Source organism: Notolabrus celidotus, chromosome 10 (assembly GCF_009762535.1).
Source record: "Notolabrus celidotus isolate fNotCel1 chromosome 10, fNotCel1.pri, whole genome shotgun sequence".
Classification (NCBI taxonomy): domain Eukaryota; kingdom Metazoa; phylum Chordata; class Actinopteri; order Labriformes; family Labridae; genus Notolabrus; species Notolabrus celidotus.
The window spans coordinates 8,818,792-9,376,052 of record NC_048281.1 but is presented as its reverse complement, the minus strand read 5'-3'; the positions used below and the strand labels follow the sequence as shown (position 1 = coordinate 9,376,052).

The following is a 557,261-nucleotide window of genomic DNA, read 5'->3' as shown; positions in this document are numbered from 1 at the left end:
TGAGAGGTCTCAGGAGTGGGAGGACTTCATTTCCACAGCAGCACGGTGAGTAAAATGATGTTCAGGCTCAGTCTAAAGAGACTGCAGGAAGGTTAAATGTCACGGCAGGCAGATCGATGTGACAGGGCTTTCCTTTTGGAGTCTAAATTGCTCCTTTCAGTGCTCACAAACACAAAGTCCTGATTCATTTCAGGGCTGATGACAAACAGTGATTACAGGTCATTGTGCTTTATCGAAGAAAGTAATGAGTTCTCATCTTTGATGAAAGGCCAGAAATCAGATGTTGGCTCACTTGACTTGGTGCCAATCACAGCACGGAGGCTAACACACTTAGTGAGTGTCGGCTGCTGAGTCTTCACACTTATATCAAGTGTTGCGACCCCGCTCAGAGGTGGAAAGTGAAGCTACATACCAGGTGTTTCAGGTAAACAGAGTTATTTATGAACTGATCATGTTGGGATTGTCTCATAAAAAAAACAAAAGAACGGAAAATGGTCTGGGATCGGCTGCAGTTGGTGCATTTTTTTTCTCCTGGAGAGAATAAGGTAAAACAACAGATATATTCCAACAGTGTATTTATTTATGTTGAAAGCCTTTATTTGTTTCCAGGCTGAATATATGTTTAAATGTACTAGTATAGTTATATCACTAATAGCAAAGATTGTCAACTCACTCCAGCATGTATTTCTGCAGGATATATGACACTGCACACCCCAGTGAAGGTGAGTGAAGCCATGGCCTTTAGAGCTCCCCCTGGTGACTGGCAGCAGTACAGCCCTTCTCTATCACAACAGATGGGTGCATACATTCTGAACATCCTTCTGTAAAGCAGTTAGTTTTTTTTTTTGTTTGTTTTCATGCAGATTTATGTTCATGTTTTCATTTTTCTGAGTTTAGTTTTTCATTAGTAATGTGATTCTAAGATGATTGATTGACAGCTCTGTTGACAAATGGATAATGATTGCAAGGCACTCAAGGCTCTCAAGGCTATGGTGGCGACCAGTCCAGGCTCTTCAAGGTTGAATTCTCGTCTCTGATTGGTGAGCTGATCTTGGCTTGAGTCAATCAGACTCTGGCACGCTGGTCCAAAAATAAGCTATGTAAAAAAAAAAAAAAAATACATGGTTGAAGTCCCCGGAGATCAGGAAGAGGGCACTCTGGTGGTCTGTCTGGAGTCTGGCTATGGCAGCATTGAGAACGTTGGACGCCGTAGTCAGGTTGGCAGAGGGAGGATGTAAACAGCTACTAGTATGACATGTGAGATCTCCCTGTGCAGATAATATGGTCGGAGGCCCACAGCCCTCTGTGCTATCCTGGTCTGCCCGGACAGTCTGGAAGCCATCAATGGAGACGTTAATGCAGCCACGTTTCTGTAAAGCATACCATGCTTCATGCTACATTTCTGAAACTCTGTCTGACTACTTTTTAATCCTGTTAGCCCGTCCATCTTATTCTCCATAAACCTCCATCTTCTTATACTAGCTCTTCTCCCTCGTAGCTTAGAGGAACATAATCAACTCACAAAGCACGCTTCGAAAAATATTTATGTGCACATCTGAGGTTTGTGCTGCAGCCCTAACACGAAGCATATATCCTGCTAAAAACAAGTCATTATATAGCAGCATTTTGCTCGATAATCATAACATAAATCATATTCTTACATCCTGCAATTTATGTGTTTAGATTTTCTTATGTTATCTAACACAGAATCATTCTGACCTTTGCTTTATTCTGAGTAAAATAGGTTGATTTCATTACTTATTTGAAGGAACCAAACAGGCCAGAGTGCTTTGCAGCAAATCAAGTCATTGCTGCTTCCAGGACAAAGTAAAAGTGTTGTAGTTTTTCTTCTTAATTTTTCTGTTTGATGTAAATTAAAGCAGACAAAGTGTGGCTGTGAGTGAGACATTGGAAAGGTCAGATTGTGTTGAAAAAAATTGTACAATAAGCAAGTATGCACGATTATTAGGATTTTGCACACCTGTCATATGTGGAAGAGATGGTGCTGCAAAAAGTCAAAATAACCGCTGCAATTGATTTTCTTTTTTAATTTGATTCCAAAACCAAAGGAGGGAAACATTTGCAACATGCATCACATATGAAGCATTAACTAGCTGCTTATTTGCATGATTATTAGCAGCATGGTGGCTTTATGTAGTTATGATAAAGCTCTTGTTAATGCATAACTCTGTATTAAAGTATTTACCCTCCAAATGATTGCTCATGGACAGTGAGTAATACAATTCAAACTACTGGTCTACATGTTTTAAAGACTCTTCTTGGTGCTGTATCCCACCTTAAGAATTTAAATGATGCTAAGTAAAGAGCAAACCTTTTATCAGCAGAGGAACCTTATGTCCTATTCACAACAATGCAAAAAGTCACAATTTCCTGCCACATTCCACCCACACCTTTTTAGTGCAGATTCAAGTTCCATGGACTCTAATGGATTTTAGCACTTTGAAAAGTTTAATTTTCTGCAAGACCTCTCGTCTAAAAACCCTTTTGTAAATGTCCTATGCGTAAATGTGGAAGAGTAGACAGATCGGAGAGTCTCTCTCGTCAAAGAGATTAAATGGCAGAATGTTTCCAGGGAGGTGAAGTCATGGTTCCTGATGTTCTCTGTATTCAGCAACCAAACGTATCTTTATTCATCTTTTCAAATCCTAGAAATGATCAGATTGTGTAGGAATGCTGAATGTTGTGTTGGTTATTGCAGTTTTTCGTGTTTTGTGAGGTTGATTTGAACAAGGCAGATGTTGGAAATTTCTGTACTGGGGTCTGGATTTTCAGCATGAGGAGTGTTCTGGTTTCTCTTTGTAGTACTTTTGTAGTCTGAGTAGTATTGATCAATCATGTTTCAGTGGGCTTTGTTGCATGCAGGAAAAACAGTCTGCATGGAGAGCAAAAGCAGGCGGCTTTTCAGAGGACACTCACTGCTGTCAAGTCATCCGTGGTAACCCTGATTTATGCATCTTTATAAACAGATATCTTAATGAAAGTGCAGCTAACAGTCAATCTTAGATCTACGTATTTAACTTCAGGGACAAACCTGCTTGACACTGTGTTGCAAAAGTCAAGCAATGATTAGATTTCCCAGCTACCTGGAATGCATCAGAAATTACCAACTCTGATCAGCAAACATGGGTGTTAAAAGTCTCTTCTTGAGGACAGGCATGACAAAGTCTGAATTTTTATTCTTCTGTATCTTAAAGTTGTTTTCTCAGCTAATTGACTCGTACATTGTAAGTTAATAAGACAATCTTAGGGTTTTTCCTTTGGCTCATACTACTGAAGTAAGCCAGAGTGAAGCCTTGGTGCAACTTAATGTCTACTGCTGAAGTTAGACCTACTTGAAACAGATCAATGGGCACCACTTGGAAGTACAGGACCAAGACCCGACAGTGTTCATGCTGCAGACACAGATGTCACACAGAAAAGGAAGCTGCTTAATGTTGACCGCTACTTACACTAGAATATCAAAAAGTTGCATCTGTTCCCAGAGGCTTGGTCTTTAGAGGACGATGGGCGAAGATTGCTGATGAGTGCTAAGATTGATATCACTTTGACAGCTAACTAATGAGTTTTTGTCTTTTTTAAAGACCAGAAAGAGGAACTAGAAAAGTATGCTTTCTTTTTAACATTGACATGTAGATACAAGAACAGTTTAATTATAATCTACAGTGTCAGACCAAATTGACCTCTTTGAACTTCCAGAGAACTTTCTATTCTACTAAAGATAAGCACAAAACTTGAGCAAATGTCTGTCTTATTCCCACCTGTTTCCCTCCTTTCAGACATTTTCTAGCTGATGCCATATGATCTCTGAAATAAACCCAATGAGTCTGATGAAATCATAAATGATAGAAATGATGGAGAGCCTACAAAAACGAGACCCATCCTGTGATAAACTTGAGTTATCCCTCAATACTGTCAGTGGTCTGTGGCCTGTTAAAGCACTGGTGCAGGCTCATGGTCTCCTTATAAAACTTTACTGCTTCCTCATAAAGCCTCTGTCAGAGGTTTGTTGTTGTTAAAGCTCTGCAGTGCTGCGTCCTTCTCGAGTGCCCTTGACTGGGAATCTCTAATGCAGCCATGCTTTTGTTTTAATGGCAATTTTCTACCATGTAGTATGACTGCATGACCGGGGTTAATGTGAATGGTCAATTAAAGAGAACTGCTGACTGTGCATTCAGGATTCACTGTGCACCACAAGCTGTATGTCTTCTACTGTATAAATATATATCCTGGGTCAGGCATCCTCTGAACCCTTATTTTAGGGAGCCATTTGTCCTCTTTGAAGCACTGTTTTTGGGTCACAGTTTAAGATCATGAGCATACTATGAATCCGAGATGAAGATCCACCAGCTACATAAACTGACAACACAATTGGTCAATGGAAACAGATTCTGCAGCTGCACGCCAGAATAAAAGAGAGGACATTTTACACAATGTCAGGCATTATCTAAACTTTACCCTGAACTCATTTATGTAGAGGTAAGTTTTAAAACCTGCAACATTTCACTTTAGGTTCTATCCCAGTAAAATTAGAGTTCATCAACACATACATGTTCCTCCGCCTCCAGTGCATTGATCAGCTGTTTCACATGGGACTTCCACACTGGTAAAGAAGGCCCGCTCTGTGGTTGGCCTAGAACTGGACAGTCTGGAGTCAGTGGCTGAGAGGAGGTTGATGGACAAACTGCGAGCCATCCTGGACAACCCCTCTCACCCTCTCCATGATGAGCTGTGGCTGATGGGGAGCTCGTTCAGTCAGCGCATCATTCCACCACAGTGCAAGACTGAACGCTTCAGGCGCTCCTTTGTGCCCACCGCCATCAGACTGTTAAACAGTATCGGAGGCCACAGACTGCACCATGCTGACCACTGACCCCCCCCCCCCCCCCCCCCCCCATGAACAGATCCATACCATCTCTGCTCTGTCTGTCACACTCCATCATCTCATCCCGAACTCTCTCTCTTGACTGCTGCTGGCATAATATACTGTATTATATAATTATCTTGCCATATTATTATTATATTATGTTATATTACATTATTATTCTAACTACAACTCATGGTCATATTACATACCCATATTATTTTTATTTATTGCTTAATTTGTCATGACCAACCATAATCACACCATGTCAACCTGTCACTACTGAAACATTTTTAATACTGCCTGTAATTACTTCTATTTAATTTAAATTCCATTTGTAACATTGTATATATCTAAAATGTATTCTAGCTTTATCTATTTTTGATTTTGCTTATTTTATTTTATTTTATTTCATTTTTACTTATTGAAACTTCTTTCTTGAGTGTACTTATGTCTGGGTTGCTGTCACAACTGAATTTCTCGTCCGTCAACACCCACCGGTTGCGTTTTCGGAACGCAGCATGGAGCAGGACCGCCGGACAACTGGAGTCACGTGACCAAGGTTTTCCTGCAGCAATCACTGAATCAAGGATTCTCCTCCTCCTCGTTCCATCCATGTTGTCTTTATGGTCCTCTGAAAACCTCTGACTTGATGACTCCAGGCCTGCCTCCACTAAAAATGACATTTTGTTGTCATAGTTAAGTTAAAGCTGGGGTTGGTAATCAGATTTAGGTACACTTTTTGTCATACTGGTTAAAATGATCTTTATGTCCTGATACAATACATGATGTGTTCCTAAAAAAGAGTGAAAAAAAACTGCTATCTACAGGTGGAGTAAACCTGGGAAAACACCAACCAATCACCGTTTTTTGGCTCCCCAAATTTTAAACCAATCAAATCACGTCCAGCCGTTCTGCCCTCCTCCTGCGCGTACATTTCCCCGGCGTGCACTCCTCCGAGTCCCCGTCTCCTGCCTCTACTTCCCCTGACTCTATTTACTGCCCCTCTCGCTCGTCCTCGGGCCTGTCCCCACTGACCCGATGAGGTGCTTTGCTCAGGACTGTAGTCCGGATCAGAGTCTAAAAAGCTCTCACCAACAAGCAGAATAATTAATGACGTTCAGTAAGTCCTACAGAAAATATATATTTATTGTAGCGTCCGTCCGGACGCTGTAGGGATGACGAGCCGATTCGTGAACACGTTGAGCTTTAATAACCGGTCACTGTCGGCCGTGATCACGCCAACCAACAAAACAACAATCAATGTTTGAATGAATGAAAAACTTCTCCTCTCCTCTCTCCCACTCGCACAATCTACACCTCTCCTGATGCCTTCACTGACCGTCAACACTGTAGGAATTAAGAATATCTACACTGAACAGGTTTAACAAACAGTAGAGTTGTTACAGTATTATATATGTTATAACTTTTCTCCTGATATCGTGTCACCTGTACAACTGGATAATGCTAGCATGACAGTTGTGAGTGCTAACAGCAGCCATGTTTGTTTGTGTTTTTAACTTTCACTATGATAATGTTTTGGTGAGGACCGGTTTTGAATCAGTCACGATCATATGGTCGAGAATCAGCGGCACTCGTGAATGTGAGCGGGGGGGCGTCGTTTTGGAGGAGCTCCGAGGGAGGAGGGGAGGGGTTAGACAGAGTCATGAGGAAAAGCTACATTCAAATTCATGCTAGTTTTCCGAGACTACCAACCCCAGCTTTAAAAACGATTTAATGATAACACAGAGTGTTTTATTCTAAAAATTAACCGGATGTTTTCATTTTGTTTTGGTGCCTGATTTCCTGTCCCACTCAATCTGCTCTGTTGAGATTGATGCGTCGTCAGATCAGGTCTATCAGATCTGGTGGTTGGACCGGACACGGATCTGGTGGAATTTGGCCGTCAGGTCTGCAGGTTTGAAAGGGACAAAAAAACACAACCAGCTGCACTTTTGTATGTTTGACTCCAGTAAAGAAAAAGTTCTTCTAACTTTACCTTTAAGCAATTTATCTACTTTAACTTGAGTAAAAATATGTGCTTTCCCACATCTGAACAAATCAAATGTTGTAAATAAAGATATATAGCATAGCTAACAAGCTGAGTTTATGATAAAAAACTTGCAGCAGAGGTTCTCTTTTTAGATTTAAGGAGCTTTACAGGAATGGTCTTGGTCAAAATTAAAGTTGTCACACTGCAAAGGCCTCTCCTCTGTCTGATCTTCCTTTATGTCGATTTCCCGTCAGTGAACTACAAAGAGCATGGTCAGGCTGAAGAGTGGAGGGAGGACATCAAGGCTGCCGGATCTGTTTTTTTTTATCATTTGGGGCTGAACTTGGAGGAGTCAGGAAAGATCGAGTCAGGGGAGAGTGGTGCAGATAAAAGCGGCTGAAGTCTGAGGGCTGTATAGAAGTGGATGAGATAGAGTCCAGGAGGACGTATCAAGGAGACAGGCCGAGATGTGGAGGCTGATAGGAGTCTGAAGGAGGCCGGGCGGATCGTCTCCTCTGGCGGCTGAGAGCAATCAGGAGACGGGAAGAAAAGAGGCGACTCAGAGCAGATGTGTCATATTCTCTTCGTCATGGCCTCTTTCAACTGTGTCGAGATTATCTCTTTCAAACGAGCCTCAGATAACACTGATGTGGGCGCTTTGGAAACAAGATAAGCTCTGTTTCAACACAAGATAGGAATCTTTATGTGACCCTAATGTGACCGCTGCAAACTTACCTTACAGAGCATTCAAAGATGGTAATGCTGTAAACATAAACACAATGCTACAGTAGCTGCTCATGTTTTGCACTAAGGAATCTTTAATTATTCTCCACAACCTGCACAGAGAGGCCAAGGTAATATCCTTGGCAGAGGGAACATATTTGCATAAGGATGATAATATGTCTGGCTGGAGGTTGCAGATAAGATGGAGGCAGTTTCTGAATCTCTGCAGGAGGTGCAGTGTCAGTTGCCAATTGTTCCCATTGAGGACATGCAGAAGCAGATGGTCACCCTGACCTTAGTGAGCGATTCCAAAGGCTAACGCTGCGCTCACCAAACAAAGGGCAATCAGGGATGTCACATTTCCTCAGTACACACGCCAAACAGGATTATTTATCACAGGAATAACTGTTAACTGAAAACAGCTTCAAAGATCAAGAACAGCAGTGTTCTTAGTTCCTGTGTGACTTCCTTTAGCTCTCTATGACACTCAGAGACGGTTTACTTTAAATAATAGAAACCTTACAGCCGCAGTTATAATCATTCTCAGGTTAAAAATAGTTCTTATGACTTCATACGGTTTAAAATGGATTGTTTAGTTAGATTTAAGAGGAACATATTCACCACTTCTTATGCATGTATAGGGGGCTGGATGAGTTTTTAGTTAAAACAAGTTTTGCTCGTACATGTCAAAATCTGCAAAGAGATCAGATGTACTGTTTTGTCCACAGGGGGCGCCAAACTCAACACAACCATTCCTTACATAAGCTGTAACTGTCAGGGCTTGTGTGTCTTTGACAACAGATAAGACTGGTCAACTACTAAGAAGTTTGAATAGCCTTGAAAGTGTGTTTGTAATAGCTTTGAGCTGATATTTGTGCACTTTTTGTAATATGACCACATCTCTTTCACCTCCAACATCCGGGAAATGTAAAGAAACAATACTACGAATACTGATAAAAGCTGCTCTCTTACAGTTTAGACAAAAGGACCACTGAACATTTTTTAACATTGTCCAGATGAGATGCATGTGTGAACAAGAACAGCCGGGCCTGTTCATCCCAACTGTATCCAGTAAAACGTTTGTGCACAAGCTAGACTAAAGTATGTAGCATTCACCTAAAGCCAATAGGAAGAGTTATAACATCAAGCACACTAAGTTTCTCTGCTTTCTCGTCTTCAATGTCATGAGTCGATGTTTAGTTTAGTTTTGTCCTTGTGTTTCATGCCTTGGTTCCTCCCTGTGTTTATTCTGTATTAGTTATCCTTTGTCTCCCTTGAGTGTTTATTGATCCATGTCTCTTGTTGTGTTTTCTTAGTTTTGTCTTGTGTTTCCTGTTCTATTTTGTAGTTCTGAATCCTTGTGTCTCCAGTTTAGTTTTACGTCATGCCCTTGTCTGTTTCCCTCCTTTTGTGATTCCTCTCATTAGTTTCAGGACCTGAACATTGAATTCTCTGGGAAGTTTTGTCAACTTTGCCTAGGATACATTCATACCTCTTTGGTTTGTATTAGACCAGGGGCGTCAAACTAATTTCAGTTCAGGGGCCACATACAGCACAAGTTGATCTGAAGTGGGCTGGACCAGTAAAATTAAACATAATAACCTATAAATAACGACAACTCTAAATTTTTCCCTTTGTTGTAGTGCAAAAAAATACAAGTACATGAAAATGTTAATTAATGAACTATCTTTCTACAAAAACAGTTGTTGTATTTTTTGCCATGATGTGTCTCATAGTGGGCAGAATATTTTTTTCTTTAAGCTCTGAAACCTGCTGCTAACACACCAAACACACAGGTTACCCATTCACCTGACACAGAGTGTAATGTTTACAGCAAAATAACAGATAGATTATAATAATGAAGAAGCTAAAGTTGACTATTTTGGACCCCTCAGCTCCAACAGTAACAGTTTGTATGCAGGGGTGTAGTGCTAGTGTTAGTAGTTAGTTGATCATCTTATAGTGCTCGAACAAGTCTTTATGAATCTCAACTGGATTATGCAAACAGCAAGTCATCTATTTCCTTACTTTGAGAAAAAAAGTCCAGAAAAAAAAAGCACCATTCAGGTATGCTCCGTCAGCACTTTGATTTTATGCGACCTCCAGAGGACAAATTTGAAATAGTAGTTACTTTTATTTCAAAATTGCATTGTCTTCTCTGTAAATTTTCATGTTGCAAAGTCATTCTGCGGGCCGGATTGGAACCTCTGGCGGTCCGGTTTTGGCCAGCGGGCTGCATGTTTGACACCCCTGTATTAGACAATGCCTGGTTCAATTTAAAGTACTACATTGCCTTCATTATTCAAATGAAAGACTTGCTACCCTAATGCCAGTCCAGCATGTTTAAGATGTCATCAAAGTCCAGCCACTACGGGCCATATGTTTTGGCATTGGCGTTCTTTGAAGAGTTTCTGGAAAAACATTTTTAGGGTTAGGGTGGGTAATATGGGTGGATGTAGGGAATAAATGTTCTTGTTTGTAAAATTAAAAACTATAATTAAAGCATTAAAAAAAATATACTTATGAACTTTTTGGTGATGTTAACACAGAAACAGTCACCACTACTGAGAACTCCACCTCCTCCTGCATGTGCAACCCATCTGAAAATGTTGGGTACATGCGTGAAAGGCAGGTCCAGAGATTGTCCTGTAATTCTTAGGAGTAAAAGTCTTCTCTGGATCAGAGTTTCTGGTGTTTTTTAATACTTTTCACAAGTTTCATGTCATAAAAAGAAGAAGCAAAGGCTCAGTATTTTCTTAATATACTGGGTGTTATAGCTGTAATAGTGTTTACCACATCTTAGGCTTTTTTGTTTTTTAGGAATTCAGAGTTTAATGTGTTCAACTGCTTGATGCAACATGCAAACCTAAATTGCCGTTTCTTCTTCCTGAAAAAGGCGGCTGATTTGGTCTCATATCCAGGTGTTAAGTGCCGTCTTTCAGGTAGACACGGCAGTGACACCACATCACAGAAAAAGCACTCATCTGAAGTCCCATATTAGGTCATATCAGGTTGAATGCTAATTACCTTAATTTACCTGGAATGAAGAGATCCAGGAAGCAGCTCTTTGATAAGCACGGTTTTAAAGTGACATCAGACGGCTAAACCTAATTAAACCAAATCATCAAACTGCAGCCAAAAATAAGAAGGGCATTAAAACGTCAAGAGAAAGAGTCTCAACAGCCAAGACAACATATAAAAAAAGTAGCAAAACCAGAAGACTGGCACTAATTAGATCCATTTACCTTTTCACTGCTAACTAACATGCAGCTCTATCAGTGACTCCTCTATGCAGCAGTGTTTTCAGAATATTTCTTAACATAATTTTATCTCCTATAAATATTTCCACAAATAACGCTTACTGAAAAAAGCACACCCTGACAAAAAAAGAAGTATGGCTGCTCCATTGTTGTATCTCAGACATCAGAGTTGTTGTAACGACAACAGGAGCCTTTGAGCCAGGTGACAGGTGCGGTAAATAACCCTGTCTGTGACCCGGGGATTCTTTGAGGATGCGTCTTGCAGCTAATAAGGAGTGAGGCGAGCCGTGGTGCTGTTGTCAGGGCAGCTGGAAGAGCAATGTCAGGGCTGGTGTTTGGAGGTGGATTTTAAAGCCTGAGTGTCTCTCAGACTGATCTGAGGTTGTGATACAAGTGTCAATGGTTCAAAGGCTTTTGTTGTGACCGCAGAGACAAGAGCAAGACTGCAGAGCCAATGAGCAATCTCCTCTCAGGAGCCTTCTGCGGGGACTGTGAGAGGATGTGTGCTTGTAAAAATAGCAGAGGGGACAAACCTGTGCGGTCCTATTCAGCATGAAACAATCAGCTGATCAACCATTAGATATACTTTTATAGTCCAACAGATCGTACAAAGCAGATTCTCTGATGAGTATTTGATGAGAAGAAACATTTGATCATTTATTTCACCTACGTTTAATAGCTACTGGCCTTATAAAACCCCAGCAACCTTTACCTTATCTCAATTAAAGTTCATATTAAGCCTTGACCTATAAAACCCAGTCTCACAGAGAAAATTGAAAGAACCATAACCTATAAAAACAGCTTTATTTAGTGCTGGCACATGAATCGTTAAGTTTGCATTCCTGCACTGCTTATTTTACAGAATCCCTGAAGTCCTCCAAAGGTGATTACTTTAATCTTGTGAGCACAAGAAAATTATCTTATGAGCCACAAGATAAGTCGTCTAGGTAGTCATAAGCTGAGACATAAACATTCACCAACAAGCCTTTAATTCTAGACAAATAGAACCATAGAGGTCTCTCACAGCTACCTTTGTAGGTCTAATAAGCTAAAAGAAAAGCTGGAAAACAGAGAGCAATTGTTTTTTTAATTTGGGATAATGAATTAAACCACTTTGGTTCATGTTATAGATGTGATCTAGTTATTAAAGCATAACGTGGTGAGCCGCAGTTACACTGTAGTGTTACGGCAACACTGTCCTGAGCATGGGTGTTATGGCTGTTGAGCTACAGGTGGGCCGGCCTTCCTGGTCACGTGACCAATTGGCCAATGAGACGGGAATGCTGTGGTCTTAATTAGCTCAGGCAGGCACGCTCGGATGCCCTTGACCACGCTTGTGCCAGGGTTGTGTTGTCGTGACAGTAATCAATCCATATCATCCCAAAACTGTAATAACAAATTCAGAGGTTATCTCAAACATGCCACGTAGATAAATATCACCTTTATGGATACGTGTTTGGCTTTATTGAACATGTTTTAGCAGTTTTTATTACATATCAACTCAACATGGGGCACACCCCTCAACTCTGTCCAGCAGAGGGCGCTTTTGTTACATACAAAATACTTAATGGTGAATAATGTCTTTTAAGGATGATTGTTGGTAATTGATGGTGAGTATATTGTTCATCATATAAGGACTAAAAAAAAGGACTTCAAATATCCCGTTGAGCTTTGTGCCAACGTCCATCAGACTCATGAACTATTGAGCTGGCCTGTGTGCTTCACCGACCTTCAGTGTCATTATTCATCTTCTTATTCATGAACACTTTTAGTCTAACTCATTCATGGTGACTCTTTAAACTGTTTCTCTTGTTGAAGCTGTAAATGTTTCTTTGTTGTCAGTCTAGCTCTGTGTTGTGTCTGCACTGACGCTTTTGCACAAATGAAGCTCCTAACAGAGAAATAAGGTTCTTTGAATTGAGCTGAATTACCGACGCTGCATTCATCAAGGTGAAAAGCTTACACAGACAAGAAAATGACTTAAATGCACAAAATAACAACTCATGAGACTTCACGGGGGCACCAGGGGCTCCGTAGGAATTCAATAGAAAGTGCATAATATAGGTAAAAGGATTTATATTAGCTGATTCATGTGGTGATTTCATCTTGTTTGGTAAGATTTCTGCATAGAAATGACTCTGTTTAGATTGTGTGTTGGTTCTTCCATCAGTGGAGTTACATACATGGCCTTAACCCTGATTCAACAAAGCTCGGGGAACTGCCATTTGTTTACGTTTCAGGGTGATGTGACTGAGATGTGACTGAGTCTGTATCTTCTCAGAGATACCTGGGATTCATCGATCAGTTTCATTTTCAGAAACTCCAGAGGTCAAAGTTGCAGCTGTGCTTTTTGTATGTTTTATGTTCTGTTTGGCTTCACTGCCTTCAAAATTCTGTCCTGAAACATGGACAATATATGTGGATTTCTTGAGGATTTAATCTTTAAGTTGAGAGCTATATAAAGTTGAGCTGAGTGTGTTCGAGACAGATTATCTCGTCTGTGCCTTTATCACAATCAGATAACTTTAAACATTAAGAGCTGGATGCTTTTTATCTGATTCCTGATTCAATTTGAGGAAGTTCAATGAAACTCTGTTGGGCAGGATGCCTCTGCTGGATCTCTAGACGGAGATACGAGCTGATGTGATGAAGTTTGACAGGCAGTCATGAGGATGGAGGCAGTCTCTGCAGAGGTAACAAATGTGAATAAAGACAGGACGGCTGCAATACAGAAGCTGTTGACAGAGTTTATTGGCTATTCAAATGTTTCTGCTCTGAAGTTACCCAGCTATGAATCTGTTGTCAGGCTGTGAGAGGCTACAGCAGCCTGCTGATAGAAAACGTGTTAAAACCCACATCGGGACTCTCCACTCTGTTTAATCAGAGGAGGTAAATGTAGAGGAACAAATGCTTGCACACATTCATACAAACTCTAGCAGTACATGTGTGGCTGCTGGGAGGCAAACACTCACATACACACTCACACAGGCCTGGCATTAATGGGACATGAGGAGTGTGATTGATGCAGGTGTGAAATGTGTTACCTGGTGCAACCCATATCTTAAAATGTCATGGGAAATTGAACACAGACTCCCAGCGTGTTCCATCCAAACAGGTCAAGCTACACTGCCCTTCTCCCATCCAGGTCTAATCTAAACTTCCCCCCCATGTGCATCGCCTCGTACAGCTGCAGGCTGATGAGAACATCCAACAAGGTTTGAACGAAAACTAGTGGTGTTTCAATCTAAAAGGAGAAGTGGAGTCTTGTCTGTGTCAGAATTTAAGGGTGCTGAGAAACGTCCTCATCAGCTTTTTACCGTGAATGCAAGTGTACAAGTTTTACATTATCACATAGAGTGTGTCAGTTAAATACAGGCTTCATTTAGGTACAATAAAAAACACATGATACATGGAGAGAAAGCCTCATAAAAACAGCCATCAATGCTTTAATGTTAGCGTTACATTAAATGACCATCTGGATCATGAAACACAAGCTGTTTCCAGTTACCTATGAATTAAGCTGTGAGACCGTTTATATTTAACCAATATACGATGCTTAGTTCATCATTTACGTCCCCACGCTCCTGAGTCGGAAATTAACATTTTTGCCACAGTGTCAACATGCAGAGCTGAAATGTGCTGGACTCCTCTCTGTGGATTGATCTGGTTTGACAAGTGTGGCGTTGACGATGCGGACCCACAGTAGGCAGCCAAGATGCTCAGAGATGTGCAGTCTACTTCAGCTGCTTCACGTGTAATCTTAAAGATAGGAGTCTATTCGAAAGAACCGATACTCTTGCAACGTTAATAGTACGCCACTGTTTGCTCTAAATGCATGTTTTTAACACAACAAGGGAGTACAAAAAAGCATGCTCCAACTACAAACTTCTTCAGTTGAGCGACTACACAGATGCTTTTTAAAAGGTGAAGAAGTCAGCACACTAAATGTCCTTTCACAGCTTTTAATCTGGGCAGGTAAAACCAGGACCTGGCTTTGGAAGGAAGGCTTTGTGCTGACACGCGTCCATTGATATTTTGTACGCCTACTTGGCCCAGATAAAAAATTGTGAAAGAATATGAAGTATCTCATAAGTAACTTGTGGCACAACGGAATGTGTTGTTTTAAAAAGGACTCCAGGAGACTTCAGTTATTTGTAGAATGGCTTCAAGAGGATTCAGGAATTTCTAAAAGAAGAACACCTTGCTAATAAATATGATTGACAGTGACAGTTGACATCTTTGACATGGTCAATACAAGTGTTCAGAGATGGAGTCCAATAACAGATAATGTTAAACTAGGATTGAAGAGTCCATATATATGTGTGTTTTGAGGACACCCTCATCCTATTTTGAGGACACCTTCATCCTATTTTTGAAGGTACGTGGAGACAGTCACTCTGACCAAGACGTCCTCCAAGCATCCGCGGTGCTTGACTGTTACTGATGCTGTTTGATTGTAATAAACCTAATTACTATCCAAGCAAGCCAGTGTCACAAGGTTTCCTTCTACATCTGCATCTGCACACCATGGGCTGTTAAGATACAACAGAAACTTAGTGTGCTGACTTCTTTACGTTCTAAAGAGACATGACAAGGGAGAAAATGTAATAACAGTAAAGTAAACAGAATGAACGTCACTCAGATCAGGTGGTTCATTAAGGGATGGTGGCTATGTCATAGTAGGATGGTGATTCTCCACCTGAGCACCCATGGTCACATCACTCTGTCTACCACACACAAACCTCATCAAGAAACCTACTGAAATGTTGAATGTTTTCTCACTGCATAAAGCCTGGCTGACATTCCTGTTATTGTTCCTCTTATTTTGGAGCTGCAAATCTTGAAATCTGTTGCATGTGAGTCTAAGAAATGTAAATGGTGTTAATAGTGTTATATAAACATAATGTAGCAGAATGCACACCCATGTCCTTTGACTGCACTAATGCTTTGTGAAATATTTGTGAATTAAGTATTGTTAAAGGCAAGACTCCAGTGCTTTAACACAGGTGATAATATGCCTGAGTAACTTTCACCTGTATGGGAGTAATATTTCACTCGGAGGATCTATACTTTGACTTAAGTGCTTTACTCACCACTGCCCTCACTGTTTGTTTGTCTGATTTGTGATCAAGCTTGGTAAAGCTTCTCATTTTTTAAGATGAACATACCAATTTCTTCCTCTCCACCACGAGAGTGTCGATTATGTATGAAAATAGATTCCTGTATTCAAAACATGTCCTGGAGTGAACCCAAATAGCTCAGAGTTAAAAAATGTATCTAACAAACACTCAAAAGGGCAAATCTGTGTCTCCAATAACCATAAGTGGAGCAATGATTTGCCCACAGCTGCAGTTTCATAGTTATTGATTCTCCGTGACCTCAGTAAACTTGTTAAAGCTGCTGCTGCTGATTTCATAGTTTCAACACACAAAAAGGCAAAGAGTCTTCATCTGGTTCACGGTCAGATGATCTGTGGGCTCAATGAGAATGAACTGTTATGGACTGTCAGGTTGGATTGAATGCTGTCACAAGAGGCCGAGCAGCCTCTGTGGGTTGGAGAGAGAAGGATCAATCAATCGTGGCTCTTTGCCAGAGATATGGGCTGTTTATTCAGGGAGAGAGGAAATAAGATAGGCCTTCAGATATAATGGAGGAGACACAAAAACACTCTGAGGTAATCAGATTTTACCCACATTTCCATATGTGAGACCTTTTTTCAGCAGGAGCCTTCAAGCCTTTGGCTTTGACCTGACTCCTTAATGTGATTTTTCTCATCTTAGAGTCTGAGTTCAGCGGAGGCAATTTCCAAACAGCTTCATGTTAATCTATCAGCATGCTGAATTTGATCTCAGGCACATTTCAGGTTCCAATTGTAATGAGCCTTTCTTCAAAACCCAGATTTACTAGATTATCACAAATCCACTTTCACACAAATGTCCCTCCAGAGTGAACGAACCCTCTGCTTTGTGTCGGGCTCTGCTCACCCTGCTGGGTTCTGTCCTTCTATCATCAGCTCAATCATCCATAACATAATACCTGGGGGTTCTAAAATCTTGATTCTGGTTTGACCCCAGAACCAGCGTGTAATGGTGCATTAAATTTGATCTCAGGAGTTGGAAATTACAAAATGGTTTCCTGTACACCCTCTGAAGTCAGGAAATCTACACCAGAAACTCAGAGAATCTTCTGGGTTGCCTTTGCGTGCTAACTATCATGTAGTGTATTATTGCCTTTACTAGCTAAAAATGCTAACAACAACAGAAGCTAATGGCTAAACGATTATCGAACTTGAAACTGGAACGCGGTAAACTTGTATGTGACCTCATTCCCGGCTCCGACATCTGATTTCCGATGTAATTTAGGACAGAATCAATCACTCCAAGGAAAGGAGTCCAGTACATTTCACCTTTGCCTGTTGACACTTTGGCAAAAACGTTAGTACCTTTAACAATGTAAGTCAATAAACAATATGGGGGATAATTTTAATATTACCTTCATTCCTTCATTAGAGAGCACTAAACTTCAGGTCTGTGGTTACTTGATGACCAGACACCAGCAGACAAAAGAGAGGAGGAAAATGTATTATTGACAGAACTTCTTGAAGAAATGTCACACCTCCTCTAAAAGGCTTCTTCAGATCTAAACAGACTGGTAGACAGAGCTAGAAATATAAGCCTCGGATAGTTGTCAAGAAGTGCTGTGATCATTTTATGCATCAAGTCAAAATGCAAAATGAAAAAACATTTACTTTTAATCTTTTAGACCTGACTGTGAAGGAAAATGTTCAGGTTAATATTGATTCAACCCTCAGATAGGCTGATTAGAATAAACTGTAGCTACGGAAGTGTTGCCAACAGTGGAATCAGATTGACTTTTTAAAGCTGTGTGAATAAATCATCTTAAGATCAAAATTTTGTACCAACTAGTTTTCTCTTTCATTGGTCACAGGGTAATGGGACTCCTTCAGGGTGAGCAGAACCCCTCAGATGCATTGTAACAACCTGCTATCTATACATGATCTCTTACTCGTTCACTCTCTAATCCATGGTAGTCATTTGAGTGTATTTGATTCTGTAACAAGTTCTTCGCAAACTGGTTTCACCCACAACTGAAGTCAGAGTGGAGAAGTTCAGGATGTCTGACTTCTTTACTTCAGTTCATGTAATGTAGCATCATGTTTCTCCTCTGCATTTAGACGAACATTGGACGACAGTGAGCCTCACTGGTTGTAATCAATACTATATACTAGTCTCAAAACATTAAGTTAAGAAGTTTTAACTTCATCTTAGCATCCTAAATGCATGCCTGTTTAATATTCCTGCTTGTACAGGCTGATATAAATGCGGAAAGTAACCTTGTGCGTCCTTAGAGACAAATTTTCTTTTCTTTCAATAATTTCAGCATCAGATCCACACAGAGCAGCCTTATATTGATTCTGAGACTGTTTTCATTCCCTGTTAGCTTGCCAAAGTTGCTTCCAAGCATCAACAGGAGTCTGGCGCTGATATCCCCGAGACAAACACATAACAAATGTCGTGCAGGTCTCTGGTGGGGTTTTGGTTCGTGTTCAGTCCGAGCAGCTTCTGATCATCCTGAGCGTTTCCTCTAAACACAGCAGGTCACGGCAGGCTGCAGTGTTTCGTTTGACTCCAAGGATTGTGTTTGCTTTACAGTTAATTTAATGACACTGATTTTGAGGTGTTTGTGTGCTTATGTTCCTCTCCTGAGAGGATAAAAGAAACGCAATTAAAGCAGTTAAAAATTCAAAGTAAGCTCCTTAAATCGAATTACGCAAAACTGGATTTTTTTCATTAGCTCTTAATCGAATTTGTTTTTATGTAGGTTGCTCAAAATGTAACACTTACTTATCATGGTAACAATACGCCCAGAATTATGTAATAATCTCTCTGTATTCAATTACATACAGCCTTTAAATCCAGGTGCAGAAAGACATCTTTATCACATTTTCAAGGAGAAGAAAAATGGACTTATAACACACTCTGAGACACAAAACACACAGGAGGAAGGAGAGAGAGCACTAAAACCATAAAATAACAGGTATGCAGTATTGCTTAATGGTATGAAATTGGTTTAATGTTCCTGTTGCTGTGATAGAACTGAAGAATGATGCAAATAAAGACAGCAGGAGTCAGGAAAACTACATATGCAAATTCGGCAAGCATGCAGTCAGCCCATTATTGCTTTAGTGAAACAGTTATTGCTGTGAAAATGAAGCTTTCCATCATTTCTCAGTACTATCTTGGCATTTGGCAACTTGCTGGAGAATCCAACGGGAGTGATAGAAATATCTGTAGCGCAATAAAAGCCTGATTTAGTTCAGGAGAAAATGATGACCGTATAAATCTACTATCCCATCATGCGTAATAATACAAACGTTATGTTATTGTATTAATTTTGAACTGAACTCATAAACTGCTTGATTGAAACATCTCAGACTTGTTTCTAAAAATTTGTTTATGCATGTTCAAAATCACTTTGAGACTTCAGTCTAGATTTGCACATAGGGGTGCAGTTCTCAATGTCTGCAGCAGAGCCCGGTTTACATTTGAATAACCATGATATGTAGGCTGCATCGGCATACTTAAAGGTTGATACTTTATTTAATTGAACATGCATAGACTGCAGATTGTCCAAAGGGCTGTCACCTGTTATGAGAGGAGCTGCCTCATTGTGAGCATGTGAAGGGAAATGAAAGGACCCAAAGGAGGCATCCAAGGTGGAAGGACACAGAGCCCCCGTTTTGTCAGCTGCTATTGGTTAAATTAATAAATAAATAAGTGCCATGTTTCAATCTCTGAGTTTACAAATCTGTGCGTACAGTTTATTTTCTGTGCCGGTTGATTTGCAGTTTGCAGGCACAGATCTGTAAACACAATTTTTTTCCTCATAGATCAGCGATTAGACTTTTTCCATAGTGACCATATCTGCCAAGAGAGTCCAGTTCATTTGGATTTAGGTGTCGATTTGAAGCTTTCACTGTATCTCGTTTATTGTGCTTTTCACCTCAACTCCAGTGATTTGTAAACAGAGCGTGCAGATTTACACCCAGCTCTATTTTGCTTTGTCTCTCAGCTGACACTGCAAAGGCTTACAGAGTCTGTGGAGGGACACTGAGGACATTTTGGGGAGGGGAAACTTTTTTGAGATCCCAGGATACAGTCGAGATACTGAGAATTATTTATGAGATCTGGGAAATATTTTACTTTACAGGAGCACATCACTAACAGGAATGGGCACTAGAGGCATGACACTGCCTCTAGTGATGTCCTTAGATGATGATTTAAGGCAACCTGTTGTGGTTGTACTGACAGACGTGTAGTTTTTTGTCAGAGCATGTAACGGCCTCTTAACCAACATAAACTAAGGCTTGAAAAGTGGAGACTGCAACATAGGGGCGCTACACAAGATATCAAACTTAAACCCTGATCTTGATTTAAACGAATAGAACCCCCCAGAAATATTCAAAAAAAATCAAATGAAAACAAGGGAAACAAAAGGGACAGGAGACTCCGGCAAAAATGAACAAAAGACGGAACTGTGCTGGAACGTCGCTGCCAGCAAGCGTCCCTCTAAAGTTATTAAAAGCAGAAATGAAAACTGAGAAAATAAAATGTCTATAACTGGACGACTGGTAGTCTCCAACCCAAACTAACACAGCAAACCAAAATAACAAATCTGAAAGGGAAAACTAAACCTACTTGGGGAAAGAAAAGGGTAACCAACCAAAACTCCACCCTGTGTGTGTCAGAGAGTGACGTCTCTGCATGGCCTGCCCCTCTTACCCACCGTCTCCTACCTGAGTGCTACATTCAGGTGTGCAGCAGGCAGAGGGGGCCAGAGGGGCAGGGGAAAGAGAGACCTAAGTCTTACATTACAGAGTCCTGTTGAATCATATTAGTTTCACACATGGAAATTTAAGTTTATGTCCTTGTACAAGATTCAGTGTATTATATCTTCATGACAAAAAGCTGTGACACTTAATTATTCTTTCACATCTTTAACAAAGAGCTACGTTCAAGGATGCTTTGTCAAAACAAAGAAGCACTTACCTCACCTTCACTTTTTAAAATCAAACGCAGAGACTATTCTGCAGCTGTTTCGTAGCAACTGTACAATGTAAAACATACAAATCATTTTATCATCTCAGCTGAAGTTGTGTGTGGAAGTAAAACCACATTAAAGTTTTTTTTAAAGCTGAAGATGAGTTCCTATATTCCATCTGACTGGTATAAACTCCTGCACAAACATGAAACACTTTTTTCCATTAACCCAAGAAATGCTGCCTCTCTCACTGCTGCCTCTGAGGAGCTCTGACTAGTAAAGCATTCAGTGTCCATCACACTCAGTCCGACGGCCTCTTAGATCAGAGCCTGTCATCTCCTGCATCCCCTCTCTTACGCTGCATTCGAATAATAATTTCAAGTATCACTGCCACAGCTCTGTGTTCAAAGAGAAGCAAACACCGTGCAGCTCTCTCCTTCAAGGATGAGCTATACAAAGCTGCAGCCTGGTCCATTTCATGTCATTATATGGTCTTATATCTCATTATACGGGTGTCACATCTTGTTTGGAATACAGGAGAGCAAAATGGACGAGTCTTTCACCAGAACAACCATTATTGGACTTCCTGTAAGATGCTTTCGCAGAAATGCAGGTAATGCAGGTTTGTAAGAATACTTGAAAATACGCTGTTTGATACATCCTTAGGGCCTGTGTCCACTAACAGCCTTTTTTGCACTGGTAGTGAAATATTTTCTACACAAAAAATAATGCAGTTAAATGGGCAGCTGAGCTCAGTCTGAAGAAACTTGGCTTATCTATAAAATCTGATATACAGAGTTATGAATGTGCCTGTGTTCTTCTCTCTTTAACTTGATGTGTGCTGCATGTGGGCCCTGTTGGAAATACACTTGGCACAAATCTTTGGACACTCCTCTGAGAGGTGCTGCAGAGCTTCCCGTGGAAACATGCACATTGAAGACAGTCGGCACGGATCAGCTCCAGTGTGTGTGGCGGTCACAGAATACGGTGCATAAGCTTGCTGGAGAATCAGAGGGTTATGTCTCTGTTAGTACCTCTGTTGCTGGCTCAGCTGCTTTGCCACACCATTACACCATGATGTCATGTACAGGGATGCCGAGACAGAGGTGTAACAGTCAAGTGTTGACTAGGCAGTGTAAAACAGGCTGGAGATGTTAGAAATCCACAGCAGCAACAGTGTATGTGTGCTTATCTTAAAGTGCAGATGTGACTCGTGGCTCAGTGCGCAAACAAGTCTTTACTCTGACCCGATTCGTATTTAGCTTTAAGTTTGTTCTTTCCTCTTTTTCGAGTAACGTTGATTTTTATTTAGAGTTGTCACCAGTGTCAGGATATTTCTGGGTGCACAGCAGCAGTGCTTTACCACATCCTGTGTGACACTGATGGAAGACTAAAGCTGCCGCTGCAGAGCTGCTGACATGCTGCTTCAGCGGGTGTAGACAAGCTGTTGGTTCAGCATCAGGCTGTTAAAACTAACTAAGAAAAAGCAGGAGACTGCAGCATGAAAGAGATGAATTGTTCAAGGTAGCAGCTGTGTAATACAATAAGACAAGATTTACCAACTCTGGAAAGTTTCACAGCAGACATGGTTTCATCTGCCTACAAGTGCAAGATGAAAACAGAAAGTGCTCTATACAGTAATCTATCAGGAGAGGGGGACTGATCACTTTGAATTTACAACAAAAACACTCAAACTAAATTTTTGTCAGAACACGCCGAACAGCAGATGCAAGTTGTTTTTTTCTTCTTTTACCAGAAAACAAACAAAAAATGTCGTCGTTGTCGATGCCTCACTGTGACACAGTCCAGTGTATCAGTAGGATCACTTCACTTAAAATGTGACAAGGCTATAGGAGAGGTTTTAATAGGCTCAGGTCAAAGAACATGTACAAACATTAGGTCCTGGTTTTAACATTTCTGAAGTGTTTTAAACCTGCATTCTTCCTAATGGCCAGCAGAGGGAGACTCCATCAATTGTTAGAATTAGTTAGATTTGGTAGAATAACAAAGTGACCATTGTTATAAGCTAAAGCTCCAAAAAGTTGTTCTCAATCACAAGTAAATGTGCATGTCTTGTTGTTCCATGTTTCCAACTTGACATCCCAAAGCCCCAAAGTAAGATCACCTGACTTCATAATTTAAAGGATGCAAGAGATTCCTCTCATGTTAAAAGATGTCACTTTGGAGCACTTGTTGAAGCAGCTCACGCTTTTCTTCTTAGGAATCTCATTATTGTCTTTGTCTTCAGTATTATTAATGACTTATTAATAATTATTTGGTTAATGATGCAAATGGGACAAGAAGTACATTGTTATGGTTTATGTCTGAATTTTAAAGAAAAAAATTAACACATTTTTATGCCCACAGATCAATTTCAATCCAAGATGAAGCAATGATGTGCAATATGAGAGCTAATGTCAGCTTCATGTGGTCTTACAGCAGTTGACAGAGTACGATATAACGAGCACAGCTGGGTCCTTCTGGTTATCTGCTTTTAATACATTTGCCTGGATTAACCATGTACCGTTCATTTAATGGTCTTTGTCTTGCTAGCACCAAATGTAATGCATTCAGTGTAATGCAGTCCTGTGAGTTGAGACTCTGTGTGGGTTTTGTGCTTTGTGGATTTGCAAAGTCCAAACAGAAATGGATTTATGAGATTCCATTATGTTTTTGACAAGAGCTGCGGGTCCCAACTTTTCCATTGGGAACAAAGCTATATTACACTCATACAGAATATTTACAGCCAATATGTTCTCACTTCAAACTCATCAAACACAGCAGCTTGTTCAGTGACCCAGTGCTTCAAAATATGACCATCCAGGTCCCCTCTGCTGTCAGTTCTGCACATGCAGGGCTCTGCGGTCAAGTTGGTGATCGTTCATATGAAAGGTTTAAAAAAAAGCTTGTTAGACTTTGAAATGAAGGTAGACAAGGTATCCATAATAAATAAGCAATGTCAAGTTAAAGCTGCAAATATCGTCTTTCTTAATTGGTGTGTATGTGGTTTCCGGTGTTTCTGCAGCCAGCCTCAAGCAGATTCTCGATGAATTTCAGTTTGTAACACTTCAGTATGGGCTTCATATTTTGAGGCCGCTTGGTCAACACACACCAGTTGCGTTTTCGGAACGCAGCACGGAGCCGGACTGCAGTGGATCGGAGATGTACCGGACACATATCTGGTGGAAGTCCCATGTAACGCTACCTGGCAGTTTGGTGCCTTATAGTAGCTTTGTTCCATGTGCAATTCAGACACTTGCATGATTAAGTTATCAGGTTTGAAGCCGGCCATTTTGATTGACACCACACACGGAAGGAAGCATCTCACAGTCCAACTCCATCCACTTTGTTTGCTCTCCATGAAGCATTGATCGTAGGTTTAGCAATCAATCTCTCTCTATGCTGGTTTTCTTTAGACTAGTTTAGGATTTTTTTGCATGCACATTTAATAACTTTGTTACTAGCTTTCATAACATTGCATTTGCTATAAAGATATCTGTTGTTTTGGGGTTAATATGTATTTTAAGTTGTTTTACAGTATTATAATGCATCCGCTAAAGCGCCCAAAGTCAGCTCCTGTATCAGAACCTTCATGGGAGAGAGTTGAGCTTGCTGCATAGCCATGCAGAGGTTTCATGAGGGAAGCAGATACACCTTTGATTTCAAGTGGAAATTGAATCTCCTCCTTTGCTTGTTTGACCTGTCCATTGTCCTAAATCTGCCTTTAAACATCTTCACTTGTTCGGAGCTGTCCATTTAAAGAGGAAAACACTCAGACACCGTGCTTGAAGGCTCCAAAATCATCATATTTTGAAGCAGTTTGGCGACTTAGCGAAACACAGCAGCCTATAGACCGTTTGGGAATGAGCAGGCTGTAACACCACACGAGAAAAAGAGAAGCATATTTAACAGAATTCAATCTCGCAGCCATTTCACCCAAAGCAAATGATTTTGTTCTCAGGAACCCATACGAGCTCCAAACACCATAAAGAATCCTGATTACATTAGCTAAAACTGTTATTGCCTCTGTACTATTACCTCCAACTCCCACAGTGATTTCCTGCTAATGGAAGGTGTGTAGCTCTCTGCATGTGTTGTGTGTCTGTGTGTGGGCAGCCTCGTACTGCGTATCTATGCGTTTTGTTGGTTTGCATATATTTGCCTTAATTATTTCCTGACCTCGGGTCAAGCTACGAAATATATGCCTTAATTATAAAAGCGTGATTATTTTTGTTTTCGATTAGCATAAAGTCTAATGGGGTTATGTGGACTTCTGTCATTGACATGCTTTGCAGAGGTGGGCCTGGGTGTAAAAACTTGACAGGTGAAAATGCCAATTTACTGTAGTGTATCAGAATTGACCTTATCAAGGTTCAGAATTTCACAAAATCCACAGAGCTGTTCATTATAAGTTTAATTTGACACTCCAATGGTGTGTGTCCTGCTGAACTTCTCATTAAAGAATCATAATTAATCATAGTTTGGCTGTGTGTGTGTGTGTGTGTGTGTGTGTGTGTGTGTGTGTGTGTGTGTGTGTCCCTGTTATACTATTTCTCAAATAAGTAATTTATTATTCTGCCTCTGCATAAGTGGAAAGCCAAACAAAGGTATCTCCCAGGACTTAAAGGGGGAAGGGAACACACTGGAAGAGCCCGCTCTCTTAAGTCAGCTCAGTTTAAAGGAAGAGTTTAACAAGGGAGAAGGGAACATGAATGTGAACAGACATCAAGACTTACATATGAGCACTACTCTGGCGGCTCCTAACCATTTACATCAGTGCCAGTACATGCTATAGCCAAGCGACAACCTCTTGGGTGGAAAAGAAGCCAATGCCAAAAAAAACTGCAGTTCCTCAAGTGTCCACTCGAGGCTGGCTCCAAAGGGCAAGGAGATTCCATTAACACTCATGTCAGAGCGCCCGTTTTTACAGCAAAATTACAGCTCATTTCTTTAATCATACACAGACATACAGTCATCAGTTTTGAAGATACTTCAGCTTAGAATTAAATATAAAATTGCATAATTAGATGTGTAGATCTGAGAATGTAGCAGGAAATATTTTTTACTTCAGGCGTGTGAGCAAGGACGATGTCATTTCTATCATGCAACCACACTGTAAAAATGAAAACTTAACATTGTTGGCCTGAAAATGATTTTTTGGTTAAGTAAACAAAAAATGTTCCATTTTGTTGCAAACTACATCAAAGTGGTTATCTTAACTACCTGTATTATTTTTTTGTGTAAAGTTGGTCTCATTTCATAAGTTAGGTTGGTAAAACTTGAAATTATGAGTTTGAGGCTCGGCTAAATTATTTGAGTATGCTTCAGGCAGAGAACGGGGTCTCCAACTCGAATCTACAGGGATCTTCCACACTTTCAATTTCCCACATGTGGCGCCATCTCTCCTGTCCTGTGGATTTTATCACCCTAAAGGTGAGTATTTGGTTTGAGTATTGTATTGAAACTCTAGCTTTACATTTGGTCAATTGATGGTGAGTTGATTACCAGTTAATGTAACTTTAATTTGTTTAGTTAGTTTAATAAGGCATGGTCATTACCAATAGTTAGCCACCTTGAACATTAGCTAGCTACCTTGCAGATGGGAAAACGGTGCAGTAACGTGCAATAACAAAGGTACATTTACTGAACAAGAAACAATAATTCTTAGTATGTAGAACTCAAAACTTTAAGTTACACTTCATATGAATGATAAGTTATCTCAACAAAAAGTAATCAGTTGGCTGAAATTTAAAAAGAACCCGACTGTGGGGACTAATAGGTATAAATCTGCTTTAATGTTTGTCTCATGCTAGAATGCTTTGTTAAATAGACATGAAAAATTGTTATTTCTTTAAAGAGCGAAATTTATAACACGTATTCTAACCTACGAGCGCAGCCATTGTTTTACTAGCGCAATGCATGCTGGGTTGATGACGTGTAATGGTTGCGTCTTGCCGAGCCTCTGGTTTTCGCCGTGTTTACTCGCTGGCTTTCAGGAACGTGAAAACCATAATAATGCCACACTGTGCTGCGTTTGGGTGTAATTTCCAGTCGAAGGGAGACAAGGGGACTGATGTAAGTCTACACAGCTTTCCAAGAGAAGAGAAGAAAGGAGTGGGAAATTGCTTGTGGACGTACACAACTTCCGAAGGACCCGCGGCTATGTTCTCGCCACTTCACTCCAGATGCATTTGATGCATTTAGCCGACCCACGCTGGTGAAAGAGCTCACAGGTGCTGCTAGTTATAAACGGAGACTGAAGCCAAATGCTGTGCCGTCAGTTTTCGTTCATAAACAGACAAAACGCCCACGGGAAAAGAGTGAAGTCCGCTTGAGGAAACGCCATAGGCAGGAGATGCTGGATGTGCTCCTGCGGGGATGTCAACATCCCACACCTGGCACGATCACGACCACGACCACTACCACGATCACAGAGGAAGCTGCCGATGAGTCCCCCGATCAGTCAACACAGCAGTCCGTAAGTGTACATTGTTCTCTCAGATGGAAAAACACACATCTGATGCAGCGGTACAGTGGCCAGCTGATGCGCACCAACTTATTACTCACGACCACGTTTCTGCTGCTAATTGTGAAAATGAGCTGAAAAAACAGTTTCAGGAGGGCAGTCAGTCTCTGGATCTTTTCCTCTCAGATGATGACTTTTTCAGCGAGGGCAGTCAGCCACTGTACAGACAGTCTGATCTGAAATATAACATAAGTTCATCAGAGCCTTCACAGAGCACCCAGGAATCACATGCTTCAGCTGACACGCATGAAGAAAACAGTCTGCTGCAACCAAATGACGTCACTACCCAAACATCATTGCGACGCAAAGAACAATGGCGGCCTACGAGTGAAAATATTTTTTCCAGTTTTATACAAACTAAGATATTTTAAGATATTTTATTATCGTTTTTATATAGCTGATACAAACATTGATCATATAGGAAAATACGTTTTGGTAGCCAGGGTTCCTTTTAAGGTTTCTAGTTAGCCTCAAAACTCAAAAATCGAGTGCAGACAGTTGCCTTGAAATTTTGAGTTTTCACAGCTTTTTCCATTTTAACAGTGTAGTGCCAACCTGGAAGAGAGAAGATTTCTTCACATCACTCTGATTAGATGTACACTTGAGGTCAAAATTATTAGCCCCCCAGGAATTCTGGAACATTTTCCTTAAATGCTGCCCAATGTTTGAATCATTGATAAAACTTGATATAAGCAAACATTCACCAGTGTTCTTTAGTAGCTTTGGTACATTTTGGAATGTAAAATACATTTTTAGGATAACTTTATATCAAATATAGTGAAAAATGGGGTGGTCAAAATGATTAGCCCCCATGTGAATTTTTACTTTTAAAACACACCTGTGCAGTCAGCTGGTTTCCTAACAACACCTGTCGGTCAACTGGCTTCCTAACAACACCTGAGCATTCAAACAGCATTGAGATTTACTTAAGGGACTCCAAACAGGGCACTTGAACACGTTATTGAGAGAGACTACTCATACTAACCATGCCAAAGACAATGGAAATCAGTCTTGAGCTCAGAAAGAAAATAATGGAGGCTCATCATAAGGGGGAAGGCTATACTGTCATGTCCAGGCGTTTTACAGTGTCTAGAATAGCTGTACGTTGCATCATTGCAAAGTACAAGGAGACAAACTCTGTTGGAAACAAACCTAGGCGTGGTAGAAAACGCAAGATTTCAAGAACTTTGGAGAGGAAAGTAGTCCAAGATGTCAACAAGAAGCCTCGGACATCTACCAAGATGATTGTTGCTGACCTGACCTCCATTGGATGGATATTTGATGTTTGAAGGAACACAGTTGTGAGGGATCTTCATTGTAGTGGGTTTCAGGACCATCGTCCCAGAAGAACCCCTTTACTTAAAGAGCGGCACATCAGAGCCAAACTGAGGTTTGCCCGAGAACATTTGAAAGGTAAAGATGAGTTTTGGAAGTCCATCCTTTGGTCTGATGGAACTTTTTGGGCACATGGATGTTGTTCATATTTGGCCAAGAAAGGGAGAGTCCTTCAACCCTCAGAACACGGTCCTCATAATTAAACATGGTGGAGGGAGCATCTTACTGTGGGGCTGTTTTGCAGCCTCAGGCACAGGCAGCCTTGTTCGGGTGCATGGCATCATGAAAAAAGAAAGTTATGTTGACATTTTGAGGGACAATGTGAAGAACTCTGCTCTTAGTCTAGGCTTTGGTTGGCACTTGGTCTTCCAACAAGACAATGATCCAAAGCTTACGTCAAAATTGGTCAAACAGTTCTTAAAGGACACCAAAACCAAGGTCCTGGAGTGGCCCGTGCAGAGCCCAGATCTCAATCCTGTTGAGAATCTGTGGCGGGTACTCAAAATGAATGTCCACGCTCAGAAACCCTGTATTTTGGACCAGCTGGGACAATTTGCATTGGAAAAATGGGCAAAAATCCCTCCAGAGACATGTGACAACCTTGTAGAGAACTACTTGAAGAGGTTGTTGTCAGGTATGGCTCAGAACGGGCGCACTATTGACTACTTAGGGCCAGGGGGCTAATAATTTTGGACGTGCCATTTTTACCCTTTCTTGTTTCAATTCATTGCAACAATAAAATATCCAAGTCAAACATAGTGAACATTTTGACTTTGTTATTTTGGAAACAAATAAACTATAAACACTTGTTGTTAATGGTCATTTTCATAGAGAAATCAAGGGTTTTATCGGATTTCACAAGGGGGGCTAATAATTTTGACCTCAACTGTAGCACTGACTTACATGCAAAAACTGTCATCACAGCTTAGCTCTCTGTTGCTTTGTCTGCTCTCAGGTTAAAAATATTACACTGTGGCTTTTGCAGCATTCTTTTTACGCCATGGCCTCCCAAGACTCTTCTTCACCGCGTCTATCACCTCCCTTGTCTGACAGGGAAGACTTCAAGCTGTGAGTGACATGTGAACAGGTAACTTTAGACAATTGCAGGAGCAGAGCTGCTGAACATTTGTGTACGTTTTTAGAAGAGCATTTGTAAGATGGCCTCTAGTATAAGATGACAACACTGACTGTATTTTTGGAGCAAACATTTTATCACCTGACTCCTTCTAAGGCAGCTGCAGGTATATTTTAGTATATTTTCAATGCTGCAAATACTCAATAATTCAATAATTCTCTTGATGCAATATTTTCCAGTATGCAGCCTACATGTCAGACTGTATTTAGAATAATGAAGCATGTTATTCCTGGTGCATTATACTGAAAAGCACTGCGGTCAGAAAAAAAACAGACACCATAACACATAAAAATAAACACAGTCCCCCCAAAAAGTCCCCAAACATCTCTGCTTCCTGCACCCACTGCTGCTCGCTTTCAGAGGGAGAAGTGATGCAATAGACCAATTACTCTCATCATATCATTTTACTACAATTATATGCAATCAGTGTTTTTACAGAGAGGTAGAGGGCAGTTTTGATGGCTGTTATCAGAAACGAACATATCAGTTGACTCACACTGTGGTGTCAGTGTGAATCCACTCAGGAAATCCTTACTTATTTTTATCTTCATTCCAGGATTATAATTTTTATCTGAGGCTGACAGTTCAGCATTATTTAAAAGTATATTTTTAAGCCTAAACTGACTCAATCACTATCTGTAGATATATGATCAGTTATTAGTATTGATGCTACATACAGCCCCTGCAGTGAGTGATGGCAGCTGTTGGAGAACCTTGCTGATGCAACACTATCCCTGGAATTGCACCCTTCGTCTCATTGGCAGCTGTAATGATTAGTTTGACTGTTTCTACGGCAATTAATGGCTCACTGTTAGTTGCAATTGAAACAAAGTATGTGCACATGTGCTCAGCTCAACAGTCTGCAAGCCTGCTCCTTCATTATCAGCCAACTTACCATGAATTTGCACAGTTAGAGCTGTAATCCTGCAGAGCTCCATGTGTCTGGGGGCTTTCCAGTGCACTGTGAGCAGTCATTGATTTTGGCCACCGTTCATCTGGTGGCATCTCAGGTGACTACAGTGCTCATCGGTGTGTAGCAGCTGACCTGCGTAAGCTGGGGTTGGAAAACATGATGTGCAGCTCAGGGAAGGCATGCTCAGTACTTTCTTGTTATTGAAGTCAGAAAAACTCAGAGCAACAGTTTCGAGAAAAGCTTTTCTACACCAGCCTGTTCCAACCTTTATAATGACAAATACGGCAGCTTGAATTCTTGATGAACACTAAGAATTCTTGATGTTTAAAGATGTGAGGATTTAGAATACAATTTTCATTTCTTGATGCAGTTTCTACGTTTTCTGGGTTTATTCTGATGAGCTGCACAAGTTGGGTAAAGAACATAGACTGTATAAATAATGGACGTAGTATCCGTGACATCACCCATCTGTTTCTGAAGCATTGCTTTGAAGCCAATCTTCTGCGGCAGCCATATTGGAAATGTTGAACTCGACATAACTGCTGTCGAGCGAGTGTGACGTAAAGAGGCGGGCTTTGAGCCTCCTAGCCAACAGCTACAGTGTTCCCGCCTGTCAATCAAGTCAGCTGTGCCTCTCATAATGGAAAACTTGTAATCTCAATATCTTCGAAATTGCCGCCCCCCTGTACAGTGTGTGCTGATCGAGAAATGGGCTATCAAGACTACACTTATATCTTGTACCAGGCTGTAAACATGTTTATTTCTGCTGTAAAGATCGGCTTTTTTGAATTTGTGTGTATGTGGTTTCCGGTACTTCCAGAGCCAGCCTCAAGCGGATCCTCGATGAACTGCTTGAACACTTCTGCATTGGCTTCAATTCTCGTGGGTATGAAAACATTTTTTTAATATTGGTTGGGTTGGGGAAATTAAGAGGTTTAAAATCACATGACTTTAAAGCAAGCAGGAAATTATGGTTTGACTCTCTTGTGAACCAGCAGTAAAAGTTTCTCATCAATTTATAATTTGAACACTGTTGCTCATTTCTGGGGCCGTCAGCTTTGACTTGATTTATTTTTAACCACATCCTTTTTAGACCTTTTTGCTGCACTGTAGTTGTATGCAGTGTTTTCCTGCTGCAGCTGTGATGGAAAGTAACATCACTTCAACACTACAAACTCCCAACGACTCAGCTGACACGTCAAAAGTAACATATACTTTGTGTCAAACAGAATTCAAACATCACTGAAGTACTTCATGTTTGTGCCACCACCTTTGAGCTACAGGTGCAGCTGATCCGAATGATGTCAGCAACCGCATCACAAAAGCCGGCACAGCAGTATTTTGGAGACCTGTGCATGAAACTAAATCAGAGAAGTTAACCACAGCACTTGCAGTCATTTGCCTTACCATTGCAGGAAACAATAATTTCCCGCACACAGGACAGGACAGTATGAAACAGAGTCTGCAATCAAACTAGAACTCCTGAATAGTTGCCCTGTTGCATTGACCAGAGATCACTGGATGTCAGTGAGTAATCAAAGTTATCTCAGAATAATACACACCATATTCACACAGATTGGACATTTTTTACATGCATTGCATATGTCTTATTGTGCACCAGTGTTAAGCTCAAAAACATATATATGAAAAGCACTTTACATTATAAAATAAGCTCTCTGAAGTTGTGTCTTCCCTCTAAGTCACGGTGTCAATCCACTGGTGTGGAACATTTATTATACAGAATATATCTAAAAGTCGAGCTCATAAAGAACATTTCATTGCATTCATTTGATTCCCAAATCAAGACACTGGCAAGACATGATTTCCATCGTTAATATGGACTTAAAACTGGATTTAAAATGTAAAATAATGACATTTTTAAACGAGCAATGTGTTGGACTTAACTATTGAACTTGTTTGATAAATCAAGAGTCGAAGAATTACTCCTTTGGCAGCCCTTCTTATATCCTAGATCTTAATTTACAGGTTTCATTTTGAATGCTGACAATGCATAGTTATTATTTCTTTAGCTCTGGACATGCAAACCTGACACCAGAGGAGTACCTGGTCATAATCTGAAGCATAGATTCTTTGAATAAACTGCAGATTTAACGACCTGAAAGTGAGTTACTTGTAGAAGCAGGAAGCTTTACCCTGCCAGATAAAATGTGGATGACGGGAGAGGCGATTGTTACTTTTGTTTTAATTTGATTTGGATGTAAGTTTTATTCTGCTCATGCTTAGAGAGTTCACATTTGTGCATTCTTCTTTTTTAATGTAATTTTTATTGCCCCTGAGTAGAGAAAATAGCACCAATTACAGTGTAACAGTGATGATAATGGATCATAAAGCCATTTAACACCATTATAATATCAGGTGACTCTCATCAGAGCAGCAGGGGAGCTGGACTCCCCCTGCACACAAATGTCCTTGGACCTAATGATCACCCTCATTGTCTCTCTCCATTCCTCCTCACACCTCTCCTCCTCCTCCTGCTCCTGCTCCTCTTTCAGGTGTTTTTTCTCTCAGCTTGCCTAATGATACATGCTAATTGTTTCTAAATGGGTTTTTTGTGCTGGTGCACCTTCTCTCCCTTAGTTTCTATTATATCCGCTGGACCATGAAAATCCCCAAATTCACACAGAGGCTGGTCAGACGTACAAATCGATACATCCAAATACAATTGTAGTGTTACTCAAGGCGCTTTGGGCTTTCTCTTTCAAGCTTGAAGTAGTGAGAACAAAGAAACTTCTAATTGTGTCGCTCACTTCACAGTCTTGTAATAAACTGCATGAACACATCACGCTGGCATCACGGTACATGCCAAAAAGAACAGACGGCTCGGTTATTTGTTTCGTCCGTAGCCGCGACGCATCAAGAGGAAGACAATGAATGAATCTAAACATGAAACGCAGGAACAGTTGTTCATTTATTATTGGGTTTATGATTATAATTACGTCTACAGAACATCCCAGCACCATATGGCACGTTGTATCACTTCCGCTTCCCTGCATGGTGTGTGACATTATCTTTTATTACTTGCCTTGTTGGCATAGTCACACGACAGGAGCAGCGGCAAGTCACAGTGCCTGGAAACAAAGCCTGCAAGGTTAAGGAAACAAGAAAAGTGGGAAAAGTAGTGTCCTCAGTTACTTTCATCTGAGATTACAGAGCAGGATGAGCTCTATCATGTTGCAAATCCCTCCACGCAGGTTCCTCCAACGCACCCCCACACTCTGATGGCGCTTCATGAATTCCCCTTATTGCTGTTTAATGGAGATGGGTACCCAAACAAATGAGGAGCCTCTGCCTGGCTCAGCACCTCAGGTTCTCATTAATCCGAATGCTGAGACGCTGATGGCACTAATTTTTCAGACTAAGCGGCGCCTGCGTCTCGGCGCTCCATGGCACTCCCACAACAAGAGAGAGTTTCAATCAGAGAAGCAGCCCAAAGGCAGAGAGGTGGAGGTGTTCATGTCACACCTGCTCAGTTGAACGCGCTCCCTCGCTGTTGGAAATTTCCCCCCGCAGAGCCCATCTGTGTCTGCCGCAAAGCTCGAAAGCGAGGCAAGCGTGATGAGAGTCTCTGCCTCAGAGTTCAAAAGAAAATGCTAAGTAGAGATATACGAGGAAAATTCATTTCAAACAAAATGTCTTGCAGCCTTAATTTTCAGAGAAGTATTCTTTGTGTTGAAGAAAAGATCTGAAGGTGTATAAAGGTGAGAAAAATAGATTACTGCTGAACACGATGATGCCAAATTTCAGCTCACAAGCTGATCAACTTTATTCAACTCTACTATTTGACTCTGTAATGGGGAGGTCGTTGTGTTTAGCTAACAGAGCTGCTTGAAAATACCACCTGCACTGCGCTCCTGTTGCTCTTACACAGACATGAAATGCATTTAACAGTCCCTTCTGGACATGTTGTACATCCTGCAAGCTTGGACAGACTAGCAACTCAAGCTGTACTGATTTCACATACAACATGCGTCATTTTCACACCTTACGAACATTCCTTCTCAATATGGGGGTCTACTTCAGCTGCATGTGTAGTTATTTCCTCTCGTCTGCCATTTGCAGAGCTGCCCTTCACTTAAACCTCCCCAGAATGCACCTGCAGGCCCCGGCAATGGTTTGAGATACTCTCTCATCATTCCTGGATTTTCTGCACGTAAAATAAATCTGTGAGGAGTCATGAGGTTGGAGTTTAGATGTCAAACACAAACATTGTTCTGCTGCTGTGATTAACATTTCACATGATAACAAACATACGTCAGACTGAAGTGAAGTTGTGGTGTTGTAAATATTAATTTATTCAGACATCTTCCGATCACATCATGCTTTAGTAAAAACACAACAGGGAAGCCATCGTTTCCCCTCCTCGCCAGGCTTGATCAAGCTCACTTATGAAGCCCTTCATCACGGCAGCCTCTTCCTTAGCTCTGGTCACTTAGTAATTACGTGTGAGTCAGAGTTCCCGGAATCCTTCTGGGAGTTCCTTAACCGCTTCACAGTCACCGAGCATGGGATTCCCCCGGGGACTTACAGACACGGAGAGCAACAGCAGAACTGATGTCGCTTTTTTAGATCTATTATGAATTTACATAGATTTCAATACGGGATGGGTATAGGGAGAGTGGGGGGTTGAGACAGAGCTTCATTTGCAGCAGCGATCTGGCCTACTTTAGAAACAGAACATGTGGAGGAGAGCCTGCAGTATAGATGAAGAAGGGTGACGGTGAGACCTTTGCTGTATACTCGGGGGTAAAAACCTCCAGGGACTGAGGGATGGGATGAGAACCATTCGATGTGGAGACACGTGGTCTGTTCTATGCATTGTTAAAACAGCGTGTGAACTGATCCAGATTTGATCAGAACAGTTGTTTGTTAAACTTTAAGAAACAGGGTGAGATGTCTTCTTGTTCTGTTCTATAGACTTATAAGACGGGGACACAGATCGCTTTGTGGACGACACGTGTAAAGTTTTTGCAGACAGTACTTAGTGAATATTTAACACTCTTTCAGGAATTATCTCTGGAGCATTTTCAAACTTTCAGGTCCTCACGTGTCCAGTTTTGCTTTCATGAATGTCCCACGCAGCAGGAGGTTGTTGAACACATTCTCGCTATTCGGTTTGGATAGGGGCATGTGTGTGGATGTGTGACGGGGTCTCCCGTGCAGGTAATATCCCAGCAACATGTGAAAGGATGTATCTCGTCACATTCATAAGATAAGAGATTCCTAAGATAAGAGATTCCTTTACTCGTCCCACAACGGGGAGTGCAAAAGAAATATATAAAGCAAACAAGAGCCTATAAAGTAACAATTATTAAAAAGTTATTAGCAATTAAAATTAAAATTAAAGAGGTAAAAAATAAGCACATCTTAAAATCACACACACACACACACACACACGTATATATATATATATATATATATATATATATATATATATATATATATATATATATTATATATATTATTGATTATAGAGTCTGACCACTGCAGGAAGGAAAGACATATACATGAATACAGGCCACAAGGACAATTAGAGAAGAGTAAGAAGTCACAAACTCGTTCAACATGAACTGTGTCACTACTAGGCTCGCTGACAGTCAGCTGACCAAGCTCCAGCAGTGTTTGGGGTATTCTGGGGATCCTGAAGAACCAAAGCAGTACAAATGCATTGTGACACTGCTTGCATGAAGATTAATTTTTCTGTGTTGTAGACAGAAAAATCTGCAATCTCTGCAAGATTTAAAGAATCACCTACATTTAGATAGGTTACATTTCACTGTCAGTTTCTTGTAGACTACTTAAATAAGACAAAACCATGAATGATGTCATGATCCTCATCATGGCAGCCCTCTCCTCTCCCTCTTTGTGTGTGTTTTGTCATTTCCCTGTCTGTTGCTCCTCCTCCTGTGTCTCTTCCCCTTGTTTGTGTCTTGTGGGTGAATGTGGGCGGGGTTTCCATTCTGCAGGCAGCACCAGGTGAAGCCACTCAATAATCAACCCTCTCCTATAAAGACTCCGGATTCTCTCCTACTCGTTGCCAGATCGTACTTCAGTTTTAAGTGGTACACTGAGTCCGTGGCTCCTCAAGCATGTTTTTGTTTTGCTTGTCTTTGTGTGTGTCAAGCTGACGTCCTTGTGTGTTTTCATCTAGATTCAGAGTTTGCCGTGCATGCTTCCTGCTCTCGTGCTGATCGCTTCCCTGTCTGCTGCTGAACCTGCCTGCCTTTGCCTGAGCTCCAGTTACCCTCTGTGGAAGGACACTGGAAAGACGGACTGCTCCGCTCGTTACCCACGGCGCCATTACCACGGAGTTCACTCTAAATAAACACTTGTATTTTTCACAATCCAGCTTGCCTGAGTTCTGCATTTGGGTCCAGTCCTAGTGACAATCATAACAAATGATGACAGAATACAACACATATGACCCTTTATCATGACCCTAATAAAAGTTAATTTAAAACAACTTCCTGCTGCCTTTTTAATCATATTTGTAAGGATATTTCAGGGATTTAATGAGCAGTCTGGATCATTAGATTTCTTTTTGACATGAGTTGTAGATGATCTAGGGAATCCTTTCAGGAGGGCACTTCATGTGTGAAAGACAGAAGAGTTATCAGGCATGGCTCGCACTTGCAAGTTTACCATGGTGCATTCATAACTTGATGCAACTTTTTTGTTATATAATACAGATTTTTTTCGAGCAAAATAATACCTTCTAAAAAGAAAAACCTGACTTAAAACTTTTGCTCACCATGGTGTCCATGTTTCCATCAGAGCCAGCCATGCCTTCAAACAAACCTTGCTTTATTTTTGTTCTAAATGAGACCATATTTGAAAAAAACTAAAAAATCATGCTATATGAAAGTTTGCAATCTAGCATTTGAGATCATACACTTGCTGGAAAATGGTTTCCTAAGGTCACAGATCAAGTGACAGTTTCTTTTAGACAAATTGACTTGTTTATGCAACTGGTGGTGTCACCCCCTGCTGGCCTGAAGTGCTTCATGTTTGAAGAACTCCTCTCAAACAGTCTTAAGTCGTTTCTTATAGCTTCACTCCCCTGTGTGTCAGCTTCACAGATTTTGATTTGTGTTTTTCTTAACTCTTCTGATGGATGTTCACCATCTGCTCATTTACCAAAGATCTGATGATCTCCCAGCATGAGCCTTCATGCTGCGTTACTTCATTGTTTCCTGCTCCCCTGATTTAGATCCTCTCCTAACAACACTGATAACGCAGAGGATTCATGAAACACCTCCTCTTTGTTCCCTGCAGAGATTTTGTTTTCTGTTGAATTTGTTAATCATGTTTTAATCAGATGTGATTGAAAAGAAACGTAGGTATTTTAATTTGGCTGAGGAAACATGGGGGAGATGAATGTGAGCGACTTCCTCTGGGATGAGTGCTTTTAGTGATGACCTTGTGCATGGCTTTATGTGCTGTTTAACAAATTCAGACCACAATTAAACTTAATTAAATTTAACTTGATGCCAAGGCTTTTAAAACAGCAAGAGATGCTGGAAGTAAAAAGCCTCGAGTTCAAGGGTTAAATCTTATTCAAGAGAGGATTTGAGAATTTTAACTAGCTGCAGAGGAGAGCATGGGGAGGCTAGAGGAAGCTAGGTGCATCACAGATTATTATTACATGAGTAGTAGTCACTCGGTCAGTTTTCTAATTCCATGTTTTTCCTCATTATTCTATTCTCTAGCTTTTGACCATTAAATATCTTATACCACACTATCATGCCCTGATATTATGATTCATTCACTATGTCTGTGTTACACATGAGAATAAACATGGCTGGAATGCACAAACAGCAAACACAACCATTAGATGTGACTCATGAATACGATTTTCCTCTCCATTCTGTCTCTTTTTGTCTCACTTGGTATTTCTCTCCCACACAAATTCACTTAACGCCACATAATATTCCTTTTGCATGACACATTTGGACGACCAGCAGAGTTCCTATTAATAAATAATTTGGGTCAGCATATGTCATCCTTAGTCTTTCTCAAAATCAACAAGTGGAACCTTCTTTACATTTAAACCACAGATTTTTGGAGATTTTTTACAGAGGCTGACGATATCTGCAAAAACACCATTGGGTTATCGCATCTGGGTCAACTTTACAGGTACTCTCACCTGCAACATCTTAGAGCCAGTCGCATCGCTCTCATTCTTCCCTCCCACAAGGCACCTGTCTCGACTGAGGCCTAGCATTGAGTTGAGCGTTTTCTGCAGCTTATCAAATGGGAACGCCCCTTCCCCAATGTTTCGTCAAATTAAGCCCATGACATCTCCACGGGGCTTGACAGTAGAGCCAGTGTTCTGGAACTCCTCCCACTGTCCACCACTCAACTCAATGGCCTATGGCTTGGTTTGTTCTGCCACTGCTTGTCCCCTTTCAAGCCAAATCCCCCTGGATGCTTCCTCTGCCTGCTTGGTAATGTTGGCTATCAGCTGCCTCCTAGCCAGGCCTTCAATTTCAAGCAATCCAAAGGCTCCCCAGAGTGATTTTCCTGTGAAGCCCCTGCAGCCAACTTCCACCGGTAGGTTCCAGGTCTTCCACCACTTCTGCTGGCTCTCTACGACGAGGGCTTGATATTTTGATTTCTTGCATTCATGTGCCTCCTCTATCCTCTCTTCCCAGAGCAACCTGCTTGGCACTCTTTGGCCAGAAGACGATATCGGGTCTGAGATTAGTATTAGTTATCTCTTCTGGAAATTTGAGCTGCTTGTTGAGGTCTGCCCACATCTCCCAGTCGCTTGCTGTTGCCAGGATCCCTCTGCCCCTCCTCTCTGCCAGGCCAGCCTCTCCTGCTCTGAGAAAGGGGACGATATAAATGCTGTAGAGTTGAACTGAAAAGCCTAGCAATGGAAGTATAACTCATGTAGAACATTACATGTTGAGGATGAAACTCTAAACTGAAGCTATTTAAGATGCTTCTAATATTGTTGTCATATTTTTGTAGTTTTACATGCAGCATCATGCGCACACAGCTGGGCACACATCTGTTACCTGTTGGTTGTTTATCGTAGGCATTACTTTCTATACACTCTTAACATTGATGTTAATTTAAAAAACAATCATGATAACCTTTAACTTCCATTAAATCTATCTTTCTTTAACCTCTTAATTTTAATGCTGATAGCCAGGACGACATTTGCAGAAATCCATTTAAAGCTGTTGAGACAATTAACTCAAAACAGAATTGCCAAAGTCATTTTGGAATCAAAAGAAGATCTGCACTCTCCAAAATGATTTGGACACAGCCTCGGGCCGCTATGCACGTCCAAAGTTCTGTTCCAATCTGCTAAGTCTCACTAACGGGCCAGTCATACAAAGTAGCCATTCCCAAAGCTTGTCATCAGTCAATGTTCCTGATCTGTTGCCCCTCACCTAACCTGTGAAGTCAGGGTAGACACACCCTTGATGTGGCGATCAATGTAGGTCTCTTTGCTATAGTGTGTATAAAAAGGTGGATGACATGACCCCCATCCAAAAGTGAAGCTGAATTATTGGAGTGGTCGTATAGCCCACTTTTCTCCATGTTAACAAACTTTTAAATCAAAATACACGTGTTACACAAATTGAAAATTTTCAACAAGCTCTGCTGACGAATGCAACCTGTGACGCTGTGTTCACTGGATTAGACCAACAGAGGAGGGGTGTAGATGTTATAAGAAGCACAAACACAAGAGTCGTTATGCTTTAACTGTGAGTGTCTACTTTGAACCGATGCAAGAATCTGCTCTGCTGCAGACGGCTCCAACCTGAGGGATCGGTGACATTTATCTGCAAGTTAAATGTGTGTTTTTGTGTTAGCAGAAGGAGCAGGACATCAGGGTCTGGCTCTGCCTGTCACCGCGGTATTTTGACTTCCCTTTGGAACAATGGGAGGAGGTGGAAAAACGTCCATCTTTATGTGCAGTCAATGCTATCATCCGTGAGACTGGAGTTTCAGTCCTATGAGAAAAGAAGATGCAAAGTCATTATTTTAAAACATGCAGTAATATTTCTGTCTCTTATCCTAGTAGATTTGACCCGGACCAAACATCCAGCATGTTATCCATGTTTCAAAATGCCAGATACTAATATGTCTCTAAAACAGACGAAACATCAGTCAGAGATTTGAAGAACAGTTACTGAATCTAAATTTACCTGAAGACAGCTGGTTAATAGATGCTTCCTTGCAGGTGTGCAAACACAAAGTATCAGCAGGATAGTGATTTGGAAGTTTGTGGTAAAATAAAAAAATAAAATAAAAGCAAACTTTTTAAGAACCAACCAATGTTGTTTGTGCATATATTGGCAGTTATATTTGTTAAAACTAGCTATAAGTCAAATCCCTTACCAGAAACTTTCTCTCTTTACCTCTAACTTGGGGATTTGCTAAACGCTGTGATGAAGAACGCCTGCAGCAACACTTGTGTTGTTTGAAACTGTGCAGTTTTATCCCCTGTGAGATTCCCCGGAGGGGAGCTGGAGGAGTGGTTTCAGATTTCCACTCCCAAGGTCATCCCCAAAACGAAACTGTGCAGAATATCATCAAACCAATGCTGTGTCGTATTCACTGGATCCAGGAGATTTCACACAAAAGTAACACACTCACAAACACACAAAAGTAACAGACTCACAGTAACCTACTGTCAGATGCTTTAATGGTAGAAAGGAGACGATGGTTGGCAGTAGTACGACACTTGACATAAGACAGGAACCTTATGACATCAAAACTGTGAGCTAAAAATTAAAAGACATTAACAGTTATTTATTTCAAAACAGATGACTTCTTTTTTAAATAAAAATCCAGCATTTTTACTTTTGATAGTGTTTAAAACTGTGAATTAATCTTAATTTAACTTGTTTACTTTAAAACTAACATCCTGATAACTATAGCAATTTATCATTTGTACTAAAGTAATTTTCTATTTACAAAATTCTTCTGTGGACAAAATCCAAGCAGACGCCTTTCCTTTGCCCGTTCGAGGAGTTATTTTTCAATAACAAACATATAAAAAGATTCAAAAGACTTCAAGTTACTTCTTTGTCATCAGAAATATTTGTACATGTTTGCAATTTTTGTCAAACATAAGAAATAGAGACAAATTTGACTTTTGCGTAAGAAGTGATAAAAGCAGCGATGCTCAAAGGTCAATAACAAATTAACTCTGCACTAAAGCTCCTGATGGTGTTAAAAGCAGGTTAGAGGTAGTTGCAGTAAAGAGGTGTTTGTAGGAGAAATAATATGAGTAGCAGAGGCAGTCCTAAAGAGGTGGATGTACTCACACTATTGATCCAGTGGGGACAGCAGCACAGTGGCTTTACAATCACGCAGCTCCCCGGAGAAATCTGTGCACTGCTTTGCATTGGCAGTTTGTTACTGGAGAAGCATTGACACACTAACACACTGATAAATGTCTTGGAGCCTAGGGACGTACTTAATAAACATTTTATTAGCTTCCGTAAACAGCCTGCAGAGAGTCAAAGACATGCTTGTTTGACATTTGGATGCATTCGACTGATTGGCAATTCATCATCTTGCTTCACACTCTGCAAGGTTGCCCTTCCATTCATAATTCATCCGCCTACTCACTGAATGCTTTGTAATTCAATAAATTATCAGGAAAATTAGCCCAGGAAAAGCATAATACCAGTAATCACTCCTTGGGCCTTGAAATCTGAATACATAAATGTTAAGTAAAAGAAATTCAATTATAATTAATGTAATTTGTTGCCGCTGAGTCGCTACACATCTCGGACTGAGTAAAAGCTCTGTTCCTTCACAGAGAGTAAAAATAAACAGCTTGAGGTGAAAATAATTGACATGAACATGAAGAAAAGAGATGTTTCAAAGCTGACCACTGTTTAAAACAGGATACCTGCTGTATGGAAGGGGCAGCAGGAATTAAAGATACATTAAAAGTTGAATAGTAATTTGTGGTGACTCATGGTGATAATATTTCACGGGAGTTTTAATAATAAAAACGTCCTGTGGGTAAAAAGCTCTTTCAGGCTGTAATAGCTGAAATGTAGGGAATAAATCAGGATTTTTTCACAGTCAGGGGTCGACTTTATGAAAGCTGGATCTGTGATACAGCAAAAATGAACATATGAACTTTTACTGTATTTAATAACACTAATATTCATAACATTTAAAGCTGAAGAGATAATGATGGAAGTCCACAGTAAACAAACAGTTAACTTGTCCATTATGAAATGGAATAATCTATGGTGCATGGATTGTTTTTGCAAAGTAGATCACCAACAGGATTAGCAAGACTCTGATACAAAGTGGATTCTATTTTGCAGAACGACCTGTTCACAATAAATCCCTCATTATTTTTAAAATTAAGACGTATATGAAACATTTGTGAAGCTGTGCGGAATAAAAATATCCCTATATGTCTCTGATTCCTAGAGTGTCAGTGTGTTTACATTCACAGTGAAGTCGAGCGATGGATATAACACAATTAAGCAATCTAATTGGACCCCTGTCCTTGGCTCACCAGGTGAGAATTGATTTATTGACATATGTCTACCTCTGCTATGGTAGGAGCTTGGGGGCATATATTGAATACATACATATATTCTATGTTGAAGAGTGAAAAGTTATTCAGCTCTGTACCGATACTGTCATCTTGTAAACTTCCCTTCTTCTTCTGTTGAAGTTTGGTTGACTACCCGGCTTCCCTCTAAGCATTTATTCCGTTTGAATTCTGGGTCAAAGCCCGGTGTGCATACCATGGAGCATGTGCAGAACTCATAGGCCAGTTTAGGTTTGATTGAGGTTTGCTCACCCAAGCGAAAATCAATCCCTAACTTCCTTATCTAAAGGTGTGGTAGTCTGACTTTGAGAAATTCAACCCACATCAGACTTCCAGCACATCCGTGTCCAGTCTGTCTCTGATCTGCTGCAGTTCAGCTTCGTGATCTTTTGGCCGTCTACACCCACCAGTTTTCAGAACAGGAGCAGGACCATCAGACAGCTGGAGTCAAGTGACTGAGGTTTTGCCGCAGTAATTACTGATTCAAGGATTCTCCTCCTCCTCTCCTCATCCATGTTGTCTTTCTGGTCCTCTGAAAACCTCTGACCTGTTGACTCCAGGCCGAGCTCCGCTCATCATGACGGTTTGTTGTTGTAGTTAAGTGAAATACGATCTGGTGACAACACAGAGTGTTTTATTCTGAAAATTAAACGGATATTTTCGTTTTGTTTTGGTGCCTGACTTCCTGTCCCGCTCCATCTGCTCTATTGAGATTGGTGCGTCGTGCTCCAGCATCCGGCAAAAATAGACGTCTTGTCTATCTGATCCGGAGGGCTCTAAACTGCCGGATCAGAGACGCAGCCGGAACACTACGGAGAGGATCCAGTGGAAGTTAAAACATTAACTACAATAGAAGCAGATCCGGTGCTGTGACAAATCTGATGGTATATGTCCGTCCGTGCGCTGTCAGTCAGACTTGCTTGAATATGTTTAAAAGTCCAGTTTCAGTCGGACTAACGTTATAAATCATGCTTTGTAACATCATGTAAATGCTCTGCTTGGATTATGTTGTACTCTAGATACTCAGCCTGTTAAAGCCCCAGCTAGGAGTTTTTAGCAGGTCCTGAAACAGACAGAAATTAATACTGATTCCTCTAGAAGACTTACACAAGCAAAGAAGGTTATCAGCAAGAAGATGGATTGTTTCTTTATTGGTATTTTGAATGCCTGTCACTCCTGTGAGTTGCAGATTAGACATTTGAAATGCAGCAGCTTGAAAACAGATAAAAAACAGCAAAGAGAAAAATCATCCCACTATGTCCACAGGGGTTCACTCAGTATTTATCGTCACTCAGGTATTTAACATGAGCCAAATCATTCACAAACATCTCATCCTCTTCAAAACAATATGGTCATCTACAAATATAAGTTTTTTAAAAAAGTGCTCCAGTGTAACATGCTTAAATAGACAGGCATGTAAGAAGGAGATGTTAGCTATGCTGCTAACGTAGCAGAGGCTATCTCAGCTTGTACTCCCGTGTGTGCATCATCAAGCAAAAAAACAGCCCCTGTTATTCTAATATGTGCTTTGTGATCAGCTGCTCTACTTTGGGATAAAAGATCCAGTTTATCATCATTTTAAAGGCTCATTTGTGGTATCTTTATATGTGAAACTAGATACGATTGTTTTAACTGATATCGCCAGGATGGACATTAAACAATGCTTCCACTAGAGGGTGCGGTCTCGTTCTGACCTCCCCTTCTCTGTTGTGTCCTGCTGGTTCGGCTTAACATTTGGTCTGTACCCATAAGCTTCTAGAAAATGTGCAGAAATATGGATGAAATGAAATGGTCTGTTGCAGAAGGCTCTGTTCGTATCTGTATGAATATTGGACATAGAGTGTAAATGAGCATTAGTGCAATATGTTGGAATCCCCTGTTGTCTGGATTTGAATCTGTCTCTCTCTCATCAGGACCTCGTGTACTTTTAAATTCTTTATGTCTCACACTTGTGGTCAAGGTAATGTATTCTCTATGATCCTGGGTTAGCAGAGGAAAACGGGTGAATGGTGCGGATAGTTTGCCATTCAGTGTCATTTATTTAATTCACCGAAGTGATGAGAGCGTGTACCAAAAAAAAAAGCAGCGGCTGGTCTTGACCGTGTGTCCACTGTTCGGTATCCTCAGCAGAAAATATGTTTCTTTGTATCAGACAAGCTCAGTGCAATCAGAGCCCGACAGAAGGTGAAGCAGAGACTGCTTTCTGTTGCACTTTCCATTTTTTAGACTGAATTTTCATGGTCTTTGATTATGAATGAGACCTCATATTTTCCACGTCCATGAACCTATTACTGCGTTAATATATTCTATAATGAGCTCTCTGCTGCAAAGCCATTATGTGCTCTGAACACTGCAATACAGGAACTCACCCTCAACATCACCTTAAAGGTTGATAACTGAAAAAACAACCTTATTCTTCAATCTGCTGTGAAATTATTCAAATTAAAATTCTTGGTAGAATTGATTCGAAGGACTCAACATGAGACATTCCCTTTGCATTAGTTTGTATGAAGCACCGTACAGCTTCCGGTTTGCAAAAAGGTTGGGGTGCAACGGATCAAAAAACTCACAGTTCGGATCGTATCACGGTTTTGAGTCATGGATCGGATCATTTTTCGGATCAGCAAAAAATAAGGAAAGAAGACAAGACAAATATAACTTTGTCCTCCATTTCTTTTGTGAAACACTTGTAAACTTTAGCCCATTAAATAAAAAAAACATTCAATTCAAAATGTACTGCATGTGCAAAGCACCCTATCTGTGGGCCCAGTCCTGCCTCATTCACTGCATTTCATGGCAAGTGAAGGAGCAGAGGAACTTCAACACCATCACTCCATTCTTCTTTGAATCGCTGATTTTCACCGTCCACTTTTCTTTGAGCTTCAAACTTGGAACACACTGTTTTTGTGCATTCTAGGGTCCTACAGCTGGCTCCATAAATGAAAGAGAAAGTTAAAAATTTCACTCGCAGCAGTGGACTCTAAGTGACCCAGTAACAGCCTGTCTGCGTATCGTTGACATGGAGACAAGTCCCGGTAAACATGCGGTGACCTGACCAAAACACAGAGTGAAGGAATAACAGTGAGGGGGCCACAAATAGGCAGCCAGATACGCCCCCCCCGGCCGCCTATTGAGGGCCTCTGGTCTAGTGGGTGTGCGACGCAATTTCACAACGTGGCTCAAGCACATTCAGCATTCACTGTGTTTTACAGGGAAACCAAAATGCTCCCATACATGTGACTTACAAGATGCAGGAGGTTTTTCAAGTTCCTCTGCTCCTTCACTTGCCATGACTACTGCTGCGCTTGATGAGTGAGTGTGGATTGAACATGCAGTCATCACGTAAACACGCGCAACTTTTTTTTCTTTTCCATCAACCAATCCGCGGACCACATCTTTGCCGAACCGTGGAGAGGTGGATCCATATGGATCACGGATCAACAATGATCCGTTGCACCGCTAGCAAAAAGCAAATTTGGGGATCTCTTAGGGGGAAAGGGTCTACCTGCATGGTTAGAAGTCCACATCGTGCAGTTTCTGTGCAGCTGTGGAGCTCTTTAATGTGCCATATTTTTCGCCATGTTGAGTTTGTCATCCTGGTAAGTACTGGTTTCGTAGTTTATCTCAGCCTGCGGTAACTTTGGTAGCTGTGTGGCACCGATCTACTGTCTGCAACAGTTTGCCTGGAGTCTTTTGCCTGGATTTTATAGATTTACCTTGTTGTCTTTCAGTCTTGATTCCTCCCTGTGTATTCTGTGTTCTGTGTTGTTTTCCCTGTGTGTGAAGTGTTTCCTGTTTTGTTTTTTTGTGGTTGTTTCTCCTCGTGTGTCTATTTTCCCTCCGGTGTGATTGTGTGCTGAGTGTTTCCACCTGTGTCTCTTTGTCTCACCTGTGTCTGATTACCTCTGTGAGTATTTAGTCACAGAACTGAAAGACTGAAAGAACTGAAATAGTATGTAGAGTTAAGTCTTCCTGACTAAACTTTAAAGCTTCATGTATCCCAGCTGCTCAGGAGTTACATGTGCAGTTGCAGTGCAGGGAAGTTTCAATAACATCAGGTTGCATGCAGTGGGTGGTGATGGCGGCTACATTGGTGATGAAGCTTTAGCTGGATTGTTCCGCCAATCTCTGGGTAACATACCTCTCTGTATATTTCATACTGGTATACTGGACACAGCCTGCTTTTCAGATTAAGTGAAGGTGTTAAATTTGCATCATAAAATGTGATATTTATGACAATTAGTTGCTGCGTCATTATCATGAAATCCCACATTTGTACTTCCAAACTTATAACATACCTTTACTGATTGAAAAGCAGGACTGATAAGAGGTTTAAAGGTTCCAAACACAGCAGTTTATAGCATCCAAGTATAGATTCAATTTTTCAACCACACTGTTCCCTGAAGGCTAACGGCCAAATTCCACCAGATCGGGGTCCGGTCCTTCTCCGATCTGTCCCAGCACATGATCTGATCGGTTTCTACTCTAGTCAATTTGTTAACTTCCACTGGATCCGCTCCGTTGCGTTCCGGCTGCGTCTCTGATCCGGCAGGTCAGAGCCCTCCGGATCAGATACGCAAGACTTCTATTTTTGCCAGATGCCGGAGCACGACACATCAATCTCAACAGAGCAGATGGAGTGGGACAGGAAGTCAGGCACCAAAACAAAATGAAAACATCCGTTTAATTTTGAGAATAAAACACTCCGTGTTATCATTATATTGTTTTTAACTTAACTACAACAACAAACCATCATGATGAGTGGAGCCAGGCCTGGAGTCAAAAGGTCAGAGGTTTTCAGAGGCCTATAAAGACAACATGGAAGAGGACTGGAGTAGGAGAATCCTCGGTCACATGACTCCAGCTGTCTGGCCATGCTGCGTTCCGAAAATGCAACCGATGGGTGTTGAATGACGAGAAAGCACGGAGCCGGAGTGCAGAAGATCGGAGATGGACCAGACACGGATCTGGTGGAAGTCCTGTGTAACTCTTTCCAAACATTTACTTCATTCAGACAAATGCTACATCCGAAAACACAATAATATCTTTTTACGTACAGCATTTTAAACCCATCTCTTCACGAAGGTAGTGAAAGACAGAGGAGAAGTCATGACGTCAGATTTTTACAAGAAAAGATCATTACAGTGGAAGAAAAGGGAGTAAGAGAAGAAGAAAACTAGTTTCAAGGGAATAAAAGTCTGCTCAAAGAAAATCAAAAGTTCAGAAAAGTCGGGCTCACTGCTGAAAGTATGTGTCAAGAAAGGACTTAAGAGATCAGTGACACAGCAGACCTGATTTCCTCTGGCGGATAATTCCCGAGCCTCTGGGCTCCGACAGTTAACACACCTCAGCTGATCCTCTTGAACAGACAAAGACCTCTGCCCGAGGGAGGATCCGCCTGTACGATACCGAGAGGTCAGAGATATGGCAGGGAGGGAATGCCAGGGTGCTGTTAACAACTCAAAATTCAACTGCAACATCGTCAACGTCCATACATCCCCAACATGACAAAAGATAATCATTCCAACTTGTGTGTATCTGTTTGCTGAGATGCTTTCATAATAACTGAACTAAAGTGTGCTCAAACCAAATGTTGTCACCCCCAACCAATGGATTTAGATATTGGACCGTATCTAAATCCATCACAAAATCTGCCTTCCTCTCAGCTGATAGATTACCTAATGAAAGATTTTACTAATGAGTTTTTGCTCTCAATTAAGAGTTTAGAGCCTTCTTTAATACTGCATGATGTTTGTTTTGTGAATTATGGTCTTACTTAGAGTTAATTAAAGGATGAAGTAAAACTACCTGCAACCACATGCGTCCCAGAAAAGAGGCGAAGATACATGTCCATCCTTTTTATACGACAAAATATGGTGCTCCAGAAACCATTCATTGACATTACGGAGACTCTACTTCTTGCATGCAGTTTAGGACCTAAAAGTCAGGTATGGTCTGGTATAAATATCTACTTCAACTCCCACATCAACTTAAATAATTACACCTCGTTTACACACACGGACTGTCAAACAACCTCAGTGCGTTCATCGATTCTGCTCTGTTTTACCGCTAAATGAAATGGCTGATTGAGAATCTTAGAGGTCATCTCTGCAGCGCTCCTTTTACAGTTGAGCCGCTCGTCCTTATAATAACAGTTTTCTGTTCGAGAGAGATGGCAAAGACTGATGAGGAGTATATGCATGGTGCATTTCTGTGTGTCTGTGTGCGTGTGTGAGAGGAAGGGACACTGGAGGAGAGAGGAATAGTTCTGGACCTTCTCTTCACTGAGGCAACTCTTGCCCGAAGCTTGAGATGGAGAAATGTGGTCTCTATTCCTCATTCTGCCCGTTCAGCTCCTTTTAACATGTTTTCCCTCCTGGTTCTCTCTCTCTCTCCACACACACACACACACACACACACACACACACACACACACACACACACACACACACACACACACACACACTTAATGACACTATACAGTACATGCACTCTCCAACAGTGACACAGTTCTTCGCCCTGAACTGTCTTCCAACTGAGAGCACATAAGGAGCTCCTAATGGGCTGAGGGGACTCTAATAAATCTGCATAAGAGGTCTGTAATGGTGGCATCACTTGTAGTCCATGTAACTGCTTTTATCCACTTGGTAGATATTAATTTCACAGACACAGACATGTGAGGTCTGATTAGTCCTCTCGTGCTTTGAATGGCATTCTGTGAAGAAATAAGAGTTAGAGAAAAGTCTGTTCCTGTTCATTGTCAACATTCACATCGGCCTGATTCACTGTGCTTCATAGATAACCGGCATTATCGTGAGCTTTAAGATCCTCCAACAGAAATATAAGCTGCTCAGATCAGCTGTTACAGGTGGTTAGTATGTTGGAAGCAAGTGGCAGCTAATAAAAACAAACTGGTACTTTTCTCAAACCCAAGTGAGTCCCCAGAAAACGTCCCCTTGGTTGTAACTTCAAAAGGGAAACCTATAGATCTTGTCACAAAGTATAAATACTTGGGTTTTCTTTTTGATCGGGAGCTTTCGTTTAAAGCTCATGTTGCCAGTTTGGTTTCCAAATTCAGAGTGAAACTAAGATTCTTCTTCAGAAATAGATCCTGTTTCTCTCCCAGAGCGAGGAAACTTCTCGTATCTACAACTTTTCTGCCTCTTGATAGGTTACGGTGATGTGTTGTATTTGGGAGTCTCGGCTAAATGTCAACGAAGAGAGAGCTGCTGCAACAAGCAGCCACTCGAGCAGCGCTAAGCAACGGAAAAGCGTAATAAATAGTGTGTATCACTGTGCTTTGAGGTTCGTCAAAGCTGACTGTCCATCCTTGAGTGTACGCAGGCATACACTCGCAAAACCACACTACCCACTGCTCCTCCACCTCCCCCTCATCCCTCACACACCCAGGCCCCCCAACTACCAATGAGGGAACCCCACAAGTCCCTCACGGATCCACCAAATCCACCGGATTCCCCCAACCTTCCCAAACCTCAGGCCTCCAGCCCCAGACTCCCATTCCTCCACATTAACCTAACCACTGGAGACCCTCAAGCCCCCATAGATGTACCCACACCTGGACCCAATTTCTCAACCTCCCTAGCTCGCAACACTCCCTTCTGTCAACCAATCCATGTGAACACAACCCGCACAGGCTTCCTGAACCTCCAAACATCGCCAATTCTGCCCACATCCAGCACAGCGGGAGCTATTAAGCCCCCCCCTTCCTTGGCCTCCACGGCTGGCCTCCTCACCCCCACTGGATACACCATCCTCCAGACAGTCCCCCATTTCCCACCAACAATCCGGAAGAGTCCCCCAGTACACCACCATCTCCACTGCAACCAGAACCCTACAGGTGGCGGCTCAAATATACACACCCACCAGACCAGAACATCTACCCCCCATACACCCAACCAAACAACCACTCATCTCACATAACCTTTCCAATGTAGCAGTAAACAATATTGACAGTATTGACAGCTCCCAACTCTCCTCCACTGGTGGCGCCAGGGTCCACATGCGTCCCATGACCGGGCAGCACGTGCAGTGAGACAGCAGGCTGAAAAACAAACAACCACAGGGGAGGACAACATCCATGATGACTGGTCCTTTGAAAGTCAAAATGACAAAACCAATAGCCCAATCTGAGCCCTCCCCTAAAAACTGTCTCACTGCCCTGCTGCCAGGCTGGGGCCCCCTGAACCTTGGCGCCCCTGCAACCCAGAGCCTCCAGCCACCACAGACAGACCCACCACCACGGCCACCCTCAGTTTCCGAACCCTTTAAACATACATATCACCTCGCATATCACCCCCACAGGAAACTAACAGACTGAACCATAAAAGGGAGAAAAACAGTTTTGGTCCTGGGGGACTCTAACATCAACAGGATTCCACAGCACAATAACCCACAAAAAGGTTTGACAATTATCCCGGAGCACACATATATCACCTCCTTAAAATCTGTGAAAAAAAATGCACACCCTACCACCAAGATAGACATCATCTCCATTGGAATCAACAACAAAGACCAAGACCCTCAACAAACCTCCACCAAACAACTCTGAGCCCTCCACAAACAAGCCAAGTCTACCTTCCCCAATGCAGATATCTACTTTCCCATAATAAATTACTCACCTCACCTCACAGCAATACAACAGGCAAACCTCCACACCATAAATAAAACCATCACCGACCACCTACCGTCCCTCAAGGACCTGCCAATAGACTTATTCAGAACAGAAAAAGATAATATACACTGGACACCATCTACAGCCACAGCAATACTCGACAACTGGTGCACCCAACTAAATTTACAGTCACTTACAAACCGACCCAGACACTCCCCCCCCAACTACCCCTTCCCAACCATCCCCTCTTCACCCACCCCTGGAGCAGACCCTCCAACCTGTACCCCCAGATGGCGCGTACCTCTACCACAACTTACCATCCAACGTCCTCAACCTCTCCAGACTCTTCACCCCCACAAATACACAGGTACAGTTATTAGAAAAAGGTTTAACTTTCATCCCACGTCCACACAAATGCGACTGGGAGGAACTTCAAAGGGACCTTCACAAATATCACAGATGCATGAAACTCCTGGATCATTTCCACACAAACCAAAAGCACATTTACACTCCTTTCACACACCCATCCAGCTGAGGACCCAAACAATCCCAGCTGGACCCCAAAACAACATGTCGGGGGACGAACGCAGGGCCCTCAATCAATCAAAACAACAACCCAATATCATTATCAAACCGGCGGACAAAGGCTCAAAAATAGTCATAATGGACAAACAACAATATCTGCTTGAAGCTAATAGACAATTAACAGACACTAACTATTACAAACCCATTCCCAACAGTATTCAACTTCAAACCCAAACACAATTACGCAATATCATCCAATCCCTCTATCACAACAAGAGAATCACAGCCAAACAAAGAGACCACCTATATGGACCAGAGCACCCCCGCCCCCGCCAATTGTACCTCCTACCTAAAATCAATGAAGACCCCACTACCTGGACCATACCCTTTGAAGTTCCTCCCGGTCGTCCAATAGAATCAGACTGCAATAGCACATCTTACAACATTTCACAATACATAGACTATTACTTAGGCCCCCTCTCCAACAAACACCCCAGTTACCTCAAAGACACTTAGCACTTCCTGGACACCATCAGACCCATGGCTGTTCCCACCCACAGCCACTTATTCACTATTGACATCAGCCTCTACACAAACATAAGCACATAAGTGGGTCTACAAGCAGTCAAAAATATCTTCCACACCTACCCAGACCCCACCAGACCAGACTCAGAACTGCTACAACTTCTCAATATCTTCCTAGACAATAATGACTTTCTATTCAATGACAAACATTACCTACAGATCAATGGAACAGCCATGGGTCAAAGGTGCGCGCTTTCCTATGCTAACATCTACATGAGCAAGTGGGAGCGAGAAGCCTTAGCCAAATGCAAAATCCAACCCACATTTTACTACAGATACCATGAAGACTTCATAAATGCCCTCAACAACCATCACCCATCCATTAAAGTTAAATACATAATAGACCCTCATCAAATCAACTTTCTTGACACCACAGTTTTTTTCACACCCATCAACTACACACACAAACAGATGCACACCAAGGGATTTTTCAAACCTACAGACACTCATGGATTACTCCACAAGGCTAGTTGCCACCCGAAGCACACATTTAAAGGCATAATTAAATCACATATCATCCACTTTCATAGAATCTCATCTGAAACAACAGATTTCAATAAGGCAGTCACCACACTTTTCACCACCCTCAGACAATGAGGGTATTCAAAATGCCTTCTGCGCACAGCTAAAAACAAAACCATGACCACTCTCTCTCCCAATCACTTCTACAATAACGACCCTACCCCACCTCCCCCACACTCCAGCATATATATATATATATATATATATATATATATATATATATATATATATATACTCTCTCTCTCTCTCTCTCTCTATATATATATATATATATACTCTATATATATATATATTTGCTTAATTATTGCATGTTGTGATGGCACTTATGAATAGCACTTATATACCAGTTATTTATTTACCATATTACAATTATTTATTCATATATATTTATATTCATTTATACTTAATTCATATCCAGGAAGAAATCTATTCTCTGATCTAAAAGAGCTTCCATATAGCATAATTGTTGGTCTATATAATTGCATGGCTTGATAATATTCTATGTTTGGATTTCTTATTTTCTATATTTTCTTATATATTTTTTAATAATATTGTGTATATATATATATATATATATATATATATATATATATATATATATATATATATATATATATATATATTTATATATATTTATATATTTATATATTTATATATATATAGCCCCTAGACTTTGGTACGACCTCCCCGAGGAGATAAGGCATGCAGAGTCAGTAACATCTTTTAAATCTAATCTTAAAACTCATTTTTTATAGACTTGCTTTTATGTGGTTTCATGCTAGTTTTTATCCAACTAATAAATTGTTTTACATTTTATTGGATCATTTTATTTGATTATCTATTGTTTTTAATTTAATTTTTCTCATTTATTATTTTAATTTTCCTAATTTATCCTTTTCTTTTTTTCTAATTTTCTCGTTGTGTTGCTGTCCACTTATTCTGAAAACCTATTTTATTCTCTTTTTAATGCTTTTATTTACTTATACATTTTAAAAAAAAATTTTTTATTTAAACCTCTTAAACAAAGATTTATTGGTCTATTGTCACACCACTTCATTCTGTTTAATTTAAGTTCATTCTTTTTAACCTTACATTGTATTCTGTTTTGCATTGTTAAAATTCCTCCTCCCTTATAACTGCATACACACATTCATAATCCCCCTTCACAAATCTCTCTTCACCGACTCAAAAACAAATACTACTCTTCTAGTCTTTATCTTCTCTTTCTATTGTGTTTTTCTCTGTTCTCATTCTTGTAGAGATGGGATTTATGGCTCTTTGAAGGGAACCGGATCTCAAGAGCTGTTCCTTTCAAAGAGCCGTTCAAAAGACTGGCTCTTTGGCTCGTTGTTATATTTATTTATTTGTTAGAAGTCAACCAGGGGTAACTCGTTTTTATCAATGGAGCAATCACTGGTAGCAGTTATAAGATAAGATTTAGATCAGAATAATTCAAACTTACACATCCCACTAATATATATACTCTATTGGTGGGAATTATTCTGAAACATTGATTATAATTTCATTTAGCATTGTAAACATTCCATAAGATGGTGCCATAACACCGTGCTTTGACAGTGAGATCACTATTTTTTCTTTTTTGTTCTGTTTAATATCGAGCACTTTTATATCTTTGCACTGTTGCATATAAAAAAATAAAAAACAAATTCCTCCTCCCTGTCTGTCAAAAGGTTTACTTTGTTATTTGAACCATGCCTTGTTTGTCAAAACACTTTGTAAACATTTCTTTTTAAAGGTGCTATATCAATAAAGTTATCATTATAACCTTTTGATCTCACAGATCTCCTTTAGTTAGTGTTGACATCATAAAGAATGTCAAGCAACAGAAAGCCACGAGCCCATCATCACAAAAGTGATTGTGATTAGCATGATTAAGAGTTAACCTGCTGAGCTAACACCGCTCGTTCAATTAAAGCTGCGGGAGCTTTAATCCTGCTTTTCCTTCCTGCCTTCAGTTTGACTTCTGATCCAGAACTTGTAATTAATTTGGTTCGAATTCTTCGTAACCTTCAAGTAAAACAATTTTCCTTCCTGAAACTAAAACAGCTAGAGACCTTAAATCAGCCCCTTAGTGGAGCCTTGAATCAAAACTTGAGGGTACCTTGAAACAGACAATAAACAGATTCTGCCATGTGTGTCCCTGACAGTGTCAGTCTTTGACAGCCTGCAAGGACAACTCATTGGACGATCACAACCCTGAGTAAGTATATTACAGTCAACAGAATCAGGCTGTAAGTGTATGTACACTCTAGAAGCCTATACCTCATAATGTCTCCTTTTCATGCATTTTTTATTGTTCACACACGTTTAGAAGATGTCACACAAACACTTGTATTCAGATTTGTTGAACAGAGTGAAAATCTTTACCCTTCAGTCATTTTTTTGCTTTTGTGAAGGAAAATGTGCGACTGCCAAACTTGAGACAGCAAAAACAAATTCCTCTATCAGAGTAAAGCATGGAAATGATTCTCTGATGGCATTTTGCAATAAAACCATCTTTTCATTGCTGCGACGCTGGCACAGTTATTTACCCCTGGGTGTTTACTCGCAGCGTTCATTCTCCTTTGGCATTGTGGAAGAGTTTGTTGTGGAGGACACTTGGCCTTGACCTTCATGAATACTGTATGTTTAATGTGCTGTATGTGCACCAAACACCGGCTCCAGTCAACCTTCAGCTGTTTGCGCTGCGTGTTCCCACAACGTTACTGTATTTCATAAACAGGGTCAAGACTCTTGGATGGAGCATAGTCTGAAAATTAGAGCTGTGGATTTTTCTGCTTCACTGTTCTCTTCTAGCATTTATTCACAGGCTGTTTTAAATGGTTTGAAAGACACTTTAATTGATTTTTACAGAAGTGTTTCCTATTTGTTAATTTATACACATTTAAAAGTTTCTTCTTTCTGTCTCTACAAGTGGAAAGAAAACACATCTTAGCTTAATGAATGAATGAATGAATGAATGAATGAATGAAATTGCTTAACTTTCTGCAGAGCCTCTTTGTCACAACGGAGAAAAATAGTTTGGGTAAGGTAGGGAAAGAATAAATGTGGCTTTTTTCCAATCTCACATGAACTGTTGACCATGGGTGAACAGAAATCAATGAAGCTTTGATTAAAACCTTGAATTAAAACTGGAATAGAAAATGTGACTGTGTGTGTTTGGTTTTCAGTTGCTTACACTGATGGAGACTGTTATAATTGTCATTAGTCTATGTTTGGTTCAGTTTTTCCCATGTGTATCATGCTTTGGTTTCTTTTGTGTTTATTCGGTATTAATTATTCTTTGTGTCCCTTGTGTGTTTTGTGATCCATGTCTCTTTTTGGGCTTTCTTGTGTTTTCTCAGTCTTGTCTGGTCTTCTCTGTTTTGAAGTTCTGATCCAGTTTAGTTACTTTCTGCCCTTGTGTGTTTCCCTCTTTTGATTACCCTGATTAGTTCCACCTGTGTCTTGTGTTCACACCTGTGTTGATTACTCTCTGTATTTGGTTCCTCTTTTTCCCGGTCCCTTGTTGGATTATTCTGTCACGTTGGGGGAAAGACTTAAGGAGGACCCAAGTGCAGCTATACAATAAAAAGGTTCTAATAAACAAAAGGGACCAACAAAACTTACTAAAAATGTCCAAGAATAATCCAAATATAACATAACATAAATACACAGAGTAATCAACACAGGTGTGGGACACAGGACACAGGTGAAACTAATGAGGGGAATCACAAATGGAGGGAAACACACAAGGGCATGACGTAAAACTAAACTGGAGACACAAGGATTCAGAACTACAAATCAGAGAACACAAGACAAGACTAAGAAACACAAGAAAGTACAAAAAGAGACAAGGATCACAAAACACACAAGGGACACAAAGAATAACTAATACAGAATAAACAAAGGAAAAACCAAAGCATGAAACACAAGGACAAACTGAACTAAACATAGAATATTGATGGGGTAACTAGCATTCTTGCGAAATCTGGCATATAAGCATCCTTTCTTTTCAAACTGAGCTTCATTGACACGCTCTCTCTCCATCACGTAAACACGTTAAAATATCATATCTGCTGAAAAATGTAACGTTAAATGCAACATTTGAAGGCTAACATGAGCTTTCATCCATTTTTTGACAGATAAAATACCGTTGAATTCATGCATACAGCCTTAGTATCCTCCATCGACAACATGCACCACTGCAGAGTCCTATATTTCCCTGCTCCTGTGTTTTTATGGTAAGAAACTGATCTCTGATGGAGTGTGTGCATGACCTGTTATGAATGTAAAGACTTGAATTATCTTGCATGTGTAAACTGCATGGGTAAACTCGAAGGAGAAATCAGAGATTTTTAATAAGCACAGCAGACTGTATCTCAGCACACACACTGTCAGGGAGAACAGATTTGACACATGATGTGGCCTTGAGGAGACCAGAAGAAGCCAGAAGGCTGCTGTGTGACTCATGGCTCAAGATGTGGACACGGAGTGCAGTATTTTAGTCTTGATGTCAACAGATGAACTGTGATACGTCTTTGCTGGGACCCATTCAGGGTTAGCCATAAAACCCACCTTGTAACAGATCGACCATAAAGTGGAGCTCATAACCATCAACGTGTCGTTGTGAAAGCAGAACTGTTTACTGCTTTAATTAACTTCTTGATCTTTGATTGATAATTGCTTTTTCAAACATCACCACATGGTACGTTATCATGTCTTGTTAAGAAAAACACATTTCACACTCAGAGAAAGAAGGTGATGAAAAGGGACATGGATCTATCTATGCTTTACAAGTTTCTGAAGGTTTTTTCACCCAAAATTCAATTGAAGGCAGCCCATTCAGGATGAATTCAAAACCAAGGAGCGCTTAGGTCGTCTCAGCCCGAGCTCTGAGAACAGTTTCCCTGACCTGTCACTGTGACAGAGCGCAGCACTGTGACCATGTGTCAGAGCTGCTCTGAGAAAACAGGATAGCAGTAAAGCTGCTGACATCCAGGGAGCTGGGGCTAGGAACTGGAGCTCTTATGAAATACCTGTTTATAAAGTGACCTCAAAAGCTAACATCAGATCAAAGTGTCAATTAAAAGAGCTTGTTTTTGTCACTGCAGGCTCAGATTTGATGACCCAAGCTTTCAACAGTTCAGGAGGAGTCCCCTCAGATGTAGAGCTTCTTTTTTAAACCTGTAGAGCACTTTAAAAAAAACAAACTGCTTTGACATCAGTCCTGCATGTTTGAGGCCACCAGGCTTCAGTGACAAAACATAAAGGTACTTCGTGATGGGATCGCTAGTCTTCCTCTGCCTTGATCAATATGCTTTTTGTGTTACTGTTTGTTATACGAGTAATATGTTGGATCTAAACTAATCCTAACACACTAATCCAAGTCATAAAGTCAGCCCCCCCAAAAAAAGACTTTACATAAAAACGTAGAATCTGTTGGGGTCTGGACTTTCAGCATGGGAAGTGTCTTCAATAGCTGCATTAACATCTATTGATGTATCATACAGTTGTTATAATCCTGTAAAATGTTTGATTTCAAAAAGAAACACCACAATGGATCATGAATCCTCTTGAATTCTTTCAGGGCTCAAAATGATGAAGGTTATTTAAAGTTATATTTGAAGGCAACACACTGAAAACCTGTACTTATAACTCATAGCCATTAAGTGTACAGCACTCAAAACCAGCTATTTATTTGAACCAACAACTAATTATTAAGTTATCCAAACGATTAATGTTGTTTTAATTATATGTGGATCGACTTTATCACGTTAATATCCAAGTCCAAATAACAACTTTTGAGTGTACAGAGGGACGCTGCGTATGATGTCATCAACGTAACCACGTAAGTCTTCACACACTTGAAAGCTGTAATGGCTAAGCTTTGCGAAGCGGCAAAACTAAACAGGTGGTACAAGGATTCAGAACTACAAAATAAATCAGGAAACACAAGACTAGATTAAGAAACACAACGAGAGACATGGATCACTAAACACTCAAGAGAGACAAAGGATAACTGATACAGAATAAACACAGGGAGGAACCATAGACTGTATAAAATATGGACATAGTATCAATGACGTCACCCATCTGTTTCTGAAGAGCTATTTTGAGGCCAATCGGCGGCAGCAGCCATATTGCTGCCGCGGAGAGGCGGAGTTTGAGCCTCCTAGCCAACAGCTGCAGTGTTCCTGCAGTCAGCTGTGCCTCTCATTGGAGGACTCGTAATCTCAATATCTTCGAAATTGCCACGTTGGAAAAAATTCACCTCCCTCACAGTGAGAGCCGATCGAGAAATGAGCTATCCAGACTACACTGGACTTCTGTACCAGACTGTAAACATGTTAATTTCTGCTGCAAAGATCGTCTTTTTCCCATTCATGTGTATGTGACTTCTGGTACTTCCAGAGCCAGCCTCAAGCGGATTCTCAATGAACTGCAGTTTTTAGCACTTATGCATTGGACTCATATTTTCAGACTGGAGGTTGCCGCTTGGGAGGAACCAAGGCTTGCAGTGAGAAGATTCCTGGTTTGAGTCCCCGGTCGGGCAGGTGCCTTTCTGTGTGGAGTTTGCTTGTTCTCTCCGTGCATGCTTGGGTTCTCTCCGGGTACTCCAGCTTCCTATCAGAGTCCAAAAACATGCTCACCATGGGATCCACAGGGATCCTGTTTGTATTGTTACTTGACGCTATTTATAATAATCAGTGGCAAAAAAAGACATATTAAGGCAAGTACTTAAATTTGCACGCAGGTGTTGCATTCATAACAGTCTGATACGAAACTGCAGGATAAAGAATTCTACTGAAACAATTCCCAAACTTTTTAAGAAGCTTTTAGTCTTTACCAAAGAAAAGTGTGTACAAAATAGGCGCTTGATTTACATGTGCTGCAACAACCCTCGAAAGAACATGCCATCCAGTAAAAGAGCTGTAAATAATAACGTGAAGACATTGAGGAGCATGTTTTCTGCTTATGGTTTCCGTTTTCATTTTTGAATTGCATTTTTATAACAGTTTTTTATTTTTTCTGCTGAAACCTCCGCAAGCATTAAATCATACATTCCAAAAGCTCATTCTGCAGTTAGAGTGGTAACATTACTTCATAGCATCTTCTTTAATGTAGGACATACATCTACATTCATTAGACAGGCCAGACGTCGTAAGAGTTGCACAGTTTTTACACCACATTTGCAACACATTTCATAACTCCAGAAGATGGAAACTCATAAATTAATAACAACATCATTACAGAGAGAAATATGCAGAAGTTAAAGTCTGAGCTACAGCAAAGATAGATGGCCCACACTCATGGGGTCTTCTGTGGAAAAAAACGCAGAGGAATGGGCCGGGGTTGGAGCTCACCTGGTGTCTGATGGAGCACTGGATCGGGTCTATACATCAGCCTGCCTCGCTGAGAGATCGCTCTGCCACTGTATCCACTGCTCACCATGGGCTGCCCTGAATAAATAATGGAAGATGCGTGGGAGTGAGGGGGGGCATCACAGCCTTTGACCAGGACTGAAATAGGATCCTCTGTCAGGGAGCTGCAGGAGAGTCGACGGATTGATGAATTGTTTTTATTTGGATGAAAAGGCTTTCGTCCCTCTAAAGAAAATAACAAATATTTCATGAGTAGCTTTCAATTTTCTGCAGAATTTGTAGTAAACAGTTTTAGTTTGGAACAGAAACCAGCTGAAATATCTGACACGTTCAGACAACAACATTTCTCGGTAATAATCCCCTTACAGCTAACACCAAAACCCTCTTCTTTGGAGTACTTTTTCAATCTCCAGTTCTCAGCTCGATCACTCTGACGTGCTTCCAGGGATTAGGACCTGACAAAGAGCTATGATGGAGTAACACCTGTGAAAGTTTTCCTCTTTATTATTGATGCTCAGCAGGAATAACACATCTGAGATAAAGAAACATGAGCGGGGAAAACGTCCAAAACAAGACAGATATCATCCCGAGGTGTGAAAGTAAAACTTGTGAGAAATGAAGGAATGAAAGATGCCAGATAACATTTCATGAGCCTGTTAAAATGTGCAAATACTGTTCAGGACGGATGCTTACCTAGAAAAGAAAGAAAAGATGCCGACATGCAAACAACTTTCAACATATTCCCTCTTCCTTTCAGCTATTCAACACATTCAGAGTTTATTTTTCCCTTAACTAAATCAATCATCTCATTAAAAACTATACGTTAATAACAGTCTCTTTATTCCTAAAATGCTGTTTACATTTAAGAAATGTAAAGAAGAGTTGTCAGACGTCCCCTTGAGGTAAGATTATCACCTGTAGCTCAGCAGCCTGTTGCACCAGCTGTGCATAAGTTGTGTCCTAAGTTAGGGTGTTAAGCCCACCCTAAACCATACTTTGAAACGAGTTAGTTTGTAACATAAGTTGTGCTGTGTTGTTTGGTTTCACCACAGAGACGTAAGGTTCATCTTAACTAGTAGACTGTAACGTCGAAACTAACCACAACATTGATCGCAGATATGACGTTTACACTTCCAGCAGCCAATCAGAGGAAAGCACCAATTTCAATGCATTGTTATTTTATGGCCTAATCTTCTCAGAACTGACCAACAACTGAAAAAAACTTCTGTTACTGTCGCAGAAAAACAACAGAAGGTATGTAGATCATGATAAAGTGTCATTGTAAGGTGATAACTATAGCCTAAATCCTTAATTTATGGTGTGTGTATAATAACAGTGACATCGAGTGGTAAAATGATCAACTACAACATTAATACTCAGGAGTGCAAATCGTGGTCATTATATTTTTCCAAAGGATGTAATCTCTCGCGGAACACGTTGCTGATGTAATCTAGCTTGGAGAACCCTCTGTATCTCATCATCCTCCAAATCATCCCACCTTTCAAAACGACACGCCATGGCATCTGGTACTCTACGGAGGACTTTACACCGACTAGGAGCAAGGTGTAAGAATTAAGTTGTAACTTAGACTTATGTTGGAACTATCTCAGCTGATTCAATGCCCAAAAGGTTAGTAGAGTGTAAACTCCATCCTAAATGAGAAATTCCATTCAAACTGGGCTACGTTTGAACTTAAGCACAGCTGGTGCAACAGTTCTGCAGGTCCGTACCAGTCTCTCTCATCTTAGATCATGAAATATCTTAATCTTGTTCTGGCCTCCCTCTGATGTGTCTTATAAATCTACGAGGTAATGTCTCAATGAAAACAAACTCCTGATGGTTTCCAATCTACTGCTCCTGTTAGTTCAACATGATGCATCTCTCGAGCATGACGTTATTATAACATAAGTTCAGGAACAAGACCACACCCCTCCCAGTTATTCAATACACCTGTACCTCCCAAATGCCATCACCTTTGTATGTACTGTAAACCTGCCTCTCCTCTCCTCTCCTTTCCTCTCCTAACTCCTGAGTCTTGGCCTTCCTGTTTCTCACAGCTCAAGCCACCTGAACCTCTCCTCCTCTCATCCCATCTCTACCCTTCCTACGTAATACAGTATTCAAAACGCAGATGTATCTTGAAATATGAGATATGTCCTCGCAGATTTTTCATGCAAGATCCTTACAGTTGCAGAATAATCAGACAGAACAGAAGCTCTGGTTCATGCTCCGCTGCAGCAACACACATTTTCAAATCACAAAGGGAACTTTGTGATATGCACAGATATGGTGTCTTCTGTGTTATTTTTTTACCTCTCCCTTTTCGTGTAATGATGATTTGTTGATTTTTTTTGGAAGCCTCTGCAACAGCTCTCTGTGCATACAAATGTCTCCCTCTTGGGGCAACTAACTAACTAACTAACTAACTAACTAACTAACTAACTAACTAACTAACTAACTAACTAACTAACTAACTATTCAGATTCATAATTTTGATATTTTTTGTTTAGCTGCACAACACACTCATAAAACATGTGACTGCATGCAAGTATCTCATCCTGAACATGACCACCAGGACAATGACACTGAATCTGGTGTAGTGTCATTGTCCTGGTGGAGTAGTGATGGACTGTTACTGAAGGCTGCTGCAGTCTCTGTTTTTGCACAGTGAATATTACATGCTTAGATTTCCCAGTATTTCGTGAGTCCAGGGCTAAAGGGAATTTCATCTGTTCTTCGTTTCAAATAATGACTTGCTAATATGAAATAGCTTCCCAAAAATGTGCCTCAGAAACAAACAAATCAAGTGAATTTGATTCCCATCAAGATAATTAATGAAGAGTAAAAATGTCCGTTTATCTCACATTTTAACTCCTGACTTCTGAACACTCTGCATGCAGCCTGTTTTTAATCGCTGCAGGAGCTTTCCTCACTGTGACTTCACTGTGATTAATAATGCAGAGCTCTCCACACAAAGTGTTCTTATACTTCAATACTACTGAAGAATGCATTAAACCCACAGTGGCGGGGGGAGATGTTATCGGGGGGTCTACAGGTGGGATCGCTACAGGTGATCACAGAAAACACTCAGTAACTGGTGTTAACACACAACATGTGTGATCACGCACCGAGCTAAGGAAGATAAAAAAATCTCTGAAGGAGAATACGTGTGAAAAACAGTCCGCCGTGTGTCGTTAGCAATCCTAACTGAGGTTTATTTTTCCTTCTTCCACAGTAGGACAAACTCAATGATGTATTTTTAATGATTCAAAGTCAGGCTGTAAGCTAAGGCTGTTTTGGTTTCATGATTATAACAGCACAATAGTAAAAACACAGCAAGAGCGTGTGCAAAGATGGATGTCTTGTCAAAGTACACGAGTCGTAATTTACATATTCATGAAGTCATTAAGGTTGAAATTAAGACCCAAGACCGAGATTCACAATGTTTTTTAGGGGCAGCATCACCAGCAGATGATGCTCCTCTCAGCTCAGCAGGTTGAGCAGGCGTCCCATGTACAGAGGCCACAGTCCTTGTTGCGTTCGATGCACAGACATCTGGAGGGTGCTTCTTTAGAGCAGTTACTCCTTTCCATTGACAGAAGCAAGTTAAGGTGGCTCGGGCATCTGATAAGAATGCTTCCTAGGTGTCTCCCTTCAGAGGCTTTCTGGGCACATCCAACATGGAGGAGACCTCAGGGTACCCCCAGTGTGTGCAGGATGGATTATATATCCCATCTGGCCTGGTAACGCCTCAGGATCCCCCAGGAGGAGCTGGAAAACCATGCTGAGAGGAACAGTTGGGTTAACTTGTGACTCAACCTTTGGTAAACTGATGAAAATGGATGGATGGTTCATTTTTTTGCATACTAAGGGGTCTACGCATTGCTGCTGTTTGGTATGCTATTGCATTTTGTTCTTCCTCTTCCTCTTATTTTTCTGAACTAAAAGAGCAACCAATACATCAAATCTCACCTTAATAGGCATGATGGTTTCAAACTCCAAACGCCTACCTTTGACAAATAGAGATATCATTTTTTCCACGTAAAGCTCTGACTAAATGTGACCTAAAAGCACATTTTTCATGCATGTCAAACTTGCTAAATTTAACTGCACTGCTTAACGACTGTAAGAAGAGAGTGTCACCACAAAGCACACGGGTCGTCTTATCAAAGCTTCAATCTGTTGAAAAAGCTGCTGTGTTTGAGAATTGGGAACTTGAAGCACCTGCTGCGAAGCTTAACACACCAATTTTTAGTTACCAGGAAAGAAACACGAGGCATCAAGTGCTAATCATTTTATAATCTTGTTAGCACACTTTGCACACTTTGTCAGAGAGCCACTTATAATGGGCTGTAAATGAGAAACTTTTACTCTCATTAAAAAGGTGTGCTCATTAGACTCTCAGTTATAGAAAGGGCCAGCATGTTCCTTCTCAAAAGAAACGTTACGTCTCCAGCTGAACACGTGCCACTTTCCCCAAACAAACAAACAAACGCATCTTCCCTTATACCAGGCCCGGTTTATTGCAGTCCACTTTTCCTTCAAAATGAAACCATTCTGCTGCTTTTCTTACTACAGACAATAAAACTGCCACGATGAGAAAGGAGCTTGGAAAGAAGGTGGGGATTGCTCATGAAAAACCCATTTTATGTGGCTGTGACACGCCGAGTGCTGCAGACAGAGTGAGCTGAAAAGCCAATAAAATTGCTTACTGTGGGATGCTGACTAACAAGATGAAAAAAGATCAGCGCATGATGCCTCATCTTTCATTTTGTGGCAATTAGAAGTTGGTGTTTAATGCCCTGCAGTACCTGCTCCCCCCTCTCTCTGCAGACAGGTTATTAAACCAACAGAGCAGACGTTACATGGCGGTTATTCTTCCGCTCACCAGGACATGAATGAACGCTCCCCGGAGGCACAGAGAATGTCTCCTCCATGATAGACCAGGGTGAACCAGACATCGACCTGCAGATCAATTTCCCAGCCCCTCACTGGGGCAGAGGCAGAAACCTGCAGGCCTTACCAGCTCATCATCCCTATCCATCTTTAGATTAATAATCTATAATCTAATCCATCCTCTTACATAGATAACATATGGCTCATAGGGAATCCTGGAAGAAATGAATGCTCTGTAGATGTAAGATGATGTGTGTGCAGCTGACATGATTTGTTATGCAAAAATTGAACACAACAGGGACGCTGAATCAGCTGCAGTCGGATGCGGTTATTGAATGTTAGATATTTTTGCATGATTATTGTAATTGTATGCCTCTAAAGAAATGCTGCAAACTCACCTTACCATGGGACTTCCACCAGATCCCTGTCCGGTCCGTCTCCGGTCCGCTGCGGTCCGGCTCCGTGCTTTCTCATCTGTCAACACCCACCAATGGGTTTTCGGAACTCAGCACGGAGCAGGACCACCGGACAGCTGGAGTCATGTGATCAAGGTTTTCCTGCAGTAATTACTTAAACAAGGAGGCTCCTCCTCCTCTCCTCATCCATGTTGCCTTAATCATCCTCTGAAAACCTCTGACCTGTTGACTCCAGGCCTGGCTCCGCTCATCATGGCGGATTGTTGTTGAAGTTAAGTGAAATACGATCTGGTGTTTTATTCTGAAATCTAACCAGATGTTTTCAATTTGTTTTGGTGCCTGACTTCCTGTCCCGCTCCATCTGCTCTGTTGAGATTGATGCGTCGTGCTCCGGCATCTGGCAAAAATAGAAGTCTTAAGTAGCAGATCCATTGCGTTCCGGCATGCCGGATCAGAGACGCAGCCGGAACGCATCGGAGCGGATCCAGTGGAAGTTCACAAATTGACTAGAATAGAAACCTATCAGATCTGGTGCTGTGACGGATCGGAGACGGACCAGACACAGATCTGGTGGAATTTGGCAGTCAATGCTGCAAAGATTCAAATAAGAAATCAGTTAAGTCTGAAGCACTTTCGCCATGTCCATTTCTTTCAATACAAGGAACGTGGATTAGTTAACAGTTTCTTAGCAGTAAGAATCAGTGCAGCCTTCTTATCTTAAAGAGCAAAAGAAACGTTTGATACCATCTGCACTGCTTCGTCTGAAACCTCATTTAGACTTTGAACAAACTTTCTTAGAATAAAATAGCTTCTTTTTTTGTTGTTTTCCATAAACCACACATCTAACGGCCCTGTGTGAGAGATAACATCTATTCCATTTCTGACAGCGTCTTTCAATGTTCGATCCAAGATAAGCATTTGAAACTACTCGACTTTTTGTTGTTGCTGTTTTAAACTTTTAAACGTGTGAAATGAAAGTTTAAACTCATCAAGCAGGAACCTCGGGTTGGAAATGAAGCCAAATGAGGAGTGCTGAAAACTGTAGTTTCAAATAGTGTCCACTTGAGGCTGGTTCCAAGTGTGCCCATCCAGTTGACTGTATATTATTATGGACTGCATGCCTCCATCTCCTCTGAATGTGAGATATGAAGCAAAAATACTGCACATAGGGGCAGACATATTATGCTGGTGTAAGACAAGGCATGCCCAGAAGGGATCTGGCTGATAGAGCTGCAGGACTGACGTCACACCACTTCTACTAACATTAGCACGGGTTGATTTAAAGCAGATTCCCATGATTATGGATAGGATTCATGATTTTGTTCGAGGTTGGTACGTTTTCCTGCTCTTCTTTGCTTATCCGGTCACTGCAGGAGCCTCATTTGTCAACAGAGCCGTCAATCAGTCATCTTTTTAACATCAAAGAGCTCTCTGAGAAACAAAAACTGCATGAGAAGAACTAACTGCTGTGACAGAGAGCATGTTTTATAAGACTTAAGGCTAATTTATACTTCTGTGTAGCCCCTACGCAGCAGGGTCTGAGGGGATATGAGCACCACATACTTCTGCATCGATGTGTCCGTGTTGCGCAGCAATACTCAGCCAAAACACTTGAGGGCAGTGTGGTCTCTCTGACAGCCGGTCGCCTGTTTCCGGGCCCGCTACGATCTCTGATTTTTCCACAGCGATTCAGGGATCCCAGAAGTGCCAACCAATCACAGGGCTTGCGGTCTGCGTCGATTCGACGTGTAGTTACATTTTGGAAGACGTGCACGTCAGCTATGCAGAGGCCTCCGGCATAGGCTACGCGGTTGATTCAACAGGATAAATCAGGCTTTAATGTGATGTGTAAATTAAGTTTACAGTTTAATCTATGTCTCATCTACTAACATGAAGAAGGCAGACTTTAAGACCTACACTGAAGCCGGTCAGTGGAGAGCTCCAAAAGTTTCGGCTTCACTCTGTTGTTCTGTCCATAGTTTGTGTTCGGTCTGCAGTCTATCCTCATTAGACCCCATACTAAACTGATCGGGTCTGATTTCTCTTTTCATGACGGCTGAACAATCTTTATGTAACTTTAGCAGATCTAAAAATTTAAGACAAAAAGTCACATGTAACTAGGGGAATGTTGACTTTGGGTGACAGGAGCGCTGCAACATGTTTGTGATGTTTGAGCCTTAGTGGGATTTTTTTAATGCAAATATCAGACATTTAATATGTTTCACCATTAAACTTGCTATCAGTTCCCCCACCATGGGCCTGATCTACTAAGATCCCAAATAACGAGCGCTAATTTGCGTGTGCAAATAATAATTTTGCACGTGCTATTTCTGGGCGTGTTGCGGGTGATCTATTAAGACTGCGTGCACAAATGATAACGAGTGCAAAAGTGGTGCGGATCGCCCTATTTCAATGAGCATTTTGCGTGTGCTATCGGCTGTCACCATGTAGAGTTTGAGAGAACAGAGTGGTCTTAAGCGATAAATGAAGTTTGAAGACATGGAGTTGGAGGTTTTGGTGGAGGAGGGAAATAAACACATCGGTGAACTCCAGCAGAGACATCTCAGCGTTAGAAACGCGATTTGGGAGGCCATCTGTGAAAAGGTGAATGATGTGAGAAAAAACAGAAGATCTGCCAATGAAATAAACGCATCTACTCTTCTCCAGAACGCAATCAGTGTTTTGATGGAGTTTAGAGAGCGATTTGATGAGGCTAAGTCTGCCACTCTTGCTCTTGAAAAGTTAGGCGTCACTTTGATGAAGACAGTCGCCTGATATCATCATCCAGCAACTGTCCCAAAGATTCACCAGCTTAAATGGAACTGGGAACATGTTTGAGTCAATTCGCCCCAACACACTGCTGCAAGCACGAGATGAGGAGTTACGCAGAGCTGCCTGGCGCAGCTCAGTGAGCGCTCATTCATGTTAAAACTAACTAAAAACCCCTTGATGAGCATGATGGGACAGAATAGACTGAGTGGACAGGTCAGTTTATCTATTGAGAATGACAGATCAGAGAAAATGGACATACAGCGCATCGTGGACAAGTCCGCGGAGCTTAAGGCTCGTCCAAACAGTGGTGAGTAGGCCGAGTACTTCATATTGATTTTTTGTTTGTATGTGAACATGTGGGCCGCTGTGCCAATTTTACTAATCTTTATAGCTGTTGATACAGTGGCCTACTGTGCTCTCATTATATGAAAAGGTTAAAGTGGGTGTCAGAATGATGCGGTCGCTATCCGTGGTGCTGAACTGCTTTGAATTTGTGTTGCTTTATTATTATTATTTTGTTATCTTGGTTTGATTGACTAAAACATTTAGTAATGCTTGTAAGCCCAGCTTTTGCGGGCTTGTTGTAAAGGGATGTTATGATGAGCTTTACAGTGACCGCAGCCATGTGTGCGTAACGCTGTGCCAGTTTGCACCTGCCTTTCAAACGTGTTAAATGTAGACGCAAAAACACTGCGCGCTATCTGCTTCAGGTTTGATAAATCACATTGCGTGTGCTAAATGATCACATTTGCATCTCCTCCTCCAAGTATTTTGCGCGTTCTGATGATCTACATGTATTCTGCATATTCATGAAGGCAAACACGCTAAATGTTTTGCGAGTGCTATTTTGCTCATTTGAAAGACGCTATCCTCGGTGCTCCCGGTTAGTACGTCAGCTATGCGTGCGCTATCAAGTTTGCACGTGTTTTTATACACGCAAACCTTTAGTAGATCGGGCCCCATGTCTTTATTCTAGGTTTTCCCCCTGTGTGAACTTCATTTTTTAACACCCACAGAACCATACTTACAATTTGTTCATTTTCTGTCATGCATTCATTTATTTGTTGGCTTGTGCATGGAGTCTGGATGGTCTTTGGTTTTTACTCACACAGGTTGCAGGTATAAGGATATTGGTGAGGTTTGCTCTCACAATGTGTGCGTGCGTATATGTCATGTGGTGAGGTTGTCATGCTCCACTTGCTCTCTTGGCTCCTTTTAGTATGATAAAAAAAATATTTCCCCAAGGTGAAACAGTTAGCCACTTCTGAATAAAACTTAAGCATAAACTGTCGAACACTTACAATGAGGTCTTTTCCGTGGTCCACTCCCTCTGATAAATATAGAGACTTTTAGCTCCAAAGTACTGTCAATGGTCCTCCATGATAGTGATGGGAATTCACTCTTTTTAGAGAGCCGGTTCTTTTGGCTTGGCTCACTACAAAGAGCCGGCTCTTTCGGCTCCCAAGTGGCTCCTCAGATTTTTTCTTGTTTGAATGACTTTTCTTACCTAAAATAATGTAAAATTATATGTAAAATGAATTACTAATGTAAAAAACATACATTATATCAAATGTGTATCATTTAAAGGCTTTATTTATATACTCAACACAGAGCAGAGTTCTACAGAAATTAAATTATAAAGTACAACAAGACCCATCACAATTAGACAAAAAGGTCCAATCTCTGATTGTATGTATATTATTTAACTTATTTCACTGATGGATAAACAGATCTAATGTCCATGACCTGGATGACTGAGAACCTTCACAGACACTTCTAATGTGCCTTTGCAGGTTTTTTGTGGACCCTGATTGATGACACTTTCACCTTGCAGTCTTCCCTCTGCCGTTGAACAGTCTATGCCTTTTAAATGTGTCTAAAGTTTTCTGTGTTTTCCGCAGTCACTCGTTTTCTTACCTCTCCAGTGTGTTCTCTCTGTCGCGCACGTTCTCCCTCTCGTCTCCCTCCTGTTGCTGCTCACTGTGCTGTCTGTGTCTCTGACCCCTCCCCTCCCCGTTCTGCTCAATGTAGACATGCGATTGGTCAAGACGCCACCATGTCTTGACCAATCACGTGAGGCTTTCACAGAAAAAGACGAGGAAAAAAACAAAACCTGTCGTTCACTTCAAAGAGCCGGCTCTTAGAGCTGGATCGTTTGCGACCGACACATCACTACTCCATGAACATGTGGGGGCGGCAGTAGCTCAGTCCATAGGGACTTGGTCGTGAATTCGAGTCCCAATATGGACGAAGTTTGGCAGGTGGACTGGTGAGAGGTGCTGGTTCACTTGCCTGGGCACTGCCGAGGTGCCCTTGAGCAAGGCACTGAATCCCCAACTGCTCTGGGTGCGCTGGTTGACGGCAGTATTCTCACTCTGACATCTCTCCCTAAGCATGTTCACTGCATGTGTGTGCATTTGTATTTATATACCAAAAAAAAACTGTATGTGTAGCATGTCCAAAAATAGCATGAGTGAAAAAATTGAATTCCCCCCCTGGGGATCAATAAAGTACCTTTCTTTCTTTCTAACACAATGATTTCATCTCCCAATGACCGCCGTAAGCTACCAGCCTACTTCATCCTCGCGCAGATCTCGTTCTTGTAGAGTTGGTGTGTTACAAACAAAATGTTTGTGTGACAGATACAACGATCTGTCTCAACTTCAAAGTATCTGTGAAGTGAAGGTCACCCTTGAATTTAACTGTAACTGTTTTTTTATTGACTGCTGACTTTGTTCTCCTCACTCAGCCAACAGATTCTCTAAGAGACTAAAGATACTCTCAATGTAATCACCTTTAAAATAGATTGAACATTTTTGATGCAGTAAGTGTCCCTTAAACACTTAATTTCTGACACTTGGAGACATCAAGCACTCATTCAAAGGCTCTGCATAATTAAATACCTTCCATAGAGATCATAAAGATTAGCCTTATCTGACTGCTCTTGAAATAAATGCAACCGAGTGCATGAAAGCTGATCTTAGGGTCACCTTCTGTTTTGAACTCTTCACAAACGTTTAATTGAATGACAGATTGGAATCTCTTTGGAGCAGCAGAAGGTCAGTCATACTCTTGTCTTAAAAAAGGTTTATTTTCCTTAAATTCCTGATAGCCTAAAGCTTCAGGTTCTGTTTGATTTTCAACCTGAGACACAAACAGAAAAACATCTATTTATCAACACACTGTGATTCATGAATGTTCATTTAATTGGATAAACACCGACCTGTGATGAAGGAAATCTTTACTCTGAACAGCTTGTTACTAAATGGGGAAACTCTCTGCAGTATTTGTAAATCTTGAGTACTTATATTTTCATTAAGGGTGAAATCAGCAGCTGTGCATCATGTCAAAGCCTTGTATTGGTGAATGCTCCAAATTGCATGTGACGGATTTAACCGATGTAAAGATGAAGCTATTAAAGCTTTTTGTGTAAGGAGAACGCTTGAACTGGACAGTGGCTGTGCATTTATTCTGTAAATTACTATCCATTTGCTGATAATGAAAAGTAATGTTTGTCCATTGGTTACTGTGAAAGGACCTGTCATATAATGCTTTATATAACAGCATACACGCAGTAACATCACACCTTACAACCACACAGGAAATTGTTTTGTGCTTTGTTTGACTCGTCATCAGTGGCAGCGACTATCAGCAAAGTGCCGATAAGCCGATAGCTGTTCATTTATACATTTATACAGTTAGAAAGCTTTCCAGAACCTTTATTGCTTGGTGTAAGTTTGCCACAGAAAGAAGTCCAAGCTGTCTTAATCCAGTCTGATTCTCGTTTCACATGTATACATCTTGGATTTTTTAGTAGAGATCAGTGACAAAGTAGAGAGCACTATGATTGACCTAAAGGAGCACCTCAACCTAAGGATTGATTCTGTGCGCCATGTTCTGAATACTGCACACTCTTGAGCCGATCCATGTCAAATCTATTCATTGTTTGTGTCTCAAATGAGAGCACTATGGCAGATCTCAGATCCAACCCGGACGGCTCTCTCCGCTACGCACTGTGAAAAATACACAGTCTAAAGCCTGGTTTAAAGAGATCTGCGTTGACATACTGTATGCTATAGCTATGCCACAGTGGCTTATGAACAAATTCCACCAGATCTGTGTCCAGTCCGTCTCCGCTCCGTCACGGCACTGGATCTGATAGGTTTCTATTCTAGTCAATGTGTTAACACCCACTGGATCTCCTCCGTTGCGTTCTGTCTGAGTCTTTGGTCTAGCAGGTCGGAACGCAACGGAGGAAATACATAAGACTTCTATTTTTCCCGGATGCCGGAGCGAGACGCTCAATCTCAGCAGAGCAGATGGAGCGGGACAGGAAGTCAGGCACCAAAACAAAATGAAAACATCCGGTTAATTTTCAGAATAAAACATGGGTTGTTCCGAGGTGTAGCTTTATTTAAGTTGCACGTCAAGCAGAACAGAGCAGATCGACCTGAACAGGAGGTCAGACACACAGATGGCACAGGGCACTGAATATCAGGTCATATTGATATGGATATAACGTATAAAACTAAAACATAGCCACAAATCTTTGATCCATGTCGATCACAACCAGACTATTAACTTTCATTTTTGTCTGAGGGTAAAGGCACAATAAAGAACATTATCATAACCTTCTTGTGTATGGGTCAATGGGCTTTTTATTTTGTGGAGTACATCTTTTTACTTTACACTTCAGAGTTTACTGAGTCAAACAGTATCACACAGACCAGGCCTGTGAACTACACCACCACATCTTTGTGTATTCTCATACAGGATTAGTTTTCTACTGACTGATGTTTGCAGCCTGCGAGTAAAACGGATCATTTTTTAAATTTAGAACAGCCTCCTTTGTACAGCTTTACTAGGAAGGAGGACAAACGGAACTCAGACAATCAAACAAAATGGCCGACATTAAATAGGAAAGAGGACACAGCAGGTGCAACAAGCGTTATTGGGCTACATGAATTAAAAACACCTGTCTTCTTAGCAGCAGAGTCTGTAGCCATAAATACACATCAAAGCAGAAAGAGAACTGCAGAGTTTGCAGAATGCAAATCATGCAAACAAAAAAGTTGCTTCAGTTTGACCCAACAAATTAAAACATTTACCAGTTTTGTTATCTCAACTCAACTCAAACTTTATTTATAGAGCACGTTTAAAACAACCGGAGTTGACCAAAGTGCTGTCAGGACAAAAACAGCACAAATGACAAACATAGCATACAATACAACACTAAAATACAATACTAGAATACGTAAACAGTGCAAATGGATAATAAAATAAGATAGAATAAAATAAATTAAAATCTAATTAAGATTATGCCAGATGTCCACTCAATGTTGATTAAAAGCCAGGGAAAAGAGGTGTGTCTTAAGAGACGATTTAAAAATCTCGATTGATCCTGCAGAGCGGATCTGTAGGGGCAGGTTGTTCCAGAGCCGAGGGGCAGCTGCCACAAAGGCTCGGTCACCTTTGGTTATAAGCCTGGTTTTGGGAGTGACCAGTAGCAATTGACCAGATGATCTCAATGTCCTGGCAGGGACATGATATTGGAAAAGCTCGGTCAGGTACTGGGGGGCTCGGCCATTAAGAGCTTTAAAAACAAACAATAACATTTTAAAATCTATTCTAAAAGCAACTGGGAGCCAGTGCAGCGAAGCTAGGACAGGGGATATGTGGTCACGCTTACGTTTTCCAGTGAGGAGACGGGCAGCAGCGTTTTGTACCAGCTGCAGGCGGTGCAATAATGAGTGGTCCAGGCCATAATACAGAGAGTTACAGTAATCCAATCGACTGTTAATAAAAGCATGGATTACCGTCTCAAGATCTCTCTGTGGCAGGTACCCCTTTACTTTTGACAAAATCCTCAGGTGATAAAAACAATTTTTAACAACTGAGCTTACCTGTCGATCAAATTTTAGCCTGTCATCAAATATTACGCCAAGATTCCTGACTGATGACTGGATGTTTGGTGTAAGGGGGGACAGAAAACCAGCTGGAAAGACTGCTGGACCACAGCCAAACATTATGACTTCTGTCTTATTATCATTTAAGTGCCGAAAGTTTGCAGCCATCCAGGACTTAACATCGTTCAGGCAGTCAAGCAAATTTCTAACAGCGTCATTGGATCTTGAGGTTAAAGGCAGGTAGATCTGGACATCATCGGCATAACAATGAAAAGAAACATTCTATTTTTTGAAAATTGACCCCAATGGCAGCATATAGAGCAAGAAGAGAATCGGCCCCAGAATGGAGCCTTGGGGGACCCCAGAGGTGAGGGGAGCTGAGGATGAGGTGAATTCACCCAGCTGCACAGAGAAAGTCCGATCAGAGAGGTAGGACTGGAACCAAGAGAGGGCAGAGCCCGTAATGCCCACCCACTGCTCCAGTCGTGCCAAGAGGATCCCATGATCCACAGTGTCAAAGGCAGCTGTTAAGTCGAGGAGCACTAGCATGGCAGGATTTCCAGAGTCAACAGTTACCAGCAGATCATTAAAAACACGTAATAATGCTGTCTCTGTGCTATGGCGTGGTTTGAAGCCAGATTGGAATTTTTCATAAATATAATTTGCCACCTAAAATTACTGAAGCTGAATAAAAGCCACTTTCTCTAAAATTTTTGACAGAAATGGGAGCTTAGAGATCGGCCTGAAGTTGGACAACACAGAGGGGTCCAGATTTTTCTTTTTGATCAGAGGCTGCAAACAGCATGTTTGAGAGCAGCTGGAACATGTCCAGTGCTGAGACAGGAATTAATAAATAAGACAATAACAGAGCCCACCGTACTGAACACCTCTTTAAAAAGACGAGAGGGGATGCTGTCTGAAGGACAGTTCGTAGGCCTGAGATGCTTAACAGCAGTGGCCAGTGAGGGGAGGGATACAGGCTCAAACTGATCCAAAACAACATACAAAGGAGGAACGGTGAGATCAGAGCTTGGGCCAGCAGAAGAGAAGGCAGATGGTCTAAGAGCATTGATTTTTTCGACGAAAAAATTCAGAAAACTCTCACAGAGAGTGAGCGAGGGTACTACTGGAGAGTTATCACAAGGATTTACAAGGGAGTTAAAAATGTTAAAAAGAACCTGGGGCTTCCGACTATTATAAGAGACAATATTGGAAAAATATTCAATTTTTGCAGCCTTAACAGCACTCTGGTAGACAGACAGGCTTTCACGAAAAGATTGTTTAGAGACATGGAGCTTAACCTTGTTCCACTTTCTCTCAGCGCGCCGGCATGAGCGCCTGAGATCATGTGTGGAGTCGTTCAGCCACAGTTCAGAAAGTGCTTTAGTGCGTCTTACTCTAAAAGGTGCAACAGAGTCAAGGATATCCGCACATGCAGAATTAAAATTGTTTAACAGCTCTTCAGCGTTAAAAATGTTATCATCGCCCAGAGTGCTGAATATATCACCAAAAATGACAGTCATCATACATGGCTGAAAACTGTGACGCAGTCTGAGGGTTAATTGTGCGCAGACGGCGCGTGGACGCACAGGTTGTAGACCCTGAACAAGGGATTGAAACAGTGAAAAGCACAGGCAGATGATCAGAGATACACGCTGATTCGCAAATTTCATTTACACACACAGACAGGTCATATGAAAGAACCAAATCTAAAATGTGCCCTTTCTCATGAGTCAGGTCTTTAACAGATTGAACAAGATTAAAAGATTCAATAAGGTTTAAGAAATCAGTGACCAGCGGTCTTGATTCACAGCAGACATGAATATTAAAATCTCCAGAAATTAGAAAATGATCATATTTCACAGAAGCACCCGACAGAAAATCCGCGAAGTCATGGATGAAATCCTTATTGAATTTTGGAGGGCGATAGACAACCGCAAGCATAGCGGAGAAAGAGGAAAGTTGAAGCTCAAACGTTTGCAGTTCAAAGCTGGAGTAGGTAGCAGATGGAATGTGACGGCACTGAAAGCTGGATTTGAACACCGAAGCCAGCCCGCCACCTCTGCCGGAGCTCCGAGGGGAGCTGAAGAATGAACAGCCGGGAGGAAGGAGTTCAGAAAACGGTGTGCACTCACCATCCCGAAGCCAAGTCTCTGTCAGGAGCATGAAGTCCAAATCCCGCGAAGTGAAGAAGTCATTCAATAAAAACGTTTTGTTTACTAGTGACCTAGTATTTAGTAAAGCCAAGCAAAGATTAAGCTCCTCGGTGGCCGGTGACACAGTGCGATTCAGCAGCCGAATGAACTCAGGAGTGACGCCGCCTCTGCGGACCCGTAGCTGACAGCACCGTTTTGGAACCTCCACAGCCAGGTGAGAGGAAGTAACAGGAAACTTCAGCGGGTCCGGGCACTGGTTGGGCAGCGTCGGGAAGCCGGCGATCTCCAGGAAGCCAGTGATTGGAGGAGTCAAACCCGTCAGCGGAGGCAGCGGCTCAGTGAAGATAGGGCGAATCCAGCAGCCCCTCAGGTGCAGTGAGCGCTTCACCGAGGGGAAACAGCGACCGTCCTGAAGGAGACGAGGATCAGACCCTCCAGGGGATGCTGCCAGATAGGCCTTGAATCTCACGATGACACCACCTCGCTTCCCACGTCTTCTGGAGCGCTTTTTCCGAGGAAGAGCACAGGGGAAACGGAGCAGGTGCGGAGGGATCTCAGCGAGCACAGGTGGGAGGCCAGTCTGTTGCTTTCCCAGTTGGGATTTTAAAAGCGAATCACTGAGATGTTTTAAGTTTAAGAGAGCCTGGCGATTGTAGATAATCAAAGTGGAGACATCTTGGCAAAATACACATAGCATTAAGGTGATTACAAACAATATGCTGAACAGGCGAGGGAGATGAGGCTGACGGCTTGCCACCACAGGCGCCATGACACACATACACACAGCAACATAAATCTCTCATATTAATCAGCTGTTCCACCCTGGTTCTGAGTTCTTACTATTTTGAAGCAAGAACTCGGAGCTTCTCGTCGGGTCAAGGCCAAACAGCTCTAACCTGACATGGACCGAGTACACCGAGACTGAAAACAGTCGTAGCTGCTTCCGGTCTGATCACACTCATCCTCATTAACATTAATAGAGAGCCGAGTGTTGCCAAGTAACACACACTGCTTTCCACCGTCCTCCCCCATCTGGAAGATTTGGAGAACACAACCCAAAAGAAAAACAAAATTAATATTGAAATCAGTAAAACTCAGAGTTGTATGCAGAACATAAAAACATTCTCACGGTGAAACTGAACATCAACGCGAACAAAAGAGAGAGAATCTCTCACTCTCAAATGACCAGACAGCTCAGCTCAGAGCTGACAGACTCATTTACATAAAACCTGAGCGCAGCCTGCAGGGCGGGGACAGCGCCCTGTTTCTGTCTGACACATGCTGCAGATGAGGGGAGAGCTCTTTAATTAATTCAAACAAGGCTTACTGGACAAATCAAACCTTAAAATCAGCTCACTGTCTCAATCGTGTCCAATCAGGTATAACTTTCATCTTAATGCCCTTTCATTAATCATCCTGTTAACAAAAAGTGCTTCCCTTGTCGTCTTAAATTCTGTTACTGTCCACTTTTCTGTTACCTTAAATAGGCCGGCTGGTCTGACTTTATAAACTTAGGTACAACTTTGAGCTTGGTGTAACTTTCAGCTCAAAGTCAGACGTGAGATTACACCCAGTCATACGCCCAGCTGGTGCACTCAGCCTCACTGGACCTCTGAAGGTGAGCTGTGTAATCTGGCACCAAGATGCTAGCAGCAGGTCCTGGGAGTAGTGAGGCGGGGCCTCCATGAATTGGATCTGTTTGTCCAGCGCATCCCACAGATGCTCGATTGGACTGAGACCTGGAGAATTTGGAGGCCGGTCAACATTGTTGTTTTCCTCCAGGCCAGTGTCTTCCAACGCGCCATGGTCTAATTCTGATGCTCACATGCCCATCGTAGTCTCTTTCATTTGGAAAGGGGTCAGCATGGGCACACTGAGCGGTCTGCAGCTATGCAACAAATTGATATGCACTGTGTTATTCCTACAACCCTCAGCCAGAACCAGCATTAACTCTTTCAGTAGTCTGAGCTCCAGAAACTCTTCAGCCATACACATCAGTGAGCCTCGGCCACCCATGACCCTGTTACTGGTTCCCCAGTTTCCATCATTGGTTCACTTTCAGTACTGACCCCTCCAGACCAGGAACCCTCGCACACTCGCCACATTCATTCCTTGACAAAGTCATTCACATTCTTAAACTCTCTTATTTTTTAATGTTCTGCTCTATAACACATTTCACCCACTGACAGGTGCCACTGTAACAAGATACTAAATGCACTTCAGCTATCAGTGATCATAATATTATGGCTGATGGGTGTAAATGTGACTCATTATGACTTTGACTTGGCTTTCCCACTTCATGGTGCGTGACGTCAGTAGCTAATTAAGATAGATGCAAGTTTTTTAGCCAGTGCTGAAATAATGCTTATTTACAACCACAGACACACCAGCAGCTTCCTCTCTCCTGCAGCTGCTGATTTGGTTCTTTTGTCTTTTCTGTCTGTTCAGGTTTTACATTGTCCAGAATTTTTAAGCTGACAAAAGTTCACACAAATCATGACTTTTCAAAAATAGGGAGAATATTGCAATTGTAATGTTTCCATTTGTACTTTTCTTTGACCAAATTAGAGATGACAGCAATCCTGCATGGGCCACAAGAGAGGAAATCAATGTCACCTCTAACCATACTGTGCTGCAAACTGACTTCCTCTGTATCTGTTTATAACTTTGGACATCTGTCCAGGTAAGAAAGTTGAGACAAACTTTTGGAGGCGGAGGGAAGATTTTAAAAAATGTCAAAATAGAGGAGGAGTAATGAAGAAAAAATAGAGACATGACAGAAGAAAGCATCAGAACTTTTCGTTGCATTGGGACACGGGCTACAGCCTGAGACGATGACATCAGTTTTGACTCTCAACGTCAGCTTTTTGCTGCATGTAATTCCCTTTTGTGTTTGTGCGTTTGTGCGCATTGCCTTAACATATTTGTCAAAAAACTATGACCCATTGTGAGATACAACCTGTCGTTTAAAAACTAAAATCAGCCCAAATACCTGGATAAAGAAAATGCTGCTGAAAGCGTCCCCTCAGTCATTAATTAATTGATTACGTGTCTTACTTAATGAGACTAAACTGTAACCTTTAGTCAATAAAATCAATACCTTCTGTTACATCTGAGCCAGCAGACCTTCTGCTTTTATTACTCACCCTCCTGAACAATATGAATCCTAAGATTATAGAACAAATGATGTACAATCTGAATATAACATAGAGTTTGTTGTAGCTGCATGACTTCTCTTTCTCTGTCTCCTGCTCCTCTGCTGTCTGCATGTCAGAACTGAGGAGGTTCACGGCCAAATTCCACCAGAATCGGTATCCGGTCCGTCTTCGATCTGTCACGGCATCAGATCTGATAGATTTCTATTCTAGTCAATGTGTTAACTTCCACTGGATCCGCTCTGTTGTGTTCAAACTGCATTTCTGGTCCAGCAGGTTGGAACGCAATGGATCAGAAACACAAGACTTCTATTTTTGCCAGATGCCAGAGTATGATGCATCAATCTCGACAGAGCAGATGGAGCGTGACAGGAAGTCACGCACCAAAACAAAATGAAAACATCCGCAAAATTGTCATAATAATTTTCGTTAGATTGTTTTTAACTTAACTATGAAAACAAAATGTCATTTTGAGCGGAGCCAGGCCTGGAGTCATCAGGTCAGAGGTTTTCAGAGGACTATAAAGACCACATGGATAAGTAGAGGAGGAGGACTATCCTTGATTCAGTGATTGCCGCAGGAAAACCTTGGTCACATGACTCCAGCTGTTCAGTGGTCCTGCTCGCAACCGGTTGGTATTGACGGACGAGAGAGAGCATGTTGCCGGACCGCAGTGGATCAGAGACAGACCGGACACGGATCTGGTGGAAGTCCCGTGTCAGGCTGACACACACACAAATATATGCACAGGAACGCCACATGCCACTATTTAATACACCAGATGTCAGCTACCCCACTGAAACCAGAGCAGATAATATGACTAACTGTCCCTGTGTAGTGTAGCATGAGATTCTGTAACGAGCTAACTGCATGACTGACCAGTTCTCACTTTCTTCTTGTTCAGAGACTAATTGGCAGCAGACAAACAAACCTCCAGCTCATCATTCACGAAGAGTTGACGGGTTTACTGAACCTGATAGCTGCAGTGAAGGAGTGCGGTTACGTTCGTTATGATTCCTCTCGCTGTTCTCCTCCTCTGGTGTGCACAGAGGAGGAGAGCCTAATTTGTCAACAGGGGCCTTGATCATTGCGTCCTTTTTATAACATGAAATAATGAATAATATCTTTAATGATGTAAATAATTCAATAAGTTAAAGAAGTCAGGCTTATTGACCTGGGCTCATATGCACGTCCAGCCTTTAGGGATGAAAATGGGCCATTTGTACTACTGGGGGAAAAAAATCAATTAGAGTTATGCAAGAGCCAGGTTAACGCCCCAACAAAGCATTACATTAAATGGCGGTAGACCCAACCATTAAAGGTGCTATTGGCAGGATTACCGCACCTGTTAGGCTGTTCCTATGCAGTTCCACCCTGTAGTGCACACCAAATCATAACCATGTAAATGAAAGTACTTCTGTAGATTATTTGACATGAATGAATTAGAACACAATTCCTAAGTAACCTACCAGCAATATTATGAAGTGAAACCTTCCCAAACAACTCCGTTAACAAGTCCTCATCCTTCAATGGGGGGGGACAGGTGGTCCTTCACCTGTGCCACATTGGTGGCGGTGCTTGTTGCGCAAAGCCGCTTCCATGTTGTATATTTTATTTTTTAGGTCTTCTACTGTGCGCTCAGAAACACCACACGCATTTACCCGGTTCAAGATCTGAAGCCAAACTTTCCCTTTCTCCCTGTTTGTGATCTTTGATGATTGAGTTGCTGATAATAGCTGTTTGTTGGTTCTGTATTCTTTAATGAAATGTCCATTTCTTGATCTTCTCTCAGTCACACCGGTACCGCTGGCCATGTTTATTGTTGTTTATGCGTAGTAGGCATGCGCAATTTGAATTTGTTGGATAGGGGTTTTCCAGGAAGGTCCCTGGGCATACGACGTTTTGCACCAGCCTCGATTTCATGGCGAAGTTAGTTAATTGGCCAATTATTTGCAGTTGTTCATGCGACTAACGCTACGGCGAAATGGGCCGTTCCATAACGGTACGTTAAGACTAATGGTCCTATTTGTGTAATGGCTGGACGTGCATACTGGCCCAATACTGCAGCCAGTCAGAGCTTCACTTTTTGGGAGCTGTCACATTGTCCATCTTTTCCTACAGTCTGTGAGTGGGGGTATGACTTTCGTGCACAGACGCCTCCTGGGCTCTCTGCCAGAAAACTTTGTTTCTTTCACCAAGGACACCAATGATTGTGTCCTTTGTACAGCAGAAATCAACATTGATGGATCGTTTAGGCACAGAGCATAATCGTCTGCTTGATGTGAAAGTATTTGGTGCTCAGACTCAACAAAACAGTTTCAGTTTGGTTATAGTTCACTCCCAAAACTGATTCAGTCAGATAAGTCATGTTTATAATGCTCTGGTTGTTTACTGCAGCAGCAGAACATCTCGACTCCAACCTCACCCCTCCTTACAGATTTGTGTTACATGTTGAAACTTGAACAGTGGTGAGATACTGTCTGAAACCCTCTGAAGCTGAAGTTTGCAGGTGGATGCTGGGAAGGTGGTGGAGCTGAAGGTATGAAGACAGTGTTTGTAATGACAGAGCAGAAGGAGAGACAGGAAATGTGGTAGCTTCACTGAACCACCTATTTGGCAGGAAACATTTGTCAGGTGATTGTGAGAATGTCACTTGAAGTGTGAAATCACTGCAGCTCCGGTTGTCTGCCTGTACGAGCTTCTTTTGGTCCTGTACAGCGAGAACAGAAGAAGGAGGGATGTTAGGTCATGTTTTATTGAATTTAGAATACTTTGAGCTTGACATTTGGTCTTACTCACAACTTAAACTAAGGCCTCTGGGTACCAGTCTTGTTGATTGCACCTCAGACCTCCAAACATTTAGAAACATCCATGTTGAATGCTCAAAATTTACTCCTAATTGAAATGAATGATTTTAAAATGAATGCCAAATGTCATAGAGAAAAGGGAAATTCGTGTCTGTGATCGTGAGTCTATGAATAATTTTGGTTGTGAGATGGGTTCAGTCCCCCTTGCTATGTTGCTTTTTTCATCACAGTGTGCTCTTTATCTTCACACCAAGCACATATTGTTTCCTATGCATGTGTATCTGTAGATACATACAAATTGAAAATTATGTTTTTTATCTGTGTAGTCTGCAGCATCGACAGCAGTTGTGTCTCTCATCAGGATTATTTCTCTTCCTTCCATTTCATATCCACTCACACTAATTGTGTGTAATGATGTTTCTCTGAATGTGATAATGTCAGGAGAGTTCTGTTGGCTCTCGGTCTAATTGCCAAACGTGATTTCTCATCTCTCAAATCACCTCACAGGCTTTGCACCAAACGGATTCTATCATCAAGTGCAAATATCTTATTTTTGGGTGAAAGTGATCACGATGCTGCTGGCCTGTCGGAGCGTTGCAGCAAATAATGGCTTTGTGAAATGACAGTGTTGTGGGGAATTATTGTAATTAGGAGAAGGGATCAGTGAAGGCTGAACAGAGCCACAGAGAGGGGTCTTCTCATACTCATCTGGTGTGTTGTTGGAGTCAGAGTTGATGAGCTTACAGGGTAATTCGTCTCTCACAAATGGCTCCTTGTGTTAGCTGGTGGCACGGCAGGTTGAGAGCTACAGGGCCCCAGAAGGAGGGAGAGTTACAGGGCTGTGTTGTCTTATTAAAAACTGTGTCTGTGTTTGAATGCTTATATTTCAAATGACAATGAAGTGCATGATGGATGTGCTTCCTCGATTGAAATAACAAAAGAAAGTTTCTGACGATGGAACATTTTTAGTTAACATAGCACCAAAAGTTTGTTTATTTCTGGCTTGTAAAATCTTTACCATGCCTTGAGTTGTAGTCAGATCTTTATTATGCTGTTATTAAGCTTATGTTTAATGCATTGGTGTCTGGTTTACTAAACAACAACCCTGACAATGAAACCCCACAAAGCTAAGAGGGTTTCAAACAAATATCTAAACAAATCTTTATTGATACTGATGATATCTTGAAGGGTTTAACCATAGACTGTATAAATAATGGACGTAGTGTCCGTGACGTCCCCCATCTGTTCCTGAGCGCTGTTTTGAAGCCAATTGTTGGCGGAGCCATATTGGTAATGCTGAACTCAACCAATCTTAGTGTGAGGGTAAGAGGAAGGGTTTTAGCCTCCTAGCCAACAGCTATGTCCTAGCTAGTTCCTGCCTGTCAGTCAAGTCAGGTTCAGGTTACTTTGTTTGTATCCGTAGATACATTTGTTTTGCAGCCAGTGAGATGTTAGGTCTTTACAGAATTACAAGACTGATGTCAGACACAACAAACTACTTAATGTGCTTAACATACAAAAATATACTAAAACTAATATAACAATAAAATGATAAAATCAATAGACATGATGAAATGATAAAAGTGCTAAAGATTCCATTTTAAAGGCATATCAGACAACAGTCAACCAATACAAAACTATAAAATCTCATGAATAAATACAAAAAATCTGGGCTTAAGTTCGAGTCTGTATGAGAAAGAAAGTGCTATGGCTTCTTCAGCTCAGTAATAGCAGCAGGAAGAAAGCTTTATTTTGTACCGCTGTGTCCTGCACCTTGGATTACACAGTGAATTGCAGTTTATAACACTTCCTCATTGGCACCATATTCTGAGAACGGAGGTTGCCACATGGGTTTAACCTTTGCTTGCTCTCTTTTTTTCAGCTGCACTCACCGGGGCTGTCATTGGTTGATCAGCTGTAGCAGTCATAGGCTCTCATCCAATAGCACAAAGGCACAGCCTGATCGTCAGCCAGTCACCTCTCTGCTCTCCTTTTAAATACGATTCTCTCTCTGTGCCTCTAATTCCTTTTTGCTGTTGATTCGTGCACCCCCCTCCACCTCCACTTCCCCATCTCCACCTGGTTTCTGCAGAATCATCAGTCTTCATCCATCATTTATCTGGTCCTAGCAAATCATCAGCCACTACCACCACCACCAGCGGCTGACCTCCTTGGGGGATTTCTTTCTGCTGCTCAGATCATACAAAATCTCCCCACATAGTCCTTACGCCAAAGATCTCCTGTCAAGTTACATTATTTGATATATATTATATCAGTAATAGATATCATTTCATCCTTTAGCTGCCTCTCCTGAAAGAAAGTATGTGTGCAATCAGAGCATCCCTGGTGTTTCTCTTGCTATTCAGAATTAATAACCATTGGACGGTGTTTTGACCCTTTAGAGCAGGATGATAAGATGTGAAAATATGAGACTATTATTGTTTATTAATTTACATATAGTTCCATATGTTGTATAAATCAGTCACCTGACAGTAAACCTTTATTTTACTAACTTCTGTGTCATGTTCTCTCTCTTTATGTTCATTACTATCTGTTTTTATCGTCTTGGAGGTTCGCTTCAGCCCATTTGGTCGTAGCTTCGTAACATAATGAGACAATAGCAGCACAGCCTTGGCGCTCCACTTGCATGTTATTTATGTTTCCCCCATCTCCATCTGCTCTCTTGTCCTGGTGGGCTGATAAAAAGATGCTAAAACACGAAGAACATCCTGATTCACATTCCTGTTTCACTCACATGAAGTCGAGGCTGCCAGCTGAATCATAAATCCTGTGTCAAGCACGTGTTGATATCGTCACCCGACTGTCCTTTTGTACACTCCTGTCTGTGGGATAACAACTGGCATCACACACCCCCGCCCGCGGCCTTGAGAATTCAGACAGGTAATCCAGTTTCCCGGCCACGCTGTCGGTGAAAGGATGAGAAGAGTTAAAATCTCATTTGGAGTCCGCTGCACAGGGGCAGGTGAGCAAACCCTGGAAACAGTGACCCGTGAAATCAAGGTGGCTAAACCAGGCCCCATCCTCCATGTAGTATCTTACAAAACAGGGAGGAGAGGCTACAGACGCTTCATGACTAAGGTGAGCTGATAGTCAACCTTGAAAATGTGTTAAAAATGTATAAACCCCACAAAAAGAAAGCCATGAAAGCATGTTTGAGTCATTTCTATACCAAGAAGATTAAAAAACAGCAATATCCTCTATTCCAACAGCAACAGAACACTGAAATGTATGGTGTTCCTAAAAAGCATCCATGGACTACAAATGAGTCAGAGCTCTGAAGCCTGATTTTAAAGAGAAAACACATCCAGACAGTTCTGACTAACCTGCAACAACTTACATATTTACAAGGCTCCTGAAACTTTGTGTCTGCCTTACATTACTAAATATTCTCCTGTTTTATAATTCCTTGGTGCCTGTTGGATCCTTTTGCAGCTCAGTCTTTCTAGCCTTGCGTCCGAACTGTGGAAGTACCTTTCCATAGTCTTTAAAGATACAAAATTAACTATTTAAACACTAATTAAATTACCTTCACTGTTGCGCTAACAGTGACTTATTCCACTGTTCTTATACTCTTGTTACTCTAACATGCTGAACATATTTTACTGTACCTAACTTTCTCTTATTTTGTGACTTCCAGGTGTTCTAAAGACTCAGATCCACGTTTTCAGATCTCCTTACTCCACTTTGACATGAGCACTGATGACTCAGAGAGAGGGACTCTGACTTCTTTATTGATAAAGTCTGTTTTTCTTTTTCTTGTTGGATTCTGCATTTGGCCCTGATCATTTTCCATTTTCTTGTTTTACATGTGTTTGCATGTTCTCCCCATGCATGAGTGGGTTCTCTCTGGGTACTCCGGCTTCCTCCCACAGTCCAAAAATATGCTTACCCTAAATTTCCCATAGGTGTGAGTGTGTGTGTGAATGGTTGTCTGTCTTTCCATTTTTGCCCTGTGATAGGTTAGCGACCTGTCCAGGGTCAACCCTGCCTTCTGCCTGTCGTCAGCTGGGATTGGCTCCAACCCCCTGTGACTCCGAACGGGATAAGAGATCAAGTTAATGGATGGATGGATGTTTTACGTGTTCACCTGCATGAACCTTTCATGTGCCGCCTTGTTCAGCACGTCTCCTGTCAGGATGTCCAAAGAGGTGCTGCATATTGTGAGTGACTCGAGACTGAAGGCTTGGAGACTTGACGACTCCAATGGCGTGATGAAAGGTAAGCACCATAGACTGTATAAGTAATGGACGTCCGTGATGTCACCCATCTGTTTCTGAAGCGATGTTTTGAGGCCAATTGTCGACGGCAGCCATATTGCTGCTGTTGAGAGATTGTGACGTAAAGAGGCGGAGTTTCAGCCTCCTAGCCAACAGCTACAGTGTTCCTGCAGTCAGCTGTGCCTCTCAATGGAAGACTCGTAATCTCAATATCTTCAAAATTGCTGCGTTAGAAAAAAATTCAACCCCCTACAGTGTGAGCCGATCGATAAAATGAGCTATCCAGACTACACTAGTTTTTTGTACCAGGCTGTAATCATGTTTATTTCTGCTGTAAAGATCAGCTTTTTTGAATTGGTGTGTATGTGGTTTCCAGTACTTCCGTTGCCAGCCTCAAGCGGATCCTCGATGAACTGCAGTTTTTAGCACTTATGCATTGGACTCATATTTTTAGACTGGAGGTTGCCGCTTGGTAAGCACATAAGCCCCAGAAGTTTTGACAGACTTCCAGTTTTTCTACACTAGTTTGAGGGAATGGCTGTCTGCATATATTACTGCTCTAGTCCTTCTTTTAAATTAGTTTTGGTGCCCGTGTAGTTTTTTATTTGTTTTCTGGCAGAAAAATTCAAACAGGTCAGTGGATGTTATTAAGACCAGTTACCTCAGTGTGAAGTTGGATAAAGATTTTCTGTGAATGTTCATCAAAGTCCAGGTAGTCACACGTTGTTAAACCTGCTTAAAAATGCAAATGCCTTTATGTCTCATAACAAAGTCTTTGTGTCTGGCTGAGCTGTGATGGACTCTGTGAGATGAGGAAGCTATTTCTCCTTCAAAGCAAATTGAACAGAATTGATTTGGTCCTTTTCCTCTGTGAGAGTGCAGCTTCAAAGAGCGTGTTTCTCCGAGGCCTCGTAACCACAGTATCGCAGTGGAGTGAGTCGAATCCCCTGTGTTGTGTTTGTGATCCGATCCCCTGTGAGCGCCAAGTTAATTCACTCCTCTAAAAGACAATTAGTCTGTTCAATCAAATCCTTTGGGCTTGTTTGAATTCGGATGAGTCTAATTTTCTACTAAAGCTAACGATTAATCACAATGATCACCTGCTGTGTTCATAAACAGCAAACAAAATGAACTCTTCTCATCCTCCATCATCCCTCAGATTCACTCGTGAATATTGATTTACGAGCAGCAGTTTGGTTTCTCCCTTCAAGGCTGCTCAAAATGCACACGTGACTTCACTCCCTGATATTTGGACTTCTGTATTTAAATATGAAATAAGCAGCTGCTCAGCAGGAGTCCTCACCTCACTACAAACACTGCCGACATGTTTCTTTGTAAAGATTCACTCAAAGTTCAAGACATTTGAATCACATAGAAAACACACACTTAGCCTTGGGCTATTTAGTATTCAAGGCTGTAATTTTTTTTTACTGCAGCGTAGTAATTTATTTATTTAGGATACATGTGATTATTTAACTATGCAAACACAAAATCACTCAGGAATTTTCATGGCTGAATCACACAAAGCTTGGATTTTAAAAGCTGAAGACTGAAAGGAAACGAACAAAGGCAGAAAAGCAGGATCCGAGGATACAACAGACTTTGTCTGTTTTGAGCAGCAGGGAACAGAGGTTGGTTTCTTGCATGAAGAATTAGAAATCTATCATTTTTTCCTTGATTTCTGCAGAATATCTCAGAAAACCTGCGGCAGATTGCTGTTATACGCTAATAATGTTTCTAATCATGAAGGAGATTTTTTTTCACTTGAAATAAATGAAGCTGTCTCTTCGAGGCATCAATAATTTATCCACAAAATATGTTTTTTAATTTCAAGAAGAGAAAAATCTCCTGCCTGCAACTTGAAAAAACAATCCATCCATCATCTATACCACTTGTCCCACTCGGGGTCTCAGGGGGCTGGAGACAATCCAAGCTGTCACTGGACGAGAGGCAGGGCACACCCTGGACAGGTTGCCAATCAATCACAGGGCTAACATATAGAGACAAACAAACATGCACACACACTTGCACAAGGGCAATGTAAAGTTACCAAACCTCAGGAGCATGTCTTTGTCTCTGTGGGAGAGCCCAGCATGCACAAGGAGAACATGAAATTTTACAGGGTCTGAACCAGGAACCTCCTTGCTGTGTGATACCTTTATGATGTTTCTCTTTGATTAAGGTGTTAGCTTTCCAACTCCAAAAACAACACAGGCATCCTGATAAGTATAGTTTCCTGCAATGAAATAACATGTAAATCCAAAGAGAACCTTTCTGTTATCATTTATGTTTGATAATATCTTTCAAATAAATGAAACATAGGAAGTTGGGAGGAATCTTCATACTGGCCACAAAGTTCAGAAATAACTTTGGTGTGTGAATCCACAGATTTGAATTTCTGATGCAATTTATCAAAATGACGAAGATCACTCAGGCTTCTGCAAAGTATTTGGACCGTTTTTCTACAACTGAAATGGTTCAAAATAACTTTGAAATGTCTTACGGCCTTAATTGGTGTCAGAAATGGGAATGCTGTCTTACCACATTACATATATTGGAATGGAAAATTGAAAATTTTTCCAACACGCTGGGTTTATAATGGAGTACCCTTTTCAGACTGCTATGGACATGGAGTTCTTTCTGCTGCGATGCTTCAAAGAAGCATACTATTTGAGGAATTGGTCACTATTCTCGTGTGGCTTTCAGATATCAGAGGATTAAAGGATCTGAATATGGTTAGAAATAGTTTTCCCTGAGCTGAATGTAAAATAAAAAAGGAAATAATGCTTTCTAACAGTGATATACATCCATTAGCCAGACCTTTTCCAGGTATTTTCTATATTTCTTAAGCTTCCAGAACAGGCTCTAATGCTCTACTCTGTCAGTGAAAATGTAGGCAGGCAGCCTTTCATTAGGTTGGTTGACTACAGTTTCGCCTGCAGGTAGTACAGATCTATTAGCCCCATCCAGCACATGCTGTGCATTGAGCCCTGTGCACACAATGCTGCTTTGTAGTGATGGAACAAAACCTGGAAGTCATTGAAAGAACCTCTTTACCCCATGCATGCATGTTCACTCATGCACATCGCCTGTAGCTCTCAGCTCATAGCCATCTCGAGAAGGAGACACCAAAGACTCCTAACTGTGTTGGGGGTTTAATTTTAGGCATATTCAACATTGGAGAGATGAGCACATTAACACATCTTTCTACAAAGATTTATACAAGAACAATTTTTGTATTTCTGATTAAGTTACAGATCAGCCGTCCTACAATAAATGCAAACATCCAAAAGTAGTTTATCAATGGGCTGTTTATTTCTTTACAAAAATAATCTAATAAAGGTAGAGATGGATAAAGATAAAGGTAATAAAGTTTGTTCTTGGTTGAATTATAGCTGTGTTCACATCCAACCTCATCTTGACAACAAAAGCAGCGTCTTGCTTTATTCATGAGTTAGCAAGCTTTAGACACTGCATTAAATCTGTTACCAGCTCTGAAATGTTTGGTTGTTGTGTGGTTTGATGGTTCCAATCCTGGACTTAAGTTCATCAGAATTGCAACATGATTGGTGCTTCAAGTGGACAGAAAAAGGGTGCTAGCCCTTCCCTTCCTCACATGTTGGCACGTTTACCTTGCAGCCAGTATCAGTAAATCATCAGTATTGTGTTCTAAATTTCTACCGCTCCTAGAAGACACCAGAAGATACTTCGGATTTTCACAACATACATTTATTGAAGAACATCTGCATCATCACGCTCCCATCCAATTAACTAACTAATCAAGCCATAGAGACTATAAATAGTAGCTTTGGTGTGTGGTGCAAGTTTTTACACCATGACTGGTTACTCTAGACAGTAGACAGTGAGCATCCTGTAACACAGGGGAAAGACACGTGCATCACATAGTGCACCCTTGGTGATGTATTTTGGGGGATTTTATGAATTGTCTAGAGAACAAGTGTGCGATATACATCAAACGGAGAGAAGAAGCAAAATTCAGGTTTGAATTAGAACTATGTACATGATAAAACAAATACTTTAACTATGCAAGCTAACAAGCCAAAAGCCCTAAATGATTGTGACCATGATGTGCAGATGCATATCCCAGGTCGTACCAAAAAGGTCTTGTTTGCTTGTGTCGGCTTGGTAGGATTTCTTATTGCAAGACACAACATTCAAGAAGCTATGTTATGATACTTGACGGTCTATACATGACCACAGATAATACAGTCATCAGCATCGAGTCTCTTGTGTGCTTAATTTCTCTCTGGGTTTCTCCACCAGAAATATCTGACCGCTGTCCACTTCTAAGGGTCTGTCAGAGTCTGTTTGTTTAGGTAGCAGTCAATCAAAATAAGGTAGCTAACTGTACATCCTTTGCCTAACTGTGCGTGCATACCTACGACAGCATCATTGCTTACAAACTGCAATGCAAAGCTTTTTTTTTGTTAGCTTCACTGCAGTGCAATGTGCAGGTTGTCCAATGTGTTCTAACATGGTTATATCTAGCTCTGCAATAATCTATACAATGATACAGACAGGAATAGAAAGACCGATCTATGCACAGCAAAGACCCGTCCATACACGCTCATCACCTATTCAAGCATGAAAGATTAAAGTGAACCTGAAGCTGGTGATTCAGCCCCAGTATACACACCCACCTGCATGAAATCCACCCCACACATTTACACTGAGCTCACTGTACAGCTTATTAATTCACCTGCCAATACAGTGGTGCACACGGGGAGTAATTATCAGAAAATCTGAACATGCCCTGTTCCTGCAGCTACCTACAGTAATTTACACCTGCCTGTACACGTTAAGCTCTTTAGCTGCATAGAAACGCTGACCCTGGTCAGCAGAATGTAGCCTCCTGCCTGTGTTAGGATCAAACCACTGGTTTATATTAAAGCTTAGAGGCTTCACTTCACTTGAATATGCTGCTCTGCTGGGTGTTAATACACTGCCGGATGACATGAAAGCAAGCAGAAAAGAATATAAATAATAAGGCACTTTCTTGCAGGGGTTCGGCTCGTAAGGCAAAAAGCCAGTGAAGATGCAACAGGCTGGTTTAGTGTACAACATCCACTTAATGAACTCTGCAGATAAAAATATATTATGGGAAAAAGATGTGGTGCAGTTGTTCAATTAACCTCCATCCTTTGATACCAAGCATCCTTCAATATCTCAACATGCTCAGCTTTAACTATCTGCAAAGCAAGACCTCCAGAGAGGAGCGGACGACAGAGACCAGACAAAAGACTGAACCCAAAAAAAAGATGAAAGACACTTTCTTTTGTTTTCTGAAACAAAGAAGCAAAGCTGAAACACTGTGACACCACAGAGCCGTGTGAGTGTAATTTATCAGCTTCTGAAGGCCACTGCAGACACATTTACTCAGTGTGTCATGAAGAAACATATTTCTCCCTGCCTGTGGAATCCCCTTGTAGCAGCACCTCTCCTCTGTAACTGAGAGTCTCTCTCTGCAGAGTAATAAGATTCTGTTCCTGAATGCCATTCTCTGTGATTAGAGTATTTTTCAATGTTAAACTCCATCATAGATGCACATAGTGTCGAGGATAGTAAATGTGCTGTGCCGGGGTTGGGTGGATGTCTATGTGACGGTAATGTTCTGAAGGTGTGCCGCTCTAATGGCTTTGATTAAGGAAATATGAGAGTTATATTCATTCTATTTATCATTTTGCAAATAAAGAGACATGATTCAGTTTAGACGAGCAAAGAGGCTTGATGGGTTTTTGATTTCCAACTGCTGGACATTTAAGGTGTTGCAACCTTTGTTACAGCGAAATACTGCTGGATGCAAGACAAAGAAATGACTTACTCTGGTTTTCTATCGATAGTGAGTATAGTACCTACACTAGATGGCAGTCGGTGAAGCTCATGGGGAAGACAGAAGGAGCAGCCACACAGAAAAAAAGCATGTCCGCTATGTACCACTGTAAAAAGGAGGTGAGAAATACATGCTAAAACCCTTGAAAAAAAAAACCTCTTAATAAAATTTAGCGCGAAAAATATAGAGTGATTAAAATATTACAAAATATAGAGACAATTGAATTTAGATGTTTTTTTTTTAATGTCATTCTTTTTTAAGTGGCTTAAGTACGGTGGAAATCGGTACACAAGAAGCACTTTAAATACCATTATTCATCTCCGCTGTGACCCATAACAAACCGCAGAGAGAGGTATTCAGATTCAAATTCAGAGAACTTTATTGATCCCAGAAGAGCAATTTAGTTTACAGCCTACCAGTTAATCAATCAAACAGGAACGAACGAACAGACTAACACTATCAGTCACAACACTCAAGACCCAACATGTCGGTGAAAACAGATCTGTATTGTATTCTGTTAGAATATTCTACCCAGAAGATGGCTCTATAAGAGCTGAAGCTTCGTCACAGACATGCACCATCATCCTCTGAACAAGTGTTCATTTCTTAAAAAACAAAACAATAAATGTTCCTCTGCAACTGTTTTTTCTGTGATGAAGATGAGGCGGTGCTAAAATACAGCTCGGATTATAAAGGCTCTGATGAATGTATGATTTGTTTTTGTTGATGAGACGAAGATGAGTCAAATATGTTAGTGATGGACTGTAGGACATGAAGAAGTCCAGGATATTTGTTCCACTGTGCGTCTCATCGTCAACATATGAGCAATGCATTCCTGTGACAGAATGAGGGGGGGTAACGTTCTGACTAAAAATAAGGACGGAAATGTAGGACCATTTTTTCAAAGTTAGTGGGTAGCGTGCAGTGGATAGCACTGATGCCTCACAGCAAGATGGTTCCTGGTTTGAGTCCCCGGTTGGGCAGGTGCCTTTGTGGAGTTTGCATGTTCTCCCCATGCATGCGTGGGATTCTCTCTGGGTACTCCGGCTTCCTCTCACAGTCCTAAAAAATGCTCTCCAGGTTTATTGGTCAATCTAAATTACCTGTAGGTGTCAGTGTGTGCGTGAATGGTTGTCTGTCTTTCCATGTTTGCCCTGTGAAAGGTTGGCGACCTGTCCAGGGTGTACCCTGCCTTCCACCCAAAGTCAGCTGGGATTGGCTCCAACCAACGCGATAAGCGGTCAAGATAATAGATGGATGGATGGATAGATAAGCTGGAGAGAGACAGGAAATGTGGGGAGTAGAGAGTGAGGAAAGACAGGAAGAAAATGATCGAGCCTGCGACCGCTGCGACAAGGACTGTAGCCTCTGTATATGGAGTGCACGCTTAGACCTCTAGGCCAACAGCATCCCATAACGACTTTATATTGACTAGAACTAGTCTGCATTTTGTTAGGGAGGGAGTCTCTAGAGCAAAATGCCTTTAAGTCTCCAAATTGTTAATCACATTCTGGCATTAAGATGTCAGTAAACAAATTGGGTTTGTTGCACGAGTTAACTAAATGAAATAAAAATCTAATCACCAGCAGGAGGAAGAATATGAAACAATTACTTCTCCTTTCAAACAAAGGAGAAGAGAGACATAATTGTTTCTTGATTTTGATTATGTAATTACTGGAATCTGCTTACTGTATTTTTATTATTACTATATTTTTTTACTATGAACAAAACATAATTGAACTATTAATCTCAGTCATATGATAAAACAGATAACAAGAATCTTATTTTTTACAGTTGAAACTCTATTTTGAGGGAACATGTAGCCGCTGTAATGACCCGCTGTGATTTCAAACTGAGGAGATGACTGAAATGAGATGTGCATTTTTAGTGTTCGGCTGCAGCAGTTTAAATCAGCTGGGTGCATCCACAATAGTACAAAGCATACTCTTTAACCCAACTCTCCATTATGTGCTGCATGATTACCTTAAAGTGAGATTTATGGTCAACATCTGTGACAGGTTTCTCTGTCACGTCTGCTGCTAGACTAAATTGTAACCATCATGAATTTGAATTGCTGATATTATCAACATAAAATCCATTTTGTCTCCATTATCTGGCAACGCAACATGAAATGTGGGAAGCTAAATTACAAACAGAACTAAAGTTGCACCCCAGGCTTGTAGTTACTGTCCATTCTCCAGCATGTATATAACTGTCTCGCCTTTTTAAGTGCCTCATTACTCATTGTGTGCGCACGATAGTGGAATCACCCCATTTGCACTGGGATTTGCACTGGACTGCTGTGGGAGATGTGACAGAAGCTCAATTTAGTTAATTACACACCAAAGAATAGTGAGTTCAGGTGTTCCACATGTATGCCTGTAAGAATCAATCAATAGTTTTATCTATATACAGTAGATGTGTGAATTACAGAAGCCTATAGGCAGCTTCTACATTCTAACATAATAATGAGGCATCCCGAGTCAAATGTAGTTTAACCACCGGAATTTATTCACATGAAGCTTTCATGAAGTATATGATGCAGGTGACTTCATTTGCATTTGATTTCATAATAATAATACAGAAACAGGTACTGTAAATTCCAGCAGTGGTAGCTTGCTTTGTCTGGTGCTGACGATATGACTGCTGCAGAGCATGCTTTGCAAACGATTCTTATGGGAAGTAAAAACTTGAGTCGGCAACTTCGCAGACACAAGTGAGGACAGTAAGTAAGCCTTGAAATTATCAAACAAAAAATAGCAGAAGTCAATTTCCCCCAAAAGCATGAGAGCACCTTGCTGACTCACTGACAGGGCTGGAAAAGTCTGCGAAAAATTGTAGAGGTGAAGAATGCAACTAGACCGTTGTCTCTGTGACGCCTGTGCAACGTAGACAGTCAAACTAGATAATTTAGTATACAAGTTTGTGTCAGGATAAGATCATTTAAAGAAGTACTACAAGAAAATTTCAAAAGTTGTTTTACTTAGCTTAAATTTTATACATTTGATGTTGTCAAGTGTAATACATGTTGCATCAGGGGTCCCCTAAGGTTCTATTTTGGGTCTACTGTGGCTCACAATATTTTATACTTTGATGCTGTTCGCCGGCCCTGTTCATTGCCCCACTTCATGTGTTAATCCTTAAATTGCTAAAAATGCACAGTACCCTTTTGCATAAATGATACTGTCATGCCCGTCTGTGCTGCTACCTCATCGTCCTCTTTAGTATTTGCGGTGTACTTGTTAGGTATTCTGTTTTGTATGCAAAGTCATGGTTGTCTGATCTGAATGTTATGTTGAATGCATAAAAAGTTAAAATGATTTTAGGATCAATAAAAGGAAGACTTAAGCTTCTCTTCCTAACATTGTTACCTCTGAGGGCAGGATTTCAGTTGTCCTTGTTCTGCAGCTTAATTAAGTCAGGCATCAATATCAGGTGTTTTGTGTGTGTGTGTGTGTGTGTGTGTGTGTGTGTGTGTGTGTGTGTGTGTGTGTGTGTGTGTGTGTGTGTGAGAGAGAGAGAGCGTGTGAACACTCGAGGGTGTTTGTGTATATCTGCAGTCTGTTGTCTAGTGTTTCGCTGCTTTTTTGTGATTCTGACTTGTAAGAACATGCAGGCTGGTTATTTGCGCGCACGTGTGTGTGTGTGTGTGCACAGTATTTCTGCATTTAATTAAAATGCTTCCTGCCAATTGTGTGTTATTGATCAGCTGTCCCAGTGGTATTAAGAATTAAGTATGTTAGGCTTCCCTGTCACCTGGCCACCCCATTCAGAAATGTCTGCGCTCGCCCCTGGCTACCAATCACCACCGGTCATTTGTGCACAAGCCTATCGCGCTGCACCGCGCGAGGCACACATACAGTAGCTGTCAGATGCGGTTGCGCGCTTCAATCGAACAAAGACTGAAACCACTGTTCATTCCATGCTGTAGGGTTTTGGAAGGAACTCGCTTTGCTTTCCTATCAGGCTGCTCTGTCTCACTTGGATAAGAGGACTGTATCGGCGTCTCAAGATGAACCAAACGGCCACCGTATCGCATCAAGTTAAATGCCAATCTACAAAAACCATCAAGGTAAGAATTATCAATCTCTTTCCATCGCAGTGATGAACTTCTTCGTGTTTTCTGTGACTCGGTTTGAGCAGCAGCTGTGTGGCAGTTCTAAACTTCAGTGCGGGTTTGGTGAGCAGGGATGCGCATTGACGCACAGCGCTTTGGAGATGTTTGAGGACATGCATGTCAGCAGCCAGCGTCCCTTTTGAAGCCAGATGTCATGACTGCCAAATGAAACTGTTTGCTTATGACTTGAAATAGAGAGTACTCTGATTCCTCTGTGTTTGTGTGTGAATGTGTTGAATGGGGATCTACAAATTGGCGCATTGGCGAGATTTAATTCACCTCACGTCGTTCTGCTTATTATTATTATATTAAATATATGAGCTAACAAAATTGAATTCTCTCTTCAGTTACCTCAGTGCCAGTCACTGTGCAACATACACACGGTTATAGGAAGCAGAATCTGAAGCATTTGTGCCCTGAGTTGGCGCATCAGTTTCTTAACTTTACCCTGCGTGGTCTCAGGAGATGATCCTGTTTTAGACCTGTTGTCTACGGATCACACGAAAGGCTGCAAGGAGCCATTAATGAGCTCATTGTTAAGGACAATCAGAGACAGTGGGGAGACAGGTGACGATTTCTGTTCGAGTCACGAGCAAGGAACATCTTTGCAGCATCCGCACTGTCTCCACATAGTGCTCCCAAAACCTGCTCTGAGGAAGTGGGATCTAATTGTTGGTGGGCGTGCACGGCTGCTTCGCATGCAGTTGCCTCTTTGGTGCGCGCGCGCGCGCGTCTCTGTATGTGTGCGTGTGTGACTCAACAACCGTATCGATTTTGCCGCGGGTTCCGCATCACTTTTCAACCTCGAAGTCTCACCAGAGAAATTTAGCTTGGGGCAAAATGTATCGATCTCCTTCCCAACCGCCCCAAAGGCGAACACATGTGGAATACAAGGCTGAATGTTTGGAATTAATAGAGCTTAAGTTTGGATGAAAGACGTGTGAAAAGATAGACATTTTTCAATCATAGAGGCAGAAATTATTTTATTGATCCCCAGGGGAAACTGACTCACGTTACAGCTCCAGAAAACAATTAGGAGAAAAAATGAGAAAGCAGAAACACTTAAAACATACGCATTAAATCATATGAAACACCACACTGCATTAATAACATACAACAAGAAGCTATGCACAGATAAATTAAAATATAAACATTATATCTATACAGATATGTAAAATATATACGTTACAGTACAATATAACAGTTTGTGATGGAACAATTAAGAGGATAAAACAAATTTGAGTCAGTTTTACAGCTATTACTATCGATCATCGATTATATTATGGGTGGAAAAATGTTTGAAATATATCAAACAAAGACATCATTTGAACCATGCTTTTCATTTTCACATGTCGGACCCTTAGAATCACATCTAAACAGCAGAGGCAGGTGCATATTGTGCTCCCCATGGTTGTCAGTTCTGGTTTCTGAGCCATGACACTTCATCAACATCGTCACTTATTGCCTAATAGCCCCTCCACCATGTGTGCTCCTGGAGCCGGGACCTCCTCTGTGACCCCTGTGCTGAAGCCAGCTCTTCATCTGTCTTTATGAAGCTGATGCTCACCAGAGCTGATGGGTCCATAACGCTGCAGAGGAGGAGGATGCTCATTAAAGGCACTGGACTGTGGTTTGAGGAGGATGGCCCTCAGATTACAAGTGTTTACGGTGAAGGGAATTATGGGCTGCTTCAAGCTGTTGGCTCTAAAACTTTGACATACCTTAAAAGTTTCACATTTCTTCTTCTTCAGATAGACTTCTTTGTAAGACAGCTGATTTTATATTTTATTTTCGAGTGTTTCCTTATCCTTGTTGTCTCATGGTAGCACTGTTGATAGTATAACTGAAGCCTCTTCATGCACTGATGAGCTCTTTGGTACTGACGACTCATGTGGTAATGTGTTGGATTTAAAGAGTAATTTATGATCTTATCTCTGAAATAAAGCGGCGTCTTGTTTGATCAAAATTGGTCAAATTTCTGTCGGTTGGATCTGGGAACAAAATCTCTTGTGGTTTGGGACAGATGGTCGGGCTGGTTGCTCAAAGTTTAGTCAGACTTATAAAACCACTTCCCCTTTAATTAAAATTGTGACTTTGGGTCAACAACTAATTATTAACTTTGTTTTAAACTGATAATTAGTTAGGCTAACTTAATTATATCACCTACTTTAAGGTTGTAGCATTCTCTGCTCTGAAGCACAAACTCCCCTTGAGAACAAGCAGCAGTTTAAAAATGTACCTACAATTACAAAACAAACCTAATGTGCTTTTTATGTGAGCGCAGCTGTCCAACAAGCATTGCCCTGTTTTCTTTTACTCCTATCCAAGCATGATGACTTCAGTTTATCAAAAAACAACTTGTTTCTGTCACACATCACATAGAGATGATTTTCCGTCACTGACCATATGTTCAAAGCTATTTCTGCAACGCTGCTATGTCAATGTAGCATGTAGTGCACACTATGTGTTATTTAACGTCAATAAAAAAATTAATTAAAAAGCTTTGACTGATGCATCGTTCTGTGAAATGTGTGCACAGTCCTCCAGGGGTGAAATAAACACATGCTATAAAAATAATCCTCAGAATAATCCATAAATTGAGTGAAAGAATCACTGTATTAACTGAATGAAACATACCAATAATGACAAGAGGAATTGAAGTCTTGAATGTGGAATGACTAAAACTATTACGACTTTGGATGTTTCAAATTAATCCCATCATCATCATTGGAAGTAATTATGAAGGAGACGAGTTATCAGCCCCCCTAAATTGAAGGAAAGTAGAAACAATGCACTTTGAAGATTCATACATGTCAACAAGTCGTTGTTTTGAAGTTCAGTCTCCAGGCTTCATTGATTTTTCTCCGTTAGATCTTGAACAATGGTATTCCAGTATGTTTGCAGACACTAAGCTCATTACTGGATCAGTCTGCCGTCTCAGAGTTCTTTCTATTTCTTCTGCAGTCATATTTGTTTCTAGCTGTCACTGCGTGGCTTCACTTTGTGGTTTCAGCTCTACACAACACACAATCAGCAGTGCTCAAAAGCCCATGGGTCATTTAGATTCATCTGACAGGGACTGAGTATAACAAGGTGTCTAGACACACTGCTGCTTGATTCGGTTTTAAATCTTTGTACCAATATTAGAAAGTTTGAAGGATCCGAGTTTCATATTCAGTCAGAATTGAAGCAAATAACTCAGAGATGATTTATATACAGGCTGTTAACAATGACGCTCGAGAGTTACTCATTACTTTAAATTAATGATGATCAATGGAGAAAAAACAGCTGATTGAATTCAAGGAAAAGACGAGAGACCGACAGAAACAGCAGCTCTCCTCTGGGAATGTGCATGTTTAAAGGTTTAAATGCAGTCACCATCATAGTCAGCACTAGAATTACTAGCCAGTTAAACTAACTGTTAAGATTTTATTCATTTCAGTTGTTATTGGCAATTCCACATCATCTCTCGCTTACCTCAGACGAGGTGCGCCCCAGGGGTCAATTGTAGGTCCTTTACTTTTCTCTGTTACTTTTCCCTAATAACAATAATCTAAATCAACTCATCACCTGCCTTGCTGATATCAATAGCTGGACATCTCAACATTTTCTAAATCTCAATGAAGACAAAACTGCTTTTTCAAAGCAGTCCGGGCTCCTAAACTGTGGAACAACCTACCAGCAGAAATAAGGGGTCGTACTTCTGTAGGTAATCTTAAATTGCTTCTTAAAACGTGTTTTTTAAAAAACATTTGTAAACATGTTATTCTGCTCTTGATGTCTTAATAGGCATTAGGCCTTATTTTATTTTATTTTTTGATTTTATATATATATATATATATATATATATATATATATATATATATATATATATATATATAATTTTCTTTGTTTATTTTTGTGTCTTACTGTGAAGCACCTTTGCAACTTTGTTTAGAAAGTGCTATGGAATAAGATTATTATTATTATTATTATTATTATTATTTAGGCCCACATAGCTGGTGAAACATTGGGTGTAAGCTGGAATGCAGCCTCCCATCACTTGCTGCGCTGTAGCTAACTTAGCTTCCCGCTGCACAACCCAGATGTGAACAACACAGTAAGCGGATATATCTCATGGTGCAGTGCGGTTTGAAAGTGTTTTGAACATAGAGACAGAGTTGTGTGCAGTCTGTGTCTGGTTAAACTGACATATAACTAATTGACTGGAACAATGCATGACCATCACATGCATGTGGAAGTGAACCTGTGAGGAGGATTCAAGGCTGGAGGTGCTTGCTTGAGTGTTTTCTCACCTTTAAATGAGTTAAAGCTGCTGTTGGTAGTCACGGAGTAATCATCAGTTCAGACAGAGACTTTGAGTGTCAACACTTCCCCTAACAGATTTCCTCTCACTCCTCATCCCCCCTCCCCTCTCTGCTCTCATAGCGCACGGCACCTTTTAATGCAACACCAATATTTATACATGTCCTGCTTCTCTGAAAGCGTCTTTGGTATCTTTGCCGTTTTCTTCCTTGTGTATGCAATCATGGCCAAAAGAGGAATTGGACATTTGTGACGAGGTTGTCCGTTGTCTGCCATTGTTGCTACAAACTTTGTTTGGGATCTTCTCGTGTGAGCTCTTTGAGGAAGTAGTGCCGATCACGACAACGTAGTATAGGGGCCGCTCTCAACCAATCAGGACGGAGGGTTGGAGAGTAGTTTTGATTGGTTTGTGATAATGGGAGCAATGGGAATCATAACATAGCTGAATACCTAGGCATTGGAAAAGAGTTTTCACAATAATCTCGAATTACTTAATTTACTGATTAATGTCCGCGGGTATTATGACTTTTTCTCCAAACACAACAGAAAAAAAGTAATGTTTTTTACCCCATTCCTACCAACAGCAACTTTAAGTTGGATTGAATCCTCACTGGACCTCAATTTGTTGTCAGACTTTCTGAAGATGAAATAAAATGTAGAATTTCCTGTTGTATTAATCCTCTAAAGACACTAATCTTGCTCATCTCTTGCATTTTAACATTTTTGGATCATGCTAGATAATGCAGTGCAAGGGATTTCCTTCCTTATTTGAGACAACAGCTACACTTCCAACACGCCTACATCTGAGATATTTGGATGTGTGAATGTCTAATATTACTATTGATCTAATCCCAAATAGTTGTGCTCCAAGAAAAAGATGCATCAATAGTTATTTCTTTGTAAATGACTGTGACGGAGAGAAGAAAGAAACAAGAGCTGCATTTTCTGAGAAAGAATGAGAGGAGTAAAAGAGCTTGTATTTTATTTTACTTGGACATTGTAGTCTTCTTTACAGCCTGATTTACTGACGGATGCTGGCACATAAAAGAACAAGATGTTCTGCACGTAACTGTAAACTTGTGAGGAATATATCTCAGCTGTCTGAGCGCTGAGCAAATATAAAAACACACAATATTCAACAAGAACAGACTGGTAGAAATTGCTTTTATGATCTCTGCTTTGTGTTACAGTGACAATAAACAGAGCTTGAATTATGTTCCGGGAGCATATTCAGTCTCATATTATTTTTCCTGGTGTGCTGCAACGTGCAAAGAGACATTTCCTGAACCTCTGTGTGCAGCACTTTTCTCTTTCACACTCCGTCTTTTCACTTTCAGGAAAACTGTCCTTGAGATGAGCTGCTTGCTGCGTTCAGAAGTCTTGTGTGTATTGTATGAAAATTTCTCACATTATTGCAGAGTTCAATGCAAAGGTTTGGAGTCGCTTACATCCTGAGGGTTCAGCTGCAACCCTGCTTGATGTTTTGCCCTGAGCTCACAGTGAACCTGAGTTAGAAATCATTCAAACAAGCAGGGATCATAGTCCGGATTAAGTACTCTAAAAGTCCTCTGTGTTGCGCAAAAAACGTTAATCTCTCCATGTCTGACCCCCGTCGTCTGGTGCTGAGGTCTAAACGGCTCTCTGTTATCCTCTTAAACCCCCCCCTTTCTCCGTATCATAGCCGTATCCGTATGCCGCCAGCCGAGATAAGAAATCCAATTAGGACAAGGCAGCAGTTTTTTGTTGCCCTTAACTCCTGAGTTTAATAAGGCCTGATGCTGCCCGAGGCTCATGTCATCAGTGGCCCTTGGAAGTGTCAGGTCCACCCACATGCAGATTGCACAACAAACTGGGACTGTCAGAGGACCAGGGGGGGGGGGGCACACATCAGTGATAGGAACACAGGGTCGGGTAAGAGAAAGTGCTATTCTTCTCTAACTGTGCTGTAACACTGCGGCTTCACACAGAAGGGCTCTCTACAGGAGACCAGGAGTCACTGCGAGAGATTTATGTAAGAGCAAACGACTCAAACACCTCCTTTGAGAAAAAAATGTCAGGATCCTTTCTTCTGATGACATAATAAAGTAAATCAAACAACCAGCTTTCAAGTAATTTAAAGTCACATTATTTTGAAGGTTCTCAAGTCACAGAAAACCTGGAACTGAAAATTAAAGTGACAGGATGTCTTTTTTGCACGGGGCAGAATTTTATCTTTGTGAAACCTGAAGTTTGAGTTGGAAAAATAAATCAGTCTGTTGAAATGCTGTACAGGAACATAGATCAGAGAGAGAGATATAAACAAACTACAAAGAGACTGGGTTCCAGGCGGGGGGCCTGATTCCAAATACCTCTTCTCTTCAGGTTCAGCCATGAGCTCAACACCTACAGGTCCCTAGTGGAGGATTTCAGATATGGGCTGTTGTCATTTTGGCCAAATCAGTACATACTACTAGTATAGTAGGTGGTTTTGAAAACAGCCATGGTCTAAGGCTACACACTCTCAATTCGGTCCTCAATTATCAACACCTGTTCAGGGCGTGTCACACAGAAACACCTGTTTTTTTCATCTGGTAATGAGGAAACAGCCTGTTTGTCCAACTTCAGGAACAAAAATAATGGTGTTAAGTTGAGGAAACGCATCTTGTCTTGCATTTAAATAATAAAAGAATATTATCTCAAGACTCAGACTCAAACCTGAGCTCACGAGTGAAAGTCCTGGTTGTTTGAAATATTCATTACTTCATACATTGCCTCAAGTAGACTTTACAGGGAAGCATCATTATGACCAGTGTCAGGCAAGTTACTGTCAATCAGTAATCAGCTAATAGTTACTCCTGTCAAAAGTAACTCAATTATTGAGTTAGTGCATCATAAAGTACTTAGGTAGTTGCAAAAGTAACAGGTGTTTCTTCCTGCCTGGCTCTCAACCAGCTTAACAGAGGCATGATGTTTTGTTTGGTGCTTTGTGAGAGTACAATTACTTATTATCATTGAAATGGGCACAGTCTTCTTCCTGTACATGGACTATAACTCACCGCTATATTCTTGCCCTTTTCCTGAATGGTCATCAGTTTTGTTGTTTACTGCTGTGTGTGGATGTTGCTGTGCTGACGTAGGCGTAACCTCGGCAGCCTTGGTTGTTGACTAATTTGCATAAAGTGACTAGACATTTCAAATGTCTGTTATTTGAACTGCGTTATTTCATTTGAAAGTAACTGGATACACTGCTAGTTACTGCAACATGTGACTTAACACTGAATAAGACAACATGCTCTAAGCCTTTGATTTGATAGGTTGGATTTACATTGGAGTTCGTTGAAAGCTCAGTGTGTTTCTTGCAGCAGCGAAAGGTCAGACTACCTTCAGCTGGCTGCAGAGGCTGCCGAGCTCGGACACAGTCAGTCTTCAAAATTTCACAGAAAATTGGCTTGAGCCAGTGAAAGCAGGTGCACATCAAAAGACCAATTTTCCTCTGATAGACATAAGTGGATGAAGAATACTTCCTGCTCCACAGGTCTCCAGACATCTTAAAGAGGATCTATTAAGCTCATTTTCAGCTCTATATGTTTTTTTATTCTGGGATTTCAACAGAGCAGCTTTGCATAAATCTCAGTTAGGTTTGAAGTCCAAGCTTTTACCTGACATCAGAGAGTCTTTTGCCAAAGTTTAATATGAACTTAAAGGCAAAAACTCAAATCTTACCGAGTGTGTTTGTTTAATTTGTGGCCAAACTATCTCAGTACACTAAACATATTCACAACAACCAGAACAAGTTGAGATACTACATCTTCTTTCAAGATATGATAAGCCAAACAGCGGGACTTGGTTTTGATGAATAATAATAATTGAAAAATAAAAATATGCAGCAGGCAACATTTCATGAGGTAAGTTTTACAGCTTGTCTTTATTTGGACTCAATTTAAATGTTTGCAAGTCAATTAAGCATATCAATTAAGCCCTCAGTTTTGGCTTGTAATATCTTGAAATCAGATTTATGTATGGACTTGAAGATTCCAGACTCAGTTAAGAAAAACAAAACAAAACATGTAAGCCTTTCAGAATAAAAGAGCTGTCTGTCCACCATTGTCTAAATATCAGAGTATGTTTCTTTTGTGACTTTGTTTGACATGATTAGTCTTGATGAAACACAAAATGTGCAACATAAAGTTGCATAATATCAAAAATTGTGACTGATCAAGGCAGGAGTAAGGTAATAATTTGTTGTGTTTAATTTAGGGTTAAATTAATGCTTTGTTGTGGATCTGATTTTGTCAGGAGCAAATATGCAAATTAAGACGCTACAGTCCTCAATGCAACAGTCACATGATCAACTCCTTCTTTAATGCATGAACTCCCTACCTTCTCCTCCAGCTCTACTACCAATAAAAAGGTCCAAATGTCACAAGAGTGGCACAGTGTCTGCTGTGGGATTTAAAAAGAGCACCTCACTCCTGAACAAGAGGAGTATATCTGTAGGGATTATTTCTGTGATGCTTTCAGACACTTGGATTAACAACGTGAGCCGGTCAGCGGCAAATGCAAGAATTTTGTGGACCATATTTGATCAAGCATGTTTGCAAAAGAGATGAAAGTTAAAACAGGAAGTACTCCTTTACATACACTGAGTTGAATCACTTTCACCTCTATATTTTCTTCTGCTAACAAAATGACACACCTTGTAGAAAGTGTGTTAAGTCTGAAGCATGTGCAGATACCAACTGCCCGCTTCATGTGTGTAAAACGCAGGTCTTTTCTCATTCTTCACACATCTGGCTCCCGGTGATTTGACAACACACACCTTCAGTAAAAGTGAAAATGCTCTGCAGTGAATTGGTTTTTTCATCAGGACATTAGCTCCATATTTTATCTTGGCTAATCAGTCATTTAAAGAGCAAATTGAGATTACATTCTGAGGGATAATTGCATTCCTGGCAGGCCGATACTGATTGGCTTACTGAAGTTGAGTGTACTCGATGGTGAGTCTTATCTCAAAAATCATTAGTGAGAAAGCCTCTTCACTAAATGATGATGAAATGAAAGTGCAGATAAAATCCAGAGGGTAGTCTGTCTCATGGTCCATAAAAACCTCCTGTTTTTAAAAATAGAGCACTTTTGTCACTTGAGATATATTCAGAGTTTACACACTGACGTTCTTTGATCCGGCTCAAAGAGCGGCTCATTCAAGATAAAGCACTCTGACAAGTTCTTGTGTAGCCGTCGACGTGAAAGAGACTCCGATTTTAAAGAGAAGTAATGAGGACGACGTTGAGGGGCTGCATCAAAATGCAGCCTGCATCTCGAAACAATAACAAATCATTTTTCTACAATCGTGAGAACTTTTGATGCCCCAGTGATGCATTTTAACATGTCAGTTTTTAAGTATTCACCATCAGACTGAGTCCCAGCAGATGACATGTACACAAGGTTCAAGTGAAGCTGGATGGATTACCGCTGGTTGCTCTGTATTGCGTGATGTTTTTGTGCGATAAAAGACAGCAGAATATCAAATTACACAGATGCAAAAAAAGAGAGAGAACCGCTGGTCTGGTAAACAAATATTGAATTCAGAAATATTACACTTTCATTTATACTTCAGATAGTGTGGTCACCTCTCAGATACATTTCTATGCCGTGGTTTTTCTCATCACTGGAAAGAAGATCAGCATTGTTTGCAATCTCTCCGCCAGCACGCAGCCCTGATCGCTCTTGCCTCCGTAACTCAGCTCAGCACCCTGAAATTCTCAACAGCTCAGCCTGCAGGTTATTGAATCTGCGAGGCGTCCCCCTGTTCCAAAGATATATCACACAAACAGCCTTCAGGAATGCTCAGGACCGGCTCCACATGCAGGCAGATAAAGTAAATAAACATGAACAGGGCATCAAGGAGAAAAGCCCAGTAGCACTCGAACTGAGCCATTTTACTTTTGATATATTTTGGAGTTTTAATAACTGATAGATACAAAAAGTTTCTGAACATCTCCAGGACTTCACTTCAGCAAGCATGCGTAAATCTGGCTGAAATGGTTGCATCATAATCCCATTAGGACAAACACTCATGATCAAATATGTCTTTGAAGGTGCTTGTTTTTTTGCCACTGATATATTCAGATTATTATTCAGTGTCTGATAATATTTTGGAAAGGATCCTTACAGAAATAGAACATTTTTTTAGTGTAAGACTCTTTTCCCGGAGTAACTGATGTTACATCACTCTCCTCACAGCCACCAGACTCCATGGACAGAAATAGTCATTTTATCTTGCAAGAAGCAAGAGTTGTTGGTTTACAGCTGACATAAATCTTTGCTAGTTTGTTGTGCGACTTTGGTCTATATGGGGGTTAGTGCAGATCTAACATAACATTTTATATAACTCACTGTAACATAACATGCTAAATAAACAGAGCAGGAGAAAATCAGCCTTGTGTCCCTCAAGATAAACAGCTGTGTTTGTCTGGAAACGCTGCTCCTGGTGTTGAAAATGTCCCTTCGCTCTTTGAGTCAAAGTGCAGCCTGAAGGGATCTTTCCCTTGTCTAGTTTATGTCTGCATGGTATTCTTATCACTTGTTCAATCCTCGTCCCGCATCCGGCTTTTAATTGGCTCTCGTTTTCCAAAGCGTAGGACCGTCACATTCCTAAAACCAGGCTTTTATCCAAGGGCTGTGTGTAAGGCAAGAGAAGGCTATCACCTTTGCATATGTCGGATGTCTACCGATCAGCACACGTGTGGGGTCAAGAGCTTGCTGATCTGTTGACATCCTCACTGCCTACGTTTTTTCTACCAGGCTGTAAACATGTTTATTTCTGCTGTAAAGATAAGCTTTCTTGGATTGGTGTGTACGTGGTTTCCGGTACTTCTGGAGCCAGCCTCTAGTGGACACTCGAGAAACTGCAGTTTTTAACACTTCCGCATCGGCTTCAATTCTCGCGGACGGAGGTTGCTGCCTGGTTACACCCCACTGTCACAAACAAAAGCCCGAGCTATCTGCACCTTTTGGTGGAATATGATGGAACTTCAGATAAAGAAAAGGAGATGCAGTTACAACAAAGTAAGGGAAAGTCTACACTCAGTATCTACTCTAAAGCGATAAACTACATGCAAAAGAAACGTTGAATCATGGTAAAATTCCTCCTGAAACCAAAAGGGGATGCCCAACAGTTAAGTCCCCTCTGAAAAATAACCTCTGCAGTGTGTGCAGCCAAATCAACTTGTGGTGAAGCGTAGTTGAGATCCAGCTTGAACTGGTTTCAATACAAATGTTTATTTTTCAGGGTTAGAAGGACACAAACACACTCTTTGTCCACATATGGCTTGTTGGCACCTTGTCACAGGATGCATAACAATCTGAGCCTTTTAACAGTAAAACCGAGCAATTTTATGGAAGTGCAATTGCCCCCAAGGATCATGATGCAGCCATTACAACCTGTTTTACAGTTGCCAGCTCAATGGATTCACCTTGTATCTATTGGTCGAGACTAAATGAACTCAAGTATACAAGTTTAATGGACCAGAATTACCCTTGACATCCATTTATCCATGAATGAAAACAGACAGATTTCTTGTCTGGATAGGCAAACTACTGACCTCCAAACACTTCCCTTGTTTATGTATTTTATGTACCGGTCAGAGACGTTTCTCCATCAAGGTTTCGTCATGGCTGGAAAGAGGAACAGCATTGTTTGCAGTCTCTCAGCCAGCATGCCGCCCTGATTGCTCTCACCTCTGTAACTCAGCTCAGCACCCTGAAATTCTCAACAACTCAGCCTGCAGGTTATTGAACCTGCGAGGCATCCCCTCGCTCCAAAGATCTATCACACAAACAGCCTTTAAAAACTGCTCGGGACTGGCTGGGCTCGTTGTGATAGATTGCTGGAATCAGTCTCATAAGAATGATTGTGTTGGCTCTCGGCTTGCTGAGTCTATAAATTATAGAGCCATGCCAGCTGATCTCAATATATACGCTGCTTTCTGAGTACGTCTCTCATTCCAGGGCCTCACCCAGGAATATGTGATGATAGATGTGTCGCTAATTTGTTTTGTGGTTAAGACATATCTGCCACTCATTTGCATAAGAGTGCTCCCCCTGGAGACGCTCATTTGTCCCTCGGAGGGAAAAAAAATGTAACATGGTACAGCCTGTCATTTGCTCAGCCATGCACATCATACTTGCATTCATGTATCCGATAGAGTCCTTGCTTCTGCATAAGGGCTTACCACTCAAAGAAGTCAGGTAGTTTTCCTGAGAACAAAACACATGTTGGTTTTATCGAGAAAAAGACTCAAACATTCACTGAAGGCTAAAGAGTGAAGATGTAAGAGGTACAGTGCTGCACAAAGCTTCTCTGGAGCGCAAACACTCCTTGATTTATGGTTCCACAATCTTAATGTTCCTATTTTGTGAAACACAATCACAAAGATTGATGAGTTCATTCACTCGCTGAGTTTGCAGTGTGTTATTTATTTTTCTTGTGTACTCTTTGCAAATGAAGAAGCCATCCAGGAGAAGATGCCATTTAAAGGCTATTTAGAAAGTTCATTAAAGCAGAAAGTTTCACTGCTTTCTTTTAACACACTCCTAGAAAAGTTTCTCTTTATTCACCGCCGTGAGACAGATCAGTGCAGTGGAGCTGTATCTGTGCGTCTGTCTGATGAAGTACAGTCTGTGAAAGTCATGTCAGCGAGATTATGTCAGGACCAAATGTGCCTCAGAGCCCGCTGTGCTGTAAAATGAATAAGTGTGAATGTATCACCTAGTGCTGGTAGGAAGCCTTTAGTCCTGAGGTGAAGACGTATCAGTCGACTTCTGGTAAATGAAGAATTCGTTGAGTTCTCACTGTGACACCACTTAGACGAGTCAATAAACTTTATATGTAGACATGCATGCCTGATTGTTACTTTTCTTCCACTTTATTACATTTGTTTGCAACAAGTGTTCATAAAAGCGCCCGAACACTTAAAGTGACCTTAAATATCAGGACGACGCTGAAGTTAGCTCCAATTCACAGATTTCAATTTAGCCGTCAACGGGAAGGTAAAGAAATCTTTTCATACTGTCAGTTAAAGGCCCTATATTTACATCAGGGAGGTAGAGATGGGCAAGACTGTGTGTATGTGCATATCTGTATTTGTGTGTATGCGGAGCTACTGCGACACAGTAGCACAATGTGAAATGCAGGATCAATATTACAATATATAAAGGGCTTTAGCTTGCAGTGCAGAGCAAATGAGGCTCTGTCTTTAAGACCACTGGGAGTGTGTTCATCATTTAAGATGAGCCCGAGAAACTCTAAAGTCCACTTTGGATCAGGACCCAGTCCAGTGTGGTCTAGAGATGACAATTGTTGCATTTTCACAACTAAAATAAAGGTTTTACAAAACTGAAAATAAATTTTAGACACCTTCAAGACTTAAAAGAAATGACTGACATGCTTCCAGGACAGTGAGAGGTGCAAAAGAGAGGATCAGACACTGCAGCACAGGTTCAGATTCACCTTAAGCTAACTTTAGCGTCCTTATAGCAGGTGTGTTGCAATTTTTTCAGGCCCACAATCCTTTTTTTGACAAGTGCCCTGAACCAATGGGCCAGCTGTACCATAACGTGTGTCAGCATTGTTTGCATATTACAAACTCCAATATTTTCTAAATATCAGCACACTTTCATAATCAAGCCAATGAATTTGATCAAAAAAAGCTATCCATGTAGTTATGTGAGACAAATCTTCAATCCAAGTCACAAGTTTCTGTCAAATGTATGCACTTCTCATTGAACACCAGTATTAAAGCTGGGATTGGCAGTCTCAGAAAACCAGCATGAATTTGAATGTAGCATTTCCTCAGGACTCCGTCTTACCCCTCCCCCCCTCCCCTCGGAGCTCCTCCGGAATGACGCCCCCACTTCATCAGGTCAGAGGGGACAGGCCCTAGGTCGAGCGAGAGGAGCAGGAAATAGAGGCAGGGGAAGCAGAGGCAGGAGACGGACTCAGAGTGCACGCCGGGGAAATGTACGGGCAGGAGGCGGGCAGAACGGCAGGACGGGATTTGAATGGTTTAAAATTTTGGCACCCAAAAAACAGTGATTGGCTGGTGTTTTCCCAGGTTTACTCCGGCTGTAGATAGCAGCTTTTTTTGGGTTTTTTTTTAAGAACACATTATGTATTGATTGCCATCAGGACATAAAGATCATTTTAACCAGTATAACAAAAAGTGGATCTAAATCTGATTACCAACCCCAGCTTTAAGGGATGACCAAGACAAACAAATTGAAAGACAATCAAGATTTTGGCGTATCCTGAGTCAAATAAGAACAAACATGGAATGGCTGACATCCTGCTGGGGCTCTGATACCAGCACCCTGCTGCTGTACCCGTTTGCAGTAAGGTTAACAATCATCCTGAAGTTGGAGTTAGGATAAATCAGTGTTTAGGTGCATGCAGCAGGGTGTTTTTTTTTCAAAGTTTTTAACTTTATGAATTGGTATCATATACTAGATTCCATCAAAATTCTTGTGTGATGCTTTAAAAAATCCTCCCTGCAGTGTTTGTATCCCAGAGGTGTGGTTTGTTTTTGCTGTAGCTTGCTTTATGCCTATCATGGAGCTTCCATATGGACCTGCCATATGTCTGCATCTTATTTAGCTGTCAAGGTTCCAGAGGAATTTCTTTAGAGTCTGCAGAAAAGACCACACGCTTTATCATACTGTATACACTTAAGGTCAAAATTATTAGCCCCCCTTGTGAAATCAGATAAAACCCTTGATTTCTCCATGAAAATGACCATTAAAAACAAGTGTTTATAGTTTATGTGTTTCCAAAATAACAAAGACAAATGTTCACTATGTTTGACTTGGATATTTTATTGATGCAATGAATTGAAAAAAGAAAAGGTAAAAATGGCATGTCCAAAATTATCAGCCCCCTGGCCCTAAGTAGTCAATAGTACACCCTTTCTGAGCCGCACTGGACAACAACCTCTTCAAATAGTTCTTTACAAGGTTGGCACATGTCTCTGGAGGGATTTTGGCCCATTTTTCCAATGCAAATTGTTCCAGCTGGTCCAAAATACATGGTTTCTGAGCATGGACATTCACTTTGAGCACCCGCCAGAGATTCTTTACAGGATTTAGATCTGGGCTCTGTACGGCCCACTCCAGGACCTTGGTTTTGGTGTCCTTTAAGAACTGTTTGACCAATTTTGACGTAAGCTTTGGATCATTGTCTTGCTGGAAAACCCAGCGCCAAGCAAAGCCTAGACTAAGAGCAGGGTTCTTCACATTATCCCTCAAAATGTCAACATAACTTTCTTTTTTCATGATGCCATGCACCCGAACAAGGCTCCCTGTGCATGAGGCTGCAAAACGGCCCCACAGTAAGATGCTCCCCCCACCATGTTTAATTCTGAGGTGCGTGTTCTAAGGGTTGAAGGACTCTCCCTTTCTTGGCCAAATATGAACAACATCCATGTGCCCAAAAAGTTCCATCAGACCAAAAGATGGACTTCCAAAACTCATCTTTACCTTTCAAATGTTCTCGGGCAAACCTCAGTCTGGCTCTGATGTGCCGCTCTTTGAGTAAAGGGGTTCTTCTGGGACGATGGTCCTGAAGCCCACTACGATGAAGATCCCTCACAACTGTGCTCCTTCAAACATCAACTCCAATGGAGGTTGTCAGCAACAATCATCTTGGCAGATGTCCGAGGCTTCTTGCTGACATCTTCTACTACTGACTACTTTCCTCTCCAAAGTTCTTGAAATCTTGCGTTTTCTACCACGTCTAGGTTTGTTTCCAACAGAGTTTGTCTCCTTGTACTTTGCAATGATGCAACGTACAGCTATTCTAGACACTGTAAAACGCCTGGAAATTACAGTATAGCCTTCCCTCTTATTATGAGCCTCAAATATCTTCTTTCTGAGCTCAAGAATGATTTCCATTGTCTTTGGCATGGTTAGTATGAGTAGTCTCTCTCAATAACGTGTTCAAGTGCCCTGTTTGGAGTCCCTTAAGTAAATCTCAATGCTGTTTGAATGCTCAGTTGTTGTTAGGAAGCCAACAGACCTACAGGTGTTGTTAGGAAACAAACTGACTGCTCAGGTGTGTTTTAAAAGTAAAAATTCACAGGGGGGCTAATCATTTTGACCACCCCATTTTTCACTATATTTGATATAAAGTTATCTTAAAAATGTATTTTACATTCCAAAATGTACCAAAGCTACTAAAGAACACTGGTGAATGTTTGCTTATATCAAGTTGTATCAATGATTCAAACATTGGGCAGAATTTAAGGAAAATGTTCCAGAATTCCTGAGGGGCTAATAATTTTGACCTCAAGTGTATGTCTGAGCTGTAAACTGGTGCAGAGGGTAGGAGAGTAATCTGAAGCAGAGGATTGTAGTTTCAGTTGGATGGCACAGAGATACAACAAATGAGAACACATTGTTTCCTACCACGGGTTTCCTCCTCAACATGTTAGGTTGTCTTCAAACTACACACTCACAGGTACTTGAAAACAGTAATGCATCTCCATAAACCCCATCTGTGAGTGAATGTTTTTTGTGCAGGGATAAATTGTGACTAATTTCCTGACAACACTTCTCTAGCAGTAACAGTTTGCAATGATTGCAAGACACACTCTCAGTATGTGAGCACCATTTTGTTAGTTTTGTTCCAACTCAACCAAAAATACAAAACAAGTTAACAACTATTTCTGGTGGCTCATTCAAATATGTCATGGTCCAAATTTGTTGTAGCGTGTAGGTGGAGTGGTAAGAAGTGTTTAGCAAAGAAGTGATAATGGCATGAAATGTGTGTAGGTGGAAATGAGTGTGGCCTTTAAAGATAGTTACACGTTGAATCAAGGATTCAGGAGAAGAGGAACGCTTTCCACCGCTCGTAACTCAGAGAGAAAATATAAAATGTATGCAAGATGTTCATTCATGACCCTGGAAACAGTAAGAAATTCAAAATATGTATGTTTTTCTATGTTGACTGAACAGCTGATCGTAGGAAAGCAAACAGGAGCTGTCGAAAGAAGAGTGAGAGAGGTGTTATGTAAAACTTATGTCCCCATCTTGAAGTGATACAAAATGGAAACTTATTTCTGAAGCCACACTTCTGTGACCTTGCAGCCTCGCTTTTTGTTGAGACTGTTGCATCAAAAAAGTTTTTATTTTTTACTCCTACCTCTTTTTTTTATGTCTCAGGCGTAAATAAAAACATAAATGTTGGACTTCTTGTTTTAGAGGCTTCAGGGTCTCAGTGCTGTGCATGCTGTCTCACTGCCCAACCGAGTCACATGGTGGTTCATGAAATGGTCCTGAAAATATAATGTCTAGAGTCATGTGTCAAGTGTCAGGAAAGCACATCAAAGTATTATGAAGAACAAACCAAGTTTATTTGGGGATCAAAAATGTGCCATCATTTTGGTGCCTGATCAAATAAAACCAGTTGTAGTTTGAAAATGTTTAGACACTAAAACCACTTGGTTAGGTTGAGAGATAAAGACTGTGGTGTTGGTTTAAGTATGAGGTATCAGGGGACTATAACATGAGGAAGTCTAGTCTTGGGAAGTCTGTGGCCTAAGGGTCTGATTTGGATGAGTTTGACTGGGGGGGCCCAACCGGGGTTCTGACTCATGCAGGGGTGAGATGGAGTATTTAATCACTCTTTCTGTCTCCACTCATCGTACCTACTTAAACTACTTACATTAAAGCTCCAGTGAGAAGTTTTTAGCTGGTTACAAAACAGACTGAAATCAGAAGTGATGCCTTTTTATGAACTCCAAAAGCAATCCAGACATTTTCTTTATTGTAGTTTTTGGTTCATGACTGCTGCCAGGGGGTCCCTATCAGACGGCACGCTGCAGAAACAGCCTTTTTTTTACGTTACATTTAAATCAGAGGTATCTATACAGGTCAAGATCACTCGAGAGCTGAGAGGTGCAACTTGCTACAACCTGCAGAACTCTTGAGATTTAGGACGCACAGAGGCAGAGGAGGCATAGAGCTACGAGCGAGGAGAGCTGGTATATGAAGATGGAGGTTTATGGAGAGGAGATAGAAGCCGTGTCTCTCCTCTCTCATCATGGGCAACGTGAGATCTCTGGCTAATAAGATGAACAAGCTAACAGGACTAGCCAGGAGTCAGACAGAGTTTCAGGAATGTAGCATGGTGTGCTTCACGGAAACATGGATGCATCAGGATATTCCCGACGACAAGGTCTCCATTGATGGCTTCCAGACTGTCCGGGCAGACCAGGATAGCACCAAGAGTACTGTGGGCCTCCGACCATATTATCTGGACAGGGAGATCTCATATGTCATACTGGTAGCTGTTTACATCCCCCTTCTGCCAACCCGACTACGGCATCCAGCGTTCTCAACACTGCCATAGCCAGACTCCAGACAGACCACCAGAGTGCCCTCTTCCTGATCTCAGGGGACTTCAACCATGTATTAATTTTCTACATAGCTTATTATTGTATTTGTATAACTTATTCTGTATAGAGCAACTGTAATGACTGACCCCCCCCTACCTAAAAGGTAGGTTTCCATGTTGCCTGCTAGCAAACTCACATGAACACTTTCATTTATTGTTAAACACCTTTCCCAAACTGCAGGGATACAGTCTGCCCTTCCACACCTTCAGGCCTCACAGGGACACTCATAGAAGGAGTCTTTAACGTTAAGAACTGAGATTTTTCTCCCAGGTACGTTATGGGGAAATTGTTCCTAATGTTTCATTTTAAAATAAAAAGATGAAACAGAAATCATATCACAGGAACACTGCAGGATAACATCCTTTGCACACCACTTGATTACAGCCCTCCTCTGGTCTGCTCTGCTCAGCAGAGTCAGTATTAGAGCGCTGTTGTCTTTTGGAGGGGGGAAATAACAATGAGAGGAACAGCTGGCAGGATGAATCTAAGGTGAACCTTTAGCAGGGAGGTCGTGGCCTGGTTCAGCCTCACACAGAGAGGGAAGAAGCAACCTGCCGCCTCAGGTCTGGATGTTTAATGGTGACTGAGCTATTATTTCTTTGGTAAAATCCATCACTAACACTGTTTCAGTGAGTTACACTAAAATTAGATCTTAGTTTTGTTCATATTAAAACCTCTATCTCAGTTTTTGAGGGACTATGAAATAAATTCCATGTAACGCTCACCTTCTGTCTCTTCTTGCTTGGCTCCTCTGGCAACATCTGAGGTGTGGTACAGGCAGCCATTATGTCCCGCACATAGGAAGTAGAAGAGAACAAGATATATTATTAGCCTTAAACTAAATTGATTTTCTCTGTTTTTGTGACTAACTTTAATCCTTTTGTTGACATGCATGTTTGATGTACATTATCTCATGATACCTCTGACAGCAACATTACTTGTCACGAATTACGACTGAACCCAAAAAGCCGACTTTAGACAGGTCTTGTTTCCCAAAGTTTTGTTACAGCAGTGCAGGGCAAAGGGATAGCTGATGGGAGTCCTGGGGTGCTGAGGGAGGGATCCAGACAGTGGTGAACAGGCAGGTGAGTGAGGAAGGTGGCAGAGCTGGATGCAGATGGGTCCTGGAGACAGGAAAAACAGGAGTCAGGTGGGTTGAAGGTGAACGGAAAAAACTGTCAAAAAGCTAGGCAAAAGGTTCTCTTAATAAGAGCTGCACTTGGCCACTAGACAAATAAACCGTGTTGGCACAAAGATCCGGCAGGGACTGGATGTCAGTGCAGGGTTCTTGAAGGCAGTGGTGATTGGATGATGGGGGGCAGGAGTGTTGATTGTAGATCCAGTGCAGGTGAGCAGAGAGTGAAGGAGACAGAGCAGGAGGGGAAACAAAAACACACCAGGCACTCCTCACTCACTAAAAATCTGAAAGTAAACAAAAACACACACTTACACGTACACAGAGGAAGAACTGTGACATTTACATATAACCATATACCATTATGACTTTGACACTGATGGGAACTTTATGCAACTACAAATATGAGCTATAAAGTCTCATTAAAGCCTTTGCTGTTCCCTTTTATTTCAGCCGTTGACTTTAATAGAGTGAGACAATTTTTTAGAGAGCTGTGCGCTGCTTGCACTGAAATATGAGCACCTTAAGTTCTGCTTTTCAGTATGGTCTCTATCTCTAGAGACTCTTTATCATTGTATGCCACTCCGGTTTAGTTCTGTGCTTTGGTCCAAGATTTTTCTGTAACCTTTTATAAAAACTTTAAAGGAATACGTTTCATCTTCCCCAGCTAAACATTTCTTATTCCATTCATCTAAATCTTTACTGAACCATAAAACCTCCAGATATTTAAATCTTATTTAGGGGAGATGTGGCAAAGATTGCACCATATTAATGTGTTTCATTCAACTTTAGGTCACAGGTACCAGAAAAATATTCACAGATTTAGTACTCCAGGATCAATAACTCATTGGTGGATTTTTTTTTTTACAGAAGCGACACCTGTTATCAACCTTTGTGAGCTAGACAGTGAGGTACAACCTGACTTTCATCAGTACGAGCTGCCCTCTGAGGTGGCTGCTGAGCACTGACAGCCATGACTCATGCATGTAGGGACATCCACACATGACTTCATACATAAATGGTCCAACAATCCTGCAAAAGTTTCCTCAGGTCTCAAAAGGTTTCTTGGGATGAAGCTCAAATTAAACTTTTTTTGTATACGTCCATTCTGGGCTTCGTAGAAACACTCAGGTAGAAACACAAAAACAAACGAAACACTCAAAACAATTAGACAAAACAGCAGACACGTCCCCTTTATGGAAAGCAGTTACACTTCAAACAATTTGTCAAAGCTTTGACCTTTCCTGGAGAGACAGTCATTAAAAAGCTTTTATTTGAAGGTTATTCTAAGATCAAGGTGTAAACCTGGAGAAGGATGCTCTTTTAAGTTCTGAATCACTCTGCCTTTCTCTCTCTCTCTCCACTTCTGGATTCAGTGTTTTGACCAAATTATGTTAAAGGAAGAGCAGAGAAACAAGCGGCATTAGCATCCCAGCCTCGTCTCTGTGTCTCTAACACAAACAGCGAGCCCCCTGATAAGCGAGGACATAATTTACATGTTTTTATTCTAATCAGCTGCAGCAGACCCACTGCATTTTGCTCAATCTACAACTACTGTGACCTCTGCCTGGATGATGGTGGATGCAAAACTGATCAAATACACAGACAGTCTGAGTGAAGCCAGCAGGGAGGACATGATAATGAACACAAGTGAGGACTGGTTGCCAGTTTCAGACCGGCGTGTTGTGGTCAAATGTTGTTCTGGTTCTTGATGGGATCATTAAAATATAAAACCTTTTTTGCAGAACTTTTTCTCCTCATTGATTTCTTATGAAAGGGCATTTACAGGGGCGTGAATCACCGGGTGAATCATGTGGACCACGATAATGATAATATCACGCTGCGATAACCGTTCGCATTTCTTGATAAGTAAATACACATTTCACTGCTTCAAAAGCATTACTAGCTTGTGTATGAACAGACGCTTGTTTTCATGTTGACCTGTATGACTGAAAAGACCCAGCTGCAGTCATTGACATCACAGCTGCAGCTGTTACAGGTACAGTCAGCTTCCATTGCTCTGTAGCCTTTAGTGAAACATCTGCCATGAGCTTCACTGCAAGTCTGTGCATCACGCTGGTTTGCAGCACTTGGGACCAATTTCTCACTCGTCATTAAATGGGCAGTAACTGTAACGCAAGACTCCAAGACATGTGAGGTCCACCTGCCACAGGTGAGCTCTCTCTGCAGACTTGAGTGCATCCTTTACCTTTCCTCTCGTTACAGGTTAGTGAGCCTGAATATCTTTTTCTTTCTTCTTTTGTTCTTCTTATTGAGCCTCGTTTTGGGCAGCTTGTCGATGTTACTTTTCACACAGCTGCGTGGACATGAATCGACCCCAAAGTTACTCCTTTACAGAAAACGTCTGAAGCAAAGGCTGGTTTATACTTCTGCATCGCCCCTACGCAGCAGTGGTCGACGCGGACATGAGCACCACATACTTGTGCGTAGATGTTACTGTGACGTACAGCAATTCCCTGCCAAAACGCTTGAGGGCAGTGTGGTCTCTCTGATAGCCAGTTGCCTGGAAGTGCTGTAAAGGCGGGAAATACAATGCCACCGAGAGGACCAATCACAGGGCTTGGGGTCCATGTCCTTTCAATGCATAGTTACATTTTGGAAAAGGTGCACGTCAGCTATGTGCGTAGGCCTCTGCGTAGGTACAGGAGCTACGCAGACCTCTGGCATAGGCTACGCCATCGATTCGATGCAGAAGTATAAATCAGGATTAACTGTTAGCTTCCCATTACAGCTGTTAGCAGTTAGCTATCGTTACGTTACCTGCTGTTATAATGTAATTTTAGTTTGTGGTTGCGAGCTGTTTTGGAAGGTCTTTGATGAAATGTTGCTGAGTTTAAGAACTGACATCCTACACTAACACTGTATGCATGTATTAAAATATGGATCATCATAATGCATCTCCTTTATAATCCATATCTACATTAAAAAAGTCACCAATCATCTGTTGATGACGAGGCTAGATGCACAGCTTTTCAGGGCTTTTTGTGGTAGCCAGCAGTTTCCTTAAAGTTCTTAAAGCTGAGACCTCCTCTTCTCTGCGTTGCCGTTTGTCAGAGTCCTACTTCTACTCTTAGATGAGGGCACAGATCCTGTCCTGTGCCTCCTTACTCTGCATGCATAATCTGTAAAGATAGATGAATGAAATAATAACACACTATGAACTGAATATAACACTTTTTTATAAGCCAGCTGGAGCCTTCAGTAAATGAGAAGTAACTATTTTGGTTTTAAAGGCTGATAAAGTTCACCTTGGGGACATATCGATGCTTGTAATGGCTGAAGTGATTTTAGTGTAGCTCTAGTGTGAGTACAGATTTTGCAAACAAACACAGCATCAAGTCCTCTAACTCACGCCTCCTTGTGCATCCTCTACTCCAACCCTCTTGTATAAATTCTGCAGCTTTTCCTTGATAAGTGCCACAATAATGGCAGAAAAAATTAGTTATTTTCTCCACTTTTATACATGTAACCAGTTCTACAGTGAACCATATACAGTTCTGCAGGAAACCTTTGTCTTACAGTTTGCCGGCAGTGAATCCACCGAGTCTTCAGCCCTCAACTCTCTGCCAAGATTGAAGTTTCAAGCCAAGGGGCATGTTTGCACTGTGAATACATAAACTATAGGCAGGAGCCAAACTTCAATGTGCTAAAGAGTTTATCTATCACCCTTTGAAGGACAGGACTTCCTGGTTTTTTTGTTCCTAAAAGATTAGGTTCGCAGGCGACACTGGGAAGTGAAGCCAGTGAATCCCAGGAGGGTTCAACCTGATGCCATCTGGGTTATTAAAATTCAAATCTTGACTTCAAAATCTCATTTCACTTTTCCTAAAGTCAGATTCTTTCATCGTCAAAAAGATTGGTCCTCTGCAAAAACCAAAAGTCTTGCAGCCTCTAGAGACACATTTTGAAAGTCTGTTAACGAAAGGGGTCAAAGAAGAGAAGAACAGTTGTTTAACAAAAGAAAAGTTTCACCGTCTCTTCTCATCTTTTCTCTCCTGTGTCGGCTTCTTTTAGTGTCATATATACTGAAGCTGCACCCTTCACTGATGACAACACAGGTCTGTTAAACTGTGCAGTTACATTACAACATCATGCAGAGTATGCAGAGTGTTTGTCAGTTGAAACGGCTGCAGGTTATAAATGTCATGCTCGTGCTCGTGATAACATGAGGGACACCTTCTTGATATTTATGCAGTAACATTCATGGCGTGGGGAAATGCATTAAAGCTTTAGATCAGCTGCTTCATACTGCGAGCCTGTTAAATTCCTGAGAGGCAGCAGGCATTATCGTGTGTCAACATCAACTGTGACTGCAGGTATCGTGGCCAGTGAGGGGTCAGCAGGCCGCCGCAGCTTTCAGAAGAGTCTCCTGGCAGTGAAAGACATTTAGAAAGGTTTAATTCTAAATGTTAGTGTGGGCCTAAAAGGCACGCTTTGACATTTTAATTTCTCTTTGCTTTCATAATGCACAACTAAAGGGTAGAAAATGTTCTATATTCATCCATCCATCCATCCATCCATGCATCCAAGCACATTAAAGTTAACTAAAAAGTGAATAAAAAGAAGAAGAAGATGACATGTTTTGTTAATCCCTAAGGGATTATTGAAAACACAACACACACAAAGGCCAGAAACACACTCATGCACAAACAGGATCTTATGCACTAATTTAGTGGTGTCCTAGCGAGGGGTTTTGTGCCTTCTCCAGGACCCTGTTCCATTTTCCATACCATGATCTGCACCAGCGTTTGAACATACAACCCTCTGGATCCCACGCAGCCACAGGATCAAGAGTCAAACCTGCAACCTGTGTGGCAAGGCTGTAGTCTTTGAACACTGCTCTGTAAACTGAGTTTAACCAGCACCCAAGTTGGTACAAGGAGGCATTTCTGAATGACAAAAGCTAGTAAAAACTTGTCAAATGTTCTAATGCATTCAGAAACATGTACTTTTTAACCCTTTTGATGCACCATCAACAACAATCTTCCACATGTGGATCAGAATATTATCTAAATGTGACTATCACATTTTCTGGATAGAGCAGGTGTGTGTTTGTGTGTGTTTGTGTGTGTGTTTAGCCAATATGTGAGTGTGAGGGAGGCAGGATGATCAGATGTAGGTAGTTCAGAAAGAACATTAACTGTCTATAAACGGTAATGCAGTAGGTCTATGTACGCATGCGCCAACCGTGCATGCAGCCTGTTACAGTCGCTCCTCTTCTTTCATTCTTCTTTCTGATTTTTTCTCTTTCTTCATCATACTTTGTCAGATTTTTCTTTGTTTAACTTGTGACCAATTTTGGCCTTCCGTTGGTGCGAGTTGTGGACGGTTTTTCACATTGAAATCACCAACTTCAATTTTTACTCGCATTACTGTTGCCCTGTTTACACCCGTGCTCAGCTGGTTGAGCTGAAGCCGGCCGGCTCACCGCTGGATATTCCTGTGGAACTCTGGAGATTTAGGACACATAGGGCCTGATCTAATAAGATCCCAAATAATGAGCGCTAATTTGTGTGTACAAATAATAATTTTGCACGTGCTATTTCTGGGCGTGTTGTGGGTGATCTACTAAGACTGCGTGCAAAAGTGGTGCCCTATTTTACAAGGATTTTGCGTGTGCTATCGCCTGTCCCCATGGAGATTTGAGAGAACAGAGTGGCCTTAAGCGATAAATGACGTTTGAAGCCATGGAGTTGGAGATCTTTGTTGAGGAGGGAAATAAACACATCAGTGAACTCCAGCAGAGACATCTCAGCGTTGCCAGAAGAAACGCGATTTAGGAGGCCATCTGTGAAAAGGTGAATGCTGTGAGAGTAAACAGAAGATCTGCCGATGAAATAAACGCATCTACTCTACTCCAAAACGCAAACCTTTAGTAGATCGGGCCCATAGAGGCAGAGGAGGCATAAAGCTAGGAGAACAGACCACCAGAGTGCCCTCTTCCTGATCTCCAGGGACTTCAAAAATGTTTATATTTTATTTTATTTTTACTTTATTTCATTTTATTCTATTTATTTTATTTTATTTTATTTTACCATTGTCATTGCTATTATTAATGTTATTATATTTTTTAACTATGTTAGTACATTGTTGTATTCCCCTGTCCCGTGTTGTAAGCTGCTGTAACAAAAGAAATTTCCCCCAACGAGGGATAATAAAGTATATCTTATCTTATCTTTCAACCATGTATTTATTTTCTGCATAGCCTATTATTGTATTGTTATAACTTATTGTGTATAGAGCAACTGTAATGACTGAATTTCCCTCCGGGGATACATAAAGTATTTCTGATTCTGAATGCTGCTCACATTAAAGCCTGTATTTAATAAGATCCATTTTTCAAGCGCTTGACAGCTTGAGTTTTTACTCTGTTAATGACCATGCAATATACACATACAGGCTCCTATGGATATACACTAAGGGAGAGATGTCAGAGTGAGGAGACAGCACATGAACGAGCGCCTCAAGCTGTGCATGGGTGGTACTTTGCTCAAGGGTCCCTTAGCAGTGCCCAGGAAATGAACTGGAGCCTCTTCAGAATCCAGTTCCAGTTTTCATTTATTTGATATGCATTGGGATGTGAGCCAACAACCCTCCAGTTCCCAAAATTAATCCCTGCAGATTATACTACCAATACGGAACTGGGAATCAAATCTGCAACTTGGAGGTTTGAAGCCTCTGTTCAGTAATTGCCTGAGGAAAGGTTTTCCTGTAGTGCTGTAGAAGCTCTCTTCAGATAGCATTGTTCTCTACTGTGATTGAGTTTGATTTGCTAAGTGTTTCCCTCTGCACAATGACACACAGGACCATGTTATTCCTCATGGAAGCTTGGTTCATGCAGTGCACCATGCTGTGCTGAATTTGAGATTAAGTATTGACATTCTTACATGCATGACCATTTTATTTTCACTCCTTTCCACAAGGTGTTGTAAACTCTGGCGTCTTTTACCCTTGGTGCTGAAACAGTTATTGATTCTTTTACTTTTTTGTACTTGATTCAAACTTCAATTGCCTTGACTTTCTTTGTCTACCATCTTTGCACCAGTATAAAACCAGGACGTGTTGTTCCCACACTCCAACATCTACAACTCAGCCCTTCATTCTCTCACTACTGCTGCGGTCACAGTTAAGGATTCACGATGCAGACGTTTGTTATAACACAATGATTATTCTCACGCTCCTTTAAACACACCTCACATCACCTATAGTTTTCATTTCATCATAGTAGCACCATGGTTTTCTTTTTTCAACACATGCAACTACCCATCATGCTCTAATGTTGATGCCTGATGATATCAAACTGATTTATTGGTAATTGATTTCTTACAGGACTCTGAATGGAATCACTCACAATACAAATTACAATTTACAGGAATGCCTCAGAAATACAGATGAGGAGAAAGGGTTGAAAAGGAGGATTTTATTATTATATTTTTTAATAAGAATGAAGTCACAAAATGCAGAAAAAAGCCCCTCCTCTTAAAACCGGTACATATAAATATAAATTAAAGCTTATTTTCAGGCACCCATGAAAGTCAGACTTTCTTTAAGACAGGTTAATGTTATGTGTTTTATTTTTCTAACAATAATGCCATCTTGCTTCTTTAACAGTCAAAAGTTGCTAATTGAGTTTCTGCTCAAGAAAAATCTTTAAAATAAAGGATTTTTTTTGGCAGCATAATGTGAATCACTACATGATGTACCCCTCAAAGATTCCAAGAACTAAGCATTAAATAGAGAAATGAGCGGTCCTCTTGCTCATGGTCTTGTTTGTTTGCTCTTGTGAGTATTTTTTCTTGACCTTAGTATCACTTTCAGTCCGTTTCCAAACCAGCTTCAGTCTCCTCGGTGGAACTGAATCCATCTAAATTTATTCTCTCTAAAACTCTCCGTAGTTCACTTTTTCTCCAGCCTTGCATTTAGTCTTTATTGAGCAGGTAATGTTTTAAATGTGACCGAAAAGAAGCATATTGATTATTTTCATTGCTTTTATCATGACATTTAATAAGTTCATTATGACCCAGCAGTCTGGTCATGACAGTCTTCACCCAATGATCTCATATCTTGGTCTGCTCATCTGTACGTCTGGAGTTGATTGGCACATGTATAATTATTTAAATCTAAAATGAAGCGTTATGGTTTATTCATTATTGTTATTTTCACTGATGAATACTCATGATCTGGGGAACCTTCTGACCTCACAGGCGGCAGATCAAACGGATAGGATGACCTGCAGCTGAGTCAGATCTGATCTTCCTTCTCTCTCTCAGGAGATCTGTGTGGGAGATCATCTCTCCCACTCCGCTCCCGTCTTGAAAACAACAGATTTGAACTGCTGGCTGTGCTCTGCGCTCCACTGAAGGTTGCTCTTTAAGCAGAATAGGAAATGAAGTGTGAGGTGAAGGCAGCGCTGCTTTAGCTTGAGCCAGTTAGTGGAGCTTTCAGACAAAAACATCTTTCAGCACCAAGGACTGTTCCCCCCGCAGACGATGTGGCTGCTGTGATTTTATTCTCTCATCATTGTTCATCTGGCAGAGAGGCAGGGTGTTGATTGGTGCTGCACCTTGAGATGAATGTGTGAAAACCTGGCCAATTACAAGTGCTCTTAAATCTACTGTGCAGCCTACAAGTGCTAAGTAGACAGGCTTTTTAATCAGGCACCCACAACATCCGGGCTGGAGCATTCACAGTTTAATTTGTTTTTGTAATGCGTCATTTGCATACTACACTTTATGCTATATACTATATACTCTGCATACTATAACACCAATACTCAAGCAGTAGTTGTATGAGGAAGTAAAAATACACTAGACTGAATTCAACACGAGACACACTGACATACAAGGTCTCACAGCAGCTCCTGAAAAATCATAATTATTTTTTGTCTGTCTTTACAAACAAATTTATTTCACTTGGAAGGACAAATCATGCGTCTTGTGGTCATCAGGGCCTTTAATCATGACTGAAATTGTTCTGAAAAAAATGCAATTCCAGAAACATGCAGTCAAGGATGAGATACAAAAATTAGACATACCTGCAAAAACCTAAATGATGAAAAGTAAAACCAATCGGCAACCTCTGGTCTAAAAAGTATGAGGCCAATGCGGAAACTGCAGTTCATCGAGGAGCCGCTTGAGGCTGGCTCTGGAATACCGGAAACCACATACACACCAATTCAAAAGCCAATCTTTACAGCAGAAATAAACATGTTTACAGCCTGGTACAAAAAACAAGTGTAGTCTGGATAGCTCATTTCTCAATCGGCACACACTGTACGGGGAGTGAATTTTTCATGACACAGCTATTTTGGAGATAATGAGGTTACGAGTTTTCCATTATGAGAGGCACAGTTGACTTGATTGAAAGGCCGGAAAACTGTAGCTGTTGGCTAGGAGGCTCAAAGTCCGCCCCTTTATGTCTCACTTGCTAGACATGTTGAGTTCGACATTTCCAATACGGCTTCCGCCGCAGATTGGCCTCAAAACAGCGCTTCAAAATCCGATGGGTGACTACGTCCATTATTTATACAGTCTATGAGTGAAACACACTCTAACAGGGGAGCTCCAGAGGCCTGCGTCCCAAGCAAGGTGAACATACCACAGATATCTTTATGATCCCAGGTTAACCCGCCGTGGTCCCACGTACACGATAAACCAACCCAGTGTTTCTGTGAGTGCATTCAATGAGGAGCAACATATGACCAATCATAAATAAGAACAAATCTGCTATATTTTACACTCAGAGCAAACTATGGCAGTGAAAATTGTGAATAGGTTTAACACATGATGCTACATCAACACAGCTGTGTTTGCAGAATGAAGGAAGAACTGACAGATAAAATAAAGCTGAGTGAGCATGCAAAATGGAGGCGTATAATATCACACTTCTATCATTAGTGCGCAATAGATCTGACATAATAACTCCTGTTCATTCCCTGAAACTGATTTGTTGCTGTGATTTATTCCTGTGGCGTGTGACAGTTTTAAACGTCATATTTCAGCCGCAGCCCCGAGGATATCAAACTGAGTGGTGTGCAGAAAATAAACATCAATTTGAAAACATAACTCAAAGCGATATGTACACATGAATTTCTGTCTCATAAGTACACAACTTGATGTCTGCAGTGCTTTGATCAGTCTCCGTTGAAGGATGATATCAGCACAGCACAACTGATACATGTCTTCAGTGTAGTTCATCTGTCAAATCATACAGTCAGACAAAGTGTGCTGTCACTCCCTCCCTCCCTCCTCTCTCAATCAGCTCACAGAGCTCCATGAATACTTTGATTGGTTGGTAGGCGGAGCTTACCAACCAATCATCTCTTATCCTGAACGTAGCACAGATCCCTGGTATCTATGAGCCATCAGTGTTACTGTTTATTATTGATGGGAGAGCATGAAGGCCATAACTGTTGTTCTCACTTCCACTATTTTGGATTCCACAAAATCAAACTCAGACTTTTGGTTACTCATTGCACTCATTACCCTGCCTCTGTCCAATTCAACTTGCCACCTTATTCACGTGGCAGACATTTTTCTCTGAATCAACACTCACATTCTAGCAGTACGTACTGATTTGGCCTAAATTGAGTACGTAGTATGTGAAAAAGAGCAAAATCTGCAGTAAGCTAAAACTCCCCGGATGTCTACTGATTCGGGAAAATTTCCCAGTATGCATCGGACCAGTCTGCCTCGCGTACTGTTTCCCACAATGCACAGTGCTCATTACACTTTTTCTTTTTTGATGGGGAGAACTTTTTTAAGTGCTATGAAAATTATTAAATCACATGAATACCAATTCCTAACTTTTTAAATTATAAATGGATGCCAAAGAAGCAGTTTTGCGATCAGCTTGACCGTTGTTTACTTCCGCTTTCCGAAACCGGAAATCTAGTGACGTCTGGGTCAGCATACTGCAGAACAGATCAAACAAAACAGTCACACTACAGACTAAATTCAAACGCAGTATGTAGTAGGCAGTACCTACTGCCTACTACATTTGTAGGTAGTATGTAGCAGGCCGTTTCTAAAACATCCACTATTTTCGAAACGGCCTGCTACATACTGTGTTTGAATTTGGTATGTAGTATGACTGTTCTGTTGGGTCTGATCTGCAGTATGCTGAGCCAGACGTCACTGGATTTCCGGTAGCAAACAACAGTCAAGCTGAGAGTGACACTGCTTCTGTGGCATCACTAATGATTTAAAAAGTTATGAAGTGGTTTATAATAATTTTCACAGCACCTTAACACGTAGTGAGAAATGTTCCCGAAACAGTATGACATCTGGGTAGTTTTGGCATACTGCAGATTTTGCCCTTTTTCACATACTACTTACTGAATTTTGGCCAAATCAGTACTTACTGCTATAGTAGGTGGTTTCGAAAACAGCCTCAGTTTGGGAAGCTTCAGTGCTGAAAACACAAAGATAATGCTGTTCCAGGAAATGTAATTGCATGCCGAAATCTAACAGATTGGTTTGGCTGCACCACTTTCATACTGATTAATAACTGGACGGGTGGAAATCCAGAGGAACTTCTTAGCTGAGATAACCCTTAGCTTGCATGTAACCCTTTCCTATCATATCATGCCGGAACAGTGCCGCTGTAGCCTCCTCATTGGACTCAGAGTAAAGTTTAGAGGCCTAAAGTTCACTTCTAAATAAAACACACTGGGTTAAAATTTGTGCTGGCTGATACAAAAAAAGGTAAATTTGTGTCCATGTTCATAAAAATATATTTTATCACAAACTGCCATGGGAACTGCTCGGTTCCTGTGTCATCACTTGGCAACTTCTATCGACCCTTTTACTAAACATTCTACCTCTGCCTCACTTTTCTAACCTGATAAAGGAATGGACAGTCAGCTCCTGCAGGCAGCTGAATGTAGAATACATTTAGAGCATCCTGCAGTCCCTGACTGGATATTCACTGAACAAAACAGGCTGGACTGTGAAATAAATGTATTCCTCATTGCCTCTGCTGTGGCCTGAGGCTGCCACGGAACTCTGGGGAGAGAGGAGTTATTGCTTAAGTGTGTTATGTGCTCGCTCCGTGCATCTGTATGTATAAAGTGTTGTACTGATGTGCCTGAGGAGGAAGAGGGAGCTCATCCCGGTAACAGCAGAGGGGAGGGGAGAGGTGTCAAAACATTAATGAAGGGTTGTGTGTTCCTCCATTCACTACTGCATAGTGTTGACAGAGCTGCAATAATGGGAGCTGCACATAATGAGCCTCTGCAATATGACAGCACACAGGAACACACTCACACACGTGCACACACACACATATATTGCAGTTTGGGAAGATAGCCACTGGCCTCTGTTGGTTAGCAGAGGAAGTGACCAACAGTCCATTACTTTGCATGCTCTATCTGTTCTAACTGGAACTGTTATATTGTCATTTTCAAGCTGGACTGCAAAGAAAGGCGACTATAATCTGCATGGGAAATATGTTAAACATGTTCTGGGACAATCAAATGCAGATGGAAACGAACCCAAATGAACACCATTGGGGATTTCAAATTTAGATTACACGGAATAAAATCAAGTCTGCATTTCCAAGACCTAATTTATTACATTAACGTGTCAGATAATACATTTTTTTGTCTTATATTTGTTATTTTTTGTTTATGATGAAAGGAGGATGGAAGTAAATATTGAGATGTGTGTCTTACAAGTATTTTACAGCTGTTGTTGAAACCCTTTCTACAAAAAGACGAGATCTCAGCTTGTTTTATCTTTTATACAAAGTCATAAAAATGACTCTTTATTGGCTGTTTTATGTTAACAAGAGAGTACAGAGACACTGAAGGCATTTACATGGACCTGAGTTTTCTGGTTTTGATCAGGTTCTAAAGTATCTTGCTTTCCAGTTTGTGCATGTAAAAATCATAAGCCCTTAACCTGATTTAGCGAACCGGTTTCTGACGGCTGCCGACCACCTCAGCAGGCACGGCCTCAGCCAAGTGACGTATCAGACGAACAAACATGGCCGCTGCTACATGAGCAAACTGAGGCTGTTTTCAAAGCGACCCTGCTACATACTACCTACTAATGTAGTAGGCAGTAGTACGTATTGCCTACTACATACTGTGTTTGAATTTAGTCTCTAGTATGACTGTTCTGTTCAATGCAGTACGCTGGGCCAGACGTCACTGAGTTTCTGGTTTCAGAAAGCGGAAGTAAACAATGGCCAAGATGATAGAGAAACTGCTTCTTTAATATCCCCTAATGATTTAAAAAGTGGTGTGCATTGTGGGAAACAGTACGCGAGGCAGACTGGTCCGATGCATACTGTTAAATTTTCCCGAATCAGTAGGCATCGGAAGGAATTTTGGTTTACTGCAGATTTTGCTCTTGTTCACATACTTACTACATACTGAGTTTTTGCCAAAGCTGTACGTACTGCTAGTATAGTAGGCTGTTTCGAAAACAGCCTCAGTTTTGTTTTAAGGTAGTGACAGACTTCCTGGTTTTAGTTATTCGTCTACCGTTTATGTTATTTTGTATTTTCTGCAGGTTTTTATGCTTCTGTCACTTTGCTCGAGAACTTTCCAACCGCAAAGATATTTTCATGATTTAATAAAAGAAGATGAGCTGTGTCTTGTTTTGTTTTAATATACAACACATATCTGTATACCAGTGATCAGGCAGGAACATCCAAGTTTCTTGTACAAAAGAGTCTTAGAAATGCATTAAAAATCCAACATTAGGAAAACTTAAAGGTCGTTTTTAAAGGAGAAAAAACAAACCAACAAAAAACATGCAAAACATTTTTAAAACAAAAAGCAAGTCAAGAATTGTGCTGAACTTACCAGAAAGCTGTGTGTGCATTGCTTGCGTCCTCGTTCCTTTCTTCCCCTCTGCTGGCTCAATGCGTCCCTCACTGCTGTCAGATATTCTAAAAGTTTCCTCCACAGGTGAGGAGCAGATACATTTTGGTTTAAATCCACTGAATAATCCTGCCCCTGTCACCCTGAGAGGGAATCATGGCATCCAGGTAAAATCAGGTATGTAGGTGTGAGTCCTTTCAGTCTTTTACAGGCAGGTTGATGGATTTGAAGGACTCATGCAGCAGCACTATGAACGACCACAAAAATACACAAGGAATGTCCTGCTCAAAAAACTTGTAATTTCTTATTTCTATTCTGGAAGCACGTCCTGAGTTTTGGAACTACATTTCCCATCGGGCTTTGGGTGCAGCAATCAGGAAGTGATACACCTTGTACTGAATAAGTTTGAAGCTCGTGGTTTTCTTCACATTTAGTTGAATCTAAAATGAAAAGTCCTGCAAAGTGACTGCTCTGTGACCATGGATTAACAAACAACAGTCAACTGGATTACTTTTAACCTGAAGAATTTAGAAACATGAAGATTGGGCTGCAAGATTGGTGTTCTTCAGGAAGAACCTTGTGATGGCTACGCTGGTTTTGGGACACCTGTCAGCGATAGCTAATAACAGAAAACGTGAGTCCCTCTCTTTCCAGCACTTTGTGTCATGTCTGTGTGTTCAAACTTCAATTGATTGAAGGGAGAAGAGGTATTGACAGAAATGCATTGATGTTTTCATGACCTTAAGATAATCAATTGCAGGAGTGACCTTTCTGCCCTGTTGGCTGTCCAATGATGTGTCATTTCTTGAGGCAGTCTTTCTAATTCTGTATTTTTGAGATTTTGAAACCAGGACCAGCTCATGGTTGATCAAACTTCATGGTGTGTACAAGTTCCCATTAGAGAGGAAGACTTTCTGCTTCTGTTTGTTTTATTTCTTTGTGTTTGAGGTGTCTAAAGTTGGTTTGGTTCTTTGGTCTTGTAGGAAACAGCAGCGTTTATGCAATCTTACCAGAGCTTTAGTCTTCACCTTCTTTAAAGTATTCCTTAATATTTATGTCTATAAAACTGTTGTTTAGTCGTTGCTTTAGACTGAAGACACTGCATTTTAAAAGCTGACATAACAGAGAAACTCCCTCCTGTCTATTCTACACAAGATAATCGCTCCTCTTCCACATGCTTAGACACGAAAATTCCTCAGAAAGGAGCTAGTTCACGCTGCAATGGGATTTAATGGTGGTAATAATCTGCAGCAGAAAAACCTGACAGGTGATGCAATTTCCTGGGCCTTTGCTTTTTTCCCCTATAATCTGGTTTAATAGGATGTGAAGCTTTAGTTGTGCTTTAATCTCAGTGAACAGACCACAATCCTTTAGCATGCCTGTAGCCCAACTTGATATGACAGCGTACTCAGCAAATTATTTACTTGGAAAGAGATTATTCTGCGCGCTGAAAGCCAAAGGTGATGTAAGCTAAGCTGAGAATTGTTTTTGCCGGTGTACTGCTCCGGGATGTTTTTGGGGCTGACAGGGACACAACAGCTGCTGTTCATTGGTATTCTGGAGCCGCTCTGCCTGCCTTGCTGTACTATGGAATGCATAGACTTTGTGACAAAGTTGATGAAGCATGCATTTTCATCACACTGCTGCGGCCGGGCGCCGACAGCAGCGATGGAAGCATTAAGCAGCAGTGGGAAAGAAAGGGGCAAGGACATAAGTAGTGCGTGCACACACACACACACACACATATTATGCGGTCCATGTACAGATTTTAGCACACTACTTGCTGTGTTTACTTGTGTATCTCTGCATCTATCTGTGTTCCTTTCCATCATGCATGGCAGCTTGGATCTAGCGTCAGCTGTTGAAACAAGTTTAAATCACTGCTAGGTTTCTTTGCATACATCCTCTCATGTTTGCACACACAGTCCCATGGATTCACACTGAGGTTTAGGGATGCACAGTATCATAACTTGAGCTTATATATACTTTTCATAAAGTGCATTTTCAATGTAGGTAAACCTGAAGCTTTCGGTTTTGCAGCTGCAGGGCTCCACTTTCAGATAGTGAAAATGTATAAATTGTGTCTTGTTACACTTTCAGAATTAAAGTTGCTGAGTAATATTTCAGATGCATGAGGTCTGAAAGTGTAAGAATATGAAAAGCAGTTAAAGTTTGGTTTTGCCATGGTACCAAAGTGACTCGGTCATGTTCAGGGAAATGATCGTGGTTTGGGTGAAATGACAAGGGACTTCCACTAGATCCGTATCCAGTCCGTCTCAGATCTGCTGCAGTCCGGCTCCCTGCTCTCTCGTCCGTCAACACCCACCAGTTGTGTTTGCGGAACACAGCAGGGAGCAGGACCGCTGGACAACTGGAGTCCGGTGGTAATTTCTGAATCAAGGATTCTCCTCCTCCTCATCCATGTTGTCTTTATGGTCCTTTGAAAACCTCTGACCTGTTGACTCCAGGCCTGGCTCTGCTCATCATGACGGCTTGTTGTTGTAGTTAAGTGTAATACGATCTGGTGATAACACAGAGTGTTTTATTCTGAAAATTAACCTGATGTTTTCATTTTGTTTTGGTGCCTGACTTCCTGTCCCGCTCCATCTGGTCTGTTGAGATTGATGTGTCGTGCTACGGCATCCGTCAAAAATAGAAGTCTTGTGTATCTGATCTGTTGCATTCCGACTTGCTGGATCAGAGACGAAGCCGGAACGAACGGAGCGGATTCAGTGGAAGTTAACACATCGGAGACGGACCAGACACAGATCTGGTGGAATTTGGCCGTTAGGCAAAATGAAGGTTCATACCTAACGGGATGTAAAAAGAACAAAACCTCTTGATTGAAACACTCTATTTGGGAATCAAAGCTCTATTTCGTGGACCCATCCATAATCCTAACCTACTTCCAAATCAGCCTTCTGGGCTTTTTTAATTAATTTTTTGTTACCAGCAAAAGCTTGGTATTGTTCTGTCTGCTGCTGTGAGAGTGTCGATAAAAATAGATGATAATGCATCTTCTGGCTTGATGGTTTAATGATCTGATAACATACCGCTGAGGTTCACAATTTGCTCTACAGTCCCCTACTTTTTAAAGTTCCTACTCATTCAAATCTTAACACAAAGACATGACACAAACTTTTACATTTTGAGTACGAGTATCACCTTTAACCATCTTGAGGAAACAATGAATATTTAGAAAATAAGCTACATTTCAACTCTTGCTGCAACAGTTATGTTTTTTATGTTTCTGTGCAGCAAATAATGCAGTGATAATTGGATGTACATGCAAGAGAAGGCATCATTGGACAAACACCTGTGTCACAGTCTTAACAAACACAGGCCAAAACACAGATCTTAGTTCCAATACGCCCACTACATCACTCAGTGGAAATGTGACGTCACCACACATACTGTTTCTGCATCAGAGGAGGTTTCATGGGGATGCAGAGTGAATCTGAGGCCCAAAATGTCAGACTGTTAAAACCCCATGTTCCTAATTCATGGATCAGTAGTCTGAAAGTATCTGATTATGTCTGTGACTTCATCTCCGGAGCTTGAGGATTAATTGTTACTGATTGCAGCCCGTGGAAACACACCAGCATACCTGTGAGGATAAACGTCATGCTGTCTCTCCGGTGTTGTGGTTTAGAGTGGAATGCATCTTCTGTGTGGCTCAGCTCTTGTACAGAAGGTTTTGCACATTTTCCTCCTGCATAGTTGGAGTATTTTGGCGCAGAAATGAAACAGTAATGATCAGCTGACTATTGATTTGGGCTCAGTGGTGATGCCAAGCTGTGCCGTGTCTGTGCGCCTCTCAAACCCCACAATTAATCCGTGTGAAGATGAACAGTGATTATTCATGGCTGGTTCATGGCGCTTTCAGGGAGTTGCAACAATACATCTTCATCACATCATGTTGGCTTGTTTTTCTTTGATTAGAGCTTATTTGACACATGTACGAGCCCCGTGAGGAACTTGAGAAGGGTGACATTTCTGATCCCGGCTCCAGCGTTGATTATTGTACATTTGGCTCCAACTTTCGAGCCCGTTTTCACTCTTAATTTATCAAAAAAGGCATCTTGGTCAATGGCCAGCGCCTACAGTGGCTCTTGCAAACCGTAGATAAATGATGTTGCACACTCAGTGAAAAACATATCAATGTTTTGATCTTAATTGAAGAGGACAAAATAAATAATAAAACCACTTTTAGGATAGTTAATGTAACATTTTGCAGACTCTTAAAAACGCTGCAGTCCCTTTGATTCTGTCTCATAACTTAAATTCTACCCCTCACCTCTCTCTCTTGAAGCACAGTGACTAATCCTCACACTTTTTAACTTGAAGTAAAACTCAAAGTGAAGCCTTCTGTCAGCCCCCCCTCTACCTGCAGCTTTGTGATTTATTGTTGCCAAGGCTTTGACTTAATTATTTATTTTCTCTCAAGAAAGCTGATCGTAAACCAGGAAACAGCATGAAAGAGAGGGAGGCCTAGAGAAGCTGCTTGATAAATGGTCCGTGGAAAAAAACGGACACCTGAATCCGACGGGCCAAAGACGGATATTGGCTGGAAAATAAAAAAAGGCCTCTCTCAGCTCAGATAACGCCTCAATCTGTCTCCTGAAGCGCTGAGAAGAACGGAGCGATCGTTCCAATTGGGGGCACAAACCATTCTTTTCAATATATTTAGAATAAATGTTCCTTTTGTTGTCTTTCTGAATGTCAATTACATTTTGGCCGCGTTTTCTCAGCTAACCGTCAATAAAGAGACCCGGCAGAGTCAGGTTGATCACCAATAATCACTTTCCTCCTGGATTTGCTGATTACTATGAGCTCAGAAAGCTGAATACCAAGGTGCTAATATGTTCCTTCAGTTGCTGGCAGAAAGCAGATAGATGGAGGGGACTGTAACAATAGCTGTTTTGTGTCCTCCTTCAGCAGTAGAAATGAGGCTCTAAATAGGTTTCCCGTCGGCTCATTCAAGACGACCTTGCTCTGTCTAAAAACCTGTTTAGTTCTTCATTCTGTGCATATAAACACAACCACAGCTGACATCAAATGAATCCAAAATAAACCTACTCTCATGAATTGTGTGCTTTGAACAGCCAGTTCTTTTTGAGTCGAAGGGCGCCTGGGCAATTTCATCTTTGCGTTGAGAATTATTTATGTGAGCTGCACAATAAGCAAACATAGGCTTTCCTTTTGGACAGGGAGGATACAGTCAAAATACAGTATGCATAGGAACGTGGGGATGCTCTGCTGCACATGCACACTGTGGGAAAGTCTCAGGAGAGCAGCAGTGTGTTACGTCTCCAGGCTTCACTCTTCTCTGAGTGTCAGAGGATCTTTGTTGTTGCTTACTTTGGGAGGAATCCGTGCACAGAAGACACCTGAAGCCTCTTCAGGGAAAGCTGAGGTTTTGTGACAGAACCTTGCTCATGCATTTCCCTCTGCTGGCCAGCAGAAGTCAGCATTGCTCCACAAAGAAAGCAGCTGACAGGGGTGAAGAGGAAGAGGGCCTTCACTTCAACGAGTAAAGAGGAGACACTCAATGCTTGATACCTTAAAAATGTGATAATCATATGTGTTTTGGATTAATCCTTTCGAAATTGCAGGGAAGTTTCCTGTATATAAAAATAAAATGTGATCTTACAGCGCACTACATTTTGTTTTAACATGTTTTTTAATCAAAGAGAACTCTGTTTGAAGCCTGATTTATACTTCTGCATCGCATCGATGGCGTAGCCTATGCCAGAGGTCTGCGTAGCTTCTGTACCTACGCAGAGGCCTACGCACGTAGCTGACGTGCACCTCCTTCAAAATGTAACTACATGTAGAATCGACGTGGACCGCAAGCCCTGTGATTGGTCCACTCGGTGGCATTGTATTTCCCACATTAACAGCACTTCTGGGATCCCCGCTCATCGGCCGTGTATTTCATCTCCCCCACTCTATTCTTCCATGTAATCATGTCTGTATGATTAGCAGCAACATGTATCAGCTGTAGATTAACATAACAAGCTCTTAATTGCTGTGGAAAAGTAAACAGAGATCGTAGTGGGGCCAGAAGCAGGAGACGGCTATCAGAGAGACCGTACTGTCCTCAAGCGTTGCGGCGGAGAATTGCTGTGCGTCCAAAATATGCATTTTGTATTTATTATGGTTCCAGGAGAGAAATGATGGAAACTTGAAGGACAGCAGATCGACTCAGACACCATGAGTTATAGCTTTAATACATTTTGATATTTGTTTAGTGCAATCTGTATCATTAATGCAATGTTGAACAGTGCAACTGCACATTGCATACTTTTAAATATCTTGCAGGCCTGACAGTTTTAATAAAAGTCTGAGCCTCACAGTGACATTTCCCTCTCTTCATATCCAACACCTGCTCACAAACAGTAAGTCGTCAAAGTTGGATGTCTGAATGTGAGGCGATGTCACAGTTTTCTGAAGTTGTGAAGAGGAAGGTGGAGGAAGATGAGGTGTGATATCACAGACGGAGCCATGGAAGCTGTTGGAGTTCAGCTTTACAGGCAGCAGGAGAGAAACAAACCCTGAGAGAGACAATGTCACCGAGCACAATGAGAGATAATAAGAAAGCTCTCATGTAGTCATGAAACTGCCCTGTGGGGTCACATCTTCAGCTTAGTATTGCCTCCACTCCTGGCCTACCCGGGGTCTGACACACACACACTTACACACACACACAGAGGCTTCTGCTGGTGTAAGCTCACACTGTCAGCGTGGAGGATTAAGTATCAGCGGGGCGGAGTAATGAGAGGTCACACGGAGACCCCTCCTCCTGGGTTCATCATTGTTCCCATCAGTCCTCAGGTGTCTGATGCTGTGACACAGCCAGGTTTCATTCCCTCTGCTTTTACTCAATAAAGTACGCATTAAGTGATGCAGACCCTCAGACTGACAGGAAACGGTTAGAGTCAAGTTGTTAGTGTGTGATGAACGGAGATAGTCAAACACTTCACTGCTGAATAAAGTATCAACATGTCAAATACTGAAGTTGTGTGTGACGGCCTCAGCTTAGTGTGACGTGTCAGATATTTACTGAACATGCAGTTACTTTCTTTGAAGTGATTGATGTGTCCTTCCACATCTGGAGCACCTGCCTGTTGATTTACAGCAGTGGTTCCCAAACTTTTCAGCACTTGACCCCCAAAATGTAGGTGCCAAAGACTCAATGTGGCTTCATTTAGCTGGTCTAAAAGAAAATTTGCTTACCTCTATGAGCGTGTGTCTGTGTTTCCTGTGCCGTTATGAATTAACCTACTGCTACCGATGCTTTTGATAATTAACTGTTCACTAACCCTAAACTTTGGAGTCATCTGGCAAAAAGAAAGGCAGAAAACTCATTCCATTTTCTATTATCAAGGTTTTGTTTCAAGGTTAGCTACTATTTTAGTCAGTATTCTTTACTATAATGGGTAAAATGTATTATTTTTAGATAACTTTAAAAAAAAAATTCTGGAAGACATCTCACGAACCCCAACTTTTGTCTCGCGATCCCCCAGGGGGTCCCAACCCACATTTTGGGAACCCCTGCAGTACACCACGCTCTCACACATGCACACCCTACAGATGCTGACTGCACACCCCTCATAACCGTTGCTATATCTCAGTCCATTTACTTTATTAGTGTAATAAATTACTCTTTATTTTGGCACTCCATCTCCCTTCATATCTTTTGTCACGGTCTCTGAGCCATGTTTAAGGAGCTCAGTCTCATACTGAGGCTACTGAGGCGTTTAACCCAGGAGTGACCCGGCTGATGCGCTCCCCTGTACATCTAATCAACATTTAAAGAGTTTTGAGGACTTATCATGTTGTGTGGATTCTGGTGACCCCTTTGGATGAAATTGGTAGTGTTTTTAAAGGATGAAGACTACATTTCCCATGAGCACCTTCACCCACTGTGGTAAAGATGTGTCTCATTGTTGTGCAAGCAGATGAATGAATACAGATCTTCTTTTCTTTGTTCAACTTTTATCAGGATGCAGAGTGATAAGGTCATGTGTTGATTTGTAGTTATGTCAAATTATGAACTGTAACGTAACAATGACTAAACTTTGTAAACTCTGATTTATTAGCTTACAGAAGGTGAGCAGACGTACCGGTTGACATGGGACTTCCACCAGATCCGTGTCTGGTCCGTCTCCGATCCGCTGTGGTCCGGCTCCGTACTCTCTCGTCCAGCAATGCCCACTGGTTGCGTTTTCGGAACGCAGCACTGAGCAGGACCGCTGGACAGCTGGAGTTATGTGACCGAGGTTTCCCGCGGCAATCACTGAATCGAAGATTCTCCTCCTCCTCTCCTCATCCATGTTGTCTTTATGGTACTCTGAAAACCTCTGACCTGTTAACTTTAGGCCTGGCTCCGCTCAAAATGACATTTTGTTGTCGTAGCTAAGTTAAAATTTATCTAACGATAACATTGAGTGTTTTATTCTGAAAATTAACCGGATGTTTTCATTTTGTTTTGGTGCCTGACTTCCTGTCCCGCTCCATCTGCTCTGTTGAGATTGATGCGTCATGCTCCGGCATCCGGCAAAAATAGAAGTCTTGTGTATCTGATCTGTTGCGTTCTGACCTGTCAGATCAGAGACGCAGCGGGAATGCAACGGAGCTGATCCAGTCCAAGTTAAAGATTGACTAGAATAGAAACCTATCAGATCTGGTGCCGTGACAGATCAGAGACGGACCGGACACTGATCTGGTGGAATTTGGCCGTTAATGCTACCGTCACAGCCCCAGTGTCGTGATGTGAGCTCCAGTGTCCCAATAAAAGTCTGATTAACTTAAATATACACACGGTTTAACTCTTTAGTCCTCACAATAGTGAAGCATTCACATTTTTGAGCTACATCATCTGACTTCAACTTCAAATCAACAATAAGCTCATGTAAAGCATCCAGAATTGACTCTGGAGCTGCCAATTTTGAGAACAGGCTGGAAGTGCAGGCATCACTGCTCTAATACTCACACGACCCCTTAGATTGCATCTCCCAGACAATAAAGAGATGATCCATCTTCATTTACAGCTCTTCATATCTGCCTGGGCTGTTGTGTGTATTCAATTGATCTGTTCATATTGTTATGAATCTCTATCAGGCCGTCTCTCAGAACAAGCACCCATCGGCGTTCCCCCGCGTCCAGCTCCGCCTCTCATCTCTCACACATCAGAATAATCAGCAGGTACAGCGCCGTCGCTCTGAGCCTTGACAGTAAAACAGAGGGGACTCCTCTGCATACTAAAGCAGACAATATGAATACAAAACAAGGCTCTGAGGCCCTTTTGATGCATGGTGGTGCATAATTACACAACACAGGGTATTCCTTCTAGAGGTGCTTTTTTGTTTGGTGGATGTCCTTTCTTTTGACAGTTTGTTTTATACGTGGTTCTTTCTGCTCCCACATTCTGTGTGAGCGATGTGAGATTTGTGCATTTTCTACAAAGGGTCTGAAGAATAAGAGTCCCTGGTCCCTGTATCATGATGTTATCGTTGCCGTGCACCATGCATCAGGCAACATGTCACGACTTACCCTGAGAATCCCACCCTTGTTTTTCCTTGAGTGATAATTGAGTGTTTTTTTTATAGCTGTAAAATCCCAGCAGACGCCAAACAAACATGAATGCATCTTAGAAACATTGTGTGTACACTAAGACTAACTTATCCTGACTTACCCCTTTGTGCAGTAGATTTAATCAATAAGCTACTGCCGCTCTACGTGACATCTTTCTGCTTTAATATGAACCAAAGTGTACACAAGAAGTAGATGCACATAAGAAGATAATTTCAAAAATGAAGATAATGCAGAGCTTTAACCTGATTTTTTTCTGTTGATCAGCAGGGGGCGAATCTGTTGGTTACAAAAATAAAACAGAAAGAACTTTTCTCATTGGATTTATTACCTCAGCACATTTTTTCCTAATAGGTTCATGGTCTCAATCACTAGTTTGAGGTCCTCTTCAAAACAGCATGGTGTTCACTTTTTGAATTAAAGTCACATCTTGACTAAGATAGAGAAGGAAGCAACTATGCTTTCTGACAAGTTGCAACCACAGTGACCTGTCAAAGAAAATAAGATGCTATACTTAAAACAAATAAATAAATAAAATAAAAAATGACTAAAATTTGAACTAGATAATAAATAAATAAATAAATACATAAATAAATAAATTAAGTAAGGTGAAATAAAAATGTTCTAAGAATAAAACTCAGAACAGAACAGATTTCTGCACATCCGTCTAATACAAATGCAAAAACTGTCATCACAGCAGAGGTCTCTGTTGCTTCATCATCCATCGTGTTGCAAACATCCCGTTGTGGCTTGCCTTGACGTCATGTCCTGCCTCCTGGGACTTATCACAACCCTTGCCTTACTGCCTCTTCATCTTACTGTAAAGACTTCCAGCTATGGGGAACATGTTTGAACCATCAACTTTTGAACATTTGATTGGCAAATCTCCTGAAAATTATAAAGAAAATGTCCGTGAACGAAGTTTAAATCTGCTGCAGTGTGTTTGTACTTTCATGTCTGGATGTTTAATTAATGTGTAGTGAGTGGGAGTGTGTTTTATGTCTGAAAAACCATATGTTTGTCTTCCCATAGAGCTGTCCCAAAGGATTCCCCCGTGCTGCCTACATGCTTCATACACATGTTCTCTGTATGTTTGTCTCTGTCTCTTTACCTCTCTCCATGCTGGAGCCAATCTGTTTGAAATTCACAGCTTGTGTAACAGTAGCCATCAAAGGTTAGGCATTGAATTCAGCCACCGAAGAATTAATTACAGCAGAAATGGTTCCCATCTTATAGCAGCAGAAGCCAATCAGGTTCAATACGAGCAATCCGTTCAGCATCTCTATCTGACCTGTGCAGCACACTGCCTCATCAGATATGGACATTGTTATGTGGTTCACAGATAGCCAGTCACAGGAACAGATAATTAAATCTACTTGAGATGAAAAAAAGAGCCAGAGAGATAGCTTGTATTTCTTCTGGGTGTTGAAGAAAGTGAAAGTGCTCCAGTAAACATACATCCCCATCAAAGTTTGGAAAGGTAGAAGAATTGCTTTGAACTATCTCTGCCTGCATCTGGTAATGTATTTATTTTTATCAGAGTCGAGGTGGCTGAAATGCACCACAGCACCGTGTTGTTATGAGATGCACATTACTGCTTTTAGGGAAAATTCAAATTTTCCGAGATTCTGTAACTTCAGCCTGCAATAATTTGGACCCCAGGTGAATAAATGCATGGTTTGGTTCTGCAGTAACTCATACAGAAAAGTCTCAGTTAGCATTTGATATGCAGCACATCAGAATTCAGAATCAAGCTGTTCAGTACCGTCGGATTTAGGTTGTTTTTGATGCTGAAAGGTGGAGAAGTGAACTTAATTGTGCATTTCCCACTCATAAAGGTTCAAATAACCCAATATAGTGGTGATTTTTTTTCTAAATGTAGAGAATAGAGTTATATTTCACAATATTCTCCCCTTAAGCTTAGTCCCATGTGATTCAAGATGTCCAAGTCTTGCCTCCTTTCACCAAACAACATTTCAGCCCAGAGTGCACTACAGTAGCCGTTAGAATAACAGGCCTAACCGTGGAGAACCTTTAGAAAACAGCACTCTCTTCATTTAATCTTCTGCTCCCTAACCTGATTCTCCTTCATCTTGTTTGCCGTCTGTGGCCGGGGGAATCTAATTCACGAGAGGTCGATGACAGAATGGGGCCTGTGGTCCTGTTAAAAGGCTCCTGTGCTGCTCTCTGTGTGGAGAGAGATTACTGTGGTGAAGTTAAAGCTGGACATCAAAGGATGAGTGTATCAGGGAATTTATTAGAGTGGAGTTAGTGGTTTTGATATGTGTTTGACTGGAGGATACACCTTGAATCCCACAGCTTTTGTGTGACCAATTTCAATTAAAAGTAACACAGTAGAAGAAACATTTTTGACACTTAAAAACCTGCCAAAGAATTACTTTTGCCTTCAAGATGGATGAGGATTTACAGCACAGGTCCATAATACCACTAACGTAAGCTTTCTAACGCCAATGCTGTCTCGATTTCAGGACTGTCCCTGCTTTCTGACTGATGCATCTGCACTATGAGTACAGCGTCAGTAGACAGTAAGTTTACTCCTTACTCACACGGCCAAGCAGCCAATATCTGAGACACTTGAGTTGCCAAGAAGAGATATTGTTTTCCTGATAAAGTTTTGCCTTGTCTCACACTAAGGAGCTCTAAGGCTGTGCTTAGTACTCGTCTTCTTGTCTTTATGCCAGCAAGTTCTGTAGATCCCTGTTAATATCCCATCTCAAAGTCTGCATGGTTTGCAGTTTTAGCTCCAACCTTGACCTGTTCCTAACTTTACCAAGATGCTTTTTAGTGCCTCCATAAAAACTGTTGATCATGTATCATGTATGTTTAAGTTTAAACACTAATGTTGGGGTAAATATCATCATTTGTTTTTTAAAGCAGGACTAGAACTCTGAGATGTGGTTTCAAAAGAGGCATATGATGGTGAGGAGAACTTTCTGGTCCTTGATGGAGCTGAAGGCTCCTCAATCACACAATAGTACAAGTCAGCTACAGCACAGCAGGGCAGAGCTATGTATAAGAAATACTGTATTTCAAGAAGCTTGTTTGAATGTTGGTGAATTATTGCGGAGGCAGAAATCTTTAAGGGCTTTCTGACCCTGACAAAGAACCCATATGAAACTGACTTTATTTTGTGAACCCACCCTTTAAATCTGTAAAGTGAAGGCTACTACAGGCATTAAATGACAAGTGTTGCACCTACAGTAATTTGGGAGAGTCACAATGGATTTAAAAAAACATCAGTCAAAGAGAAGGCACCAAAGTTCAAGACATCCTAACCAAGCAGCAACCTCAGGTCTCAAAACATGAAGCCCATGCGGAAGTGTTTTAACTGCAATTCATTGAGAATCCGCTTGAGGCTGGCTGAAGTAACACTGGAAACCACATACACACCCATTCAAAAAAGACGATCTTTACAGCATTAATAAACATGTTTACAGCCTGGTTCAAAAAGCAGCTTGGGTCTACGTAACTGATTTCTCTATCGGCACACACTGTACTGGGGGTAAATTATTTTCTAACGCAACGGTTCAGGAGATATTAAGACTACGAGTTTTTGCCCAAATAAGGACATGATTGACTTGACTGACAGGCGGAAACACATAGCTGTTGGCGAGGAGACTCAAACCCTGCCTCTTTAAGTCACACTAAGTTTGGATGAGTTCAGCATTACCAATATGGCTGCCACTGACGATTGGCTTCAAAACAGCACTCGGGAACAGATGGGCGACGTCACAGATACTACGTCCATTATTCATACAGTCTATGATCCTAACCTTTCCGAAAACAGCTGATTCTCTTCTAATCCGACAGAACAGCTTGATAACTTTTATAAGACTGTCAGCCAGTTCAGGTACATGTCTGCAGCTTACAAGCTCTACACTTAACATCTGTGGAGTCTTATCAGGGTCTTTCTTTAGATTAGAAGAGCTTGTATCAAGCCACACATTTCCCTCATCTCATCCCTGACATCGCAGTCCATGATGAGGAAATACCAATGAAAATGAGATACACAGAAACAGCTTGCTAAATTAATTTCCATTGTGATGCTGCAGCCTCCTGTACACACAAACAGAAAACGTTAGCAGCATGTCTGCTGTTTCTGCAGTAAACTATTTGCCCGGGTCAATTTGTGGTTGAAATTTTGCTGATATTGACCCACATCCAGAGAGGGGGCGGATAGGTTGCCCACAACAGTGATTTCCCCCTCACAGCATGCACACCCCTTGACCAGGCATGAAATTGACCTTGGCCTGCAGGCTCGGAGCTGAGATAAGCCCAAACAGGCCCGATAAAAACCAGGTTCCCTGGACACCCGCAGACTGAGTGGTGACGGGAGCAACCTTGGGGCCATGACGTCAGAGAGGTTTTATTATCCCCTCGCTGCAAGCTCTGAAAGACATGCAGAGTCTGAACACAGCCGGTCTGCCCACCTGCCCGCCGTACTCGTGTGTGGCGTATTAAAATTCATGAGCTTCGTTGGTTTGAATGCCAAGGTTTATGGCAGCGTTCTCCCTGTGCATAGGTCCTCAGGGGGGAGTGCTGGGAGAGATTAGAGAAGGACGGTGGAGAGAGATATGGGATCAAGAGGGGAAGAGAGTGAAAGAGACAGATAGGGAGGATAGGAGGAGATAAGGGGAGAATGGAGGAAAGGAGGCAGAATGCTGATATTGGACATTTCATCAAAATCCTGGAGTTCAATGTTTACAAAATGAGCTTTTCTTTTAAGATATCTGAGCAGATAAGGGAAAGAGCAAAGTATTGGATAAATAATAACGCTGACGTGATGGTAGCACTGCATGAAAAGTTAAGAGAACACCTTTAAAATTTTATCCCTCTGGGTGTATGGATGTATAAAAGTTACAGAACTTAAAATGCCAACCCTAAAACGCTGAAAGTCAGGTAATGAAAAGAGTCAGCCGAGTTCATCATGTGGGCATCATGTCTAAGCACAAAAGTCCATGTTTCATTAGCATTTCCATCCAGGATGTCTCATTACCAGGTTTTACTTCTCCACCATCACAGTTGTCATTTTTAAAATGTTTTTGTGTTATGAACACATGGACAGACAAAGGGACGGAGGTATGTGACCACCAAGATGACGGCAAAGGGTGAAACAGGTAAAGCAATGTAGCAGTAGGGCTCCAAGTACACGGCAAAAAGGTGATTAAGTTTTGATTGCAACAAAACAATTTTTTCAAGTGGGATGGCACAACAGCATAATTATTCATTTCAGCTGTCATAGTGAACATGTTTAAACAGCAGAGGAAGGCAAAACATGAACAGGTTTTGTCTTTAGTATGTCCTCCGTTAGGACCTACACTACCAGTCAAAAGTTTGGAAACACCTTCTCATTCAAGGGTTTGTAATTATTTTAATTATTTGAAACACTGTAGATTAATACCAAAGACATCAAAACTATGCAAGAACATATATGGAATTATTTAATGAACAAAAAAGTGTTAAACAACCCAGAATATGTTTTATATTTTAGATTCTGTAAAGTAGCCTTGTCAAGAGTTCATTTGTAGAATGACTTGCCTTCTTAATGTGTTTGAGACCATCAGTTGTGTTGTTCAGAGGTAGGGTTAGTACACAATGGATAGCCCTATTTGACTACTGTTGTAATCCAGATTATGACAAAACCAGATTATTTCATAGTTTTGATGTCTTCAGTATTAATCTACAATGTTGAAAATAATTAGAATAAATAAAAACCATTGAATGAGAAGGTGTTCAAACTGTTGACTGCTAATGTATGTGCTAATGTATGTTTACTTACTTCTTATAGGTGCTTACTATTGCTAGGTTACAAAAGTTGGTGAGGGCAGGGCTCTAAAGGTTGACCTGTTTCCACTGAGAGAGTTGTTAGCATAGCGGCTAAAAACAGCTGATGCAGAGGGGATATTTGTTGATTTGGACGCTGAGCACTGAAGTGCATTGGTTTTGTAAATAAATAGTGCTAGTTCATAAAGGACCAAAAGTGAACACAGACCCTTGCTATTAATTGTGTTCTTCGTTGGCCCGTATTGTTCAGTTTAGAAGTAATTCAGGTGCTTTGTTGAGAAACTTTTTTTTTTCTTTTTAGCTCTGGCAGCGCCTATTCTCTATTCAAACCAAATGAAGTCCAGCATTTTCAGCGCTCAGTGTCCTCTGTGCAAACATGTTGCTGTGCTTTCACCCCTCTCCAAGCAACCTAGCAACAGTAAATGCTGGTGACTAGTGCCCTGAAAATTGAAGTTGTGCAGGCTGCAAGTGCAAAAGTGTCACAGCCCCCTGAGGGTGAAAAATATTCTGACAAGGATGACGGGAAAGAATCGAGATGGAGACAGTTTTGGGATGCTGGTTTAGAACAGTCTGTAGTTTACTTTTGCAGAGGCTGTAGTCCTGAAAGCCTGTGCTCAAGGTTGACTTTGACACTCTCTCTGCAGCTCTACTGCCAAAAAACATACTAAAGAAAAAACATCCAATAGTCTTATGCTATTTCACTCAAAACTAAAAATGCTGATCCTCATGATCAAACTAGATTCAGATGATCTGCAGAGTCTAAAGGTGTTCATCCTCTGAGCACCGTAAATGTGGGGATAACATCTCACAACAATAGATCAGACCATTTTGAGATATTTCAGGATCAAACTGTTGGACAGACTGACCAACCAGCACCATTTCTGCTCCTACAGCAATGCCAATTTTCTTTTCTTTAATGAAACTCTAGTGTGCTTTGAGAAAGACACATACTGTATGTACACAACACGCCCATCAACCACACACTCACTCTCTTCTTTTTTCAGATTCTTGCTTTATAATATCTGTACTGGCTCGGCGTGTTCTGGGAATTATTCAGAATGAAAGCAATTTGAAGAATGTTGTCCAGGCAGATTCACTGTACAAATAAGTGAAAGGCATTGAAACAGAGAAAGATGAGTTAAATGAGTTGAAGGAGAAATAAAGGAAAGATATAGAAGTTATAAGTGGCTGAAGCTAAATGAAATGCTGGAGGTCAGGGAGAGTGAAACTCTGGAGTGGTTAAGTACGTGAAGCTAAGGGAAGGTTTTACAAAAAAAAACATGAGGAGGCTTTCAGAGAATGAAGTTTCCTTGGTGCAGAGAAAACTGACTGAAGCATGCTGCTGACGGTATGAAACCTGGCAACAAAGACGGGTGCGGTGACGGATTGGGGGAAAGTGCAGGTGAGTGAATGAGGAGGAAGTGAGGTGTGCAAATAAGGAGAGAGGGATGGAGTGACTGAATGAGCGGGAGAGTGACAGACTGAGAGAGCGAGGCGCTGACTGAATAAGAGAAGGGGACATGGCTGACTGACAGATAGAGAGAGGAAGTGAAGGAGGGAGAGATTGGGTGACAGTCTTACTTAGAGAGACGTTGCATAGAATGAAAAATGTGGAAATGTGATGAAAGAGGAGCTCTGCCTTTTGAGCGCACAGGGGGCAGTGTTGCTCTGAACACACACTGTGCTTGGCTCTGATAAAGCCAGTCTGTCTCTGCAGCTGACGAGCTTTGGGAAGTACATAAATGACAATTTTAGGAGAGAGATAACCTCAAAACAGTCCATTTTATTTATTTAACTGTGCAAACTACATGTGATGATTAAGGAAATAAATGTGTTTGAAAGCCAGAAATTAAGTATCAACAAGACCTCTTTGTTTGTTTTTATGGTGCAACTGATTCTTAAAGGTCCACATCAGACCTGAAAGTTTGACAAACTTTCATTAGATTTTAAGAAAAACTCAAATTAAGTTGATATGAATCATGCATAACACTCAGTGTTATGATTAATCACTATGTATGATATATGATTTGTTATGGTATCCAAATCATTGATTTATCAGCCATGGACAGTGGCGTGGATAGTTTTTGAGAAACCCAGTTGTTCACCACTTTGGTCTACAATAAATCAATCTCAACAAATATCAGAAGGGCAATGAAATTTTGTGTGGACAGTTGTTATCATTTTTTTTTTGTGATCTGGATGTTTCATCTTGCACCACCATTATGTCGAGTTCACCCCAGATGCGAACGATCGCGCTATTCAGGCATATAGAATCACAGGAATGTTTTGTGTTTACTCGCTGTATTCGTGTGAATGACTCGCTCAATTCACACTTCAAAATTGCGTGTACACGAGTGCCCAAGACGCGACATTTCGCGAGAGGGATGAGTGCTCACAGCGAGCTCCTGTTTATTCCTGATCCTATGAAAAGTAGGTAGAGGCACAAAGTTCAGACATTTCAACTCTCGTGAATTATTAGCGCGAATAAATTTGCGTCACTCGCGCAGACCCTGGGCCCTGTTTATGACATACTATGGGGATGTAAAGGACTAAGAGGTACAAAATATTTCGTGTAATTCCTGTTGACACCTCAGCAGAATGTGCTGTGATGACTTTAATCCTCACCGGCGACTGCAGCCAATCAAACGGACAAAGCTTGCCTTTGCATTTTGTTAGCAGGATTAGGTTTCCTCGCAAAAATCTGGCAGATGAGGAAATTTCTTTTCCCATCATGGTAGGTTACATTGTTCAAGGTTGATGCACAGCTTTTGGTAATATGTGATCAGGTCTGTACAAGGTGTTACATTTTAAAAGCTAGATTAACTCTGTGGCTCCCTTGTCTGACTTTTTACAGAGCTCATCTCTTCATGCAGCTTGACGTGGTTGTACAGCAACCCTGTCGAAATGGACTTTGCCCATATTATTAATGGAGGAGAACAGGTAGCTGCTGCTGTGACACCTTTGAAACATCAGAAGCATTAGTGCCCGTGGTCGGCTCTGGCAGCTGCTTCACAGCCTTTATCTGTTTGTGCCCGGTGGATTCAAAGCCTGAGGAAAGTGTTTTTCTTTTTATATTTTAAGCACTCCCTCTTCAACTTGAGCCTCTTGATAACACATACAGTAACCTTAAAAAAAACCAACCTCATTTCTAAACTCTGTCTGAATAAAAGCTACCTTTTTCTTACAACGTTTTTAAAGAAAGAACTGAGTTGAGTCTTGTAGAGATTGTTACATTCACGATGGCCACACTTCTCCAGCTTCCCTTTCCTTTCTTTTCAAAGTGTCCCACTGATCGGCTCTGACTTAAACACTTAAGCGATGACAAAGAGCAGCTAATTAGAGAGTGGAATGTGAATGTGTGATATGGAGGTCGAGAACTGCACAGACTCCCACAGAGGGTTTGAACAACAGGAAACCTTTTCATCTGAACCATAATTTCATCCAGAAAGTATTCAAGGTCTTGTTGGAGGAAAGAGAACTGGCAACTAAACTTCACAAGGATGACTGTCACAATGTGAACCTATACCGAGTAAAAATAAAACGTGTTCATGGAATTCAAGACACCGAAAATCCCCCTGTAGTGCTGCTACAGGTTGTTGTTCCTCTCCCTGCATCACTTTCTTAGTCTGTGACATTCCCAGAAGTCAGCCTAAAGGGTTGTTTCAGAGGTGAGGTTATGACGTTACCTCTTTCATGAGCTCCATAGGTTGCACTGATAATCATCTAAGCAATTATCTTTTTTTCATGTATTTACAATGTTCAAAATTTGGACCGAAAACTGATTGAACATAAAGGGCACTGGCTCAATAGTTGTTGTATTGTTTTGCATTATTATTAAATAAAGAAAATGGAACCATTGAATGACACCAGTGCATGACATAAATCAATCAATCTTGTTTATATAGCGCCAAATCACAACAAATGTTGTCTGAAGACCCTTTCCAAACAGAGCAGGTCTAGACCGCACTCTATGTTCTATTATTAACTAAGACCCAACATCAAGACAGGATAAGATTACAGTCCATCTTACAGACAGGACTCAGTTGATCGCATCTTAATCCACCATGAGCAGAGCACTTTTGCCAGCATTTAGTAAGTTACAGTGGCAAGGACAAACTTCCTTTAACAGGCAGAAACCTCCAGCAGGACCAGACTCATGTTAGACACACATCTGCTGAGACCGTGTTGGAGAGAGGGACACAGGATGATGATAGTGGTGAGGCAGCTAGTAGTTTGTAACATGACATGAGCCTTTAACATCAGATTACATTGTAGCATAACAAATTACCTGTATAACACAGTACATACTTGACCCCTCTGAAGTTGTATGGTATTGTTTCAGTGGTATGAAGTTCCTAGAAAGAAAAAATGTCAGCTGCTTGATGTTAATTTTTGAACCCATCAGCGATCACCCCCTATCATCGTCAGGCAGTGATCGGTCAGTATACACTACCAGTCAAAAGTTTGGACACACCCTCTCATTCAATGGTTTTTATTTATTTTAATTATTTTCAACATTGTAGATTAATACTGAAGACATCAAAACTATGAAATAATCTGGTTTTGCCATAATCTGGATTACAACAGTAGTCCAAATAGGGCTATCCATTGTGTACTAACCCTACCCTCTGAACAACACAATCTGATGGTCTCAAAACACATTAAGAAGGCAAGTCATTCTACAAATGAACTCTTAACAAGGCTCATGTTAATTAGAAACCATTCCAGGAGACCACTTCATGAAGCAGACTGAGAGGAATACCAAGAGTGTGCAAAGCTGTCATGAAGGAAAAAGGGGGCTACTTTACAGAATCTAGAATATAAAACATATTCTGCTTTGTTTAACACTTTTTTGTTAATTGAATAATTCCATATATGTTCTTTCATAGTCTTGATGCGTTCAGTATTAACTACAGAGTTTAAAATAATTAAAAATAAATAAAAAACGTTAAAATGACAAGGTTTTTTCCAAACTTTTGACTGGTAGGTACCTCTGGAATAGATGCCTCCTTCTCGGGTGGTTAGCATGAAGCTAATTCCAGCATAGATTTCCTATCTGTGTGGCATTTACATCCACAACACAAACACTGTCATGGTTGGAGTAGTGCTCATTCATCTGTTGCATGTAGGTCTCAGTTCACCAGCAGTCAGTAAGTTACACAGAGCCTCACTCTGGCTTACTGCAGCAGCATGAACCTGAAAGAGAGAAAAAAGAACATCATGATGCAGGTTTATAAATAAAAATGCAAACTTTGTCAGGTTTGTCCACAAGTGAAGAAGAAAACTGATCCAAGGTCCGATCAATCTCTAAACGCTGAGTAGCTTGTGTAACACTGTGTTGAGCAGATTCGTTGCTGAAGTGGATGCAGATATCTGTTTATGGAGACCTCAGACCACAGCTTATATATTTTTATGCAGACTCTGTAAAGATGACTTAATCTTATACATGCATTTCACACTGTGCTGTCCAATTTCTTTGTGTTAAGCTTGTCCAGCCCACAGTAACTGAGGGGACTTACACATGGTGAATACATTAGTGCAGTGTAACACAAATCGCAGCCAAGGCTTTACAATACCCAACTGAGATAGTGTGGCAAGCAATCAGCTTGTAAGACTGCTGTTATTGCATTATCTATACAGTAGATCCCTTACACAGTGTGCTAAAATCCCAATTCAGCCTCATCAGAACTCTATTTTTTTTACAGTGTAATCATGTTGGAAGCAATCAGATCCAGTAGCAACAGGGGGAACGAACACAGGACTCTTACATTCTTTTCATACAGCGTGAGAGCTTCTTGTAATCAGGGTTAAACCTGTTCCCATGCCGCTCTGTAAAAAAAAGCTGCAGCACATATTTTAAACTCCTTTTGGGTCAGGAGCCATCGTCAGAGAGACTTTATGAGGGTCGATAGTTCCGGCTTGCTGATGTCCAGTACAGATTAGATGTCCTGTTTTACGGTTGTGATAATTAGAAAAGGCTTACTCTGCACTTTCCCGGGAGTGTTGTCCCTGAATTATGACTCTTAAGGCTGTTCAACACACAATTAATTGCTCTGATGACTGGTTGTTCCTTTCACCCTCCATCCCCATTGTGGTCCCTTTTCTTCTCTTCATTTTTCTTTCCTCCTGTACTCAGCTGCCTCTGTTTTTCATCTGCGTTTGTACAGCATACTCTCTCTTTGGACACTCTGTGATGAGGAATGGCCTACTTTAAGAAAGCCTGCGTCAGACCCTGGTACCCTTGGGTGTCTTTTCTTTTTCTGTGGCCTGCAATTTCCGTGTTAATTGTCGCGACAAATGTATAAACTTGCACACATCTGAAAGGGCATGTTCACTATCTCACGCCCAACAGTGTTATCTATTTCATGTGTGTTGATCATTCTGAGGTAAACACAAATGGTAGTTTTAGAAGCATTAACACCAAACAGGATCTTGGTGAAAAGTCTTGATGACAAAACAACAGGGAAGTTGTGTGATCCAGTGTTGTAACGGCGCAGAGAAAAATTGAATAATCCCAATCAACAGTCAATAAGACGCTGTATGACTGATACAGATGTATGGTGTGATGCTGAACTGAAAACAAAAACCGTTGGATAGTCAAAGGTCTGTCTGAAAAACCTGAATCTCATTTGACTGTAATAATTGAAAATCTAGTCTGACCCAGATATTTAGAGCAGACATGGTTTCTTGTGATGAGCTTTCAATAGTCACTCCTACATTAAATTGATGCTTAAGGTGTTGGCTTGAAATGTGTATCCGTCTCATTGTCCAACTCATTGTAACAAAGAGGCAATTAACTATCAAAGACACTCTGAAACATTGTGACAACCAACCCCATCACAGGGATGGTTGTCACACACTATGGGGTTGGTTGTCACGATGGTATTTCAATGGAAAAATCTTTTAAAAAGGCAAGAAGGCAGAACTAAATTTGAAAGTTTAATTGCACTGACAAGTGATAGGCCTACATAACTTAATGTATTTTAACATAAAATGAGCAAGGAACATGAACAGGAAACACATCTTTAGGCCAGCCTATATAACAACATAAAAACAAATAGGCCTAACAATGATGGCCTACTCAACGAGGCTACATGCAGTCACTGTCTGAGTTACAGTGATGGCAAATGTGGGGTCCACTCTACTCCAACTAATTTCACCATTCATGATTTTGCCAACATAGGTGTTGGTGTTACATGTGACAACCAACCCCAAAGAGAAAGTGACGACCAGCCCCAACTGGAATTTTTTGCTAGCATCAAGGCTAACAACCATCTAACAACTACTTAGCCAGCAAATAAAATCTAAACTATAGCTTTCCCTTCACACTTTGTAAGGGTAACATTTGTTTTGTTATAAACCCATCGTTTAAAAGCCGAGAAGAAAAATACTGAGGAGCAGAATATTACAATTTGACATGAAAAAAAAAAGTCCTCTCACTCAAGTTCAGCTGTTTTACTCCAGAGAGGACTATGTAGGTGAGCTCTGATCCTAATCCTGGAAATGTCCATACCCCAGTTTGAGTGACAGTGCCCCCTGGTGGCGAGATATAACAAGTGTGCCAACCAACCAGTGTGACAACCAACCCCGTTCTCCCCTACCAGACTCATGTGCTGCCATTACAGCAGCTAGCTCACCAGGTACCACAGTAATAAATAAGCATGGTCCTTACAACATAATGGCTCCTTGATCAAATATTTTGGAAGAATTAGCAGAGGGATTTAATGTTCTGCGTACTGATGTGACCATGTTTCTTCTCATAATATTCTCTTTTCTTTTAAAGTTGCATGATTATAGATAAGTTTTGCCTTAAGTGGCCACATAACAGACATAGAATTAGAGTGCCTTACTCAAAGAGCCTAACACTACTCTAAAGATTGAGGTTGCCTACTTCAGTTTGTGGAGTGCTGTCAATTAGAGTTATTTAAAAAGTTTTAGCATCATTAAAGTGTGATTGTTTTTCAGAGTACTAATTGATATACTTAAAGCAACACCATGATGTCAGCTCGTACCAACAGTTTCTAAGGACGCCTTCTGCTCTGAAGTTTGAGACTGAAGTTTCTCTCCTGCAATGCAGCTCTGAGCTGATCAGCTGATGTGAAAAGTTTCATAAATCAGCTCCCCAATTAAAGACAAGCATAAAAGAGTGAGAAGCACCCCCAAAGGTGATGTGATTTAAATAACTCCTTTTAATAGGCAGTGGCTCGGAGGGGTTCTCTGGCAATTATCACTTGTGACCCACAGCAATTATCACCTGCTCCCAGCAGACAAAAGGCAATTTCCAACTAATTGAGTGCTAAGCCACAGGAATTGTGAGAGCTTGACCTTTCTGCGGTGGTTTGGAGGAGGAACAGGCACATATTCCAGGCCAAAATGTCATTTGAAACTGCGACAATCAGCTCTACCTTCCTGACCTTAATGACGCGCTGAAAGCCAGGGGGTGGAAACTAAACCCCTATTTTATTCATCACAGGACTGTGAATCCCATCATTTGTTTAGTTACTAATGGCAGTTTAAACTGCCTATTGTTCTCATCAGTATTAGGTCGAGTGTTTTGAATGTGACTCAATCAATTGACAATCACTCTCTGTCACTGGAGTCTCATAATCATCCCCCCTCAGAGTATAAAAACAATGCTGCGTGACGTTATGCAGGCGAGTGAGAGAAAAGGTCCCTGTGGTGTTCTCAGACTCACATATGCACCAAACAGTTTTCAGTTATTAGTGATTCAGCTAATGGTGTTATAATAGTGCGTTCCTGATCAAGTTGTTGGAGCTTTCTGATTGAGTTAACCTGTGTCAGGCTGCAGAAATCCTGTATGCCTTTGATGAAAGAAGCTTTTAAAGAAATATTAACTGGTGGAAAGTAGAATTTCTCAGAGGGTTGTGGGCATCTAAGAAACCCTGTTAGATTATTATAACACTATGTCCAAGGTTACAAGGAATCCAAATAAATGTCATCATCTCTTTGAGATAGAAATATAGATGTATGAGGGAAAGCATTCAACAACCCAGAGTAGACACAGTAAAGGCTGATTTATACTTCTGCGTTGAATCAACAGCGTACCTACGCCGGGGGCCCGCGTAGCTCCCGTACCTACGCCGAGGCCCTACGCACGTAGCTGACGTGCACCTCCTCCAAAATGTAACTCCCCGTATAGCCGACGCGGACCGCAAGCTCTGTGATTGGTCCGCTCGGCGGCTTTGTCTTTCCCGCATTTACAGCACTTCTGGGATCCCGGACATCGGCCGCACATCAGCCGTGTATTTCATCTCCTCCTCTCTATTCTTCATGTAATCATGTCTGTATGATAAACAGCAACATGTATCAGCTGTCGATTAACATAACACGCTTTGAAACTCTGTGGAAAAGTAAACAGAGAGCGTAGCAGGACCGGAAGCAGGCGGCCGGCTATCAGAGAGACCGCACTGCCCTCAGGCGTTTCGGCTGAGAATTGCTGCGCGACACAGACCACACCGACGCACAAGTATGTGGGCTCATGTCTGCGTCAGCCCCTGCTGCGTAGGGGAGACGCAGAAGTATAAATCAGCCTTTACACAAAAGCTAGTGCTTGCGTTGAACCATCCCACCACAAACATGACAATTGTGTCATTAACAGATAAGAAAAGCTCCACCGTGTTATACATCCATGCTTTATTTACTGTTTCTAAGATTTTAAGATGTTAAGATGTTAATATTTCAGTTCATCTACAGAATACTTTTCCTATTTAAACAGAAACGCCTTTATGCTCTGAACTGGAATGCAGCAGAAGACCAGAGATGGTTGTTTTCCCAAAAAACTTGGAGAAGTTATGTAGCTTAACAGCATGCCCACGGAAGGAGAGTTTTATACACCTAATCAGCAGGCCTATGGTGTTGAAATGATGCAAACATGGAAGTGCAAGAAACGCAGTTCCTTAAATGTCCACTAGAGGCGGCTCTTAAAACCAATAATCCTTAATAGAGCCCAGATAAAATGAGCAAAATAGAAGTACACCTTATTTCTTATTTGTGAAAGAACTGAACGAGGGGTTGATTAAAAAAAAGAGAGGACCTGTCAGGTTGTTGTACCTGCTTGCCAGGTGGCTAGGCTATGTCCTCAACTCCACCTCTTCACCTCTTTCAAGATCAACTAAAAGTAAAGTTGAATCTGCATGTCTAATAAGGTGTCATGTTGAAAGTCCTCTGTTGAAACCACAATACTGGACAGGTTATGAAATTGTGGATTCACTGCTATAGCAACCATACACTAAGGCTCACCCTGCTGCTATTAAAGCAAAAACATATTCATGCCATGAGTTCAGCAACACTACAAGGTCAATCTGATACGTTTTTAACTTCAGAGCAGAAAATGTACTTGTATGCATTTTTTATTATCAGTTAGCAGTGCATGCACATTAACAGGAAAGTCATACAGACAGAATATAAAGGACCCTGAGCCCTTCCCCAAAAGATTCATAGTATGTAATTTGAAAGGGCATTCGTGCTAGCAGAGTCTTTGATTTGGGCCTACTGAAGCCAGATGAAGGAGCTATTTTGGGTGAGCCAAGTGTGCTGAAGGTCAGCAGAGACCATGATGTGCTTTGATCCTGGATAGAGATACAGCCGCTATATGAATGAGCTGCCTACATCAAGGCAGGCTGCGGGAACAAAACACAGTATGGAAGGACACCTCAGACATGTTAGCTTTACATCAACCAGACAGAAAGAGTTTACAGAAGCATGGCTATTGTTTATCTCTGAAAGCGAGTATTTCCTTTTATGCTTTTCACATCAGTTACATACCTGTTTTCACCTTGAGTTTCTGTTACAGCTACACTTCAATAAATGTGCACAATAGATAGCTTTGTTTGCCAAGCGCTGTCTCCAGCTTGAGGACAGTTTCAGATTCATGCACTCAGAAATCAGGAAAAAGAAGATTTGCAGGAACAAACTGACAATTCAAAAGAGCTCAGAAGAAAACCAAGGAGAGTACACACACTGCTTTGACTCTAATGTTCAAGGTAAACATGGATGAACTCTTTGGCTTTAAGCACTTAAATTGTGTTTACAAATGTTTTTAAAAAGTAAAGAGCATGGATCTTTGGGAGGTTTCAGTCGTATCCTCCGACTGTGATTTGGTAAATTCTGCAGTGATCATAGCCTGCAGCTTCAGAGCTTTATCAATCACTATAGACGTCAAGATGAAACCAAACTGAACAGTTGCCTTCCAAACTGAAATTATTTTTGCCACAGCACTTCTATAAATCTGCTCAATGAATTAAATGCCATATGCATAATTTGGAAATATGTTCCCTTTCAAACACAAAAGAAACCATCTTATCCTTCACCTCGTCTATGGAATGAGAAACCACGCAAACATCTGTGGTGGGAAAGTTTCCTGCTTTCTGTCATTTGCATGCTGGAAAGCTTAAGACTAAAGACTAACACCAATTGAGGACGAAAGGGTATCAACCTGTATTTGTTGTATTCATGAGTTACCATAATTCATGATACAAGAATTACTGACTGGTTAAACAAATGATTATTATTGTCGTTATTATTACAGGCCCAAGATTTTGTTGAACTTTTGTGGATACACTGTTGTGCATCTGCTCGCCAATAGCTGGGGCCAGAGCTCTAGTTAATGTCTTCTTCCCATAGTGGTTTAATGCTGAATTACCAGGATGTAAACAAGCACACAACAGATGGTATTTCATAGCATGGCACAGTTTGTTAGTATTTTGATCAAGAAATCTGTAACCGTAGCGATGAGTAACCAGCACAGGCATGTGGAGTTAAACCTGCAAGGAGCACCAAAGGCTGGTTGTGCTAGCTCTGCTAATGCTAGCCACACTTGGTAAACCAGTTCGTCATTGTTTACCTGCAGACTCTGTAATCCAATGTTTACCTGCGTTATTTACATTGTACTAAATTTCAACTTTAGAACAGTCGGGTAGTCTGACTTAAAATCAGAACATCCTTGTAGCTCTTAGTAATGGCAATTAGGATGTGTGGTAGCGTTTACTTAATCACAGAATGCCACCTCTGACAACCCTGTTTTATAGCCATCTTTTTTTCTAAACTAAATCAATGTTGACAGAATGAACATCATGCTGTATGAAGAAGACTTAAAACTTGTGCTTGAGAATATAAACTCTTGAAGACCATTATCCAATGTGACTACTTTGCTCATCCAGTAAAAAGAGGCTGCTACAAGAGTGTTGGTTCTTAGTACCTCTGTATTACTTCACTTTTTAAATCAAGTAGCGACCACACAAAATCAATGTTTCCACCTGAAGATGACACTCTGTCTCTGGAACATTATTGGATAATCTGAAAGATGTATTTGCAACTTTGCAGCAACACCTGTCTCAACGTCTTCTCTATAACTTAGGTAGCTTGAGTAAAAACCCTCGCCCACCCTGGTAAATAATTGCTTGAGGAAGCAAACACAATATTTATTCTGTTAATACATTTACTGCTCTAGTTTTATCAGTAATGCCATTTTTTAATGCCATTTATTTTTGCTATCACATTCTTAAAAAATGTTGCATTCTCTGAAATGTATTGGCAGAATTCAGGTATTTTGTTCAATGTTTTGTCCCTAGGCGTCAGGAGAAAAATAATAATTTGTTTCAGATTGATTCATACGTGCACTGTTGGCTGTATGGCAGCACTCATATTTAGTTGCAGTGAGTAGAAAGCATTGTGTATTTCTTTACTCACAGGAGATATCCTGGCTCCTGGCAGAAAACAACTGTCAAAAACACATACACGAAGGTGACGGTCATTCAGGACTGTTATGGTCCATTGCTCACAGAAATGGCACACCCAATCATCTGTTCTGCTCTGTTTGTGGACAGCTCGGCTCATGGTCTGGCTCCAATGATCAGTGATTAGATCTTTGATTGCTGGATGTCTCCACATGGCTGAAAGAAAATAATTTACAGTGATGTTCAGAAACTAGGGGTTATATTTTTTTTGGTTAAAAGTAGTCAAACCAGACAAATATGCCCCTTCACTCGCTGCAACTCCAGTAAGGCAATACTTGAAACGTTTCTGTCTAGAAATGGAAATAAATGCAACATTTGATTCTGTTCCCCTCTCTTTGACCTTTATCGTCTAATCTGGAGAGCCTCTAACCTGATATTTACCAAAAGTCTAGCAGAGGTTGTCAGGGTTACATTGCATTCCTGTACATGTGGATGCTCATGCACACACACTACATTGTTAGCAACTAGAGAAAGGACTATGAAAAGGCTCTGATTTCTGCAAAGTGTTGTATTGGTAGTACAAAGCGACTTGAGGCGTATTTCGAGGCAGTGCTTTGACCTGTGAGTCACTCGCTCTGCACCGTCTCACTATCTGTTAGTCATACGCTTTTCTAAGCTTCTTAAGGTTATGTAAAATTTTCTGCGTGGATGGTTTTCTGACATGGGCATAATATTGGTGGCTTAAATTGTTTAAATTAAATATTTAACCTCTCCGTCGTGCTTGTTTCATAACACAAGAGCTCGGAGGTTGGTTACTGCAGGTGAATCCCTGCCTCAGGTATCAGAGGCATTTCTTTGTATCTGTCAGTCACAGGCAGCTCTGATGGACAGAGCTGTTTTTATTTCATTGATTCAAATCATTGATCCCATCTTATTACTGCCAGTCAAATAGCTGGAGGCAGACCATATACTGGTTTACCCCCCAGAGCCTGCTGAGGAATACAGGTCTACATTTCATACTGGATGTGACATATATATTTAAAATGAGCACATCTTCTTAACAGAGCATGAGGCGGGTGTAGCACTTTAGGGTTTCAAATGATGTGTTGACATCATAGACTGTATAAATAATGGATGTAGTATCCGTGATGTCAGCCATCTGTTCCTGAGCGCTGTTTTGAAGTATGATTTTACAAAAGGCTGCAACATTTGTTGCGAAATGTATTTTAGGCATCAAAACTTACTGTCTTGGACAAAACTTTGATTGCAAACATTCATAGCCAACTAGGTGATTAAAAGTCAGCTTTAACTGAATCTATACTGAAAACCAGGACTGTCTGCACCACTCATGCTAATGTGTAGGTTGTCTGTGCAGCAGGGTAAACCAGTGTTCAGCATGCACCTCTTCCTAAATACAGTGAGTGGGCAAACTGTAGCAGATGGAGTGCAAAACACTCTCAAGGACTTACCATGAGAGTAGCTGCAGTGCTGCATAGGAGACAAGATAGTTAGTTAACTCCCTTTGCAGACAGAATACAAGTGTTGGTATACGTTTTCATGGCTACAGCCAAGGCCAAACATTGTTCAGGATGTTTTCCAACACACACACCGGAGCGGTGAGATAATCTAAATTTAGAGAAACTGGAGGGACTAAAGTTTGCTTGCTTTGCAGCTTTTCTTGCAGAGAGGAATCTGTGTGACAGTTGGTGGTAACCTCTGTAGCAGTCTTAATTATGTCATACAAGAAAACAGGAAGTCAACAGGAAGTAGGTATACTTCTATATTTTGCAAATATGATCCTAGTAATGATCCTGTAAAATGTTGTTGTGTGGGTTGGAAGACTTGGTGGTAGACCATGACAAAAATCAAGTGTAAATGAAACAGTCCATAAATAAAACTAGACTACCCTCCTGTCCGTACCTTTTCTTACATATCAGATATACATGTAATCTTAGACTCACCAAAAAAATCAATTCACTGGAAGTCAAGTGCCTTTTTTTTTTCATACTTTGCCTTATAATATCAGGAGGAAATGTCCTTATAAATAACTCTGACTCCAACAGTAATTCTATTCTGTAACTTTTTACACAACAATCCAAGAGTTCCCCTGACACACTGTGAATGTACTGTTAATGTATTTCTGCTGTGTTTTTTGTCACCTTAAGCACACATTCATTCATTTGAGTCGAGCCTGGCAGCAGTGTGTTGAGTCAGAGCAGCAGGCTGGGAGTAAATTACATGTTAGTGTGGATACCATGAAATGGTTATTGATTACAGCAAAACAGGGTGATTAAATACATCAGCAGGGAGAGTCACACAACAGCAGGCGTGGCGGCAAAACGCTCGGCCCGACCTTTCAGACCGAACATAAACTGTACATTCCAATCAATGTTGTCCAGCGCTGCTCATCCGTCAGTCTGACACACCGGCTTGTATAATATCTGACAATGACAAAGCATGTGTGTGTATGGAGTCATGTACTGTTTATTTATGCCGTGTGTGTATGGGCGGGTGGAGGCATGAGAACCCTGCCATGGCGAGATAAGACCTCGCTCTCGCATCTCTGATACTGTCTCACTGATACATATCTGTTCCTGCAGTCTATCATCAATAACCGTCCTCATGGATAACAGATCTGATTGTAACGCAGCGGGCACGGAGAGATATTGTCAGGAAAGTTTGGCTGTTTTTGTTTGTTTTACCAACACAACTCTTCATTTTAACAGATTTTTGAGCTCAGTTTAAGGACTAACCCACTTGAATTACTTGTCTTTTATTCAAATAAGTCCTCTGTAGCAATAACACCAAACTAGCAGACGATTTAAAGGGAAAACATGCATAAGCAACTCTGAGCCAAAACCCTACGAATCAACAGATTTATCATTTTACAATTCTTGTAAGAATCTGGATCATATTTAGGGATTCATTGACATTCTTTATATCAGGACAAGTACCAAGAAGATTTTCCTTCATGTAATATATTGTGTTCAGATATGTCAATGTCACATACACATTATATTTATATCCAAATAGGCCCCAAGGCCATAATTTGAAATGGTCTCAATATTTGGCTGGAATCGGCTACTAGCAAATCTGTTGCATATCGAATCTCTCTGTCATTGGAACATAAAATACTGAGCTAACATCAGAAATGTGACAAGTGTAGCATTTGAAATAACGTATCAGTTATATTATAAAATTATCTGAACTCTATACTCTTTAGTATCAGAGGGTCCAAATCTGGAGATCAGATGCACTCTAGATATGACATTTTTACAAGGCTGCTGTCAGACGATATGCAGTATGGATTTCATCATTTAAATTCATATTAATTTGAAATATTATATACTGTTGTTATGGGGTTTTGACCAATCAGAATCAAGTACTTAAAACAGTATAATGTCAACAGCTCTAGATTCAATGCTATCCTAGCTAAAACACTGAGATCTGGTTGTCAGGTTGTACGTCTCTGCTGGTGATATGATTGACTCCTTCCGCAGAGTAGTCTTTCCTCTGTCTGTAGAAAAGTATTGAAAAGAAGCTGAAAGGAAAAGAATGCTTTTGATAAGACACACTTATCTACTCTGCAGGTTAGCTTTTAGGAAGATGGCTCAATAAAAGGCTATAGGTTTAAATCCTTTATTCCCTGCCTAATGGAGGTCTTATTTATGCTTCACATTTTATATATGTGGATATGAAGCGGGTGCAGCTCAGTGATGCAGTGGTTAGCACTGAATCACAGCAGAGAGCTTTTCTTGAGGAGCTTGAAAGTTCTGCGTGGGCTTCCTCTGAGAGCTCCTGCTGCCTCCCCCAGCACAAATCTTTACTTTCATGGGAAGGTTGTTTTGTTGGTGTCATGAACAAACAAAATAATTTATTTTTATTTATAGACCGGTCATAAACACAAACCTTCTGCAATTTGAAAGCCCTTAACGCTGACTTGTGGTACTCGTTTGAGGCATATTCAGTGAATACTGGCGGCCGTATCCAGAATATTTCATGTGCATCTTTACATCTGTGTCTGCAGAACTTCCTTTGGGCACAGAGGAATCCCCAGCCGCCCTGTCAAAGCAGCTGAGTGTCCAGATGTGCTTTGGACAGCTCTCCACATGTCTGCATATGCATGTGTTTACTTCAGAATGCACCTTCTGGAACTTCATGCTTGAAACTTACTTATTAGTCCTGCATTGATGTCTGAGGTTTAACCAACCCCCAACCACACAATATGAAACTAACCCCAATAGCAGGAATGCCATTTGCATTATAATGATATTAAAGACATGCACAAGACTGATGAGACAATCCTTCACTGTGCATCATCCTGCACGGAGCGTTTTTTTCCCTCAGCAGGAGGCGATGAAGTGATTCATCAGTCACTCTGAGCCTCTTAATAAACAATGAAGGGAAACATATTCGGTGTCTTCTCTGGGGCTGCAGCTGTCTGCTGTAATTCCTCTGCGGTCAAGGTCAAACACAGAGACCAGAGCTGCAGAAACCTGATGATCAGTCAGTGCTCAGAGTATTTACTGATCTGCAGATCAATCTGTCTGCACTCTGAGCTCCTGAATTTGGGTATTTGACTGTATCGTGGCCAAATGGATCTGAAATTGATTTTTTGGTTTAGCCAAGAGCAGACATTAGTCATTCAATAGGAAAGTAGAAAATACAACAAAGGCTGAGCAAGGTGAGGCCGGCTCAGTGTGTTTGCTTTATTGAAGTTTCTATAAAAAGGAGAGTCTGACTCTGGAGTTTAATGATGAAAGCCAAAAGAAGCTGACACTTTTGCCAGACAAGATGGCCATACTTTGATGTGGATCCATCCCCCGGAGACTTTAGCTTCTTTTCTGGGACTGTCTGCTCTGAAACTGTGGAAGAAAGTTGAAGTACTTTCAGACATTTTACCTTTTGTTAGGTCAAAATTGAAGTTCGCTGCTGTGCATTCAGTACGTATAACTGACTGATCGATAACCGCGATGATGGTTTGCGGGAGGCCTGTAGAGGATCACGACTTTGCTTGAAGTTTGTTAACTTACTTAATGCTTCTAAAAAAACACTTTGAACAAAATATTTTAATTCTTACTTCATCAATAAAAACTGGGCACATATAACCCAATCCATACTGCGACCCTAACCCAAAACAATCACCACCTCACTGAAACCACATCTTTACTCTGTGCTTTACAACCTGCCATAGAGAGCAGTAACTACAGTCAGCATGGCCTCTGTTTGGAGAAGTCAGCCAGAGTATACTAAGACAGGATATGAATTATGTGCCGCTGCTGACGGGGGCTGGAGAAAAATATATTCAAGCAACCTAAAATATGGCCCACCCTTTAAAAAAATCAATAAGAATGTAATGTACGCTTATTTAGACTATTTATACCGCTCCACCTCACTGGCAGACAGCCCTCTCCTCTGGCACTACATTTCCCTAAAGTATTGAACTTCTGTATTCAAGCTATTACTTAACCAGAGTGGAAACTTCAGCTTGTCATAACATTTATATGTAGGAAGGTGAACATGTCAGACCTGTCCAGATAGTAAGACACAGTTTTCACGGCTGCTACTGGCTTTCATCAAAAGAGGCCTCACTCTTACTGTCCTCTGAGGGCTGACAGATAGTTGTACCCAAACAAATTCAGAGACTCCTGTGTTTGGCGGGCTGGTAATTTGGTAATAATTAAAATAATAATAACAACATCATTTTTAAAGCACTTTTTGGAGAAGCTGAGAAGAAAAAATCTTGGACACTGCCCTCGCTCATCATCACCATATCTCAGGGAATCACAGCACGTTTCAGTCACTCTGGATCTTTGTCAAGTGTGCTCTCTAACAATTCCCACAATCACGATCTTAAGCAGACACGGTGTTATAGTACTCCAGTCCAGGACTCAGACTTGAGTCCTACTCAGGTCCTGATCTTCAGGACTCGTGATTCAACTTGGATTCGAGCACTGATGACTCATGGACTTCAGCATCGACTTAATTTGGACCCTGAAGACAAGGAGGATTTGGACTTCGTGATGAAGGCTGTTTGTTGTTTTTGTGAGTTTGCTTTTGTTTAAGGCCCAATCATTTATGCAGTTCAGAGCAGATGGCATGTTTGCTCACCTGCATGTGCATTCACGCGCTTTAATTTATCAAAATCGCTTAAAGGGATACCTAAAGAGGTGTCACGAATCTGGAGTTTTGCTTTCAAAGCAAACAAGAGCAGTACAATATGTTCAACATGTAAACAGACATCTGCAGGGCTCTCAAGTCTCACGCATTGGGCGTGAGACACACGTATTTCAACCTGTTCACACACTCACACCCCACACCTTATATTTCTCACACAGAATATATTACTAGGTAAACGGCCACCAAGTTGCGCCACTTTTCTTTAAAGTGTGGAACACGTAGGAATCAAGTGGGTTTCCCGCAGAGTTCAGAAGGAGCTTGCCACGCACCAGCTAATCAGAAAAATAAATAAATATAGCTACCCAACAGCCAATCAAAGAAACCATCATTGTATCCGGGTAAAACAACGCAACAACGTTACGTACCAAAGAAAAGGATGCACATGCGCAATTGCAGACTGACCAACGCATATTGGAAGACGCGGGAGCCCTGTATCAAATGTGTACAGTAAGTCATCTCATCAATTGATTTTGTTGGCTACTTACTAAATGAAATTACTACTTTTTCACAAAAATAAAGAGAGCTGGGGGTAGAGTAGAGAGAGGGCAGTCAGTGCTAAGGTAAAAAAACTAAATCGGCTGCCAAAATCTCACTCTGAACTGAGTTCAAAACTTCAGAGCCCTGCATCTGTCCAGGATTCACACAGAAAATGAAGTGAGATGCTAAAGTTAGCATACTTGAACTGTTGAGTACGTTACTGTTGGCAAGCTAACAGAAGCATTAGCCTATAAAGTTACTCAACCGTTGGGTCCAAGATGTTTGGTTTGTGAAGTTCTGATTAATAGTGGGTGGGGTCCAGATGTTTTGAAGTGTAGACACCTGTAGTGATCCTACTGCACCAGAGTACACCAGAGTGCCTCCCTATTAAAGGATCTACTGTGTGCATTTATGCCTGACACACAGCTCTGTAACTTCATCGACAATTTACATCTTTAGACAAGCTGACAGGTTCAGTCAGAACACATCCAGCAGGTCCCACACTGTCATTAAGATTCACACTCTAGTTTGGATTCAAACAGAGGTCATCCTTACAATAAATAATATTTATAAAGTGGACTCGCCTCAAACTCGACTCAGATTCTTTATCTCAGACTCTGACTGGAGACTGGACTCGGACTTGAACTCTAACAACCTGAGACCCGACTTGGAATTGAGGTTTGGGGACTTAACTAAAAGATTGAGAAAACAATGCTCTGCCCTCTGTGTTTGCACAGGTGTTGGGCCAAGTGGGAGAGTCTCTCAATCCTCAGCAGAGAGAGAGTCCTTCACAGTTCACATGCATGAAGGAAAAACACATATAACAGGCACAAAGAGAGAAAAGAGGTACATAACGCACCACAATGCATAATTCAGTCGAATCTTCTCAAGGTCGTACCTCCTACATACATGCTTCTTGAGACAGTACGAAGTGCGAACACCTCGGTGAAAAGAAAGGTGTCAAAGTTCTCCAGAACAATTCAACATTGATAAAAAAAATAACATAAAGATAGTACAGGTTATATGAGCGGGAGGCAGATACAACTAAAATACATCAGCAGTCAGTAATAAAAAAAGTTCCTTGCTTAAATAAGAAATAAGACATGGGTATTGAATACTTAGATATGATTTACTTCATCAGCTTGTTTTGAAAAAGGAAGACATTTAAAAGATAGAATTGATTTTTCAGTCTCATTTGCTCATGCAGGCTATAGATACTCCAACAATGACAAAAAGTCACTTTTGTCTGGAGCCTGGACTCTGGAAAAAAAGAAAGCTGCTGCAGCTTTGAAGCTGTTAGATTTCAGGGCCAAACCTTTCTGTGTCTTAACGGCAATCATTAGAATCTTAAATCACTTAAAAGCTTATCACTGACTCTTGGTTGGAGGCTTCAAAAGGCAACTATGATGTTTATAGGTTTATAGGTTTATAGGAAATGTGAAAACTGTGAAATATTTACTTTATGTAACTACAGGTGAAACAAAAGTGTGAGTAAAAGCAGAAAAAAAGGTGGACATCACTTGTTGTCAGCTGAAGAGGGTGAAGGCCCTCTCAGATACAGCTGGATGTTAGATAGATGTGACATTGTGTTCAGTTTGCACAGAAGCTGCCACAGTGCCACATAAACCAATGTAAATAAAGGGTTTGGTTGCAGCACAGTGGTGCTGTTGTAGCGTTGTGTCTGAAAAGGCCTCAAGGCTCCCAAATCATAACGTTCACCTCTGACAAGTACACCCTCTCCTCACACACAGTGAACACCCACTCTCACATACATAGAGCACACACAGCTTGACACAGCAGCCTGAGTTTCATATGAAATGCCAAAGGCACCCACACAAACACTCACACAACTACACTTTAGGTGAAAACTGCAGCCACCTCGTGTTTTGCACTTTGCTGTAAACATGTGAGCTATAGCTTTTATTGTGTCTTCTGTATGGATTGCAGGATATGTGAGTGCAGGGTGCAGAGGTTCAGTGTGCAGACAGTTAGCACAGTGCATCAGGCTCTGGCCTTTGGGGAAGCAGCAGTCCTTAAACCCTCTCTGTGTAAGCAGGGACAGTCAGACAGAGGCTGTAATTAAGGGATCCATTTTTAACAGAGGTGCTTCAGTCTGCAGAAAGAGGAAGCCATTGTTCCCTCAGCCTCATGCATTAACAATGAACGCCATCATCTCCCTGATAAGAAGGAATGGGTGGCATTCTGGAGAATGAAATATCAGACCCATTTCTGTTGCAGTCAGCCTAGTGTGTCCTCCTGTGCTTACAGAGAGGCTGCAGGATGTTAATGCCGCTCTTTAGGAGGTTTAAATTGAGTATTAGCCGATGTTTGAGCTCAGCAACAAAGCTGGATCAAGTGAAAGGTCTTAATCACGTGCTACTCTGTAATGTGTCCTCTGTTTCCTGATGTCATATCAGCTCATTTATCAGAAACATTGTCTCTGCTTTTTCCACTTGAAGATACAGAAAAATACACATTTTAAATGTTTCAGGGAATACTGTGTTGACCAAGGTTTAAGACTATATCTGTTACATTCAGAGTCTAGACCTTTAAATAGCAATGTTCATTCACAACAGTGGAAGGTGCCACTTGTTTGTAAAGTGAGTTTAATCCTCGTCACTGAGGCCAGCCGGCACTCACAACTACAGCACTAGGGGAATGAAAGATGGAGAGACATGGTGATCGTCCAGAACAGAGTTGCTCAAAAGCCGGCCAAATTAGTCATAAACTGAGGCTGATTTTAAGATAATGGTATTAAAGCAGTGGAGACATTAAACAGCTGTCACTATACTGAAGTATGGTGTCACAGAGTGCAACGTCAGACTATGGTGAGCCCCAAAAAAGTCAGTCAGAAAATCTTACCTTGGTCCTCAAAGCAGCTGCTTCCAAGAGATTAACAGGAGAGAGTGAGTGTGTTACTGAGCATCAGATCAAAGGCATGACCGTCACCAGAGCCGTCATCCAGCAGGAGACTTCTGGAGATCACCAAAGAGGACGGGAGCCTCTCTGACTGTTTTCCCTGTACATCCGTGGGTTCTCTCCAAGTACTCCAGGCTCCTCCCACAGTCCACAGACGTGCTCATTAACTTGACTTTAGGTGTGAAGGTGAGTGTGTCTAGTTGTTTGTCTCTCGAAGTGTCAGCCCTGTGATTGACTGGCAACCTGTCCAGGGTGTGTCGCAGCTCTTGTCCAACGTCAGGATCAGCTGCAGACCCCCATGACCCTGCAGGATATGCAGGGGCGCTGCCAGGGATGTGGCCCCATGAACAAATAGCAAATTGGGTCTCACTACTTTAAGACCTCAAGTGTTTTAATACTTTTTAGGTCCTCTGTCTCTGTTAGTCATCAACCTTTAGAATCATCCTGAATTATTACAGCTCCCCCATGGGATTAGGATTATAGATGATTGATGGATTATCTATAAAAAGGTTCAATGATTCCGAAAGCCTTCCAGGGACATGGCTCGACCTTTTCAAGAAATCATATTAATACTTACAAACTAGTTAGTTTGAATAGTGTGAAACTCAGCTGGCATAGCTTTAGCTGATGTACAGAGTTGAGATGAAAAACGTATACTCCCAATTAGGCTGTTTCTTTAATCTGCTCTCTGTCTCTGCTGCCCCCAAATTCACAATCCCACCACCTCCGTAGCATGCTGCAGGCTCCAAATACAGGGAGTATAAGATAGTATCTCATGACTCCTCAGTTTCTGCATGTAAAGTTAATCTGTGAGGTGTGTTGAGGATGCAAATTGTAATATTCTACTGCTGCATTATATTTTTAACCAATACAATCCGTCATAAACTGAATTTATTGTGTCAAATGTTGAAAAATGATCATGGTCATTTTATTTCAAATATTAAGTTCATCACCATAATTAAAAGAAAGTCAGAATTTTGAAGCCGTTTTCAGAAATTAAAAAAATTCTGATTACAGATAGTTTTTATTTTCACTGTCATTATATAACATCATTAAACTAATCTCTGCCTTTATCCTTTGAATTTAAATGATACTAATATGTCTTTGCAAAGTTGATAATAATCCCATTATATCTTCAACAAAAGAAGTAGTGACTCTGCATAACGAGCACTTGACTTTGATACTGATGTTCAGTAGCCTGATGTGGGGTACACAAAATGATACAGACAACTTTCGCTAACTCCCTCGCCCTCTCAGAGTCCAGTTTTCAGCTGGTTGTCGTCAGCTGTCTGATAATGTCCTGCTAAGATGTGATTTAAGGGACACATTTGGGTGAAAATGTGTACTTTAGTCCGTCCACTCATTACTGGTTTTCCAGCTACCACCATCTGTCCCGGTCTGCTTCTCTCTCTCCCTTAGCTCTTTCTGAAATTACACCGTGATAAATAGTGTCTCCTTGGCACAATATTAAACGTGTCCTTTGCTCTAATAGTGAGATCTCTTGTGGCGAATATATCTCCCTCAGTGATGATGGACTGTCTGGGCTCCCAACCACCTGCCATCCATTCACATCCTGAGATGGGGGTTGGCTTAATGTCTTTCAGTGCTGCTGCAGAACTGAGCGGTGCAGCAGAGACACTAGAGCAGACCTCATAGTTATAATCTTTGTATCTGCTGAATGAAAATCAAGTTATTCCCCTCTCTATCTCCTCTCAGTTTCTTTAAATACATAAAATGCTCCAAAAAAAAAAAAAACGTATAATAAATGTAAAGTGTAGCAGTGGTTAGCATTGTCCCGGCCGGTGCCTGTGCGGAGTTTGCATGTTCTCCCCAGGTTTATTTTAGGCACACTGGCTTAATCCTCCCACAGTCCTAAGACATGCTCACTAGGTTAATTTGTGAATCTATATTGCTGTGTGTGAGTGTGTCTGGTTATCTTTACGTCAGTGCTGTGACAGACTGGCAATTATCCAGGATGTACCTCTCCTTTCTCCCAGTGTCATCTGGGATTTGCTCCAGCCTCACAGCGACAGCGATCTAAGAAAAGGGTTATAGATAATAGATAGGACAGACAGATAGATGGATGTATCTCAACTCAAACTCCAATTTGCTTTTCAAGCTTCTCATCGAATTGTCCACAATGAGGCGCACGGAAAGGGAAGTCAATACCGGAAGTCCTTCATCACTGACCCCTTGCTACACTGGAAGACTCAAAAATTCGGCTTCTATTCCCCAGGGCTGTATCGTAGTCTGGCAAAAGCAAATTGGTCTCAGGAAAGAGGAGGAGATCATGCTTTATGCTGAAATAACAGGTCAATGCTAAGTTTGGGTTTTATGAAGCACACATTTATGTGGTCCGTATGTTGAGAGAGAGTTTTTTAAAAGCTGCAGGGCCGGTTAGTTGTGAAACCACCAACACTGTGGTTGTGACCAAGCAGCAACCTCCGGCCACCGGAATTGAAGCCAATGCGGAAGTGTTGAAAACTGCAGTTCATCGATTGTCCGCTTGAGGCTGGCTCCGGAAGTACAGAAAACCACATACACACAAATTCAAAAAAGCCGACCTTTACAGCAGAAATAAACATGTTTACAGCCTGGTACAAAAAACGGGTGTAGTCTGGATAGCTCATGGAGCACACACTGTATGGGGGGTGAAATTTTTCATGACGCTGCAATTTCGAAGATGTTGAGATTACGAGTTTTCCATTACAAGAGGCACAGCTGACTTGATTGAGGCGGGAACACTGTAGCTGTTGGCGAGGAGGCTCAAAGCCCACCTCTTTACGTGACACTCGCTCGAGAAAAGTTATGTTGAGTTCAACATTTCCAATATGGCAAAACAGTGCTTCAGAAACAGATGGGTGACGTCACAGATACTACGTCCATTATTTATACAGTGGTTGTGACTGATACAAAGAGGCCTTCGATCTTCCAGTTGAAATACAGTAGTCAACAAAAGAAAAGAAGGTAATTGAAGTCTGTGCACAGATATTTTTTATCATGTTGTCAGAAATATTTAACAAGCCATCCTTAGATTTGGTAGTACAGTTTAGTAGTAATGACTGATGGGGCATCGGGAGCTTCTAGCTGTTCAGTTAACCAAAGCATCAATACTCTGTGCAGAATAAAATGTAAGTATGATGCACAACGATGTCACAGACAGCATGCAATGACCAAAATAACCAGCACACAGCACCAGTTGTCCCACAGGGATAATAATGGGCTCTGTCTCTGCACCCCTCTGCTTAAAATCATCATGTCCATGCAGCGAGGTGATGCTGCAGCTCGTGTTGCCAAACACCAGGCGTGCCATTATCACTGCTTCCAGAGTGGCAGCGAGGCGGGGACATTTAGCAAGGTGTCAAACTCGCTGCAGTCCTCCATCAAACAGCAGGCAGCAGAATAAAGGCTCTGTCAGAAATACTGACAGCTGTAATATTTCACCTGGCCCTGGAAGCCATTCCATCAGCCCAAACACAGACACAGAGAAATATTCCTTCTCTTTACCCCCAGTGTGAATATATATGAATATTTCTTGGGTTATTGCCAGCACATTTGTTGTCAATGTTGTGCTAATGCACTGAAGGTTGAGAGAGGGATTTTCTTGTGTGCTGCGAGGGTGAGGGTGATTTAGCAGCAGAAAAGATATGTTTCTTATTAAGTTTCGTTCATTTTTATCCGTTGTACAGGCTGGGATAAAGTTTTTCTTTTTTTCTTTGGCAAAAAATGAGAGTGTCTTCCAACTGTGACTTCACCTTCAGTTATCCTCACAAGTGCAGGTTTGCAATTACACAATTAAGACAAGTATAGAAGAGACTTTCATATAATTTATAACACCAGCACAGAAATACAAGGGCACAGCTGCAGTTTTAAAGAGCTGAAAGTAAGCCACACTTTAACATTAATGTCACGTTTTTCAACTCATCAGATTAATGAAGAGGATGCAGTTAATCTTTGAAAGGACAGTTGCACCTTAGGCATCACTTACCCTCATTTCTGATTGAATATCACCTTCATTTTCTTTAATTGCAGCACTCCTGGTCACTTTCCTGAAGAGCAGATGGAGGCAGAGTGGGGAGAAAGTCACAGCAGGACAGAGAGATGTCACAGATAGGGTCATAGATCACTTTTAATTGATGTCACTACTCAATTCTTCACACTGGAGATTCAAGTATTGATGAATTGATGTGTGGAGCACTGTAACCAACTGAGCCCGCTCCTGACTCAGGCCAATTCCTGCTTTCTTTTTTAAAACGCATTAAACACAAAGTAAAACAGTTTTATAGAAAAATATTAGATAAATAAAATCCAAGTGCCTCACTTTGGAAAACAATATAAAGAGCTGGAGAGACTGTGACCCTCCATCCAGGATCAGAAATTTAAATTGATGGAAAAAAAGCACGACAACCCAAAAAAAAATGACATGAGCTGAACATTTTAACTAACTAACTGACTAACTGACTAACTAACTAACTGACTAACTAACTAACTACCTAACTGACTGACTGACTGACTGACTGACTGACTGACTGACTGACTGACTGACTAACTAAATACATATATTAATAAATAATTAATAAATTAATTAATACAATTGATTTGTATATAATTGCAAAGGCACATTTTTATCTGGCAAATATTAAGAAATTAATCAGTTAATTGGCTTTTGTAATCAATATTTTTTCCAAACATGGATTAATTCAGATTATTGAATTATATGTCTTAGTTTAATTCAATTATTTCGATTATTTATGTTCAAAAGAACCATCATATAACAAATTACGTTTGACTGAAACAGAAATGTTGAACTAACTGAAGAGACATTTGGGGGCTTAAAGCTCCTTTGAGGAACTTTTAGGATGTGTTGATTTTGGCGCCCACAAAGTGATACCCCTTACATCTTTGCTGACCCTGTCCTGTTTATGCATACTTTGTTTTTCTTACTGAAATACTCATCCTGCTTCTTTTAATGGTTAATTGTGTCACTCCTTCTGAATATTTTCTGTGGAAAACAAGTTATAGCTTTTCTGATCTGATACAGCCCCTTGGCAGCAGTTACAGGCATTTAAAAATAACAAAATACAGACAGTCAGTCTTGTTGCTGGTGGTCTTATTTCTCTCTCTGAAACAGAAAGAGGCTCCACTGTTCATTTCAGTATGTTTCATATCCATCTAAAAACTCCTCACAGGGTTTTAAAGAGTTGAGCCACATGATCTGGTGCAGTAAAAAAGAGCAGGGGTTTCCATCACAGCAGCGTAGCCGGCCATTTTTCTCAATACATATTGAATTGTCCATATTTTTTGCAGTGAGTGTTTTACGATTATATGATTGCACCACTGCCCAAACGTCCGTGCACGACGCCACCAGGCGAGAGTTGCAACTGTAAGTACACAATATTGATCGTGTTTACATCAATACTAATGCATACAACATGCATGCAACCTATCTGTCAGTGTTGTGTCAATATTTATAACTTCATGGGTCTTCTGTCATCAAAACGCAGTGCAGACTGAAACTATAATCTATCATTGGTCCGTGTTATGTTGATGGCAGGGTAACGGCTGCTGTAGACCTGACACAGACTGAGTGGACCCGAGGGAAACTGTAGCTCATCCATATGCCGTGTCCTCTTTCTTTGACATAAGAATAAATGTTTGGTATGGCGACCCTTAACGATGAGGAGCTTCAGAATGCTTTTAATATTAATGAAAAGAGACATTAAAGATACACTGTGGGGGCCTGACTGCCTGCAGAGCAGTGAGAGAATCGCTTTCAAGGTAGTCCCCTTTCACATACATGAGGAGTCTCATTGATGCTGCTGGTGTCAGCTGATAGAGAAGCATGAAGAAGTGTAACCCTGCTTCAACAAAGGCACTGTATAGGAGTCATGTTGCAAGAGTCCACAGATATAAATAGTAGAGGATTGAAAATGTTGTATATTAAGAGCATAGGCTCAATAAAACATGGCGTAGGCTCAGTGACGTCACCCACTGATCCGTGAAACTCAGTTTCTAAGCCCAACGTATGCAGCCGCCATATTGGGAATGCTGACTGCACTCTATCTTCAGTCGACTTAGCAAGAGGTAAAGAGGCAGAGCTGAGGCGACCATTTAGCCCCTTGGCAAACAGCTGAAGGTGCACGCCTGTCAGACAACCCAACCTTGCACCAAATTACTGCCAAACTCTTAACCTTTATATATCTTGAAAGGGAATGAGTTATAAATATTCAACCCCTGCACAGTGTGTCCAAATAAAGAAATGAGCTATTCACATGGAAACAACTTTTTTGAACCAAGCTGTAAACATGTTTAGTTCTGCAGGTACAAATATGAATTTTAATATAGGTGTTAATGGGATCTCCTTCTCTCTTGGACCTGGTCTCAAGTGGACACTTGAGGAACTGCAGTTTTAAGCACTCCTGCACTAATTGCATTTTCAGCACTGGAGGAAAGAAATACTGTCTCCTGGTTTCCTATGGACTACATTTAATTTATTAATGTATGCTTTTTGAAATAAAAGTATCTCTACATTGTGATGAAGCTCTTAGTGATCCACTTTTGTTAAATATTATGTTAAAATGTATTTTTAATGCAACCCCTGGAGAAACATACATCCATTCCCCTCAATAGTTCAAAGGAGCCCTCCAACAATGTTTAAGTTTGTTCTTTGTTGACGTTAATGCTGCAAAATCAGAAACATTACATCTGTTATTCTCTACATACTTTATCAATGTTAAAACCTGTAGTTTCCTTACCCACAATGCTGAACAAACTGAACTGCTGGCTGCTTCATGGGGATTATGAGTCTGTAATGCTAGTATTAGCTGGAATGAGGCATGCTACAGAAGTTTCTCTTTTCATTATCAAACTTCTAGTCTTCAGCTCCGTCAAACACTGACTCAAGTGACATCACTTGAGGACATTTATCGGATTCATGCAGCTCCTAGACTTTGTGCAGCTTTGTTTTCAAATGTGCATCTGTTCCTTTAAGTTTAATGAACAGTAAGCATCAGGCTACTCTGCCAGGACATACTGCACTTTTAATGAGATATCACCCAGGGAGACATGAGTCCTGCAGTTGCTGTGGTTTGATTGAAAAATGATGCTGAAAGAAAGAAAAAAGATACGGTTAATTATGAATCATTATAGCAGATTTTTGAAGCCTTCAAATATGTTCTCTACACGCTCACACACACATGTAGGATGTCTGTTAATCAGCACCTGTCATTCGTTAGACCTGCACTCTTACAGAGTATCACACCTGGACCTGCAGCTGCCTTTACTAATTAAAACACCTCAGTAATGGAACTTTCCATTTCAATCGGAGCTCTTTATATGTTCAGGGGTTAAAGGCTCAAATTAAAAGAGCACACGGCTGTCACAGCTAATACACCTTTGTCTAAAAAAGAAACTGACACCGTAATGAGGACAGGAGATTAAAGCCTTTGTGCACCTACACGTGTCAGAGCAGACATCCTCTGAAAGATGTGCTTATTAGTATGCACGGGAATCATGAAGCCAGGAGATTTAGAGCTCCCCCTGCTGGCTGGCTGCAGTATGGATCATAAACCCTGTCTCCACCATTATTCCGGAGGGCAAATGGGTCAAACTTTGAAATTAAAATACATGTCAAATATATTTTTCTCAAACACTGGATTTTGGGTCAGACTTTAAACAGGTTTTAACATAACTAACTGTTGTCAAAGTTAACGTCTTTGTCAACAGATTAACTAGGTTGAATTTTTGATCAGCTCTGCCCACCTCTGATCGTATGTTCAAACATTTTAGGATCCATTTACTGTTGCAATGAAATATGATGGCGCAGTTGAGGTTCAGTGGTCGAGTCTTCTCTCAATTGGAATGTCCAAGTTCCTTTGGGCAGCCGTTGGTCTGTGAATGTGAATGTGTGTAAATGGGACTGACGGGCACTTTAAAAGGCAGCCTCCGCCATCAGTGTATGAAGAAAGTGTGAAAGTGTGAATAAGATATGTAATGTAAAAGTGCTTTTAGTGGTCAGAAAGACCAGAGGAGTGCTGCATAAGTACAGTCCCTTTACCGATACAGAGAAGAAAAGAGAAAAAAACAGAGAGAGGAGAAGGTGGGGAGAAAAAGTACAGTCCCTTTATCTTAAAATTTATTTTTATTATCTTCAACACCAAAAGGAAACTTTTTCAGTTTGTTTGATAACATTTCAGGTCTTTAAATAGATTCATAAAAATATGTTGCAAAAATGTTGCATGCATCAGCTTAACTGATCTTGTCACACAGTCCAAATTAGCTGGATGCAAAAAATGTGATGACTACTACAATGCTACTGTTTTGTTTTTATTTTATTTATTTATTTGCAACACCTGTCATACAAATGTTGTATTATGCTGATGCTTGAGCGATTAGGGGATTTTAAAGTGAAGTGCTGTAAAAACAGAAATTTTATATCAATGTTTACGTCTTTATTTTTATTTTTATCCCAATCCTGATGAACTATTTTGTTTTTCAAGTTCCATAAATGTAATATTTGTATCCAAGATATGATAAAGATGTTACATAATAAAAATGTATACTTAAGGTCTACACTATCAAAACATCGCAGCCCCCTCCACCAGTTTTTACCCCTCTCCTCTCTTATTAACAGCCTGTTCTCTTGGTCCAAGCGTATCTGGGACGATGACAAAGACAGAGTGAAGACGTTAGTTGTGAATGTCAGTGTGCTTCCTTGTCTGTACATGAAGAGGCACAGCATGACATCTGTTTGTCTTCTCACGCTTTTCATCCAGCACACAACAAAGTGAGGGATGAGGCGGGTCAGTATGTGAGGAGGCTCCGTCAGCTGACCGGCCTCATACATCTTCCCGCTCCTGGTGATGCTGTGTGGATATCTGCAGTCAGTGTGTGGTTGTTTAGAGACTAGCCCTGCTTACAAGGAGAATTGCATTAGAAAAAGATTAATTTGATTCATTCTCCAGTGTGTCCTCAGACAGAGATCCACAAGAAAACAAATCATTGATCTTCTAAAGAGCAAACAGGGAGAAGCTCATTCTTTAGGAATTCGTCTGAGAAGATATTTTTTTCCGGGACAGCGGAAGATAAACTCAGTCTTAGATGCATGGTTCATTAAACTTGTTAAATGTGTGAAATTCTGCACTGCTTTTGACAAATACTTCACAGAACAGCCCATAATCTGCATACATGAGGGAGTCAGTGCAGGGCTAAGGAAGGAGTTCTCTGTGTGCTCTTGTTTGTCCTTCATGTTGTGACTCTGTGGTTAAAATGTCAAGAGCATCTGTCTCTTGAGAAAGCAAAGCCACACTGTGCCTTTTAAGGCAAGGGCACCTTTATCAGCATTTGTATTCAGCATTCGGAGGGATTGGCTTAATCAAATGACATCACTGAGACGTACTTGTCCTTTCATGGTCCTCAGTAACTCACAGCATCAAGCTGAACATGTCGGTGGCAGAACATGAGACTAGAGTGTCAAACAGCAGCAGAGACATTCAAAGACTTCAGAGAGAAAACTGTAAAAAATGGCGGCTTGAATTCGGGATGAAGCTAGCAGTGCGCTATCTTCCAGGTAAAATGCCATAAAGCAAACACCCCTCTCTGTGTTTTAAACTTGTGTATTGTTTACAATACACTGAGGGGTATATGAGATAATATATTAGAAGGTTGTATTTTAAATAACCTACTTTATCTTATAAGCAATATGCAATGTTTGCATTGTTTTAGCAAAGAGGGACAGAAAAGACGGTTTTCAGTATAGATGCTCCAGAAAAAAAAGGAAAGACTCACCATCTCTTCCATGTTTGGCACAAACTGACTGTTATGGCCAAATTCCACCAGATCTGTGTCCGGTCCATCTCCGATCAGTCACAGCACCAGATCTGATAGGTTTCTATTCTAGTCAATGTGTTAACTTCCTCTGGATCAGCTCCATTGCGCTACGTCTCTGATCCGGCAGGTCAGAACACAACGGATCAGATACGCAAGACTTCTATTTTTGTCGGATGCCAGAGCTCGACGCATCAATATGCATGAGTGGGACAGGAAGCCAGGCACCAAAACAAAAATCCGGTTAATTTTCAGGATAAAACACTCTTATCTTATCTTTAGATCGCTTTTAACTTAACTATGATGACAAAATGTCATTTTGAGCAGAAGAGGTTTTCAGAGGACCATAAAGACAATATGGATGATGAGAGGAGGAGGAGAATCCTTGATTCAGTGATTGCCGCGGAAAAACCTGGGTCACATGGCTCCAGTGGTCCGGCTCTGTGCTGCGTTCCGAAAACACAACCAGTGGGTGTTAACGAGCGAGAGAGCATGGAGCCAGATCGCAGCGGACCAGAGACGGACCGGAGATGGACTGGACACAGATCTGGTGGAAGTCTCGTGTTATACCTGCCCTTGCTGGGCCGGTCAGGAGAAAGCACTTGTGTTGTGTAAAAAGCAAACAAACTGAATAACAGGAAAGACAAATAATTTGAACCAGGCAAAATAAGGACAACATTTACAAAGAAATTCAATGAGGATAGTGTATTTGATGCAAGAAAAGTCACAAATAAAAGCTCTTACCTTCACAGGAATGAAGTGATGTTTCTTTGTGTGCGTCCCTTTAGCCTCTGCTGAAGGTTAAGAAGCATGCAGAGTGACAGAGATGATATTCTAGTTAACAAACACTGTTATTGTAACTCATTCATCCTCCTTTAATCCACCTCATATTGGACACTGCTACACTCACATGCAGGAGACTTTCAGATACAGAGTGTAATCATTGTGGTAAACCTTGATCCTGTGTGTAACCTGTGGTAAACACTAGGGAGGATTGTGACTCAAGTTATACTCCATTTGTCATAAGTTTGAAGTGAGCACAGAGAGGTAGAGGGATACATGGAGGTAAAGCAGCGTATTGTTACAGCAGCTCTGTCCACAGAGACAGGTGTCCAGTGTCCTTGCTCAGCTTTGCTGAACCAAACTGACTCAAACAGTGATTTTACAAACTTCAGCACACTTTACAGAAACATTAAAACCCTGCAGCCTGCACTCAAACATGTGATGCTTACAGTGATCCAAGGAAAACACTCGTCTATCATCTTATAACAACACGTGTGTACAGCATGTTGTGTTTTCAGCAGCACAGCATGAGATAAGAAAACAGTATGGAGGCAGGAAACACATGATTAAACTGAAACAAAGACTTTAATCTGCTCTTTGTGCGCTTTATGACTACTCAGCTCTTGGTTCCTTTGTTTCTTTTGGCCCAGTCTGTCTGTGATACAGTTTTTATAGACCATCTGTTACAGATAGCTTGTTTATGGATGGCTGCCATGAGGGTCTTGTAGTATTATTTGTGTTTTCTATTCACTTTGTGCACATGATTTGTAACATGGTATTTAGTCAGTTCACTAGTGTTGGTATGCTTATTCATCAGTAGCCTATTGCTCTGCACCAGTTCTGCATACTTTGTGTCCTGAGTTACAGCCAAATTCCACCACATCCATGTCCGGTCCGTCCCTGATCCGTCACAGCACCAGATCTGATAGGTTTCTATTCTAGTCAATCTGTTAACTTCCACTGGATCCACAACGTTGCGCTCTGGCTGCGTCTCTGATCTGGCAGGTCGGAACGCAACGGATCAGATACACAAGACTTCTATTTTTGCAGGATGCTGGAGCTCGACGCATCAATATGCACAGAGCAGATGAAGCGGGACAGGGAGTCAGGCACCAAAACAAAATTAAAACATCCAGTTAATTTTCAGAATAAAACACTCTTATCTTATCTTTAGATCGCTTTTAACTTAACTATGACAACAAAATGTCATTTTGAGCAAAAGCACGTTCATCAGAGGTTTTCAGAGACCATAAAAGACAACATGGATGAGGAGAGTAGGAGGAGAATCCTTGATTCAGTAATAAACCGGTGGGTGTTGACAGACGAGAAAGGGAGCTGGACCGCAGCAGATCAGAGACAGACCGGACACGGATCTGGTCAAAGTCTCATGTTAGGGTGTTCACACTAAACCATATGTTGCAACTAATTAGTGTGTACCTTAAGTTATGTGACTCTTTAGTTGTGTCACAGAGAGTTAAGATCCGACTTCACTGGAAGACCGTAGCATCCAAACCAACAAAACATTGTCACAGATATGAAATTTTTATTTGATTAGGCCAATCAGTGAAAAGGCATTTTTTCTTAATGGGATGTTTAAGTGCTAACTCCTGTTAGCCGCATTGCCTTCAAACAACCTAGCGGCCTAGTTTTTCCCCACATTGCCTTATTTTTTCCTTTTTCTATCATAGTTTGTTTCCCAAATATTTGACTGGATTTGAATGAACTACTAACAGTTGCAAAGTCATACGTTAACAAAAAAACACAACTCCGGGTGCTTGTGAGTTTCAGCTGTCACTTCGTGTCCAGAGACCGAGAGGTTTTGTATGTGGCTCAGGTGTTGGCTGACACTGTTTCTAACGGCTTCTGAACATCAGTTTGTCTCCTGCAGTGTGTGTTATGCCACAAACGCCCTCTAATAGACACCTCTTCTCTCTCTCTCTGATCAAAACAACACTGAGATCCAATCAATAAATTGTTGCTGCACACCTAGCTTCTCCAAGCTTTACCCGCTGAGTTTCCTGTAAACACTGAGTCACGTACGGGTGAGGTCATGGGGCACACATTCTGTGCTTCTGCTGTTTCTTTACGGGTAACTCAATCACAACATACACACAAACACACACACACACACACACATACACACACACACACACACACACACACACACACACACACACACACACACACACACACACACACACACACACACACACACACACACACACACACACACACACACACACACACACAGAAAAAAAACCATGGAACTGCTGTTCCCTCCACAGTGCCGGCAGCCATCACTTTCTGAGTCGTGTATGAGGAATAAGTGATGTGGCTCTCCCCCTCCTCCCCTCCAATCCTTTCTTCACAGCCTGCTATGTATTTATTAAATGTCAAGCAGCCAAATAGCTCCTCTCCTGCTGTCGAGAGTTCTCCGAATGGGACGTTAGGGTTGCAACAGAGAGGCAGGCAGCTTTAACCTGGATGGATGAGCACCCAGGACACAGCCTGTAATTTAGATTTCATTACGATAGTGGTGCAGGTACAGTGGAAGGCATTGAGGTGGTTGGGTGAGGAAGGAGATGGTGGTGGGAGATGGTGTGGAGCTGTGATGGATCACCAGCAGGGGTGAAGAGGAGGGCCGGAGGGAGGAGATGGTTTTGGCAGATAGTAATTGACAAGCGAGGAATAAAAACGAGGCGCAGGGAGATACAGATGAAAGATTTTGAGGAGGCTTAAAGAAGGTGACTTTGTTTGAGAGGCATGAAGTTTTAATATCCGTGTGATGGCCTGAGGAGCTCTGAGCATGGGCATGAAAGGATGCATGCTAATGAAACAGGATAAGAGTTACAGGTCTTGACTTCAGAGCACAAATAACACAAAAAATCATTTCATTGTCTTTGAGTCTTCAGCTTTATTAGAAGTCTTAACTTTAAATTTGGCAGCTTGCACAGTGGCCTTTCTAACATCAGTAAGGCTCCACAAGCAGAGGCAGTAACATCACGCTTGCTTCTGGTGCAGTCTCATGTTGTACACACAGAACTTCAGGAGCAAGAAATTGGATGTACACTCTACACCCCAGAAACAACAAAACATACGGCTGCAGCAGGCAAAGGCTGATAGAAACTGAGAGTGTTGTGTCAGTGAAGTCAGCTATGCCACTTTTTACCAGACTGTGATAAGTTTCTGTTAGATTACAACCTGCTCTGCTATTTTCACTGGTGTGGTCTGCTCTGTATTGACAGCTCTGTGGTTCGCTGCAAGTTTATAAGTGAGTGTAAGAGGATGAACCCTGTGCTTGAAACTGATTATTTCAGACTCAGAGCTTAGAACTTGAGTCAACCCTTAAAGCTGATGCAAGCGGCAACGTCCGGTCCTAAAATATGAAGCCCTTGCAGAAGTGTTATAAACTGCAATTCTTCGAGCATCCGCATGAGGCTGGCTGCAGAAACACAGGAAACCACACACACACCAATTCAAAAAAGACGATCTTTGCAGCATTATTAAACATGTTTACAGCCTGGTTCCACAAACGACTTGGGTCTAGGTAGCTAATTTATCTATGGCACACACTGTACGAGGGGTGAATTTGTTTCTAACACGACGATTCAGAAGATATTAAGATTACGAGTTTTGCCCATATAAGGACATGACTGACTTGACTAACAGGTGGGATCACATAGCTGTTGGCTAGGAGGCTCAAACTCTGCTTCTTTACTTCACACTCAGTTTGGTTGAGTTCAGCATTACCAATATGGCTCCTGCCAGCGATTGGTTTCAAAGCAGCGCTCAGAAACAGATGGGTGACATCATGGATACTACGTCTATTATTTATAAAGTCTATGAACTGATGCCTGTTCAAGGGGGCCCTTTTGCATTTTCACAGCCTTTTGCATGTGGGTATATTGTTTGAGTTAGTTTGAAGACACCTTCCAGAGATGACAGCACAGGGGTCATCATGTTTTAAAGCATTGGGCTAAAGACCAATCAGGAGAGGGTCAGAGAGGTGCAGACAGAAACAAACAGCTGGATTTTTAAGCCTATAGTCACTTTATTTAATTTACAAGCTACTGTGATTAATTAACAAAATCTGTTTGGGTTTCTTAAACAAGGAAGGGAATTGTTCATGAAGCCTTTAAACCCCATTAACACCACTCAGGATGACCATTAGGGAGGGAGCTATGTGTTCTGTTGCTGCAGAACAAGAATTACATCCTTTTCTCTGTGTTTCTTTGGCCTGTGAAAGACTGAAAATTAGAACTGTGGGATAAGGGTTAAAAGATAACGCTGGAAACTGGTCAAAACATGTTGATATTCCAGTTGGGTATTTAATAAGGAGTGTAAAGTAAGTCAAGCAAACAGTGAGCGGCATGCACTGCAATCCTATTAAAACTTTTACCACCTCTCAGCTTGTTCCTCTGATCTGTGGAGCTGCAAACCCAAAGCTTTTTCCCAGATGTAATTTCTCCTCTTGTATGCTAAAGGTCTGGGTGTCTTCTCCTGCAGTCCTCGTTAATTAGACGATGTTAAGCTGTCCACTCTCTCCAACCTTATCAGCTAAATTGTCTTATTAATGAGATTGGACTCTCTATATGATTTGGTTTTGACATTTCAAAGCCCTCTCTGATGACTTTTAGCTCAAACTATGGACAGAAGCTTCCAGCATCAGAAGCTTATCACAGTTTTAATTGCGTTTCTAAAAGCAAAGCGGGATTTGACAAGTAAAATCTCCAGAACATCTTCTTGAGCTCAGATTTAATGCAGGTCGGATTGTTTCAGATAATAACTGATGGTGGAAAGACTTAACTATCGTCTTAGACATGTGACGTGAAAGCTTGTGGGAGTACCTGCTGGAAAAGTGAGCATTCACTGTCAGTGAGGTAAAACTATCCAGAGTCTGACTGATGAGTTAGCAGAAGCACTGAGCTCTGACGAATGAAGAAGCCTCAGGATTTCTCTGCATTGCTCTCAGATCTCGTGCCTCTGGCTGCACTTTGCACTGTACCCTGTATGTTTTGCAGAAAACTGTGACTCTGAATGGAAACAGTTTGCGTTGACTAAATGGTTAAGTGACCAAATGAGATGCAGATTCAGCGATATCACTTTTAGGTTAATCAATCCACCTTATTCCTCCGCCCGTTGACAGATTGCGTGACTTATGGATGTAACTTTCAGTGTTATCCGAGCATGAAACTGGCATTTTCCATCGCAATGGGACATTTATCCTGATTATTCAAGCAATTTGGAGAATAAAAGTGAGGGAGCATCATTCGTCACACCTCGTACAGGATAATGTAATCAATCCTCTGACTTCTGCTTTCAAAGGATGGGAGGACAGACAAAGAAATGGCATCAGATAAGGTATATTAGCACTTTTAGCTACTTTATTAGCCCTGTTGCTAATGCAGCGGAAGGCTAAAGATCTCAGAGGTGTATCAGTATTTGCATACTTTCAATCTTGTCCTAATCAGGCTCACCTGAGTGTTACACTACAGTTTATAATAATGAGGACATGAGTCGCCGACACAGCTGTAACTTATTTTGTCCCTTGTGTGCAAATATCTGGTCTTCTTTTAACTGAATCAGGGAATATCTCATTACTCTGCATACTGAGCTGTAGTCAAAACTATTGTTCGTTCACGCTGCCCTGCACTCTGTGTCATAAATAGACTTCACAGTACCTTCTAAACTCTAGAGGTAATGGCAAAACTAACGTCCTGTCATCCGTTTTACACTTGAAATCACAAAGTTACCTGATGCCAGCCGCTTCTTTGGTAGACGGCATCTCTTTTCTGTTTGGTACATGTTCAAAACACTCCTGCATAAGCCTTGAATTTAGCTTTGAGTGATGATCGGTACAACCGCAAATGGCGCAACAGATACCAGAACTCCACAAGGACATGCTTCTTCTATATAATTGTTTATGTCGCTTGACATTTGCAACAATTAAAAAAAAGTGTCCATATCACTGGAAGCTCCTCCAATAATCATGTCAGCAGTAGCACCCCTGAGAGTAAGGTTGATACAGTCGACACCTTACAGATGTTTTCATGTTTTTTGTGTAGAACCAGGCTTACCCTTCGACTACAGGCTGAACTTCACACACAAAGCACACTTTTATTTTACTGGAAAGCATGGCAATCACCGCCGTGTTCACTCGATGGTGTGGTGATGATATTAAAATCAGTGAAGAAGCTGAAACTCAAAGTTAAACATGAGGTTCCAGAGGAGCATTCCTGCTTCCTCAACAACTGAATATGTGTGATTTGAAGTTGTTTGCTCCCAAGAGGCAATTTGAGACCTGATAGCGTCGGGCACTCTGATTGTACAAATGTGACAGATTTGTGGGCTGGATGAGGAAAGCAGCACTTTACCAGCGTCTTTATATAGAGACCATTCAGAGTGATTTGAAATCTGTCTGTCCAGGTGGCCATCAGTTCAGGAAATAAGCTAGAGTCTGCAGATCACACAACTTTGAAAGTATTGCATAAGCAAGTATGAAATGCATTTTACTGGAAGATGATTGATTTATTGATTGGATCAAAGTTTAACAGTTTGAGTTCAGCCTCAGTCACATCTATCCCTCATATTTGCAGTGATGCAAGATGCAGACAGCTGTTAGGGTTGTAAATGTTGTTTATATTATTGTAGCAGCCTCCAGACCTTGGGATGCCACCTTTCCTTTGACACATGCTCATCGCTCTTAACACACTCACACACACAGAGAACCCTGGTTGAATGCTTGATTGGATCTGAATAAATATTCAGCCCCTCCTTCACACACACCTCTCTGCATTCAGATGAACCTCTGTGGAGGAGAGGTAGCTGCACCCAGGGTCAGCTCTCGCCACTTTGGTGCCCCAAGCATGCACCCATCCTCCCCAGCATAGGGATTGTCTCATCACTGCCCAGATTAATTACCAAACAACTCTAACTCACAAATGTTTTACATACCTGTGATGGAGGTGTAGATAAATCTAAACAAAGAAATCCATTAAAAGAGGAGCTAAAGATGCCCTGAAGCATCCCCGGTCATCTTGGTGTGAACAGTTTCTGTAAAGTCATTCTCAACCCTCGAAGACTCCCACCACAGTCATGATTTAAAAACATTCTTACCCATTCTTTAGTAGTGTTTTTCCCTTTTCATGTAGGTGAGTCAAATTTTGTCACGTGATCGTGATGCGATACGATCTGATATCTAACACTCGCATGCTGGAAGTCCGTTTCAGAAAAAGGCTTAAGTGAGGGTTTATTAAGACACCAGCCTGAGATAAGTAAAGAGTTTTTGGATCATTTAAAGCTGCTACAGAAACATAATGAGAGGAGTGAGCATGGGACAGTTCAATTTGACCGCCATGTGGCTAAATCAGAATCAGAATCAGAATCAGAATCAGAATCAGAATCAGAATCAGAATCAGAATCAGCTTTATTGGCCAGGTATGCTTGAACACACAAGGAATTTGACTTTGGTAAACTGTGCTCTCTTTGTACAAGGCATAAGAATAAGACCTAAAAATAAAAGTAAAATAAAAATAATAACAATAACATCAGCTATAAATACAAAAGAACAACAAATAGGCTTGACTAATATGTACAGGCTAAAATAATGTGATAAAGTGCAGTGGTGAGTAGCAGAGGAAGTTTTTACATTAAAAAAATAGTAGTTAAATAATACAAAAAATAGAAATATGGAATTCTGCTTGGAGAATTGTTGCATTGTATATTTACATGTATGTTAACAGAGAGTATTGATCCAACAGGTATGACACTGTTATGGTTTAGTGTTCATCAGAGTGACAGCCTGGGGGAAGAAACTGTTCTTATGGCGGGTTGTTTTGGCGCACAGTGATCTGTAGCGCCTGCCGGAGGGGAGGAGTTTGAAGAATTTGTGTCCAGGGTGTGAGGGGTCAGCGGTGATGCTACCTGCTCGTTTCCTGGCCCGGGACTGGTACAAGTCCTGGATGGGGGGCAGGTCGACACCGATGATTTTTTTCTGCAGTCCTTATAGTCCGTTGCAGTCTGTGTTTGTCTAGTTTGGTTGCAGATCCAAACCAGACAGTGATGGAGGTGCACAGAACAGACTGGATGATGGGAAATACTCCCATTTCTACACACTGTATCTTCATCATCAGGCTTGCTTTGTATATCTGGAAACTACAGGATCAAAAAACTATAAGCCTGTACTGTGTTACATCTTTACTGAAGAAAATAAAGATGAGGAGCCAACAAGTGTGAAATGACGTGAAGCTGTGGGTTAGTGTTTCTCCTGGAACCTCTTCAGCAGTTTTTTCTCTTCCCACACGGAGCTGACAGATTTGGCTGTGTAGCATCGAGCTCCTCTTCTTTCTCTCCTTCTCTGTTTGTTTTTCTGTCTCCTCTCCCTCCTCCTCCTCTCTCTTTGGTCGCCTTTTTCTGTCAAATCACTTAAAAGCTCAAAAGTGATTTCCTCAGTTCTTCCTTAATCCTGTCATCTCCTTCATTTTACAATTTCTTTCTTTTCTGTCTGACATAAACGTTTGAACACAGAGGTGTATAATGTGGATTTCATACGACAAATCTCTGTCTTCGTTCCAAAGCATTTTAAACTTTCAAATCAAAATACAGAAAGGGAAAATGTAACCACAGCTTCCAGTAAAAAAAAAAAAGCAGAGTGAAAAACAAAGCAGCAGAGAACAAGTTATTGTTTGGTAGCTTGGAAAGTGTAGGCTGAAGCTACAGCTCACTGCACCTACACTTTATACAAAACAAGTCTGAGAGTATTACGAGATATCATCCCTCAGAAAACATGTAAGTCTCATGAGTTTCGGTTGGAATTTGTCCATTTTATTAGAAAGTCCGATTTTATCTTTAACAGAATTTGACTGTGTTCTAGGCGAGTGAATAAAAGTGTTAAGGCAGAATCTGAGGCACCTACTGATTCAAAAGATGCTCTTCAAAATCTGTTGTATAGAGGAAGAATAACGATTTAACATCACATCTTTCTTTTTAAAGTTATATTTTTGGGGCATTTTTGCCTTTATGGATAGGACAGATGAAGAGAGCCAGGAAATGTGGGGAGTAGAGAGTGGGGGAGGACATGCAGCAAATGGTCAAGGCTGGAATTGAACCCGCCACCTTTGTATGTGGGGTGCTTAGACTGCTTGGCCACCAGCACCCCTGAGACATCACATCTTTATTGTGTACAAATACCCCGCTCTCCTACTAATCTTCCGGTTGTGTAAGATGCTTGATTCTGATTGGTCGAAACCCTTTGACAACGTTTTTTAACTTTCCCTAACATGAGCAACACCAGAGACAAACTGATCACACGACATGTCAAATCAATCCACGGAAAAGAGTTCAGACACATTTAGCTTTTGCTTGTTGACACCAGACCGTAAGGTGAGGTAAAACCGTTAGCCTCTGTTAGCATCAAAACAATGCGGCTAAGATGTTAGTTTTCAGTTAGCATGCTAAATTGGCAGGCTACGATGTTTACATATTGGATCCTGCCCATCAATATGATCAACGAGTGGAGCAGGTGAGAGAAACTTTACATTACCGGTCTCTACAAAGAAACTTAAACCATGAGCGGTGGTGATGATAGCAGCAGGGTTCAAAGTTGTGATATTTGTTTATTTTTAAAGGTGTGTGAACCACAGAGCTCAGAGAAGAAGGAGAGCTGAATGAGGACAGTTTCATGTTAAATCCACCGCAACAGGCAGATAAGAATCTATCACCATGGAATGATAACTGACGAGGAATCACTGGGACTATTTTTTAAAAACTGTAAACATAAATCATTTTAGATAATATAATCTTTTAATCAAGGTTTTTGCCAACACATGTTATCTTAAGTTAGTAGCTGGGTAATAAGTGCGATAGTGTCCTATAACTACCTGCTAACGATACATTATCCCTTACATAATCGACATGTGACCAAGAAGATATACCTGCTCGAACCAGGGAGACATCAGATCAAATTATTCCATGACTCACCAGAGGAAACTCAAGAGGTCAATCAATGCCAGACTCCCCGAAGGAAAGATCATCTGCAAGTCGGCTTCAACTTACCTGGACATTTGCTCCTCTGATTTCTCTCTATAGTCGCAGCATCATCACCACCACCGCCCATTCGCTCGTGGTGAATCATCTCATTTATTTCCAGCTCATGCTGACTTTCTTTTGGAAATGTGAGGGCTGACAGGAAAATGTCTGAGTAATGCAAGGGTGATCATTTGGGCTGTTTGTGTTCACACATGCAGCTCCTCCAGAAAGTTTCAGGAGCTGAATCCAGCTGAAGTTCATCCATGTACATAAAGCAACCAATCAGCTGATTGATCTTGAGCTCCTCTTGAATCTGTCTACAGACTCTATAGCTGAAATGTCAACTGAATTAGCATCCACTCTACATGGAAGCCTCTTAGGAGTTACACACTGATTAAATTGAAGAATAAGATGAGGCATAAATTCATTTGAAGTGACTGTGTGACCTTGAATAAATGAGCTCAAACTGAATTTTACATGACTGTGTGGACTGATATTGCCTCTGAAGGGTCTGGTAGAGGGCTCCTTCTGCTTCTGCTGCTGACACTGGCCTACTTAAGAGCCAGTGGTGATTTTCTATCTGGGCTATCATTCATCCCAAGGCAGCTGCAAGTTACTGTTTGAGGTAGTATTAAGGGAGCCGTCTCTGGAAACACTGATTCTTCTCCCTCTCAATACAATATCCCCAAGAGGAAGAAGTTAGCTACTGTAATTCCTCCCATGTCTGAAACAAACATGCACACTTTTGTGAGCTTGCTCCTCAGAGGATTGTGTGAGGAGAAGTGTGTGAATGACAATACTCTTGTTTTGAGAGAGCAGAGTTTTTGTTGTAGTGGAAAGGGTTAGAGCAGGAACAGTCAACCCGAACCTTTGCCGTGTCAGGTTTGATTTTACAAGTGCCATTATTGCTTTTATTCAGCTGATGCTCAGTAGTGTGTTATTCTACAAACAAGGCGATGGCACGGTGTTACCATCCTGGTTGGATTCTTTAGTTTTTAGGTTTAATCTGAGGTGAATGGAGGATAGAGCAGATACAGTTAAAAGTCAGATTTCTACTTTGGGAAGAATTAAGGGATCACATCTGCAAGCTCCTGTTCTGAAAAAGCATCAACACATCCTCATACACTGGTTCTTGTGATTTCACAAGTTAAATTATCAACATATATTTCATGCATGGCCAAAAAAAAGTTCTTCTGATACCTGGTTGTCAAATAGAGAAACTCGCCCCCCTGTGGAGGGTTAAACAGTCATTACAGTTACGCTGTTTCTTGGAACCTTTAGAGGCCTTGTCTGCTAAGAGTTTTTTTGTGCTGGGAGCTTCCATGACATCAATTGTGGAGCTCTTCTCACCAGCGTTTACTGCTGGGTTACGAAAGTAGTCCCTCAAAGCTTCCGTTATCCTAAGTAGTGAGTGTTGGGTCTGTTTTAAAATACTCTGAATGCTTCATAGTCACTTTTATTAAATGTAATTTCATCAAGAAACTGTAAAAACTATTGATAGAAATTGTGTCATAGCAATATTAGCAGCTCTTAACGTGGACATTTTGCCTTGCAAATACAAGAGTCATAACTTTTCTCTCACGTACAGACCTCCGCCATTATTGTTGACAAAATTGGTATCAGAAATCCAGCCCCTTCTTGATTCTGATTGGTTGTTGACCAAGAAGTGACATTGATGAACACTGTGGTGTTCCAAAAGTTGAACTGTTTTCAACTGAGAGCGCAGAGACAGAAATCAACATTAGTTTTGGGCGTTGAGTGCTGGAAATGCTGAATCACATTTGGTTTCAACAGAAAATAGGTGCTGCCAGTGTTTCAAGGTACCCTATAGAGCATTTTTAAGGTTGATTTTCTTCCTTAACCAATAACAATTTGCCCTTTGATATAATATCTGGCCTGTTGCTTCTGTTCCAACGTATGGTAAAGACTATTTTGAGGTACATTTAAGTGAACATTTTGAGCCCCTTTTAGCTGCCGTTTCAAAGAACCCTTAAGAATCTATTGTAAGGTCTGGGTACTTTGTAGCACTCTGGTAAGTCTTTTTTAGAGACTACCCTGTGGTAACTTTTCAAGGTCTGTTTCTGCCTTTGTCACACCTGGTTAGGATTGTGTAAAGGTACACCAAAGCAGCTGTTTTAAAGCAGGCTTAAACATCCATTTCAAGGTATCCTCATGTATCTTTTTATAGGTCTGTTTTCTATTTTTCCAAGTTGTTGATTCCCCTCGAACACATGTCTAGGACTGCATTAAGGTACACCATAATAAGTACACATTGGCACCTGTTTCAAGGTACCCTTTAGTGTCGATTAAAGATTTTTTCTATCACTTTGTAGCACATGGGTAAACCTTTTTAAAGGTTACTCTGTGGCGTCTTTTTTAAGGTCTATTTCCTACTCTCTGACACCTGGTAAGGATTGTTTGAGGGCACACTACAGCGGCCATTTCAACATGCCTTTAAACAGCTATTTCAAGGTACCCTTAGGCATATTTTTTATTATCATTCATACCTTTTTTCCTTCTTACAGTTAAAAACAAATTTACCTCAGTTACTTTATATGAAATTCCTGTTTTAATTTGTCAACGAGACACCACTGAAAATGAAATGAGGACTGTATGATTTTTGTTTTCATTTAAATGGCCTGATGTATTTTAACAATCACTGTGAAAATCCAGAGGTATCCCATCATGCTGATATTAAATCCATTATGTTCAGTAAGCACTGTGCCCGTCAAAGAGGATAAAGTGAGTCATCCTCTAGTTTTTCAGAACTTGTGTCAATGATGTGGAGGATTTTACACATTGCACGCTGCCTCGGCTGCTTTAAGGCGGGGATGAGATGCTGCACCCAATGTCAGAGAATGCCTGAGGGCTTTCACAACCCTTTGCTTAGTATCCAAACTCTGCCTGCCTCTGTGGATCCCTGATGCTCAGAATGCAGAAACAAGCTTTTGAGAGGCGAGACCGCTGAGTGCTTCAGCCTTGCCTTTGATCAGAGAGGGAGGGCTGGAACTTCCCACTGGCCCCCCTCCCTGTGCAAAGACCCAGAGGTTGTATTGATTCTAAATAATGCTTTGTGTCTCCTCGAGCTGCATACATGCATAATTTGTTTTCATTATTTGTTAGGCAGAGACATGTCTGTGTGTTCCTGCTGATGCTCCAGAGGGGCTTGTTGTTAGTGGTGAAGGCTGGGATCACTGCAGAAAAACTGCAGTCAGACTCATGCACACTTGATGACCCTTACATGTTCTCAGTTTTTTGGATGGACAATACAAATTACAGGAATTATGAACTGAATATAAAATGTAAAAGTGAAACATGATTCTTCTTCTGCTCACTTTGAAAAATATTGTCTTACAGTTTTTAGTTTTGCCTGCAAAAGGTAATGCCCTGCAATTTCCACATCAGCCCATAATGGTGAGCCAATTAGGTGTTTTTATGTGGAGCAGAAGGAAGCCAACAAACCAAGCCTTCCTCCTCTCCTCCACAACCACTTCTGCTGAATACTTGGACTCACTGCTACACCACATTGTTATAATGAACTGTGAAATGTTGGGCTTTATTGATCCCTGTGGGAAATTCTAGCTTTCACTTTTCAGCAGCCAATGTCCAGACAGAAGACAGAGCTAGAGTTTCAGCTGAGGACACCAGGGCAGGGTGGATGCCAGAGGATTCTTTGCTTGAGTTTGGTCTGAATAAAAAACACCCGTCTGCCCTCGAAAAAAAGGACTCACATTTATTTTGGATGATAGTGGAGAGAAGTTTGGATTTTGTGCAATGAAAGTAGCATCTCACATTTCTGTGATGCAGAATCTTGACTGTATCTTTGTTCTTTAATTTTAAAGAAGCAATGTGAAGAAATTAGCAGCATTTAGCAGAATAGACTCAGTATGTTTAGTAAGTTAGTCTCTAATCACCAGAGAGTCTTTATATCTACATAAGGAGAGGGTCCACCTCCATGGAGGCTACCATCCTGCATCACATGTTTCTACATTAGCACGGAACAGACAAACTAGTAACATATATGTTTTGTATTTAGTGAGTGGCTGTGCAGCATGTATTTGTGGGAGGATGAAAAAGAAGATAGTGGTTCTTTTGCATAACATAATTCGTATTGATGGACAGTTTTGATTGAAAAATCTTGACAAATGGAGGATCATATTTATCATGTATCGCAGGAGCTTCCTGTCCTGAAACACCACCATCTTTACACCAACAAGAAGGGTGAGCGAGGGAGCATTTCAATCTAAAATCTGACAGCTAGGTATCACTTAATATTCACATTTCTACACTGTACCTCAAAGTAAAGCACATCTTATTTGGAACTATAGTTGTTCCCAAAAAGTCAAACATGCACAAATACATCAGATGATCGTGAGGTGGCATAATGTAATCATGTCCTCCTGTGGAGGGTTAAACAGTCATGTTACGCTGTTTCTAGGTACCTTTAACAGCATCCACAACTTCAATTTCACAGCGCTTCACATCAGCGTTTACTGCTTAGTTATGAAAGTAGTCCTGCAGCACTTCTGTTTCCCTAAGTAGTGAGCGTTGGGTTGGTTTTAAAAGTGCTTAACTTTGACAACTTGCCCCTTGGCATTAGTTTTCAGGTCTGTTCCAATGTATGGTTAAGACTGTTTTGAGGTACACTTAAGTGAACATTTTGAGCACCATTTAGCAGCCGTTTCAAGGAACCCTTTAGCATCTATTTCAAAGTCTGAGAAACTATCCTGTGGTATCTTTTCAATGTCTGTTTCTGTCTTTGTCACACCTGGTTAAGATCGTGTTAAGGTACACCAAAGCAGCTGTTCTAAAGCACCCTTTAACATCCATTTCATGGTACCCTCGGGTGTGTTCTTTTTTGGTCTGTTTTCACCTCTTACTCTTCACCTCTGTTATCCCTTCCAAGTTGTTGACTCCCCTCTAAAACATGCCTAAGACTACACTGGAATAAGTACACATTGGCAGCTGTTTCAAGGTACCCTTTGGTGTCCATTAAATAAATCTTTTCTATCACTTTGTAGCACATGGGTAAGTCTTTTTAAAGATTACCCTTTGGAGTTTGTTTTAAGGTCTGTTTCTTCCTTTCTGACACCTGGTGAGGACTATTTGTTTGAAGCACAGTTTATTTGGTACAAAAGGTGATCCCAAAAAGTCAAGCATGCACAAATACACCAGATGATACTGGAGTGGCATATTGGAAACATTTACTCTGACAGATTCACAGATGATTAGCTTGTTCTCCTGCATCAGATGCACCAATGTAAAACTGTTAATCATACAAGCTTTTGGAGGTACGAGATAGCAGCCCACAGCACAGAGCATGTTCCCTGTTTATACGTCACTCAAACTCAGTCTTGTCTAAACTCAGCAGTGGAACTTCAAGCCCCTCTAACACGTGGAAAACGTCTACATGCATGTTAGCAGGTTTCTGTTTGAACCACATTTTCCAGAGTCTCTCCTCTCACTCTGGGCGACACCATCATCAGGATTTCATTCTGCTCTTCTGACACACACACACCCTGCTGGTATCAACATGCACAGTGGGTTAACAGTCATACATGACTTGTATTGACTCTAAATCCAATGACGCCTCAATGTCAGCAGCAGGGTGTCTGTGTACTGTGTAATCTGAACCCTGCTGCATTACACTGACTTTATGAAGGACTGTTTGCTGGAGTGCAGCCTGTTTCCTGCAGATATTATGACATATTAGACATTCAAAGATAATAAAGTGATGATGTGATGTCCTGTGTGGGTTTATTTTACATTGTATGGGCTGAACTGAGCAGCCATGAAATGCTTTTGTCTTTCATTAAGGCTGCAGAAGTTAAATGTGCAGTGTTTTACATGAAGTGAATGTGAATGTTTGCAGAATTACCTCATTAAGCTCACTCTGTATCATGATGAAAGAGGCTCTGCTGGTCATTTGGTGTTTGATGTTTATGCACCCCTGGCAGATCATTTGAAAAACCCCAAATTGCGGAGCAAATGGAGCATTTTGATGTTAGTATTCATGGCACTGGGAGATCTGGTGCTGATATGCAAATACTGACTGTGAAAAGCTTCTTTGCTTTATAGACAGACTTCAAAACAGGGCTTGTAGTCTGTTTCTGTCTGTGCCAAGTAGACCAAGTAATAGATGAGTCAACAGAGGGTTGATTAATGCACCGCGCAGACAATCCTCTTTGTATTTTAAGGTTGCAACGCTTTCAAAACGGCGGCATCTTTGTTTTATCTTCAAGAGACCGAGCTTGATTTTACTTGTGCAACAACTGTCATTGTAGGGCAGCTTTCAAACCTCTGAGCCTTTCCTACAATCATTTGGCCTGTAATGAAAGAGGAGAGACATTCAAAGATATAAATCAGCAAGTGTGTGCAATATGCCTCAGATGCAGCAGAAGAAAAGCTCTTCTCTGTCAACATTGCCTGAATTTTACAGCAACGCTTGCTTCACTCTACTTAAGAAGTCAGATTGAATCTCTTCAGTTAAAATCACAATCATTAACGAGATGAAGACAGACATGATGGCAGCAAAGACAATACATGAGGAGTGTACTTTGCCTCTGTGATGTTAGTCATGATTGTTGGACTACAGTTCTGAATGTTTAATGGGAGTTCTGACCATTTCCTCTTTTTATTGGAGCTGGAAGTGACCATATTTGGACGTGAGAGTGGATGACCACAGAATGAGGGTTGCTGAGGGAGTAGATGGTTGACAAAGTAGCCATGCCCTAAAACCTATCCAGCTCTTTAATCTATTTAACTTGATGGTTTAAAAACAACGAAGATCAAGATGTTGTGAAGAAAACTTGAAAGTGATTAAGTATGTGTTAACTGAGGTGATAAATCAGATGAGAAGTTCAGCACATTCACGGGGTTTTCGCTTTTAAAACCGGTTCACTGTTATTTTTGAGTATCTTCGGGGTCTATTAAAAAGAACCCCGCATCATAAGACACATTGATTTTACTGGATTGATATTTACGTGGTCTCTAAGCTTTACCTGCGTGAGTAACGTCAGTTGTGCCCTTTTAAATTTTAACGTGAGTGCAGCACAAGTTAGGAGGACACTGATGAAGAAGAAGTTACTCTCAGTGTGGATCAAAATGAAAACAATTTGAGGTGAGGAGCAAAAGTGGAGCTGAAGTGATAGAGCCTCAGACGTCAGTAGAGCTGTCAAACATGGCGTCAGTCAACCTTTTTATAACATCAGCAAAGGAACCAACTATACTGACAGAAACCATGTTTGAGTAAGTTTAACATGTTTCTTTTACTTTTAAGTTGACTCATGTCTATTCTGTTAAAGGCCCTGTGAGGAGTTTTGAACTGGCTGAGAAACAGACTGAAACTGATACTGATGCCTCTTTATGACCTTCAATAGTCAACAAGACCATCAGCAGCAACACTGACACCTTCTTTGTTGTCATTTTTAATGCCTGAAACCGCCCTGAGGGGGTAGGTGTCAGACCAGCTGATGGCCATCTCGCTTCAGAATCAGTCTTTATTTGACTGTTTCATGGAAAATAATCACATTGCCTGATAAAGTTGACTGTTAAAAGACAACAGGATGAGGTTTTTGTTGACAACACTACTTTTGCATGTTTAAGACAAGAGATAAGAGGTATCACTTTGTCCACAAGGGGGCGCCAGAATCGATACAAAACAAAAGTTCCCCACTGCAGCTTTAACATGAAGGAATGGGCTTTTTGCAGTGGGAGCTGTGATATCGTCCATCTTTTATAGCACCATAAACAGGGGATTTTAAGATAAGGAAGCCTGCTTTTCAAGGCTGATGAATGGGTCCAAATAATACAGGACATGAATTAAGTAACTAATGTGGTTTAGTAACAATATCAACCAACGTAACATCAGTACTTAACGAAACCCAAACTAGAAACGTTTTCATAAACCTACCCAGTTATGTACCTTATCATAAAAACTTAGGCTGTTTTCTTTTAATGATTGAAATGTGCAAATCTGAAAAAAAGTGCAATTAATCTCAGAATTAATTTGAATTTCTTGCCAACTGCTCAGATATGTTGTCAAAATCTGATCTAACCCAGCTTCTTCACAACATTTAACTTCTTTTCAAAGTCCTGTGTTTTGAAAACTTACCTAAACAGGGCTGCTGCAGGGGATTTTGAGCTCTATTTAAAATGATTTCATTAGGCCCACCATTTAACTTCCACAAATGATCCAATAATCTTTAGAGCCTCTGTCACTCAGGGTTCATACTAACTCCTGCCCATACCCCGATCCTCTTCTTTAGAACGCTGTTGTCTCGATGACCAAGCTGTCAAGTCTGTTGAGTTTAGATTGAGAACTTGTTGGTTGACCAGCAGCCATGGAAGAGTCTGACTCTGCTTGCATGAAGAACCTGTGGTGGTCACATTGCTCCCAGTTCGCACCAGCTGCTGTAATAAAGTGATGTGCTGAATGTGGAGTGTCTCTGCTAAGCTGGTAGCACACAGCAGAGTTTGGTCATGAAACTTTCATCAGTGGTCCGGCAGTGTGGACTTCCTGAATGTCCGCACTCCATTTCCCCGGGGTCATTAATACTTTATCAACAGCAGACACCTCAGCAAAACAAATCCCCAGGGCTTCCTGCCCCCCATGCCTCTCTCTCTCTCTCTCTCTCTCTCTCTCTCTCTCTGTATATATATATATATATATATATATATATATATATATATATATATATATATATATATATATATATATCTTGCTCTCTTTCTCTCTGGCCTCCCTCCTTCAATCTCTCCTCCTTTGTCTTTTTCTGGCCTCCTCCTCTTAGCTTCCTTGTCTCACTCCTCCTCACTCTTCCTCACACTCTCTCTGTCTCTGAGCTGGCTAGTTAAAAATATCCACCTGCACAACCACACGCTCTCTCTAACTTACACCTGAGTAATTATATTACATTAAACTGTCACACAGAGCCTCACACAGGCAGGTGTTTGTGACTTCTCATTAAAGAGTTGCAGGTTCACTTATTATAAACCAATTCTCCTCTGAAGATAGACCCCCCTCATTTCTTCTTACATGACCCTGTTAAACTCCTCTTTCCTCTTTCTTGTATTCCTTTTTGCTTTTTAAGTTTAATTACTTGTGATGTCAAATGTGGCAAAACGTGCAGACTGCAGGCAGCTGCTGCAGGAGGTAGTTGTTGCATGATCTGTTTTTAATATCATCACAAATTTGAACCATTACAGCTTGGGCATAACTTTTTAAACTCACTCTCTTAGGTTGTACATATGTTGGGGAATGTAAGGAAGCTCACTCACAGATACTCACCAAACCTTGAGTTCAAGTCGAGCCTTAAGTCCCCCGTGTTTAAGCCTGAGTCGAGTTTGAGGCGATTCCCAGAACCTGAAGAGTTAAAAAGCTGTTTCACTCCAAACTTTTGACTGTATGACCCTCGACTACCTGTGTGTGACCCTTAGACACATTTCACTTCTTCACATTGGCGTGTTTGGAGATTTATATTTTCAATGAAGCGATCCACTCGTGCATAAATGTGCACTGTGCAGGGGAAACCCACTCCTTGTTTCTACTGCATTTGTATCATTACATATGACGTGCAACCTACCTGCTATCAATCAGAAATGTAACTAACCTAACATCTTGGACCGAGTGCTCCAGTGTGTAACCCAAAACTTGCAGGTTCATGCAAGCAGATGAGCACATAAAGGAGTCAATGCTGGAGTCTGAGTGGTGACTAAACTTGGACTAAAGCTTGGATTTGGTCTCAGATTAGAGTCTGAGTCTTGGACTCAGATTAGAGTCTGAGTCTTGGACTTAATTACTACAACTTTGACACAAAGAAAATACATCATAAAAACAAAAATAACATTTTAAACCATCATTTGATTGCAATTGAAGCTGTTGCAATGCTTTAAACTCTAATTCATCACATCTCAACTTTTTGTTCTACATAAAACAGGACAAACATCACTCACACAAAAAAAGCTTAAACATATCATCTATCTTAGCCTCTGATGCTGTTCTTTGATCAGTTCATCTCATGCCTCCACCTTTATTCCCACAGCATCATGCATGTGTTGCGTTTGAAGCGGGACATTCAGAACGATCAGCAGTGTTGATGTGAGGAGGAATAACGGTCCCATCCTGTAGAAATCCTTCTGCAACCACTAACTGCTACCGTATAAGTAGACAGAACCCCATGCGAATGTGCTGTAAGTCATCAGACATGAAATCACTTTCATGTCCCACACTATGAACAGAAAACAGGCGTGTTCTGCATTTTGGTCTGTTTTGAATTCTGATCCATTCACTGTCACTGTAAACCAAGACGGCACATGAGCTCTGCCCAGGGATTATTCTGGTTCATTGGATTAGGTACTCCAGGTCTGCTGATGATTGTCCAGGGTCTGTATTTATTAGAAATAATGAGGAAAGAAACCACTTTACAGTCATATACAGACACTGGAATCAGATAGATTTGAGATTGATCATTAGAGGCAGTCTTTACTACCTTGTCTAGATTAAACTTTCATATATCAGTGTATGAAAATGCCCTAATGTAGGGTCTGAAGTTTTACTCCGGACCACAAACTTCCAATCAGTCGGACTTTTTGAAAATCAGGCAAACTGTGTCAGACAGGTCAGATTTCTTGCAGACCTTTTGACCCTCAGCGCTGGTGGTCATCCTGGCAGCCCTTTAGGGGAGCCAGCTGATGCAGCACTTGCCAGAAATGCCAGATTGGTGGTCTGAGCTGACACCTCGATGCTGCAGCTCAGAGCAGAGTCAAACGCTGGAGGCCAAAGCACAACTTGTTGGTTTATTTTAAAACTTTTATGTTAAATTAAATGTAGGAGAGATAATGTAGCTCTTTGTAACCACAGTATGATAAAACGCTGACATAGTCTCCTCATGAGGGGAAACATGCTAGGGTGCATTTCGAACGAGTTCTGTGGTCTTTTAGCACCCAGAACTCTTTTACCCTGAACTAAAAGGTCCTGTGCCCCTGTTGTTGTCTGCGTTTCGACCGTGGGTTGTAGTCCTGGGTAGATTGTGCTAATGAGGCCAGTGATGTATGGAGGGAAAAAAAGGTAAATTCACTACACCACCAGACCAGTAGAGGGCAGTAAAACAAAGACGAATGCCATTCATCATAGATGACACTATGGAAGCAGACGGACAGACAGGTATCATTATGAGCAACAAAACAGTTAGCCTGTTAGCATGGAAGAGACTCAGCTCGCACCGTTTTAGATCATGCTATATTTAATCACAGATGGATTCACTGAATCAACACGTGAGAGGAGATAAGCGCAAGTAGCAAAGATGTTTCAACACGGCTTTAAAATCCTTTTTAACTCAAAAAGCCGTGGCAGAGATCAGCCAGTGTTTTGGTTTAAACAGCAACCCTGTTAACTGCTGACTTTCAGCCGGATGCATAAGTCTTTAGACGATCATTAAATATCTGATGAGGATATTTTGAAATCTTAATTAAAAAAATAAACTAGTTTGCATTCCCAGGAACTCCCTCTGTGTTTCAACAGCTGTGTAAACTCCACAAACAGACGTTCAGCTGAAGGTCTCCAGTTTACAGGGTCACTTTTAAAACTGTAACACCAGGAGAGACGCATTCACTGTGGGCTGAGAGAAGACTACTGTTACAAGCTGCGAAATCAAGTGAATCACAGATATGTGTGATGTTATTGTGGACGGCGGGCGGCATAGAACACTGCAGGTAATCTACCAATCAGACACGTTCAGCATTGCAGGCCCTGCCCACCGAAAGCCTAGAGACCTTTGAAAAGTACTACCCCCCAAGCAGGGGCATTTCAGGAGGGAGATTAACTACCTCTGAACTAAATTTAGACCCTGGGTCCACCGGTCGAAACGCACATAGTTCAGGGGTAAAGTCCCTAGTTCCAGGGTAAAGTTCCTGCAGTCGAAAACACCTTCTACATGCTCACAATGCCAAACACAGACAGATAAAACCAACAGTGTGATGACACTCATGGAGGCAGAACCTTTACCTTCAGATGAGACAATCCACTAAAGGACCTCATCCATTCATCCTCCGAACAGATCCACTGTGTGTTTCGCTCCCTCTTCCACAAAACTAAACACCATTACTCTCAGATTGTGCTGCACACAAGCAAAGGTTAAGAGGGATTTATGCTAATGTAGCTCTGCTAATGCACTCAGCACACTCACAGAGAATGAAACTGATTCTTCCTCCTCGCTTTCCTATTCTTTGTCAGAGCTCACACCTCTGTCGACCTTCAGGGATGACCCACGCATTGTTTGTACATTTGTTACACAGCGTGTTTACTTTACAATAATTTCACGTCTCTGACATTCTGAAGGTAGAGCAGGTCAAACACAAGATGTCAATATTTGAGCGTCAGTGTTTTGTGGGAGAGAGATGTTTAGTCTGCCCTCTGTGCCAATATGAAGGTCTGTGGCTGGCATTTCTCCCAACTCTGTGAAATATTTGACAGGGGATTTACTCTGTGTTGTCAAAGTGGAGAGGAAAGTGGAGAGGGTCCAAGTTCTGCTTTCTGAAGAGCAAATGTTCAGTTTCATGTTTTATTGGTCGGGCAGCTGCACCAAGAGCCCACAAGTCAAAGGTTTGCTCCCTGTCAACTGCTTTTTGATGAAATGATTGATGTCAAGTTTCTGAAGGAATCCTCGCCCCTGAAGCACAAACCTTCAAAGAAGCTGCTGCTGTGATCACCTCGTTGTTTGTTTCTGTTCAAGGTTTATGTCTGAGAAGTTATGCACAACTGTTTGTGTAATCCCATGAATTTGCAACAAGCTCCTACCCCTCCCTTTACTGTCACAAAGACTCAAAGTGTTGTTTGTTGAGCTTCTCTCTCACACTCTTTCTTCTTCTGTAACATGGGAACATGAAAGTGGCTGTTTCGTCAGGCGGAGGCTTGTTATCGTCATATGTGGAGTCTGGTGGTTCTTGTTTTATCTGGGTCTGTGATTACCTGAATGTGTCTCACCTGTGTCTCATCCTCCCTGCTCCTCTAGAGTAAGTAGCCTCATTGTTTATCTCCTCATGCACTTTTTTTTGGCCCGCCATATCAGCGTTGTATTCCCTTGTGTGTATAGCCTTTCTGTGTGTGTTTTAGACTCTGCCTCTGGTTTTGGACACATTGACCTGAACCGTCAGATCTCTCTGTCTACTACACTTTATTTTTGACGATACAAACTTTGACATTGTTTCCAAACACTTGAGTCTTGCTTCTATTTCATGGTTCAGAGCTATAGTTTAGGGCCTCTGATCACTGTGGATGGACAGAGGACTCAATATACTCAAAGAGTTAACTACAGCTGATTGTATTCTCCAGTTTTCATTAAAGCAGATAAAACAGATGGTCAAATTGATAAGAATGAATGTGTGCAATCAAACACTTATTATTGAAAACAAAAATACTACATATATAGAAAAGTAAATCTGTTGCTATGTTTCTCCAGCTATTTTTACCTTCTGTTTCTAAGTAAGACAACTCCAGCAACATGTTTTTAATTATGGTATTTAGTAACACAAAGCACTTTACCATCCATGACAATCAGCATTATTCAATCCTTTTAACACCAATAGTTGTGCTCCCACGTGGACCTAAACTTTCTATCACACTGCAAGAACAAAGAGACAAAACCCTGCAAAGCCAAGTAACAAGAAATGCATTTTTTCTTTACTTCAAGAAACCACAAGTCCAGATAAAAACATTGTTGACTTTTACCCATAGACTGTGTAAATAATGGACGTAGTATCGGTGATGTCACCCGTCTGTTTCTGAAGATTCTGAAACTTCCGTTGAGGTAAAGGCTTTGAGCCTCCTCGCCAACAGCTACAGTGTTCCCGCCTGTCAATCAAGTCAGCTGTGCCACTCATTGGAAGTGACTTGTAATCGAATCGAAACTTGTAACAGTGTATGCTGAGCCTCAAGCGGATCCTCGATGAACTGCAGTTTTTAGCACTTCCACATTGAACTTGGTTGCCACTTGCTTTTACCCTGAAAATAAAGGCTGATTTATACTTCTACGTCTCCCCTACGCAGCAGGGGCTGACGCGGACATGGGCCCCACATACTTGTGCGTCGGTGTGTCTGTGTCACGCAGCAATTCTCCGCCGAAACGCATGAGGGCAGTGCGGTCTCTCTGATAGCCGGCCGCCTGCTTCCGGTCCCGCTACGATCTCTGTTTACTTTTCCACAGAGTTTCAGAGTGTGTTATGTTGATCTACAGCAGATACATGTTACTGTTTATCATACAGACATGATTACATGAAGAATAGAGAGGAGGAGATGAAATACATGGCCGATGTGCGGCCGATGTCCGGGATCCCGGAAGTGTTGTAAATGCGGGAAAGACAAAGCCGCCGAGCGGACCAATCACAGAGCTTACGGTCCGCGTCGGCTCTACGGGGAGTTACATTTTGGAGGAGGTGCACGTCAGCTACGTGCGTAGGCCACGGCGTAGGTACGGGAGCTACGTGGACCCCCGGCGTAGGATACTCCGTTGATTCAACGCAGAAGTATAAATCAGCCTTAAGTTTGGTGGTAGGTGTGCTGCGTAATTATTAGAGCTCAAATACATAAATAAATACATAAACATCTCAAATTTCAAGTTATTGTGACGTGAGCCAAAAAAACTAGTGAATCATTACTTAATGATCTGGCTTTCAGGGTTGATGCGTTAATTGTGATGTGATTAAGGTCAGGAATGATTATTTTTTTAATTGCATGCTATTTTGTCCCTTCAAGCCCACCCTAGTTAAGCCTCTGCAGTGTCTTCATGCTTCTTATTGCTGCAGTGATTGGGGATAATGACACCACTGTACTTTTGATAAACAAATGTCACTTTCACTCCTAGACAGCTCAGTAGACAAATCAAAGTAAAATGCACTTTTTATCAATCGTATTAAAACATCAATGAAGTACTTCCAGTTTGAGGTACCACCTGTGAGTTAAGCATACAGGTGCAATGAATCAGACTGATGTCAGCACAAAAGCAGGCAGAGCACTAATTTGGAGTGAGAGTCTCCACAGACCTGTGGATGAAACTAACTTGGAGATGTTAGGCACAGCGCTTGCTAAGTGGGTGCCAATTGTCTGCAGACCAGTTGTTGAAGTGCTTACTCTATGTTTCTGAAGCCGTCTCCTCCCTTTAAATCTTGAATTCAGACCACACTGGTGTAAGAGCACAGCATTTAAGTCAAGATCATAATGAAAATGTCATTGCCAAATCATAACACTGCTTTACATCTTAAAATTGACGTAAAGGGGCGCTGGTGGCCTAGCGGTCTAAGGGCCCAACATACAGAGGCTATAGTCTTCGTCGCAGAGGTCGCCAGTTCAATTCCCGGCCACGACCATTTGCTGCATGTCTTCCCTGCTCTCTACTCCCCACATTTCCTGTCTCTCTTCACCAGTCCTATCATAAAGGCAAAATACTCAAAATTATAACTTTAAAATGTACCTTTCTGACATGCGAAATAACAGAATTTTAAACATGTGATGCGATTGATTGCGATTTACTTTTGTCTGAAAATATCTGAAAGCCCCAATAGATACTCTTTTCCTCCATATATGATGGCTAATATAAGAGCACAGAAGTAACAAGAAGTTGTGTCGGGGAAATAGCTTCCAAACTTTTCTTGTCTGCTTCTCAACGATGCAGCAGCACAGTGTATGCCTGCAGGCCGACTAAGACCAACTCACTCCTCATTGTGGATTGATTACCCCTGTTTACAAGATGGAGCACACAGATCAATATGTATCTTTATTATAATACAAGCAGGCGAGTATTTCAGCTACGCTATATGCTGCTGCTCTCCTATTTAATGTGATCTCAGAAGACTGCAGATGACTGACAGGTGAAAGAAAATTGAGTGGAGATGCTTCCACGTGGCATGCAGACGGGAACTGAACGATGTTATGAGAATGATGTGAATTGTATGATATGGCTGCCATCAGGGTGACATGTAACACAGCGCTCTCCAACACCGGCATGGAAACAAAAAATGAAGGAACATCTTGGTGCCCTTTTTTTCCCTTTAGAGATTTATGTTGACATTACTCACCCGTCCACAGCTTCATGAATGTGGAATAGACAGAGCATAAAATTGAGAATAATTATCTTTTTTATTTTATTTGGTTTGTTAATTCATTTTAATTCTCCCCTGAGCATTCAGAGTTTGTTATAGGCTCTGGTTTGAAGTGTAATCAGTAAAATGGAGCTGACTTCAAACACTCATTTGCTTCAGGTCTGAGCAGAATGCTCAAACAGGCTCTGGAGGAGAGTCCCAGGAGGAGTACGAGCTTCCAGTGAGGGCAGTCCTTGTACTGACTGGAATACGATAAACGCTCTGTTCTTCATTGTTTTAGCTTTGTTAGCTTTGAGTTGGCATCGCAAACAAAAGCAGTGTCCCAAATCCACACCGCATAATTATTCTAAACAGGTTTGAGTTGTGTTAACTCTGGAAAAGTGCCAGAATAAAGACACTCACAACAGTTAGTATGCAAATGAAAAAGGCCTCATCTATTGAGTGCTCTGTTGAAGGGTGCTATTTTCCCACAATGCAATGCATAAAAGGAACAGAGAGGCTTTTGCTGCACCTTATAAAATATACAAAAACAGTGAATGGTAGCTTGATTAAGTTTGAAAAGTACATGTTTGAATTGTTCTCTGTGAGTGTGTGAACATAAACATAAACAATACGAACAGTAGTCTGAAGGTACGTTGCATTAAAGTTTGTTACCAAAATCTCAGTGACGTCGCCATTGGTTTCTGAAGAGGTGTTATGAGGCAAAACGATGCCCTGTTGAAAATGCTGACTCAACCTAACTATCAGTCAACCTAGCAAGAAGGGGAGAGTTGAGGTGAATCTTAAGCCTCCTGCCTAACAGCTGCAAAAAGCCTGTCTGTCAAATCCACTGTGCCCCCTAGTTCTGCAAATCTATGCATACTCAGTGCTACACTGGAGGTTGTGGTTTGGTTGGAGCAGCTGAATATTAAGGCTTTACATGCAACATGGCACAGAATATTTTAAGGTTTTGTTTCTATCTGCCTGTTGAATATCAGCCTGTCATTCACTCTTTGTCTGCTAAATGTTCCACGTTCATCCAACCCTGTCTCAAGGTAATTTATGAAATAGCAATGGAAATTAAAAGTACTGTTATGCTGTCAGTCAGCATGCTTTTCAAGCTAATGTAGGACAATTTAAAGGTCATGTTTTGCACTTTTTTTCCCTTCACCCACACTCTTCATGTCCCGTTTAGAAAAAAGTGAGTGATCTGTATTATTCTAACACATAACATCATCTTTGTTTCAAGCCAACCACATGTTGCACGAACCCAACAAAAGCCATAACTTAGGGTAATGTTTAGGCACCACAGATAACGGCCTATGTGCTCATAAAGATGAGAGATTGAGTTTTGGAAGACTATGAAAAAAGAAGGAAGTGAAATCATGTTTAGCTGCTAACCTCAGCTCTATATCTCACTTGTTGTAAGTCCTGTGCTTGTTCACCAGATCACAAACCCAGACCTAGACTTTTGCTCTGTATACTTCATCACCTGCCCCTCTGAAGGCCTTTATGTTAGATCCACCAAATAAGCCTCCAATTAAAAGTCATTAATTTGCAATTTATGCTTACTCACTAAATGGTCTCTGGGTATGTCTGCTTTCTGGTGCTGAACAGGTGTTGCACAGTGGAGGTTTTTGAGCATTTACCTTTGAAAACCAGCTGCCTGATGTAAAGAGACATGAGAGCGGTGAGAGTCACCTGAAACATGCTGTGCCAAGGCCTGCTAAAAGATGAGCTGGGACTCACTATGAAACTCTGTCAGGTCGGGTGGAGCTGCACAGTCTGGTGATTTTCTGTAAGTGATGTATGGAGCTCTCTTTTGTGTTTCGTTGTTTCTGTAAGTCTCTTTTTGTAACACTTATGGATCAGTATTGCTGAATTAGCAAACATACTTTGGGGTTGTGGTTATTGTTTCTAGAACAGTTCTTTTTTAATTACATATTCTGAAGCCTAAATGTGATGATGCAGTACAATCTTCCCCTCTAAGATGCAATGGAGTGGCAGCACGGTAAAGTAAAATACCTTGAGTGCAAATGTACTCTGTAACTTTCCACCACTGGTCTGTTGTCATGTATTTTTTTCAGAGTGTTGCCATGTGTGAGTTATTATATCCCAAAATCCTTCCAATCCGTAATAACCTTCACCGCAGAAGTCAAAGACAGATATAAAACATCGATCCGTGTCTGGCAGAGACATTAAAGATATGAGACTTAATATCCAGCCTCTCGCTCTGTCTGTGTGCGCAGTGAGGGCTTCAGCATCATAAAGTTGAGCCTCTAACCACAGAAAACATCGCTCTCCTCTAAGCCCGCTGGTAACTTTGATATAACGTTGGGTTCACAGGTGTCATTTCACTACTAAGCACTCCAAACACCGATGCAATTGCATCTTTGCCCTGCACGTATTTAACAACCCGCAGAGAGCTGTGCTGAATCTCTTTTATTGACCATTTAAGCTCCTCGCTTAAGGCCGAAATAAAGCTCTTTATAGTAAAATAGCGCGTTTTGAAGGTAGCGAGAATCACCCGTTTTCTAGGACTGTACGTTTAATGTTTAATGCATAGTAAATAAAAAGCAGAGGTGATAAAGATGAATGTGCAGCGGGGATTTCAGCACCATGGAGAGCACCTGCTCGACTGCAGGCGCAGAGCTTGGGCGTGATGCAGGATTTCAGCGCATAAATTAAACAGACACCCTTACTCCTGTGGTGATAAAAGTCTGCAGAGGCATTATCAGGGGGCAAAACACTTCGTACTGCACTCCCATCATGTATTTTGCTTTAAATCTGACAAAAGCAGCCTCCTCCCTCTCGGAAAGCCATCACAAGACCACTTGAATACCCCTCCTCTTCCTCCTCCTCTTCCCCCTCCTCCCTCAGCTATATCCCCCATTCCTCCAAAATACCAGCAACATTAAGAGCAGACAGGGGAGAGACTTCCTCACGCAGACGTACAGGAGAAGTGTCAGGGAGGTAAAATGTGAGGACATCTCGGCTCTCTCGGTTCGGTAACGAGCGCGTCCCTAACTCTCCACCCTCTCCTCCCTGCACGAGGCTGATGTGAACGCACGTTGGCTTCTCGTCAGACGCTTCGTCCAAGAACCTCGCAGATCCTCAATCGTGACGGCTCCGTCCCGCCTGCTCACACTCCTGTTTAAGATTCCGCAGCTGACAAGACGGCGCTGCTTTTGCCCGCCACATCCTCCTCTTTCTCCTGACTCTTCTCCCAACGGGGGGAATACAAGCCGGGATCTGGCTGTTTTTCTCTAGGATTCAATCAAGTTTGATCATAAGAGGAGTTTACAATGACAGCTACCAAGGAGCAGCCGAATCAGAGACAGAATCAGCCGCAGCAGGAGGAGGTGGGCATTTGGCTTTTCTTTACATTTGCAGGTTTCTTCACTTTATCCATGCACGGTGCGCTCAACTGTATAGAATGACCTGTCACTACAAGGTCAATTCATGCATCAGCATACAGCTTCTTTTTATTTGCAAACTGTCAGCCTGTTCTGGCATCATGCAGACAGCACAATGTGTAGAAACGCATTAATCTTGCTTCGGGATCCTTGTCCCTATCAGTTTTAAGCGCAGATGACGAGGCTGTGTCTGTGCTGGGGAGATGATTTAAGTTGATGCTGCACACGCCAGTTATTGAAACAATCAAGCCGTCGTCAGTAGCGCGTGGAGCTCATTGCCAGCTGTCAAGTCTGGGTCACAGAAATCCGGAGCGCCGTGGGCACATGCCATGCTCTGTCTGTCAGAGAGAGGGGTGAGACTGCGCAGGGAGGGCGCATTGTAATTCAGCCGCTACCTCCTCAGCTGCCCTGACACCTTGAACGCGCAGGAACAGTCGTGGAAAATTACTTTGTAAGAGGGAAAGGGCAGTGTGTGTGTATTTCCCTGCACTTACTGTGGCTTCATAACTGCGCTCTGTCTCCAACCTAGGCGCCCTAAACATTCACACCAGACTGTAGGACTAACGTGTTCCTGCTTCATGCACCCAAACACGGCTGCAATGCAATACCTTCATAAGGGTTTATGAAGGATGAAATCAGGCTTGTCTGCAACTTGACAACCATTGGCTTGTGTTTGCACCAAGCCTCTGAGCCTCCATCTCCATCAATTATTGATTCCTCCTCTCCAAATGTTCGGTTCCTCCTGGTACAAGAAACCACGACTCAGTCTGAATGTTGCAAATTCCTTCTGTTCCTCTGTGGCCTTCCCCTGAAAGATTTCCAAATATATTCCTGGCGTTCTTAATTGAATTCTGCCCTGTAGCCTTATTATTCTAAGAAATCAAAAAACCCCAGCCCTCATAATTGAGTTTCTGTGCCTGAAATATGTGAAGGCCTCATGAGATGTGATTGAAATATGATAGCTCACAGCGTTCAGTGGTCTCTGGTCTACATTTAAAGCTCAGTGGAAACTACACTCAGTCGCCCTGAGGCTGTTTAAAAGTCCTGTTGTTGATTGCATTGTGTGAGTAGAGTTCACTGATTTAATTAGTGAGGATGCTGTAATGTATGATCACAGCTGTGGGGAGCTCTTAATGGAGCCTGCTGTTACTGCAGACATGATTGTTGTGCTGATACTTAGCTTTCTGTTGGATGCTCCTTTTTGTGTCTTAATGTTGTCTATAATCAAACGCCAAACTGCAGAACATCTGCAGTGTTATCAAGAGAGCCCTGAGATGTGTGTTGCTTTTTAGGCGTTGAACGATTCTATTTGAAGATGAATGTTGTTTTTTGTTAACCTGTAGATAATTCTACTTCAACTTATTTGCACAAAAACATGTAGAATGGCTCAAGAGTCAAGGCGGCAGGTGAGCTGGTCATAACGGCTGAAAACGCCCCCTGGGCGAACACACCAGATAAATCTATGTCCCACAGAAGGGTTTGTTTTTGTCACTGAGAAACTCAGATTGTTATTCAGAGAGTCTGAAGGCATTACAGAAAGGATTCCTTCAGAGAGACCTTTTTAAGGAGCAAGATGCTCTTTTTGAAGCCATAAGCAGCTGCTCTCCAGAGCCAAAAACAGTAATTTGGTCTCAGAACATGGTAGCATATCCTCCATATGATGTTCGGAAGCAACTGATTTCCCAGTAGTTTAAAGGGAAATTTAAATTCTGACTAACTGAATAGTCTGAAGGTAAAAAAAACACTAAGAAACCAGGCAAAATCGACGACAATTTATCACAGCTGAACACGGGATCACAGAGTCGACTGGGAAACGGTGTTATATTGTTTGGTCAGAGTGGCTAGTATTATTGGAGCTAACACAACCAACCTTCAGTCCCCCTTGCAGGTTAACGTCCACATGCCTGTGCTTGTTACTCATCTCTGTTTACTAGATCAAAACACTAACAAACCACGCCATGCTATAGCATCTGTCATCTGTGCTTGTTTACATTCAGGTAGTAGAGCATTATGACATTATGAAAGTCACTATTAACCAAGCAGCAACCTCCGGCCGCACGAATTGCAGCAAATGCGGAAGTGCTAAAAACTGCGGTTCATCAAGGATCCGTTTGAGGCTGGCTCCAGAAGTACCTGAAACCACATACACACAAATTCAAAAAAGCCGATCTTTACAGCAGAAATAAACATGTTTACAGCCTGGTACAAAAAACGGATGTAGTCTGGATAGCTCATTTCTTGATCGGCACACACTGTACGGGGTGAATTTTTTCATAACGCAGCAATTTTGAAGATATTAAGATTACGAGTTTTCCATTATGAGAGGCACAGCTGACTTGATTGACAGGTGGGAACACTGTAGCTGTTGGCTAGGAGGCTCAAAGCCCACCTCCTTACGTCACACTAGCTCAACAGCAGTTTGGTTGAGTTCAACATTTCCAATATGGATCCCACCGCTGATTGGCCTTCAAACAGCGCTTCAGAAACAGATGGGTGACGTCACAGATACTACGTTGATTATTTATACAGTCTATACTATTAACTTGTGCTACAGCCCCCCTAGTGGTATGTTGCAGCACTACAGCTTATACAGCTTATACACAACGTAAAATATTTGTAATTCCTTTTACCAGCAAGTAACTCTGAAGCTTAGACTAGTGAGGGTAATGATGTTTAATCGGTTTGTCGACGAAACTTGCACATAACTAATCTTACCAACAAAGTTACCTTCATTGGTCATGTTCTTCATGTTTTTGCTAGACTTTTGTTTAGTTGGATCCAAACAGTGAAATGACTCATACTAAGTCATCTGTGCAGCAGTAAACCAGCAACTCTCACATGTTTACGCTATTTTCATTTTCATTGTCCATTTTTAAACTGTCACTGCACTACCTGCACTGTGTACATGGGCTGTTTTTATAAAACTGTATTTTATTATATTTTATTGTATTTTATATTTACATTTTAGATATTTAAAAGCATGAAGAGAGAAACAGCATCTTGTTTTTCCTGTATGTCTCGTATATACAGTGAAAATTGACAATAAAAACCTTTGAACCTTGATATATCTGTATCAGGAGGTTTGTTGTCCTGGTGGTTGATTTGTCCACGTCATCTACAGAGGTCCTCAAGGTTGGCTGTAGTCCTCAAGATCTCATGGCTCTTTGCCGCACGTCATTCCTCCCTCTCATGTTTCCTTCTCTATCCACTATCCTGTTCTCTTCATAAAGGCGTAAAAGCCTGGAAGAATTAAACTTCAAAGAAATTGGTCTGTTTTTGTGGCACTTCTTCCCTTTATGTCAACAGACAGTCTTGAAAATGATCTCAGCCCATCAGTGGCAAAAACAAGCGCTTCTTCAGGCAGCAGGTTTCCTAAAGGCCATAATGCAGCAATTACTACCAGCTGTACAGATTACAGCTGAAGCCATCTCTTGAAAGTTAAATAAAAATGATCATTTGTGTGAATATATGGAACACAAAATGTGTAAAAAAAAAAAAAAGAAATGTTTAAAAATTCAGCAATTGAAGAGTACATTATGGAAATCATGGATTAAACATAATACTAAGGATCCTAAAACTGGGTGACTTATGAGTCTTGGGTTAAACATGTCTGCACACTGACTATAAACCTCTGTGAATTTTTGATTGCTCTGTGTTGGGCAGTCAGTCAGAGTTATTGCGTAAGATTTGTGCAGCAGGCTGCCGTCACGTTTGCAAGCATTCAGGGTGAGAGCAGTTCCTCAGCAGAACCAAAGCTATTACTGTCCCAGGCTCTGTCAGCCCACAGTGTGTGTACAGAGCTCCTTGGCAGGCTTTTAACAGGGTTACGCTTCATCAAAGTTGCATGACCATGCTGAGGGAATTACAAGAGGGGAGAACACAGAGGCATCTTTAAATAATAGGTGAAGGAGAGAGCTGAGCCATGAGCTGTTTTAGTATCTGCATGCCGGAGGAACAGTGATTCTCTCTGTCTGCTGTGGGGGCAGTTAAGTCCATTGTTGTTGCGTTGAAAGCCCTTTTCTGTCTGTGGTTTAGGCAGTGGCGAGAAAATAGGAATATCTCGCCAAACAATAAAATTGGTGGAAACTGCAAGGCACCGATCCATAACTGCTGCTTTCAGACTTCTAGTATTTTTGTCTGGTTGTAGAACTGCTACGGCCAAATTGTCCTTGCACCAGTGCCAGTGTTCACAGCAGAGGAAGCTACCAAAAAGACACATTAAAGGAAAGAAAAGTTAAGACATTGTGGAGCATAACGGCCAGGGAATGATTACATTGACTCATAACTTGTTCAACAACAGGCTGTGTGGCTGCTTGTTTGAGATGGAAATAGAATAAAAGAAAATTTAAAACTATCTTTGAATACATAGATAGAAGTTTTAGAGTCCCTTACAGTCTGATGAGAGACTGTGTGGCTGTTGCTTGCATATATCGAGCTGTTTAACTTTCTTTTTTTTTTTTTACAATTGTAAGCATGCATCCCCTTTTCCCAGTGCTATTATAATATAAACTATAATGGGAAGATCAATATTTATGATTATACACCAATAACCCAATTTTACCATACAAGTAAAACTACATGATTTCAGCATTTAATGTGACTTTACTCTGAATTGAAATGGCGTTGATGCTGGTGCTCAGTTTGTGTTTCTGCAGCTACACTCTCAGTAACTTCTCAGTCAACCAGGAACCTGTCCAGAGGATGGAACAGGCTGCTCCTAAAGTATGATTGGATATCTGGGCCTTAAAACAAAACATTTAGACTGTGCTTCAGTCTGCAGTCTGCTAGTAGGTTTATTTACACTTAAATGATTTTAATGTTTTAATGTAAAGCACATTGAGTTGCCCTCGTGTATGAAATGCGCTATACAAATAAAGCTGCCTTGCCTTGCCTTAAATGTAGCAGATGCCATTTTGTTGGTGCTTTAAATTGTAGAAAAATACTTCACACATCTGTTCCTTTAGACGGGTGCATAGGGGAGGGGATTGGTAGGATATTTATATGTTGTCTATTACTTTTAAAGTGAAAAGATTACACAAGAATATCCCATCTGTGTGACACTTCAATGTTAGAGTGGATATGATTTGTGTAGATAGAAAAAATATAAGAAAATGTTTATATATGTGTATGTATGTATATATTCATGTGTTTGTGCACACATATTTCCTGCCACCCCTGCACTAGTAGTCAGAGCCCAGAGACTTGGCCACGCCAGTCAAAGAAGTCTGGACACGCCCCTGCAGATAACATGTACCATATCAATGTAATCTTATGTCAAACTGGGCTCTAATGCCTCTCCCTTTACCTGTGTTGGTTGTCGGGTGTTTGAATTTGCTTCTACAGTTCGCAGATGAGACAGGAAGGGTGACTGAAAACTTGAAATGGCCAGAGCTTGTATAGTGGCAAGTGTTATCCTCAACACGACTTATCCATTGAAATCTTACAGAGATTTGCTTTATCAGTATTATTACTGTTTTTATTGTTATTGATCAACTGGTGCTAAAAGGGTACCCAGATCTTCTTATTGAAAATCTGAGGGCCACTGATCAAGCTGCAATGCTGGACCAGTTGGGACTGAGAAGTGTTGGAATGGGAGCATTGGATCACTCTTGGCAGTGACACTGTACACTGTGTCCAGTCTCTTTTTAGTATCACTGAAAGCAAAAGAACAAAGGACTCGTTTGACATTGGCTGGTCTCACACTGTGTCTCTGCCTCCTGTAACCACAGACATAATAAAGGCTGAGTGACCTCTGGGTGGCCCTGCAGCCAGCAGACACTCTGTGGGTCAGCGGGGTGTACAGACTTACCACCTGACAAAGTGTTATCCTCTACTTTGTTAATGGAGCTGTTGTTGTCTGAACCTGGAACAAAAGGCAAGCGACAGGAGGAATGGATACCTGCCTTGTGTGAGCAAGAGCGGCACTTTCACAGGCCAGGATCCCCTGGCCTGGGAAGCTGTAATTCACAATAATGGAGAAAACATCCAGGACATGGCTGCCGATGCACCACAGCGGGTTCAGAAAGAGATGAGACAGGCTGTAAAGGAGAGAAAGAAGCCATTGTAAAGGATGAGAGATGAAGAGAGAGACGGAGGAGGTAGGGGGACTCAAGCAGAGGTCAATTAAAAGACAGAAATGCAGAGTAGAGACGATAAAAGAAGAAGAAGGGAAAGGTGGAGGGAAGCAGCATGAGGGTGAAAATGACCGATTGATTTGAAGAGGTTCAAGAGGAAGAGGCTGATGGGAAAAACTAAATGAGGTGAGAAGTAGAGGTGTTAAGGTGAAGATGGGTTTGAGTTGAGAGATGGGAGTGTGAAGTAAAAGACACATTTAGTGCCTGACAGGTTTCTGGAGTTTAGTCAATACGAAGTGTTATCTGCAGACGCAAAGCTTAAACCTGCAGGAGCCGAGGTTTGACTCTATAGGGGAAGAAGAAAGTGCTTGTTGAAACAGCATTAAATGGCTTCACTTTCTGAGTTGATAAGGGTAATTTGTCAGCAAACTGCTTCTTTAAAATTCAGTAATAATGATGCAACATTATGCTGGTATGCTCTTTAGCCAGCCAATCAATGTAAGTCCATATTAACCTTTCTATGACCCTACTCTTGGTCGAAAAAACATCTTGCTTTAGCTGCTCAATGCTCCACAATGTCCTTCAGGTAGCTGTATTTGTCCTCTGTAAAGCAATATGTTATATACGTCCAGACACAAAACAAACCACTGACACGAAGGTTAACATATAATATCTAATCCAACCATTACTCAATCCATCATTTGTAGTTTTTAGAGTGAATACTGTAGTGGCTGCCGAAGTGAACCTTACGAGGAGAAACGTGCAGCAAATGCTCAAATGCCTCAAAGATGGATTTAAAAACACATGCAGAGATCCAAAACAATCGCACCAGCAGACCAGCAAATGTAAAGAACGTGCTGCACATAGTCAATACAGCTGCACAGACCGCATACATGCTGCAAATACACAAAGGATGCAAAGCCAAAAACACAAAACCAGACATCACAGGCAAAAGAAAGCTCCAGACCTGCAGGGGCGCCACGTGAGAGAGCTTCATTGTTGATGGAAACAATAAGTAAACCTGAACCTGACACAGATCTGATCGATTATCAGACCACATACTGATACAAACCAGAGGAGCGGATCATGCCAAGATGTTTATTGTGCCAGAACATGAATTTATAAACATGTAAATAAACCCACACAACTTTAACAGAGAAGCGGTTTCTGATGGACAGAAAGCTTTGCTGAAGTAACACTATTGTCTGCATGCAGTGTGGGCCGTTATAGATAATCTGCCCTTTGCCACCAAAGGATACAGTGTCACAAAATAAACCCTGATTTTAAAGAAATACCAATACTTTCTTTCACTCCTGCTGAATTCAAACTATGAGGCCATGAAAGTGGACCTGCACTTCAAAGTTAAGGGGCGGTAAAAAGGAATCTCCCTGTAGAGCTCTGTGAAACTGTGAGGAGCTGCAGACTCACCATGACGTCATGCTCATGTCTTCAAGACTGCATCTACTGCAAGACCAACAGCTGCCTCTTTATTTTAACATAGTGTCAGTTTTAACCAAAGACCAGATTTTTTACGTCATTGTTATAGATCATAGACTATAAATAATGTACGTAGTATCTGTGACTTCACCCATCTGTTTCTGAAGTGCCATATTGGAAATGTTGAACTCAACATAACTACTGTTGAGCGAGTGTGACGTAAAGAGGCGGGCTTTGAGCCTCCTCCCCAACAGCTACAGTGTTCCCGCCTGTCAATCAAGTCAGCTATGCCTCTCATAATTGAAAACTCGGATTCTAATATCTTTGAAATTGCCGCGTTATGAAAAAATTCACCCCCCTTACAGTGTGTGCCGATCAAGAAATGAGCTATCCAGACTAAACTCGATTTTGTACCAGGCTGTAAACATGTTTATTTCTGATGTCAAGATCCGCTTTTTTGGATGGGTGTGTATGTGGTTTCCTGTACTTTTGGAGCCGGCCTCTGGTGGACACTCAAGAAACTGCAGTTTTTATTACTGACGCATTGGCCCCAATTCTCGTGGCCGGAGGTTGCCTTTTGGTTTTAACCCTGCATAAGTATTTTGGATGCCTCATTTAAACCAGTTTATGTCCCATAACAACACTATTTACAGATCGTCCAAGTTTTAAAGCTTTGCTCTGAATTAAGTTTTGTATTTGATGTGTTCTGTTTAAAAAATACCTTTGAATAGTTGTTGCTTTTATAATATTTCCTTTAATATGTAAATGTCCACTGATAAGGAAGCCTCTTGTTTATCTGCTCTGCGGGCTTCAAGTTTCTTCATCACACTTGTGACAGCTGCATTTTGGACACGAGTTTGTAGTTTTTAAAAATCAGGCTTCATGTGGGTGCAGAGAAACTTCTCTCCTTCAGCTGATAAAAGTGAAAACAGTCCTGTATTTTCAAACTCTGCCCACTCCAGCAAAGTAAAAATAAAGTCCAATTGAAGTAACAAAAAGAAAAACACTGAGTTCTGGGAGACTGAACATTTGCAGTTTTTTTTCTCTGTGCGTTTTATAAAGTAGAAATCTTCTAAATGGTGGCGTTGAAGTCACAGAAACATAACTCAAACATATGGCAAGTTCTGCAGAAACTTCCAATCTTCTGGTTTATAGAAAGGACAATTACACAAGACTGGTTTTCAGACAGATGTAAAAAATAACTCTGTTTTCAATGAGTGGATATTGACGGTTTCTCATATTGTGAGATGAAAAGTTGTTTCTGCTAAATCCTGCCAATTATGAGTGTTTTTCTTTCTTTATGTTTCGTCCATAGCAGAGAAAGAAAGAAACATGAATGAGGCTGTCGTTGACAGAATTTTCCTCCCGGAATTACAGTTAAACATGGCTTACCCATCACCGCTGATTCATAAAGGGAATATATTGCAGACTGAAATGATTATTCAATTATTACCGGTAAAGAAAACTGACATGGCATGACAATAATGAAAACATATTTTAAAAAAAGCCTAAGTAGCAGTAGTTATGGTGCATAAACGTAACAAAAATGATGCAGTGTGGTTACATTAAGGGCTCCAAAATTACATGATTGGGTCTAGAAAAGATTTTAACTTAGTGAAGATAGGATACAACAAGCCAAAAGGAGAAGCTTAAAGGGATAGTTTGTTGTTTTGGAGTTGAGTTGTGTGAGGCTCCTGTCAACAGTAAGTGTATTATCTGCAGGCAATGCTGGAGGTGGAGGAACAGGAGTCTGCAAAACAAAAACAAACGGGCTTTGAGACTGAAAAATAAAGTGCTAAAAAATGTCTAAATATTGTGTACACTTACACCAACATCAGGGTTTGGGTCGGAGCTTCTTAGCTGGAGCCGAAAATGTCTGTAGTGCTTCTCCGGTTTGTTGCTCACTGGGACTGGGATCATGTACGGATAATACAGTAACACAGGACTTCCACCAGATCTGTGTCTGGTCAGTCTCCAGTCCGCTGTAGTCCGGCTCAGTGCTCTCTCGTCCGTCAATAACCACGGTTGCGTTTTCAGAACGCAGCACCGAACAGGACCACTGGACAGCTGGAGTCATGAGACCGAGTTTTCCTGCAGTAATTACAGAATCAAGGATTCTCCTCCTCCTCTCCTCATCCATGTTGTCTTTAAGGTCCTCTGAAAACCTGTGACTTGATGACTCCAGGCCTGCCTCCGCTCAAAATGACATTTTGTTTTCATAGTTAAGTTAAAAATGATCTAACGATAACACAGAGTGTTTTATTCTGAAAATTAACCAGATGTTTTAATTTTGTTTGGTTGCCTGAACACAACGGAATGGATCCAGTGGGGGTTAACACATTGACCACAATAGAAACCTTTCAGATCTGGTGCCGCGATGGATCGGAGATGGACCGGATCCAGATCTGCTGGAATTTGTCTGTTACTGTTGACAAGCACCTCATACAACCTCACTGTAAAATATTAAAAATGAACTGTCTCTTTAAGACACTTAACATGCAAAACATATCTTATGTCACCTTTAATATAACACTTAACTTTCAGTCTCACAGGAAATTGGAAGTCTGCTCTCCTGGGTGTCATGTTTGAATTACCCATTTAATGCACCGTCTCTACGTGCAACACCAGAGGTCCTTCTATTTATAAGAACTTTGTCACAAACTTACCTAAAGGCTGCAACATAAGAGGGTCTAATGCACAAACTTCCAAGGGACCATTTTCAAAAAGATAAGAAATAACCAGCAGCACATTGACTCTTTTTTAAATTAACGTTCAACCTAAAACATGAAGTGTCAGAGCTGTTTAGTATTGACTGTGCCGTGTTGCATTCAAACATAGTTTTCATAGAACAGGGTTACAGAGATACTCTATCAGCTGATTGATATTCAGGATGTGTCTTTGTCTGAATGTGTTTTAAGGTCATCCTAATAAAAGTTCAGCCCACATCTGCACTCATCACTTCCTGCATACTGAGGGAGTTCACAGAGACGTGCTTTGAGAAAATACCACAAAAGTGCTGACTCATTATTTAGAGAAACAGGGAAAACTCATTTAAACCCTGGATATGGTGTGATATAATTTATGGCCTGTATCTATTCATTTATATACTTCTATATGAGTTTGTTAATCTCAGAGTGACCATGAATGCCTCTGCCTTCCAAAACCTCCCACACGATATATGATGATTCACACTCTCAATGCTCTCGCTGTAATCTTCTTTTTTTTTTAACCCCGGGGCGACCGGTGCCCCGAATTACCAAACACTGACACATGTTCTGTCCTCTTAAGGATTAAAAGCCAATTACAAAGTTTGAGTCATCGGTGCGACACTGACAGGGGGTGGATTGCAGTCAAACCTGAGATAACAGGAATTAGTGAGAAGGAACATCCAGTCCCTCTCTGCGAGGTTGTGACATCTTGAGTGTATGTATATGTGCAGGTAAAACACAGCTCTTGTTCTTTAATCCAGATTAGATTAGAGTCAGAAGTGACAGCAGTGCATCCTCTTGTCCTCTCACTCATTTACTTTTAATAACGTTTGATAATCTGAATTTGGAAACTTCCTCCTGCAGCTCTCATCAGCGAGGCCACACATTGGCTCTGGCTGCTTAACAGAAATATTGATGCAGGGTGAACAGGCAGTTTTACCTCACAGTGACAAACAGAACTGTCTCCTGAACAACAGCACAGCAGCTACAAGAAAAACCATCCACAAACATTTGCTCTCTCTAAATCAAGCTCTCTTATTCTCATGTAATTTGTGAAACATTTGCAGGTTACTTTGGTAAACAGGAGCTTTCTATGCAAAGTGGTCCCGATCACTGAAGCTTCAAACTGTTGCTTCATGATGTAATTCATGTCCACTGATGCAAATCATTTCCTTGTGCAGTGGATGCACATGACTACCGGCTCCTTTATGACTTGCGAAGCAGATCTCTGCAGGCCTGTGATTACTTCACACATGAGGGAGCTGAAGGGCAGAGAGAAAGCTTGAGAAACTGAAGCTGTTTGGAAAAGAAGCTCATGTTACCTTTTCAAATAATGATCAAACTGGCCATGTATGTGCAACTTAAGACTTTTAATTCTATCATTTGCTTCAGCAAGTGGGTCTGAAGACCGCCATCTTGGCTTCCCTTGATTGATAGTTACTCTTTAGTCTTAAAGAGCACCTTGCATTTACCTGCAACACTACCTGTATACTTGCATCCATGCATCCATGCACCCACCCATCCACCCATCCATCCATCCATCCACCCATCCATCCATAATCTATACTGCTTATCCGTTGGGGGTCTTGGGGGAATGGCAGAGTGTCTCTTTGTGTTAACCCTGTGATAAAACGGGTCATCTGTCCAAACAGCCGTTCATGCACATGCTCACACTTGAGGGCAATTTTAGTGCCACTAATCAACTTAATGAGCAAATTGCAGGCATTATATTTTGACTGGAGGAACCCAGGTAGCATCTGAATATCCCACATTTCATGGGAAAGCAGGAGGAGTATCAGCTTTGATTCAGCAGTGAAAATACTGAAGCACCATTTGGGATTACTCGGTTGGTTGGGTAGTGTCTGAATTTAATAAAACAGCTGCTAAAAAGCAGTAATATTAAATTCTCAAGACTTTAAGACTCCTAACGTGTGTGATGTGAACAATGTTAACTTTTACTTTCACATCTTCCAATTTCAAACATTAGAAAGTGTGAAAAATGTTTCTAAAGGTGGTCATATCCTCTCAGGTTTAAACCTGACCCAAACTATCGGCCCTATTTGAGCTTGTATTAGCACACAATTTAAAGAAACATTCACATTTTTTGTAAACACGTATAGATTTTAAATTAGATTACTGCAAATTTAAACAAGAATATGTGACTTTAATTGTTTGTGTGTTTGAGTTTATCCATGATGATACTGTCGTTGTGGGACTGTTTCTCCGAGGTACCCTCACTTTGGTCAGGATGACATTAAACAGAGGGAGAGAGGAGGACAGGGGGCACTAAAACAGGTTTTTATAACAAGAAAGAGGCAGTTGTTAAAAAGAATATTGTTTCTTTTTCTTTTGAGACTTAAAATAGTCTGAAGTTTGCAACACAACTAGTCTACATACATGTATTTTATTACTATGCTGCTGTTTGTTATAAAATCTTCATGACTGTGTTGGGAATATTGGATTAAATACGTTGAACCTGTCAGAGGTGCATTCAGGTGTTAATTAACCCCACATGCATGAAAACATCTTCCTCTGTATATCGAACTACAGTCTGTATTTTTAGTTCATCCCTTGAATATATTTCTCATTAATATTGAAGACGTGACTCTTGCCAGACCTTTACTCTCCACCACTTCATCAGATGAGCGCAGATGAAGTGCAGGAGTGTTTCTGGCAAACACGTTTTTCTGCACTTTTGGGACTTTTATAAGCAGCGAGGTCAGAAGGAGATCGATCCGACTCCACCAAGGCAGATAATCAAGACTCATCTGAAAGGCCACTGATATTGATAGCACTACATGGACTGATAGATGGATAGATAGACCACCATATGTATCTGTCCACCATCGATACTGTACAGGTGATGGATATTTCCAGCACATGATACAGATATGTACAGTGTGAGCTGTAAAGGGCTCTAAAGACTAAAGACTAACCTTTATGACCCCTAAAGTACTGCATGGTGCCAACAAAATAAAAAGCTACATCTTTGTCCTTTTATATTGATTTTACAATGGTGTATATGTCCCCATGTGTGTGGCTTTAAATTGTGTAATGGCAAGAAAGGAATTTTGTGTGCATACAGCGAAAGCTTCACATTCACACACAACCATACAGTGTTATTCTGCCCCTCCTGCTCTGCAGTTTTACACTGATCCTGTCTCACCTTTTTATCGCCTTTGTTACCACCTCTACTGCCAGCTCAGTGGCAGGATGACAGAGGGATAAAAGTCCAGCTCTGGAGGTAAAGAGCCTTCTGTTTAGCCTTTAAAATCAGGCCCTGCTGCTGCTGCTGCCAGCGAGGGTCAACATACTAAATAATGAGTAAGGTAAGGTGAAACTTGAGTACTGCATTACAAACAGTAAATAACTTAGCAATATCAAAAGTTTATCTATCCTCAGTTTAACCATTTTTTTTGCTTTTGCACAACACAATCCTTCTATTGATGTTTGACTGCAGAGCTGCAACAGTTCATGCTGTTAAGGTCGTTTTCTGTCTGCAGAAACATTCATTTATATGCAGACTAGAGGCTGGTTTATACTTCTGCTTGCCCCCCCCCCCCACTGAAACGCTAGAGGGCAGTGTGGTCTCTTTGATAGTCCGGTTGCCTGTTTCCGGGCCCGCTACGATCTCTGTTTACCTTTCCACAGCAATTCAGAGCGTGTTATGTTAATCTACAGCTGATACGTGTTGCTGTTTATCATACAGACATGATTACAGGGAAGAATAGAGAGGAGGAGATAAAAATACATGGCTGATGTGCGGCCGATGTGCGGGGATCCCGGAAGTGCTGAAAATGCGGGAAATACAATGCCGACCAACCACAGGGCTTGTGGTCTGCATTTTGGCGGAGGTGCACGTCAGCTACGTGCGTATAGACCTGTGATTACAGGACACATTAGAAACACTTCCACAAATCAACAAGTTGGCCCTCTGTTTTTCATGCTTCTTGTTTACTTTTGTTGCCATGGTTGTGTTCCTTGTATTTCCTGATTGGCTATTGTTATGTTCCATGCTTGGCTGTCCTTGGGTTTCGCCCACCCAACAGGATATCTGATGGTAGATGTTAAACATGATGCATCTTCAAATCAGTGCGGCCTGATTATATGGTAGTGCCCCCCCCCACTGAAAGGTTATAGGGCAGTTATTAAACCTGATTGAAGTAACTCACTGGATCAGTTTCTGAACTCTTTGTATTTGTTGATACATTTTGAAAATATGGCCGTGAATTAAAATAACCCACATTTTCTTTTACCCTATTCTTACCTTGCTGGAACTGAAGGTTGTAAATGTCTGCTTGCAAAGGTCACAGTGGCTCATCCCACCAACCTGGACGCCCACTTTACCCAAGCAAAGACGATAACCAACATTATATATTTACTCAAGGAAGGATCCTCAATAATAACACCTGCTCTGTGTAATCAGAGGTTGAACATACAAATTCCAAATCATACCACAGTGCAGCTTTTCTCAACATACATTGACTCATGTGGAGCATTATGGAATCAGTTCCAGCCCTGTTAGCGAGCTACAGTTATCCACGGAGCATTTTTCCATCGACCTTGTTGTTTTCACAGCTCAGCTCCTCAGACAAACACATCAGTTACACTTTGTGCCAGCTTGTTTTTTTGAAGCTGCTGTCTCAAAAGATGTCACTGACGTTCAGAGGAGTCATCAGCTCCTTTCACTTCACGTCTCTGTCCTCGAAGTTTACCACTGTTTTTCAAGGCTGGCAATAACACACATATACTTGCTGTCAACAAATCCTATAAAAGGCTCAAAGCTACAATGAATTGATGCTTCTAACAGGTACTGTGTGTTTATCAAAGCCTGATATGTCGTATTCCTCTGTGACTTAGAGCTCAACTCTTGTCTACACAATGAGGCTTTCTGCTGCAGTGCATGATGCGTTTCTTCATTACCAATAATGCACATATTGTTTGCATTATAACCTCGCACATATTAATGCTGCTGTCAGTACTCACTGTATATAATCTGTTTTTATTTGGTCTCTGTAAACAGATATCTGTATGTGAATGCACAAAACATAAATCATGGACAGAGCTTGTGTTAAGGTTTTCAAACTGTAGTGTGCCGAGTGTCGTCCCATCATGTTTCATCACCTTGTGTGCAGGAGAGAAGTCTATATCTGTGGGGTCTAATTAGCCCTGAAGGAACCTATATATATATATACCGTTTGATGACCATTTAGCATTACATCAATCCCTCCGAACAGACATCTGAATATAAATATGGTGATCAATCCAGCCGTAGATGTATATCTTCCCTCAACGCAGCAGTTTTGAAGGTATTAAGATAACAAGCTTTCCATTATTAGAGGCATAGCTGACTTGATTGACAGTCAGGGACACTGTAGCTGTTGGCTAGGAGGATCAAAGCTCACCTCTTTACCTCACACTAGCTCAACAGCAGTTTGGTTGAGTTCAACATTTCCAGTATGGCTGCCGCCAACGATTGGCTTCAAAACAGATGGGTGACGTCACAGGTACTTCGTCCATTATTTGTGCAGTCTATGATCTATAACAAAGACATGCTCAGAACAAAATCTGGACCTGGATGTTGTTTATTGAGCTCCTGTACAACAGTTGACAACACTAAAGCAATGTAAAGCTAGCTGTCACCTTAAGAGGCTTTAATGTCTTCAGGTGTTTTGGCTGGCATCATAAAAAGTTCTGACAAATGTACTCCCATTTAAGAAGCATTTCTGTTTGTGATGTATTAAGCTATATGATGAAATATAGTCTACAGTGTTGTGACTCTTCCGTTGATATGTATGGTGTTTTCAGAGTATTTGCACTCATAAAAGAAGCAAATAACAATTCCAAACTTGTCTGATTTAAATTCAAAGTTCAAGCAGCTGTATTCCTCCCAGGGGGGCGATTCAGTTCTGCAGCCTTCTCATAAAACAACAAAAACAAAGCAGCCACACCGTCGACAGCAGCATTCAGATGCGTCAGTGACAACAGATCTGTTGTTAGAGAGCTATGTCATAAAGAAGGAACTTCAACAACACAGCTCCAGATCAATAAATAATAGGAAACACCTGATCAAAGACGAGTTTACAGGAACAGGCCTTTATGTCAATTACCGCTGTCTGCGTCTAGCAGCCTGATAACAGAGGGAACCGACGAGTTTGAATATCTCTTTGTGGTGGAAAGGTAACGCCGTCCTGACTGCATTAACGAGAAGTCAGATAATATTAATATTCATTTGGCTCTCTGGACCATCTGCTTTTTTCCAGAGTGAGCTCAAGTCTTTCAGCTGGACTCTCTGGACCGACTCTGCGTAATAAAGACTTGGTGGGCTCATTTTGCAGCATACAGCCTCACCGATGTAAAGTGGGAAAAGTTGTCATCTTAGTTGCTGATTGTGTTTGCATGGCAAGTTTTGTGACATACTGGCTTCAAAAAAACTCCAAGGTAAGAAAGTGGAGTGCCATTTGTTTCTATTCTTCTTTCAGGATAGCATCTGTGCATGATTATAAAAACAAACTAAAAATATAAAGATAAGTCATGTAGATTTCCCCCGATGTCAGCGCTCCATCATAATGTTTTACCACTGTTTATCTTTTCTTCAAAGCTGCTGCATTCATGTGTAAATTCCTAGTTATACTCTCTATAAACTGACCTGTTGTTTTCTGCTGCTATGACTGGTGTCTACTGGTGTAGCCTCATGCTAACTTAGCACCACAGTAAGTCTATTGAAAGAGGTTGTCGTGAGTGTTTATTCTTCATCATGCGCGGACTTTCAGAAAATAGCTTGAACCTCTCTTTTAGTGTTACCATCTGACAACGTTTTTCTGTCTAAGACTGGTCTTGTGTAGTTTAAACCACATGTTGTCACACTCCAACCATGGGCGTATCCAGAGGTGTAGCCAGGGGTTGTGTGGGTTCATCTTGAAATCTGATTGGACAGCCCTGATGCCAACTATGACTGGTTAAATCAGAGGTGGGTCTGTAGTTGAAATCAATAATTAGGCTGTGTTGTAACAAGCTGCTGGTAACTTTCTTTGCATTTCAATCTTGTTTTTGAGTCTTCAGTTAATTAAGCTATGACAATATAAACATATACATGTTACTTCTCTGTTGTGTAACTTTGTGAAATTAACTTTCCACAGGTATTTGACATGTTTAAGATACTTTAATGTTATTACTCTAGCTGCTACAACTACTACTATCTGTCTCACCACAATCATCTCTCTCTCTTCATCTCCCTCTATCCCTCTCTCCAACATGGTCTCAGCAGGTGTTTGTCTAACATGAGTCTGGTCCTGCTGGAGGTTTCTGCCTGTTAAAGGAAGTTTGTCTTTGCCATTGTGTATCTTGCTAAATGCTGCAAAGTGCTCTGCTCATGGTGGATTAAGATGAGATCAGACTGAGTCTTGTCTGTAAGATGGGACTGGATCTTATCCTGTCTTGATGTTTGGTCTTTGTTAGTAATATGACATAGAGTACGGTCTAGACCTGCTCTGTTTGTAAAGCGTCTTTGTTGTGATTTGGTGCTATATAAGTAAAGATTGATTGATTGATTGATTGATTGATTGATTGATTGATTGATTGATTGATTGATTGATTGATTGATTGATTGATTGATTGATTGATTGATTGATTGATTGATTGATTGATTGATTGATTGAGTAGTCAAATCACATGTGATACCTGGTAAACAAATGCTCTTCATTTATATTCAGGCATGCATTTCATTCCATGCCTGCATAAGTCTGGGCCTCGGTTGGAATATACCCCTTCCAAAAACGTCTGAGCCCGCCCCTGACTCCAACACTTCCTCTTTGTTCAGGCAGAGCCTCAGTGGTTGTTTGTAAGATCAGAGCCAAAATGCAGGTGACCTAGACTCAATACTGTTTCTAAATTCATCCTGTGTGGGCATTGGTGGAGGACTGAAGCTGCTCAGCTAGCTCTCACTGCACAGGCTGTGCTGATAATGTTGAGGCTTAACCAAGACCTTTATTTGCACAATCACTGAGCTCTGAATGGAGGGGTTTTGGGACAGTTTACATCCATTTCAGCCGCACAGATGTTCTGAGGTTTGGCCCAGATTCTCTCAGAGTGTGTAGTGTTTTTAGATCCAGTTCTATCCCTTCCAACTGGCTCACAGACTTCTCAGAGCTGCCCTGATAATATCAAACATTTATGTATTTAGCATTGCAAATGTGGATCATTAGCAGTGCTTTCCATATCTTAAGCAGATCTTTTTTTCTGATGGACATGAATATAGGAAATCTCAGCAGCAACAGTCTGGAGAAATAGTGCCTGGAATCACAACTCTAAATCATACACTGTTGACACGGATCAATGATTCAAGGACACATACATACTGTTTACTTTGTAAATTTTGAAAGGACAAACTATGTCATCATGGCAACATGGGAGCCGGTATAGAAAATGCTCTTTCAGGTAGCTTCAGAAGGCAATGAAGAATAATCTGTGTTGTTTTCAAAAGGTCAGGAACACTCAGAGTTCCCTCGTTTACCTGCTTCCTCTCCTCTCCACCTTCCCACTAATTCCCTCTCAACTAGTAATTTTATAGCTCAGTGCGTGCTCAATCCTCCAATGTCACCTTAAAGGTCTAAAAAAAATACTCGGTGTCTCTCTTCTACCTCACACAGAGAGACAATTTCCTGTTTTCACACAGACACGTGGGGCTCCATGTCGATGAGCTGCTACTGCTGCTGCTGATGTCTGGCTCTGCTTTCATTTTTTATTTTTTCTCTCCAGATAAATGAGATTTGTTTTTGAATGAAGAGGAAATGGCTGAAATCTTTTCCAAGGCCTGCAGAGTAATTGCCTAGGAATATATTCGACTGTGAATAATTGCATTCAAATCAGAGATTTGACTGCAGGAGATGTACAAAAGGCTGTGGCGCCCACTGTGTAAATTTTGTAAAATCATATTTAAATGTGCTGATGAAATTTAAAGTGAAGGCTGATTAATGGTATTAGCTATATTGTCCTTCATCCTTCACATACTGTAGGTGGTTTAAGCTGAGATTTATCCTCAGTAATGATCTAATGCAGATGAAGACAGCTCATTAAACCCTTTCTCAGCCTTTGTTTGCTTAATAATTTCAGGCATTGCCCTTTGTCTTGTCAGACGAGACAATCTTGATGCAAGAGAACATTTAAATGCCTCTGGGCTGAATTCAAACAATTTAACTGATTATTAATCTCCAAGCAAATGCCTGAACCTCTTTCTAGGCTGATCCTGTCCTCGAAGAAAATTATCTTTACAGATTTCACACAGTGTGCAGTTAGAGAAGTACACAACATACACTATGGATAGATATTTATAGATTGTATCACCTGATTCTGCTGCTCTTCAGGAATCTACTCTCTTCTGTTGTTGACATTTGATTTCAGATAAAACGGGTTCACAGATCCTTAAAGAAATCTTAAACTGCTACACATATAGAGACTCCATGTGTTTTATATTGTGTGAGTTATGTAAACACCCCACAAAGAAATTATTGGAGTCAAAGAAAATACTCACAAAGTCTTTGGAGAAGGCTTAAGTCAGATGTGGTAATGGTTTATTCTCTTCCAGCAAGCGAAGACATTAGACCAATCAGAATGAGCGAAGTCAGCTCCAGAGCAGACTGAACATAACCAAAGGACACTTCTTGTTTGAATGGAGGAAGACATAAGACCTCATCAATATGTCATTCAAAATCAATCATATCCCCATGAAACTGAAAACACTCCTTCCTGAGGTTCTAAATGTCTAAGGAATCGAACCTCAAAACGCTAACTCAGCAGGTAAAATTGCTCCCCCTCCCCCCATCTCCACGCCTCCTCTGTGGGGTCAAGCGTTGGTTAAATCCCCCTCCATGTTTAATCATTTCACACTTATACATAATTATTTTGCACCAATGTATACACATATAAATGCTACATATAAAGCAAGTTGTAGTTCATGTTGAATTACTATGTTTTTTTTTTTTTTTAATCTAACTGTTTTGGATATGTTTGCAAGAGGAGTTTTTTAGACACTCGATTTTGAAGAAAGGACAGTTTATTTGATTCAAACAGTTATTTCTATTACCTAATGTTTATTTTGGCTGGCCAGAAAAAATAACAGAGTCCAACTGTACAAAAAATGTGGCGATTTATTCATTATATACCAACATGAACTAAGGTTGATGCTTTCTATCTATAACTGCTGCACTGCTATTAAATTTAAGGGTTTAAAATTAGCGCATCTGCCTTAATTAATTTGACTTCTATGTCAATGCTTGTGTTAAAAAAATGTGACATAGATAACTGATTTGGTATCTTGCATAACTAAACAGTCAGCTGTTGGTTCCAGTTTAAAGCTAGGTCCGTAGAGGACAGTGTTTAGTCTGACCTTCTCACATTCATTCTCACCTCACAGGGACACATGTATACCCTTCAGATCAATGGATCTGTGAGTTAAATCCATGTATGTGTGATGAGAATATGTTAAAGTGTCAGAATGAATAATGTCTTGGAGCGTTTACTGAGTATGTTTGCTTGGAACAGCACATTTCTGTTACAAGCAAACATACTCAGGGAGCTTGTGAGAGAAATATGAACTCTTTTACATGTCGATGATCTGTGTTGTTGTTTTATGTTGTTTTATGTTGTTCATAGATATCAAAAGATTGCAGCGTCTTCTTCTTCTGAAGTACAGCTGATGATCTTTTCACTCTAATATCAGACAGCTCTGATACCTTGAGCTGTCAGTCTGACTCCACGTCTCTTCAAAGGTTGCCACTTTTGATTTCACCTCTGTTTATTATTCCTCCTAGTTTGTGCTATTTAAGGTGTTATCTGATCCCAGGTGAGAGCTGAGTTTGCTCAGTGGCTGTCTGATGGTCGAGGAGTACTTATTGGTTATGCAGAGACATACCTTTGCATTATACTTTGTAATATGCAAAAGACACTTACATGCATATCTCTGAGGAATGCATGCAGGGCTTCAGTTTATCTAATATAACAAGCTGTATTATTTACACACTAACAATAATACTGAAAACGCAGAGAAGCAAAGGTGCTTTAGCCCTCATTACAAACGGACAGGATGCTGCTCTAGCTTTGGAGCCTGTAATGGGCAGCTGTTGTGTTTTTATAGTTATGTATTCTTTGAACTGTGTTGATGGAAATCAAACAGCTAGACACAGAACTCAAACAATACAGGGACTATTGAGCAAGCAGCAGCAGGTACATGTGGTAAATGTGTGCTAATCTATTCATTGAGGAGATTATTCATTATTTATTTAAAGCATGACTCATTTTCTACAATCTGTGTTTAAACCAAGCGGCAACCTCAGATCTCAAAATATGAAGCCCATGTGGATGTGTTATAAACTGCAATTCATCAAAAATCTGCTTGAAAGAAAGCTAATCAGCACATACTGCACGGTAGGTGATTTTTTTTCTAACGCCACAGTTCAGAAGATATTAAGATTACGAGTTTTTGCCCAAATAAGGACATGACTGACTTGACTGACAGGCGGGAACACATGCTAGAAGGCTCAAACCCCACCTCTTTACGTCACACTAAGTTTGGTTGTGTTCAGCATTACCAATTTGGCTCCCGCCATCAATTGGCTTCAAAATAGCGCTCAGGAACAGATGGGTGACGTCACGGATATTATGTCCATTATTTATACAGTCTATGGTTTAAAATCAAGAGACTAAAGCAGAGTAGAGTTAAGTTTCTATTAAGAAAAGCGAAGACTGACTCTGCACTGGAACATGCAGGGTTTTAAAGTTACTTACATTTCATATATCTGCTGATAACAGTGTCATATTTTCAATAATAGGATTCCAAGTACAACTTCGACCCCAAGTTCTATGTTGAGGACGAGTTTTAACAGACATGTTAAAGCCCTGTCTTGAAAATTAAGAGTAAAAGGGGCTTGCTCTGTGTGACAAAGAACAACTTCGCAAAAATGTCCCTTTCACCAGCAGAGATTAACATGTTTAGAGCCTCTTACAAGAGACAATTCTGGTATTAATTCTCAATTTCTCTATTTGTAAAATACAGGGAGAGAGATTTTTTTAAAACATATAATTTTTGAATATTTGCTGTTTGCCAGGAGACTAAGATCCACTTCAACCCCACCTCTGCTATTTTTTGTTTGACTAAAAGATAATTTAAGTCAGTGTTTTCAATAAGAAGACTGTTATCATGACGCCTCCTCAGAACTCAGTGAGGGACGTCACTTTATTTATTTTATTTAATATTTAAAAGGACCATGCATATTAATTAACACTTCAGTAAATATGCCAGAGTTAGTCAAAAGGATATCTGTAGTCCCTTGCCAGATGTTAACAAGGCTCCCTAAAAAGATCAAGATTAAACAAAGATTAAAATAGGGTAAATAAATAAGATCAAATCAAGAAGGTAGAGGAGAAATCAAAGCACAAAAAAAAAGAGACAACATCTTTATTTTCTACAGTCTATTGTTTTTACAAGTTTGATCTACTCTGTGTTTAGAACAGTTTTTTGGTGGGTGTTATTTTTTCCATTGTAAGTCAAGCATCTTACTTACATTTTTTTTAATATTATACTGACTATTATGAACATGTATTTCTTCATCATGAAGCTCTTCAAGCTGCAAATGTTATTGTAATTATTATGTAAGTGTCATCGTTCATTTTAATGTACAGTAATGCGGCTGCTCTGCTGTGTGAGTCACCAGCCTCGTGTATCTGAAACCGATACGGCAGCGACACTGACTAATTGAGAATTACCTCACATGGACCAGAGGCCGATGGCGGCGTTCTCGAGGCCACGGCTGATAATGCTAAATACAATAAGATGACAACATATAGCTTAGCTTGCCATTTCCTATTAGCCAGTGGATCAATTTCTGATGTTAAGCCCTGAGACCTCGGCATGGCTGAGGCTGAGGCTGTCACTGATTCACCAGGCAGTGAGAAATGGTATTTCATGGGTAAACAAAAATAAGCCTGTACAGGTGGCATTATTTTTTCCTCCCTCTCAGACCTGCTGTCATTGTTAAAATGGCCGGGCTTCTGCTGAAATGCTGCTTTTCATTTGTCACACTCTGTCCAAGGTCAGAGTCCAGACGAGGGTAAGCTCACGGCTCTATAAATAGCCTGACTCTACTGCTGGGCTTGTTGCGTGTGTGTGTGTGTGTGTGTGTGTGTGTGTGTGTGTGTGTGTGTGTGTGTGTGTGTGTGTGTGTGTGTGTGTGTGTGTGTGTGTGTGTGTGTGTGTGTGTGTGTGTGTGTGTGTGTGTGTGTGTGTGTGTGGTGATCCAGTGAGGAATAAGCTTATTAGCAGCAGTGTGATGAAGATGGCAGGGGTCTTAATCAAACACCTCAAAGGCTGCATTAGCATTCTAATTTTACATAATGTCTTATCATACGCTCCCTCTGCCTCTTTAAAAATCAAATGTATGTCAGCCATGAATAAACTAATGTGAGTAAGTGAAGAGAGGGGGCTGAGGTGTGTCACAAATATTATTTTTAACATAGAAATAACAACTATTTATGTCCCTGACCTTCTCTGTACATTCCCAAATGGCTGCGTTCTGCCTAATTAAGATCATCTCTTGTAGCTTTTAAGTTCAGTGAGAAGACAGAAGTATAGATCACACTGCAGATAGTAAAGCATAAATCAAAGAGCTGTCCAAAACTACACAACGCATCTGTAATGTTTGTGTTTTTTAGACATGATGCTCTCGTTTGTTGTCTTCAGATGAAGAGGTTCAGAGAGGGACCGAGGTGCACAAAAAGTTCTACTTCCTCTCAGGGGATACTCCATCTTTAGATGCATCTGAACATGAAGGTTTAGGTTTCACAAAAATAGAACTTTTGAATGGAAATTAATAGAAGAGTATTCGTAACTAAACAGAGGGCACCCTTGTGAGTTTTGCATGTACATGTGTGCTGTCATTGGTCAACGTCACTATATCTGCAAGATCAGGCTAGTGACACTCACAATGTGACATCTGACTTTGTCATAAGTTATTTGTCCAGTAGAGGGATGTGGCTCTGCATTTTTCCTCTCCATTATTTTGCAACTTGGCTTACTTTTGTTCCCCATTGTGCTTCTGTTGCTTCTCTTTTCAAGGTACTGTTTCTTTAAATATGGTCTTCAAAACTATTCATTTTATTATACACTGCTGTTTTCTGTCACTTATATTTTGCACCAATTGGGCACTAGAATTTAAATATACTGCTATACACTTTTCTCATCTTATTTGAGTCATTGGCAGAGAGCTGAAATAACCCTTACCTTCTACTTCTTTCTGTGTTATTAGCGCTCATCTGTGCTAACACTTCTTTAGACCAGAAGTAGTTACAGTCAAGTAGTTTACCTTCTGTGTTTGTCATGATTACAAAGCACCTGAATTAGAATAAATGATGGAATTTAAATCATCCATACATACATGCTGCCAAAAAATGCCAAAACTGCATTTATGTGATTTTGTTTCATCGTGTGACAGCATGCATGTTCTCCAAAGCAACGTAAATTATGATAGAAAAAAACAAAGACTGAACCTTTAGTAGTGCAAGCAGTAACACAGCTCTTTACTACAGATCATGTATAGTACAGTGTATATACTGTAAGTTAAATTTTCAGTCAGTAAATTGGAGCAGGAAGCAGCTCCCGCTCCAGCTGTGGCTCCTCCTGCTATGGCCTCCCTATAATAATGTAAGGCACTGTTATTTTTTATGTAAAGCTGTTTTCCCTCGGGTTTGGAGGCTATGCGCTGTTTCAAAGACAGATGAGGTGATTACAGAAAATGGCTTCTGTTAGCACACAGCTAAGCCATATGATTGCCCAGGGACTGCTTAGCAGCAATCAGGGGAGTTTTTCTTTATTGTTCTATCATCTGCTTTACTGCTTTTTACCACAGATGCCTCCACACATTGATTATTGAAAATGTAATGGAATCATCTCACCACAACGGACAAACTCTAAACTGAAATTGAAAGCTAATGATACTAAAAGGGGCACACCATCGATTGCACACAAACCGATCAGTTTACACTCCACGGGAAAAAAGGGCTCAGCCTGTGAAGTCAGTTGTATAATGCACTCTGTGGCTGTAGAGCAGCTTTGTAAAGTGTGAGAGATTAAGCCTGATTATATCACCAGGGTCAACTATGGGTTAGAGACTTTTTTTTACTATTTTTTACAGAAAGCCTGAGGTTCAATCTTAGGCCATGGTGTTTGAAAGACGAGTGTTTACAAAGCAGGGAGGTCAAAGGGAGTCTTTATATCATTTTGGTTCATTCAAATATAAGTTTCATTAAGAGAGGTCTGAAGGATGGTCTTTTTCACTGCTCATATTTTAATCTAAACGAGTCTACAACATTTTTTTATTTAACGCTCAAAATATGAAGCTTTTTTGATGGTAAGGAGAGTTAAACTTCTGTTAAATACAATTCAACATAAAGGTATTTAATTAACCCTCATCTCTGTATACATATGCTGGATCTGAAAGCTATGGGCAAAAAAGTAAGATTACATTTTTAAACTTCTTTGTAGTCAAAGCAGGATGTTTAACTCGCATTTGTGTGCAGGGTAAAAGAAGCACAATGCATCAGCTGTAATAAATGCTTCATTCTGATTGGTCAAAAATGTATAAAAAGGATAATTCCACCTGAATAGCATGAGCTCACAGAGGGCAACCAGACCCCACACATCATACCAAATCAATCTGTGGCATATTTATAGTCTAGGATTTCACCTCTTTCTGTTGACAGTGTGGCAAAACTGTTAGCTTCTGATAGCGTCTGCACACAACATTGAGGATGTTTTTTTATATAACTCAGTTTATGTTGAGAGCACAACACGTTAGATTGGTGGCAGTCACCATTAGAGAAAAGAAGATGAGGAAAACTGTGCAGAAATTAGCGAGGGATGTTTAAAAACAAGGCGCTGATTTATTAAGACATGTACCAAATTTAAGAAAACAGTCACAAAGCGAACATAAACAGCATCTCGGAGCATCACAGAGCATTAACAGAGTGACAGAACTAGATGAGTGAGCAGAAAATGAAAAATGAGAAGTTACAGGAAGAGGACTTTACACATGTGCTGCTGTTATTATCTGCATCAGTGCCACAAAACTGAGGGATGGTTGTTTTAGCTGGATAAATAAATTATTTTGAAGAAAGAAAAATTATCTTGGGATCAATACTTTGTGCCAACTTGTTTATGTCTTTCGTTGGTAGCTGGATAATAACTGGGATGATGCATAGTGAGCGGGTGGTAATGTGAAATAGATTCCCTTCAGAGTGAAATAAGTCCCATGTCAGGATTATATTTCACCTAACCACCACTTTTCATTGTCCTTTAAATCATCTCTGTAAACAAATATCTGTGTAAATATAAGCGCAGCTAGCAATCAGATCATGCCCTTTCTACTCCTGCTCAGTCCTGGCCTCTGCTGCCTTTCAGACGGTACACAATGGTGAGTGCATGAGTAAAAAATAAAACATATCTCAGCCTTGATATCCTTTATCTCTTCTCTGAATACTTACTGACAACAGGACTGCCCCTAAAAACTGGCAGTCACCCCCAAAGGCTACATAGCTGTCAAACTAGAGCAGATGGGCGACCAGATTGTGATAACCCATACCACGATGTGTATACTTGAGAGAACTTCTTTCTTTTTTCGCCTAAATCTTACCAGAAAAGCTGCCGACCTTGTGTGAAACAAAAAGAAAACAGACCTGAAAACAGATGCTTAACAAAGTCTGGGAACAGCCTCCATAGAAACGCTGCCTCGTCAATCACTGTTCACCTATGTCCCTCACAACTACCTCAACAATGACGGTTTACCCATAATGCTCCTGGCCTGATGAATTATTGATTTGATTGACAGAGTGTGATGGTTCTGACTCCGGAGAGAGAAGGCAGACTTGCAGTCAGAGTCACTTTGATTAAGAGAAGGTTTGAATAGTGGTCTGGGTTTCATAAATATATAATCACTGATTGAAGTAAAATAAGCATCAAGGTTGTTTTTTTTTGTACTTTGTGTTATTTTTTGTTGACACTGAGATTTAAAGGAATCATCTTCGTTATTTTCTTTTAATTGTTGTAACCCTTCATGTGGAGAGTCAGTGTGGTGACCCTCCACAGTGATGGATAAAACACTGCTGGGAATTGACATCAGAAGTGAGACATCAGAGCTGAAACGCTTTTCATTCAATCATCACAAACTCTGACCTCTGTTATAGCATCAGCGTCCCTCAGAGGCAGCTCTTCTGTCAGCTCAGAGGAGCTCAGAGCATTGCGCTGACTGAGATCTGAAATTCCTCAGATTAAAAGGATGAAGTAAGAAAAAGAGCTGCATCTTTTATTGATCAATAGATTTATTTTCAAATAACCAGCTCAAAAAAGCAAATTTGTTGTGAGTGTGTTTAAACCATGGAGCCCACAGAGGAGTCGGCCATCTCTAGATGTGAACATATAGACAGTTGGAGATCTGTGGGATTTGAATGGCTGCCTGTGCAGTTTTCACTCCATGTTGGGAAGAGGAAAATGAATGGCTCACAGCATAACTAACGGAGTAAGGGGAATATGTAAAATGCTTGATACATTACCTCCTTCCTGGTTTTCTTTAGATTTTTCTTTAATTAAAGTTACACAGAAGTGATTCTGATGTAAATAAAAACAAGTACAGTCATAGAAATATTCCTAAAATAATAAAGAGTCTTATTGAAGGTAAGGTTCAGATTGATACTGGTGCAATCTCTGAGTCATCACACTCTGGGTGTGTTTAGCTTAGCTTAGCATAGGGTAAAAAAGCTAGCCTCTGCAAACATATCTTAGAACAACTTTGGGGGGTTACTGTTACATCAGTTTAAATTGCTCAGAAAGCTTAATTATTATTGGCTTTAATTGAAGGGAGTTATGCAAAGAACTCTAACATCAATGGGAAGAAATTGTGTCCTGTCATGATCAGGAAATATTGATTTGCAAAGATAAATGAACGTGTGTGGGAGTGTCGCAAATGCATCGGCAGAGCAGCTGTGTATGGATGCAGTTTTGGAGTGAAATGGAGATGCATTAGTTAAATCTGATCCATTTGAGATGTATGAATAAATGTAACTAACACAATAATGTCTTTGTGTTATATTTCTATTTTATGCCTCTTATGTTAGACCTGTGTCGATGTATACACATGTATGTTGGAGTATAGTGTAGGAGTTGTGGAAAGCAAACATGGCAGAAGCTGGGCAAGTATAATAAAAAGTTTGACAGCCAACATGACAAGTCAGATGCTATTTGAAAAATGTGCCTTGCCTCTCTAAAGAACACAGGTAGTACAACTAATAATAATAACTGACACTATAGCTGTCTTTATTTGTGAAGGTATCCATCCTCACAAAGTTACAGAGAACGAAGACTTCTATGACCAGCAGTTTCAGCAGTTCTGAAAGACCTCTTTGTGAAAGGTTAATTTCCTTTTACCTTTTATTTCCTTTACCTTTTTATTCATTTTTTACTTTCAACCTGAACGCCTGTATGATCTGCTCCCTCCAGGGTTGTAAATACAGATTTTTCACTCTGTCAGTCATACTAATCTCTCGTTCCAGCGGGTATACTGTCAGCACAAGAGATTATTTTTCACCTGCTCTGTTAACCTGTCATTTTGCTTTGATATTTAGACACATGCAATCATACATGCTACCCTTAGCAGATTTGCACACACTCAGGTGTATAGCATTTGTTAAAAATACAGTGAAATGTAGATTTCTAATCATCCCTCAGCACAACACATTTACGTTTAGAAATAGCAACGCATCTGAAACCAGCACAATAAGTGTCAAACTCCTACAAGTTCTCCTGAATGTATACTGAATACAAGGAAAGGAGTTAGATAAAGAGATACTTTTACAGAAACAGGCTGTCATCCTCATACTTTTACTTCCAGGCAGTGAAAAATGAAGGTACGACCTTGTTTTTACTGCCCAGGCTGTTGGAAAGTTTATTTATAACTCTGTGTCCCTGTGTGGAGCAAACTTGCACCTTTATGAGAAGTAAATAACACATTTTGAAAATAAATGACATGATGGCAGGAAAAGCAGCAGGGAGAGAGAGGTGATAGAGATAAAAAAATGAGCTGGGTAAACCTGTCTGAGGTGTTTTTTTACTCGTTTTTTGTGATATTGAATCTAAAATATGACAAGTTAAGATAACGACTACCCTTTTTTATCTGTCTTCTTCTGCTTGGCCAAATAATATCAGTGTTTGAAAATAAAGGTACCATCAGTGACTATAAGCACTATTTTCATCACTGTTGGTCACCATTTCCTCAAAGAAACCTGTAACGCTAACTTCCTCTCATTTCTGAAGAAGCCTGTGAAGGTCACAGCCTTCCCTTTGGTCTACATGGATTTCTTGAGAAGTGCATTTCATCTAGTGAGGATCTAACGGTAATGTTAGAGCTCAGCGGCTGTCTGAGTCTTCTTAACTGTCCATCACATCCCTTCCTACACTCCTCAATCCCGGTAATGGTAATGGAGAGACTCACCGGGTCTGAATATTCCCAGGTTCAATTACTTCTCGTGATCAGGTGAATAAATTTAGGATGATGATTAAAACACGGGGTTCGGGGGGAGAACATGAGGAGGAGAAAAAGAAGAGGGAGAAAGAATCTCATGCATGGAGGCACAAGGGCCATTTAGGGTAGCTGTCACTTTCCAAGGACATGTCAGCGTTTTGCAGTTTTAATGAAAGACGCAGCGAGCCAAGTCCGGAGAATAGATGAGTCCAGTGAGGGCTGTGAGAAATGTAACACTACAGACTCGTAATGTGTCCGAGGTCACGGTTACAGGTGCTGCATGGACTCTGAGGGAAAGGCTTCGGTTACTCACTTCAGGAAGATGAGTTTGATTTGGGTTGTTGCTGCTTACTCTTGCTCTGACTGATTCTTTGTGTGTAAGACAAATACTGCTGGTGCCTCTCTCATAATCACCCCATCACTCAGTTCATCTGACATTTCTGTCCTGACTTTCCAGCCCATTCTCTCTCCCAGCCTGTCTCATGATTTTAGCTTTGACAGTGGCCTGATACTTCAAAATATGACTCATCTGAGCTCCTACGAGAAACTTGCAGCTTTTGTGGATTGTGGCAGCAAACCAGGAGGATTTATCTCTTTGTTGTTCTTGTCCTGTGTGAGTGCAAGAAGAGTTTTCAGACAAAGCATATTTTATTTAGATGGACATTTTGAAAATGTCTGTGTCTTTGGCATGCTGTTAATCACCTTGTGTGGCACCTGCCCTACAGCGAGGTGACATGTATGAAATAACTTTATAGAAACAATTAACCTTCTCTGTCTCTGACGGTCTGGCTTCCTTTTTAAATTATAGAGGCATCAGTATTAATTTCAGTCTCATCTACCAGCAGCTAAATACTCCTCCCAGGAGCTTTAAGTAACCCTCGGGCTTTATCTCTCAGAGCTGTCTTCCAGCTTTTTGTTTTAATACACAAAACAGTCTTTGTGACGTTCGATGAAGAATAAGGAGGGTGACGTACTGGTTGGACAAACATGAAACAGTCATCCAGTAACCTGTGCTTTAAGTTGCTTCCACAACTGTAGCTTGTTTCCTTTGTTCAGATTCAGATGATAAAATGATATATTGTTGTATTTTTCTCTTTGGTCTTTTTGTGTTCACAGTGTTGTAAAGTGGACCAGAGCACACAGCATCACAGGGCTGTTCTTATCCAATCCACTATATTTATAAAGCACATTGAAAAAAACAATTAAGTTTAGCAAAGTGCTGCACGGTGAGGTAAAATAAGTTAAAACACGAAACATAAAGCGCTGTCAGAAAATAAAACACATAAAACACTTTAAAAAATACTTAAAAAAACAAAATAAATGAATAAATAAATGAATAAATAAATGAATAAATAAATGAATAATAATAATAATAATAATAATAATAATAATAATAATAATAATAATAATAATAATAATAATAATAAACACTGTAAGAGCAAATAAATGTTGGGAACAATCCAACATGGGGGGGTAGCTTGTTCCACAGTTTGGGGGTCACTGCCGAGAAAGCACAGCCACCCCTGGTTTCAGCCTGTTCTTAGGGACCACAAGAAGCTGCTGACCATGGACCTCAAAGACCTTGCAGGAGTGTAGCTTTGCAGGAGGTCAGAAATATACTGTGGAGCTACTCCCTTTAAAGATATTTATAAACAAACCATCAAATCTTAAAATGAATCCTAAAATTAACAGGGAGCCAGTGGAGGGAGGCAAGGATGGGGGTAATGTGCTCTTGCTTAATTTTTGATAAACAATTGACATTTGTGTTGGTTGTACTTTGCAAAGTAAGAAGCCCCGCTCTGAAACAAAATGGGTCATCGTTGACTTGGAGCAGTGAGGAGGTCAAATGCCTCTACATTTGGGATTGAGCATGTTTGTAAAATGTTGGACACCACTCAAAAATATACAGACGTTTACAAACTGAGTCAAGTGAATGAGGGGGGCTTTCCCCACTCTCTCACTTTAAAAGCAGTCTATGAAGTTATGAGACCAACACTTGGGGCCCGATCTACTAAAGGTTTGTGTGTATAAAAACAGGTGCAAACTTGATAGCGTGCGCAAAGCAGATGCACTAACCAGGAGCACAGAGGATTGCATCTGTCAAATGAGCAAAATAGCAGTCGCTATCCATTTAGCGTGTTTGCCTTCATGAATATGCAGAATACATGCAGATTATCAGGACGCGCAAAATACTGGGAGGAGGAGATGCAAATGTAATCATTTAGCACACGCAATGTGATTTATCAAACCTGAAGCAGATAGCGCGCAATGTTTTTGCGTCTATATTTAGCACGTTTGAAAGGCAGGTGCAAACTGGCACAGTGTTACGCACACATGGCTGCGGTCACTGTAAAGCTCATCATAACATCGCTTTACAACATGCCCGCAACAGCGGGGCTTACAAGCATTACTAAATGTTTTAGTCAATCAAACCAAGAGAACAAAAAAATAATAAAAAAACTACACAAATTCAAAGCAGTTCAGCACCACGGATAGCGGCCGCATCATTCTGACACCCACTTTAACTTTTTCATATAATGAGAGCACAGTAGGTCACTGTATCAACAGATATGAAGATTAGTAAAATTGGCACAGTGGCCCACATGTTCACATACAAACAAAAAATCAATATGAAGTTCGGCCTACTCACCACTGTTTGGACGAGCCTTAAACTCCGCGGACATGTCCACGATGCGCTGTATGTCCATTTTCTCTGATCTGTCATTCTTGATAGATAACATGACATGTCCACTCAGTCTCTCCCATCGTGCTCATCAAGGGGTTTTTAGTTAGTTTTAACTTGGAGAATGAGCACTCACTAAACCGGCAGGCAGCTTGGTGTAACTCCTCATCTCATGCTTGCAGCAATGTGTTGGGGTGAATGGCCTCAAACATGTTCCCAGTTCCATTTAGGCTGGTGAATCTTTGGGACAGTTGCTGGATGATGATATCAGGCATTAAAAACATTCACCCAAAAGTTGCTCCCTGGGACACTGAGGCGACTGTCTTCATCAAAGTGATGCCTAACTTTTCTAGAGCAAGAGTGGCAGACTTAGCCTTATCAAATTGCTCTCTAAACTCCATCAAAACACTGACTGCGTTTTGGAGTAGAGTAGATGCGTTTATTTCATCGGCAGATCTTCTGTTTTTTCTCACATCATTCACCTTTTCACAGATGGCCTCCCAAATCGCGTTTCTAACGCTGAGATGTCTCTGCTGGAGTTCACCGATGTGTTTATTTCCCTCCTCCACAAAGATCTCCAACTCCATGGCTTCAAACTTCATTTATCTGCTCTCTCAAACTCTCCATGCTGACAGCCGATAGCACACGCAAAATCCTCGTAAAATTGGGCGGTCCGCACCACTTTTGCACTTATCATTTGCGCACGCAGTCATGGTAGATCACCCACAACACACCCAGAAATAGCACGTGCAAAATTATTATTTGCACACGCAAATTAGTGCTCGTTATTTGGGATCTTAGTAGATCAGGCCCATAGACTGTATAAATAATGGACGTAGTATCGGTAACGTCACCCATCTGTTTCTGAAATGCTGTTTTGAGGCCAATTGTCGGCGGCAGCCATATTGCTGCTGTCGAGCGATTGTGACGTAAAGAGGCGGGCTTTGATACTCCCAGCCAACAGCACCTGTCAATCAAGTCAGCTGTGCCTCTCATTGGAAGACTTGTAATCTAAATATCCTGAAATTGCCGCGTTATAAAAAATTCATCCCCTGTACAGTTTGTGCCGATCGAGAAATGAGCTATCCAGACTACACTCGTCTTTTGTACCAGGCTGTAATCATGTTTATTTCTGCTGTAAAGATCGACTTTTTTGAATTGGTGTGTATTTGGTTTCTGGTACTTCCGGATCCAGCCTCAAGCGGATCCTCAATGAACTGCAGTTTTTAGTACTTTCGCATTGGACTCCTATTTTTAGACTGGAGGTTGCCGCTTGGACCAACATAGCGAATGTGGAGGTTCCAGTGATGAAAAGGACAAACTCTCCTGGTTTCACTTGCTGGAAACATTCTCGTAACCAGGAGTTGAAGGAGTAGGGCTTTTCGAGTCATGTGATGTTGCTGTGAATGTTAGCCTATCACTGTTCTTATGCTATCTATCAGTTGGAATGGAAACTGCCTAGTTGCTGTATTACTGCATCTGTTAAACTAGGATACTACTAATAGTGTGATGAGGAAAGCAGAGTTTTCTCATTGATCTGAAGCGAGCTGATATCACCTTTTCTAGGTGTTGAAGAGGTGCTTTAAATAGCGTCGACCTAAAGCTTGAAACGCAGTTGAAAGTCAGCTCACTCTGGCCGTGAGCCTTTCATACATGACTTTCACACTTTTTATGTCCTGTTTATATTCAGCTCATACAAAGAAATACACATCCCATTATGTTCAAGGAGTTCAATAGAGTTCCATCCAGATTTTATTCTTCTTTTTCGTCCTTTACCATTTCATAGCGTCAACTATTTATTGATAATTATAGCACATGCATTACCATACTTTAAATGAACAGATTGACACTGCTCATGTAATATCATTAACTCAGCAGCTACACTGACAGCCATTCTTTGCAGACTTGACCTTTGAGTCCATCTCAAAGCTAGAGGGATATTTAAAATTGAGAGAACCAACAAGTTCTTTAACTTAAAGCCATGAATTATGTTTGTGTCAGTCAAAGTGGACTTATGATTTCTTCTGGGAACATGAAGCTTCTGTTTTTGACTAACTGGGAGTGAGAACGTGTTTGACAGTCTGTTAAAAACGTGAGCTGTGCTGCTCATAAAACAAAATGTCAAGTGCTTAGAAAATGGATTGCAGAGAAATTCAGTGAAACATTATGACAGCGTCTTCGTGAACACACAACCTGGCTCTAATTGTCAATCATTTTGTTTCTCCTGCCTCTGCAGCCGATCCAGGTGAAGTAGCAGGGTGGCCAGTAAACATTGCACATCACCTGCAGGGTGTTGTGGGTAATTGAGGCCAAGAGGATCTGCAGGGAGAAGAAATTCATAGGGGGAGACTTAATTCACCTTATCAGAGGCAGCAGACATGCAGGAGGACTAAGTTTAAGATGCTCTAATACCAGGACTCAGGGATGGAGTTGCAGGCCAAAGCTACACAAACTCTCCTGGATAGCTATTTCACCGCAGATAAAATCACACTCTGTACTCTACGGTCACTCAGAAGGCTCAAACGAAGACTTTCTGCTGCCGCTTTGACTGACAGAGCCCTTGAAACCCTTATCTGTCAAAAAATGTAGTAACATCTCCGTCAGAGGGTCATAACACACAACATCCAACGCTGCCCCAGAAAGTGAGACTCCTTGAGCCAGCAGAAAGTCTGTTTTCAAAGGTCAGGTGTTGTGATTGAAAAGAAAGGTTGGCCAAGCAGGGATTGAATCATGCAAATACTCCTCATTTTTTCAGCAGAGAAACACAAATCAGAAAGCGAGTTTCATTTCTCAGGCTTACAGTGTGGCTCATGCAAAGCCCTTCATTGCAAATCCTTCACCGTGCAGGGGATTGTAATGAAAGTACACAGCCTCAATGTGACCCATGTTTATAGGTGCAGGAAGAAGCAGCACCATATGCAGTGTGCAGAATATGTTATCATCTGGATGCAGAAGCTACCCTCGTGCATTGCTGTGTTTACTATATCCTGTTGCAATCAATCAAAGATAAGAACCAAAGACTTTACCCTTTTTATACCTGACAAAAAACAAACAGAGCTCAAGTAACATGCATGTTTTCAAGAAAGATTTGATGCACATTTCACTCAGTTATGTTTTCATAAGGTCAATATTTGTGTCTGTTTAGGAACCAAAAGGTAAATAGAAAGTCTACTTTTAAATGTTTTTTTTATGAAACAATTACAAAACTTGCATCAGTTGTTGTTTAATGAATGACGTAACCTTTAGCTCAGGTTGTTTAGATTTTGGGGACAGAGTCGTTTAACATGGCTCCAAAAACTGACATGATGATAAGTAGAAATGGCACTGAAATCGGCAGTGGTGGACTTATTCCCTCTGCAGGGTTCAGAGGGGGAAAGGTGTGTCAAGGCATAAGAGACTGCTGCATACTTGAGCTTTTGTCATCAGTGGATGTGATTTTATTTTTCAGAGAAATGCACCACAGCACAGTCTTTCCTTCTGTTCCTCTCTGAATCGTGTTTTTTCTTCCTCTCTGTCTCTCTGCAGGACCTGGGTGGGGTGAGTCCTCCTCAGAGGAACTGGAAAGGGATTGCTATCGCTCTGCTGGTCATCCTGGTGGTCTGCTCCCTCATCACCATGTCTGTCATTCTCCTCACACCAGGTAACAGAATGCTGTGATTGTGCTCTGCTGTCTTAAAGCTTCTGTGTTAACCTGTTTTTCTCTGAAAAAGCTCCTTTGGCTGTTTTTTCTGCATCTTCAAAGACTTTTGCCAAACTCTCCTTTTATTCTACATCAAGAACAACTGAATGTGTCAACTGAATGTCATGCACATAAGGCTTTGCATGACATTAAAGCTCCTGTAAGGGATTTTTTCTGTTATGAAACAGGTTGACATTTACAGTGATGCCTCTTTAATACCTACAAAATGAAACAGGACCATGAACGACAAGACTTGTTGTAGTTATATTTTGATTTTGAATGCCTGTAACTGCTGTGGGTGTGAAGGTGTCAGACGAGATGATTGACAGCATGCTGAAGAAACAGCCTCTTTTAAAAAATTATCCACAGCAGTTACTCAGAGATTTATGTAAGAGTGTAAGAGGTCTGAGTGAGAGTGGGGTTGATAAGGCAGGCTGGCTAAGAGGTACTCCAGATATGGTGATAATTCTGTGTGGGTTCCTCACCAAGAATGACCCAGGCTTAACACACCAAAGCCTAACTGAACTGAAATTTGAGCATGAGATTCGCTGCTGGAGTATCAAACAAACGAATGAATGACTGACTCTTTGATTTTGTTGTCTGGTTGCATAAATGACCCACCCATCATGGAGTTATTCAGACTTATAAAACTCGAGTTGAGAGAATCCTGCACACTGTCCAACTCGCAAATTAAAAGTTGAATGGCAATGTTCAGGTGCTTGTTGCCTGATGAAGGTCTGCAGGATTCTTGCAACTGGAATTTTGTGAGCTTCTTCTTACTTCTCACCTGTCCTATAAATTAGGCGTTCAAAGTCTTTTCTTCACGTTGAGACTTAGAAAACTGAAAGTCAATCAAAATATTCCAGGATTTCACAAAGCAAACATCAAACAGCATACAGAAGTACAATAACACCATCAAGCTAACATCAACCACACCCAAATAACAACATATAACCTCATATCCACACGTCAAAAGTTTGAAACACCTTCTCATTCAAGGATTTGTATTTATTTAAATTATTTTCAATATTGTAGATTAATACCAAAGACATCAAGGCTATGAAAGAACATTTATATAATTATTTAATGAACAAAAAAGTGTTAAACAAAGCAGAATATGTTTTATATTTTAGAATCTGTAAAGTAGCCCCCTTTTTCCTTCATGACAGCTTTGCACATTCTTGGTATTCTCTCAGTCTGCTTCATGAAGTGGTCTCCTGGAATGGTTTCTAATTAACATGAGCCTTGTCAAGAGTTCATTTGTAGAATGACTTGCCTTCTTAATGTGTTTGAGACCATCAGTTGTGTTGTTCAGAGGTAGGGTTAGTACACAATGGATAGCCCTATTTAACTACTGTTGTAATCCATATTATAGCAAAACCAGATTATTTCATAGTTTTGATGTCTTCAGTATTAATCTACAATGTGGAAAATAATTATAATAAATAAAAACCATTGAATAAGATGTGTCCAAACTTTTGACTGGTAGTGTACATAAACACACATATGCAAACAACACAGCCTCCTTAACTCCAATTAAGACCCCAATTAAGACCCCAATTCTTACTGAAGATAAACAGATAAATTAACATTCTCTTGGATTAACTTTTCCGAAACATCTCTCCTCTGTGCCTGTGCTTTATCAAAGAGGTATTCAATTAAAGGAGCATTCTCAAGACAAATTAAACCTCAGTCAGGTGCATTAACTTTAACCAGAGTTTCTCATAAATCATGATAGAAGGGACAATATGAAATAAATTACATTTCCCACTTAATTTACCTCACAATATTCACACTCTTTCATCTTCAGGCTCACCTCTATATCTCACAGATTCAATATGTAGTGGTGATATATCACAGCTTAACTGTGCACACAGTGATCTCTGACTTGGGGGTGAGTTAGTCTTAACTTAACTCTACGTCTCTGTGGGGATCCTTTCCAACATTTTGACAAACACTTAGAGAAACAATCAGAGTCTGTCAGTGAATAAAAGAAGCACTTTTAAACAGCAGAAGCAGCTTCACTCGAGTCTAAGTCTAAGTGCCCCAATTAAAAACCTGGTTATATTTGAACGACATTATAAGAAAAGTGTCTTTCCCTGCTGACTAAAACCAAATTCTGGGTCCTGCATGAACTTAGCATGACCCAGTTTGTCACTCTCAACAGTAACCAATTGGCTCTGCTGCACAGTCAAGCCTTCTACCTGCTCATTAACAATAGTGTGAGCAGCAGGTCCTTCTCCACGCTCACTGTAACCGCTAAATATTGAAGATTGTATCCTCTGTTAAAGGTTCTTTCTGCTGTACATGGATAAATAAGTTCAATACATTTGTTGTAAATGTAGTTTGTATTGATCTTTAGTGGTCTGACTTATATTTAGTGTGCTTCCAAGAGTTACGCTACGGCCAAATTCCACCAGATCCTTGTCCGGTCTGTCTCCGATCCGTCACGGCTCCGGATCTGATAGGTTTCTATTCTAGTCAATGTGTTAACTCCCACTGGATCCGCTCGATTGCGTTCCGGCTGCGTCTCTGGTGCTGGAGCATGATGTATCAATTTCAACAGAGCAGATGGAGAGGGACAGGAAGTCAGGCAATATAAAATGAAATCATCCGGTTAGTTTTCAGAATAAAACACTCTGTGTTATCGTTCCTTTTTATCTCAAATATGAAAACAAAATGTAATTTTGAGCGGAGGCAGGCTTGGAGTCAACAGGTTGGAGGTTTTCAGAGGACAATAAAGACAACATGGATAAGGGGAGGAGGAGAAGAATCCTTGATTCAGTGATTGACGCGGGAAAAACTCGGCCATATGACTCCAGCTGTCCGGCGGTCCTGCTTCGTGCTGCGTTCTGAAAACGCAGTGTTGACAGACGAGAGAGCACTGAGCCGGACCACAGCGGATCAGAGACGGACCGAACATGGATCTGGTGGAAGTCCTGTGTTATAGTAGTTTTTAGGATGCCATAACATATTAAATTAAAAATTGTGTACATGTTACTCATTTAGACTCAAAAGTTCCCAAGTTTTCCTTAAAGCTCCTGTGAGAAAATGTCTGCTTGTGTTGATTTTGGCACCCCCTGTGGACAAAGTGGCACCTCTTGTTTCTACACTATTCATGTCCTGTATGCATTAGTAGTGTTTTCTGAGAAATAATATCTTCCTCTTTCTGAATGATTAATCCTTCACTACCTGACCGGCATTAAACAGCATAATAACAGAGTCAGCATTCACCGTGATGAGGATGATGATCTCTTCTCTTCCTCTGTTGCTGTTTTCTTTCCTGCAGCTGATGCCTCAGCTGGGGTCGGATGATTACACTGTTAACCATCTCTGTACAGATAGTTGAGCATTATTCTATTTGAATTTGACGGTAAATTGTATACCTGCTTTTAAATGAGGTAAAGAGAAACCCTTCATTTACTCATCTCCAATCATCACCTCTCATTGCCCATGAACTCTCTCTCTCTCTCTCTCTCTCTCTCTCTCTCTCTCTCTCTCTCCCCCTGGGGGGTTTTCTATGGTTGGTTAGACTTTCATTGCCTCCATAAACAAACACGCTGTGTGGAGTTATCAAGGAAAGCCAATATGGCTGACATTCAAAATGACTTGGCCCTCCGTTTCTGCTCACAATCAGCAGCTGTCCTATTCAGAAGGAGCTCACAACTGGCACGCTGTCTGTCTGCAGAAGCCATAACATTTCATAATTAAAAATGAAACATATCCAGGGGCAACACTGGAGCAGCTTGAGGATTTTCTGGTCCACTAATGATCATCTTAATGAACATATGAAATGACGTTCCCACAATAAACATTGTTCAGTGTGCATCTTTTTCTTTATATGTTTAAGTACCTTTGTGTAAATCTGGATTTCACGGATTGTCAGCACCGTCTGCTGAACAGATGCACACATGGTTTTAAGGAGGGGTAAAGGGATTTATTAATTCAGACAGAAGTCTTCTTTAAGACGTCAGTGTTAAAGCTCGATACATTTATTTTGTCAATAAAGGGGAGAAGTTTAAAAGTTTAATTTCAAGCCACGTGACTCAAAAGTCCAACATTGACTATATTTATGCACAAACTCCCAGGAAATGTTCCATGTTTGATCTAATCTATATATAGCTGCAAACGTGTACTCATGCCAAGTATCTTCAAATAAACATATGAGCTATAGAGACAAAACCATTCTTGAACCAGGCTGTAAACATGTTATTTTCTGCTGTACAAATTGACAGTGATACGTGGGAACTAATGGGTTCGCTTGGCTTTGGAGTCAGCCTTAAGTCGACATTTGTTGAACTGCAGCTTTTTGCACTTCTACATTGGCTTCATTTTTCAACATAGAGGGCTGCTGCTCGTTTTGTCACTATTTGCTCAGTGATTGATACTAAAATATTTATTATGAAGTTTTTAATTGACAATTATTTGCCATTTCGATAGAGTTATGTGTTATTAAAGCATAATGTCTGTTTTAGTTTCATCTCAACTCCAAAAACAAGAGATTTAAATTTTCCAGCCACTAAAACCAAAAAATAATAATAATATGAACCCTTATAAAGTTCTGCAAAGTGTATTTTAATGCAAAATGACCAAGACTAGTATATTCTAAAGAAAATCATCTGGTATAGGAACCTATCAAGCTGTCTTTGGTTTTGCTGTTAGTTTTTTAACTTGAGTAACTAAATGAAACCTGTTTTAATAACACTTATTTAAATTAACCTGTTAAAGATTTATGACTTGGAGCAGCCATCATGTCTCTCTGATGACCTAGCTATGTGATATCTTTAGAACTAATTCAGACATGTCTAATACGCTCTGCATTTCCTTTTCCCTTCTGGTCAAAATACACCACTCAGCATAACATTATGACCACTGATGGGTGAACGTTGAATGTCATGTTACAACAATACCTGTCAGTGGATGGGATATGTTCAGCAGCAGGTGAACACAGTCTGAAGGTGATGTGTTGGAAGCAGCACAAATGAACAAGGGTAAGGATGTGAGCGACTCTGACAAGAACCAAACTGTGATAGCTAAATAATCAGCTTAGAACATCTCCAGCTCTTTTTGGGGAGTTCTTAGTCTGCAGGGGTCACTAGACTACCTACCAAAAGTGGTCCAAGGAAGGAAAACCAGGGGCCCAGTGAGAGGGTCATGGGTCGTTCAAGTGCTTGAGGAGCAAAGGCTGGAGCTCACACTGCTAAAAAAGCTAAAGCTGGTTACGACAGAGAGATGTCAGAACACACGCAGAGCATCACTGTTTTGTTGCATGTGGGGCTGCAGAGCTGCAGAATGGTCAGGATACTTACGCTGACCCCTGTCCGCCTCTGAGAGTGCCCGCACAGTGAGCATCTGGACCACAGAACAATGCTAGGAGGTGGCCAAGCTCAAGGTGTTGAAAATTCCCCTGATCCCCATCCAGTTGAACATTAGTGGGATGTGCCAGAAAACCAAGTGTGATCACCACCTCCAGGACTCCTGCTTCCAATTTTGTGGTTCCAGACACCAGAGTACACCTAAAGAGGTCTGGTTGAGTCCATGTCTCAGGGATATTTTGGCTCTGGCATGACAGGAGGTGGGCTTCACAAACCACCATATCAGGCAGGCGGTCTAAATGTTCTGATTGTTCTGTGGACAGTAAAGTAGGAAAAAGCTAAAATCATCCATACAAGGTGTCAGTGCATTTATTTATCAGACTATTTGGCTGATATAACATTAGGCTTTTTTTTTTATAAAGTGTTGCTTATTTCCCACAAAGCTTTTCTTGGTAACTGCACTTTGACAGCTTAGTCTTTAACACATGCAGAGAAGAGATGATATACATCCCCAGGATGCTTTCAAAATCAAGTATCATATTTTTTATGTGATAAAATTGTGTCTTTAAGTTGGAAATACATCTCAATGTGTCTGGTGAAAGTGAGTCATTTTAATAACAGAGTTGATTCAAACTGTATGCATCAGAAAAACAATGACTTTCTGGATATTAACTGATGTATTTCCTATATGTTTACTGTATAGATGTGGTTAATATATTTGACCTTAGATAACTTTCATGTACTGAATGTTCATGGTTTCTTTTTGCAGTTGACAGCCAGGCTGGGAGCGACACCAAACTGACGGTGGAGGATCTGTTCAAACCGGAGTTCAAAGTGCACGACCCGGAGGCCAAATGGATTAACGGTGAGTAATCCAAAACACTCACTGTACCTGCTGGGATCAAGAGCTTTACTGTTAAATCCTTCAGATGGATGGAAATGAGTCAGCAGCTACTAAAGAAGAGGAAAGACACAGAAATAATACATTTCTGTTATCCAGGCTGGTCTGTATATTGTTTATCAGAGACATGTTTGTGTTATGTTGTGAGACATGACGATTGCTGCTACTTTTTGTTGCTTGGTGCAAAGTTCCCCCTGAATAATCAAATTCAGTTTGAGCAAACAGCTACAGATCACTGTGCGTTACCTGATTGCAAACACAACACCAGTCTGGTTACTCTTACAGGTAATATTTCATGCATGCCTGAGGAAGCTGGTCATTTACCAGGGTTACTTCTGAGTGAGTGTGTTCATGTTTCTAGCAGCATTTTTGCTCTTTGCTTGTTAACACTGGTGCTCCAAACAGACTGTTAAAGGATGTAGTGCTTCAAAATGTCTGTCTAACAGCTGGAACACACTTAGACTGTGGAGTTGTATGAGTCACGGGGAGTAAATGATGGGATGGAGCTAATTTTGTGGCAAAACACTGGCAAATGCAGAAAGAGATCCACAAATGCTTCAACTGATCCACAAACGTGTGCACAGATTTGTACACTTATCCACGAATGCTTATGCAGATCTGCAAATATGTACACTAATTTGTGGATGCGCACTTGGTTATTAATGGCTGAGAAGTCTCAATGTTTTACTGTAAGAGCTATTAATACACATCAGTTCTTCTGTGCAAGATCCACAAATGTGTTCAGTGATCTGTAAACATGTGATACTATCAAGGAATGCATGTAGCAAGGGTTTGTTTGCCCTGCACTCAGGCGCGCAGGCTCATCATCTCTTACTTTGGTCACCTGTTGAAGTAAATTGAAGAGTCCCGTTGTGCAGTGCTAGGTATCCCAGAATGCTTTAATACGCTGCCCAACACAACACTCACCAAAAACTTGCAGTTTCCTGAGCTGTCTTTGCATGGTGCCAACATATCCATCAATCTGTTTGCTGCTTCAAATATCAGGACTTGGTTTCAGGTGCACCAGGAAGCATTTTCTCTTCCACCACACAGATTAAGAAAACAAGAGATGCACACAAGTACGCTGCAAAATTTATCAAGAAACACGCTCCACTGATATCTCTACCTCGTCAGAGTTAGAGTTGCTGGCAGATGGCTGAACTTGCTGTGGTGGGGTATCAGGGTTGTTTGTGTATTGTTGTTTCGGGTGTAAACTCTTAAAGTACACAACATATATGGTGTAGTGAATGCCTTACACTGAAAGTACCTGATTAAATGTCCTGTAATTTTTCATTTCACGACATATATGGCAGAAAAACACGAGCTGAGTTGTTTTCTTCCAACATTATTAGTCTTAATGATGGCCGGCCTTGAGGAGGTGTCTGCTCTCACAGTGCAGAATTCCTGTTTGATCATAAGTCAATCATTAAAATTGGTTGTAATGAGCCAAATATATTTATATATTTTCGTTGTAGGCTTTCTTGCCTGCCTATTCCACTAGAAGACAAAATCAGGCCCACTTCATGCCTCTGTACATTTATACCAAACACAGCTCGACTCTAACCCAACATGAATGACATCTGGATGAGTTCTGAGCGTGCTTTGCAAAAACAAACAAGCGCTCTGCTTTTGTCGAGCAACAGAGGGCTGACATGTCTCTCTGCTGTCTCTCCTTTGTTATTGACGCTCACTAAACACACCTGCAGACAGTTCAGCTTTAAACAAGACTGCCATCCTTCACCCCCGCTTTACCTTTGCATGTATTTATGCAAATTCTGATGTTTGGATGCATTTTCCATCTCCTTATTTACATTGCATTGATTCCTTATTTGCCAGAAGCAGATCGTATGTTAATCCTGAAAGGCTATGGCTGGAAATGAACCACATCAAGTGAAGTGCACGAGAACCTGATTGTGTTTTGCTTAGAGGGGGTGGAGGATAACGATACCTCGGAGGTAAAGAATGGACAGAATTGTGTTGTTTCCATTCTCAATGTGCGGATTAGTGTGTTTGTTTTGGCTTTCCTGTTCGTTGCCCATCAACTGTGTGACTCTCAGTCCACGCCTGAGGGCAAGTGAAAGAGGCAAGGCCTTTCTGTCCATCAATATTTCATTCCTGGGTGACATTTTTCCACTATCTTTGCAACGCCATCTCATTCCCTGAGCTGACCCCAGGCTAGACAGAGCCAGCCTGGCTGTTGTGCGATGAGCCAGTCAGAAAAGTCAGCTTTATAGGCCGGTCTGTGGATGGATGGGGCAAAATAGACCCCAGACAAATGGGAGAAGATAACAGACAGACGGGCAGGAGGGAAGATTGATCACCAGGATTTGGAGCAAAAATTAGATTTTTTTTCTCTGAGTCAGAGGCTTTGGAGGTTTTGCCTTGAAAGTCTTTCATCTCTGTCGACATTGGAGATAATCTGAATGGGTATATCATGTGAGCCAGGGGAAAGTCAAGTGCAAATTGGATGGAGTTATTTTAAAACTTTAGTTACACAGTAATAAAGCTGTCATCTGGCCTCCTTTGACAAATCATACATGAGATAGAAACATTAATTTGATTTACACTTAACAAAAACAAAGCACACTGAGCACTGTACCACACTGAACTTTTACAATCCTTAGATATTCAGCATGAAATTTGTTCTTCTTAGTGTTGATATCATTTTAAAATACTTTTTGTTTTACTCAGAACAATGTAATTGAGTTAACCAATAATAATCAGCTATAACTGAAAAAAACACCTTTGAGGTTCATAATCATTGATTTTATTTTATCATACTGAGCTTTTTTACTGATCATCCGGCTCTATTACAAGGTTGGTTCAGATTGGTCGAAATCCCATAACATTAATTAGGAATTCCAGGAACAACCATGTCACACACGTTATTGAATCAATATGTGGCACGTTGAATAATTAATGATGATGAAGAAGAGAGGAAGAAAACTGTGCAAAAACTAGCCAGGGGTTTTAAAATACACAAACAGTAGAGTGAAGAAGACGTCAACCACATTGAAGGGAACAGACTCAAAGTAGCCACAAACCCCAACACAGTAGGGGCTCTGGAATAGTCACAGGACTATGAGTGAGAATAAAATGAAAATATAAAAGTAATGCTTTTATTTTCTGTATCTGTTAAGAATGCAAACAGTAATATTTGTACTTTAATGTGGATGAACATTTTAAATTGATGTTAATTTGACTCAGAAATTGGCTGTTAAGAATACATCGCAAAATAAGTTTGACCAATCTGAGGGACTAGTGTTTCAAGCGATATAAATTGATCATTTTAAATCAATAAAATCATCTTTAAATCAAAAGTTAGTGTCAACTTGTTTAGCTGGTGGCTGGCTAATAGATGACCAGTCTTCGTGCCACGGTCTTGTCTCTAACTTCACATAACCATCTACTAATTATACATTATCTGTTACTTATAAACACTGACACACAGTTTACAGCATGCTACCTGATTGGTCGACACCTGAAAAGTGATATGTAAAGGTCCAACTAAAGCAAAGCCTAATTTATTATCACATCCGTTGACTTAATCAAAGAGTTAAATGAGCTAAAAGGTGATTGAATGCAAATGTCAGCTGTCTTCTTTCAATGGAGGCAAATAAATTATCTAATTTCTAGCTTTACAAACATGGCCACATGCCCTTCAGAATTTACCCTATGCATTTATTTTAAGTTGCTTACCCAATAAAAAGCAGTAAAATAAGAACAACTTGTCAGTTTCCCTGTTGTTATTGAGTTTTCAACCTGAATAGCAGAGAAAATACTTTAATAACATAATTTGAGTGAGCCCACCAGTGAGGAAAAATGGCTGCCATTGGCAGATGTTGAGTTGAATTAATGTGAATAGCACCTAGAATCAACAATGTTTGTGTTTTCTTCTTTAGTCTGCATAAACAGCCATTCATTGTTTCTTTGTGGGCCCCTCTCATATAAAGCCCTTTGTCCACTGGTCCCGACGCCCCTGACACCAAATGAATGAAACTCCTAGTTTGACAGCGTCCAAAGGGAAATGTTTAAAATATTCATCTGCATTTGTGACTTTGATTTATACCAGAGTAGACGGAGTGCTGAGATGAAACTACAGATGGATGTGTTTCTACAACCTGACATTACAGCTCTATGATTAGTCATACGGAGTGCATCACTACAGGTTAGATCTGCTGCTGAGAGGCCTCTTACTCATCAGGTACACTTTATTCTCTTGTAATAGAGCCAGTTTTTCACAGAGCATTGTTCCTCTGAAAGGGCTCACCTCTTAAACACTTCTTCGGTGGCAAATACAGCCCACAATTATCTGTAGTTAGCACTGGTGAATTAGCATGAACTGGACCGTGCGTCATTGAAGCCATCACATCATTTCACATTGCCGTTAGATCAAAAGAAGAACAGTTTCAACATGTTCTTTCAGATAAATCTGCATATTTACTCTAATTTAAAAATACATCAATTTACAGAACGACACCCTCTGCAATGTTGTCTGACATTTCTACAGTGTTACACAAAATTCATTGTGATTCTGATGAGGTGTGGCTGTTACTGATGAAGATCTGCACAGAGATTAAAGGGAGACATCTGGTTGATGTTGTGCACAGGTGCATTCAAATGACACGCACAGTCCTCTCCAGCTGTTGTGAGAAAGTCACATTCAGCTCTCGTCACACGTGACTCAGAGAGCGTCACTCTCCATCAGCCGCGTGGCATGCTCCCCCCCAGCCTGTCATTGACAATCTGCTGTAGGAAGGGCGTTGCATCGTGTTCCCATTGGCCAAGCTGGGAGAAAATAACACTCCACTTGGCTCGCTTAAGCTCTCAGAGCCAAAAAATGTTCACTCAGTAGCTCAATAGACAAATAGTAAAGTAGAATAAAACTTCACTGTTTTTTTTCTTTGCACGCAGATAGCATTTATTTCAAACACAGTATTCCAGATGATACAAGGCCCTGTGTCTTTAATAGAAAGTGACCTTTATGAGCACATATCACATGGAGAGTTTCACAGCTTATCAAACATTTCTCATACTATAGCCTAAAGGTGTTTTAGAATGGAGTGAAAACCAGAAGCATTTCAATCATATGTAAAATCCATGCAGCGACGAGTGGATGTGAATTCCCCTGTGAGAAAGCAAATGCAACAACCATATATCCCTGTAAGTTGAGAATATTTCAGTTTGATCTTAAATGAAAAACTTCACGTCCTGAGGCGGCATGACTGAATGCATGGAGACAAGAGGGCGAGGGACACAACTCTGAGGGAAAAAGGGATTTTAGTGAGTTTTGTTACACAGGAGCAGTCCACACATGTGCAGCCAGCAGAGTGACCATCAATTCAGACCCCCAAACATGTCTCCTTCAGAGTACTGCAGTGAGTACCGCAGGCTTATTCACCGTTTTGTGGAGGATTACAGTGATTTAAAGCTGAAATAAAGGAAATGGTGCATCTTTAACACACCATGACTGTTTTTGTTGCTAGGAGCTCTTTAGGTTTCCTCTGCAGAATGACAGCCAACTGCATACATGCATGATGACACAGAGTATGACACATGCATATGACTCACTCGTTAGCAAATGCCAACAACAATGACACACTGATGGAGTCACACACGCAGACTTCAGACAGGTGGTGCTTTTGCTTTGCATGCTTTTGGGGGGGGGGGGGGGGGGGGGGTTGTTCAGTCATTACGGTTGCTCTATACACAATAAGTTATAGTAATATAATAATAAGGTATGTAGAAACTAGTACTACTAGTACTAGTTTCTACATACCTTATTATTATATTACTATATTACTAGTATGACATGTGAAATCTCCCTGTGCAGATAATATGGTCGGAGGCCCACAGCGCTCTCTGTGATATCTTGGTCTGCTTTACAGTTTGGAAGCCGTCAATGGAGACGTTGTGGTCTGGAATATCCTGATGCAGCCACGTTACCGTGAAGCACACCATGCAACATTCCTGAAACTCTGTCTGAGTCCTATTTAGTCCTGTTAGCTCGTCCATCTTATTAGCCAGAGCTCTCACGTTGCCCATGATGAGAGAGGAGAGACACGGCTTCTATCTCCTCTCCATAAACCTCCGTCTTCTTATACCAGCTCCCCTCCCTCGTAGCTCTATACCTCCTCTGCCTCTGTGCGTTCTAAAGCTCAAGAGTTCTGCAGGAATATCCAGCAGATCGGCCAATGAGCCGGCAAGCTTTAGCTCAACCAGCGGAGCATGAGTAAAAACAAAACAAAGCGGGGTTGCCAGGCAACAGTAATGCAAGTACAAGTTAAAGTTTGTGATTTTATCATGAAAAACAGTCCACAACTCTCACCAACGGAAGGCCAAAAGAGGTAACAACTTCAACAAACTGCCAGAGAAAAATCTGACGAAGTTTGATGAAGAAAGAGAAGAAAAATCAGAAAGAAGAATGAAGGAAGAGGAGCGACTGTGACAGGCTGCATGCATGGTTTGCGCATGCACACAAGTGGGTGGCTATGCAAGTTAGAATCCCAACAAGGAGAGCATGTCTTTAGAACAAACCTTAACATTTCAATTCAGGTCAAGTTAAAACATTAGCCAGCTTATTTTTTATGATACACACTTCATTGAAGGTAAAGATAGTGAAGGTGAACTGGAATTCTGCAGGAAGCTGACGTTGCCTGGATTGCAGGACACTGGACCCCAGATGGTTGTGGTCCAGTAGCTCCTCTGGCTGCTCTCACACGCACATTTTTTCTTTGAAATGAAAATATCTATACAGCATGCCAGTGAATATTTTAGGTTATTTAGGTTTTGATGGAGAAGAGAAGAGGTTAAACTAAGAGGTCTATTGTTTACATCACTTTAATTTTTTATTAATTAGTTCAACACATTTTATGTTTTTTGTTTGTATCCAAGAACTTGTTGATGACATTTAAAAAGGAATGAGTGCTCTCTTACCTCTTTCATTAAAGGGACCCTGTAGGCACAAATTAAAACCTCTAATCAAAAAGAGAAAATAAATCTCAATTTGAGATTCGCTCTTCAAATACACACATGATTGAAATGAGTTTCATTTCAAATCAAAAACTCTATTTGTCCCCGATGGTAATTTAAAGTTTTAGGAGCAGGTTCAGGCAGATATGTTTTAAATGTCATGTCAGACTTTGTGCACATGCACAGCTGTGTGTGTAACTCCCCGCTCATCATTGCTCACCTCAATAAATGGTCAGCACCACGGTAATCACTGAGGATCCATTATTGAGCTCTCAGCTACCGATACTGTTTACCGCGTCCAAATAACCCTCCACTTCTCCCAATCACTCGTCAGCAGCAAGGCCTGTCAATCCTCTGCACCGGCCTCGATCAGATTAATCTCTTTTATTACCTGGAAAGCATGTTCGTGTCTCACAGACTAATAAATCCCTGCTGGACTGTTTGGCTGCTTAGTTTCAGAAGCAGCGCTCAGAAATAAACGTGTAATTATAAAAAAATTGCTGAAAAGCTTGACTTTAATGAGGGTTAGAAAAAAGCTTGTTTAAGGAGTGATGGAAAAATCAGTACTCTACAGTATCTCACTGCAACACAGTTAATGACTCTTCATTTAATGTGTTGCTCTGCTAATAACTGTACAAAATGAACAGCTCTGTAATGGTTTTGTACCTGTGCTTTCTCCAGTGTATGTAGGCTGTTCACTTATAACGGGACATTCTCGGTTAAGTAATGATTCTTATTTATGTACAGTGCTGTGAAAAAGTATTTGCCCCCTTCCTGATTTATCATATTTTGCACATTTTTCTCACATATTTGTTTCAGATCATCAGACAAATTTTAATATTAGACAAAGATAACCAGAGTAAACATTAAATGCAGTTTTTAAATGATGATTTTATTTAATAAGGGAAAAAAATTATCCAAACCCACCTGACCCTATGTGAAAAAGTATTTGCCCCCCCCCCCCTTGTTAAATCACAAGTTAAGATTTTTTGGAAAGCTGAGCTTAATTTCACTCTCCACACCCAGACCTGATCACTGCCAGACCTGTTGAATCAAGAAACCACTTAAGTAGAACCTCTCTGAGGTAAAACACATCATGCCACGATCCAAATAATTTCCAGAAAAGATGAGAAACAAAGTCATTGACATCTATCAGTCTGGAAAGGGTTACAAAGCCATTTCTAAGGCTTTGGGACTCCAGCGAACCACAGTGAGAGCCATTATCCACAAGTGGAGAAGGCTTGGAACAGTGGTGAACTTTACCAGGAGTGGCCGGCCTACCAAAATTACTCCAAGAGCACAGCGACGACTCATCCAGGTCACAAAAGAACCCAGAACAACTTCTAAAAAACTGCAGGCCTCACTTGCCTCAGTTCAGTTCAGGTCAGTGTCCATGATTCCACAATAAGAAAGAGATCAGGCATCCCATGAAATGGCATCCATGGGAGAGTTCCAAGGAGAAAACCAGTGCTGGCCAAAAAGAACACAAAGGCTCGTCTCACATACACCAAACGACATCTTGATGATCCCCGAGACTTCTGTGGAAAACATTCTGTGTTGAATGTTCAACATCATACCAACAGTCAAACATGGGGGTGGTAGAGTGATGTTCTGGGGCTGCTTTGCTGCGTCTGGACCTAGACGACTTTTTTGATGATCTGAAACATTTTAGTATGAAAAATGTGCCAAAATATAAGAAATCAGGAAGGGGGCAAATACTTTTTCACAGCACTGTACTTATAGTTTTTTCCCTGGCAACAGTAGAGTCCTACACATGTATGAATCACAGACTGTATAAAACATGGGCATAGTCTCAGGGACATAACCTGCTGGTTTCTGATGACTTGTTATGAAGCCTAACAATGGTTGTCTTAATGGAAATGCTGATTCCACCTAATTTTTGGTCAACTCAAAAACAGACAGAAAGGTGAAGCTGAGGCGGGCTTTTAACCTTCTGACAAACCTTCTGACACACTATGCCATTATGCCTTATTGTAAAACTCACAACCTTTCTATCTTTAAAATGGACGAGTTATTTAAAAACTTCACAAACTGTAAAGTCTGTACCAAACTGTAAACACATGTAACTCTACTGTTAAGATGGCTGTTTTAAAACAGGACCCAATTGGGGCTGCTTGGCTTTGGACTCCAGAGGGCACCAGAGGAACTGCAGTTTATTGATCATCTGCACTGGTTTAATTTACAAGGTTGCCCAAGGTTGCTGCTCGGTATGAATACAAGAATAAAGCTGTTCTACCACAGTGGATTCATGATACTTTGACGCAGTAAAAGCAGACCGCTAGATGGTGAACTTATTCCTAGAATTTATTAAATCAATCTAGAAAATATTGATAGTTATAGCATAGGCTATGAAATGAACGTCAAGATTTTAAAAAATCATAAAAACGTTATAGTAAAAAACACTGAAGGGAAAACTGTTTCTATTGAAAACATAAAATTCAAAGTACTTTACTTAGTCTTACAGTCTGCATATGAATCTAAATGAACATCTAGAATGCTGAGAAATATTTTCTTTATGTCTCAGAATCTAAAGTATTTTGGATCAATACATTCAGAGTGTTCATTTGGAAATGTCTGATGAAGTAGTAATTATTTTTTTAACCTGATCTCCCTGACAGTTTTATCATGTTCAGCATCTATCAGACTTTATTGACTTGCATAATCTCCTGAATGTGTTTGTCAATATTTACAGATTAGTGGCTTTTAAAAATACTTAAAGAACACATTAAACTAAGAATGAACACAGACGTAGACAGTAGTGGATCCTTCCTTCCTCGTCTGTATCAGCCATGAGTTTCCTGGGATGTAATTTACTTCAAAGCTCTGTCATGAGCAGTTGAACTTCAGTAACAAACACGAGTGGATAATGATGCTGGGAGGTGTAAATTCTCTGACATCTGCTGAGGAAAGTCATATCTTCGCTGGAGAGTGCGTCCTTGACGATGATAAATGTGTTGCTGCTCGGGCCTAATTACTGACATAAGCCGCCTAATGCTGCTTCAACTAATGGAAAATCCCAATTTTCACTTCATCTGCTTCGCTCTGACAGTTGTGCGTGAAACATCATCCTCCGTGTCATGTCTTACTCCATGTTGTAACCCTTTTCAAACACTAGTAAACCCGATCAGAGTGAAAGTCTTTGATAAAACCCTGTGAAAAACTGAAAAAAACATCAGCAAAATATTCATCAAGCTATATTTGAGGTTAATTTAACGTTGTGGAACATGGAGATCTTTGAGACTTATACTAGGATAAAGGTTAAACATTGAAGATTACATGATACTTTGAATTTACATAAAAAACATACATGAATTAAGTTTATACCAGTTAGACTATTTTTTAAATAATACAAATATTATAATTTAAATATTACAATTCAATATGATTCTAAATAATACAAATATCATAATTTAAATATATAATTAAAACATTGTTTTAAATAATACAAAAATTATAATTTCAATATAAAAAAAAAAATATATAATAAAAATATCTCAAAGTGGTGCCATGGTTCCTGAGTTGATTTGTCCTCTACCTCTAACCTCTTGTGTTCTGCCTGAGTTCCACCAGTCACAGGGTCAGGGCAGACCTCTCTGTTAAAGCCTAAATTCAGGAGAAATCTCCTGTGGGTTAACGATTAAAGTTTAATGATTCCTGTTTAAACACATTGTTATCCTGATTTTGGCAGCCAGGCAGCAAGATTTATGAGTGCATTAAAGTTAAACTGTAATTATATTTGCAAACACTTAGAGACAGACTGTGAATGTGATGCTGGACTCGTCCTCCTCTTTATTAAAGTACATAATAACACCCTTAAACTGAGCAGGTCGCTGCAGCACAGAAATGAGCACCATGCCTCTGATGCTCACTTGTATCGACACTTGAGACGGGGCGTGTAACGTTAGGATGATCTTTGCCACTCGTGTTCCCCTCGTCTGAGCCACTCACCTCAGCACAGACGCATCCCATTACTCTCTGTGTGAGGCAGCATTCTGTGAATCATTGTTTCCTTCCACACTTTTTAAATGAACTCATGAACCGCATGAAGCCCTTGGCCAGACTGCAGATGTCCAGGCTTTGACCCACCCTGCGGTGTGGTGGTGTGCAGAAACACTGTTAAGGGTTGTTTGGTAATGTCATGCACGGCTGTGTGAGCTTGAGATAGGGTCTCTATATTTTTGCCTTTATTAGATTGAACAGCTGAAGAGAGACAGGAAATGTGGGGAGTAGAGAGTGGGGGGGACACACAGTTAATGATCGAGGCTGGAATTGAACCTGCAACCTCTGCGACGAGGGCTATAGCCTCCGTATATGGGGCACGCTTAGACTGCTAGGCCAACTGTGTTAAAAGGTGTTTTTGTGGTCTCTATGGATTCATATTATTGTTAGCCCCACAGGGCCTCCTTTAGGTGGAGCGTAACACCAGGGTGCATATTTTTTAATGAGAGTAAATCTTACAGTAATTTCAGATCCATGCCAGACCTCACTTTAAAGCCTGATAGATTTTTGGTGACTTGTTGTCTTCACTGGATGACTAATCACTCCGTGGTTTAGCTTGGTAGATCTGCTTGCGTTGAGCCTTCCCACCTTGATTTTCTTTCATTTACTTAATTAGCTACATGATCACGCCAATTAATCTCCAGTCCTCTGCCACTCAGCGTGGTGGCAGAGGGGATAAAAGACCAGCCATGTTGCTGTCAGCTGCCACTGATCTCTAAAGTGGTTTGCAACCTATTGATCGGTTACACTGACACAGAGTCTGAAGCAGTGAATCTCATTCTTTTTTGGCAGTTTTTCCACTTGCATGCCTTCGCAGCATCATTCTCAGGGGTTAATTAGGAATCGCATGCTCTGGTGCCTCCCATTAATTAACAATAGAGACTTCCCAAGCTGTGCTGGGAACTGCTGCAGAGCATCAGCGCAGGGTACGCTGTGTGTGTTGCTCTCTGCTGACATGCAAATGGGCGTGCATGCAGCACATACACCAGACTCTTAGAGCGTGAAGGTTGTGAATGGATGCTACTGCTTTTGGAAGCTAAAAGCAGCCGGTCAGCTGTGAATACACGGCCCGATCAACACACACACGCATTCTGCTTCTTTTCTTATAGACAAAAATATTCTGGTTGGAAAAGCTCCCTCATTTGTCGAGCCCCCGCTAAGCCTCACGCTTCCCTCACACTCTTCCATCTTCCATTAAGCTCCCGTTAGCACATCCCATTCCTGCTGCTCGTGGTGTTCCCAGTATTAGCACCCTGAGCAGTGAGGGACACCGATTCAAAGGGAGAGATTAAATTCCCCTATTGCTTAGCATGTGTCCTCCCTCTGTGTGTGCAGAGACTGTGCTGTAGTCAGACATGAGACTCGCACATTAGTGCATTAGACTGGGTAGTGTGCAGTGTCTCCCAAAAGATTGAATCATGGCTGCTTCACCATTTGCATTATAACCCAACACAAATAAAGACCAACAGCCTCCAGAATCAAAGTCATATGGCAAAGGCTTGGAGGTCACAGTGCATGATGTGTTGGCCGTAAAAACAGAGAGGCAGTGTGAAAGACTGAAGCAATAAAGTGGAGAAATTAAATATCTTTCTCCCCCAATCCACTGATCCACACACCTATGACAGACAAAGGAGAGAGTGTGTGTGTGTGAGAGGGAATCAGACAGCTGAATAAATAGTGCTGTTCTCTGATTTCCTGCTAACATAGAGTGATGCCTATAATGTCAGTCCATGACATCAAACCTGTAACGGAGGAAGAGGATTCCCCAAACCCCCCTTTTAGTATGTTGTTTTCTTGTCTCTGTAGATGATCTACAGCAATGTTAGCAATGATCACTTGTCGAGGTTGGAAGTTACAGACCTGTTACCCCGGTGAAACCTGCATTCTTGCAAATGATGCAAAATATCCTCCTCGCCTGGTTTCTACATCATGGTCAGATTGTTCTGGAAACAAACTGCTACCAAAGAAATACATTTCAACCACTCAAAATGTTTTATGTTGGATACAACATACTTATCTTTCCATGCTATATAAAATTTTTGAGTGGGGATGTCTGGGGCGGCAGTAGCTCGGTGTGTTAGATACTTGGATTGGGGACTAGAGAGTTGCTCGTTTAAGTCCCTGTTTGGACCAAAGTATGGAAGAGAGGCGCCAATTTACTCCCTCATCATTGCAAAGGTGCTCTTAAGTATTAGTGCATGTCTACAGGATCCTGTTAGTGTATTTGTGTATTTCTGTCATGGATGCATGTTCAATCAGGCATTGATGAAGTATGTCTTCTTCTTTACTACTTCACTAAACGTTATCTGTTGTGTTTTTGTCTCTAGCGTCTTCTTTTTACTGCCAGTTTCAATCTTCCCTTCGTTTCTGTCTTGTTCAGTTGCAATCACACGTCTTACCTTGAGGTTGAGGTGATAAAATCAGACCTTAAACAGACTCAAATGACCAATAAAATGTGGACCAGGACCCTGACAGCTCCTGGATCAGATCATATGTCATAACGTCATCATTACACACTGACTAAACTGCTTGATTTGGAAAGATATCTGTTCATGAGCTCAGGCAGATCAATGGCTACAGAACGTTAGTCAAATATGTGATAATCAAGCCATGACTTTTTACTTTGTCATGCTTGGGCCAGCTGTGGCTCAGTGGCAGTGTGGTTTGTCTCTCAATCTGAAGGTTGAAAGTTTGATGCCATCTCCCACGATCCAAATGTGGATCTGTTAAAGTGTCCCTGGGCAAGACACTAAACCCCAATTAGCTACCAATGTCAGAATTTGTGTGAATGGGTGAATGTGACATGTCTCGTTAAAAACACTGTGAGTGGTCGGAAAGACTAGTTTAGCACCATATAGGTAAAGTCCTTTCATACTGCAGTCCAGTGGTGATGTCTCTCTTCTTTAATACTGCTCACAGACTCAAATATGTTTGTCTGAAACCTTTACTCGTGTTGGAGGTCTTCACACCCACACAGGTGTTATCACTGTGAGACCTCAGCTCATGCTGTAGGTGGACTGAACATTATAAGGACACTTTTCAGAACTCTGCATGTGAGAGGAGAACAGACACAATAAGTAACACAGCTTATGTAGATGAGTATGGCCTTTACTTATGATCAAAATGGGAATTCAAATGTAAAATTCAGTGCATATGCAATCTTTGAAATCTTTTCTGTCATCTAACACAATGACTTTTTTTTACACTGGTGTGACCAACAAACTTCAATGCACAAAGCTCTCAAAGAAAACAGTGGTATGCCTTTAAGTAGATAAACCTTGTGGCATACTGGTTTGATTGAAAATACTTCTCAGTCTTAGACAACAAGTGACCAGCAGAGAGGGATGGCATGAGTCTCTGTGGATTGGTTGTAGGCAGTGGGTCCGTCCATACCTCACAACGATGCAAACTACCATAGGCTGTGCTCAATCACCATACAGGTAGCTGGCAATTTGGAGATAACAGCTGGTTAAACATCTGCATAGAACCTGCACATTGCTGAATGCAATGCAAACCACAGTTTTCATCATTTCCCCATTTGGAGACACTCAAAAAACAGACTGCTTTTTATGTGCTGGTGCACATCTATTCCAGATTTTACGATACGTGATTAAAAACAGCTCAGACCCCAAAATCAGGCTTTCGTCAGAATCTATTCACAGAAACAAAGAGGTGAAGCCGAGCCCAGAATCATTTTTTTCTTCACCAATTCTTGATTCAACCAAGTGTGACTGCTGTTACCTTCACCCTCTTTTACACCAAATGTTTCCCTGATAAGAAGATGTGCTTCTGGTCTAACGCTGTAGCTGTGTAATCGTTAAAGGCTGTTTGGTGGGATTCTGACAAAGGAGGGTATTGATCAGCTCACACCTGCCTGTGGAGGGTAGACAGTGATGTATTGGATGTAGGTGAGGGGCTGACAGGCCTGCAGAGGGTTAAATCCTCCAGTCACAGCCCATACTTCTTCCCTTTAACATTAAACACATTTTAATGAAGCTTGGTTTAGCAAACTCTGCTGCAAACACGTCGAATTTCCAAGACCAGGAACATAAGTTCACTGTTGTAAAAGTTAGTGATTATATTCTCTCAACCCTGTCTTACTACTAAGTTCGGTCAGGGATCAAAGCGCAGTCCTGTTAGGAGCTGATTCTGCATTTTTTAACACCCTAACGATCATTAACAATTAATCTTTTCGATTCTGCTATACTGTAAAGTAACAGTATGTCTCCAGTCAAGTCATTTGGATCAAATCATTGATGCTCAAACATAAATCAATTGTCTGATAAAGCATCAGAATAAAGTTGAATCATCTGTCAACAGGTTTCAAACTACATGAAGAAATCTGGTGGTCGGTTGCTTGTGAAGATGGCTGAGGAGATCTGAAGTTTGGTAACATTTTACTATAGCAAAAAATGAGGAATGAGTGAAATGCAATGTATGTTGCACACTCATTTTGTGCAAGAGGCATGCACATCAGCATTGTGCATCAAATGAAACCAAGATGCAGATCATTCGACTGTCAAATCCAGCTGCTGCACAGCGACAGTCATCCTCAAACCCAAGCTATAAATCAATTCCTGTTAGTTGAAAACTGTAATCCAACATTCAAATCTGTGTTGGAGTTGATAGGTTAAAATCTAGTTAGCTAACTAAACCAGGTGACAACAGTTACATCATGATCAGTCAAAAGAGTATAAGGCAAAGGTAAATAAAACGTCATTGATACAAGTAATGCCAGTTCTGATGTGTTCCTTCCATCCAATAATAGAAAATAATTGAGATTAGAATCGATCAAGACTCAGATTGTTAGGGAGGCTCAATAAAGGTATCAATATTAATAAAAAGTAATGATCCCCAAGTTTCAATAAGCTTTGATTGTCCAGATGATGCATAAAGTATCTTCATGAGATGACCAAGTTTCAACTTACTCTAAAAACACTTCATTTATCTATCTGTAGTAAACCTTCCAGTGACATTAGATGCTCTATATTCCTTCATTCAGCAATGGTGATTGATTGTTCAGTGAGTGACGTTGTGTCCTGAGCCAATTGAGACTTTTTAAACTTTTATCAGTTGTTTGAAAGAAGAGAAGAAGACTAAAACATGCGCAGGAGGGTTACATGGAACAACAGCCGAAGGGTACCTTAAAACAGATGTCTGCCTTAACACAGACTTCACCATGTACTAGATGTGATCTCAAGAATACCATTAAAAAGACCTCAGGGGACGGTGTGAAAGAAACCAAGTACCTAACTATACAGTAGTCAGTTTAAAGATATCTCATCAGCTGTGTTATTTGTGTCATACTATTCAATGGTGGAATGTCTTGCTCTTTCCTTGCCACGGCGATGTGACCACATGTGCACCACACCATGCTCTCAGTAAGCAGGTTGAGTAAAAAGCTGTAAAATATAGAACTTATGTTCTAGCCCTCAAGAGTCAAGCTGAGCTACAACAAAGACATCCTTTAGTACCTGACAAGGTGCCAGAACAAACCTCAGACTTGTTTCTTTTTACAGCAGGTTCTATTCTAACCTGGCAGTCATACACTGTGTCACTGACATTCAGCTTCTGTTGTCTACTCGCTCTCTCTCTCACTCTGCAGTGACAGTCTGAAGCTGGAACAGTCCCTAATGGCTGTCATCTCATGACAACGGCTCTTAAGCTTCACTATCCCACTTTGAATTGTAGAAAGCAGCGTGTTTTACTCCAAGTTGAGGTGACAGTAAATGTGCTTTATATTCCTCCTGTCCTTTCACTCACTCTTGGATCGAGGAGGTTATTAATGTAAATGATCAAACAGCCCTAATACGTGAGCGATGATTTCATTCTTTTTTTCCAGCAAGCTTGTAAACATGTTTCCTTCTGAGAAAAAATGTTTTCAGGTTAGGCACTGAGCTAGTAGCCGTCTCAGTGGACTCACTCTGTGGGCAAACAGATAAATATAGTGGCAGTGGGCAGCTCTCAGTGAAACTTGGAAAGAAGAGCTGTTTAAGTGCCCTGATGTGTAAAATATTTTGACATGCAGCAATGGTTAAAGCTGAATTTCTTAAGATTTCAGTCCTGGTCCATTAAGTAACAAAAGTGTTCATTCCCCAGCACACGTGTGCACCATGTTTGTGTACGCTACAGTTTGCTTTATCTGAAGGTGCACCATATTCCACCTGAATTATTACTTGAGCATTGCAAGATCACAAAATCATGTGAGAACTCTTAAGATCACCCAGGGGTTAATTGAAGTTTTTTTTAATCTCAGGTTAGAGTGTGTTAAATGTTAATGAATATGTCCTGCTTTGTTGTGCTGCAACCTGCAGACAAAGTTAACACTTACAGTCCTTTTGTGATTGATGTGGATCAAATATTTGTGGCTGTTTTGTGGTTACTGACAAAATATGCATCATCAATAGTTCTCTCTTATCTTTTGGATTTGATATAAGGTCAGGAGTTTGTGCGTGCTGTTTTATTGTGGGAAGATGCTCTCTGTTGTTCTCATATCTCACTTCTCTCTTCAGCTTGATGCATGCTGGACGTGGGCTAAGTCAAAAAAAGAGTCAGCACGTGTCTGAGTGGAGTGGGCAGCGCTCAAGGGGTCACGTTGCTGCTCATGTCTGCAGGTTCTGTTAAACAGGAATGTCATAAAGTTTTGGAAACAGCAAACAGAGCAGATACTTTGTCTGGAACACAGCAGAGGAGAAACTGGTGTTTGTATGTTTGGTGCAGCCAAAAAGAGTCGTGTTGTAGTCAGGCAGGTATCATGACTTCAGAGCAGGACTAAGGGACTAAAAATCTGACATGAAAACAACAAGCTCTGCAGAAAACAAAGTTACTGAATGGTTTATGCTGATTAAGAGCATTATGACTGTGAGTGATCAAATTTGATGCAAATCCTCAAATTATTTTCAGTCTCATTAAAAAGATAGTTGAGTGTAAAAAAATGTGAGAGTAGCTGCTGAAACGCTTTCACAAGTCTGTTAATGGCTGTTGGAGTATGCACACTTAATTTAGTCACAGTTAGATAAACCAATCACTGCATCATATTTAATTTCATTTATTATCAGCTCAGGCTAATTTGAAGTCTGTGGAAGTTGAAACTTTACGAGGTTAAACAGCAGAGAAACCCTAAGACCTCTGACCAATAGATCTGATATTTAACACTTGTCATTATTCATATTATTCAAATGAAGAAATTATATCATTAATTTCCTATAGTGGTTATAAAAGAGGACATAGTAGCACTTTGCAGTTGCATGAAGAAACAGATATGCCTGGCTGTAGTGTAATTCCAGAGAAGATCCACTTTGCTCTCAGACCTCTGCGCTGCCGTCCCCTTGGGTCATGAAGGCCGATGCATTATGGAGTGACATTCATATCCCATCTATAACCTGCACAACCCTGCCACAGGCCTGTGACATTTCACTTCATTAAGTCCTCAGTACATCCGATGTTCGTCGGAGATACAGGGCCAGTGTGAAAGGACGACGGATGATGATGAATTAAACATGGAGGGTTTAAATATAGACTTTTGGGGACAAAGGTGGTGGTGTAGTATCTCATTTTAGAACCTCCTCACATCCTCCGACATCAGGTTATTCTACTGTGTGTGAATCCAAACCCTGATCTGTCCACTTTCTCTGCAACAGAGTTATTTATTAAGTTCTAAACCACACAAATAAAACACACAGCTGCTGCCTCTGCATATGTTCCTTTACTGCATGAACACACACTCTGTAAACATTTTACATCTCAGCACCCAGCAGAGATGGAAATAACTCTTATTTTTATTAATGAAACTATATATCCATGACCTTTATTATGGGAGTGCTCTTCCGGTTAAAAGCCTGTTATGATATGTTTCATGGTTCTCCTTTCAAAAATACTTAAAATTCCCCTTCCCTCCAAAAATGGCTGAATTTATGTTGTTGCCATAGTTTCCTGGCAACTGGTTCTTATAATATGCAATAACTGAAAGTCAAGGGAATCAACGTGAACCGTGTTGATTTTACTTTATGGGTTTAATCTGAAGAAAACATATATTAACATTTTTTATAAACAAAGTCTGTTCTAAAGGCTTGAATGTGGAGTGTTTTCTTTTTCAGCACACTATGAGGATGTGTCATTCAAGCATACATAACTCTAACAAGGAAAAATAAGTGCACTCAAGGAGTATATTGACTTTTATTTCTTTCCACAGTCTTAAAGGACACATCGAAGTGCACAGAAGGGCATGTTTGTCAAGCACTAACTGCCTGGGCTCTAAAAGTAAATTTTACACACCTGCAGCAAAGCAGGGATCATTTATTGGTCAGCACTTCCCCAGGTGTTCTATTGGATGAGATGTTTTGACTGGAGTGTGTCACAATACAGCAGAGTGCAGAGCAGATATCTGACAGTGTGCATTTCATGAGCATACAGAAGCAGCCTGAAGAGACGGGCTGGAGCCGGAGAGCAGAAAATCTTTGTAAACAACAACAAATCTGAGAGGATCCAGCAAGGTTCACCGTGAACAGAGTAGGCCTTCGTGCAAACAGGGACTGCTTTAGCCGGAGGGAACTGTAGTCGAGTTGAGCTGATGATTATTGCCGAGTTCATCATCAGGAGTGAGCTGTTCCAGAACAACAATAACACAAACAGAAGTGATAAAAAGAATCAGAAAAAAACATTGTATATCACATCGTTAATGAAAAGAAACAGCCCTCAATGCCGAACAAATCAGATAAAAATAGACTTTTATACAAGGAGAAATGTAAAAATAATAGGCTTAGCAGAGGCCTATACCAAGAGGTCAGTCCAACAAATTCAGGGTTTCTTTTAAGGATGGGCATATCAAGCCAAAAATACTTGACACACACCTGTGCCATTAACAGACCGTTTGTGTGGCAGTCACGTTAACCAGCAGCAGGACGAGGTGCTGCTAGTAGTGGGCACCGACAGCATCTGTCTCGATCTTTATGTCAGTGTTTCTGCGACCCGTCATGGCGTGTGTGTTTACATTTTACAACCCTGCTCAGTCTCTGAAAACACATGTGTAGTAGTGTGAGATTCAGAAATGGAGAAAATCACTGCGACTGTTGATAATCTTTTTCTTCTTCTTCTTTTGCTATTTAATGCAGTTAGCATTCTTCTTCTTCTATTGGCAAACAGCTTTCAGACGTTCTATATCCACGGTCTGGCGGGAATACTATATTACAACCAGGCACCAGTAAAAACGATGAAAAATTGTACTTTTAAAATGAGAAAATATTTGAAGTAATTCTTCGATTTTTAAAAAGAGAATGGATATTCGAATATTCAAAAATCTTTGCCCATCCCTAGTTTTTTGTTTCCTGGCTTTGTAAACCCTGACAGAGAAGATCAGGATTTGCAGTTTCACAAATGTAGATACCAGCTCAAGAGGTCTGTAAGCACAGTCAAACAAAAGGAGACGTGATATCAGCATATGACCAATAACAGATATGGATAAGTCTTCTATCATCACAGTATGACATGAGGAATACAGTAAACCACACAGCTGCATTTTCAGAATGGAGGAGGAAAACTGGCAGGAGACGAGACAAATCACTGAGTGTGCATGTGTACATAAAGGCTTCTATTTCTTTCCAGTATTGCATGATACATCTGACTCCTTGACTTCCCTTTATTCCCTTTAATTAATTTGTTGCACAGATGTATGCTTGTGGCATGCATGAACGTCTTTGATGTAATGTTTCAGCTGCAGTCCTGATGTAACCAAATTAACAGGTGTGGAGCAGAGCTTCAAGTAGAAGAAAAAAATAAGCTGGTATTCTTCTTATTCACTTATTGGTATGTGTATCTTGCTGCCAGTTTCAGTAAATCATTAGTCTTACATTTTTAATTTGTACAGTTAATTCAAGACACCAGAAGATAATGCAGATTTTCACAACATGCATTCAAAAATACTTAGTGTGTCACACAAACCAAGAGCCTCTGCATCACTCCCTCAAAGCTCCTGGAAGAGGAAAAACATGAATCAGGTGATTGTTAAAAAAAGAAATGTGCAATTTAAAGCAACTCTAAGTCTGCTTTATGTATTTATGTATTTACATACTTATTAAAATGTTGTGTTCTAGTCTAAAGTATAATTGATGTCATTCAGAGTGCAGTTTGATTAGTCTTCCAGCAGCGAGCACACGGTTATCTGGCATATTGGACAGCGAATCATGTGGGTGTTTTTAAGTAATGATGAAAGAGCTGAGGGACTCATTCCTTGTAAACATGTTTATGATTTTAATGAGTGTTTGATTAACACATGCAATAATGTGCAGCATGTTACTGTCATTCGCTTTGCAATGCAAATGAGATATGGATCATATCAGGCTTCAGAGGAGAGCAGTCGATGAAGAGAAACTAATAGGGCGAGTTGATGAAATGATGGTGATCTATCTGCAAGCTTTGAGGTGCCCCTTCAGAATAAACAGCACACATGTTTGAGAAAGCACTCCAGCTTGTTATTCACTGTGCAGCATGTCCCAGAAACCTTAAAGCACCACTTTAACAAATAAAAGGTACCGCTTGCTATGAGACACAAATTAAATCGGGTCTGTGAAGCATGGCAGTGTAACCTGTATTCCTCCTGTGGCTGTCTCGGTCCTTCAGTACAATTTAACTTGTATGTATGTATCTTTGTGCTCTCAATCACAAATGTAATAATGTCTCACTGCATGAAATAGCAGAGAAATGTGCCGCACAGATATCTTGCAGTTATACGTGTTGAGCTTCTTTTACATATTGTTCGGTTCAGTCGGGACTAACTCTTATCTCAGCAGGACGAATCAGTGTTTTAATAATGAGGACAATACCACATGCTGACCGACTAATTAAAGACACAAACAATAAAGACAGCTGGGTCTAAAGGGATAGGATTTGAGTTATTTTAATAGATGTAGAAAGTTACAATACTACCGTTCTTTCGACAGTCTAACTTCATGCAAAGATTTTAAACTGCAGGTGAAAGCTCGTTAAGACATATTTGGCATCTTATGATAGATACTGAAAATTTCTAACATCACTCCACCATCTATTCTCTTTTCTCGTTATCTCTTCTCTCTGACCTCATGAAAGGTGGTAGAAGGGGGAGGTAGAGCGTACAGCCTTGCTATAGGCAGGGTTGAGCTGTAGCCTGAACACACTTCTTGCCCTCCCTGTCCTCTTCCTAACACCTCTCCTCTCTTAGTTTTTCTCCTTCCTTTTTTCTTTTACCACTTGGTTGTGATGAGCTGGGAGAGAAAGCATGGAGGGGAAGGTGGTTCCAGGATGGGTTAGCTAACTGCTGAGCCTCCCTGCTCCTCCTGTTAGAGCAGGGGTTCCCAAACTTTTTGGCCTGTGACCCACAAAATATATGTGCCAAAGACACGTGACCCCCACTGCCCTTCGGATGTAGCTTCAAACTTCATTTAGCTGGTCTACAGAAAATAATACACCTAAAAGCGAATGTGTCTCTTTCCTGTGCTGTTATGAATGAACTGCTGCTACTGATGCTTTTGTTATTGTCAACTAACCTTAACGCTAACCTTAGGAGTCATCTGGCAACAAGGAAAGGTAAAAAACAAGTTAGAAAAATTTCCCTCCCAATATAATTGAGGTAATAGACAAAATAAGACATTTTAGATTACCTAAAAAAAAAAAAAAAGATCTTGGGACCCCCCATTGGTGTCTTGCAACCCCCCAGGGGGCCCCGACCCCCACAATTGGAACCCTTGTGTTAGAGGAGCCCCTGTGTGTGATTTGGCCTCCATGGTGCCCTCTTTAAGTTTAGCTACACAGTTTTCCCGCATCCCATTGACCTTCAGTATTTGCCTAAGCACATTTTGTGAACCATGTTTCATTAGTTTAGAGCTCTGCCAACTCAGGCTGAGTTTTATCATCATATTATACCAAATCATGGTGTTAAGGTGGGCGGGCCTCAGCTATTGCAAAATGTATGATTTCATTCTAAGACTTGAAATTAGTCTAAAAAACAGTTTTGCTTGAACAGCTGTTTGATGTAAAGTGACCTTTTGGAGTTTGAATCAATAGTTTGCCTCTCTGCTGAAAGTGTTTTCTACTTGAATGCATGTTGTTTGTTATGTGGGCACCAGAATAGTGAGCATGTAAAGGTGAAGCATTTCTAAATTCATAGCCAACTTTACAACAACAAGAAAGGCTTTTGATTTGGGTTTCTATATGTTCAATCAACTTCTGAATTTCCCATACTAATCATAGCTTTAAAGTTGTCCTCAGCAAAAGTGTGCACTGCATAGTTGTACAATTTCTCACCCTGAAATCTGGTGTTGTTGACATTTTGCAGGTATACCTGTTCACATGGTGTTAGTAGTTAGTGAGTGCAGGTGAGGTGACCTGGTGCAGAAAGACCTTGAGATAATGGAAATGTTCCTGTTAGAGCCACGGGGGAAGTGCAGGTTACAAGCATATCTGCTGACTGCATGGAATAATGCAGCATCCAGGTGCATGCTGGGAGGCTGCTACTCTTCTGCTTCCCTGAGGTAGAAAAGTCCTTGCTTAAGGGAAGAACTGGGACCGCTTTAGAAACATTATTCTCCAGAGGAGCTTTTGTGATGTTCACCTGCTTTTGTTGCTGACATTGTTTTAGATGATGGTGACGAAGAGGAGGAGAACAATGCGATCCAGAGGAAATGCATTGTAGCTAAAGGACTTTGCAGTTATTCCAGCGAGGGTTTCTCTTTTTCTCGCTCTCTCAATCATTTCTTGTTTCATAAGCATATGTACTTAGAGCAGCAGTGCGTGTGCAGCTAAGGGGAAAACAATTCCCAATGCATCTTATTCTTAGCTGGCACGTCGAGGGCTGTAGCAGTGAAAAAGTTGATGGTGTGTTGGGAGTTGTTGCTTGGCACACAGAAGAGGAAGCTTTTTGAAGCAGAAGTTGTCTTCTTGCAGCCTTAAGTTATCTGTGGCCTGATGAGAATGAAGTGTGTCACTACTGGTGGGTTGTGTGGGTGGAAGAATACAAATCAAGCAGCGATGAAATGAGCATATCAGCTCTGACAGATAAGGTTAATTTATTTCTATGCAGACCAAAGAAGGGCTCGAGTGTTTTGGTTGTTTCTTTTTTTGTGCCGAACATTTCAAGCACATTAGAGGTGTCATTAAAGCGGCACTGAAGTGTGTGCATACTGAAAAGTTCAGACTCAGTGGCACATGGCCCTTGGACAGAGTGTGTAGCCCAGCAAGTCAATTGGAAATGATTCAGACTGTCTTGTTAAATAAGGCTCAGTAATTAATTAAATCTCTTTATTGATGATGTCTAAAAGGTTCTCATTGCAGTGGAGGTGTTGGGCTAATCTATTGCTTAATCTTCTAATCTAATCAGAGAATGATACTCGTTTATTTCTCTGGTGGAGAAAAAATCGAGTCACAGGCTGGAGGGACTGCAGGGTGAGCTGCTCTAATTTGAGACTCTTGTCTGCTCTTATTTTGTCACTCAGCTCACTGGTTCATTCAGGGCAACAGGAGACAGTTTATTGGATGAGGTTTGTGATGGGCCTCTTGCAGTGGGACACGATAGAAGAATAAAGTTGATGATGGCATTGAACTGTCATTGTACTGAGGGGTACTTCTAACATGGATGCAAAAGTGTCAACAGAGTCGTGGCCTTCTAGACTTAAGTGTCTTGAAATCCAAGCTTTTTGTGCATTTTTACAGTCACCTCTCTGATTTATAGGATGTCTCCTTGTGTGTTTGATGAAGTTTTTTCACTGTGTGACACATTGAAGGCATCAATGTGTGGCATATTACACAACTGTTTAATTCAATGCCTGAATATTGCTGTGCAAAATCAATGTTATCTATTTACTTTTGTTGTGAAGGGACAGTGTACAGTATTGAACAACAAGTTGCAATTCAATGCATGCACAAGCTTCAAGATTATTGCCATGTGTATCTCTGCAGGTCACACAAAACACATAATATAGAGACACAAAGAAGGCCGTCGCAAACACACACAAGCACACACAGCAGCAGTAGCAACAATGATAAGTCAGCTGATTTTAAAGCAGTGATATGAAATCTGTTGTAACAGGTTGACAAATATTGCAAGCAAAGCAACATCTGACACATCTGATATGTTTGTTATCCTACTTATCAGAGTTTAGCTTTCAGCCTGTCTTGGAAATGATTCACAAACAAACAAAATCAAAATTAAAAACTTTTCAGAATCATTCGTGTCGGGTGCAAGAACTGATAAGGAAAGTCTCACGGCCCTCAAATTGGCAGCACAACTTGATAACATTTGAGTCTCAGGATTGGCAGAGTTGGCTCCCGTCATGATGTCCCACTGATATGTTTGGTGTCCTTTTGAAGCCACAGCTGTGTTCATGTTGAGAGTTCAAGGCCGGATGTCTATGCCCCTCTTATTGTTAATATGAACGTCACAGAGGACTCACTGAAACCAGGTCGGGCCACTGCAGAGGCAGTAACAGAGGGGAGACAGCACCACTATGAACCAGCAGAGTAGGCAGGGTGGGACACCGCTGTGAGTGTGTGTGTGAGAGTGAGTGTGTGTGTGTGTGTGTGTGTGTGTGTGTGTGTGTGTGTGTGTGTGTGTGTGTGTGTGTGTGTGTGTGTGTGTGTGTGTGTGTGTGTGAGAGATGATGTAGCTATTTCTTTGTAGTTGGTTATTTTGTTTTGGTTTCTTAAGACAGGTAAACCAAAAGGGAAAATAGCCTTTCTCCTTTTATACACAGTCCTTTCTTCTTTTTTACCTTTCCATTGTCGTTAAAGTTAAAAAGAAACGTCCATCTGCTGCACAGATAATGATTCCACTGCCAGCAGTGCTTGCTTCCAGTGTGTGCAGAAACAGGTTGTGCTCAAGTTTTTACAGCTGCTTCATCAGACACCGACTGCAAACTCCACCTTGATAGTTTCAAGGTCATGTAAAGGTGCTTGTGCAGAGCAGGGACTGTATTTTAGTTCATGCACTGTGCTAAAGGAAATCAATTCAGATGTTAGTCGCAGCAGAGGAGAGTTTCTAAATTCGTGAGGGGGAAATGCAATGTTTAAAAACCTTTAGATTTGAAGAATGAAGATGAGTAATCACTCAAATCTTCACCTGAGCAAATATTAATCCTTAAAATTATATAATTATGCATGATTACTTCACTCAGTGAGTTCAGCAGGAGGTTCTGTAGACTGCTGAGTGCAGGTGTGAAGGATAATTCTGCCCTCACCTGATTTTAGTCAAAGCTAATCTGAAGTGTGTTTTCGACTCTGCAGCCTCATCAGTGTGTCGTACAGACTGATGCCCTCACATTTATGCAGATAGAGGGCCACAGTTGATTTTGCTCCTCTTTGGTGTGTTCACAGCTCAAAACACACGCTCCTCTTCATATGTGAGCGTGTTTGCTACTTACTGCCTCTCATTAACATCTATTTGATGAGTGGATGTTGTCCCTATGATGTTGTTGTCATGCAGCTTTAAACAAGCTCTTGTGTCATTAATCTTCTCTAGTGTTTGAAGCTTTCCCCCACGGGGTTCGTTCATACCACCGGAAAACAAACTCCTACCAAGTGGGTTTCTGATGCAGCCTGTGAGCAGCCTAGAAGAATATACATGGGGTAGAATAGGCATTACATTAATCCAGTGAACAGGGGCAATGGGTGGGCCTAATGCATGGACTGTATTTAAGAAATTGACATCGTCAACACAAAAAGTGTAAAGGTTTGCAGCCTCTTAAAGCCTTGTTTTGGGCAATTTTGGGTGTCACCATCTTGTTTTTTCTTGAACCAGAAATGGCCATATTTGGACGAGGGGGTGCATTACTAAAACTTTATCTTGGCTGAGAGGTCAGTGCGGTCACTGTGACCTACAGCACACCCTCAATGTTACTCTGACAAATTAATACAATGCATTAAGGAAAACTTGAGACTAGTGGTTGAGACCATGAACTTCTCCTGAAATTGTTTGCTGAGATAGAAATGAACTTTGATGGATGGTCAATTGCAATCAGTGCAGTTGCCTCTTGCTGGTGATTAGATAGAACACAGGTTTAAAGCACTTCCACATTGGCCTAACTTTTGAAACCACATAACCTCACATTCCTATTTACAGACTATGATCCCAAATGGGTTACATTCAAGGGCTTTGGTCCCTCTATGGACCCCTCAAGAGTTGTTGTTAACCCATCTGGGACCTCCATGGAAACTGAGGACTAAGTGGACTCATCTAGAGGAAAGCCATGGCTGATATTTGAAGAATTTGATCTTTCAGATGTAAAGTAATGACTTCATTGTGCCATGGTACAGTGTGTACTTGACACTTGGCGGTCGATAAATTCCCGTCTGTCGATGTGCTCCAGGTTCTGATAAAACAGTTTTTGTTCATCAAGGAGAAAACTAAAGTGTCTAAGCAGTGAACAACAGATGCCGTTTTTAATTAAACATTAGCACAGGCAAGGGCTGGCACTGAATCCGTACCCCCCAACACATGCTGCCATATTTACTGTCAGCATCTGCAGAACCGGGCAGCACTGTTCTATCTTTAACAAGTTGGCTTTGAGCTTGACCAGCTGTGACATTTAGTGAGACCTTAGGGACTGCAGACACAGCATTCAAGCATTACGCAACCATTGCTCAATAATTTACTGTGTGCTATGCATATTACATTGTGCCCCCGGTTCCCACTTGGCCCCAGACTCTGTACTTTGTTGGCTGTGAAACATCTGCCACTGTAAGGTTTTCTACCTCTACCTCTGTGTAACCCCCCCCCCCCACTGAGACTGCAGCCAGAGTTGTGTGGCTGTGCAGCAATTTGTCTCAATCTTCCCCTTACTGTTAGCAAGTATGTAAGCTGTCTGACCTTTATTGTAGCCAATTCCCACAAGCGCAGTCAGTCCCTAAATTTGCATTTGGAAGGTGTAGACATAAAACAATGAGGAACTTTAAATGCAAGACAAACACTGGATTCTCTTTCATTATATCATCCACTATTGGCCTGCTTGTCCTGTTAAAGCGGTGTTCAGACACAAGGGCAATTATTTTGGCAGAAAGTCTGGATAGCAGTCAGCTTCCCCGTGCCTCTAAAGGCATCTTTGTAGGCTGGTGCAGTCTTTTTCACCCAAACTGAAACTAACATGTCTTTGTTGAGCTGGCTTTGTGCACGGTAAAACACAAGAAAAGCTTTTCACCCATTAGTGTGTAAAATATCAAAACCTTCGTTAAATAAACCAGAAAAACAATGCCCAGGTTAATTAAGAACAAGAAAGTCTGTGATCAGAGGTTTCAGCATGGTATCTTAAGATGCAGAGTCTTAACAACCTGTACAAAGTGTCACACTGTAGACACAAAGCCGTGTGCAGTAACTCTGTGTTCTGTACATTTTATTCCTACCGGTTCATTATCTCTTCCTCAAGTGGTCAGAAATAAGCCCATCGTTAAGAAGACAGAGATAATTACTGGCTGCTGTAGTCAGGACTGAATGCTGTTTTATTTCTGTATTGCCGCCTCTAGTCTGTGGGCAGAATAATCTTTTATTTCCTGACAGTTATGTGGGCAGCAGACTCTGGAGCTGGACAGTTAAGACCCTAATAAATCTGGCATTTTCAAAGGGAAATTACACCGTGTCTCGTGGCTCACTGAGTACAAACACTGAAGGAGAAATATCATTACCCAAGCCTAATTTATTCCTTCAAGGAGTCCAGTTTATGGCTGTTTACGGTTCTAAAGGAGGAAAAACTCACCTGAGCAGTATTAGAAAAACAAGATTTAGCATCATAATTATTTAAATTAGCTGCAATTACACAGTAAATTTCTGAAAGCTTCACAACTTTTGTTGCACAGTAAATTCAACTCTTAAAAATGCAGCTATGCTTAAAAGGTATTTATTTTAAAGCAGCAGTACGTGGCTGTCATGTGTTTGTCTTTTTTAAATCAGAACAGTGTTTCAGAGACTGTTTTGGCGCTGTTCTTTTATAGATGTATTGTAGAGCTTAATCTCAAAGCCCATCAGCCGTGGTCCAACAGTCGAGCCTATGGAGCCAACGAGCAATATTTATTTATGACCAGTGAATACATGACGACAGACATCCTCCTCTGTACTCTGGTCTTTGTTGAACGAATGATTAGTAACAGCAGATGTGTAAATGGGTCTGTAGTTGAAAGACAATGTCTTCTGTGGATGTCTGATGCCTGTTGTTTGCATTCAGAAGCAGATATTGCTCTACAGAGATTAAATGAAGGCTAAATGGCCAAGAGACGACAGCTGACGATTTCCAAGACTGAATTCCTGCCAGTCCTTCTCTGCTTTCCACATGGACTGGTTCCCTGCATACAACTAAAACTGCAGGGACATGATATCCATCACACCACAAATGGAAACTAGAATGCTTCCAACATGGAGGTACAATCAGCTTTTTTTGTTAGACTGTTCTTCTAGATTATTGCAGCTCACTGCAGGGTCACTGACCCGTTGATGTTGGACTGTACAGCAAATGTGGATCCTTCTTAAGTGGCCTGTCAGTTTATTAGCATGCTACCTAGCTTACTACATGCATCTAGAAAGCATTAATGTTCACGTCCAGCTCAGTCTTTAGTGGAAAACAGAACTCAGAATACATTTCCGTGAAGTGGATTCTTAAAACTTTAAATGAAGCTCTCAAACAGGTATCTGTTCTGACCTGGGTACATTTGCATTTAATTTCATCCATCTGTTGACTTCTGCTCAAATGTGTTTCTGAAACTTGCTGGCTGTGCAGTGGACTTCCCACCTGCAAGAACATTTTCTGTATCATTGTCAGATCAGAAAATCTGAATTGTTATATTGCCAAGGCACCATAGATCACCAAATGGAGTCATTCTTGCCTGTAGCCATGAAACTGTACAGCTCCTCCCTTTGTGTGTCATACACTAAATGGCCCTGTATTTCTGATTCTGATTCTGAAGTAAGTTTACACACAAGATAAATTTGTCTGAGTGTTTTTAGATAAAGAAACAAGAATACATCGCAAATATGTACGATGGTCATAGTGGAGGAGTTGTACAGTTGTGCAGGAATGTGCAAGGTGATGGTTGAGTGCAAATATCTTACAGTGTAGATGAAACTGTGTGCATGTGGAAAGACAATTCTTAAGTCCAGTCTGCAGTAATGTAACACACCAGGTCTGATGATAAGAGATGATGGGGCTGGATGAGAGCCTTTTCTAAGTGTCGTGGGGAGATCATGAGGTTTTGGTCCTGGTGGACCACAGCCTCCTGCCTGAGGGGAGGGTCTCAAATAGCCAGGTGAAAGGGGTCAGCCACAATCTTACCTGCACGCCTTGGGGTCTTTGAGGCAAAGAAGTCCTGGAGAGATGACGGATTGCAGTAATTCACCCTCTCTGCAGATCGTGCGCCCCACACTGGATCCAGAAAACTCAGTTTGAAGAGATGGCCTGAAGTAGTTTTAAAAAAGCCCTTGCTGATTTGTCCTCAGAGCAGCAGTCAGAAGAAAGGACCAGGGGTCTCATTTATGAAGGTTGCTTACGCACAAAACGGGGCCTGAAATTGGCGTACGCCAGTTTTCACGCCAAGTTTGTGATTTATAAAAAACAAACTTGACGTGAAAATGTGACTACCGGTAAGCAAACTCTGACCCAGGCGTACGCACATTTTAGAGGCAGGGGGAAATTGGCGACGCAGTTGGTGAGAGGGGGAACTGAAGTCAGATTATATTTTGATGCCTTTTACACATTTCATTCATTGAATAACGACATATTAACAGACCCGTGTCACCATCATCACTTAAATCTACACATTCTATTTGAATGTGTGTCTGTGGTGAGTCGTTTCCAATAAGCTGTCATTAAAAGATAAAAGCGTGACTTAAAGTTCATCAAATATTTCATCAGCTTTGTCTCACCGTCACATTTCTCCAAGGGTAGAGGAAACACACGGGCCATATCCTAACGTGTTCGTCGGGAGGTAAAACCAAAGTAACATCAGAAGACGTAAATAAGCTGCCGAGCAAAGTGACAGTCATGTTTTCAATGTTTCTAACGCTGTGCAGAGTCACTGAGTGTAGTTATACTTTAAATAAAGACTGCTGTACGACGCACACGGAGCGCAGAGACACGGCCCCGGCTGCCTCACACACTGATCACATCTTCCTCACTTGCATGTGTTTACTGTGTTAATGAGAAAAGTGTGGAGTAAAGCCATGACCGGTTCTCACAGTTATCATCTTACACATCACAATCAGTCAAAGCGCAGGTCAAGCTTCACGGGATGAAACCAACGCATTAAAACTTATATTCACGGATCAAACTTCTGTCAGATAATATCAGAGAGGAGATCTCTGAAGGACGTGAGCTCTCTGTAATGTGAAATAAAAGTGTGTGTCCTGTAAACATGAAACACTGCAGTGAGACGTGCGTAATGATGAATGATGGCTGCTCTTGCACTGCTGACGGATACATGCTGTTGCGACGTGGAGTCACTCGACTTTTTTATTTTTATTTGTATTTCTTTTGTGTCCCTCCTGCTGTAAGAAACAAACAATGCGTGCTCTCTGACCTCCGCTTCATTCACGAGGACCACGGTTTGTGTGTCAGAAACTTTATTCTCTCCGTCTTCCTCTCTGTTGTTTCTGCGATTCACCGTGAGAACCTTTGATCTTCCGGCTCATTTGTATGCATCTTCATTCATAACGTGCTTTGCATTGACTGTATATGGTTGAATGTGGGCGTGAAAAGGGCGGAATACGAGGCTTGAACTACGTGCGCATATCTCCAGGTGGTTTGTGATTTATAAACGGAACATTGCGTAAAGTTTGCGTGCGAACGGTTTTATAAATCAGAATTACGCCATTTCCGGGTTTTCGGAGTACGTACTCTTTTAGTAGGGATTCTACGCACTCTTTTATAAATGAGACCCCAGGTGATTAGAGTTTGACTTACGCTGTCATGCAAAGGTGAAGTGGTTTATGAAAAATGTCAGGGGCTTTTCAGCAGCTACACATGTCGCACAGTGCACAAGACAATATCACATCCTTTAAAAGTTGATGTTACATAATCTGGTAGAGTAGAGGATGAAACTGGACAGAGACAACATATGTGTAAGTTGTCTTGAACAAAGAAAAGCAGTCTTCATTTTTGAAAAACACTGAAGACAGATTTTGTCCAAATCGTGAAACCTCGTCACAGAGCCTTTCAACAAATGTTTCCTTTTCCATTGTATGTGGATAAGTGCAGACTGTTCATGAGTCTTACAACCGGAACCACAGAGCACACTTTGAGTTTTAGAGAAACAGTGAATCACTCCTCTGTGACATTCAAAAACAAATGTGTTTGAATGTTTCTTCCTGAGGCCCAAACATAAACGCTGCTGCAAACACAACGTTTGTGTACCTGTCATACAAGGACACAACCTCCTCTTCAAATCTCTCCGTTCCTTTCATAACAAAACTGACAGAGTACTGGGAGAGAGCACCAGGTTTAAGGAGAGGAAGAGCTGTGTTTTTTTTTTATTGGTGACTAATGGAAGCCTCTGCAAACACTAAATATATCATTTTTATCGAAGCCTGTATTTAGCTGAAGCATGATTTTGTCCAGAGAATCACATTTTAAATTATGTATCTGGATAAAATCAGCTTTTGTTTGATTGTATAAGTTTAAGAAGAGCTGACTTTGCATCATGGAGCTGTAAAGCCCATTCCTTCTGAAATAACAGAGAAAAACTGAGCTGACTGCATGAGAAATGTACAGTGACCATTACTTAATCCACATGAGTCCACCTTACTTGCTTAAGCAGTGTAGAAAAAAGCATGAGCATTTCATTATTCATGGGGTTACAGACGTAGGACATTACTTATACATCAGAGTCTGAGCTTGTTCTTTTTTTGTTACGAACATTTCATTATTTAAGGAGACAAGTGCAGAGCAGAGCAGAGACCTATGGTAATGTTTTAAAGATCACAGGAGTGAGCTCCTTTTTATCAGGTCTTAATATTAATTCCTCTCCCTGAGGCATGCACTGATTTGACTTAAGCAGCAGCAGACATCAAATAAAATTATTTGGATATTTTTTTATAAAGATGCTCTCTTCTGAGACGTTTTGAAGGGACTGTGGTTTCTGTCAGTTCCACCCTTGTGTGGTTGTGTGGTTTGTGGTTTCTGTGTGGGCTTTTTCAAGCGATTACAACACAGCAAATAAGATAATGGTTTGATGCTCTGCAGTACACTGCATGCTTTGAGTTCAGGGCTTTCAAACAAACAGGGCAGTCCATTACAACTTCATAACAAGGATTTTAAATTACTCTATTGTTCTCTTGAGTATGGGACAACCATGTATGCTCAGTCAGTGGCTGGTATAATACAGTATGAATAGATATGCACAGCTTTTAATGAGTAGTCCTGTAGTTTTTTAAACCATTCACCAGATTCTGATGGCTCTGATGTAATTGTAGTTCCCCTGTGGTATTTCATTCAAGCTTCTGTTTTGGGGAGAGGCACCTTTAGATTTAGTTTTAATTGTTTCACACTGTCACTTTAAGGACTCTCTATGCTATAGACCTTTATGCCAAGAAGTTTGTTTTAAATCAGAGTAGAGCCGTACCAGTGTATGCACAGTCTTCTATTTTTCATCTTCTTCTGTGGAGAATGTTTAAGACTGCTCTCTTTAAGATGTCTCTAAACCTTCTTGTTGACATCACACAGCCCTTAAAGTGTCATGTTCATGATTTTGTATGAAGAATAAAACATGTTGAAATTTCATTTTTTGCGCGCACAGGATTTCAATTACCACTGGAAACATACTTAAAGCTGCTGTTGGTAGTCATGATATGAACATCAGTTCAGAGAGAGATTTCGAATGTCAACACTCCCCCTCCCCTCTCTGCTCCCATAAACCCTCCCACAAAAGATTGTTGTGCGTGTTCTATGAGGAAGTAGTGGCTTCCCAGCTTATCAGGGCGACGTAGTGGGGCCTCCACTCGACCAATCAGGACGGAGGATTGGAGATTAGCTATGATTGGTCCATCATAACGGGAACGAGGGGAATAATAACATTGCTTTATACAAAGGCATTGGAAAATGCAGAGATTTCGCAATAGTCTCAAATTACTTCACTTACCGTTGAGTACCGATGAGTATTATGACCTTTTCTCCAAACCCAGCAGAAAAAGAAGTAACGTTTTTGACACCATTCCTACCAACAGCAGCTTTAAGATAAATATCATCATTACAATCACTTTCCATCCTCCTGCCGTCACTTTTTTATATCAGTTTATATCGTACTTGCTGAAATTAACACATTTGAAAGCTTATTTTAATAACTCTGGTAGTGCTTGCACCAGCCAACGTGTCTACAGATGAGCATATATGATAGGCTGGGTGGGCACAGGGGAAGTGGATACCAACCATGTCAACTTACAAAAGCAAAACTCAAAATCAAATCAGGTATGGGGAGAGTGTATCGTACGCAGGACACACAAGAACATGAGGACACCACAGACTGTTAGCAAGACAAAAAAACATGTTGGTTGAATAAACACAAAGAAACTATTATGCCCGGACTTTTACGATATGTTGGATCCTGCTAATGATCTACTATCCCTGTGATAGCTCTGAAGGCAAGTTGCCACTGCAGACACATTGATGTAGCCGTATTTTAGCTGGTTGAGAACCAGTTGAAATTTTAGACCTGGGATGTGCATACCTGATTTCACCGTTTTAAAATAAATGCCAATGATAAAATTTGGTCAGAGCTTGCTTGGATATGTCGGTAGAGTATGGCACAGTAATGAAACTCTTCTGGAGCTTCAACATAAAATATATATATATTTTTTTTTTCTGAAGAATAACTTTGATAAAACTGTTTTTCTGGGCTTTAAGTGACAAAAAAAAACAAACACTCTCAATGTGTGTACTGTGGTGGAGCAAATTCCAGCCCTCAGAGCAGCCACTGCAGTCGGTGTTACAGCTGCTGGCTCTAACAGCCTATCTGAATTATTCACCAGATTTTAACCCATTTGTCATTTCAACCCTTCATTATGAGAAATCAGACTCAGGTTAAAATATACCTGGATCTTTAAGTTTACAAGTTTGATGCATACTTAATTGTCGTCACACGGGTGTTCTCTGTCGTGTCCTTTGAGGGTTCTTCCTTCTTGACTTTGACACAAACAAACTCTGTTGTCACGTTCAACAATCCAGCTCAGTACAAAAGATTTCTCCTGCTGGCAGCACACACTTCTCTTCCCTCTTCACAAAGCATGTAGTGTTACCTAGAATATAAAAAAACAGGCCTTCTTTGTTATTGTCTGGCAGTGAAATCCTCCTTTTTATTCTCACACTTAATCACATTACATTAAAATGGCACTCACTTGAGCCTGTTTGTCTGTCTGCCGCTTTGTTACCGCTCCGTGAGAACAGTGAGGTTTAGAGAGTATTTGTTTTTAATGACACCTTTGCATTTCTGAAAAGAGTCGGCTTCAGCTTTGTAGTTTTCCCTGCATTGTCTTTTTTCAGGGCAGCTTTAAAAGTTCAATTTTCCTCATTCAGACGTTTTCTTTCTTCTCTTGTTCTCCACAGACTCTGAAGTCATCTACAGAAACACCGATGGTCATGTCATCAGGTTCAACATCCTCACAAACGAAACAGAGATTGTTCTGACAAACACGACATTTGTGAGTGCATATTAGTGTCACACTCTATTTTAGATTATCAGGATTATTGTGTAAACCATCTTAATTAATGCCATTGCAAAGACGATTCAGCTCATCCTTTTCTGACTTTTTTCTTTCTACTTCACATCAGATCAATTTCAACGTGGAAAAGTATTCCATCTCCCCAGATCTGAAATATGTTCTCTTCGCGTATGATGTCAAACAGGTGAGTTTCATAAAGTCTTACATCTGTCATTATTTCCTCACTCTCAGGACCAGCCTGAGACCCCACTAATGTTTTACCACAGTGTCAACAGGCAGAGGGGGAGTGTGCTTGACTCCTTTACATAGACGGATTTGATATGACTTCTGAGATCAGTTTGACCCTGGTGTTGCTTTCGCTATAGATAATGAATCAATATTGTTATGGTGTTCCGACCAATCAGAATCAAGTATTTAACACAGCCATGTAATAATTTGCCTCCAGTAAGCTGGTCAGAGCTCTGGATGGTGCAGAGAGCTGGAAGCTGTCAGCACAAACTGTCTTTGTCTTAATAGATATTATGAATTGTGTCAGGCTTTGTAAACAATACCATGGTTATTACATTGATGTGTGTGTGAAGCTTAAAGGTTAAAGCTAAAAAAGATGGCTGACTGAGGGCGTTGGACACCTTATCAGTCTAACGCTTTCAAAAATGTCTCTCTTGCACGACCCTGTGTATCTCTTAAAACATTTTAAATCATGTATCATGCATGCAATGTGACTTTTTCCACTAAGGTAACATATATGGCATTTAAACAGTGTATGGTATGATTCAATGATATTCACGCAGGCCGACCTTTTCAGTATTAATGTTTGCAGAAGGTAAACAGATACAGTGATGTCATGCTGTGTTTGTAGGTGTTGATGAATTCTCTCCCTATCTGTTGAGCTGACTCTCTGTGTAAAGCTATGTTTAGCAATTTCATGATATTTTGCAGCTATCTCTTTTGGTTTGCATGTTTGTTTGTAGACTTCTGTCTGGATTTGGTTGAGCTGATCGAAAAAACTCTGGTTTCATACTTTAACGTCAGGCATGTTAATTTAAGGACCTTATTTTTGAAGGTTGTTTACTTTGAATCTTGAGCTCCTTTTTCAACTCCTTTCTAGAGGTAATCATATAAGTAACAATACAACAAGTTTGTTTGTGTACTGTTTAAGTTTGTGTGAAACATTTCTTTACACAGTGAATATGCTCGGAATTGCAAAAGATATCTCTTTGCAGTAAAACAAGGATGAAACATAGCATTCCACTGCTGCAGAAGCACACATTTTTTAACAGCACAGTACCGGTCAAGATACATACTATGGTATGAAATGCTGAAACATAAGGATTCCTTTTATGCAGCTGTTATATCTAAAGTTGCTGCATTAGTGTAAACACACATTACATACAAGTTGTGATGTCGCAGTCCTAATTACACGCATGCTAATAATACAGAGCTCAAACTGAGATAACGTAGGAACCAAAAACACATGAACAAAAAGTCGATCTGTAACCTCTGAATTATCACCATCATGTCTTGATTTAAAGGTACAGTGTGTTTCAAGACGGTCTCTTTGTGCTGACCATTTTAGGACATTACACTCTGTGACATTATATTTCAGTATAGTGACAGTTGTTAAATGACTCTCCTGCTATCATAACTGGGATCTGCTATATAACTTTGCCTCAATTGGATGAAAACTTGGCCGACTTTTGAGTAACTTTGTTCTTTACTGGTGCTGTAGTTGTGAGTGACAGCTGGTCTCAATAATGAGGGGTGCACTTACTTTACAGATAAGCGGCAACATGCACCATTACGAACACATTTGGAAAATAGGTAACTAAGCCAGTCCTACTTTCCCTAGATGTTTTATAGTGCAGTACTTCTTGATCATCATGCTTAAAGATGTGCTCCTATAGCCACCTGTCCGGCTTCAGTGTGATCTTGAGATGCTGATGAAAGGATGCTTACATCAGCAAGTGTTGTCAGGGGAAGATGGTGATGAAAGTGAGCATCATGAAGTTAAAGGAAAAGCAATGTTGTGTTTGATTATCAGGTCAAAAATAATAATTGAATTTTATTAATGATCTCACTTCCTATCATATAATCTTAGCTCTCCATTCTAGCTCTGAGTTTAAAACATTTCAGCCTCCCTTTATTCTGGATGTTTAATTTTGTGCCCCAATTTTGTCTCCAGATGAAATAAAAATGATCCAAATTGCCCTTCAAAAAGTCACACCTAGTTTCAGCTTTCTAGAAAATGACTTCAGATGTGCTTATGAGGAGGTATGATTTTAAGATTTCCCTCTTCTTGGCTGCATGAATATTTTATTTTAAAGTTGTAAGAAATGACTGCTGTAAGGTGTCAGGGCTGAACTAACATCTGCACTACAGTCTCTGGCTCTGTCTGTACACATTTTGACAGGAACACGGGTCGGAGGGGGCGATTAAAATTCCATTGTGGCCTGTGTGTGGCTGTCAGGTCACATTCATTCAGTAATAGAGCAAAGGGGTAAGTTTGAACCATAATTACCAGCTTTCCATCAGAAGGAGTCGATGCAAAATGAGATATGCAAATAAGCTCCTCCACTCTGGAAGGGATCAACTGTGAGGATTAGTGACAAGGCAATTAATCAGGACTGATTTGCATACTTTGCATGATGACTTGGACAGTACAGCCAGTAGCCACAAGCCTGGTTTATTTTTAGCACAAGGTTACATCGAAGAAAGAACATAGAAGGCATTTTACTGTAGGTCTTTCTCAGTCTAGCTTCAAAAGAGCATTTAGAGGGTTCCAAACGGAAGATGAACGGACTTTAGCTTGGCATTACCACCCAAAATAGATTTACAATCAGATCTTTACTGGAAAAAGGTGCAGGTGAGACTGGCTTAACCTGAGGTTTGACTGACTGAGAATCTCATAGCTTCTCTCTCTCTCTCTCTCTCTCTCTCTCTCTCTCTCTCTCTCTCTCTCTCTCTCTCTCTCTCTCTCTCTCTCTCTCTCTCTCTCTCTCTCTCTCTCTCCCTAAGTAGGACTGGGGATTGTGTTTTCTTCCTTTCATAAGCTCCAGTACTTTTGGACAATGTTGAATGTAGGACATTGTGTTGATGTAATGCAAGTGCTATTGAAGATCTAAGACTTTGAAAATCTCAGTGTCTGGTATTCTAAACTATATTTTCCTCAAAAGTCACTGACCTGACCTTGGGTTAGGGTTGCATGTTTCAAAGAATTTGGTCTTTTTTTTAGTTGTGAACTTGTGCCAAAGACCTTAGAAGAGAGTTGAGAAAAGTCATCTAAAGGAAGCGCTGATTTAGCTCAATGGTTAGATTGTGCAGCTTATGTACAGAAGCAGGCAGCTTCAAGGTCTGACCTACTGCACGTCACTCCTCTCTCTCTCTATCTATCCAGTTTCCTACTTTGACTACTGTCCATGTCTACAATGTATTAAAGCCCAATAATGGACTTAAGAATGTATAAACCATTGAAAAGACTGACTCTCAGCTTCTGTCGTGGTTTTCCTCAACCTGCCTGTCAACCTGGCAGCATGATATTCAACAAACCAACATCCTTGAGTGTGACACTTGACATGTTTGATGAAGAGTTATATCAGCAGTTCTTGTTGGAAAATGATTGACTTTTTGAGGAGGATCATCTCCGATGCAGTAAATGAAATAAAACCCTCATTATGTCAGAGCCACATTTCAAAGCCTTGACAGAGTTTGATTATTTTATCAATGAGAGTATGATTCAAACTTTCATTAAGTCATTCTTTTTACCATTTTGACATGTAAAAATGTATGTCATCTTTCCATCTAGTCATTATAACGCTTTCATGATTTGTCACCAGAAACTTTACATACATTTTATCTGTTGTGGTAAGTACAAGACAGTGTGCAAAACATGCAATAGAAGATAGAAGAGATTATTCTAGGTTCAAGATGAAGATACACCCTCATTGACAGGCGGAACTGATAGGGCAGTGAAAGCAGATGCTGCAAATATTACTTTCTGGGCTATAGTGACATAACTTTGTTCTTTCCTTCTTTGTATGTTTCAGTGCGGGACATGTTACAGCATGTCCTGAGAGGCAGGGTAGCCCTCTCTGAGAAAATGTTTGCATGCATAAAAATAAATGTATCATTAAAAAGTTCAACTGTGATTCAAAGATGAAAATTCATGAGGTGTTGACACAATAACAGCAGAAAGAAGAATTTCATCATGTTGACTTTGAACTGTTTTAACCCGAGTTCAGCTCAACATGCAGAGCTGATGGACTTTTTGATGCTCAGTCGGGCAGCAAGATGCTCATACTGTCTGTATAATTTATGAAGTTTGAGTTCAGCCTGCGTGGACGCTGCTGACAGCAGTGAGAATAGCTGACAACAGTGTGTATCTTATTTATGACCAAAGCTTAGCCTGAGATACAAATGAAGGTGAAATCTGCTGAAATGTTATCCCTCCACAGACACACCAGAGACAAGCCGGAGCCTCCTGGCCTTGAAAGTTTTAGTGAAACTGTCTGAAATACAACAACAGTGAGTGCATGTCCATAATCCTGATGATGATATTTAACTATTAAAGATCCAATAAAAACATAAAGTATTTTATACTGAGTGTAACTAGGAATGACTTCAGGGCGTTCTGTGGTTTGACTGCAAAGTACCTTTATTATAGACGTATATTCATAATAAAATGATGCCTTTATTGGGGCATTAAAAGAAGGGCTAAAACAGAAGAGGCTGTTTAACTCAGGATTGCCTGAATGCAACACACTGTATATTTTCCATTAGGGCCAGAGTCAGGTTTGAACTGAACGCAGCAGTCACAGTTGTCATGAAGCAAGGATGCTTTTATGCAAATGGTATGATCTCCACTCTGAGATTCTCAAGGCAGATTAAACATGAGGCTTTTTATTAGATATCCACGCATTATTTTTAAAGACTGCTACTCAATAAATGAATCTGACAACAAATGAAGCAGCTTGGATGGAGATTTATTGACAGAGGTAACATTATTGTTGCAGGATTTTGGCTTTACGTTTTTCAGGTTGAGCATTTTTCCAAAATATTTACCAGAAATTAACAAGACTCCATGAATGTCCAGACGATTTTTTATACCTGGTAGGAAACAAACTAGTGCAAAATGTAGTTTTTTTTATTCTCGTTCCGGATATGAGCGCTTGTCCACTCTGATGTGGTCTTGATAAGTTAGTCCGCACTACAGGTATAGAGTGTTCCACAGACTGTATAAAAATCAAGACTTCCATCTTCAGCGGTCAACGAAGATAAAAGCAGTGATGAAGTAGCAGTAAAAGAGTGATCCCTCTTCCTTAAGGTAGACATCTGACAGTCATAGTTTACACACATTTAATATTGATATTTAGGCATGCATATTCATGATCTGTTCCTAAAGACATGTAGGACACGAACACAGTTCTAAGGTGTAAGAAGATGTGCTTTGTGCATAACCCTACACATGATTTCTGGACATATTTGGGTTGTCAAACTCTCTACATTAGAAAAACTGTTGCTACTTAAAAGGTTGAACGTGGATTACGCTGAGAAGCTTAACAATTTCCAGTCAAGTCAACTCAAGTATTTATTATATAGCACATTTAGAAGTAACCAGTGTTGGCTCAATTGCTTTACAAGGCACAGCATAAACAACACAACATACTCATGTAAAATAGTAAAATCAAAAGATGACCACCTCTATCTCAGATTTTGTCTCCATATAAGTTCACAGATCCAGGTACCTCATTGTTTTACAGTAGATCATTAACTAAGTCTGCGCCTGTCCTTGTGTTCAGTTCATGACACAAACAGGTTGGCGTAGAATACCCATTTCCTCTCCCTCACTCATGCAGTGTGATCAGACGTCAGTACACTGCCTTTGCTGTATTTGTTTAATACTTTGTTCACATGCTGCAATGGCATTAAATCTGACAAATGTTTAACATATAAATGGGAATCACTCTGTGCGTCAGAAGCTATTTGTCAGCATGTGAGGTGATGCTGAAGATTTTCTGCAAAGTGGTTTCTTTAATTTAGAATGCATTGTAAAGTAATTTTATCTTCTGCACTGTTTGTCTGGTGTTTTCTTTTTGTAATGTTTCGTGTTTTTGAGACTGAAGTAGAGCTTTAATATGAGTTCAGTGTAATCCCAGACTTTGATCTCTGAGACTTACCGTACAGTCTGTGCGTGCTGTTAATCTTAACCTGTAATGAAAGATGAAAAGAACAAGGAGGACAGGAATCGGCTCTCAAATGAGCAGACCAGTCTCCTGCTAATCGCACACTTTGATCCCATGCTGGCTTTGAACTGATCACTTGTTCTTTATACCTCGGCCTTCTTTGTTCTCTGGGTTTATAAGCTGCACTGGTTCTTGCAGGTTCCATGGATCTGCTCTGACAGAAGTCTCCTGTAGCAAGGTGTTGGAGGGAGCTTCCTTTGGCTTCACCTTTCTGCAGGATTACACAGCGTTATCTGACTACATCTGCAGCTGTCAGTGATTAAGCTCGATAAAAGCTCATAATCTGAGGAATCCTGTTTGTCACTGCTGACAACAGGTTTCTGTTTTTCAGCCTTGCAGACATCTTGTAATGCTCTTGTCATTGCAAATCCTTGCAGCCTTGTGACTTTCTTCTCTTAAGTTTCATCTCATGACATCTAATGTGCATGCATCAGTCACGTGTAACTGCGTTCAAATCTGTTGTGAGACATCTGTGACATGTTCTCTCTCTCTTTTTGTCGCTTTCCCACTGAAGCTGAAAAATCATTTAAAAGAAAATAGCTTATTAGCTTTAAGCCATAAAGAGACAGACGTGCGTGGGTTTGAAGCTGATGGATTGTGATTCTGAGTGACAGCCTCTATTGTTTGCATGCCAAGGCATAAATGGATTGTATGCCTGTATTTGTTCTGTATTTTTCTGCTAAACCGCTGCAATATGTCTGCTTTTTTCTGGCTGTCAGTGCTAAAATTGAAAAGCCATTTTGAGACAGCTTTGTCATCAGAGTGTCCTGAAAAATGCCAATGGGCCTGTCCTAAAAATATAACTCATACAACACGAGCTTAGTGCCCCAATATGACTCTTATTTTCTGATTTGAGAAGTAACAAGCAGGAGGGGAAGCAGGAAGACTATCTCTGCCGTCTGGGTCGTTCTCACTTGGTATTTCAAAAAGAGAGACACCAATATTTCCCACTGATGTATGATATCATGGAGGAAAATGCCACCTGTGTCCCACATCAACATTTGTTGTCTTCAGTCTGTAAATATATTCAAAATGAGTCTGTTTGAATGGAGGCTGCTGCAGAGAATGGGGATACAGATCATTATACAATCATACCAACAAAACACAAACAGCACGCCTTTGTGATTTGGTTGTTAAAAAGCAGCACCTGCGTTTCTGACTGTGCCTGTAAAAGCCCCTGCATGCTGTAGGACGTGTTGAATGTGCTCTGATCATAAATACGGAACAGCAAGAGAAAAACAAAGAGAGAGGGTGAGTCACAGCAGCAAAGTCGACTCAGCGGGTGAAATTCAAAATTGCACAGAGAAATAAACATTGGGTTATGGAGACTTCTGCGATATAAAAACACATACTGGGAAATGATAGTCAAGTATGTGTTAAAGACTCTTCAGACAGGGAGCTCCACTTCTTAATATCACTACCTAATGAACATGAATACTTGAAGATCTTTGAAGAAGTGAAATCAATGTGAGGTGAGTTCCGAATATTGTCATGACACAAATCAATTCACACACACACCTAATGCACTTTGAGTTTCCACAGGTGGTAGAAAAGAAAGAAAGTAAGACCTTGTATCTGTGCATTAAGTCACAAGCTACTGAAATAACTTTATACATCTTTGAGTTGGCTCATCACTGGCTGCTTCATCCTGGCAGTTGTCAATAGAGAAACCTAGCTTGAATTTGTTGCTGATATAACAACCGCGAGGCAATGACCTCCGTTGGGAGTAATTGTGAGACACTTATCAGTCGATCAAACCTGCCCAGTTTGTAAATGTCTTAAAACTTACGGACTTGTCAGGATAATCATTTTTTCACCACAATAAAAGCTGTGTTGAAATGCTGCAGGCAATGTTGTTGTCAAAGTTATCAAACATTGAGTCCGAGTCGATTCCAAGTCACCAGAGAGGAATCGGAGTAGAGTCCCCGTTACATTAGGATCAAGGAGGACCTCTGTTTCACTCCAGACTTTGACTGTCTGAACCATGGATTGTATAAATAATGGATGTAGTATCCGTGATGTCACCCATCTGTTCCTGAGCGCTGTTTTGAAGCCAATCGTCGGCGGGAGCCATGATGGAAATGTTGAACTCAACCTAGCTTAGTGTGACGTAAATAGGTGGGGTTTGAGCCTCCTCGCCAACAGCTTTGTGTTCCCGCCTGTCAGTCAAGTCAGTCATGTCCTTATTTGGGCAAAAACTCATAATGTTAACATCTTCTGAACTGTCCCGTTAGAAAAAAATTCATCCCCCGTACAGTGTGTGCCGACAGAGATATTAGCTATGTAGACTCAAGCCGTTTTTTTAAACTAGGCTGTAAACAACTTCATTAATGCTGCAAATATCGTCTTATTTGAATTGGTGTCTATGTGGTTTCCAGTGTTTCTGCAGCCAATTGAATGGCAGTTTATAAGACTTCCACATGAGCTTTATATTTTGAGACCGGAGGTTGCTGCTTGGTCTGAAATCTGTCTGACTGTGTGGGACTTTCAGGATGAGTAGAAAACACTCTTCATTTAGTAACATTAGATTCTGACTGATCCTGTGTCTGGAGATTACAGTTATCAATGACATTACAGCGCTGTATGTCATGTGCAAATGCACATCACGTCTGTTTTGGGAAGGCACAGTCGTTTACATTGCAGTGGGATGTCTGCAGCTGTCAAACCCAAAAATACCTGCAGCCCTCCCGCCAATCATCAGGGTGTTAAGTAACCAAATATCTTTGTCAAAAATAAAAATTAGAGCTTGTCCTACCCTCCTCTTTTGATGGAGGCTGGTCTGCTTGAGGCTGGCTTCAGAAGCATTGGAAACCACATACACACCCATTCAAAAAGCTGATCTTTACAGCCGATAAACATGTTTGTGTGGTTCAAAAAACTTTTTTGGTCTGAATTGCTGATTTCTTTCTGGGCAGGCACTGTACATTTACCGATCTATTTTGGGCCTCCGTGTAAGAGTGTCACCATGTCCCCATGTTTGTACTAATTGAAAACAGTATTATGACTTAAGGCAAGAGCTGCAAAAAAATGTAAACAAAAGTTTTACAGCATGGTATTTTTTTCACTGAGGCTGCCAAGTCAGTCAGTGTTTTTTGTTTGGAGATGTAAGTCATGCCAAGATCTTTTAAGGCGTGTCTCAGTTATCCTCTTTAATTAAAGTAAGAGAGGAATCTGTGGACTTCTTCGCTCTTGTTTTGTTTTCCAGTCCAGGGATTTTTTTTTCTTTGTTCAAGTTTTGCCCAAATCAAAGCAGAGGGTGACGCAAATTCAGCCGTTTGAAGTTTAAAGTTTATCTTTTTTATTTGGAGCATGCTGCAGAGATGAAAAACATCTCCCAGTTATATTAGAACTAGACTAATGGTATGTAAAGACTCTAAATGGCAGTGTTAAAATGGGGAGCTTTGCAGTGTCAAAAACAGTCAAAAGTTGCAACAGTTCCTGGAGGCATTGCCACAGAAACTAGATGGTTTTAGGGTACAGTGTCAGCTGCAAGTACAGTCCAAAGCTTTGTAACTCCCTGACAGCCATTTGGTGGACATGTTTTCCCCTGTACGGGTCCATCCTGGGAGTTCCTCCCTCCAGGACATCGATTTTCTCTTTGCTGAAAGGAGGCTGATGCCATAGAGGGGGAGGAAGAGGGGGGAGGGGGAGACTATGTCACACTCCCCTCTGTGGCGGCTCTCCCAAGATACCCTTTAAGTGTCTGCTGTTTTGTTTCTCCTGTCTCCTCTTGGAGTCACTCACATGTTGCAGTTTCATGTACAATAGGATCTCTTGGGAGGCTACTGTTAAGCTTTTTGTCTAACGTTAGCTGAAATGAGACAGCCCGAGGCGTTTGAACCAAAATAAATTACACTTAAATACGTTAGGGACAGAGATGGTTAATCACAACAAATGAAATGTTATGATACTTATGTAGAGGAACTTGTTTAATTGAAAAACAGATCTGTTTTTAAGATTTGGTTTCAGGCTCTTTGCCTGATTTGATCGGACTGGACTTATCAGACTAGGGCTGAACTGGTGCCCCTAAAAGATGTATCTTAACACAATAACATGCAGTATGTGTGTTGATATATTTAATGACTCCTTCTATCAATACTCCAAGGATGTTTAAGTTTGGTCGACTAAATGACTACTTATTGTCACCCTTGCTACTTTTCAGCAGAATTACTAGTCCATTAAATACATGTTGATATTTTTATTATTGCAGGACCCAAATGCAGTCAAGTCTAAGCTAAAACGCAGTCAATCGCCAATAGTGGGGGCTGTAGCTCTGGTTAATGGCCACTTCTATAATGCTCCACTACTCAGATGTATACAAGCACAGATGACAGACGCCATCTCATAGCCCAGTTTATTTTGTCTGTATTTTAATCTAGTAATGGAGAAAGTTGTATGTAGGCTGTGTCTTGGGTCCGAAGGCTGGGGGTGTTAGCTCTGCTAACCTTAGCCAGACATAGCAACCTATGATTGATTACTTTTAGACTCTGTAATCCCATGTTCAGCAGTGTCAAATGATTTTTGCTCATTTAAGACTGTTGCTTGAGTGTTTTCTCGGCGCAAGACTAGTCAGTTAGTCAAATTTTACATTTCTGCTTAAATAATTAAAAAAGTCATTTATTAACACCACTAGTTTTCTACTGTCAGATACGTCCAATTTGTTTTCAGAGATCAACCCTGAAATATTAATAACTTTTTGTTATATCAGCGAGGCAACTTTGCTCTTCCCCACCACTGATGTATTTGAGTGTTGAAATGTCACCACCTTTTTTTGGTTTTACCATCGAGCTGGAAAACAAAGGTCAGCGTTCCCGTGTGAGCCCCGCGACACATTTAATGGAGAATTGCTGAAAAGTTCATTTGAGGGCTCTTCGGGGCCTGTTGGAGGTTTTTTATGGCAGAAATCTAGGAAGTTTTAGCCTGTCAGAGTGTGAGAAATGTGTCTGAGCACCTTGGGGAATCAGTTTTTACTTTCAGGCACAGTTCCTCAACAACAAAGTGGGATATTTTCAACATTGCCTGCAAGTTTATATGAAGCACACTCCACCTGCAGTATATTCAGTACGTTGAAGTCTGCATTTAGTCACTATGAGTCACATGCAGTTCAGTGAGTCCTACTCTGTGTAAACAGTCATTTACTCTCACTTTGAACAAGAGTGTGTATTATTGATGTTCCAGCTTAATGTTATGGGCCATTCATAGGTGCTTAGGCTGGGATCCAAAGACTTATTGTATTCTTTGTATAATGTGTTTATAACAGCCATAAGCTTCATTAACGTCTGTTTAGGTTCCTGCACTTGCACTTTGGAGAAATAGATAATTTATTCAGCTCTCTATAGGGCTTTAATACACTAACACTGAGACATAAACCTACCATCCTGTATAATGTGTCATACTTAACTGAATTGCAGCTTACTGTAGTAAAGATTACAACACCTGCAGCATGTTGTCATCAGACCTCTTGAAAGCAGCACAAAAAGGCTGCGAACACAGCAATTACAGCTTATTAATTCGTGTGGCTGATATGTTGAACTTCTTAGAATATAGTCAAGAGTTTTGACATCCTGCTGACACATCAAAATTAACTTTTTTGCTCTTTAATTTGGTAAATGCAACTCCATTGATCACTCTACCTCTATCTCTGTTTTGGTCTCCACCACCAACAAAGAAACTGCCGGCTCACCACGTTCCAATTCACCAAAATATAAGATGGGATTTTATTCCTCGAAATGCATTCAAAAAGTTGGGATGGTCTACATTCGGGGTTTAGTTATTAAATGTCAATGTTACTTACAACAGACGGCGGTGCTTATCCGTAAAGCAAGTGTTCCTCTCACGACTGAGGCCAGCCGTCACTCACCGCCATAGTGCCGGAGGGTAAAAGTCTGAGAGAAAAGTAGGACAGGTTAACCAGCAACTGAGGTGAAGTCATGATGCCTTTTTAAGAAAGCTGTTGTCAGTGCAACAGAGACATTAAACAACTGTCAAACTGCCAAGCAATACGGTGTCACAGAGTGAAATGTCAAAAAATGGAAAGCCTGGAAAGATCGTCTTGAAATGCACATGAGTAGTGTGTGTTACTGAAAAGCAGAGAGAAGTATTGTTAGCAAACTTATCATCCATGAAATAGACTTCATTTTGCTGATTAAAATCGTTTTCTTTTGGGAAAAAAAACTGATCCTCAAAAAAGTCACCTTCTAAAATGTATTTTGAAAAGGCAGGCCCTTTTATAGTCAGGGTTTTCCCATATTAGGGTCATTACGGTAATTATCCATTTCTGAGGTCACCAAAATTAGAAACAGTTGCTCTACCGAGACCTGTCCTCTTGAACACAGCAGTATTTTTAACAGATAATTTCACACAGAGGTGTAAGAAGGCAAAACCAGGTCACTGACACCTTCACTGTCCATTGAAGTATTTACCAACACTAGATTTATTAAATGTATCCACATGTAACATGAGCTGAACACCTGATACCCAATAATACCTGCTGAAACTAAACTATACATACTGCCTCTCAGTTATCTATACAGGTAAACATTTGTCCCTCACAGTGATGGCTCTTTGTTTTCTGTTAGCTGAGCAACTTACATCAAAGATGATAACTGTGAAGCTAGTTCAATCATATGACCATGTAATGTTTGTGTGGCAAAGTAACAAGACTTTAAAATACACATACAGAAATACAACTTAATACAAACTAATCTAAATACAACATTCAATTCTATTTACATATATAGGGATGAATGTATGGATTTCCACTATGATGATATCAGTAAAAAAATGAGTTTTAAATGCCAGTGCTGCAGATTGAGAGGGATATGATCTAACTAAGTCTGAATTGAATTCTCCTTCCCAACAAAATCTGCAAGAGCGTAAAATACTCACTAAAAGATTCCTAAGTTTTGTGTCTATATTTGGATTGCATGAACCGAGACTCGTAAGTTAAGGAGGAAGTCAAGTCATGATCTTGCCATTGTGTGCTGGGAGGCAGCACCAAGCTGCCAGCAGGCATTACACTCTCTTAAAAAGCAAAGGGAAGAAAATAAAAAGGCTTAGCCTCTGTGGGGTTGGACAGCCTGAAGAAATGGTCATAAATGAACTCTGTCATGGACAATACCTTCCCAGACGATACGGGGCACTCGTAGCCTGCAGCTCATCCCCTCGAGGTGTAGCAGGGAGCACTTAAAGCTCTCATTTGTGCCATTGGGCTTCACAATCCTTCTGCCGTAATAGCCTCAGTAAAATGAAAAAGTGCTGTTAGCTGTTTCTCTTCCTCTCTTCCTGTTTGGTAGGAAACACCCCTCCTCTCCGGGGCAGTTTGCTCACATTCAGATGTTGGTTATATTTTTCTGCATTCTTCTGTGAATCCACAACCTTCGTGATTATGCAGTTCTAATTTTATATTTATTTTTTGCCTCAAGCATGGGAAGCTGTTTGTATTTTCATACTTTCTGTATCTGAGATGCTATCCTCTTTTTCCTTCATATTCAAACGGTTCTCAATCACTGTTTTTATGTTCACCTACAGAAATGAAGGAGACTATGATTGGTATATGACAATCTGTGAATCTTAAAATAGACTTCACAGATGCTACCATGTGCCGCTGCGTTAGACACTTAACATTTTTTGGCAGTAGTGGTTGAGAACGTGCTGGAAGATTGTAGAATTATTGCGCATATTTTTTTTCAGAAAATAATAAAATAGACATTTTATGAAGACACAGTTTTTGGAATGGTCCTTTTTTTTTTTGCTATCAACATTTTTGCGGTGTCATGGTTGAGGGTTGTAACCATGGTCATGCATGAAAAAAATGCTCCAAACTGAATTCATGATTAGAGCCTTACACTAAAAAAAACAATAAAACATTCTGCATGGATGGATCAGTCTGAGTCATCTACATCTTCTGACTCTGCTTGAGTCTAAGTTGAGTCATGAGTCCTAAAAAATCAGGACTCCAGTTGGACTTGAGTCAGAGTCATGGATGTTTTTTACACTCCTGCTTCAAATCAATGATCAATAATCCCAATAATCCAACAACAGTCATGTATGGAGCCAGAAGCCCAAACACTGGTTCAGAGACCAGCTGAGAGAAACTTGAAAGGGCTTCCGTGCTGCTTTTACAAAGCATCTCATTCACATCTGTAGAGCATAAAAAATGTAGGAAGACATTTTTAACGCTGTGAATTATTTAAACTTTAAATGATTTACAGTTGCTGCAGAGGTTAGATTAAACAAGGCACGAAAGGAGTGAAATAAACCCACTTGAGAATGTTTTAGTGTACAATATAACAATATTTAACCAGTGGATTAAAATATGTTTGTATCTGTATCTGTACCTGTTAATCAAATGTGTTTCAGCTTTTTGATATAAGCAGAATTACATGTAAAGTCATGTTTTCTTCCTGCGGTGGTTCCCTCCTCTTTGTATCCGAGCTGAATGAATGAGTGTCATCTTCATGATGAAATGCTAAAATATGACCTGTTTCTGCTCCACGGTCAGAGTTCTATTATCCTGTCAGCAGCGGCTCCTCCTGTGGGGGGTTCAGGCTGCTTTACATGCACCCCTCTGTCACTCTGAATGTCTCTCCCCCTGTCGCTGTCTCTCGTCTCTCCTGGGCTCTTGGCTCTCGGCTCCCGGGCTCTGGGGTGATGATGGGTTTCTCAGATGGAATTAAAATGTTTCGTCCCACAGCTGTCAGCCATGCAAATTGCATTGTCTCTAGATTCTATCACTGAAAAGAGGCAGCAGTGGGTTTTGTTTGACGCCTTCTTCCTTTTCATTTCTGTGTCATAATGTCATTATCTAAGGCATCGCTGCTTCTCATGTTAGTGTTTTAGACAGTCATCGTTTAATCTTTTCTCTTTGTGTGTCTTTGTTTTCGCTGCAGGTTTACCGGCACTCCTACATGGCCTCCTACACCATCTACAACATTCACACACGGTAAGAGTTTCACGATCTGCTCCACAATTTTTGAAAAGAAACCTGTCTGTTAATAAAGAAAGATTTCACAACCCTGAGCCACTTTAGTTTGGAATGCTCTACAACCAAGTCAAGGTTCAGTGTATTGCTGTGTCCTTGTTTATGTTGCATCAAGCATAAAGAAAAGGTGGATGTGTCTCAGTTTGTCTCTAGCTGTCTGAGACGGCAGCCACATGAGCAGGAGCCTGATTATGATCATACTTTTAAGACTTATAGTTGTTTGGATGAAGTGCAAAAATGGTGTGGTTGGATATCTAATGATGGTACAAAGCAGAGATGATCAAACTATTAGCAGAGACACTCCCAGCGTTTATTTTGGTAACATGTCATCATTATGTCTCCTGGTAATAAAATTCACATGTTCAATATGCAAAGGCAAATTGTTTTTTTGAGGAACACTGATGCTGACTGAAATACATTTTCGGTTGAAGTCATGTGCAATGTTGTCAATGACTGTACCCGAAAAGCTGTTTTCAGATATAGGCATAGATACACTACCAGTCAAAAGTTTGGACACACCCTCTCATTCAATGGTTTTTATTTATTTTAATTATTTTCAACATTGTAGATTAATACTGAAGACATCAAAACTATGAAATAATCTGGTTTTACCATAATCTGGTTTACAACAGTAGTCAAATAGGGCTATCCATTGTGTACTAACCCTACCTCTGAACAACACAATTGATGGTCTCAAACACATTAAGAAGGCGAGTCATTCTACAAATTAACTATTGACAAGGCGCATGTTAATTAGAAACCATTCCAGGAGACCACTTCATGAAGCAGACTGAGAGAATACCAAGAGTGTGCAAAGCTGTCATAAAGGAAAAAGGGGGCTACTTTACAGAATCTAAAATATGAAACATATTCTGCTTTGTTTAACACTTTTTTTGTTAATTAAATAATTCCATATATGTTCTTTCATAGTTTTGATGTCTTCAGTAATAATCTAGAGTGTTTCAAATAATTAAAATAAATAAAAACCCTTGAATGAGAAGGTTTTTCCAAACTTTTGACTGGTAGTGTATGTATCATGTCTCAGTGTAAAGTTGGCAAAATCAATGGACCAAACCACCAAAATAACAAAAAACCTTTGGAAAGTTGAGATCACCAGCATCTCACCTTCCACCTCCCCCCAGTGAGGCGTCACTCATAGTTTGAATGCCTCTGTTTTAGAGAAATGTCATAAGTTATTTAATTTATATGCAACGATTTTGATTCAGAAAATTCACTCATTTTAGAAATGGAAGACAAAATAACATGTATGTGCTCCATCAAACACTGACCATCCATGAGAAGTGACCTGACCTATGACTCATGGGCATCACAAATAAAAGCAGCTCTAACAGATCAAATTCTAAGTCTTATATCCTCTTATAATAAAAGTGAGAATTATAGTTGGAGTTAAACTTCAGTCTAAGGGCCTGTGTCCACTTGGCACTGTGGCATTTTGTGGGCTGGAAGTTAACACGACTTCAATGTCAGAGCATTTCTCATTGGTGCTTTTTGTTGCTTGTTTATAAAAAATTGACCAGTGGGCCTTCCTTCTTCACTCAGTCATGACCTTTAAGTTTGCTTTGGTTGGTGAAATTTTACAACTAAAACATAAATGATAGAAATTGTGTGGCAGCATTAGCAGCAACTCCAGACCTGGAAATAGCACCCTTGGAAAAACAATTGTGGTTTGTGTCTCCTCACTTACAAGCCTCCATCATTGTTATAGACAAAGTTGATATCAGGATTTAGGATCTTTCTTGATCTTGATTGGTCGCTGATGGAGAAGTGACATTCTTTGTGTCTGCTCTTCCAGAGTTTACCCATTTTCCACTGACATTGCTGTGAGAACAGTGACATAAAACCGATGCCAAAGGGGATTTAGCAGATGAGGCGCTGAGCACTTAAACTGCATTGGTTGTGCTTAGGAAATAGGCACTGCTTGTGCAACAAATGCTGTTAGTGGACAGAGGCCCCAAAGTAGTCTGGACAAAAGTATCTGTCCAAGGTGCTGATCCCAAACACATTTGGATGTAGACATCTGCCAATCCTGTCAGTCACAGTGATGGGCAGGATTCTAACTTTTGCAGAGGATTAAACTTGATATGGATGATAACTCAAACTTTCAAATATGAGCTTTATCAAATAAGCTTATACCTTGGATATTGTGTCATTTTAGGGGCAATGCTCTACTGCTCTATCTCCTTATGCCTCTGCTGAAACCAGGCTGTGAGTCCATCACCAACTAGTGCTCACATATGATTGTATTTCACTACCAATTGGACTCAAATAATCAGACATACTGTGTTATGATAAATATTGCCCGTGACAATATTCAAAACATTAGTTTTCTCAAACCTGCCTCAGTCTTTCACAGTCTCTTGGTAGATTTCTTAAATTAGACTGGAGATGAGTGTATCATTTCTGTATCATCATACTCACTTGAGCACGTTACACAGAAATTCATCAATCTCTTTTGTTTTACTTTTCCTCTTTTCCTTCACATGTGAAATGGTTGCATTATTTTTGTAAACTGTCCTACATATTTTCTTAACATTTTATTCCCTTGGTCTGAAGACATCCATACTGACATGATACATTCCTCTTGAGAGAAGAAGGTTTTGATTTAGTGTGTGCTGTGCAGGTCGTTCATTGTGTTGTGCTGTTTTTAAAAGCGTTCAGGGGAATTCTCTTACTGTTTTGCACATTTTAAGGATGTTCTTAAAAGTGCACTAAAGCAGCAGAGAGAAACTGTAATCACTTCAGCATAAGGACCCATGACCACCTGCAGGACATGTCCTTCCTGATAAATGACTTGTTGTCTCTTCTTCAGGGAGGTTTGGGAGCTGGACCCTCCTGAGGTGGTGAACTCTGTGCTGCAGTATGCCGCCTGGGGAGTTCAAGGACGACAGCTGGTGAGAAAAACATTCCTCTGCCTCATATTGCCTTTCAGCACCGCACAACTTTACCTCCATTAGTGATTGTTTTGAGGGTTAGTGAAGATTAAGTCTTGTACTGTTTTTGTTGTTTGTGCCTCAGACCTGCTGAAGCTCATAAAACTAGGGCTCTTTTTTCTCCCAGAGTAACCACTTAGCCTCCACAGAAAGAGTGCTGAATCAGTAGTTAATGCACATAGTTGATATTATAAACACATATGTTGCTTTTGAGAAGACTAACTCTGTACTGCAGCCTGTAACTTCAGTATACACAGTGTTTCAAAGGCTCTGTAATGTCAGAGGTTAAGAACCAGGTGTCAGGGAACTTTTCAGGATGCTTGGAGCTGTGTGTTTGAGGGCTGTGTGTTTGGGTGTGTGTGTTTGGGGGTGTGTGTTTGAGGGATGTGTGTTTGAGAGCTCTGTGTTAAAGAGGTGTGTGTTTGAGAGCTGTGTGTTTATGCCATGTTCATCTGTGGGTACACACTAAACAAATATCTGCTTCTAATTCAGATTTCACTAATATAACTCTCAGGTTGATTTTTTAAGGGAAGCTAATTAGATGCAAATTTTACACACAAACAGACATGGAGGCTTTTTTTTAGGACCACAGAGCTGAAGCATTGTTGAACTGCTTTGTCCACATTAAGTGAATTTCAGTGTGTAATATTAGAGCATCAATCAAACAGGACTCCATTAGGATGTCATTATGGTGATAAGAGGATGAGTGCTAGCTCTCGAGAGCGCACAGCATCATTAGCTAAAAGTGCGTCTTTGTTGACAATGACATGACACAAGCGTTTTTTTGTGGAAGTGTTAGTGAGCTTCATAGCGGTTTGTCTGGGATTTGTGTCCTCTCATTAGAAAGATGCCAGGAAATTAGGTTTGGAATATAAATTAGGGCTGTCAGTTCATCATGTCTTGAGCGATGCTCGGGTCACACAAAGCTACGCTAAACAGGATTAGCTTGGCAGGATTACCACGTTCCTCCTGTTTACAAAGTTTGCTCACTGTTTGACTGGTTTTAATGATATGAGTACAAACAGCAGGGATTGTGTTGAGTCTAGAACTGACATGACTTTAAAACTGAGAGCAGGCTCCTTCTTATAAACTTCTTGAGAGGCAAGTAAGGAAAAAAATGTCCGGTCTTTGACTACTGACACATTCATTGAACACATCTTTATGTTTCTTTTAAAAAGTTTGTTGGTTTCATGACTTTTTTGCCCTCACATAAAGTTGTCTAAATGAGATCAACCGAATTGTTCCTTGTGGTGGTCTCATGTCTCCCTGATCCAGATATCTCAAACATGTCCAGCTTCTTCAATCTGATCGAACCTGCAAATCTCTAAAGGCTGATTATTCCACCTCTCCAGCTGCAGTAACGAGTCATCCTGTTTTAGGAGGGAACTTTGTTCCTGCAGAGTTTGCAGTTGAATAATGATTTCTCTGTTTCCTTCAGCACATATGTGGACTGCCTTGTGAACTGATGGTATATTGATGCCTTCCAGTTAGACAGCAGAGACCCCGCTGACTGTGAGGTTGTAGCAGTGCGGGGAGAGAGAGAGAAAGGCACTCTGGGAATTACTTTTCATTCTGAATCAAACAAGGCCACAGACTTCTCACTTTTGAAAAGGCCAAAGTTTCTGTTTCCATCTGAGGGAGACTTGATTCTGTGTAATGTTGAGTGATGGACTTTATGTTTGTTTGACCTGAGCTGGATATAGATTTAGAGAAATGTTTCGACCGTAGATGCTTCGTTGTTTTTGTAAAGAGGAATGTAGGAGGCACTGTGTGTGTGGTTGATAGTGCAGCTGATGATATAATGCAGGGGTGAAAAGTTGCTCTTTATGGATATCAAGCAAAGATTACTCTTGACATGCAAAGGTAATAATGCTTTGTGACATTAACATGCGTCATGATTTATGTTGTAATTTTTGGGAACATCTACAAATGCAGATAAACACAGTGAATCAGCCTGTATTACACTGCAATTTTTATTTATCGTAGCCACTGTTGCTTTGCTAACATTTTTGTAAAACCAAATTTAACAAAACTGATCATTTCACTGCTCATAATACTAATCTAAAGCTTTTCACACATAAACTAACCTAACTTACTGACCTGTAGTGATACTTTTGTATGGTGGCCAAAGCAGACGATGTGCAACAGCCCGAGCAATCTTCATGAGGAGAAATGTGCAGCAAATGCTCAAAGCATGCACATTTGAAAACACAAGCAAAAATTCCAAAATAAGTGCCACAGCCGAAACTTTGAATGAAAACTCATGCTGCAAATACACAAGTTATGGAAAGTCAAAACACACAAGCAGAAAACAACTGGGAAAGTTAAACGCTGCATATCAAGACTTGTCAATGAAAGTGCTCCAGGCCTGTAGGGGGAGCTACGTGAATCAGCTTTATTATTATATTCTAATACAGATCGATTGGACTACTGCAGATCATCTGTTCTTATCGGCCACCATACTTTTGGGTGACTGATTGTGAAGTTAGCCGCAGTGACTCCAACCCTTGGAGATACTTCCTCAAGTGTTTTCCTTTCTGCAGTTTGAAATGTAAAAGAAACAAACTTAAAGGGGCTTTCTTCATTTCCTTTCCTTGCCTTCACCTCCACCTTGACAATAAAACATACACTTAAACTCCATTGTCTGCTAGGTTTACATTTATTATTTATTTATTTTTTTGAGAAATACAGAATTTGGTTTAGCACACAGATTAGTGGAGTAAAAAAAGGTGGTGCTTTAAATCCCATGGTTTTGTGTATAAAGATCTTGTTTATACTCTTTCTGTGACTGAGTAATTAGTTATTTGAATCATCCTGGTTATGTGTTATGTTCATATAAACATCATATCCTGGTTTCAAAAATCTAAATTAGATGTAAACACCTCATCAAGGATACACATGAGTAGAAACCAAAAAGTAATTCATCATGTATTTACCAAACCATCAATGATTATGTGTACAGGAAATGAGTAACTAGGTCTCCAATGTTTCATGTAAACACTGCGTGCAAACAAGATCAAAACCAGCAAACAGAGCTCAACACCAAGATACTCACTGGCATGTACCCATGCTCACATTAATCCAGAGACAGTTGTCTGTTTATCCGTGAGCAACTGCAAACTTGAAGCGCTAATAGCTTGTTGTTCATACTTTTTATGTTGCTTACTTTTCAACATGTTCACAGATATACTCAAAATAACAGAGTAACCCACACTCTGACTCACTGAACCCAGGACAACCAAGGAGCTGTAGTTAATATCCTCAGAATCAGAAATACTTTATTTATACTGAGGGGGGAATTCAGTCATTAATAGCTCTTATACACAATAAGTAAGAATATCAGAATATTACTAGAAGGAAGGAATAAAATATGATATAAATACAAAAAACAATAATAATACTAATAAAAGTATGTACATAAGTGCAGGATATGAAGATTAAACTGACCACTTCTAAAGCTCGCCTGAGCCTCGCCCCAGACTACATTGCAGAAATGCTAACACATTACGAGGCCATCTCGCGGCCTTAGATCCTCAGGTGGGGCATTTTTGGTCGTTCCAAAGTCGAGGTTCAAATCCAAAGGAGATCGAGCTTTCTCCATCAGAGCCCCTCGACTTTGGTACGACCTCCCAGAGGAGATAAGGCACGCAGAGTCAGTGACTTCTTTAAATCATTTCTTAAAACCCATTTTAACAGACTTGCTTTTATGTGACTTCCTACTTCCAACTGTTTTTACTTCAATTTTTTTTTTTTTTATCCAACTAATAAATTGTTTTCCATTTTATTAGATTATTTTATTTGATTATTTAGTTTCAATTTTTTTGTGACAATTATTATTTTAATGTTCCTAATTTTTTATTTTCACTTTTTCTGATTTTCCCAATGTGATGTCGTCCTCTCATTCGTCCACTCATTCTGAAAACCTCTTCTATTGTCCCTTTAATGCTTATATTTACTTATCCATTTTTATTTATTTATTTTATTTATTTACCCTTGAAAAACCTCTTAAACAATGATTTATTGGTCTATTGTCACACCACTTCATTCTGTTTAATTTACATGTATTATTTTAACTTATTGCGTTGCATTCTGTTTTGCATTGTTAGAGTTCCTCCTCCCTGTCTTTCAAAAGGTTTACTTTGTTTTTTGAACCACGCTTTGTTTGTCAAAGCACTTTGTAAACATGTGTTTTTAAAGGTGCTATACAACTAAAGTTATTATTATTAAGCTATGTACAAAGACACACTGAATAAAGGTATTATGATGTTAAAGTGGTAAGGATATTGCACGATTATTGCACATAGGACATAGTAAATACTATTGTACAGTGAACCCACTGTGGACTCTGGATGTATAATTTATGGTAGAAACTCCAAACAGCTCATGGTTGGAGCTGAGGCTGGGTGTGTTGGGCGGTTGCAGTTGTGTCTTCTTGTCTGAGGCTGAACTGGCAGACTAACAGTCAGACTTTGAAACCCCTGAGGAGGAGAAGTTTGTTTCCACAAATCTCAGATACTTTTGAGGCCTTTTGAAGGGTCGCAGGTTTACTTCTATAAATACACTTTGCAGAATATTAGAGTGAATCACTGACACTGCCTCACACCTTTAATCCCAGAGGAAGATCCAGTGAGCATATTTCATACAATAACTGGTAATCTGTGGATGTGTGCTGCAGCAGTGAAATCCTTAACTCTTTACAGTCCTTTCTTTTACCAAACAACGTGACTTTACACTCATGACTCTGTGCCCTCTCTCTACAGATCTACATATTTGAAAACAACATCTACTACCAGTCGGACGTGAAGAGTAACTCCCTCAGGCTAACGTCCTCAGGAAAGGAAGGGATCATCTTTAATGGGATAGCTGATTGGCTCTATGAAGGTTCGTCCGCTCGTTCTCCAGTAACAGCACAAACTTAAGAACTCTTCCTGGTAGCTGCTAAGGGAAAAGCAGATTTCGAGTAAAAGCTTAATGTAGGCTGACGACGTGTTGCTGATAAATGTTATTGCCACAGTGGACTTTAAAATATCAGAAGCATATTGATGATATTATCTAATTGAATTTTCAAAGCGTGGACAGACTGTCTCTCATTAAACTCTAAGTGCTTGTTTGTGAGAAACATTAGCTCATAAAACAAAGTGATTAAATATTCATAATGTTTGTTCTACTACAGATATCTCTCCGTCGGGAGCGAGGAGTCGTTTTATGTGCTTTAAGTTAACACACACACTGCAGCGCTTTTCTCAGGAGGAAAGGAGTTTATGTAAATCTTATTAAAAGCCAAGTGACCACAGAGAGAGGGCTCTTGTTTGCTCTTCTTCTCCCCTTTGTTGTTAGTATTGGTTCATACCAAAAAAGTATCATTAATGATACGTAATGCATGAAATTTGAACCATTTTCTGACTCTGACTCTGTTGTTTTACAAGCCCTTCTCGTCTTGAATGGAAGGATTAAGGAAGCTGCAAATTCTAGAGGTTAACATTTAGATACAACAGATATAATAAATACATACAGTTGCAGAATTTTGAGTCAGTAAAAAAAGATGAATAACTTTACAGAGATTTATTCTGTCTTTATGATTTGATTTTTGTTTAAATAATTGAAGAAACTTATTTTTCCTTCTCAAGGTCATTTACGTTGCAGCCTAAAACTTGAATTAAATGTATTCTTTATAATCAATAACAGATTTAAACCTTTAAAAACAGACATCATATATTGTACATAGCAAAAGTGAGCTTTTACAAAGCTACCTCAGTGAAATTCTGATTGTGCCCTTCTGCGTAGAGGAAACATCCTTTTGAACACCAAAAATCCACAAAGTTAAAGAAGCTTGAATTTATAGATCATGTTTAGCGTTAGCTTTCTTTTCATTTTCTCATAAGAAAGTTCAACTTTTGCATTCTTAAATTAAAATATTGGTTTTAACCATAGACTGTATATAACGGACGTAGTATCCGTGACGTCAACCATCTGTTCCTGAGCGCTGTTTTGAAGCCAATCGTCATCGGGAGCCATATTTGAAATGTTGAACTCAACCAAACTTTATGTGAGGTAAAGAGGCGGGGTTTGAACCTCCTAGCCAACAGCTTTGTGTTCCCGCCTGTCAGTCAAGTCAGTCATGTCCTTATTTGGGCAAAACTCGTAATTTTAGTATCTTCTGAACCGTTGCGTTAGAAAAAAAAATTCACCCCCTGTAGTGTGTGCCAATAGAGAAATGAGCTACGTAGATCCAAGCCGTTTTTTGAGCCAGGCTGTAAACATGTTTGTTAATGCTGCAAAGATCGTCTTTTCAGAATTGGTATGTTTCTGCAGCCAGCCTCAAATTTATGCTCAATAAATTGCAGTCTATAACACTTCCGCATGGGCTTCATATTTTGAGATCGAATGCTGCCGCTTGGTTTTAACAACCTTCTCCTTCCAAACAGAGGAGATCCTCCTGACCCACGTGGCTCACTGGTGGTCTCCTGATGGAGAGCGTTTGGCCTTCCTGGTCCTTAATGACAGTCTGGTGCCCAACATGGCTCTACCTCGCTTCACCGGCATGACATACCCCAAAGGAAAGCAGTACCCATACCCCAAGGTGAGGATTATACTATATTAGATGATTGTTGCTTCCAGAAGAACAAACACAAGTCAACACTTTTTCTGCAAAATGTCTTTTAACATGTGCAGTTTTGATTAGTTGGGGATCGGCCTGAAAAGACTGATCATCTGACGCCAGATTTTTTGGAAAGCGCGGTTAACAGGTCAATCAATCAGTCAATAAAACTATTCATAGTTGTAAGCAGCAGAACCCAACCAAAGTTATACCATGACACCAATAACACAGAGAATGTCTAGACTTTACTCTTTGCTTTTATTTACAGAGACCCATCTGACTCCTTTAAATCCACAGGTAGACAGAGAGAGAGCCAGGGAACAAGTCCCCCCATCTGTAGCAGCCTCACCTGAACACAGCAGAATGTAACAGACCCCAGTGATTGCACACATGACCCAGTTTTCACAAAGCACTTGGCTTGCTTCAATAACTTCCCCATCTTTGAATAAACGCAGCACCTGTTCTCTCTATAGAGCTGCTATAGGGCTCCATCTGTGTCTCGAGCTCTTCACAGGCAGGGCGGGGAACCAAGTAGAACAGGGTGTTACAGGTAGAGTGAGAAAAAGGAAGTTATTATACATGTCCCAAATTAACTTCTTTGAGTATTAAGCTTCATGTAATACTGTGTTCCCTGTGTTTTCACGTGTCTCATGGATCTGTATATAGAACTTTGTTCAAATGGGAACACTGACATGGTGCAAAAACCTGTTCTTTGTGATTGAAGCTGCTTCAGTGAAATGTTTCCTCCAATGCAGAGCTGTTAATCAGTTTCATGTTTAGTCTGTTGTAATAATGTCTGCATAACAGCACAAGTAAATATCTCTTTCTGTACATTATTGTAGAGTTTGAAAAGGCATTTGAATGTTCCCGATAAATTATTCATTGAAAATCACTCGACTTTTGTGCTGCTTTAAAAGTCACTGTTGCTGTTTGGATGTTGTTGCATAAAGCATTCCTCCCACAGCAGTGGTGTGAGTCTCCGGTCTGAAGTCTGACCTGTTGGTTTTGCACACAGGCCGGCCAGCCCAACCCGGCAGTGAAGCTCTTCGTGGTTAATCTTTACGGGCCTACGCACACGCTGGAGCTGATGCCTCCAGAGACGCTCAAACTGCGGTGAGAAGAGCTGCGTCTTGTGTTTCAATCTTTCACATTATGTGCTGAGCCACTTAAAGGGACACTCTTAACATGGTCGACTTAAGGTGATCATTTAGCCTCGTTTGCACTCCATGCCTTTAATTGGGAAGTCTTGTACACTGCACCCTGTTGTGTCATTGCATTGCATTGCAGTTGCTTTAACTTTTGGCTGACAATTAGGCCAAGATGTTCCACCCTGCATCGGTCTGTAGGGGAAATTACCATTATATAATCTTTCAGTTAATGCAGCTGCAAGTCTGAGCATAATGTCAGGACCTTATGAAAGCTGTCATATCTGAAAACATTAAATCTTTGTATGCCGGAACTTAGTATTTGACTCGTGATGACTTTCTTATCCCTGTAAAGCCTGAACCATCAAATAATTGACAGAAAATTCTAATTCTTTGAAAATGTTCATGTATGAGTCTTAATTTCTATCATATTTGATACATCAGGCATTTTGGTGAAAATGTATTGCTCAAAGTTTCTTATTTTTTAAACAAACTAAGACATATAAAAACAACGTTTTTAGTCTATTGAACTTTGAGTTTCCTTCAAAATTTTCCTGAAGTAATTTCAAACATATACATATTTTTTTCCATATTGCACAACAACATACATATTTTGTATCTACTACATGGCAAAAAAACCTAATTTACTGTATATTTAGTCTCTGAATTGTTCAATTTTTAGTAGAAATCAATGAGCAAAAGGCAATTGTTTACTAGGGAGCCATTGTAACATTCAACTAGTCATCAATCATCATGACACAGCAGGTTATATATATAAAAATACTATATACGTTATAAATATCCCAATTTCTACTTTAAATATACCTAATTATGTCATGTACACATTTTCTTAAATAATAAAAAAGGCTTGCTTTATGGAATGCATAATATATGCAATTTCATACAATTATGATTGACAGATTTGCAAATAAATGCCCTTATATACCTGCTGTATCAATTTTAATACACTCATTTTTAACACGATTTGACTATAAACTAAGTTATGAAATATTAATTATTTTTACATTGCAATCTAGTGAATATTCCTCTTGAAGTTTCAGTAACAATTTGAAAGTTTTTTTTATCCAACCTTTTTCAAAATTGGCAAAAATATCCCTGAAAAACCTTGAGTGGGTCACTGATCCACAGCTGCCATTTTGGATGTCTCAAGTGATGTCCTTCTGGTGCATAAATTACTCACACCTGGTGAATTATCTGTGCACTGCATGTATCTGATTGTATACATCAGGCTGTCTCATTGGACTACATTATGAGTGTCATGTTAGCTAACTATGTTTGACATTAGCTAACAGACAACCTATCAATCAGCATTGCAGTTTAGAAATGCTTATCTCTCATCCAAGTACAGTCACTTTTTGCTTCAAAAACAAGCCAGAATTGAGATTTCCAATTTGTTGTCAACAAATCAATGAACAACATCACCTCGACTTCTTATACACGGATCACAGGACAAATTAAGTCACATTATTTTGTACCAAATTAGCCAAGGTTCAACAATGCTTTCATGTCCCCTTTGCACAAAAAGGGGCAGAGGTTTTGTTTTGGAATTTAATCTGCATTCTCAACCCAGCCTAACTTTCCAGCATGGTCTGTTTAATTAAAATGCAGCCACAAAAAAACAATATATTATCTGAGATTGTGCAGATCATTAAAGAACCTGAAATTGTTGCTATAATTGTAATGTTTCTCACAGGGAACATTATGTGACCATGGTGAAGTGGATCAGCAAAACCAAGACATCCGTCAGGTGGCTGAACCGGGCCCAGAACATCTCCATCCTGACTGTGTGTGACACCACCACGGGAGCCTGCGTCACGGTGAGTGAGTGAGTGAGTGAGTGAGTGTGTGTGTGTGTGTGTGTGTGTGTGTGCGTGTGCGTGTGCGTGTGCGTGTGCATGTCGCGTCGCACGGCGCGGCGGTGTGTGTGTGCGTGCGTGCGTGATGGAAGATTAAAAGGATTTGTCATTCAGCAGGAAGGAAACTAAAGGTTTTAAAAGCATCTCACCTCTAGAATTTAAGCGTCTTTTATTCAGCTTCAACAAGAGTTTGAACCTTGAATACTTCTGAGAGAGACTCATTGAGCTCTTCAGCACTAATGCAGGAAACCATTCACTGCATTGTAGAAGCCCAAGACTATTCAAAGTGTGAATCTATAAATCAAACATTTAGAAAGTTTGTGATTGAATCAAACAGGTCATGATGAGATGTCTTTAAAATGATCAAACCTCTAAAGTATGCTGAAATACAAGTATGAGCCACCAGGCATGGCTACTCTTTTTGGACACCATACTCAAGAACTGCTTACAAAAAATCCAACATTTAATCCACCTGTGAAGCTTTTATAATTTATCAAAAGAGGCTTATTGATCTTATTTAACTGACTAGCAGAATCCATGAGCAGCACTGGTGCACTATCTTTGAGAAATGCTGTTTCCACCTGCTTTTCAGGGATCAGGTTCTGGCAGCAGCAGGCTATGCAAGTTAACCCAAACATCCCTCTTCCCAGCTCCCCCTGGGGGATCCAAATATGTTCCCAGGTCCAGTGAGATCTGGGTCTCCTCCCAGTTGGACACACCTGGAAAACATCTGAAGGGGCCAATCAGATGCTCAAACACCTCAACTGGCTCCTTCCATCTGAAGGAGTAACAGTTCTTCTCTGAGCTCCTGACCCTTCCTCCAAGGCTGACCCCAGTTTCTTAACGAGACTGAGTTTTAATGAAGTTATTTGACAGCAACCAGTTGAAAATTGGTGAAAAAATCTGCTGTGACACTGATACTCGTGAGCAAACTAACATTCATTTGGAGGGCTAGCTTAGAAATCCCAATTTCATAACACTGAAGTGAAAGGATTGAAATCCTAAGAGATAGAATCACAGGGCTACAGGCCAGAAGGCTGGTTAGCATTAGCATACTCCATGCTTGTTAGTCCAATAGCCATTAGCTGGCTGGCTATGCTGGTAGAGCTCATTCCTAACAAGATGCCCTAACCACTTGCTTCTAAAAAAAAAATGAATTGCTGGATAAAGGAAAAGTGTAGAGAAGTAGCAGCTGCAAAGATTAGTGCTAGCATGTCAGCTGCATGGCCAAACATTTAGCTTGTTTTATTAGCAATTAATACAAAATCTCTATCTATTTATCTCTGCTAAATGAACACTAACTTGGCTTAAGAAAACTTAATCAATATCAAAGCACACCTGCTGGAATCAACCCCTTCCATATTCTCTCCATATTTGGAGGACAAGCAGCCATGTTAACCCTGCAGATAAACCTGCTCTCCACTTCTGTGATTCCTGATTTGGTGTGATTTGCATGAACAAACATGTCGCCCAGCCAAGCAGGAGCTTAGCTCTGGCCTGGACGCTGTGCCCGGTCTCCCCTCCGAGCCAAAACCCTGGCTCCAGCTCATGCATGCTGGTTTAAAATGTGGGCTCAGACTGGGAGTGTTGTCCCCGATGGTGTGTTGAAATAGACCACAAAATCAAGAGTTCATTACGTGATGAATGCCACTGAAGTGCTATTCCACAGTGCGCCTCATGTGTACTTAAAATTACATAAGACGAAGGGAATACTATCACTCTATCTGATATACTGCTCTGATATGAACTGTCTTTTAACCTTTGTGTATCTAGTATTGCTGTAATGCAGCAATGACACCCTGTCAAGGACGAATGATTTGGATGATCTGGGTGATCTAGCCCCGCTCTGACATTTTGTTCTGACATCTTTTTCAGAGACATGAAGAGAGCTCGGAGCTCTGGCTGTCTAAGCAGGTGAGGTGCTCTTTGTTCCACGTCTAGTCCTTTTGAAAGCATGCGCTCCAGGACTGTAATTTCTCTTCATGTCACTCCTCTCTGTCAGTATATTTCCAATTATGTGACCTTCAGAGAAGCTTCAATGGTTTTCCACTTCATCTCTCTATTTTTCCACTCATACTTTCTCCTTATGCTTTATAAGCTGAAGTAGAAGATGCAAACTCAGGATAAGTAGCAGTAAAAGGTTTCATGTCAGCACAGCACGACTCTGAAAGTATGCTGTGCCTTCATTATCACATGAAGGATTACTCTTGTAAAGTTAGAAACACATCCACAGGTTCATCCTTCCAAGGTAACTCATCAGGGAAACATTACTTTTATAAAACTGACACATCTTTCCAACCATAGTGAGGAAGATAGAAAGCCCTAATTTGATTTCCATCAGTTGGAGAATTAACAGTAAACTCTGCACAGCAGGTTGTTACTTGATGCAGGGGAGCAGACTACAAAGTGAAACACTGAAAAAAATGCAACAAAATACTCAATGCCTTTAACCTGGATTGGTTTTGTCACCAAAATCTTTTTGCATTTCAATGGACCCCTGATGGTTACACTCCAACAATAAGCCTTTGAAGACACACCTTTAAATAAAGTGAGGGAGTCATAAATGTCTTTTCAGTACTCTGTGCTTTAAGTACATTTTAAATAAAGTACTTTTGACTTTTACTTAAGTAAATTCACACACCAAAACTTTTACTTCTACTGGAGTGAAATTTCATCAAAGTTACTACTCGTACTTTTACTTGAGTAGAATGTGGTATTTCTCTTTCCACCCCTGCCTGGAAGCAACCATTAAATCCCAACGGATCCATTAGTTAGTACGCTTCCAGTCCACTGCTGTGTAGAATACTTTGTACTCTATTCACATACTTGGCAAATTCTTGACTTTTTAATAAGTTATATTGTTTTAAATCTAATTATAGGATAGTTTTGCAGTGACCACAAACAATAAAGGCACAAATTTGACCTTCTCGTCTTTCTTTCTGCGTTAAAGTTGCATCTTTTAACTGGGCAGAGTTTGGGCAGGGTAGCATGAAGGCTAAATGATTTTGTGAATGCACTTCTGCAAAATGTATAAGTGTACAACAGAATCCATAACAGGGAATGATTTCATTGTATTCTTGAGTTTATCCAAGACTTTTTTTAAGTTATGGTACATGTGAGTTTTGGTTTTTTTTTTTAACAATGTTTTCACTATGAGAATATGCAATAATCTAAGTAAGAAGTATATTCTGTCAGGGTACAATTCTGCAGAAAATGAATACAATTTGCATAATTAAACTCTGACCTCTTCGCTTGTGCAGTAAATGCAGTGGAGTCATGGGTATTCAAAAACCTGGCAGCCTAACACATCACGGAACCACTACTTCCTTTTAGATATGGCAAAAAATATCTAAACAATTTTATTCCAAAGTGGAGAGTGCAGTCCACTCAGCTGAAGGACATTTTATTTACTATTAGAGTCTGGAAGCAGGGATGGAGGCTGAAGGTTTCTGGCAGGATCTGATCAAAAAGCCCTCCAGCTGAACATGTTTGGCTCCGTACCGTGGGTAATTTAACCACTCCATAGACTTGGCATGCAGAGCTGCTTGTCTTTCTTAAGGTGGTAATCTGTGAGATGCTCAATTACTGACTGTGAGGTTGTGTCAGCGCAGATAGGGGGGCCTCTGCTAACAGATTTTTATGTAGGATCGTCTCCAAAGACCTCAGAGATCTACTGCACTTTCTTGAAAATGCCACAGGCTCATTCTTGGTAAACTCGGTAAACCCAAGGCAGAATATGTTTGTGCTGCTGACTGACAGATTTATTCAGTGTGTGTTTTCCACATATTTAAACCTGTCAAAATGTAAACCAGCACGTACAACAATGCTTCAGTGCTAAGGGGGAAATGTGCTTATTTTACTCCAAAAATAAAATATAATAAGGTGATTTACATTTCTGTTTCATGTCACTGGAGTTCCCGTGTTAACCTAGAAAACAGTCTAGCTAATGGATGAAAATGTGGATGAGTAAAACAGGTCGCAGATCTGCTTATTGAGATTTAGAGGAAAAGAGGTACACAAGTAGAATAAAATCGTCTGTCTCTTCTTTCTATATTTTTAACCTCAAAGCTCATGTGAGCGATTTTTGACTGCTTTCATACAGAAAGAATTAATTACTAATGTATTTTGACAGCCTACAACAGCAAACAAGACCATAAGCAGTTTGATTGATTACTCCTTTATTGTTTATGCTTGAAACCACATGTAGGAGCTAGATGAGGGAATTAAAAGCATGCTGAAAGTGCAAAAACTGCAGTTCCTTAAATTTCCACTTGAGGCTGACTCCAAAAGCTAAGAAATCCCCACCAGGTCCCATAATAAAACACACATTTAAGCAGAATTAAACATGTGTATAGCCGTGTTCAAAAATCGTTTTTGGTCTGTATGACCTATTTTTTACACTGCTCAGGAGGGGATTATTTTTTATAATGCATATATACTAGTCATTATTTTGCATAATTAGGAGTGTGAACAAGTTGTCTGACAGGTGGAGGCTTTGTAGCTGATTGCTGGGAGGCTAAAAACCAACCTCAGCTTCACCTCTTTGGGGTTCAGTCAGCTTTTTCAATATAGCACCTGACTCTTCAGAAAACAGTGGGTGATGTCAATGAGACTATATTTGTGTTTAAAACATAGACTGTATTAATAATGGAAGTAGTATCCGTGACTTCACCCATCTGTTCCTGAGCGCTATTTTGAAGCCAATCGTCGGCGGGAGCCATGATGGAAATGCTGAACTCAGCCAAATTTAGTGTGAGGTAAAGAGGCGGAATTTGAGCATCATAGCCAACAGCTATGCGTTCCTGCCTGTCAGTCAAGTCAGTCATGTCCTTATTTGGGCAAAAACTCGTAATCTTAATATCTTCTGAGCCGTCACGTTAGAAACAAATTAACCCCCGTACAGTGTGTGCCGATAGAGAAATTAGTAGACCCAAGCTGTTTTTTGAGACGTGCTGTAAATATGTTTATTAATGCTGCAAAGATCGTCTTTTTTGAATTGGTGTTTATGTGGTTTCTGGTGTTTCTGCAGCCAGCCTCAAGCGGATGCACGATGAATTACAGTTTATAACATTTCCGCATGGGCTTCATATTTTGAGACCGGAGGTTGCCACTTGGTTTAAAACAGTCTGTGATTTTCCACAGCAAATATTTTCAACAATATACATTTGATTATTGAAAGAAAACGGGACAATGAAAAAAACAACAGCATACAGGTTGAAATCGGTTAAGAGCAAAGCGATTAGACACACAGCCTTCTCCACATGAGGCTGCCAAAACTGACACACGCCTAAAGTTGAATGTAGGAGCTTTAATGGATCCTAGGATGCAGTCGAAACATAATTAAGTAAACTGATGCACAAGATGTTTACATAACCTGACTCTTAGCCTGCAGTGCAAAACACTTGATCCTACATTTCCCATAATGCAATTGAAAACATCTATTTATTTACGCCCTACAAAACTTATCCAGAGCCACAGGAGACTTTATACTTTTGTAAAAGTATAAACTAAAGTAACTTGATCTTTATTTGTGTCGTGAGTGTAACTTCCTGTTTGTTGCAGCGTTTAGTACCTGAGTCTTCTTCATTACTTTAAGTTGTTGTTTTCCTGTAGGTAGTTTTAGTCGTAAGTGCTGCACTCTCGTTGCTCAGCATACTAATTTGTCATTTCCCTCTCTGAGAAGAATCTGCTCACTCACTATTACATCAGCCAGCTGTCTCAACAGTGGCAACATAAATGTTCATTTGAATGCTTTTGAATTCTACTTCCAGGCCTTATAAAGTGGTCTGACTGTAGAGGCCATTAGCACATCACTCATCATGATTTCATCCTCTTATTCATGCTCTTGACATCAAGGGTAAACACATTCAAAGCTCTGAAAACAGAATGCTTAAAACCACACTCAACATTTTTTACGATGTTGTAGTAGAACCAGAGTTATGAATATTTTCTTTCTGCAGACCCAAGAACCGGTGTTCTCCAAAGACAGCAGCAGATTCTTCCTGACTGTGCCGGTCAAACAGGGAGGACGTGGAGAGTTTCATCACATTGCCATGTTCACAACACAGGTGAGGGTCCAATTTTTAGTCTACCATTCTTTAAGTTTAATTTCTAACAGCATTATTGAAGCCAGAATAGTTTAGACTGATTAAAAAGAAACAAACAAATCAACAAATGAAGATTAAAAAGTTGATAATTTGGGGTATTTGACTCACAATTTTTATTTATAGTTAAAGAGGATTTTTACATGCAGGCATCCATTGGCTCCAAGAAGAAATAGTCTGGTGTTGCCTTTTTATTAAAAGAAAAATCCATTCTCACATTTTTCTCTTAGAGACAGTCTGAAGTTTAGGTCTTCACTGTTTGCCCAACCGTTCACTGACCTCAAACGATTTGTTCACACAGCACACAAGTGTTTTTCCAGTCAATGTTTATTTGTTCTGAACAGCCAACGTACTGTCTCGCACCATGGCAACAATTGTGTGTGTACATGTATGTGCGTTAAGTGTACCAGTGTGTGTTCTTTGTGTATCAGCTCAGACCCCCTATAGCCCAGGTTACTGTATGTTCCTTTAGTAAGAAAGCCTCGGGATAAGAATACACTCTTCGCTCAAATTAAAACATCACTTATCATTTGCATGGCGTGCACTGACGTGAATCCATAACTTGCTTTGTTGCAATAAAGCACAGAAGTGCTGCTTCCACCATCTGGTAAACAAATGTCTGTATTCATGCGAGCGAACAGAAGCAGAGGAGTTATTAGACGGAGCCAGCAGAGCTCCGACCAATGACCTAAACTCATCTTTGTTTGTTTCTCTCAGTTCAGAGCAGATCAGAACGAAGTCCGACATCTGACATCAGGGAACTGGGAGGTGACCAAGATCATTGCGTATGATGAGAACACTGACAACCTGTGAGTCTGACGGGCATTTGAGCCTTTTGGGGAAAACAGAACATGATGTATAATTGAGATAGTCTTGTTAAAGTTAATTTATATTAATGTGTTGAATATGTGTGGAGCTTTGTGATTTGAGCATTCATTCTTTTGCACTGGGACGTTTGGGTTGCTCGACACACTGACATGAAAGCCCCAACCTCACGAGGGAGTGTGATGGAGGAACTTCAACCAAAACATCATTTGATAAAACAAATCTATTGAGCATTTTCCAGCAATCTGTACTTTGATCAATTACACATGCAGCTGAGTGTATCATGTTGGATTCAGACTTTAGCTTCACACTAGTACCAAGCTTACTGTCCTCTGTAGTTTTAGTGAGATTGTCGAGCTCCACATTGCTGTGACACATGACAACATACCTCTGTTTGTTACCTATGGCCTATATTAGTGCTTTATTAGAGCCCAACCTAAACCCCGGGATCACAGAAGCTTGGCAGGAAGAGGTGGCAAACTGGACCAAAAATCCACCTATCCACCATATCTATCACGAATGATAGATTTGATTTATCCCCTCCCCTCGGAGCTCCTCCTAAACGACGCCCCCGCTCACATACACGGGGGCCGCTTATTCGCGACCATATGATGGTGACTGATTCAAAACTGGTCCTCAGCACATCGTTTGTGTTTTGCACTACATCAACTCATGTCTCACTCAGCGGTAAGAAAACACCAAAACATTCTCATAGTGAAAGTTAAAAACACAAACAAACATGAAATGTACGCGCGGGAGGCGGGCAGAACGGCAGGACGGGATTTGATTGGTTTCATAATTTGGCTCCTGATGGCAGGGATTGGTTGGTGTTTTCCCAGGTTTACTTCGGCTGTAGATGGCAGCCTTTATTTCACTCTTTTTTAAGAACCCATTATGTATTGATTGCCATCAGACATAAAGATCATTTCAACCAGTGTATCTAATTCTGACTACCAACCCCAGCTTTATGTCATGCCTCTTTTTCTTATTCTTAATATCTTCTCTTTGCAGGTATTTTCTCAGTACAGAGGGTTCATCACGCAGACGGCAGCTTTTCAGGTTTGTGGACATCTTTTCATCTGACGTGCTTAAAGGAGCAGAGACAACGTTTTAACATTAGTCATTCCAAGGTCATACAAAACAAAAGCTGGATTTCTGTGACTACTTGTTACTGTCCCTAATTAAAATCTTTCTGACTGAAAAACATGTCTTCTGTTACATGAGGTATGATCTGATCTGGTGTTTACATGCTAGAGGTGCAGATCTTACCCTCAGTAGTGCAACATCGTAGCAGCACGAAACACAGTGTAGTCTGTCAACATGACATCATAGCAGAATGACACAGTAAAGGAGAGCATCTATTTATATGACTTATTTTTTTATCTGAATGGACCATTTTTCCAATTCTAATCTGATTAGAAGGGGTAATTTAATCCCACCTACTGATGGAAAGTAACACATACTATATGTTAGACTTTGTGTTTTTGTTGATTGTCTTTAATTATTTTAACAACAGCACATAACAATGAGAGAGTCTGTGCTTATCTTTTACTCACTCGTCTTTATTTCTGCACTCTTTCTCTCCTCAGTGTTAAAACTGTGGGTTTGTTCCCTCGGCGGTGTTTGACCTGCGAGCTGAATAAAGCTCACTGTCTGTACTTTGATGCTGACATCAGCCCCACAAACCACCACGTCATCCTCAACTGTAAAGGTAAGTCATCATATATCTCTGCTAGAGGCTTCACTTAACTATTACAGACATGCCTTATTTACACAAGATTAAGACTCCACCACCTTTACCATTTTTAAAAATAACAAGAGGCCCTGATGGTGATTCGACTCCTGAGCCTATAAGGAAATTACCTCTCTGAACGCACAGCACACCCCAACACCACTATTTATAACATCCTTTTATTGTCTCCCTGCACGTCATAAATCACTCTGCTTCTCTCTTTGAGAACCATAAAGATAATGCTTCGGTTTGGTTATGAAACTCTCAGGAGTGAGCTCTAACTTTTCTTCTGAGTTAAAAGCGTCTGCAGAGCTTTTTAAAGATGAGATTTATTTTTGTTCAGTTTTATTTGTTAGATTATTATTTTTCTCAGGTTGAAAAAGTTGCATAATTTGAAAAATGCTAAGGCATACTGGTCTATAAGATTTGGAGCTCCTGTCAGGTCCAGAGTGAAAAGGTTTAAGGCTGATTTATACTTCTGCGTCGCCCCTACGCAGCAGGGGCTGACGCGGACATGAGCCCCACATACTTCTGCGTCGATGTGTCCGTGTCGCGCAGCAATTCTCCTCCGAAACGCTTGAGGGCAGTGTGGTCTCTCTGATAGCCGGTCGCCTGCTTCCGGTCCTGCTACGATCTCTGTTTACTTTTCCACATCGATTCAGAGCGTGTTAAGTTAATCTACAGCTGATACATGTTGCTGTTTATCATACAGACATGATTACATGAAGAATAGAGAGGAGGAGATGAAATACACGGCCGATGTGTGGCCGATGTCCGGGATCCCGGAAGTGCTGTGAATGCGGGAAAGACCAAGCCGTCGAGCGGACCAATCACAGAGCTTGCGGTCCGCGTCGGCTCTACGCGTAGTTCCATTTTGGAGGAGGTGCACGTCAGCTACGTGCGTAGGCCTCTGCGTAGGTACGGGAGCTACGCGGACCTACGGCGTAGGCTACGCCGTCGATTCGACACAGAAGTATAAATCAGCCTTTAAGGCAGATCTTCTTATTAAGACTGTCTTCCATTGCATTCAGCAGTGTGCACTTTCTGTGCAGATGTGTAGCTCTTCCTTCAGTAGTACAGCCTGCTGTAGCCTGGCTAGTTCTGAGCTATATGTATGGATACTGCCTGTAGCCAATTTGTTTTGACTCACGCCTCCCCTGCACTGGTCACTTGTAGTCTTCAATGGAGGAGTCTTTTCAATATAACCAGCATGCCACAAGCTTTATTTACTTGACAGCTTACCTCGGTTTCTTCATTAAAAAGTGGAGCCTAGTCTCGTCCACATCGCTTTATATCCAGAATGTTTTGTGCACTGAAGTGGTCCCTTGCTTCTTTGAGCGTAACAGAATAAAATACCTCTTTGCATTCTATACTTGTGTACTAGTTGCACCGGAGTATAGCAAGCAGCTCACTTTTTAGATGACTGTGGTATCAAAAGTATGTCTTATCCATCAAATTTGATAGTTAGTTTGTAGACTGTTCATTATTTTGGAGTAGTGCACTCTGTCTGTAAGGTCACTAATGGATGACAGGGTGATATTCACAGTAACATGATGTGTCACAGTTGTTCAGTGATCAGTATTCATACTATGTATGACGATGGCGGGCATTAAAGATGTTCGAGCCACACAGTAGAGGTTGTCTGCGTGCTCTTGCTTTACTCACACCTGAAGGTAGATTTAGTTAAATGTGTTGCGTCTGCAGTTAACAGACAACACAGGGTTAGACTAACAGCAAGAGTCACAGCCACCAAATTACAGCATTATGCTATAAACAACCAAAGTGCTGTTGGATATTCAAAAGTTCCTTTGAATTATGGATTCGTCTGTGGTTTATGTTCCTGATTTATTCAGCCGTTTTCATTCAGTGTCTGTCAGATGTCATGGTGTGTCAGCTCCAGCCCATGCTGGGTTCTGTCTCCCTGCAGCTATTCAGTTTAAACTCATCTATCTTCAGTTCCAAATGAGCGGCATAAAATAAAAACAATTAGCCACTCTTTGTGTATAATTACTTTTAGGTAGCATTATTGGCCACTGAGCGGCTTTTCTAACAGAGGGTAACTCTTCATAATGTTTGTGGCCTCAATTTATTCTCAGCAGATGAGCACTTCATGCACAGCAACATTTGTGCTTTGGCGTGGTGAATTATTGGACCATAACAATCCTCCCCGTCCCAAAAGCAATAAAAATAATGGAGGAAGCTTGTTGTCTTCAGTGGGCCGAGTTCACATAACCCCAACAAGTTTTTCCTGACATCTTCTTTCATCAGGAGCAACACAATCCTTTCATTCCGCTCATAAACCTGATTGATTTTATGTTCCTAAGCAGGCACATGCACACAATAAAACCATTTCTCCCTGTGACACATGCAGTTGTAGAAAAGAACGCAAAGGTCAAAGCTAATACAGTCTGTCTTTACCTACCTCTAATCCAACAGTAAGTGCAAGAGGAGAAATTAAGTGAGAGCTGCGTGATGTGATTCAGGGCAGAGGAGGAACAGCGGGAAGGATGCGGATGTGGTTCAGAGTGTTTTGCTGCAGCTGAGGGAACTATCCAGCCAAACCGGCCACCCTATTAACCTCTGACTCAGACTTTTCAAGAGGACATGAAAAGAAAATTAATCAATCAGACAGACTGAGGCTATTAGGGAGGGAATGTGAGTGACCTTTGACTTCTAATGATGCAGGTGAGGTCAGAAGGGCATCAATCAGAATCTAGGATACATACATTTCACTCCTGTTTGTCAAAGAATCAAATAGTTTACAGTTTTGGTTTAAGTTTTTTGTTTTGTTTACCTTTCCTTGAGATACTTTTTTTTGGTTTTTTTGGGTAAAAGAAATGTCACTCACCTTTTCTTTTTTGTCCTCTTTCAGGTCCCGGAGCACCCACTGTGATTTTGCACAGCCTCAATAACTCAAGTAAGGGCACAAAAATGATGGATTTTTAGTTCTGTATTGATGTATTTTAGATGACATCTCAAAGGACTTTCTGTTTATTTGACCTCTGCTGGCATTTTTTACAATTTCTAAAACCCGTCTGCCCTCCACGGTCAGACCCTCGAATACTTTTATTCTAGACACATAAATATGTCCCTGACTGTTCTTAAACTGATGTCAGACATGGTGCTCTTACACGTTAACATGCTGAAAACAAACGATCATGAAATATTTCCTTTAAAACTGTTCTGTCAATAAACCCTAAAGAAAGCTGACTGAATGTACAGCTACGTCAACATCCTGATGTTAGTGCTACCTTGGCCAAAGCTAACCTCTTATGAAAGCCACTGGCTCACAGGTTTTTATGTTTCTTTCATAGCTGCTGAATACTTTTTTTTTTTGCAATAGTTTTGGATTAAAGGTGCCCTCAGTCCATAATGCTCCTCTGTCTGCAACAGTTTTGACTTTGATGGTTACAGAGCTATTATTGTTGCAAAACTATTGCAAATACATAAATCCATGCAAAATGTGCAACTGGATCCACAGATGCATTCACAGATCAACAAATGTAGATTCACAGATCAACAAATGTAGATTCACAGATACATTGGCAGATCCAGAAATGTGTACCCAAATCAACAATGTGTCCACAAATGCAAAGTCAGATCCACAATTGTGTATGTAGATCTGCCAATATCCCTTTCTTGGATCTGAGTTTGCATTTGTGGATATCTGTGCAAATCTGTTTGCGCACTTGTGCATCTTATTTTGCATTTACAAATTGTTTAGCAACAGTATTAGCTCCATAGATGTTAGGATACAACATTAATGAAAGACAAGATGCTGCAAATAAGAGCAACAACTGCTGCAGCCTTGATAGATAAAATACTGATTATCCTAGAAGGAGGAAATTAATTTTATAATGATCTCAGGAATGTGTGGAAGTTATGGAATAAGATTTAAGTTCAGCTAATTTTGCTTCTCTTTAGCATTATTGTTGAAATCTTAATCTATAAGGGGGGCTCAGAGGAAGAGTGGATCTCCAGGCACAATACTGGACCCCACCTGGCTTCTTCTGCATGTGTGTGAATAAGTAATTGAACAGCTGCTTCATGCGGCACTAAATTAATGTGTGAGCATTCGTGAAACAGTCGATACTGACATGAAGTCTGAATGGCTTTGGAGCTGCCGACAGGTTACAAAGGTGTGATATAAGTCGGCTTATTTACCGATGACCGCCCCTTCAGCTCAAACGTCTGCTCTCTAACAGCGTACCAGTTTACACCCGGTCTTAGGTTGACCCTCATCAACAGGAGGGCTTTCTATTTCGTCTATTTTATTTCACACACACCTACAGTGCACACATGCTTCCTTTTAGTCTTGATGCATGTCTGTCTGTCTGTCTTTCTGTCAATAGTTTTTTCCCTTCAAAAAGATAACAGCTGTGCTGCAGAAAAGCAAGCAATTTGCCCAGGGTTATTTGGATAGGCCCTCTATCCACAGCTGGGAACTCAAGGCCCCTGGCGGTTTCATAATGAGACGTCTATTGATTTTGGGATTTCCATTAGAAATGCTGGATGAATTCCATTTCATTTAGCTGCTTCTCAAATAGCTTGGATGGAAAAATGGCCAAACCAGAGTCATTGTTTATTACATGTGGAGAAAAATAGCAGGGCCTTTGTTTCTGAGGCCAGACTGTGGGAGCTGCTGGATTTAAAAGGGCTTTTTAGAAAATGGACGACACCATTTGTTGTCTTTTTCTATTTTTGCTTTTCCAATTTAAACTTAACAACCAGTGAGAAAATGATTTCACTTTGAACTATGATTGATAGAAATGGGATAATTTCATGCGTAGATCACAGAGTATCCAGCTTTGGTGAGGTATTTTGCCAATCACTCTTTTTGAGTGAAAGTAATTTACCACGGTCTTTGGTGAAATATTTTTTATACCAGTCTGATAAATTAGAAATGTCTCTTTGCAACAGTTAAAACTAAAAGACACAAAATCCATGGATGCATTCAGCTTCCTGAGCTCTTATAATTTCCCTCAAAGTCAGAAACGATAAGCGGGACTCAGATCCTATCGGTCTTTCCCACATGTTCAGTCTCTTCTCATTATTTCAGCGGCTGGAGAGACAAATCCACGATTCATAATGTGTCATTTGTATGCGCTGATTCCTTGAATATTGGCAGCAATTATTGTGATTCTTTCATCCTTTAAACACATTACCTTCTCCCTTACAGATTACTACATCCTTGAGAACAATGCTCTGCTGAAGGGAGCCTTGAAGTTCAAAAGGATCCAGCTGAGTGACTTCAGGACGGTTCCCATGGAACATTTTGGTAAGAGTAAAGTTTCTATCTCTGTCACTGTGAGTTACAGACTTATAGGCGAGGCAGCTGTTTTTATTTTGTGCATTTGTGTTACAGATTTACCTCTGAAGATCACCTACCCTCCAGACTTCTCTGATTCACGTCACTATGGACTGCTGTTGATGGTGTATGTACCATATGAAATGTTATATCCCATAAAATCATTGATGGACGCTTTTATGTACAGGAAAGGCAACACTAAACAGGAGCTGTATGCATATGTGAGACTCCAGGTGTAATAAAACCTCTAACATCGTGACTGCAGAGACATTTGCTGACAGATTAATCCAGGTTATGTCAAGCCCTGTGGCTGAATACAGTAAACCAGTAAAAACCTGGAGGCATGAAAGGAGGGACAGTTTTACATGACACATTTCATTGTTAAAGATTGAGTCTAGTGATTTTCAATGCCATAAAATTCATAAAAATACTAAAACCTGAAACAGAAAAGATGCACCCTAACAGGACAGATGTGGGCCAAAGCCTGATATCTAACTGTGTGTTCAACAGGAGGGAGTCATTTGAGATCTATTTGATACTTTCCTTGTTTTGGTCTTTAAGGCACTGTGAAGGATTTTAACTGTTTCTGAAATAATCCCATTAGAATATTTATCTTTTGACGACATGTTTTGTCCTCATGGCTGATACTGGAGAAGGATTATCAAACAGACCATAGACTATAAATAATGGACGTAGTATCCGTGAAAAACTGCAGCCAGCCTCTAGCGGATGCTCGATGAATTGCAGTTTATAACACTTCCGCATGGGCTTCATATTTTGAGACAGGAGGTTGCCGCTTGAAACAGACGTATGTTTGCTGTTGAAGTATTTCTTTAGATGAAGAAACTCTACAACCAGGGCTTTGCTAGCCAAAAGAGCTAAATGTTTCTGCAGGATTTAATGTTTATGCCAGCGTGTGAATGCTCCACTGCTCTCTGAGGACTTAAGAGTTAAACCGGGTGCATATTTACATTATTGAGACATTTATTGGGACACCAGAGCTCACATTATGACACCAGGGCTGTGACGGGTAACGCTGAACCGGTACATCTGCAGTAATAGTAACAGTAATAAATCAGTTTACAAAGTTCAGTCTTTGTAAAAAAAAAAAAGCATGCTTTTGAAAGAGCCACATCTTTACCACACTGAGTGATGGTGCTCATGGGAAATGCAGTCTTCTGGACAGACATTATTGATTTTGTTCAAAGGGGTCTCCAGAATCAGCACATGAAAACTCCTCACTGTGCCTTTAAAAAGTAATAAAACAAAATGATAAAGATCAATCTTTTTGCAAATTGTCTTTGGGTCATCAAGAGGCATCAGTGAAATTTTCAGTGTGTTTTACAACCAGCTTAAAACTCCTCACAGTCTTTAAGGGTAATATGTTGACACTAAGATACAACAGTAACAACTGTTGAGAAAACTAAGCACTCTTGGGTTATGTAGTTATATGTAGTAGTTTTATAACTGATGAACATACTTATGTGCTCCTCTGTATTGAAACAAAGTAACATCTGAATCCTTGTTCATCTGTCATCTCATCACTGACAGCTCTTGTAGTTTTGTTTTGCTCTGACTGATAGTCTAATGCATTTTCTATCCTCTGTGTTGTTCAGTGACAGCGCCCCTGGTGGTCAGGCTGTGAGTGACCAGTTCTCTCTCAGCTGGGACTCAGTGCTGGTCAGCGCAGACAACATCATCGTGGCTCGTATGGACGGTCGGGGCAGCGGCTTCCAGGGTCAGAGGATTCTGCACGAGGTCCACCAGAGACTAGGGACTGTGGATGTTCATGACCAGATTGCAGCCGTAGAGTAGGTTTTCAGATTTACATTATTTGACCTTAAACCATTGTGTACTCAGAATAAAAGAGCTACATGGCCTCCTCTTAAAATGTCACGATTTCCCATGAACAAGATCTGAATAACCTTTCTCTTTTCAATACATCTAATGAGTCTCATTAGAACTTTTGTCCCTGAGAGAAAGAGGAAAGTGCAAAAGCCTTCACTTCTACACCTGCTCTCTAACTTAATATAAAAGTTCCTTATCGTGTTCCCTTTGACAACACAGCAACTTTAAGAGAAGTTTGGTCACAGACAAAGGGAAGAAGATTCAACCTGAGATAGCTCAAAATGAGACACAACTTTTATTAGGTTTTTTTTTTCTTTGTTTTGGAGGAGAAACTGGCCTAAAATTTCCAGTCACTGCAAAATTAAACTTTAAATCACGTCAGACTGAAGTGAGTGGAGTTTCTGTGGTCTGTTAGGATCTCTTCGATGACACTATCTGCAATCCATCCCAATGAATGTGTTTAAACATTAAGAGTTAATTTGCAAAAACAGATAAATCCCTTTTTAAAAATTTAAAAAATGTTTCAAAAAACATATTTTTTCTATTACTAGCTTTAGGTATTATCAATCAATTTAGGTTGAGTTGCTTTGACTATGTCAAAATGACATTACTAATCAGAGGTATCTTAAAAATGTAACTTTATTAAAAATCTATATTAAATAGAAATTTGTTTTTGAAAATTTAAAAAACAGAGATATCTGTTTTTGCAAATGAACTCTTCACATGTTCCCCTGAGTGGGAAGGATTCATTTTGTTTCAGTTTAATTGAAACACCTGTATTAACCCCTCGAGGGGCAACTGGTTTGGGTCATCTTCTACGTGTAGTTACATTTTGGAAGAGGTGCACGTCAGCTACATGCGTAGGCCTCTGCGTAGGTATAGGAGCTACACAGACCTCAGGTGTAGACCTCGCCATCGATTCGATGCAGAAGTATAAATTAGCCTTTACACTTTAAAGACACAAAAACAAACTATACATAACATCTCAGTTAGATACCAACAGCAGGGTGATGCATATATGAACATTCTAAATCAATAATAAAAGGATAAGTCTTAGAAGAGATTAAATAATGGCTCTTAATAAAAGGATAAAAAGTCTGTGGAGCAATATGAAATCTAGGGAACATTTAGTGATTTGTTTGCAGAGGGGGTGAATGATTTTGAAAAGTAAGCAGGTTAAACATGAGAACGTACTCATAGCAACAGAGAAAATGCACTTACATAAATATAAGAAGGGGTGCAGGTGGCCTAGCGGTCTAAGCACACCCCATATACAGAGGCTATAGTCCCATCTCAGCAGTCTCAGGTTCAACTCCTGATTTCTACCATTTGCTGCATGTCTTCCCCCACTCTCTACTCCCCACATTTCCTGTCACTCTCCAGTTTCCTTTCCAATAAAGGCAAACAATGCCCCAAAACACAACTTTATGAAACAAAAAAGAAGAAAACATAAGAAGAAGCTAAGTATGTTAACTTTTCTGGAAGATGCTGGGATACATTCATTAACTTAGAAAAGAGATGAGCAATATTTGTCTCGTTGTTTATTTTACTGTGAGGAAGAAATCAACCGTCAAACCAACAGATAAAAGAAAAGTGAAGCCAACGCTCAGAGAAAGATGAGTGCTGGGACTGAATCTGGAGGGGAAACACATTTAATAAGTAATGTTGACGCAAAGCTTTGAGAATCTAGCCATTATATTATAGAAATAGCTGTCTCACTGTACTGAGCTGCAATAATTAGATCCCCAGCTCTTGCTTACCTGCTATAAGAGAGATGCTACACTCTCCTCTATTACTTCACATATTTGCTGCACATGTTTAGTTGTAACTCCACAAACAGCCAAAGAAATATGCAATTAAAACTTCAAGGAAACATTAGCTCGTCATCAGGGTATGGGAAGTATTTGAGGCAGTGGGCTCGAATGACATGCCTGCCATCAAAGTCGAATCAGCTGCTATGATTTCTGGAGATGAAAATACTCTGAGAGCATTTTTCTGTTGAAAAAATTATAAACAGAAAACCATTGTTCAGAAGATGTTGAAAACTGGGTGAAAGGGGAGAGATTATTCAGAGACTGTTTGACATTAATTGGATGTCTATTTTCAGACCAGATTTCACACAAAACCTGCCTCCACTGCAAGACTCATCACACATTCAGCACTTAATTAATGACAATTTTCTAGTCACATTACGTTGATTTGGCAGCCAAAATGCCTTACAATGCATCACAATCAGCAATGAAGACATTACATATTTAGACCAGGAGTGGATCCCCCGATCCCTCTCACATGCAGTCCATTGTTCACCAGGCAGCTAGCATTACTTTCCCATCAGGTATCAATCAAATACATCAGTATCGAGGGGTTGTTATCTCTTCATAGTCAGAGCTCTGAAATCTGAGTGAATTTACAGTCTTCTTTTTTCTTCATTTGAGGTGAATGTTAAATTCTAATTCCTTTACGCCTTGAACCTTCTTTATAACATTCACAGAACATAATGCACTGAATTCATGATATTTGGCAACAAAACATGATGAAATTTAAATCATTGAAGGATTTCACTTACCGCTGGTAGAACTTTGGAGATATGGTGTCGCAAACATTATTTCCATCCTCCATTTACCGCTAAGATAATCAAGTTATGAAAACTATTAGACAAAAAACATATATGAACTTAAAGGTACAGATTGTAGAAATGGAATGTTCAGTGATAAGGATAGTTTCTTGATTGAAACACTCATATCCTCACTACTTCCTGTTGGTAAAGCAATAGTGGCCTTTGAGGACAAAAGGCTGCTGTGATGCTCAATTAATATGACTCTTCATTTGTCAAGTAGCACAATGCACACTCTCTACTTCTTTGTCTTCTAGCTGGTGCATTTTCTCCACTCATGTTACTAGTTTGTCGGTTCTGTGCCAATGTAGAAACATGGTGGTGCCAGATGGCGGCCTCTTTTTAAGTGGATCCACTCCTAATTTAGATATAAAAGGCTCATTCTAAATGAACAAAAATGAAATCATTTAAATTGAGGTGATTATGCACTGATTTAAACATATTTATTAATATTATTTTCTATACCTGCCAAATCTGTTTTGCTAAATGCTGCTAAATTCTACGCACTGCACCTTTAATATGTTTCATACATGCTGAAAATTGAAGCTGAAAATCCTGGCTTGTACTCGTTGGGTGACCTCATGAATAAGTGTGCTATAAGTGCAATTTCACTCATACTGTATATAACCAATCAGGCCGACTGGTGGGAACACTCTTGAGCTGTTTTTTTTCTTTTAGCAGTTTCACTTTTGGCATTTTTTTGCTGTTGGGCTTTGTAGTCCAGTTTTAATTCTGAGAAAGTCTCTGACATCCAAAGTGCCAGAGAACCTGCTAAAGCTTTCATTGTGCTTGAACTTTAATCCTTGTTTTAGAGTGACTGTGCCATTTAGCACTGGTTAGCTTATAGATGTTTTCTGAGGTAATGTGCATCCTTGAAGACTTCCATGTTTTACTGCCTTCTCAGACTTCTGATTGAAAGTTCCACCACTTCTTTTCTTATTCCTTAGAGGTGCAAACAAGGAGAATAAAGCTGGCATTGATTTTGTTTGCAGTCTGCTTCCATGTATCTTCATCGCCTGCACTTGTCAGTATGGAGCCAGACTCCTCTTATTATATATTTTCTGTGCTCTGAAGTCCCTCGTCTGCCAGCAGGAAATCTTTCTCCAGGCTCCAGATTGAGTTTTGTTTTTGTTTCAGACAAATATCAGCCAAGTTTCTTTAATTACTGTGTGTCATTATTTGAACCCTTGTAATGATCCTTTCGATTCCAAACTAATTAAATTCACAATCAAACGTGCTTATGCAGAAAAAGTATTACTACAATGTGAGGGTTTTTAGCAGAATCACTGGTAGAAAGATGTAAGTTTGTCCTTTTCTAGGATTGGTACACGTAACACATAATTACTCAAAAGATCACTTCAGAGCCTTTCCTAAATGTTCTTCCAACACTTCCCCATAGCGTGAGTCATTTGAGAAATGTGTCTGAGGTTTATTTTAAACAGAGAGCTCTTTTGTGCATAACTTGGTTCTCTTCGGTACACTTGAGTGAATCTTTGAGCTTGAGTATAGCGCTAACTCCAGCTACAGCCCATAGTGTGTTTCTGGGGATTTACAGCCACCTTGAATAAAAACAAAACTCTCTCGCTAAACTATGCTCGCTTGACTCTTTACTTAACAAAGCAGAATAAGAAATGAGGAAAGTAAGTCATGGAAACAGGAGTGGAGCAGCTGTGGGGCCAATTTAAACGTAAAGATTGATGATGTTTACTATAGTATAACTTGATGTTACAGCTTATACTGATGTGTGGCTGGCTTATAATAAATGTCTGTATTTATTCACTCCAGGTACATGATGAAATTTCCATATATTGACCGGACAAGGATAGCAGTGTTTGGCAAGGTAAGCCCATTGTCTCTTGTTTTGTTATTTCATGTATTTTGAACACACTTTGCAATCTTAGATATGCTGCAGAGTAAATCAGACTACAGTATTGAAATTCACTGAAGTTAGTCATGTAAGATTTTAATTCTTAAAACCAAAAACAGCCGTCACATCTCTCTTCAGAGCCAACAGACCCCGTTTACAGATTGAATCTCTCCACTTTGCAGAAAACAGCAGCTTCTTACCCTTTGCTTCCCTATTTATCATTTGTGTTATTTTCAGCTATTGTGAAATTATTTTTTGAGCTGCGATTAATCACTGAACATCGACAGTTAATCCAGATTAATCCAATTTGGAATTGCATCTTCAAAGCTCCAATGTTTTGCAAACTTTAACAGAAATTTAAAACTGTGTTTAGGTCACTTGATTCAGTTTCATGCACAGATCTGTGAGGATTTCCACACTCCAAAGTAGTGCTCTGTCAGCTTTTGTGATGCAGCTGCTGACATCAGTTTAATGTTGCTGCACATGTATGCTTAGCTCATAGGTTGAAGCTCAAACTCAACATACTGGTACTTTTTTAAAGGGAAATGTGTCATTCAAAAGTGCAGGGTGTCATTGATTTTGCACCTCAATTGCAATGTAAGTGACGCATGTTGGTTGTCAGCACTGGATTGGATACAAGACAGCAGGAGTAAAAACACTAATTAAACCTGCAGCAGATCAGAGACGCAGATGTTCTGCAGGGTAAAACTCTTGCATTTTTAAGTGTAGGCTCAAGGCTTTGTTGAGAGAGATGTAACTGCTGTTCAATTTTCAAGTGTGTACTACCAACTACCCTGCAGGGATTATTTTGCAGCCATGAGAGTCAGTTTTTTTCCTCGTGGGCCCAACTTTAGAAAAAGAGTACTTTGGAATAAAACTTTTGAAAATTAATTTGGCTGTATTTTTGTCTTTCTGTTCAGGGTTACGGAGCTTACCTTACATTGATGATGCTCAAGTCTACTGACAGCCTCTTCAAATGTGCGTGTGCAATGTCACCAGTGACGGACTGGAAACTCTATGGTGAGTACAACCCCTGCATGAATCCTGAACACACTTCCCATCTGTTTAGTCAAGTAAGAGTTAAACATCCAAGTATAAAGACATGGATGCATTGTTTGAGCGGAGGGAGAGAGAGTAACTAAAGCTGGGATATTGTTATATTTGAGCTCTCGTCTCTAAAGAATCTGTTCACATCTGAAGGGAAAGTGAGAGGAATCAAAACTATATCTACTGAGCAGAGTAAAGAGCCTCCTTTACAGACTGGAGAGGACCATGCTCAGTAAAAACATGTCATTTTAGCTCAGGGTGACAGGGACTCCTCTTTGTTTGGGCGCTTAGCCACAGCTGAAGCACTGTCTATGTATCTCTTCTCATTTGCACAGCCTCGGCGTTCTCGGAGAGATACCTCGGCATGCCATTACGGGATGACAGCAGATATCAGGTGCGTGTTTACTTCCTGCCCTCACTTGTTTGCCGTTGATCTTTGAAAGCCGTAACATCACTGACACACCTACAGTTAAGCCCCTGCAGTCGCTGAACGCTGCTATCAAAGTCAGAGGTAGCGGTGCTGTGCCTTTTCTTGTGTTTCCTCATGCTCTGTAGGATTTTGTCACTCATCTTTCTTTGGTAACGTTCTGCACCGGTGTGTCAGATCACACACTGGTGGGTTTTTTGTATATAAGACGCTGCTGTAAAAAAAGAGATGCTTGACTCTCCCAGGCCTCCCGTGCAGACAAGTTGTGGAGCTATCAGAGATGTTTTCCACAGCAGGGAGGGAGAACAAGATTGTGTTTTTTTGCAACCACATTGTAAACAATCAAACAAAAAATCAAAGTCTGCTTTCAGTGTGTAGCAGTTTTGCATTTTCTGCATGCAGGTCTCTTTGTACAGATTCTTTCTCAGAGCAGTGACACTTCAGGCAAGGGAAAAATGTCAACTGGAGACACCTCAAATCTTTAATTGGATTGAATGACTGTCAGAAATGTAATTTTCTTGGATTTATGTGGAATTCTGGACTTTCCAACCTGAGAATATGATCGATATGAATCATGCATATATAAATAAAACCTGAGAGGAGAGGAGAGGCGGTGATAAAGAAGTGTCTGAGGAGATAGGAGGGGATTTTAAGGTGAACAGTTTGGCTGAAAAACCTCAAGATTTTTATGTCTTTACTCTACGTCCATGAGTGTTTTTTTCCCCCTGTAACAATAGCCAGCTATGTTATCACTGAGGTCTCAAAGATACAGCCGTATCTAACCATAAGTTTAGGACATTTCTCAGCAGCAGCACAGCGTCTAATCCTCCTGAACTGTGCACCAAGGCAGGGCCAGGTCAGTCTTTATTGTAGGAACTGCAACAATCAAATGCATCAGAAAATCCGGCATCTGAACAGGAATCAATCAGCATAAAGTTTGTCTAATATAAAAAAATGAAGATACCTGGCTCAAACCATGTGAGGTGCTGAAAAATCAAGGAGTTCAAAAGTCTAAAGGATAACCGCACATCTAGTTAGTGTAATTTTTAGTTTGATGAGCCAAGCTTTTGGCCTGTCAGGCAACGCTGATGAAGGCCTGAGTGCAATAAAAGGAAAATTGGACTGGCTAAGTAAGGATGACTAAGGAAGAACACCGAAAATAAATAATTATGATAGAAGTTATATAAAATGCACTTAAGATTTAAGGGAAAGTTTCTTGGGTTTTTTTTGGTTTTTTTGAGGTGAGGAGTTTCTTCTCAATAGACAGTGTTTTACCCTCAAGAGATCCTGCAGGTCAGCCAGTTTGTTTAGAGGCCCCAAAATGAAGCCAACAATCGCTGCAGACAGGTCCAATGTGACCACATAATTTAGCTAATTTCTAGCTAATTTCTATTGATGTGTATCCCTCTCCAAAAAATCCAAGCTATCTCTCTAACCTTTTATTTTAATTTTACCTTTAACTAGGATTTTTTTTTTCATAAATAAAGAAAAAATAAATCTGACATTGATGTGAGAAGGTATCAGAAGTCCACTTAAGGCGATTACTTTCCAAACAAAAAACACAAACAGGACAGAATAGTAAATCATCATCATAAGAGATGCCGTAAAATTCACCAAAACACAGGAAGTAAAATGTTTGCAGTTAAATCTATCCCGGGGAAGAACCTCAGACTTCTTTCCTACTACTCGTCCCCTAAACATAGGTGTAACCAATCAATCAGACTTTATTCATAAAGCGCTTTTCATACTATGACATTGTAACATATAAAAATGAAAATATACCCCCCCCCCCCAATCCCAACCCCAGCCCAGACCCCAAACTCACCCCACAATCCTAAGGTTAAGAACACAATATATGCAACAATAATAATAACAATAATAATAATAATAATAATAATAATAATAATAATAATAATAATAATAATAATAATAGTATTAATAACAATAATAACAATAATTATAATAATACTGGAAATAAAATACATAAATGAATAAGAGGGGGAAAATAAATAAGAATTAAATAATTAAACTTTAACTCAACTTGTCTGGTTTAAATCTCTTATGTCTGAGTTGAGTGTGTCTGTCTGTGTGGAAGGGATTGAATGTCATTCCCCACGGGGTGTTTCATTGAATAATCTTTTTTATCATGTCTATTCTTTTTACCCCCCTCCTAAATGCTACTTAGCATATTTATCAACCTGTTATCTCTCTGCTATTTGTGATTTCCTCGCAGTTTTCCAGCGCGCTGCAGAACACTCAGGCTCTGAGGGAGCAGACGCTGATGCTGGTGCACGGCACAGCAGACGGTGAGAGAAAATAGATTGTGGTATAATGAAAACACTGTATCTGTGGTGCATCACTGCTGAGCACAAAGAAGAATGCAATCCTGCGTGGTAATAAGGCAAATGCTTTTTAATCAAAAGATAAAAGGTAAAATGGGTTATCTAAATGGATGTTGGGATTTCGGGAGGAAAAAATTCATGCATGTAGATTTCTGTTGAGGTATTTCCACCCTGCCAGAATGTGTCTCTTTTTACAGTTAGGATGCAGGCTGAATCTTGCTGACATGTTTTCTTTCTTTGTTTTCAGCCAACATCCACTTTCAGCATACTGCTGAGCTCGTCAAGAACCTGGTGAAAGTCGGAGCAAACTATTCCATGCAGGTCTGTATCCGAAGACAACAACACCTCTTATAAGACAGTGATGAAAATGCAACTGTAAAAGAGCTCAAACTATATTAAGTGCTACAATATGATACGGTAGAATACGATACAACATCATAGGATACAATACGATACGACACGATATGATACGATGCGATACAGTCGAGATTCAGTCATCCTCAGTCCCATACTCTCTTTCCCCCCACAGATCTACCCAGACGAAGGCCACTTTCTGTCCCAGCAGAGCCGCCTGCACCTCTACTCCACACTGACCAGCTTCTACGGGGAGTGCCTGAAGGAGGAGTTAATACCACTACCTGATGATGAAGAGGAGGAGGAAGAGTAGGCGGGATGCTTCGAGGGTCAGACCTTTGGCAGAGCTTGAAGAGTTTAGCAGAAATCCGTCAAGGCCTTTCGTGTTTGGACCAAGTCTTTAGCCGGACATGGACACTGGGTTAGAGCTACTTATGCTCTTAAAGCGTGTGTGTGTGTGTGTGTGTGTGTGTGTGTGTGTGTGTGTGTGTGTGTGTGTGTGTGTGTGTGTGTGTGTGTGTGTGTGTGTGTGTGTGTGTGTGTGTGTGTGTATGTGCGTATGTGCGTATGAGTGTGTGTATGAGTGTGTGATTGTGTATAAATGTGTTGACAAGATAACTGAAGGACACGACAGAGACACCTGCCGGGACTGGAGCTGGGAGCTGCCCTCTAGCATAAAGTCATTTCAGTTTTGGGACGCTCCGTTTCTCAGCAAAGCGTGCGGAAGACTGCCTCCATCTTTCTGCAGACTTCCTGAAGTTGTAGTCATCAACACTTAAACCAAGTGCATGGTTCTTTTTTCCCCTCTCGGCTTTACCCATTTCGCCATGTTAGTCTCCTTTGTGGTAGCACTCGGGAGGAAAAGAACACAGATGGACACCTTTGATCTCACCTCTCCTTTGGTTGTTGTTGTATCGTCGCACAAGGAGACTCTGCGGACATGTTTATCACCAAGTTCACCACAACCGATTCTGAATAAGTGCTATTTCCTGCTGAACCCCCGCCATCGCACACCCTAAATGAAAACCGTCTTTAGAGGTCACACTTTATTGTACAGGGGTCTTGTGTAGACATGTACAATGCCTTATGAGGTACAACATATGTAATATTACCTGCTGGCAGTGGTAGTCATCCATTAGCAGTGTCATGCTAACTTTTGTCAACTCAGGTCCTCGAGACACAGCATTGCAGTCAGTTTAGTATCTGATTCCCTCCGTCAGCTGTCTGGTTATGATAAGTTATGAGTTTATGTGAAGGTAATGGATATCGGCCATACAGAAAATCCACTTTAAGGCCACACTGCAAAAGTTCTCCATCTTGATGCAACATTTGTTGATAGTTTCCTGAAATGACACATTAAGTCTCCAAATGAGGTGTGAGGAGATCTCTCACTGTATCTCCACCTCTGTCTCGAAGTCAAGACAAGTTTGACCTGTTACTGGATATTCTAGGATATTTCAGGAAATGTGTACGTACCTGCAGGCGATGCTTAAAGGGAAAGTTCGGATATTCTGAAGTGTAGTTGTATGAGGGACTTATCCACCAGGACAGGTGTGCTAGCACATGGAACCTAAGTGACATCCTGCTGTAGACTGAAAACATAGTTTAGCAACTTAAAGAAGGTCACACTGAGACATTGTTGAACTTTGTCAGTGCTTCACATCAATGAGAGTCCTTTCTTTTGGCTTTTACTTCTTTTAACCATAGAAGTTCATTTTTCCTACACATGCAAACTCTACTTTTCAGAGATTGTACAGTATGTAAATGCTTGTGTTTCTGCTGGTTACTGTTTATTATCAGTGCAATCAGTGGAGTGATAATGGCCTTAAACATCTATGGCTAGCTACACTGACAAGAACATGAACACACAAAATAAGACTGAGAGACACCGGCTGAAGAGCACGTCTGCATCCAACCATCATGAAAGACACTGCTCAAAACAAGAGTTTTTACCCCGTCTCTGTCAATCAGTCTTGTCTGTAAGTTAGATTCTGTGGTCCTGAAAGGTGCCATATTTTCCAGCATTTATTTATTTAACTATCTTGTCTCCTTCATAGCATGCTAGCAGCTAATCTGATTCAAAGATGCATCAAAATACATTCTAAAGTGAAGAAACCTTGTGCCAAGAGAAAGGACTGTTTGACCCCAAGGTGAAGTCATGAAAGTTTAAAAATAGTGTGAACATTTGTTATTTTCTTTTAAGGACGAAGCTTCTCTATTTGGCTTTAAAACTATGTCACACAACCCTGACTACAGCGGTACATACGATGCAGTAACTACTGAAAAGTAATTCATATAATCCCACTCAAAGAAATCTGAACTTTCCCTTTAATTTTGGTTGACTTCCTATGATGGACAATTTCACAGTGTCAGTAAGGTGTTTGCATGTCTACAGGGAATGTGTCAAGTGTTGCCACATTTTGTACAGTACAATACAGCAGAGTGTGTACATAAATATATTTTTGAGATGTCACATCTCATAGATAGTTTAGTCTATGGGGTTGGATTGATTTGACCTGGATGTCTTGTACTTGATTTGATTGTTTTCCTTTCAGCTGTTGATTTTCTTAGGATGGATTTTGTAATGCTTGTTCTTGTTCTTTTTGCTGTTTTAAAGGGAAAGGGCAGGGTTGAGGTTTAAGGGTTATCGTGATTGTCCTCTAGTGATGATTATAAATAATAAAAAAAACAGTATGAAAACCGGAGAGTCACTCTGATTTATAGAGTACACACTATAGCAGAGAGAGGGAGAGGAAAGAGAAATCAGTCACATTTGTTTAGGGTTTATTGTTTGCAGATGACAAATGATCCAATTATCCGAGGGCTCCAATTTAATGTTTCATTTGTTTCTTCACTGCAGGCACCACAATATGGAGTCGAGGTCATCTGTCATGGCCTCAGGACACCTCCATTAATTATTCAACCAGAAAGAAATGTCTGTTCAGAGCAAGCTGCGACCCCCAGGGCTGAAAATGAAGCCAAGCAAAAGTGCCAAAACCTGCAGTTCCTCAAATGGCCTCTCGATGCCGGCTCCAAGAGAGAGCAAATTCCCATACAGCCCTCAGGAAAATAATTTCTGTTTCTCAACTAATTTTCTAAACTGAGTGATTTGGGGAACTTCTCTGTTTAGATTATACCTGAGCTTCAAGTTGTTTATAATGAGGTCTGTGTCCACTTTGAATGACAGCTGGACAGCTGCTCGCAATCTGCCAGGTGTTACCTCAGCTAATTGATGCCTCTCAACTTCACAGCTTGCCATGTTTGTGTTGTTGGTGGATTTTAGGGTTTTTCCATGTAATTTCAAAAAGCTGCTTGCACAAACAGAACATCAAAGGAATCTGAGCTCAAGCGTATCTCCTATTTCCCTTTTTTGGTCTCATTTCACTTATTTGTTAGCACTAATTAGCAGGTGTCAGTGTAAAAACGTCAGAGACTGAACAAATAGGTAACATCAACAGTGTTTGTTTGTACTAATCAGCTCCTGAACTCACAGACATCACGGCCGAGCAGATGTTCCTCCACTGAAGGACAGAAGCTTTTAATCTGCAGGATCTAAAGCGCCGCAGTTTAATTCAGTGTTTTTCATCAACACAGATGAGCCTTTCATTTACGCTTTAATTTTTTTGTTGGAAAATAATTGCAGTAAAGACAAACTTCATTTATAACTGTCCTCTATGGAACAGTGCTTTTTCATTAAGTTTATTCAGCATTAATCACGTCATGTTCAGCCTGAAGAGAAATACTTTACAGCAAACTGCCCTTATACAAACTTTATAAATGTAGCTCACAACAACTTAGAGATGAGAACCGATGCAGTGGCTCCATAGTTAATGATAAACTACCAGTCAAAAGTTTGGACACACCTTCTCATTCAATGGTTTTCATTTATTTTAATTATTTTCAACATTGTAGATTAATACTGAAGACATCAAAACTATGAAATAATCTGGTTTTGCCATAATCTGGATTACAACAGTAGTCAAATAGGGCTATCCAGTGTACTAATCCTACCTCTGAACAACACAACTGATGGTCTCAAACACATTAAGAAGGCAAGTCATTCTACAAATGAACTCTTGACAAGGCTCATGTTAATTAGAAACCATTCCAGGAGACCACTTCAAGAAGCAGACTGAGAGAATACCAAGAGCGTGCAAAGCTGTCATGAAGGAAAAAGGGAGCTACTTTACAGAATCTAAAATATAAAACATATTCTGCTTTGTTTAACACGTTTTGTTAATTAAATAATTCCATATGTCTTCTTTCCTAGTTTTTGTGTCTTTGGTATTAATCCACAGTTCACACAAAAGTATTAAAATAAATACAAACCTTTGAATGAGAAGGTGTTTCCAAACTTCTGACTGGTAGTGTATAAGATGACGCCACAGAAGCATCTTTCAGTCTTTCAGTAAACAGCCAAGAGGACAGCTTCTGCTGCACTGAGGTCAGTTCAATCTGCTATTGCGGCCGTTTTCAACAAACCGGATGATTTATTTTTAAATGCATCTGTGTCCCTATATATTTCCTGATGTTTTGCGTTACATCACACTCTGCATTGCTCTGATTGGTTGTAGGTCTGTCCAATCCCTTACAGAGGAAAAATACACTGAATGGAATGGATCCAATCCTGGCAACACCAGATTTATTTTTTAGATAGAAGAAAAAAATATATTTTCTGAAAGTTACTTTATGTAATTTGTTAGATTACAAAGCTATAATCCCAAATGTATTAGTTTATTAGACAATGTAAACAGCTGGACCTCCAACATTTGTATTTAACAACTTGCCTATAGCAGTACTGATGAAGCTTACAAATCATCCCATTCCTTCGCCCATACAAAAACAAAACATTGTAGTTTCATTTTAAGGTAGTTTTGCAGTATCTCTGTGTGTAGGAATTTGAGATGAGACTTGAAGGGTGGCAGGTTCAAATATGGAGGCAGGACTGGTTATGATAGGGATGCCAGTTCACCACATATAGGCACTGTTGCTTGAGTGAGCCACAAACCCCCAGCAGCTTGAGGCGCTCCTCCATATGCAACCCCCTCACACTGAAAGCCAAATTCCACAGACAACATGGATGAGGAGAGGAGGAGGATAATCCTTGATTTAGCGACTTTGAGTAACAAGAAAAGTGCTATATAAAACCTGTCAATTATTATTATTATTGCCGCAGGAAAACCTCAGTCACATGACGGCATGCTCCATGCTGCGTTCTGAAAACACAACCAGTAGGTGTTGATGGACGAGAGAGCACGGAGCCAGACCGCAGCGGATCTGAGACGGACCAGACATGGGTCTGGTGGAAGTCCCGTCTCACTCCTCTCCATCTGAGCATGTCCATAGGCTCCTATTTGTGCATGTGTATGTATATTTCAGCCTGTGTGTGGAGCATGTTCAATAACAGAGTGAAAATTGAATTTCTTGTCCAGAATAATTCAATATGTCTTCTTATGCTGGGAGCAGTCACCTTGAAGTTACCAGGGTACCAGCAGACACTCGAGTCGGTATGTAATGCCAAGATGTAGTCTCCGAGAGTAAAAGTCAGGCCTCTCTATGGACTCAAGTGGTACTGACAGTAATCATGTATGTAGATTTAAAAAGGGTTATTTAAGTCCTCTGACTTTTTAGACTCGGTACATGCACAACGTTCTCCCTCTCCTGTGTAGTGAGCTGATGGATGCAGCTAATCCTGGGCTGACATTGCCCTGTCTCGTCCTTCCTCTGAAGCTCAGTCTGAACCTGAGAGGAGTGTTGAATCAGCCAGAAAAACTCACACCTGTTTGGACGTGCTCAGCTGATAGAAAGGAACTGTCTGTCACGTTGTCTCACATATGAATTATTTTCAGACATCTTGAAGTCTGAGGAAACAATCTTACCACAGTGTCCTTTTAGTAGCTGTGCTGAAGAATAATTTAGGAAACAGCTGTATCGTTTTCTGGTTCAGAAATTTATTCCGGCTTATAAATTGACAAGTATATAAATGTGTCTGTTGACATGATAACTTGAATGTACAGTATATGGCAGAATAAAGCAGGTGCAGAAGTGTGAGCAGCAGATCTTTAGATAATGAATATATGTCCTTTTAAAGAAGGTTATGGTGCTCAAACAGATCAGAACTACAGTAGTCTTGCAATAGACAAAGTACACTGTACAGAGAAGGTTTATGTTAAAACGAGTTAGTTTCCTCAGTTTCATATTTTCGGGATGTTGAACGCTACATCCAGCCTAAATATTCAGAAGGAAGAGTGTGTAATGAAGAAGAATATCTTAAAACTATTCAGACTAAACCCAAAGTATTATTGCAATGAAGTTTCTTGAAAGTTTACATTAAAAAATAAATCTATTTTATGAAAAACAGTCCTAGTTCCTGCACTGATGACTTGTTAGTCTTAAAACATATTGCTGAAGGAGGTAACTGCAGATAAGATAACCACAATAAATCTGTTTCGATGTGGATTGCTTTTCATTGTACGTCAAAAGACCAATTGAGACCGGATAAACCTTTAAAAGGAGGTTGGTTTGTTTCATGGTAGTTTATCTTAGAGTGCTTTCACACCTGAGGGGTATACTTTGAAGCCGGATTTGCGGTTATCGAGGTAACTTCAGGGTTAACTCTGGATTTTCAGTACTACGAAGGTGGTTCCTGTCTTACCAGGGTAGATCACCATGGTTACTCATGCTGAACTCCTAACCTGTTCCGGAGCAGGTTATGCTCAGGATCAGAGATCAGTTTGGAGAAAACTCCGCCCACTGACCAATCAGCTTGCTCTGTGAGCTGATCGCGAGGGGAGGGCGGAGAACTGCGGTCAAGCCCGCAGTGGAGAAGAGACGGGCAGTGTATGATTTTATATATAAAATACTGATGACAATTAGGCTATTGATTATCTTTTCTGACATCATACTTAAACATAGTCTGAAGTCAGATTATTCAGATTAAATTGTTTTACTGCATTAAATATAAAACTATTCGTGCTTATCTCTTTCAATCATGTTCTCATTTTTATTAGTCCTTTAGCCACAGCGCTCAGTTTGATACCGTCAGGGCTGCAGCTGAAATATTACGTCTAAAATTTACACACACGACACAAGTTTCAATCAGGAAGAGAGATCACTGTCAGGGAATAAACAGAGTTATTATAGTCAGATATATCTAATGATGAATAAACAGAGTTATTATAGTCAGATATATCTAATGATGAATAAACAGAGTTATTATAGTCTGATATATCTGCACTAATGATGAGAAATAAGACGTAATTTGCGCATTCAAACAGTTTTTGTCTTATCTCAGTTCTTCCTTTATGTTTCAAACTCAGCTGTGTTGAAGTTAATCTGGATAAGCCAATGTGTTTAACTTCTTCATATTTTTCTAATATCAGTGCAGTGTTTGAAATTCATGTTGATGTGCTGACGGCAGACTGTCTGTGATTGGTCACATGTTGCATTCTCCACCCCGTTCATGTGAACGCGCTCATGGTAGCTCTGGATTGACTCAACATGTTGATAACCAGCTTCCTGCAACAGTTTAGCCCGATCTCCTTTGTCAAGTTTAGTGAAGCCGGATCAGGAGAAGATAACTGGGATATGTTGAACTTGCTTCGTAGTATACCCCTCTGGATCATTAAGTGAAGATGTTCCAAAACAAGGGGCACTTCCCCCCTTAGCCCAGGTTGTAGGGACGGAAGTGAACACATCAGTCACACCCTGATGCGGGACAAAACAAGCAAGCCGAGATCACCTAGAAGAGGAGATTTCATACTGGTCACAGAGCGTGCATTTATAGTGAAAAACAGACAAATTACTGCTTGACTCATCTGCATAAAGTGAGGTAGTTAGCATAAAAATAGCAACAGGCTAACGCTACTTAACGTCTCTTTTGTTGGTAGGTTGGCTGGCCAACGTTAGTAGTGTGTTGGACCCGAATTCCCACAATGCAAAGTGTGACCAGTATCCATGGCATTTGTTTACCTCAGCAGTGGGAAAAGGAGGCTTTGACGTAATGATGACATGATGTGTGCTTAGACCCACTTAACAAGATTGCGGTGTGAACACAAAAAGATCTAAGGGCAAAATACAAAAATGGATCAGAGTATCATCTGAATAGGAACAATGATTACCAAACAAGCTACAGGTGTGAAAGCACTCTTATACAACCATGAGAATAAATAAGTGTGGTCTCATAGAAATCGATATCCAGGAGTCTCAATCTTTAAGAGAAAAATGTTTCAGCAGAAGCTAGTGAATCATCGTGCTTTTATGAATTCAGCTGCTGGTAAACACTGGCAGTGTGGATACACTACCCAAGTACAAATATAATACAAATATAATATGCAGTTTCTAAGTGCGGTCTTCCAGCAGTGTGCAGCTACTTTTGCGACCATGCTTCCTTCAAGGCTTTCACTGACTTTGCTCCCCTGCTCTCTAAAAATATGCGAAGCATACTACATTTTAACTCTGGTCCCTTCTGCAAAAGCAAAGGCCTGCTAAAGTCCATGCCAGTCCATCTGAGGTTCTGCAATGACTTAATCTGAGCTGAAATGGTAAACATAACTGCCCATGCTACACAGATTTTAATCTCAAAAGAACTCCTGGTTGGACAAGTTTAACCTAAATTTGACTTTTGACCTGAAAGCTAACATCAGTACCTGTATCTATGTTTTTTTTTAATGGCCATACTGGAAACCAAACAGGCCTTTATATTTTTGTAAGCATGCTGATATCTATCAGGTTGGCAAAAACATTTTCAGCATACTCAAAAATAAAATATCTCACTGAAATGGATAAAAAACAAGCATCTGCAGAAAAAAAACATGGACATTGCTCCAAACAAGTGAAATGTATTAAAGGTATCTTATTGTGGCTGATATTATTAGTAGTAGGGATGAAACATTACCCACATACATGCTCCATGCAGCACAACTGTCTAGCAGAGGTACAGTTACAATCACTCCGCCTCTCCTGCACACATAGACGTTTTCCATATGGGGCTTAAGTTTCACATTGTGGTTAACCAGAAACTGCATGCAACTTAAACCACCAGATGACATGTGTTTTTAGTCCTACGGCCAGGCAAGAGGACGATAACCATCCACTAATGAAGATGCAAACACTTAGGTAATCCTCTATGCAGACGATACCCTTTCTTCTATTTCTAATTAAAAATGAAGCCTATGGTTACTATGTTGGCTCTGCGTTGAGTGGGCATGAGGTAAAGGCACCTGCCAAAAAGTGTTTTGTGATATGACTTTCCAAAATTTAGTAGGAAGTTAAATTGCTGTCAGTAAAAATAAATATTCACAGTAGATTACAGAAGTCACCAAAAACCACTCGAAAAACTGGAAAAATACTAGTTTCTTTGTTTCCCTGACATTTGTACTAAGTCAACCAAGTTTCAAGACAGTTTGTGAAATAGCATTTAAAGTATAACGTATACGAATGTTTACATGCAATACACATTTACATTTTTTATGGCAGTCAGTTGTCTCAAAATATGGTAAATTAATTGGAGGTATTTCATGCCTACAATGAAAAAACTCTGAAGCATATATTGGTAGTTTCTTGACTTTCTTCCCAAAAGCTCTTCTCCTTCCCAGAGAGCTGTTGTTCATATGCTGTGAGCAACCAGAATTGAACTCTGACATCACTTTTATGAGTTTGAACCACAATTTTACCCCAAATCTTAAAGACTTGGTTCAAATTTAAAAGTAGATTTGCCAAGAAATTAATATACTGTAGGTAGGACACTAAACCATGTCATGTTAGTTACATTTCCTTTGTCCTCAACTGACTTTGAATGAAAACTGTTTAATTTGTGCTGACTCATGATAAAAAGGAACATTTATCTTGTGTTTTGAATTTGTGTGACTACATGACAAACTGAAGTAAGACTTGGTTGACTCAGTACATGATACAAACATTAGAAACATATAATCTAAAGCAGTAGAATCAACACAGCAACATTACAAGAGTCTTATAGAGTGTCAAACCCTGGAATCACCACGCTGGTTGGGTAAAAAGTAATGCTACATATCTACATACTGTAGGTCTGTGAGGCGTCTCTAATGCTCTTGCAGTGCTCTGACAGATAGCAGCGCTCTCAGAAACAGCCTCTCCTTGTTGGCTCATGATTGCAGTTGCTACACTCTGCTTTCTTCATACAACCTGTCTCACAGCGAGACACTCTGCTTGTTATTCATCTTCTTTAGATGTCTGCGGGGCAGCAACCTCCTTCTCCTCAAAGCAGCGCCTGAAGAAGGTGAGCACTGTGTTTAGCATGTAGTGCTGGCTCTTTGTTGAGGCAATATTGTGTCCTTCGTCTGGAAAAATCTGAGAAGAAAGCAGAGGAAAGATGTCTTGTGGCTACCATTTGACAAGAACTTAAGAAAAGTTCAAATTAAATCAAATAGATATTTTAGAAGACATATTTTATACTAAGTGGCTGATGGAGATGACTTGTTTGTATTAGCCAATAAGGGTATCTTAGCACCATGCCTGAAAAAAGTGAATTTGGCACTTCAGTAACAAAGTCCACCTTCCAACAGCCCCAAGGCTGAATTTTCAACCACAAAGGGAGTCATTTCAGTTTTTTCAGTTCTTTCTCTGTGGGCCTGATCTGAGAGATTCTCGTTTGACTCGCTAACACATGTAAGGTCTTTTATTCTTTAAAAATTAAAAATGAACTCTGACTCAGAGAAGAATCAGCTGTAATCACCTGCAGAGTGTAGTTCACATTTGATGCAGAGAGCAGTTTGACCAACTCGGCAGAGTGCTGGAAATGAACAGTGGCTGAAAAAATAAACACACGGAGAGTTACCTGGAAGTCACTGGCACAATTCCTCGACAGGATAGGGTTTAAAAACAAGATGAACAATCGATGCACAGATATGCCTTTACTGTACACAAACAGAGTTCTGCATGTAAAGTGCTGAGATGATGATGCATGCAGGGAAACAGCAGCAACATCATTTTGTTCATTTTTTTTTTTTTTTTGTGAAAAGTCAAGTCAAACAAACCTGGAAGGTTAATAAAAATGGCTTTTCAGACCAGAACTAGTGATAAGACCTGATTTCTAACCTGTTAATAGAGCATAAATACCATCACACCGTGCTTTAATGCGTGAACGTACGTAGACTCACCATCTGCAGTGCCGTGGATGATCAGAAAGTTTTCAGGTTCTTGGACCGTCATGTTCCCCATGAGACTGGAAATCTGACACAGGGTCGAGAACAAGAAAATCACCCTCCAGCCGTGTAATATTATCTGCTCAACATCTAAGTCAAAAGCAATTTAATAATAAACACTGTCACTTCCACTTGAAACAAAGAAGTATCGCCACTCAGCTGTGGTGTAATTAATGTGTAATATTGACTTTAATAAGTAAGATAAACTGGAATTACTGGAATTACTGGAATTACGGTCGTCAGGTAAGAGGTAATGAGTTTGGTATAAACAGACATTAATGGAGACAAGCAGGCGTAATTCTGTCTGCAAATAAAACAGTTATCCTTGTCATTTCTAAAGACCTTTGTAAACCATAACTTCACTAAGAGCTTATTCTTGTATATGAAGGCAAAATTAATCTGCTGTGTTACGTCAATTACAACATGCTAATATAATACAACAGGAACTGAAATAGGGTTGTTTTCTGTAGACGATCACCAGCTTTCCTTAACCCTGTAAAGCCTGAACCATCAAATAATTGTCAGAAAATTCTAATTCTTTGAAAATGGAGTGTTTATTGGACCTTCTGACAACTAATACAAAAAACAAATTAAATAGCAATTTTCATAAATGAGTTTTAATTTGTATCAAATCAAACAAACTAAAACATATAAAACACTTTTTTTTTGCCTATTAAACTTTGAGCTTCCGTCAAAAAAGTAATTTCAAACCTAGAAATGATTTTTTTCCATACTGCACGACGTCATACATATTTTGTAGTAAAAAAACCTAATTGATTGTATATTTATTCTCTGAATTGTTAAATTTTTTGTGGAAATCAATGAGAAAAAGATAATTATTTACTAGGGACCCATGGGAACATTCAACTATTCATCAATCATCATGATACAGCAGGTTGCATATATAAAAATACAATATACTTTATAATTATCCCAATTTCTACTCTTAATATACTTGATTATGTCATTTAAAAGTGTTCTTAAATAATAAAAAAGACTGTATGTAGCTTTATGGAATGCATAATGTATTACATTTAATACAATTATGATTGACAGGTCTGCAAATAAATACCTGCTGTATTTATGTTGATACACACATTTCAACACGATTTGACTATAAATTAAGTAATGAAATTAGTTTTACACTGCATCAATTCAATAAATATTCCTCTTTAAGTTTCAGGAACAATTTGAACATTTTTTTTCATCCAAACTTTTCAAAACTGGCAAAGGGGATGACATTCAAACCAGTGACTGCTGCAATGAGAGCTATAGCCTCTGTATATGGGGGGAACTTAAATGGCTAGGCCAACTGCGCCACGAAAGGAAAACCTTTTTTATACTTATTTTTGCCTCCAAAAAGGGAGATGCACCGGTATGAGATGAAGAGGGAGGTTTTTTATTGTGATACCATATTCTGACAAAGAGATGGAGCTAAAATCTGACTTAAGTTCTGGGTATGCGTCGTCATTAGCAGCAGTCACCCTCAAAAATAGGTGAGCTCAGCTTCTGCACAGGTAAATAGCTTGACTGTAAACTCCACATGGTGAAAACGGACAGTACTAGAGAGTTACACAGCTGCACAGAAACTGCAAATTGTTGATGATTTTGATGAACGCAATAAAAAAACACCATGCATGCAGACTGTTTAATGCAACAAGGAATGATTTGTTACTTAACCTGACCAAGCAAGGAAGCCAAGACATTGTAGCTTGTGTATGTGTGTTTTAAATGTTTGTTAAATGGTAATATATCGTAATTGTGTTAAAATAGCTTGGAAACTTTTTTAAAGATAAATTGTCAGCGTTTTCCTGTGGGGAGATCCTCAAATGCAAACGGCCTCTAATATGCCGGTGGGATCTTTACTCCAGAATTTACAGTGTGTTCTTCAATTGAACTCAAATTATGACATCAGTTAACCATGAATGAACCCAGGGAAATTATTGTACAGAAAACATTGGAAAACAAAACTGAAATCCAGTCGTACTTGGTATTTGAGATCCTGTCTTGCAGCTGGGCCAAAGTATTTCTCAGTATCTGCCGACCCTTTAAAAGGAGGAGAGAAAGAGATAGTTAATGTTGGGATGTTGTTTATACAGACGGCTCTGCTGTTTTCATTCATTCACTTTCAGTCAAGATAAAACCTCCAGTGACTTTCAATACAAATTCTTCACTCTACATTGAGCCTCGTGACAAATAGAAAGTGTCAGTGAGGATTAATGTTGCTCTGCTTTTCTTATTAGTCTTCTTAGGTTTGTTTGACAGAATGAATCAGCGGAGCAGCTGTTTAGTTACATTAAACTCTACGAACATGTCCTTCTAAGAATTTAGTTTGAAGTCTGATACCAAGTAAAACTGTGAGATTAGTGTGAAGTTTAAAGGATCTTATTAGGTTTAAGACAACCTTTACATATTGAAGTAAATGTCAGTGCAAGTGTACATAAATGTTTCTTACCGTAGAGTTTCCAATTAGTGATGGGAGCTACAGCGATGCCACAATGGACCAAAGAGCTGTGAGAGAGGAGCAGGAGAGTGGAGAGGAATCCTCCATATGCCTGAAAAAAAAACAATATGGCTGCCTGAATCAATCAGTGTTTGGTAAGAAACTTTAAGCTTTATGTGGTGGATATAAAGTCCTTGTTACCTTTCCATAAACTCCAACTCTGTTGACATCGATGTACGGTAGCCTGATCAAGTACCTGCAAATACAGAGTGAGTCAAATAAGCAGTAAAAAGAAAGATATACCTTCATAATGAGATAATGCTGTAAAAAGTATGTTCCAAAGTTATGGTCATTCTTTTATTTGTTCCATCTTCTTGGTGCCAAATCTTCTCTTTGTGTTTCCATAGACAGTGGGCTCTTGTCCTTGTGAATGCATTAAATATATATTTTTATCAGTCAGTAAACAAATTACAAACTTTTACATTTAAACTCTAAGTTAGTATATTGGTCTTGACTGAAAATCTTGAGGTTAGCAGGTTCTGACAGCAAGGAAGTTTGTGGGGGTTGCTGACAGGAAGAGGGATCTATAAGCATCACTGATTTCTGGTCATCTGGTTGAAGGAAAATACTTTTTCCACAGGAAGCCCCGGGAGCTGCTGGGATCATAATTCATCTCATCGTCATATGATATACGTACATTAGTTAGATGTTGCTGCTGAGGGACACATAAGTATTTTCTTATTATTCTAACTCATCACATGGCTGTGTTCAATACTTGCTCCTGATTGGTCAGAACACCCAACAATGGTAATTCATTCTGAATAGCAAGAGCAACGCCAGGAACATACATACATTATACACTCCATATCAAATCAATCAGCAAAAACAAGTCCAGCACATTTATAAAGTTTATGACATCACCGCTTCCTGTTGACACTTTGGCAAAAACATTTATTTCTGATAGCATCTTTAAACAACATGGAGGATATTTTAAATATAACTTTAGATTGATGATTAATGGCTAACTAGTCATCAGCAGAGAAAAGAGGGTGAGCTGTGCAGAAGCTAGATGTCAAAACACACAAGGAGCTGACTGACAGAGGCATCGACCAAATTGAAGAAAACAGATGCAAAGTAAACACAAACAGCAACACTGTATAGGCATTGAAACTGAAGAAATGCTGTTTAAGTAAATCAAGGAAGCCTCTCCTCAACCTCTGACAACATGAGGACAACATGTACCAAATACAGGACTGCCAGGGATTGGCAGTATTTATGAACCCTGGTCATTGTTAAACTAATCTCATAAAAGACTTTTAAACCTTCTCAAATCAGAAAAACTTACTCCAGAACTTTGATCTGATCCTGAACATCCACAGTCCCTAGTCTCTGGTGGACCTCATGCAAGATCGTCTGACCCTGGAAGCTGCTGCCCCGGCCGTCCAGGCGAGCCACGATGACGCTGTCTGAGCTGACAAGCACCGAGTCCCAGCCGAGAGAGAAACGGTCACTCACAGCTTGACCACCAGGGGCGCTGTCACTGTGTAAGAACAGAGAGAGGAGTTCAAGCAGAAAACAGGGACTTGAGATCCCTTAAAAAACAATCACCTCGTCACTGATTGCAAGAACAGTATCTAGTAGTTGTGACTAGTCAGCTGAGCTTATTTTTCCTTGGATTAATTAGTTATTTTAAAATACTTCTGTACTTTGGTAGTGAAAAAAGCAAGATAGGAAGGAAGGCTTATTGCATTTCCAAGTATTTGTTTCTTATTGTAGCTTTTTCAATTGATAAATTATTCAATAAAAGGATCCTGCATTATTTAACACTTCAAATGAGGCAATAAAACATGCCCTAAGAGGTCCTCTGTAAACGTGTGAATGTATTTCAAAAGAAAAGTTACACACAGCATCAGTAAAAGCGGGTGCTCCTTCGTTTCATCCATTTTTATTGGGACAATTAACTCCAGACGGAGAGCTGCAAAACAAGACAACAACAGAGTTTCATTGTTTTCTTATTGTGTCATTCGTACGGATGAAAGCATAAATTATGATGGTAAAACACGAGTCACATTGTGATTTTGTTATGCTCTGCAAGTACATTTATCCCTTTGAATACATCAAAGCTGCAAGCAAGGTCAGATCAAAACTACAGCTTCAGAAGAATAAACGTGTGTAGTTGGTGGGATGGTTGTGATTTTGTTTGCCTCAAACTTAAGCTACGTTTTTATATTATGTGCATATAATGGTAGAATGTGCAACAATTTAATATAAATATACTGATACACAGAAATGTGAGGACAGAGTTTGTGGAACAAAGAAGTTGACATGGTAACATTGTTTACATACGAGATCAGCTGTTAGCTGCCCGTAGCATGTTGATGCTAAACGATGCTAGGCCCGATGTTCCCTGCGAGCTGAGGAGAAGGAGGCAAGAAGGACGTGCTGGTATTGAGGTGCAAGCTAAGGAAAGACGACATCGACCTGTCCTTCCACCCACCATTAGAGGGAATGTAAGATCTATCTACGATAAGGTGGACGAGCTAACCCAGGACCAGAAGGAATACTGGCAGAGTAGCACCATGCTAACAGTGCTAACACCGGACACAAACGCCACATTGGAAGTATTAAACCTGCTGTGGGCGGACAGGATACAGGAGAGCAAGACTGAACACACTGGTGAAAAAGGCCAGCTCAGTCCTGGACCCTGTGGAGGTGGTGGCTGACAGGAGGATTATGGCCAATCTGTCGTCTTTGATGAACATTTCTTTTTTAAATATATATTCTGATAGATTAGATATATATTGACATAGAGTGGTCTAGACCTCCTATGTTTGTAAAGGCATCTTGAGATAACGTTTGTTGTGATTTAGCGCTATACAAATAAAGATTGATTGATTGATTGACATGGATGTTTTGTTTGAGGAGTTTTCTGATGGAAACCAACAACATTAGTTTTTTAGATGTACTTCATAAAAAGGACTTCAAGGCTACACAGCATGTCTGCCTGATTGGCCTCGACAACCGCAGCATAATCTTATTAACTAGGAATCAACAGATATAAATCTTTCAATAATGGTAATACACAAAGGGGGAGGTAACTAAGAATGGATTGCAGGAGTTTTCAGCCCCAAGAACTGCATCCGTTTGCCCGGCTATTTGCTCCGTCTCATGGACTAAAAAAGGAAGTTGTTTTAATAATATTCAAGTGCAAAGATGCCAACAAAGTTTTGCAGCTCTGTGCAGTTTGCTCCTATTTTGTGTCTGATTACATCTGTCTCAAAACTTTTGAATGCATGATCCCTATGCAGTCACTACAAACTCATCAGACGGTAAAATAATCACTTTAACTGCAAATGGCTAATAGCACCTGTGTTAGTGAACTAGCAGATGTTTGCATTTAGGTTCATTAGTTTAGATAGGGGCATCATTTGCTGCAACTGAATCCAGAATAGTTCATTCCATGTAAAAAAAAAACAACAACAATGACATATCAGTTCGGGAGCATTTAACCCTTTGTGTATGTTTTATGAAACAGACAATGTCTTTCTGGATCAGTTACACAGGTTACAAAAGCTGTGCAATCATTTTGTGAATCAGCCCAAGTGTTTCATGTGAGTAAGCAGCTCTAATTTGACTTTGTTTCTACTCATATTTTTCTTCTTATGTCCATTACTTTGTCTGTGATTCTGGACACAGAATAAAGGATTGCATCCATATGTCGAGCTTTGCTCTATAATTAAACAATGTATTGTTATGTTCCTGATTCCAGGGATATTTCATAATCTGCTATAAAAGAAGTACACCTGTTTTATCACAAGTCATCATGTGCAATGGATTTATCTCAACTCTTAATGTTTTTAAATGGACATGAAGGAAGGGTTCAGGAACATTGAGCAGCATCCTCCAGCTGTGAGAATTGAAGCCTGTGCGAAAGTGTTGCACACCTATTCAAAAAAGCTGATCTTTACAGCAGAAATAAACATGTTTACAGCCACGTACAAAAAACGAGTGTAGTCTGGATAGCTCATTTCTCTATTGGCACACACTGTGCGAGGGCAAATTTTTCATGACGCGGCAATTTCGAAGATATTACGATTACAAGTTTTCCATTATGAGAGGCACAGCTGACTTGATTGACAGGCAGGAACACTGCAGCTATTAGCTAGGAGGCTCAAAGCCCGCCGCTTTACCTCACACTAGTTCGATAGCAGTTTGGTTGAGTTCAGAATTTCCAATATGGCTCCTACCGACGATTAGCCTCAAAACAGCACTTCAGAAACGGATGGGTGATGTCATGGATACTACGTCCATCATTTATACAGTCTATGTTCTGAATTCAAGATCTAAGTGAGCCTGAGTTTACAGTCGATATGCTGTATTATGCTTGAAATGACCCCTACCGTAACTTGCGTGAATTTACATGCCTCTATTTAAATATTTGGCTTTTTGGTAAGTCTAGAGGTCACGGTTAGAGAGACAACATCAGAACATTATGAGAATAAATCAACATAATATTTTATGGAGCTTGAGAGCATTTTCATACCCAAGTTGTTGATTTGAACAGTCCTCTTCTCCCACTTTGGTATTGTTCTGTTTTTCAGTACATTTATCAGCACTGTGTTGCTCTCCACTGCTTTGTGATCTGTAAGATGAACAATTACTTCAGATAGAAGAAAACAAATGAAAACAATAAAAAGCCATGTCCTGCATTATTAACCATGCCCTAGTTACATTTTAAGTCTTAACAATAAAGAAACTTTCAGACAGGGTGATGTGAACTTTTTGACCATCTGAGATTTCGGCTCATAATTTTGTTTTCTGATTTCTAAATTAGATGATTGATTAATGCAATTTACAGATACTACCAGCACACTTGCTTGAAGAAAAATCAATCCTCTAAACCGTTATGAATAAATACCTGATGCATGGGACAGACATTTTCTCTGTGCCAGGGAACTTACTGTTCATATCGCTGAGTTTGTGAAGGGTAGTTTGAGGTATTCCAGGACCTGAGGGGGGAAAGAGATTATTGCTTTACCAGACCTTAATGTGAAAAGAACGAAACAACTGCCTTCAGTAGAGTCACTATGGTCTGCTTTAGGATCCTGTAAGGTGATTCTGCACTGGTGCTAACGTATCACGATGCATCGACATAAAATGTAGCAACATGTGCACAAGATAAGTGCCACAGAATATTCATCTGCATGTGTTGGAGTCACTTGTTTAGTATTTAGATGTAATCATCTCTGTGACTGTCTTTGAGGTAGCATCAGCAGCTTATAATGAAAATAAAGGACATAATGTTCAACACTGACATTATAAACCGGTGAGATCACCTGATAATATTCATCTAATGTACACACATCAAAAAGGAGAGTTGTGAAATATTGTGAAACAAACCAGATTAAAGAATCAATGCACAACATGAGAGCTGAAACAAAACATTTATGGTCAGAGGCTTTAAGTTTGCATGACGATCTGTTTTATGCAGCAAATGAGAGGTAAGGTAACTATATTTTATTGGTTAACAGACAAATAATTCATCTCTTACACTGTTTTACACTGCGATATTATCTGTGGTTATCCTTGTAGAGAAAAGTGAACCCACAGCTTTAAACTGGATCAGAAAATACTTGTTGAAGTGTTTCAGTGTGAAGATCTTTTTATGAATGTTTAAACTTTTTTTAAATACATGACTAAATGTGATACAATGACTCAACTCAGTAACCATCAAAGATTAAGACTAAAACATCTCACTCTGACCACAATCCGAAAAAACATATCAACTTTTATCAAAGTCTTCTGGCAGCATTTTGGAAACCAGCTCATCATAAACCAACAAGAGTTTGAAGAAGTGTTGAGGATTAGATTTATGAATTAACTGAATGTACACAATTCTTCTACAATCACGTTACAACAGAGACAAACTGGTCCAAGCTACCTGAAGTCAATAAAGGTGCTGTTTTTACCTCTGCAGTTCAGAAGAACGTGTTGATAGTTTTGGCTGAGGACGGCGTCGTAGTATGTGCACTTCGACTTGAAGAGCGAGCAGGTGAGGCATTCTTTCTGTAATGGATCCACAGTGGAGACTCTGTGAGGGGAGATAGAAACAACACTCTGTATCTTCTCAACTTTGATCATGCAGATAGTTGTTGATCATTTCTCCATACAGGGGGTTGGTCTTAAACTGAACAAACCTGTATCTAAAATTCAAAGTGTGTGTGTGACTCCACTGTAGCAGAATTTGCAGCACATTACTGACCTTTAAACTGAGCATGAGAGTGTTTTATGTTTTCCATTGTGGTTTAATTCATCACTGTTTTTTTAATAAGACAGTGGATAGAGTAGGACACTGGGGGGAGAGAATGGCTTGCAGCAAAGAGCCGCAGGTTGACACAAATAATAATAATAATAATACATTTTATTTATAAAAGCGCTTTAAAAGGTTCTCCAAGCGCTTTACATGAAAATACAATTATACAATAGGAAGCAAAAGGAGAACAGTGCAAGAAAGCAAAGAAAAGCAAGGCAGCAAAATAAAACAAAACAAGAAAAAAAATCAATCAATTATAGTTTAAAAGCCTTTGTAAATAGGTGTGTTTTGAGTCCGGATTTGAATTTGGTGAGTGAGGGAGAGAATCTGAGGTGTTGGGGGAGAGAGTTCCAGAGGGTGGGGGCAGCGACAGAGAAGGCCCTGTCCCCCCAGGTTCGGTGCTTGGGTTTGGTGAGAGGGGTGAGGAGGTTGGCGTTGGTGGAGCGGAGGTTGCGGGAGGGATTATATGGCTGCAGAAGGTCAGTGAGGTAGGAGGGAGCTAGGTTATGGAGGGCTTTATAGGTGATGAGTAGGATCTTGTACTGTATTCTGAAGGGGATGGGAAGCCAATGGAGGTTCTGGAGGACTGGGGTGATGTGGTCTCTGGAGCGGGTATGAGTGAGGAGGCGTGCAGCTGAGTTTTGTATGTATTGTAATTTGTTGAGGAGGGTGTTGGGTGTACCGTAGAGGATGCTATTGCAGTAATCGAGTCTTGAGGTGATGAAGGCGTGGATGAGAGTTTCAGCTGCTGTGAAGGAAAGGGAGGGGCGGAGACGGGCGATGTTTTTGAGGTGGAAGAAAGCAGTTTTTGAAATATTGTTAATGTGTTGTTGAAAGTTAAGTGACTGATCAAAAATGATACCAAGGTTACGGATGTGGGTGGATGCTGAAACAGTGGATTTATCAATAGTGAGTGAGAAGTCTGGGCAGGTGGAAGTGAGGGATTTTGGGCCTATGATGAGAATTTCGGATTTGTTACAATTGAGTTTGAGAAAGTTTGTTTGCATCCAGGAGTTTATTTCAGTGAGGCAGTTTGTGAGGGTGGTGTGGGAAGCAGCGGTGATGGATGTGGTTGAAATGTAAAGCTGGATGTCGTCGGCATAACAGTGGAAATGGAGGCCGTGGCGGCGTATGATGTGACCAAGAGGGAGCATGTAGATGATGAAGAGGAGGGGACCAAGCACTGAACCCTGGGGGACACCATGAGAGAGGGGGGCTGTGCGTGACTTGAGGTTGTTGATGCTGATAAACTGATGGCGGTCAGAGAGGTAGGATTTGAACCAGGAGAGGGCGGTGCCAGTGATACCGAGGGAAGATTGAAGGCGGGTGAGGAGGATGGAGTGATTGAGGGTGTCGAAAGCTGCACTAATGTCCAGGAGGAGGAGGATGCTGAGGGAGTTGTTATCGGATGAGAGGAGGAGGTCGTTGGTGATTTTGAGAAGGGCTGTTTCTGTGCTGTGATGAGTTCTGAATCCGGATTGAAATGGTTCGTACAGTTGATTGGAGTGAAGATAGGCTTTGAGCTGGGTGGCGACAGTGCGTTCGAGGATCTTTGACAGGAACGGGAGGTTGGAGATGGGGCCTGGACTGTCTGCTTTGAGGACCAAAGCCTCTGTATGTGAAGCATGTGATTTAACCTCTAACACAGAACTTTCACCAGATCCGTGTTTGGATCCGGCTATGTGCTCTCTCGTCCGTCAACTACCACACGTTGCGTTTTCGGAACGCAGCACGGAGCAGGACCGCCGGACAGCTGGAGTCATATGACTGAGGATTTCCCGTGACAATCACTGTCTTTGTCAGCCTCTGAAAACCTCTGACTTGATGACTCCAGGCCTGCCTCTGTTCAAAATGACACTTTGTCATAGTTAAATTAAAAACGATCTACGGTTAACACAGAGTGTTTTATTCTGAAAATTAACCGGATGTTTTCGTTTTGTTTTGGTGCCTGACTTCCTGTCCCGCTCCATCTGCTCTGTTGAGATTGATGCGTCATGCTCCGGGCATCCGGCAAACATAGAAGTCTTGCGTATCTGACTCAGAGAGTTCCGACCTGCCGGATCAGAGACACAGCCGGAATGCAATGGAGCAGCTTCAGTAAAAGTTAACACATTGAAAGGAATAGAAACCTGTCAGATCCGGTGCCATGATGGATCAGAGACGGACCAGACACGGATTTGCTGGAATTTGGCCGTAAGCCAAACTGGTGCACTAGTGTTTTTATATTTTACATGTTTTTATTTGTATTACAGTGTTATTCATTTCTCATATGCTTGATGTATTTCATTGCTTTTTTATTCACTGTGCAGTACTTTGCTAAACTTAAATGTTTTTTTAAAGAAAGTGGGCAGGATTTTATGGAAATGTCAACAATAAAAGTACCTTAAAAAATGTCAAACTCTGCCTGAATGATTGATGATGTTCTCTTTGTGTTACCTGTAAAGTTGTCGCTGTGTTGATCCTTCCTCTGTACTTAGAAAATAGCTATGAAACACAGAAAGAACCGTTTATTTGACAGCTCATGATCTGTGTTTTGTATCATGTGTAACACTCCACCATGTCAAAACAGTGTGGTCTTAGCTCGTGCTTACACTGAGTTTGTTTTCTCATCATAGGCCAGAATCTGAGACACCTCCCAGCTTCCTGACGTCAGGTGACGAAGATTAACGTCATGAACCTCGGACTAAGAACAAGAAAGAATACAACACACACAGACAGGATACATTAGTTATATTTAAGGAAAGCATTAAGAAGCATTTTGGTCTTCACTTGAACTTTTCTAAAACTTTTGTTCACTTATCTCCACAGAAACAGAACTACTGTTCATCAGAACCTAGAGCCTCCTGCACATTTACAACTCTTCTTAATTAATTCAAGAGAGAGTACGCTTAACTCTGTGGTGTTCAGGAAATAGGAAACAGACATAATATAACATGAGGCTTCTAAAAGAGTCGTATGAAGACTACGAACAATTACTTTGGACAGGAGAGATAAGGAACGACCACAAGGCACAAGCACTCAGACATTAAAAGCTTCAGTTAAACACAGAACAAACGTTACATTTTTGTAAAATAATAAAGTTTGTGACAGTTCTACCTGGTTGGAAATCACGGTGATGTGGCTGAATGTACCACGACCGCCCTGTTTTAAGGGCATCGTGACAAATAAAGTTGTGCAGTCCTTGGAAAATACTGGCTCCTCATTCTGGGGAAAGATAAACAGCAAACACAGAAATAATTGATTAATGTCTTGGAAAACATCCTGAAACTCCAACAGGACAAAGAGACAGTTACAGATGTTTAGCTGGACTGTCTTAGAGGGTTACATTAAAAATGAAGGGCAGTGACATCTCTTTAAAATCTAAATATGGCTTCTGGCATGTTTTTGGCTGTGAAAAATATCCACCTCCTCTGACTCTCCTCTACCTGCTTCTCTGCTTCCTGGTTGGGAGGAGCTTGAAACTCAATAAAGTCAGCCAGCTCACCTATGGTTATGTCTTTACCAACAACAGAGCTGACCAGCTGCATTTAGATGAGTCATCATATAAAAACGATGAAGGCTCTGATTGATCTGAAAGTTTCTTTGCCTTTACTTCAATCTTAGTAGCAGCCTCTGGTGGTGAAAAATTAAACCAATGCTGGAGCGAAAAGAAACCAACCATAGTTCCTGGAGTGTCACCTCCAGAAGCAAAGGAATCCCTGCTAAGTCCTATGTTAAAAGGCTATTTTTTTACAGCTCATATACACATATGCTTTAATGCATGCATTCTTTTTTAATGCATAGTGCTGCTAAGAGTAATGCATACATTTGCATTATTAGGGGCGTCGTCAGTGTGCTAAAAGATGGACATGTCTTGGCTGTTAATCAGGCTGCACCCCTTTTATTTCTAGATTGATCAAAAGTTCATAACGCCTCTTTAGAAACCAATGGGTGATGTCACTGAGACTACGTCCATGTTTCATAGTCTATGGATCTACCAAATCATCTCAAGAGACACAGTATCCTTTCACCCAAAGTTGTGTTCATTGTCTAATTTGATATAAATGAGGATTCAGATATTAAAAATCAGGTTGGCTTTGTCATTTTGGCATCACACTTTGGCTCCCCGGGTCACTAACACCAGAAGCCTCTCTTTGCATGCCTGCTGACGCTCACAGCATTGTTATGGTCTCTCTCCCTCACACTGAATACTGTTGTTGGCTGACGGCTTCACACCAGCCAGCCAAAAAACGATGCCTAGAGATCCCAACACAGCACAATAAAGGCAGAGGGACGGCCTCTCTGCAGAATCAGAGAGTCTGCCTCTCATTGAAAAAGATTACTTTTTGAATGAGACTTGACATTTTTTATGAGACACTTACTTTTCTTGATAATAGATTGAAAGTTCTATAAATGTGCATGTTAAAGATAGTAAATCATCTCTTAGCTGATGCACGTACCTGTCGATCCAGCCACTTCTCAGATGTCATCACGTGTTTCTGGACAGATGAGATCCAGTCAGAACATTTCAATGAATGTATATTAAAAAGTCTTTAGAATAAGTTACTTCCTCACCTTTGTGCATTCACTGGTTGTGACATCACACAGGGAGAGAATCGACATGTTTTGAGCTCGATTCACCCAACGCACACTCAGCCTCTCTTTGGTGATCCACTTCACCATGGTGATGTAGTACTCACTGCAAACATATGTAAGAGATTTATAGAGGATATAAGTCACATGCACATCAGTGACATCCTTTTCTTTAACGTGCTGACATCCTACATACCTCCTCTCAAAGCTGTCAGGAGGTCTCAGCTCTGTTGTTATGGAGCTCCCATCTACAGTGACCACATACAGCCTGACGGTGGGGTTGATCTGCCCCATCTGAGGCAGAAAGAAAGCACATAAAGCTTCATTACATACATAAACATTTCAAGTTAGGATGCAATAGCATGATGCAGGCACAGTAACAATTATATCTAGATCTGACAACCCACTGCACTGGTTTACTATTTTTATACTCTGTCATAATAAACAATGCCAACAGGACATGAAACATGTAGGGAACAAACTGTGTTGCTGTGTTCTCTGCAGGCCCTGGAGCAAGTCAGCGAGTTTCTCTCCGTGAAGTCTCAGAAAAAAGTGCTCATTAGTCTACGTAGAAATGGAGATCTCACAGAATACAGCACAACCTACATCTAAGATGACAGTATCTATTGCACGCTTATGCTTTCTGGTTTCTTTTGGTTATATTTGTGTCGACTCCAATCCTCCTCAGTCTGAACTTAGAATAGCTTCTTACTGTTCTACAGAATAAAATACTAAAAATGACTGTACTGTATGTGGCCTGCAAAATACACACAAACACATCTGACTCTGCTGATACTTATGGGTAAAGAGGATTAAGTCATTTATAGTACACCAACAGGATGACCAAACACTGACAAGATTGATGAGTCTAATGCTCCTGAGAGAACCTTTCTTTCTGTGCCAGTTTTGGCGCCCCCTGTGGAGAGACCAGTTCCTCTTTTATATGTTGATTTTGTCCTGTGCAAGTCTAGCGGCCAAATTCCACCAGATCCATGTTTGGTCTGTCTCCAATTTGTCACAGCACCAGATATGACAGGTTTCTATTCTAGTCAATTTGTTAACTCCCACTGCAACCGCTCCATTGCATTCCAGCTGTGTCTCTGATCCGGTAGGTCGAGCCCTCCAGATCAGATACACAAGACTTCTACATTTGCCGGATACCAGAACACGACGCATCAATCTCAACAGAGCAGATGAAGCGGGACAGGAAGTCATGCACCAAAAAAAAATGAAAACATCCGGTTAGTTATCAGAATAAAACACTCAATGTTATCGTTAGATCGTTTTTAACTTAACTATGACGACAAAATGTCAATTTGAGTGGAGCCTGGAGTCAACAGGTCAGAGGTTTTCAGAGGACCATAAAGACAACATGGATGAGGAGAGGAGGAGGAGAATCCTTGATTCAGTGATTGCTGCGGGAAATCCTCGGTCGCATGACTCTAGCTGTCCGGCGGTCCTGCTCAGTGCTGAGTTCCGAAAACGCAAACGGTGGGTGTTGACGGACGAAAGAGCTCGGAGCCGGCCAGTAGTGTATCAGAGACAGACCGGACATGGATCTGGTGGAAGTCCCGTGTAAGTAGTGTCATCTTCTTTTCATCTTCCTTTCATTTCCAAAATTCTCGAAAAAACTGCTGCCTCTCAACTCCATTCCCATCTCACCAGTAACAGCCTTTACGAACAATTCCAGTCTGGTTTCCATCCCCGCCAAAGCACAGGAACAGACCTAATAAGGATCACAAATGACCTCCTAGTGGCAGCTGACTCCATCCTCATCCTCTTCTATCTGAGTGCGGCCTTCAACACCATTTCTCACCCCATCCTCGTTAATAGACTCTCTTCCATAGGCATCACTAACACCCCCCTGCAGTGGTTTCACTCCTACCTCACAGGCCGCGCTCAGTTCATCAAACTCAAATCCCTCACTTCACAACCCTCCCCCGTCACTTCAGGTGTGCCCCAGGGCTCTGTCCTGGGGCCCCTCTTCTTCATTATCTACCTTCTCCCACTTGCCAATATCTTGGCATCCACTTTTCCTGCTTTGCGGATGACACTCAGCTCTGTCTCTCCAGTAAACCTGACTCCACCCTCCGCCCTCACCCTCTGCCTCTCTGAGATCAAGCCCTGGTTCACCTCCAACTTCCTTCAACTTAACAGCAATAAAACATAACTCCTCCTCATTGGTACTAAATCCACCCTATCCAAAGCTGACAGTTTCTCCCTCACCGTAGACAGCTCAACAGTGCCCCTCCCTCAGGTAAAGAGTTTGGGTGTCATCCTCGACAGCTCACTTTCTTTCCACTCTCACACCAATAACATAACCCGGTCTGCATACTTCTGTCTCTGTAACATCAATCGTCTCCACCCCTCTCTAACCCCTACACCACTGCTATCCTGGTACACAGCCTCGTCACCTCCTGCATTGATTACTGTAACTCACTCATAAGCTTCAACTGGTCCAGAATTCTGCAGCCCGCATCATCACTAGAACCCCCTTCATTCACCACATCACCCCCATCCTCCAGCAGCTTCAATGGCTCCCGGTCAATTTCAGAATCTCCTTCAAAATCCTCCTGTATACATTTAAGGCCATTCACTACCTTCCCCCCTGTATCTGTCTGATCTCCTCCACATTGTCACCCCCTCTTGCTCCTTCAGGTCTTCCTCCTCCCTCCATCTCTCTGTGTCCTCTGCCCGTCTCAGCACCATGGGACCAAATCAAAACTCAAAACCCATCTGTTTCAAACTGCATTCCCTGTCTAACTTCTCTTCTTCATTTTAACTCGGTGTTACTTTGCTTGTTGTTTTTATTTATTTTATTGTGTTATATTATTTATTGTGTTTTAATCCCTCTGTAAAGTAGCCTTGAGTGTTGAGAAATACCCTTTTAAACTAAATGTGTTATTATTATCTGACTAAAAACTCTCACAATGCATTTATTTCGCAGTTATGTATCCCTGGCTAAGTAAATCAGCAAACCCAGTATGCCCAGACAACAAACACATTTCTTGGCACACATTTGGACATTAAATTAAGCTAGTCTATATCTGTGTGTGAGGCTGGCTCAGAGACTCTCCTTGTAGACTAAGACCTTGTGTGTGTGTGTGTGTGTGTGTGTGTGTGTGTGTGTGTGTGTGTGTGTGTGTGTGTGTGTGTGTGTGTGTGTGTGTGTGTGTGTGTGTGTGTGTGTGTGCACCAATATTATGTTTGCATTCTATAACGCAGTTCTGGAAAGTATCATCAGATAATAATCAACAATGTGGTTAAAACAGCCATGACAGTGATCAGGAGGAGGGAACAGCCGTTTCTTCAGTCCATTCATGAAGGGAAAGCACATAAAATCACAGGAGACTTGTCACATTACATCCCGAATATAAACTCTTACTTCCAGGTGATGTTCCTGAGCCTGTAAGTTTAAAAGCAATTGATTCAATCTTTTTTTCCTTCTGACCTCAATCTCGCTGAACGCTGGAAAAACAAAAGCTGAATCTGATCCTTGAGCAAGCAGTCCATGGCACACTGATTTATCCTGGTTTTACTCTAGTTCTGATTATTTCAGCTTCAGACATTTACATCATATTTATTATTGTGCATATTTTAAAGTATTTTACCTGTACTTGATTGTTTAATGGTTGCTGTGCTGTTTATTATATGAAATCAAAATGCACTGACCTCTATGTTCTTTATGCACTACAGCCAAAGACAAATTACCCCTGAGGGACAACTCCATCTAACCTGATCTACCCCCTCAGTGTTAACACATGCATTAATAATAATAACTGTCAAGCTTGTCACTGATGGTTTTCAAATGTGTTTCACCACCAGTTGAAAACTCCTACAGGGGTTTTTAATAGCTTAATTATTTAAAGGTGCAGTGCATATAATTTAGCAGCATTTAGCAGAGAAGATGTGGAAGAAATTGATTATAATTTTCACAAGTTGTTTGTATTTGTGCAAAATGATCTCAATACAAAAATCTATTGTTTTTGTTAACCTAGAATGAGCCTTTTATATCTACATGGGAGGAGATTACTTTCCATAGAGGCCGACATCTTGTGATATACTACTAAAGCAGCACATAATGGACAAACTAGTAGCAAACACGTTTTTGTATTTAGAGAGTATTTAGAGTGGTTGTTATTGTGTGCCAAAATAATCTGTTCTTGATAGATGTTTTTGATAGTAAAATAGTGACAAATTGAGGATCATACTCATCAGGTATCACAGGATCTTCCTGTCCTCAAGGTGAGCAAGGGAGCGTTTCAATCTGGAATCTGACAGCTAGATATCGCCAAATATTCCTGTTTCTACACACTGTGCCTTTGAGAATATATCACAAAGGACATCCTCAAAACAAACGGTTGAGGACATTGATCCCTTTAACCTTTCATCCATCATCATAAAGCCAAAGTGTTACCGTCAATATTCCAAAAGATGACCAACCAGCTAACTAGCTGTTGTTCAAACACAGACCAAAACAGACCTTTGCTCATGTAAACACACTAAAGGTGGAAAACAGAGCAGAGGTGATATTTTAAAAAGACCATGTAATATTTATTTTTTAAGAGATGTTAGCTTGTTGATGCCTTGAGTAGTTTACCTCTGTGTCTTTAGAGTTGCATTAAGAGAATCTCTGTTGATCTAGCGGTTGGGATGATGGTTTTTATGTTCCAATATTTTCTTGTATAAACCAATGAAACTAAGTCTAACAACCAAATATGTGCTAAGGTATCATTGGATACAGTTTTCTGACATAAGATACCCATTGAGATTGCTTTAAAGGGCCTTACTGTGTTTATTGACTTGCAAGGAGATACCTACAATAATTGACCCCCCAGAGACTAAAGTAGAAGTATGACTGAATCAGTGATCTCAGAGACAAAAGGAAGAGAACGCAATTAAATCTCTGCTTCGTTAAGTCCTGCAATATTACAGAACTGACCCCACACAAGGATAGAACAACAGAACCACTGTGTGCATGTGTGTACACAGATTTACACACTGTGTGGGCAAAGCTAAGATGAAGTGTGGTGCTTCATTAATTAGATGCCCTCTTATGATCTCCATCCCCCATCTATGGTTATGAACCGACAAATGAGTTCCCCGTCTACCCTACGACCCCTATTCCATCAGTTTTCCAGCATCCGCCTCCCGTCTGAGAGACATTCAAAACACTTAAGGTCTGCATCAAAGGATGGGGGCTGTGTTAGGCTGTCATTCTAAAGCACATCATTCTCCGATCCCTCCCAGTGCTGCAGAGCCCAACAGCAGCAACATGGGAAGTCAATAAAGCATGAATTAACCATCAAAATGGTTCAGTACCCTTAATAGATAAGCTTATGAAGAGAAGAGTATTATTTATGGTGCTGGTTTGATACAATAAAGTTGCAGTTAAGGAAAGTGTATACCTTTGCAGGTTAAAGAGTAGTCCACTGCAAAAACCAAATTCTTAGCAAGTGTATGGTCAAGTGTGTAGCAAAGGAGGGAGGAGCCACATGCAGACGGTTAGATTCATTAACAAAAAGCCAAAAGGCAAAACAAAACTAAGTTTCAAATTTGCAAAACAAAATCCAAAAGGTCCAAACGAAAACACAAGGAAGCATCTGGGGGCACAAGAAGGTGAATCAAAAGGAACGCCGGAAGCCAGAAAACACAGCAAACACAAGAGACAACACACAGGACACAGGGGAAACTAATGGAGTGCATCAATGTGGAGGGACACACAAGGAGCAATACCTTCAAAACAAGACAGGAAACACTTCACACAGAAGGAATACAAGAACACAAGGGTAGAGAAAGACACTACAAGGCAAGAAAGGACAACTGAATAACAACCAAGGGAAACTAAAGAATGGTTAAATAAAAGAAAGCACTTCTGGTCAAGATATGTCATTATGATTAAAGGCACTGTGAGGAATTTTAACTGATTTGAAATGTCCCACTCTTATGCTGATGCCTCTTCATGACCTACTGAGTAAAGGAGCTTATCAGCTGCAAGATTAGTTTTTTCTTTAGAGTGAATTTTAGGGCCTAAATTGTGGTCAAATTTCCTGCAAAAAAACGCAGTCAATATGTGGTTCTCGCCCGTAAGTGTCTCTGTTTTGAGATCATTTTCTTTTTTTTTGTTTTTCAGGTAATTATTATGACATCGGAGCTCGCATCACGACACCGGGGCTGTGACGGGTGACGTTAAACCGGTATGTCTGGACGTCTTTTGTAAGCTAACAGTACAAATTTTAGTCGTTATGTTACAGTTCATAATTTGATAATGAATACATTACCTCGTCACTCTGCATCCTGCAACAAGTTGTTGTGGACAAAAAAAAGAGGTATTAAAAAGAATATCTCGATTCATTCATGTGCTTCCACAACAAATGAGCCACATCTTTACCACAGTAAGTAAAGGTGCTCATGGGAAATGGAGTCTTTATCCTAAAGAATCACTACTGATTTCATCTAAAGTGGTCACCAGAATCAACACCTCATAAAAACTCCTCACAGTGCCTTTAATGTGAGACGCTTTATTTGTTCAGTGAATTCAGGCCTTATTAGTTATCTTGAAATAAATGTTTGGACTTCTCAGTTGTAAGTTTGTCTTAAAGAAGTGTAATGAGATATTTTGAGGTTAATTAAAACATTCACTTGCTTAGATTTGAGATTCTGCAGTGCTGTAAGGTTGTTGCACAGTAAAGGAAGTCATGAGCAGTCAGATTTCAGTGAGAAGTAATTATTTAAATCTGCTCATGCTGTGATCAGAGAGGGTGAAATATGACTGGAAATGTTTAGCTACTGATGTTTGTTTACAGCAGTGGAACTACTCTCCTTTCCCCATGCTGTGCTTGTATTTTTATATAGTGCAACAAGGTGGATCTAAGGCGTAACAGAGCTTTGTCTGGGCTCTGTAAGGAGGCTTATGAAACTTACAGTCAACCCCTGTAAGGAACTGCAGAGCTCTATCTCTGTGGTGAGCTCGCTGTCTGTATATCTACACTGAAACAGGCCTCTTGACCCTCAGTCTGGTTTTTAACGGCTGTCCAATCTGCAGAGATATCAAATGCTGCCAACATAGGGGAACTCCACACTGCCAGAGAGGCCATCCTTGTTTCATGCTGGACTCCTTAAAGGAAGGTGAGCTTCTAAGCTCAGTAGCTTTCAAAGAAACTGACCCTGAACCATCACCTATAGCTTCTGAGGTTCCGCATGGTTCTGCTCTGGGTCCCCTTCCTCTTCTTTAAATCACGTCCCTAGACTTTGTTATCAACCAAAGCAGCTTTTTGAGCCATAGCTATGCAAATGACACCCTACTATGAATCTTAGATGGGAGCACAAACGTGTGACTAGCTAACATCTCTTATTTTGATTTGTATGTTTATCCTTGAATGTGCTTGTTGTGGGTCACTTTGAATACAACATATGACCAAAGGTAATAAACATTAATGAAATGTGATTTGATATCAATGTAATGAAGTCATTTTCACACCCAGCTTTCACTGAGAGTAAATAAAGACATAACTAATGACAGTTTTCACGCTGCTGAAACTTCTGAGATCTACCTTTGGATACGGGTACTCCTTCCCCCTTGGATACAGAGAGCCTGTGAAGCGGGGCAGCAGCATCGTAGGAACCATGGTGTCATTGATGGTGAGGTAGGCCAGTCTGGAGCCGTCAGGTGACCACCAGTGAGCCACCTGTGTGTGCAGCACCTCCTCTGGAGACACAGAGACAAATCATGCAACCTGATCTGTGAGAGTACTTTTAAGACTTCTGCCAGGTGCAACATTTAACTCCCTTTCTTTTTCTCTTGTGTTTCACATTTCAAGTTATTCAATTATCTTTAACTGCAATAATCATATACTATTACATTATATCTCGAGTGATGTCTTGTAAAATAATTAGCAAATTGAACGTCATTCATGGAATTCTTGGAGGAATTACTTGATTTATTTATTGTTAATTGATACGAACTGCCCTGTGAGTCCCATAGCCAATTTAAAGATGAAATAATTGTATAATTGAAAAGAAGCTTTAATTAAATCCACTGTTTCAGATTTCATGACTCAGCACTTTGTCTTACCCTCATAGAGCCAGTCTGTGATGCCATTAAAGATGACTCCCTCCTGACCTGAGGACGTGAGCCTCCACGAGCTGCTCTTCACGTCCGTTTGGTAGTAAATGTTGTTTTCAAATATGTATATCTGTGGGACAGAGCATTAATATTATTCAATATAAACATTATCAATAAGTGGGATAAGTGACTCATCGGAGTGGATTAATATGAGGCACACATACACAGACTCAAACCTCTAACAGCAAAAAAGAAAGAAAACTACATCAGCTTGTTTTCACTGCTGCATTTTAGCAGCACATTACACTGACTTGAAATAACAAATCCTGTTCTTATGAATTAATGAGACAATTATTGCAGATTTATGAGAAAAGTCTTAGTGGAAAATTGAAAATCTGTTTTTCTGAAACACACTGGTACCTTAAATCCCAGAGGAAGCTTTCATTTAAACCACTTAAGAAGGCAAACATGCCCAGAATGTTCAGTTTAATCCAGAATTATTTTGGTTTAGGTTTGTGTCACTGGGGGATATTTGCATATTCTAACAACAAAGATGGTTAGTTACTAGTTTGGCAATTGTGCACAGGCACATTCGAGATTTGCAGTTTTACAGACATGATGTGTTTTCAGATCTGCAAGACATTACAGTGTTTCTCCAAGTTCAGTTGGGCTGATACGACATGCTTCATGGATTTAACATGATGTATCTGAGAAGTTTTCAAACTGGCTTTGTGGTGACTTTAGAGACATTTAGCTGGAAATACTGGATATACAGCATGTAGAGTGCAGATGAGGTACCATATCTGGTTCATTCATTTCAAAATAACTTGTAGTTCTGAAATCATTGTGTTGTTAATTCAGAGAAACAGACCCAATATTTTTACAATATACAATATGCTTCTGTTAAATCTGACTCTTTTGAATTTTCCAGATGCATTTTCAAATTTTTCACATTACAATTATTGGCATTTGTAGCCTTTTATCCACTGAATGTGAATCCAGTATTTTCAAACCCGGGCCTTCTAATTTATTAATTTATTTACTTACTCATTTAACATATTTGTAGCATATTGATGACTATCCTTGCAGAGAAAAATCAAAGAAACAGACATAACATCTCCTTATCTGGAAGAACAGGTCCACTGCTACCTCTTATCGTCAGTGTTTTTTTTTGCGTGATTGTGTGACTTTGGTCCTTTTGAAGGGTATGCTATCATCCAACACAAGGCATGTAAATAAACTCATTAAAGGAGACAGTGGTAGTCCAGAAACTCTTGTTCGTGTTCTGTGATGTATACTCTTTTTAAAGGACAATGGTGGTTTCAAAGAGAGTGATGTTTACCACTGTCTCTCTTTAAAAAAGATCTAACATAAAAATGATCTTCTTCAACAGGGATCCTTTTAGTAATGTAGACAGACACTTGTGAAAACATTATGAGCCTATCAGTGTCATAAAATGTCCTCTGGTCTGAAACATTTGCCCTCAGCAGTGAAGTTGCAGTAATTACAGCCTCTCGAGATGATTCAAAACCGTGTCAAAACAGCAGAATCTGCCTTTAGTCCTGAACTTTAAGCACAACACAGAAGGACCAGGAGCGTCTCTGTTGACAGATTCAGAACCGGGTGAGCTGATCTCACAGTGAAAACCTGCCTACTGATCACAACACATTCAGGTGATGACTCATCCTCCGATAACACGGAGGAAATATGCAGGGAGAGCTCATGAGTAATGAAAACTACTTTGTCATTAGCGCTCTGACCCACTGCTGTGGGCCTTCCTGTTGAAACACTCTCACTGAGGGCAGGTGGAAACACTGAGGAAACGAGATAAGTATGCTATCAAATGGTTAATTACTTTCCTTGTCAGCAGTGGAGGAAATAATGGACTGATTATTCCGTGCATAACACTCTGCACGATGGAGGCATTACTTACACAGAGAGTTTTAGGCGTGTAAGAAGATGTCTCACAGAAACAGCTTGATCATTAGAACTGTTGCTGGACTCTCTTTGAAATAATTGTTTAGTTTCAAGATGTTTGGTTTCTTCTCCCGACTCAGACACAGCCTTTGATCATCCTTTACCTCGCTGCACAGAGAGTTTTATGAATGCACTGAATTATACATTACACAATATTGCATAAGACACCTAATTAGACACTGACTGCTACCTTTCTGCATGGTTCAGGATTTTAAATTTTACGTGAAAGGACAAGCATTTATCCATATATAACACTGGTAGAGAAATTGTGTTTATTCATTCATGCATTTTTTTATTGTCTTAATAAATAAATAATAATAAATCTATATTTTTACCTATTTTACCTAAACTAAAACAATTTAGCTTATTTGAGCTGATTTTCTTGATATACATACATTCAGTTATGTAAAGAAAATTCCAAACTAGTGGCTGTCACTTTTGCTTTAATAATTATTTAAAGGATTGTTAAATTAAAAAGGGTTTTCTATGTTCTGATAATTAAATATTTGTTGATTTAACTAAACACTTTTCCTCTGCAGTTGTACCATTACTAATCACCAAAGTTTTGAAACTTAAGACGGAAATAAATATCCAACAAACCTTCAAAGTAAATAAATGTAACAAATAATTAAAAAAAACATTTTCCAGCAAAGTATTTTTTTGGTAATTTTTGCATTTCCACACATTGACCTGGGCATTTTTTCAATGCATGCTAACACATATTCTGAAAGGGATGAGTGACTATTACACCTGTTTCTGTTTAACTCCGTGTTTTGTGAATCTGTAACACGACTGAGCTTTAGCATTGGTTTAGGATGAGATGAATATGTGCTGTCTGAGTTTCTTTACTTTTCTTGGTTTAAACATGTGGAAATTAAAAAAATCTGCTGGCAGTGTGTACTTACAGTCATGAATAAGTTGTTCACAATTTGTGTGTAACTACCTCAGACTTTGATACAACACAGAGATAGTTAAGCACAGCACTCAACAAGAAAGCATCTCATACAGCGCGTCTTATCATCCAGCTGTTACAGGAAACACACAACACAAAAAAAACACTTATTTATATTACATGCAGCTCAACAAACACTTCATTAGCAGACTGAGGAGAATTCACCTTCTAATGCTCAGAGTTTTCATCCCAGCGCTTCATTTTAGAGCGTTTATGAGTGTTTATCCTTGCAGCGTACTCACCAGCTGCTGAGCATGAACGCCCCACGAGGCAAACTGGAGGACTGAATCAGACACCTCTGGAGGATTCAGCTCCCGCACCTCTCTGATTCAAGGACATAAATATACACGTTACACAGAGGACATCACACACTGTGTGAGAAAGAACATACTGTTAGTTTAACATGTTTTAAAGTCTGTATCACCGTGCAGAGGAATACCCTTGTTTTTTAACCTGGGCCCTATTATTTAGATTTTTCAATAACAGTGAGGAACGGCTGCACAGTTCACCTTGTGTTTGATCAAAGTACGTCCACTAAAAGTCTTGTTTTTACCACTGAGAGTCCCATACTGTTATTTAAAGCATCTAACAACATCCTGGGGAGGATCCCTACACACATAGACCTTTTGTTTTAGAGTAAGAGACCATCTTTCAAACCAGGAACAGCTGACAGTGTTCACTTTAACCCTCCAGGCTCCATTGACCAGATACTTAATTTAACCTTTAGCACTGCTGTCTCTTGATAATAAGTGAGTAAGTAAATACAAGAATGAATAAGGCAGTGATGGACTAACAACTCCCATCTGCAGGGTAACAGAACTTTTTTATCAAATGAGTCTGGTGGTTTCAAACAGGATCATCTTAATCCATCACAAAAGACGTTATTGGAGGCCTAAATGAAAAAGGTATGACATGTATTTTTCGACCTTTATGATCAGATACGGTTGTTTTCTCACCTTGTGTAAAGGTTGTAGATCAGGTATGACGCCAAGAACGAGTACTGGTAGATCTACAAAACAAGACAGAAGAAGAAACACAGTTTAATTGTGATTATGAATTGTTAGTTTTTTCCCCATGAATGATTAAAAAGACCTCAGCAGCCAAGAAATACAGGCAAACAGTTTTAATTATCATGACTAATTCAGCAAATTAATCAAAAGATGAAGCATCAAAGCAGATAGTCTTAACACAACGTTAGTCTCTGATAACAGCACAGAAAAACACACAATGCCAAACAATCAGAGGAGATTCAGATTTTGTTTTATGAAGCATTTCCAATCATAATTGTAGCAACTAAGTGTGACTTCACTTTGTGTTGAAACATTTTAATGGATATTAATTTGCTGTGCCCAAGATGAAACCTTGCAGAAAACAACAGAAATATTAGATATAATAGGCAACGCTCTATTCCAGCAGTTTAATTAACACCAGAGTTAATCTGAGGTGATTCTTTAGTCACCTGCAAATCAGGCCAAGATATGATGATGTCATTGTCAGAGCTTTGGCTCACATGGCTTTTAGGATTCAACAAGGCAATGTTCACGTATAATAGAAATAATAATACCAATAAACTTTATTTATATAGCACCTTTTATAATATTAAATGCAGCTCGGTGCTTTCCATGTAATACGTTCAATAGCATAATAACAATAACAATAAAAAATGAACTGTAAAGGAAATACATCTAAAAACACATAAAAGAAGTAAGATAACAAAGAGGTAAACATTAAAAGGGATGAGATAACTGATAAAATAAAAGTAATTTGGGGATATAAAACTTTAAAAACACTGTCAGAAACATTGAACAGAGGTTTAACTTAATTAAAGGCAAGGCTGTGTTCAAATCATTGGTGCATAGCTATGGAAAGCTTCCTCACCAAACTTCCTGTAATTGTTTTTTTGGCACACACAACAAGCTAGCGTTAAGTAACCTCAGTTATTGATTTGGAACACACTCAAAGAGCAATCTGACAGATACGAAGGAGCTAGACCATTTTTCACTTTAAAAACAAGTAAAAGCATTCTAAAAACTATCATCAATGTCACAGGTAACCAGTGCAAAGGTGCCAAAAAAGGTGTCTGCCTGGTTTCTCTTACAATTATTGCTGCCGGATTTTGAAAGAGTTGCAATTGATCTACTGTTTTTAGTAAACCAGAATCAAGTGCATTGCAATAGTCTAAACATGAGAAAACAAAGGCATGAGTAAGCGTCTTAGCATCTTCCAAGAAGAGATAGTCTGATTTGTGCAATGTTTCTTAAATGAAAAAGGCTACCTAATGTTGCTGATGCGACTTTCAAAGTTCAGTCCAGAATCCAAGATAACACCAAGGATTTTTTTTTCCTTCTTACTTGATCTTGGAGCCTAATTTCTATTGTTTTATCTCTATATGTTTGTATCTGTTATTGTAATTTTAGTTTTGTTGTCATTTAATAAAACATTTTTTCTAATCATCTACTTTATGATGCTGGTGAGGAAATTGATCAGGGGATTTAGAACCCCTTAATTTCTGACACTAGACAGGTACAACTGGGCATCATCTGCATAACAATGAACATTTACTCCATGGTTGCAAACAATTTCAGGAGCATATACAAGGACACACCTGAATGTCTGTGCATGCTAATTAGCTGTAGCATCAACAGAACAATATTACAGTCCCGTACGCTCACCCTGAATGATAAACTCAGCCAGTTCATGTCCCTCAGCTAAACATAATTTTACCCAGACAGGAGTCCATGCAGCCTTCCCTTCTGAGTCACACTTCCGTTTTCTCTGCACAAAGGAGAATTCAAAATAAAATTGTGACTTGACTGCTCCTGTTTTCTTTCTTCAAAGAAGATGTCAACATCTTTCAGCAGCCGCGGCTCACAGGTGACAGCTCTGTGATGACGCCTTGATAAGGCTCTTATTGATGGATGACACATGAGGGGGTGGATGTTTGGAGATGTGGAGAGAGTGACTGACTGATTTAGACAAAAGTGCTTAGTTTGGTGGTGGTGTGTAGCAGTGTACGAGTACATGACATGTTGTATACAAGGCTAATAATGGGACAAAAGCTCCTTGTACATGTTTCCTAATGTTTCATCACACTTCCACCAACAACACATCATGCAGTGAAGTTTCAAGCATTGTGTACAGATGTAAGGCTGATTTCTGCTTTACACCACAACAGATCTTTAACCTGACTGTTTTGCATGTGGGACTCTATTGGAATACAGGGCCTCAATAGGAGAAGGTGCCTAATGTATCACACACGTTCCTTAATAAAAATAACTTCTGACCATTTCAGACATTCACATCCTGACTTTTTCACGAACCACCTTTTACAACTTAAAAGGGTAGTTTTGGTATTAGCATGGTGGGGGAGTGTGCATTGTGTGCAAGAGGAGGAGGAGGAGGAGGAGGAGGAGGAGATGCTGTCTTGCATTATGGTGACTGTTTCTGAGTTATTATCACTTCAACATGTACATGCACATTTCTGCAAGACAAACACAACAGTGGAAAATAATACAACAACAGCAAAAGTGAGCAGACTTAAAAGCAGAGAAACTCTGCGCAACATCTGCAACAGTGTGTGTGTGATATTTTACCAGTTTAATGTATGCAATTTTACTTGTGTGATATTCTGATATGTTGGTCCATGTTTATTTGGTCCAACTCCGGACATATCTCTTGATTATGCTGAACGGCACTTTAATGTGAAACTTAAATATGCTCTTGTGATGTATTGTTGTTTTAATTGTCATGCTATCATTTAGTTTTTCCACCTGTTATTTATCTTGATCATTTGTTATGACCTCTGTTTTGACCTGCCTGGGACTACGGGTGAAAATTATCCTTATGACTAACTCTGGCATATTTACACGGGTGCAACGCTGAAATGTTCCCTAATATGCACTGTCCCTTTAAATAAATGAATACATAATAAATAAACTTTATCGTCCTAACCATTCGATTACGCAAAACCTTCAAGATTTTCACCTGCTGATATCACACATCAACTCACCCTAACTCCGCGAGGACTGTTCATATTAAAGCATGTAAGAAATAGTCTGCTTTATGTGGAGGGTACAGATTTAGCTGCTGGTGTTCACATCTGCAACCCACCCAGACAATGACAGGACATTTTCAGGAGAGTAGTGTGGGTGTAAGAGGAGGTAAAATATGCTGGATCTGTTTGCATTGGATCACGTCATCACTTCTTACATTAACTTGAAGAAACAACCTAAAAAACTGTTCAGTAACAGAATCTTAATGACATTTTTTCAAACCTTACAACTCAAAGGGATATTACAGTATTTCTGAAGTGGGGTCGATTGAGTTACATGTCACCAGTAAGTGTAGCCACAGTGGATGCCGGTCAGCTCTGCCCCTTCAATGATAAACTGCAGAGTGAAAAAGCATGCAAGCTAGGCTATGGTTTTCTGCAAACAGGGTCAAGTCTGCCATTTAATTTAGATAAGTATGACAGACTCCTTTTTTTGAACTATTGGCGGACACAACATAAGATGTGCTTTTCTGTAGCGTGATCAGCTAAAGAAAGTTTGCCCGTGAGAAGTAAGTTAGCAAGCATCTTTATGATAGTGGGTGATGGTGCTCTCAAGAGATGCAGTCTTCATCTTGAAAAACTCCATCCAAAGGGGTCACCAGAATCATGACAACATGAAAACTACTCACAGTGACTTAAAAATCCTAATTAGACGACAAAATAAACACCCACTATGATGACCTTCTCTTGTATCATCACATAATCATGACAGCATTTATGGTAGTGTGAGGAACAGCAGTAGTAAAACCGTATTAAACCACTAATCACTGATCACACCCGTCAGCACTTCTACAACTCCTCAATAATTATGCAAGTGCACCAGTCTTGATAAATGCCCTTTACAACCCACACACAAGGTTCCTGAGCCATAAAAAAACAGAGAGATCTATGGAAACCTTTGACGCAGCAGTATACTACAGCAGAGAGCTCACATGATTATGATAAATTCATAAGACAACTGGAGACAGCACAGCAGCAGCAGGCCATTACTCTCCATAGATCCAGACTGTCACTCTGATGATGAACACATCTGCTCTGTCCATCTCAGGAGGAGACAGCACCTCTGAAACTCTGCTGTCTCCATCCCATCAGGCTCACCGAACTCATTATCAAACTCTGACACTGAGATGTTCCTGCAGCCATGAAATTATACAATGAAGCAGCAGGGAAGACACGGAGCGTGATATGCAACAAGCAATTTGGCCGGTACTGGCCACACAGGACAGCAAGGTTTTCTGGGGTGATAAATGAGAAGTATTACATTTTCTCTTAAGACTACTTGGCAGTGGCAACCATGAAAGATTCGAGTCTCATGCAGTGTCTTCAGCCTAACAAAGTCACAGCTGCCGGTCTCTTTTCTCACAAACCACAGGGAAGTGTAAAGAAATGGGCCTGTGGGTGCAGGAACACTCCGTGATCAGCACAGAAGTCTATTTTAACACATGATGTCCTTTTCCCCCTTGTATCTGTTTTATTATGCAGTTATTTTTTAAATGTGCAGCTGTCAGCATGGAAGTGCAACCCATTAAATGGAGGTGATGGAGGCTTATCACAGTGAGAGATTAGCTTGTGATTATTAAGTTCATTATTTAATGATTTGTGTCTATATCTTAGAGGGAAGAAAATTGCTGTGAAAAAACAGACATGTTCTTTCTGCTGATGTTGATCCCTGACAATCCTGTTTTCAAGCTCATAATTGCATTAATCTGCATTCATTTGAGGATTTATAATAGAGACTGAAGAAAAGAAAGGACTGTAACGAGATGCATGTTGTGATTTTTAAAGCCAATGTGAGAAACTGCTGTTTTGTGTCAACCTTGACCACCCCTGTGGACAAACAATACCTATTTTCTTGTTGCTGATTCCATCATGTACAAACACAAAGTCATATTCTGTAACAAAACAATCCTGCTGTGTTTTTTCACTGTTAAAAAATGCTCAGTGTTGATCTTTTCTTCAAAAAATGCACATAAAAGCACTGCCAGTTTGAATGTTATCAAATGTATTGTCTGACACTGACACATTGGCAGCAGAAACCAGCATCAAAATGAGCATACAATACTTTGTTGTGGTCTTGTATGCTCTTGTGGCTGAAACAGAGACACCAGTATTACTGCAATCTTTCTCAGTCAAACACTCTTCAGCTTCAACGTCTAAACTAAAAAGTGCTGCATTTGATTACTATTGGTTCTCTTTATTCTACAGGAGTTGTGAAGTGTTTATCTTTTTAACACTTATAATGAAGTGAGGACGGAGACGGTCTTCCCCGTGTAGTGTTTCACTTTATTGGTATCTTCAACTGTAAAGCAGGCTGTCTGCACATGCGCAGTCAAACAATAACTAAATCAGGCACACGCCACAGGAGTTACTTCATCCAGAACAGTTCCTGTTTCTGACCCTCTTTATATAGTATGTATAGCCAGTATCTGTTTGCATTACTCCTGCACCCTTTATTTATACAAATATAATAACTGCTGTAATACTTTTCATTTGGTCTTGTTTGGGATTGTGTCTATCTAGATCAGGCATGTCCAAAGTACGGCCCGGGGGCCAATCGCGGCCCAAGGTCCATTTATTTATGGCCCCAAGCTTCCATCTTAAAACATATTATTTATAGCAAAGAAATGAATCACATTCTGAATCATCAGCACTGGGAATTCTGCAAGATGGCAATAAAGAAGAAACACAAGAACTCTTAAAGTTGACAGGTTTTCAAAGTAATGTTTTTATCATGATGTGAAAATGTTTTTGATGAACACTAAAAGTTCAGAAGACACAAAAGAGGACACAAAACAACATCAAAATTATGAATTTGTGCAGAAAGGCCAAATTTGGCACATTAAAACTGTTCAAAATAATTATTTTGTTCTAAAAATGTTGTCTACTGGTCAGAAAAGTCTAAAAAACAACATGAAAAAGAAGTGTGATGAAATCCTGCCATCGAAAAATAATGAGAATATTTTTCCCACATTGCCTGACCCTAATGAAAAACATTTTCCTCCAGAAGACTATAAAGTTTGCCAATGTTTATGTAGCTTGTGGAGAACCGAGGACTCCCTAGTTACTGATTTATTGAGGAAAAAAAAAATTATTAAATAGAGTTCATATATAGCTTTTATGATTACTAAGTCTCAGTAGGAGCCACTGGCCCTGAGGTATTCTGACAGCATCAAATGTGGCCATCTTTGAAAAAAGTTTGGACACCCCTGATCTAGATGGATAGCAAGTATTCAAATTAGAGGACTTTGAACACTGACGTCTTCATGGTTTTACTGAATTTGATCGAAACCATAAACCTAAAATGACAGTATTCAACCAGGATGCTGCTTTATGACCTGAATCACGGAGAACTGTCTGTCTAAAGCTGTTCATTTTTCATGCTAATTAAAAACATTGCCAAATACTAATCTAAATACTTGTTTATCAACACAAATTTAGGCTTAAACAGCAGAATAAACTCTCAGGAGACCGAAGGGATGTCTTTAGGTTGGCATGCTGTGAACAGTCATATCCCTTACTTATGTGGGGAACAACAGTTTCACACATACGGGACCTGTATGCAGCAGACAGAGCAACCAAACTGGAACTCCTGAAAAGTGCAACTATTGTGACATTAACCAGGTATCACTGGACGTCCGTGAGTAACCAGAATTATCTTGGAATAACTGCACACCTTACTGGCAAATAATAGAGCATGCACTCCTGTCCTTAATAAATAAATAAATAAATAAATAGACCCTGTTTTTGAAAGAATGGGCCCTGAAGCTGTCTCCTATCTATGTGGTTTCAGACCCCATTGGTGCAGCAAGATCATACATTATATTAATTTGATTCCCAAATCAAAACACTGAAAATAATTGCTCTATAAACTGTTTTGAAAAGGAAACAATAGAATTTGAAACAAGCCTTTAGTATTAACCTCACATATCATAACAGGAGTATTGCTTTGTTGTGCTATCAATAGACACAATGACTGATATATTTATGTAGTCATGTCCGTACAAAGCAACTCCTGATTAGCCCCTTATCACAATCATTGAGCAATGTATTTCCCACTTAAAGAGTGAAAATGTTTCAATCACAGTCAGCTCGAGGGTTCATTTCAGATGTTTCAATGCTCAAAACAACAATAGAGGCAGAATTAGATCTGTTCCTCTGTAATCACAAACACTGCTAACAAATACCCCCCTGTATGCTGCAATGTTAATGAGACTGTGTGCACAGCCTGTTTCTATCTTTAGATCCACACCTTAGAGGCCACAGACCCTTATCTCCACTGCACAATTTGTTCTCATATCTCAAAGGCGAGTGGAGATTAAAACAAAGGACACAATGAGAGCGACTGATAGGCCTGATGTAGAGTTGCAGTACACTGATTGTGCTCTATCTTATGAAGGAACGCAGAAGCAATGAAATAAAATGAGAACATACAAAGATGTTTTCAAAGAGATCTTTACTTACTTTTCATTTTGTAAACACATAAAGACGCCATGGGTGCTTCAAAGCAACCAGAGTTTCTATATAGCATTACAAGCCTTTCAGTGACTGTCACTGTGAACACGATTCAGAGGGTTAATGAAGATTAGGAATTAAATAAATCATCTGGACTACATAAAAATATCTGAGCTGGGAAACAAATGTAAATCACAAATTGCTGAAAACAAGGTGCTGCTTATGTTTCAACATTTTGTGTTGGTTGTAAAAGACTTAAGAAAAGATGAATCACAAACAACTCTGCCCTCACATTACTGAATCTTGTGGATAAATATTAGCTGGAACTAAAATTCCATTTATTAACATTAGATTCTGACTGATCCTGTCAGCGTGTCTGTAGATTTTAATTATTAATGACATTACGGAGATGTGGTTTGCAGTGTCTCTGTCTCTGCTGAGATGCACTAATCCTCTCCAACTGGGGGTCATCCCATCCAAATCTGAGCGATCAATGCGTGAGTCAAAGTTGAGTCACAAGTCCTGAAAATCAGGACTTGAGTCAGATTTGAGTCTGAGTCTTTGACTTATACTATAACAGGGGTTTTTGTACTGTCTTTGTAGATTTTGTTAACTTCTGGTGCACCTCTTTTGGGCACTTGTATTTTTGTAGATGGTTATTTATTGAGTAAAACACCTCTAATGTTATCTGAGGTTTTGTATTGATTTTGTTGCAGAGCAGGTGAGCCTGTTTCAGCAAAAAATAAATTAAGGTAATTGTAAAAAATGAACGTTTAATGCTTGGTAGCTATCTAGTCCAAAATATGTCTTTACTTTAAAGCGAAATGTGAATTTCTGTGGCTGTCCAGTCAGTGTTGGTGGAAATGTAATCAAATGGAGCCATTATATAGTGTGTGCTGAAGTAGAATAGAGAAAGCCGAGTTCCCATGCCTGCAGAGATATACTGGCAATGCTTTTGTATACATGGCTGCATTTTACATGAGCAGCCAGAGCCTCTGTCTCGCTCCCCTGCATTCTTTGGCCGGAAATAGAAAATACTGTGTATTATTCATTGCAGTAATTTGAATTATATCTGTCTGAGAAAATCGACAAAGAAACGAGCTCTTCCTCCAATGAATCCAAATGTGCCCCCACAACTGAAAGAGCTGAAATAGTGAAAATGCAAAGTGCTGTTGCAACACGAGGCTGATCGTTCTGATAATCATGTGTGAGTGCAATCCTCCATCCCTTTGTCAACACTCTGCAGACACAATGTTAAATGGTGAAGCAAACCTGGAGCGGCTGGCCGAAGCACAAAGCCCAGTGTTTGTTTTGTGATATTGCCATTTCAGAGTGAGACATGCTGGGACTGTTGGGGGTTAGAGTGCTGCTCCTCAGCTGGGCCTCCATTGAGAATCCACATTGACAGTTTGCTAAACCCCATCTCTGAACTACAATTGTCCAGTCACAGCTAAGCAGCCATAATTCTGCATGGCAGTCTGTCAAGGATTTGGATTTCTGCACATGTCAGAGCAGTATGCATGGGGCTGCAGCAGAGAGATACTCTGCATCCAAATTCCTGGGAGGGTGGTGTCATTTTATCCTTTTTGCAAACCAAAAGAAAGAGCAGCGGAAGAGGAGGCTATGGATCAAACAGTGTTTGTCTGCTCTTCTGCTTGTTGTTGTTAATGTGCAGCCAATTAGCTACAGTAATGATCCAGTGTTAAATAATTAGTTAAATATGCTACACTGGGGTTAAAGAGAGGGTAATGAGAAGCCATGTTCAGGACAGACATCCACCCTGTCAAGACCAATATGCTGCTATCAAAAGTGTCTCTGTCCTGAATGTGTAAGTTGTATTTTCATGTTGAAAAATTTTATCATGTAGAACATATTTCATCACATACTGAGACAAAGGTGGAGTCGGACAGAAACGTGATCAAAATATAAAGAAGAGGCGTAAAGCTCCAGGCACTGAGTTTTGTCATGTGTCCATATTGATGATCAGTGGGATAAAACTGTAAGTAAACAAAACTTGATTTTTAACGTTGGTCCTCATACCATTAAGCTTCAGACCATGCTTCTCGGTTTTCCCAATCCACAGCTGTTTGGTATTCTATCATTAGGTGCTCTGATGGATCGATAAAACACCACCTACAGTTGTAGGATGGCAACACCTGATCTGACCATAGACTGTATGAAACATGGGGGTAGTCCAAGTGACATCACTCATTGGTTCCTGAGGAGGCAATATGAACCCAAATGATGATGGTTACAATAATGGAAATGCTTTAGGTCAGTCTAAACCGGCAAAGAGGTGGAGTTGAGGCCTTAAAGGGATACTTTTACTATGTTTTTTAAATTTTGAAGTATGGTTGTAAGTGGGATAGCGGTTGGTTCAGCACATTTGTTGAGAAAAACCAGCGGGAGAACTGGCACAAAAGCTAGGCTGTGAACCGCTGCAGATGGGGTCAACTTTACAAAGTAATTCAGCAAATTCTAAGGAACTACAATACAAAAATTAACGTCTATGTAAGTGCACACTCTACTTAGAATTTTTTCAGCTCTCTACTTTTCTGTCAGAAAGCCTATTCATTACTGAACCCGCCTGCAGATCAACAGGTACTTCATGCAAACCCACTCAAAAAATAACAACAGTATTCCTTTAAGCCTCTTGACAAACAGCTACAACATGCACACCTATAAGCCAACCCAGCAACACCCCTCATTATGCAAATTGATGAATAACTCTGAACCTTGATCATAAGGGATGATGCATAAAAGAATTAAAAAGGAACCTGTGAAATGTAACCATATTTGAACCTGGCAAACATGTATGTCTCCTGTATAAATGAGTACGGTAATAAAGGACCTAAAGGGGACGTTTTGGCTTTTGAAGCCAGCCTCAAGTGAACATTTGAGGAATTGCAATTTTTTGTACTCCCACATTGGCTTCATTTGATTTAACACTGGAGGTGACCACTTGAATAAGACAATATAAGACACAGAATGATGTTTTTAATGATGCTTGATGAAAAGGAAAATGTAAAATTGCTCATACATCAAAATGTGAGCTGTCGTTTGAAAGCATTGAGCAGGTGTCATTGTGCAATAAATGAAACTCAATGAAAAACATGTACTTTTCTTGCTCTGAAAAACTTCTTAGAACGTTTTCTAGGACTCAGATTCTTTGGAACTTGCACTTTAAAGCTCTTTCATTAATAAATCTTCTTGCAAAAATGCAGAACATTATCCAACCTTCTGGTGGATCATACTTTTGCTTTTCAGAACAAGCGGCGTGTTGTGCTCATGTCAAAACTTTCTTCAAGCACATTCCTTTTACATTTCAACAGACCTACACACCAGCTCTGTCCCTTCACTTTTAGCTATTCTGCCTCAAAGAGCTTCATTGTGAGCACTGAGCACCTGTTTTAATTGAAGAAGCTGCTTATTGTATTCAAAGTAAGCCGAAGAAAACAGAGAGTTGAGCAGCTTTCCATAAAAAGCAGTAACTACATGTAAAGTTCAAATTTTCAAGAAACTGTACGGTCCTGTAACTGCTGCACTAGTTTAGAAACAAGCTTCTGTAAAATAACCTTAATTTCACTGCAGTTAGCTTTTTACCTTGAACATAGGCCATAAAACAACACAGCACTTATACATTGTGCAACAGACTATTGGGAGATACCATAGACTGTATAAATAATGGACTTAGTTTCTGTGACATCACTCATCTGTTCCTGAGTGCTGTTTTGAAGCCAATCATCGGCGGGAAGCCATATTGGTAATGCTGAACTCAACCAAACTTAGTGTGACGTAAAGAGGCGGGGTTTGAGCCAGCTAAGTGTTCCTGCCTGTCAATCAAGTCAGTCATGTCCTTAAATGGGTAAAACTTTTAATCTTAATATCTTCTGAATAATGCTAGAAAAAAATTCAGCCCCGTCTGTGTGCCGATAGAGAAATGAGCTATGTAGACCAAAGCCGTTTTTTGAACCAGGCAGTAAACATTTTATTTCTGCTGCAAAGATCATCCTTTTTTTAATTGGTGTGTATGGGGTTTTCAGTGTTTTTGCAGCCAGCCTCAAGCGGATATGTATTGCAGTTTATAACACTTCCACATGGGCTACATATTTTGAGACTGGAGGTTGCCGCTTGGGAGACACGCTATCCGAGGCAGATCGGATCAATCTGTGTTCACATGAAGCATTTTCATTCTGATCAGGATGTTATTCTGCTCATAAGTGGTCCACATTAACGCAGTAGAGCCACACATGATCCTGAATCACCATAGACAAACAACCTGCAAGTCTCCAACTGGCATTTTGGCAGGTCTGGCACATACCAGATGTCCAGGCCAACAAAGTGTCACTGGCCCCCTCCCCTCCCCGAGCCCTTACAATAATCCACCCCCTGCATGTACTGCTGGAGGTCAAACTGAAAATAATCAAACCCAATCAAGATGGAAAGAGCTTGGTGGAAACAAGATTATAATAAAGGGCCGGAGAAGGTCAGAGAGAGCACAATAACATCTTTAGGCGGAGGCTGCAGGTGTTGTTTTTAGTGACCAAAAATAACACTGATAATGGCGTGAAGCAAACCCAGCTCGCTACAGCTGTAAGTGCATTAACTGTTTATTCTTTATCTTTAATTTATGAGTCCTAAACATTTTATTCAATAATATTTTTGGTTCCTTTAAGCATGTGCTTGTAAAATGTGTACTCTAAAGGCTGATGTTGTTGTCTGGTAACAAAGTGTTAGCAGTGTTAATTTTTCCCATCTCTGAAACTCAAACAAAGAAATATGGATTTAGATTGTATAGGAAAAGTTGGTTACTCCTGTTGCAGGCAGCGTGACCCTTGAGGCCGACCTCTGACCCGTGGAGTAAAGCTGGTGTGCATCTTAAATAATGTGATGTTCTGATACAATACAGACGTTATCCAAAGTAAATCAGCCGCTCGTCGAAACACAGGACCTGAAACTTGACATTTCTGGACAAACACAGGTCAGAGTGCGAGGTCTTGTTTCATAGTTATGTTTCTACACTTTAATACTTGCAAATGTATCATCCTTCTGGGTATGTTGTAGTTCGGGTTCCTGATTTATTTTCACAGATAAAGCTGTCTGTCTCGTATTTTTTAAACTCGTACCCTTGTGCTGGATCGATGTTTGCTTTAACTCACAAACTCTGAACGGACAGATAAAATATCTCCATGCTGGTCACATTTCCATTTTTAGTTCATGAACTGTAAACTCTCTGCAGCAGCAGCCCCGAGCTCGACACCAGTGTCGGGATATGCAACCAGAATATTAAGAGGTCCTCACCTGCTTGACATCGTATCCCAGAAGAACAAAGTTCAGATCTGGAGAAACTGCAAACTTTGAGGCCTTAAAAGTTGCCTGTGGGAAGAAATTGAGATGTAGTGAGCTTATTTTTTAACATTTCTTACCCAGAAGCATTCTCAAAAACTAACATCAGAGTGAAAAGTTACAGTGAAACTTGAGTCCACATTAGCAGGTCAGAACACCTTCCCAGGGCAAAGCAGATTTCCATGGTAACAATGAGGCATGATGTTGAAGCAGACAATAAAACCTTAGCTCATGTTGTCAACCGCAGTTAGCTGATGAGAATGAAGGAAAACGAGATCTACTTGTTGTGCAATATTCTTTTTAATGCCTCTTTAAACCTGAAGTGAGTTGATGGCGCTGTCATTAAGGGGCTTAAGGACTCAACAGAGTGAGTTAACTTTTGCTCGTGTTTGAGACAGTTGAAGAATCTGGTACTTACAAACGTTGTGTTTTTCAGCAGGACCTCTGTCTCATTGTTGTGGATGTTAGCCATCAGGACGTCTCCATCCCAGTTGCGAAAGATGATTTCGTCATCTAAGACAAAAACAGACCTTGTGTGTCATCTTAATGATTTTACTTCAAAGGTTTTGGTGATATTTTTTTGTTAGGTTTTAAAGACTTTCTTGCTAATCATCACACTTGATTCTGACTGATCGAATATTTATGATTTTACTTTTTCCTGTTTACAATGTGGCAAAAATATTACTTTCCCGTAGTTCGATAAACAACATTGAGGATATGTTTAAAGTTACTCTTAATTTATTTGGAGAGCACAAAACTCTATGTTCATGTTTACTGGCTGACCATTCACCCGCAAAGAAGAGAGTAGGATGCACACTGTAGAAACTAGAGAGAGGGATGCTGAGTGAAAGAGACGTCAACCAAATTGAAGAAAACAGACCCAAAGCAAACACAAAACACAACAGAGTATGGGCTTTGGAAGAGTTACAGGACTGGTTGAGTGAGAAGAAAAAGGCACTTTATACATGTGCTGCTGCTATTTTCTGTGTGTTAAAAATGCCAATGGAAAAGTGCTAACGTAATGATGATGTTATCGTGGATGAAAATGTTAAGTTTGATGTGATTTTGACCCATGAGTAGGTTAACTATTTTTCTAGCTGAAATTAAATTAATTTGATATCAGTAAAATCACATATAAATCAATACTTGTGTTAATGTGTTTGACTCCTCCCTTCTTGTTGGGGTGTCATTGCCTCACCCTGTCGAGATTCTATTTCCACCACCTGCTCGCTATTCATTATCCCTTACGCAGAAACCTAAAAAAGTAACAACAAATAAACCAGACGATTAGAAGTAGAAAGTGCACCAAATATGAGGCTTCAGGAATGTTTGAATATGTTTTAAACACAAACAAATGCCATGGCTGCAACCAAGATTAAACCACCTATGATATTCTTAATCTTTAAGTCTTCTACCAGATCGTTGTTGCATTTTTAAATACCAGAAAATATGTACAAGAGAAAAGTTCATTAAAAATACTATTATTTAAAGGAATAATTTATCTCTAGTAACTAAAATCTACAGGGATGTGTGTCTTTAGTGTAGAAGGTCTATTCGGTTTTTGTATTTGTTTTTTCTCTGTTAATGATTTTAAGAGCTTTTACGAACTTAAACTGACCGTTATTTACTGATATTTTGTTTTAAAGCAAGATATAAAAACTGCTATTATTTGTACTGAACTGGCTTTTATGTTTGACCAATTAATATAGTCTTACTTATTGACCAATCAGCATGCACTTAAGTCACTAAAGTCTCTCTTATGCTGGAAGAGTACCTAATCTGAAGCAGGAACTAAAAAGGTTCCTCTAAATGTGATTCTAGAAACTAAATAGTTCATAATTCCTGCAGTGTGGAATCAATAAAAAGGGGGAGGGTTCCTTCAGTTCCTAGAACTATGAAAAATGTACTGCAGTCCAAAAAAATCTTCAGTCCTCCAGGCTAGAGCAACAAAAAGGAATTTGTCTGTTGATCATTTCGACAGGCTCCATCATGGATGCTGGGGAAAGGTTAAAACTTACAAACTACTCATTAAACAAGAAGTAAGGCACTGATTAGGAAAAGGATAGATGACAAAAGTTCCCCTGAGAACAGCATTTGACAAGAGAGAAGAAGCTAACACAAAAACAAAACAGCAACAACAAAGACTAATCTATGAGGATCTGTCAAGACAACTGAGCTCAATGAGAGCACACTTCAACTTCCAACAAAAGATGCACTGACAGGAGAGCCTGGAATAACTCAAGTCTAATCCCAAAGCAACACTATAGTCCAGAGAGGCCTGGATTCTATTAATGCATCTGACAGGTGAAAATCATTTCAAGGTCCCATCTCATGTAAATGTCAGCCATTAAGCTCTAAGGCATCAATCTCAGGGAAAAAGGGCCATGGACTAGATTACACTCCAAACACTTTTAGGCATAATGACAGGAAAATAAATTTGAGAGAGAGATTGATTGTTTGTGTATAACAGGAAAAAATCCTCAGAAGAGCTCTCTCACCCACAGCACAGCAACCCAGAGTCTTCTTTAATATTTTATATGCAGTGCATGTATCAAATCAATGGTGATATAAAAGATTTTACAGAAAAAGTAATTGGAAATGGGGCACTGTCCTCCTGAGTTGACAACAGTTCCATCAGTAAAGGCTCGGAGGATAAAGGTGACAAGCAATCTCAGCTGTGATTAAAAGTGTCCCAGTTATCCAATGACTCACCACTGTTTCATAAAGGCCAAGAAATTAAAGGCAATCCCCTGTTTAGCCAAGTATTGACACTGTTACCCACTGATAAATTACACATCTCCAGCTCTTGAACTTAATATTGAGATGTGTGGAGAGAAACAAGTCCTGGAGTGTGGTATCTGTGGAAGTCACGGAAATGATTTGTGTAAGTGTTTTTGGTTGAAATGGATGTCATTGGTGTTCACTGAATGTGAAGACAAACGATTTAGAGCTCCCCCTATTGACTGGCTGCAGTATAGGTCATAAGCCCCGCCTCCCCTATTGAAACAGATGGAACATGGGTCAAACTATGCAACTGAAATACACGTCAAATCCTGTTCTGTCATTATAGTTCTTATCATGCTGATTTGTTTCCAAGTGAGCTTAGTTTTAATTTGTTATTTAATGTTACAAAGATGGCTGACTATTTTGTATTGGGTTTTTTTCAGTTGCTTTGATATTGCAAAATAAAGCACAAGTTATAATTCAGCCATATCACTAACCCACTTACCACCCCACCTCAAATGGTAGTGTACATAGGGTTGTAATAAAAGAGGACAGGGACGTAGGCACCTACAGGGAAAAAAAGAAAAGGACCCTTACAGATAGTAACAAAAAAATAATAAAATAATAAATATACGTTTGTGTTTATATATATGTGTATATATGTGTATATATATATATATATATATATATATATATATAGTAACAACAAAAATAATCAAATAATAATAGTGATGATAATTATAATAAACTAAGTAAATAAATTAAATAAAAAAATGATTTTTGAGTGACACCTCTGTTGACAAATGCGGGCTCCTCCTGCAGTGTTCTGTACCTGTACCAGTTCTGGCAGTGACCCCTGGTCTACTAACCCGCCTTGTACCCCTGTGCCTGCCTGTTCACCCTCCATCAATCCTGGAACCATTCATTATCATCTGACAACAATGCATGGCTTTGGGAGTGACAGACAACCTTGGGGCTTCTAGTGTAGCCACAGGTTAGTGATAAAGGACTTACGGCTAGGGCTTGAGCAGATTGTTAGCTGCACTTGCATCCAGATAACTGATTGAAGAAATTCAGTTCAGCTAAATTATTATCAGGTGACCCTGGGTTCCGGGACAGCATTACAAGCCATACATGCCACCCTTTTTCTTCCCCAGGACAGTTTTTCAAGTGTACACAAAAAATGAAAACCTAGGAACACTAAATCTTCTCCTGCAGCTACAGATTTATGCATAATCTGTAAATAGAGATGAACCTGTCAGAATCAGGCTGTAAATGATCTTTAGTACAATAAATCATTGAATAGCACTAGACTATCCATTCCCATCTGCATTTGTGTTCTTCCTCTGTTACCTGCAGTCCTAATCTTAAAAAACACTTCTACAACTAACTTAACTCAGGCCTCCCAGACTGAAATAATGAAAGGTGAAAATTTGTTTAATAGGTCTTATTTAAAATCAATACATTCCAGAACGTGGTGAAAAAGCATGTGATGAATTTGTTTAATCAGAAATATTTCCAACATTAAAGTTCCTGCCTCATGTTGGATCCACTAATTAAAGCTGCTGATTTCATTTGGTTGAACCAAACTTGAATAAAGTATGCCTACAAGCTGTGGAAAAACACCAGTTGCATTTTGAAACACGCCACGGGCTGAGTATGTGAGATTTAAGGGCAAAAAGTATCAGCACCTGTGTTCAAAGGCCCAGTGCTGCTGAGTCATAGGTACTGAACAATAGCTCTGTAAAAACCCTGCAGACACAAAATGAGTCTTTATTGCTTTGGAGTGGGACGATTACAAACTCTGAAGATCCAGCAATGACTCGTCACTACATCAAATGGCTGCATGACAGAAGAGATGGCCTTGATTATCATAGCAGCACTCACACTGTTTCTATATTTCTAATGGTCTCTCCTTTTTCACATTTTGGGAAATTTGGGGAAGCAGATGTCATGAGGCTGGCATGGATGCGTAGATGGCAGTGCGGTCCATTGAGAGGTTTTGAGTGAGTGGCCTGTAGAGATCAATCAAGTGTCAGTGTCATTAAATGAGATGCTTCTGCTCTCAAAGATCCACCGGCTCAGCAGATCATCAGAAAAGTGTCTAGTTGTTTTTGTTCATGCTTTAAGTGGCAGGTTAATAAAGGTAAGTTACTTGTATATTAGACTAATCAAATTATTTCCAACCATGCTTTAGATACAAGACTCAAATCTACAGTTAGTGAGTCCTTTTCATTTTATGATAAGTTGATCAAATGCACTTTCTGCAGAAAGATAGAAGCTGAACTTGGTCAGAAAGAGGTAGAAAACAGCAGCTCTCACAGAGGCACATCAGGACTGTGTTTATAGCAGCTGCTGGTTTTTGTATTCAGTTTGTCATCAATCATAGCTGCACTGATTGCTCCTTTGTGTCATTGGAATGTGGCTAAGTGTGATCAGCTAAGCTTTGTGCATGAGCATGATGAAGAATAGAGTGTATGATAGAAGGACATATACTTCAGGGTTTTTTGACTCTGCACCTTGCAGGGTTTACTTAGTTTTCTACAATTTGCAATGGCCAACACTGAGTTTCTTATCCTAAAGCTGCGTTGATTGTTTATTTTTTTTTTCAATTTACATAATTTTCTTTTTCAATATGTTTTTTTCTCTTTTTATTTTATTTACAAAGACAAAGGGCCCCTTCAAGACACACATTACAGATTTTCGTAGCATTGTTGCCCCTTTTCCACTTATAGCTTGGCTTGTTCGACCTGTAGGTTCCTCATTGACCTAACGTTCAGTCACAGAAACAGCTTTTTGTCAAACACAAGAACGTAAAAATACAGATTGGCCGACATTCAAACGCTTCAAAAAGTCAACACTAAGCTTAAGGGTCTGTGTCCATTAATCATCTATTGTGCTGGCACTGCCTACTTTTTATACAATACCAATGAAGTTCAGAGTCAGCTGTGGCACAGGTCTGTATGGCAATCAAACTGGCAGCACTTTTTATTCTAAGGATAACATATCCAGGTGTAAAGCTGCTGCTAAAGCAAGGACATCATTTATAGCAACAACCTTTGGGTTTTCTTTTTAAACTGCCCTTGAATAAGATAAAATATGCATAAAACATAAAGAGCATTTTTTTAAAACTAGACAGTCACTAAGTGAAGCTTTTACAACAGTAACAGTAAAGTCTGGAGAGAGGTGCTCTGACATTTGAGCATGTGCGGTGCTGCAAGTGCAAACCACAGTGTAAATGGACACAGGCCTTTAAGCCGCTAAAGAGGCAGAAACTTTTAACCAAATTTGGAGAAGGTCGCAATTGAAGAGACTGTTGGATTTGCAACATCAGACAGCCACAGAAGGACTCTGATTATTTGCTAATACTGCTTCATAGTAAATGCAGTTTTCCACCAATTTTAGAGCGCTACCTGAGCAGCAGTAGGCACTGGTGATCACTGATTTTGTAATTATCTGCTGTCCTTTCAAATACTAATTAATTCAAGAGATGCAAATTAAATTAATTTGCACTGCAAAGAAACTCTGAAACAATTCCCAAAGCAATTATAATTTCAGATAATCAAGGAAACCTCTCATCGTGGTGGTGATAGTATTCTTTGTTACGCTGAAAGAGTCATTAGAAGTTCTCATTGCCATTTTATTTAAAAACAACACAACAACATAAGACATGTTTCTTTATAAAGCAAAACCTTTTCACCAACATCATTTATCACTTCAGATCCTCTATGACGCAGAAGTGTTTGAGAGGAGTTGGTGTATTTGCGAGGTCGGCCTTTCTGAAGTGAAAAACCGAGCGTGACTGTAAGGTACGGTCTGTAGAATGAAGATTCTGACAGCTCAAATAGTTCACTGTTCACCAGAGAGCCTTATAATAAGAGTGTTATTATAATACAGAAAGTGGTATGTAAAGTGTTTTCTCTTGAGGAGCTTCTGAGAAGAAACAAAGACAACAGATGGTGACACAAACATCTCTCCTCCTCGTCAGGGTTTTATTTCCAGTTGTTGACAGCGACCCAACATGCTAATGATATGACTTTTTGTAATCATGCTGGTTTGATTGTGTATTGTGACATAAAATCAGGTTAATGGTGTTGCTGTTGTTGCTTCATTGTGATATCACCTTTTAATCAAACACAGGCCTCCATTGCTGACAGGTTTAACAGTCGATATCTCAACATAAATCAACAGCTGATACATTAGCATAACAATCTGAATAGTACAGAAATCAAGCTTCCAGTATTCAGGCAGATAATTGCAGAGTGATGCTTGTTTCTTTTAGTGAAATGCTGACTTACATTTATTGAGTTGACTCAGTTTTAATCTGTTTTATAATTTTTTTTTTAAACAGGAATAGCCTTTTTGAGATTAGAGTATTTTTTTTTGAGAGAGTGGCGCAGATCAGCTTGTATCACATTTTGACAAACTTAGAGATCTACAGCTTGTAACAATTACACACACACACACAGGTCAAAATCATCATTCAAAGCATCTACAACCAGCTGAAACTTCCTCTAACTCCTTCATTCAACTTTTAAAATGTAAGGCATTGGAGGAAGATACATCAAGTTGATGATTGCAATAATATAACATTCATGCAGACTATCGTGTTCCCCAGAGGGTGACCTTCACTTTTCATCCAGCAGTATTATCGACCTGTTGTTTATGGCCATATTCCAGCCTAATGACATTCCCAACATACTTTGTAATACTTAGTGTGGAGATATTCAGCACATGTCAGAACACTAACACGAACTATCAGGAACATAAACATAAAAATTTAACCTCGTGAAAAGTCACTGGTTGATAGTTGTTGCTGTAAAAATCAATACACAGTAAGTTTTAATTTCAGCCTTCACTTGAATATCCAATAAACTCCAGCAAAGATTATGCAACAGAGAGAAAAAGTAAATTAGGTAGAGTTAAAGTATGTGACAAAGAGTTGCCTCATCCCTTAACAAGACAAAAGTGAAGGAGCAACAGAGGGACCAAACATGAAAAGGATTTTCTTTGAACACATAAAAAGCTTCACAATGTTTAATCTTGCCTAAAGGGAAAGGTTAAATGTATTCTTCTTTATTAGAGAAGGAAAAAAGAAACATGAACCATTTAATTTTCAAGTGTTGCCATGGCTTATAGTCAGCCATACCTTTCAGCAGAAGCAACCAACATCAGTGGTTTTGAAGCATGTTACAGCAGTCTTTCCCAAAACGTATGCAATACAACAGTGATAATAAATGAATATGACTGATTGATCAAAAACCCATAATGATGTTAAGTATTTCTCAACAGCCAGGTACAAACTGATCTCAGACGCCATAACAAATCAATCCATATCCCACACATTCCCCCTCTGCATGTTGACACTGTGGTAAAATGTTAGTCTGGTCTCAGGCTGGCCTTGAGAGGCGGGAAATAATGACAGTGAACGGGCACAGATGTGAGAGCAGCCTGAGGAGCTACTGGACCTGCTTTTACCTGTTACAACAGTAACTGTGTCAATTTAGGTGATCACAGAGCCATGAATTGATGCTGTGACATGGCTGACAGACAAAAAGACTACACAGTGAAATCCGACCAATCATCACAACCACTGCGGTGATGTTGGATAGGAGAGGGGCTCGGCTACACAACCCCCAGAAATGGTAAACGCAGCTAATACCGGGTTGCTGAAGTGCCTCCACTACTTCTTGCCAACGTTTCTCTTTTGTTCAGTCCGTCAACAAGACATCTTAAGGACAGGGTTTTTGTGTGTTATGTATATAACTGAACTTCAAATTAACATTAAACAACTCGACTATGGCTTTAGTCGTTGGACGCTTCACATCAGGGTCTCACTCACCCTGTCTGGATTCTAATTTGCATAACCATCTTTTCACTTTACATGATCCCTTACATAACATGTTGAAGGTAATCTTGTGTGGTTTGCAGAATAGACCTACATTAAATACTTCATTCATTCATATTTGAGAACTTTTTTTGTGATATTTGAGTTCAGTTTCTGACACTTACCGTTGACCCACTTTGCATCAGGGTTGTGTATCTGGAAGTTTCTCTGAAAGAGGTCATCCAAGGTCAATTGCGAACCAAAGAGCTTCCCACTGTCATCTTGAGGAGAGAGAAACACACATTTCAAATATCATCACACAATGAATCACCTTTCAAGATGACAGAATTAACTTCTCTTGCGTTTAATATTCAGTTCAGGTTTATAGCTACAGATGTTTCAGAAAATCACAAGGCTAATTAAAACCTTACTTCATCTTTTCTCCAGCACATAATAACCCTGAAGGCAAAATATACAAGGAAAGCATTGGAACTAATTACATAAAGACAATAACATACTAATCTGAATAAAATTATGTTTTTCATAAATGACTGAAAGCTGCTCGTTTTCCTGAAAGACAACTTCAGCAGTGAATCTCATCCAGATGTTGTCTGACACATCAGCCCCACTCTTTATTTCCCCATCCTCATATTTCCTCCATGTAAACAATTAAAACCTGTTTGTTTGTGTGAGTGAGATCCATCTCAGACTGTCTCTGATTACCTGCTGTGTACTTTCACTGCTGCTCTGAATTAATAAAAATGCAAATGAGGTCTAAACAAACCGGAGAGTCTGCAGTACACCGGCACAACTGTGAAAGGATATCGATGTAATACAGACAAACGCACGCTGAACACAAGAAAACAAGTCCAAACACTGCTAAAGTTCATTTTTCTATTATGTTTCCTCACAATCTGATGCAGCTGTAGGGAGCCTCACCTTTTGACAGCAGAACAATGGACAGGCCGATGAGGGAGAGAACCACCAGAATAACCAGCAGGGAGATACCGATGCCCTTCCAGTTTTTATCCGCTGCGATGGTTACTATATCCTAAAAAAACAAGACAAAGAGCATATGTCAATAATCATGAAGAATAGCACATACCAAAATGACTGCACACACAAAAAAGGGAGCGGAAAGGTTATGTACTAAGGAAGAAAAAGTCCTGGAGCAAAACAGAGTTTTGCTGAGCAGTCTGCCCCATGTACTGAGGCTGCAGTCCTCATCTTACCAATCAATCTTTATTTATATAGTACCAAATCCCAACAAACGTTATCTGAAGACTCTTTCCAGACAGAGCAGGTCTAGACCGTACTCTATGATCTATTATTAACAAAGACCCAACATCAAGACAGGATAAGATCCAGTCCCATCTTACAGACAGGACTCAGTCTGATCTCATCTTAATCCACCATGGGCAGAGCACTTTGCAGCATTTAGCAAGTTGCAGTGGCAAGGACAAACTTCCTTTAACAGGCAGAAACCTCCAGCAGGACCAGACTCATGTTAGACACACATCTGCTGAGATCGTGTTGGAGAGAGGGATAGAGGGAGATGAAGAGAGAGAGATGATAGTGGTGAGACAGATAGTAGTAGTTGTAGCAGCTGGAGTCTGGCACGTCCACAGCAGCAGGTCAGAGGAACCTACAAGACATGGGAGCTCAGGGACTCCAGAAAGGTCTATGTTTAGTAACTTTAATGGAACAGGAAGAGTTAAAGTAAGAGACAGGCAGAGAGAGGAGAGAGATGAGTTGGACTCCCATCCACGGCCCTTCGCTGCGTGTGGTCCTCGACTCTGTATTCCCCACATTTCCTGTCTCTCTTCAGCTGATCTATCTAACAAGATAGCATTTCCTTTGTTTGTACTAAGACATGTTTGATATCCTACATGATGGTATTTAACCCGCACCTACTCAATTCTAAGAGAAACATGACTTTAAAACAGAAACAGTCCACTTGTTCTTGGTTTGACTCAGCATTGTCATCCTATCTAAAATAACCTGCTCCTCAGAATAAACCCAAAGAGGTTGTGGAGTTGTAGCTCCTCTTCCTGTGTTAAACTTAATGCAAGAACAGAACAATTCTCTGCAGACCAGGCCCATTTCTGGACACATCTCCCACTCTTTATCATCCTGACATCATTTATTTCATTTGCAGAGTCAGGAAGGTGTTATAAATAAATCTGTCTGGCTTACAGAGCCCCAAGCTCCTGCAAACCTGTCCATGTATTTATGGATCTTCTTGTTTTCTAAGTCTGTTCATTGAAAGGATGATTCAAAGATAAATATCCTGGAGCCTTGCCAGCTCTTCATCCCTCCTGGTTCTTGTGTTTAACTTCCACCTCGTCCCTGACGCTCTAAGATATTAAAGTTCTGCATCACTCACAAGACGAACGTAATTTTCCACTGAGAAGGTTTCTCCTCCGAGTCTGGATTCAGCATCATTTAGCTTGTGTTGTCTGTTTGTTTCTCTCTGTTTGTTTAGCCTCATTAACTGGAGCAGCCCTCATTACACGTCCAGGAACATTATTTTCCCAGTAATTTCTACAGCAGATCATTTTTTTAACAGACCTTCGGTAATATCTCTGTCGTAATGATGTTCTGATAGTCCACATTTCATACCCTGACATACAATTAGTCTGGTAATCCCCTGCTGTGAAGATGAGCATTGAGGAGCCGTACAAACTGTTATGTCCGTTACAAAGTCCATGCTCCATTAAGTCCATGTATTATCGCCATGTTAGAAGAGACAATGAATCACAGCTGAGACAAACACAACTCAGTAAATCTTTGGATTAACATTCTTTAAATCTCACCAAAGGGGAATTACTTTTTTAGACAATGGGTCTTTCAAAACATTAGAAATCCTTTTTCAGGCTAGAAATAATAGTCTTCCTGTTTGTATTCAACGTTTGTTTAAATTAAGAGAAGGACCTAAAAAGAATTAAAGGTGACATATCACGCTTTTTTCCATCAATATATATTCGTCTAAGAGGTCCCCAAAACATGTCTTTAAAGTTTATGCTCCAAAAAACACTTTGAAATCAGATTTTGGCATGCCTGAAAAACCCTCTTCTTCAGTCCTCCTCAGAAAACTCTGTTTTCTCTCTGACCACGCCCCCTCAGGAAGTGGATGTTCCTCGGCTGTCCAGCACGTTGATCTAATGTTTACATGTTGGCTGAATATACAATGCTGCTCAGAGATCACGTTACTTCAACCCTCTGAATTTGATCCAGAATCTGATGCTGACGGAGAGGCACCTGCAGCAGGACCTTTCTGAAGGATTGGTCACAGATTCAGTGTTTCTTGTTGTATTATTTATCAGTATGTCGAAGTGTGTCTTGGTACACAGCTACGAACATGTAGCTATGTGGCTATGCTAACTAGCGCTAGCACTTATCCATGATAAATAAAAATCATCCACTAGATCTTCAAATCTGCAGGCCTGGGGAGTAAAACCGACCTCTACCAGAAAGGCAGCAGGACCTTTCTGAAGGATTGGTCACAGATTTTGTGTTTCTTGTTGTTTTATTTGTCAGTATGTTGACGTGTGTCTTGGTACACAGCTATGAAGATGTAGCTATGTGGCTATGCTAATTAGCGCTAGCACTTATCCATGAAAAATAAAAATCATCCACTAGATCTTCAAATCTGCTGACGTGGGGAGTAAAACCGACCTCTACCAGAAAGGCAGCAGGACCTTTCTGAAGGATTGGTCACAGATTTTGTGTTTCTTGTTGTTTTATTTGTCAGTATGTTGACGTGTGTCTTGGTACACAGCTACAGCTACGACATGTAGCTATGCTAACAAACGCAAGCACTTATCCATGACAAATAAAAATCATCCACTAGATCTTCAAATCTGCAGACGTAGGGAGTAAAACCGACCTTTGTGTTTATTAAGACAGCCTACAACTAGCATGCCTCCCTCCTAAGCTCCTTGTTACCACACATTTGTGCAGGTAATGAAAAACGGAGGGGGGATTCAGTATTATTTTATACAGTCTATGGGCTGCACAAGCTCCGAGCTCTGACTCCGTGACAGACCGGATATTGTTGTTACGTAACAAAAACACGGAAGTCTGAAACGGCTCGTTTCACACACATTTACAGAAAGGTGTAGAAATCAGAACAGGGGCAGAATGGATTTTTTTCATTCTCGGGGGGTTTGTAGACATGCCAGGGACAAATATTTCAGGTAGAGAACCATTAAAAAGTCCATTTTGCATGATATGTCACTTTTAAGGATTGTAATGTTTATGAACTGTTTTTGTTACTTTCTTTACTGGTACTGCTGATGTTTTCGGGTGATATTATGGATTGTACAGGATAGGAAAATATATACGCCTGTATATATCTACTTTACAGAATACTGCATCAATATACTATCATTTGTTTAGACTAGAGTAAGTGGAGGGCTAGACCATCAGGTCACCAAGTTCGCAATGAACTCTGGGTACATCCAACAGTTAAGTCAGCAGAAATGCAAACTCAAAGCTAGTCAGTAAATTGGCGCCGCTTAGTCCACATCGGAAAGCTCAAACACTAAATAATGTGACAGTGGGACAGCACTAAACACTCAAAGTCTGTGAGTGTAGAGTCTGTGATTGGGCTTTTCTCTCTCCCTCTCTGTGTCTTCCTGCTCCGGTGATCAGCTGGTGATGAAGATTTACTCTGTTAAGCTCCAAACCAAGCTTCAAATCATGTTGTCGTGACCTCTACTGACCAATCATCCTGCTTCAGCTGAACTTTAAATCTGTCTCCTCTCTTTGCTGTTGGTTTGTTGTTTCAGTCCTCCACACTATTCCAGACCCAGCTCTCCAGAAGTCCACCCCTCAGGTCATCCTACGCCCTTCCTTAATGTCCCCACCTAAGTCTAGTCGAGACTTCTTGATAAATACAGATTTGGCAAAGAACACAGCTCTTATTCTAAACTGTTAAAACACTCAGATTATCACCTTTGTTGATTGTTTTAATGAAATATAAAATTGCACATTTTATCAAACTGAGAGTCATGGCTGGTTGAATTGTTATAAATGTATTAATGTTTAATAATAGTGTTCAACCAGCTATGGACTCTCTGTGTTGCAGTCCTGAGTAAAGGAATATATAACAAGTGAGAAGCAAACTTTTGAATGCATTTACAACACTATGTTCACAATTCAAGGTAAAAGCAAGGGGAAATCATCTTCAAAGAACATGCCTTAAAAATTCAAACTCTGATATAACAAAAACGAGCACTTATACTTATGAATCATGTTATATTTGGTGTAAAAAAACCTTTCATATGCAGGAACATCCTTGATGGATCAAAAGTGTACCTATTGAAGTCCTGAAATTCAGTATTATGAAAAGCAGGCCAGAGTGCTGCAGAGGTGATAAAGCTGTGAAGTGCCTCTGAAAGATTGATGTATTCAAAGTCCGGGCAGGAAGTCAATCATTTCCTGACTTCTTCTCTGTGAGCTTTAGAGTAAGTCTTTTATTTTGTTCTGTACATATTGCTGTTGGTCTCTTTAGGAAAGCAGTGTTTGAGTGTGTGACAGCATACATCAATGCTACTTTACAAAGTGAGGGTTCAGTCTGGAGCTTTGAGGTTTGTAGGGTCTTTTCTTCTGGGGTCAGTATTTAATAAGAAGGGGGTTTAACCTGGCCGCCTTCACATTGCTCCCTCTGTGCACCCTCTTTTGATTCTGCCAAACACACAACGCCTCCTCTACTGTTTCAAAACCTCCGCCTCTATTGTACTCCTGATAACCTGCACACTCATTTTCTTGGAAATCTAGCTCCTGGTCATGCAGAAACAGGCTAAAATAACCAGCTCTGCAGCTTTCCATTCGACTTCAGAGTGCTTTCTTGTGTCTGGGTATCTTGTAAATAGGCTTGACTCATCCCCAAAATCCTCCTCCTGATGATGCAAACTCAAGCCAAGCTGTGCCAAAGAAACGCGCTTACTGTAAAGGCAGATTCTCGTAGGACCCGTATTACATGGTGGACCTCCGGCAGGTTCACATAAAAGTGGAATTTGTCAGTGAACACTTGCAAATCTTGCGTTACTGTCATTTACAAAGTGGAATTCCAATCCACATCATCCAGCATATACAGCCAAACATAGAAGGCCTTGTGACAGAAGCAACATATGATTAAGCATTCCTTTGATTTGAGGTTGTGTTTGCAATGTTTCCTTCAGGGATTTTGGTTTTCTCTGTGCATTTCGTTGCTTCTTCTACGGTTACAGGGGTATGAAGGCTGTGCAGGCACAATAAAATAAACAGATATGCAGAACGCGTGAGTTCAGTCTATTTAAAATGAAATCTCAAAAGTATTAGATGGATGAAATTCAGGGCAGCATGCTTTGTAGAATCTTTTTTCAATCTTTTAACAGTCTCTTCAGCGAAATCATCCACGTTTACAGCCACTCGTGTCTCCATCTCCTGGACCTGCTCCGACAGTGTGGAGAGTGAGGACTCCATTTTAGTTAATGTGGTTTGAATGTTGGCTGTTTTCTTGTTGATATGTTTAGATAAGTCCTCTTTAGTTGCTCAAAGAGCCTCAAGAAGTTTGGAAAAATCTTCCATTTTTCGGTCCACCATGTTTGCTACTTTGGTGTGTGGCTGTTGTAAGCTGGAAACTCCAGGCTTATTTCGTTTTTTTACACTGAAAGTTATATTTTTCCATACAGAAATTCCCTAAATGTCTCACTTTTCAATATGCTAGATTCGTTATAAAGTTGCTGTATTTTCCTGCCCCAGGCGAGGGCTTTGCTAGGCTGCCCCTTGCGTAAAAATAGTTTGGTAGAGTTTTGTCTTGCAGACATGTCGCTAGGTTTGTGAGTACTAAGAAGGAAGGCTCCCACACATCTCATAGTTTGAAGAAAAATACTATTAACCACTGTACAGTTAGATGAGTGTGTTTTCATAAGGTTTATTTACTGAAGAATGTCATTATTGTTGGAGAGAATCTGAAATTGAAACATGTATTTGCAATATCTGTTCAAAGTCTTACAAAAGCTTGAATAAGAGACTCATTCTGGACGACAAACAGTTTTCCTGTTTTCATGTTCCTGAGTTTTACCTGCATTTTGCAGGATTCATTTTTTTGCTAAGGTACCATTCCTGGGACCCGTAACAGTTAGCTCGCTAAGATTATATCAAATGGAATGTGTTAAATGTTTTTCCGCATATAACCACTCCTTGCCAAACGTGCTGTTCAGTGTAGCATGATGCAATATAAAAGACAATTTCAACCATAAATAAATAACATCTATGATTACTGTTACATTAGCTAGGTAAGATTATATGAAACAGAATTGGTTAAATGTTTTTCCGTTAGCTGTTTGGACTGTTAGCTGAGTTGTCAAAGGTTAGCATCTATTTACTTTTCTTGAAATACGGTCATATATCCCTCAGAGTTCTCACTATTATTTCTCAGTTTCTTATGAACTCGTAAGAGAATAAAAAAAAACACACAGCTGATGCAAACACTCCAAAATAGTAAATGGAAGTGATTCTATTCTGTTTGCTAATGCTTATTGCATATGAAAAAACATCGGCAGAGATTGACACTGAAGTAAAAAGGTATTTTGAGGTGATTCAAATATTCTAACTACAAGTAAAACAACATAAATGCATTCAAATAGTTACTTTTGTTATTTCTTACAAATGTTACATTTTTTCAGAGTTGTTTTAAAGATGTGGGACAAACCAGAGTTCCTGGAGTAAACCCAGAGTAAACAGAAAAGGGGAAAAGAGGAAAAAGTACCAGTGTTACATTCACCACATCAAATTCCTTAAGTGTGCGAGCTCACTTAGCAATAAAGCTTTCTTGAATCTTGAATCTTTGTATAAAAAGCTTGAGCTCTACAGGCAGGTTGACAGAATAATTAATCGGGATAGAGGCAGCTTCTAGGGTGCACCACCAAGAGCTCACGAACACACGTCCACACGCCTTGCCTGCATCCTGGCAACTCATTGAGATTTAAGACACTTAACTAGTCTCTTCAACTGTGCAACTTTTATCTTTTCTTTCTGGGAGCACACAACTTTAGTTAGACTTCACAACAAGGGGGAAAAACTGCATCGTTAAATGTTCTAACAGAAGGAGAATACAAAACAGAAAAGGAACTTACGGGTATACTTGAGGTTTCAGTTTGTCACTCCATATAAAGTGCTCCAACACATCTTATTTACTCTTATTTACTACTTACTCAATAGAGTTGTAAATCAGCCTGATATATCTGACCTTGGACTAGCTCGGCTGAAATACCAATCTGGATTGCTCCTCTATGAGCTGTTTTCTCTCAGAGATAATAAGCTCTTTATTGTTATTCAACTCGAGAGATTTAATGTGTGCAGGCTTACCTGTTAACAGAGAAGAGCTAAAGAAATGGAGTGCATGATGTGCCTCATTCAATATTTATCAGTGCACTTTGGTGGATGAGGACAACATTTACATGATGAATTGGCAGAGGGAAATATTCTAATAAATATCCCAAAGGCTGAGTGTGAGAGATAATATATCACCCAGCTCTGAGAGGAGAGCCGGGACCACTTGACATTTCTGTCAAATAAAAGCAGGGAGGAATGCTGTGCTTCAGCGGTTATTCAGGACACTGAATATTAAGAGAAAGCACGAGTGGGAGATGTCCTTTGTTTGCATAAAAAATCCTGCATGGTTGGACTATGAGTGATGTAATCTTTTTAAACTAAACCTGGTGAGTTAGAGCACTCTGCTGCAGATGGAGATATAATGGATTCATTACTCACCTGAGACAGATACAGGGTCATCTTATACATACAGCTACACAGCAGATAGAAAGACTTGCATCTGAAGCTCCTGTGTTATTAACAACATAGATAAAAATGCATGGAGTATTTGTTTGTGCAGTCATATTCTAAGAATATGAAAAATGGTTAATACCATTCAATGCTGACGTGTTCTTAGAAATATAGGTCCTTCAAACAATGGATGCAACATGCTCGTGTTGAACTGGACCCAGAGATTTAAAGGAATAAGTAATGATGTATATGGCCACAGCTTGTAAATGTTAGTTGTGTAAATGTCTTTCTCAACCTGTCCTCCGAGGCAGACATTTTTTGGTTGAGCAGCATTAGTAACTAGTTGTTATGATATCAATACATAACCACTTGGGGCACCTGGAAATTATTTGCATCCCAAGGGAGACAAGGCATGTTATATGTGGCATTGTAAACCCTGTGCTTCATGAGTACAACACTTTTATGAGCCTTTAAAATAAACATTTTGCACATGCATGGAAATAAACTGCACGTTGACATCATTGCTAACAACAAAGTGGTCATTATTTTTAATGTTTCAACAAGCAGGAAGAGCAAACAATTAGCACAGTAGCAGGAGCTTTGGCTTCCAGTTGGAGGATCCATTGCTTTCCTTGGCTGATTCATTTGGCTTTGCTGCTAACAAGCTACATAAATAACAGGAAAAGTCTGGTCACATCATTGAGTGGTAGCAGCTTCTTTAAATACTCAATAAATACAACACTCACGGCCAAATTCCACCAGATCCGTGTCCGGTCCGTCTCCGATCCGTACACAGCACCGGATCTGAAAGGTTTCTGTTCTAGTCAATCTGATAACTGCCACTGTATCCGCTTCATTGCGTTCCGGCTGCGTCTCTGATCCAGCAGGTCAGAACACAACAGATCAGATATGCAAGACTTTCATATTTGCAGGATGCCGGAGCACGCATAAATAAGCACACAGCAGATAGGGCAGAACAGGAAGTCAGGTACCAAAACAAAATTAAAACATCCTGTTAATTTTCAGAATAAAACACTGTTTGCTATTCTGTTTACCACCAGATCAATTTTAACTTAACTACAACAACAAACCGTCATGTTAACGTTTCTGTTAAAGTCAAAATAAATAAATGAAACATGAAAAAACGTGCATTGGAGGTTTATGTTGAGTTAGATAACAAGAGTTTCAAGGCTGCTGTTGTAAATGATAGAGTAAATCTGAGACACTTTAAACACACAGTGCGTCCTCAGAAACTAAAGATTCAGGAGGCTGGAGGGATGCATTACATTAGCACTGGAGGCTCGGAGCGTGGCTGAAGTGCAGCTCACTCTCCACGCTCCGGAGTGTGTTATCGAGCAGGCGCAGCTTGCTGTTTCCTGAAGTGGTGGGTGGTTCTAGTGGGATGTGTGTTTGTGTTTGTGTTTGTGTGTGTGTGTGTGTGTGTGTGTGTGTGTGTGTGTGTGTGTGTGTGTGTGTGTGTGTGTGTGTGTGTGTGTGACCATATGGGAAGTAGGGCAAGGAGTTGAAGTGTATGACGGCAGTTCAACATTGAGCGTAATTTCTCTCTAACTCTGTCCTGCTTCTCTCTTACTACAGCAAAAGAGGTTCAGGTAGACTAATTGTGATGAATCTTTATTTGTGGGAGGTTAAAATATAAATTTCATACTGAGTTTCCATGCTGCAGAGGTGTGACACCGACTGAAGACATACATTTCACAACCTGAGACTCATCTTGGCATGAGAAATAGTCTCCACTCTGACTTAAACAGACTAACCTCCTTAACTCTGAGAACACAGACATTTAGTAGTCAAGCCTTTTGACCTTGAACGACCCAACATTATCCCCAAGCTTGGAGATTTACAGTTGTATCATAAAAAATGTGCAGTCTTCCTTAAATTAACTCTGGATTATTTTGATTAATCATGTAGAATAGATACCAGAGCCTTGACGGATCGAAGACGGACCGGACATAGATCTGGTGGAATTTGGACGTAAATTTGGTTTTTCGGCCAAAATGCCTATCAGTGTTGGTTACATTGTTAACTTTTTATCAACTGAAACAGTGAAAGGTAAAATATAAATTACATTTCAGTAATTACTTGTTTTCTTCCTTTAGAATAATTCAGTTAGCTGATCAGAAATTAGTATCAATATTGTTTAAAGTGTGTTCAAATCTGTAAAGCATAATTTCAATCTCAACACTGTCACTTGGGGAACTTAGCTCTCCCACAATCCAATGATTGTAAGGAAAGTAGGAGAGAACGGGGTTGGTTATCACACTTTTTACTGTTTTGATGATTGCTCATCATCAAAACATCTTTCAATAGTCACTCCTACATTAAATTGATGCTTAAGGTGTTGACTTGAAATGTGTATCCCTCTCATTTTCCAACTCATTGTAACAAAGAGGCAATTAACTATCAAAGACACTCTGACACATTGTGACAACCAACCCCATCACGGGGATGGTTGTCACACACTATGGGGTTGGTTGTCACAATGGTGTTTTAATGGGAAAAATCTTTTAAAAAAGGCAAGAAGGCAGAACTAAATTGGAAAGTTTAACTGCTCTGACAAGTGATAGGCCTACATAACTTAATGTATTTTAACATAAAATGAGTAAGGACCATGAACAGGAAACACATCTTTAGGCCAGCCTATATTACAACATAAAGAACAAAACAAATAGACCTAACAATAACGACCTACTCAACGAGACTACATGCAGTCACTGTCAGTCTGAGTTACAGTGATAGGATCAGTGGTAGGGTCTGCGCACTCCAACTAATTTCCTCATGCATGATTTTGCCAACATAGGGGTTGGTTGTTACATGTGACAACCAACCCCAAAGAGAATGTGACGACCAACCTCAACTGGAATTTTTCACTAGCATCAAGGCTAACAACCATCTAACAACTAGTTAGCTAGCTAATAAAAATCTAAACTATAGCTTTCCCCTCACACTTTGTAAGGGTAACACTTGTTTTGTTATAAACCCATCGTTTAAAAGCAGAGAAGAAAAATACTTAGGAGCAGAATATTTACAATTTGACATGAAAAACACAACAAGTCCTCTCACCTCAAGTTCAGCTGGCTTTCTCCAGAGAAGACTATGTAGGTGTGCTCTGATCCTAACTCTGGAAATGTCCATACCGCAATTTGAGAGACAGTGCCCTCTGGTGGCGATAACGAGTGTGCCAACCAAGCGGCGACCTCTGGTCTCAAACTATGAAGCCCATGCGGAAGTGCTATAAACTGCAATACACCGAGAATCTACTTGAGGCTGGCTGCAAAAACACCAGAAACCACATAGATATGAATGGGAAAAAGACGATCTTTGCAGCATTAATAAACATGTTTACAGCCTGGTTCAAAAAACGGCTTGGCCCTATGAAGCTAATCTCTCTAATGGCACACACTGTACGGGGGTTGAATTGTTTTCGAACGTAACGGTTCAGAAGATATTAAGATTCTGAGTTTTTGCGCAAATAAGGACATGACTGACATGACTCCTGGTCTTCAAAACAGCTCTCAGGAACAGATGGGTGACGTCACGGATACTACGTCTATATTTTATACAGTCTATGGTGCCAACCAACCCGTGTGACAACCAACCCTTTTCTCCCCTACATTACACAGATTAAAATAAGGGTTGTTGATGAACATTGACTGTCATCATTTCACTAAAAAAATTACTTCTGATCAACAGAACTGATTGAGAACGTGCTGCTGTTACTCTGCAGCATCACAGTTTGTCATTATTTCATGTTTTAAGGGATAATTAAGGTGAGCAAGGTTCTATGTTAATTTGCACACAAGACAGGAAAGTCATGATTAATTTACACTAGAAGAAAGTCAACTCATGAAGGTCTCTACATTAATTGCGTTCGTTAACATGTTAATGTTGACAGCCCTACTTTCTACTTCCCTTGCAAGATTTTGACTGCAGGAACTTTTAATGGAGGTGTTTTTTCCAATGTGTTTCTGTTACTTATGATTACCAAACACGAATACTTACTGAGACACAGCTTGTGACTTTCAACAACACATTATCCCACCTTTGCTGGTAATCTGCTGATTCCAGTAAGAGTTGTGAGAGGCTCATTGTGAGGCCGACAGACATCTTCATCACAAATGAGTTGATTCAGACATTAACATCTCCACCTTTATCACCAACACATCAGTGTATTTATCCATCAAACTTTATAGAGCAACTTTGTCTGCTGACCGCTGTCAGTGCACTCCAGCCTTCATCATTAACAACCCTGAACATTAAGGAAGGAAAACTCACAGCCAGATTTAATGAATTAATGTGACGGGTTATAACAAAGTGAGTTTTTCACGCGCAGACAGCTTCTCCAGACTCATTTGCAGAGGTGAGTGGAGCCAAATTGAGGTCAGGGAAAAGGTAGTGATGTTATCAGCCAATTCATCTCCTTTCAATGAGCTTTTTAATTAAAGGGAAGAAAAGTCAGCTAAAGGTAGTCTCCTCATCCTGGCTGCTTGCTGAAACAGGGAAAGACTTCCATTTCAGAAAGAAGCCATCAATCGATTCCACTGCAGTATTACAATTACTACCGTTTGCCTCATGGTAATAAGGTCAGCCAGACATTTTATCAGCAAACAATGTTTTGACAGGTGGTTGGATTACTAAAATGCCTGCTGTTTGCTCCGTGCAGTTTTGCACAGGGTGCTGGATACATTTCAAGAACACTTCAGTTAAAAACAATTTGGTTGTTTTTCTCCCTTTTGGCTCTAGTGTTTTTGAGAATGATTGTTTACCCGCGTCAGAGGGTAAACCTTATTATATTATATAACCGTATTTTATGGTAAAAATAGAAGTCTTGCATATCTGATCCGTTGCGTTTTGGCATGCCTGATCAGAGTCGCAGCCGGAACGCAACAGAACGGACACGCAAGACTTCTAAGTTAACACAATGACTAGAAAAGAAACCATCAGATCTGGTACCGAGACGGATCAGAGACCGACTGGATAAGGATCTGCTGGAATTTGGCCTTAATTGATGAATTCTTCAACCTGACAGACCATAAAAGACAGTTCAGTACGACAACTCACGTTTAATTAAGATAAAGTTTATTGCAGCATACAGTATTGTGTTTGGCGTATGGGCTCTGAACCTCATTACTCAGCATATATTATTTAAATGCATACATTTAGGAGCAATGAGATAGGACTAACCCCCCTCGGAGCCCGCAGGTGGATGCCGGGGAGGAGGTGGGTACAAAGTTTGCACACAGCACTGAGCAGGACAGCAAGAGCACTTGCAAAGCAGAGGCAGAGACAGAGACGGGGAGACAAGCAGCTTAAATAGACCGCCAAATGAGGATGTTGAGATCAGCTGATAGGGAGGATGATGACGTGTCAGTATGACTGAGCGCAGCTCGAGTTGTCTGCCTGAACTAGCTTGCAGGCGGCACTCCATGTGTCACTGTGTTTATTGTACATCCCACAGACAAGTGCGACCAAAAATGTTCTCAAAGACTTCTGACTTGGTCGACTATTGGTGCAGCCCTGAACCAGAATCACCCCTCGACTCATGAACAGAGCAGTAATGCCCGTGTGCCTCATTTATCCAATCTTTTAAAACCTAAATCAAACCAAACATTTCTTATTTTAACTCTTATTTCAATTCTTCAGCATTGTGTTCATTCCCTGTTAAATGACCTTCTGTCTCAATGTGCGTCTCTCTTATTACACTCACGTCAAATATTCAGCCTTTGACTCACTATCTTAAGCCTTTCTCTGTTATTTAATTGTTATTTGACTTCTAAATTCATAAATTTATCTGAGGCAACAGAAAATGTTTGCCAAAAACTGAAGTGTAAGCAACTCAGCTAATTAAATGCAAACAAAGCTGGTTTGAGTTGTTTCTTCTGCATGATTGTAAGCTCTAATGGAGAACTTAAACACTTGAATGAGCTATAAAAGTCACTATGTACCATGTAGTTACGACTGCACATTAATCAGGCTCCATGCCGTCCAAACACTGCACGGCTCTTTTGTCCCCCAGTTCTACCGACAAGCTTCCCGAGGTGTTTGTTTACGAGGAGGACGGACTATGGCTTTGGAATAAGGCGCTAGGTTTATGTCCTCACTCCAGATGTTAGAGAGAAGCATTATCACCATGGAGACTTTCAGGTCTTGACTTTGAAAAGGCCACCTAGGGCAGACACCCAATTTATCAGCCATGCCAACAGCAACAGAGTCATTTCAACTTTGAGCAATGACCTTAAAGACCAACATGTTTTCTCTTAAGTTATTTTCAGAGAGGTAGTCTGCAGAAAGATCAGAGGACATTAACTTTGCATTGATCGAGGTACCAAATGTTTCTGTCCTTGTACTTTGTATGTTGTCTCTCAGACATCATCACAGAGCAGTGAGTTGTTTCATTTCTCGAAGGCCCTGAGAGCCCGACAAACACAGAAAACACAAACATACGGACAATGAGTAAGTCAGGAAATGTCTTCATTAATTCAACATCTTATGAGCAGCATTTCACAGTCCCTCCAGGATTTCGCGGGATTTTTTTGTGATTGTTGCGGCCCAAAAAGCCTGAAGCCCAAGATCCACAGGATGCGTCGCGTTACGTTACGGCTGCGCCGCGCACGTCGCAGCAAATAGGTTCACATTCAAGTCAATGCTCTAGAGTCCACAGGGCGCGCTGCGGCGCGTCTCAGCTCCGTCTCTGGAGCGTTCCGCCGCGCCGCTCTGCCAGAGATACGCGAGGAGTCTATTTTCGCCGCTCCTCGCGCCCAGCACGCGTCAATCGACACAGAAATGATCGAACTATCCCGGAAGTCAGGCACGAGGATCGTATGCAACATCCGCTCACTTTCAAAATAAACACCATGTGCAAACACAAGATCGTAAATTTCACCACTTCTTCAACATTACGTCATAACCTGTGGCATCGGGCCAGACGTCAGTCTCAAAAGATATCCGACACCATGGACGAGGAAAAGTTTATACTGTGTTGTTCTCGCGCGTTTTGGAGTTCTCGATGGATCTTGAGTTTCCTGCTCCGGAGTGCGCGCCGCTCCAAACACGCATCCTATGGACCAGGGCGAAAGCCCCGGGACGGAGCAGAGCCGTGTCGCAGCCGTAACGCGGCGCACACGCATCCTGTGGACTCCCCGAGTGATTTTGCGACAGCTTTTTGAAAAATTGCGGTGAAAGTTGCAATTTTTTTTTGGCTTTTTTTCCCCCCAGTAACATCTCAGGGGCAAGTAAATATGCTAAATTATAGTTGTTTTTAGAAAACATTCTTGATGTAGCCACTGACTGTATTTTGATTCTCTTGATTCACAGAAAAATGCCATTAAAGAGCTGTATTTCACATTTACGACGGTCCCTGAATGCACCTCGCAGGGATACAGGCACTTGACAGGCAGTTCACGGCACTCTGAAATGAATCTGCATCTTTGATGACTGTGAGTTTATCAAAACTTACTGAATGTGTCTGATGTTTCTCTAATCTGGATTAAATCAAGCTGTAGACGCAGACTCATCAATGAAGATGAGACAGATGCATGGAGGCGGGGAGAGCTGGTTCATAAAGCACACCTGCTGCAGGTAGAGACCAAGCGAACACTGTGCCCCTCAATCTATAAATAACAACATTGTCATCGTCACTTATCCTGCCTGCTGTCCTCTTTTCACCCGTTCTCCGTGCGTGTTTTACCGTTGAAAAGTGCCGATCAAGTGAGGACTTGCGTTTATGTTCCAAGGAAGTGAAATTGATGACAAAACCGATGACGCACAGGGGCTGAGGTTAAGGTAATTGGTCAAATTTGCGGGAAAGTTGCGGTGATTGTATAAAATTGAAAGGCCGCGAAAAAATCGCGCTGATTGGTTGAATTTGCGTTGATAGTTGCGATCGCGAAATCGCAACTTCCTGGAGGGACTGATTTCAGAGAAGTCAGTAATATTGGCAACACAACCTCCTTCTGCAAAACATCCATACACCACTTCACCTGGCTTCAAGGGAACTTAATACAGAAGTGCACAACAAGCAGCGAAGAGGACAAAAGGACTGTTTCAAGGACACTCCATAAAGCCATGAGTGAAGCTTGGACACATGTGCATTTTTCTTGTAGCCATGGTTTCAGACTCAGGCAGGCTTTCTTCATTGTAATCAACTAACCATGAACCAGTAACCATTTGGGTTCCAAAGTTCAGCTGATGGAATTATCCTTGGAATGATGCTCCGTCGAAGACTCTGATATGGATTTAATAGAGGTTTACTGAATTGCCTTTCTTTTTTTTGTATTTTATATTTCACTGCAAGATTTTGAGCCCTCAGGGCTACAGCCGGAGTAAACCTGGGAAAACACCAACCAATCACCGTTTTTGGCTCCCCAAATTTCAAACCAATCAAATCCCGTCCAGCCGTTCTGCCCTCCTCCTGCGCGTACATTTCCCCGGCGTGCACTCCTCCGAGTCCCCGTCTCCTGCCTCTACTTCCCCTGACTCTATTTACTGCCCCTCTCGCTCGTCCTCGGGCCTGTCCCCTCTGACCTGATGAGGTGCTTTGCTCAGGACTGTAGTCCAGATCAGAGTCTAAAAAGCTCTCACCAATAAGCAGAATAATTAATGACGTTCAGTAAGTCCTACAGAAAATATATATTTATTGTAGTGTCCGTCCGGACGCTGTAGGGATGACGAGCCGATTCGTGAACACGTTGAGCTTTAATAACCGGTCACTGTCGGCCGTGATCACGCCAACCAACAAAACAACAATCAATGTTTGAATGAATGAAAAACTTCTCCTCTCCTCTCTCCCACTCGCACACTCTACACCTCTCCTGATGCCTTCACTGACTGTCAACACTGTAGGAATTAAGAACATCTACACTGAACACGTTTAACAAACAGTAGAGCTGTTACAGTATTATATATGTTATAACTTTTCTCCTGATATCGTGTCACCTGTACAACTGGATAATGCTAGCATGATAGTTGTGAGTACTAACAGCAGTCATGTTTGTTGTCAGCAGCGCTCGTGCATGTGAGCCGGGGGGGCGTCGTTTTGGAGGAGCTCCGAGGGAGGAGGGGAGGGGTTAGACAGAGTCATGAGGAAAAGCTACATTCAACTTCATGCTGGTTTTCCAAGACTACCAACCCTAGCTTTAATGTGATGAAGTCAATAAAAACTGAAATACCCCCAAAAAAAAGGACAAGTTGGGTTTTAAAGCTGGGGTTGGTAGTCCGATTTAGATAGTTCTTGTTATACTGGTTAAAATGATCTTTCTGTCCCAATGACAATCAATACATAATATGTTTTTAAAAAAGAGTGAAAAAAGGCTGCTATCTACAGACGGAGTAAACCTGGGAAAACACCAACCAATCCCTGCCATCAGGAGCCAAATTATGAAAACAATCAAACCCTGTCCTGCAGTTCTGCCCGCCTCCTGCGCGTACATTTCATGTTTGTTTGTGTTTTTAACTTTCACTATGAGAATGTTTTGGTCTTTTATTACCGCTGAGTGAGACATGAGTTGATGTAGTGCAAAACAAAAACAATGTGCTGAGGACCGGTTTTGAATCAGTCACCATCATATGGTCGTGGATCAGCGGCGCTCGTTCATGTGAGCAGGGGCGTCATTTTGGGGGGGGATTAGACGGAGTCCCGAGGAAATGCTACATTCAAAATCATGCTACTTTTCCGTGACTACCAACCCTAGCTTTAATCAAAAATAGTCCTGATGGTTGGCAATACAGTTTTGAGATGCATTCAGAAATACACCCAATTTATGAGAGACATGAGGCGCTTACATACTGACATTTCAAGGCAGAATATTTGCACCCGTTACTCCTTGTCTGCAGTGTGTAACGCACAGAGGAGCAAAGTCGTCCCTCCTCTGATCCTCCCTCAGAAGTAGTAACAGAGGTGGAACGGGGGGGCTGGCAATGTGTGGCGTCAGAAAATCACTGCTTGTGTGTGTATGTGGCGCTCTCACTGTGTGTTAACAAGCCGTGCCTCTTACGCTCCTACAACCTGGTCATGCAATGGATAATGACACACTGGGACACCAATATCACGCTGTGAAGCACACTGAGAGAATACCAAGAGTGTGCAAAGCTGTCATGAAGGAAAAAGGGGGCTACTTTACAGAATCTAAAATATAAAACCCATACTGCTTTGTTTAACACTTTTTTTGTTAATTAAATAATTCCATATATGTTCTTTCATAGTTTTGATGTCTTCAGTATTAACTACAGAATTTAAAATAATTAAAATAAATACAAACCCTTGAATGAGAAGGTGTTTCCAAACTTTTGACTGGTAGTGTATGTAGCAGGTTCATTCAAAGTCAACGTTGTATACTTTATAAAGGTCTAATTAACAATCGACTTCTGAAGACATATAGCAGCCATGCATTGTCACTTGGCGTTTAAAACAATGAAGCTTAAGATCAATTGATAAATATTATATTTATATACAACCAGGGTGTTTTATGTTTTATGTTTAGATTTTACTCATAAAGCTCAAACTTTGACAAACACATTTTATAAGAATGATGGTTCTTATTGCTGGAGTTGACGAGATCATCCACAGCTATATTGCAGCTGTATGAAGCAATTTGAGATTTTCTCAAAAGGAAATATTAGCTTCTTCTAGCTTTGCTGATCTAATTGGTTTAGCTGTTATGCTTCAAAAAATAGAAGGATGTTATTAATGTATAAAATGTGGGCAGTAAAACTCATAAGCTGTGTACAGTGCAGTACAGAGCAGCGGTGGAAGCAGCAGCTGTTTTCTCGCTGCCTTGAAGGGATTATTAAAAAGTTTTAGTTAAAGAATAAAGACTCTGGCTTTTATGAGAGAGCCATAAGACTACTATTTTCAGAGAAGACAAACATATTTCACGGAAACATTGACACAGCTTCCTTTCATTCCCCACCAAATAACATTATCTGAACTACAAATATCTCTCCCCAGCTTCAGTTCTGCCTTTCAACAGTTTGACGTCACCCAGTTTCTGTCAGACTCAGACCTCTACTCCACACACATAATAATGAGGCTGTCACCATGGTGTCCACCATTTGTATACTGGCACATATCCTGTCTCCCCTCACCATCTGCTGTCATGAGAGGCATTATGCGAGGGTGGACCTTTTCGCAGAGTGGCACGCAGATAAGATGCGATGCTGCATCTGACAGGGAGGGAAACGATGCAGCGCCGCCTCACCATGCGGCACATCTCATTACCCCGGCCACCCTGTCGACAGCGAGATCATAATTAATCTTCATTGAGCTGCTGGGCTGTCGGGCTGACAGGCTAAATGATTGGGGCGGTGGCGAGGGTGGATAACAATGTCCTTCGATGTGGCGTTAAAGTGGGATTCAATGGAGTTTAATAACAGGTTGAGGAAACACAGCTAGTCGTGGCTGAGAGCAACTGTTGATGCTTTAAGGAGGTGAAGAGCAGAGTAACAAGGGCTCAGTGGTTTGAGTCCCAGGTGGATTACATAAGCATGAAAGTATTATCAGTGCAATGCAGTAGTTCAACATTATGGAAGAGCAGCTAAGTGTATAGTAAATCAAGTTTAATCTGCCTCCTGTGACTCAAAGCTGCAGAGGTGTCGAGAAGTTTAAAAAAAAAAAAAAGTGTAGGCATGGAAACCCACTCATCTGATTTAAATATTAAATTATTTATCCCAGTCCAAGTCTGCCCCCGACATGAAGATTCAGGGATTTGTTTACATCACGGCTGTAGCCAGAGGGTGATCAATTCACAGAATCGATTGCAGCTCTGTGAGCTCATCAGTTTATTGCATTGCAAAACAGCTTGGAGAAAAGCAACTGTTCCAGCAGTAATGGCATGCATGCACGCGTGTAATCTAATTTCTGCACAACTCATGTCTACTGATGTTTCAGACTGTCTGACAGAGCTTCAATGATCTACAATCTTCTTAAGAGATGCAGATGCACCAGTGTCTGTCTGGACCAAACCTTTGAAATGAAATCTGCCTTTGCAAGGCCAGAGAGGAGTGATTACACTGACTGTACCCTTACATTTATCATGTTTCCACAAATACACCAACAGAAAACTTTTGAAATTATGTTTAGATTTATACTGAAATGTGATGCTGCTGAGAAAACATCATTTCCTGCATAATACAGAGCTATTACTTTTTAATCACAGTTCATCTAATATTTAATTGGATTTCCTAAAAATATCATCAAGACTAAATGTTTAATTAGCTGCATTTGAAAAAAACATGGTTTAGTAAACTTAAAATGGACACAAAGATGGTAATGTAAGAGGTTCTGCAGCATCATAGAATCTAGGTATCCATCTGTAACACACTTATGTCCAGTATTGTTGAAATAAAGTGTAAAAGCTGATTATATTCACATAAATTTGAATGAATGAATAATTAATGACTGAATGGACCTCACGGTGGTGCATTCAGAGCTCTTCATTCACAGTAACACAGGACTTCCACCAGATCTGTGTCCGGTCCGTCTCCGATCTGCTGCGGTCCGGCTCTATGCTCTCTCATCCGTACACACCCACCGGTTGCGTTTTCGGAACGAAGCACGGCGCAGGACAGCCGGACAGCTGGAGTCATGTGACTGAGGGTTCCCGCGACTATTACTGCATTAATTAATATCCTCCTCCTCTCCTCATCCATGTTGTCTTAATGGTCCTCTGAAAACCTCTGACCTGTTGACTCCAGGCCTGGCTCCGCTCATCATGACGGTTTGTTGTTGTAGTTAAGTGAAATACGATCTGGTGATAACACAGAGTGTTTTACTCTGAAAATTAACTGGATGTTTTCATTTTGTTTTGGTGCCTGACTTCCTGTCCCACTCCATCTGCTCTGTAATAATTGATATGTCATGCTCCATTATCAGGCAAAAATAGAAGTCTTGCGTAGCTGATCCATTGCGTTCCAAAACGCAATGGAGCGGATCCAGTGGAAGTTAACAAATTGACTAGAATAGAAACCCATCAGATCAGGTGCCGTGACGGATTGGAGATGGACCGGACACGTGTCTGGTGGAATTTGGCGGTAAGAGGGTTTCTCTTTCAAATCACGGCCAGGACCTTTCTGTGTGGAGTTTGCATGTTCTCCCCATGCTTAAGCAGGTCCCCTCTGGGCCTTATTCTCCCACAGTCCAAAGACATGCTCATTTTGTAACTCAAAAATTCCCATAGATGTGAGTGTGAGTGTTTAGTTGCCTGGCTATGTGACAGCTCTATGATGGATTGGCGACCTGTCCAGGGTGTACCCTCCCGCCCCATGACAGCTGGGATAGGATTGAGCCCCCCCGCGACCCTGAATGGGATAAGCTGTATCAAAAAAGGATGGATAGATGATGAATGGATGCCCTCATAAAGATCCATCCAGAGCTATGAGATACCTGTTCAAAGTTTCCAAACCTATATCTCTTCTCAAAGTCAAGCATAGTGTGCAAAACATCCAGAGGTTTAAAATTTAAACTGAGTACAACAGGCAGATTCCTAAAAGGCAAAATTATGTCTCACAATAACTTAATACAAAGCTTCTTCCAAAACTCAAACAGCCAAAAGAGCAATTTTATATCTGTTCATATGTACCAGTAATATTTAACCATACTCAAAAACAGCTGACTCTAAAAGTATAACACTGATAGAACACATTTTGAGCTCTGTGAGTCTCCATGTTTATTATCTGTCATGTATTACATCGACACAAACATCTGTTATAGCTTTAGTAATCCTAGAGAACTGAAGAAACTCATGAATGTAAAAACCTCACTTTGCATTTGCAACATCACACAGGCCCAGCTTTAAATCCCAAGATCCTCTCGTAACTTAAATTATGGACAGACTAGCAGAATTCTCTGACCATGTAATATTAAAGTCATCTGACCTCCACGGGAGAAATCCAAGGCTTTAATGCAGTTTAAAACAGCTAGAGACCACAATAAAGTGAAAAACGTATACCTCAATTTAGAGCTGTATTTTAATTAGCCAGCAGAGTATGAAAAGTGTTCAATACTCACTGCTGTGTGTGAAATGTAACTCTTGGATTTCAGGTGTGTTAAAGTCAGTCAGGAGCCTCTAATCCAAATTGAACGGCTACCGACTTTGTGTCATTCAGCTTCAGACTCTAAAGAGCTGGCACAGACTGAAAACCAATATTCCATCAGCTGTAAAAGGTTTTAAAAAATAGAGTTATGAAGAAATTCTCTCTGGGCTGAAAATAAGATCTAATACAATTAGATCTATTATTAATAATTCTGCAGCACAGCTCTCACTGTCAGTGTGTGTGGTTCTATATGGCAGTGCAGCTAATCCCACTCACTTTGACAACGCTAAATCATTGAGAAATATTCCTTCTAAACTTGTGACATGCTTTGTAATGTTTGAATACTCATATTTTAAATAAAGATTTTCTTAAAGGGTGAACTGGACGGATTAAATTATACTAAGATGGAAAAGTAACCTTGCTTTTCTGTACACAGTTGGCTGCAGCATTACTGTAATTGTTCACATACATTGCTCCACGCATGTCACTGGAGTTTACCTGTACAGGGCACACCGGAGGGATTAGGATGTTCGCAACTACTGGATATGGGGGATGTAAACAACAGACATGGGGAAACTCGATGAGGTTACTATTCTATTAATTCTCAGATCAAATTGGTCTGGGTAGCCGGTGGAAACTTCTATAGCTAGCTTAAGGCTGGTTTATACTTCTGCATCAGCCCTACTCAGCAGGGGCTGACGTGGACATTAGCACTACATACTTCTACGATGTGCCCGTGACGGGCAGCAGTACTCCGCTGTTTTAAAAGGTTCTGCTAAGAGATTTAAAAACCTTTAGCTGGTTCAGGTTTGATTTTGAACATTATACAGATCTTTAGCCTTAAGTTGGACAAACTACCCTCCGCAGAGCTGCTCTCAGCTGTGTGAACACTGTTTAAATATCTCCTGATTCCTTATCCTATAAGGGCGCGTTGTTCCATGTTTAACGGATGGTGGCCTTATTTGAGTTTTCTCTCCTTCATCACCTCGTTGTTTTTGCGTGTTATATAGATTTAAAAAATCTAACTTTTATACTTATAATATTCTGTTGTCCCTTTTACTTTAAGCTACGAGTCTCTTAATTGTAAAGGGTTATGCGTAATATTGTCATGCAGTCACCATCATGCAGACTTTGGGTCAATAAGGAAAAACAAGACATTCGACTATTCGTCGACTATGGGCAAAATCTGATGAATCAGATACGACTAAGCAAATCCTTAGTCGGGCTCACCCCTACTGGCATCATCCCCACTTAATTTCTAAAACATCCTTGAAGTAGTCTCCAAGGTTCGACTTCTCGAGAGGAACTCATCTGTCTCTCTATGACATACGAAGCCTTTTGTACACCAAAGCACTTGTAAACATATTTAGTCTTAAAGCTGGGGTTGGTAATCAGATTTAGATACACTTTTTGTTATACTGGTTAAAATGATCTTTATGTCCTGATGGCAATCAATACATAATGTGTTCCTAAAAAAGACTGAAAAAAAGCCGCTATCTACAGCCGGAGTAAACCTGGGAAAACACCAACCGATCATCGTTTTTTGGTTGCCAAAATTTTAAATCATTCAAATCCTGTCCTGCCGTTCTGCCCGCCTCCTCCGCGTACATTTCCCCGGCGTCTACTCCCCGTCCCCAGCCTCTGCTTCCCCTGACTGTATTTACTGCCCCTCTCGCTCGACCTGTCCCCTCTGATCCGATGAGGTGCTTTGCTCAGGACTGTAGTCCGGATCAGAGTCTGAAAAGCTCTCACCACGGGGGCTCTGAAAAGCAGAAGAATGAATGACATTCAGTAAGTCCTACAGAAATGTATATGTGCTGTAGGGTCTGTCCGGACGCTGTAGGGATGACGAGCCGATTCATGAACACGTTGATCTTAACTAACCGGTCACTGTCGGCCGTGATCACGCCAACCAACAAAACAACAATCAATGTTTGAATGATTGAAAAACTTCTCCTCGTCTTTCCTCTCTCCCGCTCGCACACTCTACACCTCTCCTGATGCCTTCACTGACTGTCAACACTGTAGGAATTAAGAACATCTACACTGAACACGTTTAACAAACAGTAGAGCTGTTACAGTATTATATGTGTTATAACTTTTCTCCTGATATTGTGTCACCAGTACAACTGGATAATGCTAGCATGACAGTTGTGAGTACTAACAGCAGCCATGTTTGTTTGTGTTTTTAACTTTCACTATGATAATGTTTTGGTGAGGACCGGTTTTGAATCAGTCACGATCATATGGTCGCAAGTCAGCGGCGCTCGTGCATGTGAGCGGGGGGGCGTCGTTTTGGAGGAGCTCCGAGGGAGGAGGGGAGGGGTTAGACAGAGTCATGAGGAAATGCTACATTCAAATTCATGCTAGTTTTCCGAGACTACCAACCCCAGCTTTAAGCCAGACACCCTCATTTGCAATTTGAAGACATTTCAGTCACAGGCTATACGATTTTGCAGAGGCGGGACATCCTACAGGGTTAATATTCAACAGACACAGCAATAATCCTGTTGTGAGTATTTCCCATCCTGCTCCTGGTGCAGCTTTGTAAGAACAAAATAATGGTGAAGCCCCAGCTGCCCTTGCTTTCAGCGGTTTGCATCATCGTGGTGATCAGTGTTGTAATATTTGCTGAGTTAGCGTAACAACCTTTCAGACTGCTAGTGAGGCATTTCCCTTCCTATCTTTTTTAACGGTATGTATCAGCGAGTGAGTTCTCAACTGTCACTGTCAACCCATATGTCATTCCAGATGATGGTGGAAAAATTGGAACAGACTACATATTAAACCATCGTGCCATGATTTGAAAACCCTGCACTCTTATTTCTAAATGTCTGATGATGTGGGTGAAATCCATGTGGACTCTAAGAAGTGTTTCTCTCCGTGTTGCATCATCAGCTTTCTACAAATAGCGTCTTTTGTAATACTTGTACCAGCACAAGTCTATTAGTCTATTGCTCTGTTGAGCAACAACACTCCAGGAAAACAGCCTCACTTACTGTGTTTTGCATCAGCATTTCAAATGGTCTGAATTCGTTTTGGCTGCCAGTTTGTACGATGTGGTGTCAGAATGCAGGTGATACACCATGTGGGTGAGGAAAGTACATTTCCCAGCATCAAACTGGGTGTTCATGTGCAAATCGAGTCATGTGTACTGGAAAAAACAATCTTTTATTACAGATAAACATGAACAATCTAGAGATTTGGTGACAAGGCTTTAACATCCAGCGAGAATTGGACAGTGTTTGAGACAGCCTTCAAAATGCTCCTGAGCTGTACGCTTTGCAGAGTATCACCGGCAAAACGGCATGCAGGCAATCTACTAGGTGCTTAAGATTGCATTACATGTCATACCTTGATTTATCTCCTGGCATAGCGGTAAGGTCTATCTAAGGCTGGCTGATACAATTAAGTGTGTGGGAGGTAGTGTTTGGGGCACAGATTAGTGTTGAACCTCCTTGTTATTCATTCCAGACATTATAACACCCCTGACTTATTGCGAGCACATCGAGGAAATCTTAAAACAGGGAGAGACAGGGTACCGAGACAGAAAAGGGCTGGTAATCAACCTGTGAAAGCTATATGTGCTGAAAAAGCAAAGAAACAGAAGCTATACACACAAGAGGGCCGAGCAACTTCAAATCAACCTCTATGCATGGTCTTGCATTACAAATCGACATGGGTTACAACAGATTTGTTGCTACAAGCGCTGGTGTTACAGCAAACGCATATATATGTCTACTTGACAGTTTTTTCCAAACATGTGAATCTAATTTTTTCCAAGCCAAAGGTTCAGGCCAACAAGTTTAGATTTGTCCCAACCTAAAGCTGACAAAAACTTGCTGATGGCAGGTACGGTATTAATTACTAATGTCACAACCTACCAAACCCACCAAACCAACTAACCAACTATCAAACCAACCAGTTTTCATTCACACAGCACCAAAAACACCAAAAGTAATCCAAAGACACTTCCCAAAAAGATCAATTCTACTTTTACTCTTTGTGGCTGTGTAATATTTAGACATACTTATCATTGATCCTGCATGATCGAGCAGCTGGTAACATTTGGCAGCAGTGGCAGGAAAAAAAACTTCCCCTTCACATTCAGGAACCTAGAGAGGCATGAAACTCAATGGTGAACAACCATCCGCCACAATTGGATGGGAGCTTGAGAGACTTTTAGAAGGGAAAGAAACTGAGAAATATGTATACAGACAGACAGACAGACAGACAGACAGACAGACAGACAGACAGACAGACAGACAGACAGACAGACAGACAGACAGACAGACAGACAGACAGACAGACAGACAGACTGACTGACTGACTGACTGACTGACTGACTGACTGACTGACTGACTGACTGACTGACTGACTGACTGACTGACTGACTGACTGACTGACTGACTGACTGACTGAACAAAAACAAAAACAAAAGCAGATAAAGTAAGAAAGAAGGTGTGCAAACAGTAAAGTTTGAAATTTGTCTAAAATTAACATTAAAAATGGGGATGCTCTAACGCAACAATTTTTCTAGTCAGTAAATTCTGACTAACCATTTATTCTGAAGGTAAGCAAACACTCAAAAAGTGGTTAAAATTGAGTCTAAATGCCCATCTAAACACAGGATCACAGATTCTGCTGGTTAACCACGTTGCCTTGCAGAATAAGGCCCATGTTAGCAGAGCCAGTACCACCAGCCTTTAGTCCTTCTTGCAAGCTAACGTCGACATGCCTGAATGTCAGGCATTGCTCTGATCGAGTGGTTATAGGGAAGCTTAAAAATCAAATACTGGCAAACCATGCCGTGCTACAAGATGCTATCTGTCATCTGTGCTTGTTTACATCTGGGTAGTAGAGCTTTATGGCATTATGGCAGTAGCCTATAGCTGAAACTCCAGCCCCAGCTGAGTGGCTGCTTTACAGTTTAGACACAACTATGGCATCGGCATTTCAGGCCTACAATATCAAGAATATTAATAGTTTAACAGACTAATTCTGGTGCTGACTGGTGATTGATGACATATAAACGTATAGTGGACTAAATGTGCACATTCCTAACAAACAACTGTAATAATTGTAATATGAGTAAGATTGAAATAAAAAACTGTACAGCAAATAATCCCCCTTCTGAGTTTGTATCCTTTACAGCTTTGGCCAATTTATGAATGGTAGCATGGAAATAAAGAATGGATCCACTATACACAGTTATTTACACTCCTAGATGCCACAAACAGTTCATGGAACTGATTTTTCACTTGCATTGTTCACTCTTATCTCAAAATGATGCATGAATTATTGAAGCTGAAGCTTTTGATTCGCCAGTTGTAGCTGAATACAAAGCTATTAAGGTTGAATCCAGTAAATGGGTCTTCAATCGTAACTCTAAATGTTGCAGGTTATAAAAATACCAGCTGGTTTGACTCTCCAATAAAAGAACAAACTGTTCTTCACAGCTGACCTCGGAGGGTTTCTAACACTGTCAGAGGAGCACCTGTGGCATCAGACTGATCTATCACAGACCTGCACGAACAGATGGGCTCCACTACATCGTTAGTACCCACAATCCACAGGGGCGTCCGTGGCATCATCATCAGTGTTTGAATCAACCGGGATCATGAATATTCATAAATCGTCCTTTCTCTCAGACGGTGTGATGAAAGCTGAGGCCAAAGTTCCACCCAGCATATGTGCTTGGATATGGATCAAATTATCATCCTCGCCCTCGTTTATCACTGGATATTTTTGGGCACGTACCGAGAGGGTGTCTTTATGATGCTTGATCATTTGCATAGTGACCATCCAGGGTTAAAATATGATTACTGTTTGAATGTCTGTGTGAATATGTCTTTTACAATTATGCAGAATCTTTCGATTGCACGTCTTCACAGTTCTCTCAGCTGGATGGAGCATGTCTACAAACTGAAGTAAAGCTTATATTCCTGGAAAACAGTAACAGGAAGTGATTGACTTATCTATTGACCAACTTGTCACTCATAATCTCCTGACCTGTGCTGGGAAACAGAGGAGGAAAATAAGGTGCTTCCGCAGCTCTGTTAGTCTGCACCTTCCGTATTTTGTTTGCTGTGGCACGTTCTAATCTGCTCCACTGATTGCTTTCCGCCTGCTTTGGCTGTCAGCCCTACAGAAACCAATCACAGGGCTGGAGTTTATGTCACCACTGCCCAAATATAATCAACTGGACAGATTATGCTAATGAGCTCACATCCAGAGAGCAGTGTAAGCCCCTGAACTAAGATAGGACCACAATCCAAGCCAAAGCATGTGACAGAAAATTCATTTACTTGTCCGACTATCTATCTGTTCTCCACCAGTTTAAGTTTACAGTGTCAGCGGTTAAATATACCTAATTTCTTTCTCTCTCCCTGTGCTCATAGCGTGTCCTGCGGGAGGTCTAGGATAAAAGTAGGCCAATTAAAGCAATGCCTCATATCTGCCAGTCTACAGGATTTTTTTTCCTTTAAAAGAAAATCTTTGTGAATGAATTTGAGTCATCCCTCCTATTTGGTTTTGTTCTTTGTCTTATAAAACATGTTTATCTGCCGGGGTATTAGACAGACATAAATTACCTCCCTCCTTTCCAGTGTAGTCCAACTTGTCAGCCGATACAGGACAAGTACTACAATCTAATTTGCAACCTCTGACAAGGTAAAATAAACAGTTATTCTGCTCAGTAAAAAGCCACTTTAGCTCTAAATGTTTACAGAAAAAAGTCATTGTCTTTGTGAAAGTATTCGACAACAAGCAACCAAATGAATTCCTGCAAATGTCAAGGTCTGAAAAATATCTGTTGGCTGCCTTGTGGTGTGAGGCTGTGATCAAACCAATGTGTCAGCTGATACGTGGTGTGAAACAGGCAGAGTACACGGAGGACTGACTGTTCAGCTTATCAAAAAGACACGTTATCACCATTCGTGAGATCGGGGCGAAGCCTCTAGGTCTAAAAATGTGCAGCCAATCATTTCAGCTGTTACTTTCAGAGCTACCTAAAATCATCCTGGTGTTTATTCTCTATGTGCTCCCATATCATGTAACATGCACAATGAAACAGGTAAACTCTTGATTGTGGGAGCATAGTGATATAAAAGCTGCTTCCTGGCCGACCCAAGACATGAATTGTTCAGCTTGGGTTGTACCAAAAGACTCTCCGCACCAGAACCCCAGAATCTGTATCATACCCGGAGTATACATGGAGATGTATTGATATGCTTTCTATCAGGACAAATACTAAGCAGAGTTTCCCTTGTATAATGTTGTGTGTCCAGAAATTCAATATTAGATACACATTAAAAAGTCAAGTAATGCCCCACACGATATCTTCAAATTTATGGATTTAGGATTGAGCTGGAGGAAAGATGTCTTACCAAATCTAAGACAGATCATCACTCATTGACAATGAAGCACAAAAATACTGAGCTAACATCAGAACATTTTACTCTGCTGTGGTTAGACAATATCCAGGCTGGCTTATAACTCCAGCTCTTCTCAACAAATATTGCCAAATGTCAACCAAGGTTTCAAAATAGTAGTAGATGGAATGTAGTATCCGCTGTCTTCATTCAGTCCATGGTTGGCACATATCTGACACTGAAATCAATCTGTGAATTGCTTTGACTGGAAAGAGACTTCAGTGCTCGGAGCTGTGAGCCTTGCAGAATGTTTTGAAATTCATTAAATATTTTAAGTAAAGTCTTACTCAGTTTATTTCCTTTATAATGTGCAATTAGTTCAGTTGTTAGAATAAAGGGCAACAAGCTATGAGGATAACTTTGTAAACTACATCAGATTTTCCCTCCATGCTCTCACATGATACCCTGTGACGGAGGAACCGTTACCATTTCATGTAAGGCTAGTTTCATTTCCAGTGGTATGCATGGTGTTATCATTGAATGTTTGGTCAGCTGTGTCTCAGGAGGCAGACCTGGTCGTACAGTAATCAGACCATTGGTGGTTAGAACGCTAGCTCCTCCAGTTTTGGACTCACGCTGCCCTTAGGCGAGATAGTGAACCCCACATTGCTCCCAAAGGCAGAGCCACTGGTGTGTGAGTGTGTGTGAATGAGATTAGATCCAGATGGACAGGTTGGCAGGTGCTGCAGCTAGTGTATAAATGTGAATGAATGGGTGAATGTGGCACGTAATGAGATGTTGGGAGAATAGAAAGGTGTATGAGTTAAGTAATTTTCTCAAAATTAAGGCACTGATGATGCTCAGAATGTAGGGTGAATGAAATGCAATCTGGTGGCAAAATCCAAAACTCCACAGACGTGAATCTGCAGAGGATTTCATAGCAGGGAAGCTAATGTTAAAATATACCCACTGAGCACTCTACAGAGTATTTCACTATCAATGTCAGTTGTCATGATGTAAATTTAACAAGGTAAGTGTAAATAATGATCTCTATGTTATTCAATACAAGAATATTATCCCTCATATACATCATATTCATTAATGTCCTTGGATCTTCATTATTTTGTAGTATCATGTAGCCAATTAGGCAATGCAATGTCCGCACACTGTCCCCTGAGTCCTAAGCTCTTCATATTGCTTTTGAGCTGTTTTAAACTAAAACATAACTGCCTTATATTTTAAACTTAGCTTATCCTTGGATCAGATCATTTTGATCCAGTTAAGGTTCTGTATTTTTGCTTGATAAAGAAAATTCACATTTATTGCTACTTGTGATTCCTGATGCTTTATTTTAAAGTCGATTAACATATCATGTAATAAAGTCATTGTTTCAGAAAAACCCACTGAGCTGAGATTAAAACAGAAGTTTGGTTAAAATCAGGTGTGGATGTCTTTGACCTAACTTTTTTCAACTAGTGAAAACAAGGCTTTAGCGTCACCAATTACATCATTGAAAGGACAGAAATTCATATGTTCTAGGTTCAAGGTCATTTTTATTATCACCAAGGTCAAGCACACAAAAGAAGAAAAGCCATCTCACACCAAACAATATAAACATATGAGCATCATTCATTTAAGACACCGATGACAACAGTGTATTTTGATGGTATTTCTGCAAAGTAATTCCCGAGCTGTGGTCGCAATCTCATCATGCCAAGATGTAACTTCATCGCACTTTAGTTTTCATGAATACTGCACTTGATGATTCGTGTGAGGGTAACAAGATGGTCCAGAGACATTGTAGAAGGAGCAGTTTTGGAACATTGTGCATGCTCGGGCACTTAGCTGTACAACTCCAACAAGTAGAAAGACAGCTGAGTTAATTTACGTGATGGCATTCATGACTCTTCAGATTTCAGTGGCTGATGATGCCTGGACTCCCTGACTGGGATCCATACTCCCCTTCACAATTATTGTAACCACTATATTGATGACATAAAGCTTGAAAATAGCTGTTGATATGAGTGTAAATGCATGATCATGTGACAGAAGCTGATACCCTTGTGAAATATGTTCAGAACATAGACATCGAGTCAACTTCTACAAGTAGATGCTGCAAAACGTTAACCTGTTAACTACTTTTTAGATGTCTTATCAATGAGCTCCCACTCGATGGACTTCCTGTTAAATCAGGTCGTTTAAAGGTCACATTAATCACATCTCTTGGACCTCAATTAGTTGAGAAACTATTTTCAGTCGTATTGGAAAGCAGTCATTTCTGTTTTGTTTCTTTGTTTGGTGACACATTGCACCATGTTTTTCTTTAAGTCCAATATCTCTGAATTTATGCACCTCAGCCAACCCAGACACCGTTTTCTTTATCACACCGAGACTCTCCAGAAGCATACAGCTGAATATTTCCAAGCATCATGCCTTTAGCTTAAATGTATATATATATTCCAGCTGGATGACTATACCCACAATTTTCTCCACAAACTCTTGCAACCACTGCCAGTTGCCCAAAGTGTCTGAATCACAGTCTCAGTTTTCATTAGACTTTTAGTTGAGAATTATTTGGGCTGTGGGCTCTAGCCTGTGTTGAAATTCTACTCCTGCACTGACCGACTGGCTTTGATGTAGCCCCCACAATTTCATGGCTTGCACAGATCCATATTATTCCCTCAAACTTTCTAATTGTGTTTTACTCCTTGGTCCTCCTCCTGAAGAAGAACTCAAAGTGAACTTTCAATAACATGCTGACATTTTCAAAGTGCAGGCCAGCTAATTGTTATTGCCCAATGGTCCAATAAGCAGGGTTTGCATTCTAAGCAAGCCAAGGACAAATGTATATTTCTAACAATTTTAAAATTCATTATTTATATCCACCATTTCAAAAGGTTTCCAGTTCTCTAAAAACCAATGCTCATGCTGGGTTTCTACATTTATAATACATACATTTCCTTGTACATCAGCACTGAGCATTTCAAATGCATTATACCAAGTCCCATGGCTTTGTCCTTTTATATTTTTAAACGCACTAGCTCCTGCCTGAACATACTTGATGAATTTTTTCTGTAGAGAGCCATATGGCCCAAAGCCTTATTTAAACTAGCATTGAGGCTGGGTACATTTACCTGCAGAAAAGAAGGCAGGTGGAGACCTTTAGGAGGTAAAAATGAGCATTGAGGCCTTGCTTCCCCCGCTCATTAGAGACATGAAGGAAAGTTGAGACAATACACTACCAGCATTCAACTATGTGCCTCTCACTCTCTCTCAAACAGCAGCAAATTCACACATAAGGCTACAGGATGAATAATAGATCCACACATCAAAGTGGGGACACTCGCTGCACTTTTTGATGCCCAGGGCTTGAGTGGACCAGTCCTGCAAATTTCTTCCTCTCAGTCCTGCACGGCCAAGGCTCACTACCCCTTCTGGTCTATTTGCTCTCAGCACTGCCCAGCCCACAAGGCAACGAATGTGTCTGCATGAATGTTTTATAAGGCACGGACATGTGGAGCATGCATATGAAGATTAGACTTCTGGTGCAACATTCTCGTCTGTGCAATAACCTGCTTTTTAGGTCACTGACCTCTAAAAAACACTGATTCATTTTGCATAACCTGAAACTAATAGTAACATTATAATTAATTCTAGTCTTTTTGGGATTCTTTTTTATTCCTTGTGAAACTCTGTTTTGTCATAATCGGAGTAAAAGTACCAAATAGATTTGTTTCTTCAGAATTTCTTTGCCTTCGCCCAAAAAATCCTTGAAGTTTGTTTGAAATGTGTCCTATCTGTGATCCCTGTCCTGCCGCTAGCAACTGTTTGATCCACTGCTGGATAAGGTGTTTGAAATAGAGAGCTGCCAGGTCCAAATGTCACATTATGTCACATATCTGACATGAACACACTTCAAAGTGACTGAAAGTAAGTCACATGCTTTGGATGCCAAAACATCAATGCCTGCATTTCTGATTAAATGCCACAGGCAGTCTCAATTCCCCTGGCTTACCTGTTAGGTACACACTCCCCTTGGGTTCATGTTCACATTTTAGCATCTTTCAGCTCTGTTTGTTTGTTTAACTTTCTTAACTTTAGTATTGTTTTCTGTCATTGCTTTCAACCCTCTCTAGCTGCATCAGGCTTGTGTTTTCAGTAAAAGAGCTTAAATATATTCAGTATATGATAACTTCCCAGTAACAAGCGTCAGACTTATGGCCAAATTCGAACAGATCCGTGTCCGGCCTGTTTCCGATCCTTCACGGCAGTGGATCATTTTTATTCCAGTCAATGTGTTAACTCTGACTGGATCCGCTCCATTATGCTGCATTTCTGATCCGGCAGGTCAGAACACAACGGATCAGATATGCAAGACTTCTATTTTGCCGGAGACTGGAGCATGACGCATCAATATGTACAGAGCAGGTGGAGCGGAGCAGGGAGTCAGGCACCAAAACAAAATTAAAACATCCGGTCAATTTTCAGAATAAAAGACTCTGTTATCGTAAGACTGCTTTGAACTTAACTATGACAACCAAATGTAATTTTAAGTGAAGGCAGGCTTGGAGTCATCTAGTCAGAGGTTTTCAGAGGACCATAAAGACAACAGGAGGATACTCCTTGATTCAGGGATTACCGCTGGAAAACCTCGGTCACATGACTCCAGCTGCCTGGCGGTCCTGCTCCGTGCTGCATTCCAAAAACGCAACCTGTGGGTGTTGACGGTCGAGAGAGCACAGAGCTGGACCACAGCAGATCGGGGACAGACCGGACATGGATCTGGAGGAAGTCCTGTGTTACACAGTAAGCAACTGGCACCATTTACATACATCCCTCAGGAGTTGATCAAGGCCAAAGGAGAGCAGGACATTCAACACAAACAATACATGCCATAAGTGCTTGTGATGCCCCCTCTGTGTCCACGTAATCAGCCCGATGTGTAGAAACATACGTGACATTCTCACATTATATGGAGTAAAAATAGTTAATAGTTAATGCAAGTAGCTAGCCTTATTCATTTGGTTAGTTTTTGCATATTAAATGTGACTCTGAGTATTTACTGAGCTGCCGCTTCCAGACTTTAAAAATGAAGATAAACTGCAGTTCCTCGAGTGTCCACTTGAGGTTGGCTGCAAAAGCCAAGGAGACTGTATGAGGTCAAATGATAAAATGACCAAGTTTACAGTAAATTAAACACCCTTTTCAAAAACCTTTTCATATGTAGCTCATTTACATATTGATTCAGACACATTGTATTAGGGGTGAATCCTTTTAGATTTTATCTTGTGGCTAAGAGTTATACATAAATTTGCATCTTTAAGAGCATGGCGGGATTGACGGACAGATGGAGCATTAATGGGCTTTAGAAATACCATTTAGAAACCAGAGACTAGGTCCATGTTTTATACAGGCTATGTGTTTTTTTTATCATGAAAGTAACATACATAAACATGACCTGAAGAATATGGAGTGTGACGCTGAATACATTCTGCAAGATTTCCTATCTTTCAACAAGAATGCAGCTTTTTCCAGAGAATTTTTTCTCACACATTGTCCTCCAATGCATGAAGAAACACTGTGAATACACAAGTCACATATATTAAAAATATTGTACTTGAAAGCAACAGCCAGACATTAAGCCTTATCAGACTTCTAATTGTGTGACATCTGAGGAATGCTGAAGTATTAAGGCTGATTTATACATCTGCGTTGAATCAACGGCGTACCCTATGCCGGGGGTCCGCGTAGCTCCCGTACCTACGCCGAGTCCTACGCACGTAGCTGACGTGCACCTCCTCCAAAATGTAACTCCCCGTAGAGCCGACGCGGACCACAAGCCCTGTGATTGGTCCGCTCGGCGGCTTTGTCTTTCCCGCATTTACAGCACTTCCGGGATCCTGGACATCGGCTGCACATCGGCCGTGTATTTCATCTCCTCTCTATTCTTCATGTAATCATGTCTGTATGATAAACAGCAACATGTATCAGCTGTAAATTAACATAACACGCTCTGAATCTCTGTGGAAAAGTAAACAGAGATCGTAGCGGGACCGGAAGCAGGCGACCGGCTATCAGAGGGACCGCACTGCCCTCAAGTGTTTAGGCGGAGAATTGCTGCGCGACATGGACACACCACAAGTATGTGGTGCTCATGTCCGCGTCAGCCCCTGCTGCGTAGGGGAGACGCAGAAGTATAAATCAGCCTTTAGGGATGTCAAATTGTTGTCACTTTTAACATATATTTTCCTTCTTTTGCCACGTTTATGTGATTGCATGTTTTGAAACTTAAAAAAGTAACGCTCTCTAGGTTTAAGACTTTGAAAGAAGTCCACAAGTAGGAAAATATTTACAAATAATTTCTCTGTGTGCAGTCAATCTCTGTGTCTCTGCTGTGCTGTGTTTACGATTCTACATAAAGCTCACTTGTTTACTTTGCTTGCTGCTGTCTCATACTTGGTGAAGGATAATACAGTACACTCGGCTTATGTAAGCTTGTGTCACGGGGAATTTTAGAGGAGTGGAAAGATGGAGTCAGTGAGAGCCTTTGGGACTCAATCATACTGACCAGCAAACCAAAACAATGAGTGGAGAGCAGCTCAGAGCTGAGGAGAGCTGCAGAGAGCAGACTTGATTCTCAGTGGGACCTGCAGTATATACTCTTTAAGATAACCTACTGTATTCATGTATCTCAAACATACAGTTTGATGAGGGTAACAGGATATGCTTTGTGCACACTAGAGGTTTTTACAGTCTTAAGTAAGCGTAATAATGTGGGAGAGCACAGGTGTAACAATGAATTACATGTTTTTGAACCCTTTATCTGAGGAACACACCACAGAACCGAGTCAAATTACGCTTTATGGAAAGGATGAGGGTATGGTATGAAAGCAGACTTTTTAAAAGAGTCTTTTGAAGCATTTGTTTACTCCTGAAGGGGCCAAAATAAACCATTATGCACCCTGTGGTTTGTCTGCACTTCTTCTCTCTCAGCAGTGCCAGCAGTAGAGTCTAACATCCTGGTTTTTTTTTTAAATACTGTACGTACAAAGCACATTTCAGTTGAAATGCAGTTTGTACTCAAAACAGTATGTACATTACTAGCAATAAGCTGTTTTCAGAAACATATTAAACCAAGATTCTTGATGTCGTCTTTTCTGAAAATTGTGATATATGATAAGATAGATAATGAGAAATCTTTGGCAACTTGCAGCAAAGACTTGTTAACAGGACAGGCTAGGATAGGTGAGGAAATTAAATTTGACTCCCAGAAAACGATCACAAATTTAAAAGAATTATAAAAAAATCACAAATGCATATTGTAAATAATACATTCAAATACACGATTACAGCTGCTGTAAGAGTTCAAACAACCCACAGGTAACCTTGAATAAATATTGTCTTCAACGTCATTTGGAGAGTAGCTAATACGCTGTTGTTGTAGTCAGTCCCATCTTTGTGTGAAATATTTATCGACCAAAGAACAAAACCTCTTCCCTGTCTCATATATTCAAGACTACTCCAAAGCTGTAAAGCTCTGCTTGATAACATGAATTTTAAAAGACACGTGGCAATTTTGCAGCAGACCCCTGCTCTCTGAATCACTAAACAAGCAGAAAACAGAATCAACAGTGAAACACGCACTGTATGTTCATTGTGTCTACAGAGCACTTACTCTGTAAAGAAGATACGCTGAAACCATAAATGCAGAGGATACTGTTTGTGAGACAGAAAAACTGCATTTCATACATTCAGTGTTAATTCATCACAATGGCTTCTGTCTGAGTGATACCGCCGTGGCTTTAGAAGAATAAAACCGAGCAGGAAGTGGCTGCCAGGCTGAAACCTTGACTACAGACAAAATAAATTTCCATAGATATGAGCCAAAGCCCTGGTGGTGCCTTTGATTTTTCATGGAGCATTTCTTTGCCTATTTGATTTTGATAAGGTTAGAGACAGTGTAGCAGATGGAGTAGCGGCCCCAGTAAATATGCGTTTTTCAGCCAGGGAGATTCAATTATGGGCAACAGATGACTGACCTCATATGCAAGCTGGAAACAAATATGTCAGGGATCATTCAGATGACATTGGAATAATGGACTGGTGAAGGAAAGGGCAAATAATCATCCAAAAAGGATGAAAACAACTGGCTGACGTGGTGTCCTTTCAGATGCAGTTGGCTGCTTTCAATCACTCGATTCATCCAAGATCAGAGAGGAGAACCTGCCTCACCTGGAGAGGCTTCTGAGTCTGGTTTGTTATATTGAGTGTTTTGCTCCAAGAAGAGAGACGGAGAAAGCTGTATGTATATAAAATGCAATTAAACGAATCAGGAGGGAAACTGAAGGATTTTTAAGACCTCTTTTTCTGTATTTTATTCACTTAACCTTGCACGACTTTGTAAAGATTTGTGGCTGCAAAAACTCAACAAATATTGATCACTGAGTGTTAATATTTCAATAATCTATTCAAAACCATTTAGTCTCCAAAGAAAAATTGTTTAAAAAACTGCCCTTGATGAACACTTGAGAAAAACGCTCATAAAAGGGGAAAACTACATTTGCATGAGTGCCTAACTTCAAGGAAAGCAGGATTTTGGACTTCAGACTCTACATGACTTTCAACTCCAGTTACTGAGGGGCATAAAGCTCACCCTCACACCAGGGGAGCGCATATTAATTCAAGTAGGCAGTAGCAGTTGTCTGTTTTCCAACCCTGTGCATCCTTACAGCTGAACTTACATTAAATGAAGCTTACAACCTAACAAGTTAGATTTCCATTTTAATGTTAACACTACATAATTTGAGTTTAACTATACAGAGAAACATGCATTCAGTATGTAAATGGACCAAATCAGTAAACGTCATTGATGCAAAACCAGTAGGGCCCAATTTAGAGATGATGCCAATGAAAGCTACGTATAAGAGGTAGTGCTCGCATACTGGCTGTGGGGACCTGCAAGTGTCTGCAGACCCAGAGCCGCTGATTATATGTGCAACAAAAAGTGAGTCCGTTTAGTATTTTCTACAGTGGCACTTTGTAAATTCACACACACAGCTGGACATGTTACCGGGTGCAATTCAGACATATGTGGATGAATAAATCCAAACTGTATCATCAGACAATCATCAGAGACAATTCATGAAAACTCTGAAAACTGTTTGGACAACAATGGCTCCATAAAAATGAAGAAGTCTCTCCATCGCATATTTAAAAAGATCTGTGCTCATATGACTACATTGTGAAGACGATCCATGTGCATGTGGATCTGCAGAAAACGCAAGTAGTTGGTGGTTTAACTTTGTAATGAAACACCTCTGAAGAACACCTTGTGTCTGTGCAACAAAACAAGAAAACCATGGTAAACAAGGTTGCACACTGAATGTATCTCTGCTGATTAAAGTGACCGTGCAGCACAGAGAAATGCTAATAAACACAGCAGCACAAACACAGCTCAGCTACTGTTTTCTCTGAACACGTGTCCATGTAATCCTCCTCAATCTTTAATGAAATGCACAACCTCTGAAAGCTGTGTCACCTGTAGCGCCACAAACTGGGACGTTTCTTCATCAAATGTTTCATTGCCCAGGAATTTGGGATTAGATTTGTGGTGTATTCCTTTCAAACAGCCCTTTATAAATGTCAATGTTTTGGCTGAAGGTTTGAGATGTATTGATTGATCGATTGACACATCAAAAGCATGTCCATTTCATGACAATGAGGTAAACATGATCCTTACACAAGACTAAGCATTTCTCTTATTGGAAGTACAACCTCTTCATGCAGGAACAGCAAGTGTCATCACCCTGACTTTGTGATAGGCTCTGCACCATAGACATGGATGGCCAAACATGTCTGAGGGCTGCAGTAAATAGATAAATAAATGGAGCACGGAGAAGCCTGCCAGTGTCAGAGATGTGCTCAGAAACACAGCAGTCCGTGAAAGGCTAGACAGACACAGACTGCAACACTTCCCTGGGTAGTCCTCTGGAAGAAAAGAAGTCAACTTTATTCTAGGAGTGAACTTTTGTAAAGGACGTCTCGGAGGGATGCTACACACTCATGTTTTTGCAAGGTAGTATAAAATCTGTCGGGAGTAGGTCAGTGTGTGGGTTAATAAGTGCTGCAGGAGACTCTAGACGTTTTTACAGCAAGGAAAACACTTTCTGCTGCTCTGCTTGTGTCTGACGTTCATCAGTTGTGGTTCAAATAGCATAACAAAGTATAACAAAGACAGACATGGTTGTATTGTTCCGTCTTTGCCACAAATAGAAATACAATTTAATCTGTGAGGGCGGTGTTGTCCACGAGGGCTGAGAGGGACGTAAACAACAAGCCTCTGTTAACCTTTATTTAGAGATGATTCATGAGACACGTTTCAGCCTCATCTAGCCTTGTTTTCAGTGAGAACGCTTTCAAAAGCCCAAAAAAAATCTTCACTTGCAGATCAGCAAAGGAAACCAGTATTTCTCATGGTTTCTGCCGAGGCCTGCTGCAAGCAAAGTGCATTAATCCGAGGGTCAGAAACATGCAACACTGTCTGCAAATACAGTGATGCAATGTTTGTCCATGTGCTCCTAATCATCATGTTTGTGCCTGCTGTACTTTGAATTCTAAGTTAAGGTAAAGATTCTGTTTTTGTTTTTTTTGTTGCCCTTCGGTACCCACACAAATTATTCAATGTATTTTAACAAATGTGCCTAGTCTTCTTTTTGGATGCTAAGATTTTAAAAATCTTCTGCCCACTGTACCCACTGCAGACATGTAACACAGAGAGAGCAGCATGAGAACCCCATCAGAACATTTTCTCACCTCGGAACATACTGGTGCTTTTTTCTTACCTCCGTCTGCTCAAGCTGCTCCTGAGAAAAACACTTAACTCCCTTCGGCTCATTACACGCTCAACATTTTTCAGCAGCTACTTGTTTGTTATAGTTTCTTTCCTTTTTAGTTTGCAGTGGTGTATGATGTGTGAGAGTGAGAGTTAAGAATTGAGTGACCATTGCAGAAACACAACAACCATACCTAGCAGTGAACTAAAACAATGAGCTGCGAAGTGAAGCGACAGACAGCTGTTTTCACTCCCAGGAGTTTTTTGAGCTGCAGATCATGCAAAGCTAATCTACAGGTGTTTTTGACGGCATAATGACAGGTGGAAATATAATGTGTCTCCTTAAGATTCATATTTATAATCTATTTCAACTTGACCCTGCCTCCACCGTTATAATAGATTTAACACGTGTCAGACTAGAAAATTAAAATACACTTCCAATAAATTTCTCACCTAACAAGCTATCTGTCAAAGCTCTTCTCATACAGATTCATGAACACACCTTCAAGGTTAAGTTTTAATTAGTTATTTGATGTTTAAAAGAGGGAAGGTGACATCACGATTGACACTTCTGTTGACAAATGTGGGGACCTGCACTGTTCTGAACCGGATTAAGAGAGTAGAGGAGCAGATTGTAACAAGAGTCTATGAGTGTCTGCCTCAAATCAACACAAGAGTCTGTTCTGCTGTGGACTGCACCACCTGAGGGATCTCTGTTCTGTTATCAATAAGTTAAATGTGTGTTTTGGTTAGCGGACAGGGCATCACCTGCTAGATCGTTTCGGCTCCACCAGCGTCAATAAGTGAACACCATAGACTGTATAAATAATGGACGTAGTATCCGTGACGTCACCCATCTGTTTCTGAGCGCTGTTTTGAAGCCAATCGTCGGCGGCAGCCATATAGGAAATGTTTAACTCAACCAAACTTAGTGTGAGGTAAAGAGGCGGGGTTTGAGCCTCCTAGCCAACAACTATGTGTTCTCGTCTGTCAGTCATGTCAGTCATGTCCTTAAATGGGTAAAACTTGTAATCTTAATATCTTCTGAACTGTCGCGTTAGAAAAAATGAACCCCCGTCTGTGTGCTGATAGAGAAATTAGCTACGTAGACCCAAGCCGTTTTTTGAACCAGGCTGTAAACATGTTTATTTCTGCTGGAAAGATTGTCTTTTTTTTTAAATTGGTGTGTATGTGGTTTCCGGTGTTTCTGCGGCCAGCCTCAAGCTGATTCTCAATGAATTGCAGTTAAAACACGTCCACATGGGCTTCATATTTTGAGACCGGAGGTTGCTGCTTGGTAAGCACCCATCGAGGCGGTAGTCTGACTCCAAATCTCACAAAGAGGGGAGCATGAAGGCATGCTGTCCACATACAGTCAGTGCTCCATTGCAGTGTAGAAAATATATTTTCATCCATGATATCTCTGTCAGACTCTAACGAATAATGTTGTTGAGAATCCTAATCCAGGCTGCTTGGTTCAAATCTATTATCCCGCTGTAATTAACAAAGCTTCTCTAACTGACTAAGAATATTAGCATACATTAATGAGGACTGAACCAAATAACCTCCACTAGAGGCTCTGTTTCTACACATTAAGCAACATACAAATGGAGACACAACAGCAGAGGGATGTCCCACACTTCCTCTGTGTCTTTCCCCACTCTACTACAGTATAGTTGACTCATGTGTGTCTCTTGTCTTTCCTCTGAAATCCTGCCCCAGCTGAAGAAGTGAAAAAAGAAAAAAAACATGAGCTTTAGTTTTGTATTCCTATCAGATTTCACTATAATATGATATGCATGAAGCCAGTGCGATTGAGCTGGAGAACTCTCAGCCCCTCTGCAGGGAGGGTGTGGGGGGAAGGAGGGGGATGAGGGGAGGTTTGGATGAATTTATAGATAAGCTATCTCCTGAATGCAGCCTTTGATATCTCTGCCAATGAATTTAAGCTCTCCAGAAAGAGATATGAGGGAGCGAGGGGAGTGATGGGCAATCTAAGCCCAAGTGCACAAACTCATTCATCCAGCTGACAAAGCCGCTGATATCCTTTTCTAAGCATGGCATGCTTCATGTGTGAGTGGAGCGATGTTAGAGTGGAGGTGTCCATCTCTTTCCCTCTGCGATGAGTTTTAATATCTCTGTTTCCAAATAACCGGTGGCTGTCAGGAGACACGGTGAACTTCTTTACATGCAAAACAAGTTTGAGGTGTTAAAAAAGGCTCCTGAAGCTCAGATCTATCACTGACAGAGAGTCAGCAGATAATCCCTGAGTGTCATAACCGAGTCATGACGTACATAACCTCACAGTATAAGCTTGTCATTATACTGCAACACCTAAAGTGCATATTTGAATCATAAATTAATTATTTTAAATTTGTTCTTTAAATGTTCTCTCTTCTATTGTTGTGGAATTCACATTTTTCAGATATCATTAAAACCATTTCAGCAGATTTTTTTGTTTTTTATCGTTTTGGCAGAATTGGTGCTGAAACAGAAACAGTAAAGCCTGTGAATCCTGAAATTTAATTAAACTCACTCACACTGAATTCAGTCTTGTTATCTGCAGCCACACACAGATACACATCATAATTAATGTGGTAGTTTATTCCATAATGAGGTGCCAGTGTGGCAGAATTTCTCAAGGCTATGTCTGTGTTTTTCACACAATGAGAATAAAACTAACTCAATTAACCAAATTAGTGGTGAAAATTTGAATTAACTTCTTGTTTGTGTCATGTTTTTTCTTAAACTTTATAAGTCTAGTAAAAGACACTCAACTTTTCAATCATTTATTATCACTGCTTTTTACTTTAATAACATTCATGATACTGGATAGAATGTGTGAGTTTGAGTGTGCAAGTGTATTGGTTTGAGCTGTTACTTTGCATTGATGCTGTTTGGGAACTGTGATGTTTTACATGTGACCTGCGAGGGAATGCATAGGAAGTTGTAAGCTAACTCTGGTGTAATGCAGTAAATGAAAACATATACACTACCATTCAAAAGTTTGGAAACACCTTCTCATTCAAGGGTTTTTATTTATTTTGATTATTTTAAACACTGTAGATTAATAATGAAGACAAAACTACGAAAGAACATATATGGAATTATTTAATGAACAAAAAAGTGTTAAACAAAGCAGAATATGTTTTATATTTTAGATTCTGTAAAGTAGCCCCCTTTTTCCTTCATGACAGCTTTGCACACTGTTGGTATTCTCTCAGTCTGCTTCATGAAGTGGTCTCCTGGAATGGTTTCTAATTAACATGGGCCTTGTCAAGAGTTCATTTGTAGAATGACTTGCCTTTTTAATGTGTTTGAGACCATCAGTTGTGTTCAGAGGTAGGATTAGTACAAAATGGATAGACCTATTTGACTACTGTTGTAATCCAGATTATGGCAAAACCAGATTATTTCATAGTTTTGATGTCTTCAGTATTAATCTACAGTGTTGAAAATAATTAAAACAAATAAAAACATTGAATGAGAAGGTGTGTCCAAACTCTTGACTCGTAGTGTAAGTAAATAAAATGATCTTGTGACATTTTAGAGATTATATATTTAAATATGTTCTGTATTTTTTTCTTAATTTTGACACAGTCTAAGAGCCACACCACAGTCCTCTTCTTTTTTGCCCCCTCATTCATTTTACTGAGGTCACCTCTCATTTTCACTGAGCAGCTTTTGCTCAGTGTGAGACTACTCCCTACTGGCTGCATTGAGTCATTACAACAGCCAACCATGCAGCTCTGAATCAGAGAGAACTGCTTCCTTCACTGATACTGCTGCAGGAAGCTTGATGGTTTGATCCATAAGGGATGAAGTGAGAATAACAATGGTCAGTTCATCTGCTGAAATACTACCCTTAAATTCAGAGTAGCTTCACTTTAAGTGGATGATTCCTTGAAATGAAATATAATGCTTTATTCCTGCATGTATGATCTTACAGAATGTGGTGTGTTGCTATAGATCAAATTAATATAGGTGAATTAGCAAGAGGGGGAACACGGCATTACGCAATCATGTAACATAAATCCCAAAATATAATTAACTATGATAAAATGAGCCATTAGCTTTGTTAGAGGTGATAGACTGACAGAGGGAGGAAAAAAGAGAGCGAGACAGGGAGGAAGAACACATCTTAATTGAATTTGTCTCAAACTTTTCTGTGGATTATAAAAAACCTCCGATCAGTGTTAGGTAGTGTGAGAGCAGCTGAAAGGTTATCTGGTGACTCATTATCCAAATTCGTCATGATTAATTATCACAGAGGAAAGTGAGCGCAACAGACCTTTAACTTTAGAGAGAACAAGAGAAGTCTCAAGGAGTTCAGGAAAAACTAATGGAATCAACATTTTTTATGACAAGAGTGCAAACTCAATCTGTTGATGATCAAACAAACAGCTGAAGAACTTCTGAATGTTTGCTGCTCCTTCATTTTTGTGACTTTTTCTTATCCCGAGGCAGTTCTCTTAACTTGTTCAGGGTTTGTTTATAAGTGATTGAGTTAGGTTGTTTTGTAGGAGGGTATTTCAGATATATGTATACGTTATGAAGTTTTATCTGTTGCACTGCTGTTAGCTCGGAGAACAGCATTTAATCTTTTTTAATGTATGCCGGTACAAATAAAATTAATTATGAACTGAAATTATGGAAAACCAGGCAGCAGTGATATTGGGCTTGAGGTATTTTGACCTCAGTTGTTGCACAGAACAAAATTCAGTGCTCATTTAGAGTACATTTATTTTCATAACTTCATATTTCAGAATTTCAATGTTAAGGCTCTGCTTTTATTATCACTTTAGGGTCTGAATATTTGATTATGTGAAATCACTCTGCAAGATTTCATGCAAATAAAGCCAGAAAATATTCATTTGAACAGAGAAATTTAAGATGTGACCACAAACTAGAGGAGATCAGTTGTAATCGAGGCACACACACAAAAAAGAAACCCCAATCCTGCAAATCAGGATTTGTAGACAGAACATCAGTTATACAAAGGTTAAACCAATAACCCGGTTCTTTACCAGAGGCGCTGCATGTTAAAGGGCAGGTAACTGCTTGGGGCCAGTAGGGGACCCCCTGATGGCTGACAGACTCTGAATTACAGCAGTAGGCTAAAATGTGCAACGTTTGCAATGACAGTAGGAAACCTCCCCAAGGGGTCCCATCTGACAGTGTTCAGTCTTGTTGGGCTGCAAAGGGTGGCATGCACATTATTCCTGTGATAACGTTTCACAATGAAGAATGAAGAGGAATTACCCAACTGGGTCGGTATTATGCGTCTGCAGAGCTGGAAGCTGCAGTTTCAGGACCACATCTCTAAGAACCATGAATTGTTGGGACAGTTAGGGTAAGGGTTGTGGTTAGACAGTAAGCATGCGGTCCTTAGCAGTCCAATGCACTAGGTGGTGCCATCTCAAACAACAAATTTAAACTGTGTGTGTTTTAGCACCCTTCTGCAAATGTTCATGCAAAAACCTGTTCATTCATAAGTGAAAAGTCTACATAGTGTAGAAACTTAATTTTATTTTTATTCTATTGTATTGTTAGTATCTTGTCCCATAACTAAACACTCTCTTGTTTTATTTTGAGGGCTTGTAAACACATGAATTTCCCTAAATAAGGGATCATTAAAGCACATGTAGCCACATATTATCTTTAAAATACAAATATGTTCGTGCATTTCAGTCAGGAAAAAAAAACCCACATTAAACTTTACTGATTTCCATTAAATCCAACCACATTAGTGCTTTAATATGGTATAAAATAAGCCTTAATATCAAGCTTTGTGCCTGTGGTTTGGTTAATCTTTTTAATGCCTGATTTTAATTTTGATTAAACATTTTTAATTTGCATCTCTGAGTTTAATATTCTCAATGTCAATACAACCCAGAGAGGCATTTATATCTAAGTTTATTCATAAAAGCATGCACTGCATTAAATATGAATGCACAAAAGAGAGCGATCTGTTCATTCTCTGTGTCAGCCATCGAACCTACAAATCACTTTAAGGCCGTGAATGTGAATGTATTGGATTGCAGTAAGGCTTATTCACCATGTCACTGTCAATGATTTAAGATCTGCTCGCGAACTGAGTGCTGTATAAACACAACCTATGGCTAACAGGCGACCCCCACCAGCCGTCAGTCCCCCGACAGAGCTCCCATCACATGCTGTGTGCATCTATTAAGTGGCCTTGGCTGTTTTGGCCCCGAGGTTCAGCTTTTATGTGACACTTCACAAATGACATCATAGATCCTTCAGGTATAAAGCGGCCGCTCCATCATTAAACCATGTGTGATTTATAGATTCAAGTTAATGCTTGGTTTATTGGCTTCCTCGTGGTGATTGTTTTGAGCAACAACACATTTCTCTTCAATCTGATGTATTAAGAAGGTTTTAGATAGCTGCTTCTTGCTCTTAGATTTAAAATATTTAGGAAATACCAAAGACATCTATGATTTTGATGCAATATTTTAGCAAAACTGCAAAACTATCAACTCTGCCTCAGGTGTTCATTCAACAGGCAACACATTCAAACGTGGAGGGGAGTGAGAAGTTTCTAACGCCCGTCAGAAGCACCTCAAGTGATGGAAAGGGTCAGAAGTTGAACCCTTCATAAGCTTCTGATAGTGAAGCATTCATGAGGCTGCCAATCAGATGCAACAAAGACAACACATAAGGTGCACTACCTAACAAGCTCTTAGCTTTCAAAAGATTCTCCTGAAGAGAGACATTTATAGACAGCACTGCCCTTCGTTATACCTGTCCTATTCTGCTTCTGTCACAGTCCAACTCACTCCATCAATCCATCCATCCATCAACCCATTTACTCTAAAGTGCTTATCCTTCTGGGGGTCACAGAGGTCGCTCTATTTCACATTGTGCAAGAAGACTTTACCCTGGACAGAAAGCCGGTCTATCTAACAGACTCGCTTCATTCTCAGCAATCCTACACTTACTTCACAGTGTCTCTCAGGTGCTGAAATGTAGTCTAGGGATAGTAGAAAGATTCAACACTATGCATGGGAGGTGGGAATAGCTCTTTGGCTGGTTTTGAAGTGAAGCCATGAAGGAAGTGCCTAAAACCTGTATTCCTTCTAACGACCAGCAGGAGGAGACCATTTGGTTCCAAATGAGGTCCGACTGGATGAAAGCGATTAGAAAAAATAGCCTACTTCTCACTGGATTTTTCACTCAGGCAAACATTTTGCCACAAGTTTTGATCCAATGACTACATTTTCTTCATTACAGCATGAAGTTTATTTTTAAAAATATGGTTTGATTGACAGGCCACTATCCCAGCAACCTATTTACCTTAGTGGAGGTGTAGTGACTTGTGTCCACTTTCTTGTCCACATATGTCTAATCCCAATCTCCACACCCATGGATTTACAGATTTTGAGACGCATTCACAGTAAGTGTTAAGGCTGATTCATACTTCAGCATTGAATCGACAGCGTAGCCTACGCCAGAGGTCCACGTAGCTCCTGTACCTACGCTGAGGCCTACGCACGTAGCTGACGTGCACCTCCTCCAAAATATAACCACCAGTAGAATCGGCGCGGACCACAAGCCCTGTGATTGGTCCGCTTGGCGGCATTGTATTTCACGCATTTACAGCACTTCCGGGATCCCAGCTCATCGGCCGCTCATTGGCCGTGTATTTCATCTCCTCATCTCTATTCTTCATGTAGTCATGTCTGTATGATAAATAGCAACATGTCTTAGCTTTAGATTAACATAACACGCTCTGAATCGCTGTGGTAAAGTAAACAGATCGTAGCGGGGCCGGAAGCAGGCGACTGGCTGTCAGAGAGACCACACTGCCCTCAAGCTTTTCGGCAGAGAATTGCTGCGCGTCATGGACACATCAATGCATTCATTGATTATCTGACTTTCTGTAGTTTGATTAAATATAATCACTGAATGTAAGACACTCAATTAGATACTGAAGGTAGACTCTTTTCCAAAACTATTCCATGGTGCATCTTGTTTCCAGACAACATATGATGTCATAATAGAGTCCCCCATATCTACTTTTTGTTTACCACCTCCTGGACTGGAGCACTGTTTGGCTGATGTTATCACAGTGTGCAAGGGTTCAGTGCTCAGGCGTTAGTGTAGAGATTTGGACTGAGTCATGGTCTCCTCTGGCACCAAAAAAATCCACCCTCAATGCCACAGCCAGAATATCAAATGCAAGGTTTCAAAAAGGGTAGCAAGAAAACGACCAATGATTACATTTTATACACAACATCTCAATGAAGGGTAGCTCAGCATACAAAAATAATAAATACAGGTTCTCACTGTGCAGGTGGCTTGGCTTCTCTTCTTCAGTCAAGGTGTCAATGGGGAAGATACTAAACAGAACTTTCTGTTTGAAGACTGTCATCTGTATTTCAATAAGCTTCACATAGTAACATGTTCCAAAGAGCTTTAAGTGTTCATGATAATATAAAATCAGTGTGTAAGTGCGGTCCATTCAGCACTGACAGAGGGCGTGGTCACTTCTCTCAGCTGTATCAGATTCCTATGAACACCGGACACTCAGAGCCAACAAACACAGCTTCTATCAACCACCACCTCATCATACTTGTTTGGATACATGTAGTCCTCTCAGGAGAGAGATCACATACAGTATATAGAGTGTACAGCAATTTGCACTTTTCTCTATATGATGCAACCCAGTACAGCTTTTTTTTTTCTTTGGATAAAGAGAGGGTGAGATGGTGAAAGAAGCAGATAACCGCATACAAACAGTATGTGTATATATATATATATTTGCCTTCGTGCTCACACATTTACACAGATAGAGAAACACAACCCCTTTAGATTTATTCCTGGAGCATGTTCTGTTCTTCAAAATTGATTCAGGCTCATGCATGTCTGCATCCTATGAGGCTCTTTTCAGGAGGATTAACATAATGAGGCAGCACAGCGTCACATTAAACAGCTGCTTCTGCTGCCCTTTCTTCACCTGCACCTCAGATCTTGTCTTTCCCTCACAGCCTGGATGACCGCCACCATCAACCCACTCTGCAGGACATCCAGTGGCAGCAGAAGATAGCATGCAGACGCTGTGGGGTTTTATTCTGACATTGGGTTTGCCCAGCAGGTCAGTACAGCATGGTGTAATCAGATAGAGAAACAGGGGAGCAGTACGGATTAAGAGAGTCTAAGTGGAGGTGCATTGAAGGACAAAATGGTAGATAGTAAATGGAGAACACGGAGGGTATGTGGCACAATGCATAGCTGCTAACGGAGGCTTAACATAATCAATATTATTTCTGAGATGGAGCACATCAGTGTGTACGTGTGTGTACAGAAGATAAGGTAAGTGTGAAGAGCTTAACTGCGACATGGGACGGTGAATATCTGCAGGAAGCTGAAGGTGAAGATTGGTGGCCAAAGTGAGTTTTCTGGGATGCACATCCTCTAAATCCATGAGGGATTTGCGTGCCATCACCTACAAACAGATAAATGCATAATTCTCACTTTGAGAGAGGATTATTTTACCACTTTGATCAAAATGTGGAACAGTAGATGTTTGAGAGCACCTAGCTCCACTAAAGGAACCTGAAACACTAATCTTGTTACAGCTTTTAAAAACTGGATACGAATTTGCATGGGAAACAAAACACCTTTGTTTGGATGACAGGTTTCATACAAATACATGTTTGGATAAATCTAGTGATTTAATTTCTTTAATTCTACATATTCTTTAGATTGTGTACAGTATGCAAAAACTCAGTGTTTCCAGATATCGCTCATATAAAATTTTGCTGCTGTTGCTGCTCTGTTTTTCAGATTTGTCCCTTCCTGTTTTTTTTTCCACTTATTGAAACCTCTTAGTTTTAAAAGCATTTTGAAACACTTTCCTAAAAGTGCCACCAAAAATAAGCTCCAAAATGCCACGAGGAGAAGACGCTAAGGCTAATCTTGAGTCTACTTTCTCTTCCCATCATTTCCCTTTTTCATTCGATTTTGAAGGCTTATTTGTGTTGTTATTACATTCAAGCATCTCCTCACACAGCCCCTCCCATCTCTGAGTTGCTATGGAAGCCATCCACACAGTTTCCCCGCCGGCTGAAAACAACAGCCATGTTCTGGGAAACCTTTCATGGGCTGACAATTGCAGCTCCGTCCCCGTGGCTTACTCATTCAGACGACTCCTTTTTGAACAAGTCGACTGATAAGAAAGCAGCCGTATCTCATTAGGAAGAATTATAATTGACAGGTATCCAAAACAGATTATGTGAGTGCCATGCACAGATGTGTCTCTTCTGCTTTGTTGCAGTATGATGGTGCTCAGCCAGCTGGAAAGGTAAAAGAGGGAAACATCTGAAGACAGTGGATCGTTGCCACTGTGACAAACTTTTCTACCTAAATGTATGTGAACCCCTTAATGCTGTTTGCAATTTAATGACATAGAAGATAAACTTTAATGTCCTTTATTGTAAGCATATGCTATAAATGAAGAATAGTAAGCTGTTCTGAATAAACGGATCAGATTATTTGTTGTATTTCTGTAAATATACAATATATAATCCATGATATTGAAGCAGGTTTTTTGCATATTTTTCAAGTTTTAGAGAGGGTTTTGGTGCATGTTGGTTTTTAGGTGTTTTTCGACAGCAGGAACTTTAACCCGGAACTAAGTGCTTTTCGACCAGTGGACCCAGGGTCTAAATTTAGTTCAGGGGTAGTTAATCTCACCCCTGAAAAGCCCCTAACATCACACACATCTGTGATTCACTTGATTTCTTTTTCTTTTATTTGTTTTAATGTGTTCCATCTTTTTTGTATGTGTGCGTACTTTTCAAAAGAAGAAGCTGTGATTCTCTTGATTTAGCAGCTTGTAACAGTAGTCTTCTCTCAGCCCACCGCAAATGTGCCTCTCCCGGTGTTACGGTTTTAAAAGTGACCCTGTAAACTGGAGACCAGTGTTAATTTCGTCAACGAAATTATGACGATAAATGTTCGTCAACGACTCATTTTTTCATGACGAAAACGAGAATATGATGAGCTAACATGCTTCACTGATAAAAACTCTGACGAAAGTAGGTTTTGATTTCGTTGACGAGACGATGACGAGACCAAAACATTAGTGGCGGATAGTCGGACATTCAAAATCCATGTTTCCCCCGCTGTGCGTCTAATCTTTAGAAATAAAAGTGATTAATTCCTGTGACAGGCTGAGTTATTATCTGAGGGGCTCAGTGTTAGCTTGGTCTCTACCTGCAGCAGGTGTGCTTTATGAACCAGCTCTCCTCACCTCCATGCATCTGTCTCATCTTCATTGGGGATTTTTACCCCCGGTGTGCGTTAGTGACAAAAACACAACCGGGGGACTCTTTTAACTCGGCTCCCAAAGAAGAGCCGGCTCTTTCAACTCCCGAACGGCTCTTGTCTAGCCGTATATTTAACCTTGACTTTAGAAAAACTAATGGTTTGTGTCTAAAACCCTTATACGTAGGGTGTTTTTATGAGAAGCCTTATAATTGACCAATTTGGTGCATTTATTCTGTTACAAAACCTTAGGGTTAGGGTTGTGATTAGGGTTAAAGTTAGGGTTAGGATTAGGGTTAGAGTTAGGATTAGGGTTAGGGTTGTGATTAGGGTTAAGGTTATGATTAGGGTTAGGGTTAGGATTAGGGTTAGGATTAGAGTTAGGGTTAGGGTTAGGGTTAGGGTTTTGGTTAGAGTTAGGGTTAGGATTAGGGTTAGGGTTAGGGGGTTAGGGTTAGGGTTATGATTAGGGTTAAGGTTATGATTAGGGTTAGGGTTAGCATTAGAGTTAGGGTTAGGGTTAGGGTTTTGGTTAGAGTTAGGGTTATGATTAGGGTTAGCATTAGAGTTAGGATTAGAGTTAGGGTTAGGATTAGGGTTAGGGTTAGGGTTAGGATTAGGGTTAGGGTTTCGATTAGGGTTAAAGTTAGGATTAGGGTTATGATTAGGGTTAGGGTTAGAACCAGAACTAAACTTAAGCAAACAGAATCAGAACCAAACTCAAGCAATTCCAACCAGAACTTAACCAGAACCAAACTCAAGCAATTCCAACCAGAACTGAACCAGAACCGAACCAAAACTGAATTGTACCAGAACCAGAACCAAGCAACCAGAACCATACCAGAACCGAACCAAAACCGAACCAAAACCGAACTGTACCAGAACCGAAACAGAACCGGAACCAAGCAAACAGAACCGGAACCAAACTCAAGCAAACCCAACCAGAACCAAACCAGAACCGAACCAGAACAGAACCGTACCAGAACAGAACCAGAAACGTACCAGAACCGGAACCAAGCAAAAAACAGAACCAAAATCATGCAAACCCAACCAGAACCGAACCAGACCCGAACCAGAACCGTCCAGAACTGAACCAGAACCGAACCAGAACCGAACCGTACCAGAACCGAACACAAGCAAACAGAACCAGAACCAGAACCAAACTCAAGCAAACAGAACCAGAACCAAATTTAAGCAAACAGAACCAGAACCAAACTCAAGCAAACAGAACCAGAACCAAACTGGAGAAAACAGAACCAGAACCAAACTCATGCAAACAGAACCAAACTCAAGCAAACAGAACTAGAACCAGAACCAAACCTGAGCAAACAGAACCAGAACCAAACTCATGCAAACAGAACCAAACTCAAGCAAACATTATTAATGTCCTCAGGTTGGCATTGAGAAAAATCAGATGCCTCAGTTTGGATGGGCTGATCGGATTTCTCCTCAGTGAGTATTTGCCCGGTCTTCAAGAAGACTCTCTCTGAAGGAGCAGATGAAGCCAGGATACACAGCCTCCCCTCCATCACCTGTATCCTATATCCTCACATGTGATTGGCCGCATGGCCGCCATGCTGACCAATCAAAACAAAGTTCTGCTGTGAACAGAGCTGGGGCTGAGCACTGCCATAGACTACATGTCTTTCAATGTAGACTTCCACTGAGAGGAACATATTAGACTATTTAGGAACTAAATTAGGAACTAAATTTAGACTGTCATACCAGCTTGATCATCAATAAAAATGTCCTGGAAATGTCCTGGAAAAGGATCTCTGGTAAAGAGTGGGAACCCTGAACACTGCTGGAGACCTTGAGCTGAACGTGTCAGTGTTTGTGGAGTTTACACAGCTGTTGAAACACAGAGGGAGTTCCTGGGAATGCAAACTAGTTTAGTTTTTATTAAGATTTCAAAATATCCTCATGACTGTTTAAACCAAAACACTGGCTGATCTCTGCCACGGCTTTTTGAGTTAAAAAGGATTTTAAAGCCGTGTTGAAACGTCTTTGCTACTCACGCTTATCTCCTCTCACGTGTTGATTCAGTGAATCCATTTGTGATGAAATATAGCACCATCTAAAACAGCGCAAGCTGAGTCTCTTCCATGCTAACAGGCTAACTGTTGTGTTGCTCATAATGATACCTGCCTGTCCGTCTGCTTCTATGGTGTCATCTGTGATGAATGGCATTCGTCTTTGTTTTACTGCCCTCTACTGGTCTGGTGGTGTAGTGCATTTACTTTTTTTTTTCTCCATACGTCACTGGCCTGATTTTCATAATCTACCCGGGAATTCAGCCTGCAGTCGGAACGCGGACAACAATGGGGGCACAGGAACCTTTTAGTTCAGGGGAAAGTAGTTCTGGGGGCTAAAAGACCCCAGAACTCTTAGTTGAAATGTACCTTTTGTAGATGGCATCAGATATTAGTTGTAATAATTACCCATTATAGGCTTGGAGTCTTTAACATGGACCTTCTGCATGGTCTGTCTGCATCTTTAAAGCACGATTACAGCCCAGGCTGTCAGAATTAGGATATCGGGGTCTGGCTGCCCCCAAAAATACAATTGTTTTATAGCGTGTATCGTGTCCTAGTGAATAATAATCAAAGCCACATCTCAAAGTCAGCATGTCTGATTTTCCTGTCTGCCCTTCATGATTTTTTTCATCATGTCACTGATGTTGACCTTTCAGAACAAAGAGCGCTCTTCACGGACCAAAGTCCAGATCGTAAACAAACTGGAAAGCAGAAGAAGAAGAATGATGAAGTTGGTGTAAAGAGATGTAACTAAGAAAGAAGATGTGTTGATCTCTGGCGATAACATCCCTGCCTTATGAAGTGTTGTCGAGAGACAATGACGATAGACTGATAAGAGAAATGAGAAGCAGCAGATGCACAAAGCCAACCAGTGACTATCTTTTGGTGACTTTCTAGCTAAGCCCCTAAGAGTAAAAGGATCAATGAAGGAGCTCTGTAGCCTCACAACGTCCTAAAACTACAAACATCAATAATAATTACAACAATGACAAAAATGTCTGACCTAACAGTTCACTAACATTTTTAGTCAGGGTCTTAGCTCTCTGCTGTGATAAATGTACAGGTGTGTGCTGTAGTAATGCTGGAGTATCACAGTCTTTGGTTCTGCTCCTCACCTGGTGTGAGTCATCTCTCTGATGTTATATTGGACTTAGTTTCCCATATCTGATCCCGGTCTGCTCCGAATCAAAGTGTTAAAATTGCTATGAGAAACCGCTGCCGTCTGTCTGATCTGATGCTAAAATTACACAGTTGAAAAAGCAATTTTCATTTGCTGCCAATCCAGGGGTTTAGGCACCATCTGTGCTGCTAATAAGTTCATGATGACTCATTACCTGCTTTTGTTACGCTCCTGAATCATTCTGGGGCTGCACAAGTCATAAAACACAATTAACAGAGAAGTCTGCAGGAAGCTCCGGAAACGGCGAAATGAAATTAGATGCTCCAAAATGCTTGTTTCAAAGGAATACACTAATTGCACAATGACACAATACACAGGCCTCATTTTAAAGATTTGAATTCTTCATATACATTAAATTAAAAAAAAAGGGTTTCACTTAATTTGAAATTTAATTTGAAGTTCTGACTTTTCATCACTACAATCTATCTCTAAACTCTGCTTTATCTACAGAAGCAGGTATTAAGGGAATGAATGTAAGTTTTCATAGGCATGCTTCTTGATCTAAGCAAACTGAAGAAAATAAAGAAGTAGAAGTTGCAGTATAGTTGCAGAAAACCAACTCCCCAGGAAAAATCACTGTTTAATCAATGGAGTCTGGAGGCCTTTGGAGCAATGCACCCTCTGTTTCTGTTTTGAAAAGGCATCTGATCTTTAATACATTTTATCTCTCTTGTTATTCTTTGCTCAGAGGTGTGAGTGACTTTAGTTAAAGCCTGTCTGCAGTAAGAGCAAGGAATTTTAGTGGACACAACAAGGCAATGTATTGATGGATTACTGGGAGGCCTAACAACTCATCTTGCAGCGGCCAGTGGATGAAGAATTTGAAAACCTCTTACTTGCAGTCATTTCCTGAAGACATAATAGAGAGCATGTCATATCCAAAGGAATAAACATAGTGCACAGTCTTCAATTCTTTCCTAATAAATCACTCTCTGCTACCACCACTCCCACTGACCCAGATGCACACTCACTGTCAGGTGATATTTCTGGGAGATGTACTAGTAATACAGGATGTCCACTTAGAGAGACAGCACAGAGCGAGGGAAGCCCTCATACGTCAGATGGAGATCTATGCCTGTGGAGCTCAGCGCCTGGTTCCCCTGGGTCTGACCCCGTCCCCTGAGTGAAATCTAGAGTCAGCCCACTCTCCGCCTCCAGAGACTTCTGCTCCGCTCCCTGCACCAGCTACCGTGCTATATTTGGATGAAATTTACTGCTTGCAGACTCGGCTTTGTTCTATTTTGATACAGTTGTTGCATGCTCTCTATTTCTACATTTGACAACTTCCCTCTTTGATATGCCCCCAGTTTTTCTTTCTTCTCACCCTTTACGCTCAAACAGCTAGGTACCTTTTCAGCGATAATAGTGAACTCAGTCCTCTTCCTTTGTGAGCTCATTATGAGCAACTATTTATAATGTGATGGAAGTTTTGAAAGCAATACAAGAAATGGTTATCAAATCAAATTCACCCTGAGCAATTAAAGTTATGCACGGACAAAAAGGTTCAACTTCAGAAATAAAGTATGTTTTCTAAACTTCAAAAACAAAGTCTTTCTGGTGTTTACACGTGTAATGGCATAAATGCAGGTACAGGGAAGCAAAAATTAAGACCACAATTTAGAAAAGCAAAATATATCTCTACAGCCTGTAAGTTGCATAAAGAGCTGGCTTTAGTTATGTAAAAAAAAATAAGCTCAAACTTGCATTTGAATCCTCACTGCACAAAAATAATGACACCTGAGAATAATTAATTTGTTTTTTTTGGAAGCTGTTGGTGTGACCCAGTTTTGGAAGTTGGCTAGTTTCTCAAGGATGTTTTCTGTGGGAACAATGCACCACCCCTGAAAAATGTATTTAAAGAGACTTTCATTAACACCTGTGCTCCACAGAGCACCTCGGCTTTCAGCCCTTTGAAAGAAAAGTAAGAAAGAAAGGTCAAGAGGCTGCTCATTAACGAGACCTTAGAGATCTCATCTTCTTCACCACCACCAAAGGAAGGGTTATTACGAGCAACAATGTTCTTGTACCGCTAATGCTCTTACCTTGTTTTAAGGAAAGGTGTCCAGCCCTGAACACTTTCAGATCAAAATTTAGACACAATTCAAAGTGCTTTAGAAGACTTTAAATAAAAAACAGCTCTTGAGAAAGCATAATGCCACAATTGTGTCCTGTGTGGTCATTCAGATCACTCTCATCAAAGAGAATCAATTATTTGCATACAACAAGTTATATTTGGCAGTAAGGCTCTGTTCTGGGAGCTTCCTGCTCTTTCACCTGCCTACATGGAATGCCAAAGCCTGAGGTGGGGAGAGCACACCTCCTCTCCTTTTCATGTGCATGCATGAAAAGCAGGGGCAGGGAGAGCAGCAGCAAACAACCCCAGACTAGAGAACAGAGCGAGAATCAGTGACAATATGACACTGGTAAATCAGACAGTGTAAGAGAAGGAGCTGGGATAGAGGTGAATTGCATCAGTGTGTGGCATTAACTCTTCACCAAGAAAATAAGTACAGAAAAGAAGATGTGAAGTGATGACGCAGGTAAGTCAAGTCTGCAGTTTCTCAATTTCTTAAATTTCTTAAAAGTGCAGATTAGGTTGGGGGTTGCAAGAATATCCTCGTGCAAACATTTGGTTCCTTGGATGTAAGCATTATGAATTAATCTTTAAGTTCTACTTGGTCAAATGGACTAAACATTTGTTCTATCTGTCTGTGCACCAAGAGTTTCTACTGGTGACAAAATTCAAAGAAAACTCATAGATCACGTCAAGGATCGTGACCTTTTTCTAGGAGTTTCCACCAAGACATTAAGACAAGATCCTGGTAAAGATAAAAGTTATTCTCAAAGCATCTTAGTCCCTGAGACAGCGCCTGAGGTGAGAAGCTGTGAGGAGTGGAGAAGAGGACTTTTAAGAGGCTTCAGAGTTTTCAAGCGGAGGAGAAAACACTGAATGCTACAGCTTGGATCATTCAGGGATCATGTTTGTGCTCACATCTCTAAACCTATGCAACAACTCAATATTACTGGGAATGAACGTGATCAGTGCATTTAGATATTTAGAAACTGAAAACTGAACAGTTTAACTCGTGATTCTGCTCTCACATCAGGGGAGTCTCGTGTCGGGAGGCTTGTAATTAAGTAAGAGTGTTGTGTTGATCTGTGGCACCAGATAAGATAAGACGCTCAAGTTTTGTGACTTTAAATTGGCTGATGATGATCTTGTCTGTAATAGAGTCAAATATCCTGGACATTTATCAATAAAAGAAAGACCAACAGGCAACGCTGTGAGATGTTACACACAAACCGACACTTTCACACAGCGTTATGTTCAGATGTAGTGAAGGTGTCTAAGTTTAAAGTTGATCACACACCACATGCACTGTCTCCTCCCACTAAGTCATGCTTTCAGACCACACTGGTGCAGCAGTGCAACATTTATTAGAATAATACATCTAATTGTTAAGATCATAGTTTATTTTATTGAATTTAATTAATTAATATGAACCTTAAAAATGTTTTTGAAATTTTAAAATAATGAGGCTTTGAATGTGATTAAAAAATGTGATTTATCACGCTTAAGTCATTGGTCGATTGACAGATTTGTGGGATTTTTTTTTTTAAAGTTCATGCAAAGAATTAATTTCTAATCTTCTATTGCATAATTGTCTTTTGTATTCTACATAAACCTTTTCCTTAATAAATCTATTCAATTCAAGAGTTATTTCAGAGTCGAAGTCCCTGAGGAGAAATTAGTTTGGCTGCCCTGCAGGATTACAAAGTTGTTTGTACTTAAACCTCATTATGCACTCCAATTTGAGGTTGACCCCCAACTTTGTGAGCCAATTTGTAGACATTTATGTCAAAACTAGACACACAAAGTGGCTGTTTTGGCTGTCCAGCATCAAGGGTACAAAGACTTTCACCCTGACTGGGGTTTAAGTCCCAAGTAGGTTTGAGGTATTACTCTGACCTACACTTTGAAAACCTAACCAAGACGTTTTGAGCGTTAATATACATTTCACCTTACACTTAAAGGTGACATATCATGCAAAATCGACTTTTTAATGGTTCTCTACCTGAACTATGTGTCCCTGGCATGTCTACAAACACCCTGAGAAGGAAAAAATGTGTGCTGAATCGAGCCGTTTCAGATTTCTGTGTTTTTGTTACGTCACAACCATATCCGGTCTGTAACGGAGTCAGAGCTTGGAGCTTGTTCAGCCCATAGACTGTATAAAATACAACTCAACCCCTCCTCCATTTTTCATTACCTGCACACGTGTGCTAAGAAGGAGCTTAGGAGGGAGGCATGCTAGTTGTAGGCTGTCTTAATAAACACAAATGTTGGTTTTACCCCCCACATCTGCAAATTTGAAGATCTAGTGGATGATTTTTATTTTTCATGGAAAAGTACTAGCAGTAGTTAGCACAGCCACATAGCTACATGTTCGTAGCTGTGTACTAAGACACACGTCGACATACTGATAAGTAAAACAACAAGAAACAAAATCTGTGACCACTGGTTCAGAAAGGTCCTGCTGCAGGCGCCTCTCCATCAGGATCAGATTCTGGATTCAGAGGGTTGAAGTTATGTGGGCCTGTGAGCAGCCGTGTATATTCAGCCAACATGTAAACATTAGATCAACGTGCTGGAGAGCCGAGGGGATATCCACTTCCTGAGGGGGCGTGGCCAGAGAGAAAACAGACAGTTCTGAGCAGGGCTGACAAAGAGGGTTTTTCAGGCATGTCAAAATCTGATTTCAAAGGGTTTTTTTGAGCATAAACTTTAAAGACAAGTTTTGGGGACCCAATATATTTTGATTCAAAATGCATATAGAAAAACAAAATTGAATGTGTAATCAACCTTGAAATTAAAAGATCCATAACTATAAAAAACTCTGTTAAAAAACATCTTATTTTACAGGTCAGAGCATTTCTCAGGACTGTGTGGGTGTGGCCACTAACTCTTTGATTGACAGGTCAAGAGAGAGTTCACAGCCTGCATGTTTGAGCCGTCTGACTCTGAATCTAAAGACATAAAAACTCCAGAATCTGTAAATTATTCAATTCAAATGGTCTCTGAGTGCCGAGTTACAAAATACTTCAGAATCAGAACTTATATCATTTATTAGTTTTATCACTCCATAGTTTCCGGGGTATTAGGACCATCGGACGCTAGGAGCGGCGGATGCTAAAGTGTAGTGATGTGCACGCTAATGTGCACGCAGAGGAGCTCGGCTCCGGGTGTCAGACGGAGCTGTTTGGCTAAACTCTGAGCTGTTTGCGGAAAGTTAGTGAACCAGTCTTGGGGAAAGTTAGTGAACTGGTCCTGGGGAAAGTTAGTGAACCGGTCTTGGGGAAAGTTAGTGAACTGGTCCTGGGGAAAGTTAGTGAACCGTTCTTGGGGAAAGTTAGTGGACCGGTACTGGGGAAAGTTAGTGAACTGGTCCTGGGGAAAGTTAGTGAACCGGTCCTGGGGAAAATTAGTGGACCAGTTCTGGGGAAATGAGCCGAGCATATGCAGGACTGCGTTACCCACTCAGCCGTGGCTCAACTCAACAGTGGACAAATCCACCGCAGTTAAGGAAAATAAAAGAATGACAACAAGCTGTCATCTTCAGCGGTGGATGTGCAGACAGGGACACACGAGCACAGCGGTGCCAAGAGACGGCTATACAGACAGATTACAGGCAGTACATGATTAGCAAACAAGCTAACTGCCAAGGAGACAGAGAGCTGGCTAAGACGTCAAGAGACGGTCTGAGCAGGAGCGGAGTAATTTTGTTGAACATGTGTGCACGTGTGTTTCATTTATGATTGTTTAGTTGTTTATTTCTTCATTAATATCCAAGTTAACCCCGCCTTCTTTATCCTAGCGAAAGAACATTATCAAAAACTTGACTGACTTTATTTCAAAAATGGAGTTTAGTTTAGTTCCAATAATTTAAATATATATAATAGTACGTAAATGTGACTATAAATATCATATGTAGAACGTTTTTGTTGATTTGGGTTACGATAGGCTTTTAAACCAAGCACGAGCTTGAAGGGCAAAGTAACATTTATATGAGATTGAGCTATACATTTGTAGGATTTTGTGTGAAAATAAGTATGAATTATTTGTGAAGTTTGTTGCAACATTAACTCAAAATACCCAAAGTAACCTCTGACACACTGGTGTTGTTCAGGAGCCACACTGACTCTATGAATAAGTTACACAGGGATTACTACAGCCGAATACAAATAAATAAATGCACTAAAAAGCAAACACTGGAAAGTATGTTTTCCAACATGCCATAGGCTGCTGTGAAAGGTTAAATATTTCCATTTCGATTCAGTATCCCAGGACCGGAGGCTCATTGCATTCCCGCTCTCTCTGTCCGATAGTAGAAGGTATTTCAGCGCTCGCTTTCAATCCACACGAACATGAAAGTGATCCACACCAATATAGCTTCACCACAAATCTCACACCTGCAGCAGGCCTGGGGGTGAGAGTCCACTCACAAACTTCCCATTTCTGTGGATGTGTGATGATAAAGGTAGAAAAAACAAACAGAAGCAGGGAAGACCTCTCTGCAAACTTTAAAATAAGACAGTGGAGCACAGAGGGTTTATCAGAGAATACTGACTCAACATGGTCTTTAATCCGCCTGTGTGACATGTGTGTTACATGAAACCTTTAAATACTTAAAGGCTCTCAGTGTAGTTTGATTGCTCGGATGCTCACCTTGTGGCCCATCATCATTCATCAGAGGACAGCACTTCATCATGTCTGAGCCTGAGGAGAAGCATGCTCTGTGATTGACAGGAAGAGGTGCTGCCCCCTTCCTGAACGCTTGCCTGGTTGCTGAGTTTTGCTCACAGGAAGTCCAGAGGGGACAATTGCAAAGCACTCAATTAGGCTGCACGCCTCACTGACTGTTTTAAAAGAGCAGAGGGAAATATTGATGGACATGGCTTCCTTGAATTCATTTCATTCAATCGCCTTTGAGATGGAAACAGGCTGTTGTCATTCCCATGTCATCAGACGCAGAAGCTTTGTCATACTTGGCAGTTCGCTGGTACACACAGTGTGCCTTTTAGGTCCTTAATGAGACACCAGGCTTTCAGGAGAGTCCAAAGTAAACCCATCTTTGCCCATTTCAAAAGCTCACAGCAACTCCTAGGGCCAAGCAGCATGTGGTTGGTTTGGTGGCTTGAAAAGACTGTTAAAGTCTGCTTACACACAACATTTCAGGTTAAAGGTAATCTGCACTATCAATACTATCGATGCAAACAAACCTCTCAATATTCTCTCTAGATTTATAAAATCATAGAGGGGGAGTAAGCCAATCAGCTTGAGTTCCTGTAGTAGAAAGTTCCAAGTTAAGGGGAAAGAGAGTTTTAACCAAACACCATTCTGACTGAGGGGATGGAGGGAGGGATGAATCCCTGAGAGCTTAGGCCAAAGCAGCTCTGCTTGCATGCATTTTAAGAAGATAAGTAGGTAGACAGCCGAGCCGAATAATACCACAGATAGTGGCAGCCAATGTTAATAGAAGTTAGCTGTGAAGCAGAGTTTACAGATGAATCCAGATGCTGATGTGTGTGCTGTGCTTTCAGGAGTTCCACCATTTCTGCAGAAGATAAACATAAACTCATTCCCACTGACAGCAGAGGAGATCTTTGTCTTAACATCTGCAACCCCCATCCAACAGATGACGGTGGTGTTTGTGAATGTGAGCAGTCTCTCTCTACACCTTCCAGGAAATAAAAAGCAGTATCACACTGCAGGTTGTGATGTTAGACTGAATATAAGCATGGCTGTGATCTAGTTGTAGGTACAAGTGCCAGATATCATCACAGAATCACAACCTTGAGAGTGATACAAGCAGCCTTTAGAAATAAAAATAAGAGTATAAAGTAACAGATTTAACCGCTCATTTTCTCCAGCAGCAGGACTAATTTTAGGAACTGATTCAAACTGGACTGTTTCCAAGCAACCCACAACACTTTCCTGCGCACCTGCTATCAGCGTACGCCTACAGCTTCAACAATCCAGCTCCCTCCGATTATCCTTTCATTTATAGGTGCCTTTCTGGACACTCAAGGTCGCCTTTCAACATAACAGTAAAAAACAACACTAAATATTGATATAAATACAACAGAATAATAAGTGAAATTATTTCAGTCCCATGAAGACAGATTAAAGCGCGTAGGCTTGGTGGAAAAGGTGAGTTATGAAGCAGGATTTGAAGGTGGTGGGAGAGGTGGAATTTTGTACGTCCAGGGGGAGAGAGTTCCAGAGGCGGGGGGCCGAGCAGCTGAAGGCTCTCGACACCATGGTGGTCAAGCCAGCAGGTGGGAGGGTGAGTTGGCTGGAAGAGGAGGACCTGAGACTATTCTGGTTTGGAGGAGCTCAATGAGGTCCTGAAGAGCTAGGTTGTTGGTGGCCTTGAAAGTGAGAAACAAAATCTTAAAAATGATGTGGTATTTGATGGGAAGCCAATAGAGTTGCTGCAGGACCAGTGTGATGCCGCTGGTGGAGGGGATTCTGGTGATGATTCGGAGTAGCAGAACTTTGAACCAGTTGAAGTGTATGGATGGAATAAGAGCTTCTTTAGAGGCTTGAGTGATTCTGTGGTATACAAGCCTGATCAGGTAGACAAACAGTCTGATGCAATGTTGATTAACTAAAGTCAGAATACCTGGCTCAGGTGGACAGAATGAAGTCTGCACTCGGTCTGAGCTAACGGTGGTGTCACAAACATGTAGACACACAGTGGATGTCAGAGTGCTGTGTGAAGTGACTATAACAAAACTCATTTTGCAGAACTTTCTACAAATGAACAAACTTTGTTATTAATTGAATTTTGATGAGAGCGAATACATCATTTGTTTGATTGGATGATGTTAAAATGAAATGTCAGCCAGGGAAAGTTTTTGACCTCATTTGTTTGATGCCCTCAGAGCTCACCCTGTAAATGGACCATGATCTGGAGTTATGCAATGCACATCGTCTTGAAAGGATTCAACTTTTATGCATGATGCGAAAATGCACCGTCAGTGGAAGGTTTGACTCAATTTGCAAAAGCCCTGCCCAGTGTTCAAGCTTTTCCTGGAAAGGAGATGAACAGACAGGTCGGATTTAAAAACAATCCTCTTCGTCTCTCTCATAGTTTGGTCAGACAATCACACAATCTTCTTACTGTTTTTTGTAAATTCACTGAATATTGTTAAACCTTTCCTGTGAAAGTGCATGCTTGCAGGATTCAGGTTTAGCTGGTAAAGGCCTCGTCCACGTGCACAGGCTGCATTCCTCGCTGCAGCTTCCCAGAGTTCAACTCAAGCATTTGTTTCTTTACTGTGTGTCATCTTTCTCACTTCTCCCCTCTCTCCTCGGCTCTATGAAAGCAAAATGAGCCAAAACAAAATGTAAAAGTGCCTGCTTTATGTTGTTTTATGAGTGCACATTGTTGGTGCAATGTCGTTCTGTAAAATTACCTCATTTCAGTCGGACAACTCACTTTGTATTGGTTACAACTTTATTGCAGCAGCAGACGTTTTATTTCACTCCTCGTGGATTTATCTTACATGAAGAAAGTGAGGAGGGATGAGATAATATCTTAAAGGTACAGAGTGTAGAAATGGGAATATTTTGATTACACATTGAAACACTCTACTGCTCATCCCTCCCATTGGTGAGGCGACAAGGCATTCAAGGACAAGAAGCTATACCGAGATGCATGAAGGGATGAGGATCCTCCATTTGACAAGTTTTTGCCATCAAAAACGTCTAACAATACAGATTATTTTGCGCGTAACAACCTCTGTCTTCTTCTTCAAACCGGTGCATTTTGTGCGTCCACTCACTGAATAAAAAAACATGTATGCTATAGTTTGTCTGATCTGTGCTGCTGTAGAAACATGGTAATGCAAGATGGCGGCCTCCATGTAAGGGGACCCACTCCTTTGTAGATATAAAAGGCTCATTGTAAAGGCTAATTTATTCTTCTGCATCAAATCGACGGCGTAGCCAACGCCGGAGGTCCACGTAGCTCCCGTACCTTCGCAGAGGTCTACATACGTGTCTGGCGTGCACCTCCTCCAAAATGTAACGACGCGTAGAATCGACGCGGACTGCAAGCACTGTGATTGGTAGGCTCAGCAGCATTGTACTTCCCGCATTTACAGCACTTCCGGGATCCTGGACATTGGAAGTACATCGGCCGTGTATTTCATCTCCTCCTCTCTATTCTTCCATGTAATCATGTCTCTATTATAAACAGCAACATGTATCAGCTCTAAATGAACATAACACGCTCTGAATCACTGTGGAAAAGTACACAGAGATCTTAGTGGGGCCGGAAGCAGGCGACCGGCTATCAGAGAGACCGCACTGCCCTCAAGCGTTTCAGCGGAGAATTGCTGCACGACACTGACATATCGACGCACAAGTATGTGCGGCAAAAAAGTATTTAGTCAGCCACTGATTTTGCAAGTTCTCCCACTTAGAAAGATGTGAGAGGTCTGTAATTTTCATCAGAGGTACATTTCAACTATAAGAGACAAAATGAGAAAAAAAAATTCCAGGAAATCACATTGTAGGATTTTTAAAGAATTTATTTGTAAATTATGGTGGAAAATAAGTATTCAGTCAATAACAAAAGTTCAACTCAATACTTTGTAACATACCCTTTGTTGGCAATGACAGAGGTCAAACATATCCTGTAAGTCTTCACCAGGTTTGCACACACTGTAGCTGGTATTTTGGCCCATTCCTCCATGCAGATCTCCTCTAGAGCAGTGATGTTTTGGGGCTATCGCTGGGCAACACGGACTTTCAACTCCCTCTACAAATTTTCAATGGAGTTGAGGTCTGGAGACTGGCTAGGCCACTCCAGGGCCTTGAAATGCTTTTTATGGAGCCACTCCTTTGTTGCCCGAGCGTGTTTGGGATCATTGTCATGCTGGAAGACCCAGCCACATTTCATCTTCAATGCTCTCACTGATGGAAGGAGGTTTCGGCTTAACATCTCACGATACATGGCCCCGTTCATTCTTCCCTTAACACGGATCAGTCGTCCTGTCCCCTTTGCAGAAAAACAGCCCCAAAGCATGAGGTTTCCACCCCCATGCTTCACAGTAGGTATGGTGTTCTTGGGATGCAACTCAGTATTCTTCTTCCTCCAAACACGACGAGTTGAGTTTTTACCAAAAAGTTCTATTTTGGTTTCATCTGACCACATGATAATCTCCCAATCCTCTTCTGGATCATCTATATGCTCTCTGGCAAACTTCAGACGGGCCTGGACATGTACTGGCTTAAACAGGGGGACACGCCTGGCACTGCAGGATTTGAGTCCCTCTCAGCGTAGTGTGTTACTGATGGTAGCCTTTGTTACTTTGGTCCCAGCTCTCTGCAGGTCATTCATCAGGTCCCTCCGTGTAGTTCTGGGATTGTTGCTCACCGTTCTCATGATCATTTTGACCCCATGGGATGAGATCTTGCGTGGGGCCCCAGATCAAGGGAGATTATCAATGGTCTTGTATGTCTTCCTTTTTCTTACAATTGCTCCCACAGTTGATTTATTCACATCAACCTGTTTGCCTATTGTAGATTCACTCTTCCCAGCCTGGTGCAGGTCCACAATTTTCTTCCTGGTGTCCTTCGACAGCTTTTTGGTCTTGGCCATGGTTAAGTTTGGAGTCTGACTGTTTGAGGCTGTGGACAGGTGTCTTTTATACAGATAACGAGTTCAAACAGGTGCCATTAATACAGGTAACGAGTGGAGGACAGAAGACCTTCTTAAAGAAGAAGTTACAGGTCTGTGAGAGCCAGAAATCTTGCTTGTTTGTGGGTGACCAAATACTTATTTTCCACCATAATTTACAAATAAATTCTTTAAAAATCCTACAATGTGATTTCCTGGATTTTTTTCTCATTTTGTCTCTCATAGTTGAAATGTACCTCTGATGAAAATTACAGACCTCTCTCATCTTTCTAAGTAGGAGAACTTGCAAAATCTAAACTAAATACTTTTTTGCCCCACTGTATGTGGTGCTCATGTCCGCATCAGCCATTGCTGCGTAGGGGCAACACAGAAGTATAAATCATCCTTAAATCTGAGCCTGCAGGTGGATGCTTGTGTGGCCAAAGCAGAAGGAGTAACCATGAATCTTGCATTTTATATAGACCACAGAATTGTGAGTTTGTCAGGTGATTGGGAGAATAACACGCTGAATGTGAAATCAGTGCAGCTGGAGTTGTCTGCCTAAAATGACGGTGTCAGTCCATTGGTTTTCAATCATTTCTCACTCGGCTCTGTTCTCAAAAAGGAATTGTGAGTGAAATTGTCAAAAGTGAGTTTTTGGATGACTTTAAAGAACACTGCTGATGAATAAAGTAAGAGTCGCAGACTCAAACAAGGAGAGAGAGACACTGAGCTGAGATGTAGGTGTACGTATGTGTTTGGGGAAAAGAGAATTGGGGCGAGGTGAAAGTTTTATGGTAGCTTGTGGGACAACTGTGAAATAATGCAGAAACAAAAAAAGGAAAAAAAGATTACAAATGAGTATAAAATTAATCATTCTTTATAATAGGTCCATGCACTAAATGTTGAAGTCTGCAGGAAACATGGATTTGAATTACACAAAATCCCAGAAACTATGATTTCCATCGTCCATACACTATATCACAGTCACACTAACAGCATGCACAGAAATCATGTGGATAATGTAATCAGCACACCGTAAGAGACAGACTTCACACCTGCACTGGAAACAATGACGCAATCTATCAGAATTGTATGTCTGCCTTCCTCCTGTCTTCTCAGCTGAGCGCTCCATTAGCCTCACAGAGCAGAGCACAAAGAGCTGCTGGAAAACTGCAATCACAATCATCTCCTCTCAGAACAAGACTAAGATTGCCTCTCCAGCTGTTTCACCGGTTACACCTCCTTCACAGGGCGCACCGAAACATCCAGGCAGTATCAAAAAGAACATGGATGTAATTTGGTCCGACACTTCACTGAGAGAGCCTGATGAACGTCAGATTCTAAATTATTTTTCCTTTTCTAGTAAATGCTTCTGAGGTAACATCACTGTGTTAATCTGAAGACAGGAGCAGCAGTCTTATCCCGTCTTTGTAGTTTGTTTCCTAATTACAATGCTCCCATGAAATCTAAGAAGCTTACGTACAACAGACCCATGATGCAGCTGGCAGTGCTTAAGTAAGAGCTGAACCAGTTTCAAGGATTTTTTTTTTCATGACTTCATCATGTGGAAGATGGCCAACAGCGTACAAAGAGCTGACAGATGGATTCATCTTGATGTCTGCGAGCAGTACGCTGCGTCTGCAGTCTCTCAATACCAACTCAAATCCTGATGTAGAGTCTCTGACATCTGCCAGGAATCATACATCTCTGTATTAAAAACACAGCCAGTTGTCAGACACGGGAAGGCAGCAGGAGAATTATAGTCCTTTGCTATGAGGTTTGACAAATGAAAGCCTTGATTTTTTTTCAGTCATAGACATGAGGAAATAGACTCTGTTATGTCTACTTAGATATGAAGTAGTGCTGGGCGATACCACACTTTTATGATTTGATCCGATACCGATTGCTTTATTTGGAAATTAATTTGATACCCGATACCTATACTTTCAGTGATTTTCTTAAAAAATGAAATGCAACACTTGAAAGACAAGTCACATGACAAATACTGTTCATTTAAAAACTTTAATATGCAAATCCTTTGGTGGCCTTTTTTAAAAAATGAAATAAATTTAGAAAAACACATAAATAATAAATAATCAACATCCTCTATTTAAATTCTCTGAGTGGAAAGCTCTTCACCATGAATACTGTTAAAATGACACTGTGATTATGATGTCTCTCAACTTGGGGACAGTCACACACCTGGATATACTTTCAGACCTATGCGGTAGATGGTGTCGGGCGTGCAGGTGATGCATCCTTCTCTGCTTCCTCCTTTGTCTTTTTCACGCTTCGAGGTAAGCCTCGGGATGCGCTGTTTTTAAGTGTTTAAAATGGTTGCTGCAGTGTTGTAGATTTTTACAGCACAAACTACACCTTGCCATAGTTTTATTTACACTTGAAAAATATGCCCACACCACACTACTCTTTCCTCTTTCTCTCAGCCATGTTTCACCTCAGACGCGTGCAGCCGCAGACTGAACTGTTGCTAGCAGGCTAAAAACAGCTAACTGGAATCACCGCACTTTTATTTCGCATTTATTAATTAGTATTGATATTTTATTTGAGTAATCAATACTCAAATGAGTAACGTCTGAGTATCGATACATTGCAGAATCGATACGCCAATATGAAGTCCACCCTGAAATAATCTGTTGATTTAAGAGGCGGAGACGCTCAAGTAGAAGAATGGTTTCTTGGGTAAAAACAAGACTCTGGTAAAGTGCTGATACCAATCCTACAAGGCCCCGTTATAGAAGAAGAAGAACTGAGACAGAATACAGTCGTAAATTTACCAGAGTAAAGTTTTAAATATTTTAATAATTTAGGTTCTGCTTAGCTTGTATTCTATTTTGAAGATCTGAAGAGCTGCCTGCATTCAAATGAGGAAAGTGGAGCATCTTGGGAAGTTACACTTAAGTACAGGTTTCAAAAATAATGAATACTCAATCTTTTCGCTCATCAGCATCATGTTGTCATAAGAATCTGGACTTCAATTGATTGAGCAAGAAACTGAGTCAATTATAAAGAAGAGCATGCTTCCATAACCGCTGTGTGTCCTCAGCTGTTGAGCTGGCTGCTCTTCTGGTATCACTTTATATGTCATTTTGAATTATTAAACAGCTCCTTACTGATTATCCGGCTCCATTAAATACTTGATTCTGATTGGTTGAACCCCCAAAACAATGGTTATTAACTCTGATTAACAATGGTGACAACCAGTTCACACACATCACACAAATCCAATCAATATTTGGAGAGGAGTTAATGATCGCACCTCTTCCTGTTGAGAATATGACAAAAACATTACTTTCTTATAGCCTCAGTAGAAAACATGGAAGACATGTTTTCTATTACTTTCAGTGTATTTGTAGAGCACAAAACTTTAGATTGTTGATTGGTGGTAGGTAGTGGAAATTGATCATGATGTGGCTAAAGCTGTGCACAACAATGCAAAATAAACATCATCAACACTTCCTCTCAAATGAATTAAAGCTAAGGCAACAAGTCTGTCTTGATAATATTAGGAGGTACAGCCAATATTCTAAAAATGTTGACGGGAAAAGCAAAACGCCGTCAGGGTAAAAGCGTTCAAGTTCGGCACAGATACCTGCAAACTCACCATCTGAACGCCACAAAGAGCCTTTAATTTGAGTCTTCCTCTCTCTTGTTATTGATGGCCAGCATGATAGAGACTAACACTTCGATGTTACTTTTTATTTCCCTTTCAGAATGTGTTCCTCGAGTCATGCTTGTTAAATGTCTAAATGGAGATTTTAGGATTGTTAAGCAAAGTTAATAAAGCTGCATGAGTTTTCACAGTTGACTGGATGTGTGAACCCCCAGGAGAAGTTGGCACAGTGTTCAGAGACACAGAGATTTATTTCCGTATGTTTAGTTTTAGTTTAAAGTTCTGGCTCAGTCACATTCCCCTGAAACTCTCCCTGCAGGGACTGAGGCGATGAGAGCCCGACTGTTCGCCCATCTGTCCCTTGGTGGGAGCTCCCTGTGGTGCAGGGTCTCTCCCTGATGAGCCCTGATGTTCAGAGGGGATTCCCCTTAAATTACACACGGGACCGTCCCTGAAGACACACATTGTTACCCTGTGTTGATTTGTGTGCTTAATGTGCTCAAACAAGCTGTTAGCTCCCAAAAGAGGAACAGAACGGTGTAAGCAAATCTGATCCTGTTATTAGCACCGACAAAAAAACCTGTTGGTTTTATGCCCAGGACACAGGCGTGTGTCACGTGACATGCTGAACTGTTTGCACAGCCAGAGCCAGTCTGGGTTTCATTGATCTGACTTAATGGGTTGAAATAATGCATGCAAGCTACAATACCCTGCTTTGAATGAAGGATGGCTAAAGAATCAGAGAGGAGCTTTACATACGTAATCTCAATTTTTCTTTCACTTGAGCAGACGCTCAAATTAAAACCAGCCGTGTTGATACATGCAGGGATTTGCTTGGGCACGTGCGTGTGTGCGTGTGTGCATGCGTGTGTGTGTGTGTGTGTGTGTGTGTGTGTGTGTGTGTGTGTGTGTGTGTGTGTGTGTGTGTGTGTGTGTGTGTGTGTGTTTGTGTGTGTGTGTGTGTGTGTGTGTTTGGGGTTATTTCAGGTAGGGTTTGAAGAAATGCAATCAAGACGGTCAAGCTCAAAGTCTAAAAAACTCATAGCAGCACATATCTCTCATGTTTCACAGCAACAATAGAGACTTAAACAATAAAAATTCAGTGTTTATAATACAGAGGTAGACAGAGGACCAAGTGGTGAAGCAATTCCCACATAATTTAGTTTAGTCCCTGATCTCTGCTTTGAAAACGTACCCAACTCCTCCAAAAGGTTTCTGGTCCCTGGAGAGAGATCTTGCAGTGGAAACAAGGCAGAATGTATGAACAATGGTTGTCGAGATCTGCATTTATCCAGTCTAAATGGAAACCAGTAATGTTTAACGTAATGGAGAAGGTAGCAGCTTTCTACAACTGACACAAACACATCCAAAATATATATGGACTACAAACACTTCAAAAGTTGAATTGTCATATTTTTTTAAAGGATTCATGTGCATGCAAACATAGATAGACCGACCTGTTTCAAGAAATATGACTGACGAAGAGGAGAAAACATCAGAAAATACTCAAAGCCAAACACCAACCAATCACACTGCGAGTACAAGGCAAACACCCACTGCTCAACAACACAACATGATCCTTTTATCTGCACTGCTCCCTGCAGCAGATGCAGTCCAGCCCCTGAGCTCTTGTATATCCTGCTGACATATTGCTTCTGATAACAACATCCCTGCTGGGGAATCCAAACAAAGATAATGGCAATCTAGCGTTCAGTTAAAGCTGTGTGATCATAACTGTGGTTGGGCTTCAAGAGACGAGGAGTGTATGAGGACAAATGTGTAAGAGCCTCTTTCTTAGCTGTGACACTCGCCTGAAGTACTCTGATAGTCCACCGGGGGAAAATGACTCTCTAAACCAATGATCCGCTGGATTACTCCGACTCTTCTCTCGGCTCATAACAAATGTAAAAGTTTGAGAGAGGCTCCTTGCTCTGAGTAAGTGCTTTCAATTTGTCCCCCCTGAGGAGATGGATAATGTGACGGAGGAACAAAACTTACAAGTAAACAAGTCTGTCTTTTTGTCTTCTTGTGTATGTCTCAATCTTTGAGGCTTGTATATATGTTTCTTATGCTTCTTCTATTTTTTTTTTGCATGTGTTTAATTCATCCTGAAATGATGTAGAGTACTGCATTTACTGGACTTTAAGAGGTTGATGTTGTGAAGATTAAATGCAATGATTAGTTTTGCTGCATGATTCATGCATGAGTCAGGAACAGGGAAACATGCAGAAGTTTTAATAAAAGAAGAGTTTTATTTCTGTTGTATTATGAGACAGAGTCATCAAGAAAGCTGCAGTGTGCTACCAGCAGCCATGAAAAGTTGCAAGCAGAGAATAGAGAAGGTGCTGTTTCATCTTTGTGAAGTACCAAAATAAAGTTGAGACAAGTGAACTGTCCTTCAAGAGTCCGCCTGTGTTTCTGGCTGTAACAAAATGCATGATAGAACGAAAAGAGTGTGCATTCTTTCAAGGTTGCCAACAAGGGCAGCACAATTCAACCCTGCAGAGCATTTGAAAAAGCAATACATACAAATCATGCAACTTCAGATTTATGCCAACTGCAAACCACGTACAAACATCTTAAACAAATACAACAGCAAAAAGCGTAGAAAAACTCAGGAAAGAGCAATGAGCACATGAAAGGCAACACTGCAAGTACAAAAATGAGCCGATGCAGAGTCAAAAACCTACAAACAAAGAGCTGAATGTAAGACACACAAAAAACTGCAAACCTGTCAGCTTCTCTAAGCCTCGAAACAAAACATTCTTAGGGAGAAGATTTTTCCTGTTTTATTCCAAATGTGCTTCATTAGCCGACCTGGTCCTGGTCTGCAGTATGGGGGGTGTTAAAGAGCTATGGACCAGCAGGAGGAAAGGTTTCATGCATGGAGCACGGTAATCCATGAGGGACTTTATATCAATTTCATCTTTTCCCCTCTAGGATGTCAAGAGGAAACTATCGCATCTGGAAAACAAATGAATAAATAAAAGGTCAACAAATATTGCATCCTTCGGGCGCTCTGGTGGTTTATGGAATTAAGGCGCTACTCTATCATTTGAAATGTCTGGTTTTTGTTTTGTGCTATTTTACATCTCTGCATTCCCCCATATTTCTGTCACCTCTCCAAACTCTGCTTCATAACAGCGTAAACTTGACTTAACAGTAGCTTTGTTAAGTGCAAAACTTATAATCTGAATAACAACCTGATCAGAATTAAAATGTGTCATGTAAACACAGAAATTTCATTCTGCTGAAGAGTGGAGGTTGATGCTGTTTGATATTGGTATCGTTAGATGTGTGAACACTTGATCTGATTGCTTCTTCCTGGTTGGGGTAAAACCAAGCGGCAACCTCCGGCCATGAAAATTGAGGCCAATGCAGAAGTGTTAAAAACTGCAGTTCATCGAGTGTCCGCTTGAGGCTAGCTCCAGAAGTAACGGAAACCACATACACACCAATTCAAAAAAGACGATCTTTACAGCAGAAATAAACATGTTTACAGCCTGGTACAAAAAACGAGTGTAGTGTGTATAGCTCATTCTTCGATCGGCACACACTGTACAGGGGGTGAATTTTTTCATAACACTGCAATTTTTAAGATATTGAAATTAGGATTTTTCCATTATGAGAGGCACAGCTGACTTGATTGAAAGGCGGGAACATTGTAGCTGTTGGCTAGGAGGCTCAAAGCCCACCGTCTTTACGTCACACTCGCTTGACAGCAGTTATAATGTGTTCAGCATTACCAATATGGCCCCCGCCAATGATTGGCCTCAAAACAGCACTTCAGAAACAGATCAGTGACGTCACAGATACTACGTGCATCATTTATACAGTTTATGGATAAAACTAACTAATTACAGCATGTTTGTGCCACCTGACGTGACCAATAATCAAATAAGTTAATAAAATAAAGACATCCAAAGCCACAGGCACGAGAAGGGGGAAGGTGGACATTTCTGGTGCAGGAAGGTCAAGCTGAGGTGCTGTATGCAGAGGTATTTAGAGACAAAGTTTTGTTTTTGTTTTACTTTATTTGTAACACATTATGTAAAATAACACAGTGACAACAGTTTAGTTGACAATGTGCACTGATGGTGGGAACTGATTCTGCTATTTGACACATTAGACCAGAGGAATAACTCTTGATGCATGCTCACACATGTCTTAATCAGATCACTTTATTTTGCATCCATGAAAATAGTGAAGTCTCTCTGATAAGAATGACTTCTTGCATACGTAACATGCAGATGTAAACAAAGCTCATACCTCCAGAAATTCAGTCTTGACAGATTGTGCTCATTTCTAACATAATTTTGCATATTTGCTAAAACAAGTGAAGAATAATTTAGAGGGTAAATTGTTTATTTATCGCTGCATTGCAATCTGTATTCCTCTGTAGGTTCAACAGTCAACATATTCAACTCAAGGTAAAACATACTGTCAGAAAAAAAGAACACTCTCACAGCTATAAAAAACAATTTCCTGTTTTATGAACATACAAACCACAGGGTCAGACTTCAGCAGGCGAATGTCCACAGGGAAGAAAGTATCAAAGGGACTCATAACCAGGTCTAACACTGTGTTGATGAGATTCATATTGTTCAAAATGTGTCATCAGGAAAATTGTTGGTCTCAGAAGATAATTATATCGCTCACTTCCGCAGTTTAATGGATTGACTGGAGGAGGCGAGAAAATGAACTGGATAGCCCCCAGCAATGCATGCACATTTATTTCACCATCAAAGCCCAGGGGGGATGTGTCACAATTGTCCTCATTTTCCATTTTCTGCAGCTGCTTTTAATGGCTTCAAAATGCTGGGTGTAATAAGACAAGCACAGAGTGTGGAAAATAGCCAAGGTGATTCAAATTATTTTCTGTTCCTCAGAGAGAAGTTTCATGCAGAGCGTGGCTCCAGAAATAGCAATGTCAGGTGTATCAGGTCACTACGACAGGCGGTCTTCCCATTTTTATTATTTCAAATAAAAGTTGCTGATGACACTGATGCCTGCTTTCATTTCGTGATCGGATACCTGTGAAGATTCCTGCTGTAACACCACATGTTTTTAGTATGAGAAACAAGAAAACAAGAAGTCTTTATCTTGTCAGACGCCGCAATGCACAGGGTAATGTGGCACAGAGCTTTCTCACTCTCACACAAGAGCTCATTGTTTGACACCAAGCAGCAACCTCCGGCCATGAAAATTGAGGCCAATGCTAAAGTGCTAAAAACTGCAGTTTATCGAGGATCCGCTTGAGGCTGGCTCCGGAAGTACCGGAAACCACATACACACCAATTCAAAAAAGCCAATCTTTACAGCAGACATAAACATGTTTACAGCCTGGTGCAAAAGACTAGTGTAGTCTGGACAGCTCATTTCTCGATTGGCACACACTGTACAGGGGGTGAATTTTTTTCTAACGCGGCAATTTTGAAGATTTTGAGATTACAAATCTTCTAATGAGGGGCATAGCCAACTTGATTGACAGGCGGGAACACTGTAGCTGTTGGCTAGGAGGCTCAAAGCCCGCCTCTTTACGTCACAATCGCTTGACAGCAGCAATATGGCTCTCGCCAATGATTGGCCTCAAAACAGCGCTTCAGAAACAGATGGGTGACGTCACGGATACTACGTCCATATTTAATACAGTCTATGTTTGACACCAGAAGTCGACTATGATGGGTTATTTCAACCTAAACCATCATCTTATCTTAAACTTAACCAAGTAGACGATAAAGAAATAGATGCACGCTGGTTAATTAAAAAAACGACAATTACTTTGTCTTGTTTCGAGAAGGATCCCTGGTTTGTTTAAAGGGGACATATCACGCTTTTTTCATCAATATATATTGGTCTAAGAGGTCCCCAAAACATGTCTTTAAAGTTTCTGCTCAAAAAAACACTTTGAAATCAGATTTTGGCATGCCTGAAAAGTCCTCTTCTTCATTCCTCATCAGAACACTCTGTTTTCCCTCTGACCACGCCCCCTCAGGAAGTGGATGTGCCTCGGCTCTCCAGCACGTTGATCTAATGTTTACATGTTGGCTGAATATACACGGCTGCTCAGAGATCGCATTACTTCAACCCTCTGAATCTGATCCTGACGGAGAGGCGCCTGTAGCAGGACCTTTCTGAACGATTGGTCATAGATTTAGTGTTTCTTGTTGTTTTATTTATCAGTATGTCGACGTGTGTCTTGGTACACAGCTACGAACATGTAGCTATGTGGCTATGCTAACTAGCGCTAGCACTTATCCATGATAAATAAAAATCATCCACTAGATCTTCAAATCTGCAGACGTGGGGAGTAAAACCGACCTCTGCCAGAAAGGCAGCAGGACCTTTTATGAATGATTGGTCACAGATTTAGTGTTTCTTGTTGTTTTATTTGTCAGTATGTCGACGTGTGTCTTGGTACACAGCTACAGCTACAGCTATGAACATATAGCTATGTGGCTATGCTAATTAGCGCTAGCACTTATCCATGACAAATAAAAATCATCCACTATATCTTCAAATCTGCAGACGTGGGGAGTAAAACCGACCTTTGTGTTTATTAAGACAGCCTACAACTAGCATGCCTCCCTCCTAAGCTCCTTGTTAGCACACATTTGTGCAGGTAATGAAAAACGGGGGAGGGATTCAGTATTATTTTATACAGTCTATGGGCTGAACAAGCTCCGAGCTCTGACTCCGTGACAGACCGGATATTGTTGTTACATAACAAAAACACGGAAGTCTGAAACGGCTCGTTTCACACACATTTACAGAAAGGTGTAGAAATCAAAACAGGGGCAGAATGGATTTTTTTCATTCTCGGGGGGTTTGTAGACATGCCAGGGACACATATTTCAGGTAAAGAACCATTAAAAAGTCAATTTTGCATGATATGTCACCTTTAAATATACATCCAGAAATCTGTCATAGAAGGATGTTAATTACTGTTACGTATGTGGCATAACTGCACCTTGCTTTCATATATGACTCCAGCTCTTAGTACCTGGGGGACTGGTTTTCTTTGATGGCCTACATGAAAACCCATTTCACACGCTCCAGACAATCCTCAGACATTCAGGTCTTGACCTTTCTGGACTTGCCCTTTCACACATGTAGCCCACAGTGGGAGGCTGTCCATGCTAGACACGCACTCTCAAATGGAAATAGGCTATCTAGTATGTAGGTGGGAGCCTGTAATAGTATGTGTCTGCAGAGAAGGAGGCTTCAGATTCAGGACCGTAATTCTAGGACCCTTGTGTTGCAGCAATTACGGTAAGAGTAACGGTCAGGGTTTGATCTTAGAATTGAAGTCCTGTATCTGCAGCCTCAAGGTCTGCAGACACATGCTCCTCAGAGTCTGGACACAAATGAAAGAGGAGGGGTCTTCAGTGATCAGTGATACAGACGTGATGGACTCCAGCACCAACAGCTACTACTACTAATCTCATCACTATCACTGCTCCCTGTCTCTTATTCTCCTCTATCCCTCTTTCCAGACCCAACTTTCAGCAGATGGCTGTCTAACATGAGTCTGGCTCTGCTCGAGGTTTCTGCCTGTTAAAAGGAAATTTTTCCTTGCTGCTGTAACTAGCTAAATACTGCGAGGTGCAATGCTCATAATGGTTTAAGGTGGGTGTTGGGTCTCTGTTCATAATTTGACAGAGTGAGGTCTAGACCTCCTATGTTTGTAAAAGTGTCTTGAGGTAACGCTCAATGTTTGTTGTGATTTGGCTCTATACAAATAAGATTGATTGATTGATTGATTGATTGATTGATTGATTGATTGATTGTGACCGTTGGGTTAATATCACCGCAACCAGGATTTTTTGCACAATGCAAACCAGGGAGGGAAACACAATACAGGCAACTCCGACTTGAGCAGCAGCAGTTTAAAAGCATCACGGAACTGGATTCATTCTGAACCAGCAGACTTACAGATTTGTCTTCTCACATGCAGCCCACCTGAACAATGTCAGGGAGGATCCTCAAAGGCATGAATATACATCCAAACTAATGTTTTCAGTTCAGGCTGTCAGATTCGACAAAAAGGGGTAATTTATGTCCACATTCATTTAACTATTTAACTTTCATGATCTCTTCACAAACTTCTGCAGACCAGTTTAATAAGCCGCACTAACTGGCTGTAACTGGTTACCATGCCCCTCTCTTGGTGCTGGCTATCATCCACACCCGTTGGCAAACATTGTCATCCTGCACCACTACATCAACCTCAAACTGAATAAACATTACTTCTATTCCTCCTTTTTATTGTATCCCCTATTTGCACAGCACACAGTTCTTACAGCAGATGATGCAGTGTTTATTTTCCTATTCATGCTTTCATCTATTTTTATGCCTGTGAGCAGTTCTCTCTGAAAAGTCAATCAGACAGTTGAAGCTGCCAGAGTCCACACAGACTCACAAACAGTGATACGTCAGTTGGGCTTTCAGGTCTGTACTCTGGCTCCTGTGTTTAAGATTCAACATGAAATACCACAGGCTGATTACAAAGCACGGAGAGGTTCAGGGGGCACTTCTAATTTTCTTTTATGTGCAGAATTTCTCCCTTGCATCCCTCAGGTTGTGTGGGACGGGTTTGGGTATGTTCCCAGGATGGTAACTGAAGGGAGGAGCAGTGTTCAGTTTCAGCTCGTCTCTGTTCTTTCACATTAACAATTAGGACTTTTGTATGCCAGCACTTTTAAATCAGCCAAATTTGGAAGTATTCAAATTCAACTTGCTCATTTCAGTACGTCACTCTGAAATTGTTGCATTCTGTCTCCGTCCATTTACAACATTACATCTCATAAATCTAAACATCTCCTTGTGTATTGCCTTGTGTTTCCTCTCTGTCTTCTGATGTCTTTTTGTATTATGCAACACAAGAATAAACGAGCGTGTTTCAAATCTCATCTGGACTTTATGTGGAATTAACGGGGCCTTAGACTAAGGCAATGTTCAGACAAACTTAATCCCAGACTGAGTTGTTTCTGTTATATAAAGCTCTTTAAAAAAAGAAACGCTCCGACTCTTTGTTGAAAGATGCCTCTCTGTTATCTCAACATGCCTGTAAATGCTTGACATTTGAACAAAGTTACATATATTAATTTTATTCAACAGTTTCCAGTGTTATAAAGGAGTAAACGGAGTGCAACAGGCAGCAGATTATCATTAAATACAATAAGAACCCTTTATTCTACTTTATCTACCATATTTTGTCTCTGCATAGTACATAACATACTGTACAATGTATTCACCAAGGATTGTGGGTACTACAATTTCCTTCGTCCTCTGTTTCTATCCTGTAATATGACATAGTATGATGATATCTGTCCTTTTTGAGTAGCTGGTGTGTTATCACATGAATCATGCAATGCAGAGGGGCTGAAGCTGGGTAAAGCTCATGCTGTCACGGTTTAGGCTGATGAAAGTTAATCCAGTGGTTTCAGTGCTATTGCTCAGCATTATGCAGACTAACCATGGCTCTGCAGCCTCATTAAAGTTTTGGGGAGTTTAAATAAAAAAATCTCTTGTGGAGCTGCAGACATTATCAGCTCTGCAGAGAGGCATGTTGGATTCACTCCCTTTACACTTTGGCATTTTGGTCTCAATGAAGAACTTAATTTCCCATGTTTCCTCTAAATTATTACTCATGTTGGATGCACTACTTTTACTTTCTGCACTTGCAAAAAAACACTAAACACATTTGCTCTATGTGCATGCAGGCTGTGCATGTGTTTTACTTCTACAAACTGCATCTCTGTCCACTTTGACACTTTGTCCACCCCTAGTTCTTATATTTGGTTTGCTTGCACTGTAACAGGCTGCAAATCAATACATGTCATCCAATCCATTTCTTCAATGAGACAGAGCCACATTGTAAGTTTGTGCGTTTGCTTCCTGGTCTGGGGGAGAATTTAAAAATACTACAGAATGCAGGAGAATAAGTTGGGCTGAATCAGGAAAAATGTTATCACATAATTTGCCCAACAGACTCTGTAGTTTGCATCCTAACAGAGCTGTGGCAGCACATGTGGAGCTTCACCACTGAGGAGATGCTGCTCCACACAAATTGGGTTATCACAGAATAATATTTGACATTGTTATGCATCATTTATGGTTAAGAAGCATATTTCTTGCATGGTCACTTGCTGCAAAATATACATTCAAAGGTTTCTACAAATCTCAGCTCCAAAAATGTACTGGAAATACCATAATAATTCAGTAGTCAGTGAAATGTGAAGGGTTTTTTTTGTTTGTTTGTCCCTTCACAAAAATCCCACAGGGGTCAGGCGTCACGAGGAAGTGTCTGATTCAGCAGCAAACTATGCAAACTAAAAGTCTTGCTGCTCCAACAAAGTTAAGTCAAGTCTGATATAGAGCCCAGAAAACTGCTGAGGTGACTTTCTTTCCCTTGACACTCCTCTTACTTTAACTGATGTAGTTGACAGCGACCTGAAAGGTCCTTCTGAACACGAAACACAAGTCTAGCAGCAATGCAAATTTCAATCATACAAGGACTTGATAAATGCATTGAATATCTAGGTTTGATATTAAATGTTAATAGTTGTCCTGAAATATTCTTCGGTAGTATTCAAGGACCTATAAATCATTAACTCAAGTGGATGCACTCGAGAGGGAGCGTCCTCAAACGGGAACACCGTTTGTCCTGCATGCAGTCCCGATGAATCATTTATCTGTAACACTGTTTCTGCACCAAAGCAACGTAACAACCGATCAGATACTGTGACTGTGTCCACACACTGTTTCCATGTCACCTAAATGACGCCATGAACTTCAAACACGTGGTTTAGTTTTCTTTGGGCAACTCACCAGAGCAGCCGACTTCCCTCTCCCACTGAGAGGTAAACACAAAGCAGAGACTTCTGAAAGCTGTCTACAACATAAACAGCTCCACGCATACCACGTTGTAACATGTACAAGAAAACGATCCACCCATGCACTGTTCTTACCTTCGCATCACTTGAGTACCGCCGCGTGTGCTGCACCGCTCCCGCGCTTTGGTTCATGTTTCAGCACCTTGGAGAGCTTCGGTCCGGGGAGAGAAAAAGCCAATCAGTCCGCTGATCGATAAACTGCTGCTGAGAGTGATCACACAGAGCGAGTGCCGACGCAAGGGAGCCTCTGAAACTAGTTTACTGCTTCGTTTAACGCTGTTTACTGGTTCGCCGTCCTCTCTCTGACACGCTTGGGCTCTCAGCCAATGATGCCGGGTGCGTAAAGACTCTGCTCTGCTGGTGCGCCAGCTGTGAGAGCGAGCGGGCTGTTCACTCATCCGACGGTAACGCTGAGGCCAAGTTAGCCCTCACACAGAGCGCGGGAGCGGAGTAGATATGAACAATCTGGCAGTGAAAACATAAAGGCTTATAATCCATCAAATATGTTTCTGTCATAAAGCCTGACTCATTACTAGACAGTTGTTGGCACAGGAATTAACTTGCTTTTAAAACCGTGATACAAGCTTTCATTTCACAAGGACTGATTGCATAACGTGATCAGATGACAACATCTCTGTGCATGCACAGGCATCATGTTTGCAGAAATCCTGCAAGGACAAAGATATTAAACTTTCACTGTTGTAAAAGTGTTCCCATTTCTTTTAACTGATTACTCATTTATATTTATTCATCATAATGAACAGTATACAATTTAGATATAATTATGATAAAATCAGGCAGAAATGTTGAGCTTGTAAAAACCTCACTTACACTAACCCCTTTTGTCACATGCACACAAGGACAGAGAAACTGGTTATGTCCGTTTAAGCAAAGTATTTTAGGCTCTTCATAGTGACTGCTGTGGGATTTTTGTGAAGGGACTGCTGCTATGTGAATCAGAATATTGCTCATCCTATTTGGCTATTTCAACATGTGGTTCCCTCATAAAATATATTTTAATGACTTTTGTTCATTCTTATAAGAAGAGGTCAGTTGGTAAATATCAAGGGCATCTATTTCTGGAATAGCGTGAAAGGTCTCTGATTCCACACTGTGTGAAGTCTGGTGGTACACAGGTAAATCTCTTCACATCTTTAAAGACCTACTGTGTTTTTTAAGTTCAGATACTTCTACTCATATTCGCACTCAGAAAAGTCAAGATATCAAGGCAGCTGTGGCTCAGTGGTAGAGCCGGTCATCTGCCAAAGTGTCCATAAGAGACAATATACTTTAAGTTGATCCTTGAATTATTTTGAAACTTTTCTTTTTTCCAAATGTTACTGAGCATTTTTTAGGGGGGCAAAAAAACACGCTGGACAGATCTGTTCCTTTAAGAATTTGTACTGCTCTGACAGGTGCTCCATCTTCGGAGGTCACAAGTAATTTCCTGGGTGTTTCATTCTCAGACGAGAAGGCCTTGCTGGTGACATTTATGGAAAAGGTCTTGGTTTTAAACACACCTTCTTACTGAAGCCAGTCAGGTGCTATAACTTGATGGCAAAAAAAAAGATCTCATGCATTTTTACAAGGTTTGCTGTCAGAGGTTTAATCCACTTTGCTATTAGAGAGAGACTAAATGTACCTGCAGGCCTTGTATGACTGCCGTGACCTTTAGAGTTGATGAGCTCGAAACATGGCTGGATGAGATCCTACACTCCTGCAGTTTGAGAGAGACAAGAAATGTGTGTCATGCAGGTTATGTCTTGCCCTGCTCTGTTACTCAGCGATGGTATAGTCGCTGTCAGCAGTAACATCACGCAGTCAGAGTTTGACCGAGCTGCAACGAGAATCTCAGCATTAATAAGTAAAGGCATCCTCTTCTGTTAGCTTATCACAGCACTTTGAAAGCCACCGCTTGCCTACACTTGAAAGCATGTATCCACTTTTGGAGAGTGGATACCGACCTTTTGATGCAGGAAAGGTTGTGTGAGAGTAAATGTGTCACTGTCCGACAGCAGGACAACAAAATGTCACCAGGAAGTGAGAGTCTGCACAACAGCAGACAGTTAAAGCAGAGAACAAGGCCAAGCTGGGGTGGTAGGTTTTAAAAATGTGGTCTATGCTAGGATGTAAAACATTTATGATTATTGCTATGAGATATAACACCGAGTGCCAGTTACACATCACTGTAGTTGGCTAGTTTATTTTTCATGCCACAATCAAATGATCCCAAAAGGACTAGACTCGTACCAGTCAGACCGGCAGCACCCTACAGAAGGACAGCTCAGCAGAGTATTCAGCCAACTAGAGAGAGAATGCATTATGTTCCTATTTGCATTTGACCCCTTACATTTTCCACAACAACATCCCTGGGGTCTCAGGAGCTGGAGCCAATACCAGCTGTCATTGGATGAGAGGTGAGGTACAACCTGGACGGATTGCCAGTCAGTCACAGGGTGAACACAGAGACTTACAACTGGATCGTCTCACACTCACACCAAGAGGGAACCCACACATGCAAACTGTGCACAGAGAGGCCCTGTGCAGGATTTAAACCAGGACTATGAATCATCTGAGGCACGTTAAAACTAACTTTTGTACCCCTGATAACGCCACAGGTCACATTTACTCTTGCATCTTTTTTTCTCTGCTGCTTATGTCAGTCTCTTAACTCACTATTCATTCCCTCTCTGTAAGCAGCAGCCTTCTGCTCCTTCGTATGCATTTTTTCACTGGTGCATGCAGGAGCTCTCAGAAAATAAGCTATGGTCAAACTTTCAGATGATGCCTGTCTGCTGTTTCTCCTCCTGGTCCAGAATAAAGCTACAGAAATGCTCGACCTGATTTTAGCTCAAACCAAGAAATGTATTTTTTAGATGCAGGAGTGAGGAGCACAGCAAAATGTTGCGATAGTGGAATAATTTAAATACTTTATAGGTTCTTGTTTGGATAAATATGTTAATTTTGATGTGATTGCTGATGCTGCTGTTAAGAAGGGGTGACAGAGAGTTCACCCTCCACAAAAACTAAACACCTTGCAGCCAGTCCTGCAATCGTTTATGAATCTGTTTTTGAGAGTCTCCTCAGTTTTGTCTGCTGGTTTCACAGCCTCACAGGAAGAGACAGAAACCGACTAATCAGTTTTAAAATCGATGAATAAAACCTGCTCTTACATCATTTTCTCTAATGTTATCAGGACGTTCATATTTTCCCTTCTTGTACATAAAACCTCACTTTTACAATCATGAATCCTCTCTGCAATCCGTTTACTAAATACTGCTAAAGTTGTTTTTTTATTTATGGACTTTTTCTGCTTTTACAAAGACTGATCTGTTCACTAGACCGCTCCTGTCATTGATGTAATTGATTCTGATTGGTGAAAACCCCTTGACAGCAGTGATTAACTTTCACTAAAATGAGCAACACCAGAGGCAAACTGATCAAACGTCATGTCAAATCAACCCGCCGAAAAGAGTTCCGACACATTTAGCTTCTGCTTGTTGACACGTAAGGTGAGGTAAACAATGTGGCTAAAAGCTTCGGTTAGCATGCTAAATCACCAGGCTACGATGTTTACATATTGGATCCTGTCCAGTAATATTAGTAACGAGCAGAGCAGGTGAGAGAAACTTTAGGTTAGTGATCTCTACAAAGAAACTTAAACCATGAGCGGTGGTGGTGATAGCAGCAGGGTTCAAAGTTGTGACATTTGTTTATTTTTAAAGGTATGTGAACCGCAGAGCTCAGAGAAGAAGGAGAGCTGAATGAGGACAGTGTCATGTTAAATCCACCACAACAGAGAGATAAGAATCCATCACCATGGAAAGCTGACTGAGATGGAATCACTGGGACTATTTTTAAAGAAATGTGTACACTAATCACCTTAAATCATTAAAATAATTGTTTAATCAATGTTTTTGACAACGTGTTTGTATTTAAGTTAGTAGCCGGGTAATAAGCGGGATAATGTATGGTTATCCCTTAACTAATACGTCCCACTGCAACAGAGCCACACACGATAAAAAGTTGGCGAGCTACGTCTAAATGTAGTGAGCTACGCTTCAAGTTACTCAACTTTAAATTGAGCTTCAGTGCACCAAAGATACCCAAAGAAAAATGTAGTGAGCTACGCAAAAGTAGCTCACAACTTCAAAGCTATTTTCATATGTCATATTAATAATCATTATTATTATTATTATTATTAGTAGTAGTAGTAGTATGATATTCATATTGCCAAATTTGATTGAAAGTCAATGCTAGTTTTTCTTGTTTATTTTCACAGTTTTTGTTAAAATGATCGTTCATTTACACTCACAGATAATAACTTTGGTCATCTACAGAGAATCACCTTTATTCCCCTCTGACAGTGTCAGTTTATCAGCTGATTAATGATTCCAATCGAACCTATTAGTGATTAGGGGGTGAAATATTTCTGGGACTGCCAAAATAAAGATTTGTGAGTAATTAGTTCTTAAACCTTCTCCCAAGTTTTCCTCTTCATCACACACAGATAGAAATAATGTGTTCTTTGCAGTATGGTCAACTGACAAAAATATAAAGCTATCTAGAAAAATCTGGCTCAACCTGTCTCTTTCTCCTGATCTAAGTTCCCACTTCCCTTTTAAATCCTCATTTATTGTGCACCTCTTAGCATCTGTATGTACCCGGTTAGCTGTTTAGAGTTTAGCAGCAGGTGTTAGCAGACTAACCTGGTGATGGTTGACTTCATGGGTTGGTCATTCAGTATGTGTGTCCCCTTCATGTGTATTCAAGCTTGTGTGTCTGCACAATCTCCTGCTGCTGGGCCGTCATGAGTTTCTGAAAGGATTTGGATACAGAGACATCAGGAGAAGATAGTCTGCTAACATGCTTCTTTGACGCTACCACATTACTTGATCAATGAAACAGCAGAGCTCCTGAAAAGCTGTTTGATTCTAAAAACAACAATACTTCCACCAAGATACAGAGAAATGTAGTTAAGCTATTAACACTGGTTTGAAGAGTTGTTCCTTTCAGGCACTGCTCAGAGATAACCCTGAAGTTACTGCTAATCCTGCTTTGCAGTACAGGCACAAAGCAGGTGGCCTGTTGCACCAGCTCTGTCTAAGTTGTATAAGTTAAGCAAACTGCCAAGCAGGTACAGTTTAAATACTCTGAATGTTAAAAAACACAGCTTACAATGTTACAGGAAAGGTTGAAACCGGGAAGTAGTCAGCAGTAGGCAAACAAATCCAAGCGTTCAGAAACGGTCAAAGGAGAACAGAGCAAAGGCCCAAAAACACAAAGGCTGGACCTGGTGGTTCAGGATGAAGTCAAACCAGCTCAGAGGGCAAACACAGAGCTTAAATACACTGGGAAGGTGAGACTAATCAGGCACAGGTGAGGCCAAACTGGGCGGGGCACAAAATCATAAGGAGGGAAATGCACAAAGACAGGAAGTAAAGTGTGCAAGGAGAGGAAAGAAGTGAGTGATACAAAATAAAACAGGAAGAGACATGGATGAGTTTTATTTGGGTGAAAAATATTTGTCATATAAAGATCAGCCAGCTAGGTTAGAAAGTAGAAAAACAAACAAAGGTAAAGTGTTTTCCATTTCTCCACCCAGAAAGAAGGAAGCCAAAACCATTTAAATTGGGTCTTGCATGCACCTGGAGTATGACTCTAAGTGCTCTTGACCTCGGCTCTGAAGGTGGTGTGAGAATGAGGTTAAGATTGCGTAGAGATAATAATCTGCAGTCTGCCTGTCTACACTGTTTCATGCTGATGTAAAGTTGGAAACAATGCAGTACTTCAGGAAGTCTTTTCCTTTATCCACCCACATTTCCTACAACCTGCTGGATTATTCTTGGATTTTCTTCCCTGGATGTGTTTGCTTCTTCCCCCCCACACAAATCTGTTTAAGGAAATCTGCTGCTGTGGCGGATTTGCTTACAAAAATATCTCCACCATAACAATGAGCTGACTCCGCACATTCAGTCCCGCCACACTGCCCTGCCCATGGGTGCCAAGTGTACTAATCCCTCTGACTCTTTTATAATCTGTGGCCCGCTGATAATGTGCCTCATGTTACATAACATTCATTCTTTTAATTCCAAACCTGTTCTAATTTCGGTCTCTTGTGTAAAGTCTATTTTTGTTTCCTTTGATTGCAGCACATCAATAAATTTGTTTTATCCACAGCACCTGGATTGTCTCCTAATATTAATATGTGATCATTTTGAGATACTAAATCAGGTCCATTTTTGTACTCAGAAAGCAACACTATCCTGCAGGTTCACTAAATCACAGCTCAACTCTGACTTTGTCCACTTTGAAATTCCTTTTAATCTGTCTCGTCTATTCCTGGGCGCCCTTCTGCCCTCATTCATACGCAGCATGTGCATTCTTTTTTACGGTATGCTGATCGATTCCTCTTTGATCTACATGACAGAATTATTCCCTGCTGATTCAGCCGAGAGCTTTGCAGTGCATGTGGAGGAAGAAGTGCATAGGGTTGCTGCGTCAGTCCAAACCTGACCTCCTGATGTCACAATCTGTCCATCAGTCAGCCAGGCGTATTACTTTCTTTCAATCGGCTACAAAATATAGACGAACGAGGTGCATCTCTCCTTCAACTCTCCTTCAATCGTTCCTCATCCTTTCATCTACTCCCTGAGAGAGTCTGCATGTTTATATTTTTGTTCTGCAACTGTCAGAATCTTTCTTTTAAACTCTGAATTTCACTCCCTAGCCGAGGAAATTCTATTTACACTGCAGTCTGATGTGCTTCACTCGAGCCAGCCGGCTCGACAATCATTAAATAAATCTCTGCCTCCACTCCCATCATGCCAGGGAGCGTTATTTGTGTCCAATGCTTTCATTAGCGGTGACCATGATGTGTTTTCTTGTTACCATCTATACTGAGGAGGGATATTAGTGTGAGATGGATGCACCTGACGAGTTGAGTGGTTCTCTTTCTTCTTTGATGGATTCCCAGAGTTGTCACTGCTCCTGGATGTGATGTTAGCTGGTGGAAGTTAATCATTGGACTTTCTTTTATTTCTACAGCTGGGATTGTTATTTCTTGAAAAAGCAAATTTTTAATGGGCACTAGAGAAACATTCAGCTTTTATTCTGAGGCCTTCATGATAAAAAACGTCACAATAATGAACACAAATGTGTCCTCCCTTAAGCTAATAACTGTATTTAGACTGCTCTACAATAATAGAAGGCCAGAGTGATTGCAGATTCATAGAACAGGAGACAGGTTTGATTCATGGAGTACACTTTCAACCAACTGCAAAGACGGTAATGTGGACAGGCTCATCCTTCCACAGTAAACGAATCAATCAATCAATGTATTTGAAGCATGCAGCATGGCCCCAATGCATTTAACAATTACGCAGAGTAAATTTAAACAGAGATAAAAAATACTTTGTTTACTTTTTGTGTGCAAAAGGCAGAAATGTGCTATAGACTTGGACTATATGAGGAAACAGCAAACTTACCAGGGAACAGAAAAGGTAAAGGAAGTAAAACTGGTTTCAGACCCGATTCCCCCCCCTTCCCATTTCCAATCACATCAATGTACAAAGAGGACGACATTGCCTGCTGCTTTAAAACGTATTTACCTTATGATACCAAATCTTTCTGCCCTCCAGTGATTTAGAAAAAGATCACCAGTTACTGAACAGTTTGTTTAATGTCTTAAAATATTACCCAAAATCAACTGGAGATCCAGGCTTTTCAGGAGATAAAAGCAATAAAAGCTTGAGGAGGAAACATCTCCAGCTCCTCAACAAGCCTGCTCTTTAAAGCAGTGAGATAACAGAACTGACTGGGCATGGGTGTGAGTGCTACTGTGCTCCAACCATTACAGATAAGAAAGAATGGCGCAATATCTGGTCCTCTAATCCATACACTGCAGAGCTGATGAGTGCTGATGCTACACATAACTAAAGCCAGAAGTCATTTTGTTCAGAGTCGTAAAATTTGCAATAATTTTGTTTCAAGACATGCCAACTTTGAAAAAGGAGAGAGGAATGATGATCAACATCAATAATCCCAAAGAATTCCCATTATCCTTGTCTCACTCATGGTTAGATATACAGCATGGATAATTTTAAGACGCCCAAGATTTTACTTCTACATAAACATCCAGTTGGAGAATCTAAAAGAATATCTTCGGAAGAATCAATAAAAGTATTTTCAAATCGATATTTGTGTTAAATTATTGAATTATTTTGCAAGCAGCCGAGGAATGAGCTGGTGGGTCATTACAAAAATGAACCTCTTTTTCAGAACAAACCATGTGGGGGTTAACTTCCAAAATAATGACCTGCCTGCTCTGTATCCATCTATTTATTATCTTAGTGGCACTGCAGGGATGGAGCCAATCCCAGGTGATTTTACTTGAAGAATCTGACCTTTTGGTTTCTCAAGTTAACCAGAAAGATTTATCATTTCATCAGGAAAACAATCTCCAACAATGTGAGAGAAAACGGCAATCAAAACACGGCCGCTCTCATCTTTATTAGCTTACCTTTTATATCTTATATGTCAAACACATGCTTTAACAGAGCTCTAGAGGAAGGCCATTCGGCATCATGATTCATTGTTCATTTCTCTTAATATGCTGTTTTCACTCCTCCATTCATGCTCAGTCACTTGTTTCTCCAGCTGTTCTCATCACCGGGTCAAATCCCTCCATTAGCACTGCTGCCTTTTTTAAATATGGTACCTTCACATGCAACCCTCCATCCCCCTGACACCACGAAGTCTTTGCAGCATCACCAGCTTCAGCCTCAGACGACATCAGCTGCCATCTTACTTGTTATGCGTATCAGTGTATGTTTACTACAACTGGTTACCACAAAAAATAATGTATGTGAAAAGTAAAGAAGAACAAAAGGTCAGAATTACTCTCAATGAAGTATACGGTGTGCACAACCCCCATCATCTCATATCCCCATGAGATGATGTAGGTTGCAGGAGCGCTGCAGCTCTCAGACACAAATGAAATGAATTACCACAAACAGAGCCATTCTTCCTTTCTCTCTGCACAGAACCAACACCTAAACGGCGTTATATATCATCCACTTGTGAGCATTTACTTTGGTATAACAGCACGGGTGGGACCGTTCCGTCTTTGTTCACAGTGAATTAGGAGTGTCGACCTTCCTGCTACCATCCTGATTACCTCTCTCCACTTTTTCTTTAAGTAGAAGCTGATTTAATCAAAAGTCAGCCCATGCAGCACCATGCTCTAATTCTCTTTCCCTTCTTATACCTTCCTCACATTACCATTCTGTTTCAACACGCCTGTGTTCAAGACCGCTCTGTGGGGGTCCTTTAACTCACCTTTTTATATGTCACCCATTAATAATGAATGAGACAGCGGCCTCAGGAGAGTCAGAAGAGCAGTGAAGGTACAGGGCCTAGGGTGGGGGGATACATTTGGGATTGTGGCCCTTCTTGAAGAGTAAAAACAGAGCAAGTCCTGCAGTGCTGAGATGAGCTTAACACAGGCACCGTGTGGAATAAACCCCATATTAATATCTCAAGAAGTCTCTCAGTGAAGCAGGCATCGTTTGTCGTGGAGTAAAATTCAAATACTGATTTTCAAAGACACTTGAACTCAAATCCACTGCAGCCTTTATACTACAGCTGGTCTATAAATCAGCTGACTGACAATGCCACAACAACATCATGTGACTCTTCTGAAGAGGACTGCAAGCTGCAAATTGTGGTATACTATTCAATCAATAAACCTCTGTCAATTGGTCTCGGGAGCAGATCCGTCTATACCTCCCTCACAGCTATCAACACTACCATACCTTCCATATGCTGAGCTCAACGACCGTAGCTGGCAACACGGATTGATTGACGGCTCTGTTGAAAGAAGCAGGCTCCTGCAGCGTTCTTTACCAGATTATCAGAGTACGTAACAAAAACTGACACAAGAACCAGTGAATCTGTTCTGCTGTAGACCAACCAACTCAAAGGATCATCGATGTTTTATCACTGAGTGAAATACATGTTTCTGTAAGCATTAGAAACACACACCAGCCAGATCACTTCTGCGCATGCCTCGACCTCACCAGCACAATATGTCAGCCCCAATCAAGGCAGAATTTGATTCCAAACCTCACAAAGGAAGGAGATGGAGGAGCACTATCCATATTAATGTGCAGTCAATAGGATTAACATAGGAAAACATCCACACTGGGTTCAAGGTCAGAAGGCGTACAGTGACAGGAACATGGGAAAAGAAGGACACATTACGATGGGGAGGTGAAGGATATCAATGCAAAGGTCAAAACAACAAAAGGGCGAGGCACACAATCACCTATACTGAAAGTACAGCAACGTGTACGAGGCTGCCAACCTAAATAAAACTCAATAAAGCCTGACATAGGCTTTCTAATGTCAACTAATATATTTTGATCTTGATATTAATACCATTAAAATTAAATTTGCAGCCCAGACTTTTATTGTTTCAAGCTATTCACTTACCCTGCTTTGATTTGGGACAGGTGTCAATTTGATTATCTTCGAAAAAGAATCTCTGCACAGCAAAGATGGCGTTTTTAGGCCCTCATGAGTCATACATTTCTGCAGCTTTCTTCCTGGTGAACTTGTTGAAGACTAACACTAATTGTGCACTAATGGCGTGCTTTGAACTGGGGAATCACTTGTGCGTATGCTATACCTGATCGTCAACCCTTCTCCTCTGGTCACTCTGCAGTTTTTCCTTCTCTATCTTGGACAGAGGTTCATGTTCAGCTTTATATCTCCTCTCATTCTCTTAAAAGTCAACGGGGAACTGTCATGGGTTACTTTTGTTTTGTATTTTCTTTGTAATGTCCTGATTATGATTTCTGGTTTCATTTCATAGTTATCCTCGTGTCTTCCCAGTGTTCTGTTTCAGTGACTCATGTCCTGTGTTTTATTTGTTACCTTTTTAGTGTTCTTGTGTGTTAAGTATTTTGTCTTGTTACTCCCTGTGATTTCCTGTGGTCTTGAGTTGGTTTTCAGGGTTTTATTTGGTAGAATAGTCTGGTATGTTAAGTTTAGTTTCACCTGTGTTTTCCCGCCTTTGTGATTGTCTTCACCTGTGCCTTGTTGTCCTCACTTGTGTATCCTTACTCGCTACCCAGCATGTCTATTCAGTCTCTGTGGCTGTTTCCGAAATAGCCTACTATACTAGCAGTACGTACTGATATGTCCAAAATTCAGTATGTAGTAAGCAGTATGTGAACAAGAGCAAAATCTGCAGTAAGCCAAAACTCCCCGGATGTCTACTGATACGGGAAAATATCTCAGTGTGCATCGGACCAGTCTGCCTCGCGTACTGTTTCCCATAATGCACAGCGCTCGTTCTGCTTTTTCTTTTTCCTCATTTTTTGACGGGAGGAAATCTATTTTTGGGTGCTGTGAAAGTTATCAAATTACATATAAACCACTTCCTAACTTTTTAAATCATAAATGGATGCTAAATAAGCATTTTATTTATTGGCTTCGCCGTTGTTTACTTCCGCTTTCCGAAACCGGAAATCCAGTGAAGTCTGGCTCAGCATGCTGCATGACAGATTGGACAGAACAGTCATACTACATACTAAATTCAAACGCAGTATGTAGTAAGCAATACCTACTGCCTACTACATTAGTAAGTAGTATGTAGCAGGCTGTTTCGGAAACAGCCAGAGTTCCCACCTTTCTGTGTCTGCTCATTGTAATTGTGATGTGGGTTTGTCTGTGTTCTGCGATGTTGTTTCCCGCGTTCTAGTGTTTCCAGTGTTTCGTGAGTTTTTGTTATATGCAGTAAGTTATTGTTTCTCAATTTAAGTTTATCAAATCCTTTTTATTTTGAATCTGCATCTGGGTCCTCCCCCTCCTTTCTTCACTCATGACAGGAACTGTCTTTCTGCAGCTTTTATTGTGCAAACTTGACAGCCTAACAGCTTCTGTTTTCTCCATGCCACTTTGACGAACATTAAAATGTGATATGTTGCATTTCAATGAATGTAAAAGCAAAACAGGCTATTCTTTGCCCGGACAACCTGATAAACAATCATGTTTGCTTACTTCTTATTGAGACCTTTAGTTGTCAAAATGTGCCGCCACACCAGGCTACCGAAAGAGACCCTTCCTTTATGTGGGATGAGCTTTTATTTGAAGTTTAATGGTAATTTCATCTATTTTGAGACACATTTCCAGAGACTCAGTGTATATGATGTCCAGTCTTTACACAATTACAACCGTATGTTGTAAAGTACAGTTTCAGGTGCATTAACCTCGAACCCATCTCCATGTGAAGCAGAGATTCACATTTCCTTATCGCTGTGAATTTTGTGCTGCATTCAGGGCTCTCTCCATAACACACTTGACTGTACGGCACTGCTGCGGCTGACAGAGAATGATTAATGCACGGGTCTATTTAAGACTTTTTGTAATTACAGAGAGAATAGAGGGAGAGAAACTAAATCCACAAAGGGAATAACCCTTGCTGTAAGACATCTGTGATGAATTGAGAACTGAGTCTGCGACACATGTACCATAGAGAAATTTTATAATTATTTAATGATGTTTGACCCAGTATTTTAGGATGTTCCGTTTTATGAGTACAGCTTTGGACACTGGATAGTGATAATATCCATAATATTGAAATAAGAGAATGGCACTCTGGGAATTATGGATAATACATTTGTTTTAGCTCTTTTCATTTCATATTCATAATACTTCATACCCACAGTGACTGATCCTATGATCCCTTTCTCTCTGAAAACCAATACAACCATGAAACGACTTTCAGAACTGTCAAGTTGTGACAGCATACTTTAGTCTAAGATTTAAGTGTATTATCTTTTCTGTCATTAAAGATAGCCTTTAAAGAGAATTAAAGCTTTTTTACATTTTAAACTTTTTATCAATCACTTCTTAAAACTGACCCATCACCCCCAGAGACATTCACAAACCCTCGGTGTGATTTAATATTTTATAACTTCATGAACAATGATCCGTCTGCCTCAGTGTCACAGTCAAGTCAGTAATAGAGACAACAACATTGCAGATATACTTAATATGTCCATGGCGTACGGGCATCACCTCATAGACGTATTTGGAAGGGCTGAACCTTTCAAACTAAACCTGAAGAGTGATTGGACAAACACACCAATCAGAGAAATGAAACATACCATGTAGAGGGCATGCGCGGCCCCTGGGGAGTAAACTACATCAGGCGAGCCTTGACAGGGTCGGAACACCTCCGAAACTGCAGCTCTTGTCCTGGGGCATACCCAGTACCTTACAATAGTGTCCCATGGAAGAAAAAACAGTGAACCAGTAACAGGAAAATGGATCACTATTACTATTGATTATTGATATATTTGAATGCTAGTCAATCAATCAATCAATCGTTATTTGTGTAGCACCAAATCACAACAAACATAAACATAGCAGGTCTAGACCGTACTCTATGTTAAATATTTAACAAAGACCCAACACCAAGACAGGATAAGATCCAGTCCCATCTTACAGACAGGACTAAGTCTGATCTCATCTTAATCCACCATGAGCAGAGCACTTTGCAGCATTTAGCAAGTTAGAGAGAGAGAGAGAGAGAGAGAGGTGATAGTGATGAGATGGATAGTAGTAGTAGTAGTAGTAGCTGTTGCCGCTGGAGTCCAGCACAGAGTCTAGACCGTCCACAGCAATGGAGCTCAGGGACAAAGGTCTACGGTTAGTAACTTTCAATAGGACAGGGAGAGTTAAAGTAAGTGAGGGAGGGGGTATAGGATCCCAGTGTGCCAGTTCCCCAGCAGTCGAAGTCTGTATTAGCATTACTAAGAGCTGGTCTTAATGGAGATTGAATAAAACATTTATAACAGACGGATTTTTTGGATATGGACTTCATTATTTGGAATGGTGTATTTCTTCCCCCTAACACCAAAGCGTTTAGGAAGGCAGGTGGTGAAGTGATTGGAGCAAAGTAATCAGGACTGGTCCACAGGTCAGGCAAACACAAAACAAGCTCCAAAGACAGTTTGAGTCTATTTTAAATTCAAATTAATTTAACTAATAAAAGTGAGGTTGTGTAAAACTGATTTACATTCTTTCTCTAAAGTTTTCATGACGTAATGTTCCTTTAATTTTTTTCAAAGTCAAAGTTATGATGGCCAACTATTAGCAATATACAATTTGATTAAGTTTAATCATCATTACTTTGTACTTGACTATGTTTTAGAAAAAGGTCATGCTTATGGCTTTATTAATAGGTTTACATTCACTCGTCATTTCACAAAGGAGGGGTGTCACAGTCTCCAGGGTGGAAGAGAAAGAGGTTTTCCACTAGGAACACACACACATTATTCATGCCACTTCTAAACAATGCCTCCAAAGTGACAGACACAAAAAAGCTGACATGTTGCAAACTCAAACTATACTTCTAAATGAAACGCTGTCTTTTAAAATCCTTTCTCAATGATGTGGTAAAAGGAACACACCTGTCCATCTTCTAAATTCTATTGTTCTTCTAAAACCAGCTTGAGACTTGGTCGGTCACATTTGCTTATTGAATGGATAAAAGCAGGTAAAAGGATGCAGCTCTTAAAAAGACTCACCCAGGAGAGTAAATTAGTCGAAGAACCATCCACGTAAACCTTAGATTGACAAAGAAAATGTATTTTCCTGCAAACAAAAGTAAAATCAATGTTTTATCTGACAGCAGGCAACAACATACAGTATTAACAGGGAAGCAGGGCTGACATAATGGAGGACTAAGTGTTACAGTAATCTCTCTGTGCATTGTTTGGAGATGTCAGAGCTATTTTCTTTCGTTGATAACTTTTAACCTTATTAAATTCATATTCAGTCTGCAGCAGCGCACAGACATGAAATGCACTGTGAACCGATGCTGTTACTTTTTGCTCTGAGTGAACATCTTTATCAGAGCTGTAAAATGGAGTGTGCACTGATGATTACATGATTGCCTGTAGTTATTCTGCTCCTCTAATGTGATGTTTTCTCCTTCGGGGGAATCACGTAATAAGCTTCTTCGACTCTGCCCGTACATCTGTTGTCACTTTATGATTCTCTCCATGTGTTAGCTCTCACTTTATACATTTTTCACTTTAATTTTATTTAGGGGTGCTTGAAGCCTAAACAGTTCCAGGGGAGTGGAGCTGTCTACTGTTGTTTTTGTTTTACCTGTTAAATTCTGAATTTTTTGCACAGGGAATTCCACCCCAGGTTTTTGCATATAATCATGAGCTTGACTCCCACACTGAGATTTATTCCTCACACCTTTTGCTTGTGTGACTGTTTGCTGGCGGTTAAGTCTTGGAGTTTTGCACCACCTGATCAGCCAATGAAACAGCATCAGAAAGTTTCACTGCAGCATACCTTTCATCCATCTGTCTCTGAGTTTCTTTTTGTAAATCCTGGAGAGGAATAATAAGTATTTCTGTGTGTTTGAGTATTTTTGTGACCTGGGGGGCTCATCAAAAATCCTGGGGCGCAGCACCCCCTGGAGCTGGACCCGTCTCTTGTAATCATTGTTTTCCCTCTCCTGGTTTACATCACTTCACTTTCATGTTTGTTCAAAATGACTTAAACCAGCAATGGATTGTAATGATTGCTTGCAGTGCAGACAGGATCTTATAAAGAGTATCATATTGGAGGAGTGTGCAGCACAAACAGCAGGAGGTCGCTGACTGATCTCCTGACCAGGGGCGGTTCTTCAATCCAGATTTAATTATGAACCACTGTGATTGAATAATGAGAGATTTAAGTCTTGCTCACTTTAAACCTGTTATGGGAGTTTTAACTGGTTATGAAACAGACTTCATTTTATACTGATGCACCCAAAGGAAACCAAACTATGAGCTAGTGATGTGACTGTCACTACGTTCAATCTAGACAAATTTGTTTACATTATACAGAGCCTAGTTTGTATACCACACATGCATCTACAGAACAGGATCAGTAAAGACAAATAAAAGGGGAATTTATCAGATAATATAAAGAGGACTGTGATATAGAACAGGGGAAACCCTTTAACCTTTGGGTTGGGTTCAACAGAGAGAGAGAGAACTGTGATGCTTTAAAGGATTCAAAGGAGAATATAGAGCAAATAGAACATCTATTTTAATCATGAACTGCAGTACAACACTAAGCTTGGTACAGTCATGAGAAGTCGGAAGGGCCTGTGTCCACTCAAGGCATTTTTTGCACTAGCAGCGACTATTTTCTATACAATGCAGGTCAGTGTTTTCAGCACAGAAACGCCCTTACAGTCAGTTGTTTAATATCACTGTCCCCTAAGTGCTCTCAGTTGAGAATAGTTCAACTTTTGGAACACTCTTGCACTCATCAATGTAATTTATCCATCGCTGACCAATATAAATCAAGAGGAGGGAGGATTCAAGTATTTAATTTAGTTTAATTATTTTATTTATTCACGTACATATTTATTCATTTTGCACTTTATGCAATGTGTCTTTGAGTACCTAGAAAAGTGCTAACTAGTATTATCAATTATTATTATTATTATTGGGTTTTTTCTTCTGGTGTCTGGGATTATGTTGACATCTGTATATCTCCTGTTATGAAACTTTGCAGAGGTTTAGTATGGAAATTCTACGTATATGAGTCTCTATCCCTCTCTCCAACATGGTCTCAGCAGATGTGTGCCTTAAATGAGTCTGGTCCTGCTGGAGGTTTCTGCCTGTTCAAGGAAGTTTTTCCTTTCCACTGTAACTAGCTAAATGCTGCAAAGTGCTCTGCTCATGGTGGATTAAGATGAGATCAGACTGAATCTTATCCTGTCTTGATGTTGGGTCTTTGTTATTAATATAATATGGAGTACATTCTAGACCTGCTCTGTTTGTAAAAGCATCTTGAAATAACGTTTGTTGCGATTTGGCGAAAATATGGGTCAGCATAATATGTCTCCTTTAACATGTCTTAACACCTGTTTTGGCTGACACAAGGTTATGTTGAGTCAGTATTAAGTCTGATTCTGCTCCAGGTGTCTGTCTGGTGGAAGAAAGTGTTTCCTCATTATTGTTAGCTAATGTTGCCAAGTGCTTGCTCATAGATTAAGGGTGGGTAGCTTTGAAATAATACAACGTAGAGTGGAGTCCAGACCACTGCTCATTTTGACAGGTGTCTCGATATAAATGTAATTATGACTGGATGGAGTAGTTTCCTAATTAATAATATCATATGAAGTGCAAGATAACTGAGTAAAATGCATAAAGGGAGCAGCAGACTTATACTGTCATGTTAGCATAACCCTCTGTCTTAAAAAATCAATTGTATCCATGTAGTTTAACTAACTAAATCTGAATAAAACCAAAGCTAATGGAAGTGGACTTTTATTTTATGAATGTTCGATACTGTTACGATATATTGCTCTATTTAGCAGGGTGAAGAGAACATATATCATCCGGCCAAAAGTTCAATTTCCCTTCAGTACATAGAGCCTCTTCTGCTAATTGATTAGCACTCTGTCTGCAAATGGATCATGCAGAAAGATCTCTGCTGCCTGCTTTGACACACTCCATTACTCAGGTGCTGTACAGTACAATATGCTGAGCAGGAGCAGCTCACTGTGGAGTTCATGAATGTAGCAATCCATTGAATTACAAATGACTGGCACAGGTAATGTGAAGCATGGCTCGTTTTGGAAAAAGAAGGGAACACCCTTTAAAAGTTGGCGTGGAGCGTCCTCAGGGCTGGAGCTGCTGCCGTCTGACTGCTGTACCAGCCATCTGTTTTCCCACCCTGTCAGGATTCATTACGTTGCTCTCTGGGTGTGAAGCATTGTGTTGTGTTGAGACCTATAACAGGTGTCTTTACACATATTATTGACTATGATGTAATGCACAGAGGACATGTTGCAGAGAATCATTCTGCAAGGATTCAAATAAACAAAAGGACATTTATCGAAACAAAAAACAACATTTTGCTTTAGACTCCCATGTGACATGATGGTTGAAAGCTTGGATTCTTCACACGCCTGCCTGTTTTAAGTTGAAGAACAAAGCATCTTCCTTTTTCTTGTGTTTTTTTTTTCCTGCTGTCAACACCTTTGAAATGAATCACACTCTGTTTTCAGAGGAAATCTGCACCTTACTGACAAATCAAATGCTTCTAAAGCGTCAAATTTCCAACCTTCACAGTCCTCCCTGCAGCAACTGTTGTTCTTAATTTCTGAAGCTATTTCTGTTTTCCACATGTTATGTTTACTTCCACATCCCAAAGGCTTGGCATGTAAATAAATTAGCAATGTTCATATGCAGTGACTCAATTTATGCAGTGATAATATTCTACTGAGTTGCTATTTCCGGCAGTTTCATCTTCATCGTTAGCATGCGTCTGCTTTGAAGACAAACTCATTGGTGTAAAAATAGAACATACTTCTCAGTGATTCCAGGGTAAAAGAGTTTATTTAAAGTCTGACTCCAGTTTATTTTGACAATGGTGATCAGTAATACCATTCAACAAATATATATATATTTATATAAACTTTAAAGCTCAAAACTGAAAAAGTCCTAGAACTAAAAAGCTCTAGTAATAATGAACAAAGATAGAGTTAAATATTGTTTTAACAGGGATATTAGTTAAGAATCTGAATCCTGCATCGTGTTTTATTTGTATTTTTGTGATGTTGAGTATGAAGCTTGTGAACTGAAGCATTTAGTCCCCAAAACTACTGTTTGACAATCCAAACAGATTGAAGACATATTTTGAAATGTCGTTTTATCAAAATGTCAAACATTCACAGATCATTGAACAAGAAACCAGTGGTTCAGTGTGATGACAGGATACAATAAGGATTACAGTGTGTGCCAGAGGGAGTAGTGTCTCATGAAAATCTGCATTAACTCACGTGATCTCAAGGAGAAGCAGATGCAGACAAACAGACTGACCTCAACCTACTGCAGTGATGCTTTGCAAAATAAAGAAAGCAAACCATGTCTGGATGAGATATGGAAAGGCACGGTCAACTTTTACCTTTTTATCAAGAAACAGCATCAACGACTTTCTCGATGCAGACTTCTTTCTCATTGGCTGTTGTTAAATCCTGAATATTAATCATTGTTCATATTTTAGAGACAGAGCTGATGAGTCTGTGAGTTGTTCAGAGGTTAAGACTGGATCTGTATAACCCTTTTAGACCAAATATGTTGACCAAGATCCATAACCAGATTACTTCCTCTACTGGGGAGGACAAGCAGGTACAACTGGACCTCAAACTCCTGAACTCTGAACAAAGCTAAGTTGAAAATCCGCCAATATAGTGACCGGTAACTACAAACTGTGAGCCCCAGGAACAGCTTGGCTGGAGTAGATGTGGCTGCACAGATTATTGGAGATTACTGGATCAAATACACACTGACCCAAAAATATTCTCCCATACACAACCGTTGACAAATATTCTTACTTACTGAATTGGATCGATTTAATCCATGACATTTAGAAAGTCTAAAAGAACTGTTTAAGTACATTATTTTATCCCATCTAAGCCTGCTGGGTTACAACAAAGAGAGAGAGAGAGAGAGAGAGAGAGAGAGAAGGCTCTGCTAGTGTTACGGCCAAATTCCAGGAAATCCCATCCGTCTCCGGTCTGTCTCCGATCCGTCACAGCCCCATTTTAGTCAATGTGTAAACTTCAGTTCAGGTCCCTGTACTCTAGTGTTTGTCTGTGCTCTTGAGTTTATTTGAGTGTGGTGCGTGCTTGCTCTTTTAAATATCAGAGTAGTTTCATTTCTCCTGGTGAACGGTTTAAGACAGAGACAACTGTGTTTGCCTCGGGCTCTCACAGCTAGCATTTGTTTTGCATGCAACCCTTTTTATTCTTCTTGCATGGTTTGTTTAAAAAACTGCAGAGGTCTTTCTTATAGTTTGATACTTTTAACAAATAAAGAAGTTTGAATTAAATATAAAACCAGTATAATAAAAAAAATCATCCTTCTTACGTGCTCTCTGACGAACGGATCAGTGTCAGTTTTCTCATTTGCTCATGATTTTGCTTCTATTACAAGACAACAGATCAAAGCATGATTGATTTGGAAATAATGATTCATAATCTGACAAAATCAGCATAAATGCATGTTAATGACAACAGCTGTGTGATGGGCTGTATTGATATTTATAATGAGGGATCACAATCCAATCAATCCATGGTTTGACGTGGGGGAAATTACAAGGGTAATCATTCAAGGTTATGAGATCCTTGTGAATATTGGATATGATAAAGGTATACCATGGGAAAGCAGGGAGAGCACCTGTAGCCCACACAGACTCCCTCCGCAGGTCTGGTGCCCGACCTCATTGCTCAAAGTGTTTAAACCTTCTTCAAACTTCAAGCTTCTTTCTGAATGAGATCAAATCTGCTCTCCTCTGTTTTGGTATCACTACTCTGATAATGCTTCAGTCTGCTTTTGGAGATATTTATAGCTGAAAACACATCATTCACTTCAAATGAAAACTTTAAAGCTTCTTGTTGTCAACAGGAGAATAAACATCTGAGCCTTCCTTGCTCTCCTTTTTTATGTTTAGGGTACTATCATGAAGTGTTTGGTGATTGCTTCAGTGTTTCGTTATGGGATATAGGCCATGCAGTCTGGTCCCATGCATGGTGGCTATTTGTTTTAGGAGTAAAGTCTGATTTATACTTCTGAGTCGAATTGATGGCGTAGCCTACATCGGAGGTACACATAGATGCCGTACCTCCGCAGAGGCCTACGCACGTATCTAGTGTGCGCCTCCTCCAAAATCTAACTACACGTAGAATCAACGCGAACCACAACCCCAGTGAACCCCAGCATTTATAGCACTTCCTGGATCCCCACTCATCGGCCGCAAATCGGCCGCACATTGGCTGCACATCGGCCGTGTATTTCATCTCATCCTCTCTTATCTTCCCGGGTAATCATGTCTGCATGATAAACAGCAAAATGAATCAGCTGTAGATTAACATAACATGCTCTGAATCGCTGTGGAAAAGTAAAAAGAGATCGTAGCGGGTCCGGAAGCAGGCAGCTAGCTATCAGAGAGACCACACTGCCCTCAAGCATTTCGGCGGAGAATTGGTGCGCGACACGGACACATCGATGCACAAGTATGTGGTGCTCTGATGTGGTTGCATCAGCCTCTGCTGCGAAGGGGCGACGCAGAAGTATAAACCAGCCTTAAGACAATAATGGAGTTTTTTGTTTGCTGCAGGTTTCATTTTGTTGTTTTTGTTGTTGTTTTTTTTGTTATTTTGACAAAATGTATAAGCACTGCCAGTTTAGCAGATGGTTTTGAAAACAGCCACAGCTGCAGCCGTTCTGATGTCCGACCTTCAGAAATAATCCTTTTAAAGTTAGAATATTTTGCTCTGTCTGCACTCACAGCGACTGAAGCTTTGTTTGTAGAGATATTTTCAGAGAGACTTTACATTTTTCAAAAGTGCATTCACACAGCTGAGTTTTTTATTCAGACAGTTCAAGAGCAGAGCAGATAAGAGTGCCAAATTGTCATCACGGGAACTGCCATTATCGCTTTGGAGAGATGGTTAAGTCTTGAGTACAAATCGAAGCACAAAGATTTTGATTTTAATGGACACATGCTGAGCTTCAGCACTTGCACAGCGAATGTATCCTCCTTAGGAAGAGGAGAAACAGTTACACTCCCTGTAATTCACTTCAGTTTTCTGTGCATGAACACAATCTAATTTTCCTTTTTGGCTTTTAGGAATCATCTGTTTGTAAGATTTTGTTTCTTATTTATGACCATTTTGAATGTTTTGCAGATTTTTGTTAAATTTAAGTCCTGAACCTTAATTATAGGTTAAGCACCTCAGCTAACACAATGCATCCTGCCCAGTCAGAAGGCTGTAGTGAAACAAGCTGAGATAAAAACCTCCCTGCACCAAAATAACCCTAATGATATGCACTGTGCTTTCATCAGCATCATTGTTAGCATATTTCATGGATTATCTCCTGCATGTCCTCATTTATTCACTGAGGCTGGGCAGAGACAAATTAAAACTAAAAGGCTCGCACAGTGACCGTGCAAATAAGAGCAAAGCTTGGATTCGCACTTTCAGACCGGATTTGGGTCAGTTGCAAATCCGTGCTAAGCTAAGGATGATCTGCTGGCTTTTTGAGGGGTGTCCTAAAATGCAGACTGTACTTCCAGCTGCTGCAGAGGGTCCCAAGTTAAATACAAACATGTGGATGCATCTCAGAACAGTGATCCCCAAAATGTAACACATGAATTATCAACTGTGTGACATTTTGAAAAATTGTAAATTAAGAAAACTTAAATCCATCTGCCCTTTATTTAACTCTCCATTTAAAGGGTGAATTATGTAGATCATGTAGGTTCACACAGCTCTACAGCATACATATAAAGATAGCCAAAAGTAATGTTAAAGTCTTTTCATTGATTTATGTATGAAGGAGGATCGAGGACCCAAATGCAGACACAGGCGCTTTCAGGCCGTAGAGATAGTTGCTTTTTAACCTTGTGTTGGCGTACACGACCGGCTGCATCATGAACTTAAATGTTCCCATCCTCATCTTTGCACCATGAGACTGGAGGATATCTCTGGAGGGCATACCAGAGAGCTCAGGCAGCAACATAATGTGTGCATGTAAACACTAGACATGGAGACACTTAAGAAGGTTACTGATATGGTGATTCTGAGTCTGAGTGGCCCTGAACACACTTTTAGCCCCACAGCTTCTCTCTAACCTGTTCCTTTCAACTCCCCACAGATGGAAACATTTCCAGACTTGTTTACATTCAGTTCAGCAGTTTCTACGTTGCATCTAAAGGGGAATTTATCTGCCAGCTATATTGAAAGGCGTGTTTGTTTCTCTGCAGGAGCAATGACACTTGGCTTCTAATGTGTGCAGACTTTACTTTTGAAAGGGTTGCCTTCAAAACTTTGTGCAATGTTGTCCCTGCTGCTGTGTGAACCGTCGCACAAGCCCTCCACCTCAACACTGCCCCTACTGTTCATGTGCAGACTGCATACTACCTAAAGTCTCTAAAAGTAGTATGGGAGGTAGAACCTTCAGTTATCTGGCCCCTCTTCTTTGGAATCAACTACCATTCAGGGTCTGGGAGGCAGACACCCTCTCTACTTTTAAGAGTAGGCTCTAGCTTTCCTTTTTTATCAAGCTTATAGTTAGAGCTGGCTCAGGCTTGGACCAGCTCTTAGTTATGCTGCCATATGCTTAGACTGCCGGGGGAACTGGCGCACTGACACACTGGGATCCATCTCACCCCCTCCCCCCAATCCCCTCATCACTTACTTTAACTCTTCCTGTCCCATTAAAGTTACTAACCATAGACCTTTCTGGAATACCTGAGCTCCCTTGTCTCGTAGGTTCCTCTGAGCTGCCAAAGGCATCCTCCTGCCGTGGACGTTCTAGACTCCAGCTGATACAGACATGCTGGACTCCAGCACCAACAGCTACTAGTACTCGTCTCATCACTTTCACCGCTCCCTCTATCTCTTATTCTCCTCTATCCCTCTTTCCAGACCCAATTCAGTCGAGGCAGATGGCTGTCTAACATGAATCTGGTTCTGCTTGAGGTTTCTGCCTGTTAAAGGAAGTTTTTCCTTTAGTATGATGCCCCAAGACGCAGGGCATTCAGGGCATCATTAACACGTGAACATGAAGTTAGAAGCAAGCACTTCTCTGGCCCTATGGACATACTTAACTCCAATATGGTTGAAATCATTCCTGTTCATTGTAAACTGTTTACACCGGATAGCACAAACAATCTGGCACTGGCCCATGTTAACATGTGCAAAAGCGATGAAAACTGAATACATTCATTCATTAATATCTTTCATTTCTATCCCATTCAGCAATATCTGTTCGGCACATACAGGATCAGATCCCTGAGGAAAGTTATGGTGTGTTCAGCACATATAAACAGCTGCTGACAATAAGACATGACATATAAAAGCATATATGCTACACACACACAGACTGAATTATACACGCATGCACAGACAGTATCTTATGAACATGCATTAATGAAGAGATGTCAGAGTAAAGGCTGCAAACAGACGAGCACCCAAAGAAGCGAACTGGCACTTCTCAAGCTACCATTCCAATTTCCAAATGTGGTCCATACTGGGACTTGAACCAGCAGCCCCCTACAGTTCTCAAGCCAAGTCCCCATAGACTGAACTACTGCCACCTCGTAGCACATTCGTCCAACTGGAGGGCATCAAGTTAAAACCTAACCATAAATTAAGCACTAGAAAAATCCGGATATGTTTGTTAAACAGTTTCTATTGTTTGGTTTATGAAAAGCTTTAACCTACCCCGTGCCCCGTGAATTTCAGTTGTTTTTGGGTCGTTTACTCTCATGAAGGTGTTTATTTTGAGCATTTTTGTTCTGTTCATGCTTTAACTGTTACCAATCATAATAACAGGCTCCTATAAACACAGCTACTGATACAGAACAGCTTGAAGAAAGGGGACTTTCAAAGCCTTAAACTCATGTTCAAATGAACAGAGTGGCCATCAGCCAGGAGAAGACCTTGCAGGTTTTAGGGACCAGGCTGAAACCAGGAACAGTTGGAGGTGTCTGGAACACAACAGCTCAACGTGGCAAACAGACAAAGTGACAAAGTGAAGAGACGGTGAGCTTTTCTTTCACCATATGCCAAACTGACAAGAATAAAAACAATTCCAATTCAATTTGAATTGACTTTACTGGCATGAAAGTAACAACTAATACTGCCAAAGCAAAACAAAAACAACTGTGGCAGTCGTTGTCAGTATGACAAACACTGAACAACTCATGAAAGAACACTGGCTGGACCCCAAGTACTGCTAACGTCTGCATCCAGCCAGACAAACAGAAATTTAAAGCAGCTTATACATAAAACAATGACTGAAAACTAAGTCAGACTAAAAGTGAAATTTATATGTGTTTTTTTATTTGCTTTGTAATACTTATTTTATTAATATGATGATAATGTTTTTGAAGGGAAAAATAGATCAATCTTACTTTCAGATAGAAAGTGTGCTACATTTCACAGAGTTAGCTGAAGTGTTCGGGTCATTTTATTCATGGAGGTTCTTTGGAATTAAAAGTTAAAAAACTGCATTTGCAATGTTGTGTGTTTTCCAGAGGGAACTTTTCAACATTTTTAAAAAATATCCTCAAAGGTGGCTTCATTACTCTCATGAAAAAGGAGTATAAAGTGAATTTTAAGAAATGTGGTACCGCTCCTTTATTAGCTCAGGGAAATAAAAGTCACAACATGTCTGCTCTAAACCTAGAACACTTACGTTGGGTGATTTTCATCCACACGATTGTGGTTATGTGATTTTCATCATGTTGCTGCTGTCTGAGTTGCATGAGTCCCTGGGTAGCTTCATGCTGCTCTCTGATGTCACCCAATGTAGGCCTGTTTCCCTTCTACCATCCCTGTTTTTTTCAGCAGGCACATGTTCAGGTGATTTTCCCCCGACGTTAGTAATTGAGAGTAAATTGTTTGTTTATCTCTCCCACAGTTATCCGTGATCCAGGGAGACTGGGCCTTCCCTGCATAAGGCTCATGTGTCTCAGGAATGGGTGGCCCAAAGAACAAGTTCCAAACTCCATGATTAAAGAGAAAAAAAATCATTAATCATTTATTATCATTAATGATTCCCTAATTTTTCACTCATTTTTTAGCATTTTTATAGGGTCCCACCATGATACTTTCTTTTTGCATTTTATGAGATGTTTTGTACTGGGAAACACAAGAGGAGTTCTTCAATTTGCAATGTTTTGTTTTACTACGATGTATTTTGGAATAAAGTACTTTTTATCGGGTATATTATATCGGGTAAAATATACCCAATGTTAGTGATGGTGTTACTAACTGATGCGTTAGTGTTCCAGTGTAAACATCCTTTTTTTTCTTGCATTAAGTTTCTATTTTTATGAAAGTGCAATGCTTCATCTCTGTTATTTATCAATTAATGGTTAGGTAAAGCTCTTTGTTTATGAAATATCATGCGCATGCAACACTAGCCATGATCTGTGCCACAACTGATCATTCCGACCTTGTCAGTCAGCCTGCACCTAGCCTGCCTAATGCAAATGAGCAGTGATGACAGAACTTGTAGCAGAGTTGCAGTGTGTGAGAGGCGCGAGGAGCAGAGGGACTCTTGTTTTGTAAAATGCTTTGTTAGCAAAGACCCAGGAGGCAGGAAGAACGTCCGAACCTGTCCAAAACATTTAGTTTCCACTTTGTGTTTATGTGTTTGTGTTGCTCTTCTCGGCGCAATTTCTCATGTCTCTACTACTTTCCTCAGGAAATGCACGACCAGCCATGTGTGAGATCAGTATGTTTGTGTGTGTGTGTGTGTGTGTGTGTGTGTGTGTGTGTGTGTGTGTGTGTGTGTGTGTGTATGTATGTGTGTGTATGTATGTGTGTGTGTGTGTGTGTGTGTGTGTGTGTATGTATGTGTGTGTGTGTGTGTCCGGGGAATAGGAAGAAAGTGAGCTGATGAACAGAATCAGCTGTAAACATGCTAATGGATCTTTGAGTATTAAAATAAAACACATTTTTTATTTATAGCTTAAGTACTCCATGGGAACTCCTCAGCTGTCTTTTTTTTATACACATTGATAAGGGAATGTTTACATGCACAGAAGTATCTCAGTAATGTAATTTCCTATGAATTCAGTGAATTTAAAAGATGTCTTTCACACCACATCGTGTAGTTTAGTCGAGACAAAAAATGTTGACCTTCCATTGAATTCCTTGAATACTGGATGATCCGTAACTCCTTTCAACTGGATATGTTTTCGATGCGTTATGTGAATGGGTATGAGTGGGATTAGTAAACACTGATAGGCACTTCATATAGCATCCTTTGCTGTGCGTGTATAAACGTGGTGTGTATGAAAGGATGCAGCATGTAGTGTAGAAGCACTTTGAGTGGTCGAAGTGACTGGAAAAGAGCTGCACAGTAGTTTAAGTAAAGTCAATTTACCACTTAAGTAAAGATTTTAACTTTAACAGATGAATGGGCTCAAAACAAAGAACCTAGTGAAACATATGCAACTACCAGTTCTGCAAACTGAGCTACTTTGACTTAGAAATCTATTGAACCATGTCAAGATGACATAGGAATAATGAATGCTACATGCAGAATAATAACAACTTCAGTGTCCTGCTACAAAGGATCATATTTTCATGACAGGTGATATATGAAGGATTTGTATTCTTAGCAACAGGTTTGTTGGATACAACTAATAAGAAACTGAGCTATTATTTTCTAGACACTCTTATATTCAGAGAAGAGGGATAACTTCATCTGAGGATGAGAATCAGGGACTTCTCTCAGGTGTTTCAATCTTTGAAGTCTGGGCTTCCCACAATAACGCCTGAAATTTCATGATGATATTGTACCAAGATCTGCATTATGGCCAAGCGGCAACCTCCGGTCTAAAAATACGAGTCCAATGCGGAAGTGTTAGAAGCTGCAGTTCATCGAGGATCCGCTTGAGGCTGGCTCCGGAAGTACCGGAAGTCACATACACATGAATGGGGAAAAGACAATCTTTGCAGCATTAATAAACATGTTTACAGCCTGGTACAAAAGATGAGTGTAGTCTGAATAGCTAATTTCTCGATGTCCTCTCACTGTGAGGGGGGTGAATTTTTTTCCAATTCGGTAATTTAGAAGATATTGAGATTACTAGTCTTCCAATGAGAGGCACAGCTGCCTGCAGGAACACTGCAGCTGTTGGCTAGGAGGCTCAAAGCCCGCCTCTTTACGTCGCACTGGCTCGACAGAAGCAATATGGCTGCCGCGGCCGATTGGTCTCAAAACAACTCTTCAGAAACAGATGGGTGACGTCACGGATCCTACGTCCATATTTTTTACAGTCTATGATTATGGCTGATGCATCTCTGCCATCCACAGGGACAGTTTTTCCTCATACAATCACAGGTCTCTGAAATGCTAGCAGACCACGCTTGAACCACAAACGGAAACGAAAACACGTGCAACACCTTAAATCTTGATGCTTACAGAGTCACATTTTTGCCTTTTCTAGACAAGGCAGCTGGGGAGAGACAGGAGACATGTGAAGTGGAGAGTGGAGGAGCACAAGCAGCTAAGGGTCAAACCAGCGATCGCAGCGATGAGGACTGCTAGGCCCATGGGGATTATCGTAGTGCAAAGGGTGGTGCATGTGTAGAGCTTGCAGGAGGGGGAGGGTTCACCTGTAGTGGTGACTATTCATGGGTTTATATCACATGCATAAGTATTACTTTCCATTATTTTGCGAAGCGATTTTTAAGTACATATTAACAATGTAAAGCAATACTTACCAGTGTTGTTTGGGATCAAATGAATGAAATGAAGTGTTCTTTAAGATCTAAACTTTTAGACTCGTGGACTGAGCTGTCTGGGATTTTTTTTTAATTAAAAGTGCTGTTCAAAACTGCAGTGGTGTCACTTTTCCATCGCAGCTGCAGCAGGAAGCAGGAAGAGCTGCAACAGCTTAACTACGGTGTACCAAAAGGGACAATTTAAAAACACTGCTGGCAACTGAGGTGAGCTACAAAGAGTAAGAGCAGTGAATCTTCCTGCAATGGAAACTTCATCTTCAACATGCCCACTGGCTCACTGTCAGTGCGTGAAACTATCACCTTCTGTGTTCTCACATCTTCTGACTTGGACATCACACAGACCCAAGACCAGATCAGCTGATTCAGACATTTCTCACATGCAGCTCCTCCAGGTAATGCCCAGACATGCTGTGAGTGGAGTGTAAATGTGCTTTAGGGCCTTTAGAATTACAACCTGAACCTTAATTTAAACCAGGCACACACACACACACATCCTGCCCATTTACTTCAGTGTATTCAATGGCAGCTGACATAATCAACCACAGTACACGTTTGTACCTTGTGGTAATTCAAACCCTTACATATGGAAAGGTGTGAAATACTGCACTTACCTATTAGCTATGAAAGATTTCCAGATGATTGAGACAAGGCATGCAAGCCATCATAAATTTAACTTTCAATACGGGCACTTAAACACAGACAGACACCAACTATCTGAGAAGACTCTAAGATCCCTGAGAGAGACGTGTGTTGAACATCGAGGTTTGAAGAGTGAAGTGTGAAGGACTGAAGTGTAAATTATTCCAATATTTTGCATGTGTTTGTAGGTATTTTTATATAAACATTCACATTAAACTACTGGAACATTTCAGGGAGCATTTCAAGGGGCAATTACACGCGCATCAAACAGTTTCCATATTGTCGGCTGAAGAAAATCATTCACCACACACACACGAGCAGCAACATCATAAATATTGCATGTTCCCGTCCCTTATGGGAGATATATCAGAAAGATGTTGACATGCACCCACCTACCATCTGTGAATTTCACCTCTTAGAAAGAACTCGAATGATGATGAACTGCAGCGTTCTTGGCGAGAGAACACAACAAACTGGAGGATCAAAGAGTTTTTGGATTGTGCAAAGATGAAATATGATAAGTGGTGTTCATGGCATGATGGTTGCTGCTGTAAGATTTTAAGAGAAAAAAAGCAACGCTTATTTTTCAGTTTAAGCACACTAAGACAGTAACTTCACAGCAGGCTGAGGAGAAGGGTTCCGCTACTCCTGGTGGTGGACAATATAATCCATCCTAATGTATCAATACAGTTTTATCATCTAATATCATTATAAATCATCTCATCGACAACATTACAGATTGTAACTCAAAGATGTCATGGAAGAAAAACTCTCTGCAGGATTCCCAAATTGTCAGGGAATCATAGGAGGTAGATCTGCAAAGATAGTGAAAGGTTTTAATGTAATTTGTGTGACGGTTAGAAAACCAGATGTTACAGTGTGGACCCAAAAGCACAGCCGGACAGAGAGGATGCAGTTCAGTGAATTTATTGTATGGAACAAAGGGAGCAGGGAATGGATCCAGGGTCCAATGCATGAGGACTAGAGGTGGAGGCTGGTGAATAAAATCCAGGTAGAGAGTGAGGCAGTGTGGCAGCGATAGGGAAAAAGCACTGAGGGCTCGTGGAGGCACTGGAGAAACAGAGACAGCAGGGTTAGTCACAGGTAAAAAGCACAAAGCTGGAACACTCGATAGCAAACTAGCAAATTCACGAGAGAACAGACCAAGATACCACTTCAGATGCGGGAATAATCTGGCACTGGAGAAGCCTCCGGGCAGGGCTTAAATGCAGGTGGTGATTGCAGAGATCAGGTGCAGGTGTGAAGGTGTGAAGGTGCAGGTGTGGGAGGAGCCGCCCAATCTCTGAGAGAAGGAGAGAGACACCACAAAAGAAACCAACTAAAAAGCCACAACCATGTTGCAATCATCACAATTTGCTTCCAAAGGAGACCACTGGGTCTCAAAAACAACAAGTGTAACAGACTGGACCCTGATTCCTGGAGCTTTTACTGCTTTCTTCAAAAGCAGTGGCCTCCAGTGTTGAAAAGTGAAGCCAGTGTGAAAGTGCAGTTCTTCAAGTGTCCACTTGAGACTTGGCCTAAAAACCTAAGCACATCCATTAGTGTTCATTTTAAAATATATCTTTTAACAGCAGGATAAAACATGTTTCCAGCCTCTATACTTCATTTATTTTTATGTGATAACTACTAACTGTGGTTAATTTATTTATTACTTTTCTGATTATATAAAGGCTGAAAGTTATGCATACCTGGGTGTGATTAGGGGCATGGCTTATTTGACTGACAGATGGGCAAGTTGCAGCTGCTTTCCAGGCATCAATGCTCTGACCTCAATTGTGTCTCTTTATCTGTTTCAAATGAGCTTGAGGTCCTGTAAATATCTTGCATTTTTTCAGCGTACAGTGTCTATTTCTTACACAAAACCAATGCAGTTCAGCGATCTCAGCACTCAGCCTCCTCATGCAACAGATCAAAACCAAGGGGCAGGTTAGGTATCAACCAAGCGGCAACCTCCAGTCTCAAAATACAAATCCCATGCGGAAGTGTTATAAACAGCAATTCATCGAGAATCCACATGAGGCTGGCTGCAGAAACACCGGAAACCATGTGCACACCAATTCAAAAAAGACGATCTTTACAACATTAATAAACATGTTTACAGTCGGGTTAAAAAAACGGCTTGGGTCTCAAGGCTCTTTTCTCTATCGGCACTCACTGTACGGGGCGTGATTTTTTTCCTAACGCGACAGTTCAGAAGATATTAAGATTTCGAGTTTTTGCCCAAATAAGGACATGACTGACTTGACTGACAGGCGGGAACACATAGCTGTTGGCTAGAAGGCTCAAACCCCGCCTCTTTATGCCACACTTTTTTGGATGAGTTCAGCATTTCCAATATGGCATCCCAGACACACATAAAACACCAACAGTGATCACAAAATAAAGCCAAACACCAACATATAACGTGTTTAATTTTCTTGTTTTTGACTAAAACACAATCTTCCCTAACTTTGATGCTTTATCTCCCTTGAATTGTACCTCACCTGAAACTCAGGATGTGTACAAAGTGGAGGACTCTGACCATCCAATGCAATCTCTGACCTAAAACTTCTACACAGCTTAACAACGCATTCCTAAAAAGCAGAAACCACTTTGTTGTTCTGTGGAGATAACATTTGATAAGACATGAGGGAAGTTAACATTAAGGACACAGGTGTGGTACATATCATCACTTATCCAGAAGAATGAGACCAATAAAACTTTTAGAGTTTATGAACATCATCAGGCTTGAAAGCTTTTGTCATCACCAAATGTTAGATAAGAGAGAGATAAAGAAAGAAACATTGTTTGATGCTGCACACAAGTTTATGTAAAACCTCCAGAAGTCCCTCAGGCAGTTTCCTCTTTTTCTCTGAGGTATGGAAACTTCAATTCTTCTGACAGCCAGAGGGGATCTCACCGTCAGGCAACATTAAGGAACAGCTTGAGAGAAAGAGAGAGGTGTAAAATGAAATGAGAATATTCACATTTCTGATTACTTCAAAGGAAACTATTCAATAAATAAACTCCAGCTTTGTTTCAGGTTCTTAATAATATACATTTATACATTTATAGCTCAAATAAAGTTTTACTCTTGTGCGAAAACACATTATTAAATAATTTAAGAACTTAACGTCTCCAAACACTGAAGGAAACAGATCTCTGAGGACACTGTAGAAGAAATGCATCAAACAAAGAGATAATTAGACTTTCTGTTTACGTCCTTACTCATATGTCTTTAATTTCTATACATATTCTCTCCACCTTTGGTCATCCTTCCTTCTCCTCTCTTCAATCCTCTCAGTCTTGAACTCACCAGGCTTTGTCTGCTGGGGTGGAGGTCTCAAACCCTCAGCAGAGAGCACATCTAAAATACTATGTGTAAGATGGAGTTGACCTGAGGGGCCAGAGCATCCTCCTGCCTTTGGGCTTGATTTACACATACAAATGTCTCACACTGTTTTAAACATGGAGCGTGTATCTTCAGGGCTGTGACTGTCAGAGTGACGGATGTCTACAGCTGTGCCATGTTACAGATGATTGAGTGAAAGGGTGCAGAGGGGAGCCTGACACAATTGGATGAATCAATAACATCTGTTAAACAGCCTTCAAATCAGGACTGGAAGTAAATGACAATACAGAAAAGGGTTCAGGTTATGTCTGGTTTAAGTGGTGATGGATGGATGAGCTGGAGACATGTTTTGTTTCAGTGAAGATTTACATTCAAAGGATTTGGTCGGGCCAGGATGAACTGGTCTTAGTTGATTAAGTGAGGGAAACCTGTCTGTGTTTGTGTATTTGTGTTTGTTGTGATTTACTGTTTTGTGTGTATTAATTTGCTTTGTGCTTTTGTTGGGACCACTTGAAAACGAGATGCTGCATCTCAAGGGGCTATCCTATAAAAAATAAATTGCAAATTACAAAATTAAAACATTGTTTCAGAAAGAGAGAAAACTGCACTTGTCTGGGATTTTTCCTGGTTTATACTTCCTAACAAGCTTTTTCTTACAAACGGATGGAGGACAACTCAAGTTAAATCATTAATGCAGGCTTGGTGCACATTAGCCTCTCTCATCACATATCTTTCCTGTATGTGATGGAGTTCAATTCAATTTGCTTTATTGGCATGAACAAAGACATGTTGTTGCCAAAGCACATACATTACATATATATTCATTACATAATACATATTTATCTCTCTTGCTGTCCTGTCAAAAAAAGGTATAAAGCCCCTTTAATAATCTTTGGTGATTATTTGAATAATTGTCGAATGGATGCCAATGGTTATCAAATAGTATTTTGGCTTAAAATGCCCATCCCTAGTTGGGACCAAAACATGTTGAATGTGGTTCTCATGACATTAACCTGGAGCACGGTCATCCTAGCCTCTGATTGGTTGGTTCTGTGGCATGTAGTATAGATACTCCTGGTCAAACACTACTACAATACAAGTGAAAGTTGCTCAGTCAAATTATTACTTGAGTTAAAGTCCTGAAGTACTTGCTTTTAAAAATGGTTAAGTATTCAAAGTACTTTTTAAAATATCTCAAAATGTTGTATTTTCACAATACATAAGTTCAGTCAAGAGTACGTAGAAGTACATTCTGTTACATCATGTTTATTTAGAAAACATTACTTGAAATCTCTAAAAACTATACCATGGAATAAAAACAGACACTAAGTTACTCCAAGCACAGACAACTTAGTTTGAAATGTTCATCTGGAAGGAAACAAATGTTACGTAGCTCGAAACGCTGTCTGGGGTCATTCTTCATTTCAAAAACCTCTACCACAGGTTGAAGATATGGACATGGGTGCTCAGGTGGAGAATTACAGCCATCATTACCACCTCTACATGAACTGCCTGATCTGAGTGAAATCTGCTCTGTGTTTGCTCCACGTTCAACGTATCATACGTTCGAGACGCATGATATACAGGTACGACTAAACCACTGAGACAAACAGAACTACGCAAACACACTTTACTGTCTTAGGATCAGATTTCAGAGAGGAGAAGGAAATTCATGAGCTGACTTTAAAGCAAAAGTAGTGAGTAACTAGAACATTGATAGAACTGTAGTGGAGTAAAAAATAAAATAATTGTCTTCTGAATGTAGTGGAGAAAAAGTAATAAGTTCCCTAAAAAATAATACTCAAGTTAAGTACAGATACTCAAAAAATGTTCTTAAGTACAGTACTTAGGAAATTTACTTTGTTACTGTCCACAACTGGTGACAAGGAATTGTTGATGTTATGCCGGTCAAGTGTGGCTACAGTGAAGTGCTCTTGAGAAAGTTATCTGTCTCCATCCTGCTGTTTCTTATTGATAGAGTGACCTAACCACCACACATCGAACCCTCATGTTACAATAGTATGGGAAGACGTTACACCCGTATGTGTATAATCAATGAATACATATTGCTTTTCATAACATATTCTAAAAACTTGTTGCATGGGAAAAACTGTTGACACAACGTTTGTTTCTGGAGTATTCTGGCATAAACCGATACATGTTTCTCTGAAAGTTATTTCCACTGAAGAAAAAAAACTCAAATCTTTCTTCTTCTCTGTCAAATTGAAAAGCTTTCACTGAAAGGGAACAACTGCATCAACTTATCACTTAGACGACCCGTCCAATTACTTTGGATGCTAAAGACGCAGCTTGCAGTCCATCCGTGGTTGAATATTGTTTAGAGTTCCTCTGATTGAAGTGGGGGAGAAATCTACAAACAAAAATTATGCAGGCAATTCGACAAGAGGCTTAATCAGATAAGTAGGCCTTAAATCCCCGTGCAAAGCAACATTCAACAAGTGGACGCTGAGTGCAGATAATCACCAGTCATCAAACCGCAGGAACAACACGCTGAAATGACCCTGTCAAGAGGAAAGGATGTTCTGCTACAACATAGGAGGAACATAAAACAGGAAATTAGAATAAACACAATCCTGTAAATCCTGATAAAACATATGTCCTCCTAGAATTCCTCATTTTAAAACCACAAGAATAAAGAACAGACGTGATGTCAATAAGATCAGCATCAGGGAGCGGATATGATCATGGGTATAATGTCAGGAAGGGAAATATTAAAGCAAGTGCGCATTCACATTAGGATGTCACATGATTGTTTCATAACCTGTTAATCCAGAGAGAAAAAATATCTACACTTAGCAAAATTGCCTCTCGGGTGTTTTCAGCAGCAAGATTAGAATTTGATTCAATCAGTTTTTGGGTTGAAACAAAAGAAAAAAGAACCCAAAAGCAGACTATTAAAAAGGAGGATGAAAAAAGACAAACAAAAACACTCACTGGTGTTTTCCTGAAGAGGAAGGCGAGTATGAAATCTTAAAGAAAAAATAACATGCTATCTCTCAACACTACGGTCTCTGGTTTGACTCCTGGTCTAGGCTCTGTGCTTCATGCATCCTCCTGTTCCTTCTCCTAAACCTTTACCATCTCTTCTGGGCAGTTCAATGAAATAAAGGAAACATCAAAGGGAGGAACACCTGTTAAACAGAAAGCTCTGTGTAGCTGTAAATGGCCACATGTCATTTTTTGCTCCTAAGATTTACCTGCTTGTTTGTGCCCCTGTTGAGCCTTGACCCGCCCCTGCTCCTAGTATATGTCAGAATCAATTCTAAGATCTTACCACTGACCTTTAAGGCTTACTAAGGCCTTTGTCACATCTGAGCCAGTACGCAGCCTGAGATCCTCGGGTGAAGGCCTTTTTGTGTCTCCGAGGCCCGGCAGAAAACTCGGTGTGACAGAGAATAAGAGAAATACAGTCAGAGCTCAGGTGCTGAAGATTTATTTTAACATTGTTGAACTGTTCATCACCGCTTGGTGGACTTGGTTGATTGTTCTAATTAACCAGTGTGAGACAGAAAGGCTCTGTTGCTCTCTTTTACCTTCTCTTTCTCTCTTAACTGCCAAAGTGGACAGTAACCGAAAGGAGAGGGGAAAGCTGGTTTCATTATTTTGAGTCCTACATTTTTACATTTTATCAATCCTTTTTGCTCATACATACAAAACTCAACTCAACTCAACTCAACTTTATTTATAAAGCACTTTAAAACGACCACAGCCGGAACAAAGTGCTGTACATAAATAGACAAACAACGCAGGCATAAAAACAATTAAAACACAGGATAATAAAACAATAAAAACAATAAAACAATAAATAAAAACAAGCCATAAAACACCAAAACAGGAGCAGAGTCTCATGCTGGGTTGAAAGCCAAGGAATACAAAAAAAAGTTGTTGAAGTCTTGGTCCAGCAGCAGCAAAACAAGATGTAATGGCTGCAACAGGTTAATCATTTAGACATCAAAATATGCACACCATGGTCCAGGTTCAAATACTGTTACTCCACTCTGTTGTCATGTTTATAAAACTATGATGAACCCTGCATTGTGGACTCCCTGACAAGCTGCTCGGGACTCATTTACAGTTTTGATTTCTCTTCAAAGAAAGAATACGTACCGCAGTTTTCAATCTATCAATGATTGAGTCAGTCATGTGTTTGAGGGATTCTGTTTCAGGATTTTTCAACCATTTCACTTTGCATTCCTCTGATCCTCTCCATTAGCCTATGTCACAACAGGGAGTCTGGTATCAAGATCCTTGAATTATTGAAGATGAGACGAGAGCATCGTGGTGGAATAACATTCGGTAGAAGTGTTCCAGTCCCAGAACGAGACAAGGGATCGTTTGGATCAGCTTTAGAGTGTTAGAAATAGACAATAAACCTGTATCAATACAGCTGTTTTTATTGCAAATGCAGCAGCGCATGTTGATGGATATATGTAGATTATTATTTTCTTTGAATAATTTTTCCATGTAATAGCTTTCAGCTTAATAATTACTTTCTGTCTGAGTGCAGTTCTCCCTTTTTAAAAGTTTATTGATAAAGTGCCATTCATACACGGAGCAAATCAGAGTGCTTTACAGAGATAAAAGATCAACAATAAAAACAGCATTAAAAGAAATGTGACATTAAGAAAACATAAGCATTAAAATATGAAATAAAATAAGATCGAGAAAGGATGATAGAAATTTGACCTCAGGCTAAAATAAGAAATCAAATTTATAAAAGATAGATCCTTAAGCTAGATGGTTGCTTATATACTGTATAATTTACTCTGCATGCTCACTAGTGTTATAGTGCTCTGAAGTTTTAAAGGAAGTTTATATAACAATCAACCACAGATCATCTCCTCCTGGATTTAGACTCACAGTTTGATCTGTCTGTGTCGAGCTCATGCATCCTTTAACTGCCTCAGAAACACACGGGAGGGCTGTGTTCGAACAATCCACCCACAGCCTTTATAACTCATCACATATGCTTAAAATCCATTACAATGATTAATTAAAATTCATTAAAATAGTCATTAGAAATTTTCATTAAAGCTGAGTAAAATAGTTCATTAAAACAATAATTAAAATTGTAAAAGTTGGAATTGAAACAATAAAAACTGAGTGTAAAAACAAGTTTGCATCCAACAGAGGATAGAGTGAGCAGGGTAAAGAATAAATGTTTTTAGTTTAAGCTTGGAAGTTATCAGAGTCAAGGCCAGTCTACGATCATCTGGGACTTTATTCCAGGTCTGTGCTGCATAATATCAAAACTCTGCTTCTCTATGTTTTGTTTTAACTCCCGGTCAGACGGCCAACCCAAAACATCCTCAGGGACACATGGAAAGGCAGTGAGGCAGGTTACATGGAAAGCAACCTAAAAGTCAAGATAAAAAATTTAACAGGAATTTCAACAAATATTCAGATGAGTTAAAAAGTAAAGAGTTTAATACAAAAAAAGAAAGAAGAAGAGAGAAATTCAATGTAGAGCTAGAAGAAGCAAACGTCCTCGCCCTGCAGTAAACAGCCTTTCTCGGACTATATGAGAGGTCTCAACAGTTCACAGTTTGGCAGCAGATCAATGATATGCTTTATGACGTAAATAAAAAAGACATTATCAATCATTGACACAGGTGGGGCTGCATTTAATTTGATTAAAATCCAATCTGAGCAATGCTGCCAGCTAGTGATGACTTTTGTCATTGCACATACATGGACTCCTCTTTTCATGAAACATGTTCCTGCTGGATTTAAGCACATTTTCAGGCGATGAAAATCTTGTGTGATCACACGCATTGTTTTGATATTGCAGCAATAATTCATCATTAAATATTGGGCTCATAATTTGACTATTTTGCAGAGAAGTGCTGTAACCTGACAGATTACTGAAAAGCATAACATGAATGTATATGAAGAAGGTTTTGAAAGTTGTGCTAAAATGTAAGTTTACTTTTGCCATCTTTAAAAGTTTCAGTCTAAATTGACTAAGTTTTATAAACATCTGTTTCTTCATTTGATTTATTTTTGGCTGTTAAAATTGGAGCTAGATTATTGGAGTTTTAATTCAAATTAGTGTGTTGAATACACCCACAGACAATGAAAACTAAAATGTATGATGTTCCCCGGGTAGAGAAATGACAAATGTCTTAATATTGGGTAATCATAACAGAGATGTGAATATTAAAAATAAACACTGAACATCTGGTGTGATATTGTGTCAAAACGCAGCTGCCATCAATCAAAAAGTGATTCAAATCAAAAGTAAACTCTCTCATTTGCAGTTTGAGGAATTTAGAGAAATTCTTACAGTGAACACACCGCCTGTGGTGCCTCAGCTATTTTTAAAAGGGGAGGGAAAAGATTTACAGTTTGTCCTCAACAGCATCAAAGCAAGAGGAGAGATCAACAAGGATTAAAACACAGAAATCCCCCACATTGGCGGGAAGCAGAGGATCATTAGTGAAACCAAAGAGAAAGGCAATCTCAGTTCAACAGAGAAGTTTTCTCAGGGTAGACTGAAGTCTTCGAGAAAGTACTATTGTTACATAAATGAGAAGAAAAATCAGTAGAAGATAAAACTCTGATCCAGGGTAGAAATAACACGTACAGTATAAATCTAAATTTAGAGGTTTCTGGGGCACAACATGTTTTAACAGATTAGAAAAATAAAACATTTATGAGGGCATATTTTAAGACTTGAACTTTAACAAGAATGACTTTATAAAACTGATTAAACCTAGGATTAATAATAACAGGATCTTTATTTAAGTTCAATCTCATTTCATTCTCTGCTTGGTGGTTTCACACACTTCACTAGTATTAACACTCTGAGTTTATTCTTAGCTGGTTGCACATTATAACATATTCACCTCAAGTTTTATATTTTGCGCACTCTGATGATGAAGTTTGGAAAACCCCACCAAGTCCAGATAATTACCTCTCAAATTTTCATCTTATTATTTAATTTGCCTTTAATTTGATATTGCGTGTTACAGGAGTGGAGAGGTTCAGTAGAGGCTCCAGTTGTTTTTTTGTTTTTAACTAATTTGGAGGATTCCAATTTAACATTTTTAAAAGCAAACTCAAGATCTACCTTTTTAGTCTCGCTTTTAACTGAGTTTAATTCTTATAACAGTTTTATTTATTTCAAATTTTCAAATTTGTTCAAATTTTATTAAATTTTATTTATATATGTACTTATTTATTTTAGGTATAGCATCTTATTTTGTTTGTTTTAATATTTTAGTGTTTTATCATCTTAGAAATGTGTTTTATTTTAGTGAGTTTAATTTCCTGTGTTGAGGTTTAGCATGTTATTTTACCTCCAGTGTTTCCTCATTAAGGTATCATGAGAGTGTTTCCTCAGTTCGTTCAGGAACTTCTTTTTTATTTTTTATTTTATTTTTATTGTGTTTATTACTATTGTTGCATATATAGTGTTCTTAACCTTAGGATTGCGGGATGGGTTTGGGTTTGGGGCTGGGATCTTTCTTTTAATTTATTCTATTTTAAGTCATTTTTAAGTACAGCACTTTGTGTTACAATGTTATTGTATGAAAAGCGCTTTAGTACATAATAATAATAAATGATCTGATTGATTGAGTCTGATTGATTCTCAACCTTATTTGGGTTGTTTACGATATAATTAATTTGACTATTTTAAGATGTGAACAAAAAAGGGGGGTTTTAATCTGATTTGATTGTATTCCCTATTTATACTAGGCCATTTTGATTTTTGTAATAATATTGCAGGGCTGTACATCGTTCACACATTTTTTTAAGTTTAATGCAAGAAATTATTGCACTATTTAATTAGTAGAATTTAAAATTGTCAGATTTTATACAGCTAATTTTATGTCTTTCATTTTCTTGGAATGTTGTAACTTCCTTTTTTTATTTAAAAAATGTAATGATTAAAGTTCATACGATTTAATGTTGTATGGGGTGTTATATAACTAGATTCAATGTCGTGTATTAAATTCAGATTAATTTCATTTTCACTGCATTTTATTTATCTGTATTTAACTGTCATCTGTGTTTCCTCCAGCAGAGGGCAGCAGCATCAGTAACCTGCTGCTCATCCATTGCAGGGATACAGAAGAAGAAGCTTCCGGTGACCCAGCCAGGCTTCATCATGCCTACTGCTGTGATCATGGAGGAAAACTTTGATAAATTATTAGAACAGTGTGAAGCTCAAGAGCTCGAGGTAAGCACAGAAGAGCCACATTCATTTCTCTTGTGTCCTACAAGCTTTGTGTCTCTGAATGCATTGATGTTACGGGTTTGTTTCCTGCAGCTGGTTAGCCTGTGATCAGTTTGGGCTAACGTTATGCTAAGGATATGCGTTACAGTTTGAAATGTTACCCTGTTAACTGAGGACTTCTTGTCGAATGCATCTGTGGTTGTCGGATTTACAACCGCTGTTATAGACACCCTCGCTCCTCCCTCTTTGATTGTAACCATGTCTTGTGGGTGTATCTTGAAATCATAATGATAATATTATAATAAAAGGAGGACTTTGTTTGTGTTTTAACTGTTGTTTTGAATACGACAACCCTTGCCTATTCTGCTGAGAGTCTCCAGTTATCAGGGTCACACTTTACATCGGAACACCTGTCGTAGAGAGGTAGTTAGCTACCTAGCTGTAAACAGATCTTTCTGACGAGATAAACGAATCGTAGACTGACTCTGCATCATTTTGTCATGTTGTGTATCATAACGTGACATGTATTGTTTTCTGTGGAGTGTCAGAAAACCTTGAGCTGAACATTTAGTTATAATCTGTGATGTGATGGCAAGGAATCAAAGAAGCTGAAGTTATCATAACAATACCTACCCCACAGCTTGCTCCAGAGGTACACTGTGTAGCTCAGGTTACACAGCTAAAGCTAATATTTTTGAGAAAACAATCTCTCATCAGGTTTATGAAGTGTTTATGTGAGTATTTATATCTTGGGGTTGTGCTTTTTCTTGGTTTCAAGCTCTGATGTCTCACCTGCATTTATTTCAAACAGGCTCCAGGGGGCATTGCAACACCTCAAGTCTACGCTCAGCTGCTGGCGCTTTATTTACTTCATAATGACCTGTAAGTCTTTTCACTTCTATTTGTATTTGCACTTATTTACAACACGTGTTTTGCGTGGTCCTTATTTCAACAGTATGGTAGCCTAAAGCAGACATGCACCCATACATTTCATTTACCACTACCTCAGTTGTTTCCTTATGTTCTCAACATAATTTCAGATGATCACAGTGCTCTGAAGCCAGCTGATGAGTTTGCCTCAACTTTATTAAATCAAATGTAAAAGACAATAACAAATAGTTCTTCATGTATTTTGTTAAAATTGTTGTCAGCCATTCAATAAATGTTTTTGAAAGCAATACTTTAGTAATAATTTTCCTCTTGTACTGTAGTTATTTAAACTAGGAGCATCCATGCGCTAATTTAAATAATGAAGTTGTGCACTTGGTCCACTTCTTGATGATCACAACTCATATCCCCAGTTTCAAAAGCAGAAAGCAAAGTAAGTAAAAGACTTAACTCAGCTCATGATCCTGGATAATTACAGCATGGCATGTTGTGGTCTAGTCGAGAGATGGACTAATTAATCAATCAGGCCAATTGAACAAGTTGATTAATGGCATTTTTAAACAATCAGCATCAACAGATGCCTGCGCTCTCGAGACCGATTAGAAAATAAACAACAATGTCAGCAGACGCTGCAGGCAGCCTCATCAGTGTGGCTGCTGTGGAGAAAAGTTTACATATGTATTTCCATAATAATAATTTCTGGCTCGTGTGTTATATATATTTTACTATGATGAATAATGCAGTAGATGTTATTATTAAATTATTGTATTTTATCAAATGCACACGTAATTTTTTTTGTGTGTCGTCTAATTTCCCTCTTTGACTCCAACAGGAATAACGGCAGGTATCTCTGGAAGCGGATTCCCCAAGCTATAAAATCGGTAGGTCCAAAAAAACTTGTTGAGACTTCTAAGGACAAACTTTATGACACTCATTTTGGTATTTTAATGTTGATGGTTCTGTTTGTTATGCCGCCACCACATTACTTTACCATCATCACCAATCATCCTGTAGTTTTTCTACTGCTCCTCTGTTTTTATATTCTTGACTCACATTAAATGATAAAGACGAGTCAGACATCAAGTAAGATTTTCATGTAAGATGAGCACATCACATTTAACCACATACATACAGTAGATATTTAATGCATGTCAGTTTTTGCCCATCAAGCTTTAACATTGGAGCCTGGTCTATAAATTGAACAATGTGAGAAGTTCAGCAGAAGTTCTTCTTCTGAGAATAAAAGCCTCATTATGCGTAAACAGTCTACTAATAAAAGGTCGAACCCTAGTGATTTTATATGTTCAGTATTCGGGTGTGACTGCTCTTCACAGTGGCATGAAAAACAAATGCAGCATACTGAAGGTTTCTGAAATGCTTCTGCTCTGGTTGTCTGCAGGCAAACCCTGAATTAGCAGCGATTTGGGCAGTCGGCCAACGCATTTGGCAGCGAGACTTTCCAGGGATCTACACGACCATCGCAGCCTTCCAGTGGACGGAGAATATTCTTCCGGTTATGGAAGCTCTCAGAGGTAAAGACAACAGACTCATGGCTCACCTGACCTTGCACACTTCGCACCTCACATCATTTAGCTTTTTGATTCTGAAAAGACACGCTCTGCCACAAGGAAACTAAATTTAAATTGCAAGATTTGATCAACAGGGGGCGCCAGCTCAACACAGCTGTGATGCAACCCAACAGCCCAAACAAACAATCAGAAAAACATAAAAACTGAGCGGCTGAATCTGATAGCTACATGTTGTTGTTTTTCCAGCGTTGGTGTCATGAAGGGTCAGTTCATGTTGTGACACCAGAATCCTCTGGATTAGATGTCAGATTACATTCTCAAGCCCTCGACTGAAACTCTCTCATCTTGTAACTCAAGATCTAAACATTTCATTCATGTTTTGATCCACACTTCTCTGTTTTTCATCCGTTACATCATTTTGATGATCGTCCAATGTCCCTGGATGAATTTATTTTCCCATGCGTAGTTGTCGGGGAACATGCACCATGTGACCTTGTGCAACAGTTTAAGAATAGCTTCTCCCTCATGTTTACGGTACTTTGTGTTGATGTGCCTCAGATGCTGACAACAGCATGTCATAAGACACTCGGGTAACCATTGATTGTCATTTCTTGGTACAAGTGGTAAATAAAGGGTTTTCAATATATAAATTAAACATCTGTCGCTCAAAATGTAATATTTTTTGCAAAAGTCAACAAATCTTCCCATTAATAAATTACTTATACCAATGAATATTGATATTACATGAAGTGAATTTGTGTTTAGTGTGCATTCACTTTTTATTGATCGAGTTAAGACCGCCCTCGTGTCATTGTTTGTGCAAAAACATTTTTTGCAGTAAACTAAATATCAATTTTAACACAAGCAAATGGGTCGTTACAAAATACCTACAAGGTTAGATAAATATCACCAAATCTGCCTAATTTATCAAGTAGAATTTCTTAATTTTAATATTAGATTTAGCATTCAGAAAATAATAAAACCTGTTGAAACTTCATATTTGACAATTAAAAAGTAACAGACAGGAAAGGCTTAAAATTGGTCTCATCAATGATCCAGCAGAGTTGTTTGTTATCTTCAAATTGGTATTGATTATTTATATTGGTTTATTGAAGTTGAGAAATGTCACCATTACATGAAAAACACAGTCAAAGTGATTGCTTCAAAGTAGTGAACAACAGATTATATAAGAAGAAAACTAAGTACATGACAACATCCTCGTGGAGTGAAGACGGTTTAACAACACAGGTGTCTCAGGATGTTGACATTGACTTGTTTACATTTTGGACTGAGGTTCCTATCTGAGACGGTCACATGGGTCCAGGTTGTCTGCTCAGCCTCCACTTGTGTCACTGTTAGAGGGGACGCGGTGCCCACTGGGACATGTGACACATGCTGCCTCGGGTAGGAGGGGGCCTTTTCTGTGAAAACATCCCAAGGCAGCAAGCAGGCAGGAATGTGTGCTCTGGTTGGTGGACAGGATCAGATATCACCAGCTGTGAGGGGCTGCTATAAAGGACCGGACTGCTAAGTGTCACCCAGAATAGATATCAGCTTCTCCAACAGCACACACGAGGAAAGCTTTGGAGAGTCTGCCCTTCATTTCAGAGATTGACCGACGGAGAGAAAGCTCTTAGTTTTATCTTGTGAACTGGGAAGCTTACTGGTTGAGCTGTAGACAGACTTTTCCACTATGGACATCCAGAGGACAGGGTCTATGGTCCGGCCACCGAGCCCCATGGATAGCCTGGAGAAGCAGCTGAGCTGCCCCATCTGCCTCGACATGTTCACCAAACCGGTGGTCATCCTGCCCTGCCAGCACAACCTGTGTCGCAGTTGTGCCAGTGACCTCTACGACTCACGCAACCCATACCGCTTCTCTGGAGGAGTGTTCCGCTGCCCTACTTGCCGCTTTGAGGTCGTACTAGACCGCCATGGTGTTCATGGGCTCCAACGCAACCTGTTGGTTGAAAACATCATCGACATCTATAAGCAGCAGCAAGAAGGTAACAACAACACTGTAACCACAGAACCAACCCTGAAACCCAAAGAATCCAAAGAGCCACTGTGCCAAGAACATGAGGACGAGAAAATCAACATTTACTGTGTGACCTGCCAGGTTCCCACCTGCTCCATGTGCAAAGTGTTTGGTCAGCACAAAGACTGTGAAGTGGCACCTTTACCAAGCATCTACCAGACCCAGAAAGGCGAACTGAGTAATGCTATTGATACCCTTGTGGCCAGCAATGGGCGCCTGCAGTCATTGCTCAACCAGATGGAAGACTCCTGCCGTGCCGTGCAAGAGAACGCTCAGCGTGCTAAGCAAGGGCTAGCCGAACGCTTTGACCTGCTTTATGCTGTCCTGGAAGAGCGCAAGACCATCCTGCTGGAGCAGGTTGGAAAAGAGCAAGACGAAAAGGTGGCAGCACTGCGGGCCTTGGCTCAACGTTACGGTGAACGCCTGCAGGCCAGTACAGAGCTCACCGACACTGCTGTGAGGGCACTGGAGCAGGGTGGAGCTGCCGAGTTCCTGTTAGCCTCCAAGGGCCTCATCACACAGACCAAAGACGCAGCCAAACACGCTCTGGGAGAGGAGAGGCCAGAGCCGGGCTTCGAGAAGATGGACCACTTCACTTTGTCTACAGAGCATGTTGAAGCAGTCCTGACAAAAATGGACTTTGGAGTGGCGGATGAGGATGAGTTTGAGGATGCAGAAGATGAGGAGGAGGAAGAGGAATAATGAAAGTGGTTATGGACTCATAGGAAAGACTGTTTTATGTACTGTTGAAAGTTTCTAACACAAGTGTTTATGGCAGGGACTCTGCGTGGAATTTTATTAGTAATATAAGGTGGATTCGGGCTAAAGTAACTCGCCCTTACTTTAAGTGCAATATTGAATTCTAATGTTGTACCTTTTCTTAATGTCTTTTTATACTTTTGTACTTGAAGTCAGTGGAATGGGAAAGAAAGATCTTGAGTGTCCGTTGATTGCTCACACATTTTCCTCATATGTAGCTTATTGAGATAGTAATTTGTATTTCTCTCACCTTGTTTTATTTTGTGTTGAATCAGTGATCAGCTGATCTGTCTGTCTTCAATGGAACGTGGAATAAAGCTGCATGAAGTCAATCATCTACTTCCTTTATTGATAAATCAAATTAAATGAATATGAGGTGCTTACAAAGGACTAAAACATGACGACAAAGCCTTATTCTGGTCGTTTAGAGGGGAGTGCTCTCATCCAAATGTCCTCCAGCCTGCTGCTGCTCTTACTTGGCAGTAGGTTGAATGTAAAAATAAAAGCCCTTGCCATGTCCTGTCTGCTTTGCCTTTGCCGGTGAAAAGTGGCGGCTATTTTTAAGAGGTGAGAGGGTGAGAAATGATAGCCGCCCTGGAATAGACTGTGAGGGAAGGACAGGCCAGGTCCTGTTTCTCCTCCATAAAAACTCCCGTCCTCCCACTCATGGACGTCTTGCTCAGCAGCTCCAACCCAACTCTGGAGTGTCAGAAAGCTTACTAAGAAAGGCTGGTCCAGCTGCCACACAAGTCATCTCCTAGCGGTCAAAAGGCCATGATAAAAATACACGTCTGCCTGGGGAGTGGGTTACAGAAAGCCCCTTGATACGACCTGCTTCTTGGCGGTGTTGGGAACGTTTGAGTCCTCATTTCTTTTATCATCTATAGCCGGGTGGAAGAAAGTTGTTCAAACACAAGAAAGCAGTTTTATATAAAGCTGGGGTCGTGGTACTTTTGACCTCTGCCTTTTTTTAGACAATTTGGATTTAAAAAGTTGAATAAGGCGACATAAAGTTATGAAAGCCACTGACAAGCTCATGCTATTATTACAACTGACTGCATCACAGAAGAAATTACTTCAGGTTTGATCATTTTTATTAAATTAGAGCTTCTTTAAAAACAAGAAACACCTGTGTACATCATTAAGGTCACCAAACTCCAGCGACAAATATAATTATCTTATCTCAGAGCAGGGGAGTTGCTTATTTACAACTGTTCCAGTTATTACGGAACTTTGTGTTTATTGTTTTTATTCCTATCAGAGCCTATTCTCTGAAACACTTAATGTCACAATGAGACAGTCTCAAGGCAACACAGTAACTCCCATGGCCTGTGAGGCAGAGTGACTGGAGTTATCTTGACTGAACTGTATTTTCCTGTAGGGTTCCATTTTGTAATCTTGTCCGATGAGCCTGTCAGAGATAAAATAAAGCACACCTAGCAGCAAACACATATGCCCTTAAAAGTTACATTGTAGCCATCACAGCTCTTTTTGCAGCTGCACTCCAAAGTGATCTACTGGAGCAATCCCAAAACTTTTTATACCCGTTAGTCATTTGGATCCAAAAATAGATGAAAAAAGTCCACAGGTTTAAAGGGAAATCCCCCATTAACAGATGGATTCATACAGAATAGAGAGAAGCAACTCAGTCAAGCTCTCCTCTGTATCCAGTCACAAGTTTTTTGTTTTTTTTTATACATTTCTTACAAGTTCGAACCTTTTTGACACAACATTTTGTTTGACATTTGGTGACCCTGCACCCATACAAATTGGAAAGTAAATTATATAGAAATATAAACTAGAAAGAAAAGAAAAATAATTAAGAATATTATAATAATAATAATAATCATTTAAAAATAAATGGAAAAGAAGGGTATATAAAAATAATCAAAACTCAAATAAAAAAATTTAATTACTGTATAAATAACCCAAAAGAATAAAATAAATATACATATATATAGACATACACATACATACATGCAAATACACTTCTGTATGTACATACACATATACACATACACACACACATATACATACATACATACATACATACATACATAGAAGGGGCATAGGCTTCTTCATTTTCATATATTTTTACAGGCACATAACTTTACATTTATTGATATCCTGTCCTTGCTTTGAAAGACACCCATCTTTTTTTAAACCGCTTTCCATTTTTATTTATTCTATAAGTTACTTTTTTCATTGAGTAAAAGCTTTCTACTGTTCCTAACCACTAACCACAATCACAAGTTTTAAGACGACCGCACCGATAAAACAACACCAAACACATTATTCTGAGTCCTTATTGGCCATAGTTAAAGACTTTACAGCCTTGACTTTGGTTTAATAATAGCTTAATTAATTAATTTGTTGTAATACAATTTAAACATAATCTTTTCCTTGACCTAGTTCTCCAGGTTCGTATTCTCAGTCTTCCACCTGTTTGAAGAACAAAACCAGAGAGAGAGCAGGAAGCCTGTTGGACAGCAGAATGAGAAAACTCTCCTGACAAATCTCCGGCCTTCCCCCTCACAGCTGTCTTTTCTCATCCCCCTTCACTTGTTATTGTTACTGCTGCTAGCTGCTGCGGCGGGCTCAGGGCTGACTGTTGGTACACATAAACTGTTGCTAGGCTATAAAACACCAAAGGCCATAACCCAGAGGCTTTTACGTGATAGCTGCGGAGCAGGAGCTGATACACGGCGGGTGCATTTGGCTCCATTCTGCTGAGGCCCTGTCGCTCTTAATGCTATCTCCAGTAACTACAGCACCATGTCAAGCCAAGCCTGATAAATAGCACAGGAATGTTGGAAGTGTAGGTCAGTAGCTGTTGATAAAGACCTCAGTTGTTGGTTGTATAAGCATTGCACTGCACATATCCATGATTCATCTAAAGCATGCTTCATTTAACAGGATCTGTTTTTAAGTGTTCCTGATTATGGAAAATCTTAATCACCTTTACTCTCCAGCTCACAATCAGATCACACAAACAAAATGCACAATTTCAGTTAAACAAACCCACATGCTGAAAGAAATTAGAAGCAGGGAACTCAGAGTCTGCTTGATTTTATTTCAATGTGAAACCAACTTGTGCCAGAGTCGATGTTTTCTCTTGTGACTGTGTGCTTGTTTGGGCTGAAGACCGATGTTTGGTTGAAAGGAAATGACTTAAAACCCCCGAAGAGACACCTCAGAATGTGCAAGAACAAGAACAACATGGAACTAAGTGAAGTCCAGCATTCAGTTTGACTTAGACGGAAAATAGAAATACATTTCCCCTTACTTCAAGTAAGCTGGAGTCTCTAAAACTTGTATATTTCATACCTGGATGTGGTTTTGCAAACGTCCAAGCACAACAAACAAAACTGCAAGTGTTTCTCTAAACTGAAACAAAAAATTTCTGTCCAGTGACATTTAGGCACTGAAAAATGTTTGTAAGGTTTAATAGAAAATAATTGATTTGTCTAAAAATGAATCTATAGGCCTCCTGTTTTGATATCATTCATATGTGGCATGTATTTGCATGTTTCTGCCTTTATTTGCAAAAGGTGGACACTAAACTAATCCTTTATCCTTTAGTCCACCTAAATGTCAATGCAGTAGTTGCTGAAGTTTCCCATCATATTATTAGAATTTGTCAGTTTTAAAAATGTACAGGAACAAAATTGAAAATCTCCTGTGAAGACTAGACGTGGTTTTATCCAGGCTCGAAGTAAAGTTAGAGAAGTAAAAACTAAGTTTGTCTTGAATTTGATATCTAGGCCTTTAAGTGTCAAAACGGCAACATTGGAGCCAATCCTGTACAAGGTTTCACTATGTGGTTGCTGGCTTTGAAACACCCGACAGTCAACCTTGATAAATCGCTCTTCACAGTGCAGACCTTGAAGTGCTGCTGCTCATTAGAAGACCTGTTTACATGAAACCAGGCTCCTCAGTTCCATGATGAATTCATGATATACCGTTCACGTGTCTGCACGTAGCTGGTGTCTGCTGCTGTGTTCAGCATGCACCTGAAATAGAACCAGAGCACGGTTTTAACATGTATGTACACTGTGTTGCCATCTGATATTAATTCATCTATGATACATGTATCCTTTACAGAGACCACACGGCAGAGAGCCTACAGTCTCGTGGCCCAGGCCTACACCTCGATAGCAGCAGATGACTTCGCTGCGTTTGTGGGATACACTGTGGAAGAAGCAGTCAAGGGTGAGACACATTTACACAACCATTCTCTCAAAGAAATCTGCACATGTATACACTTTCTGACTCCCTGTCTTTGTCCTTAGGTGTGGTGACTCAGGGCTGGCAGGCAGATCCTGCTACCAGGATGGTGATGCCCAAAAAGCCAGGTAGGTGGCAGTGTTGCTCTTTTTATTTGTGCCCATCATCAGCTCACACTTGTGGAGCCAAAACACTTCATCCTCATGAGTAATCCTGCACCACTTTAGCTACTTGTGTTCCTAGATTTTATTGAACAGGCATACAAAGTTAAGAGCAGGGATTTAGGAGTCAGAGTGAACTTAAATTAAAGACAGGTGGCGTCCTTTTTCCTAGATCAACTTTTTATTTGCTAAACCCTTTTTTCTTCCTAAGCTTTACTATTATGTAATATTTTTTACAAACCTGTGGACTGAGATTGATTCACTTGTTAGAGAAACCCTCAAACACTCCTGATGGACGTTGTAGCCTGTCTGTCCTCTCCCCTGTTATCATTGGATATTGCCTCTGAAGCATCTGCTGTGCACATGTCCAGCAGAAAATGCTCATTCACTCACCACTAACCCACACATGCCTGCTGTTTCCCCCCACTCAGCAGCGTTACCAGGACTTAACAGTGCTCTGCAATTTGGGTTGCGGAGTGGATCTCGTACAGGAAATCTTTCCTCTTGGAATAAAGTGAAGTGTTGTAATGATCTCCAGGTGAGATGTCTCATGGAGTCACATGGAGGGACGCTGTAGGTAGAATTGATAAACAGTGTCAGGGGGAGCAGGAAGCTCAGATGTGGATAACTTGAAACCCACGGCCTGCTGAGTCCTTCTTAGTTAGCACACACGGGCTGCAACCACCACGATGGAAGATGGATGGTCCTTGGCACAATAAGGAATCCCCCTCTGACTCAACTTCTCCTCCTCTGTCTCACTCTCCTCTTCTCTCTCTTCCACAGATCCTCCCCCCGTTTCATTGGTTCCAAATGAGCAGCAGTTGGCTAGACTCACTGACTACGTGGCTTTCCTCGAGAACTGATAACCCACTACAACCACTGCCGCCCTTTTTTTGTGATTGCTCAGTACCAAGGGAGTACACAAGTTTGGATAGACACTTCCTTCTTCTTCCTCCCTGATAGAGACATACCAAACACACACCCATCATCTCACATGAATGCTGCAAGCGCAAACTGTCTATTTATGTTCATTGACTTGCATAGATTTCCCACGTTGACATCTGTTTAAACTTGATTAATTTTAAAATCTGTGGTTTCAAAACTACTCACTGCATAATTCTGGATCTGATTTCAAAGAAGGACTTACAGTAGATATGCTTCCCAATGCTGTCACTATGTTTTTATTGCTAACCCAACAAATCCACCACACAGAATAGATGCACAAGCTTGTGTGCACATTTTACCCATGCTCCTTTAGCACTTGTATAGTGCCTTGAAAAATAATTTTTCAGGTAACTGAAGTCTGTGTAAGCATGTAGAACCGAGTGGATTTCAGTCTCCAGACCTCATGTTTTGAAGTTGTTGTTTTGACTGGTGAATAAATATTTTGTTGTTTATAAATTAAAGCCTCTTATTTTTCTTCTTCAGGTTTTTTATTCATGACTGGTTCCCAAATATAATGAATATTTAATTAAATGAGGCCTTCGGGGATACTGGCATCACATAGGCTTCACAAGAAAACAAGCATGGCACATGGTGAATAACAGGACGTGTGAAGAAGCAGCCCCCTGCTTTAGCTTCCATAGACTAGTATAAGACGAGCCTCAAACCTGCATTTTTCCGAAGGCAAATAGAGTGGGACTGAACTGCTTGCAAAAGGTGTCTATTTGCATGCAATCCCATCAGAAATAGACTGTAGCCCATTTCATATTGCCAGTTTAAGGCATGTTATTTCTGTTCCTGTAACATCTCACCTTCAATATAATTATAACAGAGGTGTGATGATGGGACCAAGTTATCCCACCAACGACATCAGAGGTAGAAACAGCAGTGATGGGGACTGTGAGCCAGTGGAGCAGGGAGGGCAAGACAGTACCACGCGTTAACCTCTGGTGCCTCCCCAATGCTGTAGCACAATGTGACATCACACACTGGAGCATTAATATTACGCCACCGCTGCATCAGTGTAAAAAGTACAATGATGAACGAGCTGCGTTTTGCCGCTGTTCTGGACTCAAGCCAAAACACTGGCCTTTTACTTCTTGTTTGAGTCTTCAATAGAGCATGTGAATTTGTTAACAATGCCCCCATTTAGAGTGAAATAGACAATGAAGCAGGGTTTGCCTTTGGGCATGGCAACCCATATGTCAAACTAAAACATGCCTCATAAAGTCTGTATTAGTCTGTAAATGAATATCACAGTAAGTGGAAAAGAGATGCACAGTGCTTACAATCCAAGCCAATGGAGTGAGTGAGCATTTCCAAACCCTGTGCACCTCACTCATTGAAATGTTGACCATTCTGCATCTTACAGACTAAGGCGGTGCTGGTCAAAATAACTTGATGCCTCAAAACTGCAGCCCACAGACCATCAGCTGATGTCAAAGTGTGTGAGCGGACTTGTTTACAGTCTATGATATCACCACAGAAGAAAGTACCTACCCCAAAATAGCAGACGTTACTTTGGAGAAATGAATGATGCAGTAACACCAACAACTTCCCTGTCAAGGGACAATGCAAGATTTATGTTTTGTATTTATATTTATTTATGTTTTTGCCTGCACAACCATAGCTTCTTTAATCCGTAACCAGCTTGATTAACGCGACTGAGAAGAGAGGAACATTTGATTTGGTAGAGAGATATCTGGCTGCCATATGTTCATCAAATAAATGTCTGGCTGTGATTCCTCCCCTCTGTAGATTCTTCTGCATCCTGTTGAGATGGAGAATTTGAAGCATACAGTGCTCTGTGACTTTGAAGTTACTTTATCTACAAATTAGCTTGACATAAGAGGAAGTGGTGGACATTTGATGTGATCTAGTGTGAAACCATGCACAATCGGGGCCATTCTTTGCATGTTTGTGGAGCGAGGAACTCGTTTATTTCACGTCATGGTTTGGAAAATTGTACATTGGAAACAAATGCAAACGCTGCTACAGACATTTTGCTTACACTCTCTGTGTTAGCTCCTCTTTGCTCAGCCTGTCAGGTCTAATTTAGTAATAGGCTTATCTTTCTGTATGTGAAGGTCTCCATGTGCACCTATAGTGTTATTCTGTTTATATTAATATAACTATTCTTGTATTACAGGCTCAAATTATTGCCATCCATACATAGAAATGTGAAAGTATAACGTTGCATACATGTCTTGCTGTATTCACGTGTTGGCACAAGCCCATGTGCAGGCATGTGTTTGAACCAGCATTGGCGACATGACAGCAGCGCGTGCCATCGTCAGTCAGCAGAAGTGTGAGCGGGAGAGGGAAACCGACCCTGATCACCCCGAGCCAGTCTCAAAGGTAGGCTGCTAAATTTACTCACAGAGACACCCACACACAAACACACACACACACACACACACACACACACACACACACACACACACACACACACCAGTCTCCCACACTGATGAAACGCTGAGCTGAAGTTGCAGAGCTTGAGGTGGGTCAGTGTAAAAATACACAGTAACTGTAGATCTAACTCGTTGTGTCTGGTTTGAAGGACAAGTGCGTGAGGTTCATTGCTTTATCACTAATGGCCCGAGCAACATTAAAATCCACAGGTACAGATTTTAGAGGCATTAAAACTGTCTTCGGTGTAGTAAAATTAATTCATGAGAGGCACCAGCTGCCATTTTCCCCTGTGATTTTGCTGTATCACACGGCAGGTTTGCTCAGAGTCAGAGCGTGGTGCTAATAATGCCAAGGTTGCATGTTTAATCCCTGTACAGGCCAAGTATCATCTTATCTGCTGTATAAATCAGAGTTGCAATGGTTCATCATGTTTCACGCCATGTGTGAAGAGTATTCTCTGTGCACCATCAGCTTGTACAAAATGAGAAAGAAAGAGCAGCACTTAGCAGAAGGGACTTTGTAGACATTGGACAGACTGTGCATAACATAAGAATATCATCACCTGAATATGATAATCATTCTGTTTTTGTAAACTTAGAATGAGCCTCGAAGCAGGTAAGCTTCTTTGGAGGCTGCCAGCTTGCACCATCTTGTTTCCACAGCAGCCCAGGCACTCTTGCATTCAAGGGATGTTTGACCTTTAAAAATGCAGCCATTGGAAGATGATGAAGAAGAGTGTGTTTGTTGTTGTGGGTAAAAAGATTTGTATTGATAGACGTTTTTGACGGTAAAAACTTGACAAATGGAGGATCATACTTTTCACTCAAAGCAACATCTTCTTGTCCTCTTAGGCCATCTTGTACCACCAACAGTAGTGGTGAGCAATGGAGCGTTTCAAACTAGAATCTGACCGCTAGATTTTGCTAAATATTTCCATTTCTACACACTGTAGAAATCTTGTGGAGTCTATCTTGAGCATTGTACCAAAATTGTACAGTATGGTATAAAATTATTATTTTAGTGTAGTTATGTTATTCCATCACAAATACGTTCCTTCCACTCCTTGAAACAGCTTCAGATGGTGAACATTTTAAGTGTTGCTCAGAATTTTGTATTTACCAACAGTCTCAACAAGCTGCACAAACTTGCACAACAAGAGATGAAACCAGCTCATTTAGAAAACCTGAATGTGTATTGTTTGTGTTGATACTAAATCAGTCTTTACTGTGCAGCTCCTCTGCTCTTTAAAACCCTCTCAGACCATTAATACTCAGTAACTTGATGCTTGTGGATAACCAGCGTAGTTTTACAGCTTCTTATAATACATAAAGTATGTCAGGGCGAAGTTGTGAACCAGCTGTGGGAACACTTTGAAGTGAGGACACAAGGTCGCTCTGCTCCTCTACAGTTGGCTCTTAGTTTTTTAACTGCAGTATATCTAGTAGCAAGTTTAAGACTCACATGTTGCTTCAGGTCAGAGAGATGTTTTAATGGTGATCTTTGCTTTTCCGATTACGTATGCATGACCTGTAATTCAGCCTGGATGTTCAGATCCGGGGAAACAAGCAGCAGCTTGCTTCAGTAAAGGTCAAAGGTCTTGACCTCATTTAGAGTCAGAGTCTAGATGAGCAACATGATCTGAGCTGAGGGGTAATTACTGATCCCTGTTTCTGGTCCTGTGAAACACTCAGATGATGATGTGTCTTCAACATGACTGTGTGTTAATAAGCTTCAGCCTGCAGCACTGAACAACATTCTGAGCTTTGCTGGCTTTCTCACAGCTCCACACAAATGTCCTGCACATTGCAGAGAGCTCTGTCCTTCACATGTTTCCATTCCAACCTGCACAGGCTTAGTGTCGACTCCTCCCGTCTGTTGCTTTCTTCTTTATTTATATTTTGGTACAGGACCTGGACTGAGTCAGGGGTCAGGCATCCTTTGCAGAGAATGTCACAAAGACCTGCCAGCTATCGAAGGTGAGGCCATTTTTAACAGGGGTCAAAGGTGACTTCTGCTTTGTGTCTGAGCGCATGTCAATGACGTGATGTTGTAAGGACTGCAAAGGTACGTTACAAACAAAGCTCTGCTAAAGCCAGAGATTTCGGGACATTTTAGATCCAGAGACGGCGCTGAGTGAACTCTCATTAAGTTGGCAGATGTTGATGTATAGACCTGGAGCTGCAGAGGGAACTAAACCACACCAGTGTGTATTTTTTTTTAGGTTTTGTATGTATTCATTTTTGTATGTGATCAATGGATTTATGATTTATTTAGCTATGTGCTTGAGTCCCAAGCCCATGATCAGAGGTGCAAGTCCTCCAGGCAGGCAGCTCAGGCTCAAATCCAACCCTCAGCTCCATGCTACATTATTCCTAGCTCTCCTCCAAGTTTCCTACTCTATTCATTGTCCTGTCCAATAAATGAAATCCCAGGAAATCTCAAAAAGAACAAACGATGACACTGAAATACTCGTAAAGGAAGGCCATGCAACAGACCTTTGCAAAAATAATTAACAATTACAGTTATTTTTGAAGTAGATGAATCAAAAATAACCCAACAGATTTTCTGAGGGAAGTTTGCACAGCTTAGATTATAAAGTTTATTACTTTCACATCTTTTAACAGCATCTCTCAGCAGTTTTGGATTCATCTGAATCAGGAGGCGGCAATCTGCTCAGCAGTGTCACGATAGCAGGAGAGGTTTAACCTCAGAGGGAATGTCTTGGGTGGAGGGAGAGGTTGCAAAAGGAAATAAGGTGGACCAGCAGGGGGCAGTCTTCGCTCACTGTTCATACAACCCAACAGAGAGTGAACGCACCGTTTTCTGATGTGACACATTAAGTTTGTCATCACCTGATATAAAATGCATCATAGACATTTTTATAAAGCATTTGTCCAAACATAACAATATTTGGACAAATGGAGAAAAGTAGATTCCCTTATTTCCACTTATTTCTGTCTTCTCCTGCTCGCAGGGGTGGTAGTTTGAATTTTCATTAACAGCAGTAAAACGCTCCCTCACATCCTCGGAGAAAATGTTTCCATGTGGGACAGTGAGTCATGAGCATGAGACCAAGCGAAGAGTCCAAGAGGATGTGGGAGACTGAAACAGTGGACGGTGATGAGAAAAAGAGGGAGAGTGGGATCAGAGAGAAGAGAGGAGGAGGAGAGATGGTGCGAGGGGCCGGGAGGAGCCGAAGCATGAACTGGTGGGAAGAATGAGGAGGAGGAGGAGAGTGAAGGAAATATCGTGGAGGCATCACTGCACGTGTGCCAACTGGACAAACATCTGCTGCAGAAGAAAAGAGATAGAGACCAGAAAGTGAATATTACTGAAGTGAAATTAATGTGAAATATTATATCATTCAGGTTCTGGGATTTTGGAGATGACTACCTGTTTTCAATTATGTAAACAAAGTGTAAAAAATACAGCCATGGCAGCTTTATTAAACTGTGAGGAGCTTTTACTGCTATTTAAATAGTGTTGATCGATCACTGTACCTTCTTCATGACCTGCAGAGGGAAATTAGATTATCAGCAATGAGGTTGGTTCTAACATTCGTATGAGTTTGTGTTGTGATAAAAGCTGAGTCCATATTCATCTCTCACTCTGAAGTGTTTCTGCTCAGAGATCTGCTGGTAAAGTTTGTCAGAGAGAAGTAAGTTACCAAGCAGTAGGAGTTGTCTTTCTTTAGATCATTTATAATGTTTTGTCCTTAAGTCTGATACTGGAGCAGGATTATCAGACAGAACTACGTTTTCTGTTGAAGTTTTAGATTGAGAAATTCTACAACCAGGGTTTTGCTAGCTAAAAGAGCTAAATGTCTCTGCAGGATTGAACAGGCGGGAACACATAGCTGTTGACCAGGAGGCTCAAACCCCACCTCTTTACCTCACACTAAATTAGGTTGAGTTCAGCATTTCCAATATGACTCCCACCGACGATTGACTTCTTAACAGTGCTCAGAAACAGATAGGTGACGTCACGGATACTACGTCCATTATTTATACTGTCTATGGGAAAAACAACAGAGATCATCCAAAGGGGGCGCCAGAATCAGCACAACATGGTTAATGCTGCAGTGTTCACAGCCTGACCTGCTTCTGACTTTTAAGGCAGTCTGCTGGAGCACATCTAAAACATTTTGTACCTGCGATTCATTTAGACCCTTAAATATGTAAAAATATGGCCACAGATTCGTAACACATGGATTCCCCTTTATTGTGCATTATAGTTAGTTTCATAATCCAATTTATAGGACATCCCTGCTTACCCTGCTGACATGATTTTTTGGACAAATGGTCTCACGTTTTCTTTTATTCAGACAAATAATAATAACTCACATTATATCAATGCAGCTCCACAGAGCCCTGTATCGTTGCCACATTCATGAGAACTAACAGAACATGCAAAGTGATTCTCACGAGCTTAGAGCTGGATGCAGTTCCTCTATGCAGCTGTTTTCCAAGCAGCGACCTCTGTAAGAGTTTACAGATAATGACCACAGGCTCTGAGTCCTCACATCTCTCATCCAGGTTTCCTAATCCGCTATTAAAAGTTCAGATATCCAGCAGGACTTGACTTGGCTTAAATTTACCCACTGCCATCCAAAACTAAAAGGGTCTTTTATGAGCCCAGCATGTACCCTTCAGTAATATCATGCTCCCGGGGACGTCACCTCTGGATTTTGTGCAGTTATAGAGAAGTGAGTAGGATGAACACTGGCGAGGTAGCGTAAGGACGCACTAAAGTATGTTTTCACTGTTTCAGTTTCAAAGTCGCTCCTTATTTGAAAAAGACACAAGGTCAAAAACAAATTCCTGCTTAATGCCAGAGTAGTTTTTTAAATTAAGGCTGCTTCAGAGTTACATAATACTTTCTGGAGAGCATTAAGCTCAGAGAATGACACGGCTAACAGGCCGCAGCAGAGTTCTCTGTGAAACTAATCCAGCTGCAGTCCACATGTCGCTCTTTTTCAACAACTGTCTATGTTGATTAATAATTTGTTAAAATGAAGTTCAGAGACATTTCTCCTTTTTTTATTAGCTATCAGAAACAATAGGAAATTTTATCCTCCTGACTAAATGTTTGGTCTGGTCTGTGTATCCAAATCCAGACTATTCGTCATAGACCTCCATTGTTCTCCAAACACTTTATAAATTCATCAGATGACCACAGTGTTGCACTGGTTTGTATAAGAGGGCACCACACTGCTGCCAAAATTACTCACTTTGCATCAAATGCACATAAAAAAGTCCAATGTATCCTTTTGGAGTAAAATATGTTAAAAACCATATTGACCTGCAGTTATTGGGACATAAAAGGTTACATTTGTCTTTGATATAAGTTCATCTTGTTAATATAACCCGCTTAAAATTATTTTTTATGTTCTTTACGAGTCACACTTCCTAAGTGTTTACAATAACGTCCATTTGTTTGATTTTCTTCTAAGTAGCCTTCGATGCGAACAAAACACTACAATTATCAAATTGCGTAATGTGTCCAACAACTTAATAAAATGTATTCTGGTTGGACTTCTGACTTTATGTGGATCCAATCATGCTGTTGCATCAAATATCATTAGGAAGGTAGACACTGTCAAATCAAATCAAGTATAACTGAGAAGTTATTGCTCAGATTACATCCATGGATTCAGACCTAAAAACATGCAGGCTGTCTGATTATATTAAAAAATGGATGAAAGCAGATTAATGCTTCAGGTTGTCTCCTCTGTAGTGAATAAAAAGCATGTCAGTGACTTTCTTCACGTCATAAGTGTTTCACAGGATGGAAAGTCTCCTCATCCGTCAGGTTAACTGGGACAATGGTGGAAAGTGTCGCACCGTGTTAGCTGGCAGCGCTGGCTGAGGCTGGATGTCGATGCTACAACCTGCACTGACTTCCTCTGAGTCATTCACACTAAGCGAGCTCACAGAGTTACATCAGCAGAAGTTTGAAGGAAGAAGACCTCATTAGTTTCTTCCAGGTTACCTGTTTTTTTTCTTCTGGCATCTTTTAAATTATTGTGACTGTGGCATTCAGCTGACTCTGTGTTTGCAGAGGGATACAGTTGAGCTAGTGTTGAGTGTTAAATAGTCAATACTCATATAATCTGTCTTGTACATCTCACAACAACTGATCTCAATGTTCAGGTGTGTTCACTGAGTTGTTATTTCGTTCTAATTGTACTTTTATCTCAATCTCAACATCCCGAAGTATTGGATCTAAATTATCATTTAATAGTTTATTCATATATAAAAAAAACAATATATTCATTATGGGGGAAAGAAGGTGGCGATGTGTAGCGTCAGAGCCGGCAAGGTGGAACAATGTTGTGTGTACGTGCATGTCTGAGTTTGTGTAGGTGGTGCTCCTTTGTGTGTTTACAAGTGTTGTCTCTCATGCTTCTGCAACCCCTTACGATCATAGACTGTACGAATAATGGACATAGTATCCGTGATGTAACCCATCTGTTTCTAAAGCACTGTTTAGAGGCCAATCGTCGGCGGAAGCCATATTGGAAATGTTGAACTCAACTGAACTGCTGTAGAGCGAGGGTGACATAAAGGCAGGCTTTGAGCCTCCTCGCCAACAGCTACAGTGTTCCCGCCTGTCAATCAAGTCATCTGTACCTCTCATTATGGAAAACTCGTAATCTTAACATCTTCCAGACTACGCTCGTTTTTTTGTACCAGGCTGCAAACATGTTTATTTCTGCTGTAAAGATCATCTTCTTTGAATTGGTGTGTATGTGGTTTGAGGTACTTCCAGAGCCAGCCTCAAGCTGACACTCAATGAACTGCAGTTTTTAACACCTCTGCATTGGCTTCAATTCTTGCGGCTGGAGGTTGCCGCTTGCTCACGATGCATAATCACACACATGGACATCAATATTAGGCCATTTTGGGTGCAATGTGTAAGTACAAAGGTGTAATGAAGTGATGGCCTAATGATTTTTAAGGCTGAACTGTATTTAGGCCTGACTGAATTAAAAGTGTGCTTTTCTGCTTATGTAAGATGGTGAACGTGTTAAGCATCATATGGTCCAGCCCTTGGGTTATCAGGATCATCGATCTCAGCATGGATGTCCATGTTTACCTCCCATAGATCATCCAGCTTCAGTGCAGGCTTTAAATGTGGTTTTAAATAGATCACGTTTTAAAGATTTGCACCTCTGAAGATGTGAACAGTGGCTACGAACAGGCAAACACAAACACGTTGTTGGTTTTGGCATCTTTATAGGATTTGCTGACAAAAACAACGATGAAAAACCACAATCCTTGCACTTCAAAGAGTTCTGGACCTCCAAAAGAACCATTAAAGAGGGTAAATGCTTATGAGTGCTAACCGGTTTAACTCCAACTCCATAAACTGTATGCTTATTCAACTCCCCGTCCTGCTCTGTGGGAGAATATGCTCCAGAATCTATCCATCCAAACATCTTATTATGGCTGACAGTGAACTACAGACTCCGGCCTGTGTCATTATTTTTCACTTTCTTTGAATTTTTGGGATATTTGAGCGCATGAGTCATCTCACTCCGCTGTGTTTGTGCAGGTTGTCCAACGTGTCCTCCATGTTTCCTCAGAGTGGGTGCCAGTTGTTGGGAGCCTTTCTTTCCTTCACCACTACAGGGACAACAATGAGGCACAGAGGTACAGATCCAACTTCCCTCCTCCTGCAGGAAATCAACTCCAGTTTTATAAACCTAATCTGTGTGTCTAATCAATTTAGTGCATTTTATTGGCTTCTGGGCATCTTCAGTGAAAACTCAAAAAACAAAGACAAAAAACAGAGTTCAGTCTACTTATGGTAATATGCATTTCACTAAGACTCTGTGGGAACCTTTTAAAGCCTGAAAGGATATGTATTGAAACTAAAACTTAAAAAAATGTCATTACATTAGAGTCTATGAAGTCCTGCCAAGGTGATGATCTTTATCTTGTGTGCAAAAATGATCCTATTCTGCCAAAAGATAAGAAGTTTTATGTCCTCTCTTACCATGTGTGATGTAGATTAATGTTGCAGCTGTGATCGAGCTAATAAAGTGTCATGTAGTGAGATGCACTTACTCTACAGAAAACCCTTATCATCATAGTAGTGTTTGATAATTGTTTGATCATAAACTTGGGAGTTATCTCAGGCATACCACATAAATAAACATTATGAACAACAAGAAAAACGACTAACGTTCATAAGAGAAGTTTATTACAAGTCAACACAGCATGGGTCACACCCCTCAACTCTGCCCAGCAGAGGGCGCATATTTCAAAAGTATTCAGTATAACAATTAAAAATACACTTTACTGACAAATATTAGTATAACAAATAATGGCAACCACTGGGGAGTGAACTGTATGAAGTGAAGTTTGTTGTGTGAAGTTGGTCTCATTTCATAAGTTAGGTTGGGAAAAACTTGAATTATGAGTTTGAAACTAGGCTAAATTATTTGAGTATGCTTCAGGCAGAGAACAGGGTCTCCTACTCAAATCTACAGTGGTCTTACACACTTTCAATTTCCCACATGTGGCACCATCTCTCCTGTCCTTTGTGGATTTTATCACCCTAAAGATGAGTATTTTGTTTGAGATATTATATAATATTGGAACTCTAGCTTCACAGTTGGTCAATTGATGGTGATTGATTACCCATTAATGTAACTTTAATTTGTTTAGTTAGTTTAATAAGGAATGGTCATTACCAATAGTTAGCCGCCTTGAACATTAGCTAGCTACCTTGCAGGGGGGAAACGGTGCAGAACGTGCAGTAACAAAGGTAACAATAATAAGTTGGCACAATTTTCACTTCTTAGAATGTAGAACTCAAACTTTAAGTTACACTACATATGAATGTCAAGTTATCTCTACACAAACTAATCAGTTGGCTCAAGTGTAAGGTTTCTAGTTAGCCTCAAAACTCAAAAATCGAATGCAGACAGTTGACTTTAAATTTTCAGTTTTCACAGCTTTTTCGTTTTAACAGTGCAGAGCTGCATTAACACAAGATACAAAATGATCACTTCAGGGACATAAGGAAATATATCTTTGCAATTCAGTTTTAGATGTGTGAGCATTTACAAGACCAAGGAAGTCCAAGGAGTGATACTTTCGTGTTGCATTATGGGAAATATATAATTTTTTGGAGCTATTTTCAACTCACATAACCAGGAGTCAGGACGTCAAAGCATCCACTGTGTAATTTTATTTTGAAAGTTTTTTTCTTCAATATAAGATTTTCAAGTTCCCCAAAATGGAGGAAAATAAAAGGTAAATTTCTGCAGTGTCCCTTTAAATCAAGTAAGATAAGAGAGAAATTAATGTGTTGTATGGTTTTCAAGAGGTTATAAATTATCGATCACATTTTTGTATCTCCGCTATTTTCATAATGTGCATTTTGAACTGTTATCAATACAACCTAAATTAAAAAAAAGTGTGTCCAAGAATGACTCGTCTTTTTGGAATTTTAAGAGGACATGTTGCGCTCACTGAAAAAGAGCCAATGAGCTACGAGGAATGGTTCTAATAAATCAAATCAAAGAGGCACAGCTGCAGGAGACATGAGCCTATGTTTCAGTGTTGTGAAAGTTGACAGCTTTGGATCGAGGCAAATACTTTGGGCTTTGCTTCAACCCTGAACCTAACAACATGATCTGGGAAGGCACGAGATGTAGACTCTCATAGAGTCCACTGCTTGATTTCTTCTGTCGTTGCTACATTATTCAGAGGACGACATGAACCAGTCAAAAGAAAAAGTGAAGCGGTTTAGAGCAGATTCAACAAGAATCTGCAAAACATATTCTTAGTTTCCTCCTTTAAATGATCATTTGTATCCAAAGCTTTTGGTAAACACGTCCACGCTATATTTAAGATCAGTCACAAACTAATTACAGACGGAGGATTTGAAGACAGGGTGTCTTGATTGGCTTATCTGGTTTCAGCTAATTACTGCTCATGATTCAAGAAAGAGGTTTACATAAAAACTTAAGTTTCATTCATTTCCACAGAAGGAAGATCTGTAAATATTTAGGTGCTATGTTTTGTTGAACTTGCTGCTTATTGTTTATTGCATTGCTTACTCCACTTGCCACACAGTATTAGAGTTAACATGGAGGAGCATGGAGTGATAGAGCAACAAAGAAACTACTTAGGAGTGAATTAATTCACACCAGGCTTGCAGGTATTCTCATTTCACTGTTCAATCTGTTTTGAAAGTTTTAAACCTATTTTACCTTAAAAGTGCATTGTGTGTAAATGGAGATATTTAGAGATATCTAGAGGTCAGTTTCTAGATTTAAACACTTCCTTGCTCACCTCTCCTGTTCCCATTATTTAATGCAGGAAAACAGCCACTCTCTTCTTCTCTGTCTTCCAAACATTGCATGTAACATAAGGGTTAACAGAGGCGAAAAGGTGGAATGGAAAGAGTCAAAGACGAGAGGGAAAATATCCTGAGGCTGAAGCTGCAGAACGGTTTAGGATAACACATTTATTATTTAAAAATAACAGAGTCACAGTCGATGATGTCAGTGCCACGCAGACTCCTGCTGGCTGCTGCAGAGATAACATTCACTTTGACCGTCCTGAGTAATATTAATCCCTGCACATGTGCTGCAGCACAGTCATCCAGCGGTGAACAGGAGTTTAGACAGTCCACATGGAATTTACCAGAGCTGTATTTTATTCTCCATCCAACACTGTTGTGGTGGTGAGGTATGGTGTAGGTTCAGCTGCAGGGGAGAGATGTGAGGGAGGTTTGATTGCTGGGGTTAATTTCCACAGGTGTAGACCGTTTAGTGATCGCTCCTCTACCCTGCAGTAGCATGCTGGACCTGGGGGAGAGATGGAGAGAGCTGGAGGAGCAAGATGGGGCTCCTAATGTGTGTGTTTGAGTGTAAAAGCTTCTGGAACAACAAAAGTACATTTCTGTTGAACGTAATGTGTAAAGAAAATAAAGAAAAGGTCACTGAGGAAATGTCATTAGATTGATGTAACCCAGACACATCTCACAAACACAGTCTTCTACATAAGTGGACCCAAACATCCATTAACAGACCATATTGTGTTAAATTATCCCTTTAAATCCCTTCCTTCTCTTTTTTAGCCATCTATAAAGCTGAACTGAGATGAGGAAAGGACCTCATACGGCTGTAGAGAACAGGATAAACAAGGTGAACACTGAATAAACATAAAACGCTTGTAAAAAAAAAAAATAAGCAGGCTCTCTGTTTAGTTTCCCTTAAAGAAAAAAATCTGTACCGCAGGCGAATTCTATCTGGGTACAAGTCAATAACAGCCTTCTTTGAGGGTCTGAGCACATGTGACTGCGCTGTTTGCAATCTGGGTTTAATAATGTAAAGGCAAAAACTTCAGCTGATGGAGGGTGCTGCTTTAAAGAAAGCTGTTGTTCTCCGCTCCTTTTGTGCCAATTTCCCTCTTTGTTAGCATGATTGTTTCCAGTCGTGGGTAATAAAAGGTCCCCGGCTTACAGAGGGTAAATGAGGCAACTTGTCAGGACCATCTAATTCATTCAGTCAATACACGGGACACGTGCAAGACCACAACAGTGTTACTCTAAATGTGATTATCTTGGAAGTGCCCCCTCAGTTCTACTAACAAAAGCATCAGTTATCATATAAAAATATACAGACTATGACATTATTCCTTACAGAAAAGATGTAACTTGTTATCAGCAAGCCTTCCTGTTTTCTTGAAATGAAATCAGAGATAAAGACAACACAGATTAATCTTTTAATCTAATTGTCTTTTCGAAGAAGACTTCCCACGGATGACTCAGGATGGAAGGAATGTTTTCTGTCGAGAACTGAGAAATGAGATGAGCTTGAGTTTTACTGCTGTCTGATTAAACTGCCACAGTACGAAATGGAAAAGAAAAAAGAGACACGATAAAAAAGGAAAGCATGAAAGACGTGGAACCAAGGACAGCAGACAAAAATGACTTATACCAAATGTTAAATTATTAGATTTGGGAGTTTTTGTCCGAATTGGGCTGGAAAAATCCAACGTTTGTTCCATGCATCTAAGGAGGATCAATGTAGGCCTAAATATAAAGGTAATATGAGGTTCAACTGTTAGCCAACAGAATACCCAGATTCTTGGAGCTGGTCTTGATATCATTAGTGAGGGGTCCCGTATTATGACTGACCTCCTCACTGAAAAGAGTCAGCAGATTATAAGGACCTCGGTTTTATTGGGATTGAGATGGAGTACATTTTGTGACATCCAGTTACAAGTAAAAACGGAGGCTAGAGCATCGTGAAGGGTGGTATGATTGTGGAGGTGATCGATTGTGGGTGATTAAATGAAAAGTACAGCTGTGTATCATCAGCGTACGATGAGAGGCTTCACAGACAGACTGAGGTAGCTAACAGGACTGGACCCAGAAATTACCCTTTGTAGGACTCCTAATAGAAGAGGATACAAGAAAGCCAAACATTGAAGTGTCTGTGTGACAGATATGAAGTGAACCATAGTGTAGTACCAGAGATGCAGACTTGTGGACTGTAAAACAAGGTTTGGCACAAAGTAAGAACAAATTATGTTAAAGGAGCTGAAATCCTCACAGTTGTCTGTGTCTGTAATTCAATAAGAAGCATTGTGTTCATGTCATGCATGTTAGTTTCAGTCAGTTGGTCACGGTCAGCTTTCTTGACTTCAACCTTTTTTTTGCACACTCATCATCAGCCAACACTCTTCTCAGTCAGATACCACTCCAACATATTCTGTCAGAGTGCATTTTCTCTTTGTTCAAGTAAAATGATCCACATTGCCAGTTTTCCTTCAAACTTACCATTTAATACATATTCCAATGTTTCCTGCTCAGCCCCGCACAGTCACTGCATGGTCCTTTAATCAGGAGCTGCAGCCTTGAACCGACACATCCCACCTACTCTGGTAATATCACTTTATCTGAGCTGTAATTAATCTAATAACCTTCATATCAATGAACAAGCATTTTAAAAAGTTAACCATCAACTGCTGTAACACTTCAAAGCTTCGACAATTACACAGAGACGCTTGAGGCCACTTTTACAGCGACAGGGTTTACACAAACACACTCCAACCTAGTAAGCACTGAAAGGTTTAAGCTTTATGTTTATAATCCTAAATTGGGAAACGCAGCTGAGCAGGCTAATAAACTGTGTAAGTGTTTTTTGAAGTCAGCAACATTTTTCTAAGAAAAGGCTTCACACAAGAGAAGGATGTCGGAGTGAAAACATCTGTCGCCCCAGAGAATCTGAGGAATGCAGTCAGAAAAGACTGCTCTTATCAGAATGTGTTCTTAATCTCATCCTCTCACTCTAAAGATCCAGCTGCTGTTACGGCACCTCAACTGGAGGTCAGGGGCCTCAAGGAGTCACACTCGCTGTGAATGAGCCTGAATCTTTCATCCTCAGAGCTATATTAAGCGTCTTTATTGTGCTAAAAGAGTCACAGGTTTTAGTGTTTGCAAATGTGCTCAGGCTTGATGTGTTTTTATTGTCTGAGGGCTTTTGTTTGCCTCAAAGCAACTCCCCAGAGAACTGAGAACAGACAAGTCTGCTCTGTGTTAAAGATTGGATGCCTTAATGTGAACGTAACTACTTGCAGATCATTTAACCAAAGTAAGAGAATACACTGCAGTATAATTATCTCAAAAGAGTACCATGAAGTACTAAAATTATGCAGTTAAGTGTGTTTCTTGGAACAAATCACAATTTGCAATCAGTGTGCATAATTGACTCCAACCAGCTCTTATTAAATGAGTGGTACTGAGACAGTCATGTTCATCTATCAGAGAAAGTGCTTAAAAAGAATCCAAAATGTAGTTTTATCATGCTGTAAATCTGGCTCTGTAAGTGTTCCTGTTTGATCAGTTTTAAATCTTTCATAATGTTCAAAAAGATTCTTCGGCAATGTTTTCTTCTCACTGTGCTGCGCCTTCATTTTGTCTCTGATCATTAAATCCCAACATGGCTTTGAAAATCTGAACAAATTTAAAAAATGTACAGTCAGTCTGTTATCGCTGCTTTATGCATAACAGCATTAGACTTAGCCAAGGTTCAATGTAATACACACACATCAGGCATCACATTTGATCTAGTATCCAACACTTACATCAGCTGATCTTCTGTCCAGTGAAGTCAGGGCTAATGTAAAGTGAGCAGGTGCTGATGCAGATTAGAGTCCTGACAGGGTGAGCAGGACCCAAAGCAGAGGGGTGCTGTGCAGCCTGAAGAGATTGTTGTTGCAGCCTGAAGAGATTGTTGTGGATGAATCAATGTTGTTATAGTTGTTTAACTAATCAGAATCTAGTATTTAACTGGGAATGATAACTGTCAAGAGACATCCTGAACTTAATCAAAGTGTCCCGTATTTTGACATCACTTCTCTGTAATCATTTGACAACACTTCCTATATCCTAGATAAGATCTGACACAGACAGTAGCCCATCATGCACTGATCACATCCATCAAGTGGCTCCTGCTGTCCAATGACAGCCCCTGTCACGTGCATCATATATAGTCTAGCTTAAGCATTAAAGCACCATATCATGGAATTAGTTTTATTCATGGATGGTAATGTTCGGTTAGCTTGAGGCACACAAGGGTGATTAATAATATGTAAAAGCCTGCAGAAAAGAAAATCTACAGAAAACAGTAGATTGATAAACATGTCTCGTTTATAAATTCACACATCATACCCACACCACTTTGGCACTAAACTCCAAACTAAATATGTCTTCCCTTATTTTTAACTGAATAAATGGAAACTTTAAATGTAGCACAGACAGATAATACTTCATGTTTCACCCCACCCTTAGGCAGCTCTGTGCTCAACAAGGATCCACAAAATGTCTAAACAAAAATACAACCAACACTTTAAAACACAAAACATGGGATTTATTATTCATTGTAAAACAAAGAAGTAAATGTTTTAAAAAGGATCGACCACAAACAGAGGAACACAAAATCCCAGCCTCCAGCAGTCTCCTCTCCAAAAGCCTCTGTCCACTGATGTCATGATTGAGCAGTTCTCCAGGTGTGCCTGATAGAGGTCAATCAGAAGATTCACCTGGACAGAGCTGAGGAGACAACAGAAGAGGGGGAATGGAGAAACAGAACAGGGAGAAAGAGTCATAAATGTTTAAAACTGATGCAACAGCAGAATCAGAAAGCTCACACAGATATCATCCTGGTTGTTATTGTGTTAGATGTTTATTATTCCACATAAGATAAAGTATTGCAATTGGCCTGACCGGGGAAAATCAATTAGGAGTCCATGTAGGGAAAATAAAATATGATCTGTTTGAAAGGCGACAATTTATTGTGATAGGAGTAGATACTAAATATCTTAGATAAAAATAAGTTTATTATCAGTATTTTTTTGGGCCATCAAAGAGCATCTCTGTTTGCAGTTTATGCCAGTGAATTACAATTTATTATTCATTATTTAATTTATATTGAAAGCTAAATAAAAATGTTTTGTTTAAAGTTGAAATCTGATACAGGGAATAAGAAAAAAAACACAGTTTATGTTATGATGAGTATGAAGAGCTAAGCTTCATTAATTACATGAGATCAGTATAGTCCTATACTTTCTTTGCTTTCAAAAATGCCCAATGTCAACTAACATTACATGTTTGTAATCACTTTGGTTTTGTGATGTTTTCTGAGAACTATAAAGGTAATACTGTCCCTGCACTCACCACAACACTTATAACATTTCAAGGCCAGAAGCTAAACAGAATCTTGTGTTATGTCTGGAGCTGAGTATCTTCTTTGCTCTCTGGTTTCTCATCTTCTTGCTTTTTCTTGTTGGACTTTTTACTTGGCATCATTCACCACTTACGTGGGATTTGCACACTGTTTGCTAAGCATTCAGCCTGACCACGTAGGGACAAACACTTTCAAACACGTCGGGGATGCCACAGAAACGGTACAAGATAAAAGATGAGTCTGCTGGTGGTTTCTGACTCAGAAGCTGCAGATAGTGGGAGTGCATTTACAGCTCAATGTGAAAGTCATTACAGACTCCTGACTTTTTATGGCTCTTGTGGAAAGATGCCGAGCCAGTGGGGTGAGTCATACATGGAAGGATTGCATGTGTGCAGCTACAGCAGTAAAAAAATCTTCACTGCTTTCCCCACCTCATGTTCTTTTGGCTGCATGCTGTATAAAACCAACAGGATGGAGAAGAGCTCCCACGCTTGTAGTTTAACCTTGCCAAGTTCATCAATTGGAAAATAGTTGAGCAAACCACAACTACATGATCATTCAGCAGGGGGATCATTCAGCTTCAGGACCCCATTAAATGCTCCTTTGCTCTGGTTTCCTAACATCAAAACACAGTTTGAACCATCAATTATTATTTCAATCCTCTTCAAAAAAGTTCATGCAGATGAAACCAATGAATTTTGGTTTGCAAAGATTCCCCAGACTTGTTCAGAGAAACCCACCCATGTTTCAATGAAGTCTTTGAGAAGTTTAAGTTTGTGGCATAAAGCTCAGCAACCATCTTCCCTCCAACAGTGTTTAGACTGGCACTCCCATTTCTCTATATGAATCATCAGCCTGTGGAAATGACCACACAACCACGGGTTTGGTGAAGGTACCATGAGATGGAACCAGCGGAGCCTCTTCAGTAAACTGGAAGTGATGAAGGCCCTCTCATCTATTCTGCTCTGTGGATTAAAAAATGTTGCATGTGATTGTTAACATCTTCCTGATTGTGAATTACAGAGACATTAATGAGAAGGCTTGAAGGTCTTGGAAAATGAATGGCTGTCCATGTTGAAGTAATCTGATTTCTAAAGCCACAGATGAAAGATTCAAATGTCATGAGTCTTTGTTTTCCCCTGAGCCTATTTTCTTTATTTACCGAAAAAGCCAAATCAAAACATCCACGGGGAAACCCACAGTGGAAACCTAGAGCAGAGTTCATATCTATGAAAATCTGCAAAATCACTAAAGTACCCCCAATGGATTATTACGTGAAGCCAAGCATACTAAACTCATCAGTTCAGAGTATCCGGATGGAGCCTGAAACACACTTACAGAATATGTTAGAGGAGGTTTGAAGTAAAAACAACCAAAGAGAAATGAAAGGTTTAAGAAGTAAAGTCTACAACAGGAGAAACATGGAGTCAAGGGCCGTATGGACTACATCGAACTTAAGACAGAGGAGAAGGATTCCCGTAATGCACATGTTGTTTATGACTCATTCAACATAATAAAGATTTGCACTGTTAGAGTGTGCTGATGTTATTTGTTTAATTCATATTCTACCGGGTGGCTGCACGTTGGAAAAGAGGGTGGTTAGTGTTGGCATGTGCTGAAGGTCTGGGCAGTGTACCACAGTGAGCTGCTGTTAGTCTGTTAGTCAACTTCAGCTCATTGTGGAAACTCTGACACAGAAGTACCCACTCCTGTGGCCTCTGTTTTTTGTGGTTCTTGGATGAATGGCAGTGTTTGTCTTTATTTGTTTTATTCTCTTTGCCTGTTGCTCTGCTTTTCTACTCCACTGACTGTAATGTACACCCAACACTGACACTTGTTGACTTGGGAAAAAACCTTGGAAATAAAAAAAAAGACATGTTTCCGCAGGTTTAAGTGATATATCTGAACATAATGCATGACAACTGAACCAGAAATAGAGAAGTATTCAGATCCCTTGTAAGTTAAAAGTCAGTCTGATATTGTTTGATTAGGTTTTATTTAATAATGAAAGGCTGGTTTACCCTAATTGGTATAAGACACTTTAAAGCACATTTTCAGTATTTGACACTTATTTAACTTCAGAACTACATCTTTAATTGAAAACGTATTCTACAACAAAATATCCTGCTTTACCTCTTATGATTGAAGGAAAGTATCTGGTACAGGAAGTAGAAAAAAGGTCTTTCTTCTGACCAGTAAACCGTACACAAACAGTGCACAATGAGACAAGTAGCTCAACACAACAAAGGCCTCAAGTTTCAGACTTTCTTGGACACCATCTTGGTTTTTTTATGAAGCCAGAAGTGACCATATGTGGAGGAAATGCTTGAGCTGGAAAGAGTGAAAGGTTGGCAAACAGCTAAGATCAATCCATGCTATTATTAGCTTACTTAAAGGGATGCATCTCCAAAGATATTGTGAAACAAATGGGGACTGAATTTGCAGAGCAGAAACAGGCTTTTACCTAAGAAGAAGCTTTTTTGTCTATTTTTCTCTAAATAGGATGATAATTCACAAACAAAAAACATCATGCCATACAAAAGACGACTAGAAAAATGCAAATCAGGCCATACATTTATTACGTACATTTAAACAAACGTAATAAACCAACTAAAGCCTGGTTTATACTTCCGCGTATACTCTACAGCCGCTGTGAGCTCTATACTTATGCGTTGGAGTGGCGCGTTAACCTGTAATACTCTGCCTAAATGCTAGCTAGCAGTGCGATTTCTATGTTGCCATATCGCCAGTTTCATTTGTGCTCAGGACACCACAGGAAAACTTTATCTGAGTGTATCCTGTTGGAGTTGGAGCTGATAAATGTTGAACAGAAGTTGATCATACTGCAACCATTGCCAAGGAGAAAAGAGAGGAGACGTCTGAGGGGATCGACTGTAAGGCAGCTGAATTAGTGCTTATCGGTGGACCAGTCACTGGGCATGAAGTCTGCATTGTTTTGACACATGGTTACATTTTTGAGGAGGTGAACTTAAGGCTATGTGCATAGGCTACTCCACACGTACAGGGCTGCACAAACCTATGGTATAGATTTGATGCATAAGCATATGTAAACCAGGCATTAGATATGAGCTTGTTTTATCATTGACTCGTATGCAATCAGATGTGCTTTTTGCACTTAGTGGAGTCCCTTCTTCCTTCCCTTCTAAAATGATGGGTTTAAGACCCATTGGCTTCAAACCTGCAGGTTAAGTCCACCTCTTACACAATCTGTAGGTCTGAGTTGACAAAAAGTATGCAAAATGTATCTCTAAGAAAGCTCTTCTCTTACTTTATGCTTTTGGACAGTCTGAACGTAAAGTTAGGCCGGTCACAAGCATCTAGAGCTTTACTGTATATCCTGTTTCTCAGCAGTGATGACAACATGATTTATGGATTGACTCTGTCAGTTTTCACATGTATAATCCATTTGCAGAGTGCCATCACAACTCACAGTGACACCAGGATGGTTGCACACAGATGAGAAATGACTGCAGAGGCAAATGTGTTACTGATCATTTGGATACACTGCATAGCGTCTCATGTCAGAGTGTATTAATTTTACGCTACAAGGTTTGCACGTTGTACAGATAAATGCAAGTTATTATGCTCTTGTGCAAGCTCTCCACAGCTGTTTGATTTTTTTCACACATCTGCCGAAAAGTACAAATTCCCACCCTGAGAGGAAAAGAGACAGCACTGGTGTAAATATATCATGTCTCACCACTAATTGTGAGCAGTTGTGTTCAGTTGGGGTTTGGGATCTGAATTATTGTCCTCTTGTGTAATGTTATAATGTGTTAACACGATTTAACTCTATGTGATGTGGGAACATTTGCTTCAACTAAAGGCTTGAGTAGCTAAGGGTGCAAAACCAAGATGACCAAATTAAAGTGAGGATTTTTCATCAGCCTATCAAGACATGAATCTGCCACTGTAACAGCCTGCTCTGGGTTGAGTCTTTCCACCGTGCAGCCACCAACCTTCGTATTTGAAAAAAGAAGCTAATGCAGAAGTTAAAAAACTGCAGTTCCTCAAGTGTCCACATGGGGCTTACTCCAAAAACCAAAGATGCCCCTTTAACACCCATGTTAAGTGATTTTTGGCAGCAGTTATAAAAATGTTTTCATCATGGCATTTCTTCCTTCATACACACTATACAAGTATATGAACATTATATAACAAGCATATCACATTTTGTTTTCCTTGCTTTATGTATGTCTGATTATTTTGTGGAATGTTTGCCTGTCTTCGAACACCATATTTTGTTTATTTTCTATATTAGAACCAAACTGTTGTTTCATTCTCTAATTCCACTGTTAGTTTTGTGTGAGAGAGGCTTTATAATAATAAAATCTTCAACATCGCCTCATATGTAAAACCATAGACTGTAAATAAAAATGGACAGCATTGCTCCGCCTCTTCCCGTTGTACGGTTCTGAAGCCAAAAAATCCCTCTCCTGGGCGCAGCCATTGTGCAGCCAGAGCCTGCAAAGCCACTGTAACTAGCTCCGCCCTACAGTGTAGCGTCACAAGACGCTGTGTGTCCTTTGAAGTTTCCCTCTGTGAAATAAAGGAAACCCAGAAATAAAACCCCGTTTTTCCAACTCTAATAACTAACGAAAAATAAACTTTTCAGAAAAAAGAGGCCGTGAACACAAAACAGTCAAACAATAACTACATATCACCACAGCATACGGATGTGAGAAACATTTGTACAATGTGTATTTATTTTTTAAAGTGTGACTGTAGCCCCATTCAAATGAATGGGGGAGATTTTTACCTATACTGCAGCCAGCCACCAGGGGCCAGACGCTCTGCTGAAAGCTTCACGTCAGGCCGAGCAAGATGCACCCCTGTGTAAAACATGTTTAGACAGCATAGAGTCCATGTTTTCATCACCATGTGATTTACAGCACATTTAGTTTAACACAATGTTGCTGGGAAAAGTTGTGGACCGTGGTGTGAAATAAAACGGTGATGAAATACTGAAATTGAAGAGGTGAGTGTGAGAGGAAATCCTGAGAGTTTATCAAAATAATGAACGTTTCAAATCACCCAGGAGAAATGATATCTGAAACACTCACTAATGTCAGAGAGAGAGAGAGAGAGAGCGAGAGAGAATGAATGGAAAGAAAGAGAGAGAGAGAGAGAGAGAGAGAGAGAGAGCACATCCCCCTGGGCCTTTTGCATTTACTGACCAAGTATTTCATCTTCTCCTTTCCAGACGATGACACAGCGCTGAGGTCTACCTCCCCCCCTTTGTTTGCTTTTAAATTCTGTAGGTCTGATCTCTCAAAGGACAACGCCATCTTTGTTCATGGACAATAAAGTTGATAATTATCAGGAGAACTAACAGCGTCGTCAGAGGTCTGTGAGAGTCGATAAAATGGGAGTTTCTTTATCAGTCACTGACCTAACGTCACTGAGAGTTGTTTACATCCTCAGCATCTGTCTGTTTCTCTTACTTCTAAATTTATATTTTTGGGCATTTTGCCTTTATTAGATATGAAAGCTGGAGAGAGACAGGAAATGTGGGGAGTAGAGAGCAGGGGAAGACATGCAGCAGATGGTACAGGCCGGGAGTTGAACCTGCGACCATTGCAACAAGGTTTATAGCCTCTGTGTATGGGGCGCCTTCTCCTTCTTCAACCTTAAGTGTTTTTATTCATCCTGTTGCGTGTCACTCATCTGGATTCACACCAGTAGCATGATACAAACGTCATCAACGCAGGGAATTTTCCCAAGTATTTCCTGTTGTGTTCTGACGTCTGCAAGCTCCAACTTCACCTGGAATGTTTAATCTGGGGGGGCTGGCAGGAAAAAAAAAGTCTGATCACGCGCTGCTTCCACAGAAAATTATGCATGTTTTCATGAGTTTTGGGCTCATGTGAATACAACTTGGGAGTCAAAACAAATTCCCATTACATTAAAATGTTGTTTCCAATCAGTATATGAATAAGCGAGTGAGAAAGTACAGCTTTATTTATACTGCATATTTCTAACACCTTGTTCGAGCTTAAGCAAATCAAAATCCCAACCCTAAATCTGAGTAATATTGAGGGTAATGGGATGGCTATAACCTATTCTGTGAGTTATTGGTGTAACCTAACCAGAGCAATACAGACAAGTGAGCTGCTCCTCTAATGATAACATTTTAAATGTAGGAAAAATGTAACGTCCTTCATGTGCTTGATTTTTTAGAAGGATATATTAAATCACTCAAACCTCTGAATTCAAAACAAGAAAGAAAAGAATCAGTTGCTCATGTTTATTAGAAAGACTAATTCATTTTTATTTCCCCTATACCCAGATGAAACACAGATTTCAGTAAAACCAAATAAAACAAAAAAACAGCTTGACAAGTACATTTCATTTCTCAATAGCTGGAACTGATGTGTTTGAGGCAGTGGATCCAGAAGTGCACTTAACATCACATCAATGTTTGTTCGCATTTAGCTGTTGGTCATTCTCATTTAAATACACACATCGCCATACGAGGCTAGTGTAAACATTGCTGTGTATTCTGTGACTGTCGGATCTGAAGGAATGTTTCCACAGGGATCAGTGAGCTAACAGTAAAAATCAAACAAAGCATTTGTTTCCATGTGAATGTGATATGCAAATAAAAACACAATATAAAAACAATTGCTGCATTGAGTAATGGCAGCCCTGCGTGTACTGATGTGTGGCTAATCTCTGTCCAAGATATTCATATATGTTTTCTTGCTTATTTATCAAACTGCATTTAAAAAAATATGAAAACTCATGTGATGTCATTGTTCCAGAAAACAAAAATAAAAAGAATGGACTTGAAGTACAAATCATCTGTAAAACAAACATACTATGTAGCACCAGTAGGTTAAAACAAATCATGCAGCAATTCGTGTTGGTTTCCTTCTTTTTGTGAAAAAATACTACTTCAAGAATTTTGGGGATACAGTTCTTTTTAGTGGAATCCAGTGCAGCTACCATCACTTTGGTATTGCATCATTAAATTATGGCCTCTTTGGATGTTTCTCCTCAGAATCCCCTGAACAGAGGTGAAAGCCGGCCATGGGTGTCACTCTGTCCTATGTTCTCATTGCAGCCAGGACTCCTCGCTTGATTGGTGCTGGGAAGACAAACGGGAAAAAGAAGAAATTGATTAGCCATTTTTGCAACCTCTGTCACGTTTTGAATGTTTGTTCATAAGACATTTAATTAATACCTTATGTAAGATTTTTCTTTATGATCTAACACATGCCAAATGTGCACTCATTTACAGATTTTAAATACAAAAGGATGCAAAAGTTGTCTGAAAAGTCTCTGATTAAGATACCCTGTTAATTCATGTGGCTAGGTCTCCTTCAAGGTCTGTTGTTTTCCCTAACAAGCCTCATCATGTTCGGATTTCAGTCATTAAATCAGTGTGAGAAATCTATTACTTAAACGTAAATCAAATTATCCTCAGTTTCATATCTGCCTCTCTTTTCACCCATGCTTTATTTTGTGCACGCTTTTCTGTCTCCCTTTCTTTTACAAGAAAGCCTACAATTTTCTTGTGATGCATGCAATTCACTTCCATGAAAATAAACCAAGAATAGAAGTGCTGCAGTTTTTCAGCATGAATCATACAGCACACTGTAAATGCTGTAATTCCTCTGCAGCCCGGAGAATGTAACTGGGCGGTAGTTGTTTTTCATGCCAAATCAAATTACAAGAGCTTGTTGTGTTTGGCGTGCTTAATCAGATAACTGCCAAAATAAAGTTAACAGCAAAATAAAGATGTTCTTGTTCAATGTTTATGATGTTTGTGAGCACAGGATTACTCCCTGCTGCTGCGTGGGGACAATAACTAAGGAGGAAAAACGATGAAAAGGAAAAGTACCTGGTTTTCCACAGGCCTTCACACACTGGTCATGTGTTTCGAAGCGATTCTGGTTTCCTCCACAGCCTCCGTACCAGAAGCGTGTGCAGCTCTTGCTGGGGGCATCAAAGTGCCACTTGAGGACAAATTTGGCACAAGTTCCCTCCTCTTTGGGAAGCTGGCAGATGTCTACTGCTGCAGACGCTGCTGTGAGGGAAGCTACGAGAAACAAAGGACAATTAGAGAAGCAGGAGATCACATGCAACTAGGCTACATACTTTATTAACATGAACCATAATGTGGAGTGTAACCACTGGTAATGTATCACTCCCATTCCACATAAAACATTGGCTATAACAGTGAGGATTTGCTTGTTATGGGATGAAATCAGTGAAATGCTTTTATGTTTCAATGAAGGAACAAAAGGTCTTCCACCCAGCAGACTTCCTTTCCTCGATAATCATGAGATAAAGATTTGGTTAGAGTAAGCTTTTTATTTCTGGGTCTATCTTGTGCCAATTCACTCAAACAATAATGAAGTCCTGACGACTTCCTTTGTGTGCCAAAAAACAAAAACAGTGAGCAAGGCTTTCCATTTATTCTCTCTGCGGTCCTGACTTGGCTCGCCTCGCTGTGACAAAAGCATAACCACTTTTTCCGTACTTGGCTCTCAACTTGTTCCAGTCATTGTGTTTACCTGAGGGGCAGCAGGATTTGGGTGAAGTGAAAACAAAGCACCTATTGTCTTTGCAAAGTGAGCAGGAAGTAGAATTATGTAACAGTGATGTAACGCACACACCACCGGTTGCTAGATGTCCAGATTTGTGCGGATCATTAGAGGCTGTCTGACACTCTATGATTTCTTAATGAGAGGAGCAAGACGGGGAAGCAGATACTTTATTCTCATGTTAGTGACTGTGTGTCAGGTCTCACCTGGAGCTGGGAGCACCGCCACCTGTTCAACCTGCTGCACTTTAGGCTGAGGCTCTGGCACTGAGGAGGAAGGGGATACAAATGTGATGTCAGATTTAGAAAAACAGCTGCTGACAAACAGTTCAAATGTTTAACGCTGTGCCCTGTGCCATGACCACAGAATACTGACCAAATAACCTCTGCTCTTGATAAACACAAATATGCTTGCAGTATTTTTTTAGACTTTTCAAAAGCATTTGATTCAGTCAATCTTCATATTTTTTTGCAAAAGTTGTTTAAATATAGTTTTCACGATATAACTATAACTGGTTAGAAAGTTATCTTTCCAAAGCAGACTACCATTTGGGGTCCCACAATGGTCCATTTTGGGACCTTTATTATTTTAAATCTATATAAATGATTTGTACTTTTCCTACGACTCTCAATAAAATTTTGCTCCTTCAGAAACGTTT

The 557,261-nt window shown here is 40.5% G+C and overlaps 5 protein-coding genes and 2 long non-coding RNA genes across 8 annotated transcripts in view; 3 read left to right on the top strand and 4 right to left on the bottom strand.

The window, feature by feature from the left end:
* Positions 1–114,236: 114,236 nt before the first annotated feature.
* LOC117820661 lies at positions 114,237–117,339 on the bottom strand. The gene is made up of 4 exons (XR_004632814.1): positions 117,015–117,339; positions 116,820–116,855; positions 114,840–114,972; positions 114,237–114,677 (listed from the first exon to the last, which is right to left on the bottom strand). It is a non-coding gene; the product is annotated as an uncharacterized LOC117820661 (long non-coding RNA).
* A 14,048-nt stretch (positions 117,340–131,387) lies between these two features.
* LOC117820660 (inactive dipeptidyl peptidase 10-like) lies at positions 131,388–341,837 on the top strand. Its single transcript, XM_034694508.1, has 26 exons — positions 131,388–131,715; positions 244,862–244,976; positions 251,100–251,195; positions 286,757–286,851; positions 286,982–287,056; positions 302,003–302,055; positions 304,925–305,006; positions 309,806–309,926; positions 311,471–311,625; positions 312,659–312,756; positions 314,503–314,626; positions 316,541–316,579; positions 320,626–320,733; positions 321,487–321,578; positions 322,606–322,653; positions 323,184–323,305; positions 326,199–326,243; positions 328,506–328,604; positions 328,692–328,761; positions 330,251–330,445; positions 334,882–334,936; positions 335,884–335,983; positions 336,346–336,404; positions 338,671–338,743; positions 339,027–339,100; positions 339,309–341,837. Exons 2-26 carry the CDS (start codon positions 244,952–244,954, stop codon positions 339,444–339,446), a joined length of 2,241 nt encoding a protein of 746 aa, XP_034550399.1. The 5' UTR covers positions 131,388–131,715; positions 244,862–244,951; the 3' UTR covers positions 339,447–341,837.
* A 3,227-nt stretch (positions 341,838–345,064) lies between these two features.
* Positions 345,065–484,134, bottom strand: LOC117820450 (inactive dipeptidyl peptidase 10-like). 2 transcript variants are annotated; one of them, XM_034694224.1, is made up of 29 exons: positions 483,978–484,134; positions 483,509–483,617; positions 480,442–480,516; positions 478,875–478,950; positions 397,978–398,089; positions 397,224–397,319; positions 388,906–389,000; positions 388,443–388,517; positions 375,595–375,647; positions 374,881–374,962; positions 371,719–371,839; positions 371,198–371,352; positions 363,841–363,938; positions 363,627–363,750; positions 363,512–363,550; positions 362,169–362,276; positions 361,664–361,755; positions 361,509–361,556; positions 358,729–358,850; positions 357,721–357,768; positions 357,303–357,401; positions 354,665–354,734; positions 354,105–354,299; positions 352,961–353,015; positions 352,772–352,871; positions 352,304–352,362; positions 350,272–350,344; positions 349,848–349,921; positions 345,065–349,462 (listed from the first exon to the last, which is right to left on the bottom strand). In XM_034694224.1, the coding sequence occupies exons 4-29, from the start codon at positions 478,929–478,931 to the stop codon at positions 349,325–349,327; spliced, it is 2,388 nt and encodes a 795-aa protein (XP_034550115.1). In that variant the 5' UTR covers positions 478,932–478,950; positions 480,442–480,516; positions 483,509–483,617; positions 483,978–484,134; the 3' UTR covers positions 345,065–349,324. The 2 variants fall into 2 exon arrangements, with proteins under 2 accessions (XP_034550115.1, XP_034550116.1); XM_034694225.1 differs by lacking the exons at positions 397,978–398,089; positions 478,875–478,950; positions 480,442–480,516; positions 483,509–483,617; positions 483,978–484,134 and adding an exon at positions 389,686–389,743 and having other exon boundaries at positions 347,373–349,462.
* Positions 484,135–507,527: 23,393 nt separating this feature from the next.
* Positions 507,528–530,367, top strand: cops8 (COP9 signalosome subunit 8). Its single transcript, XM_034694386.1, has 8 exons — positions 507,528–507,557; positions 519,207–519,362; positions 520,171–520,241; positions 521,080–521,128; positions 521,647–521,779; positions 528,678–528,785; positions 528,866–528,928; positions 529,745–530,367. The coding sequence occupies exons 1-8, from the start codon at positions 507,543–507,545 to the stop codon at positions 529,822–529,824; spliced, it is 675 nt and encodes a 224-aa protein (XP_034550277.1). The 5' UTR covers positions 507,528–507,542; the 3' UTR covers positions 529,825–530,367.
* Positions 508,716–509,078, bottom strand: LOC117820567. The gene is made up of 2 exons (XR_004632774.1): positions 508,969–509,078; positions 508,716–508,875 (listed from the first exon to the last, which is right to left on the bottom strand). It is a non-coding gene; the product is annotated as an uncharacterized LOC117820567 (long non-coding RNA).
* trim63b (tripartite motif containing 63b) lies at positions 521,790–524,878 on the top strand. The gene has a single exon (XM_034694385.1). It carries the CDS (start codon positions 523,470–523,472, stop codon positions 524,514–524,516), a length of 1,047 nt encoding a protein of 348 aa, XP_034550276.1. The 5' UTR covers positions 521,790–523,469; the 3' UTR covers positions 524,517–524,878.
* A 23,917-nt stretch (positions 530,368–554,284) lies between the features above and the next one.
* The window catches only part of col6a3 (collagen, type VI, alpha 3), a 31,201-nt gene continuing 28,224 nt past the window's right edge, over positions 554,285–557,261 (bottom strand). The window contains exons 48-50 of the mRNA XM_034693670.1: positions 556,810–556,869; positions 555,898–556,095; positions 554,285–555,141 (exon numbers count right to left, since the gene is read on the bottom strand). Coding sequence (XP_034549561.1) covers positions 555,101–555,141; positions 555,898–556,095; positions 556,810–556,869 — 299 coding nt within the window. The 3' untranslated portion in view covers positions 554,285–555,100. The remainder of the gene's footprint in view (positions 555,142–555,897; positions 556,096–556,809; positions 556,870–557,261) is intronic.

What these genes read in the sequence shown, in the direction of transcription:
- LOC117820660 (XM_034694508.1), top strand. Translation starts at nt 244,952, where the DNA reads ATGTCTGTCATTCTCCTCACACCAG. An exon ending in AGCTGATTGGCTCTATGAAG is followed by an intron (nt 309,927 to 311,470) that starts GTTCGTCCGCTC and finishes CCTTCCAAACAG; the next exon opens with AGGAGATCCTCCTGACCCAC. An exon ending in CCACGGGAGCCTGCGTCACG is followed by an intron (nt 314,627 to 316,540) that starts GTGAGTGAGTGA and finishes CATCTTTTTCAG; the next exon opens with AGACATGAAGAGAGCTCGGA.
- LOC117820450 (XM_034694224.1), bottom strand. Translation starts at nt 478,931, where the DNA reads ATGAACCAAAGCGCGGGAGCGGTGCAGCACACGCGGCGGTACTCAAGT. An exon ending in TGCTGAAAAACACAACGTTT is followed by an intron (nt 388,518 to 388,905) that starts GTAAGTACCAGA and finishes TTCTTCCCACAG; the next exon opens with GCAACTTTTAAGGCCTCAAA. An exon ending in AGGAGTACCCGTATCCAAAG is followed by an intron (nt 363,939 to 371,197) that starts GTAGATCTCAGA and finishes TTTCTGCCTCAG; the next exon opens with ATGGGGCAGATCAACCCCAC.
- cops8 (XM_034694386.1), top strand. An exon ending in GTGAAGCTCAAGAGCTCGAG is followed by an intron (nt 519,363 to 520,170) that starts GTAAGCACAGAA and finishes TATTTCAAACAG; the next exon opens with GCTCCAGGGGGCATTGCAAC. An exon ending in GGTTATGGAAGCTCTCAGAG is followed by an intron (nt 521,780 to 528,677) that starts GTAAAGACAACA and finishes TATCCTTTACAG; the next exon opens with AGACCACACGGCAGAGAGCC.
- trim63b (XM_034694385.1), top strand. Translation starts at nt 523,470, where the DNA reads ATGGACATCCAGAGGACAGGGTCTATGGTCCGGCCACCGAGCCCCATG.